Raw genomic sequence first — 487,587 nt, forward strand, 5'->3', positions numbered from 1 at the left:
TCAGGAGGCCTCCCCCCACCCTCTCTCGGCTGGTCTCCCGCCCCACCCCCTGCCCTCTGAGGTCCCTTCTCCACCCAAGGGACAAAGTGGGACTTTTAAATGCATTGGAATCATGCCTGTATTGTGTTCAAAATTCTCCAGGGGCGCCCCAAATACATGAGAATAACCCCCCGCACCCTGACTACGACCCCCAGGGCACACGCAGGACGTGCCGTCTCCCTGCACGCTCCAGCCACCTCCCTGCTTTATCCCTCAAGTGCCTCTGTTATGGACACCGGCCACCCCGACCCTGGCAACCAGGCCCTTCCTGGAGCTGGCGGGGCACATTCCTGATTCAGGGCCTTTGTCCTACGTCCTAAGTCACTACCAAGAATGCCTCCCCCAGACGACCTCCCCCCCACGCCCTTAGGGGGCCACAAATGCTCGAGCTTCCCTGACCACCGATTTGCAGTAGCTTAGTAGCTTCCGGGCCCCAACCCCATTTCTGGCTCCATCGTCCCCTGCCTGAGGCGTTTGCCTGCTTGCGCTCACCAGCGTGCAAGCCCCAGCAGCCGCAGAGCTCTGTTTTGTTCATGGCTGACTCCCACCGTCTGGAACAGGGCGGGCGTTCCAGAAATACCTGCCGCGGGACTGGGGGGACGAAATGGCGACGGGCTTGGGAAATTCGTTAGACAGTGTGGATCCTGTAAAAGCTGAATTCGTTTCTCTAACCATCTCCAGACCTGATCTCTTGAATCAGCCTCTGGTCGATGCACAGATAGGGGGAGATCACCACAATCTGGGGCAAGCCGATTTTGTGATTTGTCATCTCAAAAGGGGAAGAGGTTTTAGGTTGAAAGAAAAAAAGGTAGGCAGCCTTTCTATGGGCCGGTTCCGCGAACCCCGGCAGGGCCGGGCAGCTTCCTTTCTGACTTCTCCTTGCTCGGGACTGCTCGTTCACCGCTTGGCCAGAGACCCCAGAGATGCCGTCAACCTCTGTTAGACGGAGAGTCTCAGTTGGCCAGAAGCCACAAAGGTGCTCTGGCCGTCGGAAAAACACGTCTCGGGGAAGTGAATGGACTCACACTTGGGATTTCCTTTGGAAGTTGAAATTCCCTCTCAGTTGAGATATGAAAGGGTACAGGCCTAGGACACGGAAACGAACAACACGTGGGGCACTGGAGCTGGGACTGCGGTGGCCGGGCCACGGGAGCGAGACGCCGGGTTCCAGCGGGCCCAGGACGATAGACAGCAACAGGCCCTGGGGTCACATCGGCGTCTGAATCTTGACCACCTGTCGGCGGCGGGGGGAAGGGAGGGGATTGTGAGAGTCGCTTCATCTCTGGGCCGCCATCTCCTCGAGTGTGGGGTAGGGGTGCAGGCCTCACAGGGAGGGGTGCGCCCGACGGGCCTGGAGGTTACACACGGAAGCTCGACGAGGAGCAAGCAGCTCCTACGTCATCCGAGGAGATCCGCGGCAGGAATCTCACTTTCGGTGGATCCCGCTTGTCGACACCGCGAAGGGCTGCCCGCCAACAACCGACCCACGGCCCCAGGCCACCGCCGCGGGCTTTTGGGAACCAACTCTTCAGAAAGCCGGTAGGAAAATTACTCATTTGGGTGTAATGTTGGCAGAAACACGGTGTCAGCCAGCGCTTTACATACGAGAACCCGAATGGAGGAAGTGGGTATGGAAGAAGGGAGAAAACCAGCCACAGAGGCAGGGCGGCCACGCCTCTTCTTGCCACCTGGAGGAAGCACACACCTAAGGAAGGGGTCACCAGGGTTTCTAGATTTGGGGTATTTGGCCGAGCCTCAGCCTCTCCCGCCCTCCCCCACCTTGAGTGGAAGAGAGAAATCCTGTCTCTGCTGTTCCATCGAGGGAAGGACACTAGTCCGGGAAGGAGCCACCCACGGTGGTTTTAGGGCAGCACCGTCCTCCTGCCCACACGCCCCCCCCCGCCCCAGGCAGCCCAGCCCCCACCCACGGCTTCACGCTAGAATTCCCTTCCCCCACCTCCCCGTCCATCTTCCGACCCCTGTTGCTGGTGACGCGGCCCAACGCCGAGGGCTCCCTCGCCTCCTGTCTTCACCTCCAGACCACAGCCATGGTCGACTCAGGAGCGCCAGGCAACCTCGTCCACCCAACCCTGGCCCCACGGAATACATCCCACACGTGGCCCCAAGCCAGTGTGGGTCCCCGAGGAGATGGTACTCATCTTTGGCCTCGGCCTGGACGAAAGGGGGCTGTGGGAGCTCGCCGTGGCCCAGCGGCTCCTGTTGTAAACCACACAGGGGCCCCCACGGAGGCTGGTGTGGTTGGCCGCCCGTGGCCCCCTGGTTTCTGGAGGGTAAGGTCCCTAGATTTGTCGGGGACAGCCCCTTGTTCCCGGGGAATCCTATCTCTCTAAACCGACCCCCACGGGAACGCAGCTGCTTCTTTTTCAATATTTATTTTGAGAGAGAGAGCACGCGTGAGCACGAGCTGGGAGAGGGGCAGAGAGAGAGGGAGAGAGAGCATCCCAAGCAGGCTCCATGAGGTCAGCACAGAGCCTGATGCGGGGCTTGAACTCACGCACCGTGAGCTCTTACCTGAGCCGAAATCAAGAGTCGGATGCCTCCAGGCGCCCCGGGAACAGAGCTTCTTGTTAAAAGGAGGGGTCTCCCTGGGGTTCATCCTGTCTCCAGTCTCCGGGCGGCAGCGAGAGGGGTGGTTCACTGGATGGCCGCCGGCCGGCCCTGAGTCAGCCTGGGGGCCTGCCCGGAGGAAGGCCGCGTGCACCGCTGGAGGACACGTGTCCCCAAGTGGGCACTTGACGCAGGGGGCATCACCCAAGACAGGTTCGGGCATCACACTTCTCACGCACCGCACCCAGAAAGCTCAGCTTTAACAAACTCTCAAGAGGTTCTGACATTAGCTGGATTTGAGAACGACTAAATTAAATGATAAAAAGCCTTTTTTCTCTCCAATGTGAGTCTCACGTGGACACAGTACTGCTTACACTTCTTCATGTGTAACAGTGTTCGGAGATACAACCGATCTGAAAGTCCCACTTTACGCCTGGAAACAATCGGAAAATCTCAAGATATTATCAGACCTCGGCGGTTCACGCTGACGACGTGATCCTTCCAGCCTCTCCCTCCCATCCTCAAGGTGATTAATTCCAGGTATTCCGCTTCTCCAGATGTTATAAACCCTCGCTATTTTTGCTTTAGTCAACCATCTCTTAAAAAATGGTTATAAGAGGGGCACCTGGGCGGCTCAGTCGGTTACGCGAACAGCTCCTGGTTTCCACTCATGTCATGATCTCTCGGTTAGTGAGTTCGAGCCCCATGTTGGGCTCTGCACTTACAGTGCGGAGCCTGCTGGGGATTCTCTCTCTCCCTCTCTCTCTGCCCCTCCCTCGATCTCTCTCTCTCTCTCTCTCTCTCTGTCAAGATAAACAAACATTTTTTAAAAAGGAGTCTTCTGCTCAACTGACTGAACAACCAGGCACCCCAAATCCAGCTGATTTTTTTAAGAGAGCTCCACACCGAATAGGGTGCTCAAACTTAAGCACCCTGAGATCAAGAGTTACACAATTTACTGACTGAGCCAGCCAGGTGCCCCTCCCCTCTGGAAACAATCTATATTTGCTCCTTGTTTTTGGTTTTTAACAGTTTATTACGGTATGTGGAGGTGAGTTTTTATTTTATTTGGGGGGGTTTTCTTTGGTTGGTTTTGTTAGGTGTTTTCATTCTATTTTGTTACGTTTTGGTTTGTTTTTTGTATTTATACTGTTGAGGTTTTCTGACCTTGGCTCTGAGGTTTGTTGTCTTGCATTATTTTTGGAAAATGCTTAGCTCTGGTCTTTTTAAATATTTCTTAGGCTGTATTCATTCTCTTTTACTCCGGACTTCAGTTACATGTATGTTAGATCATTTTACGTTGTCCCATGGCTCTTAGATACCTTGTTTGTAGCTATCACTCTTTTATTCTTTTTGTGTATCACTTTTGTCCATCTCTGTTGGTCTGTCTTCAAGTTTGTCAGTCTTTCTCCGGCTGAGAGTAGCCTACTGATGCTCCCGCCGAAGGAATTCCCGTGTCTTGTATCAGTTTCTGCCTGCGGCATCCCTACTGGTCGCTTTCTTACTGTTTCTACCTTTCTGCTGAAATCCTACCCCTGTTTTTGCACGCTACTTGACTCTTCCTCCAAACTAGCATTCCTCACGGTGACGGTAAAATCCCTGCCTTAGAGCACTGACACCGGGTCGTCTCCAGTTCTGGTTCTGGGGCTGGCTGTACCTGTTGGCAGTTAGTTTTTATTTTTGTTTTGTTTAGCTTTCCTTTTTTTTTTTTAATTTTTTAACATTTATTCATTTTTGAGAGACAAAGAGAGACAGAGCATGCGCGGGGGAGGGGCAGAGAGAGAGGGAGACACGGAATCCGAAGCGGGCTCCGGGCTCCGAGCCGTCAGCACAGAGCCGGACGCAGGGCTCGAACTCCCAGACCACGAGATCATGACCTGAGCTGAAGTCGGACGCTTAACCGACCGAGCCACCCAGGCGCCCCTAACTTCGCTTTTTTAAGTGTCAACTTTTGATCGACTGTTGAAAGCCATGCATAAGTAGTAGAGACTGAAGGAAGTGGTTTTTCTGCTCGTAAAAAGTAATTTTGCCTGTGGTGTGGGGGCAAGATGGCTGTTGATCACGTTAGATGTTGAACCGGCTTTGAGTTTCGCTTTGTTTTAGATCATTACCTTCAGAGCAGCACAGGCTTCAGAACTCTGCAGGGAAGGGCTGACTGCATACAGGGTTGAGGTGCTGGAGGGTCTCCTGGGTTCCTGCTCCATCCCGACTCTCGGCCGCCTCACTGTGAGCCTGTGCCCCTTGGGGGGGGAGGGTCGCTCTCCCCAGGGGCTCTGGCCCCTCCCCAGAAATAGACAGCTCTTGCTTGTTAATGGTGCTCAGCTCCTAGTGGTGGCAGGAGGGATTCCTGATGCTGGGTCTTAGGCAAACGGTGCGAATCTGGGCCCCAGGGGGGAGTCTGGTGAGCATTCCCGCTCTTCCTTCCCATGGAAGCCATTCTCGGCCTTATATTTGTGCTGGTCTCAGAAGGGACAATGTCTCCCGTCCCTTTGCCTGCAGCACTGGGTCTTTGTGTTCGTCCTGGGACGGGAGGCTCGAGGCTTCTGCTCTACCGGCAGAAGAGGATAATGGGGAGTTTGTGTCTATTTCGCAAGAGCCACTGACGCCCTCATACCAGCCGGTGCCACCGAGGGGGCTCTTCCGAGGCCTCCGCCCCATCCCCAATCCCTCGGGCAGGACCGTAGAAGGAGCCTGGCAGTGACTACAAGCTTCCCTATGTCCCAGGCCTCCTGATATTTGAACCTGACCCGCTGGCCCAGGTTCGGTCTTTAAAACTGGCTGCTTTGCTCCTACCTATGATTTGGCTGCCGCCTCGTTCTCCTTTCTCTGCCACGTTTGGCACAGTTCGAGTGCCCATCTCCCCTCAGAGGGGCCCGCCTTGGTCTGGAGTCCGGCTCCGGCAGCCGTCTTGCACATGAAGCTCTCTGACGGTCTCAGGGAGAGCTGTCACCTGGTGGGCGACCCGGAGTTCTCTTGGAGCCGCGATCAGAGCGATGGTCCCCTGGGCCTTTTGACGTGGTTACGGGAAGCAGACGTCCGGCAACTGGCAAAACCCGACGCGTGTGTGATTCTGGAGGCCGTGACCAATACGCCCGTCCCCTCCGCGGAAGAAACGCGCGTCATAGGAATGAGCCCCCTCTCCTCGTGCTGGGGGCGGGGTGACACCCAGAAGGGGCGTCACCGGGTGGATCGCCAGTATCAAAGCTGAGCGCAGCTGGAAAGCGGGTGGAGTCGCCTGCTGAGAGTGAGCCGGGCCGTGTCCCAGGTCGGGCAGAGGCTGGCCCTGGGGCTGTCGCTCAGGAGCAGAGCCAAGATGTGAGAAAGGCCACGAAGCTGCGAATCGAGGAAACACACGTCCAGAGCGGAGAGTGAGCCCGAACAGAGGGCGGAGTCCCAGGAAGCAGCCTGAGGACAGCCTAGGCCGGGAGCTGCCTTGCGGGGACCGTGGCTCGCTTCCTAGGGCGCTCTGGGCGCCGGCTGTCCAGCTGAGAGAGCCGGATGAGCAGGACGGAAGGTGCGACAGCCGCGTGTCAGCACCAGGGCCCGGAGAGGACTCAGAGGCTGTCTTCAGCTCCCCTGCTGTGGGCCGGCTTCCCTGCCGTCTGCCTGTTCCCTGAAGACCTCCAGTTGTGGCCGGAGAGAAGAGAAGGCCATTTCTCCTCCTACCAGGAGTTGGAAGTTCAGGGGCCGTGGAGCAGTCTTCAAGGATCGGCTGTGCAAATGTCTGGCCTTAAAGAAGTCCTCCGAAAAGCATCTGTCTGTTCTGGAAGGAATGTGAGTTGTTCTGTGGGCTGGGTGCTTCTCAAACTCCAACGGGCACACGAATCCCCTGACCTGTGGTGAGTCTGCAGATTCTGATACCCGGGCCCCAGGCCGGGGTCCCAAAGTCTGCCTTTGTAACAAGCTCTGGGCGCTAAGATGCTCATACAGAGCAGGGACCACACTTCGGGCAGCAAGGTTCTAGAACACACACACACACACACACACACCAAGAGCTGGGTCCAGGACGTGCCGAGCGCTTCTGAAGGATTCCAGTGCTCACAGCCTTGTCACCGCTAACATGCTGTGACAGGCGGTGGCACAATTGGACATTCCACACGCAGACTGACAGGTGGCCTTGTCTCGAGGGCCCGAACCTGGGTCCCGCCGGAACCCCGCGCATCCCCCAGGTGTCCCAAGCAGGCAGCACCGAGGGCAGCAACATTCAGCAGGGCTGCAAGCAAACGCAAGCATTTATCAGGCGCCAATTCTGAGCCAGACGCTAAGCTAAGCATCTTTAGGGGTGTTGTTCGTTTACCCACTTTTCCAAAGGCGCGCACCCGAGATGAACGAACGCAGCCCCCCTGGGATTTACCCTGCGGGCGGCGGCACTCACCTTCCTGCTCTCGCCCTGCTGCTTCTGCTGTGTGTGCTGCTCCGTATTGGGACGAGTTTCCGTGGACACAGCTTACGCTACAGCCGACCCGGTACCGGTAAGATCTTCCCAAGTCACCGCTTGTTCAGAAATGTGCACACCAGGGATACAGGAGCTCTTGAAAGAAAGATCTGAAGCAAGACTCATTCCTCGATCAACGTAGGACTGATCAGGTCTTATTTTTTTTTTAGCGTTTATTTAATTTTTGAGAGAGAGAGTGCATGCGGAGGAGAGGGGCAGACAGAGAGGGAGACACAGAATCCAAAGCAGGCTCCAGGCTCCGAGCCGTCGGCGCAGAGCCCGATGCGGGGCTCGAACCCACGAACTGTGAGATCACGACCTGAGCCAAAGTCGGACGCCCAACTGACTGAGCCACCCAGGCATCCTCATGGGGTCTTATTTAATAACAGATCTATTGACACGAAAGTTGCCACAAAACAAAAGTTTTTGCTGATGCTCTAAATGGAAATATGGGCCATGGGAATCTGCTGTTTCTTCCTTAAAGGTTTTCTTGTCAGCATCTCAACTGCACAAATTACGGATTAAACACCGCATTGCTATTAGGAATGACTGCATTCAAGTTTTCATTCACAGATAAGGTCACTTCTTCAGTCTCTGTGTCTAGATCTGTATTTCATCATCAGTTCCTAGGAAAAGCTGTTCCTCAAAGTCACGTTGAATTCAACTATAAACTGATGAGTCTTTTTTTTTTTTTTTTCATTTCCCCTGGGAAAAAGCACCATCCATTCTGACATCCGTGCCCTGCAGGCCTTCCCAGAACATCAGCACCGCTTCGTGGGTCAAGCAGAATCGATGGGTTCGCATGCCTCGCGTTTCTGTGAAGTCAGGGTGCTGGTAATCGGTACTCAGTACTTCAGCTCTCTGCCGCCTGGGTCCACGTGGAGTGGCCTGCTCTCCTCCACACGTCACCCCCGGGCGTCGGCAGCTGCCCCATGACTCGGTTCGGTTAATACAATGAGTCCAGGGGAAAAGGACGGCACTCTGGGAGAGGCCTGTAAGTTCGGTGCAACTGCGCCCCGTGCTCTCTCCATTCTGGAGTGCTCCCAATGGTAGAGCCCCGTCAGACTGCCTAGGGTGGAGAGCCGAGGGGGGCGCACCTGGAGCGGACGCAGGGCGCGGGTGAGAAGCGGGGCTGTCTGTTACCGCAGCAGAATCCAGCCTGCCCTGACTCGCGTGGCTTGTTTGCTCAGCTGAAGGGAAAATTGCAAAGGCCCAGATGCCCCCAAAGAGAAATGACCTTAAAAATGTTTGAAACTCTTAGGACGCTTCCTCAAGGAGTGGGTTTCAACGGCTCCAAAGCTGCATACGTGCTGGGGCCACTTTACCTCTTTCTTGCCTTTGCCAGGAGAGCGGCTTCCCCTGCCTGCGGTGGAATCACAAAGATCGCGCGCGTCGTTCTGGCTAACACGCGTGCGGCCCTGCTGTGTGCTAAGCACTCTGCGTGGACCAGCTACCATCTGTCCTGCACGCCTATGAGGAAATGCTCTGGATCAGGAAAGAGGAAGTGAGAGCGGAGGAGACATGTGCCTGGGGTTACAGAGCCAGGAAGCCACGACACTGAGATGAGATTCCAGGCGTACTGTGTGCACCTAATGACTAGCATCCGGGCCACACGCTGGCCGCCTCCGACGCCCGCATCCTGTATCTGGAAGACCCAGCACGGGGAGACGCTGGCTTCGTGCTGGCGATGGCACACATCACCGTTCGTGTCGGCACGTGTCGCTTGGGACCAGGAGGCCTTGGCAGGAGCTGGTTCCTCTGGAAATCCAAGACACGTTGGAAGCCACAGAGGTGAGGAGGAAGACCACGAAATTAATAGTGAAGGCCTGCTGCATCCCGGGTGTCACTTTTCTGCGTAAGAGTCACAAACTCGGGGCGCCTGGGTGGCTCAGCCGGTTGAGCGTCCGACTTCGGCTCAGGTCGTGATCTCACGGCTCGTGGGTTCAAGCCCCGCGTCGGGCTCTGTGCCGACGGCTCGGAGCCTGGAGCTGCTTCGGATTCTGTGTCTCCCTCTCTCTCTGCTCCTCCCCTGCTCATGCTCTCTCTTTTCCTCTCAAAGAATAAACATTACAAAAGAGTCACAAAGTCTACACAAAGTAGGTGCAAACTCCATCTTACAGACGCAGAGACCGAGGCTCGGGTGAGGTTAAGTAGTGGGGCCCTGATACGTCTAGCCTGGCGCGCATCAAAACTAGATTTCCGTTCGAAACCTGCCCCTTATGTAGCTCATGCTCTTTCCGCCATAACACGGTGAGGGGCTACAGGAAAGGCGGGTCATTCTGGACATCACTAGAAAGATCATGCACCCAGACAGCTGAGCCTTGCGGATGAGGCCAGGGGACCCTGGAGAAGTGCTCGAGGAAACCCGCCCGTCATCCACCCCGTGGGCCAGGCCCAGACAGCAGTGAAGCTGACCCGTTTCCCTCTCGGATCTGCCCCAAACTACCCGAATGTCTAAGTCCTTTAAAGGAGAAATCGAACTTCAACTGCATTTTTGATCAATGGGTGAGGTTCCATTTTAGAGAGGAAAGACGATGATCCCACCGGCCAGTTTTCCCACCAAATCCATTCTCTCCTTCCAGAACACTGTCACTCAGGTGGAGAGAACATTTTCCAAAATGAGAAAATGGACTGGATTTCTAGAATACTTTTTTTAATTTTTTTTTTATGTCTATTCACTTTTGAAAGACAGAGAGAGACAGAGCACAAGCAGGGGTGGGGCGGAGAGAGGGGGAGACACAGAATCCGAACAGGCTCCAGGCTCTGAGCTGTCAGCACAGAGCCCGACACGGGGCTCAAACTCACGAACCGTGAGATCGTGACCTGAGCCGAAGTCGGCCGCTTAACCGACTGAGCCCCCCAGGCGCCCCATAGAATACTTTTCATTTTATTAAATTGATTGATTTAATTTAATTAAGGCCCAAGGAATTACTATTACTGTAGTTTGGACAAAAACTATCCAAAATTTTACGTGAAGAAGTCTATTAACTAGGATTCATAAAATGCATGTCTCAATTATTCCACTTTTGAAAGAATGAACAGGAAAAAAAGTGCTCTAGGAAAGGGTCGCCTGTGTGACTCAGTCGGTGAATCGTCCGCCTTCGGCTCAGGTCACGATCTCGTGGTCCGTGAGTTCGAGCCCCGCGTCGGGCTCTGGGCTGCCGGCTCGGAGCCCGGAGCCTGCTTCGGATTCCGCGTCTCCCTCTCTCTCTGCCCCTCCTCCACCTTATGCTCTCTCTCAAAAGTAAACATTAAAAAAAAAAAAAAATTTTTTTTAAGTGCTCTAGGTAAATGCCGGGTGACGGAGGGTGGGGAAACATGTCCTTTTGATCATTTTGAGTGATCGACTTTCCCCTTCTCTTCTGGAACTGCCTCAGAAAACTGGAAAAAGTGCATGCCTCGCCACCCTGGACAAAGTCTAGTGGAGGTTGACTGAGCTGCACTGAGGCATGTTGCAGAGCACTGAGAGACCAAGTCCATCCAGGTGACCCTGCCGTCCCACTGTCCCTGTAAGGTGCGACATACACCCGTGTCCAATGTCATTTGCTTTGCCTCCAGACCCGTGTTGAAAGTGGGACCATTTCACCGTCTCCATGGCCCAACCCAAACCATGGCGTACTCACCCAGCTCCTGGTATGGCTCACGTGGTTTCAGGAGTGGGCAACAGAGGTGGCCTGCCCAGAGCTGGAGTCTGGATACCGGCCAGGTGACTCCCTCAGAAAGGGGAGGCTTTTTGACCCCTCTACACGGGTCCCACTGTGCAGACGTAGTGTAGCAATGCTGCTATCCAAATATAATTCTCTTCTCTCTTTGGGCAAATGTTCAGTCGGGACATTAAAAATCCTTCTCCCTGTGTTAGAAAGAGTGGAAAGAGGGGGAGGGGAGGGGAAGGGGGAGGAGAAGGAAGGAAGACAGGAAGATTCCTCTCTTTCTCTACTAGAAAGGGACAAGCCAGAATATTTCTAGAAACAAAGAGAATTTTCACAGGAATTTCATAAACACCCCCATCGCATATATACACAACCCACGGGATGTGTCACTTGTCTTCAAGGAAGAAGCACACAGAAATAAAACAGTTTATTCCATTTTTTTCTAAAATTAAAATATATATATTATGTAATGAAAGCAGAGAATTGTCCAAGAGTCTCCCATGTAAGAAATACCGAGTTTGGGGGCACCTGGGTGGCTCAGTCGGTTGAGCATCCGACTTCAGCTCAGGTCATGATCTCACAGTTCATGGGTTCGAGCCCCACGTCAGGCTCCGTGCTGACAGCACAGAGTCTGCTTGGGATTCTCTCCCTCTCCCCCTCTCTCTGCCCCTCCTCCACTCTCTATCTCTCAAAAATACACATTAAAAAATATTTTTTAAGAAACATAGAGTTTGATATGAGATATGCTATCTCGATTTAATATACGTGAACTGATGAAATAAGTACAATTATCCCCATTTTTGCGATGATCAAACTGAGAGGTTAGATAACCGGGTCAGGGTTCAAGCAGAGAAGCGAAGCCAGTTGAATATGTACATATTGAGTCTGTAAGTCCATTTATCTCCACATCTGGTCCTGGCGTTTGAAACCCATAGGACACACGGGAAGGAAACCAGATAACAAATGGGAAAGATCAAGGACAGCCGGACCCTAAGTAATGAGCTGGAACCCATGAGGACAGACTGAAACCTGGGTCAGCTCTTCTGCCTCTGACCGTGGTGCCAAGAGCATCCTGCAGAGGCCAGAGCCCTTTGTCACACTTGGGTGAGGCGCCAGAGAAGGTGGAGGGATCAGCCTGCAGAAAATCCCAAGCACGAGGATTTTATACGTAAAAAATCATGGAGTCTTGGATAGGGACAATTCGGCATCTTCTTTCAAATCTGTGTACTTTCTATTTCTTTGTCTTGCTTTATTGCACTGGCTATCACTTCCAATACAATAACAGACAGGAGTGATGAATGTGGACAGCCCTGGTCTTGTTCCCCGTCTTGGAAGGAAAGCATTCACTCCTCCACCATCATAATGAGCTGTGGGTTTTTGATTGAGGTCCTCTAGCAGACTGAGAAACTTCCCTTCTGCTCCTTGGTTTGCTGAGAATTTTTTTTTTTATCATGAATGGATATTGAATTTTATCGACTGCTTTTTCTGTATCAATTGACACGATCATGTGGTGTTTTTAGAATATTGTCATTTTGGTTTACATGGATCATTCTTCCAATACTGAACCACACTACCATTTCCCTGATAAACCTAATTTAGTCGTCACGTATTATCAATTTTGTCTCTTGCCGAATTTGATCTGCTAATCTTTTGTTACATATTTTTGTACCTACGTTGATGAGGGACATTTGTGTGTTGTTTTCCTGCATTGTCTTTGTCTGGTTTTGGTCTCCAGGGTAATTCCGGCCTCACAAAATCTGTTTGGAAGTATTCCTTCTTTGATTTTGACAAGACTTTGTAAAGGATTTATATTATTTCTTCTTGGGAGAATTTACTAGCAAAACCATCTGGATCTGGAGCTTCCTGTTTTAAAAGATTTTTAGCTCCAAATTTATTTTCTCTAACAGACTTAGAATCATTCAGGTCACATATTCCTTCTTAAGCGAATTTTGGTGCTTGTGTCTATTTGGGAATTTGTCCATTTATCTAAGTTGCCGATTTTACGTGTATGGTGTTGCTAACAGTATTCTTTAAAAAAAAAAATTTTTTTTTTTTACGCTTATTTATTTTTGAGAGACAGAGAGACAGAGCGTGAGCAGGGGAGGGGCAGAGAGAGAGGGAGACACAGAATCAGAGGCAGGCTCCAGGCTCCGAGCACAGAGCCCGACGCAGGGCTCGAACCCACGAACCGTGAGATCACAACCTGAGCCGAAGTCAGATGCTCAACCGACTGAGCCACCCAGGCGCCCCACTAATAGTATTCTTTTACTATCCTTTTAATGTATGTAGGGTCTAGTGACATCCTATATTTTCTTCATTATGTTAACAATTTGTGTCTTCTTTTTCTTGCTAGAGTTTAATAAATTTTATTGATATTTTCAAAGAACAAACTTTTGGTTTCATTGACTGTATTTTTCCGCGCTCAATTCATTGATTCCGACTTTTACCATCCTTTCATTTAGTTTCCCTTTTTTTGATACTCTCTTAAGGTAGAAGTTTGGATTACGGATTTGAGCCCTTTCTTTTTTAATAAAGTTCTGAAGGCTGGAAGTTTCCTTTTAAGCACTGCTTTTATGGCTGCTTTCAAAGCACCCATATGTTTTGATATAGTGTACTTTCATTTTCATTCAGCTCAAAATAGTTTAGAACATCTGTTGAGATTCCCTCTTTACTCATAGACTATAGAAATGTACCGTTTAATTTCCAAGAGGTTAGGGTTCCTTGTGAAACCTCAAGAATATTATCTTGTGATATTCTTTTCTTTTATTAAGTTCTAATTTAGTATCATTATGGTCAGAAATGTGTTCATATCATTTCAGTTCTATTTAATTCGTGAAGAGTTTTTTAATAATCTAACATATGGTTTAGTTATGTGACTATTCTTTGTGCACTCGAAAAGAATGTTTATTCCACTGTTGTTGGGTGGGGTATTTTACAAATGTCAGATCCAATTGAAATGATGATGATGTTTGGTCCTTCTACACCCTTACTGGTTTTTCTGTCAGTTAATTCTATCAATGAGTGAGACAGGAATGTTGAAATTTCCAACTATTATTGCAGATTTGTCTTTTACTTGCTTCAGCTGTGGTTTTTGTTTTTTTTTTTTTTCAGATTTTGTTTTGTATGTTGTGAGATTTTTATTTATTTTGAAGTAATCTCTATATCTAGCATGGGGCTCAAACTCACAACCCTGAGATCAAGAGTCCCATGTTCCACCGACTGAGCCAGACAGGAGGAGCCCCTGTTTAGTAGGTGTAGAAGCTCTGTTGTTAGTGTCTTCTTGGTGAGCAGACACTCTTTATCTCTGGTAATGATCTCTATTGTGGAGTCTATTTTGTCTATTACTAAAAGGGCCACACCAGCTTTCTTTGGATTTGTGTTTACAGAGTAGATCTTCCCCCGGGCTTTTTCTTTTTTTTCTTAACAGCTTTATTTGAGACAGTAATTCACATACCATTCAATTCATCTACTTAAAGTACATAATTCGGTAGATCCTTAGGACATTTACAAATACATGCACCTATCACCAGTCCATTTTAGAATATTTTCATCACCTTGAAAAGAAACTCCATGCCCCTTAGCATTCAACCCCTACCCCCACCCCGCCCCCTGCCACACCACCCTAAAGCAGCAGCCACTAATCTACTTCCCCTCCATACAGATTTGCTTGTTCTGGACTTTCATATGAATGGAATCAGAGCATGTGGATTTGGTGAATGGCTTTTGCACGTAGCATATGTTTTCAAATTTCATCCAAGTTACAAGCGTGTATCAGTATTTCATTCATTTTTGTGGCCAAGTAATATTATATGGATACACCACTTTTTATGTATCCATTCACACATTAATAGCCACTTGGGTCGTTTCCACCTTTGGTTATTATGACTAATGCTGCCATAAATATCCATGTGCCAGTTGTTGTGGAAACAACAACTTCTCTTGGGCATATACCTAGGAGTGGAATTGCCCAGTCATAGGATAACTCTATGCTTAATCATCTGAATAACTGCCAGATGGTCTTCAAGCAATGGCACCATTTGAGATCCCCACCAGGGGTGCGTGAGGGTTCCCATTTCTCCATATCCTCCCCAACGGTTGTTATTATTTGACTTCTTTATTTCTAGCCAGGCTAGTGGATAAGAAGTGATATCGTTGTGGTATTGATTTGCATTTCCCTGAGAATCCATGATGTTGAGCATCTTTTCATGTGCCTGTTGGCCATCTACACATCCTCTTTGGGAAAATGCCTATTCAGATCGTCTGCCCATTTTTTAATTGAACTGTTTGGAGGAATCCTTTTGCTACTGAGTTGTAGGAGTTCTTCTCTACTTTGGATATAACCCTTTATCAGATAATGTGGTTTACAAACATTTTCTCCCGCTCAGTAGGTTGCCTTTTCATTTTGTCGATGATTTCCTTTACTGTGCAGAAGCAAATGTTTTCTTCTCTACACACTTTTTCTCATCTCTTTCTGGTATCCAAATGATACAAATGTCAGCCTTTTTGTGGTATGATCCCAGAGTTCCCCGTTTTTCTCTTCAGTCTCTTTTCTCTCTGCTGTTCAAATGATCTCATTTGGTTAATTCGTCTTCAAGTTCACTGACTTGTTCCTTTGTCACCTTTGTTCTGCTCTTGAACCCACTGAGTATTTTATTCATTTAAAAAATTTTTCAGTTCTAATTTCCACTTAGTTCTTGATGTCTTCTCTCTCTTTGCCGGTTATTTCTCTCTCTCCATGCATCGCAAGGAGCATTACTACAATAGCTACTTTGAAGTCTTAATCTAATAATTCCATCCTGTGTCATCCCAGTATGTGCAACTGTTGACCGTCTTTCCTGTGCAAGTTAAGGGTTTAATGGCTCTTTGTGTGCAGTGCAAGTTTGGACTGTATCCAGGATAGATGAACATCAAAACCTTCCAGGTCTTGGTTCACTGTGTTTTAGAAGGCAATCAGTTGGTTGAATTTCAGTTCCAAGTCCCTATCTGCCTTCCATGGGTTTTGTTCCCAAAGCCAGATCAGTTCTCAAAGCCTTTGCGGGACTATTTAGGTCTATCAAATGCATATGGCGCCCTGTGGCTAGTCTCGGGGCCGGGCAGCTCATCCCACAGTTCAGCACTCAATGTGTAGGGATACTGTGCAAGGTCAGATCCACGCATGCACAGCTCAGGGGTGCCCAAGTCATAAACAATGTTATGGGGCCATTTTGGGGGCTGCTCCCTTCTCTGCCACCTCCAAGCATTTTCTGGCTCCTTGGTTTCCCTTAAAGTCCTCCTGCCAGATGGCTCTGGCTTTCATCACCCACAATGCCCCTCACTCCCTCTGACTGTGCTTATACTCGGGGCCCAGAGGCAGAAGCAGAAGTAGAGGAAAAAAAAAAAATCTCATACAGGTTTATTCTGCCCTCTGGGGACCTCACTTCCTCCCGTCAGAGCAGAGGGCCCTTCCTCCCTCAAAGACGAGGCAGCCGTGGGCCTCTAGAGGCTGGGGCGCAAGAGAAACGAAGCGGGGCACAGACACCCCTCTGAGCGCTGGGCGCCCCATTTCCCAGTCTTGGAGCCAGAACTCGGTGGTTTTTGCTGACACTCCCTCAGTCCACACCCACAAAGTCATCCCTCTCCTCTGACACCAATCATCCTGTGCAAAACGAACACAGTCTAAGTCCTGAGGATCATTTCATGTTTAGAGAATCTTTTTCCTTTTGAAAAAACAGGAGGACAGTGTAACAACACTAAATCCGTTACTTAAAATCCCCAAACCCATTCTCCTCCCACTTCGCACTTCCCCTTCCTGCAATGGATACATTTACATCTCTGAATCATCTTATCCAAACACAGGATGCAGCTATCTATTTAGGCATTCCCGTGTCCTTTCCGGCGTGGGCACATGGGTCCGTGTCTATGCCATAGGAGCGAGCCTTACAAATCTATGACGTGGAGTCACACGCACTTTTATGCAAATAGGGCTTATTTGGCGGAAGGCTTCTCATGCTGTTCTAATGTTGTCCACTTTACCACAGTGTCTGCTGTGACTTCCCGACACATCTCTTTGACCCGGATCATGGAATTAAGAGTGTATTAATTTTTTGATAAGAAAAGAAAAAGCCCCGCTCAGCTTCTTAACCTGATTACCATTTTTGGTGAACGAGAACTATTCTCAGTGATGGCGGGAGGAGCACGAAAACGTAACCTTTCGTGGATGGTTACTGCCATCCCTTACCCCCCTCCACCTTATTTTTATTATTTTCCACCAGTGTGTTATTTTTACCTCTTCAAGTAATTCAGGAAAACCTGTATTCGATTGACTGTCATGTGTGAGAAATATTCTACTGTAATTCCTTTCTATTCATCACCTTTAGGAGTAAAGCAAATAACAATGAAGAGACCTTCAGGGCACCTGGGGGGCTCAGTCGGTTAAGCGTCTGACTTCGGCTCAGGTCACGATCTCACGGTTCGTGGGTTCGAGCCCCGCATCGGGCTCTGTGCTGATGGCTCAAGAGCCTGGAGCCTGCTTCGGATTCTGTGTCTCCCTGTCTCTCTGCCCTTCCCCCGCTCACACTCTGTCTCTCTCTCAAAAATAAGTAAACATAAAAAAAAACTTTTTTTTAAAGAACTTAATAGAGGGATTTACTTTTTATAAAATATCTAGCACAGCACAGGCCTCTCCTAATACTGAAAGTATGAATGACTGAATGAATGAGTAGGATTTTTAAGGAACGGGTTGGTACACACCCTTTCTAACTCTTGTAAAATGAAAACATATTGGCTGGGGCGTAAGTTACAACAGCGGCGGGCAGAGTCAGCTTCAAAACCTCTGTGACTTCACACAGGAGAACTTCGTGGGCGGGGCATCTGCCTCACATGGCTATTCGGGGACCCAGGCTGCCCCTTCCTGCGGCCACACCACTGTCTGTGGCCCTTAAGGGTGACTCCGAAGGCCACCAACAAAGCGACAGCTGGAGACGGTCGCACCGGGATGCCGAACGCAGTAACTTCCCTACAAGCCCTGCGGCACCGAGGATTAGGCAGCAACTAACGTTGAGAACGATGAGCCTGAATTAGTGAAAGGTCCTAAGTCACTGAAGAAAGAAGTGAAGAATCTGGACACTCACGAAGCTTACTGATCAGTTACCCTACATTTTAATTACGTTCTCCAACCCTTTGATTCGGAGAGAACACCCAATAGACGTGAGTGCTCCTGGGTGCCGTCCTGGGCACAGGGCTCGCCTCGGGCGAGCGTGGCCGAGTTAAGGATCAAGGGCAGGTACGGCGGGGCTGTTACATAAGAGAACACTCGGCACACACATCACTTCTGAAACCACAGAAGCCAAACCACAGTGGAAAATTCAGCTACTCTGGAAAGAATCAGCAAGATAATTTTCTGCAAAGTTTCCTACTCTGGTATGCCTTCTTCTAAGGTGGCCTATATTTCTAGTGCTTCTTAAAGCCCACATGATTAAAGAGCACCGAGTCTCCGAAAACAATGTACGTATACACATCCTATCACCACGGCTGAGGCTGGGGACAGGTGGTGGACGACACGTGCTGTGGAAAAGCAGCAGGGGTCCCGCCAGCTCGACCCTGGGAAGGAGTCTGCCTCTGGCTCTGGGTTCGAGCTCACAGACGGGGCTACGTGTGAGATTTCAGGTGTCTCCCAAGACTGAAGATGCTAATCCTTTTCTTCAACATGTATAGAAGCCTCTGAGAATTCTGAAGATCTTCATCAACTCAGGTGCTGAAGATCACCTAGGGCTTAACGCACACGTGGACGCCCCCACCCCTCGGGTCCCAGCGGTCCCAGAAGCGGGCTGGCCCAAACCTGCTGGACTCTGAGTCCCGCCGCGGGTCCCCAGGGCGCTGGCCATGCACGGGCTGGTCACCTCGCGGCCCAGCACCAGCAGGACACAGGAGGACACGGCAGGGCCCTCTCTCTCGGTGCCTGCGCCCGGGGCTCCCGCCGCGGCCCTCCCCTCCTCACCGCCCTCCCCCCCCCCCCCCCCGCCTTCTCTTCTGCACCTGCGCCCTGGCCCATGGCTGCTCCCCTCTCTCCGTCCTTACTCGCCCACGACGCATCAACTGAACGTTTCTTTTTGCTTTTGTAAAGTTGGCCAGTAAACACGATTTCCACGTTTTTTGAGCCCTCAATTTATTTCCTCCGTAGGGAAAACATGTAAGGCTCTCTGCTGTTTCTTAGGACACACACAGCCAAGTATGTTTATGCTCCCATGGCGACTGGGTTCTTTTTTTTTAATAAGAAATGGGAATCGCTGTGCTGCTCCCCTACGGCTCGAACACACGGAACTAGATAAATGACATAATCGGACCTGTTGCCATCACTGAGCACACTGTGTAGACGGGGTTATTTAAATACTGAAATGTGAACAGAAGACCAGTAAGTACTTCCAGGCAGTTTTTGGTGGCTGGTGCTCTGACAACACAATTGCAGGAGTCGCGCTGGCTTTGAGCACAGCTGTGCCCGTCCCCCCGAGGACGTCAGCCGTGTCTGCCCGGGCCCAGGGTCCTGCTTGGCCGGCCCGTCCGCATCCCCCACCGGTTTCCCTCGCCAGGCGGTTGGCGCCTCGTAGGCACCGCCCCAGCCCAGGCTGGCAGCTTTTTTCCCTGCATGACAGGGACGGTTTTGGAAGTCCTAGAAGGTCGGGGCTGGAGGCACCTGGGGCAGCAGCTTCCCCCGAAGCAGCAGAGGAGAACCCTCAGTTGTAAGTCCCACAATCGGATTCTGTGTTCCAGGAGGAACGATCGTGGGCAAAACTTGGCCGCTTATCTTTCCTGAGGCTCACCTCAACACCTGTTTTGACTTAGCACTTAAAGCTCAGAACATTTTCGCCACTGTCCAGGAAATACCTACATTTCACTAAATCATTGTTTGGTTTCCACGGTAAAGGATGGGTCCGTGAAGACATTCAAACGTTTGCTCGCTAGGATTTATCTCGATTGTAGAACAGACCCCTTCTCCACCAGTACAGACAACAACCTGAGAAAACAGTATCCTCAAGCCCCAGTTTCTGGAAGAATCACATGGCAAACCTTCGCCAGAAAGTCACTGGGTTGGCACTTACTGGTCCTACAGGCGTTAAGTGCGGCCACGTGGCAATGAAGGCGGCCAACCTCAGCAGCCCAGCCCATCCCCCGATCCGCTATCTCACCTCTGCTCCCCGCAGGGCGACGGCGGCTCATTCACCGTCGGCCCCGGACTCGTCATCCCGGATGCCCGCTTCACAGTCTCTTCAACGATCACGGGCAGCCGCGAAAGCCTGTTGCCTGAACTTCACCGAAATCCTACTGGAGTCACCCGGTTTGTGCGAGTCCCAGGCAGCGGCACTGCCGAGGAGCTCGTCAGCCAAGTGCAAGGTGAAGCCGGGAGCGCTCGGAGTCCTGTCAGAGCCAACCACGGCCCAGGGCTGCACGGGGAGCAGGTGACCCGGGAGAAGAAAGGGATGTCCTCCGGGGCTCGCCGTTGGCAGAGGGGTGAAGCGGGGGTTCACGAATACCCTGGAGAGGAAGCCCCGGCTGTCCCCTCCAGCAGGAAAGGCAGAGTCCCCTTGAATGGGGTCTGCCTTCCTCCCCTCTCCCTCCGCTTCCGCTCCCTTCCCTCACTTTAGAGCCTCAAGTTTTTTAAAGGACCTGAATTACTGTGTTGTTTTTACGTTTTTTTAATGTTTATTTTTGGGAGGGAGGGAGGGAGGGAAAACGAGTGGGGGAGGAGCAGAGACAAAAGTGAGACACAGAAGCCGAAGCAGGCTCCAGGCTCCGAGCCATCAGCACAGAGCCCGACGCGGGGCTCGAACCCACGGACCGCGAGATCCTGACCTGAGCCGAAGTCGGACGCTCAACCGACTGAGCCCCCCAGGCGCCCCAAGACCTAAAATTATTTAAGGTGATAATTATAATGGATAATTCTTGTGCTTGTAAGCTACAGAGAGGTAGTAAGTACAACAACAGCACAAGGACAAGACCAGAGGGAAGAGAGCTGCCTGGGAGAGGAGTTTCCCCAGGCTGGGGGGAAACGATTCGGTGCAGACCAATGAGAAGTACGCTGTAAATCCCAGGGCGACCGCTGAGAAAACGCCTTAAAAATACAGTGAGGACCCTCAGGAAAACTGTGAAGAGACTAGAACCCAAGAGTTCTCCTCACAGGAAGTTTTTCTTTCCTTTGTGCTTATCTGTGTGAGAGCACACGTGTGAGGTGGACCTGGCGTGGGATCGTTTCACGGCACACACACACCTAACGGTCGTGTCGCACGCCTGAACTTACACAGCGATGCATCTCAATTCTCCTCAACACAACTGGGAAAATATACAGTGAGAAAATAATTTAAGAAGTTAAAACATTGCACTAGAAAATATTCACTTACGGGGCGCCTGGGTGGCCCGGTCGGTTGAGCGGCCGACTTCGGCTCAGGTCACGATCGCGCGGTCCGTGAGTTCGAGCCCTGCGTCGGGCTCTGGGCTGACGGCTCAGAGCCTGGAGCCTGTTTCAGATTCTGTCTCCCTCTCTCTGCCCCTCCCCTGATCACGCTCTGTCTCTCTCTGTCTCAAAAATAAATAAACATTCAAAAAAAAATTAAAAAAAAAAAAAGAAAATATTCACTTACTGCAAAAGAAAGCAGCAAAGGAACACAGACAAAAAAAAGACATGAGACATTTACTCGACAAATATTAAAACTGCCCACGTAAGTCCAAACTGCATCAATAACAACACGGGATGGGAATGGACCAAGCAATCCAGTCAAAAAGTAGAGGTCACCAGACTGCATTTTTTGTTTTAAATCCAACTACATGCTATCTCCAGGAGACAAACTTTAGATTCAAAGACACAAACGTCATGCAAACGGCCACCACAAGAGCAAGGCTGGCCACACTGTATCAGGCAAAATGGTTTGTTTGTTTTTTTTTAATTTTTTTAATGTTTACTTATTTATTTATTTATTTTTATTTTTTTTTAATGTTTATTCTTATTTTTGAGAGACAGAGTGCAAGGAGGGGAGGAGAAGAGGGAGAGGGAGACACAGAATCCGAAGCAGCTCCAGGCTCCAAGCTGTGAGCACGGAGCCCGATGTGGGGCTTGAACCCATGAACCGCGAGATCATGACCTGAGCTGAAATCAGATGCCCAACCGACTGAGCCACCCAGGCACCCCTGTTTGTTTATTTTTGAGACAGAGAGAGGCAGAGCATGAATGGGGGAGGGTCACAGAGAGAGGGAGACACAGAATCCAAAGCAGGCTCCAGGCTCCAGAGCCCGACGCGGGGCTCGAACTCACGGACCGCGAGATCATGACCTGAACTGAAGTCGGACGCCCAACCGACTGAGCCACCCAGGCGCCCCCAGGCAAAATGGTTTTAAAACAAAACGAAATTACTAGAGAGAGACATTTTCTGAAGATACAGCAATTACACACAATGCACCTAACAGCAGAGTTCCAAAAACACCAGAAGCAAAACCCGACAGAACCGAAGGAAGAAACTGGTAAGTCAGCAAAGGCTAGAGATTCTGATGCCCCCGCTTTCAATACAGAATAAAACGGAAGATCAGTAAGGAAACCGAACGCATGGACCACACTGCTGAGCAGTCAGACACTCTCCCCGACGACAGCACAGAGTCACAAGGGCACGTAAAATCACTCCAGATGCAAATCGAAACCACGGAGTGAAACCCATTCACACCCATCAGAATGGCGATATTCAAAACGAGAGCTAATAACGAGTGTCCCGTGAGCCGCGGCTCCCTCTGATGGCCTCGACCGAACCACGGACCGACTCAGCAGGCCTGGGAGCCCGGGGACAGGAACGCTGTCCCCAGGAGGTGGCTGCCCAGCCAGAAGCGTCTCCCAGGCGCCCCCGCCGACACCCAACCCCACGAGCGGGCTACCGTATCTGTCCCCCCGCCCCGTCCTTACAGGGCCACACGATGGGCCACGTACTATTCCAGGTGCCAAAGACACACCCAGGTGGCGAAACACAGCGCCCGCTCGGACGGCTCGCACACAGCCCACGGGCCCGCGTCAGCGACGAGAGGGGAGTGAAATACCCTGGGTACACACGACAGAGACGGAGTGGGAAGGACAACTGGCGTCCCCTCGGGCTGGAACGTCTGAGATCAGGAGGGACACGAGCCGGCGATTCTTGGGCAAGGGGGTGCGGACAAGGAGCCGGTGAGCGGCAGGGACAGCGTCGGCGTGCTGGCCATCACACGCGAGATGCAGCAGGTGCAGGGACACAAATGGGACAATAAAGGCTTTTTATTCGCTTTGAGCCACTACCAGTAAAATGACGCGTCGCACGTACCAGTCCCACTGCACAATCCAGGCTTTCCCGTACAGATGTGTTCCGTGGGTTAGTATCTCGGAAGGTATTTGCAAACAAAGAAACTACTCGTCACACTCACACACTCAACACCTTTCTGCTCAAGGACGACGTGGGGAAATCACACTTTCCAGAGGGATGCAGTGCTAATGACAAACGAGGTTCCAGACGGGGCGTTTCCTGCCCGTCCTCCCAGATACGACCAAAGGTCGGGTTCTCTGCGTAACAGAACAGTGACCAATTTCAGACGGTGCTGTTCCAATGCTTTCCCCAAATTTCAAAAGCCACCTCCAGCTGTCACTCCCAATCCTGTCACTGAACTCTAGCTCCCATCAGGTAACAAAAAACAAATCACACCCAGAGGCGTCCGGGGGGGGGGGGGGGGGCTCAGTCGGTTGAGTCAGCTGTGCGGACAGCTCCGACCCTGGAGCCTGCTGCGGATTCCGTGTCTCCCTCTGTCCCTCCCCTGCTCATGCTGGATCGCTCACTCACTCTCTCAAAAATAAAGCGTAAAAAGAAAAATTGTTTTGAATAAAAAGTAAGTCACACCTGTGACACAGGTCCTGCCGTGGCTCAGAGAAAGTGTTTCCAGAGATGGCTTCCAGGCAAATGCAGTTTGGAACAAGCACACGGGGGACTTTCGGCAACAGAGCACATCCCCACACGGCGCTGTTCACTCGCACAAAACGTGACCCACCGCCAGGACGGAGGCCACAGCCCACGGACCGAGGGCAGACCGACACTGCGGCTCCCAGGGGGCCCTGGCCCGTCTTCTGTCCTCCTTCCTCTTGGTGTTTATGGCTCAGTTTCACCGAGGGGCTATACAAGCAGATTGTCAAGTTATACAATCTCGCTCCTCACGCCATCACCTCCCTTTACCTCTGAGGGCCCAGCAGATATTTCTGCCCCCTTTAGGCTAACGTGAAATGAAAAACGGGCACTCCATGAACCATGGAGTCTGCTCACTTACTGAGATCAGTCACGTAGGTCTAGTTCACTCTTTATTAATAAAGGTGACTTCTAATAAAAAGCATAATTTAATTCAAATAAAAAAGTACAGAACGTAACACATAATCACAGCGTCACTTACACAAACAGGAACGGACGTGCCCTCTCTGGGCTGTCTGGAACGGAGACCTCAGAGCCCTTGGTGACCTACGTGGACAGCAGCTCGGCAGGTGCGGGGGAGGGGGGCTGCCCCCAGGCCGGCACTGGCTCCGCGTGCAAAGGGCCGCGGTGGAACGACCTGGAGTGAGTGGGTAAAGCCCATCAGACCAGATGTGGTCTTCGGCCATCACCACTGTTCCAGTCCAATCTGGATTTGAGTACGACCAGCCTACACATCTGAAATAAAAGCACTGCTTCATGCTTTCCGACACCCTTGGCATTTCGTCTGTTTCCAGGCATCTTTGTAAGCAATAAATTATAACTATAAAGAACACAACCTGCCGCTGACGCTCCTGACGCGGACCTGGGCAGCGACCAGACATGTCAGCGACAAGTCCAGGAACTAAAAGTCAGAGCAACGTCTAGATTTCTTCGAATCAAGCAAAACTACGTAGCACACACACAAGTGTTTTCGTACAAGCTGCCTGGCCTAACAACCCTTCCAGACGGAAGGAAATACACAATAAAGCGGACACATCAAATTCAACTTAAATAGGCTTCAATGCTGCACATGTACCAGGTCGTTTTGCCAAGTATGTGCAGAACCACCTAATATCGAATATGCTTTGATTCTAGACGGCTCAAGCCACACACACACATACACACACACACACACACACACACACACAGTTGTGTGAACCTACAGCTTTATTGACACCTTTCAGGATGCTCTTAATACTCGTATTTTCATGGGTTCACTCCCTGTGAGGAGTCTGAGTTGTAGATAATCAATTTCCACAGAGAAATGTGCAGCCAAACCAAATTAAGAACTTGTATCTTCCACACATGGGCTCAAGTCGGAAGCGTTTTGTTTAGTATAACGAAAAGTTAATTTTTAAAAATATCTGCAGTCTTTTTGAAACACAAGGCACCAACAGGGAGTAGACATTCCAGCAAAGAGTGATTGTCTGGGGGGGGGGGGATGCAACTGATCAGAGTCCTCTGTCCTTTGTTGATGAGAATACTTCCTCCTTTCGTGTCTACGCAACGTCTTCCAGATAATCCGCGACATCACTGAGCTGGGACACAGTCAGGTCCTGCGTCAGGTCATCAAGCTTCGTGGTTCAAACGGAAAAAGGAAAAAGAGCCAGTGTCAGAAGAGAGAGTCATAAATAATCTCTAAAACATACTGCTGTCATTTACATATCACCTTGTACTCCACAAACCACTTCGTATCCAAAAGTCCCCTAAACCCTCCCCTTCCTCCCCCTATTTCGAAACCTGGGACGATTACCAAAGGCTGAGCTCACAGCCCAAGGCCACGCTAACGAACACCTGTTACCATAACCCTCCCAGCTGCCCCGGTGGCTGCAGGTACATCGGGTGCGACCAGAGACCAAGTGCCGGGAGCCGTCCTCCCCCAGCCTTCCCGAAGCTCCCGTGAGGCACACACTACCGGTCCCGCTGTGCCAACGGGCAGGCTGGAAACGACAGATTAAAGCGCGCCCAGGAGACCACAGGACGCAAAAGGACACGCTCCCGGAGCCTTCCGGCTCCGACGCGCCGCCTCTCCCAATGGCCTGCCGCGTCCGCTCATCCCGCGACGGTCACGGGCACTTGGGGAACGCCCCTCGTCCACCTCCGGGCCGGGGCCGCCTACAGCCCGAGAGGCGCCCACCTGACCGGCAGCCGCCTCTGTGACGCCGATGGGACAGCCTGAGATGCCGCCTCCGTCTCACGTGCAACGTGCGTCCACCCAAGTACACTCTGCCCTCTGCCCGAGAACAAGGCCGAACGTGGATCTCCAGGACGCACTCCTAACCGCCCAGCCCGCCGCATGTCCGCCGCATCGTCCCATCCGGGCTTCCGCGCCAGCCCTGGCCTGCCTGTTGACACGCCGCTTCACCTCCCCCTGCATGGGGCTCCCGTCCCTGCGCCCACTCCCAGTCCTGTCCCGACTTCTCTGGCCTCTGCCGTCTACACTCCTGAGGCGGTCAGTTCGGACTCCAGTCCCGACCCACCGGGGCCCACCTACGCCCACGACGCCCAGCCACAGGGCACAGGTGCCCCAGCGGCACGCACTGACCCCGGGAGCGGCCATCAGGGGCACCCTACAGACGCGTAAAACCCATTGTTTCTCGACTTGGGCCCAGTAGCTGTCACGTCACGATTTTCAACTGTTTTTCTCCTAATCTGTGTACATTTTTTGAAGCTTTACAGCAAGTCAAGGCAATAGGCACAAACAGCGTTCCACAGGAAACACTAACACCATACTTTGTCACTGGTATTGATGTCATCCATTTCCACAGAAAGATCTTCCTCGATCTCTTCACCAATACTCAGCTCACTTTTTTCTGAGCGATGGCTGGTACTAGTTTGAGAGAAGGAAACAGAATAAAGGACACTGAATATGAACGTTTAAATGAGATATCAGGTACCATTAACTTTGTCCGTATTACCTCACCTGATCCTTAACATAACTTATCGAGGGCAACAGAAACAGGGGAGTCAACTTAAGACATGAGAAAACCAAGGTCCGTGATGGTGACTCTGGCCACAATGTCAGGAAAAGCACAAACCCAGGTTCTTAAAGTTTCATCTACAAGCCATGCCATCTCTCAAAAAAACTGTAGGATAAATCATTCTGTTAAGAAATAAAATATAAATTCTCAATTGGAGGGGGGGAACCTTGTCAATTACATAAAATTCTCAGGCTCTAATTTAAAATTTCTCATCACACCCACAACAATTATTTCCAAACCATCAGGCAACCCACAGATTATATTATCATTACGTACGTAAAAAGGTATCTGAACAAAACATGACCTGTCATCTGAATGAGGACACTAGCTGGAGAGGGCAATGTCTCAAGTTAGGCGCGCGTCCCCACCTTCCACAGGGCTGGGGGGGAGCGCACGTGGACCATGGCGACCTGACGCCTCCGAGTGGCCGTGTCGTGTTCTTACCAAGTTTCCTGAACATGACGCGTTTGTTCGCATTCTAATGCAAAACTGAAACAGGCTTCGAAGTGCAGGGTGTAACTCTGGAGTGACCAGCGTGCACGAGAGAGTCAAATACACTAAAATAAGCAGCAACGTAATTCCATCACGCTTTCCTGTGTCACAAACTCTTTGCGATTTATTTGTTGCCCAGCTATTTTTCTTACCTGTTAAAGTCATCAACATAGTCGTCGTCTTCTCCAGTCCCTGTAAGTTTAGGAAAAGACGGGCGACGTTTACATCAGCATGCTTCACGATGTAGCTACAATCGCACGCTCATGTTTCCTTCAGGAAAAACCCCATTACCGAATGATATTGCATCATTAAAAATGAAGTCTCCGGGGTTAGAAATATCTTTCCCGTATAGGACACGAAAGCAAAGGACCAAATAAACTACCTACGAAATAACAGAATGTCATTCATAAAATGTGGTTAATACCCAGTCTTTTATTCCAAGTACCCAAAAGCTAAATCACGTTGTATGTTTATTATTTGTAAAGTCGTCTGATATTAAAAATATCAGGTGCTGGATGTAATGGGAGACCTCAAAACCAGATTATCACGAACCCCCTACTGCTGCCTCATGGGCTGTGGGTTCGAGCCCCGCGTCGGGCTCTGTGCTGACCGCTCGGAGCCTGGAGCCTGCTTCTGATTCTGTGTCTCCCTCTCTCTCTGCCCCTCCCCTGCTCGTGCTTTGTCTCTCTCTCTGTCAAAAATAAATAACATTAAAAAACTAAAATAACGTCCAGGTAGGGCTCTCAGTTAACGTACCGGCACTTGACAATCAGCGTGACCTCAGGCAACTCACGTAACCTGGCTCTCATCTGCAGAAATGGAGGAAATACTAAAACCAACCTCACAGGGTTAAGACTGAGATAAAACCACCTGTTGCCACGGTGCCAAGTGCGTGTCGCCAGCGTCATTATTACCCTAGGCTGGTCCGCTAACATTCGTACGTTACTTAAAATACTGAGAAGTCCACAAATTCACGACGACGACGAAAACAGGAAGCAATACTGTTGCAATACCATCAAACAAAACTAAACAGAAACGCTGATTTACACCGAACCCTCACGTCCGGCTGAGTGACCAAACTTCAGCTGACGAGTCCCAGGTCTTCCCCGCAGTGGCACCCACAGCCCCAGCCCAACGACAGCACAGGCCCCGGCGAAGGCGAGGGAAGCAGAGGGCCCCCTTCTCCCGGCTGGCACCTGCAGCGCAGCAGGGCCCCTTCCCTCCACGAGGGGAACGCTCAGCGTCCCCTCCTCAATAGCAGGCTGGGGCTGCCCTGGCTTTGACAAAGAGCAGGCTGTCAGAGCAGAGGGACAGCAGGAGGCAGAGACACCTGGCACAGGTGAGAAGCAGGTGAGACATAGAAGCAGCAGGCCAGGCAGGGAGCAGGGGGCGGGGCCAGGGGCGGGGCGGGGCAGGGGCAGGTAGAGCCGGCAGCCGCGGGTGGGGCTGAGGAAGAGGCGGCCTGCCCAGGAACCGGGGGAACTCTGGGCAAGGGCGCAGGCCCGCCCAGCGTCACCGTCACCGCCACCGCCACCGCCACCGCCAGGGCTGCAGAGTCCGGCAGCTGGGGGCGCGTCCACGCGGCGGCTGCAGGGCGAGCCGAGACACCGCCAGAGGCAGCTGGCGCTCATGAGGCACCGTTCACTAGGGCCTACGTGCGTCACTGGAGTGTCTCCAGCGTACAAGGAGCTGGGTGCCATCAGCGCCCGCGGGCAGGCCCGGAGAGGGCACGGCCGGCCTCCGCCTGTTCGGACGCGCCACGGAGGGAGGCCCCATCTGCGATGTCACCTGCGCCCACCCACTCCCAAACCGGAGTCCTCTCCGCTCACCACAGTGTCCTCCAGAACGGGAGGTGGGGGGTCTCGCCGGGGCCCGGCGCCCACCCCGCGAGCGCAGATCCGGGGCAGCGGAACGTCGCGTGGGGCACACACCCCTGTCCCGCGGGGACGGAAGAGGGACCGCCGAGCATGCGGGCCGAGCCGTTTCTTCCAGCCCCTCCTGGGTGAGGTGCGCCTAGAGGACGCCCATCCGCCTCTGTCCCTCCCCCCGGACCGGGCACCGGAGGAGAGCCCCAGGGCCCTGGAAGCGCTCACGTCCGCAGGAACACATTTCCTCCCTCAGGGTCACAAACCATCACTCCACGTGACACAACTGAACACCAGATCCACAGCCTGTCTCCCGCTCAGGCTGCTCCCCCAGGGCCTGGACGGCGCACTCCCAGTGCCCAGAATAGGGACTCTGCCTTTGCACGGACTGTCCTCGGTCCGCGCTGAAACGTCACCCACCTGGTTTCGGCAGGGAAGTCGCCCCCGGGGCGAGGACGAGCCCACCTCCCACCCCCCCCCCCCCCGTTTCCACCCCAGCGCCCACTGGCTCCCCCCACGCCGCGGGTGTCTGCAGGGGCCCATCCCAGGCAGAACCCACCCCCCCTCCCGAGAACCCAAGCTCCACAAGCAGGGAGACTGTGGTGGCCGCTGCGTCACCCACCCCCGGGGACCACCAGGCGCCCAGTCAGGAGGCGCCTGCTGCAGGCCAACCCGCTGCATTTAAGATTTTATTCTAAAACATAATGGCCTTCAGGCCATTAAGACTAAAAACAGGAAATCTACTTACCTAATCCAAGCGATCCAACTTTATCATTGACCAACTTCAGATCTTTCAAAACCGTGTTTCCTCTTTTACCTGTGGAGGAAAAACATTCACACGGGATTGACTTTTAGAACCCAACAGTCTCTAAGGCGTATCACTGGTTTTTCCGGTATAGGGTTTATGACTATAACGTCATAACCAAAATCGAAGACAGAATTGCAAACTCTGACGAATGATGCTCACATCATGCATCGCACCCCCTTTTTAACCACACACCATACTGCTCTTTATTGATATCTGACCAGGAAATAATTTCTGGCCTAACAGATAGCACCGTCTGTGAAAAGACTCATTAAGTGTGAATTCAGGCACTACGGTTATTCTCAATTTTATTTCCTTCAATTTTGCTTTAATTCAACGGCTATTTCATTTACCAAACTGATTGTTTTTTCAGTCCTAAGTGCTCAACATCCTCTCCCAGTCGTCATTCTCTACTCGCCATTAAGAGCAACTTGACCATGACCCGCTAAGTTCTCACTGCAGGTGACAACGACTGGGGAAGAAGAATGGGGGGGCGAAGAACTGGCGTGGGCCACATGAACAGATAGGTGGCCAGTTTACTACCCGGCTCAGAGAAACCACACATCATCTCCTTCACGTATCCTGGGGAATTCCGCAGCTGCACCACGTAACATAAAAAGGTTAGTAGGGGCGCCTGGGGGGCTCAGTCGGTTAAGTGTCCGACTTCGGCTCGGGTCATGATCTTGGTTTGTGAGTTCAGGCCCCACGTTGGGCTCTGTGCTGACAGCTCGGGGCCTGGAGCCTGCTTCGGATTCTGTCTCCCTCTCTCTCTGCCCCTGCCCCACTTGTGCTCCGTCTCTCAAAAATAAACATAAAAAAAATTAAAAAACAAAGGTTAGTAAATACTACAAAATTATGCAAAAATCACACAATTTCTTAATAAAGATCTACTTTTTAGTAGGGTTTAAAACACTGTCCATTAAATCTCTATTTACTGTGATATAGTAAACCAACTTCACCTACACGCGTCTTCATTCAAGGCTACACTTTCAAACCCTCTGTCTTGTCACCACCTGCATGTGGGAGGGGCGGGAAGGTAAACCGTGCAGCGGCACGGCCCTTCCACGTCTGACAATCTGCCTCTCTGGTACGTGGAAAAAGAGAGGTCAGATTCACATTCCGAATAAGGAAATCTTGCCATTTGCAATGATGTGGAGAGAGTCAGAGAGTATAATGCCGAGGGAGATAAGTCAGAGAGAGACAAATATCATACGATTTCACTCACGTGTGGAATTTAAGAATCAAAACAAACGAGCAAAAGGAAAAAAAGAGAGAAACCAAGAGTCAGACTCTGAACCATAAAGAGCACACGGATGGGTCACCTGAATGGAGGGGCTGGGGGCATGGCTGGAACGGGAGGGCATTAAAGAGTACACGCATCGGTCAGAGAAAGATACAGTATGTTTTCACTCCTGTGTGGATCGTCAGAAACTTAACAGAAGACCTTGGGGGAGGGGAGGGGAGGGGAAAAGAAAAGTTACAGAGAGGGAGGGAGGCAAACCACAAGAGACTCTTAAATCCAGAGAAGGAACTGAGGGTGGATGGGGGTGGGGGAGAGGGGAAAGTGGGTGATGGGGACTGAGGAGGGCACCTGCTGGGATGAGCACTGGGCGTTGTGCGTAAGCGACCAACCACGGGAATCCACCCCCCAAGCCAGGAGTATACACTGTATGTTCGCCAACTTATCAAAAAAAAAAAAAAAAAGAGAGAGAGAGAGAGAGAGAGAGAGAGAACACGCATCATGGTGAATAAACACATAAAATAAATCTAGGAGATCACACAACACGCACACAATGATTTGGAGTTCTGATATCCAAAGGGGAAAAAAGATGGGCCGGCTCCAAATCGCTGAAGGGAGAATATTTTAACATTCCCGTGATGATTATTTGCAATCATAAAACCTACAAAACAAATTCTTAAAAACTGATCGACTCTAAGTCCTGCTCGAGTCCATCTAAATGCCCCACACGGGAGAAATGACGTGACATACTCACGATCTAAGGCAGCTAGGAAGTGGGTTTTGGAAGCGTTTTGATGGCTGGGAAAGCGGCGGCACGAGGAAGCGAGGCGACCGCGACCGTGGTAAAGGAAGGGAACGGGAGCCGCCTCGGGAGCACCACGGGCTGAGGACTCGCGCAAAGGAAACGGCTCACGGGCTACTTAACCAGAGAAAACCCATCGCCAGGCCTCGGGCCGTGTCTCCACCGCACTCACTTCCGGCCTCTGCGGACGAGGGGGCTCCGGGGGCTCCGGTCAGGGAGCTGCGGCCGCTCTTCAAGGGGGGCGCGTCCGAGAGCGAGGCGAGGCTTCCGGCGGGCGGCCCGGGCTCGCTCCTCCTGCCAACAAACAAGCGGGTCGCGTCAGTCGCCTGCGGCCAGGCCACGGACACAGAGGCGACTCCACCGCGGCGGGAGTGCGCGCGGCGCCGGGACCCAACGTGCAGTCGCAGAGTCCGTGGCGAGTGACCGGAGAAGCCCGCTGGCCTCTCCCAAATCGTCTGCGCCCTTACAAACTGAACCGTGCGGCACCTTCAGGGTCTGTGATTTTTAGCAGAAGCCGGCGAGGGGCAGCACAGAGGCCACCTCCCCAGCGGTGCCCCGCCCTCGCGTGGGCCTCTCGCGGCCCCACCACCCACCTCCCCCCTTCCCCGGGCCTCCTCTCCAGCCCTGCCCATGCCCACCCACGCCAGCAGGAACCTTCCCAGGCTGCTACCGTCACCCCCCACCCCCCCACCCTGCCCAGTGCACCCGCACGCTCCGCCCTGCGCACAGCACCACCGAGACCGGCCTCTCCCCCGCACCCCTGCACATCGGTCCCCTCCCTCCTAGCGCTGTCCTCAGCAGACAGGTGCACGGCCATTCCCCACTTCCCCACTTTATTGTTCTCCCCCCACCCCTCACACCCCTGTAAGACACAACTCACCTGGAGAGCGCTCCCCACCTACCATCCGCCCCCATCCTTTGCCCAACCCGCTCTAACCCGCTGCCCCACGATCCGTCACCGCTGCCTCCGCGTCACCCCTGCCTCCGTGCTGCTACGCAGGACTCACTCCAGCCTCCTCCTTCCAGGACACCTCTCCGAATCCCCTGGGTCCCTTCCCTCTCCCTCCTCCTCCCCTCACTGACTTCCAGGTGCCACCTGCCACTTCCCAGGTGACAGCCTCCAGGCTCCTCCAGGGGCAGCATCTAACACGGACACCTCCCTCCCCCCTCACTGGGCCTCTAGCCCAGACCTCTCCCCGAATGCCCGTTGGACGCCCTCAGTTACCGGCCCGAGGCCTGACCTCGGCAGCAGTGAGCTTCACAGCCTGAGTTCTAGACCGTCACCTGCCCAGCTGCGCAGCCCAGCCCTGCTCTCCACCTGTCGGCGGGGTTTCCAACCTTCCAGCCATTCAGCTGAAAACCCTGGACCCTCCCTCGAGGTCACTCCGTTCTCTGACACTGACCAGCAAACCCTTTCGGATCCGGCCTCCAAGCACACCCCCAAACTGCCAATTTCTCACCACTTCTGACATCATCTCTCACCCACATAATCCCGACCGCCTCCCAGATAGACGCCCAGCGGCCAGACCCCGGGGCTCCCGGTCTCCCTAACGGTGAAATCGTACGTAGTCCCGCCACAGTGCCCCTCGCCACTCTCTGCCGTGCCCGCAGGGTTGCACGAGCTGCCTCCTCTCCCCGGAGTTCCAGAAGCCCCGCCATCTGCCCGGCCGACTCACCAACTCAGTGAGCTCCCCCCGCTACCCACCCAGGACGGACGCTCTAGCCGAGCACCACCGGCCTCTGCTCGCCCTGTCACTGCTCCCGTCACTGCTCGGCCATCACTCTGGCTGCATCCCCCTGGCGGCTTGTCGGGACTGCCTCCTCCTTGGTGCCTCTGTCTACAAGACTGCAGGCTTCTGGAGGGAGGCGCCCTGCCTGAGCTCTGGCTGCCCCGTCCCGGCACAGGACAGGCACTCGGTACGTGCCCGCCGACGGAAATCAGTGATACCCAGGTTTTCGCCACCTGGGATTGTTTCACAGCACGAAAGGCTTTAGTGACACAAAATCAGACTTACATATCAATAATTACAGAAGCTTTAGTAGCTCGTTTTTAAATTATGAAATACTTGGAAATGATATTTTTAAGCCTCTGGCTTGATAATCCAAAAACACGGTTTACTCACCAACCGTAAGTTTTTTCTGGTTTAGGAATGGGATCATCAAAGAAAGAATCCCCTTCCATATCATCTCCGTCTGGACAAAGACCAGCTTTGTCTTTGACATCTAGACTTTTGTTACTTAGGAAAGATCCAATTTTCGTTTCATGAGTCAGCAAGTGGAGACTGCTTCTGCTCTTTGGTTCTGATGAGGAGAGACTCGTGTCACTCTGACTGGCCTCACTGTTGGCCTAGAAAAACAGAACGGGAAAGAGAAGAGGCCTCCTTGGTGAAACGAAACATTAAGAAGCTATTTGACACAAGAAAACATCACACGGACATACACAAACCTCTGTGTGTGTGTGTGTGTGTGTGTGTGTGTGTGTGTGTGTGTGAGATCTCACAGCTGCATGGAGGGGAGAGTAACCCCGTGACCTATCAGCACGTCCCCAATTCACGGCATGGCTAACTTCCGAAGGAGAGAATGTCAAAAGTAATGTGTTCGAACCATTCTTCTTCTCCCTCCCTAAATGGAAGTATCTTTCCCTACCCCATTTATAAAGAAGCTTTCCCACTTATAAATAACTTCTGCATTTCCTCTTACGTGTCCATCACTGCGTCAAAAGTTATCTTAAATTAGTAAGTCGCCAACTTGCAGAAAGGAGGAGGGCCCGCGGGTGAAGAAGGAAGATTAGTTCACATGAACGAACCAGGCAGTAAAACAAAGCATTCATCAGGGAAGACGCCACTTGTCCACCCAGCGCCAAAGAGAACAGGCGTCGAGGCGAGAGGGGCCCTCTCCGCCGCCCCCGCGTCCAAGGCAGATTTGCTGCCGAAAGCACTGGTCTGACTTCAGACACCAGACAACTGCCCGATCCACACTGCCTCACCCGTCCGCGGACAAGTGTCCCGCATCCGCCTCTGCGCACCTTACACGGTACAAGACCCTCAAGCGTCTCTCCCCCCGCCCTGCCCATCTGGTGTTACGGGCGCAAAACCGCACACCGCAGTTTCTTGTTTTCCGTTGGCCTTAATCCGCACAACCTCACTTTACTCCATCCCTGGTCCCATTTCCTTTTGCCCTTAGACAGGTCTAGGTCAACAACAACAAAAACAAACCATGCTAGTGGCGATACAAGCAGCTAACCTTTCTGGAGAACCTTCCAATCTTCCTCCAGGCGATCTCCTTTTCATCCTCAAAAGCAGCCTAAAGCACGGGGGGGGGGGGGGAGGCGCGGGGGCAGGGGCCGTCTTCCCCACTGATTCGGAAAAGGCGGCGTGCAGTCGTTTCAGTCACTTGCCAAGGTCCCCAGAAAGCTCAAGGGTCAGGTCAACACTAAGGTCTGATTCCAGAGCTTAGCCCTTAACACTCATGCCATGCCATTAAGTCGACTCGTATGAAATTGCACTTTTGTGGGTTCACACGGACACCTTCCCCAGGTTCGGCCTTCCGCACCACAGAGGGCAGTGCTGTGGCCGGGGCCCACACGTGTTGCAGAGGACTCTCCCGTGTCCCCCCACGGATGCCTCCCCCGTCCACGCTCTACTGCCGACCACACAAGGAACCGAATTCAACTAGAGTAGTGTTCTCCAGCCGGGACTGCTGCTGGGAGTTAAGAGAGGAGGCGTGTGCAGGGGGAGAGGCGAGCGGGCGAGGAAGCCGTGAGGACGGCGCTCCAGGAGGACGCACCTTCGGTACGTGTACGGACAGGGTGGGGTGTGTGTGTTAACACACAGTTCACACTTCTCCAAGAGGCCGTGATCAGCCGACAGCAGGCAGGACACGTGCTACACAGTGTGGCCTTGTACGGAGCCACACATTCCAGAAGTTCCTAACATAGATAAATCAATTCTTGTAAAAGAAACGTCCGGGAAAAGAAACACCAACTTGTCCTCCTTTAGACGACACGCGGCACTTTCACACGGCAGAAACGTTTTACCGTCTCCCAAGCACTTTCTGGAAGTTCCCCATGTGATCAACTACAGAGAAGCACCACCCACCTACATGGCCCCCGGATTCATGCCCGGATTCATGGATCATGTATGATCCATACCCGCTGAAACACGGATTGATTATGTTTTCAAAGACATATACATGTGGAAATAAATACCCTGACTCGTGACATTTAAACCCATTTACAACTACAGATACCGAGAAACACACTCTCTCCGTCAGAACACTCCTGAGAAAATTCAAAAGGTCGAACCAGTGTGAAGTAAAATGGGACGTAAACGTAAAGCAACTTAACAAAACACAGGATTATTCCAAAAAGTCTCTCTCGCCCGTGAAGTCACGTAACGGTTTATGTGACGTAACTCCAGACCCCGTGATGAACTGCAGACGCTTAGTGATCCCTCGCTCTCCATCCCTGGTGATCTCTGACTGGTCCTAGCAGTATCGCCGGTAAAGGCACAAGGACTAGTTTTAGGAAGACAACTTCCACAGACAAGCGCGCTCTGATGTTTGGCACAACACGCGTTTTTAAAAGTAATAATTAGTTTGTTTTAAAACTGCAGTTCTCGGGGCGCCTGGGTGGCTCCGTCGGTTGAGCGTCCGACTTCAGCCAGGTCACGATCTCGCGGTCCGTGGGTTCGAGCCCCGTGTCGGGCTCTGGGCTGATGGCTCAGAGCCTGGAGCCTGCTTCCGATTCTGTGTCTCCCTCTCTCTCTGTCCCTCCCCGTTCATGCTCTGTCTCTCTCTGTCTCAAAAATAAATAAACGTTAGAAAAAAATTAAAACTATAGTTCTAGTCATCTAGGGGGTAAAATTTAAAAACACTCCGTCTGCTTTGGAACTGGGCTCCAAATCCATTTCTAAACTACACAGGAATGTGTCACCCTAACTATGACTAAGTGTTTACCTAAAGAACCCTTGCTCAATCAGGTTCCTAATGAATTCACTCAACATGACTCCAAATCACTTCTCCCGTTGGAAAACAAGCCACACTGACAGAAGGATTTATCAAAACATTGACAGGTTACCACAAAAGCACTACAGAACCTTAAAACCAATTTCCACACAGGAAATCCGAGTCCTCTGAGCAACAAGAAGTCAAGTCACGACGTGTTCCCTAGAATCTGTTTAAATACCCTGCATCGTGGCTTGAGATGAGTCTATCTTGTGCACATAGATGCAGTGACCGCAGTTTCCATCACGTACATGTGGACAAACTGGAGGAACCAAGGTAGCTAAAATTAAGCACTGTTTACAACAAACAAGTGTGACAACAACAGAAAGAATCCCTAGACGAATTCACTCCCTTCGCATTCACTCCCTGGACGAGCTCAGAGCCCTCAGCGGTTGTGACGGGTTAAACGGTGTCTCCCCAAAAGGGAGAAGACGGAGCCCTAACCCCCGGTGCTCCAGAGCGTGCCCTCACCAATCAGGTCACGACAGATGGGACAGGTCACGAGGGCCCACGGCGCAGGAGGCAGGCCTGGCTCCCCAACGGGGAGGCCGCCCGGGGAGAACCCACGGGGGCATCCCGGCGGGGACGGAGCGACAGATGCACGCCGTCCTCACAGTCCTCAGAGGAACCGGGCGTGCGGACACCCCCCTTTCACACCTGTGGCCTCCAGAACCATGAGACAGCAAGGGCTTGCTGTTTAAGCCACCAGGTGGGTGGTGCCTTGTCACAGCAGTCCTGCTCAGGGCTCCAGACAGTAGCCAACAGCCCTCCTGGAGGTCGGTCTTTTCACAGAAGCCACTGAGCAGCACGAAAGCAGTCACTAAGTGCCCGTGCACCGACCTCGAGACTAATAACCGTCCTGGTAAATTACAGTAAAGTTGCAAGAAAGTTTCAGAATGTACCTAATTCTCTACAAGTACACTTACACATTTAGACTTCAGTCATTTCTAGATTAACAGAAAACTGACATCACAGAGAAAGAAGTTTCACGGTGAAAATAACTACAAATTTTCCAGGAACCAAATAATGAATTACCACTAGAACATCTCGAGAACCAAAAAATACCAAAAAATTACCACTAGAACATCTTGACCACCAAAAAAATAATAATCATTCTGCTTTTCCAAACGAAAGGCTTAATCTGCACTGCTCATGCACAGAAACATCACACCTAAAGAAATAACCCACTTAAAAAAAAAAAAAAAGAGCAAACCCACTTTTGCAAAAGTACCTATGGGAACTAATTCCCTTCCTCGCTGGTGTCTCAAGCCCCCAGCTCTGCCCCTCCCCCCCACCCTGCCAGAGGCCTTTTTTGACCCAAGATTTAAAGAATTTTACTACAGCTGTAAAACTACATTTAGAATTCACTCACCTAGAAAATAACACCGTAGGTCTCGAAAGCCACAGAACATTTAAACTCCTCTAAAAACTTTCTCTAGACCACCATGCCTTTGACCCACAGACAATCTGCTATCCCTGCAGACGCACCCTACCTCTGGCTCTGAAAACAGACTAGAAAATGAGCCTCTGCACCGAGGCTCCGCTCTCCCAGATCCGGCCAGCAGCTCGGGGGCCAGCGGGCGAGGGCCTGGCTGTCCCCTCTCGAACGTGAAGCGGCCCCACGACGCGCAGCTGGCCGGACACAAGTGCGAGTGGCCCAGCGCTGGGCCTGCTGCTCACCCACGTGTACCCATCCATTCAGGAAGGGGTGTGAGTGTGTGTGTGTGTGTGTGTGTGTGTGTGTGTGTGTGAGGGAGTGACGCTGCTCGAGTATCTAGAAAGCCCTGAGCAAAGTGCAAAGACACAGAGGCATGCCCACCCCACCCCCAAACGTACTCGCATGGCGGTCTTCACCCCTGCCCTCAATCAGTATCACGCTGGGCCGATCCCAGAATTTTGAAAACAAGGAATAACAAATTCAGAAGCATCCCTGTTTAAGAACTTGAGAAGCGATACGCTAACTAATTTGGATGTAAATCTAAAAAGATAAAAAATAAAAATTAAGAACAAAACAAAAAAGGAACTTGAGAAGCAAAACATACCTCCACACACACTAGATTTAAAACCCCTGAGAAACGATTACAAAAAGGATGATCTTTCCCATTACATTCAACGCGATGACAGAAAGCCTCTGAGTCTAAACATCGCAAACAAAAACTCCCTCGCGTCTTAAACAACACACCTAAGTCAGTGGATTCCAGCAGTCTGCACCACAACTGGCACCGGGTCGGCAGCACCAAAGGGTTTACGGTGAAACGGACCAGTACAGACTCCGGAAGTCTGGAGTCCGGACCAGTACAGACGACGCTCCGGAAGGAGGGCTCCCGACACACCGAGAACGTTTACCGCCAGGCCCGCCCACCCAAGACCCCTCCACCCAGGACTCCAATGCCCCCGGCCACCCTCCACCACCCTTCAGCATCTCACAAAGGAACAAAAACCAGAAATGTAACTTTTATGCAACCAACTTAAATTCGCTCCAAAACCTTGGATTTTGCTCTGCATGTTGACAGGTTTATCGTAACAAGTACAAATCAAATATATATACGTACATATATATATATATACACACACGTATACATATACATATAGACATGAATGATTTTTGAAGCTCATTTCTAGTATGGATATAACTTCTCTGAAAACAGCCAAGGATCTCCAAGTAAGCCCTAAGTCCCGAGCCTTCCTGCTTCCTGCCTGCAGAAGAACACGACCCGTCCACACCCCTGCTCCCTGCTCGGCGTGGGGCTCTCCTGCTGCTCCGCCCGTGGTCCCCACACTGGCTCCTGGCAGGCGGGACCACGCTCACAGCTTTGCACCCTGGGAAAGGCCACCTAGCTACCCTGTGAAGGGCCCAACGTCAACGTCCACAGGCAGCTCGGTATTTGATTATTAAGATGTTAAGAGTGTTAGGATATTAAGGACACTGGAAACCCACTGCACATGCAGGCAAGGCAGAGAGGCATTGGAATGAGAGCTAAGGGCTCACCTATCAGGCTGGAAATAGGGGATGCTGGGTGCAATACAGATTTATAATGGCAATTCAGAAACAAGATCAAGGAGGGGGGCAGCGGGGGAAGGTTTCAAAGTGGCTAAGTATCTTTGGTCAGAAATACAAAAATGAGATAAAAGGGGCCCGACTGATAGCCTACAATTCCGGGGCATGGGCCTGTCCACATTCTTCAGTCGCCCCCCCAGGTCGGGGGACCACGAGGCCTGCCCACTGTAGACTAAAGGGTAAAGTCTGGGCCCACCATGGCTGCATTTCACTGCAAAGTGAAAATTCATCTTTTGACGTGCTTTGGTTCTATGTATAGACCTCTTCGAAATGTCTGAACCAGGAAGATTGGATGAAAATGTAATACTATGAAATATGCTTTTAACGTTTTTGAAAAGTCCAACAAATTGATCAAATGTATCTTTAAAAAAACTACGCTGTTTTATATGGTTAGCCATCTTTCTTAAGGGGGGCCTCACCTCTCCAATGAGACTGTCACCTGTTTCGCTGGGGACCACGGTGAAGTGCCCACAGCGCTTAACACAGTGATGTGCACCGCATACGTGTTCAAACGTACCTGCTAAATACCACTCTAAAGGGTCTTCTCACATAGAAACACACACAGACGACACGAACAAGTACAATAATGGGAATTTACTGGTGAAACAACAAGAATGAAGGCAGCTAACACAACAAATCCAGGGTTTAAAAGCCCTTTAATTTTGAAGGTCTTCGATTATAAACTAAGGTTCCACAAGAACTGAAGCATCTCACAGAACTAAAAACTAAATACCTTAAATATCTTATCCTAAAGAGGTATGAGAACTGTCCTGATGAGTAGTGTGCTTCCAAGAACTCTAATACTTAAATTTTAAAAGCAGCTAATCCAGGGGCGCCTGGGTGGCGCAGTCGGTTGAGCATCCGACTTCAGCCAGGTCACGATCTCGCAGTCTGTGAGTTCGAGCCCCGCGTCGGGCTCTGGGCTGACGGCTCAGAGCCTGGAGCCTGTTTCCGATTCTGTGTCTCCCTCTCTCTCTGCCCCTCCCCCGTTCATGCTCTGTCTCTCTCTCTCCCAAAAATAAAAAAAATTAAAAAAAATAAATAAATAAAAGCAGCTAATCTACTGGCTGGGTCAATTTTTGTCATCTCTGGGCGAGGAAAAAAACGCAGCCAGGCACAGATCCCTGACGACTCAGTGCGCCTACCCCGTGCACCCCTACACACCCCCCGCCCCAGGCACCCCCGCGGCCAGGGCTTCGTGGAAAGGCTCGTCATCGACATCGATGTGCAACGGGCAGGTGAGTTGCTGAATGCTGAACACCTTTCATTTATCGCCCGGAACTTATCCAAAAAGTAGTCTGATGTTCTATTTACCTCAGATAAAAATCATAACGTTAAGAATAAGAATAGGACCCCCTCCCCTGCTCATGCTGTCTCTCTCTGTCTCAAAAATAAAAACGTTAAAAAAAAATTTTTGTTTTTTTTTAAAGGGGCGCCTAGGTGGCTCAGTCGGTTGAGCCTCCGACTTCGGCTCAGGTCATGATCTCACAGTTTGTGAATTCGAGCCCCGCATCGGGCTCTGTGCCGACAGCTCGGAGCCTGGAGCCTGCTGCGGATTCTGTGTCTCCCTCTCTCTCTGCTCCTCCCCTGCTCATGCTCTGTCTCTCAAAAATAAATAAAAACATTAAAAAAAAAATTTGTAAAAACAATATGTATAGGACCATCCAAAGGGAAAATAAATATTTTCGACTTTTTTTTGGACAAAACAAAGAATTCTCCAAGTAAAATTAACAGCACATTTGAAAAATACAACAGTATGATTTTCACCCGGATAAAAACTGAAAGTCAGATTACTTTTCTCGGCACCGTGACTTTATCACAAGTGACCGCAGACAAAGGAGCACGGGCCCGGGGCGGGCAGGGACCGTCCGGCAGGGACCCAGCGCCCGGCAGGGACCCGCGGCCCCCAGGCTGGCAGTCTGCTGTGGCGCGGGCTGCGCTCCCCCTCTGCCCTCGCGCGTGTTACCTTGGCACCAGACTTCCGCCTGCTTGTCTTCTTCTTACCTTGTCCTGTGTACCTTGGTATCTGAGCATGAGAATAAAATGACATTTTACCACAAAGCATAAATCTTCAAAAAGAAACTAATTCATCACCAAACTAACGAAGCTTCCGATTAGCAAAGTTCTTAAAACTGGAAACCTGAATCAATCTGTCCCTTTTAGAGGCCCACTGTTTTTTTTTCTTCTCTTGCCTTAACTCCCTTCCTCAAGTGGTTCAACCCACGGGGAACCGCTGGGCCTCACGGCTACCCGGTCACCCGTCCACACCGCGGCCGCGGCCCGCCCCACGGCAGCTGTGCAGGCAACCGCTCCTCCGGGCCCTGCCGGGCCCAGCTTCCCGAAGCTTCCCGGGGAGCACACGGCACGGGCTCCGAAGGTCGGGCTGGCCCCGAGGCCTGACCACGACTTCCCAGGGTCCCCAGGCCCCTGTGTGGGCTCCCGGGCCAGTAAGGCACCTGCTCTAAGACACAGGCTCTCCTTAGAGCCCAAAATGATTCAGAGAGCACCAAGCCGTAAAAGAAAGCAGGCGAGTGAAAGGTGGGGAAAGTGCCAAAACTCCGAATCCACACGTCAGCGCTACCGGGAACCGCGTTCCCACCATCAGAAGGCCTCCCGTTGACACGAGTCGGCCATGGCACCGGGAGCGGCCACGGCCACCCAGAGCACGGAGGACCGCTCTCTCAATCACCCTTCAAGATGACATCACTGTCCTGTGAGCACGTGGGGCAACGTTCCCCCGCCAGCTAACTTCAACGATCCTCATCAAAACTCCTAGATCTTGAAACTTAAGTCTGTGCACAGAGAGTAAGAACATGCGAAAGGCTTTGCTATCTTATCCTGAAGACCCACCGCGTGCAAAAGTCAGTGCTGCTAATTGGCTTTAAAAAAATACTGCTACTCTGCTAAAGAGAGAGCGTCCAGAGAGCTCAATGCTGTGGGCACTGATGTTCTGGAATATGCATTAATTTGAACCCCTTCCCAGCCAGACATTTTCACAGAAAGCAGTGCTGCTCACAAAGGCTCTGACAGCTGACAATTCATTTAAAGGGGCTTCTTAAATTCACTCACAACCTCGTTCTGTTACTGTGGTCACGGCCTCCCATGAGCATCAAGGGAAAACCTTCCCCACAGAAAAAGCTCACCAGACCTCGGGGAGAGGGGACTGCTACACACGGGATGACGGCCCCTTCCCGCGGTGGGAAATAAAGCACCAAACCCTTTGGTCTCCAAATCGGAAAAATGAAAAGGAGCAGCCACATCCAAGAACCGGCGACAACACAGCAGGGACCGCTCACGGTGTCTGAGCCCGGGCGTCTGAGACAGAGAAACCCCCTCTACCACGTCCGGCCCCTACACGTCGCCTCACCTGGAACCACCCGCACAGCCCCTCCAGCGCGTCACCCTAACCCTGCGGGCTGGAGATCAGAGCGACGGTCCCAACGCCACCCGACCCGACCCCACCCCACCCCGGCTAGGACAGGCCGGTTCCACCGGTGCGCGCTGCGCCCGACCGGTCACGGGGCGGCACGCTCCCGAAGCATCCTGCTTCTGCCGCCCTGTTGCCCCCAGCTTCCAGTCCGAGGGTCCCGCTCTAGTCCCATCCAGGGTGCAAATCCCTGAGACCGGAAGGCCTCGGCTCAACAACCCATAGCCGCCCCCTACGCACGCAGCCAGAGCAAACGTACGTTCGTATGAATCCTCCAAATGGCTCGCTAACATAAAACCCTTGTAATTTACCATCCAAACTGGTCCCCCATCTGCGATATTCAACACAACGATACCCTAGAACCACAGTCTGGAACCTAGTACCCTCGAGCCAGGAATGTATAAGCGAAGAGTAAGTAAATGTCCTGGTCAGCTGAGGAAGAAGATGTTCCAAGGACCACATGAGCCCACAGATCCCCCAATTCTGTTATTCAACAACATATTCCTCTCCAGGACACAAAATTCAACACAGTCCCAACCAAGGGAAATAATCTGTAAAACCACACGCTGCATCAGGGGAAAGACGCGTCTTCGCGAAACTACGCAGCACTGGCGTCAGTCACGCGACGGGAGAGACAGCAGCAGAGTCCCCGCGGCCGGCTCACCTTGCTGGGACCGCTGTGTGCGCTCGTCTTGCCGTCCGGTGACTTCGGTGGAGAATGCACATCAGAGAGATCTAGCGCACCCTAAAACATTTCACAGTTTAAAATTAAAACAGGTTCAGAGCAAAACATAAATATACTAATCATGCCTCAACGGAATTGTAGCATTTAAAACTACTACAGGACGTTGGTGTTTTTGTAATTAACGTAAATATTCTTATGAGATTTTCCCCAATTTTACTACAACAGAAACAAAACGAAACACACTTAGATCCCAATCACCTAAGTATTTCGCTCAATGACCTTGACCCAGTCTCCCCCCCCCCCGCCCCCACCCAGCCCGCGTGAACCCGGCCCATGAGCCACAGCCATGCTTCCAGACTCGCTTCCCTACCCCGCTGTGTCTCCATCGTATCAACGAGCAACTCTCATGAGTCGCCCTCTTCGACGACCACGCCCCTCCCTCCTCTCTGAGCCCAGTGCCCGTCCAGCCCTGTCACTGCCCGTCACCGCCCACGTCCACGTCACACAACCACCGTCTGCAGGGCACGGCCGGTCAGCTCTCGGCGCTACGCTAAATGCAAAGAAGGAATTCTGCCATGTTTCTTGAACGGAAATCACCTCCTAAAATTCACCCACTCCATCATCACAAGCTCTGTGCACCGTATGCATATTAAACATCGGTCACTTTGCCGTAAGAACCCTTCCAACAACTGCAGCTTTTAAACACGAAAACACGCTGCGCTGCACACCTTCGCTCCTCTGGCGGCCCCGTGACGTCGAGTAACGGCGTCGCCTTCTCCCAGGCTGACCGCCTCACCTCACCTCTGCAAACTTCTCTTCTTCCCGATTACCCTCCAAGGCCCTAGCCCTCTGCCAAGATATTAGGTCACTCGGTCTGGCCGCTTCTTCCTTCACAGGGAATCTTTTTCTGCCCGTTTGTCTCTGTGTTTGCAGCCACCGTCCTGGTCGAGATCCGCCTTCCCCCGATCTCACCATCTAACCTTCTCAAACGTGTACAAACGTGTACCTCCCGTGGACGCAAGTCTACAAAAGCTTCCCACTGACGTGAACGCCCGATCTGTTAAGAATGCCTGTCCCCAACAGAGGCCTGACGTGAGGAGAGAGGGCCGGGCCACAGCAGGTGGGGCCAGGGCTCAGCTCCAACGGCAGCCAGCAGGGAGAGAGGACGAGCAAGAGGCAACATCCCAAAAGGCAGAGTGGAAGAGAGGCTGGGAATGAGAAACTCCCCGGCCGGATGCGGGGGTGATGTGCCACTGCAGGGGGACAAGGGATCAGAAGGCGAGAAAGCAAAAGCCACTTTCAAGGACGAGCCATCTGCCTCAAGCTCAAGGTCCCACGTTTCAAAAAAGGACGTAAGGCCAGAAAGACGAGCCGACGCGTCAAGACTGAGGAATCTGGACGCTGTCTGGTTGCCATCACACGGTGAGTGCAATTTCTAAAGAGGAAAGGAACAGATGAAGAGCTGAGCTTCAACACGGAGTCGGCAAGAGCGAAGGGTGCAGACCGAGCGCCGAGGGCACCCGCAGGTGCCGCTGAGCTGGACGGGGGCGACCGCGAGGCGCTCCCGGGGAGGACAGGGCTCACCAGGGGCAGTGCAGACTGGCGAGTGCGGGACTCCACCCGGGGGCACATCCAACACCCTCTGCCAAGTCAACTCAAAGTCCCGGGCGAGGATGCGGGCCCGGCAACCGGATTCTTCAGGTGGTTTAAAATGCAATTTGGGTAAAGGCATCACTAACTGAGTTCAGTGGGCTTAATCCACAGCTGGTTTTCTTCCCCGGCGTCAGAAGTCAAAGATTAATTTAAAAAAAACCTACCATTTTTTATTTCACTATATAAACGACAGGCTTCCTCTCAAAGTTATGAACACTAGTGAATGACAGAAGAGCCAAAATGGACACCCGTGAGTTCCCTACTTTAAATATGAACTCAACTCCGGATTTATTTGTGTGCACCCACACGCACACGCACACGCGAAGTACACAACCCAATATTAAGAGGGGAAAAGTATCAGAAAGTAGGTATCTCGCAGCGGTCTCCGGCCTCGTGACGCCACGGAAGCCTCCTCCGGGCCCGTCCGACAGACGGCAGCCGTGACGCGGGTTAGGCTGATCGGGGAGGCGCCGGGGCCTCCGGTCACGACGACGGAAGAAGGCACCGCTGAGTTTCCATTTTCAGACCGAACCCACTGGGAGAGACAGCTCTGACCGGGTCCTGGCTCGAGGCCGACCCCCCCCCATCCACAGCACACAGAGCTGGCCGGTGACAGCGGCTTCAGGTGGGACAGGGAGTCCTCCTGACAGAGGGACCGACCGAGGCCACCAGGGGAGAGGCAGCTCCTCGGAGCGAGACCGAGGAGGCGCAGGCACACGACTGACACACACAGAGAAGCGGAGGGCGAGAGCTGGGGCTGCGCGGTCACGCGGGAGGAGGCGGATTTCTGTGTCTCGTGCGGCTTCCGCTCGGTCAGAAGATAAAGCCGGTTTTTTCACACAGGACTCAGACGCCCGAGTGAGCCGACCAGGCGGGGATGTTTGTGAAGGGCTGGAAATCCTGGTTTCGAGCCGGGAGGAGGCGCTGAGCCGGATGTGGGGAGCCCTCCTGACGGGAATGGTAACAACACGAGACACGGTGGCAACACAGGCCAAACCTTACGAGACCTCTACATGCCCGGACGACCTCGGTCCTCACTACGACCCTCGAGGCTCATTTCTAGTCTCTCCGTCTCATAGGTGAGGACCCAGGGCGCGTGAAGGTTAAGTGACCTCCGGGAGGTGACCCCAGCAGCCCGGCTCCGCGTCCGAGCCAAGGCTGGCGCGTGAGGGAGGGACGGCGAACCAGAGACGACGACGACGACGCGGGTGGCTGGCACTGCAGGGAGATGGACCGAAGGGCGACCCGGAAGGAAAGAGGAGGGCAGACAGACAGACACGGCTCACCACCACCCACCAGCCCAGGAGAGAGCAGGAAGCGAGGAGGTCTGGAGTTCCTTAAGTTTATGCGCCTTCTTCTTCGCCACTAGCTGGTACGACGCCCATCCCATGATAAGCACCACCAGACACTGGGGAAACAACTACAAACGAGTGAAATTACACCCACAAGCTGAGCGACAACGTGGGCTCTGCGTGGGCTGACTTGCTCACCGACCGGGACGCAGGTCTCACCGGGACGCGGGTCTGCTTCCTGCCGCTCGGGACACCTTCCCGGTCCTGTCCCCTCCTGTCCTCCTGCAGCAAGATGGGGTTTAACGACTGGAAACGACCGCTGCCCCCGGGGCGCCCGGGGGGCTCAGCTGGTTAAGCGTCCGGCTTCGGCTCAGGCCATGATCTCCCGGTTCATGGGTTCAAGCCCCACATCCGGCTCTGTGCTGACAGCTCAGAGCCTGGAGCCTGCTTCCGATTCTGTGTCTCCCCCTCTCTCTGCCCCTCCCCTGCTCATGCTCTGTCTCTCTCCCACTCTCTCTCAAAAATAAGTAAACACTGAATTAAAAAAAGAAACCACTGCCCCCTTTAACTAACCTTACTGCTCGTAAAATGCTCAGAACCAATCACTGGATACTGGATACTCCCTCTGGTATCATGAGCGTCACGTCAACGTCTGTTTCCTTACGTGAGCGCATTCCAGCTTGAATAGCTCTCAACTCTTCTAGTCCAAGAAACGTTCTCATATCTTATCTTTTCATTGGAAGTGTCTATTAGGCCTTACATGTAACAGGTGCTCAGTCAGGCTTTCCTGATGTTCAAAGATCCTAACAGAAAATAAACTCTGAGGCTGTGTACGTGGCAGTGCGCAACCCCCACAACCTTACCTATAAACCCGGGACTCGTGGGACTAAAAGCACACCATCAGCCAGGTGTCTGAGACGACTACCATACCATCCACGTCTGTGAGACAGCGTCTTTACGTAAAGCTTACGTTTGCAAATAGAAATCAGACCATTAACCTCATTAGTGGGATTTCTAAACAAAAGGAATAAGAACACAGAAGCTTGAAAATGTCCAGAAACTAAGCATGACCAACAGCTTAACCGGCTCTACGTCTCTTTTTCAAAAGCCTTTAAGTTCAAAGTGTTGTTAACCAGCCTCTAATGCAGCCCTGTTGTTTGAAATGGTAACCAGACAGCGGCTAACAACAAGTGCAGTGTCCTCCACGCTTCGCGTGCACTAACTCCTGCATCAGGCTCTGCGATGCCCGTGAGGCGGCCTCTCTCCCCACCCCACACAGGAGCCACTGGGGAGGGACGGCTCACCTAGAGCCAACAGCTAGTGGGTGGACGAGCTGGAGCCCGTTCCAGGGAGCCTGGCCCCTGACCCCAACACCCCCACGTCCGTCTACACAACGAGTGCAGCTCCAGACTGGGAGCTACCATTTCTCCGATTTTCCTCAAACTGTGCGTGTATACAATCTGAGTGTGTTTCGTTTTGCTTTAAGGGAACAGCTTCTTTCCGTTTAAACTCTGATTCACTATGTATGCAAACACGTGCGTGGCTCTGCTGAGCAGCCAATACTTAAAATAAAAAAAGATAACGAAGGCTAGGACTGTACTCACCTCCCCATTGGTTGATCCTTTTTCTTTCTGTTGACAACGTCTGATCACTTCTAATAATAAAGGTCCACCCACAGTACCTTCTGCTTCAATAATACCTAGGTCTCGGGCTAAATTCTCTCGACCTTCAAGACCTTGAAACTAGGGCAAAAATAAGACGTGAGAAGTAAGATATAAACCGCACAAAAGTATGCAAATTATTTTCAAAGATTAAAGGAAAATATTTTTGAAATTGAAAGAGATCTCTAAACTCAGAGAGACCATTTTTCTAACAAATAAAATGCTTATTTAAAAAAAACTATCTAGGGGCGCCTGGGTGGCTCAGTCGGCTGAGCATCTGACTTTGGCTCAGGTCATGATCTCACTGTCTGTGAGTTCGAGCCCCACATGGGGCTCTGTGCTGACAGCTCGGAGCCTGGAACCTGCTGCGGATTCTGTGTCTCCCCCTCTCTCTGCTCCTCCCCCACTCACACTCTGTGTCTCTCTCTTTAAATTTAAATAAACTTGGGGTGCCTTGGGTGGCTCAGTCGGTTGAGCCTCCGGCTTCGGCTCAGGTCATGATCTCACAGTTCATGGGTTCAAGCCCCACGTTGGGCTCTGTGCTGACAGCTCAGAGCCTGGAGCCTGCTTCAGACTCTGTCTCCCTCTCTCTCTGCCCCTAACCCACTCGCATTCTGTCTCTGTCTCTCTCAAAAATAAACATTAAAAAAAATTTTTTTTTAATTATCTCTTTCCTTTACCAAGTCCCTACACCCAAAGTCCCCATTAATGGGTGTCGTCACGCCACAAAAGACTCCTTTCTATGAAGGAGTTCTATGAAGTTCTATGAAGCAGCACTGGAACCAAGTAGCTACCGTGCAGACGGCTTTTATGAAAAACAGATAATCAACTACCAAAGAAATCTCTACGCAAGACACTGCAAATTGTCAAATTTCATGAAGTTTCGGCTTAACCGAACCCACTTGTGACAGAGAAAGTTTCAAACGATAGATGCAAAAGTCATTATTCTTACTGTGCTAGTTTCAGGCTGAAAAACGGCCAAGGTGAAGTCAAGATTGAAAAACTGAAGAAATTCTGCAACAAGACCAGCCACCAGCCGGCCTGCAAAAAAGCGAGAGCTGATGAGCATATGCCTCCCCTCCGGGAACCCCGAAGCCTCCTCGTGGACACCATGAAATAAGCCCAACCCACTGATGGGAAAAACGAGGCTTCTAAACCGTTTCACCGCAAACTGATCTTAGAAGAACACGGTCACGCAATGAAAATCTCAAGTCTCCTCGTTTTTCTCGTAGGATCATCAGTTTGGAGCCAACTGTTAATCAGACAACTTGACATTTCACAGGTGGGCTCGAGTGTTCCGCTCCTTAGAGCGCTTTTAACCAACAATTTCCCATGACCGATGATATTTAAACAACTTAACAGCTGTTCAATAAATGGCAATTTTAAAGTGAGGAGTTGTAAGAATCACAGACCTCAAAAAACATCTCAAACCCCTGCTCTCTCCGAAACGGAGCCATCATTTGACAATCCGGAGAGAGACAAAACAAACAAGAACCAGCTGAACATCTTACCATCTCTCGTGTTCAAGAACTTTCTCAGGCTCTCATTGACTAGAGGAGTTTTGTTCTGTTAAAAAACGAAATACTGTGTCATGTGTTTATCCTAAAAACAACTACGACATGTGGTTTAACATTTAATGTTTTGGCAAAGATATAAATGAGATACGGTCACTCGCAAAATTATGGTCAAGCCCATTCCAAAACTCCTAACTACTATAAAAACTCTTCCGTACTACTTAATGTTTCAAACTTAATTAAATGAAACTATACGTGAAATGTGTATTTATTTATAGTTGGTGGGGTGCCTGGGTGGCTCAGTGGGTTGAGCATCTGACTTCAGCTCAGGTCATGATCTCGTGGTCTGTGAGTTCAAGCCCCAAGTCGGGCTCTGTGCTGACAGCTCGGAGCCTGGAGCCTGCTTCCGATTCTGTGTCTCCCTCTCTCTCTTCCCCTCCCCCGCTCATGCTCTGTCTCTCTCTCTGTCAAAAATAAGTAAACTTTAAAAAAATGTATTTATAATTGGTAAACATTTCATAAACTGCTTATTAAACTACTTTAGAGCCTAGGTCTTCAAGTGCTCCTGCAAAATGACATTACATTTACTTACAAAAACAACTGTTTACTATTCCAAACACATGAAGCTGACATTTTGTCGCCGGGCACATCTACCATTTATAGCACGCTTACAGTGAGCGGGACTCAAATTACACACTTGCTACTCCCCACTCGTCGGCAGTATGTGAGATGATTTTCCGCAGTGCACGGGCCAGCTTATTTCTGCCATTAGACGTGTATTCGGATACAGGAAAAATACCTGTGGGTCACCCCAGCTTCCTTAAGCAGACTGAACTACAGGTATAACGGGGGCCTCACGCTCCACCAACGGGACTGTAAATAGTGCAATCACTTGGGAAAGTAATCTGGCAATGTTTTCAAAAGCTGAAACTACCCCTCCCCTAGGACCCATCTGTAGGTATTTTCTCGAAGAAAAGCACGGATCCAAGCAAAGAGGTGCACGTGAACGTTCCCAGAAGCCCCGTTTGTAAGAAACGTGGCAACAAGTCAAAAGTTCATCCCCAGGTGAGTAAACAGCCACGTGACCACACAGCGGGCACTACGCGGGAGGGGGATGGGACCAGCCAGCAACACAAAGGACATGAAGAATCTCGAAGCGTCACGCGGAATGAATGCAGCCAGGTCGAGGCAGAAAGGAGCCTATGCTGCAGGATTCCACTTGAATGGCACTTACAGGCATGGATGCCCAGGGCCGGGAAGGGTGTTACAAAGAGGTCTGAGGAAGCTTTGGAGGGTCAGGACGCGGCCACTATCTTGCCTGCCTCATGGTTGCATAAATTTGTTAAAATGTAACATGTTGTACGTTTAAGTATGTTGAATTTACTGTGGGTCAATTCTATCTGAATAAAGTTGTTTTTAAAAAACCAAAAAGATAAGGAAGGGAAAGAAGACAAAGGTCCTTGGGGCGCCTGGGGGGCTCAGTCGGTTGAGCGTCCGACTTCGGCTCAGGTCATGATCTCACAGTTCGTGGGTTCAAGCCCCGCGTCGGGCTCTGTGCTGACGGCTCAGAGCCTGGAGCCTGCTTCGGATTCCGTGTCTCTGGCTCTCTCTGCCCCTCCCCCACTCACGCTCTGTCTCTGTCTCTCTTCTCTCAAAAATAAACATTAAAAAAAAAAAAAAAAGAAGAACACGGAGGTCCTTAATAGGTTGGTCTAGGGAATTTTAAGACAGTGAGTCGACTGAAATATTTAAAGAAAGTGGAGGGACAAGATCAGATGTGGATAAAAACAGCCAATCGAGGAGCACTGTGGAGAAGGGCTTCAGGAAGACAGCGAGGGACACGAGCAAAGGGGTGACTAGAGGGAAGGAATGGGCAAGGTGGAAAAGAAGTAGCTAAACACAGGCTAGGAGGGCAGCAGAGAACCTCAGACGTCTCAGGTACAGTGTGACACAGCCAGGCAACTCACTGGACACACAGAAAGAGCAGGGTCCAGGCACCTCTCTGATGTCCCGCTTGGATACAGAGCTGTCCCCGTGAGCCCAATTGGTCTAGCAGGCACTGTGACAGGTCTGAGGCTCACGCTATGGATCAAAGCTGCAGGGCCGAAGTCACTGCTGTGGCCGAGGTCATCGGGGAGAGAACACAGAACGAACGAGAACCACCAGATAACGCGCCAGGGATTTAAGCGAGGTGCACAGGACAAAGATCACGCTAAAGGAACCAAGGAGGGGTCAAAAGGAAAAAAGAAGAAAACAGAAAAAAGTCCCAAAACTCCGGGGAGACTTTCAGGGAGAGAAGGATTAAGAATGCCAAATGCTGCAAAGAACTAAGATAGGTAAGAACTAAAATACGGTCAATAAGGAGATTCTTCTTGACCTCAGCAAAAGGAGTTACTTAGATGTAGCAGATTTAAAACCAATTTAAATGGACTGAAGATGTTAACGGATTAAAGGATGCCTAGAACTTAAGAGATAAGACCTACACGCTCTTTCCAAACTTGGCTGTGAGGGGAAGAGCCAACGGGGTATTAAAAGCGGAACATGAGTCAAGCAAAGAGTTAAGGGAGAGATCAAAGACACAGCAAACAGCTAAGGAGCTGAGAGTACCGAGAAGGCAAAACGCAGACAAAGTGACCACTGATGGACGAGACAGAGCCTCCTCCGCCAAAGCAGGAAGGAAAGAGGCACAGATAAATACAGATGCGGGCAAGCTTTTCCTGGGCAAGCGACAGATGGGGGCGGGGCACACACCAATCGTCAGGACTGGATGCTTCTATTTCCCTGTGAAGCAAGAAACGAGAGTGGTCGTTGAGAGTGGGGGGAACGGGAGGTGGACGTCGGCGTGGGCCGAGCGGGAGGTGCTGAGCGAGGTGCAGGGCCTGCTCGGACCCGGCCGAGGCCGGCACCCAGCAGCCAGTCACAGCAGCAGGCCACGCTGGGTGACCGCTCTAGCACACACGTGCACAAGCAGGGAGGGGAGCAGTCTGCTGAATTGAAGGACCTTCGCGGCTTTTCCCAGCACAAGTATGGCTGGAAGGCGAGGCAGCTGCGGTTTCTGAGACACGGGCCACGGGGTCCAGACAAGTCAAGAACACAGGCCAGCCGAGAGAAGACGGACACCTGGACAAACACAGAAGAGCCAGGAATCGAAGCACTTCAGCAAGTTGGGGGGGGGGGGGGGCGCACAGGCACCTAAGTCTAAAGAGGTAAGGAGATTAGACGGATTTGCCACAGAGGGCAGTGAAGACCCTGATCGTGGAGTGACTGTCGCTGACCAGTTCCCGAATACTTATTCAGAGTGGTGGTGAGACTGTGTGCCCCCACCGGGCAGGTGTTCACAATGCACACTGACACAGTAAAGGTCCTGAAGGATCCTGCCGGGAACTCACGGACCACGGAACCATTTCTTCAAGCAGCTCCTATGACCTTGTTGTCCAGACTTCCCCTATGGGAAGGGATCTATCTACACCACCTAAGATTTACCACCAGCCTCAGACTTAACCGTGGGACCTTAACTTTCTTTAGATCACTCCAAACAATCTAAAATACAGGCAAAAAGAGAGTCATTTTGCCTCCCTTCCAATAGCAAAGAAATGTAATCCTTAGTAACTCAAACTCCTCGCTGGCTACACGCTACCGTAAGCAGCATTTTAGAATGATCTCTAAGTAATTAAAAATCAAACATCAACGAACAGGGTAATATTGAAATTTGTAGATTTCATACCTCTACTTTTTCTTGCTCTTCTAGGGCTAAAAACACAGCTGCTCGGAGTTCAGCCTTTTTTTAAAGGGGGTAAAGGAACACAAATGGTTTCAAGGCAATTTCCATGGCAAGAAGCGCACACATACGGCGTACGTTCCACGGGCGCCATCCCCACCGTCTAAAAGCCAAACAACGACAACCAACGGCGGGCAGGTACCGGCGGGGAGGTCAGGAGGCGCCCCGCGAGCTCTCTCCGCCGCCCCCCCGCCTTCCCCCGGGGCCCACCACCCCCCCCCGGGCCTGGCCCCGCTTTCGCGTCCCCGACCACGCCAACTAGTTCTGGCGCCGCCCGAGGAGAAAGAAGTCCTCCCGGGGTGACACGCCGCAGCTGGGACCGCGACCACCCGCACCGGGGGCAGGGGGAGGGACCGCCTCGCCCGCGCGCCGCGCGCCACCCGGGGGCTCCCGGCGCGGACTGCCACGAGCTCGCCCGCCCCGCCCCGCAGGGCCCCGCCCCCCACCCCGCGGCCCAGACGCTGCCCAGGCGGCCGGTCCCAAGCGCCCCGCGACCCTTTGTGACGCCCGCCGCCCGCAGAGACCCTGCGGCCCGCGGGCGGCCGGCATCCCCGCGCCCAGGCGCGGCCCGGCCCGGCCCACCTTGATGCGGTTCAGGACCCCGCTGTTCTCCAGCGTCTGCACCAGCAGGTCTCGCAGCTCCGTGTCCTCCTCCGGCACCACCGCGGCCGCCGTCGCCGCCATCTCGCTTCTCCAAGACAACCGCCCAAGCCGTGCCAACAGCCAACGGCCGCTGCCGACTCCGCTCGGCGCGCGGCGACGCGGCCGAGACCACGCCCCCGGCGCCGGCGCGAGCCCGCCCGCACGTCGGGGGCGGGACCAGGGGCGTTGGTGGGGGGGGCCTGCGGGAGGGGAGGGGCGGGGCCCCGGCTGTCCGCGGGCAGCTGGCAGAGGCGGGGGGCTTTGAGGGAGGCGGTGCGGGTGGGGACGCAGCGCTGCGGTGCGTCGTCATTGAAATTGTACTACATCGCAGGCATGAATAAATCGTGTGCTTTGAAGGTTGGATGCGTTCCCACCGACCAAAGGGACGCCCAGTCCTGCTCAGCCCCGGGCGCAGCGGGGCGGGTGGAGGGTCGGTGTCCGAGACGCTTGAGACGGTCCCGGTGTCGCGTGCAGGCTGCCCCTGCAGACACACTGCAGCTGGGAAAGTCCTGATGTCTGCCTCGCTTCCGTGGTGGAGCCGAACTGGGTGCACACATGCGTCTGGGTGTGTGTGCACGCGCGCACCGCGATAGAGCCTGCACGCACATGCATGCATGCCTGTATGTAAATGTGCTCTTCAAGAGGAGCTTGTGAAAACCTGCGTGTGTGTGCACGCCCTCACCGAGAGATAGCGTGCACAGACACGTACACACGTATATACACGCACTTCCCGACAGCCTCTACTTCCATGCAGGTATGTGCGTGCACACGCTCACCGATAGAGCCAGTGCATACATCCCTGTGTGTGTGTGTGTGTGTGTGTGTGTGTGTGTGTGCGCGCGCATGTCACAGGGAGAGAGCCCGGGAGCATGTACCGGATATACTGAAAGGAGGTACTGGGAGACTTACTATTCAGTGTCAATTATAGAAAGAATTGTCAGTTGCAGGTCTCAAGAGAAACGTGGTCAACAGGAAAGAACCATCAATCATAGGCCCCGACAAGGACAACTGCACTGCATCGTCTAGAAAAAAATCAGCCTCTGCTGTAGTTTCAGCCAGTGAGAAATCATCACCACCCTGAACTCCTGCTTTTCTCCAGAGGACTTTGGTGCAAAACACCCCCCCCCCCACTTCTCCACAAAATAACGTTCCGTCCTTTGTTTGGAGGACTTACTATGGTTTTGCCGAGGTTTGCATGTCCTAAATTGCAATTCTCTGTTATTCCCAAATAAACCCGTTTTTGCTGGTGAAAATAACTGCCTTCTACTTTGTGTGGGTTTTTTTTTTTTTTGCTTCTAGTTTTTTTAATGTTTTATCTATTTATCGAGAGAGTGAGCACCAGCAGAGGAGGGGCAGAGAGAGAAGGGGACAGAGGATCAGAAGCAGCTTGGACCTAACAGGCTGACAGCAAGAAGCCCAATGCGGGAGCCAGGAGACCTTGACCTGAGCCAAAGTCAGACACTTAAACTGACTGAGCCACCCGGGCGCCCCCTGTGACTTCTGTTTTTGAGGTTAACAATACATGTGTGTATGTGTGAATATGCACATGTGCACAGTGAGAAAGTGCATATTTATACTGGGGTACAATGCAGTTTACGCGAACGTTCAACATGCTGCTGTGCCGTTCCTCACACTCTGCATGTTTCCATAGTTTTGCAATAACATGTTGGGAAGGTGAGGAAATCCAGAACTATGAGGAAACTGGTAAGAAAAAGTGCAGATTCTAGAACCCCACCCTGGGACCCTCACTGGGTCTCACTGGGTCGCCTCTTCTCCCCACCAGTAGCGTCTTTTAAAATTGTATATAGAGGGGTGCCTGGGTGGCTCAGTCAGCTATATATAGAGGGGCGCCTGGGTGGCTCACTCGGCTGAGCGTCCTACTTCGGCTCAGGTCACGATCTCGCGGTCCGTGAGTTCGAGCCCCACGTCGGGCTCTGGGCTGATGGCTCAGAGCCTGGAGCCTGCTTCGGATTCTGTATCTCCCTCTCTCTCTGCCCCTCCCCCGTTCATGCTCTGTCTCTCTCTGTCTCAAAAATAAATAAACATTAAAAAAAATAAAATAAAATTGTATATAGAAATGTTACATACACACATACTTCTCCCCTTCCATAATTTTCATCCTACGCTTACTTTTTAATTTACTGGTTTCACTTAATAAGTCCTGACTATCTTTTGATTTTGTACACATAGGTTCTATGTACACATAGATTCTACCTCATTCTTTAATTCCCGCATAGTATTCGGTGTAAGGGTGCTCCAAATACTAGTTTTTGTAATTACGCTAGGATGTGTTTGAATTTGTTCTGGTTACCGTGGAAGTAATGCGTACTGATGATGACAAATCCGAACAAAATACACTTGTCATGCGCACAAGGTGAGGTAGGGAAGGACTGAATCACTATATCGAACACCCGAAACTAATATCACGCTGTACGTTAACCAACTGGAACTGAAAAAGAAAATCTTTTCTAGCAAAATACAATTGTCCTAACGCTCAGGTTATTCATCATTAAGTATTTATAAAATATTTGTTGAGGAATCTACCCAAAAAATCCAAACAAAATGGGAAAATATTAAAACTAAAAGTGTGCACATCTTTCCTGCTCACCTACCCACCACCCAGGACCACACCCTAGACCCAACCACCATAAAGTTTGTTTTTAGTTCCCCTGGTTCTTTTCATATCAGTCTAAACGCTATACACTTACATCTTGACCCAACCAGGAATGGTGTCTTCCAAAGAATAAAAATTTATCTTCCAACTCCTAATTATTAAAATGTGTTACTTTTCATTTCACTGGTGGGGATTGTGTGACTTTGAACTGTCTACCTAACTCATCATTTGTCCATTTCACACATGACCTGCTGCCTCCCCGCCCTGGGAGATGTGGAAATTAGCATATCTGCACTCTCTCGGCTCCCCGCCCCCTCCCTCCCCCACATCACCGGTCCTAATGTTGTCAGTTTGATTCTTGTTTTTATACTGTCAAGAATTTACATTCTTTCCCTAATTACATCTTCCAAACTTTGTAGGTTGACCGGAAAACCATCCACAGCATTCACAATATTAGGGGTGTAACAGGTCTGTTAGGCAAAGCCCACAAGCCTTTGAAATGAACCTTTTCCTGCTCCCTGGACCATCCTCCAACTGCCAGACCCCAAGGTGATCTGCCTGCGGGTTTTCTGGCCACCAGAGCTTGCCCTGCCCGTGTTTGGGGAAGCCCTGCAGTGCCAGGGAAACACCCCCTCCTGAGTGCACCTCAACCCCTGGTGTAAGTGGATAAGGCCCCGCGACTTGCTCCCCAGTGGGGGAAGGGAGGGCACTTCAACACTAGCCTCCATGGTCCCGACCTGAGAGCCAGTTAACTAGAAATCTGCCTGATAGCACAGCCTCTACAGGATCCCAACCTGCCTTGTCCCATTGCCCCCACCCCCCTGTGCCGTTTGCTGGGGTCCCCTCTCAATTTTATGTCTTAGGGTCTGCTTCCGGGGCACTGGAACCAAGACAGTTACCCCAGGCTCGGTCATGTAAAGCAGGTCCTAGGGATGGGGCCCCGGAATTGGATGGCTCACCAGCCAGATGGCAGGGAGGAGCCGTTGCTGATGGGAGTGGGGTGGTCTCAATGCTGGCGGGTGCAGCGGCAGGTGGATAGGACAAAGTGGGAGAGGACACGTGGAGGGAGGGGGGCCCGGCTTGAGCCATCTCTCTAGCATTGGAGATGGGGAAAATGGTACTTTTAAAGATTCTGGAGTCAGATTTTTTTTTAATGGTTTCAAAGAGCTGAGGGAAGAGGATGACAGGTTCAAGTCAACCAACTGTCACCCCAGGGCCTGGTGTAAAAAACAGCCCTGGTGAGCTAGAAACTCCCATGACATCCCATCCGCAGCTTGAAATCCACTGCAGTAGGAAACTCTATGGACATCCCCAACTGCTATAAAGTAGGGCTTCGTATTTAAAGGGAGAGTCAGGGGGCGCCTGGGTGGCGCAGTCGGTTAAGCGTCCGACTTCAGCCAGGTCACGATCTCGCGGTCCGTGAGTCCGAGCCCCGCATCAGGCTCTGGGCTGATGGCTCGGAGCCTGGAGCCTGTTTCCGATTCTGTGTCTCCCTCTCTCTCTGCCCTCCCCCGTTCATGCTCTGTCTCTCTCAGTCCCAAAAATAAATAAAAACGTTGAAAAAAAATTAAAACAAAAAAAATAAAGGGAGAGTCCGTTGTTAAGCATCTACTAGCACATCTTGGCATTCACTCTGCTTCCGGACCTGAGGGTTTATTCTGTCTGTTCATTCTCAAAGCCTCTAGTCCTGAGCTTCAGGCCCCTCAGCTGTAAAGTGTCAACCTGTCCCGCAGAGTTTGGCCACGTAAAATAAGACCGCTTGTTGGAAGTCACATCTATTTCCTGATATCGAGAAAGGATCTATTGAGAAGTTGGTTTCTGAGATTGGCCTTAAGGACAACAATTCCATCCGAAATAAAGGTCATTCCGAACGTAAAGGTTAACACGAGTAAGAGAGAGGGCTGGGGAGTATGGCTGGTGTTGGCGAACGTGGGATCAGGACACGTGCGAGAAAAGGGGAGCCAGTGGATCTGGATGTGCAGAAAATGGGAGGAAATTCCTACCTGTAGACTTCAGGCAGGGGAGAGCCAAGAGCTGTGCGTGGGGAGGAAAGTGGGGCACAGCGGCAAAGTTCGTACCGGTGACAGAGGTAAATGGGGGCAGTTCCAGCAGGTAATGGCGTGTCACTGGGGGAAGGAACCAATGATCCACACCTAGGGTTGGCTCTCCAGGAGGCAGCCGGACACCCATTTGTCAGCACTGGAAGCGGAACCCTGGCTGTGGAAGCCACCGGGTCACCAGGGCTTCTTCGTCCACCACAACATGGGTTCGACTTTTTTTTTTTCTGTTTATTTATTTTTGAGAGAGAACATGTGGGAGCGGAGCGGGGGAAGGGCAGAGAGAGAGGGAGACACAGAATCCGAAGCGGGCTCCAGGCGCTGAGCTGTCAGCACAGAGCCCGACGTGGGGCCCGAACTCACGAACCGAACCACGAGATCATGACCTGAGCCGAAGTCGGACACTCAGCCGACTGAGACACCCAGGCGCCCCCAAAAGCTCACTAATTTCTTATGGGATAGCTCAAACTTCCTTAAACATGTTGCCACATGCCGTGTAATAAAAGAACTAATAAAATTAAATTATTGTAATTTGAAAAAGAATATAAGTTTCTAAAAGTCAGCCAGAGATTACGAGAGATTTCATTCAATATAGTAGAAGGAGGTCTATTCAAAAACACTTCTTTCTTTTGTGAAAGTTGTTACCCGGTATAGTAGTATGTATACGGAGGGACTTCAATAAAAAGTGGTCATTTACTGTCTACAATGAGCCATTATTAAGCTCTGTAATTAAATCAGTAAATTCTGCACAATAACCACGAACCCGTCATATCTTATCTTTACTATCATTGTTACTATTCCTCCCGAGACCCAGCTGGGACTCAGAATGCGCATCTGAGATCAAATCCACTCAGAAAGCCAAGGAATGAAAGTGTGAATGAAGTGTGGCCCACTTCCTGCAACAAGTTGGCAGGCTGAAATGAGGGAGAGAGGGAGGGGTTTTGCCTAATACCCCCAGCCGGTCACAGGAGCTCTGGGAACATGCTAAGTAAGAAAGGAGCAGGGAAAGCAGCCCAGCAAGAGGACCATGTCCTCAGCATGTGGCCGGGGCTCAATCAACCCTTCCTGAGGAGACAGCAATAAATGAGGGAAGGAGGGAGGAAGGGAGGGAGGGATGGGGAAGGGGAGGCACAGAGAGGAAGTTGGGGGGGGAGAGAGGGAAGGGTGGGAGAAGGGAAGAGAGGGGAGGGAGGAGTGGAAGAGGGGAGGGAGGGGAGGGAAAGAAGGGGTGGGGGAGAGGGAAGAAAGGGGTGAAGGAAGAGAAGGGAGGGGAGGAGAGAAAGGGGTGGGGGAGGGGAGGGAGGGGAAGGAGGGGAGAGAGGGGAAGAGAGAAAGGGGTGGGGGAGAGGAGGGGGGAAGGGGGAGGGAGGGGAAGAGAGAAAAGGGTGGGGGAGGGGAGAGGGGGAAGGGGGAGGGAGGGGAAGAGAGAAAGGGGTGGGGGAGGGGAGAGAGGGGAAGGAGGGAAGGGGAGGGGTGAAGGAAGAGAGGGAGGGAGGAGTGGAAGAGGGGAGGGAGGGGAGGGAAGAAGGTGAGGGAGAGAGGAGAGGAAGGGGCGAAGGGAGAAAAGGGAGGGAGGGGAGGAACAGGTGAAGGAAGAGAGGGGAGGGAAGAGTGGAAGAGGGGAGGGAGGGAAGAGAGGGGAGGAAGGAGTGGAAGAGGGGAGGGAAGACGGGGTGGGGGAGAGAGGAGAGGAAGGGGTGAAGGAAGGAAAGGGAGGGAGGGGAGGAAGGGGTGAAGGAAGAGAGGGGAGGGAGGAGTGGAAGAGGGGTAGGAAGGGAGGAAGGGATGAAGGAAGAGAGGGGAGGGAGGGGAGGAGAAAGGGGTGGGGAAGGGGAGAGGGGGAAGGGGGAGGGAGGGGAAGAGAGAAAAGGGTGTGGGAGGGGAGAGAGGGGAAGGAGGGAAGGGGAGGGGTGAAGGAAGAGAGGGAGGGAGGAGTGGAAGAGGGGAGGGAGGGGAGGGAAGAAGGTGAGGGAGAGAGGAGAGGAAGGGGCGAAGGGAGAAAAGGGAGGGAGGGGAGGAAGGGGTGAAGGAAGAGAGGAGAGGGAGGAGTGGGGGAGGGGAGGAAGGGGTGGGGGAGAGGGGAGGAAGGGGTGAAGGAAGAGAGGGGAGGGAGGGGAAGAGAGAAAGGGGTGGGGGAGGGAAGAGAGGGGAAGGGAGGGGAAGGGAAGAGGGGAGGGGAGGGGGGAGGGAGGAAGTGGAGACCAGAAGCCACGGGGAGGGCGAGGGGAACAGCTCTGACCAGCCCAGTGGACCAGGAGAAGCCAGCTTTTATGTGGCCTTTTCCGGGTCAGCAGCTAGGGTTCCTCTTTCAGCTAAACCACAGTTCTCCATTTTGTTTCTCTTAGCAGCTTTAGAAGAAAACTTTCTAAGTCGCCAGGGCATCATTTCAATGGCTTCTTTATCAAAAGAGTAAAGGGACCTCCTCCTCTACCCCCAGAGAGCAGTTGACGAGGAGGGAATTTCCCATCCCATGGGTGTGATTTTCCTATGGCAAAGGCAATCTGCTAGGAGTTCTGTGCAAAGACACTAATGTCCTTGAGCAACCTGAGGCTGAAGCCACCACTATCTGTGCGTTCGTCAACGTGAGGTTTTCAACACTGCTGCTTAAAATGTATTTAGTAATTGAAGGGAAACATACCACTGAAGTCAAAGGCTGTCCCAAAGAAGCCTCCAGTTGAGGAGGAAGAAATGGAAAATGATTCACTGGCTGTCTTCAGAGGTAAGAGAGCTAATAATTTATTAATTTTCATATCTCACCAAAGCGGATGGATTAAAGGTTAAAAACATTTATTAATTTTTATTTTTTTAACGTTTCCTCATTTTTGAGAGACCGAGAGAGACAGAGCATGAGCGGGGGAGGGGCAGAGAGAGAGGGAGACACAGAATCGGAAGCGGGCTCCAGGCGCCCAGCTGTCAGCACAAGCCCGACGCGGGGCTCGAACTCACGGACCCGTGAGATTATGACCTGAGCTGAAGTCGGACACTTAACCAACTGAGCCACCCAGGCGCCCCTGGGTTAAAAAACATTTAAAAGGGAACAATGGAAAAGATGCCCCTGAATGTGTTACTGATTATGTGCTTCCCACCTGGCTTCTTGTGCTCTCGAATTTCGTCTCCGCGTTTTGTCGGAGAACACTGCAAATGCACAGCTTGTCGTTTTGTTTTATCCAAGCTCTTCGTTCAAATCGCTCTTTTTTCACAGCCTTATCGACGGGTAATTCACATTTCATGCATTCATTCATTTAAAGTGTACAAGTCAATGATTTTAGCATATTTACAAAAGTGGGCAACATCACCCTATTCTAGTTTTCAAATTTTTCTGTCCTCCCCACGAGAATTCCCCCACCCGCTAGCAGTCACGGAAGCCCGAGGCAGCCACCGATGGGCTTGAGGTCTCTGTGATTTTGCCTATTCTGACCTATGTCTATAAATGAAGTCATATAACATGTGAGTTCCTGTGACTGGCCTTTTTCACTTAGCATAATGTTTTCAAGGATCATCAATGTTGTAGTAGGTGTCTGACTTCGTTTCTTAGCAGCGATGAATGAATTACCGTTACTACCGAGTAATACTCCATTGTATGGCTACATTTATTTATGTATCCGTTCATAGATTGATGGACACACAGGCTATTCTCCAGTTTGGGTTTTCATGTATAAGCCTGCTTCGACACACAAGTCGAGTTTTTGTGCGAATATATATTTCCTCGATGTAGCTCTGATTGACCCCTAAAAATAAAGACAACTTGCTTTAAAAGAAAAGAAGGGTCTGGACTCAGGCTGCAGAAACGAACGGGCACGGAAGATGGTTTGAAAGACAGGAATGAGCCACAAAAGCAAACTCTCTACCTAGATTCTGAGAATGAATTCTGGAGGCTACCGTAGGGAAATTCCTTCAGACACCCCACCTGCATGCTCTTGGCATAGCAAGTTCCTGATTCTTTAGCATTACAAGATTCATATGACGTAACTTAATTAGCTAAAATAGAACAGAAGGATTGAATGAAGGCGGTAGGAATACAACAACTAGGAAAGTTGCTTCCACCCTCCCAAAGACACAGTCGATGCCACCAGAGGGCAGTGTGGACCAGGACAAACGGCAGCGGTCCCCTTTCTCAGCCTGTTTCGCTAGCTGCTCAAAGGCAGGACCTGGAGGCTGATGGCCACTGGTATCAGTTAACGGACCCTCCCTTTAACCGGTACCTTTAAACTAGGTATTCTTCAATACCGAGAACAACGCGAAAGTGTTTTTCTTCTTTCCACTACTTCTGAGTATTTGTTTAGCTTTGCAATGCATAGCTCTCTTTTTGAGTTTATTTTATTTTTAGATGAAAAAAAATTTTTTTTCAGTAATCTCCACACCCAGCGTGGGGCTCAAACTCACAACCCCGAGATCAAGAGTCACACGCTCCACCGACCGAGCCAGCCGGGTGCCTCTCCTCTTTACGAATTTACTCATTTTTGTGGCCAAGTGCATATCTCCCCATGGTTGATTGGTCCAGAAGCCAGAGCTTTGGTACCGCATCGGTGTGTGGTGCATTCACACCTTGGAAATACACATTCTCTGGGCTTCAGGAGCCGTGTGCAACTCAGACTTGAAGACTCGGGATTTTTAAAAATTACTTTGAATTGCTACTGCTTTTGACTCACTGTTTTCAGCCATTGGTTAAATAGCTTTGACCCTGAAGCTCGGCATTTGAGCAATGCGTTAGGACTAAAACAAATGGATTAAAACCATGAGATGCCAGTGCTATTTTAATTCCAAAATGGATGGGCGTTGATTTTCTATAACGTGAGTGAAATCGAAAAGTGGGCTCATTCAGTTGGCGACTCTACAAAATACTCCAGAACGTGAAATTACACACAACACACAAAGATCAGGATATATCCGTTGAAGGAACCCTCTAGCCTCTTAAAATGTCTTTCGCGTGTATTTGTATATGCACATATATGATGGCGAAAGATAGAGTAAAATAGGCAGAGGGGGAAAGGTTGGGACCTGAGGTCCCTGTGTCGCGAAAAACACATTTTGGAACAATGCTGGGAGGGTCTGACCACTGCAGACCCCCTCAAGGGTAAGGTTCCTCTCCAGCATGAAACAGACGCCACCTACTCCCCCTCAGGTTCCCCTCAGGAATTTGACAAAAGATCTAACGAAAAATAAGAAATAGACCATGAAACATATGACCCACAAGGAATGATATGGCCATAGACCAGCCCTCATACAACCGAGGTGAGCCAATCAGGAATGGACCTCCCAGCACCCAGAGCTATCAAGCCAATAAGGGTGGGACCTGGGAGAGAACAAGAGGGAAGGGAGGGGGGAGGGCCGACCAGAACCTTCTAAAACAAGGACTCTTGCCTACAGTCCGAGGGCATTCAATGCCCCGTCTCTGTAGCGAGAGCTTTCCTAATATTCTTCCTTTCTAATAAACCTATGCCTGCTGCTCGTTCTGTGTCCACCTGTTCATTCTTCGAAGCAGCGAGACGACGAATCTGGGTGTTGAGGTAAAAAAAAAAAAAAATCCTGCAACACATATGACAAACTCCTGTTTGCTTTTGGCCTGTGTTTAAAAATCCCTTTAATGTTTTTTTTATTTATTTTTGAGACAGAGAGAGACAGAGCATGAGCAGGGAAGGAGCAGAGAGAGAAGGAGACACAGAATCTGATGCAGGCTCCGGGCTCCGAGCTGTCGGCACAGAGCCCCCGCGGGGCTCGAACCCATGAACTGGGAGATCATGACCCAAGCCGAAGTCGGACGCTCAGCCGACTGAGCCACCCAGGTGGCCCCTGCTTTTGGCCTGTGTTTTAAATTTGCACTTCCCCAGTGACTATTGAGGCTCCGTGTCTTCTCATCTTGAGCTACACGCAGCCACTCTTCTGAGATTCTTGTTGCCCCATTTTCACATAGCTGGTGTTTTGCTGACCGATTTCCAGAAGTTCTTTGTATGTTACAGACACCAACCCCTTTGCTGGTAGTGTGCGTGGCAGATGATGGCTTACCTCTTCCGTTTCTTTGTGTTTGCAGAAAATTTAAATGTGAATGTAGTTGTGTTTACCATCGTTTAATGGTTACTACTTTTGGGGCTTTGTTTTTCAAAAATCCTAATGTAACCCAAGATTAGAAACTTATTATTCAATGTGTTCTTCCAAAAGTTTTAAGGTTTTGCATTTCATATTCAAATCCTTAACCAATCTGAAATTGATTTTTGTGGCTGGAGTGCGGGAGGGATCAAATTTCACTTTTCCACATACACAAACAATTATCGCGCTGTTATGTATGTTGAAGATGCCCGTCTTTACCCGCTTACCGGCAACGCGGTCTCTAACATAAATCACCGTCCCATACATGAGTTCTCCCCTGAGGTCTCTATTCTGTTCCATTTGCATGTCGGCCTGTAACTACCCCGGTAACACAGGTTAAGTCACTATAACTGTATAATAGGGCGGGCTTGGTGTGTGACAGGGCGATCTTCCACTTTATTTTTCTTTTTCAGGAATGCTGTGGCTCTTCTTGGCTGGGCCTTTACTCATCCAGGTAAGATGTTAAATTAGCTTATCAAGTTCCTCGAAAACACTTACTGGAATTTGCCTGGGCCTAAGTGTGAACCTCAAAAAATAAAACTGTCATTTTACTAGCAAAAAAACAAGTGTATTCAGGAATATAGCAGACAACTGCAATCCCGGCCAAGCAAGCTACGGCAAAACCACACGCAGGTCCAGAGAACGGAAAAGTCGCACGTTTCATAGACCAAAGGCGAGGAGGAGGGGCTGTTGTAAACCAAAAGCGGATTGGAGTACACTGGGATTTCAAAGGCTTCTCATTGGCTGAACGACGACTGCCTCTCATTGGCTGGACAGTTGCTAGGGGGAGGAGGAAGATTTTCTTCCTCTGCAGGGGCGATAAATTAGTAGCGAAGGGGGTATGAACTCGCCAGGTGCTCTCTTCCTATTGGGTCTGCAAATGATGCCAAGTGGTAGGGGCTGAGAGCTCCCCCTACTGGCCTAAGCGAAGTTTCCTTTTACTAATTTTCACTGGTGGTGAAGTCAACAGCAGAGGAGAGAGAAAACGATAAAATGAGAAAAACCACCCTAAGTAAGTCTTCCCTTCCACGTGTTCAGGAAAACTAGTGTTGCACAAAGGCGCCTCACAGAAAAGGATGAAGGTGAAACCCCATACAGAGTCGTTACAAGAAAAAAAAAGAGGATAAAAAATAATCCTGTAAGTAGTACATCATGCCAGAAAGTCATGCTTCCAAACAGAGGAACGCTGTAATATTTTAAAATAACTTTTACTCCGGGGGCGCCTGGGTGGCTCAGGTCATGATCTCGGGGTCGGTGAGTTCAAGTCCCACGTCGGGCTCTGTGCTGACGGCTGGAGCCTGGAGCCTGCTTGGGATTCTGTGTCTTCCTCTCTCTCTGCCCCTCCCCTGCTCACGCTGTCTCTCTCTGTCTCTCAAAAATAAGTAAATGTAGGGGCGCCTGGGTGGCTCAGTCGGTTAAGCGTCCGTCCGACTTCGGCTCAGGTCATGATCTCACGGTCTGTGGGTTTGAACCCTGCGTCGGGCTCTGTGCTGACAGCTGGAGCCTGGAGCCTGCTTGGGAATCTGTGTCTCCCTCTCTCTCTGCCCCTCCCCCCATCTCAAAAATAAACATTAAAAAATTTTTAAATAATGTTAAAGGATAGAAAAGAAATGAATATTTTAAATATTAGACACAAAGTGTGCCCCACTTTTATCTCTATATAAATTTTTTTTGTCTTTCTTTAAAGATATTTCTTCATTAGGTGAAAACATTGTAACAAGTGAAGTGTTGTTTCAAGTGTTGTTAGTGTCATAGTTAACATTCACTTCTTGTGTTTACCATATATTGTAATTTTCATGTGGCAAAGCCCCTGGCTCCCAAATGTCATGACACAGAGACTACCAGTACAGTTAATTAACGTATTATTCTGATAGACAATCAGCCATTTCATGCCGCTTGAAAGATTTTAACTTGGGGGTTGGAAACTTTCTCATCTTTAAGATTTAGGGTGTGAACCAGTATATACTGAATCAAGCTCATATATTCAACATTTATGGTGCGGAGTAATAAGTTACATAATAGCTAAATGGTCAAGAGTCCTACAAATGGTAATTGACCACCTTTTGAATACTAAATGGAGGGAAGGAAGACAACCGTTCCCTTAGAATGTTCTCCCATACCGACTGATGAGTAAGGACAATCTTGCCTTGGGATATTTTAATCTTTTTTTTTTAATTTTTTTTTTCAACGTTTATTTATTTTTGGGACAGAGAGAGACAGAGCATGAACGGGGGAGGGGCAGAGAGAGAGGGAGACACAGAATCGGAAACAGGCTCCAGGCTCTGAGCCATCAGCCCAGAGCCCGACGCGGGGCTCCAACTCACGGACCGCGCGATCGTGACCTGGCTGAAGTCGGACGCTTAACCGACTGCACCACCCAGGCGCCCCCTTTTTTTGGGGGAGGGGGGATATTTTAATCTTAAGCAGTGAAATTAACTAGAGAGGTCAATCACTGGGTAGAACATATCCTCCTGTGTTTGTATCGCATTCTTTTTTGTTAAGTTTCAAGAAACCATCTAATTCAGCTTGGAAGCCATGTCGGTCTTCACGAGAGATGTGCACACACACGCCCATGCACAATTACACGTCATGACAGCATCCGAATTTCGGTTCATATCTGCCCCTAAAGAAGTCTCTCACTTTGGAGGAGCAGCCTTCCCTAAGCTTCGATGCCTCATTATATTGTTGAATTACCTGAGTAACATCGAATGGATAATAATAATAATCTCAGAGAGCTCGGGGCTCCAGCCCTGTTTGTCGGTCAAGGCGATATCCTAGAGCTGCTCACATGTCTAAGCAAACCAAAACAGGAACAGAAAGGAAGGTGGTCAACACGACAGAGGAAAACCACAGTGAGATGCCACCTCGCACCTGTCAAAAGGGCTGTTACCCAAAGGACCCGAAAGGAGTGTGAGTGTGATGAGTGCCAGTGCGTGGAGAGGAAGCCCTCTGCACTGTGGGTGGGAATGCAAATTGGTCCGGCCACCAGGGAGAACAGTACAGAGACTCCTGGAACCCCTGCCACGCTGGGAGGAGCCGACTGGGCCAAGAGGCCACGGGGAAGCCACGGGGAGGGGCTCTGGTGACAGTGCCAGCTGGGCCTTCCCTCCTCCCAGGGGGCGGGAGGGGCGTGGGGGGCAGGTGGAAAGTGCGTTTTCCAGTAACAGCCACCTCAGGGCCCAGTCATGGGAACAGACCGAAAGCAGCTTGAGCCTTCCCGCCCGAGGCCTCAGGTACCAACAGAGCCTCAAACGCCACTCGGGACAGCCGTCCAAATGGGCCTTTCCACCCAGCCCGTGGGCATGACACAATCGTTGGTCCACGCTGCAGAACGTGGGGTGGTTGCCCACCCAGCAAAGTAGCAAACGCTCAGACCCGGTCCTGAGCCTGGAGGGAAAACAGAACCGAGGGGGCGTGGCTGGCACAGAACGGGCCCTGTGGATGTCAAGGCTGGGCACAGGTGGTGGTGAGGGGTTAGGCCGGTCGGTAGACTTTGGCCTAGGGAAACGGTGCCTGTTTCTGAGACCACCCTTTTCTTCTCACTTGCATTTACCCAGTCCTTGCCCACACGTGACTTCCATGTGCTCATAGCCACAGATCGGCGAGCCCCACAGGGCAGGCTGCAAGCCGGGGGCACCCCTGGACTAAGACAGGAGGACCCGAGAGCCCAAGGCCAGCACACAGCGACACTGGGTGCCGAACTTTGACCTCTTCCTCCATCCCACCACGTTCCTCCCTCCCGCGTTTGCATAGGACCCTGCAACACACACAGATCTGTATTTAATAGCAGTGAATAATCACGCACGGTTTCCATGTATGGGTCCCTCCAGCCGGAGGAGCATGAGCCGGTGCTCAGGGTAGCTCTGATTTCTGCACGTTCCCCACCCCCACCCCCAGAGGCAGCTGCCCTTCCTCCTGCGGGACTCCTTGAGTACAAACACCCAGCTTCCCTCTGCTGCAAGATCCAGATCAGCCTCAGTGTCGAGAGCCACATTCCGTGTCCTTCTTAACGAGCTGCCTCTCGGTTTTTCTCAGGGGTCAGCCTCCAGCAAATGCCATCTCTGAAAAGATAGGAAGCAATCAGTGGTCCTCGGTCCCAAAGCACGTGTCTCCTCACACACGCTTCTCACTTCCTGGGTTAATGTCACATGCTCTCCGTTATCCGTACTTCAAAGGACTGGGTCACCGCTGCTGGTGCTGGGAACTTGCGTGAACCTCGGCCCAGGCGGCACAACCATTAGAGTGACTGTGGCTTCCTTCGTGACTGCGGACGGAGGCCACTCACAGCCACTCTGCCACCGTGCTAACTCTGAGCCCTCGTGTTCTACCAGACGCCTCTTAATAAAATTAATAAATGACTTAATGCATAAATAATAAAATTTAATAAAATAATGTTAGGGGCGTCTGGGTGGCTCAGACGGTTGAGCGTCCGACTCTTGATCTCGGCTCGGATCATGATCCCGGGGTCGTGGGATCGAGCCCTGTCGTTGGGCTCCACGCTGAGCATAGAGCCTGCTTGAGATTCTCTCTTCCCCTCTGCCCCCCTCCAGTGCTCACACCCTCTCCCCCCACCCATATATAACAGACCAAAAAAACACAAAACAGAATGTTGTCAAGGGCATTCCCCAGGAACCCTCAGTCTATGAAGCAAAGCCTCTGGGCCAGCAGGTCACAGAGAGGATGCTTGAACCCTGGGGGATGCGGGCACACCTTGCAGGGGGTGGCGGAGATTTAAGACCGATTTCTGTGTGCCCGCCTTCCAAGGATTATTCTTCCTAATACTGAGCCCCCCGAAAAGGAGTCTTGAGAATAGGAAGCCTTCTCCTGCTCTGGATAACAAAGATGTCCCCTCTCTGCGGGGCGCCGTCTTGGGGTGTCAAACCCTCTAGGGCCACAGAGTGGACATCCCCTCACCACCCCGGGCAGCGTTTCGCTGTCCCCCCACAAAGCACACGGGGGCTGAGCTGCCGGCTGAAATGCATTTTTATTTGAGAGAACAACTTGACAGATAAGACACTGACTCAGACTTCAGTATTTAGAAGCCAGTTTCCCCCCCAAAACGAATGGCGTTCAGGCGGTCACTTCAAGCAAAACAACACTCGTTGTCAACGGTGACCGTGGAGTTTTCAAATGAAACTTTTGGAAAGCTGGCATCTGCCGTGGGCACCGAAAGCTCCCTAGTGCTTATTTATTTTATTTATTTATTTATTTTTTTCAACGTTTATTTATTTTTGGGACAGAGAGAGACAGAGCATGAACGGGGGAGGGGCAGAGAGAGAGGGAGACACAGAATCAGAAACAGGCTCCAGGCTCCGAGCCATCAGCCCAGAGCCTGACGCGGGGCTCAAACTCACGGACCGCGAGATCGTGACCTGGCTGAAGTCGGACGCTTAACTGACTGCGCCACCCAGGCGCCCCGCTCCCTAGTGTTTATAGAGCCGTCTGAGGAGGTCAGTGTGATATTCAGGAAGGTGACTCTCGGATGCTGGACAACGAACACGTCCCCATCTCTTGTACGGGGAAACCTGCCCATATCCCGGTGCACCATTGCGGTCCAAACCTCCAGTACGTGATGTTACAAATCCACGCGTGCCGTACAAACCTCCCATCGCTGCCGTGACAAAGTACCGCAAACCCAGGGCCGACGCCACAAATGCAGCCTGATGGCGTCCCCCTGGCTGGGATCAAGGTACCACACCGGACGGAGGTCCTCTCTGGAGGTGCCAGGGGAGAACCTGTTGCCTGGACTTTCCGTGTTCCTTGGCTCAGAAGTCCCCTCCTGTCTGCAAAGCTAGCAGCACCTGGGTCAGTCCTTTCCATGCCGTGTCCCCCTGACTCTCTTCCGCCGCGGTATCTCCCCTCAGCGTCCCCAACAAGCGCATCAGCAAACGTCCCTTTTGCAAAGTCAGGCAACATATTTCCAGGTTTGGGGAATGGGGGGTGGAGGCCTTCCAGGGCTGTTATTCCGCCTGCCGCACGTGACAAGCGATGTGTTCAGAATTCCAGACAGAGCGACGTCTTCTAAGGTGACGGAGCACAAGCAATTCAGAGTCCACACCGCAGCTAATCGTTTCTCAGTTTTATCATTTTTCAATTTTTCAATGTTTATTTCTTTTTTGAGAGAGAAAGACACAGAGAGAGCACGAGCAGGGGAGGGGCAGAGAGAGAAAGAGAGACACAGAATCGAAAGCAGGCTCCAGGCCCCGAGCTGTCAGCACAGAGCCCGACGCGGGGCTCGAACTCACAGACCGCGGGATCATGACCTGAGCCGCTGTTGGATGCTCAACCAACTGAGCCACCCAGGCGCCCCAGTAACATTTCTGAAGTATTTTCCAGAACTTCTGTGGTGCAGGAGAGAAAAGTCTCTGAGGACTCAGGACACTGGGCTCACCCAGCAGGGACCTCTCTCCTGCACCTGCCCAGCTTCTCACGGCCCCAGGTTCCTCCTCTGAGACGTGGACGCAAGCACCCGCTGGGCCTGCCTGTTGGCGTGTGGGAAGACTGAATAAGATAATTGTAGCAAAACGCTCTCTAATCCAGAAATGGCTGCGTCAATGTAAGGTTTTTTGTTTTGTCCGTCGGCCTCTAGAGGGGCCATCTGTGAACAGAAGGCTTTTGGCTGAATGGATGAAGCAGGGCTGCATTTATTCCTTAGCAAGTGTGTGTTAATTGTCTGCCTCAGGGTTACACATTTCTTTTCCTGGGGATGAGAACTTTTAAGATCTACTCTGCCAGCCACTTTCAAATGTGACATAGCGCATTATTAACTGTGGTCGTCATGCCTCACGTTTTGAACGGATAGGATTGGACGCGGAGGGCCTCCGGCAGACAGGCAAAGAACGGTGGGGAGAGAGCATGGCTTTGGTTTCAGAGCCCACACACCGGGTGGCCCTTCCAGTCCCCAGACCTGCCGCTGGCCTGGCAGGAGGCAGCCTCCGCGGGTCCCCGGCACCCCGAACTCTTGGCTTCCCCTGCTGCGTTCGATGCTGTATTAACACAGGTAAGGGGATTAATTAATGACGAGCGAAATGAGTCCCCCATGACACAGACCTTTTAAGACAATGATGAAAGCCGAATTATGATGAACCCCTGTTTACTTTAAGCCAGTTAAGACAAACTATGAGTCACCGTCTTGATCTGGTCCAAGTAAACTCTTTTGTGGTTGGGCCGGCTTTGCAGACCGAAATCAGCCCCGCGGCAAAGGGTAGATTGCTTTAATGACGAGCTGTATTCCGAAGGACTTAGACTAGAGTCCCCTTTTTAATCTGTGGCCAAATACATACTTGAAAGAGACGAAAGGGAAACACAAAGATATACCAAAAGAAGAAAACAGAGTAACAACATGAGCCCGTCCGTCCTAAATTTGACTCGGAAGTGAACCCATGATGCATTTTCTTTAAAGCTGAAACCAAACAAACGGACAAACGTAAACGTATGTCCTAGATTTGGGCCTCCGCAAGGCCTGGAGACAGTGGCCACCCCGTGGGCAAAAAGTTCCAGGACTAAGATCTCTGAGTGCAGATCTCCGCCCGAGGGCTCGGGGGGCCTTTCAACAAAGAGCAGTAGCAGAAGCAGGGTGCACATTAACGGATGTGGAATCCACGGCAAAGAGCAACAGGGAGACGTTTTTTCATGATACAGGGGAATTTTATAAAGAAAACCTGAAGTCATAACACCAAATGACTCAAAAGCAAGATACACAGAAGTGCAAGACTGGGGCCAGGCTGTCACCCAGATGGCACGGCGGGTGTCCTGCCGTGTGGAATCCAGAGGACGTCACATCCCCTTGTCTGTCTCTTTTGATGTTGACATTGACCATGGCTGCAGGGGTCAGCATACCCATCCAACCCCTGTAAATGCCCCTCTGCTTCTCCTCTCCTGGTTTAGCCTCTGCTGACGCTCAATGCCAGGTGTGTTATTTTATTTGGGGTTCAAAATGGCAATGTCGTAGTATTATTATTCCTTCTTCATTTTTTTTAGCCGCAACTCTATAAAGAACTTTCCTGATCAATTATTTGATGAATCAGATGTGTGCTTCATCGAGGAAGAGTGAACAAGTGACTTTCACTCGTTCATCACAGGTGTTCAGGATACTGGACTGGTTTCATCGCGGTCCCCAAAGGACTGAAGCATTCACGGATTTTAACGTATTTAATGTGTATTAACGCACTGCCACTCTGATTTTTTTTGATGCTCGGAGAAGTATGATTCTGCCAATGGGAGCCCTCAGGTGCGCTCCTGAGCTGGGCGGTATTCGACAGCGTCCCCTCTCTCTCTCCAGTGTCACCGTGCTCCGGGCTTTCGGTGACCAGTCTTCTCTCCCAGCCTGGATGCTGGGGTTCTCCAGTCGTGGTGCGGGCTGGTCCCAGCCGGTCACCACCACTGGGACGGTTCAGTGGAAAGGTAACAAGGTTTTTGTTTGGCTGGCTTTGTGTTCTCTTTTTACAGAAAATATACTTGAGGGGCGCCTGGGGGGCTCAGTTGGTTAGGTGTCTGACTCTTGATTTCAGCCCAGGTCATGATCTCACGGTTCATGAAATCGAGCCCCGGGTTGGGCTCTGTGCTGTCAGCTGGGGATTCTCTCTCTCTCCCTTCCTCTCTCTCAGCCCCTCCCCAGCTTGGGCACTCAAGCACAATCTGTCTCTCTCAAAATAAGTACATAAACTAAAACAAACAAACAAAAACAGAAAAGAAAAGAAAATATACGTTGAGTTGGTGATAAGATTCACAACTTGGATCTAGAATGCCAGAACTTCTGCTTAACTTTGAGCACATTTCTTAATCTCTGTAAGTCTTACTTTCTCTTTCTCTTGTTCTTAAAACATCCCCAGTGCCGTTCATATCCTTCTCGACTTGTTTTGTGTATCTATTTTCTTAGCTTCTGAGCAACAGCACCACGCACTTGCTACCAAAAGGGGCACTGGGAACACCTGGGTGCCTTCCCAGCTCTTTCTGCCTTAGGATGTGTCCCCCTGGGAAGCACAGTCCAATCACTGGGTTTCAAGTGACTTCAGCGGTGTCGGGGTGGCTCAGTCGGTTGACCACCTGACTCTTGACTTCTTCGGCTCAGGTCATGATCTCACAGTTGGTGGGATCGAGCCCCACGTCTGGCTCTGCACTCAGTGTGGAGCCTGCATGGGGTTCTCTCTCTCCTTCTCTCCTCGCTCCTCTCCTTCTCGCACACGCTCTCTAAATAAATAAATGCATACATACATACATAAATAAACTTCTAAAAAAGTAAAGTGGCTTCAAAGAATTCTTCCGTGTGGGTACACAACTATTCAATACCAACTTACGTTTCTTCCACTTTGCTTTTAATTACTAGAGGCTGCCTTTCTAAGAATTAAACTGTTGCCTAAAACACTGTTCCAAAGTTAAATCTACAGAACAACTCCTCTCAAAGAATCCTGGCTTCCCTCCTTGCCCCCTTCCGTAGCTCCCTGTGCTGAGAACCATCTATCTGTCCCACTTTCCAGGGCTGGGAACAAACGACAGAAAACTTAGTGGGGTGCACAGCCGTTCATTAACCTCACTAACTTTGCGGGCCACGGGTCCAGACAGGCCACAACAGGATGACTGGCCCCGCCTTGTGATGACAGCAGGCCTCAGCTGGAAGAGGCCAAGGCCAGGGGGCCCGGGTCACCCACAGGCGGCCGCCGCTGGCTCTCGGCTCCCGTCCAGATGGGCCTCTCCAGGCGTCTCTCTGTCTCTCTGTCCGTGCGAGCGGGTGCTTCCCCACAGCCTGCTGGTGGCGTCCTCATAGCCAGCATCCTGGGCTGTGGCAGCCGTGTGGCCTCGGGAGCCACTCAGGATCCCCTCTGCCACTTTCTCTCTGGCAGGGGTCAGCAATCCCCTCCAGGTTCACGGGGAGGAGGGGGTCTCCATATCTCGATAGAGCAAGGCAAGATTCCGGAAGAGGCTCTGGGCTGGAAAGAAGACCAAGGCCACTCTGCGATACAAAGTGCCACCACATTTTAATGAGATATTTTTTGTCCTTATAATTTAAACGCTTTAAGAGAGGAGGAGTGGATGGAACTAGAAGGTATTATGCTTAGTGAAATAGTAAGTCAGAGAAAGACCAATACCCTGTGACTTCACTCATATGAGGACTTTAAGATACAAAACAGACGGACACGAGGGAAGGGAAGCAAAAGTAATGTAAAACCAAGGAGGGGGACAACACATAAGAGACTCTTAAATATAGAGAACAAACAGAGGGTTACTGGAGGGGTTGTGGGAGGGGGGACGGGCTAAATGGATAAGGGGCATCGTGGAATCTACTGGAATCATTGTTGCACCATATGGAAACTAACTTGGATGTAAATTTAAAAAATAAAATAAGATAAAAAAATTTTTTTAAATTAACAAAAAGAGAGAGAGGAGGAAAAAGGGAAGAGCTATATAGCAGCATTCCCTGTCACAGTGGATCTGGGAAGCCGGAGGAGGGTGCTGTCGAGGAGGGACAGAGGAGGGACAGGAGCCCTAAGAAGGAGGAAGAGGGGCAGGGCAGAGAGTACAGGATGGGGGGGTGGGCGTGGGGGGGGCTGTGAGGCCAGACCAGTAGGAGCCCTCTTTTCTCCATCTACTCCGGGGGAAGACGTTTGGTTCTCTTTGAATGAGCTGAGATTTTTTTTTTAATTGACTTGTAAACGCTCCTATATAAGGGATAGCTGTTATTATGGGACTTGTATTCAAAGACAGCACAAGCTTCTCTGTGCAGGCAGCCTCATGCGTAATGCATATGGGCCCCTGCCCAGCTCACAGAGGAAATCTTTCTCCAGAGGAGGTGAGGGTGGGTGGAACGACCGAGCACAGTGCAGCATAGCAGACCCCCTCACCCTTACCCCAGGGCCTGAGGGACACATCTCCAGCCTCGCGTGAACTTGTCTAATGCCACAGGGTGCCACTCAATGGCTGGCTTTAGAGCTGGTGCTCTTTCCAATAAGCCCAGGCATTAGTTATCTGTATTTCTCTAAGCTACTAAAAACGATTGGTCAAGACCAAAATGTTTAGAATATCTACTACATTTACAGTTAATGCAATATTCAACTATTATTCATAATGCAGACTATTTCTCTGAAGGACGACTCAGTTCTGTAGGAATCCCTGAGAAGTCTACAACAGCTTATTTCTTTTACGGTAAATCATTGTTAAAAACAGCCAAGTAAACTGTTTGTTCTAATATCTATGCAGGAGGGCATGTGAATGTGTGTCTGGCTGTGTGTGCACGCGTGTGCACATGTAGGTGAGTGAACTCATCTTTTTGCTTTCCCGTCTTCAGAGCCTTTTATGAGAGCAGTCAGAAATACTATAAATAATACACCTTTGAGTAAACATTTGGTAATAATTCCTTGGCCTTGAAGTCTAAGCTTTGTCATCAAAGAATAAAGTTAATACAGTTGACGTTTAAACAACGTGGCTTGAACTGCTTGGGTCCACTTACATGTGGGTTTTTTTCAATAGACACGGTACACACTATAAATGTATTTTCTCTTCCTTATGATTTTTTTTCGATTGCACACATATATGTAACAACACAGTTTTATATAGGATGCTAAGAGCACTTTTCTTCATATTTTATGGAAGGACCAAAAATACGTGGACTTTCTATTAATATCCAACACAGCCAAATCGAATTCCTAAACAGACGCGTTGCGATTTGTTCAGAGTCTAGAGGCTTAATGGCAATGATGAGGGGAGGGAAAAGTTTATTTTACATAACTGAACGCAAAACGATTCAAGAAAGAGTAAATAAAATTTAATATGGCCTCATGCACCCTGAAGGAGGCGGCGCCCCATGTGGAGGGGTGATGGCTACGCCCAGATAGTCTCCTATTTGGAATTCTGTGACTGTAGGGTCATGGAGTCATGAGTCCCCTTCCTCCCGGACATGGTGCAGCCAACCTGCTTTGCTCGACAGCCAGGTCTTTTAGGATCTGTGAAAACAATTGCAAAATCGAAGCGTGTGCCCTTCTTTCTAGCTTCTGGGTGGGTAGACTTCTTTTACTAAACCAGTCAGTTCTTTCAAAGTGGTATCCATCCAAGCATAGAAATGACCTTTTCTTTTCTCTACATTATTTTAGGACATACAAAACATGTATCAATCAACTGTTTGCATTATCAGTAGGGCATCTGGTCAACAGGCTATTAGGAGTTGAGTTTTGGGGGGAGTCCAAAGTTACACGTAGATTTCTGACTGCACACCATTGATGCCCTTAAGCCCTGAGTTGTTCAAGAATCAACTGTATATTCTTTTTTTTAATGTTTATTTATTTATTTTTGAGAAAGAGAGAGAGACAGAGACAGAGAGAGAATCCCAAGCAGACTCCACGATGCCAGCATAGAACCTATCTTGCAGGGCCTGAACTCACAAACCGTGAGATCATGACCTGAGCAGAGATCGAGGATGTTTAACTGACTGAGCCACCCAGGCAGCCCCGTTTGTATACTCTTTTATTTCACAGTTCAGAGTCTCATGCTGTTTGACTTAGTCATTTTCTGTTCCAGAAAGTCTGTTCCCTGCGGTTCCAACTATTAGTCACATCTTCAAGAAACTTTACCCCGAGACACCTTGGTCTGGCCTCCCTGCTCATCTCCCATCCCTCTTGCGTTGTAGACACTGCCCACAAAAACACGTCCACAAAATAGTTGCCAGGGTCGTAGCCACACTGCATGGGGAGGCCACACATCCTGGGAGTAAAAGACGAGAAAGGTCAGAGGGAAAGTATCTGGAAAGTGTCCTAACTATCTCAGCATACAAATAACTTAGAATGCAGAGGATTTTTTTTTTTTTTAAATAAGACTCCCCGGAGGGTGACAAAGTTATTTAGGGATTGAGAACCCTGAATGAGCACAGCAGAGACGGGGGCCACAGTCGCCCGTCACACCCTTAACACACAAGGTCTACAACCAGCCCCCGCCAAAGCCAGGTTCAGGGCCAAGAAACAAGCTGCAGAGCTCCCACCTGGAGCACCTTGCTGTCCGTCCCTCCAGCCCAGGGTCCAGAGAGCTTGCGGTGAGAGAGGACACAGCCCTGAACTCCCAGCCTGCACCGGGCTCGGTGGGCTCGTGCCAAGCCACTAGTGACATCCCTTTTGATCATCGCGACACATTGTTAGAGAGGATCACTTTCCTACTTTATGAATGAGGAAACCAAGGCTTAGAGGGGCCAGGTTTACACAGGTAACAGGTGGGAGAATGGTAACTGATACCAGACGATCGGCCGTCAGAGGACACGCTCCTGACCTCTGTGCGCCTCCTGCTCCAAAACGAGGCAAATTTGACCCGAAGCCCTCATCCACCCTGAGCCTCCTGGCCTAGGTCAAGGCTGTCTGTTTGGGAGACGCCCAGTAAACATGAGCTTTGAGCCCAACGAGGCCCTTCTCCAGGGCTGGTCGGGACCCTGCAGGCTCCCGGGGTGTCGTTCCTGGAGCACACACGCAGACAGTGAGGAACGTGTTTGAAAACTCTGCACCCTGACATTCCACACGCTCCATTGTTCCACAACTGAGTGTTGGTGTTTATTAGTCGCATCTGACAAATTCCCCAGCAGCAGATGCTGCCTGCCCACGCACAGCTGCTCAGTCAAGTGTGAGCGTCCCCTGTGCTTCCCGCTCCCCCACTGCCACCCCGCAGGCTGCCCCTCTGTGCAGCGGCATGGGGCCCTCTGACCCCAAACCCACACGACCACACACCTCACCCCTCACTTGCCCACCTGGTTTGCTTGAGGTCCTATTTCTGCCTCCTCGTTTATAGACCATGTTGCTGTCCCCAGCTATTTGCCACCGTTCCCCGTATGTCCCAGACGTTTGCCCTGTGGCTGCAAGCCCCCACCCCCACCCTTAGAAGGATACCTTCTACTCTCCTGAGGCCAGGCTTGGCCATGTGACCTGTTTGGGCCAAAATCAATGGGACATCAGACGCCCAGGGCATAGAGCCACGGCGGGGCTCCCCCACTGCTGGGCCATTAGAAGCCAGAGCTCAGGTCAGTCGGCGGGGGTTGGGGGGGGGGGTTGCGGGGAGGAGGTGGGAGCCACTGGGGCTTGAGCACTTTGTCATTACAGTGTGACTTGGGAAGTCAAGGTTGACTTGGGAAGGGGAAACCAGGAGGAGTGAAAGTGCCCAGAAGCTGTCCCTAGTCTCAGTCTGCGAGGCGTAAGCATTGACGAAAGGATGATGTGTTCACATAAATGGCAGCTGCTGGTCGCTGCCTCCCTGGACCTGCTCCTGCACAAGCTGCCCCTCCTCGGACGCCTCCCCACCTGCCCTTTTGATGTCCTGTGGGAGCCGTGGCTCACCCGCAGGCGCCTCCCCACGCCCTCGTGCGGAGGCCCCCGTGGCTGTCACGTGGCCGCGGGCCAGCTTCCAGAAAGCCCGAGCATCCACGTCCGTCTGCAGGGACAAACCCGCTTCTCCCCCCGCCGCCCCGCACCCCCTGGGCGAGCGTCCCTTTCCCAGTCTCACTAGGGCCACAGAGCCTCCCCCTCTGGTCACCACGGGTACGGCGGGGCCCCTGGTAGCCGGTTCCCACACCTGACTCGTCCTGACCCCGTCCCCCCCCCATGCGGCGCCAGACCCCCCCCCCACCCCCCACCCCGGGGAAGGGGTCGGTGCGGGGGGAGAAGCAGACATCACGGAACAGCCACATACATATTTTATTCAAACAGCCCGCACACGGTGGCCTTTAAAGTCGACTTCACGGTGCGGGACAGGAAGTGACACGATGCCGGACGGCACCCAGGCCGAAGCGGAAACCTCCTCCGCAAGGGGCACGAGCGGGTGGACAGCGAGCGGCCGGGCCGGAGGCGTGTCCCGGAGGCGAGGCGTCGGGGCGGGGGGGGGGGGGGGGGGGCGTGTGTGCGAGGCCGAAGGAGCTTCCGGGCGTCAGGGGACGTATCTGCCGAGCTGGGGGCGTGTCCTGGAGGCGGGGCCTCGGGGGCGTGTCTGCCTGGCCGGGGGCGTGCCCGCCCACGAGGGCGTGTCCGGGGCCGGGGGCCCAGAAGCGGAAAGGCGCACTTCCCCGCGGCGACTGGGCTGCGGCGACCGCGAAGTGGCGGCGGGGGGTCGCGGTGCAGCCCTGGCAGAGACGCGTGCGCGGCTGGGGGACTCAGGTGAGGCGGCTCCCCGGGCTGGGGTCGGCGGGCTCGGGGCCCCCCTCGGGACGGCGGACTCGGGGGCCGAGGCCTACGCCGGACGCCGGGCTGGGGGCCCCCTCGGGACGGCGGACGCGGCCTGCAGCCGGTCAGAGGTGGGTGGGCTTCAGGAATTCTGCCCGTTTGCAGGGAGACGCAGGGCCCGGCGCCGGACGTTGTGTGTCTCCCCCCGGATTCGGGCAGGATGAAGCCTGCAGCCGCTCGCAGCCTGCTCCTGTGCGCCTTGTGCCTGGCGATGTGCCGCGTGGGCGGCGCGATCAGGTGAGCCCCCTGCACGGCTGCGAGCGCCTGGTGCGGCCTCAGCCTGGCCCGCGCGGTGCCCCGGGGCGTGGGGTCGGCGTCGCGGCCCTTGCGGGTGCAGGTGCCGGCGGGAGCGGCGCGTCGGGGATTGTCGAGGCGCGCATTTAGGTTAGGTTCCAGTAGTATCTGGGAAGTGCTGGTTCTTCCTCTTTTCAGGTTGACGGACAGTGATGGTTCTGTTTCTACGCTCGTGGCCAGCCTTAGGAGGAAGGCACTTTATGGTTCCCCCCCCCTCCCTCCGGGCCGTCCCTGGCTTTCTGGTCTAAAATTTCAGCTCCCCTCCTCCCTGCTGACATGCCTGTTCTCTTCCTTACTTATATTCCTTTTTTTTTTTTAAATGTTTATTTCGAAAGAGAAACGGTGCTCAGATGAGCAGGGGAGGGACAGAGAGAGAGAGGGAGAATCCCAAGCAGGGTCAGCACTGTCAGCACAGAGCCCGACTTGGGTCTCGAACTCATGAACTGTGAGATCACGACCTGAGCAGAAACCGAGACTTGGACCCTCCACTGACTGAGCCATCCAGGCGCCCCTATATTCTTTGTTACTCATCACCATGGGGCACCATGTGTGTTTTCTTGGCTACCACCGTCACTGTCTCCCTCACTGGCATGTATGCTCCAAGGATGCCCGGGACTTGGTCCCCTGCTCACAGCAACGCCTCTGTCCACAGGAGGGCCTGGGGACTTGTCCCTTGCTCCCCGTGGTGCCTGTCCTGTCACAATCACTCGGTGTTTGTTGAACGAACAATGGCGTGAATGGATAGATGAATTAACTTTTCTTTAACTTTAAAACAGTTCTTGAGGGGCGCCTGGGTGGCGCAGTCGGTTAAGCCTCCGACTTGAGCCAGGTCACGATCTCGCGGTCCGGGAGTTCGAGCCCCGCGTCAGGCTCTGGGCTGATGGCTCGGAGCCTGGAGCCTGTTTCTGATTCTGTGTCTCCCTCTCTCTCTGCCCCTCCCCCGTTCATGCTCTGTCTCTCTCTGTCCCCCAAAAAAATAAACGTTGAAAAAATAAAAAAACAGTTCTTGAAAAGTAAGTCTTTTGTCTTTTAACAGTGACAACCATGAGTGGAAAAAGCTAATTATGGTTCACCACTGGCCCGTAACAGTGTGCAAGGTGAGTTTTCTGATCTCGACCACACCGCAACCCCCCCACCCTCCCTGCCCCCCACCCCCGTTCCTCGTTTGAAGCCCCATGCAGAGTTGTTTACATGCATGTTTCCTCGTGAGCTGGCATGTCATTTCTGGCCATCTGTCGCTTACTCTCACTGAGGCTGCTCTCTCTGGTTTTGGTTTTCCGAACCTCGCACCGTACCTTGTCTTTCTGGCTCTGGTGCTGTTTCCGAGCTCCGGGTAGAGTGTTGGATAGGAGGAGAATGAACGGGGTTGCTGGTGACCAGCTTTGAGCTCTGCTGGAGACCTGGCTCTGCCCCCCACACCCCCAGCAGGTCGGCCTTGTGAGCTTTGTAAGCCCCAGGTTCCGGTGGGAGGGGCCGCGTGTGGACAGCCCCAGTCTTAGGGAACACAGAAGGTTTGCCCCTGGGGCAGGGAACAAGGTCGTCTGGTGGGTGAGGCTTTACTGTGACCCAATGTGGGTGTGTTCCTGGGCCCTGACTGTAAATATACCAGAAGTGCTTTCCTCCCTTGAGGCTTTAGAACTGAGATTAAAAAAAAAAAAAAAAATCAACTCCTTGTGAAATGTCATTGTTAGGGAATTTCAATCCAGGGTGGCCTTGACGAGGGGACCTGTCATTACTCTGGCCGAAGCATCTTCCTGGGCAGTGGGGCTGTCTCTGGGCTCCTTCCCCGCATGAGTGACATGGGCATTTTAGGTGTGGCGACAGATGTGTCTTTCTCTCCACGACCCTCCTCGGTGCTCTGCCCAGGCCCTCGGGCACATGCCGGGCACTGACCGGTACTTGCCGATGGTGAACAAAAGCCGCCCCAGCGCCCCCTTACAGGCTCGTCTGAGACGCTGGACGTGGAGCCGGCAGAAGCCCTGGCTCCTGTGGCCAGTGGTGGTTTCCTGGGGGGTGAAACTGGGGGTTGGGAGAGGTGAGGTTCACGCCCCCTGCTCTGGTCCTGCCCTGGGTCGTCCTGCCCTTCTGCCCCCTCGGCGTGTGGCGGGTACCTTTCATGCCTCCGCAGGCCGGTCTCCTAAACCAGAGCCTCCCTCCTTTCCAGACCAACCTGGGACAGAAGCTTGCTCCCTGCCCAGGCGACCCCGAGAGGAAAGGCTTGAGAATCTGTGTGGTGCTTCGCCTGTCCTCACTAGACACCCACACCTGCTTTTCATTGGCTTATTCCCTGCGGGGGCGACGGGCAGGACTTGGGTCTCGTCTGGTCTGACGGCCAGTGTAGTTCTTGACGGTCGGCTGTTTTGGAAAAACTCCACCTTAGCTAAACACTTTGGAGGTCCCGGGAGAGTATGCCACTGGGGTTTACCTCTGTGAACTTATCTTCATTGTCCCTTCCTCACCTTGGTGTCTTTGCTCCGGAGTGTTCGCAGTTTCCATACTTGTAGCACTACCGCGTTCGGACCTGGAGCCTGAACACCCTTGAGTTTAGCTGGGTGTCGTCATCCCCGCACGGGTATTTTGGGTTACACGTTACGAAAATTATGGGCAAGTGAGTGCTTCCATCAGGCTGACTTCATCTGAGGACACGTTTAAAAAGAAGAAAGGCAAAGCAAAACTCAGGTTTTAGTTCTGTCGAGTAATTGTGTGAGATTGGACCCCTCCTTCCAGGTCCGACACGCCCCCCCCCCCCCCCCCCCCGTGTAGGGCCGCACCGGAATCCTCCCCAGATCGCCTGGGGGCTGGCTTGTGTGGGTCCTGCCTGTGGCTGGTGGTATATGTGAAAAGAAGGGAAAGGTGCTACGTGTATCTAAATAAACAGTGAAACCAATTATTTGCTCTGTGTTCTCGTGTCCTTTCTCTGTAGGAAGTTGGAAAGGACTGCAGAGACCCTCCGGACTACTGGACGATACACGGATTATGGCAAGCCCTTAGTGTGATTCCGATGTGAACAGGAAGGGGCGCCTGGGTGGCTCAGTCGGTTAAGCGTCCAACTTTGGCCCAGGTCATGACCTCGCGGTTCCGTGAGTTCGAGCCCCGCATCGGGCTCTGTGCTGACAGCTCGGAGCCTGGAGCCTGCTTCCGAGTCTGTGTCTCCCTCTCTCTCTGCCCCTCCTCCACTCAGGCCCTGACTCTGTCAAAAATGAATAAACATTTAAAAAATTAAAAAAAAAAATTGAAACGGGGAAAAGAAGCTAGCCAACCTGAAACTAGCTTGAGGCCGGTCCAAGCGGTTACACTCGTGATTTTTGTTAGGAGTTTATTCGCTAGACCAAATCCTTATTTATGGCGTCTTCAGTCTTTCCGAAATAACCCTGATTTTGTTGCTGTTCGGTTCTGTCTCGATAGAACAGTAACGATCTGGCTTAAACATGCATTTAGGGACTCTGGGCCCATTTTAAGACGACTAACTGTAATTTCCTCATTTCGTCCTTCTTTTGGGGGCAACGAGTAGCTATATAAAAGTAAATGCCCAAGTGTCCCACTCTTTTATTACACGTATCTACGTTGGCACCTGTCACAGTACCCGAATTCGTTTTTCTGGTTTTGCCTGCGTTCTGTTTATCGTTTCCCTATTTGTGCATATTCTCGTGATGTTTAACCGCACACATCACTCTGCCCCGTCAAAGGGGTGCCTCATCCTGCTGCTCCCACGACAGGAGGGCCATGCTGGCCTTTGCTGGCACAGGCCTGCTCCTCAGGAACAGGGTTTTGTGGGAAGCAAATTAAACTGGGGACTGGGGCCCGGGCTCTGGCCCCTCCTTCGCCCCAGACTCACCAGTGATCCCGACACTCGTCTCCGGGACCTTGGCCTTCTTGGGTCCTGCTGATGTACCTGCCACTCTGCTTGTGGCTAGAAGGACGGTGCACAGCACTGCTCTCGTCCCCGTGGGGGCTGCACCGATTTCGGGTTGCTGGGCCAGCCCGTTGAGCCAGGGGTCGGAAAGTAGATTTGGTGGCCTTGGGAACTCATCTGAAGACAGGAAGTTGGCGTGTCCCAAAGTAGGCAGACAAAGGGAAGTCAGAGGGTACCCTTGCTTGGTGGTTTAAGAAATCGTACTAGCCGATCCTGGGTCGTTGCCAGCCACTGCCTGAGCCCGTTATGTATGTCCTCATTCGCCCTCATCGCCATTGGAAGAGAGGGGAACTTGCTGGTCTGCGCAGCAGCAGGGGAGATTGTCAGAGGGCAGTTGACTTAAACCCCACCCTGACTCCAGAGCGCCCCCTACCGGGTTGTTCAGTTTGCTTCCTGTTGGCCCTTCTCCTGGACGATGTCTTTGAAAGATGCGCAACCGGGACCGCTGATACCTGAGCGTCTTTGTTAAGCGACTTGCACCATGTGACGGTTTCTCTTCCTTTGCTCTCTGTAGACCTTAATGGAAGTGTTTCCTCCTGCCTTTTGGAACCCATCTCGACCGAGACTAACTTCTGTTGTTTTTAATTTTAATTTCGAGGCCTGACAAAGCGGAAGAGTGTAACAGATCGTGGCACTTTAACTTCCAAGAGATTAAGGTACAAACTTTTAGTCGTGTCGCTGCTGTAGAGCATTGGACTCAGTTAACTCTCTTCTCCGCAAGCGTACCCTCAAGGTCATGTTTGAAAATGAGGACTCCCGAGCGTTATTCACCAAGATTGAACCCTTGGCACGTTTTTCGTATCTACTGATAGCTAAGACAGTCCCACAAGTTAAATTCGAACTACGTGGTCTCCTCTGCCCTGGGCGCAAACCATTCCAAGTGAACTGTACAAAGTGAAAGCAGACGTGAGCAGAGACGGCCCTGGCTGTCCCCTGCCAGCCCACGTTAGTCCCCGGTCCCCCATGACTCCTGGTCTGCTTGCTGGGGTTAGCATTTCTGGACAGCTCTGGCTCGGAGGACAGACACACGGCACCACGCCTGTCCTTTCTGGCTGTGGCGGGTGGGTTTCTGAGTAGGGCCTGCCGGCAGGGAGGAAGGGTTGGGCCTTTCCAGCACAACCGCCCCTGTCACAGAATAGCCCAGGGAGTGGCTTTGGCGAGCCCTGCTCGTAGAAGGTCTCCGTTGTGTATGCACACCCGCAGGGGCGCTTACCTTTCCTCGCGGGATGCGGGCGACCCCCCCCCGTGTGTGATCTAACTAGTACCTGGGTTTACAGGTCGCTGGGGCCTCCCTGAAAACATGGGGTAGCATCAGGATGTGCTAAAACTAGGTTCCTTCCCGTGAAGATACGGCCCCCAAAAGGGCAAGGCAGTTAGTTCTAACAGATCGTTCTAACTGCTCTAGTCCAAAGGGTTTCCTCTGCTCCTCTTCCCTTCCTGTGAGGGACCTTCAGTCGCCTGAGCCTGGAGTCTGGGGTCTGAGGACCATCTGTAAGAATTATTAGTGTGCCCCAAAGCCTGGTCACGTCCCACTCTTCAGACATCCTTCCCGCACGTGGGTCAGCTCGCCCGATCCCGCGGGCTCGTTCGTGACTAGAGTCCTGTGACCTGCACGTGGAAATACAAGGTCACTGGTGCTGTGATGGCGCTGAGTGCCCAGAGCATTCAGGCCGCAGAGTGAACGTGACCCGCGTGTCCCAGCAGCCGCCCTGGCTGCCGGCTGGGCGGCGGGCATGGGGGGATGAGGCAGGGGTGAAGAGCTGAGTGGGGAGAGGCTGTGGGAATGCACAGCAAGAGGGGAGCTGGAAGTGGAATGAACAGGGCTGGGGGACTGGCTGCAGGGGAGCATCAGGCGGGACTCAGGACAGGAGCTTAGGCCGGGTGTCGTCTCCTTCCTGACACGGGCCCGGCAGGGGACTGGGCTTCCGCAGGCAGCCTGTTGCGGGTGCAATGCCCCAGAAACGTCCAGGTGGGTTATGTGTATCTGCCAGCAGAGAGGTGTGGGCCGGGGGGGAGGACCTTCGGTGTGACCAGCGCGCGGCTGGGGAATTCAGCACGGGGATGGGGAGGACAGCAGGAGCGAGCCTGGGGCATCCCTAGGGTTAACAGAGAAGCAGGACAGAGAAAAGCAGGACAGAAAAGCAGGAGAGACGGGGCTTGTGAAGCAGCAGCCAGAAGGGGGGGCGGGGGGGAGCCGGGGATGGGGGTTCATGGAGGAGCGCTGGCAGGGTTCATCGAAGGAAGGCTGGAAGTACCCTTTGGAGGGAGCGGCCTGGGAGTCAAAGCGGGGAGGCGTTCAGGTCGGTGCCGGGGCACCTGTTCTGTCGCACACGGCCCAGGGCAGCGGTGGTCCCTGAGGAAAGCGGGCCGCTCCCCCCGCCCCCTCGGTGCTGGCGGGGGCTGAAGCCAGAGTGTGGGGGGTGCAAGACGGGGACGGGGACACCGTGAGGGGGCAGCTTCCTGGAAGACAGGGCTGGCTGGGGCAGGGGAGCAGGTGGGGGGGCCCGGTGGTTCCGCGACTGGTGGGCAGAGCAAAGTCGTCCTGAGTTTGTTTCCACACGGTTTCACTTTATTTCTGGTCCCAGGGGTTTGTGGAAATTGGAACATAAGCCTGAGCACCGTTCAATTTAGGGAAACTGCGGTACGGGGGGCGCGGACTGCCCAGCCCGCACGGAGCCTGTATTTTGTGTTGTCTCTTTTAACGAGTAGATGCAACTCTTTAGGGCAGTTTCAGAAACCCAAGGCAGGACAATTAAGTGGAGACCAGACTGCCCATGTATGTGCCCCCAATACGCAGACCGTCGCGTGTTGTTAACGCCTTGCGTCGTGCGGGACCCTCGTTACGGTATCGGTGCCTCGTCACTCGCAGAACTTACGGTTCCCATTGGGTGCGCTCTGTGTCACGTAATTTTGGGGTCCTGACCCATATGACGTGCGTCCACCGCTGTATCCTACGGGGTAGCCTCGCCTGGAAATCCCCTGTTCTCCACGTACTCCCCCCTCCGTCCGCCAGCCCCTGACCCCACTGACCCTTCCACCGTCTCTGATCTTCTGTCTTCTCCGGAGTGTCGCACGTTTGGAATCATTCAGCCTTTTCAGACTGGCTGCCTCCGCTTGGTTGTTGCTTTGAAGGCTCCCCCACGTCCCCTCCTGGCTGATGGCCGTGTCTCTTTAGAGCTGGGCAGTAGTGTTCCCTGTCTGCACGGCCACTTCACCCACTCACCGACGAGCTCTTGCGTTTTCAAACACACTTCTGTGATGAGTCAGGTTTCGTGTTCACACGTGTCTTAAGAAACGTCTCCTGCAGAGTGAGGCAGAATCTTTTCATCTTTTCTAACGTACTAGTTTATGAAATTTGCCTGGTAGGTTTTGAGCTGTTAGGTCCTACACAGATTTTTTTTTTCCCCCCCGCACAGGACCTCCTGCCGGAAATGAAGATGTACTGGCCTGATGTGCTCCATCCGCTAAATCACAGCCATTTCTGGTAAGGGCAGCAGCCACTGAGTCCATAGCAGGATGCGGGGCCGGGGAGCCCCGAGTGGGGCCTCGGAAGCACCGAGTGGGGCCGGGGGAGCACTGAGCAGGGCTGGGGAGCATCGAGTGGGTCTGGGGAGCACTAATTGGAGACTTGGGAGCACCGAGTGGGGCCGGGGAGCACCGAGTGGGGCCGGGGGAGCACTGAGCAGGGCTGGGGAGCATCGAGTGGGTCTGGGGAGCACTAATTGGAGACTTGGGAGCACCGAGTGGGGCCGGGGAGCACCGAGTGGGGCCGGGGGAGCACTGAGCAGGGCTGGGGAGCATCGAGTAGGTCTGGGGAGCACCAATTGGAGCCTTGGGAGCATCGAGTGGGTCTGGGGAGCACTAATTGGAGACTTGGGAGCACCGAGCGGGGCCGGGGAGCACCGAGTGGGGCCGGGGGAGCAGTGAGCAGGGCTAGGGAGCACCGAGTGGGGCTGGGGAGCACCGATTGGAGCCTTAGGAGCACTAAGCGGGGCTGGGAAGCACCAAGTGAGCCTTGGGAGCACTCAGCAGGGCTTTTCTTTGGCATGTTATCTTCAGGGCCCTTCTCCGGTGACTAAAACATGAGAGCAAAGGGAATTTACCTTTTAGGCTTGTGCTTCATCCGTATTTCATTCATCACTTTGTTTAGACTCTTCCTCTCCTGAGGTTTCACTAAACCCAGATAGGTATGTGCGTATCTAAGAGGCAGTCACTGCAACTCCCGCAGAGAGTGTTTCTTAAAGACATTGTGCTGTTGTCCCGAGACACGTCGAGCAAAGAGAAGATGTGCCGACGAAGGTGGCTGTCTCATGCTACGACTTAGGGAGGAGAGGGAGGTCCCACCTGTGGCTCAGTCCGTGGTCTGGCCCAGGACCGTCTTTTGAGTGTGGCGGGGGGTGAGCCAAGGAGAAAAACGCTGTGTTTAATTCAGCATCGCTTCTTAAATCATTGCTTTTGAAGAAGGTACAATTAACATTCCTTTTATTTACATTAGGTTAACTGAAAACAATGATTTTCTGTCTCGCCCCTATATGGCAACTCATGATTCACGTTACAGTTATTCAGATGTTGTCCAAGATGATTAATTCCGCTTGGAGATATTGTGAAGACTGTTCAGGAAAGGAATTCAATTTAGACAGAAGCTTTCTGCAACCACGTAGAGTGGCAGTGATGCCTGAACCCCCGCACCCCCTGGACCCCCAGTCCCCTGTCCCCGTCCCCCCCTTCCCCGGTGCCCCGGCTGAGATCTCACTCCGGGTGTGTGGCAGGGACGCGGCTTTAACGTACCCAGGTCTGTAGGTCGAAATCGTCTCTTTGGCAGAGAAAACCACTCAGAGTTTGGGACGTGGATGGTGCAGGTCTCCAGGCGCATTCTGCACAGCTGTGTTCTAGAAAACGGTTTCACGATAGACAAAGTCGAGATGGAAACACAGTGGAAAAAGTGCCCAGGCCTTCACATTGTACTGAACAAATGACGGATCCGGGCTAAGTGTGCAAAATACAGTTTTTACACTTGTTCCAATGTTCTGTGACAGAGTCAAGCAGACTGCCGGGTGACTTAAAAATAAATCAACAGGTACGCGTAAAGAGGGCTGTCTGATTGGGGCCCTCGAACATTTAATCCGAGTAACGTGGGCAGAGCACACATGTAGTTTTGGGCTCTAATAAAGGCAAAATGATACTTTTTCAGGTTGGATAGTTAAACGGCACATTTGAAAACTTCGGTTCCAAGCCCAAAGGTAAACATCATGCGCTAATGGTATTTATGCTCCCCAGAGCTCCCGGGGACGGGGACACGCGGGGACTGACCGCACCACTCTGCGTCACTGCCTCCCGAGTGTGGCGTTCGGGTCACCGCTCCCCCGCTGCCCAAGTCGCCTCTCCTGTGTGAGCTTCGAGAGTGTCTGCCTCGGCTTTGTCATTGGGAGCCGGAGGCCGAGGAGGGTTCCTGGAGGAAAGGTGTCCTGTTCAGTCCCAGATGGGAGTCGGGGGTGCAGAGTTCGGGGCCTTGGTGTCACTGCCCCCTTGAGATAATCCTCTGAGATCAAGTCCATCAGTAAGATTAGCCCTATGAGAAATACCACGTACACAGCCCTCTGCAAAGTAGGATTTTTCTTTGGTTTCTGATGCTTGTACGGAAAAGAACGAGGGCTGGGGTCGCCCAGTTAGGCGAGCGGCCTCACCGTGGGAGGTGTCCCTGGGCCTCGGCCGCCCGGAGGGGCGCGCGCCTCCCGTCCCGCAGGAGGGCCAGGCAGCCCGGGAGGGCGGCCCCCAGGTCCACTCACGGTGGTCACTCCCCAGTGGTAACTGGCAATTCTGTGTGAGATGAAAGGTGCCCGATTCCAAGTGACGTGGGATTAAATGTTGGAACCACGTTAACAATAATAGATTCTGATCCTTCAGCGGTCTTGAGTTAAGCTTGATCCCAAAACAACAATGATTGACATTCGCTGGGTATTTCTTAGAGCCAGGAGCCGTTTGGCCAGTGTGCTAGTCCTCTGCACTCGTCCCGCATCGTCCTGCACGGGCTCCAGAAAGAAGCGTGCAGCCGGCAAGACCCTCCTTTTCTAGCCCATAGGACGTGGGCAGCTGTCAGACGATTCATTCTGGAAGCTGCTCTAGACGAAGAAAGTTGTTCACACGTGTGTGTCTTTTCCCGCCGTGTCCGTGGTCTGGAGAGACTCGCTGCTTGTAGCCCTGTGGTCACTCAGAGCCGCCGCCGTGGGGGTTTCACCAGCGGACGAGTGCACTTTGGACTGTGTTTTGTGAGCCGGCATACGACCCCCCCACGAGTGCCGGCGTGAACGCGGTTCGCTGAAACCTTACGAACTAATCACCGATGATCTAGGGGAAGCCCGACGCCGTCTTGTCCTTCTGTGCTGTGGGGTGGCCGACACCCGAGCGGCCGCTGTCGTCCCCTGCGGGCGGCACACGTCACATTTGCCGGGCGTCCGGATAGGGCCCTGCATGTGGACTCTGGGCTTCCTGGCTGACTGGCCTCAGCGGGGCGCCTGGCTAGTCCCTCTGAGCCTCAGTTTCCCCATTTCTAAGCCAGTGGTAGTTTCGCCTTGCAGAGTTGTGGGCGCGAATGAGGAGTGTGAAAGCATCTCGCGGTTAAATCTGCAGCGAAGCCCGAGGAGTGGTTATCGATACGAATGTTTCTCTGGGATACGTATTCATGTTCGCCAGCAGCACCTGCTTAGTGGGCTGCCGTGTGAGGGTCTCCGGGCAGGGGGTGATGGTGCAGGCGTGACAGGGTCTCATGGCCCCTGGGGCCTCGTGTCCCCTGCAGGGCAATCCGGCACCGCGTGTGTCGCCTAGAAGGAACTTTACCCTCTTGTTTCGTGCAAGAAACGACGTGCGTGTCGAACGTCCTGTCCCGGGCGTGAACGTTTTCCTTGCGAATTTGTTTTGTGACTTTTAACCCGAGGTTTTTGTGAAATTTCTCTCACAGGCAGCACGAGTGGGAGAAGCACGGCACGTGTGCGGCCCAGGTGGACACCCTCAACTCTCAGAAGAGATACTTCGGGGGAGGCCTGGACCTGTACCAGAAGCTGGCGCTTAACAGGTAGGGGACCCTCTGGGGCCTGGGCCTCGTGGGCGCCACCCTCCGCAGCTGGGCCCTAACGTCGTTGGACACAGAGTCGGCCTGAGGGAACCAGACCGACCGGGGCGTGCGTCTCTCCGCCGGGATTTCCCACGGAAGGATCTTGCGTTAACACGACAGTTTGTGTCGACTGCGCGTCACCAAGCGTTTGGGGCCCTGCTGTGGTGGCCCTGGAACAGGCAGGGCGGGGATGCGGGCAGGGCTCCTGGCGCGGTCGAAGTGACCCCGACCTGGAATCCCACACCGCCTGCCCCGTGCCTGCACTCCGGAGACGAGGGGAGGCTGGCTCACGGCCACCGATGTCCCTGCTGAGGACCGGGGCCCCCCTCCTGCCCACCAGGGCCCAGCCCGTCACCGAGAGATCGGGCAGGGAGGCTGGCCCGCCACCATCCAGACGCTTCTGGGACCAAGCGTGCGAGGAATTCATACTCTTCCTCACCTGAGTCATAATACACTTGTGACCTCATTTTCAAGGCCATGACAGGAAATTCTACCGTTTGCTCTGGTCAGAACAAGCCAGAATCCCACCAGGCACCTGTGCCGATCACCTGTGTGTCAGCTCTGTAGGTCGCAGTTGCCGAGAAGACGCGCAAGCCTCCGTCCGTTCCCTAGACTTTGCTCTGCTCCCTCGGCATGCAGGGGCGCCTGCAAGGGGAGTGTCCCGTCCCGCACAGCTGGTCCTCTGTTTCACTGTCATCAGGGCCGTGCAGCCCCTGGGGTTTGGACGGGACCGGCCCAGTGTGGAATGGGCAGGCGGTGCCTTTGCGGGGAACAGCATTGCAGGGGCACAGCCTGCAAACACGGCCTCAGAGCTTGTGCTTGTTTTTTTGTTTTAATTTAGTTTTCATGTTTGTTTATTTTGAGAGAGAGAGACGGGAGAGGGGCGGAGAGAGGGAGAGAGAAAATCCCAAGCAGGCTCCCAGCTGTCAGCGCAGAGCCCGATGTGGGGCTCGAACCCACGAACCATGAGATCACGACCTGAGCCAATGTCCAGACGCTCCTCCAACTGAGCTGCCCGGGCGCCCCAGGTTTTGTATTACTTAACCCAATATGTTCAGAACATTAATGCTGCAACTTGAAAGAAATATTTAAAAATCTGCAAAGTTTTGTACTTCTAGAGCACAGAGGCTTTGAAATGTGTTTACTGTGCGTGGATAAGGCGAGGGCATGTTTATTTCTAGGGCCCTAAGGACCTTGCCCACTACCCCATCCTGCCTGTTCCAGCAGAGATGCAGATGCTTGTTGGGGTCCTCTTTACAAAAACTGCCCTGTTAACGCAGCAGATAGTGTTGCCAGAATTCGCGGCCAGAACAGGCGTGCCTTGGTCAGTCTGGAGCAGGCTTCCCTGGCCGTGTCGGCATCCAGAGAGGCAGCCCAGGTCTCTGTGTCCGCTCTGTGTGATCGTGGCCCAGATGATCCGGGGGTGGGGGGGGTGGCAGCGGGGGCATGATGGGGTCTCGAGTGCTGGCTGGGGATTCTCAATCTGAGAATTGTTGATCTCCTGCTCCATAATTGAATGAGGGAGCTAGCCATGTGCTATTTTGACGGGATGGCTGGTCAAAACCGTGTGCTTTGGGAAATCAGTTGGGTCTGTGGGTGTTTGAATGTACGTAAGGATTTGCTCAGGTGTGGTTTTTCCGGGAGGAGCCTGGGATCCCAAATCAGTTGCTAACTATCTTTTGAAAAGCCGTGGCCTGTAGGTGGTCCCGTGTGTGCCAACCCCCTGGCATCCTGCCCTCCGGAACGCCGTTGGGAAGGACCCCGTGCTCGCGAGAGAGCCGGATCGGCAGTGTGCGCTGAGGGTGAGGGGTGGTCAGGGAGCACGAGCGCTCTTTATTTGCCGTCCTTGCTCACAGGTTTATCGCCCAGGGTGTAGACGGCAAGTGCTTTCTGTGCCGACTGTCTTAATTTTTGTTATGAAATAGGATGTTTGAGAAGAACAAGAAAGGAAAACGTACCGCACGATACAAGTAATTTTTCTACCTTTAAATTTTAGCATGCTCCAAAAGTTGGGAATAAAGCCGTCTATCAATTACTACCAGGTAAGTCTCACGTGGAGCCCCCTGACCCAGCACGGGGACACCCGGCAGCGGCCCCGCGTCACTGCCTCCTGTGAGTGACACTGGGGTTCTGCAGTGACCCAGACAAGCCCCCTCCTATTCCTATATTAGGTTTCCAATAGATTTTATGTGAATTCTGCTTCCCTGTGCACGTTGAATATAAACTGAAAACGGCTTACGCCCATGACTTTGAAGCACGGACTCGCGGTCCCCTGGTGAGAAGCGTGTTCTGGGCTCGCGCAGGGCAGGTGCCGGATGCGTTTGAGAAGCACATTCGGTTTTTGCAGTATTCTGTGTGTAGAAGAAGGCCCAGGAGTTGATTTTGTTGTCCTAGTAAAACGATAGTCGTGTAACCACGACCAGATCGTGCTGTCTGGGAAGCAGATACGGAGGCTAAGTGTCGTCCGCTCAGGACAACCCGTTTTCATAAACAGTCTCCTCCCGGCTCGCGGCCACAGCCGTTCCTCCGCGGTCACCTGCGGTCGCCCACACGGCTCAGGGGTCGGATGGGGAGCGTCTGAGTGACCCCCGGAGCCTGAAGCGCTCACTCTGGGCCTTGGCAGAATAAGCTTGCTGACTCCCTCTTTAGAGGGCCTATCTTCGCTATTTAAACTACTTTGGTCCCCAGGGGTTAACACAGAGATGTGAAGTGACTGGTTTCAGCGGCTCCTTGTCTCCAGCGTCATGGCTGCGTCCTGGGCCGCTTCGCAGGTCTCTTGACTGTGAAATTAACCGGCTCCCCTGCGCAGTCGGCTTCCTGCTCCCCTGTTCTCCTCCCTCCAGTGAGAGCGGGGGTGGCAGGTGACCCTGCGGCGAGAGCGTCAGCTGCGCCTGAGAGAGGGTGTTTGTGGGGCCCCGTCGGTCCCCTGGGCTCCTTTCTGCCCAGAATGTGCCCATCAGGGAACTGATTTCAAGTACATACTGGCACCGAGGACAACAGATGTCGGACGTCTGTGCTGCAGGCGCTTTGTTAGGTGGCAGAGGCAGCAGGTTGTGACCCAGACAGAAGTCCCCGGGCGGTGAAAGCTGATCTGACCGCACTCGGGAGACTCTGCTTTTGGGCGCAGCACCCAGGCTCTGGGTGTGGACAGAAGAGCTGGGCGGGGGGAGGACGGAAACTGTGTGGGGCACCTGTGGGTGCCACTGGGTGGAGCCCAAGCAGGCGACAGCCCCTCCCCTGGCACCTCCGAGCCTTGTCTGCGAGCCCTGGTGTCAGCTGTGCGCATCAGCGACGTCTGCATGGGGCAGAGCCATCATACTGCCTCTTGCCAAGGGTCATTTCTTTGTTTTTAATGTTTTTATGTATTTTTGAGACAGAGAGAGACAGAGCATGAGCAGGGGAGGGGCAGAGAGACGGGGAGACACAGAATCTTTTTAATTTTTTTTTTTCCCAGTGTCATTTCTAACGCACCGTGTGTCATTTCAGATTTCAGACATTAAAGACGCCCTTGCCAGCATATATGGAGTCATCCCTAAAGTCCAGTGCCTTCCACCAGAATCGGTCAGATATGCTACATGTTGTTGTCCTTTCTGTCTTTATCAAGGAGACAAGTTCAATTCCTTTGACATCTTTGTGGTTACCACGGAGTTCCCAGGGCCAGAGCTGTGTGTGTGTGTGTTTGTGGGTGTGTGTGGGGGGGGGTGGGCATGCGTGCGCACAGGCACGTTCCGTGTCTGTTTTCACATCACGGATGGCACACATGTTCTTGGATGTTTCTGGCAGCGTTAGCTCCATTAGCCAAATCACGGAAGCAGCCCAAGCGTCACCGACTGACGAGCAGATAAAGACGACGTAGCGTCTATACGATGGAGTGTCACGCAGCCACAAGACAGAATGGCATCTTGACGTGTGCAAGTGTATGATGCCACGTGAAACAAGTCAGTCAGGGAAAGACAAATATCACATGATTTCCAGTGAAATGCTCAATTTAGGAAACAAACGAGCAAAGCAAGAGAGGCGAACCAAGAAAGAGTGTTCGCTATAGAGGGCACACTGATGGTTACCAGAGGGGACAGTGGGGGGGTCACGGGTGGGGGTTAAGGGGGGCACTTGCTGTGATGAGCACCGGGTGACGTACATTACTGTGAGTCACTCTGTCGCACAGCAGAAATCGATGTGACACCGTGTGTTAACCACCCGGGACTCTGTTCATACGTAAAGCGGGTTGTTCTTTGACGCCACACTAGGATGGGGTTTGTTTTCTCGAGACTTCGTCCCGGCAGAAGAGCATGCGCGTTCTGCAAGGGCTGCTGGGGGACAGGAGCAGGGAGGTGGGCATCTGGAACGTTCGGAGTCAGAAAATTTCTCAGGGTTTACGTTGTTAGTTTCAGTCACGTCAGTCATGGGTATTTGTCTTACAGGTGAATTGTAGTTTCTTCCATCGGCTTTGGTAAAGACTTAATTCCTTTTACCAGGGTGCCAGGGACCCAGTTCTTGTACAAAACTACCCGTCCCAATGCCGTGACGCACCCGCTGTGTGCACAGAGGTGTGCGTGTCTAGGTCTAAGCGGTGTCCCTGCACACGGGGCTGCCGGGCTGGCACGGGGAGCGTCTGGGCGGTGAGCCGGATGGCGGGCCCTGCGGCCCACTGCCCCGTCACCTTGGGTGGTGCCATTGGAGAGAGGGGCTCCTTCCTGGTGCCTGGAGCCCCGGGTCTGCAGTCACTCCTTGTCTCTTCAGGGCCTGGGACTCGAACGCCATCGATGACCATCTGAGATCAGAATCCTTTTCCGTCTTTCCCTTTCCCTTCCTAGGGCGAGGAGGTGCAGACCATCGGCCAGATAGAGGTGTGCTTCACCAAGGGGCTGCAGCTACGCAACTGCACGGAGCCCGGGGAGCCCGAGGAGCCCCCGTCCCGCCGGCCCGGAGCGGGGGGCCCCGGGCTGGAGGTCTGTGAGGACGGCCCCGCCTTCTACCCCCCACCCGACGAGACTCGGAAACACTGAAAAGCGGGAGAGTCACAGACGGCCGCGTGCCTACAAGCAGCTCCAGAGTGGAAGTGTCTGTTCACGGCCGTCCCTCCCGGGAGCCTGTCTGTTTCGCCGTCTTCGCGGCCGGGAGCCGATCCGCAGGCCCCGCAGGGCCGGGTGCAGCGTGGGGACACGGAGGGGAGGAAATGGCTTAGGCCTTCGCCCGCTCTGCGGTTGGAATAAAGGATACAGATTTTCCTTGTTTCTCCCTTACTGAGCGCTTCGGCATCGGAGACGAGGTGGGCGCCCTCGGAGTTCGGGCACCTGCTGGGGGCTCTGGAGGCCTCCCGCCCTCACGCTGGGATCAGGCCGACGATCCGACGTCAGGCCGGGTGTCTCCGCCAGCTGCCTCAGGGGGACCCGTCTTGTTCCTCGGGGCCAGAGGGGGCAGGACACGTTCACCTGCATCCCCCCCTCCCCCTCGATGGCCTCGCATGGGTGTGTCCCCTGAGGGCCTGGTGCTGGCAGGCGAGATGCTCTGAGGGGCCGCGGGGGACACTGGGGTGCACGACAAGGTGCCGGCCGGTGTGCCCGCCCCGTCGGTGCTCTGACCTGCAGACTGAAAACCGGTTCAAATCCTGCCTCGGTTCCTTTCTGTGAGGAGGTAGCCCAGACACGAGTGCGGGGGCCAGTGGCAAATCAGTCCTCAGAAGTACCGTGACGGGGGGTGGCCGCGAGGGCAGGGTTCCCCCCGTGGACACCGCGCCCCTCTGTTGGGTGCAGGACGAAATGGCTCTGCTGCTGGGCGGTCGGGGCTGCAGGCGCTCCCCAGACTCGCCACCTGGCGCATCTATGAACGGAGGACACGGAGGGCTCTGTGAAATGGGCTTCCCGAGCTTTGGGAACCCTCGACGCCGTTCCTCCTCGCTCTCGGCCCTTTTCACACGTGTTTGGCCGCGTGGGTTGAAATCCGACCCATCTATCTGTCTTGGTTCTTTTCCTTACCAAACACTTAACATAGAATTTACTCGGTGCCGGGCATTGTGGTCGACCCTTCAGAACGTTGGCTTACTTGACCCTAAGACCACCCGCACGTTCCCAACCTTGCCTATAACAGAAGCCCCCCGAACTGAGTGGCCGTCAAAGGTGATGCTGTTCGAATAACTGATGCTTCCTCTCACGACTTCTGATTATTGTTGGTTGCCAGGTGGGTGCGATCGATTCCAACAGCAAAAGGGTTTTTTTTGGTTTTGTTTTGTTTTTTAATTTTTTTAATGTTTGTTTATTTTTGAGAGAGAGAGACAGAATCCGAAGCAGGCTCCAGGCTACAAGCTGTCAGCACAGAGCCTGATGCGAGGCTCGAACTCATGAACAGTGAGATCATGACCTGAGCCGAAGTCGGACGTTCAACTGACTGAACCACCCAGGCGCCCCGCAAAAGGGTTTTTAATAAGATGCCGAGTTTCTCATCAGAGTCTAGTCTTGATTCTGTTTCCCTGCAGGGTGAATCTTTAAGGCTCTGTGCGTGTCCCCAGGGCCACCGTACAAAGGACCACAAACTGGGGGGGCTTAAAACCACAGAAATGCCTTCTCGTTCTGGAAGCCAGATACCTGAGCCCACGGTGTGGGCGGGGCCACACTTGCTCTGAACGCTGGAGGGAGAGTCCTCCCTTGTCTCTTGTGGCTCCTGCCTGTCCTTGGCAAATGGACACATCATTCCAGCCCCTGCCTGTCTCCCCGTGGCTCCCCGCTGTGTGTGCCTGTCTCCATGTCAGATCCCCCTCTCCTCTCTCTGAGGAGGACACCAGACATCTTGGACAAGGGCCACCCCGACGACCTCATTTTAACTTGATTACATCTGCAAAGACCCTATTCCAAATGAGGTCATATTCACAGGTCCTGGGGATGGGGCCCCAAGACCCCTACCAACCGGACAAGGATGGGGACCCAAGACCCCAATGGACAACGCTGGTCTGGCTGCTGGTTTTTGGATTCTGTAGAGTAGGGCTTACACACTGTGACGCCATTACTCCGAAGAGGAGCCCGCTGGAAAATGGTCCTCCTACAAAAACGAGGACCGTGGGACTTGTTGGACGGGAGGTCTCTGAAGGATCTCAGCACAGTTAAATCCATGCAGTAAAGTTGGCTGACTTGATCAGGGCTACAGGGATTTTTTTTTTTTCTAACAAGCTTGAGGTTATCCTTTGTAACATTTGCCTTTCTGGCAACGCACAAGGACTACAAATGAGAAAGCACTTAATAGATTCCCAACAGGTACAGTTCAAGACGTGAATAGTTAATACCCAACCGGATGGGTCACTTTGATGTGGGAAACATAAGCAAAAGCAAAAATTAAATTTCCTTATAGTTTCCAGCCCAGTCCGGGTCCGTGAAACAGGCAGAGTGGCCTCTCTCTAGGAGCTCAGCTCCTAGATGATGATGACACTTTGCTGAGGGCAAGAGGTGACCTTAGCTTAACATTATCCCCACCCCCCCCCCCCGAAAATCCTCTGAGGATTTAGAAACATTTAGAAATTTCTTTGGAAACTTCCTTTATCTCTAGTCCCTCTAGATCTATGTTGACAATCATACTCTAAGCTCATGGCCCCCTCATAGACATCTGAAGGGTCTCATGACTGAGTTCTTAGTAAACAGTAATAATGACATTTTCCTAACAATAGCGAGCCCCCTCAGGGTCCTGGAAATCTTGTTTCCAAAATTCCTTGAAAGCTTGTGCTGTCCCTAACCCCTCCCAACTTGAACGGATGTAATTGGTCACTCCCCGCAACCCCAGCGCAACTCTTTCTGCCTCCGGTCCTGTCCCGGTGCTGAGAAAACCACCTTTTTGTACTGAAGATGTCTCAACAATTCTTTCTTAGCCATTCACAACAAACCCCAACATTTCCACATCAACGTTGGCATGAAGATTATTTTGACTTAAAAAGGCAATCAAGGGGCGCCTGGGTGGCTCAGTCAGTTGAGCGTCCGACTGTAGCTCAGATCACAATCTTGTGGTTTATGAGTTCGAGCCCCACGTCAGGCTCTGTGCTGACAGCCCGGAGCCTGGAACCTGCTTTAGATTCTGTGTCTCCCTCTCTCTCTGCCCCTCACCCCCCCTCCCCCAAAGGTAAACATTTTTTTTTTAAGTTAAAAAAAAAAAAATCAAAACACACAAGATTCAGGGAAAGCTCTTTAAGTCCCCCTCAACAGTGGAAGAAAGAATTTAGACCAAGGCCCTGCTCCAGGAGAGCTCACAGTAAATAACCACAGTTCTACCATGAACTAGGGGTGTAGATGGGGAGCAGGAACCTAGCACAGCCGGTTTGATCCAAGTCCTCTGTGTCCCAACTGTCTGTGTGGCCACGAAAACATTTTTTTTTACCATTTACTCTCGTACATCTCCTGTGAATGGAATTTCTTTCCTGGAAGTCCCAGACGCCTGCCCGCTTCTCCTTAGTTCAGAATGACATTTATACCTCGTTTGGCCTGTCTGGGATTTCTGTCTGTGTGGATTCCCCGTACGTACGCTATTAAATTTGATTTTCTCCTGTTAAGCTGTCTCATGTCAATTTGATTCTTAGTTCAGTTAGAAGGACCTTTGAAGGGGACAAGAATGCTTGCTCCCAGACAGCTGACGGATGTATCAGTAAACTTCTGGAAGGCAGAGAAGGGCGCAGACAGCCAGACCCTGGCAACGGATTGAGAGAGGACCTGGTATTTACTTAGTTCCATGGAGGTTTGCTAGGCTACGTCTCACGGATCATTCTGGGCCAGTTTCTCCTGGCACCCCGCGGGTCCTTTCCAGTGTGTACATTCACATCGTTTATCTCTGGAATGTCTTCGAGGGATGTAATTGTAGAGGTGAGTTCTGTTACCTTGTGAAAGCTTTATTTTTCAGGGACACCACGTGAACGAACGCTGTGAAGTCTTAATCCAAAGGTGACCGCTAGAGCGAAAACACAAACCTTCCCAAGAACCAAAATGGATTTCTCGCAAAAAGGACACACCAAATAAGGTAAGGACACATTAACGGTAACATAACCCCCGCAGTATTTGCCACATGATATAAGTGACCGAGTTGAGACCACACATACCAGTCATATGAATACACGTGGGTGCACGTCACTTACCCATTGAAAAAGAAGCTTTTTTAAATGGCTCAAAAGCAAACCCAAATTCCACAATATCAAGGAGACACGCCTGAAACACAGCGATTCGAAAGGCAACAGAGAGGGACAGAGAGGGACCGGGCAAAGGGAGACGGTATTGGTGAAGTTTTGGGGTGATGGCGGTGGGGGGGTGGGTGGGTGGTCTGGAGTTGATGGCCAAGAAAGAATTCTTGAGACATCTTTGGTGCAAAAAGGTGGTTTTATTCCAGGGACAGCACCCTTGGGCAGAAAGAGGGGTCCCCCCCTGCTGGAGGACCAAGAGGGGAGACTGGTTATATATTTGGGAGCTGGGGGAGGTAAACTTAAGGGGAAATTTCCAAAAGGCTTTCGCATGCTAAGGAAGGCTCACCTGGATCCCGGAGACCTAGCTCTTGTCCAGCGATGGTTGTTTTTCCCTCTTGGGGAGCATTAGCATTACGACAGTAGTAGGGAGGTCTGGAGAAACATTTCACTCTATTTGCCTCGAGTATCTGTCAATGGGCTGCAGGTTATAAGGACTTTAATTAACTGCCATTTCCTTCTGCCTTTCTTCCCCACATCACTGTGGAGGGGAGGGTGATGTTGGGCTCCAGGAAACTGAGTCTCTAGGAGTTTCTGGAGATGAGGCTATTGATAAACTTGCCTTTTTCTTGTAATTTAATTTGTAAGCTGACGGAGACTCCTGTCCTGCATGACTGCGATCTCTATTCAGTGAACCTTCTGTTTCCTTTCCTCTCCTTTGTTCCTGGGCAGCCAAGAGAGCCCGAGGAATGCCACACACATCCCACCTTGGGGTACTTTGTCGTCAGCCTGCCTGAGGCTCCCTCATCAGTGTCATAGCAGGTGCCGCAGCCTCAGAAATTGGACTCCCCGAAGCATTCAAGGCCCTGCGGAAGGCAGGGTACTTGGGAACGCATAAAAGTAAGCATGACTCGAAGACCTGGTTTCCCAAGACAAAGATGCTAAAGGCTAAGTGATTGCTCTGCTTGGGTGGTCAAGTGGCCGTACCCGGAGTTCGATCAAAAGCAGTCCCCTTTTTCTGTCTCTGTGGCGGGGAGAGGGACAGCGCGCTGCCTTCCAGGAGCTGTGGGCGGGGCCCAGGCTCAGCCTCTCAGGAAGGAGGCAGGGGTGGGTGGTCCTCGCCCCTCGCCCCAGGCTTTCCTGTGGGCCTGCTGGCCCCCCCCCCCCCCCCACCGTGTCTCTGCTTCTCTTCTGCTTGGACCGGCTGTGTCTCCTGTCTGTGCAAAGGCAGAGGGTGAAGCAGAAACCGGGATTTTGTCTGTGTCCACACTGGCTGGAGTCCCTCATCACCTTGGTCGCCTCCAGCAATGTCCTTAGTAGACAAAGAAACTTCATACCCCAGAGGGTCATTGAAAAGCTGGCTATTGTTCCTTTGAGTCGTTTTGCAAAGACTCGGCTCGAGGCTAGGGTTTCAACTTCATTATTTCCGGCCTAGCCAGTGAATTCGAGCAGAGCAAACTTCACGTTTGAATTGCATTTATTTTCTAGCCCCGGGGAATCAAGGAAAACTGTTGAGGCCCAGACACCCTCGGATCTAAAGTCTGCCTTCTCTTTGTTCTGATGAGCCATTACCTTTTTACTTAGGGTGTATTTGTGACGATGCTACTCTGGGCATTGCCTGCGGGTGGATGGACCCGGCGGGGTGCCGGTGAGGCCGGGCCCAGGTTCGGGCCCAGGTTCGGGCTGCCGCGTGGCCGAGCAGCGTCAGGGGCACAGAAGGCTTAGCGCGCAGCGGACAGCTCGCGCCGAGTGACTGTTCCCGAGCCCCCGTCTTGGCCTGGAGCTGGGTGGAGGGTGGCGGTCACCTGTTCGGTGACTGGGCCGATGCCAGCGAGTACCGGCCCGGCGGCAGCCGAGGACACGGGAAGGAGCAGACGTCCGCCCTCCGAGGGCTCGGTCCCGTCCAGAGACACAGAAGCGTGTGTGCGCATCGCTCACTGTGATGAGGGAGCGTGGGGCAGGCTGACGGCACCCCCGTCCCCCCAAACCAGCAAAGGACAAAAAACAGAAGGTTAAACGGATAAGGTCTCCACCAGTTTTCTAGGAAAAGGCAATCCCATCACAGCCTCAAGCCCAGGAACTCCCTGCTGTCTTGATGCTGATGCTTTGCTGGAGGGAAAAACAACCTTAGCTTGACCATAGCCAGGCCTCCAGGAAGCCTTGAGCTTGTGAAAGCCTCTTTGGAAACTCCCTCTTGGCTTTATCTCCCCAACTCCATAAAATGCCCCCCCCCCCACACTTACGGGCAGCTCTTTCTGCCCACGGATCCTGTCCCCAGGCTTTAATAAAATCACCTTATACACCAAAGACATCTTCAAGAATTCTTTCTTGGCCCTCGGCTCTGGACCCCACGAACCCCAGCCATCAGCCCAAAGCTTCGTCAACTGGATCCAGCTCTGCCCACGCCCTTCTCGCTGCAGACCCTGGGTGGTGGGGCCAAGGGCCCCCCCACCCCCACCCTGGAGAGTCAGTGCCCAGTGGGTGGGAAGGAGCGGTTGGGAGAGGGCAAGCCGGGAGGGCAGGGACAGGGGTCTCCCTCACGGCCGAGGGCGCTCCCCCCACCCCAGAGCTGAGGGCCGGCGTCGGGGAGACCCCCTTGCCTGAAGCACCACGGGAAGAGGGCCCGCGAATGGACTCAGGGGAAGATATGAACAGTGAGGTCTGGGAGTGACATTGGGGCCGCCAGCACCCCAGCGCAGGGAAGGGCCCTGGCCCCTGGTGCTCGGGTCCCCCTCCCCACACCCTGCATCATCTGTGAGTGATTATGGTGTCCGGCCTCTGCTTCCCGTGGAGGCCTGCTGTCCCCCTCCGTGAACGTCCCCTCCCCTCTGCCTCCAGGAAACCCCAGCATTAACTTGGAACTTTCTTGTCCTCCGTTCTGCTGCCCTCAGTCAGTCAGAAAGTGTCTGAATTACACCCATTTTCTCCTTTCCAGCGGGACTTGGTTCAGAGCCCCCTGATTCCTCACGTAGACACCCCGCCCCACTGGCTCCAAGCCAATCTTTCCTCCAAGTGCACCTCAGGACCGTGTGCACCTGACTTAATCACAGCAGGGGGCTCTCTGCCATGGGGTCAGGCCTGCGGTCCTTAGTGTGGGCACCAGGGACCCCCCAGTCCCCTCCGCCGTAACACCACAGCAGCACCAGCACTCGGCGGGCTCTGGAGGGGTCTGGCCACCACGTCCCCATGGCCTGAAGTGTCCCTGCTTTGTGTGCCTGGAACGCTCTCCTGCAGCCCCCAACCACCGCCCCCCCCCCCCACAAGTCCACTTTCACACCAGCTCCACTGTGACCCTCAGAATCTTCTGCCGACTTCCTGGACAGCACTCTGCCCCCGTGTCTGGGGACCTGGGGTCTCACCTCTGCGAGGGCTCTTGCTGAGTGACGACAAGGGCTGCACCTCACCTGCCATTAGACCAGGGGCTTCTTCATTCACTCAACAGACGTTTTAGCGCTTCCGTGAGCCAGGCAGGCTTCCGGCACCTGGACCCAGCTGTGAACAGATAGACAGAAGCCCTTCCTCTTGGGGCCTAGGACATCCTAGGACAGACAGGAACAGACAGTGAATAAGGACTGTGGTTGGTCTATTTAATGGTGATGAGTATCTGGGGGGTAGGGAGGGGCTGTGTTTTAAAGAACGAGGTCTGGGAAGGTTCTGGAAGAAAGCAGCTGTCAGGGGCGCCTGGGGGGCTCAGTTAAGCATCCGACTCCTGATTTTGGCTCAGGTCATGATCTCAGGGTTCATGAAATCGAGCCCATCGTTGGTCTCCGTGCTGACGGTGTGGAGCCTGCTTGGGATTCTCTCCCTGTCTCTCTGCTCCTCCCCTGCTCGCTCTCACAGTAAATAGATAAACACAAAGTAAAAAAGATATTTTTTAAAAAATTGAAGTGAATTAGTTGGCTCCAGTAATTGAAAACTCTGTCTTCAGGTATAGTTTGATCCAGGGGCACAGTTCGATTACCGCACAGATGGCGACTGGCATTAAGAAAGGCACTTGAACCTTTGAAAACACCAGCTGAGCACGCCCCTATCGCACAGCAGGTCTGCTGTGAAAGGCGTAAATGGGTAAATAATGGCACCCGCGTCTCGCTGCGTGGCCCCCCACACCCACCCGCGCTCCGTGCAATCCGCCGGCGCCTGCCTGGTTGAACTGAGGGCATCATCAGGTTCCAGGCCAACGTGGAGAGCCGCCAGTGGCTGGCATCCTCCAGCTTCCTTCAACGGTGAGGCGGGCTTGTGGTGTGGCCTTGTCACCGGCTCCCTTGGTCCCTCGCTCCTGCAGAGATGACAGGGGTGGGGAGGCCGCCATGGGGCAGGGCAGAGGCAGGGCCGTCCTGGGCCAGCAGAGGACGGCAGTCAGCGGAACGCGGCCTTGCCCCCACTTAGTGGACACAGTGGGCCCAGGGGCCGTGTCCCCAACATACAGAGGGCCTCGGACCCTGGGCACGTCCCCAAGCAGAGCACGAGGGGTGACTCTTTGCCCGGGGAGCAAAACCTGGGCGCACGAGTTCCAGGAAGGTGTTCGGTGCGGGAGCCGTGCCATTCAAACCCCGTGTGGGGGGTAAGCAGTGCGGTCCCCCCGAGGGCCAGAGGACACGGCGAGGCCGGGAGTCTATTCCTGCTGAGACCCAGGCTCCCTCTGGGGACTCGCTGGCCGGGAACGCACTCAATTACTGAGCACTTTCTCTCACTTAGAGCGAAGGCGTTTGTGCAACGCCTTTTTCTCTGCTGTTCCTGCCGAGAAAAGGTGGGCAGGCGGTGACTCAGGCCTCGTCACGCCGGCTTTGCGCCCCCCAAGCTCCGCGTGGCCTTGCGGTCACCAAGTCCTGGGGGGCGGGAATGGACTGCACGGACACCTGCTTAGACACAGAAAGCTCGGGAAGGGCTCACCGACGTCCACGTTCTGGGGGTGAGGCCCCGAGGCAACGTGAACCCTCCTGGAAGCAAAACTGTGCCCCGTTTGCCTCGTGTCGCACTTCGGTTTTCCCGAATCTGACTTCTACCCAGTGCGTCTGTTGGGTGTGGAGGCGCCCAAGCCTGGAGAGCCGACTTGAACTTGGGAAAGTGTGTGAGGAGCCCCGTCCTCTCCTCTCCTCTTCATCACGGGGCTGGGAGGGAGCACCGCTCAGGCAGGTGGCCAGAGGGAATCTTCCCAGCGACGACGACCGTGTTTGTACATCGGGATGACAGTTTCCAAGGTGATGACAGGTGGGCAGATGGCAGCTAGCTTTCACTCAGGCCAGCAAGGCTTCTCGAATATTAAAATCAGGAGCTCTTGATCCCTCTCCGGGGCTGCTGTGTTAGTCTGTATGCAAAAGCAGGGGTCGTCGACGTCCCGAGGTTGTGTCCTTTATAAAGCTCGCCTCTGCCTTCCTGATAATATCTGTGCCTTCCCTGTCCGATGGGATCCACGTTTCCCCCACTGGTGACTTTCCGGGAGAATGTCAACCTCTCAAGGATGCGGTACATCTTCCGCCTAATTTCCGCAGGCCGCTGGCTGATTTTTAAGCTGAGCTCGGGACGGGCCTGCCCTTGTGTCATCTGTACGGCTGCCGTGGGCCACTGCACCTTTGTCATAGACGGTGATGCGGAGAACGGGGACCCGGCGTTTACAGCGGACCGCAGCTGTGACGTTCAGGCAACTTACCACTTCCGTATTCAAATAATGAGACTCTTGCGTGAAACCATGGCCCCAAAGACTTGAAAAATCGTTCTGCTTTCCTTTTGGGTCTTGCGTTCAAATGTCTTGATCCGTTGTCAGGGTGAATTGTTTGTGTCAACTTGGCTGGGCCACGGTGCCCAGAGGTGGGGTCAAACATTATTCTGGATGCTGCTATGCAGGTGCTCCTGGATGAGATTAACTTCGAAATGGGTAGACGTTGAGTTGCACAAATTGTCCTCCCTAAGGGGGGTGGAGCTCACTCAGTCAGTTGAGGCCTGAATAGAATAAAAGGCTGACCTCCCTGGAGCGAGAAGGGGTCTCCTCTGTCTCTCTCTCTCTCTCTCTCTCTCTCACACACACACACCCTACTGGTTCTGTTTCTCTGGAGAACTCAGACTAATATGCACGCTTTATTTTTTTAATTTTTTTAAACGTTTATTTATTTTTGAGACAGAGAGAGAGCATGAACAGGGGAAGGGCAGAGAAAGAAGGAGACACAGAATCCGAAACAGACTCCAGGCTCCGAGCTGTCAGCACAGAGCCCGACGCGGGGCTCGAACCCACGGACCGCGAGATCATGACCTGAGCTGAAGTCGGATGCCTAAGCGACTGAGCCACCCAGGCGCCCCTGCATGCTTTGAGTGAAGGTAGCTTTGGCTCATGCGAGCCACCCACCCACCCGAATTCTTGGGGTCTCTGTCTGACGGACTTTCTGCTGTTCTCTTTCTCAGGAACGAATGAGGAGTTAATGATATGACTCCCTGCGGGGCTCCCCGGAAGTTTCCACCGCCAAGAAAGAACGAGCACGCACAGACACGGGTTGTAACGGGCAACCAGCCCCCGGAGAGCTGGCAAGCATCGTCACCGGGGGTGTCCGTGAGGGTGGTTGTGCAGGAGGTGAGCATTTGACTCGTGCACCCTCGCCACCGTGTAGGGCACTGTCCCACCCGTGGGGACCACCGCACGGTCCGATCCGTGGGGGCCACCGTCCCATCCGTGGGGGCCACCGCCCCGTCCGTGGGGGGCACCGCCCCGTCCGTGGGGGTGACCGTCCCGTCCGTGGGGGGCACCGTCCCGTCCGTGGGGGGCACCGCCTGGTCCGTGGGGAGCACAGTCCCGTCCCTGGGGGGCACCGCCCCGTCCGTGGGGGGCACCGCCCCGTCCCTGGGGGGCCTGATGGAATACAAAGCCAAAAGAAGGGCAAAGTCCTTTTCCTGCCCTTGGACACGGGAGGGAGGTTCTCAGGCCTCGGCCTGTCATAAACCTCCTGCTTTGTCTGCAGACCCCCTGACACAGGGGTTACTGCTAATATGGACAGAAGTGGAGGAACAGTCCAATGCGGAGCCGAAAATGTGGTGACCAGTGAACTACCCCCGCCCCGTCCCGTCCCCGAGTCGCTCGGAGACGCTTGGCCGCCTGTACCTTATATCTTCCTCCTGAAGAGTTTCAAGTTTACGGGAAGGTTGGCAAGAATGGTGCAAAATGTCTCTCCTCTGAGGCCTTGGAGGGTAAGGTGCCACCATGATGCCCAGGACCCCTGAACCTTCGGGTGCGTTTCCCACAAAGGACGTTCTCTTAGGTTCTCACTGCACCGCCATCCGGATGATGGCCCACTGCCTCCCCGACCCGCAGACCTCGCTCCGTTTCCACCAACACCTTAGAGAAAAAGCACCTCCCCAGGACCCCTCCTTGCTTGTCGTGGCCCTGCCCCTTGGGGTGCTTCGATCTGGAAGGTTCCTCGGGACTTCTGTGACCCTTGTGTCCTTGGCACGTGGCAGATGGTAATGTAGGCTTCGTCTGGTGCTTCCTCAGGGCGTGCTGCTCTGTCAGGCCCGCGGGAGAGGGGGGCCTGGTCTCCTGCGTCCCGTCGGGGCGCCTGATCTCCACGGCTCCCGGCGGGCGTGTATCTGGCAGCTTCCACACCGTCAGGTTTCTCGTTTCTTCCTCTTTGTTCGTAACTATTTTGTGCGTGGACGGACTCTGCGGTTACGTAAGTATCGTTGTACTTCCAATCTACTAATTTAGTCATTTAGGTCGGCGTGGGCTCAGGCTTCCTGCCTTTTCCCGTGAGTTATAACCCAGTACTTTCGTCATTTGGTGCTCAAATAGCCCCCGACTTGGCCGGTGGGAGCCCTTCGGGCTGGCCTCCGTGTCTGTCCGCATGGCCCTGCCATTGCCTGAGCATCTCCTCGGTTTCTGGCACAGAAAAACGCCCTTCGACACTTGACCTCTACATCGATGTCTATACTGGCCCACCCATGTTGTCAAGGAGCTCACGCTGAGGGCGCCAATGCCAGTCGAGCGCCACGGCGGTTACTACAGTCTCTCCCTCTCCACACCTGTGACTTCCTCGGATGTCAGCAGAGCTGGCTGGGACCGGTCCGTGTCCTGCCGTGCCCCACGCATGCGCTCTGACACCCGTGCTGGACCTCTTTGTCCCCCACCCCTACGGGGTCTCATCCCACCGGGGTCAAGCCGTCCCGGGGGGCCTGAGGGGGGAAAGGAGGGAGAGTAAGTTGGCGCCTTGCAAGGCTATGTCTAGAGTCCGCATTTTCGCCGTCTGTAAGTTCACGCGCCTGCGCTTATGGAAGATGTCAAACGAAAGCCGGGAGACCAAAGAGAACGATGCATATTTAGTAATGAGAGGGTTCTAACAGCTAACACTCAAATAATTCTATCCCGATTATCTGCTGTGCAAACCCACCCAGAGGGCTGCTAAGAGCCTCGTCTGAGGGTTAAATTAACCAGGGGAAGGCCTGGATTCTCCCCACCATGCAGGGGTCTGGCTGGCCTGTAAGGTGGAGTCGTAGGGTGTCTCTAGGTGCCTTCATGCTGGATCTTTGGGACGCCGTGACCGTTTGCTTTGCCACATCTGTTTCCCGAGCTGACTGCAGCGCGGAGAACCAGGGCCTTTCCCGGGATGTGTCCGCGGGAGGCGCGGGAGGGCGCCGAGCAGAGTGGACAGAAGCTTGTCGCCCCGAGGAAGGCGGAAGAAGCAGCCAGCATTCCTCCCTGAAGAGCCAGCCTGGCAGAAATGTCCCTGAGCTACCAGGACAGCCATCGCCTCGCTGCACCTGCCGCCCGGATACAGCTCTGTGCTCGGGCGAGCGCCAAGCCCTCTCAACGTCCTGGTTTCCTGTCTGGCCTCGGCGTTCTCACGGCAGGTGCGATGCAGCGGGCAGTCTTTGCCTCAGAAACGGCGCCTTTCCCCTCCCCGGTTTGTCTCAGAAACCCCCGTGAGCAGGACACCGAGGAGGCAGCATCTCTGGGTGGGAACAACTCCGTACTTGGCACAGTGGTCGGTCGGTGCCCGTCAGCCCTGCGGCCTGTGTGTCCCCACTGAGATGACAGCAACGTGAGACCATCGTCCCCCGTGAGTCAGGAGGCACAGCGCCGCCAGCTGCCCGGCGAGGCCACGCGAGGCACACACGCAGACCCAGGCCCTGGCCCGACAGTCGGTGGGGCCAGGGCAGACACAGAAGGTGGGCGGGTGTAACTGCCACCTCACCGCCTCGGGGCCCCGTGATGCGCTTTGTCCTCCCTAGATGAGCCTGCCGTGGGCTCTGTCTCGATGCCTGTTCATCACAGGGCGAAATGAAGCAGAGCCAATCCCAAACAGACACGGCTGTGCCGAAACTTTGGTGTCCCCACTAATCCATAGTGGAGTCGCTTAGTGGGAAACAGGAAAAGCGCCCAAGGGCTACTTAAAGAGTAAGACCCCTAAGATGATGCCGTATGAGGACGTGAGGGCAGAGCTCACACAGCGTCCCCGGGGCCGGGAGCGGAGGGCCAAGATCCCAGCAGACAGGAACGCATACAGGAATTGGCGAACGAAAGCCCCCTTTCTGGATCTTTTGCGCTGTGATGACTGGTTTCCAGCTTAAGAAAGATGTCCAGCTGGCTCCTGAGGTTGCCGGTGGAGGAAGTTGTCACCTGGAGCAGACGCAGGAGGCGTGGCTTTCACACGTGCTCCCAGGATGCCCTCCGGAAGGGCTCACCAGCCGGGACTAAAGAAGAGAGTGCAGGCAGCTTCGGTCCACACGAGGCGATGCAAGGCGGAGGGAGAGCTCGCCCATCAGCAGGTGCACGGCTCCAACACGGCCCCGGCCCGTCCTCTGCTCCGTCAGCGCCGCGAGGTCACCTTGGTGTCACCGGGGCCAGGCCTGCTCTCAGCCTCTCAGCCTCTGCTTCCGGAAGCAGGCACATCGGAGACCAGTGGCTTTGCTTCCTGCTGGTGGGAGACTCGAAGGGGCCGTTACCGAGGCTCCCTTGCACCCGGGGCAGCTGACTGTCCTCGTAGGGGTCGTGCTTCCCGGCCCCTCCCCTGTCCCTCTGGTGACAGGCACCTCACCGCCTCCTCCCATGGCCTCCTGGGCCTTCTAATCCGTTCTGCAGTTTTTATTACTAGCGTGTTAGCAGCGCTCACGGAGTGCTCGCCGCGACATGGAGGGAGACCCTCTGTGGCATCCCTGGTCTCACAACGTCATGGGTGCCCAGTGCGGACATTGGGACGGATGACGCGGCAGCAGCGGGGGCGGGGGGGGGGTGGGGGGGACGAGGGACCCAGGCCACGCGGACGCAAAAAGTGTCAGGCCAGCAACTCAAGCTCAGGAACGTCCGAGTCTGAGGCCAGCTGCCACCTGTCCCTTGTCGATGACGGTTTTCATCTCTCCACGTACACAGCCGCCCTCGATCGCTTACTACCAACTCCTTGCGGACGAGCCGGCCACCGGACACGTCTGGAAATCGTGGGCACGGACTGTGTCCAAAGCGAGTCTGCCGAAAAGCACCCACCGTGCCCGGGACACACAACCCGAACCCTGTAGTCAGGTCTCAGTCCCTCGGGCTGCGGCCGCAAACAAAGCCCGTCCTGAGCAGCATAGACACAACAGACCCCGGTTCCTCCCCGTTCCGGAGGCTGCAAGTCTGAGGTCAAGGTGCCATCTTGAAATCTCAGCGCCCCCTGGGAGCCGTTTGGAGCGCGCAGGTGGCCGAAAGGGTGTCTGGGCAGAAGATGTTGCCCGTCACATCTCCCCTTCCCTGCTCCCGGGAAAAGCAGACGGCCTCAATTGTCCCCCTCCATCGAAAGGGTGGAGCTGTTTTTCACGTCCCCTTCCTGCAGAGGGACCGCGCAGACGTCTCTGCACAAGAGGGAAAGGACACCGAATGGTGAGCCAGTTATGATCAACGATTGCCAATCATAACGTCCCTAAACTGGGCTTAGGTGAGTCAGGACCAAGGCGTAATTGTTTCTCACCGCTCACCGCTCACCGCAAAGGGGAAAGCCAGCTTAAAAGCAGTCATTTCTGTAAACTCCAGGCTCAAGAAACGTGGCTCTAATGAATTCCCTCATGCCAACGACGACGGACTGTAGTTTGTGAAAGATCGTGTAATTCAGAGTGTTCGCCACCTCAGAGGGGACCCGTACGTTACCCGCCTTGTTTCACCCCTTTATTTTTCTGAGCCGATGACCTTTTCGTCCTGACGCGTCTGGGAGTGCTGAGGAGTATCTTCATGATCAACGAAGCTGGCCTCTGAGAGCACAAGGGAAAATGAGACATGGTCCCAGCCTTCTAGAAGCTTGCTCTACAGCTGCGTGAATGGGATGTCCAGAAGAACTATGATGCAATACGCCATGCGGCTGGTACGGAAGATTGGTACCCGAGGGGCCTCTGGAGGGTCCTGACAGGTGGGGGAGGGCGGCAGGGCCTCCCAGCAGGCCGAATCGTTTGGCAACAACACGGAGTAAGAAACGAGCCGGGCAAGTGCGAGGGAAGGGTTGGGGGCGGTTGAGCCGGGTGGGGAGTTTGTGAACCAGCGTGAAGAGCCTGGAGAGGGGGTTAGGGGCCCTGATGACCGTGGCAGCTACAGGAAGCTTAGCAGGAAGGGGCTTTACCAACACCACGTTTCCCAGATGAGAAGGTGGTCGTACTTACGGACACGGGGCTGGGAGCTCGGCGGGGACACAACCCCCGGAGGTCGGGCACTGGCGCTCAGAAGGGGTCCAGGCGACCTCGGAGGAAGAGAGAGGGTGGAGGAGGAAGTGAAGGGCCCCGCGCTGGAGACTACAGCCCACGGTGGGAAATCGGAACTCATTCTAGGGGCTGGCCGAGTGGGAGGAGAGAGAGTGGCCGTGGCTGTGGCCGTGGCCGTGGTCATGCCGGGGTTCAGGGGCATGGGACGCTCCGTCGGGAATGATGGAAAGGCACTAGGAGGGGCCTGCCCAGAGGCCTCCGAGCTGAAGAGTTGTCGAGACCCTCTGGGGGAGGATTATTTTACCAGAGCATCCCGTGCGTCCTAAAGAAAAATACACGAACTCTAGAGGGACACATGTGGAGTTACGTTCTGTGTTTCTATGATATGAGGAAACACAAATGTGCAGATCGTGCTGTGGCGGGAGATTTCCCAGTTGAGAGGGTCTGGTTGCACGGCTGTCCCTCCCCCGGGGACAGTTCCACCTTTGCTGATCAGTTCACTTAGTCAACACCTAGTCTCGGAGGGCAGAGGGGTGCCGAGGGCGAGGCCGGGTCCTGCGTGGGGGGTTGCAGCGCATGGGGCCATCGGGCACGTCGTGGCTCACCCTCACCGTCGGGTTCCCCCACGTGTCTCTCTGCTCCCCCTGTGACGTCCTATCTCCTGTCTCGAGTAGAGAAACTACCCCTCCCGGTCTCCATGGTTTCCAGAAACAGAAAAAACCCATAAGTCTCTGCAAGCAAACCCTCCCAGAGACTCTGAGAAGGTCAGGACCCTGGCTGCCCTCGCGCTTCGGCCGCGGACGTGCGCCGTGCCGGTGCGTCCAGAGCAGAGGCTGCGTTCGTGTGCGCCCCCACCCCCACCCCGCGTGCAACGTCTCCATGGCAACGGGGCTCCGTGCTCCGCGAGGGGCGCCTCCCACCCGCCCGTCAAGGCTGCAGCAGAGGGAGGCGGGAGGCAGCCAGTAAAGGCGAGAATTATGTATTGTGACATGAAACACAGAAAGCCACATGCTGTACTTTTCATCTCGGCGCTGGGAATTGTGACCTTGGGATTTAACGCCCACACGCAGTCAGGATCAGACTAGAACTCGGCGCTCCGCTCCCCAGATGCTAACTAGAATGCCCTGTGTTCCTTCCATGTGGCTCGTGGTGCCACACTCGGTGTTTATTGGCCGGCTGTGTGGTGGGCGCCGAGCCCCCGGCCGGTGGCCCGGGACCCGGGTGACGCTGGGGTTGGCTCCTGCAGCTGGGAAGTTGCAGGCGGGTGTTTGGTGGCTCCCGTGCTTCTTTGTAATCTTCCAGGAGCGAGATGCCACCCCTCTTCCGGCCTGAGGTTGCATCGGGGCTGAGATCCTTGCCTGCGGCTCACCCAGAGTCCTTTTTGCCCGCGTGCGCCTCCCACAGACCTCACCTGCTGGGAGCTGCCCCCGCCGTCTTCCTCCTCGTCCTCCGTGGGGCCTGTCGTCTGCACTTCCGGGCCAACGTCTCCCCTCTAATCCACAGGGACTGGCAGCAGGAACCCAAAAGGTCTACACAGCAACAAGCCACTTAGGTGTGAGCTGTGCTTTATGCGTTTCCTCCTGCTGTTTCCCACTCGGTCCTCCCCGCGGGCCCGGGGACGTGGACGGAGCAGGTGCACTCACATCCACTGAAAGGTTACGAGAAGGCCTCCTCTAGGTCCGTGGTCCTCCGGCGTGGGCCCTGGGCCTCCGGCTCCGGAATCAGCCGGGGCTGGTCAGAGACGCGGTCCCCTGTGTCTCAGCTGTCTGCTAGCACCTGGTCACTGCTCCCACATGCTCGACGGCGTCCGGGAAGCGTGGCCTCAGGGGCACAGAGCCAGGAGTTCCCACGGTTCCTCCACACATGCCCACCCCATCCTTCCGACGGCAAGCCCAGCCTTTCCCCTGCTTCACGCTGTCCCCCAGTCAGGTAGCTCAGGACTAGGGTCTGGGTCCGGGCCGCAGAACCAAATGTATCTACAGCCCCCGACGCAGCGACTGCAAGGCTGAGCCGAACCCGTGGGGACGGACAGGGAGGGGTGAGCGAGAATGGCATCCGAGGACGAGGGTCCGGGACAGAACGCACGCAGGGTCCTGGGTTGGAATCCCAGCTCTGTGCTGTGCTGGCTTCCCGACTCTGCCTCCCTTGCGTCACCTGCCAAGTGCAGACAGCATCGGGGAGTGGCGGGGGAGTCAGCACACAGACGGGCTGAGACGTGAGTCTGGCACGCATGAAGATCTCAAAGACGTAGCGGCTGTCACGGCCCGAGACGTCCCTGGGGCAGGTGAGAGGCGCTGGTCGTGCTGGCCGAGGCCGGAGGCTCACCCCCTCCCCCTTCCTCACGTCCTTCCGCGCCGTCGCCGGCTGTGCTGGGAAGAGAGGGGCCGGTCACGCAGCCCTGGGATCTCTTCGCTCAGTGACCGTGTCTGCTCCCCCTCGTCACTGCAAGGCCAGTGGACGACGTGACCCGGGGGCTCATTTCCAAAGCAGAGCGACAATGACACGACACCCTGGGTGTGAGCGTCACCAGTGGGGCTGAGGAAGGGGCCGGGCAGAGCTTGGCAGACGTGTGGGCGGAACAGCAGGGTCCGCCTGACCTGCAGGACACCCCGCGCCCCAGGGAGGCCCCGTGGCACAGGGCTGGTGAGCCACAGAACAGACTGGGTGCCCGTGCCGGGCTCGTGTCGCCGTGTGAGCCGGGGCCGTGCCGGCCGCCACAGTAAACACACGCCGACACCTCAGTACCCGGGCCGGTTGGGGCATCCTCCCCAGGTTACCTGTGTGGCCGACACGTGGAGCTAAGCCTTCCAGAGGGGCGTCTGTCAAAGCGAGGGTGGAGCGGGGGCCAGTGGAGCACGCCCGGGGGCGGGTGCCAGCCACGCGGGGACAGCCAACGTGTCAGTCCCCCCCCCCGGAGAGCGGGACACGTAGCTTGAACGACAGGTCTGGCTTGTCCTACTTTTCCGGGGCTGTCGCGGCCAATTACCACGCTGGGCGGTTTAAAACACAGGCGCTCTTCTCTCCCCACCCCCACCCCCACCCCCTCCACCCCCCAGCCCGGCCTGGAGGCCAGGAATCCAAAGTTAAGGGGTCAGCAAGGCTGTGCTCTTGCCGAAGGCTCTGGCGGACGCTTCTTCCTGCCTCTTCCAGCTTCCTATGTTGCCTCCTCGTTCTCTGGCCCTGCCTCAGTGGTCCGCGTGCCCCCCCCCCCCCCAAAGCAGATGTCATCATTTCAGAGGAAAACGAGCAATAACGATGAAAACGCACGGGCGCCGTCTGAGCAGTCGCGTTTGCTCGTTATTTCAGAACAGATCGGCCTTGGGCCGGCACTCTTGAAGGACTAATTTTTTCCAGGCGGGTGTTTGCTGGGAAGGGGAATATAAGAATCGTGACTCACGGTGCCTTTATTTTCTCAGAAAAGACAGAAGGGCCGTCGTTTCGATTTCCTTCCGCCAGGACCACAGGCGTGAGGAAATATCGTGGATGACAGGCGGGTTTGACTTTTTCTCCTGCCACAGACTCGGGGCAGGTCACTTAACCATTCTGAACCTCAACGTTAACCGTGGAAAGTGGGGCCACCAGCCTGACTAGCGGGACTGAAACTACCAGGTCAGGGAGGGAGGGTTTTGTAAGGTGCGCCCGGCTGCGAGGCCATGCTGGCTGTGGCAGGTGCCCTCGGTCCGTCCAACATTTTTGAGGACCCGCTGAGCTGTCCTTCCCTGGGCACTGAGCACATCTCCCCTCCTTGAAGGGACTATAGCCACTGGCGGGGACAGGCGTGCACACGAGCGAACGCTTCCCTTCTCCTGCTCCTTCTGGGGGAGTCCTTGTCAACAGCCACTTCTGTCGCTGTGTTTTCCTCCCCAGAGGCCCCCTGCAATTCTTCAGATGAAAAGCCTCTTCGTTCCAGGACCACATTGCCTGTATTTTTATAAAAACTGCTACAAACAAGGTAGCATTGGTTGAAAACTTGTTGGGACAACATACCAACAGATTGCTTTGTTTTCTTAAACCCTAGCTCCTCTGGTCTTGCTTCGCACTTGGTCCTTGTGCTGCCTACACGGGGATCCATGGGGGTGAGGCTGCCGTTGGCCTTGACCTTGGGCTTCAAAGACCAACCTTGCAGTTATTATAGAACCCGTGATTATTGAAGAGAACTTAGGAAACACAAATGAATATAAGGAAGAGAATTAAGGTCAGCTATGATGCCACAATGCAAAGGGAGTCATTTGAAAAAGTTCTCTCCTTGTCTTTCTCCTCTGCTCCGTAACACGGTCATTTTCAGCGCTGGTTACAAAATGCCACCTGAGTGGTTTTGAAAAACAATCACTCAAGGCTGGATCAGTTATAGCAAATCCATGGCAGCCTCAGACATGAGCTTTTTAAGAAAGTTCCCCAACCATCTCCCCACTGATGTAAAGCTTTGGGTTTTCGGGTTCCAATTTTTGTTCACACTCTTCCTACACATCCAGTTCCTTCTAGAAGATAAACAATTTCAAACAAACGACAAAGCTGCAGGACTATCTCAGCAAACGTGTGCTCATCAGCTGGAATCTCCTGTTAACATCTTACCACATCCGTTCTGCCATCGATCCGCTTATCCGTCCCTCTGTCCGTCCACTGAGCCATTTGACCCATTTCAAAATAACCTGCTGGCATCTCTGTCCCTTTTGCAAATATGTCACCATATGCGTCACTAACACAGTTGGCACTTGTTTATAGGTTTTCACTTCAGGTGTAATTTAATTTGTGTGTGTGTGTGTGTGTGTGTTTGAGACAGAGAGAGGGAGAGGGAGAGTGCTCAGGCATGGGAGAGGAGCAGAGAGAGAGCGAGAGAGAGAGTCCCAAGCAGGCTCCACGATGTCAGGGCAGAGCCCGACGCAGGGCTTGAACTCACAAACTATGAGATCACGGCCTGAACCAAAATCAAGACACAGACACTTAGCCCACTGAACCACCCAGGTGCCCTGAAAGGCAGATCTTAAGTGTCCATTACCTGGGCTTGGACAAAGCACACACTTTTGTGCCCCTGACCCTATCAATCCAGAGAACATGACCATCGACCCAAGGGGTCCTCACGTGTGTCTCTGTTACTCCCCCCTGCCATCCCTGTTCTGATTGTTTTCCCATAACACACGTGAGACTAGCCTGTTCTAGAACTTTACAAAATGGGAACCATCCAGAATTTGCAATTTCACATTAGCATTCTTCTACTTAGTGGCACTGGGTTTCTGTGGCCGTCGCAATAAGTTATCACAGATTTAGCAGCTGAAACAGCACAATTTCGTCTTCTCACCATTCCCCGGGACGGAAGCCTGACCTGGGTCTCCCCAGGCTAAAATCAAGGTGTGGCAGGACCGGCTCTTGTCTGGAGGCTGCAGGGGAGACTGTTTTCTTGCTTTTAACCAGCTTCTAGAAGCTTCCTGCATTTCTTGGCTCATCCCCTCCAAATCCCTGTATTTTTTTTTTTTAACATTTATTATTTTTGAGAGACAGAGCATGGGCAGGGGGAGGGGCAGAGAGAGAGGGAGACACAGAATCCGAAGCAGGTTCCGGGCTCTGAGCTGTCAGCACAGAGCCCGATGTGGGGCTCGAACTCACAAACTGTGAGATCATGACCTGAGCCGAAGTCGGACACTTAACCGACCAAGCCACCCAGGCACCCCAATGTTTATTTATTCTTGAGAGAGAGACAGAGCGTGAGCACGGGAGGGGCAGAGAGAGATGGAGACAGGCTCCAGGCTCCGAGCTGTCAGCACAGAGCCCGATGCAGGGCTCGAACTCACGAACAGCAAAATCACAGCCTGAGCTGAAGTCGGATGCTCAACCGACTGAGCCACCCAGGCGCCCCTCAAAACCCCTGTATTAAAAAACCCAATTCCTGGGGCGCCTGGGTGGCGCAGTCGGTTGAGCGTCCGACTTCAGCCAGGTCACGATCTCGCGGTCTGTGAGTTCGAGCCCCATGTCAGGCTCTGGGCTGATGGCTCAGAGCCTGGAGCCTGTTTCTGATTCTGTGTCTCCCTCTCTCTCTGCCCCTCCCCCGTTCATGCTCTGTCTCTCTCTGTCCCAAAAATAAATAAACGTTCAAAAAAAATTAAAAAAAAAAAAACAAAAAAAGCCCAATTCCTGTTTTCCTGTTACTCAGCAAAACGACTTAGTTGCTCGATCACTGACTGATTACAAGTGACATTAAATAACACAGATGAATGGTCAGATGAAGCCATACACAGGGTGAGGTCCAGAAGGGTCCCACGCACGGGAGCTTCTGTCCCCTTCGGGCCTCACCACCCTCCTGGCACATGGATATGTTCTTGTTAACCAACCGAGAAGCTCTCTGAACCCCGTCCTTCCTAGTTTTTATGGAGGTTTCATTACACAGACACGACTGATGAAATCATCGGCCACGGGTGGTTAATTCAACCTCCAGCCCCCTCCCTGCGTTTGGGGGTGGGGCTGAAAGGTCCAGCTCCCTCATCACGCAGCTGGCTCCTGGGGTGACCAGCCCCGTCCCCAAGCCCCCCGGAGCTCTCCCAAGTCACCTCATTACGTGTGCTCAGCGTTTGTCATGAACGACGAGAGACACCCACATCACCTTTATCGTTCCGAAACTATTTCAGGAAGCGAGGACAAAACCCAAATATAACGAAAGGTGCCCCTGTGGCTCTAATCACTCAGGAAGCCACGAGGGTTTGGGGAGCTGAGAGGTGGGACCGAAGACCAGGTTTACATTTATCATGTCACGGTCACACCCTCGTCCTCCAGCTCCAAAGTCAGCCGTGGCCTCTCTCGCCTCACGCTTCCTCTTCAACTTTTAGGGAAAGTGACGACTTGGGAGTCGGGATAACGTCCCTATTGGAGGTGAGCTGATTAGCACCCCGAAGGCCTCGTGTGTAAGCAACACGGTCAGGGTTCTGGGGATCAGCGCTTGGAAGTCTTTCGGGGGCGTCATTCGGTCTACCCGCATCCGCATGGCCGTCTTGAGAATCACCGGGTGGCTCATGTCCCAGCGGTTCATTCCTGCTACTGCTGGGGAGATTTCCACTGTATGAAATTACCAGCGTTTATCCATCCTGCTGACGGACAGCTGGGACCCTCCCCGTTTGGGGCCACGATGAGTAAAGCTGTTTTGATCGTTTCGATCATTGTTGTTCAAGTCTTTTGATGAGGTGCGTGTTCTTCTCTTGAGTAAACACCTAGGGGTGGAACTGCCTGGTCACAGAGCGGGTGGTGTTTCCGTTTGAAAGGAATTGGAGCCCTTTTCCCAAAGCGGGACGTCCTTTGTCACAGCAACGATGCGGTAAGAGCCCTTTTTGTGCCACATCCTTGCCAACATGGGGCGGTATTGATCGTTTTAATTGTAGGAATTACAGTAAGTTGGTGGGAGTATCTCATGCGGGTTTACTTTGCATCTCCCTGATGACTAATACCCTTAAGCACTTTTTCTTGTGCCTATTAGCTGTTTCTGCACCTTATGTTACGAAAGGGCTAATCAAACCTTTTTAGGGGATTGTGTTTTTATTACTGAGCTGTAGGAGTAGTTTTCATGCTCTGCAAACCAGTTCTTAGATACGTGTTTTGCAATTTTTTTTTTTTTTAAGTTGTAGTTTGCTCAGCTGTGTCCTTAACGGTGTGTTTGGATGAGAAGGTTTTATTTGGAGGTGCCCGGCTGGCTCAGTCAGAGCACGTGACTCTTGATCTCAGGGTCGTGAGTTCAAGCCCCACCTGGGGCATGGAGCCTACTTGAAAAGAAAAAGAGATTTTTTTTTTTAAGTTTTTTATTTCACTATAATCTAATTTTTTTCTTCTAGGGTTATTTCTTTCTGTGACCTGTTTAAGAAACATTTGACTACTCTTGGGGCGCCTGGGTGGCTCAGTGGGTTAAGCATCCGACTTCGGCGCAGGTCATGATCTCACGGTCTGTGAGTTCGAGCCCTGCATCGGGCTCTGTGCTGACGTCTCAGAGCCTGGAGCCTGCTTCAGATTCTGTGTCTCGCTCTCTCTCTCTGCCCCTCCCTGCTCACACTCTGTCTCTCTCTCTCCCTCTCTCTCTCTCAAAAATAAATAAGTAAACATTAAAAAAAAGAAGAGAGAGAAACAGTTGACTACTTTAAGTCACAAAGATTTTTCTCTTACATTTTCTTCTAAAAGTCTTATGGTTTTACCTGTGATTTATGGCAAATCACTCTTTGTATACGGCGTGACAAGGAGTCAAGTTTCCTTTTCCTACAAAATGGAAATCCGGTCATTTCAACACCATTTGTTAAAAGGATTGTCTCTTCCTGGGGGGGGGGGGGGTGCTTTGGCACTGGAGTTGAAAATCGGCAGACTTTCTAATAAAACGTCTATCCCTGGGACCCCCGTTCTATTGTATCCATTTGTCAATCTTTGTGCCAGTTGTCACACAGTCTTGATTACTGGAGCGTTATGGAAGTTCTAAAGTCCGGAAGTTTAAGTCCTCCTACATGATTTTTCTCTTAAAGGATTTCTTTGGATATTCTAGCTCCTTCAAATTTCTATACACATTTTAGAATCTACTTACGGATGAAGTTTTGGGGTGATGGTGGGGGTTCGTAGGGTCCAGAGACGACGGCCAAGAAAGAATGTTTTGAAAACGTCTTCGGTGCAAAAAGGTGATTTTATTAGAGTGCGGGGACAAGGACCCGTGGGCGGGAAGAGTTGCGCTTCAAGTGTGGGAGGTGATTGTTTTAAGGAGTCGGGGAGATAAAGCCAAGAGGGACTCGCCCAAGAGACTTTCACATGCTAACGACTTCCTGGAGGCTTGGCTATGGTCAAGCTAAGGTTGTTTTTTCCCTCTAGCCAAAAGCATTAACAGTGAGCATAGGAGTTCCTGGAGTTTAGGCTATGATGGAATTGCCTTTTTCTGGGAAACTGGTGGAGACTTTTTTCAGTTTCACCCTTTGTTTTTCTTTGTCCTGTCTTGTCTTTATGGTTTTCAAGGTAGAGGTCTTACATATCTTTCGTTACATGTGTTCCGAACTATTTTGCTTTTGACGTTATTATAAGTGGGCTTGTTTTAAGTTTAATTTTCCAGTGACTGCTCTAAAGATGAATTTTATTTATTAATGTGATAACCAAGCACTGGTTTTAAATTCACTCATCACAGTGATTTCATGGATTCTTCAGGATTTTCTAGATTCACAGTTACGTCATCTGCAAACAGAGTCAGCTTTTTTCTTTTATACCTTTTGCCCCCTGCCCGGTTAGACTCTTCAGGACAATGTTGAATGAAAGTGGTGACACAAGGTATCCTTGTTGTATTTTTTGCTCCTAAAGAGAAAGCTCGTGATTTTGCACCAAGGGCGACATTAGCTGGAGATCTTTCCTCAGGTTGAAGATGCTTTCATCCATTTCTGAGAGCTTTTCCTTTAATCATGAATGGGCACTGCTCTTTGTCAAATGCTTCTTCAGAACTATTAAAACAATCCTGTGGGAGGGGCACCTGGGTGGCTCAGTCGGTTAAGCGTCCGACTTCGGCTCACGTCACAATCTCGTGGTCCGTGAGTTCGAGCCCCGCGTCGGGCTCTGGGCTGATGGCTCAGAGCCTGGAGCCTGCTTCCGATTCTGTGTCTCCCTCTCTCTCTGCCCCTTCCCCACTCATGCTCTGTCTCTCTCTGTCTCAAAAATAAATAAACGTTAAAAAAAAAAATTAAAAAAAAAAAACAATCCTGTGGGCTTTCCTGTTTTCTATTAACTTAGAATTCATCTTTTTTACTTTTTGTCTACTAACATGGTGATTGAGCTTTAAAAAAAAATTTTTTTTAAGTCTATTTATTGATTTTTGAGACAGCGTGAGTGCAAGCGAGGGAGGGGCAGAGAGGGAGACAGAGGATCTGAAGCGGAAGCCCGGTGAGAGGCTCGAACTCGCGGACCATGAGATCATGATCTGAGCCGGAAGTTGGACGCTTCACTGACTGAGCCACCTAGGTGCCCCCAGGTGATTGATTTTGAGTAGGGTTAAACCCATCTTGAATTTCTTAGATAAATTCTACTTAAGTATATGTTCTCCTTCTCATAGATGTGTAATTTATATTTGCTAGTATTATGTTAAGAAAATTTGTATTTATGAGGGTTACTGATCTATGCTTTTCTTCCTATGTTTTGTTTTTGTCAATGCTTTTGTCGGATTTTGGTATAAATGTTAGATTGGACTCATGAAGTAATTGGGGTGTTCATTCCTCCTTTGTTTGCTGGAGGAATTTCGGTGACATGTCTACTATTTTTTTCCTACGGTATTTGAATTCAATGCTAAAACCATCTGGGCCAAATATCAAAAGTCTTTTTGATATTGATTCCATAATGTTAGTAGATAGAGGATTATTTAGATTTTCTGTTACCTGTGCCAATTTTGCAAGTTCTGTAGTTTTCGATCTAGAGAAGTCCCATTGGATCTTTTCTTCATAACTTTGGTTTTTCTCCTCTTTACACTCCTGCTTTTTTCTACCTGCTTAAACATATAGCACATATTTATAATTGCAGTGTTCATATCTTTGTCGGTTATTTCTATCGTCTCTGTCATTTCTGAGTCTGCTTCTTCGATGATTTTTCTGCTGATTATGGGTCATATTTTCATGGTTTTTTTATTCAAAAAATTTTACAATTGAAGTGTAGTGGACATGTAATATTATATTAGTTTCGGGTGTACCACATAGTGATTTGACAATTCTATACGCTATGAAATGCACACCACAGGAAGTGTAGTTATCACCTGCCGCCGTATTTATTACAATATTATTGACTATATTCTCTGTGCCGCGCTTTTCATTCCTATAACTAATTTATTTTATAACCGGAAGTTGGCACCTCTTTATCCCTTTTCTCCTATTTTGCCCATCCCCCCATCTTTCTCCTCGGTGTATTCCCTCTATGAATGTTCTATATTTATGAGTCTGTTTCTGTTGTTGTTTTCATATTTTCTTGTTTCTTTGTATAGCTAAACATTTTTGATTGGATGTTGGACATTTTCTTTATTTTTTATTATTTTTTTAAATGTTTATTTGTTTTTGAGAAAGGGAGAGACAGTGCGAGTGGAGGAAGGACAGAGCCAGGGGGAGACACAGATTCCGAAGCAGGCTGCAGGCTCCGAGCTGTCGGCACAGAGCCTGACGCGGGGCTCGAACTCACGAACCACAAGAGCATGCCTGAGCTGAAGTCGGACGCTTAGCCCAATGAGCCACCCAGGTACCCCCAGATGTTGGACGTTTTAAATTGAACATTGCTGCGTGCTGAATTTTGTTGTTTCAGTATCGTTGAGTGTTGTCTGGGGATGTGGTTATTTACTTGTAAAGAGTCTAAACTCTTCAAAGCTTGCTTTAAAACTCTGTTACATGGGTTCGGGACAGCCTTTAGTCTAGACCTAATTTGTTCCCATCACTAAAGCAGTACTCTTTTGAGGATGTTACTGATGCCCAGGTATTAGAAGGTCTTTCTACTCAGGCTGGGAAAACATGAACTGTTCTCAGCCCATGTGAGCTCCAGGGATGGCTCTCCCTTTTCCTTTACTATGGCTCTTTCTCTGCCTCTGGCTCTTTCCCCACGCAGGTGCACACGTGAGGATCAGCCACGTTTTCCAGGGTGCATCTTGTCACGTTTCTGGAGCTCCTTCTTCATCGGTTTTAAAACCAGAAATTATAATCTTCCCAAATCCTAAATCCTTCCCCAATCCCAAATTCTGTCTCTTCAATTCAGGGGGGGCCGCTGGGCTCTGTTCGGACTCTGCTCCTTTCTCTGTCACCTGCAAACTCTCTCCAGACGATAATGTGGGCAAGTCTTAGGCTCCTCTTACCTGCTTCCCTTTTCTCCAATAAACGGTCCGTGGGATCTCTGTCCTGAGCTGAGTTGAAAATGTCCAGCATCGGATCGAAATTGTCAGCCATGCAAAGAAACATGAAAATATGACTCATATCCATTGTTTCACATATTCTGAAAAACATATTTCTTTATGTTTCTTTTTGTTTTAGATAGGAGGATAAATCCAGCCTCTCTCACTCCATCCTGGCTGAACAGAAGTCTCTGCGAGTTTTGATCACAGTTTTCAGCCATACCGTACTGTTACTGTGCCTAAAAGTCATAAAACAAGAAACTCGCCATGTGGCATTTCTTTCTCCCAAATTGTGCCTCCCTTCCAAAATATGCTTGTTTTCGTTCACTCTCAGAGCCTCCTAGTAGTTGTTTTTGTATTTTGCACATAGCCAATGATTATTGCATTCAAGAGGTTGGTCTGATGAGGGATGAAACCAAACTTTATCTTTCCTTTAAAAAAAAAAATGTAATTTATGGAGCACCTGGGTGGCTCAGTTGGTTAAGCATCCGACTCTTGATTTCAGCTCAGGTCATGATGTCAGTTTGTGGGATCGAGCCCCGCATCAGGCTCTGTGCTGATAGCTCAGAGCCTGCTTGGGTTCTCTCTCTCTCGCTGAACTTCCCCTACTTGTGTGCATGAATGTTCTCTCTCTCTCTCAAAACAAATAAGCGAATGTTCAAAAAACGCAATTCACTCCATCTTTAACACTATCCCTATTAATACTGCCAACCAATGTGAAAATATCCTCCCGTCCTTCTGATTCATACTCTCGTTCTGCCTAGGCTGGACCCAGTGTATTTCTAGCCTGCAAACTCTCTCAGTCGACCGTGACACCTCCCTCCCCACCAGCCCTTCAGTTGCACATCTGTTTCCTGATCTTCACTTAGCCTTTGGACCACGTGGGACATAGTCCCGCTTGAAAGGAGCTTCGATCATTTCTGTGATGGAAGCAGCTTTTAAGTTATAATACGACACTAATATTCAAATTATTAATTCGTTAAGGAAGTTCCCAGGCACTCTGCTAGAGATACAGTTGACAATCAAGGTCTCTGTTCTCAAATCCTTGGATTCTAGGTCGGAAAAGTGAACAGGTGACATCAAGCATCAGGGAAGGCGTGTGAAGGAAAGTGTAACACACTTGGGTCATTGTTATAATGGCCCTAATGAAGTCCAGCGTGGATTTAAGGGAACTATTGTACAAGAGGGCCAGCAGAACAGGGGCCCTGCATACAGCTGTGTAGGCACAAGACAATGCTGGTGGTACCACTGATATCTCGGCTTCCCCCGAGTTGTGCAGTGCAACCCCTGTACAACGGTATGCCATAACCTTGGAAGAATTCAGCAAAGCCTCGGGAGAGGCTAATTTTGAAGAAAGACTTGAAGTATGAACATTCATGTGCCAACGATGGGTTTTGGGTTCACACCATCCGCGATTTGGGCTGCTTGTAGCGTGAGGGGCGATGCTCCTCCCTCCCATCCGGGAGCCGAGGAAGCTCAGGCGGCACCGTGGGGTTGTGCCTTTCAGACACGCGAGGTCGTTACCGCGGTTGATTCCAATACTGGGCGGAGACAGAGCTCAGAGAAGGGAAGCCTTCGACCACAGGGCAACTAAATAACGGAGTTGGGGAGTGGACTTTGGGTCTTGGGCTTGGACTTGGTGGTCTTTCTACTCCACGCCCGGGCTCTTTCCGTAAGTGGATCGAACGCCTTCTTTTTATTCACACGCAGGTCACGTATCACCTGCTGAGTCGCCTGCTCAATGGTGCTCACGGGATGTCCCTGTCTTCCTGATTCTGTATTTTGTGACTGTCTAGCACCACCAGCCTGCCGTTCCCTAGATCTGGCCCCCAGGCATCTAGGTCTGTGTTTTGTTTGGTTTTTGATCCGCTTGAAATTTTGCCTCCGGGCCACATAGATGTTTACATTTCTGTGCTCCCAAAGGGCCCTGGGGAATTCAGGACACACGTGTGTATTTAACCTGATCATCTTGAGCTGCCTGTCTGGGGTCCTGTTTCCACACCTACAATTGCCCCCTCATTTTCTGGGAACATTTCGCTCAGCTGGTAACCATTAAGTCACCACCAATAATACAAGCAGAAACAAGTCTCTAATTTACCCAATTACTAATTTCTCAAGTTTTGAAACTAATTTTTCGACAGATGGCTCATTAAAATGTAGGAAAAAGCATCAAGAGTGTTACAGACACATAACGAAATATATAGATAATGCGTCGATTTCATGTTAAAAAAAAAGAGTCCTTTCCCCTCCAATTAGGGGAAAAGGCAGAAGTTTTTATTCCTAGGCAAAACGGAAAGGGAAGATTTCATAACTATGTTCCCGTTAATGAAGATTTGGATTTGTCCGTGCAGTTCAAATCTTACAATAACATGAGTTATATAAGAGGGATTATTGCAAACCTTTATGGTCCACTCAGTATAGTCTTTAACTTTTATGTAGACAAGTCTATTAATCTATTCTTTTGTGATTTATTCCATTTTTAAAAGATTTTATTTTTAAGTAATCTCTACACCCAACGTTGGGCTCCAACTTACAATTAACCTCAAGATCAAGAGTTCGGTACCCTTCTGACTGAGCCAGCCAGGCGCCCCTGCTTTATCCCATTTGTTATGCTTAAAAAGTTATTCCCCAAACAGCTATCCCTGTCAAAATAACACCAGCATTCTTCACAGAGCTGAGCTAGAACAAGCAATCCTAAGATTTGTATGGAACCAGAAGAGGCCCTCAACAAAGCGATCTTGAAAAAGAACCAAAGCTGGAAACATCACAATTCCGGACTTGAAGATGTATTACGAAGTTGTCCTCATCAAAACAATACAGTACTGGCACAAAAACAGATACTCAGATCAATGGAACAGAATAGAGGACCCAGAAATGGTCCCACAAACATATGGCCAGCTAATCTTTGACAAAGCAGGAAAGAATATCCAATGGAACAAAGACAGTCTCTTCATTCAGCAAGCGGTGCTGGGAAAACTGGACAGCGACATGCAGAAGAATGAAACGGAACCACTTTCTCACACCAGACACAAAATACCCTCAAAATAGATGAAAGACCTCAATGTAAGACAGGGAGCCATCAAAATCCTCGAGGAGAAAGCAGGCAAAAACCTCTTTGATGTTGCCCGCAGCAACTTCTGACTCAACATGTCTCCGGAGGCAAGGGAAACAAAAGCCAAAATGAACAACTGGGACCTCATCAAGATAAAAAGCTTCTACACAGCGAAGGAAACAATCAGCAAAACTAAAAGGCAACCGACGGAATGGGAGAAGATATTTGCAAACGACATATCAGATAAAGGGTTAGTATCCAAAATCTATAGAGAACTTACCAAACTCTACACCCAAAAAACAAATAATCCAGTGAAGAAATGGGCAAAAGACATGAATAGACACTTCTCCAAAGAAGACAGCCAGATGGCCAACCGATACATGAAAAGATGCTCAACCTCACTCATCATCAGGGAAATACAAATCAAAACCACAATGAGATACCACCTGACACCTGTCAGAATGGCTAATATTAACAGCTCAGGAAATAACAGATGTTGATAAGGATGCGGAGAGAGAGGATCTCTTTTGCACTGTTGGTGGGAATGCAAGCTGGTGCAACCGCTCTGGACAACAGTACGGAGGTTCCTCAAAAAACTAAAAATAGAACTACCTATGACCCAGCAATTGTCCTACTAGCCATTTATCCAAGGGATACAGGTGTGCTGTTTCGAAGGGACACAGGCACCCCCATGTTTATGGCAGCACGATCAACAACAGGCAAAGTATGGAAAGAGCCCAAATGTCCATCTATGGATGAATGGATAAGGAAGATGTGGTATATATATACAATGGAGTATTACTCAGCAATCAAAAAGAACGAAATCTTGCCATTTGCAGCTTCGTGGATGGAACTAGAGGGTATTTTAAGTGAAATTAGTAAGTCAGAGAAAGACAAATATTGTATGACCTCCTTCCTATGAGGACTTTAAGAGACAAAACAGATGAACGTAAGGGAAGGGAAGCAAAAATAATATAAAAACAAGGAGGGGGACAACACAGAAGAGACTCTTAAATATGGAGAACAAGCTGAGGGGGTTATGGGAGGGGTTATGGGAGGGGGGATGGGCTAAATGGGTAAGGGGCTTAAGGAATCTACTCCTGAAATCATTGTTGCACTAGATGCTAACCAACTTGGACATAAATTCAAAAAGAAATTCATTAATTTTAAGAAATCCAGCCCCCCTCTCCCCCTCCTCCCCCCGCCACCGCCCCGAACAGAAAGTCTAGTATCAATAATTGTAGCTCCCATTTCAAAGCTTAGGTTCCCTCAGGAGATGCTTTGCCCTCAGGGCCCTCGCCCTGAGCTAAGAGACCAGCTGCAAGGAAGAACCAGCAGGAAAACAGGACACATTCGGTGTGTGTTGCCCTGGAAGGAAGGAAGGGGTGGCGGGGGAGAGCCCATTCACCCCATGGGTCTCCACTACCAAATCCTCCCGAGAGCAGTACTTTTCTATTGTACCTTAAGCCCGTGTGCATGTTCTGCAGTCACTCATTGGACGACTCCCTCCCACTCACGTATGTGTGTATTTTGTGCTGCTCTTTGCACAACGTGCCTTTCACGTGTGTGTTACGTCTGATAGAGCGAGGATTGTTCCTGTTATCCTTTTGGTTCTTCCTTCGGTTAGTTTTAAACTCTTGCTTATTTTCTTAAGTTCTAAATCACAATTGGATTTTGGTGGTCGTCAACGGGAACATTACAGTCAATTTTGTGGAATATATATGCTTGCACCTTTCAGGTTTCCTAGCCAGGAACGTAGCATATTGTTTAGTCTACTCATGTCAATAAGTCAGTCCTTTTACAGCTTTTATATCTGCTTTCATGAAAATAGGTCAACACAGAAAGTATGTTTGAGTCACAACGATCTTTCGGGCCGCTTCTAAAATTGCCCAGTAAGCAAAGCTCACTTTTCCTCTTTGTAAGATGAACTTCATATTAAAAATTATTTTATTGTAGTATTTTTTTTATGTTAAACTTTTGTGTTTTTTTAACGTTTACTTATTTTTGAGACAGAGAGAGACAGAGCATGAACGGGGGAGGGTCAGAGAGAGAGGGAGACACAGAATGCAAAGCAGGCTCCAGGCTCTGAGCTGTCCGCCCAGAGCCTGACGCGGGGCTAGAACTCACGGACCATGAGATCATGACCTGAGCTGAAGTCGGACACTTAACCGACGGAGCCACCCAGGCGCCCCTTTATTGTAGTATCGTAACGGCACACACAGTACCAATGTTCCTGTCCACGGCGCAAAAGCTCTATGCACAGAGATGTTCACTGAAGCAAAAACACTCATTTGTCGGGAAAGATCAAGGTAGGTCAACGGAGTGGAACGTTCCATAGGAATTTAAAATGATTTTGAGGATGTAACAATGCTGGAAAACATTTTTACCAGGCTGTGTTTTAAAAGGTAGGTCCGATGGTCTGTTCTCTGTAAGAATTTCTTCCTTAACGCTTCCTACTTTCACTCCTGTTTGCTCTACACCAGCCACACCTACTCTTTTATGTTTCTTTTACTAGTCCACACACGCCTGCCTGTATATATGCCCAGTACACGCCTGAGTATGCACCCGAGTGCACTCCCAGTACCTGCCCTAGACGCGCCCAAGCGTGTGCCCCGTTACACCTTCAGGCGTCTGCACCTGCTATCTGCCCGCATCGCCCCACCCAGAAGGCCACGACACGCAGCTCTCTCACCCCCTCCGAGGAGACTTCACACGACTTTTCTTCCCGCGGGCCCTGTCCCCCTTCCCGATCGTCACGCGACGTACGACACGGTACCGATTTACATGTTTCCTGTCGGTCCCCTCCCGCCCCGATGTGACCTGGACAGGGAATTTGTCTATCTGTGCAGATGTTTATACCCAGGCCACGTGGAGAGGCACCTGTGCACATAAACAGTGTTCACACGTTAAGTACTAGAGGGGCCCAGAGACTTCCTTGCGTTGATCCTCCTTCTGTCATGATGATGAGCGAGGCCTGTCCTGACTCCTGCTCGAAGCCGCTCTGCCCACCCACCCTCCTTGGTTACTGAGGGCATCTAACAGGTGCGAAACATTCAGGTGGATGGATGGGCTGACGGAAAGCGGCTGCAGTCTCAGCCTGTTCCTTGGGGGCACCGGCATTCTGGTGGCCACACACAGGCTCAGCCCTTGTGCAGGGAAAGTGTCCTCCCCACGTGTCCCCCCATTCCCCCCCCCCCCCCCCCCCCCCCCCCCCGCCCAGGGAGGGAAGGCTCTGCGGTTTCCGGTGAGCGTGGCTCCTCTTGGTATCACCAGAGCGGTCCCTCTGGGGCCTGGTGACTTTGCGGTGGTCGAGGAGGCAGACACAGACAGAGGCCAGGCACCCGAGCCCCGTGTTCACACGGGTCACGGCGGCCTCGGTGGAGACGTCCTGGCCAGACTCCAGCCAACATCTCGAGTCCCTCGTCCGCCCCGCTTCCCGGAGGAAGGCTTGCTGGCCTGTGTCGTGTCTTACTCCTCCGTCCCCAGACGGCCTGCCAGATCATCAGCGACACAGGATCTAGAGGTCACGAGAAATGGATGGTCTGCCCTCTCTCCTGGCTTTTCAGGAGTTCATTTAGAGAATGTTCCTAAGACAGAGCCGAGATTTATATGCATGAGGGCCCGGCACGTGGCAATGCAGAGGAAATGCCACGAGCTCCAATCAGAAAACATCTATTTTTACCGGAGAAGAAAAAGTCCAGGCGAGCTCTCTCTGCTGACGGAAGTGCCATCTAAAAGACTGCGGTAATCAGCTGCGGGGAAGGAAACAGATTTGAGAAACAGGAGACAAAAGGCTGTTTTTAAAGAAAATCACGCCCTCTAACAGAAAAGCTGGATGAGATAAACATATCAGAAGGGCTATCTGGCTTCTTTGGCATAGCTAAGACTTCAGTGTTTCTGTAGGCAAGGAATCCGGGTCTGGGAAGACGCGTAATGAAACGAAATCGTTGGCAGAAACGGGGGATTGTTGTTGTCCCAGCGTTCAGGGCTCCGGTGGGTCAGTTTGCGGGGTTAGGGTTAGGGTAGGGGCAGGCCTACAAGGAGAGGGGATGTGGATTCGAATAACCATCAATTTTAACCACATTGTGGATGCTGCCTTCTGGGGACCAACTAGAATAGCTGGAAAGAACAGCACAAAGTCTTTTTCTTTTATTCAGCCTCTCACTGTTCCACATGTAATAGTAGTCATGTGACTGGAGGGTGGCACCAGTCCTTCCCATCTCAAGCCCTACCCCCCCCCCCCCCCGACCCCACTCCTGAGAGGGGAGAGGAGCTGGAGGGTGAGTCAGCCAATGGCCAACGGCTTGGTCAATCGTGAATGTGTGACGAATCTGCCGTAAAAACTCACGAGGTCAGGTGTTTGGGCATTTTTTCCAGAGAGCTCCCACGCTTACCAGCATCCTTCCACATGCCCCTGAGCCAGACCTCCAGCTCCAGGAGGGTAGAAGCTCCTTAGTGCAGGACCTCAGCCCATACATCTCTTCATCTGGTGGCTGATTTGTATCCTGTGTCACATCCTGTAACAAGCTGGCAAACCCGAGTTCCCCTGAGTTCTGCGAGCAGCTCTACGAGTCCATGGCCTCTCTGAAGGAGGTCCCGAGAACCTCTGATCTGTGTCCTGTGGGTCAGACGCCCAGGACAGCCTGGGCCTGGCGCCTGGTGACCTAAGTCTGCGGTGGGGACAGGGGCGGTCTTGTGGGACTGAGCCCTCACCTATGGGGTCTGATGCTGTCTCTGGGCAGACCGTGCCGGAACTGGCTTGAAATCTCCGACAGCCTGCTGCTGTCTGAGAGCTGCTGGGTGTTGTGTGGGAGGCGGGGGTGGGGAAGGGATTGGGCCCAGGAGCTCTAAAAAAGGAGGGGTCCCCTGGAGACTTGGGGGAGGAACAGAATGGACTTTTCCCAAGACTTTTTACCCTTATGAGAAGTGCATACAGCTTCATCCAAAATTAGTCTGAGGATTCAAAGGTAGGATAAATTATTCTTTTTTTTTAATTGTTTTTATTTATTTTTGAGACAGAGAGAGACAGAGCATGAACAGGGGAGGGGCAGAGAGAGAGGGAGACACAGAATCTGAAGCAGGCTCCAGGCTCTGAGTTGTCAGCACAGAGCCTGACGCAGGGCTCGAACTCACAGACTGTGAGATCATGACCTGAGCTGAAGTCGGGTGCTTAACCGACTGAGCCACCCAGTCACCCCAGGATAAATTATTCTTGAAAAACTAGCCCAGTAATACAAAAGGGGCATTTGCTTTTTTTTTTTTTTAATGCCCTGCCATCATGATTCTTTTACAGGATTTGTATTAATATGGTCAATATTGATCGTATAGATTTTACACTCAAAAGTAGGGCAAAACCCCCTCACTCTTCTGCTCATATCACTTTGGCAAAGCCCATAATCAAAGCGCTCAGATCAATGCACAGGTCTCGTTGGTCCTGCACACGATTTTTTGTCTCCCTCTGCCACTCCTAACCATCTGAAGCCTCAAATATCCCTCCGTTTAGCAAAGACTGGACCGAAGACTGTGAACCAAGCACTTTGCTTGACTGCAGAGACGTCCAGGACAAGACGTCCTGCCCCTGTGGAGTGAAGGATAGAGGAGTCACCTGCTGGCAAGCTGTTTTACTTGGATGGTTAAAGAATCAAGTCAACGGGAATGCAAGCTGGTGCAGCCACTCTGGAGAACAGTCTGGAGGTTCCTCAAAAAAACTAAAAATAGAACCACCCTACGACTCAGCAATGGCACTACTAGGCATTTATCCACGGGATACAGGTGTGCGCTTTGAAGGGACACATGCACCCCCATGATTGTAGCAGCACTATCGACAATAGCCAAAGTCTGGAAAGAGCCCCAATGTCCATCGATGGATGAATGGATAGAGAAGATGTGGTTTATATACACAATGGCGTATTATTCGGCAATCAAAAAGAATGAAATCTTGTCATTTGCAACTACGTGGATGGAACTCGAGGCTATTATGCTAAGTGAAATTAGTCAGTCAGAGAAAGACAAAAATCATATGACTTCACTCATAGGAGGACTTAAAAAGACAAGACAGGTGAATATAAGGGAAGGGAAACAAAAATAATATAAAAACAAGGAGGGGGACAAAACAGAAGAGACTCATGAATATGGAGAACAAACTGAGGGGGTTATGGGTGGGAGGGGGGATGGGCTAAATGGGGGAGGGGCACTAAGGAATCTACTCCTGAAATCATCCTTGCACTAGATGCTAACTAATTTGGATGTACATTGTAAAAAATAAAAAATAAAATTAAAAAAAACAAGAATCAAGTCAGAGGGGGGAAAGACCACTTGACAATTCTGTAACCTTCCCTCTTCCCAAATCAACGTGTTTTGTGGATGCCTTGTAAAATTCCCTTAGCAACTAACTGATTATCATTTATTTATTTAAAAAAATTTTTTTTTCAACGTTTATTTATTTTTGGGACAGAGAGAGACAGAGCATGAACGGGGGAGGGGCAGAGAGAGAGGGAGACACAGAATCGGAAACAGGCTCCAGGCTCCGAGCCATCAGCCCAGAGCCTGACGCGGGGCTCGAACTCACGGACCGCGAGATCGTGACCTGGCTGAAGTCGGACGCTTAATCGACTGCGCCACCCAGGCGCCCCTGATTATCATTTATTAAGCACTAAGCTCCTTCAGGTCTGTTCTGGTGAATGCGCCGTGACTTCCCTTCCAGGATTGTGTCAGCGCTTAGCTTTCTGCTAGGAAACACTCCCACTGCTCACACAGGGGTGACAGTGACCGCACAGTGAAGCTGTACAGGCACCTGCACACAGGACACCTCCATTCTCCACCAGGCGGGGACTGTCATTTGGCTCCTGACTCGTGTGGCTTCTGGCCAAGCCCGTCTTCTAGCTGGTGCTTTCTCGGGGTCTTCCAAGTTCCCTGACAATCCCAGCCTCGAAAGGGGTCACCCTGGTTCTGCCCGCTACCTGGCCGTGCGGGTTTCTGGGGCGAGCGGACGCTGTGCGTGGATCCCAGTTCACCTTCACATAAAAGGAATGTTACTGCACTCTTCCAGATCAACCAGGGCAAGTGAGAGGACACAGGTTTGTTTGGTTAGCAGCAGGCTGTTAGTTTCATTGGTTTACTACCCTAAGGGGTATCTTTCCATGCCTTTGCTCTGTATAATTCTGCTCATATCTCAAACATCCATATAGAAATGGGTAAGCCTGTCATTTTTACTGTCTTAATCATTCCTTAAGTCAAGCACTTCATGAAAATACTATTTGTTTTCTCAAGACCATGTGTCAAGATGAGCTCAACCATTCTGTTCTTACATTTCCCTAACAAGATAAGGTTTATCTTTAAAAAATTTTTTTTAATGTTTATTTATTTTTGAGACACACACACACACACACACACACACACACACAGAGTGAGAGTGGGGGAGGGGCAGATAGAGAGGGAGACACAGAATCCGAAGTGGGCTCCAGGCTCCGAGCTGTCAGCACAGAGCCCAACGCGGGCCCCGAACTTACATACCGAGAGATCGTGACCTGAGCCGAAGTCGGATGCTCAAACAACTGAGCCACCCAGGTGCCCCAAGTTTCTGATCTCAGGAACAGTGACACCATGACCTGAGCCGAAATCAAGAGTGGGATGCTTCTCCCACTGAACCACACAGGCGCCCCTGCTCATCTGAGTGCTAACAGAGGGGCCCCGGGGGGCCCCGGCCAGTGTGTCTCAGATGAGGTATGGCTTTGAGAAAATGACAAAGGCAGCATCTTTCAGACCGTGTTTTGTTCGTGTGTGTTAGTTGAGGGGCTATATGATTGGCCTCGTGAGATCTGAGATAAATTTTGGAGCAAATAGGTTTGGCTTGAAGCCGAATGTATTTAATTTAAATAAACACATTCTGATTCGCCGAATCAGAGGGGTTCAGCATTTGTCTCACGATCTCCCCGCAGGACCAGCGAGTTATAAGCCTCCCCGCCGGGAAAGCTGCTAAACACCATGCAGGCTTTTTTTCTTTTTTTTTTTTAAACAAGATTGTGCTAACTTCTGGGAAGTGTTATATGTGGGCAAATACAATGAGGGAACTGCAAAGGTAAATGTAGATGTGTTATCATTTTTACTTCCTTCCATATTGTCTGTGTGTGTGTGTGTGTGTGTGTGTGTGTTCTTTCTTATCTCAGGTGTGAGGTTCACGTGATCGGTAGGTATTTGTCAGGGCCGTGTGCGTCCCTGCGGGAGACACCTTCGGGACGCGCAGGGAGACCTGGGGCCCAGCTGGTGGCGGCCGAGACATCACGGGGCTCGGTCACATCGACCTTCCTCACCTGTGAGATGAAAAATTAGCTGCAGGACTGCAGACAATAGCTTCTTCTTCAAAAATGTTCTCCTAGCTTATAATTTACTTTTCGTGGTGAAGAGACGCGGTTTACTCTGTTCTCGGTCTTTTTTTTCTTCCTTGTGAATGATTTCTTTTGGAAAAAAGCTGCTGTTATGGCTCAGTGAGCCACGACTCTGTTGTGTTGGAGTTGGGGCCTGGGGTATTTCCCGCCAAAGGGGCTGATTTGGATTCCAACGACCTTTTGTGTCTTTCTGGACGGGCTGCAGCATGTTAGTATGTAAAGTGGCTTCTGGAAGCCTGTTAGCCGCCAACTAAAGCGACGTCCCCTGTGCCCTGGCCAGTCCCCATGGAAGGAAGATGCAGACTGGGATCTCTAAGCAGCGGTTTTCTTTGGGCCTCTGGTTCCTATGGCATGCACCGTGCTTTCTGAATAAGTACAGTCTCTCCTCATTCTCCGGTGTGTGTTTGCTTGGGCCTCCATGACAGAGGACCACAGACGGCGTGGCCTTCCCGAGAGAAACTCGCTGCCTTCTGGTTCTGGCAGCTGCGAGCCTGGGATCCGGGCGTCGGCAGGGCCGTGCTCCCTCTGAAGGAGCTGGGAGATCCGGGCCGCCCTCCCGGCTGCTGGAGGCTCCCGGGCAGGTGGCAGAACTCCACCTTCCACGGTGTTCCCCGTGGGTGCCTCTGTGTCCACATTCCCCATTCAGAGGGACACCAGCTGCCGTGGATGAGGGCCCACCTACTCCATTGGGATCTCACCTTAGCTAACTACAACGACTTGACAGGAACCGCACTAAAATGGAGTGGGGAGGTTGGGTGGGGGGGGTTCTCACGCCCTACGGTTTGAACTAGTAGTTGTAGACCCAACAGGAAGAGCCAGACCAGACCCTACATGGACTTGACCTTGCGCGTGAACACTATTACCCCACCCGCTCCCTCGTCCCTCGACTGCTCAGCCAATGAGAAGCCGCCACACTTCTGCCAACTTCCGGTGGACCTTCAGTTTACGACAGCCCGCCCACTTACTCCTTTCCTCCGCTAAGAAGTGTGCCTCTCCTTTGTCCTCCAGAATCCCCTAGGGTTTGGCCAGAGCTCATTGTCCCAGGTGGCAATTATCCTTTATTCCCGAATAAACCCGTCTTTGGCTGACAGAGTAACTCCTAGATTTATTTTGCAGGTTAACACTACAAAGACCCAATTGCCAAATAAAGTCACATCCTGAGGCGCTAGGCTTAGGATCATGCCATGTGGACTTGGGAATGGGGGAAAACACAGCCCCATAACAACGGATAGCATGAGTCTTGTTAAAATTAATTTGGTTTCGAGGGTCTGGAAAGGTTTTGTGACATTCTGGAGATTGGAAACGCCCAGGCCAGTGATCACTCCCTAGAAAAATTAGTACTTCTCTTCGTTTTACCAAACCCTTCCAATGTATCAACTTGCCAAATGCAACGGCCTGGGATAAACCATGTGGGTCATTTAAACATGCCCATCACAGCACGGAAGCCTTATCATCTCCTCAAGCACCAGATGCCTCGGAGTCAGCCGGGGTCCTTTCTCTCGGATCCTGCCCCATATTCACACGCACTATTTCTGATGAGAAGATGAACTTCAGACAAGTTGGGTCTTAGTTGCAGAATGGGGCCAGAATCAGATTTCCCGATTCCCACTTCTGGTCTCGGGAGGATTTGGTAGCGGAGACCCACAGGCTGAATGGGCTCTCTCCCGCCCACCTCTCCTTCTTTCCAGGGCAGTGGACACACGGAGTTCTCCTGGTTTCATTTACTCAGGAGAGTGACTTTTCATGGGGGCCACGTTTCAGTGAGCTTGGTGCCAGTCCACACCTCTCATGTTGAGAGAGGACTGAGGCTGCCTCCCCTTTGACCTCACGCTTCCCTGTTGGTTCTTCCTTCCAACTGGTCTCTTGGCTTGGGGCGAGGGCCCTTGAAGGCAAAGCATCTCCTGATGGAACCAAAACTACCCCCTTGAGCATCAGGACTGAGCTGAGCCAGCAGGACCAGCCGGGATCACTGGGAGACAAGCTGCCTTTGACCTTCACTGCCCACCTGCATAGACCCACCTCTGCCCCACGTTCTCCTCGCATACACCTGCAAGTATCTTCGGCACTTTGGAGACCGTCTTTGAGACGCCAGTCCGCCATCTTCCCGGAGCTGGCCTCCCTGAAATCAGTCCCTTTCCTGTTTCTCCATCACTCCTTTCTCTGCCTTTGGGAACCTGGTGTGTTTGGGGCCCCGGGACCAGGTGCTCATGGGTCCCTGCGCCCCGGCTACAATTTCACGATGATTCCGTGGCCAGGGTCTCTTGAAATACTGCTTTTAGTCCATAGGGTTGGCTTCACGAAAGACTCATTTCAGCAAGTACTCTTCAACTGCCTTCTCTTCTTGGAAACTGAGGCTTGTGGGTGGCGTTCCTGGAAATCAGCTTTTTGAGGTGGTGTTCCTGTTGAAAAAGCTGTTCGAGTTTTCTTGGGATTTAGTTGGACACGCTTCCCCCGTCACTCGTGATTTCTTGAGTCCTTTATTTGAAGCTTTATCTTTTTAGGTACTTGGATAAAACCATCCTTTCCTTTCAGAAAACTTGCCTTTCTCTTCTCTAATTGTCCACGCTTCCTAATTGCAGTGTGAGCTCTTCCAGATGCGGCCAACGCTTTTCCTGGATCGGTGCGCTTTTTTTAAAGTTGTCTTTTCTATCTGACTCTGCGTTTCGGTCTCGCAGTCTGTTTCACGGTCCTCTCCGTTCTCTGTCCAGTGCGCCTGGCACCGTGTCTGGGCATGTAGTCCCAGGGAAGTGACACGCGCTGAGAAACCAGTGCCGAGGTGATTCACTGAGGTGGTTGTTCATTTTTCGGTAATAATCTTGGGTGCTTCAGGAGGCCACGGTGCAGAGCGATTAAGCACGGAGAAGTGATTCCAGAGCTCCCAGATTATGTAAACTCTCGGATCCCTCCAGGGCCCCTGGCTCCTGTGAAGCAGCTAAATGATGTTCAGCCCCTTTATCGGTGCCACATTTGCATAGGTTAAGACGACCTCCTGCTACGTTATGAACCATAGTTTGAGCAATTCCTAAGCTATGCCTTGAATAATAGCTCTTTTGTGTTTGGTGACAGCTGATTGTGGTAAGGTTCTAGCACAGGGGCCAGAGGCTGGTCCCAACTCACTTCTTTCCCTCCATAGTCCTTCCCCCAGATGAAAGGGCCGTGTTTCCCTTCAGTCTGCCTACCTCGGAGTGCCTGTGGAAAATTCCGGAAAGTACAAGTTTTAGGAACACCCAATGAGGAATTCAATTCCACTTCCCTCCCCACTGGTTTCAGGGGCTTCATGTTTTCAGTTCCTCAGATGAAAAGATCTTGACATCTCGTCAGCGCTATTTTTTAGGTCAACCATTTCCCTATTGTTGTTACATAAATACCATTTCATGTTATCCTATTATATATTATGTTATCTTATAAATGACCTTATATTATGATGAACCCACTGGAACCCTTCACTCTACTAGCGAATGTCGACTTTGAAAACAAACATTATTATTTTTATTTTGAACGGACTTCATTCTCAAGATCCTCGCTGGGCTGATTTCGTACAAGGAGAAAGTGACTCACAAATCAACACAGAATAGGATGGAGCCTCTTCCGTTAACTCTGGCTCTATTCTTTTAGCTCTGAATTGCAAAGTATCTGGGATTTGGGCTAGTTGGGGTGTGTGTGTGTGTGTGTGTGTGTGTGTTTTGTCATCGAGTGGATTTCTTAGTGATTTTATAAAGACGAAAAAGACAAAGGGATTGCTAAGTTTTGGAAGCAGTAAGCCTTTTTCTTGGATGTTTTTCTCAAACATCAACGACTCCGGAAGCAACACTCTGTTGCATTAGACTTTAACACTGTTTTCCCCAAAGAGGGAAGCAAACGTGAGATGAGCATTCAGGGTCTGGGAGCTGAATGCCCTTCACTCGAGGGCAGAAATGGAGTAAGACAGAAGCAAGGAGGGGGAAGGAGAAGGAGCTGGGGACGGAAATGTCCCCTGGAAAGGTGTTCCCCCGGTGACCCCTGTCTAGACGCTGGGGTCCCCGTCCTCAGTTCCGGGCCTGCGCAGTGGGCGGGGGCCTTGGGGCGAGTACTTCCCTGGGAGCCCCAGGACGCTCTCATCTGTGAAATTGGGTGGTTAAGTCCACATTAGGTGGAAGTTAAACGGGAACATGTGCGCGACGCGCCACATTCTTCCTGGAACTTGGTGAACGACTGACACCACACTGTCTGACTTCGTCTTCCTGCCCCCAATCCCCGTGCCGACGCCCACGGATCCTGTTTACTCCCGCACCTGTCCTGTCCGCTCGGGGACCGCCGGGCCGCCGCGTGGCTGGAACCCGCTGGGGCGCCCTGTGCGGTCACGGGCCGCGCCCCGGGTGTGTGTGTGTGTGGGGGGGGGGGTGGTCCCAGCGCTCGGGAGGGGGCAGGGCGGGCGGCCCGGAGGAATCGCGGGAGGGGGGGAGGGGACGCTGCTCGGGCCGCCGGGTCCGCAGCGGTTCCCGGAGGCGAGAATTTTCTTCAATATTCGCGGAGAAGCTGCCCGTTGCACCCGGCTTCCTGCCTGGCGCCCTGGTGCCCGGCTCACGGGGCCTCCTGGGGCTGAGGGGGTGGCGGGCAAAGGAAGGGGTGCGTGTGTGTAAGGGTGTGCGTGTGCGCGCGCGCCCTTGTGTGGCGCGCCGGGAGGGAGAAGGGCAGAGCCTGCCGCAGGGCCCCCTCCGCGCCTCCCCTCTTCCCGGCGCCCGGTTGCTATGCAGTTTCTATGGCAGCGGCATCCTCAGCCCCAACTTGCACCCATCATTTAGAGCCAATTAAGGTAAAATAGTGGGGGCAGGGAAGGAGGGAGTGGCGGTGCAAGGGGGAGGGGCGAGGCCGGGAACCGATCTGAGGCTGCTGGTGCAGATCCGAGGTTGTCTGCTCTGGTCGTCGGCCCGGCCCAGCCCAGCGCAGCCCAGCACACAGCGCAGCCCCAGTCCAGCCCAGCTCAGCACAGCCCAGCCCAGCCCAGCCCAGCCCAGCCCAGAGCAGCCCAGCACCACCTGGAGCAGCCCAGAGAAGCCCAGCCCAGCCCAGAGCAGCACAGCACAGAGCAGCCCAGCCCAGCACAGCCCAGCCCAGAGCCCCACAGCCCAGAGCAGCCCAGCCCAGCTCAGCCCAGCAGCGGAGCCCGGCCTGGGAGGGCATCAGACTCACCGCTCAGCCGTACTGCAGACCCCTGCCCACCCCCGGGACCCTCTCCCCACGGTGCCTGCCTCTGCCCGGGCGCCGACTGTCTGTCTGCCCGCCTCTCTGCGCTGTTCTGTGCCTTTGCTGCTCTTTTTCCTTACCGTCAGTACTTGATCGGAGGGAAAGGAAAGTTGTAAGAAATGCCGATCGCACAGTTGCTGGAGCTATGGAAGAAGATCGAGGTGGAGCCCATGGAAATCGAGGTGAGTCCCAGAGAGGGGTGAGTCCTGAAAAAGCCTCACTTAGGACTGAGTGCGTGTTTAACAGAAGGGATGCTTATTCGCTGGGGACTACTGGGTGACAGAAGGTTGGGTGTTGAGTGCGTGTAGAGCTGTGGATGTAGAGTCCTGCAAATGCGTGTGTGTGTATACGTGCCCCCCCCCCCAACGGGGCACCGAGTGTGGTGCAAATGTACGCGTGAGAGCTAACGTGGTGAAGAAAAAAATCGTCGCCCTTAAACCAAACTTCGGGATGCTTCTTGAAGTCTTCACAGGCTTCCCGACTCATCTGCATCAGTTTGGTTTTCCTTCAACAAGTGGCTTTACGTTGTGAGAATTCCATTTGCTGCAGTCTAGGTTGAGCCAGAAAGCCAAACTGTGGTGACTTAAGAAACAGAAGGCAGGAAGATCATGCGGTGTTAACAGCCCGTGCGTTCGAATAAAGAGGAAAGAGAGACTCCTAAATCTGGAGAACGAACTGAGGGTTGCTGGAGGGGTTGTGGGAGGGGGGGATGGGCTAAACGGGGAGGGGCGTTGGGGAATCCACTCCTGAAATCTTTGGTTCACCATATGCTAACTAATTTGGATGTAAATTTTAAAAAATAAAAAATAAAGTTGAAAACAAAAAAACCAAAACAAATAAAGAGAAGAGATAATGAAAGGGTCTGTGGCCCCCTCCCCAGGGCTGGCTGGGAGGCAGCACCTCTGACCCTGTTTGACTACGGGCTTCCCTAGGGACGTGGAAGTCTCTGGAAGCCTGTTCCATGGAATTCGGTTTGCTTAATTTGAATTATGGATGATCAAGGAAGGTGCCTTTTTCTGTGAGGCTCAACTTTCTCAAAGTTTTGAATTATTAGACGTACCTACTGAATAATGAGGCGTACCTGTACTGCTCCCACCTACTCAAATTGCTTTTACCCATGGCACATTACTAACTTACTAAATGTTTACAAAATGCAAGCTTTAATTTTTGCCTTATCCCCCATCTCAGTGTCAGGTCTATAAATTCTTCTCTTAAGTGTTATTTATTGATATATTACACCCTCTCCGTGGAGACATTCACGCAATTTTAAACCGAATGAGAGATTCCGTTTTAGAAGAGAATTTATTTGATATTTTATATTTAACGCTTTTTGGGGGAGCCAGGCTAACGTAATGCTTGCCGTCTGTGGATGTTCCACAGACACGGTTGGGCGCGGCGTAGATATTCAGCCTATTTTTTTGATGGAACAACATTGCCGTCGCTGCTGGTGACAAGTAGCTAAGCCTAGAGAGAGGACATCCCACAGCTCTTTGTGGTCATTGACTGTTCTGTTTGCACGTGATGGTGTTCTTGGCGTTGAAGACCGCGCCTTAGAAAGAGCCTCTCTCTCACTTACATTTGGGGGGGCCGAGGAAGGGCAGGAGTGAGGATGTGGAGGGGCTCGGCAGACTTCCTCGCCAGGCTCCGGACTTGGCATCCGGCCAGTGACCAGGGCTCCAGGGAGCAGCTGGTGTTATTTCTGAAATCGACTGAAATGGACCAGCAATGAATATACTTGTGTTATTTTCTTTTCAGCTTATTTATGTGGAGGGAGACAGAGACAGCGTGGATGGGGGATGGGTAGAGACAGAGAGAATCCCAAGCAGGCTCCGCACTGTGAGCCCAGAGCCCGATGTGGGGTTTGAACCCACGAACCGTGAGATCACCACCTGAGATGAAGTCGAGAGTCGGGTGCTTAACCGACTGAGCCACCCAGGCGCCCCTATACTCATGTTATTTAAAAAATACATCATAGGGACTCCTGGGTAGCTCAGTTGGTTGAGTGCCGACTTTGGCTCAGGTGGTGATCTCACCCTTCACGAGTTCCAGCCCCACACTGGGCTTGCTGCAGTCAGCACAGGGCCCGTTTCGGATCCTCTGTCCCCCTCTCTCTCTGCCCCTCCCCGGCTTGAGCTCTCTCTCCCCAAAATAAAAAAACAAACAAAAAAAAAGGTCATAGACACCACTGCCTTGCCACCCCCTGTAGAGGGTAATTTAAAAGGCTTTGAGTTGATGCATATGCAGCAGCAAATCACAAAAATTTGATAACATTTTCTTCCTGCTTCCCAGGTAAATGTTTTAGGATGGTTGATACCATACACAGTATGTTTGTTAAAATAGAGCATCCAGTCCTATTTCTCTGGAACCCAGAAAATCAGAGCTTTTTCTGGAAAGATTGAACCAGAAGAATTGGTCCTGAGGTCCTCTGGGTCCTGGGGAAACCTATGACCCCCCCACGCATGAAAGCTATCCACCGTGGGAACCCCCCCACACATTAAATCTGTCCACCATGGGACCCCCCCCACGTGAAATCTATCCACCGTGGGACCCCCCCACGTGAAATCTATCCACCGTGGGACCCCCCCACGTGAAATCTATCCACCGTGGGACCCCCCCCCCCACGCACGTGAAATCTATCCACCGTGGAAGTCGGAAGCTGGTTTTACTTCCCAGTTTGTCCATGTTTTATGTTGTATGACATTGAAATAAGTCACATACCAAGAAAATGGGCAGAACAAATGGACAACGTGTGGCCTCTGAACTCCAAACTAAATATTACCGGATCCTTGCATGTAAAGCTCCGTGCCCTTCGTAGGAGAAGATCCACTGTGGGTATGGTGCTTGTGACTCCATGATTCGCTTTTACACAAATTTAACGTGACTGATGACCAGTCGTCCGGTGGAAGTGACTCCCGGATTCCAGCTTTATTCTGACTTGGGTGCCGCTCTCCCCTCGCCTGGCGTTCTCATCTGTAGCCCGAGGGCCTGGCCCGGGTGGGGCTGGAGGCTGGCTGTGCCGGGGACGCTGTGGGTTTCACACAAACGTCTTGCCCCCGCACACAGGTCAGGGGTTAGTTCATCTGGCGGTCGAGGGAAAGTATTTGCAGTTTTGTGAGTTGTTTTCACGTGTTCCGGGCCGTGTGTTTTACCAGTTAATGAGGTGTATTGACAAGGAGACGCGTGCTAATTAAAAACTGGGCCCTCCATAAAGTCCCCGGAGAATCTGGCCTTAAAAAGCAGCAGCGTGGTGGGAATCGCTTTCGCAGGCCTCCCAGTAGCTGCTTTCAGCAGGTTCAGGGTGGCCAAGGGCATGCCCTGGGGGGGTGGGTGCAGGGCAGAAAACGGGAGATAGGATTGAGTGAAGGGGGCAGAAGCCCACCCCCAGGGTCTGGCTGACCCGTGCGTGCCTTTATTGGAGTTCTTTCGAAGCAGTAAGCGTGACCTTTCTTTCCCGGACGTCATCATGCATTAAAGGAAAAGCCCCTGTTTTTGAACAATGCAGATCAAATAGGACTCCCTGACAGGTCACGGTCCAGTCTGGCTCGTACAGTGACGTTATCTGATGGCCGCTAGGTAAGCCGCCGAGCTGGGTGTGCAGCGGGTCAGCCAGCTTGGGGGTGGGCAGCGTCTGATGCTCGTTCCCTGGACACGCTCCACATCCCTGCTGACATGTTCCCGACCTGTGTAGGGAAACTGAGGCCCACGTTAAGCAAGGCTCAGGCCCAGAGCCTCCTGATGAGGCCTCATCCTGCAGAAACACACTGCTTTATGTGTTTACGGGCCAGGAACTTCACTCTGATTTAAGGCATTTTCTGAGCTTCGGCTGAGACTGATTTTATTCCATTCGAACAAGAGTGGTCCAAACCCCCTCCCTTTGTCACTCCTCTGTTTCCAACTTCTCTCCGTCAGTGTCTGAGCCCCATCTGAATCCACGGCCCCTGACTCGCTGGTCAGGGAGTTCCGTAAACCACCCGCTTCTCCTCTCGCCTGTGGCGTGAGCGCGGCTGACCCAGTAGCCTGGTTACCCAGATGGTTCCAATGGAGTCAGGTGGCGATGTCCTCTTGCACTAATACGGAAAGTCTAGTTTGCCCGTTGTCTCGAGGACCTGTGGGATGCTGTTTTCGAGAATGTTGTCACGCTAACTCTCTTCCGTGTATGTCTTTGTTATCAGACCCCCGAGGAGGATCTTAACCTGGACTCGGAGCCCATCGTGCAAGATACCGTGGAAGAAGTAACTATACATGTTTTATTCCAGTCTGGTTATTTGGGGGGGGGAATGGTGGGGTGGGGTGGGGGGGCAATGGAAGTGTGAAATTAATAGCCCGTGAGCAGTTGTCGTGGTGAAATATATGTCTGCACGCATACACCTGCACAAACACGTTATGTGCACGGGTGTAGGCTGTGTGTGTATTCTAGTCGATTTCCCTCAGCAGGGACACACAGAACATAGGGAATGAGAAGAAAAATCACAAGCCAAGGAAAAAGTCCCAGCCGTTGGGCATGGACTTTTCCAAGGGGGAGATGATGGATTTAAAGACAGGCATGTGGGTAACGCAGCCTCTGACAACGTTTGGGGCTGCGTTTGGGACAGCAGAGCGAGGACGTGGCCGCTGGCCGCTGTCCCCGGGGCCAGGCTGGTGGTGGCTTGTGGTGTAGGCCAGCAGCCGAGGGGGGTTCGGAGGGGAGGCTGGGAGGAGAGGTGGGGGTTGGGCAGAGGGTGATGCCCTGCGGGGGGGGGGGGGGGACGTGGAGTGGCAAAGAGCATTAGGTGTCACCGACTGTGTCAGTCTCGTTTCCACGCCGCGTGGGGCCACGTGCCTGACCCAGGCGGTGGGAAACCGGGCTCGACCTTAACGGAGCCCAGACCACAAGGGCGTCGTAAGGGACCTTGTGGTGCCAGAGCGCTGAACTGCAAAGGTGAACGGAAGCCGAGGGCAAGGAATTCTATGTAAGCAGCCGGGTGTCTGTCGCTGCGAAAGAAATGCCCTCGCGCCCTCCCAGGCAGCTGCAGCCGCGGAGAGTTGACGAGGCCCTTAAGAAGCCTCAGCTTCCTGAGTGGCTCAGCGATGCTCCGCTTGGAACCATGGAAGTTGTAGAATTTGCAATTCTGCCGACTCAAAAATAGCTGGCAAGGTGCGGTAGCTGGGAGGGGTGGATCCGTGAACGTTGCCGGCTGCACAAAATCGTTTGCTCCGATGCCGAAAGCCGCGTGTCGCGTCTGTCTAAACGTGGGCGCGCCAACCCGCGTTTCAAGCCCAAGTGCCGCTTGGTGAGTGATCACGTGACACAATATGTTGGTTAAATGAAGACAAAGGGCACAAAGTTGCCTCGTCGTTAGCTGGCGGCCTTTCAGTTCTGTGCTTTTTGTTCCCGCTCCGGGAGTGGGCAGCCCGGCTCTGCCCCTTCCTGGCTTTGCAGGAAGCTTCCAGCATTCTGGAGCGAACATTTGGCCTGGTGTGTGCATTCCCTTGCACTGCCTGGGACGGGAGGGGTAGCCCTGTTTCTGCCAATTCTGCAGGGGTCAAAGGCTCACTGGACTTCTAGCCAGTGACTTCCCTGAGAGGGTGGCCGGGGGAACGGATAGCCAGCCGCCCCTCGACGGGTGCAAATAAGGAAGGAGTGCCCTCCTTGCACGTTAACGAGGTCGAAGGCCCAGGGTCTCAGAGCAACCAAGCCGCACCTGGACTGCCACTCTTATTTACGCCTTGCTGGGCATCTGTGGGAAGTTTGATTGCCAGGAACCTTCGAAGTGTTTCTTGCAGGCAGATTCCTGTAGTACGTGAGCACTGAGCAGTTACGTTCTGGAGCTCTCTACGGCACTGAGCTACAGGTGTGCGGACCGTTCCTTTCGGTAGGCTGAACTGACCCTGTGATTGTGTGATGTGCAGTGCAGTTAACAATCTTTTAAATCATTAGTGATACTTGTTTCCTAAGACCTCCTAGTCTCCAGTTGCCTTACCCTTAACATTTTGGATAGAAATGCACATGGTAACGTGATGCAGAAAAGCAGTAAAATCAATCAACCTCTTTCAAGTTATTTTTGCTGATGGAAAGTACGATACAGCAAGTTATTACCATTTCCTGATGGTAGAAAATCAATTTAACTTCGACTCTTAATAAATGAAGGAAGACAGTTCCAAACGCATTTTAGGAGTATTCTGAAGGACGTAATGTTGATACGTAGTACATCGGTGCTGTTTGTGGGAGACAGAAATTTCGGGACAATGAGCTGTTTACCCAGGCTTCTGCCAGTGCTGGGAGCCACACGCAGGGTCGGCCACACAGCAGGCGGGTGCCGATGTCCCATGCTCAGTTACAAGCAAGGACTTCCTTTCTTGTCCGCGTTGGCCTTCCGAGTGTAACTGCACAGCCTCTGTTAAGGGTTGATGGTGCAGACACGCGATGGGAATTAGAGTATAAAAGTCTCATACCTTTGGCCAGTCTGACGCGCATGATGATGGAAAATCTTATTGAGGAAAAAAAATCGAGTCAACAACAGTTCATTCAATCAATCGATCAATCAATCAAGAACACCTATTGACGACCTGTGGTTAAAACGTGGTGCTCAGGGGCGCCTGGGTGGCTGTCTGTCGGTTGAGTCTCCGACTGCTGATTTTGGCTCAGGCCATGATTCCACGGTTCATGAGATCAAGCCCCACCTTGGGCTCTGTGCTGACTGCTCAGAGCTTGCTTGGGTTCTCTTGCTCCCTCTCTCTGCCTCTCCCCCTCTCTCGCTCTCTTTCTCAAGATAAATAAACTTGAAACCAAAACGAACATGGAATGATGACCAGGCAAGTGCGTGTGCCCTGGAGGCGTGCCGGACGCTCCAACCTTGTGATCATACTGGCTGATAACGGCTCCTTTACATGGGAGTATTCTCCGTATAGATACATTGAAAGCAGAGAACATGCTTGGGATATTTCATGTACAAATAAATATCTCCGTGTGTGAATCTCACTCAGTTGTATTTCATCTCTTGCTCTGTCCAGCCTGAAGGAAGGTCTAGAATAAAGATTGCAGGTGGGCTGGAAGTTGGTGCCGGAAGCTGGGTGTTGAAGCCTCACCGCAGGGAGAGAGGCTCCTTCCCCACGAAGTCGGTGTTGGTGCAGGAACTTTGTCAGAAGTGCAGAAGGGTGGCTGTTGGTCTCATTTCCCTCGGCACCTTCGAAGTGGGCACCCTTGAGAATCGGGGAAAAACAACAAACGCCAAAGGAAAAAAAAAAAACCCTTGGCAGATCCCGTTAGGAAACACTTCTTCAGCTGTATCTTTAAGGGATTATTGGAAGGGGCTGGGGACAGAGGCGACAGCTCACAGTCTTGGGAGGGCACGCTGAGAGCAGAGATGACCCACGGATGTGTCCGAGGCACCTGCTGTGTGAGGTGCGTGCTCCTGTCCCCCGTCTCCTTTGTGAACATTACATGTTGCGAAGCCGAGCAAAAGGTGGGCATTCAGGACCTACCGAGTTTACAGGCGACATGCTTCACTTCGGTGCACGCCGCGGGGTTGATCCAAGGTGACTAAGTCTGGGTGTCTGGGAAGCCTGTGGGGCCGGCCTCACCACCCGGGAGCCCGTTCGTTAATCTCTGGTGGAAACGGTGTGGTGTGGGGAGGCGGGAAGGAGAGGGCGCCTTCCAGGATGCAGAAGCCAGGCCCCTGGGTACCACCCAGCCCGCCACTCCCGCAACCCTGCCTCATCATTCACCCTCCCGTCCCTGTATTTTATGTTCTGTTTTATTTTATTTTATTTTATTTTATTATTTATTTATTTTTTTATTTACATCCAAGTTAGCATATAGTGCAGTGATGGTTTCAGGAGTAGAACCCAGTGCTCATCCCAACAGGTGCCCTCCTCAATGCCCCTCACCCATCGAATCCCTCCCCCACCCACCTCCCCTCCAGCAACCCTCAGTTTGTTGTCTGTATCTAAGAGTCTCTTAGGTTTTGTTCCCCTCCCTGTTTTTATGTTATTTTTGCTTCCCTTCCCTTGTGTTCATCTGTTCTGTGTCTTAAAGTCCTCATATGAGCGAAGTCCTAAGATCTTTGCTTTCTCTAATTTTGCTTAGCATAATACCCTCCAGTTCCATCCCCGTAGTTGCAAATGGCAAGATTTCATTCTTTCTCCTCGCCGAGTAATACTCCATTGTATACAGATAACCACATCTTCTTTCCATTCATCGGCCAACGGACATCTGGGCTCTTTCCATACTTTGGCTATTGTGGATAGTGCTGCTATAAACATTGGGGTGCATGTGGCCCTTCCCTTCCCCGTATTTTAGACACAGGTGTTTTTTTTAGGCAAGTTCCTAATTTTAGAGAACAACCTGTGAAAAATATTGGAAATTGGTGTATGTAGAGTAAAACCTTGGTTCGTGAGCAGAATTCATTCCAGGAACACGCTTGTCATCCAAAGCACTCGTATATCAAAGTGAATTTCAAGAACCATTGGCTCAGTTGTGATCATGTGACATTCGGCATCACGGATGGCTCGTATTGCAAGATGTCGCTCATTTATCAAGTTAAAGTTTGTTAGAAATCTTTGCTCGTCTTGCGGAACCCTCCCAGAGCAAGTTACTCGCAATTCAAGATTTTACTGTATTTTTAAAAAGTGCCTAGAAGTCAGGATTATGTTTATTAATAAAGACCATTTTCTTGTTTGGTCAACTTTAGAAACCAGGTCCAGATAAGTTATTCTTTTTTTTTTTTTTTTTTAAAGTTTATTTTGAGAGAGGCAGAGACGAGTGACGGAGCGGCAGAGAGAGAGAGAGAGAGAGGCTCTGCACTGTCAGCATGGAGCCTGATGCGGGGCTCGCACTCACCAACCGTGAGATCACGACCTGAACCAAAACTGAGTCAGATGCTTAACCGACTGAGCCACCCAGGCGCCCCAGATAAGTTATGCACAACATCAGCATGGCTTTTCTTAATTTCCTCCTGACTGCTGGGGTGTTGCCCTCTCCTCCCTCCCCCTCCAAGCTTCTACCCTTGGTTTTGATAGAGATTCTGGTGTCTGTAGGGCAGAACAGAGTGTGGGGAGGGTCGCAGCTGCTGAGGTCAGCTGCCACTTGGTGGAGAGCTTTGTGGGGGATCCACCAGGGGGGTACCGGTGGAGGGAAGACAACCCCCATGGCCCGTCTGAGGATGCTTGAGGATGTAGTTCCGGCCGCCCGGCCCCTGGCCTCTTCTCCGGGTCAGGTGCACCTGTGGGTGGTTATTCGGGGCAGGATGTTCTGTGCTTTCTGAGCATCTGTCAGAGTGACCTCCTTCAGTGACCTGACTTCCAAGCAGCTACAGCTTGGACCCCTCGATTTCTCCGCTCGGGGGGAGAGGGGCCCGGAGCAAAGCCAGGGGAGAGATTTGGGGAAGCGGGAAGAACCCTTCCTGCTCGAAGGAGGGAGCAACCCAAAGGGTTATCAGAACCCTCGGGGCTAACATCGTGGTAACATCGGGACGTCATCGGGGTCGGGGCTGAGCCACCTGGACCCAGACCACGTGTCGAGGCCAATGTGTCATCTCCTACCTGTCCCGCCCTGGGGTGTAGACAGCGTTTCGTTGTTCCTTTAAAAAAAAAAAAGAAAGGAAGAAAACGCCATCCAGACTGGTGTGAATAGAGATGAGACAAGAATAATGAAGCCTCCGAACTAATAAAGCAATTAAGAGCAGTGCAATTACAGTTTAGAGCGATAGTTAATAGTTTGGAAAAGAGATTGACGAGAAGGTCTTTCGAGCCTGCTTATTATCTTCCTGCCTTTCAAGCGCCTGTCACATCTCCTGAGGCTGGTGTCGCCTACATCACACCCACCGTGTCAACCCGTTTACTTTTGTGGGTCTTACTGTCTTTCTGTCCAGCCAAAGACAGGCGTCCCTTCAGTCCTTGCAGAGACTCTGGAAACCTGTTTCGGAGGGAGGGTGACGCGGCTCAGCGGGTGAAAATTCCATCTGTGTTTCTACACGCCACGGAGTAGGCAACGGGGACAGTGACTTTGCGGCACCTTAGCACCTCCTCAGGCGGAGAGGAAGGAAAACGGACCGTTTCGTAATGCGGACCGTGCTGCCTCTTCCTGATGTGTCTGTGCTAACAGTTCGCAAGGATCCCCCCCACCAGACAGGAAGCAGGCCTCTTACCACCCTGCCGACCTCTGGCGTCCTGGTCATCACGTGGGTGTGGTCACTCCACGGGGGCGGAGGGGGGATGGCTTCAGCTGGTTTCGGTTTCTCAGAGCCTCATCCTGCTGCCTCTGTAACGCAGTCAGCAGCCGGTACGTTCTGACAGTGCTCTCTCCGAAGACGCGAGGTGTGCTCAGTCAGCGCTCGGGGGAGCAGCACCCTCTAGGCCCCGGGGCACCCGCCGGGGACTGCGTCCTGCTGTCTGAGCCCACCCATCAGGAGGCGGCGACGTCCCGCATTCGGGCAAGCAGAGCAAATTACTCGCACGCGGCACCTCTCTGCGTCCTGCAGGGGCCTCGCACGGCCTTGGGGGACAGGGCCACGGCCCGATGTGACCCAGGCTACCCGCCAGCACGGTGATGTCATGGATGGACTCCTAAAGAAAACACTGGTTCTCTCGGCGGATGGTGCTGACCAGTCCCGCCACAGCCAAGAATAACCTGTGTTGAGATGGTTGCTGGATCGTGAAGGGAAACACCTGACTTAAAGCTGCTGTTCGACCCAGAGCAGTGGGTGGGAAGAGGCCCTGAGGTCAAGGCTGGGGTGTCCTTTAGGGCCTCCTGTGTCCGAGCCCCTCGGCAATGATGGTGCACCTGTCCTGCCTGCGAGGAAACCCAATGACTCGATAAGAACGCTGCCTTTTAGCGTGACCCTGACCTCTGTCACCTTCCGTCCTTCCCACAGCCCGGAGAAGTGGGAGGGAGGGCCGTTCGTTACCTGCCCTCTGTTTTGCAGGAGGTGAAACTGAGGCATCCAAAATGATGTGGTTTGGGGCACCTGGCTGGCTCGCTGGAGCATGTGACTCTGATCTCAGGGTCGTGAGTTCAAGCCTCATTTAAAAAAAAAAAAAAAAGATGTGATTTGCTAAGTATAACCAAGGACCAGTGAATAAGGGAATTGCAAACCAAGGCTCTTCATGCCGGTGATCTGTTGTCTCTTCTAGAAGGGGGCTCCCCCGACTGTGGTGGGATGGTGGCTGTTTGGCTAATGTGATCGGGGCCCGGGGTCAAATGCCATGGCTTGGTCTTTCCCCCTGGGATTAAAACCCTGCGCCAGGTGCCTCCCTGCCCAGGCTGCCTGGGCCTCCCCGGCCTTGCTGGCTCCTTTCCGTGCCCACTCTGGAGGCCTCGGGGGCAGCGTCACCATGGCCCACACCTGCACCTTCTAGGGCTGCGTGGAATTCACGAACCCTGCTGACACACTGTGGCTCTCCTTTTTTCTCATCAAAATCCGCTCCCCTGCTCTCTTCAAAGTAGGAAGATACAGAGTTGTTTTCTATGTGTACAGAAGAAAAAAGTCCAAGAATCCCCAAAGTTCCTTATATTCTCTTAATCTCAAGTGAATAATTTGAATGATCATGGTAAATTAGTCATCCTCCATAGTAATGCTGCATGTGTGTGGGTAAAATGAAAGCGTGAGGTGGAAAGTTGTGTCGTTCGGCATCCTTTGGGTATTTTGTGGCAATAAAACGTAAAACGACGAAACCGTGCTCTCGTGACATAGGTGCCCCTGGGCGCTGGGTATGGAGACCCGGACTCTGCAATTTATGTGAGTCCTAAAGATCTCCGGGGAATCATTAAGACATATTTTCTCCCAAGATGTAGTCCCAAACGCCTGTTGTGCCAAGTGCAGGTTGAGTAATCGTGGTAGCGTCTGCCCCCCGTTTCTCTCCTGTCCGCGTTTCCGGGGGCCCCGGGGAGGGGCGGGGGTCCCAAGCCCCCCAGGATGAACGGAGCAAACCCTTGTGTGCAAAGAAAACCCAAAGAACTCACAGTCTCTCGGGAGACGTAGTTTTGGAAGCATTTTATTGTCTGTTTTTCGGCTTGACGGAAACTCGAATAGGATCTGTTATTCAGGAAATCACAGCCTGGGACGATTCAGACACATAGATGCGTACTTCCAAAGTCCTAGGATAAATACCAGAGGGGGATTTCTCGCGTTCTTCTCAACACGATGAGGGTCTCTGGCGGTCGGGGGGGCGGCTGGGCTGCTGGCCTCGGGTGTCACAGCCCCCAGGCGCACGTCTGTCTGTCTGTCTGTCTGCGGCCAGCTGCCCCCCCCCCACCTCCCCCCCTTCTCCACTCTCAGCAGATGTCTGAGTGAGCGCTGTGTGCCTGGCACCCTGGCAGGCTCCAGGATTCAGTGACTCAGATACAGGAGCCGGACAAGAGTCCTTGCTGCATAGACCTGACAGTTGAGTGTTCTTGGAAATAAGCAGCTAAATAGGACCCTTCTGAGCAGGGGGCAGTGGATGCGGAAAGAAATGGGTGTGGGGCCGCGTCAGCAGAGTGGTGGGAAGTGAAGAAGTCCTCTCCGAGCAGGTGGGGTTCGGGTTGGGACTGGAGTGAGGGGACAGGACAGCTGCCAGATCTGGGGACACCTCCAGGCACGGGGCTGGCCCAGCGGCTTGGGAGCTTGGGGAGCCTGGAGAGCGAGGGGACCACGGGGAGCCCAGGGACCATGGGGTTGAGGGTGGAGGGGACGCGGTGCAAGGACCTGGAGACCAGGGGCAGGTCTCTGGGTTTTATTCCAGTTTTTCAAAGAAGCCACAGGGACTTCTAAACCCCCCCAGGAGCTCGTGGGGGAAGAGTAGACTCCCCGAGGCTGCTTAGGGGCTGCAGGTGGCCCAGGCCAGCAGCGGGTGGGCAGCACAAGGCTGCCGGGCCTTCCAGCAGCCCTCTGTGCGGCATTTAGTGCTCCTGTCCGCACACCGGGGCTCGAACTACAGACATTCACGCCTGCGGTTCTGGAGGCCGGATGGTGGCGGATGTGGAATACCAGGGGTTCCTTCCTTCTGTGGCTGCGAGGACAGCCAGCTCCGGGCTCCCCCCAGGCCCGGGGTTGCCTGCCGTCTCCGTGTCCCTGGGCTCGCACGCACGCACGCGCCTGGTCCCTGCCTCCGTTGTCCCGTGGCTGTCCTCTTACAGGGACGTCAGTCATACTGCATGAGACTTTCCCAACTCGATGACTTTCGTCCTCACTAATCACATCTGCAATGACCCTCTTTCCAGGTAAGGCTCCGTTCTGGCATCCTGTGGTTTGTGATTTCAGCATCTCTTTCGAGGGCGTAGTGCAACCCGTGGTAAATATGATGCTTGGGAAACTCGTTTTCTTGGCTTGACGGGTCCGGTCTCAGAGTCTTCGTGCAGACCTGCTTTTTAGGTCGTGAACTAAAACCCACGGGTGTTCGCCGAGTAGTTTCGTGGCACTCTCTTCTCCCACGCCAGCTGGGCAGTGTGTGGGGCCCCCCCTGGCTTTGGGTGGCCACGAACTCCCGGCGGTGGGGGTGGGGGTGCCTAGTGTGGGATGAGGGAACACTTTTGGGGTGATTTTGCCTCAGGCACCCGTCTTCTGTCCGCACAACCCCTACCCTTGTTGGTCCTGGCCCCTCTTAGAGAGTGGCCGTGGGGTATGACGCTCACATGGTGTCACCTGAGAGAATACGAGTCGTGGTCTGCTGCGGGAACTCGCCTTTCCTCAGCCCGAGGCCCCCGTGCTGGGCCCTCCCCTGACTTGACCGCGGTATGCCTGGTGGGAGGCCTGGTGCCACCCAGCCCTGTTGCCAGTGCTGTCTACACTGCGCACGTCTAAACACCACAGGCCCAGAGCTTTCTGATTGTTATGTTGTCTTGCTCTGCAACTAGGCTCTGTTCTTGTGTCCCCCCCCCGTGTCCCCCCCCTCCAATATAACCCGAGGAAACCCCACCTTCCGCCACTTCCTGGCACCCGACTGGCCCATCTTCCGCCTCTGGTGGCTGTTAACCATCAACCCCACGGCCGCTGCCTTGCAGGAGCAGGGCAGCCTCGATGACCAGAAGCCCGTGTCACCTGCTTGGGCTTCCAGACTTCATTAACAGCACAGCGCGGAGTGGGAACGTTCAGCTTTCTTTTTCCTTTTCTTTCTTTCTTTTTTAAAGTTTATTCATTTATTTTGAGAGGGAAGTAGGAGAGGGGCCGAGGGAGAGGGAGAGTGAGAGAATCCTAAGCAGGCTTCATGCTGTCAGGGCAGAGCCCGACCGTAGGGCTCGAACTCACAAACCCGGAGATCATGCCCTGAGCCAGGGTCAAGAGTCTGATGCTTAACCGACTGAGCCACCCAGGCACCCCTTTCTGTTTTCGTTTATTTCAGCTTTTTTTTATTATTTTTTTTATGTGTATTTATTTTTGAGACAGAGAGAGACAGAGTGTGAGCAGGGGGATGGGGGGAAGGGGCAGAGAGAGAGGGAAACAGAATCTGAAGCAGGCCCCAGGCTCTGAGCTGTCAGCACAGAGCCTGACCACAAGATCATGACCTGAGCCGAAGTCGGACACTTAACCGACTGAGCCACGCAGGCGCCCCAGCTTTCTTTTTAAACAAGGTGAGACCTTGCACTTGATCATTCGTGATTAGTGACGCCCGTGCTCAGAAAGCAGCCCCCTGGTGTGTTTATGAAAAGTCAGTGTGGTCACTACGGAAACCAGAACACGTTTGGTAGTATGCGTCACGAGCGCTGCTGGTGGGAAGTGAGGACCTGGGACTCGTACCTTTGTGTTAGCAGGTGTCATGGCGCATTTAGAAATCAACTGCAAACCCCGCCATTTGCGCAGCCCGGGCATAGGCCGTGCTGCCCACGCTTTCTGTGTCTTTTCGGTCGGGGCTGCACCACAGAGGCCCCCGGGGAGGCCCGGCTGTGCTCAGTCCTAGAGGAAGGCAGAGAGGGAAGAAGGCAGCCCACCCCCCCCTAACGTGCACACTCGCTCTTGGCCGTGCTCGACAGCCACCAGGGATTTTGATAAAGCCTCAGATCTGGTCCAGTCTGTATCAGTGGGCCTGAGACTCAGCATTTCTAATCAGCCTTTCTCCCAGGGGTGTGCTGCTTCTGGTCTGGGGGGGGTCACACCTTGAGTCTCAGCAGCAGGGAACCTTTAGAACAGGGGCATGATGCTCAGAGTTAGGAAAGGAGTAGCTGGGCCGCCTTTGAGAACACTGCCGTTGACGTCCAAATCCGTTTTTTCTCCAAGCCACTGGCATTATGTCATTGATTTTTGTTGTTGCTAGTATCTATAGTTATTGCTGTCAGAAATATTTTGCTATATATGTGGATAATACAAATTTTATTCAGTAGTTCAACTCATGATCTATTCGGAAGGTAGATATTTGTCTTTTTCTATTTTCATGATTACTAGTTTTTTAAGGTTTATTCATTTTTGAGAGAGAGAGAGAGACAGACAGAGAGACAGAGAGAGAGTGTGAACGGGGGAGGGGGCAGAGAGAGAGGGAGACACAGAATCCGAAGCAGGCTCCAGGCTCTAAGCTGTCAGCACAGAGCCCAACGCGGGGATTGAACCTATAAACCGCGAGATCATGACATGAGCCAAAGACGGATGCTTACCTGACTGAACTGCCCAGGTGGCCCTCATTGTTACTATTTCTAAACGACATGAGCTTACAATCTTCTGGTTCTGGAGAGCTGGCCCCACAGTCATTTTCACTGGGGTCAGATCAGGTGTCGGCAGGCCTTGTGTCCCTTATGGAAACTCCAGGGGAGAGCCTGCTTTCTAGTCTCTTCCTGCTGCGGACCCTGTCCGTGTCCCGGGCTGCTGACCAGCTTCTGTCTTCACAGCTGACAGCATGGCGCCTTGTCTCTGCTCTGACTTCCCCTTTGGCCCTTCCAACCCCCTCTGACCCTGGTCCTTCTCCCTCTTTCTTAGGTGGACCCTTGTGATTACCTGGGATGGCATCTGGTTTTAAATTGGTAAACTGAACTATCCAGAAGTCTCCATTATGAGGCAAGAAGCAAGTGAATTTAGTTGGACATTTAGAAAATCAAAATGTAACTAGGGGCACTGGGGTGGCTCAGTCGGTTAAGCGTCCGACTCCGGCTTAGGTCACGATCTCACGGCTCATGGGTTTGAGCCCCGCATCGGGCTCTGTGCTGACAGCTCCGAGACTGGAGCCCGCTTCGGATTCTGTATCTCCCTCTCTCTCTGCCCCTCCCCTGCTTGCACTCTGTCTCTCTCAAAAATAAACATTAAACAAAAGAAAGATAAAAGAAAATAACTGACCATGAGATATGGCATAGTTTCCTCACTCCACTCTCCTTCACCTTCCTTAAAAGTTGCTATATGAATAGTAAATATCTATTCACTTACCTAAGAAATATTTGCTGCTTCTGACCTGAAAAGGGCAATTTAGAAGACGTGGTGATGAATGACACGTCCCTTGGCTTCAGGGATTTTGTTAGAAGAATTGAATGTCCACAGTGGGAGGTGTATGACGATAAGTTCATAAGAACAATGTAAGAACAATGCAGAAAGTTACTGTAAACACAGCTACCAAGTGAGAAGGGAAAACACAAAGGAAGAAACCAGGTAAGGAGCACCACGGTTTAGCTCTCAGGGGGCCCGAGCGATGGTTGTTCTAGTCTGTGGTTGCTGTGGTCAAGGATGACCACACAGGTTGTGGCTCGAAGCAACAAAGACTTGTCTTCGAGTTTGGAGGTCAGGGTGTCCTTCCATTCCATTCTGGAATCCGCTTCCTTGCTTTTTCCAGCCTCTAGTGATGTCCGAATTTCTTGGCTCACCACTCGCCACAGCGGTAGCTTCAACCCACCCTCTGCTTCCACCCTTACGTCTGCTCTTGGACTCTGACCCTCCTGCCTCCGTCTCATAAGGACCCTTTGATGACAGCAAACCCATCCTTTTATCCAGGATCCTTTCCCCAGCTCAAGACCCTTCAACATGGAAGGTAACCCATTCACCTGCTCCGGGGCTCACCGTGTGGAGGCCTCTGCGTGCCGTTATTCACAGCGATCGTGTCTGTGGGACGGCTGTCCGCTCTCTTCCCGAGCCTGGAGCAAAAGACAGGGAAGGGCAATTGCATATTCCAGAGACAAAGGAGACCCAATAAAATATAGTAAAATGTAATATATGCCTCTAGGCTGGGTCCTGATTTGAAGAAACCAACTGTAAAACATATTTCTTGGGATAATTGGAAGATTTTGAGTGTGGCATAGGTAATATTTTTGTAGATTATTTGTTGTTAATGTTTTTTGCTAAAGTATTTTCGGCAAAGTATAGGAATCATACATTTTACTGCTTAACGTTTCATTTCTTTCCCTCAAATGTAACATTTTCCTACGTAAGCACAGTGCCCGTTATGACCGACAGGTTGGTGCTTCCGTTCTGCCTTCCCCAAACCATCAGATTAGGAAGGTCAAAAACACCTCACTTTATTTTTTTATTATTTTTAAATATTTTTTATTTATTTTTGAGAGAGAGAGAGAGAGACAGACAGACAGTACGAACAGGGGCAAAGAGAGAGGGGAAGACACAGAATCTGAAGCAGGCTCCAGGCTCTGAGCTGTCAGCACAGAGCCCGACACAGGGCTTGAACCCACGAACTGTGAGATCGTGACCTGAGCCAAAGCTGGACGCTTAACCGACTGAGCCACCCAGGTGCCCCGAAAACACCTCACTTTATAAGTTAAGAGCTACCTACCCTTCTGTCCATGTTATTTTACTTCCTTGGAAAAAATCAGTTGCAGTTCAATTATACCTCTGGTGGACAGGGCATTGATTTCTAGCTGTTAATTTTAACAAAGAGCATTAGCTGCTGACCTCCTCGTCCAAAGCTTTTAAAGACCGAGGTACTCAGTCCATGACTCAGACACTCCTAGTTTGCCATTCAGGGATTGGGGGTTTGTGACCTAGAGCCTTGGCCGATGAGTAACTTGATCGTGAACAGAGTCAGTAACTTGTGTGTGCCTTGAAAGCAGGAGTTCAAAAGAGGCCTTCTGCTAATTGTGACTTAGGACAAATCTGCTTCTTGATTGTCATTTCTCATGTGAAAACTTTATCTACTCCTGAAGGGAAAAATGCGCAGATAAATTATTGGTTAAAAGAAAGCAAGTAAACAGACAACATCAGCAACAGACTTTGATGCTCTGGTTCTGCTTAGGATGCAGAAAGTCCTAGAGAAAATGTTCTCAAGAATGAGAAAAAGCCAGGTGACCTACAAAGTCATGACTTTCCTGAATCCATCAGAGGGCAAGGCACCCAGAGAGCTTTATCCTAGAGGATGACAAGCTCCTTCAAGGAGGGCTGGGACATGATCTATCTCAGCTGTGTTGGAAAATAGGTGGCAGACACAGCCACCATGGAAGTGGGGAAAAACAAAACAGCTGAATGTGGGCTTCTGCACCAGCTTTAGAATCCCGGGACCTGAGGCACAGGGGAGCCCACACTCCTGTGCGTATCCTCCCCGCACGCCTTCGCTGGAAGTGTGTGAGAAAGATTGGGGACAGGGCGTGACTTGAGGGAGACGCCACCCAGCTTCTAGCACTTCTCTCTAATGATGCAAAGGCCTAAGCCACTGGGAGGAGCCCCGTGCTTCCCTCCAATGCTCGGGACCCTGGGGGACCCTGTCTGTGGGGGCAGAGGTAGCAGCTAAAAGCTAGCTGCTGTGAGACAGTCTGCCGCCCTGTATTTCTATATACTACCAATAAGAATTGAAAATTGAAATTAAAGTTATATTCAAAAGCATCCAAAGACTGTAATACATAGGGATACATCTAACAAAATCTGTGTGAGGTTTGTATATGGAAAACTACATAAGACACTGCTGGAAGAAAAAAACCGATGAAAGATTAAAGAAGACTCAATAAAGAGGTATACTATATTCATGGATAAGAAGAATCAATATTATTAAGGTGCTCATTTTCCAAACTGATTTGGGCAATTCAAGGCAATGCCAACTGAAATCCCAGCAGATTTTTTTTTCCCTTTTATTTTTTAGGGCAGTTTTAGGATTGCAGAAAATTCTGTAGAAAGCACAGAGATTTACCAAATACTCCCTGCCCCCCCCCCCGCCTCCCTCACTACCACTGTCCCCCACCAGAGCGGTACGTTTGTTACAATTGATGGACCTACACTGACATGTCACAGTCACCCAAAGCCCATGGTTCACGTGAGGGCTCACTTGTCGTGTTGTCTGGACAACATACAATGACATCTGTCCATTGTTATGCTATATTACAAAGTCATCTCACTGCCCTGAAAATCCTGTGTTCCCGTGGGAATGTTTACACCTTCATAGCTCTGTGGCCTCTGTGCTCAGGCTCATCATCTGTGAGTGCAACTAAGATTTGTGTTGTCCTCGTGGCTGTGAGGATTCAGTGAGGAAATCCCGTGCAAGAGCTTGGCGAGCTGCCAGCACATGGCGAGCACTCAGTAAATGTTCACTGCCAGGGTGGCTTGCATTGTCCTGGAAGAAAACTAAGTATCTTAATGAGGCGAATTAAACTGTCTTACATAAAAAAGCAAGCTGTTTTCAAATACATTGGCAAGATCTGTTTACACTGAGACATTTTTTAATGTGGGCATTATGAATAAACTCTGCTCTTGAAGGCATCACGGGCAAACCTTTGGCTCAACAATGCTTTTCCAGCTTTCAGTTCCTTTAATTATGTGTGCTTGAAAGTAATAAGTGTGTATTTAGAAATTATGATATATGATTCATGGTTTTCATTTAGACTTATTTAAATATCGGGGCGCCTGGGTGGCGCAGTCGATTAAGCGTCCGACTTCAGCCAGGTCATGATCTCGCGGTCCGTGAGTTTGAGCCCCGCGTCAGGCTCTGGGCTGATGGCTCGGAGCCTGGAGCCTGTTTCCGATTCTGTGTCTCCCTCTCTCTCTGCCCCTCCCCCGTTCATGCTCTGTCTCTCTCTGTCCCAAAAATAAATAAACGTTGAAAAAAAAATTTTTAAATATCTATTCATCATCATCTGTTATCTATTATCTATCTATCTATCATCTACCTGTTACCTATTGTTTATCAATCAGCCACTCCATCTACCTATCATCATGTTATCATCTACTTGTTATCTCTTTATCAATCATTCTATGTATCTATATATCTATTTATCTATCATCATGTGCCTGTTATCTATCATTCTGTCTATCCATCATCATCATCATCATCTACCTGTTATCTATTTATTTATCAATCATGCTTTCTATCTATCCATTCATCTTCATTTATCTACCTATTCTTCATATGTAATTATGAGATTGTGCACATAAATGTATGGATAGGTGGTAGAATATAGTTTGCTTGAAATACTTCCTGCTGTAGTTTCGTACTTAGTTTGGAATTTCTCTCTGTCGCCTTTTGCTTTTGTGACCAAGTACAGGGAAGGTGAGGACGATCATAGCCAGGCAAAGCGGAAAGAGGGGGTGTGCCCTAAGAACGCTTACCAGTCTTTGATCTTGACTAGTCTAGGTGCCTTCTGTTAATGGGAGTGTACAAGATTTGACTTTGTGTGACCGGCTTGTTTCACTGAGCGTAATGTTCTCAAGGTCCGTTCACGTCATGGTGTGTGTGAGACTTTCCTTCCTTTCTAAGGCTGAATAATACTCCGTTGTGTGTATAAACCACATTTTGTTTAGCCGTTAATCTGCTGGTGCGCACTTGGGTTGCTTACATCTTTTGGCTGTTGTGAATCATGCTTCTTTGAACACGAGTGTGCAAATACTTGTTTGAATTTCTGCTTTCACTTTTTATGTGTATGTACCCAAAAGTAGAAATTGCTGGCCCATGTGGGAATTCTGTTGAAGTTTTTGAGGAACCTCCACAGCAGCCGCCCTGTTTTACATGCACAAGTGTTTCAATTTCTCCACATCCTTGCTTGTTTTCCACATCCTTGTTATTTTCTGTTTGTTTGTAGCTTTCCTACTGGGTGTGAAGTGGTATCTCAAGGGGTTTGATTTGCATTTCTGTAATGGATTGTGATGTTGAGCATCTTTTCATGTGTTCCTTGACCATTCGGGTATCTTTTTTGGAAAAATGTCCGTGCAGGCCTTTTGCCCATTTTTAGTTGGATTATTTTTGCTGTTTGGAGTTGCAGGAGTTCCTTAAACATTCTGGATGTTAACCTCTTATCGGATGTGGGATTTGCCAACATTTTTCTCCCTTCTGGTGGTTGCCTTTTCACTCTGTTGATTGTGGCCTTTGGTCCTCATAAGTTTCCAATTTTGACTTAGTCTGTTACACGTATTTTTCTTTGTTTCTGTGCTTTTGGCATCGTATCTAAGAAATCATTGCCAAATCTAACGTCATGAGGCTTTTCCTCGTTTTCTTCCAAGGGTTCTGTACTTTTAGGTTTTCTGTTTAAGCCTTTGATCTGTTTCAAGCCAGTTTTTGCACGTGGCGCAAAGTAAGGCTCCAACTTCTTCCTTTTGCGTGTGGCTTAAATCCTTGATCTTTCTTCCAAGGACGAGGGCTCAGCGTCCCTGTGGTGTTAGCACGGTGCTCGGGACACAGTAGGGTCTGGACACAGCCGCTCTCTGGGGTCATCACATACCATGGGATGTAACATTTCAAACATAATGAAGACGTGGAAGAAGTCCTCATGCGTCCCTGCATTTCTCAGAACACACGGAAGACTTTATATCAGCTTTTCTTTTTTTTTTTTTAATTTTTTTAATGTTTATTTATTTTTGAGACAGAGAAAGACAGAGCATGAACAGGGGAGGGTCAGAGAGAGGGGGAGACACAGAATCTGAAACAGGCTCCGGGCTCCGAGCTGTCAGCACAGAGCCTGACGTGGGGCTCGAACTCATGGACCGCGAGATCATGACCTGGGCTGAAATCGGACATTCAACTGACTGAGCCACCCAGGCACCCCTATATCAGCTTTTCAATTATAAATATAAACTGTATATCAACTCAGAGTTGACTTGGAGGAGGAAGAGAAAATGGGAAAAATGTTTTCTATGCTCCAGTTATTCCAGCCAGTTAATAAAATTTACATCTGTTTTCCTCAGTGAAACTTAAAATACCCAGCAACCTTGGAAATTTGTCAAAAAACCCATCTATTTATGTCCTAAGTGTTATTTAATGACTCATTGTTGTATTTGTCTTGATTCATTCTTTTGGGTTAATTTCATCGCATTTTCTTTATTTTCCACTCAAGATTATTGACGAGAAAGGCAGGACAATCAGGTGATGGTCACGACAGGGACTGGTCATCCCCACTGGGAGATCTCACTTGTGGTGTCCAGATTCCTCTCCCCCCACACCCCACGGCAAAGCCCAGCCTAGTCTGTTCGTGGCATTATCTAAAAACCAGAGTTCCGAGTTCCTTCCTTCCTGTTAGAGACGGTGGCTCCTGTGAAGGCCCAGCTCCCTGGACGCAGCTCTTCCCGGCTGCACAGAAGAGTGGCCCCGTCTGTTCTCTCCCTGCTTCCCCACCGGCCGGCAGGTGCACACTCTCTTTCCTGCCGTCCTACCCGGAACCCACAGCATGCCTTCTGCACTCATTTGGAGAGCCTGTCACTGTTCTCACTTGGAAATGGGTTCCTGACCACCGAGTCACCTGAAGTTCTTGAAAGGATTTGAAAGTCTCTTTTTATTCATTTGTGGGAAAACAGCCCCTGAAACATAGCCGTGCGGGGGTGGGGAGACTGAATGATGTTCACTTCCCGGCGAAGGCCACCCGGGGAGGGAAGCTCACAGCCTGAGAAGTGCTACAGCCCCCTGGGGTGTGAGGCAGTGGTCAGCAGGCTGGCAGGGGCCGGGCAGCGGATGACCCTAGTGCGTGGTGCTTTGGCTTTTAACTGTCTTGATGTGACAGGTTCAAGTACACACACAGGCACCTGCATGTACATGCACAGAAAGATTTGACACGCAACCCGATTAAATATCAATTTCGTTTCAACTCCATTGGAAAATGTGTCCCTGGAGCGTCTTATAAAGTGAAAATCCCAAGCTCTTCCTGCTGACCTAGGACACGACTCCCAGGCTGGGCAGAGCACGGGCTGGTATGGGTCACCCTGCAAAGCGGGCTGTTCGTACTCAGTGGCCGCGAGGCAGGGAGCCGCAGTAGTGCCTGTGTTGATTTTGGTTGAGATCACCGATGGCTCATCATTACTGCACACGGTGCTCTCCTTGGCTGATTTATTCATGTATTTGTTTTCTAGAAACATCCTCCTGCACCTCGCCTGGAGTATGTGCTTAGGGGTTTCTCCTGGATACGTTGATGCGTCTACGGTTATGTATATACATACACGTGTGCACATGCTTGTACACGTGGTACAGTATATGTGTCCCCCCCCACCCCCCAGCCGAGATGGAACTGGTGACACGTGTATTATGAATGTTCAGTTTTAGGAGAGAGTGCCATGCTATTTTCTCAATCAGTTTTTGTACAAGGTAAGAATCTTCCTTCTCCACTGGAATCATGGTTTTGGGTCACGACTGCTCAGTCTGGGGGAGCCTGTGTATTTGTGTCTTGGGTGTAGATTCCTGGCGATTCTGTTCTGTGTTCAATCTAGGTATTTGTCAGCAGATTGCCGCTCTGCAGAGCAGTGCCTTGTGGGTTTTTTTTTTCTCTTTCCTTACACCATTCATGTCTTAGGAGGGCACATTTAAAAGTGTGTCTTTCCCCTCCTGACCAATTGGTAACCTCCTGAGATATTTTGACTTTAATTTTGAATACTTCCCATGGGGTAACACAAGAAGTTCTGCTTTCAATTTTGTAAGAAGACTGGGTCCATTTATATCCACCTATCATTTAGTATTGAGGAAGGCATTACCATCATCTTCGTATTCAGTTCAATTCAGTACTTTTTTAAGTACACACCATGTGGGTGCTAAGAAAAACACAGACCCTCCAAGAATCTTATGATGTGGTGTGTGTGGTTATGAGGGCAATGTTTTGGAGAACGAGGCAAGATTCTGCTATGTTCTAGAAGTATTCTTACCTTATTTTAAAATCTCAGCGAAAGCCTTTTCATCATCTACCATCCATATTCAGAAGAGGCATAAATAGCAACACCATTTTTTTTTTTAAGTTCCTGAAAGTGCTCTCAAGGGGTTGGTGCTGCTGCATAGAAATGTGGTTCAGCTACCACCCTATTATATGAGCGACACTTTTGTGTGAACTCACTCCTTTTATTTGTGGAAGGAGTTTGTACAGATGAAAAAGTGAGGAAAAACTGACGCTTGCGAAACCTCTGTCCATGGTACTGAAATTCTCCTCACGCAGGCAGAAAGTTATGTGGTCATTCCAGACATACTCAATCAGTGCTCTTGAATTTCTCTTATTGTCTCTTCCTCTCCAATTCCGTTGCCGTGGATATATCCCAGGCCCATGGTGCCCTCCTGAAATGCCCATTGGCTGACTTGGCTGAATGAGGGGAAAGAGGTGGGAACATCCAAGCCCATGGCCGCTCTCAGTGAGAATCTCTTTTGTGCCCTGGACTGTTTCCTAAATTAATTGGTATCTCCAAACCTAAAGTTACAGGCTGTAGGATACCGTTTTGGTAGAGTGCATTAGTTTGGATTTAGGTTTCAAGACTCTTTGAATCATAAGGGTTTTACTGTATATTAGCAAAGATAAATCAGCATGGGCTAAAATCTATGAAAAACTATCCCGGTAGCTCAGCAATTTGAAGAAATAAATGTTTATCGCTTCCTATATCACATCTAGTGGAATATTTGTGGGCAGCCTTCCCATGCAGTGAGCGGGGCCCGGCTCCTTCAAGGGCCAGCTCTGCCACACCCCTGCACACCCCACAGGTCACGCTTAGGCCCCCACATCAGTCCGAGGGGAAATGAAAGGCATGAACATTCTTCTAGACTATAAGGAATGGTGACTGCGGAATACTCTTTAAATTCATGTTTCATGTGATTTTTTAAAAATGTTTTATTTATTTTTGAGAGAGAGAGAGACACACACAGAGAGAGAGAGAGAGAGAGAGAGAGAGAGAGAGAGAATAGAGCAGTGAGGGGTAGAGAGAAAAGGAGACACAGAGTCCACTAAGTAGGCTCCAGGCTCTGAGCTGTTAGCACAGAGCCTGACGTGGGGCTCAAACCTGTGAACTAGGAGATCATGACCTGGACACTTAACCAACTGAGCCACCCAGGCGCCCATGTTTCATGTGATTTTTAACCCATTTCTTTAATCACGCACATGACCTAGTTCATGCCTTGGAGTGTCTCCTCTCTCCTTTGTCGTACCACAGAACGCCATCTCTTAAATGCTAGGGTAACATATTTCTAGCTTGACAGGATTCGTGAGAGAACATTAGCACACATTGCCAAGATATTTTCCCTTAGCTTTGGTGAATAATAATGAGCAGTTTAAAAGAAAGATATTTGTCTTTGCTCTACCTTACCTTAAAATGAAAGAGCTCATGTGATTTTTAGATTACATTTTTAAATTATTGTCTCTTGGTTCTTTACTGATTAATATAGCCAACATTTAAAAAGTATTTTTGATTATAGCTGGTTTTACAGACTGTCTTTTTTTTTTCAACTTTTTAAATTTATTTTTGGGACAGAGAGAGACAGAGCATGAACGGGGGAGGGGCAGAGAGAGAGGGAGACACAGAATCGGAAACAGGCTCCAGGCTCCGAGCCATCAGCCCAGAGTCTGACGCGGGGCTCGAACTCACGGACCGCGAGATCGTGACCTGGCTGAAGTCGGACGCTTGACCGACTGCGCCACCCAGGCGCCCCCAGACTGTCTTTTAAAAAAAAAATTATTTGCTTATTTTGAGAGAGTGTGTGTGCTTGTGCAAGCTGGGGAGGGGCGGAGACTGAGGGGGAGAGAGAGAATCACAAGCAGGCTCCACACTTTAGTGCAGAGCCTGATGTGGGGCTCGAACTCACAAACTGTGAGATCATGACCTCAGCTGAAACCAAGAGTCGGACGTCTAACCGACTGAGCCACCCAGGCATCCCCAGACAGTCTTTTAAAATAACACAATGCATTTGGGGCACCTGGGTGGCTCAGTCGGTTAGGCGTCCGATTTTGGCCCAGGTCATGATCTTGCAGTTCATGAGTTTGAGCCCCACATTGGGCTCTGTGCTGACAGCTCGGAGCCTCGAGCCTGTTTCCGATTCTGTGTCTCCCTCCCTCTCTGCCCCTCCACTGCTTGCGCTCTTTCTCAAAAATAAATAAACATTTAATAAAAAAAACCATACCATAATATGCTGTGTCAGATGATCCTATGCAAAAAAAAAAATTAGGTGTAAAACAACACATTTTTGAAGAGCATTAAATATATTTTAAGTTGTTTATTGCAAGCCATATGTACACCGGTAGCATGGGGTTGATCAACAATCATCCAATTTAAAAACACTTATTGACTGTCTGCCATGTGCCAGATGGAGTACAAAGCAGCAGGCACTGTTTAGCTTTGAGTACAAGACGGTCTGACCTAGACATCTGATGTAAATATACCGGAGGAAGGCGACGGGAAAGTCTCGTCTCGTCTCTCTTCCATGGTATTACTCCGTAATGTGCTCTGAATTTCATTAGCATTTTGGGGCGCCTGGGGGGCTCAGTCGGTAGAGCGTCCGACTTCAGCTGCAGTCATGATCTTGCAGTTGAGGGTTTGAGCCCCGTGTTGGGCTCCGTGCTCACAGCTGGGAGCCTGGAGCCTGCTTCGGATGCTGTGTCTCCTTCTTTCTCTGCCCCTCCCCTGCTCATGCTCGGTCTCTGTCTCTCTCAAAAATAAACGTTAAAAAAAATTACATTATCATTTCAATATATTTCCTTTAAATAAAAACGAGTAGCCCCCAAAGGGTTTTCTTTACCGTGAAAGCAGTGCCGCCATATGGCGTTATGGGTTCTATGTTGCGGGAGGTTGTGCTCTCCCACAGGGCATGTTGCAGACCTAGGACTGTGGCCCCATTTGGAAATAGAGACTTTACAAATATAAATGGGTTGAGAGGAGGTCATCAGCGCAGGCCTTAGTCAAATGTGGCTGAGCCCTCATGGGGAGGGGAGAAGTGTGGGTGAGGGAGACAGCATGGTGGGGGAGGCAGGGGCTGGGGCGATCAGATGGCCAGTGACACCAGGGGCTGGAAGAGGCAGGAAGGATTCTCCCCTACGGGTTTCAGAGGGAGCACAGCCCTGCCAACAGCTTGATTTTGAACTTCTCTCCTGGAAGGCTGCGAGACGAGAATTTCTGTTGTGTGAAGCTGCCGGGTCTGTGGGACGTGGTTACGGCAGCTCTAAGAATCTAATCCGGTATGTTCTAAATGAACTTGGAGCACAGATAAATATAGAATGAATTCCCTTCAGTTTTGTTACAGTCCAACACGGTCACATCTCGAGTTTGAGCAGAGTACTGTACAGGCAAAGCTGATTCTAGGAAGGCTGTTGTGAGGGAGCGACCCATGGTTTGGCCAGAAGGAGCGTGAGCTGGGGAGGAGGTCTGTTCTCTCATTCCTGCTGTGGGGCCTTCCCCTCCACCCCCACCCCTTCCCCACAGACAGAGCTGAGAGAACATGGAGGTGCCGAGGGTCCCACGATTTAGTGTGAGTCATTTGAAAATACAATCCGCAAGACCGTTTCTGCTTGGGATGGTCTTAAAGTTATGTTCGGTTAGGGAGGGCATTTTCCGAGTTTTGTAGGAATTGCTCCTTGTCTGGGTGCTCTTCAGTTTTGAATGGGATCGTTGAGCCTATGACTCATCCAGTGAGCATATCTGTCTGTGAGCTGGTGGTGAAGCGCAAAGGTGGAAAGCACTAGAAGGTGTGAAACTGATCTGCTTGTTATAAGGCTTGAAAACATGCAGATGAGTGGGGTCTTTTAAGGTCTTTTACGTTTTTAGCTTAACCTTATTCATGAAACTAGGTGTGAAGGTGCAGGCACAGGGCCCCAGACCTGCCTGAGCAGGTGCTAGAAGCAGGCCATCTATTTACAGCCGGGTGGGGCAGGAGGGCCACGCAGGTGGAGGGGCCACTGTGTGGAATGTGACAAGGGCGAAGGCGGGGCCGCCACCGCTCTGGGCACCTGTCCACCTGCGGACCGGGGAAGCCTCTCTGAGGAAGTGATGTTTCCGCTGGGAATTGACCGGGGGGGGGGGGGTGCAGAGTGGGTGGGGGAGGGTTGCGAGCATCCGGGGGGCCCTGACACTGCCTTCTTCCCCCATCTCCCAAGACGAGATGACCACAGCGTTTGTATAAGAGGTTCCTCCCCAGAGCTCAGCACCCAGCCGGCAACCATTGTTCAGCTTTGTAATTAACATCCAGAATGAGATGCTGAAATATGCACCACGGACTTTGGAATCGCTAGAGAAAGATCCAGTACGTTCTATGTCATTTTCTTGTTAAGCAAATCTCACTTTCTGAGGGCTATTATTTCAGGAACATATATGGTAATTTGATGAAGAGGAACATGCGATTAACTAGGACTTTTTGTTCCTTGACCACGGAGCTGAGGCGGAAACCAGACGGGGCTCACGCTTGCAAAAATGCCACTTTAGACTTTTAAAGGTCAGGGGTGCCTTGCTTTTATCAAAGGATTAAAAAGAATTTTGGTGCATAGGCAGCTTAAAAAAAAGTGAATGTTGCTTCTAGCATGCTAAGGCTGTTGTGCTTTTAAGGGGTCAAAGGCTCATGGAAATGTTCCCCAGGATGAGTCAAGTGCTGTGGTTTTCGGTTTTGGATTTGGAGGCATTCACAGAGGGCCTGCTTCTCAACACAGACCCTGGACGTTGGCTGTACGCACTCCCTCGCCTTCAGGACCTCCGGAATGCAAGTAGGATACGAAGCATCAGGACATTTCCGCAGCCGCGTCTTTCCGCGAACGATAAGAACAATGACTTTATGGACGCGGGTGATCATACTGTGTCTGGGAGCCGCTGCACTAGGGAAGCTCCCTTCCTTCACCAGCGTGAGCCTCCTCTGCCCACTGGGCAGGCGTATTTATAGGCACGGAGACCGAGCGGGGTGATGGCTCCCCGGGGGCAGGGCGTGTGAGGCTGGCCCCACCGGCCATGGTGTGGTGGGCGCACAGGATGGGCCAGGAGGCCGCTCTTGCCTCTTCACACAAGTGGTGAGGCTCATGGGCAGAAGTGATGTGGGGAAGGTGGAGTGGAGGACAGGAGCGCTACCCCCTCGCCGTGGCCCCTGGCGCGTACGGAGCCACCGAACACCGGTCATGGTGACATTGCCTCCCCCGGTCCACGTCCTCTGTGTCGTCGTGATGCCCAAGTGTGAGGTGTCCTCCACAGAGCTAATACTCCCAGGGCTCATGTTCACGCTGTGCCGTTTCGGGGCTATTCGCTTGCTTCACAGCCAAGTTTAGGCGTATTTGGAAGTCTGTATGAAACTGACAGAGGACTTCCCCGAACCACGTATGCCGGGCTGTGGCTGAGTTTCCAAACGAGAGGCCATCCGCTCGAGAGGCACAGTCAGTTCTTGATATTTGAGACAGTTATGTTCTTTTTTGTTCTCTTTTCGAGACAGGGAGAGAGAGAGAGAGAGTGCATGAGCAGGGAAGAGAAGCAGAGGGAGAGAGGCAGACACAGAGGCAGAGAATACTAAGCAGGCTTCATGCTCAGCCCAGAGGCTGACACCTGTGCTCAATCCAAAGACCCTGGGATGGTGACCTGAGCCGAAATCAGGAGTCGGATGCTCACCTGACTGAGCCACCCAGGTGCCCCGAGGGAGTTACGTTCTAGAAAGTTTCTGTGAATGCTGGATTAGCAACTACTGACCCTCTGTCCCCAAGGGAACTGCAAGGCTAGGTTTCTGCACGCCTCTGGTGCTGACATTTTCATCAACTGACCGCGTTTTGTGTGTTGGTATGTTTAACCACGCCTGGTTTAGCATATGCCGGAGATTCCCGAACATGGAGACTTGTCCCGGTGACGCCAGTTTGTCCCTCTTCCGGGGCATCACATGTGCCTGGATTCCTGCGTGGGTCTGCAGGACCTCGTCGTCTTCCTGACTGAGCCGTCAGAGCCTTGGCCCCGAGAAAGCAGATCCGTCTGAAACTTGCTGGGCCGCTGTACCGATCTCGGGTGCCTGCTGTGGCCAGCTAGCCCCGGGAAGAGGGGTCCTTTTAGACGGGCGCTGTTTTCAGTGGTCTCAGCTGGCGTGACGCCGTGTGGACACTTTGTGCGCCATGTCATTACTGTGTACGTTGGTGACCTCTGGTGCCACAAACAAAGTCACGGTGAGCGTCCTCACATGTGCCGCTTTATCGACCTGTGTGCCTGGATATGCACTTAGGAGTGAGGTTTCTTGAGTCGTGGCTCCGAGTGTTTTTAGTCTGAATAAACATAAACGTGGCCAGGACGCCGTCCAGCCGGGCTGTGCCCGTCTACACCCCACTGCTGGGTGTGAAGTCCTGGGCCCCACATTTCCTCTGCCCTTGGTGCTGCCCGGCATTCTGACTTTGCCAATCTGGCGTGTGCCCACCGGTGTCTTGTTGCTGCCTCAGTTTGGACCCGTCCGATTAATAACCATTTTAACTCTTTCTTCACAGGTTTGGTGTCTGCTTGGCCTTTCTCTTCTGAGCGTCACCAGTCCTCATTCTCTGCCCATTTCTGTATTTGAATTCTCATCTTTTTCTTTGGATTCATAGGCTGTCCTTATTTATTCCTTCTGTTGGTCCCTTGATGATGTAAAAAATCATAAATGCCGTTCTTTTTAAAAATTTTTTTAAACATTTATTTTTTTTTTTTTGAGACAGAGAGAGACAGAGTGTGAGCGGAGGAGGGGCAGAGAGAGAGGGAGACACAGAATCTGAAGCAGGCTGCAGGCTCTGAGCTGTCAGCACAGAGCCTGATGTGGGGCTCGAACCCACAAACTGCGAGATCATGACCTGAGCCGACGTCGGATGCTCAACCGACTGAGCAACCCTGACGCCCCCGTAAATGCCTTTCTTAATGTAGCTACTATGCGGTAATTAATCTTGCCCTTCAGTGAAAAAAAAGAGTATAAAACCAATATGATCAAATCTACATTTTTTTCCCCCCACCTTATGGTTTGAGCTCTGGGAATTTTTTCGTCTAAACAAATTTCTTCATTCTTGAGTCACACAAATCTACTCCTCTTACGCAGAAGTACACTCCTATATCTTCTATGAACGTTATAGCTTAATTTTCCAGTCGTGGCTCCTAATCTCCCCGGGCTCCATCGGTGCCCGTGGGGGTACCAGGATGCTGTCTTTGCCTCTCTTCGCATAGCGACCCAGTTTCCCCAAAGCCACCGACTGGAGGTCAGATTAAAGCGGACAGGGAGCCGGGGTCAGGCACAGAAGGGATGTGTCCGGAGGTGGGACTTCTGGAAGGAGAGGGGCCGGAAAGGGTAAGGAGGAGGCTCCCCCGCATGAACATGGCCCCAGGGCAGTGAGATTATGTTTGCGATGGTGGAGAAAAGCAAGAAAAGCTGGGGAGTAGAGCAGGTGTGATTGGAAACAGGGCGTTCAGGGCAGGCCTCCCAAAGACGCTGCTGAATAAAGACTGGACGAGGTGAGGACAAAAAAGCATTTCGCGGTGGCGGGCAGGAGAGGGCTGGCACTTTTGAGGCCGGAGAAACAGCGAGGAGGCCAGCATGACTGGCGCACAGTGGGTCTGGGGAGAGCGTTGGGGTGAGGTCACGAAGGTAACGGGGACCAGGTTGTGTGGGGCCTTTGGGACCGCCGTAGGGTCAGGGCAGCTGCTCGGGGAATGGAAGGACTGGCTTTGTTCAGCATCCTACGCACGCTGTCACTGGCCACCGTGCTGGGAGGGGAGATGTCTGTAGTCACACACACGAGGTCATGACCGCCTGGACCAGGGGGAGAGGTAGGAAGAGGTCTTAGGATGGGCACATGTGGAACCAGAGCCAACGGCATGTCCTGCGAGACTGGGTGTGGCCGCAGGAGTCGGGGGTCGAAAGCTGAGTGAAAGGGGGTTTCGAGAATGTGGGATTGACCTTGGTGCTGAGTAAGGCGGGGTCGGAGGATGGGAAGAGGGAAGCTGGAGACAAGGGTCGGCAAAAGGGGCAAAGAAATGGGGCCCAGGAGCCGAGGAGGCTGTTCGGGCCCCGCCGATTCTCTAAGGGGGAGATCGAGTGGCAGGGGCGTTGACCCCTGCAGGGTCACGTGGCCAGACCCACGCTCAGGGACCCGGGGCCCTTGGCCCCAGCCCCACAGCCTCTGTGGGGTCACTGTGAATGACTCCTTCTTCTTCCTGTATTTTTAATCGGTTTTTGCGGGAATTTTTGTGAAGTGAACTTGTGTCGGGTGAACTTGCCTACCCGTCTGTAGGCCCCGAAATTCGTGAGTCCATTGGTGTTTCTGCACGAAAGGTCCTATCAGAGCAGGTGATATGACCTCCCGATCAAATCGTCTGCCTATCAGTTGTGCCTGGATTCGTGTCAAGTTCCTAAGCGATGACTTCGTGCCAGTTTAAAATTCTGGGGCCACGAATTTTAGCCACCTTCTCCTCTAACATTTTAATTTCTTCCCTGGGGCTGTTCCCGTGCTTGGAGGGTGATGGGCGCAGGCTGTGTGCATCCATCCCGCCCGGTGGGAGGCAGCCCCCTGTCCCTGCAGGGGGTTGGGCTTGGGCCAGGGAGGGACAGGCACCCCAGACTCTCTGAGACCGCAGCCGATTCTACTCTTCCGGAAGAAGAGCCTTGCACAGAACCAGGGAAAAATGAAATTACTACGTGAGATTTACATACGTTTCCATGAGCAAGAGAAGCAAACTCATTCTTGAATGCCAGGAAAGCATCCAAGGTGCTGGCTCTCGGGCATAATTGTCTCCACACAGGTTTCCACGCGGTAAAGTGTGCAGATTTGCGCCTCAAATGATAGTCCTGAGAAATGGGGATTCAATCTGGGACAAGCCACCGATCCCCCGGCTCTTATCAGCATCCACTGTACCGCCACAGCAAAGGGTCCCAGGAGACCACTGGGGGTTCTGCACAGCTGACCTGGGGGCTCGGAACTCAGAAAAACGTAAATTGGCCGCATTGCAGAGGGAGCGGGGGGGGGGGGGGGGATTTCTTTTTAATAACAATATCTCAGGAAGGGAAAGGGAAGAGGTAAGCCTGTGGTCCTGGCTGCTGGATCTGGGAGTGTATTTTCTGTTGCAATATCACTAATAAATGCTTTCTCTTAGATTAAAATCCAGGTATCTAGGGATGCGTTGTGGCTCCAGGCCAGGCTTCCCATCAGTGCAAGTGCACAGGTCACTTGTGTTCAAAGGCAATAGCTTGTAATCTCCCCACCGGGGTTCAGAGAATGCTTCGAATCTTTGATAGAATTAAAAAAAATTTTTTTTAATGTTTATTTATTTTTGACAGACAGCATGAGCAGGGGAGGGGCAGAGAGAGAGGGAGACACAGAATCTGAAACAGGCTCCGGGCTCTGAGCTGTCAGCACAGAGCCTGACGCGGGGCTCAAACTCACAGACCGCGAGATCATGACCTGAGCCGAAGTCGGACGCTCAACCGACTGAGCCACCCAGGCGCCCTAATCTTTGATAGAATTTTAAAACTTAATGGCTAATAACAATCTGAGGGATAAAACAAACACATTCATGTAGCTGTAAATATAAAACACCCTAGGTAGCGCCCTGACCTTTCATTGAACTCTTTTTATTTTTATGGGCCTGGGGCCATATAATAAAAACCTTTACTGCAAATTCCTGCTTTATTAGGTCATTTATTTCTATGTGCATCATTTTAGTCATCTTTGTTATTTCCCGTCACGGTGCGTGACTTTGAAAAATCGCCATGTAAATCACGTGTAGTTGACATCTAGAATCCACAGAGACTTTAGAAACTCGACAGAAATTTCAAGTGGAAAATTCCTGGGAGGCTCACGGTTTTGCAAGATTATCTGGGTTCCACAAGAACAGTCTAAAAAATGACAGCACATTTTGGATGCAATTTCCTAGCGGCAACGTCTTCAAAGCAATTTTCAGCCGTCTTTGCTCATCCCCAAGGGGGTTTCCGTTTTTGACTTACAAAAAAGATGGCTTTGGAAATCTAGCCATGGAAAATTTAGGGGCAGTTTTCTAGATTTTATGTAAATAGGAAGATCCCAAGCTTCTCCTCTCCTCACTCTGGGGAGCGAATAACCCAGGGGACAGGCTGCAAGCCTCTCCCAGGGGTTCCTAGTCCCAGATCCTGGGGGAGCCCCGGTGGGGAACGTGGTTTGGGGGGGGAAATCTGAGTCTGTCAGCTAAGCATTTGGCCTCTGGTAGTCTGGTTTCTGGGGCTCGTCAGGCTAATCACAATCGGGGAGCCGCCGGGTTTGCCTGTGGGCTCGGTGCCTACTTTTCCGGGAGGGAAGGAATCACCCGCCTGTGCCCAGGCCGGGTCCCCCTGCTCGGTCCGCGGGACCCTCCTGTGACTTCTGCCTGCGCGCCCTCCTCCCACACTGCTTCCTCCCCACGTCTTGCTGTTCTCCTGGGCCAGGCCCAGGGTGAAGGACAAGGACACCTGGCTGGGGCGGGCCCCTCACTGACAGACCAGGTGAGCTGGGCTGTGAACCTGGGACCAGCTTCCGTGGACCCAGACGAAACCACGTCTGCAGCAGAAAGGCCAGTCGTCTCTCTGCATCCTGTTCCGGGAAATACTCAGGAGCCACCAGAGAGCGTGAGCCTCACGGTGACCAGGTCCTGGTGCCTCACGCTGTGGCTCTGACCACTGTCACCTGCCCGAGTGACCCCTGGCGGTCTTGCCTCTTGCTCGCGTCACCAGCAGAAGCATCGTTTCTTAAATGCTGCTGGTTTTCTGTCTGAAGGGTGTTTAGAGTCCAGTGCGCGGTAATTTCGGGGTCTCTGTGTTTGGACACATTTTTTTAGGCCTCAGTTACTTTGGGCAAAGTCTCAGGACCAAAGAGACAGATGTCATGCTCGGTGTTTAAGGACTACGGTTATTGTGCTCGCTTCGGCAGCACATATACTAAAATAGGACAATGGTTACAAGAAATGACGTAAAATCAACATAGGTCTTGACATGAGATCAATTAGAATAATTTTCATCATTTCACATGCACATTATCTCCTGTTATCACTCGGTCACAGAGATTATCATTTGGAAAAAATAGTAACTCTAACTGAACTAGCAGTTTAATGTTACGGTTACATATGAGTAAATCATTTTGTCTTTATTAGTAAGGTGGCTTGCCTAATTTTCTCTTTTTCTTTTTTTTGATAGTTATTTTATTTTTGAGAGAGAGACAGAGGGCAAGTGGGGGAGGGGCAGAGAGAGAGGGAGACACAGAATCCAAAGCAGGTTGGTTCCAGGCTCCGAGCTGTCAGCACAGAGCCCGATGTGGGGCTCGAACCCACGAACTGTGAGATCATGACCTGAGCTAAAGTCAGACGCTGAACACACTAAGCCATGCAGGTGCCCCTAATTTTCTCTCTTTCTTAATAAATGGCTAAACTTTGATGTCCTTTTGTTCAGGGAATTGCCTGGGTCACGGGTGGGCTGGCTGTGCCCAGGTAGGCACCGATTTCTCCATGTCTCAGTTTCCCCTGTTTGCAAACAGGGGGTACCTGATGTATTCCCTTCAGAGGGGTGCCCTGAAGACAAAAGGAGTCAGCCCGCTGGCACATAGCCACGCCCAGCGAGGGCAGCGGCTGTGTGCCCTGGGGCAGTCCCTGTCTGCTTTGTCTGAAGACCTTCCAAAATTCTAAAGTGGGTCTGCTTTTATTTATTTATTTTTTTTAAATCTTTTTATTTTTGAGAGAGAAAGAGACAGAGACAGCACAGACTGCCAGATCACGACTCGAAGTCCAAGTTGGACGCTTCATCGACTGTGCCGTCCGGGTGCCCAGCGGGGTCTTATTTTCAAATCTTTATGTAGTCTTTTTCTAGTTTTACTTATTTTTTCTTCCATGGATAAGTTAAAGGGTCATTGCAACTAATTAACAGTAATTCACTTCTGTCTTACTGTTGGCTGATGTCTTGGGAAGGATCTTAAAAACTATTCCTGAGGGGGGGCCTGCATGGCTTAGTCGGTTAAGTGCCTGACTTCCGCTCAGGTCATGATCTCACGGTTCGTGGGTTCGAGCCCCGCGTCGGGCTCTGTGCTGACAGCTTGGAGCCTGGAGCCTGCTTTGGATTCTGTGTCTCCCTCACTCTCTGCCCCTCCCCTGTTCACTCACTGCTTCTCTCTCTCTCAAAAATAAATAAACATTAAAAAAAATTTTAAAACTGTTCTTGAAATTCTACCCTGCCCCCAAGTTTTTGAAATTATACACCTTTGAGGCTATTAGATAATTATTCCTCCAAACTTTTTTTTCTCTTACCAGTTATAAACTATTCACATGGCTAGTAACTAATTTAATTTCTTAGAATACTAAGATTGTTTGCAATTAAATAGACTCGTTGGTTTAAAATTGTGTGGTAAATGTATACAGAAAATTGTAAATATACAATGTGTTTGGTGTTTAAAAGTTGAGAATAAGACGAAGACTTACTTTCTCTGTCTCCCCCTTTGCTTTTCCTGTTAAATGCTTTACATTGTTTAAAAGTAGGCACACAATTAAATTATTATGGAACTGGTGATGACACTTAAGAAAGCCATTCTCCAGAGTGCTTAATGCGGTTAAATCGATTTTCTCGGCTTCTCACCCTCGGGGACGCTGGTCCCTAAAAGCCCACGGTCTCTCGGTTTCAGTGTCCTTTCTGTTGTCCCAAAAACTCTGGCCTGAACCCAACTGCTTTTGTAGAGTAGTTTGGTTCCTTCTAGATTCTTCCTGTTCATGTTATGAGCAGTCCGCCATTTCAGAGCCAGCAGGAGGCACGTTTCCAGCCTCTCTCATGGACCAAAATATTTTCCTGGGACAGATGATCAAGGGAGGAGCCTCGAGTGGAATCTGAAGTTGTCTCAAGTAGAAAATGCAAAGTGTGCCAGTACGGGAGAGGCCCCTCGTTCCTACAGCTTCTAGGTCCCTCCCCAACCATTTCTTTTTCCTTTTCCTTTTTATTTCAGGTTTTTATCTAAATTCTAGGTGGTTAACATCCACCCGTTTCTTTTTAAACATTTTCAGCAGACCCAGCTTCTGCTGTAGCGGGCTCCAGGCGGTGGAGGTGGGCCTCATGCCCCCGGTGCCCGGTGCCCGCCGGCCGAGGGCAGACACCGCGGTAACCCGTCACTGTCACCCGAAACCTCCTTCCTGGACCCCTGTTGCGTTGGCCCGAGTGCACGCACGTGAACGCCCATCTAGGACTCCAATGTGTCAGTGACTTAGAATATTTTTCGAGAACGCCTAAGGAGTTGGTTTAATTGAAACCGTGATCTGGTTTCCAGGACCTGCATGAGCTCACGACATCGGCCGGCACCAGAACTGCTAGAAATGATAGAGATAAAAATAAACACATACACGACAGTGCTGTTTCCTGAGCAGGGAGAATGCTTTCTGCCTCTTTTTCTCGTTGAATTTGAATTTCCAGCTACGTACCCCTTAGAATATTTTCCTAATGTGATGTATATGGGTCTCTGAGAAAAAGTCATCACCTGTATTCTTGCAGGAAACATCTGTTCATTAGTTGATTTTTAAATTGTTTTACACGTTTGCTTATTTATTTATTTTGAGAGAGAGGTGGGGAGAGAGAATCCGAAGCAGGCTCTGCACTGTCAGCACTGAGCCCGAATCGGGGCTCAATCCCACGGACGGTGCAATCATGACCTGAGCAAAAATCAAGAGTCAGATGCTTAACCGACTGAGCTACCCAGGCTCCCCCTCATTGGTTGGTTTTTAAATTGCCTGTAACCATCCGACTCTAGGCGTTAAGTTTCTTTCGAATTACTGTTACAATTATTATTGGCATACAGGTGGGCAAAATATGTTTTGAAACGGGAAATTACCAAATACAACAAGTACAGCGATCAGGAATTCAGAGCAGGTCTGCGGGGCGATGCACGGAGGGCCACCGAGGCCCCCAGCAGCTGGGCCCCCGAGCCGTCCGCCCTGGAGAAATCGTGCACAGAAATAGGAAGGAAAGGTGGGAATGGGAAAAGATTGGTTATTGTACCGTTACTTGGTTTTTCCGAGCCGTATGCCAGAGAGCACCTTGTGATTGTTACAGAAGATTATTTTGAAAGCTCTGCCAGCTGAAAATTTGAACGGCTTGCCCTTCAGACTTGCCGAGAGCACAGCAGTGGAGCTTGTAGGACCTGCCAGGGTTGTCGGAGTGAGACCAGGAGCCCCGGGCGCCCCGAGGCTCCCGTCCCCACGGCCCCGAAAATGCAGTGGAGGGAGAGTGAGGGGCGAGTGGTGAGCCTTTCCTTTGGGAAGGGGGATCGAGGCCTTGGAGGGGAATGGGGGAGACTCCTAGGAAGGCGTCGGGGATCTGGAAATGACAGATGATTGCTTTGAGAATATTCACGCCCTCGTGCCCCTGGGAAGGGCTTTGCGCATAATGCTTGGCGGTCTGGGGAGCGCTGATGTGGGGGCTCAGCCAGGGGCAGGGCCGGTGCACAGTAGGGTCTGAGCACAGCCTCCTGGAGAACTTGGCCAGGGACGTCTGCCCTCGGGTTTCCGTGTAGCCCATATAAGCTCCTTCTGGACGCCGTCATAGCAGAGTTGTCTGCTTTCGGTAGTGAGGAGCTCACACATATGCCCCGATGTTTTGTGCCAAGCGTCCGTGCGCTGGCCGATGTCTGCAAGCTGGAGGTGAGGTGTAACCCATTCTCAGGTGGGCTTTTTCTGCATCTGCTCTGGGATGGTGCGCAGAATGGGGCACAGACCGGGGCACAGAGCGGGGCACAGAATGGGGCACAGACCGGGGCACAGACTGGGGCACACGATGGGGCACAGAGCGGGGCACAGAATGGGGCACAGAATGGGGCACACATTGGGGCACAGGCGAGGGCACAAAACAGGGCACAGACCGGGGCACAGAGCGGGGCACTGACCAGGGCGTAGCTCAGTCACGTGAGATAATACTTGAATCTGTTAGGCCAGCGAGAGTGCTCTGAAGAACCCAGCAAGCAAATTTCACCGCTCAACACTTTCAGCCTGTCTTAACTACCATGAGATACAGACAGAAACGATGTGGCAGGATGGAACCTTCCAGTCCACCCGAATTCTGTGGAGTCGATAGTTTGATCTTCGCTCGGCTCGCGTAGGCTGCCTGACAAGGAAGTTGATGGTTCAGATGTCACTTTCCTCTTGCTGCTTCTCACCAGGCAGCGGACACATCAGGGGTTCTTCTGTTAACTCCTGCCTGTGTTTTACCCCCGTATCGGCGACTGGCCCCCCGGCACAGCTGGCAGACAGGCACTTGTCGGCCTTAACCAGGAGGTTGTCAACCATTTCTGTGAGCTTCTCCACGTTACATAAATATATATATTTTTTTAATGTTTATTTTTGAGAGAGAGAGCGAGCACACGCGGGGGAGGGGCAGAGAGAGAGGGAGACACAGAATCCGAAGCGGGCTCCGGGCCCCGAGCTGTCCGCACAGAGCCCGACGCGGGGCTCGAACTCACGCACCGCGAGATCATGACCCGAGCCGAAGTCGGACGCTCAACCCACTGAGCCACCCAGGTGCCCCACACATATATATGGTGTATACTATATACTCTATAGAGCATACGCTATACATGATATACTCTATGGAGTATATACTGTGTAACATACCATATAGAGTATGTACTATAAGATATATATATGTTATATATATAAGCTTATTTATTTTATATATATTATATATATTTTGTATGTATTTTATATCTCATATCTTATATATTTATATTATTTGTGTAATATAATTATTAAACATATACATACACATATATGTATGTATATATGCATATATTTTATATCTTATATCTTGTATATATTTATATTATATAATATAATTATTAAATATATACATTTATAAATGTTTTATATATATACATATATACACGCACACACATATATATAAGCTTATTTATTTATTTTGAGAGAGAGAGCATGAGTAGGGGAGGGAAGAGAGAGAGAGAGAATCCCAAGCAGGCTCTGTACTGTCAGTGGAGAGCCTAACTCGGGGCTCGAACCCATGCACATGAGATATGACTTGGGCCAAAATCAAGAGTTGGACACTTAACCGACTGAGCCACATTTTTTTAGAGAAAGAAAAAAAAACGTATCAGGGGCGCCTCGGTGGCTCAGTCGGTTAAGCGTCCAACACTTGATTTTGGCCCAGGTCATGATCTCACGGTTCATGGGTTAGAGTCCCACATTGGGCTCTGTGCTGACAGCGCAGAGCCTGCTTGGGATTCTCTCTCTCTCTCTGTGCCCTCCCCTACTCTCTCTTTCTCTTAAAATAAATAGACTTTAATAAGTATATATTAGAATAAGTATACCATACCATGTAATGTCTTTAAATGGCATCCATGTCTTCTGTGACCTCTACTCTGCCTGTCATCTGTCTGTCTACACGGATTGGGGGTGACTCCCTTCCCTGGGACACTGAGCCTGTCTGGGCAGGAAGACAGAGACACAGCAGCAGAATCGGGGACCAGAGAAACGTCCCTCTGTCCTCGTATGTTCTATATCTGGGGGCCTTTGAATGAAGTTGGCAAAACACACACTGGGAGCAGGAAAGAAAGGGTTCACTTCTGAATGCGAGAGGCCCCACGTGTCAGTGCTCCGCTGAGAAAGTCCAAGGGGCAGTTGGGATCTGGGGCTCCCGTGTTCGACTTAGGGAAGGGTGCAGGGAGAGCAGGATCCCCTGGGAAGAGTGGATATGTTTCATTAGGAATGGTAAATCCGTCTTTAAGGAGAAAGTTTGTGATAACATTTGTCTATAGGGGCGTGAGTGGTCTACATCTTCTCTAGGGCCCAGAAACTCCCCGAGAGGGCGTTTACGATGGGGTTATTCACTGTGTCTCCTCTGGGAAGGTAGCTGCTCCACAGAGATCTGTCACAGACATCATTTCTTGACGTTTCTGCTTGCAGTTGGATGAAGGAAGGCTTCCTTCTGTATCTGTTGAAGGTCAAAGGTGTACGGCCTAAACCAGTCTTCATCGGAGCCCTGGGGTTCCCGGTGGGTCCCCGCGCTGCTGGGTCTGTTGCAGGCTGTGTGTGCCCTCCTTGACTGCCAGACCACGGGCCGAGCCCAGCCGTGTGCTGCGTCGGTCTTGTCCTGCCCGCTCCCTTCTGCCCAGCGGTCTGGGCCGAGCACGGGCTCTGGTGGGAAGCACTCCGTGACGCCGCCTGCCTCACTCAGCCCCACCGCGGTGCCCTGGGCTGCACACGCGGCCTCTCCTGCCTGCGGTCAACCTGTGAACCCTGAACCCTTCCTTGGAGTCCTCAGTGCTTAGCTGGGTGGGGGACCAGGACAGCGTCCGTCTGTAGCGATGACCCGTCACGTGCAAGGACAGGGGACCCTGAAAACACCGAAGGAGGAGGAGCTGGGGCACGAAGGCCCCAAGCTGTCTGTCATGGGGCTGTAACAGGGAATAGTGGGCAGTGGGTCTGGAGTGCCCCACGGTCACATTCGGTCTCCTTGGGACCAATTTCCGTGTCTTGTAGGTGTAGGGTTTTGGCGTAAAAGCTGTTGTGTGTGTGTGTATGTGTTATTTCATTCTATTTTTCATAAGTTTTATTTACTTAGAGAAAGAGCACAGGAGCCAGTGGGGGAGGGGCAGAGAGAGAGAGAGAGAGAGAGAGAGAGAGAGATTGAGAATCCCAAGCAGGCTCCGCACTATCAGCCCAGAGCCCGACACGGTGCTTGAATCCACAAACCGTGAGATCATGACCTGAGCCCAAATCAACCAGCTGGGCCACCCAGGCACCCCCTATACACTTCGGTCTTTATCTTTGGATAAACTCCTAGCCGTTGGGTCTAAGACTTTAGACTTCTTTATAGAAACGCTAATTTTACGTCTTATAAGTCTTAATGCAAAACAGTATTTTTAGGAACTTTCTCCTTCTTGGTTTCACTTTCCGTACGGATGTGGGAAAGCGTGGGTAGGTAACGTTTGCAGTGACTCAGAATTCCTGGGGCGACGACTGCTTACACCAACACCCGCGTGGTGCTGCTCCCGGGACCCCTCTCTCCTGCCCCCTGCTGAGAAGCAGTGAGACCAAAGTGTGTGCAGTAAAGCTGTGAGGGCTTTGGAATCGCTAAGTGACTGGAAGCAAATTAGGGTGGCCAAAAATACCGGCTTGAGGTTCGCTAAATCCTGGCTCTGCAACACCAGCCATGTGGCTTTGGGAAAATACTTCTGCTCTGCCAGCCTCAGGGTCCTTATCGGAGGATCAGGTCAGCACCTGGTTATGGGGAGGACCTAGCGTGGGAGGCTGGGGACGCGTGGCTCGTGCGCGGTGTAGAGGAACGTCTGACTCTGTTATCACTCAGGGGTTTTCTGGCACAGGGTCCACAGAGAGTAACTATTTTAGAAAAAACACCTCCTCTAGTAAAGAGAAGAAAAGAGCAATCACTCCCGTGAACCAAAGGAGCAAATGATGTGTATTTTCATACCTAGATCCTCTGACCTGTGAGGAAATTGGGGCTCACAGAATCAGGGTGAGCTGCCCTGGCGCGTGAAGGGTGGGGACCCGCAGGGGCCCAGGGGAGAGGCACCGGGTCCCTTCCCGGGCTTTCTGCTCAGGGAGAGGCTTTGACATCAAGTTGGAGGAGTTGAGTATTACATGCTGGGGCGGGTCTTCTTTTTTTTTTTTTTTTTTAACGTTTTATTTATTTTTGAGACAGAGAGAGACAGAGCATGAACGGGGGAGGGGCAGAGAGAGAGGGAGACACAGAATCGGAAGCAGGCTCCAGGCTCCGAGCCGTCAGCCCAGAGCCTGACGCGGGGCTCGAACTCACGGACCTCGAGATCGTGACCTGAGCTGAAGTCGGACGCTTAACTGACTGCGCCACCCAGGCGCCCCAACATTTATTTATTTTTGAGACACAGAGAGACAGAGCACAAGCAGGGGAGGGGCAGAGAGAGAGGGAGACACAGAATTGGAAGCAGGCTCCAGGCTCCGAGCCATCAGCCCAGGGCTCGATCTAACGGACCGCGAGATCGTGACCTGAGCTGAAGTCGGCCGCTTAACCGACTGAGCCACCCAGGCACCCCATGGGGTGGGTCTTCTAATTCCGGGATGACTACTGTGTTTACGGACAAAAGGATTGTGCTGTCAGGGTGTTCCGAGGACACAGACCAACAGAGAGTGTGTGTGCGTGCGTGTGTGTGTACATACGTGGAGGGGCGGGACTTATTTTCAGGGACTGGCTCATGTGGTCAGGGGCGGGGGCTGGCGAGCCTGAGGCCTGTAGGGCAGGCCGGCAGGCCAGGCTGTCTGTCGTGGGCGGGCCTCCTGGAGGAGGATCCCTTCCTTCTTGGGGGAACCTCAGTCTTTTTCTCTAAAGGCCTGCAGCTGAGGGATGCGGCCACCTCGGTGTGGAGGGACGTTTGCTCTACTCAAAGGCTGTTGATGCGAAGGTTAAGCGCATCTACAAACACCTTCACAGCAGCATCCGGACCCGTGTGTGACCGGCACCTGGTCACCGAGGCCGGGCCAAGTGGACCCACAGCGAACAGGCCTGGGAACCAAAGGCTTATCATCGGCCCGTCTGGGGCAGACGATGAAGCGCTCTGCTGAATGAATTGCAAATCCGTTCGGATTTATGGGAGCGTTTATGAACGTGCGCTCCTGCCCTTGCACGCATCTGGTTTATGTGGTCACAGGGCTGAGGTGGGAGGGGACGGTCCCCTGTCCCTGGAGCACAGCTGTAACCGTCTGCCTCTCAGCTGCACACGGGGCATCCGAGGAGCCCTGCTTGTGCTCAGGAGGCTTTGGGGCGGCCGGCCCCGCTCTCCGGCTCTCAGAATCAAGTCCTGCTTCCTTCCGGGCTCTACCTTTGAGCTACAGTCTTCGTGTTGGGGCTTCTGAGCTGCTCTCCGGGCACAGCGGTGGCCGCGTTTACGGGCCTTGTGCTCGCGTGTCTTTGCCACATCCCGCTCGTCTGCCTGCGGAACCTACCAGGGCTGGAGTCTTGCTCCTAAAGGTGCCGTTCACTCTCAGTCAGGGGCGATCGTGCACCCCTGGGGGACATCAACAACGTGTGGAGACAGTTTTGGTCGTCACAACTGAGACAGGGATTGCTCTTGGCATTTAAGCCCGGGGATGCCGTTAAAGTGCACGGGGCGGGGGGGCCCGCCACAGAGCCAGCCGCCCCAAAGGTCCACGGTGCTGACATGGGGACCCAAGGCCCCGAACGCTGCCTCCCAGGAAGAGTTTGTCCTGGAGACTCTGAAGCAGCCCGTCTCCTGGCTCGCGGCTCAGCTCCCCACTCAATCTCTAGATGCCGGGTCTACACCGGCTCTGCCCTGCCGGCTGATGGCTCCTGGGCCCACCCGCCAAGCGCCTGCCCGACCCCAGTGAGTGCCTGCGATTCCTGGGGAACATTTGCTTCAGCAGGAGGTCGAACAACATACTCCGACGGGGAGGACGCCTTTCATCTTCATATTATCTCGGGTCATCCCTGAACACATTGTCGGGGGATCGATAGTTAAGAAAGAAATGAAACCAGTTTCTTGTTTCTCTGAGACTGTAGTTAATAATGACCCAACGTGGTCCTACATACGTTCTGTGAGTGTATTTTCTCTTCCTTGTGATTTTCTCAGCGTTTTCTTTACTCCATCGGACTTGATTGTAAGAATGTAGTACATGACGTGTAACACAGATCAGTGATGTCTTAGCCGACTGCGGCTGTTATAGGGAAGGCTGTCGGTTCACAGTAGGTTCTTAGTACTTACGTTTTGGGGGAGTCAGAGGTTATGTGTAGCTTTCCAACAACGTGGGGGTCGGTGCCTCGACCTCCGCATCGGATACCCTGATTTGTTTTCCAAAGGTATGGCCCTCACAAAGGGAGCCAGAGAGGAAGGCACGAGATGGCAGGTGCTTCTGAGGAAGGAGAGCTCTGACCCGCGATCTTGCCATGCTGTTTCTTCAGAGGGATTTTCTAGTCCTCAGGGGCCCGGAGAGGACCTCAGTGCCCTGGGAGGATTTGATGACAAGTAGTCAGTAGTCTCTTGGTGGTGGCAGACTAACACAGCACACCTTGGTGGTTATGATTCGATTATTTGGACTGTGATGGCCACGAGGTGTTGACTGGCTGGGGCATTTCTCAGTTACAGAAAAATGCCTGGCTCGGTCTACGTGACCCAGCCGGGCGGATGTGCGAGGCAACGCTGTGGACGTGCTGGGTAGCCGGGTCTCTAAGACGAGAACGCGTGTTCTGGAGGTGCAGCGAGGACTGTAACAGCCCCAGTGGACTCTCCAGTGTCTGGAATTGGCTCATATTTCAAGTTCAGTTAACTACAGTTGTTGAAACACTCAGTGGACATGTGACCTGCTTCTCTGGTTGTTCTCAGCTGGCCCACAAAGGAATCTGGCCTCCCTGGCCGTATGAGTCGGCTATGATGGAATTATGAAATATGGAAGGTTTGGGTTTGAGAGCGGACGGCTAAGAAAGAATTCTTGACATTTTTGGTGCTAAAAGGCAATTTTATTAAAGCACGGGGACGGGACCCGTGGGCAGAAAGAGCTGCCCTGGGGTCATGAGGAGTGACTGATTATATACTTTTTGATTGGGGGGTGGTGAGGGATAAGTGGGTCTCTAAGGAATTTGGAAGCCAGGCTTCCAGGACCTTGAGGGGCTGGCTGCTGTGAAGGTGAGGTTACTTTTAATCTCCAATAAAAAAAAACATAAAGAGTAAGGCGCGAAGGGCAGCCGTGAGTTCCTTGAAGGAAGGTCACGGTCTGCATGCAGGTGTCTGTCAGTGGGCTTCGAGCCGTAGGGAGATTTCGCTGAAGGCACGCTTTTCTTGCCTGTATTCTCCTCTCCAGGCTGTGGCTGCTGTAACAAGTACCATGGACTGGGCAGCCTAAGCAACGGGTGTTTCTTCCTCATGGTCCTGGAGGCTGGACGTCCAAGGTCAAGGTTGGTTTCTTCTAAGACCTCTCTCCTTGGCTTGCACACTGCGTCTTCTGTGTCCGCATACGGTCTTCCTTCCGTTTCTGTGTCCTGATCTCCTCTTCTTAGAAGGACGCTAGACCCTTTGGATCAGGGTCCACACGCCTGACCTCACTAGACTCGATTACTGCATAGAGACCTTTCTCCAACAGGGTTCCATTCTGAGGTCCTGGGCGTTACAGCCTCAACGTATGAATTTTTGAGGGGGCACGGTTCCGGCCATCACAGTCTCTACTTATAAATGATGGTTGTGTTTTTAATTTCTATGTGGATAGGATCATAGTCTACGTTTCCTTTTTTCCAAAAACTCTGTGATATTTTTGAGATTTATTGATGTTGATCATTTAGTTCTATTTTATTTACTTTGGGTGCCGAGTGGCATTTGCTGGTATGAAAATACCAGTTTATTTTTCCACTCCCCAAGTCCCCCAAGTCAGATAATTTCCGCTTTTTGTTCTTTTAAGCAGTGTTCAGTGGAAAACCTGTGTCTTCCCATGAACATATACTAGAGTTTATTTCTCTGTTTAGATACTTAAAAGTGCAATTGATGGGCCATAAGATACATACATTTTGAAATTAACTCGGTATTGACTAATTCTTCTCCAAAGTGGTTGAACTTCTGTATTCTCTCTCTAGCGATTTAGCAGAATTTCTCTTTTTCCAAATACTCCCCAACTCCCGTTGGATGCAGTTTGGCACACTTATGCTATTTGTAGGAGTGAAGAATTCACTTATGTGATGAAGAGGAAACGTGTCTCTCCATCGTGTGCATTAACCTCGATATACCTCTGGTGCTAATTCTTTCTGAGTGTGTAGGTCAGAGGCGCATAGCCTTCGGGTCTGTGGCCTGTTTTGAGGTCGTGGTGTCTTTTGTTCACCCAAAATTTTCTTACTTAGATGTAGTCCAACCTATTGATTTTTACAAGTACAATGTATGGATTTTTGACTTCCTGGAAAAATGCCTTCGCAGTACAAGTAAAAACACAATCTCCTGAATGTCCTTTTGAAACTTACATAGTTCAGCTTTTTCCTGTTTCGGTCTTGAATTTATTTTTGTACGCGGTATGAGGTGATCCGTGAGTTGGCTGGCAATGCTCGTCCCTCGTGTCCGGCTGCCCGTCCCTGAGCCCCCGCGTGCTGGGCCAGGCTGCTTGCACAAATGGGACCACTCCAGCGAGGGCTAAGGTGCCCGTACCTGCCCGGTTTTCTTTTATTTCTGTGTATTTCCTTCAAAAGGTTTTATCATATTTTCTGTAAAGTCTTACACATTTTGTTACATTTACTCTTTATACTTCACACGTGGTCCTTTCTTCTCTTCTCTCGCCTTTCCCGCTTCTCTCTCTCTCTCTCTCTCTCTCTCTTTTGCCATTGTAAATGCCATCTCTTTAAATGGTTTCCTCTTGGGGTGCCCGGCTGGCTCAGTTAGCAGAGCGTGAAACTCTTGATCTCAGGGTTGTAAGTTTGAGTCCCCCCTTGGGTGTAGAGATTACTGAAAAAGAAAGGCTTTAAAAAATGGTTTCTTGCTGATGTACAAAAGCACTATCAGCTTTTGAATATTAACTCCTCTTTCCGGCAACCCGTCACAACCGTCTGGTTGGAATTAATAAATTGTCAGTACGTCCTCCCAGATTCTATAGAGAATTATACTCTCTGCGAACCATCGCAGCTTGTCTACATTTACTTCTACTACGTCTTGTTTGAGTTTAAAAATACTCATCTCATGTTCTCTTTAACGCTGCCCCCCCCCTGCTGGCAGAGGCTCTGGGTGTGGCCCTGGCTCCCACGTGCCCGCGCTCTCTTCCTCAGGCCACATCTCTCCTTGGATTTCGAAATTGTGGACTGAGAGCACCTCTGGAGCCTTGCCCGTTCCATGCGGACTCCTTGCTGGCGTGGGAAAAGCTTTCGTGTTCAACTTCACTTGAACCCAGTGCCAGGGTAAATTCCCCCAGACTCACGGAAGGGACAGGTCTGGCATGTTCAGTTATTACGGATGACTCTATTTATTTTTTATTTTTTATTAATGTTTATTTATTTTTGAGAGGGAGAGAGATAGAGCACGGGCAGGGGGAGGGGCAGAGAGACAGAGGGCGACACAGAATCCGAAGCAGGCTCCAGGCTCCCAGCTGTCAGCACAGAGCCTGACGTGGGGCTCAAACTCACAAACTGCGAGATCATGACCTGAGCTGAAGTCGGACGCTCAACTGACTGAGCCGCCCAGGCGCCCCTCAGGGATGACTTAAAAAAAATATTTTAAACCTGAGCTGAAGACAAGTTAGACCAATGTCCTTATTCTTATGTTGCTCAGTGGATTGTTCGGTTTACCCCTCTCCGAGGCCACTCAGTGGTCCAGCCTCACATAGCAGGCTCAGTCCCAGTCCCTCAGCTCACGAGGGCCAGGCTCTCCTTTCCTGTACCTCCACGAGTGTCAAAACCTGCCATGAACAGCAAAGAGACAAACTGCCCAACTGAAAAAGGGCCAAGGATGTGAATAGACCTTTCTCCAAAGAACACATACGGGTGGCCAAAAGGCACGTGAAATGATGCTCAGCATCGCTAATGTTAGCAAAATGCAAATCAAAACCACAAGGAGATCCCCACCAGGATGAGTATAATAATAAAAGAAAAATGCCAAATAACAAGTTTTGAGTGAGACCGTGGAGCAGTAGAACCCTGGCACGTTGCTGGTGGGAGTGCAAGGTGGTTCCCCTGCTGTGGAAAAATCTGGCAGTTCCTCAAAAAACTCAAACTCGACAATTCTCCTAGATATGTACCCAAGGGTGCTGGCAGGGGCGACTCGAACCAGGGCACGTCTGGTTCTCAGACACCAAAAGGTGGGAGCCACCAAGCCTCCATCAGCGGCTGAGCGGATGAACAAGTGTGGTGTATCCATACCGTGGAGCCCTCGTGGCCATCAGAAAGGGACAGAGTGGCGGCGTGTGCGTCGAGCTGAGGAACCTCAGAAGCGTCCTGCTGAGGGGGAGGGGCCAGACACCAGACACCAAAGCCGTCCACTGTGTGGTTCCGTGATGGGCAAGTCCAGGGTGGGCAGCACGTACGTCTCACTGGTCATGGGACCTGTGGGGAGGGGCCGTGGGCGTGAGTCCTGACTCCTCATGCTTTTCGTGTGGGGTGATGAGAATAACTGGAAGTGGACGGTGGGGATGGTTGCACGGCGGCGTGAATGCGCTTCATGACACCGTTCATTTCAAAATGGTTAATTTTATGTTACGTGAAATTGGCCTCAATTAAATATGTTTGAAAAATATTTTGAACGATTTTTTGGAAAAATTCAAAGATTACGGAGACTGGAAATCCCCAGGGGCAGCTGTGGTGGCCGTCCAGCCCCGTGGTCCCCATCCTTCACCCTGTGGGTCCCCCTTCCTTCTTATGCCTGCCTGCCTGCCTTCCTTCCTTCCTTCCTTCCTTCCTTCCTTCCTTCCTTCCCTCCTTCCCTCCTTCCTTCCTTCCTTCCTTCCTTCCTTCCCTCCCTCCCTCCCTCCCTCCCTGAGCCACTCTGTTTCTCTGTCGTCTGTAAGCGTGCGCCGTGAGGTCCTTCTTGCTTGGATTTCTCCACTGCTTGCAGGATGAGCATGTTCTCTGAGAGCCCCCCACTGTCTATTTTGCTGTGGACCCCACCCCTGGGCCCCGGGGAGGGGAGGGAGCACTGGGCTGCAATCCAGAACACCCCCTTTTCTAGTGCTGGCTTGGCCGCCCCAGAGACTAGTCACATGGCCTCACGGCCCTGCTTCATTAGAGAAGACACAAGCCGCAGGCCAGGAACCGGCTGACAGGGGGTCGGGTTTCCTGGCGGATGCCGTCACATCACCTGTGTCACCCCTCAGGGTGAATAAAGAGGGTTCTGTGAAGCTGTGGGCCCCCAGGAGAGGGAGAGGAGGGCCTGCTAAGGGCAGGCTGCCTCTGGAGAACAGCCCTGCCTTCCTGATGATGAGCTGAGCATTTCATTCCTGGGGGAGCACAGACATCTGTGAGCCCCCACAGAACAAAGGCCGGTCCTGTCCTGCAGCAGGCGGCCAGGCTGGAGTCCCCGCGGCAGACGCGATGTCGGTGGGGAGGGAGAAGCCAGGACTGCAGGACACATGGGCACGCAGACTCAACACAGCGCGTGGGGGTGGGGGTGGGGGGGTGGATGTGTGTGTGCCCAGGTCACCCACCGTCCAAAGACGTTTAAGCATCGACACTGCAGAGGAAGGGGTGGATAACCTTGCGTCGTACATGAACTGTTTGGGGAATTTCTAAACGGTTGCAGAATGACAGGATCGACATTGATTTAGGGCCTAATTGTTTAGAAGAAATAGAATTCAGAAGGGGCCCCGCGCGGCCTCCCCAGTCAGCTGGTGCGTGGCCGCAGACCGAGTCTCTGGCGCCACCTGCTGTTCGTCCGTGGCCACGCCTCCCCGCCAGGCAGAGTGACCGCAGTCACTCTGAGATCTAGTCCGACGCCTCCAGGGTCAACTCCTAAAGGATCACAGACCAGAAACACGACGCCAGTGTTCTCGATGACGTCTCTGATCTGGGGTCGGCTGGGGCACACCTTCCTTTTCCTGCATCAGCAGCATCAGTGTCACCAACACTGATCATCTGCCTGCCAGGTGCCTAAAATGTGTCACCCCACGTCCCCCCCCCACCCCACCCCCCCTGTAAGGCAGGTACTGCCCCAACTGTGCAAATGGGGAAACTGAGGCCAAGTGGGTAAGTAACTTGCCCAGCGTCTGGTGGCCGGAAACAGCCTGCCAGCAGGTCGGGCGCCTGAGCTCCACCCTTGCGGCCACCGCACCTGCTGAAGCAGCCTGGGAGCTCGGTGGTCAGTCCTGTGCACCTGCGTTAATTTAAATTTTTCTTTTCAACGTTTATTTATTTTTGGGACAGAGAGAGACAGAGCATGAACGGGGGAGGGGCAGGGAGAGAGGGAGACACAGAATCCGAAGCGGGCTCCAGGCTCCGAGCCATCAGCCCAGAGCCTGACGCGGGGCTCGAACTCCCGGACCGCGAGATCGTGACCTGGCTGAAGTCGGACGCTTAACTGACTGAGCCACCCAGGCGCCCCTGCACCTGCGTTAATTTAAAGCAATAGTAATACTCCAGGCAAATCAGGGCTTAAAGTGCCGAGCCTTTTCCGAATCCCACGTTCTAGTTCCACTGAGGAGATAATAGTGTATATTCATTCTATCAAGTGCTCACCTGGCCAAGTGTGCTTTTGAGGACGGTGCACAGAGTCTGCGAGGTCCTCCACCGTCTAGTAAACAGGGACTCTGGGAGCGAGCCAGACCCCTTGGTTATTACAAAGTTGGCTTGTCAGCTTTATATACTGAAAGGCCAATCTCAAAGGACCCACAGAATCAAGTGAAGCTTGGTCATCCAGACTAGAAATTCCAAACGCTGTAGGCACTACAGTTGGGGGCCTTACGCTCGTCCGTGGCACATGATTGCTTTCGAGAGCTTTGCAAAAATCTTCAAGCCGTATTTTTTTCCAGAATGGTGATTGATACCTTGTCTAGGTATTTCTGATACTTGTCAAGTTCAGGAAACACATTTGCCCCCATTCATTTATTGTCCACACACAAGTTTGACAAGTTTCCTCTTTGTGGAATACGCCTGGAGTACAACGTTTCTGTGGAGGGTTTTATGCTGTGGCCTCTTTGGTTTTTCCCTGGGGATCTGGCCGTGATGCTCCTGGAATCATGCCAGGTGCATTTAAACTCGAATACAGTCACAAGACTGACGGGAAGAGGAAGGACCGGCCTGACTCCTCTCGTGATGGAAACCTGGCTTAGCATCCCTCCTGCCTTCCCTTTCCTCACCTCCGCCTTCTCCGTGTCCTTCCCCACCCGCCATAATCACATGGGCTCCGAGGGAGGAGGGTGGGACCTGGGGGGACGTCCTGTCTACTCATCTTGGATTGGAAAGGAGTAGTAAGGACGGGGGTCAGCACTGGTGGAGTTGAAAGGCCCCCACCCCCCCATGTTTGGCTCAGGAGCTGAGCCCGGCGGCTGACTACCAAGTAGACTGAGCCCTGTCACCTGATGCCCCTCGTCACCAAGTCACCTGATGCCCCTGTTTAATTCACTGAGTCTTACTTGCAAAGGGGGCGGGGTCTGGAAAACGAAGGGCAAAGAGGATTTGTGAGTGTAAACGAGAGACTCTGCAAGTTCATCTCGCGTTTTCAGGGAGAGCCCCTCAAATACTGAATACCCTGTATGCACGGTCCTGGGGGCTTCAAGGCAGCCAGGGTTAGGGGCGTCACGCGTGGGGTGTCCCCTGCCAGCCCCTGTGGAAGGTGACCAGCTGGTGGGCTGGTCACGGTGTTGAATAAGACCACGGATGAATGTGTGGTCCTGTGGGACTTTGGGGATTTTCATTTCTTGCTTTCGGGCATTTATTTGTAAACGCACCATTTATGTTGCGTCAGGCCTCACACCCTTTCTCGGGTTACAGGCGCCAAATCATAGTGGCACAAACCAGGTGGGCAACTGTGGGCCTCTGTCCTTGGAAAAAGGCATGGCCTCCGGCGGGTATGTCGCCGACTTTCTCTCCATCCCCAGGCAGGCGCCTTTCCTGGGTAAAACAAGCAGCAACCCCAGACTCAGAGCATCTGCAAAGCTGGCCCCCAGGACAGAGAGGGCCGGAGCCCTGGGCAGGCCTCACATGCCCACCTCTGAGAGGGCACTGTGCCCGGAGAGTGACCAGACCCGAGTCACGTCCCTGCGCACGGTGATGGCTGATCACGGCAGGGACGCTGTCTCCTGGGCTTCTCGGAATTCGTTCCCCGTAGAAAGACCGAGGCGAGCTGCTGGGGACAAGACCCGCAGGTGTTTGCTCTACGCGCCCTGTGCAGTGCCAGCCGGTGTGCAGGGAGCAGAGCCTGTGTTCGTGCTGTTTAATACTGACCGTCCAGCCAGGGGACACGGAACAGGGACAAGGAGGACAGCAAGCATTCTCAACCTGGACGGCACACGAGTGTCGCCTGGGAAGCACTGTAAATACTGAAATGCCCGGACGGTCCCTGCCCTTCCGATTGCTTGGGTCTGGGAGTTTGTAAAGCTCCGGATGTTTCTAACAGGCACTGAATGTCGAGAGCCAGAAATGAAAGGTGTCACTGTTAACACTGCTGTTTGCAGGTTGTGTCGGGAGACGGGGTGGTGCAGGTTGGGGTTGGGGTGCGCTACCCAGGAGTGCAGACCTCTCTGGCGGCGGAATCCGAGGCCTTTCTGCGGTCGGCGCCGTGGGAGCCTTCTCCCAGCTTGCTCTTCTGACCCTTGACCCCCAATTACTAGCGAGGGGCGCAAGAGACTAATTTGAAGTTTGGTTTCCTTCTTCGTCTCTTACTTTTCAGCGGGTAGGAGCCAAGGAGCAGAGAACAGAAGGGAAACGTGGAAGGATGAAACAGAATGGAAACTGAGCCCCTGCGGCATGGGGCGGACGGAGAAGAGACCAGCCTTGGTTTCTGGTCTCAAGATCCTAAAACGTGTCGCTAAGTAAACTCTTCAGGCAATTTCGGGGTTTTACTCTAGCCAAAGAGAGGCTTGGGAAGTGGAGGGGAGGCCCGGATGTGTGTGTTCCTGGGCTTGAATGCCACGACTGAGCAAGTCTGGGTTTTCAGCGGTTCTTTCGGAATGTGTTCACAGACGAAGGGCCTTCCTGCCCCCGAGCCCGGAATGACTGTCTTCATAGAATGGAGAGCGGACAGGTCACCTCAAAACGTTTGTCCAGGGGCGCCTGGCAGGCTCAGTCAGCTAAGCCTCTGACTCTTGATTTGGCTCAGGTCATGATCTCACATTCGTGAGTTTGAGCCCTGCATCAGGCTCTGTGCTGACAGTGAATTCTGCTTTGGATTCTGTCTCTCCCTCTCTCTCTGCCCCTCCCCTGCTTTTCTCTCTCTCTCTTTTTTAAATTTTATTTTATTTGTTTTTGAGACAGAGAGACAGAGCTCAGCAGGGAAGGGGGACACACACACACACACACACACACACACACACAGAATCCCAAGCAGGCTCCAGGCCCTGAGCTGTCGGCACAGAACCCGATGCGGGGCTCGAACTCATGAACCGTGAGATCATGACCTGAGCCAACGTCAGACACTTTGACTGAGCCACACAGGCACCTCCCTGCGCCTCTCTCTCTCTCTCTCTCTCTCTTAAAAATAATCATTTCAAACAAAATCAAACGTTTGTCCAGTTCCGTTAGGGGCAACTGCGGCTAATTAAATATGCATCTGGAGATGAAACAAGTAACTGGTTTTGTTTCTTTGGTTCTTTTGGTTGAGTTTTGAGGTTGGTAATAGAAGCATCATCACTTCCTCTGGCTGAAGGGTAAAAGTTGCACAAAAGTGTGTAAGTTCCCCTCTTTCGGTGTGGACTGCAAAGCTTCCTGAGGGCTCGAGAACGTCCTCACATTATTTAAAGTCATGTGGAGATTAATGTTTCGAAGCAAAAAGCTCCCGGGCGCGGTGAGTGTCCGCGTAACTGTGCTCAGCGGCAGCCCTGCTCCCGTGAGTGACATCCTGTGACTTAAAGACTCTTTTCTCCACTTTCTGCCTCCACAGGGCAAATGTGACTCCGCCTTGCCTGGGACCAAGTCGGCCGCGTCACTAGAGGTAAGAAATGCTGGCTTGTTTTCTTCCTCCAGGATGCGAGGCTCGTTCTTAGAAGAGGGCCGGGTGGGAGGCTCCCTTTCGGCTTCATGGCTGCTGGTGAGCCCCCCCGGAGTGGGGGAGGGCCGGCCGCGTGCCTTGGGAAGCGGGGACCCCGCACCCCGAAGCCGCCGTCACCTGCTGTCGTGGGTGAGGGGCAGGTGCGCCCTGCGCTGCTCAGTAATGCATCCTTGCAGCCGGGGTCCGCCTCGTGCACTCAGCTGGGAGCGTTCTGCTGTCTGCGAAGCCGGCGCGTGTTGTTCTGAACTTGGGGGTCTCCGGGGACACCATGCGTTGTACCTTTGAAAACTCTACTGCGTGCCTTCAAAATAAGCAAGAGTCACGACGGCGAAGGGACCTCGAGGCAGGTCAAGTTGGGGTGGGGGGCTGGCCCCGTGCCGTCTGCCTGCGGGGTCGGTGGCCAGCCAGCTCCAGAAACTTACGGGCCGCGTGCGGGGCTCGGGCTCTCACCCCGGAGCTTTTCGAGGGATTAGGCCTAAAACGGGCCCTTTTGGGTGAAGGTAGATTTCCCTCAATATTTCAAGCAGCGGTGTGGGTTGAACGGTAACGTTATAATTAAGAAGTTTTATGAGGTGGGCTGATGGGTGTTTTCTTCTCCTGACTCCCACGATGCCACCAAGTAGGAATGGCCACCCGTTCAGGTGACGTGATGGTGTCTCTGTTTGTCGGGCTAAGTATTCACGGCAGGCATGGCAGGTACGGTGGGCCTGTTCCCACAGGTGTCAGACGGGTCATTTGAGACCTGGGTTTTGGGGCGCCTGGATGGCTCCGTCGGTTAAGTGTCCAACTCTTGATCTCGGCTCAGGTCGTGAGCTCACAGTTCGTGGGTTCGAGCCCCACGTTGGACTCTGTGCTGTTGGCATGGAGCTTGCTTGGGATTCTCTGTCTCTCTCTCTCTCTCTCTCTCAAAGGTAAATAAACATTAAAAAAACCCCAAAACCCTGGGTTTTGCTCAGGTTTAGTTAATGTATGTGATTACATCAGGCTATATCTGGTTCATGCTAAACAAAATACACATGGGGGCACCTCAGTGACTCAGTTGTTTGAGCGTCCGACTTCGGCTCAGGTCATGATCTCGCGGTTTGTGAGTTCGAGCCCCATATCAGGCTCTGCTGTTAGTACAGAGCCTGCTTCAGATCTTCTGTCTCTTTCTCTCTCTGTCCCTCCCCTGCTCATGCTCGCTCGCTCTCAAAAACATAAAAAAAAATGGAAAAACACAAAATACACACTTAAAAACCCTCCTAAGCATCTGGCAGCTTTCTGGGGGCCCTACGTCACCAGCCTTGTTGGGGTAGGGGCTGTTCTGCTTGCTGTGCATCTCGGGAGCAGCACAGAGAAGCGATGGGCGTCTCAGCATCTCCTCCGTGGGTCTGCAAGTCCCGTGGGGCAATATGGAGTCCCGGCCGATCCCAGGAGCCTGTATTCCTGGATGCAAAGAAGCCACTTGTGTGAACGGTCAGTCTTGCATTTGACGGCTGACATCCATGTGAACAAAGCTTTCCACTGAACCCCACGTTGTACCTTTTACATACTCGTGGTACTCCCGTGTCCGTCTAATGTTTTATAAATAGCTCAACACTAAGAACTTGGTTGAAGAAAAGTTTCTCTCTACCATTTTCTTGTGTGAATTAGATCTTCCTTATCAGACACAAAAATGGTGTCTGTAGCATTGAAGGTTGGTGATAACTGATTTAGGGTCCTGTAACATCTCAAGGTGTTCTGGTTATTTTAGTTAAGGGGCTAGACAGGTGCCTGCATACTATTTCGCGTTGCCTCCTAATGTGAGTAAGCTCGGGGACGAGCGTGTTGTAGTGGGAGGGGCGGCCCTGCTCCGCTTTCCTCATAACCGGTTTTCAGTCTTGCTTATGATCTGATCAAGAAAAAAACGGTTCAGCTCCAACCGGTGGTGGTTGTCAGAGCTCTACTCGGCTTTCTACAGTCGGTGAGGAACCATGTCTCCTGGGAAGATGAAGTTTCGTCGTTCTGCCTGTCCTCTCCGCCCTCGGACTGGCCCTGGGCAGCGGGAGTGAGGAGTTTCCACGCTGCCTGTGATCCTCGTCTCTTGGCCACAGAGATGGACGTAGGCAAGTGGACAAGACTGTGTCTGGTGGGCGTGGGTGTCACTCGTGAATCATCCCCAGTGACCAGTCCCACACGCCTGTTACGGTAAGAGCCATGGTCAGAGGTAGAAGGATTTCCAAGAAGAACCATCTCTGTGGGGACCTTGTTTTCTGACCGTATTTGGGTCGAGGCTCTGGGAGGGCCCCGGAAGCAGTTGCAGAAGCCGGTGGCCAGCCTGACCCTGACCCCTCTAGCACTTGGCCATGTTTTCAGAGTCGCCTTGGGTTGATGGGCAGCGGTCCCTTCTTTTCTTTTTTTAAAATTTGTATTTGTTTTATTATTTTAGAGTAAGCAGGGGAGAGGGGCGGAGGGAGAGAGAGAATCTCAAGCAGGCTCCGTGCTTAGCAAGCAGCCACGCGCGGGGCTCGATGCCACAAACCGTGAGGTCACGACCTGAGCCGACATCAAGAGTCAGACGCCCAGCCGACTGAGCCTCCCGGGCGCCTTGGTAGGAGGCCCCTCTTATGTTCAGAATGAACGCACACAAATCCAACCTCATGCAGCGTCACCTGGGAGCATTCCGGATCTGGAAAAGGTGGTGACAGTGGCGTGCGAAGCCTTTCCCTTCGTGTCTTTCCCCCCTTCTCCCCGCTTCTCTGCAGGTCTGTGTTCAGCAGACTGTTCACCACGAGAGGGGATTGCAGGGTCTCCTGTCTAAAATCCTGGTGCGTTTTGGCTGCTGGGGCGTAAGCAGGTGCTCGCAGCGCCCTGATGAGAAATGGGATTATTTTACGAGGTGCGTCGTAGAAGCTGCAGATACGGCAGACAGCGCGTGTTCCCGCTAAACCTGCAGGGGCCGTCGGTTCAGCAGCTAACTGAATTTCTTCTCCCTCTTTGTTTGTTTGATTTTATAACAAGGAGAGGGGCGCCTGCGTGGCTCGGGCAGCTGACAAGTGATTGCAGTTTACTAATGCAGCGTAAGAGACGTGGAAGACGTGGACGTAACTATGTATCCAAGCAACTCGAAAGGATCTTTCTGTTTGAATTTGTAACTTGGCTTATGGCTTCCTCCTATACACTGACCTCTGTTGGGGCGCCTGGGTGGCTCAGTCGGTTAGGCGTCTGACTTTGGCTCAGGTCATGATCTCACAGTTTGTGAGTTCGAGCCCCGCGTCAGGCTCTGTGCGGACAGCTCGGAGCCTGGAGCCTGCTGCGGATTCTGTGTCTCCCTTTGTCTGACCCCGCCGCGTTCCTCCTCTGGCTCTGTCTATCAAAAATAAATAAATGTAGGGGTGCCTGGGTGGCTCGGTTGGTTGAGCGTCCAACTTTGGCTCAGGTCATGATCTCGTGGTCTATGGGTTCGAGCCCCGTGTCAGGCTCTGTGCTGACAGCTCGGAGCCCAGAGCTGCTTCGGATTTTGTGTCCCCCTCTCTCTCTGCCCCTCCCCTGCTCATGCTCTGTCTCTGTCTCTCTCTCTCCCTCTCTCTCTCTCTCTCTCACAAAAATAAACATTAAGCATATTGGAAAAAAGACACTGACCTTCGTGAACCCAGAGAGGTAGGAGGCCCTCTGTGGCAGCAGGTGCCGAGAGCAATATCACGGCCAAGCCAGGCACACCCAACACGAGCTCCTCACTTACGGGTCAGCACCGACAACCTGCCATCGCCCCGGCCACCTTCCTGAGGCGACTGTTCCTTCACCGATAGCGCACTTCACAGACGGGGAAAGGAAGTCAGAAATGACGCGATTTGCTCAGTCCTGCAGCTACAGGGTGCAGCTCAGCCTTTCAGACAAGCGGATGCTCTTTATGTCCTTTTCTACATGCCAGCTTGACACCTCACCCCCTCTGCTCCAGTGTAGGCCAGTCTTCTCTAAATTGTGGTCTTGGGGGAGAAAGATAAAGTGCTATAGGCAATTATGACTGTCTTTTATGATTCACTGGAGGTTAAATGAGGCTCTCATGTTTTATTAGGGGGCAGCTTATTTAGGACTACCCGCTGACGTGCACCGTGCCTGCCCAGGAGCTGTAGATGCACCCTGGAACCCCGCTCTAGCAACATTAGGGGTGTTGGGGCACCTGGGTGGCTCCCTCCGTAGTGCATCTGACTCTTGATTTCCGCTCAGGTCATGATCTCACAGCGTGTGAGTTCGAGCCCCGTGTTGGGCTCTGGGCTGACAGCTCAGAGCCTGGAGCCTGCTTTGGATTCTGTGTCTCCTTCTCTCTCTCTGCCCCTCCTCTGTTCATACTCTGTCTCTCTCTCAAAAATAAATAAATAAACTTAAAAAACAAAAAACAGTAGTGTTATTAAAAGCGTCAGAGGTGGGAGCAGCTGGGGGGACGCTGTTGGTGAGCTCCTGGCTGGAGACTCACGTAGGACCCACTGCTTGATGGAGCCCAGCCATGCGGGGCTGGGGGGGGGGGGTTCTGGGGGGGCAGCAGCCCTGGTGGCACTGAGCTGCTCCCACCCGTGGTTCCCTGCTTCAGAAACACGATGTTGTAGTCTATAGATTTTTAAAAAAAATTTTTAAATATTTATTTATTTTTGAGAGAGAGACAGAGCATGAGCAGGGGAGGGGCAGAGAGAGAGGGAGACACAAAATCCGAAGCAGGCTCCAGACTCCGAGCCATCAGCACAGAGCCCGAGGCAGGACTTGAACTCACACACCGTGAGATCATGACCTGAGCCGAAGTTGGACGCTCAACCCACTGAGCCACCCAGGGTCCCCTGTAGTCTGCAGATTTTATGTCCTTCCGCCGTCAACACCCACAGTTGCTTCTACGGGTGTTTCCAGCTGAGGAGTCCGCATTCCCTTCTCGAGATGCACGGTGTTCGTGCAACACTGTGATTCTTCTGGATGGTTTTCCTTCTGGGCATTTTCCTTCCTCAGTGCCCAGTGACCGTTCTTCACACCATTCCCTGCACCCCCCGTGTCGGCCAGCAGCGTGGCAGCGCCGTGGGGTTCAGAAAGGAGCAGACTGGAGGCCCGTGCACTGGCACGTAGTCCCACCCTCTCCGCACTTAGCTACTTGGCAAACGTGACCTTGGTGAGACCACGTTGCCTGCTGGGAGTTTGCGGACTGGATGCAATTGAGATCGACATAAATGGTCAGAGCCTTCACGTACTTTGTTTTTCTTTCATACGTGTTTAGACATCTATGGACATGCACACATAAAAAATAAAACGTGCATTACCTAAGTATTTTATACGTTGATACGGTGAAGATTATGTTCGATGCTGTTGGTCTCCAGATTCCTTTTGCAAAAATTTTTTTATTTTTTTATTTGAGAGAGAGTGTGTGAGTAGGGGAGAGGCAGAGAGAGAGAGAGAGAGAGAGAGAGAGAGAGAGAGAGAGAGAATTGCAAGCAGGCTCTACCCTCAGTGAGGAGCCTAACTTGCGACTTGATCCCAAGACCCTGGGATCACGACCTGAGCTGAAATCAAGGGTCAGATGCTCAACGGACTGAGCTGGCCAGGTGTGCCCCACCAGATTCCTTTTACAAGCACTTCCCCTCACGTTAGTAGAAGCTGCCCATTCGTGTTGAATTCCTTTCCATTTTGCAGAGAATCACTGGTGCTTCAGCTCCCATGCTTGGGGAGCCGGCCCCCACACGGCGGAGTGCTTCCCATCCTGACCCGTGCACCTGCTGGTTGAGCGCTAACCCTCCCGGGTTTACCTTCCCGGGTTTAGCCGCCTCTCCTTCCCTCTCTGTCCCATTGTGATCCGCTGGTGCGTGTCTTGGGCCTAATTGTGCAAACACCGTAGTTCTGTGGCTCAGGGTCGGATGCCCAGTGTGACAGCAACAACTATCCCTTTAAAGCAGCGGCCAGTGAGCGGGAGCAGTGCTTCAAAATAACGTCTTTGAAAAAGTATTTGGGACGTGAATGAGCCGGGATTGTCATGGAGATTTCCCGTGGCATAAAATAGAAGGCAATCTCTTGCCACAGTCTCCATGGCAACATTGAGTTCACGTGCTTACATACACCTGCAATTAAATTCCATTAAGAAGGAAAGGGCTGCGTCTCAAAGCCACGAGATTTACCATGACCACTGTTTAGCTGGGGACCAGAGACCCGATCTGTTTTGCTAATGCATTTTCAAAAGCACTGAGCCTTCGATAACGACTTTTTCACCCTGCTGGGAGTTTGAGTTGTTAGGATAACTCAGAATCCTGTCACGAGCCTGGTGATATTAGGACAGGATTATCCAGACGCTCGATTTCCCATTCTTCCCGCCCTGCGGCTTCTGTGCTCACCCACACTGCCACCAGGTGAAGACAGAGAGTGAGAATCGTCGGCGAGCACGCTGTTTCGAGTGATTCGGGCAAAATGTGTCGTGCAGAAAAGATGACATTTAAAAAAAACATTTTCAGAGAGGGAGAGAGAGAGAGAGCGAGAGCACACACACATGCGAGCGGGGGAGGGGTAGAGGGAGAGAGAGAATCCCAAGCAGCCTCCTCACTGTCAGCACAGAGCCAGACGCGGGGCTCGAACTCACGAATTGTAGATCATGCCCTGAGCTGAAATCAAGAGTTGGACGCTTGAGCATCTGAGCCACCCAGGCACCCCCAGAAAAGATGACATTTTCGGCTGAGCTCTTTCCATGTTTTCTGTGGTGTGCGGTCCCCTGGGCCCGGGGAAAGGCGGCGACCCTCGTGCCCCCTCACAGTCCGCGGCCGGACCAGGCCGGGCATCTCCACGCGGACAAGCCCACCGGGAGCTCTGCTGAACTTCCTTCTGATTTTGCCGAGTCGCTTATTGTCTGTCTCTTGGGATTCCTTCTTTTATGGAAGACCAGATGGATCCTCCCTTAGAAGTGGATGCGGAGGCCTTTAATTTTATTCCGCGTGGAAAATAATCAAAGAAAATGTTTGTGGCTCCAGACAAGCCCGCTCTCCTCCGAAGAGCCACGACCCCAGGCGACGCTGATGTCAACTACGCTGCGAACAGCCCCCACATGACATAAGCTTCTTTCTCAAGGGGCTGCATGGGTTACAGACAGAGAACATAAACGGTTAATTCTCCTGCATTGGTGATAACGCTGCAACCTTAACGACCCTCCCTCCGCCAAACACAGACTCAGTAGAAAATTCTCAGTTGCAGGCAAGCCTGGATAAGATATTCTTCTGCCAGAGTGAAGGACTGTCGACATAACTGAAGTGTCCAGGCAGGACCACTGGAGCCCGGGTTTCAAGGAACATGCTTGGTATTGTCCTCCTTCGACGCAGAAGTGCCGTGGAGGAGGGCTTGCAGATGCCACGTTCTCAAGGCCCCTGCGGAGCCGCCTGCGGGACGGGACTGGGCTGCGGGTCCGTCTGCGGTGTGAGCTGCGTCCTCCGTGGCGGTGGAGCCTGTTCCCAGAATGACGGCTTCTGTCTGTGAAAAGCTGCATATAGACTTTCAGATCCAGAACTTTCAAAAGGGTGAGATGTGGATTAATTTTCGGGGAAAGGAATGGCACTAGAATGTTTCTTAAGCTCCCGATGGTTTGCGAATTCAAGACTGAAACGTGTGGAGACTGTCTGGACCCAGGCAAACTAAGAGAGAAGAAATTTGTTGTGAACAGGGAGAACACTCGTTTCTGTCACTTCCCCTATGTTAGTATTTTTTGCCAGCTTTCAGTAGCAAAAAGCAATAGATTTTTTAAAAGGGGCATTTTTCTCTACTGACATAATTCAGCCTATGAACAAACCATGCATTTAAAAATTTTTTTTTACGTTTATTTATTTTTGAGAGAGAAAGAGTTGCAAGTGCAAGTGGTGGAAGGGGCTGAGAGAGAGGGAGACACAGAATCGGAAGCAGGCTCCAGGCTCCAGGCTCCGAGCTGTCAGCACAGAGCCCGACGTGGGGCTTGAACCCACGAACCGTGAGATCATGACCTGAGCTGAAGTCAACCGACTGAGCCACCCAGGTGCCCCCACCTAACAAAGTCTTTTTAATAAGAAGTATGATTAATACAAATTCTGCCTTAGAATGCCCCTTGGAATGGCTAACCTGGTAATTAGTCTTTCCAAAGCTTTCTATGTGTCTTCTGAGAGGTGTGTGTGTGCACGCGCGTGCACACGTGCACCCTTGCAAACAGGACATTTACATGGATAAATGTGTGCTAATCGGTTCTGCCTCCTGGGGGAGAGAACATACGCTATTTGTGGTCTGGAGACCACAGAATGAATGGAAAGGGGTTTGGTTACAACAAAACGGACAGTCGTACAACTACTTTCATTTGGAAAAGACGTATCCTTTAAGATTGTGGTGTAAGGAAGGGATGGGCCGGCCACTGCTGTCCTGTGCCGCCACCTGTCATGTGTCACGCCCTGAATCAGGGCAGGTTCTGTCCATTTCATCTTCAGTTTCCTCTTTGTCTTTAATGCCTTCTTCCCAGGCCCTACATTTTTTTTAAATTTTTTTTTTAATGTTTTATTTATTTTCGAGACAGGGAGAGACAGAGCATGAACAGGGAGGGTCAGAGAGAGGGCGACACAGAGTCCGAAACAGGCTCCGGGCTCTGAGCCGTCAGCACAGAGCCCGACGCGGGGCTCAAACTCACAGACCGCGAGATCGTGACCTGAGCCGAAGTCGGACGCTTATCTGACTGAGCCACCCAGGCGCCCCCCGGCCCTACATTTTTAAAGCAGTGTATTTCCACAACCACGTCCGTAACGGTGACTTCTGTTGTATCTGTCACCTAGAAGCTGATTGTCGGCTGGCACCTTTTCCATACTGCGGCTTTAGGCCTTCAGAGGAGGGGCCGATTTAGGTACCTACAGGAAGCTTTAGAAACTCCCAGAAGTCTTACCCAGTGTCCTCACAGGTCTGACCCTGCCCTCACTCCGTGCACACAGGTTGCATGCTCAGCCGTGGCCAAGACCAGGGTCGCAGGGAGGGACAGCCAGAAAGGGCTGCCTGTTCTCGGGAGGTGAGGGTGCTCTGTTTTCCCCAGGAGGGCAAAGCAGACTTTGTTGTTGCCCAGGCAGGCCGTACTCCAAGGAGCCTGCAGTAGTGTGTACCTGAAGACAGAAAGTCGGTGCACACGTGTGTGCACAAGTGCCAGCACGTGCAAGTGCATACACACGCAAGTGTCAGTACATGTATGCACACGCACAAGTGTTGATGTGTGTGCACGTGTGCAAGCACAAATGTCCACGTGTGACAAGTGGCAGTGTGCACGTGTGTGCACATGTGCACACACAAGTGTTGATGTGTGTGTGCACATGTGCACGCATAAGTGTTGATGTGGATGTGTGCATGTGCACATGCACAAGTGTTGACATGTGCATGTGTGCAAGGACAACCATCGATGTGGGTGTGTGCATACGTATGTGTGTGCATGCACAAGTGTCCGTGTGCACGCATGTGTGCAAGCGTCGACGTGTGTGTGCCACGTGCACATACACAAGTGTCAATTGCGTGTGTACATGTGCATGCACAAGTGCTGATGTGTGAGTGTGTATGCGTGTACACACACAAGTGTTGATGTGCTTGCATATACACGCACATGCACAAGTGTTGATGTGTGTGTGTACATGTGCACGCATAAGTGTTGATGTGGATGTGTGCATGTGCACACGCACAAGTGTTGACGTGTGCATGTGTGTGCAAGGACAACCATCGATGTGGGTGTGTGCATACGTATGTGTGTGCATGCACAAGTGTCCGTGTGGGCGCATGTGTGCGTCGACGTGCGTGTGTGCCACGTGCACATACACAAGTGTCAACTGCGTGCGTACATGTGCACGCACAAGTGCCGATGTGTGAGTGTGTATGCGTGTACACGCACAAGTGTTGATGTGTGTGCACGTGTGCAAGCACAAGCATCGAGGTGTGTGTGTGCAGAAGCGTCTGTGCATGCGGGTGCGCACGCACAAGTGTCGGCGTGCATATGTGTGCGTGCGTGCGGTAGAGGCGTTCCTCAAAGGGCTCAGACCGCGGACAGTGCGGTCCTTGCCTCGTCGGTGTCCATTAGTTGGCCGAGTGCCACCCGAGACATAAGCGAGTGTGTTTCCCGCCCTCCTCCCGAGTCCCCTCCTGGTGTGACCGTGCTCCGGCCTTGGCAGGTGGGCTGGGGGAGGGGTCTCCGGGCAACCCCTGCCGGGAGTCTGACAGCCTGGAACAGCCGACTCGCTGCTCGTGAAGCACGTGGGGTTGACGGCTGGCAGGACTCAGCGGAGCGAGCTCGCGCGCCTGGGCTCAGAGACATGGACGGCCTCCAGGCGCTGCTTCTCGGCTCTCTCCTGTCGCCTGGGAGCCCGCCAGGTTCAGGTTTATCTCCGCCAGAGCCTCGCACCCCACGGCCTGCCCGCCGCAGCGCGCTCGAGCGGAGGAAGTGGGGCTCCCGCCCCCCTGCTGGGGTCTGTGCCGCTGGTGGGCAGGGGCGAGGCGGAGGCCGGAGCCTGCGGGGGGGGGGGCTGGAGGGATGGCTGGGTCGCCCTGCGGGACCGGCCCCCCGGGCTCGGGGCAGAGAGGACGATGATCAGGCTGCCGCACAGGAAACTGCAGAAGCTCTTTCCCAGGAAGGGAAGCGGGCGGGGGGACCTCGCCCTCGGCTGGGAATCCCGGGGGAGGTCGCCACAGTTTTAATTTGCTGCCGGGAAATCACTGCTGTCCTAGATGCTGGGCAGCGAGCCCTAAGCTCCAAGCTGTTCCGTGGGGCAGAGTGAGACTCCGCGCCTCGCGACGCGCGCGCGCGCGCCGGTGTCGCAGGTCAAGGGGACACCGAGAGCAGGTCGGCAACTCCATTCGGACTGTTGCCGTTTCCACTTGCCTGGCTTTCGAGGGGGTGTTAGAGCCCGAACGGAGGCACTGTTGGCGTCCCCGGATGTATTTTCACCATCACGGAGGCCGCGTCGCTCAGTCGTCCTGCGATGTCAGAAGCAAAGGGAATGGAATGCGACGAAGTTGACCTTTACTGAAACCCTTGCTGAAAAGGCAGAGTCGTGGGAGAGAATCAGATTTAGCAGTTCGCCCTTAAATTCTTTTTTTTCGTTTTTAAAAAACGCCTCTACTGTCGTAAAACACACGTAACATAAAACTTGACCATTTAAATCGTTTTCTGGTGTCCCGTGCGGTGGCATTACGCGGTTTGCTTTGCGGTGCAGCCGTCATCACTGTGTGTCCAGAGCACTCGGTGCCTTCCCAAACTGAGACTCGGCCTGTGACACACGCCCTCCCCACTTCTCCCGCCCCCCATGTCCCCGCTTGTAGGTGAGATAACTCTAACACGGACAGTCCTGTGCGCTGTGTCAGGGTACAAAAAGTCGGCTCAGGCAGACGACTGTAGGCTATCTGTTGGATTTGTTAGGGAAGTTACTTTGAATTGTTATCTCTTTTTTTAAAATGCTTATTGAGTTTTGGGAAAGAGAGAACGTGAGTGGGGGAGGGGCAGAGAGAGAGGGAGACAGAGAATCCCAAGCCGGCTCCACGCTGTCTGTGCAGAGCCCAAAGTGGGGCTCGAACCCACAAACCTTGAGATCATGAGCGGAGCCGAAATCAGTTGCTCAACCGACTGAGCCGCCCAGGTGCCCTGAATTGTATCTCTCTTATTTTATTTATTATTATTATTTTTTTAATTCTGTTTAATGTTTATTTTTGAGAGAGAGGCAGAGCAAAAGCAGGGGAGGGGCAGAGAGAGAGGGAGACACAGAATCTGAAGCAGGCTCCAGGTTCCGAGCTGTCAGCACAGAGCCCCACGCGGGGCTCGAACCCGGGAACCGTTCGCGAGATCATGACCTGAGCTGAAGTCAGATGCTTAACTGACGGAGCCACCCAGGCGCCTGAATTGAATCTCTTTTAAAAGAGAATTATGAGCTGCAGGTTTGTTTGTTTGTTTTTTTTAAATCCCCAGCATACCAACATAAGTAAGGGATTTGTGAGTCTCGATACTTTTTGAAGAAAATCTGTTTTCTTTAACTTCGTATAACTTTTTTTACGTGGGACGAGAAATGTTGTGATTCACTGGCTTTAGTAAATATCTCTAAATGTGTCTGTGCTTGCTATATGTAGATTTGGGGTTAATAATTTTACTTGTAGATCTTTATACATGGAAATATTTTTTAAAGATAAATTTATGTTTCACTTGACAACCACTCCTAAAATACTTTTTTTGGTCATTTTATAAGGTGAATGAAAGCTGTTTCCTTCTACTTTGGCGGTTAAGAAAACTGAGGTGTTAAGCTAGCAAGGGGCGTGCTCACGCTGTAGGAACATATGGACAGGCCTGAGGGCAGAATTTGTGCCCCTGGGGGGCGCCTGAGGGGCTCAGGCAGTTAAGCGTCAGACTCCTGATTTCGGCTCAGGTCACGATCTCGCGGTTCGTGAGATCGAGCCCCGTGTTGGGCTCTGCCCGGACAGAGCGGAGCCTGCTTGGGATCCTCTCTCTCCCTCTCTTGCCGTCCCTCCCGGACTGGTGCTGTCTCTGTCTTTCTCAAAATAAATAAATAAACTTAAAAAACTGTTTTCAAACATAAGATTGAAGAATAAGTAAGTGCATGAGGTGAAGGACATAAGGTAGAAAAATGAATCTGAAGTGAGGCGTGAGGTTGGTCCCCCAACGGAAGTCCGGAGGCACAGCGTGCTTGCCGATGGCACGCCTTGGCCTTGATTCTGAGATTGCTGGTTCCCTGAGCAGCAGAACGAACACATGGGGTCTGAGCCACAAGAAACAAACAAAAAGCCTAAAACCGGTTGTTCAGGTGAACACGTCTTTTTGTCCCTGAGCCCAGAGAGAAACATCCCCCCCCACCCCCACCCAGGCCTTCTAGTGAGCCCACCGTGTGAAAAGCAGTGAACGGTATCCCCAACAGTGGCCTTCTGTTAAGTACAGGACGTTTCTCAGTGATGTTTTTGGTGACGCCCCGAGTCGTAGGCTGGGGGGTAAGACCACCGTACAGAGCGCAAGTCAGCCCTGTGCGGTCTAGGTGAACCGCTCTCTGAAGGTCTGACTTCACGCAGGGACACGGGAAGCCACCTGGAAGTACGCGTAGATGCGTCTCTGTAACTTTGGGGACGGAATCTGTACATTTTGTTAGAATCCAGTGGCCCCGAGTTTGGGGTCCTTGGCAAGTACAGGAATGCGCATTTTTCGGTGCTGCAGGGGATGAGGAGGGGCTCATACCATTTGGGCACCGGAAAGGGTCTTAGAAACCACACCGCCCACGACTCCATTTTCTACACAAGGAGACTGAGGGTCTGAGAAGTTGAAATGCTCCAGGTCACCCAGAGAGGGAGGGGCAGAGCTGGGGCCCTTCTGAGCTCTTCCCTTTATACCGCGATGGGCACACATGTCAGGGGTCAGCGCCGCCACCAGAGAACCACGATGGCGACCCCTACCCGCCTCTCTTAACCATTCTTCATCTTCACAGTGTCTTCATTTGACACTTTGACATGTGGGGGGGCTCACCCTGGGGGCGCTGCTCCTCCCAGGGTGAGCCGGTTTCTGGAGACAGTGAACAGCTCACTCGAAGAGCACCTTTCATGGGGAAGCAACCCATCCAGAGCCACACCCAACCCTGCCCTGTGGGGCTCTCGTGCTCTGGGCCACTGGCCCCCCACCCGGTCACCCCAGGGCAGGTCCTGACAGCTAGCCCCCCACCCGGTCACCCCAGGGCAGGTCCTGGCAACTAGCCCCCCACCCTGTCACCCCAGGGCAGGTCCTGACAGCTAGCCCCCCACCCAGTCACCCCAGGGCAGGTCCTGGCAACTAGCCCCCCACCCTGTCACCCCAGGGCAGGTCCTGACAACTAGCCCCCCACCCGGTCACCCCAGGGCAGGTCCTGACAGCTAGCCCCCCACCCGGTCACCCCAGGGCAGGTCCTGGCAACTAGCCCCCCACCCTGTCACCCCAGGGTATGTCCTGACAGCTAGCCCCCCACCCTGTCACCCCAGGGCAGGTCCTGACAGCTAGCCCCCCACCCTGTCACCCCAGGGCAGGTCCTGACAACTAGCCCCCCACCCGGTCACCCCAGGGCAGGTCCTGACAGCTAGCCCCCCACCCGGTCACCCCAGGGCAGGTCCTGGCAACTAGCCCCCCACCCTGTCACCCCAGGGCAAGTCCTGACAGCTAGCCCCCCACCCGGTCACCCCAGGGCAGGTCCTGGCAACTAGCCCCCCACCCTGTCACCCCAGGGCAGGTCCTGACAGCTAGCCCCCCACCCGGTCACCCCAGGGCAGGTCCTGGCAACTAGCCCCCCACCCGGTCACCCCAGGGCAGGTCCTGGCAACTAGCCCCCCACCCTGTCACCCCAGGGTACGTCCTGACAGCTAGCCCCCTACCCTGTCACCCCAGGGCAGGTCCTGACAGCTAGCCCCCCACCCGGTCACCCCAGGGTACGTCCTGACAGCTAGGCCCCCACCCGGTCACCCCAGGGCAGGTCCTGACAGCTAGCCCCCCACCCTGTCACCCCAGGGTACGTCCTGACAGCTAGGCCCCCACCCGGTCACCCCAGGGCAGGTCCTGACAGCCAGCCCCCCACCCTGTCACCCCAGGGCCGACTGAGCCACCCTGGGGGCCAAAGACAGGCGTTTTTAAAAGCAGTTTATATGGAGGGTTATTTAAAAGGCCATGAATGCAAAACATTTACTACGTGGTTATGAAAAAGTGGTTGCTGGAAAATAATGACCCACGTCAAGGAAAGAGGAGGAGAGAGGGTTACAGAAAGTATAACTCACTAATCGTTTGCCCATTTATTGATTCTCTTCCCATTTTATCAATGAAAAATTCTGTTCCAAGGAAATTGATGATAGTGAAGCCTCACAGAAATTGAGCAGCGGGTTAAAAATGCAAGCAGCTGGAATCTGAGGAAAGAACACACACGTAGTTCTTCGGATGCCCCGGCCTGGTGTCCCTGTGTGACTCCTAAGGGCATCCTGTGGCTCTTACAACCCCCTGACCTTCTCGGATCTGCGAAGGCACAGACCTGTCCTTCATTTCTCTGCTTCTCGTAAAATATTCACCCCCAGCGGCACACGTTTGTTTCTGGTGATGGTGCGTGTGACTAGTGACGTTGTATTTTAAGAACGGACTGTAGAGCTGTTGGATCCAGTTTCTGTCGTGAAGGTTGTGAATGTAGAGAAAATACTGAGACGGCATCCGGTTAACATTCGAGGCTGCTTACGTGGGACAATACAGCAGCGATTCTAAGTGTGTTATTGGGTCTTTACGGAGATTGGTTTTCTGGGGTTGTGACTGAAATTTTCTTTGCAAGAGGCTTATTTGGAAGGGAAGCCAGGTAAGGATGGCTGTATCTCTCTGTTCTACCCAAGGATGATGGTTCATCTGTTCTATAAATATTTGTGGCGCGTTTGCTCCAGGCTGGGTCCTGGGGGTGCAGCTGTGAACAAGGTAGGTGGGCCTGCCCTCTCCGGCTCACGGTCCGGCAGGACAGCCAGCCCTCTGCCCTCGGTGACCCACGGGCTGCAACAGGGACAGCACAGCCCCGGGGAGAGGAGCTTGTGATAACGCCACCTGCAAGGGAAATGGTACCTGTGTCTGCCTTCTGCGGTGACCTCACCCACAGCACGAGCTGCTCACGATGAACAGGCTGCCCCCCGCCCCCCACGTGTCACAGTAAGGGCTGGGTACAGGGCCGTGGTGACCACGTAGGTAAAACCTCGCCAGGAGCGTCCAACCTCCTGGTCCGGGTTTCACCAGGAGATGAGCCACCACGAACACAAAACCGTGGGGTGGTGGCAGCAGGGAGATCTAGCAGGTGAGCCGGGATACAGGAGCTGGTACAGCATGATTCGAACCCGTGTCACGCTGTGACACGTAACCGCTCCGTAGGCTGTCTCTGCCTGAGAAGGCCAGGCGCGCCCAAGGCAGGGATCCCCAAGACCTAGAACCTTCCTCCGAAGGAATCATTCTGTGGGAACCTCCTCACGAGCACGGACCGAGTACGGACCGATCATCCTCGAGTTGACTTTAAGTAACAGCCCCTCAATACCGTTCGCCAGTGTCGTCCTTTGAAGGGACCGGCTCCTTACGGTTTTACTATCTGATGCACAGTGTAAACCCTCTTTCTCTCTCAAGATTTCTTTCAGTTTATTCTAAATTATCCCTCGAAACTAACACATGTCCCCAGTTCTAGAATCTGAAGCTTTGTAACGAGTCCGCGCTCTGGATTTCCTCACAAACGCCGTGGGCTGAGCTCAGGCTTCTCTCGAGCCTGTCCTTTCCATGTGACGTTCCCACCAGGTTAGCCTGGCCTCGCGGCCCCTTCTGGAGGATGAGGCCGTAATGAATTACATTTATTAGACACAGGTATTTAAAATAACAGACACTGATTTTACATAGTTTCTCATAACTACACGCGAGCCGTGGATGCATTTTTAGAGCAAGATTTTTTAAAATATCAAACTGAGGTATACAGCGTAAGCCCCCTTTTGATCAGACAGGAAGTGGTAAATCAGCCTTCACGGATCCAGCCTGGTTAGGCCTGTCTGTGCTTCAGGATCTTTTTCTCACGGGAAGACTGGCTTCTGCTTTTCAGGATTTTCTTTGCCCCACAGCCTTTGTGAACAGTCAGGAAGAATATTCTGTTTGTTCTGTGGGTTTCCAGGAGTCTGTGCATCTTTTTGGCTTTGCATCAGATCCCCGATTGCCTAAGCATTAGAATCCGCTGGTGATGCAAAGTCCAATCCAACTGGCTTGAACCAAAAAAACAAAAAAAAACAAAAAACAAAAAAAAAAACAAGAAAAGGAAATTTGTGGGGCTCGCAAACTGGAAACTCGAGAACACCGTGATTCTGAGCTCAGACACACACGCTTTCGTCCAGGCTCCTTCCCGGGCCCTGAGTGGTGGCCCCAATCCTGTTTCAGGTCACCACACACCCAGTCCAGCAGGAGAGAGGGTCCTTGCCCCCACCTGCCCTGTCATCTGTCTCTGTCCCCGGGGGCGGGTTGGGGTGGATGGATTCTCCCTGTAGACAGGCACGTGTCAGGCAGGCCTGTACCGTCTGCAGCCCCCCCCCCCCCACCCCCACCCTGCTGAGGGTTCCAGCAGCTGCTCAGCCGTTTCTGGAGGAGGACAGACTGCCCCCCGAACCTGCAGAAATCCTCCCTGTGACCAGCGTGTGGATGCGGGAGGGGGGTGCGGGGGCCCCCGTGCGGTCCCCGTCCCTGGAATTCATCACGTGCCTTGGCCTGCCAGGCCCTCCCGAATCACCAGAAGGTGCCGGTCTCCCCACACCCCCTGGAGAACAAACAGGCAGCTTGAAGTCACATCTGTCGGGTTTCCAGGAAACAGCATGGGGCTAGCAAACCCCGCTGAGTGGCAGAAATAATGCTGTGATGTGTCATCTCTCTGTTGTGGCCTCACTGACCTGGAAAGGCTGCCGGGCCCGGTGGCTACAGGGGCACAGGTGAAAGGGGTGTGCCCTGTGACTTGCTGGGCTGTGGGGCACAGGCCAGGGCCGCCCTCACCGAAGGACGTGTCACACTGGGAGTGCGGCCGGCTGGGGCCTCACCTCCTTTTAGGCAAATGGAATCTGTCCCTTGCAGAGCTGGGCCTTTCTCTGTGTGATCGTATGCCACACGGTGGGAGGGCGACCTCAGCCCTCGGGAAGGTCCCTCTGCTTCCAAGGGGAGAGCTTGGGTTTATGGAATTTCCAGCTTCTGGTGCTTCACACCAAGTCACAACCCGAGTCACAGGGCGGCTGGACACGGGCCGCATCGCCCTCTTTCCTGAGGACCAGGGGTCAGGCTTTCCCGGCAAGGCGCTGGTGAGCGACGCTGTTCTTTATGCCTGAGGGACACACCCGGTGGCTGTCCTTGGGCACTGACTGGCTAGGTCTCTGGGGAGATGACCGTGTGCTCCTGGGGACAACGGCGGGACAGAGAAGAGAGGCAGCAGGAGGACATGCCGGGAGGGTAGGGCCCTGGCGAAGCAGAAGGAAGGCGCTGGGTGTCTGGGGAAGAGGAGGAAGGGCCTGTGTGGGGCTCGGGCAGGGGGTCGCAGGTGTGTGTGTGTGTGTGTACGTGGGGAGGGGGACATGGGGCCTCGGAGTCCACGATGAGGGCTCGGTGAGTCCCAGGCCGCGTTAACCTGCGAGGAAACAGGCTGCAGAGGAGTCGGGGCGGGCAGGCGGTCGGCTGGAGGCCTGTGTGCCCAGTGCACAAATGTCACAGGAGCCTGGGAAAGCCGGGGTAGGTGGAACCAGCATCCGCAGGGGAAGAGAGCTGGGGAGGAGATGCCCTGTGCCCCAGCACCTCTGATGGCGCCGGGCGGGTCCCCCTGCTCTGCCCCAGCCCCCCCCACCCCCCCGTGCTGCTTTCGACTCCACCTGCACCTCTTCCCCCCGCCTGTTTCTTCCACGAACCTTCCACCTGCCCCAGCTGCCTTTACCTGCACAGGTAGCAGGTGGGAGGCCAGAGCTGCCGGGAGCACAGAGCGGGAGGAGGCTCGCGGCAGGTCGGGCAGCAGCTGGGAGTCCGCAGGCACCAGCCGCACGGCCGGGTGCTTTGTCTGTCACCTTCTCGGGCAGAGGTCCCTGCCCCCTGGTGTCATGCATGCATGGGGCCCGGCACTTTCTGGCAGAAATGCTGTGGGAATGTAAGCCATCGTTAGCCTTTTCTGTGCTCAGCACGGGGCCAGTACTGGGGTCGTGGGGGTGACACAGCAGGAAAGCTTGAAGGCCAGCCGGGCTCGCTTGTGGGACCGGAGGGAGGCCTTACTGCTGAGGCTTCCTTCATGGGGCATCACTGTCCACGTAGCTTTTCCTCTGTGTCTGCGTTAGGCCAGGGCTCCTGCCCTGCCCACCCGGGCCTCGTTCTCCCGTGGATGGAAAGCCGTGTGTCCGGTTCCCTGCCTGTCTCTAAGGACAGTTCCCGCACCGATGAGCGTCCACAGGTCACAGCAGCCCCCGACGTTTCATCCACCTCTGCCTTTTCCCATCGGCCACACTCTGGAGGTCCCTGCGTCAGGCACCGGGGCTCCCTCTTGCTTGGGGGGCGGGCTGTCTTCAAGGTCGCCCCACGGAGGCAGGGCTGTTCCGCCCTTGGCGCGATCACTTGTGCTTGAAGCAAAGAATGCCGGCGAGGTGGGACCCTAACCTCAGAGGCAGCGCGAGCTCGCCCCAGGGTGCGCCCGCCGGCACGTCTTCGTGCACAGGTATGTCACTTCGAGAGATGGTTTGCTGAGTGTAAGCGCGCCCAGGGTCCCGGGGACAGGCGTCAGCAGGAGCTGTTGTAGGGCATCCTCAGCGGGTGCAGGTGTGAACCCGATGGCCACCGACCTTGTGGGACTGCGGTCGAGTGCTCGGAACGGCCCTGGATCAGGCAGCGTCCCGGCTGTGGGTACCCCAGACCTAAACGGGGCTCGGGCTCGGAGGGCCAGTTTGCGTGTGGTCGCACAAACGGCAGGTCCCCGAACTCCGAGGAGAGCCCCCGCCCAGACCAAGGACCCTCGTGTCCTGCGGCCGCCCCTCCTGCCGTCCCGCTCGCGTTCGGAGCTATGTGTGCTCGGAGATTGCTGGGCTCTTTGCCAGAACGACCATCTACAGAAAGCTGTACGGCCAGAGTCAGCAGGGCAAGAAGAGGGAGCGTCAGTGGCCACGGCATGGACAATCTAGAGGCCGAGGCAGACCGCCAGCTGTGGCTCGAGGGGCTCAGGGCTGGCGAGAATGCGCCGTGCCAGGTTGAGTTCTGCACCTCCCGGGCAGTCCCGGTGGTGCCTTCAACGTGCCCTTTGACCTGGCGGCTGTCTTCAAATTAGTTTCTCTTTCCTGAGCCACGGGCTGTCGGAAGACGAGGGATAACTCCGCGACTGAAACAGCGACACGCGGCAGTGTTTCTGGCTGGTCTGAAGTCGCCTGGGCCTGGGCTACAGGCTGTGGGGCTGCGGTGGACACAGTGTCACCCCCAGAGCTGCAGACGTGTGTCCCATGTTCCTGATGGGGTGCTGCCCTTGTCCCCCCTCCTCTCTGAACGAACGCTGGGTAGAACCAGCGTTTGGATCCAGTCCTCGTGTCCCCAAAATTCACATGTCCGAGTCCAACCCCCAGGACCTCAGAGAGTGACTGTATTTGGAGACAGGTTTTTACTTTTTACTCTTTCAAAAAAAATTTTTTTAATGTTTGTTTATTTTTGACGGGGGAGGAGAGGCAGAGAGAGAGACACACAGAATCCGAAGCAGGATCCAGGCTCTGAGCTGTCAGCACAGAGCCCGACGTGGGGCTCGAACTCACGAACTGTGAGATCATGACCTGAGCCGAAGTCGGATGCTCAACCGACTGAGCCACCCAGGTTCCCCAATTTTTTACTCTTTTAAGTTTATTTATTTATTTTGAAGAGAGCAAGGGAGAGCATACAAGCAGGGGAGGGGCAGAGAGAGAAGGAGAGAGAGAATCTCAAGCAGGCTCTGCACTGTCAGGACAGAGCCTGATGTGGGGTTCAGTTCCGGGAACTGTGAGATCACGACTGAAGCTGAAATCAAGAGTCTGACACTTAATCGACTGAGCCACTCGGGTGCCCCTGGAGACAGGGCCTTTAAAATGGGGATTAGATGGGGGCGCCTGGGTGGCTCAGTGGGTTGAGCGTCCAGCTTCAGCTCAAGTCATGATCTCACGGTTTGTGAGCTCAAGCCCCGTGTCAGGCTCTGTGCTGACAGCTCAGAGCCTGGAGCCTGCTTTGGATTCTGTGTCTCCCTCTCTCTCTGCCTTTCCCCTCCTTGTGCTCTCTCTCTGTCTCTCTCTCAAAAATAAATAAGCATTAAAAAAAACTTTAAATAGGGGATTAGATGAAAATGATGTCCTTAGGGTGGGCCTTAACCCTCTATAACTGGTGTCCCTGTAAGAAGAGGAGACCAGGACACAGACAGGCACCAAGAGACACCATGTGGGGGCACAGGAGAAGCCAAAGCGGAGGCCTTGGAGGGGAGCGGCCCCGCGGACGCTGGACCTGAGACGTGGCCGCCAGAACCGTGGGAGAACAATGTCTGTCAGTAGCTGTCTCGTCTGCAGCATTTGTTACACAGCCCTGGCTGACACCCGGGGAGGGGCACTCAGGAGGAAGACAGCGAACCAGTGCCCTTCCCGGCATGCCCGGCCGGAGATTTAGGAGCAGCTGCCTCCACGTCTCCAGCTGGAGCTGCCGCACAGGTTCCTGTCACCGGCTGAATCTGGTGACAGCTTCCTTATCCGTCTGAAACTTGGGGACAGAGCACGCCCAGTGGGGACGCGCAGAATGAATAAAGAGCTGCCTCCCAGGTGTTGCGGCCTCACCCCGAGGGCACATAGCCGTGTCTGAGCCGCTCAGGGCTTTGCTTCTCCTCACTGGGTTCTGTTGTCCCCCTGGCACGCGCCTGCCTGCCCTCGGGCCCTCTGCCCGTGACCACAGTGGGGAGGGCCCGGCACTGTTGATTCTCCGGCTTGTCGCCATAGAGGCCGCGCTTTGGGAGAAGGAAAGTGCCCCCGGGATCCCAGTTACGCCAGGGCCCTCCCCCAGTCTGCACGCTCCTCTCCCAGGCCCGTGGCTGTGCTCTGGCTACGGTGGCCGAGCCTCCGTGCGCCCACACTGGTGGCCACCATGGCCCACCACCAGCCGGCGGTGAGGCAGGCCAGGGGGTGCCCGTGCGCTGAGACCCTGGCCTCCCTGGTGGAGGGTGAGGGTCCCTGCTGCCGGCCTCAGGAAGTCACCGCGTCTGCAGGGTGGGACGTCCTCAGAGACTTGACCGGGAGAGTGCAGGTTGGTGGACCGCGTTTGGCGAGTGTTTTGCGGGCAGAGCGGCTTCTGGACGCAGGATCGCGGGAGCGCTGTGTGGAAGTCGGGGTGCCCCCGGGACGAACAGGCACGTGGGTGTGCGACCGCCGCGAGGTCTTTGTGTCCCGGTGCCGACACTGAGGGTGGGGGCGACGACGCCTTCTGCATCTGGTGGCACCAGCCTCTGGGGCAAGAAGGAAAATACACTCGAATGTCTCGCCAAACCTCCCCTTTTCCCACTCTCCTTGGGCCCTGAAGGGAGGCGGGGCTGTGCGCTGACCGGGGGCCCAAGTCCTGCCTGATGTAGGCTGGTTTGTCGCTTGGGTCACGTGGGTGGGAAAGGTAGCGGGGAGAAGGAAGGGAAGCCCCCGCAGCATCCATGTGCGGAGGGCGGCACACACATTGGCCGGGTGAACAGAACTGTGCACTCCCGTGTGTGTCCCGGTGTATTCAGGGCTCCCCGGGGGGCAGGGGAGGCTAACGAGCTCCCTGCAGAGTAAGCAGCTGAGTTGTTATAGCAGCTGCCCCCCCCACCACCCCCCAGATGTTCAGCTATGTGCGGAGTCGCACGTCTGCCCTACTTTACATTGCACACTTGTGGAGAAGGGTGACGTGGCCGAGCAGCCGGGGTCTGGAATACGCTGGGATGCAGGCGTGTTCGCTGTGCCGGCCAGGCACCCGGGGCCTGTTGTCTGTCCAGGGAGCTGTCCAGCAGCACGGCCTCCCCCCTCGGCCACGGAGTCCTCCTCGCCTGAGACCCCGTGGAGTTCGCTTGCACGGGCCGCCTCCCTCGTGGCCGTGGCTGTGTCCTCGCAGGGAGAGCACAAACCACGAGGCTTCCCGGGTGAACCCTCGGCCCCGTCACAGGAGTGCGTCGCTAGAGAAACATGCAGACACACAGCAGTGGCAGTGGGAATGGCTCTTTCTCGTCCCCTTTTTATAACTGCTTTTAGGGAAATACATGAGCTTTTTTCATACTGGTTCTTTAGCTCCACATAAACACCTTGGGAAGCGCTCTGGCTGTCTTCTGGGCGGATGGTGTGGCCTCATTCCCGTGCTTTCGGGCTGACTGACTCCTGCTTCATTCTGGAACTATCTCATCGTGTTGGGGCCCGCGTGTGTGTCCGGCCCCTCGGTGTGACATCCCCTGGGGCTTGTGCAGCAGTCGACACGATCGTGACAAAGCCCCCTCCACACGGAGCTGACATTTTCTCACAGTTAGATAAGCCCTGTGAGTGGCGAGAACGTGTGTGTGTGGGGCGGTGATAAGTGCCGCGGCAGGAAGGGGCCAGAGCACCGGGAAGGGGGGTGAAGGGGCAACACTTCCCCATCAGGTGCTGCTGGCCAGCGCCCTCCCCCGCGAGCACCCGCAGACCCCAGGGTCGGTCAGGGCGGGTTGGGTTCGCCTGATCCTTGTGGGCACACTCGGGGCATGTGTGAGCAGTTCACCAGTCACCAGCACGTTGTTAGTAAGCTGAGGATTCTAATCACCCTCGTTGGATTCCGTGGTGCTAGTTGGGGGCTAACTTCTCCGCTCGAGTGCCGCTTATAATTACGTGTTTTCCGTTTCCGGTTGGAAAGAATTAAATTTAGGAAAGTGCAAAAGAGGATCTGATGTTCAACACCCAACATTCAGACACAGCCCTCGCGTGTGCACCGTGTCACAGCACCATCGGCACATTGGCTTCAGGTCGCGTTGAAATCGAGTGGCGGTTCCCTTTGCCAACCTCAAGCCCCCGTCACCTGCCGCCAGCTTGAACTTGGGGTGTGATCGTCCCCCGTGACCGTGGGGCCCCTTGACCTGAGGCTGTTGTTTCTGTCACAGGTGCCCTCTGTGCTTTATGGAATCTGCGGTGTCTGAGCCGTGCTGTTTCAGTCACCTAACCCAGGTACGCGGGAAACCTCAGCACGCGGAGCCGATGGCTTCCCGGTCTGGTCCAAATGGCAGAACCTGGGGTTTTTCACAAATAACTGGGGTTGTACCTGTGACCTAACAGTTGTGTTCAAGTAGTTCATTTGGGGATCCTTAAACCTAGTGGATTTCTTGCATTTCCTGCTTGTAAGTTGATCTGCTTCAAGTTTTCGCATTGTAGCTTGAAGTGACTTACAGATTCAGAACTGTTTAAATATGGAACGGCACCGTGCAAAATATCAAGGAAAAGAGGAAACGTTCAAATCGTTGAAGACGTGAGTTTAGACAAGTTCGATGGGAATGACTCACTGCAGATGCTAAGCTTGTCATGCGTTTTATAAATATCTGCTAACTCTTGTGAATTTTATTTCTAATGTTAGGGTGCTTTCCCCTCCTCTCTGCTTAAAAAATAGCTCTTCATTTTTTCTACAGTCTCCACTGTATTTGTGTGAGTCTGTTCACATTTCCAAACCTGTGTGTGTTTTTGCAAAACTTGTCCTGCAAACATGCACATCGACGTGTCTGGGCTCCACACACCTGTTGTGTGAGGCTCAGAAACGTCTCCTGAGAACCACTGGCCGGAAGGAGACGGTAACTTCTAATGCCTTTGGATATTTTCTTGGTGGTGGATTCCATTGCCGGAATCAAACAGTCCTCCACCAGGACGTTCCTTTTGAAACTCCACGGGTGGGTGCCTCATGCGTTCTGTGTGAAAGTTTGGTATCTTTGCAGCAGATCTCATTGTATCCAATGACGCAGATTTTTTTTTGTTGTTGTTTATTTATTTTTGAGAGAGAGAGAGGGAGACAGAGTGTGAGTTGGCGGCGGGGGGGCTTGGGAGCAGAGAGAGAGGGAGACGCAGAATCCGAAGTGAGCTCCAGGCCCCAAGCTGTCAGCACAGAGCCCGACGCGGGGCTCGAACCCACAGACCGTGAGATCATGACGTGAGCCGAAGTCAGACGCTTAACCGACTAAGCTACCCAGGCACCCCCTGATTTTTTTCTTTAACCCAAGGAAGTCACATATTCTTCACCTGTAAAATGGCACCAGTACCGGTAACTACTTCTAGGGCTTATAGGGACGATGGAATTAATTAGTGAAGCTTGAAAAACAAATATGCCAAGTTGTCAGGCAGCCCCTGTCTCCAAAGCACCATGAAAGACCTCGCACTTGCTGTGGGTGCCGGTCTCTAACCACGGGAGGGTCCCTGTGTGTCTAAGGGCTGTCTTAGAGTTCATACTGCTTTGCTCTTAAATGACCTCGGCATCTGGCCTCTCCTTGCTCCCTCCTCAGTCCTCCTCCAAAGCCAGGGTTCCCTCGCTCTGTGCCCCGCTGTCTTCTAGCAGGAAGTAATGCAAGGTATGTGCCTGCGGGGTTGAGCTAGGGAATTTGCTGGAAGGGTTTCTAAAATGTGGCTGGACTTCCTCCCAAAACAGTGGCTTTTAGGATTGTCGAGTTATAACTTCTCTTTCTGTCATTTTATTTATAATACATCGACTCTTGCGACGACTAAACATAAACTGGAAGTAAGCTAAATATACATTAATGTGGGATTGGAATATTCAACAATAAAATAGACATTCAAACGTTAATTGATAAGGAAAAAAGTCCACGTATGAAATGCAAACAGTAAAGTATGAGACAGGGAGTTGGCAAAAGTTGTATTTTAATTAAAGGGGCGGGCGCCTTGGGGTCTCAGTCAGTTGAGCGTCCGATTTCGGCTCAGATCACGATCTCATGGTCCGTGCGTTCGAGCCCCGGGTCGGGCTCTGTGCTGACAGCTCAGAGCCTGGAGCCTGCTTCGGATTCTGTGTCTCCCTCTCTCTCTGCCCCTCCCCCGCTCATGCTCTGTCTCTCTCAAAAATAAATAAACATTGATTAAAAATAAGTGTTATGTATGCCTAAAATTCTAGGACGTAAAAGACAATGTCAAAAGTGACCTCTCTATGAGTGATGGCTTTACAGACTATTTTACTTCATACACTTTTCTGTATTTTTAAATTCTTTTTAGTGAGAAATAGTGGGTTTTTTCATAATCAGAAAAATGAGGTTATTTCTGTTCACGACAAAATTAACAACTATTGTGTATCAAAGGAGGTTTGAGGTTAATTTGGGGGTTCGTCCAACTAGGAATATACTGTATTTCTTGTGACTCTAATTGCCCTATGCCTGCCCCCCTCCCCCCGCCCGGACCTAAATTTTCCGAGAATAGAGGCACGTCTTTTTATCTCTAAGTCGAATCAGCTCTTACGGTGCGCATCAGCTCGCTGGGGCTAGAGGGGTGTTGTGATCAATGCCCTCAGGTAGCTCACCTCTAGCCAGGGCCAGTGGCCCCGAAAACTTAGCGGTAGAGCGGAAAGGGTAAGTACAGGGTGGCAGGAGACAGACACACTTGTGCGAAAGTACAGAGGAAGGATTGCCACTTCTAGGCGGGGGGAGGTGGGGGGTAGGCCAGGACATTTCCAGGGCCGTGTGGTCTTTGGACAATATAATGAAAGGTGGGTGTATTCGCTTCCTTTGCCGTGTAACGCATTTTTCTGAAACTGAGCGGCGTAAAATGAGGCACACCTGTTCTCTCGAAGCTTCTGTGGGCCAGGAATCTGGATCCCAAGCTTCAGGGTCCCCACGGGCGCAGTGTAGGTGTTGGCCCTGTCGGGGCTCTCCAGAGACTCAGCTGGGGAAGGACCTACTTCCGGCTTCACTTGGCTGCGGGCCGTTAGACCACAGGCCCCTGTTCCTTCTCGCTGTTAGCTGGAGCCCGCCCTCCGTGCCTTGACATCCAAGCGTCCCCAACACAGCAGCTTGCTCTGTCAGAGCACCCAAGCAGAGGAGGCCGTAGATGGCTAGCGAGACGGAAGTCGGTCTCTTGTCACCTCATTGCAGAAGTGACACGCGATCATTGTTGCCATATCCTGTGGGTTTGAAGCAAGACACTAGGTCCAGCTCGCACTCACGGAGAGGGGTGGCGCAAGGGGACAGATGTCCGGAGGTGTGTTCGCTGAGGGCCACCTCGAGGGCTGCCTGCCGCACGGGGGGGGGGGGGGGCGGTTGCCGTGTAGACGTGGGGGTGGGGGCGGGGACCCAGGAGTAGCGGAGCAAAAGCAAGAAATGGGGAATCCTAATTTTAGAGATGTGACCCTCCTCCCAGTCTGTGCCAAGAAAGGATGTCCCTTTTTAGCACCTTGTTTTTCCTTCCTCAGGAGGTGTAAGGACAGATTTTTCTCTATTCTTTGCCCCGTTCTCCAGATGTCGGGGACCAATGCTGAGCTTCTGGTAATAGTTAAAGTCGTAGGAGCACAGCCTCTCTGCCCCGAGACGCTGCGGGGAGCTCTCCAGGCCCAGACACAGCATCTTCCAAGCTCACAACTGTGAGTGAGTCCTTTACGTCAGGACTCAGACCAGGGACCCGACGCAGGGGACGAGCCTGGCGTCAGCGTGTGTGGCTGGGACGAGCCCCTCACTCAGTGTCTGTCTCTGCAACTTTAAAGGAGTCAACGTTTTCTATGTGAGAAAGCCCACTCCGCCTTTCAGTGGATAATTTGCAGAGAGGAAGTCTGGAATTCTCTTGAATACCGGTGGTGCATGCGGCTTCTATGCAGGGTCCTCACTGCCTGCAGGATGCTGATTATAAGGTCTGAGGTCTGAGTCATCTCACAAGGCATCTGGAGACACGCACCGAGGAATCTAAGGGGTAATTAAGCACTTTGCGGAGTAAAGAGCACACTGCAGGTACCTACCAATTATTACACCCGGCTGTGGCGGGCGGGGGTGAAGGGTCACGGTCGAGCGTGGTTTATTAGGTAATGAGAGGCTGACAGCTTTGAAGGTCTGTTTGTTCCTACATAATTATATACAAGGGCAGCCCGGCTTTGTCGATGAAGCACAGTGTGAACACTATTCAGCAAGTGAGAGGAAATGACCTGAAAATTTTGTATCTTCTAGGGATTTCTAGAACCTTCCTTCACATAAGTGGCAAGGAATGTCACACCTTTATGGGTATTCGTCCTTTCTCCCGTGTGAACACACTCAGGTCTGTGAGCCCTTCCCGCTTCCAACCAAGCTGACCATCCACAGAAGGTGTGCAGGGATTGGAGGGCCGGTAGGGGGTGAACCTGGTAAGCCTCGGAGAAACAAGGCTGCTGGTTTTGTTAATTTTATCTTATTTTTTATTTTTTAAAACTTACATCCAAATTAGCATATAGTGCAACAATGATTTCAGGAGTAGTGTCCTTAGTGCCCTTCCCCCATTTAGCCCATCCCCCCCTCCCGCAACCCCTCCCGTAACCCTCAGTTTGTTCTCCAGATTTAAGAGTTAAGAATACGGAAGCTTCACGAATTTGCGCGTCATCCTTGTGCAGGGACCATGCTAATCTCCTCTGTATCGTTCCAATTTTAGTATAGGTGCTGACAAAGAGAGCAGAACAAGGCTGCTGTTTTGACAGAATTAACAGTGGACAGTATTTTAGAGCTTTTGGGGTTTTGTGGATCTTGGAGTGGATTTTTTTGTGGCCAGGAGAAATTTCTGAGTGGTCTTGACCTCCCCCACCAACCTTGATGTTGGATAAATCTTGGATACATTTTGCTGGAGAAATGGAAAGAAATTCGGGGAAAAGAACAGGGAAAACATCACAGAGGCCAGCGGGGGGCAGACGTCACATTCTAACGTGCAAGCCACCCCGGGGGGTGGTGTGCAAGCAGCTCACAGGTACCATGTGCTCTTACCACGCGGGTCGATTTCACGGGACTCTAGAAAATCTCAACAGGGGCTTCGTAGTGGCATTCAGGAAACAGGACAGAATGACTCGGTGGACCGGTTGTGTTTTGGGACAAGGGACCTCAGCTCTGCCTTGGAAGATGCGAAGCACGAATGCCTTCTGCTCCATGAGCCTCGAGAATTTTCCAAGGGAAGAACAGAGATGAGATCACACACGTAGATTCAATTCCCAAACTATTTGCCTGTGTTCGGTCTTCATTCAGAGATAGGCAGCTGGAAGGTGGAGGGTTCGGTGTCTCTTGATGAGTCTGACAGTTGGAGAGAGTTTTACCATGAACTTTACCGTTTGGGAACCTGCATAACACGTTGTTGTTGTTTTTAATTTTATTTGTTTTTGAGAGAGACGGCGCCAAGTGCGGGAGGGGCAGAGAGAGGAAGAGAGAAAATCCCACGCAGGTTCCGTGCTGTCTGCACAGAGCCCGACAGGGGGGCTCGAACTCGCAAACCGTGAGATCATGACCTGAGCTGACGTCGGACACTTAGCTGACAGACCCCATGACGTGTTTTCAACAAAACCATCAGTACATTGTTCAGCCGGATCCAGCGTGTGCGCGTAAATCAGACATGTCTCTGCTTCTGTCCCCCTGAGCTTTCCGGAGCGCTCGGATGTAGCCTTAGCTCATCGACGGTGGCGTTTCATCAACTCTCTGACCTGTAGACATTCACAGCGTTTTGGTCCTATTGTTAGTTTGCTTTGCAAATCGTTGCCATACTCTGTGCGCCTGTGGCGCGTCCCTGGAAGCCGGGCTGCTGGAGAGGGAAGAACTATCATTTCCAGCTTCGCTTATGCCGCCGAAGCGTCTCCCAGGCGAATAAGTGACTTCTCAGCGCTCTTTCAGGTTTGCTGGGAATTTAGTCCGAGGTTGTCTTACTGTGAGTCACGACTTGGCAAGTGGATCTGAAATAGCACAAGGACATAGGCGCAGAGCTTCGTAATCCATACGCTGAGACTCCCCTCCGTCTGTGTAATGTTTTACCGGTTGCGGTAACAAGGGATGCGCACTTTCCAAATCGGTGGTATTTTATTGTTCTGCGCGTGGGAAGTCTGTTATGGGAAAGGTGAGTTTGCCTAATCCTTCATGAGACAAATTTATAAAATATTTAACTGCCCCTGAAGGAGAAATTGCCTTAGAAATAAAACACGGCTCTGCTTAGGGCTGGCTCAGCATCCACGGACTCGGGTGTGCCGCAGCCTGGCGTGTGTGGTGACACGTGCCGCATCGCGGGGGCAGTAAACCTGCATATTGTTCTCGCGCTGCTGTCTGGCCCCCGTACCTGTGTGTGAACTCGTGAGGTCTCTTAATGCTCTTCCGGAATAATGGCTGAGTATTTTCCTTGGCACGTGAAAGAACCGATGTCTGGAACTTCCCGAGGACACGAGACCGCGAGCTGCTGCGCGTGAGCAGAGGGGTTACGCCCTCCTGAAGCGTAAGGGGTCAGTGCTGTCGCTCATGATCCGTGTTTCTTTCCAAGAGTCTGAGTATCTCTTTTCCACCCAAGCAGATGGTGCTTAGGGAGGAAACCTCGTGTTTGTAATCCTTCCCGGTCTAAACACTCCAGAAGGTCCACGCCTGCTAACAGGAAGCAGAAAACCAGAGGGCAAGAGGGGTCGCGTTCTGCCCAGGCCTGTTGTGAACCAGTAGCCACTCTCTGTCCTGCGTGGGCCGCTGTGGGCACTGCTCCCCCGTGCCTGCGGCGGTCACCCCGACACACTGAGGCCACTGGGGACTTCTGAACACAGGACCTCGGCTCCCGCGTTGGAGAAAGAGCGATCACCTCGGTTCCTGTCTCCCTCTGACGAGTGGATCTTTGCCCCGACAGCCTGCACCTGCTCGCGGCAGCCTCCGAAGATGGGGCCCTCCCCCTGTTTGGGGCCGACACCCCCTCTCGCGGCAGCTTCACCCCTGCCCCGACAGCATCCCGGAACCCTTACCTTGTGTACTTCGCCCTCTCCCCTGAGTGCCGGTGCCCCCCACTCGGCCCACGGACTCGCTCCGGTCCTCTCTCACAAGGCAACCCAGGAGCTTTCCTTTGGCCGCAGACTCCCCTCTGAGGCCTGCCCGCCTCCCCTCTCCTAAGCGGCAAGGGTATGATATGAAGGACATACATCCCTGCTGCAAGATGACGTCAGAACTGTGGTACGAGCAGACCCAGGGGCTGAGGGCAGGACAAGAACAGCCATGGGCTGGTGCCCACAGCTCCTACCGTGGGGCCCTGCGTCTTTTGGGAATGCGTGTGTCCTCACCGTGTCTACTCCTAAGTTCCCTAGATGTCAGTGCAAGAGAACACTCCAGGCATTTCCATCTCTAAGCAGTACCGCGATCCAGGTGAGTCAAGCTGCTCTTGTTACTGGCTGGGTAGACCTCGCTCCCGGGGGTCCGTAAAGCAGGTTATCAGACGTTAGGAACAGTACAGTTACCTCTGCCCTGCAGCCTGATGCCACAGGTGTCCGCAGACTTTCCCTTCACCAAGCTGAGAACGTCACGGCCAAGTATCACTTGGTGTAGAGTCCTCGAGGCCCAGACTGACACAGGGCGGTCTGGCTGGGCCAGGACTGCTCGCTGACCCCCCTCCTGCCCCCAGACACATGGAAGCCCCATGGAGGAGGGTCCTGAACCCCCAGAGAGAGAGAGGTGACATTTGGGGGAATGTCTAGGGTACATTTTCTGCGGAGAAGAGAGCAGGCTTTCATATGCTGCTGACTTGTCCGGAACAATGTTTGAGGCGTGTTAGGTGACTGAGTTCAGGGTTATGTGTCCTGGAAGATCCCAGGGAAGCAGAACTTATCTAAAATGAGAGCCAGCTGACTCCCTACCACCGCTCCAGGGTACAGGATTGACCTGAGAAGTGAGGGCCCAACCAAGGACGTGTACCTGGGATTCCTCGAGGCTTTGTTCTGGCCAACCACTGCCCCTGCCTTCAGGGTTCATGTCTAGCATCGTGTCTTCTGGAAGAGGCTCCTGAGGCCTCCCCTTGTACCTGTCCCCTCTGCACTGAACAGTTTGGAGGTGTCCCCATGATCCACCTGTTTCCCTGGACAGCAGTCCCCGCAAAGGGGGCACTGTTCTTAATTCCTGGTGAATATTCAGTGCTCTGGAACATAGAATGGTGATGCTTGCTGAATGGCATCAGGATTGGGGGCTGCTTTTCAAGCTGTGACAGCTTCTAAGGCAAGGTGAAATGATTCCTGGCTCCCTGAGCCAGGGCTCATGGTGCTTCGTGGCCGTCTCGTCCGGCCAGGAGGCCAGCCCCTGGTGAGCTTGGTCCAGGAGGCCCGGTGACTGACCAGCTCTCTCCTGGGTGGCCGGTGGCCTCTGAACGCTGGATCCCGTGGAACCACTTTGGAGTGCACTCCTCTTTCTGAGAGCACCGTATCCTGATGGGGAGGACTACTCCTAAGAATGTTTTTTCCCGTTTGGATATTTTAGAGGAGGTCATCAAACGGTAGAGGAATTTTGGAAAAATTCAACAAGGTATGAGGTTCCTAGCGTCTAGTTTGATATGTTAATATTTTGGCTTTTTTTTTTTTGGTCTTTCTTTTTTGTAGTAAAACCAAAAGAGAAAGAAAAAAAAAATGAAATTCTGCAAAAAAAAGTATTTTGACTTTAGTATTTCTAGTCCTTTCCCGCCTCCACAGCCGTGGCTAATAAGACTTTGGTACAATGCCTTCCCCTCCACTTTTGTGCTTTTTGTTAAGAGTACGTGTGTATTAAAAAATAATATACAGAATAGCTTTGTGTAGCTTAAAATTTATGTAATGAAGAAACTGAAACCACGACGCCTGTCATTCTGCAGGTTGTGTGTTTCACCCCACGCTGTCGCTTAGATTTTCCTACGTCTGTGGTTCAGTCCTTTGCAGGGCCTCTCAGCGTTCCAGCCTGGGACTATTTCCCGTTTGTTTTCGACACCCAACGTGTGGCTCCTCCCATCCCGTCTCCCTCCCCATGTGCCTAGAATGGGAATCTCGGAGTAACAGGGCATTTTCAACTTTACCAGGGGTTCCCGGCCTTCTGTCCTAAGGCTTCTTAGTAGAACTGTCTCCTGGGCCCAGAAACCACTATTGATTGATTGGTTCCCAGTAGATTTTAGAAACAGATAGTGTGTTTGTGTGGGATGCACAGTGCCCGTCCAGATCTCCCCCCCCCCCCCCCCGCCCTGAGGCCATCCCCCTTCCCTCAGCAGGCAGGGGGCCCGTCCCAGCCATCACCCCACCCAGGAGCCAACCTGTGCTGGGTGGTGTGGCCGGAGGTGGGGGCAGGGAGCCCATCCACGAGAGCAGGTCAGAGGTGATGCTTAGCTCAGCTGGAGCCAGACAACTCAAGGTTGCTCTAACACCAGGGGTGGGAGAGTGGCTTGGCCAGCAGCAGCCCACTGGCTGGTGGACCCTTGGCCTCTGACTTAAATCCACAGCCCTGTGCTCCGTCTCTGGAATTGGGTAGGAAGGTCTGCATGGGAGAGTCAGGCAGGGAAGGGGAGGAAGGGGAGCAGGGTGGAGAGCAAAGGAAATTGGACGGATAGAACTATTTATGTATTTTTTTAGAGGGAGCATGAGCAGGGGAGAGACAGAGAGAGAGAGAATCCCAAGCAGGTTGCACGCTGTCAGCAAAGAACCCACTGTGGGGCTCGAACTCATGAAACCCTGAGATATTGACCTGAGCTGAAACTGAGAGTCACATACTCAACCGACTGAGCCACCCAGGCGCCCCGATGATGGAACTTTTTAAGTGATTATTTCACGTCTGTATTAGTTTGCTAGGACTACCGTAATAGAGTCCCCCCTGATGGTGGCTTACGCGTCAGACATTAATTTGTCACGGTCCTGGGGGCGGGGGGGTCCAAGATCAGGTGTGGGTGAAATCCCAGCGTGGCCGCTTCAGAGGCCATGAACCTGCTCCAGGCTTCCCTGCTGGCTCATGTGGTTTGCTAGCTGCCCTCAGGGTTCCTTGGCCTGTGGCACCAACACTCCAATTTCCATCTTTGATGGCGTCCCCCCTGTGTGTGTGTGTCTGTGTCCACATCTCCCCTCTGCACAGGGGCACCAGTCACATTGGATGAAGGTTTCCCCCCCCCCCCCCCAATGACCTCATTCCAACTTGATCATCTGCAAAGGACCCTATTTCCAAAGAAGGTGACATTCTGAGATTATGGGGTGAGGACTTGGGCATCCTTGGTGGCGGGGGACACAAGCATTTTCTTCCTCTGGAAGCTGGCTTGGAAAACATCTGTGCGGTTTAGGACGCGAACATTTTCTCCACTCTGCTGTGTGGTCTGATTCTCCTCCAACCGGATACGCTCAGGGATGCATTCCCCCTGGACTGCATTGATTCTGAGCAGCCTGTCTGGCTAGTCGGTCGAGAAGGAGGGATTAGAAAGTTCTAGTAACTTTTTTTTTTTAATCTCCAGAAAAAACTTCTCTGTATTCTTTTTTTTTTTTTTTTTTTTTTTTTGTAGATTTTATTAGAAATGACATGGAAAACAATGGCGGGTGACTTTGCTGTCCCTCTCATGGTGTTAGAGTAAGCGCGTCCCTCTAGGCCCTGCCTTTGGTTCCGCATCTCCTGGGTGGACAGCGGCCGAGTAAATAGCACACTGCGCTCAGGGCCAGCCGGCGGGAAGGCCCTGCAAGAGTCAGGAGAGGAGGACCCGTTAGGAGCACCATCCACACCAGGCACGCGAAGGGCGTCCGCGTTTCATCAGATTTTGTTCATTTTTCTTGCAGTCTTCAGGTCTTTGTCTATGTGCTTATTAAAGGGCAGATCACGAAGTAAATGCTACCAGGTAAACCAAACTAAGCTAATGAGAGGTGCAGAGAGAGTAGGTCCCTTCACGTTTAAGAAATACCAAGGTCAGTGCACTAGAATGATGGTTTCCAAGACCGTGGGGCAACCACAGACTTGTCTGTGATGGACCTCATCTCCAGGCTCACGTTCCCGCTCTGGCTTCGTTAGTGGTGTAGAAGAAAGAACTGTAATCTATAAACCCAGACAAGGCAATTTTGGAAATGAGGAAGGAACACGTGGTGTTGATCCTGCTGTAAAATCCACACAGTTTCCAGCTTCCTCTGGTTGGAGTCAGTTTGGACCATAGGGGGTTTCTAAACATTTTTTTGGTAAGTTAAAAAAAATTTTTTATTACTTTTTTCATGAGAGAGAGAGAGAACGCGTGCGTGCGAGAGGGCTCACACAAGCGGGAAAGGAGACGGAGGGAGAGAGAGAATCCCAAGCAGGGTCCATGCCCAGGGCAGAGCCCGATGTGGGGCTCGATCCCAGGACCCTGAGATCATGACCTGAGCTGAAATCAAAAGCCAGACACTCAACCAACTGAGCCACCCAGGCGCCCCCATGGGGGGTTTCTTTAAGACACCCTGGGAGCCCTTGCATTCAGGATCCCGAGCATTACCCACATCCTGTGGCATCAGAGACTTGGATGAGTGACCAAGCTTGGGAATGGCGCCTGGAGCTGCCCGCCAGACCCTCCCTTCCTGACCCTCCCCTAACACTCGGCTTCGGAAGCCCATGTCTGGTCTCCTGTTTTCAGTTTTGTAGCTGCTGTTTTTCCAGGCTCTGACAATTCCTGACGTTTTTCCTGACAAACAGCCGTGGGGTCCCTCCACCACCCACCCTGGAACCCAGAGTTGTCACAGGAGCAGCCCTGCCACCTGCATGTCCCAGCCTGCACGGCAGACGGTGGTGGGAGCCCCGACTTGCAGCCTCTGACACTAGTAACGGTCATTCAGTAGGTTTTCGTCGTACAGACAATCTCCTGGTTGTCAAGTCCTTGGAAGCCTCCTCTCCCGAGACCCTGAGCTCCCACTGAAGACCAGATGACCCAGGGCACATCGCCCATGTCCCCAGCCAATACTTGGCTGCAAGAAAGGAATTAAAGGCTTGAGAGAGTAACAATTTTAAAAACCGTCACTTAAAGAACAAAGATAATTAAAATTCTTTTAATGAAAAGAAATCAGAAGAACTCAAGTTTTCTCAGTCAAAATGAGAACGTGTTCTGGGTGAGTCGTAGGATCAGTCTGGTCCTCTTCCACCTGCCGTGGCAAAAACGGGATGCCCGAGGGGTTTTCTCTTCACAACTGGCCAAATGCCTTGTGTGTTTGCTCACTGGCTTCATTTCTGTGAGTTAGCTTCCTGCCTCAATGATTTCTCACAATTCTCCAATGTGTATTGCTTGGAAGCTATCTTAGTGGAAAGCGTGAGCCATGGCCAAGACCAATAAAGGTTCAAGGACACCGTAGCACACGGGGAAGCCACCGGAATGGTGATGAGGAGGGTTCCTGGCCCCCGGTGTTGTAAAAAAAATCATGGTTTGGAAACTGGAAGGCTTTGCTCTGCTGAATTGTTTGAGGTGCTGGCACAAAACACGATTAAGTGTGTCATGTGTGGGTCCAGAGGATCAAGCAGGAATAGACGTGGAGAAGGGGAAGGAGGGAAGGAAGGAAGCATGTCAGTTTCCAAGCAGGGTTTCAGCTCAACGGTTGGAGCCACCCGCTTCTAGTGCTGTCTTTGAACAACAGGTAGCCCAATGGTACTCAGGAAGGCCTATCATAAGGGGGCTTTGTGCCTAAAAACTCTCTAGGGGCGCTTGGGTGGCTCAGTCGGTTAAGCGCCCAACTCTTTATCTCAGCTCAAATCACGATTTCTCGGTGCGTGGTTCAAGCCCCACATCTGGCTCTGCGCCGACAGTGCGGAGCCTGCTTGGGAGTCTCTCTCTCTCAAATAAATAAACATTAAAAAAAAACTGTCTAGATGGCCTCTGTGTCCCTTCCAATCCTGAGATTACCATGCAGACATGGCAGATTTTACTCTTGTTAAAAATAATGAGAACTTCACTTGAAATGCCCTAAAACCCCGGTGGAAAATATACAGACTAACATAGAGATCGCTTCCTTTAAAAATGCAATCTTTCGGCCTGATTCTATCACGTTCCCATTGGTTTCTTCACATCACTATCCTTGAGAGTTTTTGATGTGCAGTCAGTTTAGGTGTTTATGTTGCTGATTTCCTGTGCCAAATGTTTACCTTTGAACGGCTGATCTCTTTTATCCCCTCAGCTTTGTGGAGATGTAGTTGACACGCGGTAATCATGTAAGTTTAAGGCATGCAGCGTGCTGATTCGACACAACGATCACCACCATGGTATTAACTGCCGTCTCTATCCCATTACATAATTACCATTTTTCTGTGTGTGTGGTGAGAACACTTAAGATCTACTCGCTTAACATCTTTCAAGTGTATAATACACTATTATTAACTATAATCACTACGCTGTACGTCTGACCCCCAGAACTTATTCATGCACCAATTTACATTCCCACCAACAGTTCATGAGGGTTTCCTTTTCTTCACATCCTCATCCGCACTTGTGATCTCTTGTCTTTGAAAAAATTTTTTTTAATGTTTATTCATTTTTGAGAGATAGAGAGAGACATAGCCTAAGCAGGGGGAGGGTCAGAGGGAGAGGGAGACACAGAATCCGAAGCAGACTCCGGGCTCTGAGCTGTCGGCACAGAGCCCGACGCGGGGCTCGAACTCACAGACCGCGAGATCGTGACCCGAGCCAAAGTCAGACGCTTAACCAACTGAATTACCCAGGCACCCCTGTGATCACTTGTTTTGACAGGTGTGAGGTGGTATCTCAGTGTGGTTTGGATTTGCGTTTCCCTGGTGATGAGTGATGTTGAGCATCTTTTCATGTACCTCGTGGCCATCTGGATGCCTTCTTTGGAAGAATGTCTATTCAGTTCCTCTGCCCGTTTGTTAATTGGATTGTTTAGTTTTTGTTGTCGTTGGGTTGTAGGAGTTCCTTACACTTGGATAGTGTAGGATTCCATCGGCTGCCTTTCCATTGTGTGGATTGCTTCTTCCGCTGCGCGGAAACTTGAGCGTGATGTCGTCCCGCTTCCTAATTTGTGCTTTTGTTGCTTGTGGTTTCAGTGTCCTAGCCAAGAAATCGTCGCCAAGACCAAAGTCAAGGAGCTTTCCCCAGTTTTCTGTTAGGAGTTTTACGGTTTCACTGCTTCCATTTATGTCTCTAATCCATTTCAAGTTATTTGATTATAGTGGGGTAAGATAGGGGTCTAATTTCACCCTTCTGCATGTGGATCTCCAGTGTCCCCAGCACCACCTGTGGAAGAGACCTTCCTTCCCTTTTGGCTGTGTCTTGAAGGACTAATCTTGTCTGCGATTTACTTCTAATCTTGTTTAGCACGTTCAAAAAGTCGCTTACCTCAGATAGCAGGCAGACCTCGTGTTTATATTTCATCTGCCCCTCGGTAGGCTTCAGAAAGAAGAGTGATCTGTGGTGATGCTCCATCAGGTTAAATGTTTAGGGAATGAAGCGTCCTGTAAAGTTAGTGCGGCTCAACCTGTGTCTTTGATGCCTGTGTTACAAATCTTAGCATCATTTTTTAGCTAGAGAGCTTTTCCTTTCGAATAGCAGTGCTTGTCTGTGTTTATAAACGTAGAGCCTGCACGAGAAAAGAGAAACGGTTGTCTTCACTGTTACCTAACGTGGGTCCCACTCGTCTAGGATCTGGTAGTCTGACAGCCTGTCCATTCAGGGTCTTTGTCTTGTAGCGATGGGGCGGCTGCGTAGGGCAAAGTCAGTGGAAAACAACAGGGAAGCTGCCGGAAAGAGTCGTTCGGCCGGACTTTCATTTCCCGAGCCCTTGGCGGTTGAGTTGAGCCACCCCTGCATCTCACATCCATGGAGAGCGGGCCGGGATGATGGTTACGAGTCCTACTCTGGTCCTCTGACAGCACCTCTGGGACAGCGGCCGGAGAGGAGGCTCATCTCGAAGTATTTCAGAGACATTTGAGGCCGAATGAATGAGACCCACTCAAGGGACACGTGCCATCCGCCTCGTCTGCCGCCTGATCAGCCCGATTGTGTGTCCCGCCACGCCGTGCACGTGCACACACATGCGCATCCACCGAGCAAGCGCTGGGACCCCGCTTCTCACCCACGTCTCCGCCCCTGTGCCCGGAGGGGGTCTGCCTTCTCCCGTCCTGCCTTTGCTTCGTCCCTTCCCTCTGTGAGACCCTTTCCCCATTTAACTCTCCCTTCTGATGTAAGGTGCTTAGCCCTACAGGAGCAGGACTGTTGGGTTCTGTGGGTGAATAAAAGCTTGACACATAAATGGGCATTTATATAAAAGCAAACCCTGACGTCTCTGTGCGGACCCTCGAGTAGCCGGACAGACAAGTGCACGGTCCACCCCTCCAAGTTCGGTATGTTCGTAGTCCGTCTTCACTCAGAGCTGAGCTTCCGGACTTTGGAAACACACACTTTCGTGGAGGGTAGACTTCTCTCCTCGGGCTCCACCTTCACTGTTAGACTGATTGCTGGCACATTTTAAAATGCTTTTTGTGTTTAAAACGTTTTTATGTTTAAAAGGTTTATGTGTTTTTCTTTCATTGACAGTCAGACGTAAAAGGCGGTTTAGCATCTTGTCAACATCTACGTCTTAAGAAAGCTAAAACAGGGGCGCCTGGGTGGCGCAGTCGGTTAAGCGTCTGACTTCAGCCAGGTCACGATTTCGCGGTCCGTGAGTTCGAGCCCCACGTCAGGCTCTGGGCTGATGGCTCAGAGCCTGGAGCCTGGTTCTGATTCTGTGTCTCCCTCTCTCTCTGCCCCTCCCCGTTCATGCTCTGTCTCTCTCTGTCCCAAAAATAAATAAACGTTGAAAAAAAAAATTAAACAAAAAAAAAAAAAGAAAGCGAAAACAATTTTTGCTAAGTGCTGGGATATTGAAGCAAAACGTCCAGAATAGGCAAATCTATAGAAACAAAGTAAATTAGTGTCTTCCGCCATCGATCTTTAAAATTAAATGCAAGTTTGAATATTTTTCTTTCGAAGTAAAAGATTCTTTTTAAGGATATACATAATTTTAATGTTTATTTATTTATTTTGAGAGAGAGAGAGAGAGCAGGGGAGGGGCAGAGAGAGAAGGAGGGAGAGAGAATCCCAAGCAGGCTCCAAGCTGTCGGTGCAGAGCCCGACATGGGGCTCGATCTCACGGACTGTGAGATCGTGACTTGAGCCGAAACCAAGAGTCAGACACTGAACTGACTGAGCCCCCCAGCCGCCCCATGGATGTATAAGATTTCTTAAGTCATAGTTTGAATTCTGGGGTTATCTCGTTATTTTCAGTCATAAGTTTCAACAGAGGGTAATTGTTTATCTTAATATATTAGAAACAAAGAGTTAAAAATCAGTTCTAGAATTTGGGACATTACAGCACATGCAGATTTTTCAAGGGTAATGTTTTATAGAGAAAACATCATGTGGCCAAGCAGATGAGAGGATTTAAATGTGGAGCCAAGGTCTACCTTCAAGGACAAGATTCTGAGACATTTAAATACAGGAGAAATCAGGTCGTGGAGTGATAGTAATCTTTGTTTTGAAAGCTTTATTTATTTTTAATATTTATTTTCTTAAGTGGGTTCCATGCCCAACGTGGGGCTTGAACTCATGACCCTGAGATCAAGGGTCAGGTGTTCTACCGATTGAGCCGGCCAGGTGCTCCAAAGTTTTTTTTCTTTAAGTGAGTTCAGCAAGCCAAGGGGTCCTTGGAAAAGCCAGGGGAAAAAGAAAACATAGAGTCTACTTAGATATAGAGCCAAAGGCAAATGACCGTGGGGGTTTTGTGACAGGAGAGGGTGTAAACGCCACCAGTGTTAAGCATGTAAAATAACATCAGGCACCGAAAAGGCAGAAGAGAAGGTGGGAGTCTGTGCCTATTTCCTCAACGCCCAGATCACTGAGCCCGTAGAGAGGATGCCAGTTTGATAAAATCAAGGGTACAGGTATTGAATTACTAGAAAAATGAAACACTGTAATTTAAGACATCAGAACCAAAATGACGCGGAGAAGTGAGCGAACAAGTTTATCTTTCGTGGTGTGTTATTAAGGGAGCCTGTGCAAAGCGGATGAGTCAAGGAATAGAAGTTTCCGTTTATCATAAAGCTCTTCATTAAACCAAGCTGCGGACGGCTCAACGCGATGAAAACACACAAAACGCAAAACTGAGAAATGGGGCCGAATGGCAAAAGGTAGGAAGCAAAGGAAACCAGGAAACCGGAAACATGGTAAGTATGGCACCAAAACTGAGCCCCAGCAGAGTTTTCACGTCGCAGAATACATGTGGCGAACACACGTGAAAAATAATTCTCAGGTTGAGTCAGAGCAAAACTACTCTTCCTGTACGTGGCCTGAGGGGATCTCTGAAAATGGCTCCCTCTCCCCTGGACCCAGAAAACCCCACAAAGTCATGCAGATCAAGAGGTTCAGATCTTTAAAATTTTTTTTTTAACCTTTATTTATTTTTGAGACAGAGAGAGACAGAGCATGAACGGGGGAGGGTCAGAGAGAGGGAGACAGAATCTGAAACAGACTCTAGGCTCTAAGCTGTCAGCACAGAGCCCGACGCGGGGCTCGAACCCACAGACTGTGAGATCCTGACCTGGGCTGAAGTCGGACGCTTAACCGACTGAGCCACCCAGGGTGCCCCTGACTTTTTAAAAAAAGATTCATTTATATTTTTAATTTACATCCAAATTAACATATAGTACAACAGTGATTGCAACAGTATGTTCCTTAATGCCCCTTCCCCATTTAGCCCATCCCCCTCCGGCAACCCTGTTTGTTCTCCATATTTCAGAGTCTCTTCTGTTTTCTCCCCCTCCCTGTTTTTATATTATTTTTGCCTCCCTTCCCTTGTGTTCATCCGTTCTGTGTCTTAAAGTCCTCATGTGAGTGAAGTCACAGGATATTTGTCTTTCTCTAATTTCGCTTAGCATAATACCCTCCAGTTCCATCCGTGTAGGTACAAGTGGCAAATTTCATTCTTTTTGATTGCCGAGTAATACTCCGTTGGATGTGTATACCACATCTTTATCCATTCATCTGTCGATGGACATTTGGGCTCTTTCCGTACTCTTGGCTACGGTTGATAGTGCTTCGTGTTGAATTTGAGAACCTGAGTGAAACTGTCCAGGCCACCCGGGCTGTGTGCATAGGAATGGCCACCAAGTATGAGAAGCAGGTCACTCTGCAGAAGCAATGTGTGCCATTCTGTGGCTACAGTGGTAGAGCTGGCCACACAGAGGGGCTGGGCGCAGGGTAGGTGGCCAAAAAGAGTCCTGATTTTTTACTGCACGTGCTTCAAAAATGCACGGAGTGATGCTGAGCTTAAGGGATTAGACACAGACTCTTGGTCATTGAGCACATCCAGGTGAGCAAAACCCCCAAGATGTGGTGCAGAACTTACAGGGCTCATGGTCGGACTCCCCCATGCATGAGTTGCCCTGCCACATGGAGACGCTCCCAGGGCAGATTGTTCCGGAACCAGGAGAGGAGGTTGCACAGAAGAAAGAGATATCCCAGAAGGAACTCAAGAAACGAAAACGTACGATCCGGGAGTAAATTCTGCATAAAATAAAGGCAAATAAAAGTAAATAAAAAACAAAGCAAAAAAAAAAAAAAACCCAAAACCAAAAATATAAATAAGTAAAACCTACCTATTTTTATGAAAAATTGCACCGTATCTGTGAAAGGTTGACTGAAGTCTGGACTAAAAGGATGTCAAAAAAGGAAGCAGCTTGCAGTATGAAAACAAACCGGGCGAAATTCAAGAAGCAAGCATTAAACATGTTCACTGTGACCGTGACAGAGCACTTTGGAGAGAAGCCGTCCCGTGCCGGGGCCATACTCCAAACAGCAGCACGTAAGCTCACGAAACAAAGCTGCAGACGACCCAGGAGAAGAGCCACAAAGCAAGGAAATCTTGCCTCACCCCAGGTGGGTTTTGACGACTGTGACACCGTCCCCTCCGGAGTCAGAGCCGCGTGCACTGCCTGTGCCCGGGCCCAGGGCGCGTCTGGACTCAAGTCCCAGCAGGACGGTGGGGGGAACATCGGGGCCATACGTCTCGAGTGTTGCACCGTGGTCGGAGAATAGGGTCTGAACAGATTCTACTTTTAGGAAGTGACGGAGTTCTTCTTGGGAGAAAAAGAGCACATGTTTGTGACATGCTTTATGGATACCGGAAAGGGAGGTCTATTTTCAGGGAGTGGGTCACTCTCTCTCTCTCTCTTTCATGTGCATAGCACACGCGTGTATATGCATGAGGAATGCACGTACGTGCCCACAGGGCGCCTCATTTGGGCCTCAAGACTCAGTGCTTTAGTTTTTCAGAACAATGTGCAGATCCCGCTTTGAGCCAGGCTCAGAGCTCCTGGGCCGTAGAATCAGCCTCAACCCGGGAGGCTTGGCCGAGGCCCGTCAGCCCTAACTCACCTCTGCCCTAACGCACCTCTGGTTTTTCTTACAACTTTATCTGGACCCTACTCAGTCCCCTTTATACTGGTCACCTTTGGGGCACCTGGGTGGCTCGGTCGGTCAAGCATCCGACTTCAGCTCAGGTCATAATCTCGCGGTCTGTGAGTTCGAGCCCCGCGTCGGGCTCTATGCTGACAGCTCGGAGGCTGGAGCCTGCTTCGGATTCTGTGTCCCCCCCCTCTCTGCCCCTCCCTTGCTCTCTCTCTCTCTCTCTCTCTCTCAAAAATGAATAAACATAAAAGAAACACAAAAAACCCTCACACACTCTGTCTCTCTCTCTCCTTCAAAAATAAATAAACATTAAAAAATATTTATACTGGTCACCTTTACAGAGGACTTCTGTCATATCCCCCTGGAGATACAGGCCCCAAACCTTGCAGTCAGCTTAGAGGTGTTCCCGGGGAGCCAGGCACAGGGATGGTTCGTGCTGGCGTCGCAGAGAGCCGTGAGGAGTCACGTGGGCCCACAGAGGTGGAGGGTGCTCAAAAGAGAGCAGCTGGAATTATTCCGGCACGGTAGAGCGGGTTGGAATTCCTGAACTGAAGGTAAGGGGCTCGCTCCTGTCGAAACGGGGGGAAGCACAGAAGGAAACTCTGAGCAGACCGAAGAAGGCCAGGTCTCCAGAAGGGACGCCCTGTGCTTTGCTCCGAGAAGCAGAGCATCACCCGTTTTGGAGGATGAGATCAAGGAAACGAAAAAGTTTTCCACCTACGACGGACGTCAGCAGTCCTATCCGAAGGGTGTCGTGGCAGTTTTCTTCTAGAACCCCAGAGAAAGGATGATAAAGGGTACGTGAGGAACTCACCGTCGAATGGGCGTTCTGCCCCTCTCAGGTGGTTGACAGGTGACGCTGAGCTCAAAGGTGTGACCCCCGTGGTCTGCTGGTTCCTTGCGATGTGGGGACAGTATTTTTAGAACCCTACCCTGTTTGAACTTATGGCCGGAAGGGGGAAAGAAAACCAGGGAAAGCTTCCGGCCACCTGAGCCCCGCGCCTCCCGGCTGCCCCCACTCCTTCTCTGCTTCTTCCTTGTGTAGCAGGCCTGTGCGGCCTCACGCAACACCCTCGCACTTGAAATGTGTTGGGGCCTGTCCGTCCCCTGAGGGACAGGAGGAGGGGTCTCCACCCTCCACGTGTGTTCTGATGTGGTGTTGAGAGGAGACAGTGTCGCCCGGTGGTTGGAGCACAGAGCTGGAACTTAGAGTGAACTGTTTGGGCCTCCTGACATCCGCTTGACCAAGTCCCAGAGCATAGGTTGCTTTTTCCAGAAAGTCCAGCGTTTGATAACTAAGCCCTGAGAAAACTAGCACCTGCTGATTTATTCTGCTTACACTTCCTGTTTTTTTGTATCATACTATATTCTTTTTTTTTTTTTATTTTCATGTTTATTTATTTTTGAGAGACAGAGGGATACAGAGTGCGAGCTGGAGAGGGGCAGAGAGAGGGAGACACAGAATCCGAAGCAGGAGCCCGACATAGCGCTCGAACCCATGAACCGTTAGATCATGACCTGAGCTGAAGTCGGATGCTTAACCGACTGAGCCACCCAGGTGCCCCAGGATCATACTATATTTTGATTATATTTTTGTCCATATTCTGCTTTCCTGCTACAGGTTGCAGTTACTCTTATGATATTAAAAATAAAATCAACCAGTGTAATAACTCTACGCGTGTGAAATGGGTGCGTACGTGTTTCGTGGCAATGGTGGTGTCCTGGCGGGCAGGGCAGGGTCACGGAAACGGCTGTTTTGGGGGCGAAGGGCTTGGATCTGACCCAACTTTGGTGCCCGCCTTTCTCCTCTGAGTTGGCAGTTTCTGAGGCAGACAGCTTAGTGGACAGATCGAGTTTGCAGAACAAGGAAGGGGCTTCCATTAAACTCCCAGTTCTGCTAATTCTTATTGCAGAACATTCCAGAGCAGCTGGGTGTGCGGGGCTGGCCTTTCCGTGGGGTTCTGCCCGGGAATGAAGAGCTCATTCGCAGTCGATTGCAGTCCACCAGTGCAACGACGCCCCACTGTTCTGAAGAGGGGCTAACGTGTTCATGTGTGACTTTTGTTCAGAAGACTGAAATTGTTCTTTCCAGAAGGAGCCATTTTAAAAACTAGGTCTTCTAGAAGTGTTTTCTTGAAAAACAAAAACAAATACACCCTGGGGCACCTGGGTGGCTCAGTCGGTCAGGTGTCTGACTCTTGGTGTTGGCTCAGGTCACCATCCCAGGGCTGTGGGATCGAGCCCCACATCGGGCACACCCCAAGCTCGCACACTGGCCGAAGGGCTGTGCTACACGTGAAGCCTGCTTGAGATTCTGTCTCTCCTCTCTCTCCGCCCCTCTCCCCCACTCGTGCGCTCTCTCTTTCTCTCTAAAATACAAATTAAATAATTGAAAGAAAAGCAAACACCTTCTGGAGACACCCCGGGTGAGGGAGAGATTCAAGACGGGATGAAGTTGCAGAGGGCTGTCGTCACACAGAAGGAGACCCACAGGGACGCTGCCTTTGGTCGTCCCCACTGGATGACGGAAGAAAGACGGAGGGGCTGCCAGTGTGGGGGGCAATGACTAACTGCAAAAACTCCAGTTCTCTGCCAGCAGGGGAGAGATTTGCCAAAGGGGTCACACACGGCCCTGAAATAATCACCCCTTCCTTAATGATCAGCACCGTGGACACGAAGGCTCTAACTCTGTCCTTTGCAGCCCCCAGAAGGCCTTGCAGTATTTGAATGAATGAATGAATGAAATGCTCAAAAGGTCCCCACCAGCGCGTGCAGTGAGTGGTAAGTACAGGAAGCTGGAAGAGGCACCAGGCACTACAGAACGCCATGGAAACGTCCGAGGCAGTCTTGATGGCTCGGGTGGTGAACGTGCGGTGGTGGGCACACGGACCGAGGTCACGTCGTCTTGACTTCACAAATAACTACACGGTGCTTCCTGTGTGCCAGGCACTGAGCTACGTACTTTATAAGCATTAACTCCTCCTCACCACCTACGAAGCGACCCTATCGTTGTATTTTACAGAAGAGGCAAAGAAAACGCAGAGAGGTTAAGTCCCTTGCCCAGGGTCACACAGCTCATGAAAGGTGGATGTAGGATTTGGGCCTGAGCAGCCTGGCTGGAGGGTCTGGTCTCAAGCACGCCACAGAACCGCCTTCGTGATCGATAACGTGTGGGCCTTCGCGTGTTGTGGGGCCTCGGCTGAATCCGTCGATAAACTGCCTACGTCCCTTCTTTCCCTTTTAACCCTGCCTGTCTTCTGAGGGTGCTGCGTTGTACCTGCCACCTCTCTTTCTTTCCCCTCTTGACTGCCCTTTCCTCTGGAGTGAGAGTCGTAGCTTTGAAACACGTTCAAGGCCAGCCTGCTGCTGCGGATGTGCAGTTGAAGAACTTTCTGGTCTGCAGCTGACCTTCCGCATGTTACCTCATTGATTTCCAAATCTGCCACGTGGGGTGCGAAGCGGTCACTGTTATCTGTATTTTCCAGATGAGGAAGCTGCCGCTCAGAGAACCTACAGCCCACGCTCGCGTACTGGCCGAGTGGGGGGCTCCCAGTCAGACGTCCTCACCCCAATCCGGAGGCTTCCTCTGTAGCGTCGTGTTGATCAGACACAAAGATGGGGTTTTCTAGACCCCTCCGTGCTCCGTCCAGCATTGCCCCTCCTCACGGCGTCGCCGGCTGTCCGGGCCCCACTGACCGTGACCGTCTGTCCGTCTCTGGGGGCTCTCGGCTGGACTGGTGGGGTCCCGCGTGCTGGGCTGTGGCCTCTGGCTGTGCGTCCTCTCCTGGATGTCATGTCTGCTTGCTCTGGAGCAGGTGCGGACAGACCCACCGGAAAGGCCAATTCTGTGCAACCAGGCTCGCCAAATGACCTGAGCCACTACGGCCTTAGGGCAGCTGCAGTCAAGGAACAGACACCCCAGATGCCCTAGACTTGTCGTCGTTATCAGAATGGAAAAGCCTTGTGAAACATACCAAGAGTCTTAGACTCTCAAATATATCCTACCCCAATTCCTGGCCTACCAAGGGGACCTGTCTTCATGGTGGTTTTCTTCTTATGGTTAGAAACTCGTGTTTGGTTATGTAAAATATACAGCAGTATTTTGAGAGGGTTCGTATAATAATAACTGCGGTTTGTCTTTTCTACTCCACGGCATGTCTTGGAGGTAAGTCTCCATTATTCTTTTCAACAGCAGCAGGAAATTGCCGTGGTGTGTTAAGTCATTTCCTTAGAGATGGGCATTTAGGGCGTTGGTGTTTTTCTAGAAAACAATGAGGCAGGCGTGTCTCGGGACCATCGTTCTGCCCACTGCCAGCCCCAGCTTGCCCAAACAAGTCCCCGCCTTGGCCTCGGAGTCGCAGCCGTGAGATGTCAGAGCCGGGGAGGACCCCGCGGTCCTCGGCTCTAACTTCCTCGTCGTAAGGGTGCGGAAACGGGCTTGGACGAGTGGCTATTTGCGTCCACAGCAGCAGACTGACTTCTGCCGGCCCCACCAGGCCCCACCCATGGCGTTGGTTTGGCCTCCCAGCCACCAAGTCTCCTTTGACGCCTGTCCCATCACGGGGAGATGGAGTGTGTTTCGCGAGTGCTGCAAGCGAGGGGACGCCCAGAGACGGACTCCCGTGCTTCGGTCTGGCTAGCGGATTCTTTTCTGGGTTTGCTGCACCACAGCTCTTCCTCTCTGGTGGCCTTCCTGTCTTGCGGGCGGCTGTAAGCGTTTTGGAAACCGTGCCCGAGGAGAGGGTCCCCCAGTGGCTCTGCCGAGGTCTCCGGCGTGTGCCCTTTTGTTACTTAATTTGCCCTGGTCTGTAACCGCTTCAGCAGAAGCCCTTTCATCAGTCACGGCAATCTTAGTTATAGATTCCGAGCTGAGATCCTCATGAAATCCACAAGCAACCACCCATCTCAGAAGATGGCAATGGCGCACTCGTGGGCGCTCGGGGGTCGCGGACACGCAAGCCACTTGCGTTCTCTGTGAAGTCTGTGTTACACAGAGAAGTCACCATGTAACCTCAGACGTGCAACTTCTCAGAAAGTATCTTCTCAAGTACCTTAGGTCAGATATGGGAGTTTACTGCACAGACGCTAGGACGCGTTGCGGGAGGTGTTCCGTGCAGTTCGACGGCAGGGCGGGCTTGGCTTCGTTGCTTTGTAGGAGCTCAATTCCCCACACCTCCTCTGCCTTCCCGGTGAAACCAGGGTGTGGATAATGACCTAACGGGGCCACGCGAATAACATGAGACGATAGGACTAGACGTTTGATAAGTAAATGAAATACATTGCTTTATTACCAAGTCTTGTTCCCAGTTTGAATTAGGAAGATGTCCAAACCATCTCGGCCAGTCATTCGATGCTAGTTTCTTGCTCAAGTCTTACTCAATTTCCTGCGATAACGGCTTTCTTTGTCTTACGGTTTGTTTGTTGGTTGGTTTCCGAGGCGGTTTTGCACGGTGGTTGATGGCTCTGTTTCTGGGTCAGACAGCTTTGGGTTTCCTTCTGGGTTAGCTGGCTCACTCTGGGGAAAGGTGCGTGGGTGGCATTCAACTTTCAATACCATCCACTGACACAGAAACATTAGTCCTTTTGTTTAGTTAACAATTTCATCTTTTGATTATAATTATTCGAAACCTATTCTTTTTTAAAAAATATTTTTAAATCTTTATTTATTTCTGGGAGAGAGAGACAGAGTGTGAGCAGGGGAGGAGCAGACAGAGAGGGAGACACAGAATCCGAAGCAGGCTCCGGGCTCTGAGCTGTCAGCACAGAGCCCGACGCGGGGCTCGAACCCGCGAACTGCGAGATCATGACCTGAGCTGAAGTTGGACACCCAACCGACTGAGACACCCAGGCGCCCCAGAAAGAGTGCAAGGTTAATAATCACGCCCCCTGTGATTCCTGAGCAGAAAGTAGTGGTTTCCAATCTGAAAAATGATGATGGCATATCTCCCCATTGATGAGTGTTTTAACGATAAGTGAGCAGAATGTGAGATACATTCGCTCAATCCTTCGTGTTCTGATGTATTTAATAATATCTAATCAGACTCTCGACTGGATCCAGAATAACCACCGTGGGGTTCAGGAAATCATTCAGAATAGAAGTGGACACACAGAGAAATCACTGCAGACAACCTGGGCTGTGCAGGTGTCGGTATTAAATGAGCAATGGCAGAGTGGAGCAGGCGTGGATTCATCTAGAGTTCTTACTGGTATGAAACCTTGCATACCTTCTGGGTGTGTGAAGTGAAAAAAGGGAGAAGACTCTGAGTGCCCGGGGCCGTTTTAGGAGGCGGCAGTTAAGGATCGGGCAGAAACAAAGAACTGAACTGACCCCAAAGGGATGAGGAACGGCTCTCCCAGAGCACCAGCCAGGGTGGTGGGAGGAGCTCGGGAGGGCCTGCGCTCACCCCGGCACCTCTCTCTCCAGGAAGGAGCCCCTCCCTCCTCTTGGTCTCTCTGGAATTGCCTCCACACTTTGGCTGTGGTTCCTTCTGGGTTTCACCATGGAAACGGTAGCCCTCTGTTGACCCTCAGGGGACGTTGGCACCATGTCGGGGACATCAGGTGACATCAGACCAGTGTGGTCCATGAGCTAGGCATTAAGTTTCACGTGTTTTGAAATGGGTGGGGGAAAAGTGTGAAAATTTTCACGATACATGAAAATTACATGAAATTCAAATTTCACTTTCCGTAAGTAAAGCCACACTCATCCGCTCACCTGCTGTCTACGGGCGTCACCCCGCGACAGCGACAGAGGGGAGCACGGCAGAGGCCGTGTGGCCCCTGAAGTGTTTACCGTCTGACCCTCTACAGGGACATTTTGCTGATCGCAGCTGGAACCTCTTGGCCGTGTTGCCGGAGTCAATCCCTGGTCAAAAATGAGGATTTCTTCCGTGTGGTTAGTAAACAGTCCTCAAGGTCCTTGCTTCCTGCAATTCTTAGTCATTTTTAAGTGTTCGATTGTTCGTGTGCGCACGTGTACACGTGTGCAGGCACACAGGCGAGTAAGAAAAAACTTAACGGCCGGATATGTAGCCTTCAAACCTTCTCCTCCCCTATTTCATTAATTAATTAAGACCTGGTGAATGAATGTGTTTAAAGATATTGGGATTTCGCTCTTCATGAACTCAAGGTCAGTGATTGAGATGTAATTGATCTCGGAGCATTTGCTGGGTTTGCGTGGCCTGGTGTGAGGTCTCTGGCAACAGTCAGTGAGATCTTGAGATCCATCTCCATTGAAACAGCTGCTGGTTACTTTCTTGGAAACACATCCTTATTCATCCATGTTTTGGGGCCCAGTTATTTTGACAATTTTAAAGGGAATGTGTGCACAAACTTCTCGTATTTTCAGATGGTTTGTATTTTATTGTATGATTAAAAAGTCAACACGGGGCGCCTGGGTGGCTTAGTTAAGTGTCCGACTCTCGACTTCGGCTCACGTCATGATCTCATAGTTGGTGGGTTCGAGCCCTGTGTCAGGTTCTGCACTGACAGCACAGAGCCTGCCTGGGATTCTCTCTCTCTCTCTCTCTCTCTCTCTCTCTCTCTCTCTCTGCCCCTCTCCCACTTGCTCTGTCTCTCTCAAAATAAGTAAACCTAAAAAAAAAGTCAGTATGCATTGGTTGAGGTTTCGATATGGCCTTAAGATTATTAATTTTATTCAGGGGCACCTGGGTGGCTCAGCCGGTTGAGCATCCGACTTTGGCCCAGGTCATGATCTCACAGTTTGTGAGCTCAACTCCTTCATCGGGCTCTGTGCTGATGGCTCAGAGCCTGGAGCCTGCTTCCGATTCTGTGTCTCCCTCTCTCTCTGCCCCTTCCCTGCTCATGCTCTGTTTCTCTCTGTCTCAAAAATAAATAAAAACATTAAGAAAAAATTTAAAAAAAAGATTATTTTATTCAAGCAAACATGGAATGCTTCATGTTTTTTAACGTGAAAATTATTTTCAAAGGCTTTTCATTTTTCCTGATGAATTGGCTCAGGTATCCTCTTGGAGGCTGAAAAGCAGCCTAAAACGGCCGAGCAATGTTGCCCAAGAAACTGTCAGGCACTTGCTTCTCCCCAGGCCAGCGTCTGGCTGCTGCTGGCGGCCGGTCTGAATGGCAGCCCGCAGCAGAGAGAACTTCACTCCTACCCTTGTGCTTGTGACTAAGGGAGCTAATGAAAGGGGAGTGAGGTTAGACTCACAGCGCCGTTTCTGTCTTTGTAAGAAAATGACAAGCAAATCAATAAAACAATCATTACTCTGAAAATCTATATCAAATGTATCTGCCCCAGGTACAAGTTAATTATGAGAGAAGCCAGGTCATTTCCAGCGTGCTGATTTGTATTCTTGGAACATTCTGGAACGTAAGCAGACCATGCTCTATGTGCCTGGCACCCCCACCCTTCCCCACCCCACTGTCCGTGAACTTTCCCCTTTGTCTCCTTTGTCTCCAGTAGCCCCCAGACAAAGCTGGAGAACGAGCCCTTCCACGGCCCACCCTGTGTGGAATGTTAGGGTGACCTACGTGGCACGCTGGGGGCTGGGGTTATGCCGGGTGATGGGACAGGTAGGGTCGCCTCAGATGACCGACCAGGGAATTCACACTGTTGTCAGTGGCTAGCCCAGTAGAGTTCTTGAGATCAGGCGAGCCACAGTGGAAACTGAGGCACGAAGCAGCGGGGCTTCGAGCTGGGTGTCGTGGCAGCGATGGGGCTGACGCGGGCGACGACGGACTGACCGTGGCGGGCGCCCCAGTGAGCCGGTCGGCTTCCTCTGTGTTTTAAACCTCACCACGACATCACCCGCTGCAGAGAACGTGCTCAAAATTGACCCACAGGATATCACAGGCAAGACTCCCTTCCTTTTGCCTCTGGTTTCGCGCTGAGTATTTCACGGACCCGGTTTGGTGGGCGTGTTTTCTTGCTCATGCAGGGAGTCTCAGCAAGAGGCTGCATGAGGTCAGGAGGGGCTCTGCTTCTAGGACTTGTGATAACTGCGTTTGTTCTGTGAGTACTTTCAGCCACCGTGAGGCCATGTGTCCGTCCTCCCTCTCCCTCCTTCCTCCCTCCTCCCTCCTCCCTCCGTATCCTGAGTGAACGCTTTTGCATTTCCGCCCAGGGCCGTGACCCAGATTTCGTTTGAAAGAACAGCAAAAACCAGCAGCTGCTGTCTGGGTTTTCCTCCGCAGTCGGTCAAAAATCTACTCCTTCATCCCCCTGAGCTTCCCCTATATTTGTTTCTCTTCTCATTTTATTAATCAGGTGGGATTCGAAAAATAAAAAACCTGGGCGCCTGGGCGGGGGGGGGGGGCTCAGTCGGTTGAGCGTCCAACTTCGGCTCAGGTCATGATCTCGTGGTCTGTGGGTTCGAGCCCCGCGTCGGGCTCTATGCTGACAGCTCGGAGGCTGGAGCCTGCTTCGGATTCTGTGTCCCCCTGTCTCTCTGCCCCTCCCTTGCTCTCTCTCTCTCTCTCTCAAAAATGAATAAACATAAAAGAAACACAAAAAACCCTCACACCTTCTTCATGTGAAAAGCTGCCACAGATTTGCATGTTCTTGATCCAGAAGAATCAAGTGGCCACAAAGTCAGGCTGGGCAGCCACGGTTCCTGCGGTCTGAAGGGAAACCGCATGTGGGCTGTGCTTGGACGAGGGCGGTGAGTAGGACTCAGGGTGGCAAAGTGTAGGTGCTGGAACAGGCAGCCTCTATGCCCGGGAGACGTGATAGCCTGCGGACTCCATGGAAGATCAGTCCTTTCTAGTGATCGTGTGGCTGTGTCTTCTCGGTCTGTGCCTGTGGTTTTTGGCTTCGTTTCTAAACAAACTGTCAGGAGTGTAAACCTCTCTCCAGGCACTCTCCCCCGGTTCACAGCAGAACCTTGCCTCCCACCTGAGGGTAGACCAGCAAGCCATTCACACTCACACCTGCTCGTACTCGACAGACCTGCCAGGTGGGGAATCTCAGTTGGTCAGCTCCCAGATAAATGCTAGTATGTTCTTTTTAGAAAAACGTGTATTTATTTTTGAGAGAGCCCAAGCAGGGGAGAGGCAGAGAGAGGGGGCCAGGGGCTCCAAAATGGGCTCTGCTGACAGCACAGAGCCCGGCGCAGAGCTCGAACTCACAAACCACAAGATCATAACCTGAGCCGAAGTCAGATGCTCGGTCGGCTGAGCCACCCAGGTGCCCCTGTGCTAGTATGTTCTAATGAATGCCCCTCGGTGACACACCACTGAGCTCACTTCCTTGCCAGTAGAAGAAGAAAACTCGGGATAAACTTTATGTTTACCTATTCAGGTAATCTTTGTCTATCCATACAACACATGGCAGCATCCAGAATGAGGGACTGGGAAGGCGGAGTGCTCTGGCTTCAGTCCGTTTTCTGGACCTCTAGGGACACAGCAAATCTGTGGACCTTGTGGGGCTGCATTGAGACCACGTGGGGAGAGCAGTGACTGTGCTGCGGCGTATGGGGCTCATAACAATACTGTAGTGGTACCTCTCTCCCTAGGCTGCCATGGTCCATTCCTCTGCCAGCCTGTAAGCTTAGCCCCTCCCTGGCTCAGCACAGGCACCCCAGAGGTACTTGTCAATTAAATAGGGCAGCTGCAAAGCCTTGTGTAACCTACCCAGTGGGTGTTAATTGGGCCCCAAACACCTAGTAGTCCTCTGTATCTATCTATGAGTGTTATCCCCTTGTCAATAGCCAAAAAAAACCCTCTTTAATCAGTTTAGTATTTGGATCTAGACAAGAGGAGTCCCTATCCCTTGCCCCTCATGAGAGAATGCACTCCTCCACATTCTGCACCCCTCACTTCTAATCATGCTCCAAGTGCCTGGGATTCAGACTTGCCTGCCCCGCCGACCCTGAACCTCCCTCAGAGGCCTTCGTGGGGACCCCTTATGAAGGTCCATCCACCTGTGGGTGGACCACGCCAGCAGTGTGTCCCTTCAAGGTACATTTCATCTGTGTTGGCAAATCTCTGTGTGCTGAGCTGGATTCCTTTATTAACCTTTGATGTCTGCAGGATCTGTAGTGATGCCTCCTGTTCTCTTCTTGATACTGCTGATTTGTGCTTCCTCCCTCCCTCCCTCCTTTGTCGGTCTTGTTAGAGGTTTGTCAATTTTATTGATCTTTAAAAACACAGGTCTTTGTTTCATTGATACTATTTGTTGTTTTCCTGTTTTTAATTGCACTGATTACTGCTCTTTGTTTATATTTATTCATTCATTCATTTCCATGTATTTATGTCCTTCTCTGTGCTTGCTCTAGGTTTATGATGTTCTTTCTCTAGACTTGGAGGGAGAGTTTTCTATTGTTTTTCCTCCATTTCACTAATTCCTTCCTCTGTTCCCTCCATTCAGCTGTTGTTCCCAAACTGCAACCTTTCTATATGAGTGTATTTTTCAGATTCTAAATTTCTGCTTAATTCTTCTGCGCATTTCCTGTTTTTTAGTTCAGGGTTTGTTTATTCACTTATTTTTATTTGTTTCAACCTGTCTGCAGTTGCTTGCTGAAGCATTTTTTTTCATGGCTGCTTCGAGATCTCTGTCAGATAATTCGAACATCTCTGTCATCCTGTTTTCGCGTCTGTTGGTTGTCTTTTTTCATTTGGATTGAGATCTTCCTGGTTTTTGGTGTGATGAGTGATTTTTTTGGTGTGGTTGAAATCTGCATTTTTGGTGGTTTGGCTGTGAGACCCCGGATCCTTTCTAAGACTCGGGCTTAGCAGGTATGTTCTGGGACCACTCCAGCAGAGCAGGGGAGGCCGCCACCTCATTCCTGCAGAGAGGGGTGGGAGACCACGTCTTTCCACTTGATTCTCAAGGGGCGGTTCTGTCGCTGCTGGGCAGAAGGGGGTGTTCCAGCTCCCTGCATGGCCTCCACTGCCACCAAGGGATGGTGTGGGCTTATTACCACTGAGCAGTGGTTGGAGGCCTCTTGCCCACTGGGCAGTAGACGGGGGTGTTGGGCACCTCAGTGTAGCCCAGTGAGGGAGGACTCCAGGCTCCTCCACATGAGAGCACCGGCTCTTGTTGGGGCTTCATCTCCTTCTCCCCTCCCCCCCCACCCCCACCATGCCCATTGGTATCTAGGGTTGCTGGTTTCTTCAGCTCCAGGTGTGGGATACGCAAAGCAAAAAGAAAAACCCAGGGGACTGACCCCCAGGTCACTCCTCGGGTCCTGAAGTCTTTAGCTGACCTGCCTTCTTCTCTCCACGGTTCACAATCTTGCGTTTGTTTTCCATGAAATGTCCAGAGGGTTTGCCTGATCTTAGTGAGAGGAATAGGGAAAAGAATCTGTGTTTCGCCTTCTGTGTATGTAATTCATCTACTTCCAGGACGTAATAAAAAGAGAGACAGTGTTTGTACCCACCCACACGAGGTGCGTGCATGCACACATTATTGCTTAAGAAAGTGCGCTGAGGAGTGCATCTGGTGCGTTGAGCCATGCTGGGGAATAATCTGGGTTCAGGGCAATGTTCGAGTATCCATCTAAATCAGATGTTACTGATTTAAAGTCCCAGCATCTGCAGGGCTTACAGCTAGAGTTTTACCTTGAGTACTTCAGATTCAAAATGAGGCATAACATACAAAGCAAAATAGAACCGGAATCTTCCAGGTCTTCAGAGATTCGTGGTATACATTCTTTAGTTGACGTGCCCGGGTGATACCGTAAGAGTATTGATAAGGAGAAAAAGACACTGTGTGCTGACCCAAGACATGAATGCGATTACACTTCACTGCCCGGATTTGATTAGTACTCCCTTGGGATTTTGAACATGACTTTATATGGCAGATTCTGGTTAAATATGGAATATGGCGTGTGTGAAAAATGGAAGGTCTCGCCGATGTTTAAACATGTCCTTCCGTTTAGAAGATCACAGTTGTTCTGTTCACGATTTGGACCTTTGCAACCCCTAATTCATTTTCAGCTGTGATGAGTCAGAGGCAGACTCAGAAACTGAAGTGTTTATTTGAAAAATACTTGTTGACGATAATTAAATCCACCCTGGAGAATAGAGGGTGCATCGATGGACCTGTAAGTCCAGACGGTGTCGGGGAAGGATTGAATACAGCTGGCTACAGAATGCGCCAGGATCTAAGTTCACTCCTTTCCTTCTCGTCGTCGTCTTTTTGTTATTTGACATTTCCTAATCCTCTCGACCTACCTATACGTCAAGTTCCTCCCAAATCTCGTTGGAGACTCTGACTCTCCCGGGACAGAGGCGCTGGGAAGAATAACAATGATCAGAAGTGGAATGAGAGCTGAGATGAAAGTAATGCACAAACCAGTCTTAGTTTCCTCTCTTCTGTCGTGGAATTATGTCAGTACATGCCCCATTGTCAAGATTCCCGGCTTCCGGGACCATGGCTCTGGTTCCCCCATTAAGAAAAGCAGTGATTTGTTAAGTTCATGTCCAGAGCACCCTGCGGGCACCGTCTGTCACTTCTTCAGCAGCACGCAGCGAGGTCAGCAGCAGGGATCACTGCCCAATTTTAAGAGGTCACGTCACCGAGCCCTAGTCAGGATAAGTGACATCTGCAATCGGTGTTAGCTGGCAGAGGGGTGACCGTCATCCTGGCTCCTGGCTCGCAGCCCGTGATCCTGCTCGTTTTCCTTCTTTGAATATTGACATATCGAGCAGCACATTACCCGTGTTTCTCATTTCTCCCACTTGTCTGCGTGACTAACTCAACCCCATCCCCAGAGCTTAAGAGCCTTTAATTTGATGGCACGATTTGCCGTTTCTTGTTGCCCATGGAAATGGGTGGAGGAGACTCCGGTTCGGAAATCACCTGTTCTGAAACCGTCACTCAAGTTGAAAATGAGAAGATTTCGGTCGTCTGGGAAAGTAAGCCATGGTGGGGAACCCTCAGAGTCAATTAACAACTGTCACTGATTTAATTAGCAGTGATGTCTGCTCGTGTCACCAGCGCACACTGCCCGGTCACAGGTGCTTCCTGCAGAGCAGGCGTTCGTCCGCGCGGTGTCACTGGGCACCTTCTCTGCTCTCCTGCTTTTCGCCACCATCGAGAGCAGGGAAGATGCGGAGTCTCCAGGAAGGGAGACTCTGTTTACACCAAAATTATTATTATCCTGTTTCTTAGCATCTGACCATTTTACCACATCCTAATAAAAGAGATCATTGAAACCAGGAGTCAGACGCTTAACCGACTGAGGCCCTCAGATGCCCCCGGAATATTCCGCTTAAAGATGTCCTTATGTGTCAGAGAAAATTGAGGCTCACATCTAGGCAAAGAGATTTGTTCATAAGGTCTAAATGTTACATCGCAATTTATAGCAATTGTACTTAAATATCTGGATACATGAATAACGGTAGACTTCTCAAAGTTGCAGTAAACACAAAATATTAAGAAGCTAATTTAAGTATGTGAGTTGTAACTCCATATATCAACACCACAACTGGAATAAAAGTGAGCCGCTGAATGCGATGAGATATCCTGCCTTTGAAGTGTCCACTAAGGGATTGGCAATACAGGTGCGTTATTTATAAAGCAGTACATGTGTTCCTGAGAAACCTTGCAGTGTGCAGAATCATCCACTGAAAATAACAAGGGCTTAGGGAAATACTGGGTTGCAATAGAATATGCAAAACCTTAGAAAATTTGTAACCAGAGCACTAACTAAAAAAATCCTAATTAAAAAATCCTCGCACGGATATTAACTCTTCCCTAAATGTTCGGTAGAATTCTCCTGCGAAGCCATCCAGCCCTGGACTCTCGTTTGTGGGGAGATTTTTGATTACTCATTCAATTTGTTTACCGGTTATGGTCTGTTCAAAGTTTCTGTTCCTGTTTCAGATTTGGTAGGGTGTGAATTTCTAGGAATTTGTCTATTTCTTCCAGACTGCCCAGTTTGTTGACATCTATATGATTGCTCATAGTATTCTCTTATAATTGTATTTCTGTGCTGTTGGTTGTGATCTCTCCTCTTTCATTCATGATTTTATTTATTTGGGTCCTTTCCTTTTTCTTTTTAATAAATCTGGCTAGGGGCTTATCAATTTTGTTAATTCTTTCAAAGAACCAGCTCCTAGTTTCGTTGATCTGTTCTACAGTTTTTTTTTGATTTTGGTATCATTGATTTTTGCTCTAATCTTTATTATTTGCCTTCTAATGCTGGTATGGGGCTTGATTTGCTACTCTTTTTCTAGCTCCTTTAGGTATAAGGTTAGGTTGTGTATTTCAGACCTTTTCTTCCTTCTTTAATAAGGCCTGGATTGCTATATACTTCCCTCTTATGACCACCTTTGCTACATCCCAAAGGTTCTGGACTATTGTGTTTTCATTTTCATTGGCTTCCATGCACTTTTTTATTCCCTCTTCAATTTCTCGGTTAACCCATTCATTCTTTAGTAGGATGTTCTTTAATCTCCCAAGTATCCATGGTCTTTCCAGGTTTTTTCTTGCGGTTGATTTCAAGTCGCGTAGCATTGTGGTCTGAAAATATGCATCTCCATTTTTTGTACTTGTTGAAGGCTGATTTGTACCCAGCGTGTGATCTATTCTGGAGAATATTCCATGTGTACTCAAGAAGAATGTATATTCTGCTGCTCTAGGATGAAATGTTCTGAATATATCTGTTAAGCCCATCCAGTCCAGCGTGTCATTGCTATAAGTGGGGGTATTAAAGTCCCCGACTATTAGGTATTATTATCCATGAATTTCTTTATGTTTGTGATTAGTTGATTTATATATTTGGGTGCTTTCAAGTTGGGGATATAAATATTTACAATCAACGGAATGAGAGAAGATATTTGCAAATGACATATGGGATAAAGGGTTGGTATCCAAAATCTATGAAGAACTCATCAAACTCAACACCCCCAAAAGCAGATAATCCAGTGAAGAAATGGGCAGAGGATATGAATAGACGCTTTTCCAAAGAAGACATCCAGATGGCTAACAGACACATGAAAAGATGCTCAACATCACTCATCATCAGGGAAATACAGATCAAAACCACAATGAGATACCACCTCTCACCTGTCAGAATGGCTAAAATGAACAACTCTGGAAACAACAGATGTTGGCGAGGATGTGGAGAAAGAGAAAGTCTTTTGCACTGTTGGTGGGAATGCAAACTGGTGCAGCCACTCTGGAAAACAATATGGAGGTTCCTTAAAAAGTCAAAAAAAAAAAGTATCCTATCACTCAGCAATTGTACTACTAAGTATTTACCCACAGGATACAAAAATACTGATTTAAAGGGGCACATCCTCCCCAATGTTTATAGCAGCACCATCAACACTAGTCAAATTATGGAAAGAGCCCAAATGTCCATCGACTGACGAATGGATAAAGAAGATGTGACAGGGCGCCTGGGTGGCTCAGTCGGTTAAGCATCCGACTTCAGCTCAGGTCATGATCTCGCGGTCCGTGAGTTCGAGCCCCGCATCGGGTTCTGGGCTGATGGCTCGGAGCCCGGAGCCTGCTTCAGATTCTGTGTCTCCCTCTCTCTCTGCCCCTCCCCCGTTCATGCTCTGTCTCTCTCTGTCTCAAAAATAAATAAATGTTAAAAAATATTTTTTTTAAATTAAAAAAAAAAGATGTGTACATATATAATGGAATATTACGCGGTGATCAAAAAGAATGAAATCTTACCACTTGTGCAACAACGTGGATGGAGTTAGAGTGCATTATGCTAAGCAAAATAAGTCAATCAGAGAAATACAAATATGATTTCACTCATGTGGAATTTACAAAACAAAACAGACAAACATAGGGGAAGGGAAGGAAAAATAAGATAATAACAGGGAGACAAACCATAAGAGATTCTTAACTGCAGAGAACAAACTGAGGGCTGATGGGAGGGAGGTGGGTAGGGGGATGGGCCAAACGGGTGATGGGTATTAAGGAAGGCACTTGTTGGGATGAACACTGGGTGTTATATATAAGTGATGAATCACTAAATTCTCCTGAAACTAATACTACGCTATACGTTAACTTAAATTTAAATGGAAAGAAATCCTTGCATAGGAAATAACACTTCAAATTCCTATGAAATGAAGTATGCTAGAGTACAGATGGAATTCTGCTGTAATACAGTGAAAGACAAAGGCAGCTTGATGGCAGAACGGGCAAGGATGGCTGGGGTGGCTGGCGGGGAGGCAAGGACAGAGAGGGACGGTTGCAGGCTTTGCACAAAATGCAGTGAAACCACCAGCAGAAGTTCTGGAGATGATCTGGGCTCGCTCCTCTTGACAAAGATCCTGGAGAGTCTTGCAACACAGACTCTCAAGACTGAGCATGTGGCCAAACAGGACCAAGGGGGGAGACGTGGGTCAGTGGGTGCCGTGTTCACTTGTGTTAGGGTCATTTGTGTTCAGCGTGGTGACTTCCATGTGCTGGAGAAGTCTGCCTATGCCCCCTGCGTCTCCCACATCATGTTCATGTCGAGTCAGTCCCAACTCTGTCCGCTACAAATACATTAAAACATTTTTTTTAACGTTTATTTATTATTGAGAGACAGAGACAGAGCATGAGCATGGGAAGGCAGAGAGAGAGGGGGACACAGAATCCGAAGCAGGCTTCAGTCTCCGAGCTGTGAGCACAGAGTCTGACGTGGGGCTCGAACTCATAAACCACGAGATCATGACCTGAACCGAATTCAGATGCTTGACCGACGGAGCCACCCAGGCGCCCCTACAAGTGCATTTTATAAAACATATGTCCGTAGCAAACCAAGCTGCATTTCATCAGTAACTTGCAAGTGTCAGGGCATCGCTTTTGGACAGGATCAGGTGGGTGGTTGGGAGATGCTGATTATCTGCAGAAGCTTCTGGAAGAAAAAACTGACCTTGAATCACCTTGGCTACCTAGTGTATGTTACCAACAACTGCCTTATTACTATTTAAGATTGCTGTACCTGTGAGGGGCATTTCAGTGTCTGTTATTTATGATCGAGTTAAACTTACCCCACTTTTGGGGGGGATGTGGCCGTTCTCCAGATGTTACCCTCATCTCTTATGAAAAATCAAGCTCCAGCCCAGCCGTCTGTGAGAAATGTGAGCCGGTCCCTTCCAAGAAATGGAAATCCAGAATCAATTTAAGTTCTTCTTAAGACAACTAGAAACAACTGGAAAGTGGATTCATAAAACAAACGTTACCTGAGGAAATCATGCTGAATGATTCCATTTGTCTGTTAGATTTTGTGCTCTCAGAATTTTTCCCAGGCTCCTTTTATTTTTCTCTTGTGTAGAAAAAAATGAACACCTTAAAGCACAAATGTACACATTAGCTTAATTGAATCGCAGAAAAGAAATTGGAAGCTGCCAGGCTCTCTGGACTGTCATCAAAGTTAACTAGAGCTTTGCGTGCTTCTAGACAAAGCCCTTGTCCTTTGACCTCACAGGCTAGGTGGCGCTGCTTTTCTTTTTCATATTTCTCCCCTGAAGAAATTTGGAGCAACCAAGAGGGAGACTGGAGGAGAAAACAAGACGCATGTTTAGTGGCTCAGGTGGGAAGGAAGCGAGGCCCTCCCGGAGGCCGTGCGTTCTTAGGCAACACACTGAGGGCCCGCTGTGGCCTAGATTACGAGCTAACTCCTCTTCGAGGCTGTGTCTCTGTTTGATGTTGGCAACTTAGTGAAGCATGTTTTGGGCTTCCTAATGGAGTCAATACGTGTGTTCATTCTTTGGATTTAAAAAGTGGTCTCAGCTCATGTGAATTGAACCCCGTGTACAAGGTGCACTGTCAGTCCCATAGAGACATGACCCCTCCTGCAGAGGAAATTGCCTCCCCCGTGACCTGGGGTATAATACAAAAAAGGTGCTGTATATGGAATAAGTCCGGTTCCCACGATCGCATGATTGGGAAAGGGTGTTTTGATCGATATATGTCGCCATAGGCATCCATCGGCTACGAGCAGTTCCGTGAGCAGGACGCGTCACATCGTGATGTAGGTGATAACATGATTTTACCTGTTTCGCTTGGTGAGGTGAGTCCAGCTTAGAAAATGATGGGGAGTTTCATCCACCCAGAGAGACACGTATTGGAAAGTCAGACCCAATGATGTGGTCCAAGGAAGGCCTGTGGCGGCAGGGCAATCACCAGCCGGAGACGGCAGTCTACGGACACAGTGGAAGAAGGTTTGTTGGAGGGAGAGTCTGAAGGAGAGCTGGACGAGGCAGTCCTGTCCAGGAAGAAGAGCCAGGCGCTTAGCCATGTCCCCAGGCTTCTGGGAGGCAGGGCTTACAAAGCAGATAGGATGACAAAGCCTGAGGGAGATAACTCCCTGGAACAGAAGCATCCTCAGCACCCACCTTACGTGGTGCTCTTCACATGGTCCTCGTGAAGAGGAAAATGGAGAAATTATTTTTGAAAACTCCAGTGTGATCCCACACGTAGCTCCCCAGGGACAGTTTGGGAAAGGACAGGTGTGAAAGGGAGACCGCAGACACATCAGGTGAGTAAACACAAATTCTGATTACAGCATCGCAAGGCATAAGCTCTGACTTGGGTGAACGGTCTTTTAGGATGCATGCGGACTTACGTCGTGCTGGGAACAATAAAATGTCACCATGAACGTGATATTGTGCCACATTTCCTGAGTCACTCGGCATTCCCAGCAACCTTCAAGGCAGGCAGCGTAGGGCACTTATTTCTATCTGGAAGATGGAGAAATTATGGTGCTCAGTGTCCCCACGAGCTTCTCAAGGTCACAGAGCAAGGAAAGGGCAGGGCCGAACTCAGAAAGGATGTTCCTTGGCCTCGACCTTCGTTATTTTGTGGGTACAGAGTGTGATAAGAGTAGAGGGAAAGTAGTGCCATTAAACATTAAACCTCTTTGGTTGCCCGATGTGGGTTCCAGTCTCCTGGCCTGGACAAGGGTCCTTACCAATTGGATGTGTATTTCAATCTGTGTCTTTGTGACAGAGGATATCAGACCGTATGTGAGTTCCTGGTTCTGAGAGGCCAGAGTGCGGTACCTTCCCATCCCAGAGCAGAGAACTCAATGGTCGTCATCAGCACGAGGCCAGGACAGATGGCTAAAATGACGGGTGAGACAGGTCTATAGGAGAAACAGCAGTTAATGAAGAACCAGCCATCTCAGAGTGACCTCATTCACATCAACAGAACATTCCGGAAAATGCAGGAGAGGGTCTGTCAGGTAACTCTGCGAGAATGAAGGATGGAGGTGAATGAAGGATGTCAGATTATTTGTCAGTCCAGGGAGAGGTCCGGGACAGGTCCTTCTCCAGCAAGATGACCAGCCCGTGCGCCCCACGCTGCCCCCTTTCCGTACCGCCGCCACTCAAAGCACGACCTCGCAGTCACTCGTTCCCTCGCACACATCCATGCCTGTGACCGCAGACACCCCCCCAAATGCTGCCCTTGACGCCCCGTGCTCCCATCCACCTTCCCCATGTCCTCAGACTCTTCTCCCAGAATCCTCTGCCTTGGGGTCCTCCCCAGTGGAGGCGACTCGTTCCCCCGTTGCATCTTGCGCCTGGGTGCTACGTGTTTGGGGCTGGTGGCTCCTGGTCTCAGCCCTCCCGTCAACTGGGACACCTCGTGCTTCTCTGCATCTCACCCGGTTGGCTTCACCACTTGTCCCTGTACTTGTGTGGCTGTCCACTCCATGTGGCGTCACCACGGCGATTCTTTGCTGATTCTGGAGCCCCAGCCTCCATGCCCGTGTCCTCGACATCCGTATGAAAACCTCATCCGATGCCGTCACCTCTTACTTCCTTCGCCTCCCCCTCTCCTGTGACTTTCTCCGTCTTCTCCAAAATGCCGCTACTTTAAACTGTCATCCCGGGAACTCCATCACCGCAGTCGACAAGTGATCCTGCACATTGTCTTGCCCCGTTTCTGTCCTTCTCGCCGGCTGTAATGGAAGCCACGCTGTAGATGTGCGTCCTCTCAGTAGAATCTCCCGCCCATCGATGGGCCCGCCGCCTGGCCCACCCATCCCTCCTGTCGTCACCTCCTTCTGGCCAGCAAAGGTCCTATCATCACTCTGCTGCAGACTCTGAAATATCTTGCCCTGTAGCCTTTTAATCTGGTCACGGGGGAAAAACACAACCTGGAAGGAGCCAGTCATTTCCTGTTCTCCATGTGTCTGAACTCTGATGACTACAGGGTACATTGTTCCCATAAGGATGCGTGGACCCAGCCTCGCCAGCCCAGCCTTTAAGAACTTCCCCTTGTTCCTAGCGTGGGCCTGTGCTCACCGTGCTCTCTCTTTGGGGACGACTTCCCACTTTTCTTCCCGCACTTCAACCTGACCCGCACTCTGGCCAGCGTTCTCTCTGGTTGACCTTGCTCCTTACGAGGAAAAGAGAGAAAGAGAGGAAGGAAAGGAGGGAGGAAGGGAGGACGGAGGAGGAAGGAGGGAGGAGGAAGGATGGGAGGGAAAAGGGAAAAAGGGACGAGGGAGGGAAGGAAAGAGGGAGGAAGGAGGAAAGAAGGAGGGAGGAGGGGAGAAAGGGAGGAAGACGAAATAAGGAAAGAGAGCAAATCGTTCAGAAACATCCTCAGATTCCTGCTCTGACCCTACAGGTCCTGCTTATACGCACCCAACCCCGTTTAAGAAAGTATCTTTTCCTCCTCTAAAGGTAATCAGGAGATTCACAAGGTGGGTTAATACTCTTATTTCAGTCTTTCCATTTTTGTTTATGTCCCAGTCTCTTCTGCACACGCGCATGCATGCATGCACACACACACACACACACACATGCCCGTGCACACACATTCACTCCAGATTTACACATGCTCGCTCCTTAGATTTAGCGTTTTCTCCTCGTCACCGTAAATCGTTGTAATTACCCCCTCTCACCCCACTTCTGCACCTTCTGCCCGCTGTCCATTCACTCCGCCCGCACCCCCTGGTGCAGACATTTTTTGGTGCTCGGTTACAGCAGTGGCCATGCAGACAGGCGTCCCCTTCAGCCCTGTCCCAGGGCCTCTGCCAGTGGCTGTGCTGCTTAATCTGTGGATGTGTCAGGGTCTGATTCTGCTAGGACACAACAAAGAGGCTCCAGAACATCGTGACTAACGTCAGGGAGGATTGGATCTGCCGGGGGGTGGGACCGACGTGGCCGGTCCAGGCTGGTGGGGAAGCGGGGGGATCTCCTGCACGGCGTCATCTGGGGACCGCCCATATTGTCACTCTGCTGTCTTTGAGGGTGAAGTCCTTGTCCATGGAGCTCAGACGGGATCGTTCTCAGGTTGGGTGTCCACCCTTTGGAAGACAGAAAGGGGAGCCTAGCACGTTGAGTCCGTCTTTAATGGGGTGTTGGGGAGTCCCATCAACCCCCCACACGTACCAGTGACCGGAGCTCGGCCACACGGCCGCACTCAGCAGGATGGGAATCTGGGAGACGGAGGCTCTTGCTGGTTGGCCGTGCACCCAGCGGCTGCCCTGCCCCCGTTCCAACCTACCTGACTTTGAAGCGATCCTGCTCATTCCTGTTTCTTTGTGGGCTCCAGAGTTTGTGGATACCATTGTGGTACCACCCTCGAACTTATCTTCGTTTTCTAGGGTTTTTTGTGTGTTCGGTTTTTAACTTTATCTCCTTCCTGGGCAATATCATCCCCTCTTTGGCTGATGTATCGGTCAGGCTTCTCCGGAGAAACAACCAATAGGATATATGTATGTATTTATCTATAGATGTCTCTATCTGGACATCTGTATCCATCTGTCTGTCTGTCTATCTAGACAGAGAGAGGGAGGTATTACCAGGAATGGGCTCACTTGATGGTGGAGGCTGACATGTCCCTATATCAACAGTCGGCAAACGGGAGACCCAGGAGAGACAATGGTGTAAGTTTCGGTCTGAGAGCCAGCAGGCCCCAGACTCAGGAAGAGCCACGTTTTAGTTCAAGTCCAAAGGCAGGAAAAAGACAGATGCTTGAAAGCTTGAAAGCATCAGGTAGGTGGTAGTACCCCTTCCTTCAGGGAGGGTCAGCCCTTTTATTCTATTCAGGACTCGAGTGGACAAGGCCCACCCACATTAAGGGGGGTAATGCGCTTTACTCTCTACCTGTTCAGATGTTAATCTCATGCAGAAACATCCTCCTGACACACCCAGGATAATCTTTGACCAAATACTTGGGCACCCAGTGGCCCAGTCAAGCTGACACAGAAAATTAACCATCACAGATGATTAGCAAATGGTAGGACCATTTGCTATATAATAAGGAAAAATAGAGGAGGAGCTGTTCGTTTTAATGGGTGGTTCAGGGGAAAAAATGATGTGTTCAGCTGTGGACTTGTTAGTTGAGTTTCTGTGCAAGTGGAAATAACATTTCAAGCAGAGAGTGGGCAGTGGGCACGTTAGCCTGAAGCTTGGAAGGGAAGTCTGGCGTGGAGTTAAAAAGGAGCTGTCATCTGGATATAAACGACGTTCTCCGCCTACGTTGGCGGGTCTCTGACGATCATCTCTGACCCCCCCCCCCCAGTTTTGTTCATCCTGCATCCAGTCAGTCACCCATCCAGGTTTCCCCCCACCCGTGGGATCTCAGATGACTCTGCCCTTCATGCAGCCGTGGTCCGAGCGACGTTCCCGGCTGGTTCCCAGAGACTTGCCTGCACCTCGTCCAGCTCTTCCCTGGTCAGAGGCAGTTACCACGCAGAGAAACACCTTCTAGCTAAAACCCTTTCATGGTCCCATTGCACTTAGGACAGAACAAGATGCAGCCGGCCACGGTCCCCGCTGGTTCCCACCACGTGGCCTTCCAGTGCCTTCCAGAGCCTGCGGTGGGTCTGCTCACGCGGGGTCTGCTGTGTTTGTGTTTTGTTTGATACTCGGTCTTTGTGTAGAGGCCTCTTTTCACTTTTCTCAGCGTAGACGACCGCTAACTCGCCTGTTGAGTTTTGGCTTTGCTGACACTCGCAGGGGCGCCCCTGTCTTCCCGCTCTCCGTTCTCCACATGACACGCTATGCAGAGTCCTAACAACTGCGTTTGCGTACGTAACTTGTGGTCATTTGTTCAGCGACGTTCCTGTAGCAGAATGTTAGCGCCACGAGGCTGGCGTGCCTCTCACTCACCGCTGCTTTCCAGGGTTTATTTCACAGCCTGAGCGATGACCGCATCTCTCTCGAACACTCGGATGTACAAGGAGAATGATGTGTCACGTGCCGAGCGCGTCGGGGGCTGGCACCCCGCTGGGAGGAACGGTCACCGCGTTCAGTGATGGGCCAGCATCCAGAGCATTCTCTTCTGTCAGCCACAAGTGCTCCGGTCACTGGTGGGAAGCTTCCTTCAAGGCTACCATTTTCTGAGCCGTTTGGCTTGTTAAGTGTGAATTAGCTTACTGTATCTTCTCGCTAGAGAAACGGAAGCATTCGTTTCAGGACTGTTGTTGTAACGTTAAACAATTCCCATTAATCTGGAATGTGTATGTGTGGCCCGACGCACGTATATGTCCGTACAGATTCACGAGTAACGTGAGTTGTTTCATGTGACGATCTTCACTCCGCTGCCGTGCACCGTTTTTGCCAACCCCGCGGTGAGCACCTCTCAAATCATGAACTGCAGCGTGAGAGAAACGAGAAAATGTGCACTTGGCGGTACTGGGAAGGGGACAGTGATACGCAAGGGTCTGGTGGCTCCACGCTGAGAGCCGGGTGCCGGCCCCTCCTGGAGCAGCGTCTGCGTCCCCCGGGCACTCACCCCCGCTGCCTTCACCTTCTTGGGTCTCGAAGATGTGGGTAAGAGTTTGGAACAGCATTTCTTGGGTCCAGAACATGGCTGATCGGGACAGTGGCCCCGCAGGGCTGTGGGCTGTGCCCGTGGGCACGCTTGATTTAATGACCTGTTGTATGTGGGGGGCCAGAGCAGCGGCCCCTCCTTCCCGAGTAGGGGTGCTATCGTGTGCGAAGTGGGTAAGGCACTCCCCTGCCCTCCCGGGCCTACAAGCCAGCAGGCCACACCTGCCAAGACAGCTGTGGCCATACAGGGTGACCCAGGGCACCACAGAAGTGCACAGGGCTAGGGGACTCGCCCCCCGCCTCCCGACTTTTGTCTGGGAACAGGAAGCTGGGAGAGAGTTGGCCAGACCTAAGGCACAGCATACACCCTGGAGAATCCCTGCTTGGGGGTAAGGGAGGAAGGGAGGATAGGAGCAGGGGTGGGCAGGCAAGGAGGGGTGCACTGGGGCCACAACAGGGCAGGGGGCTCGGGAACCATTTTACGGGGCCTTGGGCTTTGTCCTGAGGACAACGGGGTCCTCAAGGATTATAAGGCTTGGATGTCAGCGTTGGTCTGGTCGTGCTGTGGAGAACGGGTTGAGACGGGATTACGAGATGGAGAGGCGGGGGCTCCCCTCTGCGGCAATTGAGAGACACGCGGCAGGTGCAGGGAATGACAGAAACAGGGACACGACAGAGAAGAGGCTGAGTCAACGTGGGAACGAAAGGGAAAGACCCCCAATAGCTGAGTCACGGGCGGAAGGTGTGCCTGGCTGTTGCTGTCAGAGGAGCTGGGAGAAGGAGCCGGTGTGGCCCTGGGGACCGCGCCATCTGCCGCACACCGGGTGCCCCGTTGACAGGTGCCGGTACAGGTTTCTGGAGGTCGGGGACACAGGTCAGCTGGACACTGTTCGGAGCTAGCAGTGTGGATGGTCGCTAACACCACGCGGCAGGAAGTGGTTCCCACAGCAGGGCCGAAGCAACCCCCGCCCTCCTGGATCGCACAGCTGTGACCCCGGTGGCCTGTGCCCTCACCCCAGCTGGGGGCGGTGAAGCCCTGTGAGGCCGCACTTGGCAGCTGGAGACATTTTCTTGTTGGTCGGGGAGCTCCGCCTTCAGCTCTGGAACGTTACTAGAAACCTCTCCACAACTGAGCCGGTTAGCGAGGCAGCAGATGCCGTGACAGTGACGTCACTGCATTGGCTGGGCCGTGAGTGACAGGTGGCTCCAAACGGGGGAGGGTCTCTGCAAATTCCCCGGGGAAGAGACGCCCGGCCTCCTGCCCCCCCCTGCTCGCCTCGACGTGGAGCTAAGCAGGTGGTTTCTGCGTGGGTCTGACTTGCCAGGTGAAATTCCTCCGGTCCCCCAGTCCCCACGCGTGGGGGCGTGAGGAGCGTCTGGACGGGCCGCCCCTGTGAATTGCGGGGGATTCACGGGCATAAAGATACTCTCTTGTCTTCTCGTCCAAAATGCCACACAGACTCCCCACGAATGGCGACGTCCGCTGATGCGTGATAGAGACGCGTCTTAGTTTTGTCCTTCCTCATGGTGGTGAGAATCCGCATTGAGCGAGGGGAGAGTTCCTTGCGGGGGCCTGAGTGGTGCTAGTCGGTCACGGGGGAGGCAGGCTGAGGTCCCGACCCCTCGGCTACGCAAACCAGCTGAATCACTTTTGGCTGAGACGTGTTTCAGCGGCAGTATGGTCAGTGGTCCTTATTTTTTATGCCTTTTATTTTTGTGGGCCTTCTGCCCAACTTTGCTAACGCCAATTTTGCTGCTGTTTGGGGATGCACAGACGAGGAGCCTAGTGGGCGTGGTGGGAGTTTCGAGCTGGTGGGCATGCTGTGTTCTCAGGGAAGGCAAAACGGCACGTTGAATGCGTCAGCCACAGCCCGTCAAGGAGCCGTTTGGGGTGGATATTAATGGCAGAGACGTCTCTTTTTAAGCTCCATCACTTCAGAACGGCGGGGGCCATTTCATGAACCATCGGGGTCCGCCTTAGACATCCGTGGCCACGGATCTGGAGGGAGGTTCCGGTTTAGGAACCCGGAGGACAGCGGTCGGACACAGGAACAGTGAATCTTTGCGGCTTTGCAATTAAGCCGCGTGGCGCTGGTACATGGCTTACGTTCTCCCGGTTTTAGGTTTCTTTCGCAGAGGCCCTACCCACGGTTCGAGGAGGTCGGAGCTTCTCAAAATGACAGAAATAGAGACTCCAGGGAAAAAAACGCACGGAAGCAAGACTGACGACGACGGGAGTCGCGTTCTTAGCGGCCCGTGCTGCCGGCTCCTGGGCACGAAGACAGAGCAGAGCGTGTGCGTTTGGCCGGGGCGGTCGGTCGTGTGGTCCAGCTGCCCCCACCGCCCTTGGCTTCCAGTTAGTGGCGCGTCTGATCTGGGCTTCGCTCAAGCCCGGCAGACCCGCAGCAGAACAGGTGGCCAACCTTGCCCGCTCGCCACCCGTTGGAGACGGCGGTCCCTATATTAAGTAAATGAGCCCGGGGTGCTGGATTAGGTCAGTCCCTAAAAGTGGTTCTGATTTGGCCTCGCTGCACGGGAACGGCGTGTTGCTGCCGCCCGGGGAGAACCAGCCCGAATGTTGACAAACCCCAGTGGGAGGTGTGCTCTCTGGCACGTGGGGGAGTGAGACTGTCCACGCTCCAGGAGGAGGAGCGGGCGACTCCCGGCCCTAAACCCATTTCTCACCGAGGCAGGATGCTTTCTCGCTTCCGGCAAGCCTTCTCGAAATTCTACGGGGCGCTGTTAGTAAGTACCTTCGCTGCTTCTTTACAAACTGCTTCGGAGCACGCCGTGTTGTCCCGTCTGGGAGCCTCACTGGCCAGTCCCTTAGGTAATTGTATTTCAAAGTCACCCATGACATTGCTAACCTTTCCCCCTCGCTTCCTGATACTTAATATGAGACCTGGAGTGTGATTTTTTTTTTTTTAACTTTCACTTTTGTCATTTATTTTTCTTCGTTTAGGTGCAAACTCGTCCCGCTTGGCTGCTGTTTTTGTTTATATGTTGACTCGCGAGGGGGTCCTGTTGCCCAGCGGCTGCTCTCTGGCAGACGTTATTTGATCTCGCCGTTGAGACTGCAGAACCTCGCTCGCTCTTGGGCCCCTGCTCGAGCTCTGGTCTCTGGGGGCGGCGGTTTCTTTTCCGCAAGGGGCGAGTTTAGGTTATCTAGAGCTGGAGGCACAAGGTAGGAGGCTGAGCGGCGTTCAGTCCTTTTAGGTTTTTCTTACACTTCTGCCCTCTTCTTTCTCTGCCGGTTTTTTTAAAATTTTTTAATGTTTATTTTTGAGAGAGAGCGAGCGCACGTGCGTGCACAAGCAGGGGAGGGGCAGAGAGAGAGGGAGACACAGAATTCGAAGCAGGCTCCAGGCTCCGAGTTGTCAGTTCAGGGGCTCGAACTCCTGAACTGTGAGATCATGACCTGAGCTGAAGTTGGATGCTCAACCGACTGAGCCACCCCGGGCGCCCCTCTGCTTATTTTAGACCACTTTGTCCTCCCAGCCCTCCTTCCCTGAGCCAGCAGGTGCCAGCAGGTGAGGGTGAGGTGGGAGGTGAGGTCTTGGATCTGGACTTGCTCTGTGGGGCATTGGCACAAGCACCCCCGTGCCTGGCTCACTTTGTCTCCCCCTGGGGATCCCGTTTGACAGAACTGTGTCTTTGTTAATTTGTGGTCCACTCTCCCAAAAGGATTCCCTGTCCTGTGACTGGTCCTGTGTAAGAGGTTGACTTTGATTGGTCTGTGGATATTCACTGAGCATCATGGGTAGCTGCCCAGCGAGGGGGGGGGGGGGGTGTGCCCTGGCCAGCTTCCTCCTAGCCTTCTATGATTCGTAATATTCCATTCTCATCTTTGGATAAACAAGTAAATGCCTGGATAAAGAAATGCCTGGGGCACCCGGGTGGCTCAGCTGGTTAAGCATCCGTCTTTGGTTCAGGCCACGATCTCGCGATTGGTGAGTTCGAGCCCCGCGTCGGGCTCTGTGCTGACGGCTCGGAGCCTGGAGCCTGCTTCGGATTCTGTGTCTCCCTCTGTCTCTGTGCCCCTCCCGGACTCACGCTCTGTCTCTCAAAAATAAATAAACATTAAAAAAGATTTTTTTTTTTAAAGAAAGAAACGCCTGAAACATACTCAGCACTGTTATCTGGAATATGCCTTTGCCTCAACCCCACGGGGCCCCCAGTCCCTTTGAAGATTTAGACCAGAGTCCTTAGATCGTGTCGGGCCTGGGGTGCCGTGCACACTGTGGTACTAACGGGGAGGACACAGTATGTGGTATAAACTGGGCGTGGTGGTGAAGAAAGTGTCTTGCAGGCGGTCAGACCCCACTGGCCCCTGCGAGGACGCAAACTTGACAGGGGGTGCCCGGCTGGGACGCAGGAGCAGTTGTTGGGGAGCCTGGTGGGCCTCGCCGGGGTTTGTGAGGAGAGACCGGCCCCTGGAAATCCTTGTGGAGTCGCAGGTGAGGGAGGCCTGAGCTGCAGGAGCCGCGAAAGGGAAGGGAGGTCCCCCCGCCGCCCCCGCGCTCTGAGCCGGGACGCGAGCTCCAGACGGTGCCCGTCTCGCCTGTTTGCCCTTTGCTGGTTTCCGCCCGTCATGCGTCACAGACGTTTGTGTGTATCTGGACAGAGCGCGGGTTTCCCAAGCTGAACCACCCGGGCCCGAATCTTCTAGAACCTGAAGGATCTTTGAGAGGTTTCACTTTTGTTCTCGCATGGCGAAACCGCGACGGGAACCGTAGGAACCGTGTGCGGTTGGCGCTCACGGGTGCCACACACTGTTTATGACCCAGCTAGCCAAGAATCTATTTGAAGCTTTCACTTAATTAACGGTCCTTATAAAACATAGAGATGTCAGTGCCAGGTAACAACCCTCGTGAACGTGCGTGCACGGCAGGAGCACTCGGAGGTCTCCGTCCCCAGGGACTTCCCTGAAGAACGGGAACAGATAGGTCCGCCTTCGGTGCAAGCACACGTCGCCTGTATTTGTACACGTGGTCACTTACGTCTGAAACTAGAACCTTCCAGAGGACCAGCACTCGTTAGGCAGCGTGTCTGTGTCTGTTTCGCAAACGAGGAGCCCGAGGCCATCTGGAGGAGGCGAGTTGCCCGTTTCCCCGGGTGGTGGTGAAGCCGGGGGTGTGACCGCGCAGGCCAGCTGCCGAGCAGAGGCCCCACGCCGCCCTCCCCAGGGAGGGGACGTTCGCCTCATGCGTGGACAGGACGGCCGTGTGGCGCCGTGTGGGGGACCCCGGCCTGGAAGTGGACGAGCGGGGGGTCACGGTGCTCTGTCTGTTAAGGATCCTTACGACTGTGTAAAGCGGTTCGTGGCCACCAGGACGCACTTCTGGCCGCAACGTCCGCGTCTGACTTCCCGATGTCTGCCGGGAATCCCGTCTGGCTCTCTGAGCCGACGGGCATGTATTTCTGCGGCTGGGACGCTCCGTGCCGAGGAACAGGCAGATGCGCCGCCATTCTGCGGGATGGAAAGGGCCAGTTTGCCGAGTCGTTGCTCTAGTGGGTCCTCTCCGGGTATATTGACACCTTTCCGCGCCGGAGTGGGATCCGCAGTGGATGCGAACGACAGACGTGACCAAGTGCACGGGCTCGTGTGTCCAAGCCGCAGAGGCACACGGCTTCTGCCCTCACCCTCCTCCCTCCAGTCCTCACCGTGCCCCTTCCCGGACAGCCCCCTCCCGGCCATCGGCACCCCTCCCCGGGGAGGGACGCAGTCAGGACTCCTGGGCGCCTGCCAGCAAGGTCGGGGGCCTCGGAGCGGCTGCCGGTTCCACCTCAGCATCTGGTGAGTCCCTATCAGGGTTCCTCTCTCTGTGGGGCAATGGCAGGTGGACGCCCACTGTCCCAGCAAAGCGCACGGGGATGCTGGGCTCAGCCCCTTGTAGCTACCACCGGGCAGCCCTGTTCGGACTCAACAGACGTTTGCCTGTGAACCGTGGGGGCCTTTAAGTGCACGGGGTTCAAGCAGCCAGCTTACACGGTTGTCCTCGGTTACCCACGCCTGTCCTCTGGGGTCCCTCTGGCCGGCCCAGGGTGTGTCATGTGCACAGGGCCAGCGGGGCCCGCAGGTCTGAGGGCACAGCCGGAAGGAACAATGCACAGTGAGGCTGGCCGGGCTCAGCCTCGCCTCCCCTCCCCTCCACCTCCCTGTTCCTGTGTCCAGGCACACGGTTTCGGTCTTCCCTGTCGGACTGAGGGGACACACGCGCCCACGGCAGGTATGGCGGGCACCTGGCCCCCGGGTTCCTCTCTGGGTGAATCCAGACGCCTCCTGTCGGAGGCAAGAAGCGGAGAAACCGCGCATCCACGCCCCAGCGGGGGGCACGCGGGGCTGCTGGTGCACACGGCCGCTGCAGGGGCGGCTTGGGCCCAGGGGCCCGGTTCTGCGCCGCGTGCAGGGAGGGGAGCGTGCGGCGGGTGCTGGATGACAGGGGAGGGGGGAGTCTCCACTGTGAGATGGCCGTGTGGAGCGCGAGCACCTGTGTTGTCGCCCATGTTGGAGCGGCTCCTCGGGGCCATGTTCAGACGCCGGGCGCCGCTGAAAGCCGCCGTCACCGCTCAGGGAGTGACGGGCCCGGCTGCTCCGATGAGTGACCTGCTCTGAGCAGGGGAGGCGGTGCCCACAGGAGGGCAGGGGCGGGCAGCGTCGGTGCACGGGGGTCTGGGGTGGGCGGGAAAGTCTGCTGTCGGGGCCCCCGGCTCCCTGTGGCCAGTCCTGAGCCGGAGCCACGTGATTGATGACGCCTGTGGCCGGGCCTTCCCCGTCCGTCAGTCACACGTGGTAAGTCCCGTGGATTTGAGTGTCTTTCTTGGTCTTCGGCCTCCACCTTCAAGCCCTTACCTGCTCACTCAGGATTACGGCCAGGTTCTCTTCCTGCTCGAGACTCTTGGGGCTGTGGGCGATGTGCGTGCAGGTGCATGTAGGTGTGCGTGTTAGTACAGATGTGCGTGTGTACAACAGGTGTGTGCAGGTGTGTGCGGGCATGTGCAGGGGCTGACTCATGTCTCCAGCTCGGAGGATCCCCTCATCGCCGCGCTGGTCCGATTCCTCTCCGCCTTTCAGTCTGGATCTGGGAAATGGAGGCCTTATTGTGGCTCTTTGGGGATTAAGCTCCCGATTCCCCATTAGAAGATGCCAGCCCCGTTTTAAGTGCATTACACGTAATAACCCACTTAATCCGCAGAAGTCGTAGGAGGCCGGTGCAATGGTTACCCCACTTTACGTAGGCGGGAAGTGAGCATGAGCAGGTCGCGTGTTTATAGGCGTGCACGCTGGTGTGTATAGAAACCATTGCTAAGCTGCCTGTCACGTCAGTGCCACACGGCTAACCCGGGGCACTTCCTAGAGCCTGGAAGACTTGTGACTCCAGCCGCACGTCGTTTCCCCTGTTGGCCCACGAACGTTCCGTGCACAGAAGCGGCGCTGTGTGGCCCTCGCTCAGACCCCAGCCCAGGGTGACGTGTTGCTTCACGGTCCTGCTCTTTGCTAAGTGGCCGTCAGTGGACCTGGGAAAGATAACGTCATGTGGGTTCCTCATCACCAGTCCCTTAGGACTTACCGGCCTCGAAGGCGTGGCTCTGGCGGTAGGGTATTCTCCGCGGGCGAGGGGGGTGGCCAGAGTGGGGCCGGCACGGGCGGGGGGTCAGAGAAGACTTCCGGGCGGTGGCTCTCGGCCGCCCCCAGGTCTGGCCCCCGTGTCCCGGTGTTCACAGCACGTGTGCCCCCGGCCGAGCCCGGCACCTTCCAACCCCCCCGAAGACTCACCTGCACACGGGCCTCAGTGACCGCGGGAGCCTTGCCCGAGACTTTGGGCAGAGGAGAGCGAGGGCAGCAGCCGTGTCCCAGGAAGCCCAGGGACCCCTGCCCCGCCTTCTGCCCTCAGAGACCCCCATCAGCCGCACTCCAGCCAGAGCCTCCGCTGTCCTTTGTCCCGGCATCACCCCCTCCGCCCCGTCCCGCTCTGGCCAGGTGGGGGGGCCGAGCCAGCGAGGAAGCCCCGCTCACAGAGGCCGCCCCCGTGGCAGGCGGGTGGTCTGGCGGCCTTGGTGTCGCTCGTGTATCTGGGGCTCGTTCCTGCTGCGCAGGGCTCAGCAGTCTCTCCCCGCGGCTCACACCGTCTGGAGGGACACCGCCGAGCTTCGTCTCCCGCGTCTGTGCTCCGATGGGACAGAAACCCCGCGACCTTTCACGTGGTGCCGGGTCCGCTGGCCTCCGCTGCGCGCCGACGATCCTGCCCCTTCCGCAAACGTTCCCAAACTCAGTGTGTCTGAATGTTCTCGGCTGGCCCTTCAGCCCAGAAAGTCAAAGTTTAGCAAGCCGCATGTGGGCGGCTCACGGAGACGAGATTTGCCTGATCCAGACGATCCGGTAAACTGACTTGAGTGGAGAAATAAATACGGTGAAGCAGACAGACGCCGACGGAGAAACACATGCTTCTAATAAACCCCTTTCCCTCCGGAACCCCCCCCCCCCGCCGCCCCTTCAGCTTCACGGGCGGGAAATCCCGCGGCTGGCCCCCGACCCCGCGGCCACGACACGGGCGCCCGAAGTCGGAAGCCGCTTGCGGCCGAGGCTTCCACGCGGCACCCCTGCCCGTGGGACTCCGGGGCTTTCCACCGTCGGGCTCGTGGGCACCCGGCTCCCAGGATGCTGCCCAGCTTTGTTTCCCTGTCCCGATGGCCGTGCCCGCCGCTCCTGCGCGTACGGGGCCCTCACCGGCCACCGCTGCTCTTGTTACCGTCGTGGACGCGGAGGCGAGCGCTGAAGACACGATGCGGCCGAGTGTGCTGTCCCACAGCCCGGGAAGCAGTGGCAGGAACAAGGCAGGCGCAGAGCGTGGGCTCACGTCCTCTCCTCCATGTGTCCGTCCGGCACGAACATGTCCCGGGGCCCCTGTCGCCCTGACTCGGTCCTTCCACGCCTTTACTGGGCCACATTCTCCTCTTTCTCCTTCCGCCTGCCAACAGAGGACATGGAGCGATGCCCCCACGTGCGCACATGCCCCCCGGGGCCTTGGGGGGGCTGTCGGGACAGCCGGTGTGCACGGGCACCAGAGGGAGGCCTGGGTGCTGCCGCAGGACCCCTCGGTGTGGCAAGGTCCCACCCGGCACAGCCGGAAGCAGTGGACTAGATGTGGGGACGCGCAGAGGAGTGTAATCTAGCTGGCAGTCAAGGCGGTCTTCATGGAGGAGGTGGCCAGTCTCACAGGACAAACAGGAGGAGCCAAGTGAGCGGAAGAGGGGAGGGCACAAGCGAAAGGCAGGCCATGCGATGCCATGGGGGACACAGTCTGTAGGCAGGGGACAGGCTCCCGTGGCTGTCGCAGGGCTTGCCGGGTTGAGTTTCTGTGGCGGGTCCTAGCACAGCACTGCGGGTTCGGCCCTGGCCCCTCTGCGTCCTTCTCCGAGATCATCTGGAAGCATCTTCCCACCTGCACGTGAAGCCGATAAGAAGCTCGGGAATGCGTCGAGGGACGAGGACAGCCGCCTCCGCCAGGCTCGGGAGTGCGTCGAGGGACGAGGACAGCCAGGCATCCCGCAGCAGGAGAGGTGGGCGTGGCTTGGTGGTGCCCCCACGCATCCCCACCCCTAGTGACCAGCCCCGGCTGTGACTGTCGTCGCGGTGATGGGGGCCAGCAGGACCGGCCATGCCCCTGTCCCTGGTGTCCGGGCCTGATGAAGCTCGCCCGCCTGTGTCTGGTCTGCGAGGGCACCGAGTCTCTCCAGCCGCGTGCTGCCCTCGGCCCCTGGACCCGAGGTGTGAGGTGGAGACACCGAAGCTCCTCGCGCACGCTAGCCGGCCCGTGTCACCTGACCGCATCTGTCGGTGTCACTCTCGGAGTCTAGTGGTGCCGTCCCAGCAGCATCTGGACCCGGGCTGCGAGCCCACGGCTCCCTCTCCGGCTCCCGGCTTGGGGCTGGTTTCTCAGTCCCAGACGGTCACCTTGGGCAGGAGAAACCAGGTCCACAGAAGTGTGAGGACCCGAAGCGATGATGCGCGGAGGCGGTCCCCACAGAAGCTGGGCTGCAGGAGGAGCTACAAGGCCGTCGGTTCGAGCCCATGGTCTTCTCCAGTCCCGGATGAACCTGCGCTCCCAGCAGCCTGTGTCAGCACAGGAGACCCTGTCCATGCTCCCAGGGAGCTTAGGGCGGGAAGGACAGGGACAGAAGTGCCCGGTGAGGCCCCTAACCACAGACGTCCCAGTGCTTCTGTGCTCCTGGCCCCGGACACTCGTGCCGCGTGCATCCAGGCCCCCTCTGCATCTCCACAGCATGCAGCACCGCCTGGCGCGTGGGGACGAGGCGCCCTGGCACCCGCTGTTTGCATCAGGATGGCCCTGGTGAGGGGAGGTGGCACCCCTCCCCCCCCCCCCGGGTGTCCACGAGCCATCTGCCCCCACGGGCTTCTCTTTGTCCCCGCTATGTTTCTTAGGCACCCAGATACAGCTCTTCAGACCTTACAACATTCTGTTACTATCACGTCTAAAGAGGTAGAAAAAGCACCACCTTGTGAACAGTTAGGTCCGGGCTTTCTCTCGGGAAACACGCTGAGGTGTTTGGGGAACAGGTCAGGCTCGTGCTGGGAGGTAAACCCGCTGAGGGTGCTTCCAAGGGGGCAGTGCCCGCCGAGACCCCACCCCTCCTGGGAGGGCAGGCGCTAAGCCTGTTCGCTGACCCCCGTCCCCGCTGCAGCCAGATGACAGGCTGTGCTAAGAGACTCACTTCATAACTGTAGGTTCTCACAGGACAGAGTCCGGGGGGAATCGGGGCATCGCCAGCCTTTGCTGCACCTGCTGCGTTCCCGGCCTCGACGCGGGAGCAGCTGGGGAGAAAGGTCGCTCTGCCGCTGGATGCCTCACCCAGCCTGGGGCCCGGCGCCACGGGGGCCTGGCAGTCCTGAAGGACTAGCCCCCAGGACGCCCCCTCCCCCCTGCCACCTTGCGCCTACGGGCCAGCCAGTTCCCTCACCACCCCACACCCACCAGGGGTGGATTTTGGCCCCCGAAGGTGTTAAGCGTCCAGAATGCGTTCTTCTCCCACAGTCTCCGTCTGATACATGCTCTGGTGGCATTTGTGCACGGGCAGTGATCTGGGGACATCGATTTCCCAGGCAGAGGAGCGCTGTGGGAAAAAGGGACGTTTGCTGATTAATGGAGGGAAGAGTTGTAAGCCCCCGTTCTTAGGTGAATCATTTATTACAAATGAAATCTGACATTATGTGACCACATAATTAATAAGGTAAACCTAAAACTAATAATTTAAACTAATGAGATAATTTTGAACATTTCAGATGTCTGGAACTGAGGGAATGAGGTCTATAGATTATAACTGACTCTGGAAGCATTTTCTCTCTCGTTTACTCATTGCCGGGTTGGGAGGGCATGGTCATCGTTCTTGCCTTTTCAACACTTTCTCCTAATTAAGAACGTGATTGCACAGGGACGCCTGGGTGACTCAGTGGCTTAAGTGTCTGACTCTTAGATTTGGCTCAGGTCAGGATCTCGTGGTTTGTGAGATTGACTCCCACGTCGGGCTCTGCGTTGAGAGCCCAGAGCCTGCTCGGGATTCTCTCTCTCCCTCTGTCTCTGCCCCTCCTCTGCTCGTGCTCTCTCCCTCTCTCAAAATAAAAAAGAATGTAATTGCATATAATTTATAAAATTAAAGTCTCGGGTTTCAGACGCCTGCAGCACGCCCAGTCCCATACAGAGACGCGTGAAGGTGTTAATGGTCATGAGGACACGTGGGTTTCAAGCCTGGCCTCTGGTTTCTCGGACCCGCGTGCGTGTCCGTGAAGCCAGACTCTGGGGTGCGAGTGTGGGTCCCCACACACTGGAGCGTGGACCGGAGCGACCCCGGGTGGGCTTAGCCAGAGGCACACAGTGGGGCCACATGTCCCCCCACTGACAGACCTTCTCTCCATCCCTCATTTAACTTTCTCTTCTCTTTTGTTGCTTTTCACCCTACAGTGACTTGGCTGTAAGAACATGGCTATAAACGTTAGGATTTATGTTACTAATGGCCTTCCGGAAGCATCGGTCACAGAGGGCGGTGTGAGTCTCCGGAAAGTAGGGCAGTAGGAGACACTGAGGGCAGACAGGACGCTGTTTGCAGGGAGCCGGCTTCCCTCGGAGGCTCTGATCAAGGGTCTTGCTGTAAGTGAGCAGCCACTGTGTCCTTTGTGTCTGGGTCACTGGTACTCATCTCCAAGCTCCCGCCGATTGTCTTCTTGGGATCCCGATTATTCTCACCCTCTGAGACAGACTTTGGGGACGCCACAGAGCCCCCCAGCATTGGCCCGCCCTTCCCGGCTCTCCCTCCCGCTGCCCGGGGGCTCGGGGCTCTGAGTGGGGCGCGGTGAGCAGACCCCCGACATTTATGACGTGAGCCGAGGGTGAACCCTGCGCAAGAAAAAGAGCAAGAACATCCCATTTGCCTTCCGTGGCATTTCAACACCAGTGTTTTATTAAGTAAGTGGGACCAAAAGAGCCGAGGGAGGCCTGTGCCTTTGTTTTCAATTGAGCGTTTATGGTCCTCGTTTCGTTACTGAATTAAAACGGAGAAAGCTGGTACATTTTATTGCCTATAAGTAGCGGAGGGGAAGTTTGTTCCGAAATGTGTTCCTTGGGTGAATTGCCCCGTAGGTTAAACAGAAAAGCAGCCTCTGAAAACCTTAGGGCGCTGCTTAAGGACGAGCAAAACATTACGATTAAACCATGCGTGGCACAGGCCATTTCTTGCTTTACATTCTTACTCGTCATAAGATTTAAACCTGAGCCCACCATCCCGGGAAAGAATGATGGGGTTTGAGAGTGACGCACAGGAAGGCTAGTATGTGTCCCCTTGCGGAGGGGCTGAGGACGGGGCACTCCTGGTGGGGACACTGTTGGGGGAGGGAGGGTGTCATCGCGTTAGCATCCTGCGGTGGGGAATTCAAGAGAGGGCTTTGTCCCTGGGACAGAGGCCACTGTGTCATTTTGGGAGCAACCTGGGGTGGGGGGCAGAAATGAAGGAGTGGCCCAGTGCTGGGACCTGAAGCCACACGAGGAGGGCAGCGTCTGGGGCCACCGGGGCACAGCTCTTCTGCGCCCGGGACCCCAGGCGTCCAGGCAGAAAGAGGCTCAGATTTCCCAGGGGTGGCGAGTCTGGGCAGCAGGTTGAGGGAGGGACCGGGGACAGGACTACAAGGAGACGTCGCGCACGGGGCCGACGTGAGGACCGTTGGTCCTGGGGGTGGTGAAGGTCGTGGGCCCCCTGCCGCCGCTGCCTGTCCCGAGGCGGGGTGTCTGCTTCCTCCACGGTCCGTCAGCCCGCAGCGTCTTCAGCTGTGTGGCGGTGCTCAGACCTCGTAGTTCTCCAAACGTCTGTGGGTTGACACGTGAGGGAACAGAGGCTTCCTTTCTTGCTCTGATTTCTACCGCCGTTTCCTTTCTGGCTGGGTTTCTTTCCATCTCCTTCTGTCTTCGCTGTTTGCTGCAGAACAAAGGCTGACTCGGAGCAGAAGAGGGGGAAAGGCAGGAGGGAGACGGGGGCTGGTAGGGACGGATGGCATGTGGGGGGGACACTGAGGGTCCCCCTTCACCCTGCCGTCCCCCTGGGCCCTGTCCTCCGTGCCCTCGCGTCTTCGCAGTGTGCACTGTCTTACTTGGAGGCAAACGTGAGGGGCAGTGTGTGTTATTCGTTGCGTCGTGACCTAAGGGGCAACATCCGTCACTCAATTGTCATTCTCTTTGCGGTTTTATTCCCGCTAATGTGTTGCCTGTTTGTGCTGGTGGCTGGCCAGCCAGGTCTTGTAACGTGAGCCGCGTTTCGTAAAATTGCTATTTGTGGCGAACGAGTATGGATCCGTGTGCTAACGACCGCAGCCAAAGATCCACTTGGGGATGGACATCTAAATACACACAGCTCCTAAATGTTCAACCCACGGGCAAATCTGGGAAATTCAGCTGCCATCACCGATGACGTACTGTGCACTTGAGTGTTGAGCACCGGCACGTACAGTGGGGCCGCAGGGGCAGCACCAGACGCAGGGAATTTAGAATTAAAAGACCTAGAATTCGGGCGCCTGGGTGGTGCAGTCGGTTAAGCGTCTGACTCTTGATCTCAGCTCAGGTCGTGATCTCATGGTTTGTGAGTTAGAGCCCCGCATGGGCTCCAAGCTTGGAGGCTGCTTGGAATTCTGTCTCTCCTCCTCTCTGCCCCTCCCTGCTTGTGTGCGCGCTCTCTCTCTCTCCCTCTGTCTCTCAAAATAAATAAATAAGCTTTAAAAAAATTACAAAAAAAGACCAACCTTCAAGCTCCCTTTGGCTGCTTACTGTCTATAAGTCTGATGCAGGTCCAAAGGCCTCTTTGAAACTCGGTCTTGTTCTTTTTCTCACCTTGCCCCCAACCCACTCACACCCAGGGATGAATCACAAACCGCGGTAATTCCTCCCTGTCCCGGTGATGTAAGCTGGGAAGTCTTCATAAAGGCGCTCACCTGTCGGGAGAGACATTCAGACAGTATCCCCTCCTCGCGGAGTTTAAGTCGTGCTTGGGAAAGCCAAAGTTTCTTATGTGAAATAAAGGACAGAAGACTCAAAGGCAGAGAGTCAAGCCTTGATAGTGCATTTAATGAACGAAGAGCACACTTGGGGCTCAGTTACCGGGGGATCCAACTTCCTATGTGAGCAGACTTGCTGTGCATCGTGACGGACTGACTCCTTAGCGGAGGGCTGGAGCCGTGGGTCGGGGGAGGGGGGCAGGACATGCCCTGAACGAAGGAATAGCTTTTGTCAGGAGCAGGTGGCGTCTGTGGGACATGGAGGGACGTAGGGGGGACGCCCTGGGTGGCAGGAGGCTGATGAGACGGCACGGGCTGGCTTTGTGCCGCGATGCCGGGTAGGGGGTGCGGATACGACCAAGTATGGCTCGACATACGAAATAGAGTTATACGTGCCCAGGGTCACAGCTGCATTTTTAAAGCACCCAGCTTTAAAGTTATTTCATGTTGCTCTGGGATGCTTTTAATATCAAAAGCATTTTAAAAGTTAGAATCTCTGTAAAGAATCTACAACCACACTCATTTGCATGAGAGGTTACATCCCTTCTTAAAAAGTGAATCTTATCGTAAAAATTGTGAGCACATACAGAAGAAAAGAGTATATTAAATCTCCACAGATCTGTCCCAGACACATAATTTCAAGACTTCTTAAGTAAAGAAGTCTTATTTATGCATCTGCTCCCCCCTGCCACCACTGATTTCCAGATTATTTTGAGCAAATTCTAGTCATTGTAACGCAATCCAAAAATATCTGCCTTCCTTTCAGATAGTAAATATTGGGGCAGCATCCAATACCTACTTGTGTTTGGTAAATAAAATCTGTATGACCAGGCTTATGATTTTCCTCTGCAGTGAGACCTTGCACCTTCTCTGTGTCCCTCTTGTGCCGTGTCTCTCAGCACTGCGTGGAAACCAGCCCCGCCCGCGTGTCCGTGGCCTCTAGTTGGGCTCCTGGAAGATGGCGGCATGGACCGTCCCCACGTCAACACGGCCCCTGCTTCTCAGGTGTTCACACACCTGGAGGTTGTTTTATGCCAGGCTATCCATTTTGGAAATCTGCAGACAGCCGCGTTCCCACGTGGTTCCACCTAAACTTGGTAGAGTTAAGTACCTCTGTAGCAAGAGCTTCCTTCTCAAGTTAACTAAGACCACGTTGGTCGAAGGGGAGTCCAGTCTTTCCGGCACACGTCCCTTACGTGCTGGGTTACGAAAGAAGCCTTCCCAGAGCTCCAGCGGCTACGGCCACTGGTAAGCCAAACTGGGCAGACGACCAGTGAAGTACTTCGGTCATAACGATCCGCCTTTTTTTAACGTGCGGGCTACATACAAAGGTGTAAATGGAAGCAGACTGGAATCTGGTAGAACGAAACGAGTAGATATCCCAAGTGCTGTTCACACCGCAGCAGGCTAAGTGCCCCGGGAATATGAAGCACGGATCGTGATGTCAGTTCAGAGGGGGAAGGTCTTAGCAGGAGGGGGTCCAGGAAGTCGCCTCCAGGTGGGCCTAGCACAGGGGCACCCGGAGGGGGCAGAGCGGGAGGGAAAGTGGCCCAGGTGGAGTGGGAATGGTGTGGGATTGTCGTGCACGAGGCAGGGCGAGGTCTTACTGGGAACAACTTCACGTGACGGAAGGAGGAGCCACCGAGGGTCCGAGGAGCAAAATGACAGGGATGGACTTGCCCTTCAGGAGACTGGTCTGCTGCAATGACGGGAGAGTCCAGAGAAGGCCCGGCTCAAAACTGCAGGGGAGAAGACGTCATACGCCAGGTCCCTCACCGAGGTGAAGCCAGTTTGCGCCCAGCTTTCTGTTATTGGACGGACGGCTTCCTCACCTTACAGAGGAAAACAAGCACGTGGTGACCCCGGAAGAAGCAGATATGGCTCAGAGAACAGAGGAGAACTTTATGAACCTGGAGAGATTTGAGAAAATATTGGCATCATGGCCAAGAGGATGAAATGAAGAAGCAATAATTAAGGAAGAAAAAGTATTCTTCCAGATTTAAAATACGGCGGCTGGGGTGCCTGGGTGGCTCAGCCGGTTAAGTGTCGGGCTCTTGGGTTTGGCTCGGGTCACGATCTCATGGTTTGTGAGATCGAGCCCCGTGTCGGGCTCTGTGCTGACGGTGCGGAGCCTGCTTGGGATTCTCTCTCTCTCTCTCTCTCTCTCTCTCTCTCTGACCCTCTCCGCTCTCTCAAATAAATAAACTTAAGATAAAATTAAATGAAACAGGGCTGCCAAAAAATTCAGAAAAATGGGGAAAATGTTGAGGGAGTCTCTGGTACGTAGAACTGGAGAACAGAGAAGATGTGATCGGAAAGAGAAGGAACTTCGTTAACTCTTCATCTGTCGTGTCGGGGAGTCCTCGGCATTCCGGACTCACCAAGAAGCAAGGCATGAGAGTTGTTACCTCTGGAGGGGCTGACAACAGGCTACCCGCCTCTGGGAGCAGCAGGTGCCAGGGACCCGCTGTGACTCTAACCTTGCTCCTCTGTTCATTTGGTGACCTTTCCCGTGTAGGGCCGACCAGGAGTATTTCCACAGGTCGGTTACGAGCACAGGGCGGGCAGCGGGCTGGTAGGACTCTCGGTGGGAGTGAGGGTGGGGTGGGGGCCCCGGGTCCTCTCCTGTCGGGAACCAGTGAGGGGTAAGACCACCGTGTCCCCCGAGGGGATCTGCTCGCGTGTCCCCTGCATCCCACCCGGTGGCGGGGTGGCACTGACCTCGGGAGGGCAGCGTGCAGGAGCCCCGGCCGCGGGCCTGGACGGACAACGGGGAAACCCTAGAGCCTTGGCCACCATTTATTTGTTCCTCACGGTTTACTTTCCAAGTATCTGTATTCACGCAGCAATGTTTGGGAGAAGCGTGAATTTTCAAACACTTCTTTGTTTGAAATCACGATGCTCGTTTCTGGCTCATTTCTGGCCTCTTTCAAGTTAGAGTTCTGCTGTTTCCATAAATAACTGCTGAATGCATTCCTAGATTTCCTATCTGGTGCTTGCTGATTCCTAAGCCCTCTCCTCACCCCGGCCTCCCTCCAAAGACATCAAGACATCAGCCCATTGTTCTGGGCACCAGTCGGGCTCCGAGTCCGCTGTCCCCTCAGGCTCAGGCTCGACATCTTGACGACAGGGGATCTGGTGCCTTCGCCTGGGTCCTCGGCCCTGCTAGTCGTCCCCACCCGGGACCAGCTGGAAACTGCCGGCCGCTGACGTGGATGTTTTCACCTCACTGGCCCTGTCTCCACGGAGCGCCCGCCGGCCGGGTTCAAAGCGCCATTGTCCCTAATCAAAGTCAACCACCCTTTCAAATTAGACCTTTCCTGTTTTCCATAAATAACTTTCCGAACGCGTCGCGTCGCTCTTTTTAAACAAAAATAACCTATTTATTGTCATGGATGACTCTGAAGAATTTTCCGGGTGGGCGACCCTTGGCGGTTCCTGTTTTCCGGCTGCAGGGGTGGAGGGCGCTTTAGCGGACGGACAGCCCAGGTCTCCCGCCGAGCCCCCGCACCTGTCCCCGGCATCCGCGGAGAGCTGGACGGGGCAGAAAATGACTGTGGCTCCTTATTGATATTGATCTGATGGTAACTGTTTGCAACAAGCACATCAGAACTGCGGGATACATCGGCTGTTTTTAGCAGCAATCGGTAAGGAGGTGGCAAACGCCTCAGAGCGTCTTGTGGCGGACTGCCTCCTGCTTGTCCGTGGGGCCCTCCCTGACCCCGTCCCCTACGGCCAGGTACCACCACCGGGGCCTCTGGAGGTGGGGGGCCGGCAGACCTGTGCAGAGCTGGCCAGCACGTCTATTCCCTGAGTTCCTTGTCTGTTCCAGGAGCCTGACCTCAGCACTGCGGGCCTTCCACCCCCAGCTTTGGCCGGGTGGGAGCTGGGGGGAGAGGAGGTTCCTCCATGCCTGGGACCGGTGTTTCCATAGCACAGAGCCCAGCTCTCTGGCCTTTTTGGAGAGAGAGAGAGAGAGAGAGGGAGAGAGAGAGAGAGAGAGAGAGTGAGAGTGTGTGTGTGTGTGTGTGTGTGTGTGTGTGTAGGAGCATGTACCGAGCATGACCTCCCTTGCTTCCACATGCACACATATGGCCCAGACCTGGGGCCCATCAGCGCATCCCCCGTGTTCACGTGGACGCACGTGGCCCAGGACCCGGCACCACACAAGTACACAGGTAGCTTCAGAGCGAGTGGGAGTATGATGACTGAGGGGAGATGGGAGGGACAGGGCAGCTGGGAAGGCTAGGAAGGGGCTTGGGGTGCCCACCCAGGGTGCAGCCCTGTGGGGCTCCCACACCCACACCTTTGACCCGCTCTGGAAGCCGGGGGCGCGGGGGGAATGTGGGAGCCCGCTTCTGCTCTCGGCGTGGCCCACGGCAAGGGTGTCTCAGCCAAGAAGAAGAAGCCTTCCTTCTCGGGAGGCAGAGTCTGTGAAGGCGGCAAGAGTGTCCCGCCCTCTGCACACGGAGCCCCCCCGGCGTCACGGGCAGGTGGCCGGGGACCGCGGTCCCTGAGATGCTTGGTCGTCTGGGGCTGTCCCCACTCCCAGACGGTCTCCCGGCCACAGAGAGATGTGTCCGGTTTCTCCGCAGAATGAGCACTGCCATGACATCCCAACACGTCTTCTAGAGGAATATGCATTTGTTTAAAAATCAGGACTGAAATCAAGAAAAAGATCTGGAGGTCCGACTGGCCCTGTCTGCGGGTGAACAATGACTAGCCTGTATCTGCTGCATTTATTGAACTGAGACCACGATTTGACAAACTTCTGCCCGTTAATAGCTCACTGCTCAAAGAGGGGGGATTCTGGCAATGATAGGATGCGTGTCTCATTAGTACCTGCGGGTTAACTGGTTAATTACGGCTGTTGTCTGGTGTTAACGTGAAAGATGAGTATCGTCAGCTCGCTTATCTTGCCTGAATTTTGATGGTTTCAGGGTGAAATATCACCGCCGGGTCAGGATTTATGTACCGATGCAGTGTTTACCCTGGGTTTGGTGTCTCTCCCTCCGCGTCCCCAACCCCTGGACCCTGCTGCGTGCTTCCTTGAACCACTCTGCTTCTTTAATCTCCACCGAGGACCTTTTCGCACAGTGTTTTTTTGTGTGTGATCTTTTCCCCAAATTGACTTTAGAGCGGACATACAACCTGTGATCTGTCAGCTGGCAGGACCCTCCCGAGCATCGACAGGACCATATCACTGGCTCGGCTTATAAATGGGGACTCGGTCGGGGCAGAGGCCACATCCATCAGGATCGCAGATTTCAGACCCCCTGGCTCCCCAGTAAGTCTGTCCCGTTCTCCTCGTAAATGCGAACATGGGTGAACTCTTGCCCACCCGGCTGGGATCTCTGACGCTTGCCGATTCGTGGGCGCGTGGTCAGAGAACTCAGCTCACCTCCGAGTCCAGGTCTCGTCTGCTCCACGACAGGGTCCAGCCCTGACCTTGACTGGGCCCTGCCGGGCGGCCTCTCCTGGGGCCCGTCACCCAGTTTCCCCACTCAGCCTGTGGTCTTTGCCCCAACTTTGCTTTTCTCCTCTGCTGATTTCAGAGCCAGAACTGAAGGCAGAGGCTGACAAATCGGCCTCACTTGTTCTTATCAGACCGCTGATGCGTCATCGTGCCGTGCATGCTGGCCCTCTCCTATCCCCCTAACTTAGTGGGGCCGCTGTGACCGAACTTGAGTGTCTGTTTTCGGTATCGAGAGTGTTGTAGTGGGCGGGGGGCTCTCCCTCCATCATTGACGTAGCATCACGGACTCTACCTGCCTTGGAATTCCTTATTTCCACGCCCAGTGATCACAGTTATTACTGGATGCTTTCTACCTGAACCAGCCGTGGGCTGGCGGGTTCCTCCAATTTTGAATGGAGACGGTTACCAGATACCTTCTTCAATATGTTACAAACAGACCAGGACTGGAGTGACGAGCTGGGGGTTGTTCCCTGCCCCTGACTTCTAACAGCCGTGTCACCCACTTTCTCAAAAGTATCATTCTTCTTGTCTTCACAATGTCGGACAGTTTTCTCTGCGACACCCTGATGAAAGGAAACAGGAAAATTGCATTTAAATGACGTGCTAGACACAGTGGAATTGTGGGGAAATTCCCTTCTTCCCTGTCATCTGTAGGAACTGGGAGTTGTCTCATTTCAAACATGACAAAGAAAATTGTGGCTAAAAAGCTTTTAGAGGTGAGGGTCACGCTCCAGAATGGTCCACAGTGCCACACTTGACTTTGGCCATCGATGTCTGAAAGTCTACGACTTTGCTTCTGTGTAGGGACGGATAAGCATTAAAAATGAATCATCTTATGTTTGAGAGTGGTTTTATCTCCTGTTTTGGCTTTTTACCTCCTGCATTAACTACCTTTGATGCACAGCAAATTACCCCAAACGTACCCACGTAAAAAGCGAGCACTTCGTGTCATACTATGGCTGTGGGTCAGCTTGGTGGGGTGCCTGTGTCCCAGGGTCTCTCGTGATGTTGCTTCCAGCTGTGAGTCAAGGCTGTGGTCTCACCTGAAGGTTTGACTGTGGGCAGTTGTGTCTCAACGCGTCCGTATGACCATTCGCCAGTCTCAGGTCTTTGTCACTCTGGCTTTCCAGGGCCCTTGGTATTTGCCTGTCCGAATGGCCTCACGTTCCTGCACGCTGTCTGCTTCCATTGGGGAGATCTCCCTCAGCAGGTGACGGTCCCTCCCCAAACATCTCGTGGGCTCCTACCACGTCCTGGTCCTGGGCTCCTCGCCTGTACATCTATGACCTCTCTGCCACAGCCACCCAAGGGCCAGAGAGCCACCTGTCCTTTGTACCTTCAGGGCCCTGGGGGTTCAGAGCCTTGCAGACTCTCACTTCGGGTTGATGCCTTGGCGAGCTTGGAAGATTGCAGAGCTGTTCACACCAAATGCTCTGGATCTCTTCATCCACACCTTCCAAACTTTATCCCATTTGAAATACCTAATCAAGGATGATAAAGTTCTGATCTCCCCCAGGGGCTGCTTGCCGTATGCTGTTTGTTCCGGCTACTTTCTTTGGCACGTGGTTCTGCATTTTTACAACAGCAGGGAAAAATGGGGCACTTTTTGGCCCATCCCGGTGGTCGACGGATGTGGAAATTTTGAAAGCTGCTATCTATAAAGAACTGTGTGTTCCTGCGACGTATTTTTTGCCTCAAAGACATGAAATCTGGCCTTTTGTGTCTGTCCTGTAGAGGTGTCAGAAAGACAGATTTTACAAAAATGCACATACCACTAAAATGTTTCAATGTATGTATATTACAAACTCAATTTATGGTTCAGGCATGTTTTTAAAAAAGCAGGAAAATGAACTATTTGCACAGAGTATATCTTTTATGGTTTTTTTTTTAATCCTCATGTTAAAAGAAGTTTACTTGTGCTAAAATACACATAACATAAAATTTATCGTCTTGGGGCACCTGGCTAACTCAGTCAGTAAAGTGTGAGACTCTTGATCTCAGGGTTGTGAGTTCAAGCCCCACATAGGGCATGGAGCCTCCTTTTTAAAAAAAATTACCATGTTATACATTTTTAAGAATATAGTGCCGTGGCAGGGCACCTGGGTGGCTCAGTTGGTTAAGCGTGAGGCTTCAGCTCAGGCCATGATCTCGTGGTTTGTGGGTTCGAGCCCCGCGTCGGGCACTGTGCTGACAGCTCGGAGCCTGGAGCCTGCTTCGGATTCTGTGTCTCCTTATCTCTTCCCCTCCCCTGCTTGCACTCTGTCTCTCTCTCTCTCTCTCTCCCAAAAGTAAATAGACATTAAAAAATTTTTTTTAAAGAATATAGTGCAGGGGCGCCTGGGTGGCTCAGTCGGTTGAGCGTTCGACTTTGGCTCGCGTCATGATCTCGCGGTCTGTGAGTTCGAGCCCCGCGTCGGGCTCTGTGCTGACAGCTGAGTGTCTTGAGGCTGCTTTGGATTCTGTGTCTCCCCCTCTCTCTGCTCCTCCCCCGCTCATGCTCGCTCGCGCTCTCTCTCTCTCTCTCTCTGTCAAAAATAAGTAAACATTAAAAAAAAGAATTAAGAAGAAAAAGAATATAGGGCAGTGGTTCCAAGTTCGTTGACCACCATTCACCTCCACTTCCAGCCCCTCGCACCTGCCCTTCTACTCTCCATCTCTATAAACTTGGCAACTTTAAGAACCTCATATAAGTGGAGCCATACGATACTTGTCCTTTTGTGGCTGATTTATTTCCCTGAGGACAATGTCCTCCGGGTTGTAGCACGTGTCAGAATGCCCTTCCTTTTTAAGGTTGAGTAACAGTCTGCTGTGTTTAGACACCACATCGTGTTGATCTATTCCTTTGTCCCCAGACACTAAGTTGCTTCTACCTTTTGGCTGTTATGAAAAACGCTGCTGTAAGCACGGGTGTGCCAATAGCTCTTTGAGATTATGTTTCCAGTTCTTTGGGGTGTATATCCAGAAGCGGGGTTATCGGATCGTATGGGAATTCTACGTTCCATTTTGTGAGTCACGGCCATGCTGTTGTTCACAGCAGCCGTGCATACGTGCTCACCACCGAGGCACGAGGGCTCCCCCGCCTTCACGTCCTCACCAACAGTTGTGGTTTTCTGGGGGAGTTTTTCTCTATCATGGCCATCCTGGTGGGTACGAGGTGCTGTGTGTGTGTGTGACTTTCATTTGTACTTCCCTAATGATGAGTAATGTTGAGCATCTTTTCGTATGCTTGCTAAGTCATTTGTGTATCTTCTTTGGGGGAAATTATCCCCATGTTTTATCAGCGAAACCAAAACATACTGGCGTTCGAAAATGGTACTTGCTAGCATTTCTACACAACGGATTCAGATACCTGCCCAACCACTTAACTGGGCGGAACGTTGCTGACGTTAGCAGGAAGGTGGATTGCTTTAGAAGCCGTCAACAACTTTTGAAGAGTGCTCCCCCGATCTCTGTTCCCCCAGAAAGGCGGCCCGTGACGTCCCCACCCTCTGAAGTATGGGAGAATATCCGGAGATGTCCTGATCGTGAGTGACCCAAGCATTACTTGCCTTGCAGAGCACGTCTCCGATTTTAGATACAAACTTCTGATGAGAGTTCAGCTTGCTGCTTTCGTCATTCCTGGATCAATCAGCCGGAAGAAAATTGCCTTTTGATAACTTTTCTATTTGGGGACCACTGATCACTGTTCTTTTCAGATCACGGGCTCAGGGAAGATGAAGTAGATGATGAGCCCTCTTGACGGTTTCCACTTTGATTGGGTTATAAATGTGTAATTGGGCCCATCGTCACGATGCCGGGCAGACTCTCCGGACTGTGAGTTTCTCTTCTGAATTTCTCGCCGAGGCCAGCCATCTGCTCTGCCCTGACGCGGTCCTGCCTCCGTGACTGTCGCTTCCCTCTTCCCCACGCAGCTTCCTTCTTGGGGACGTGGGGATAGGGCAGCCAGTTCCTCCCCTGAACAAGGTTTGGAGCAAGTTCTGTGGGAGGGACTTTTCATTTACCTCAGATTTTGGGGTAGGGTTGTGCTCCAGTCGGCCGGCTGATCTTACCCACTGACTCAATCCTCATGAGGATTGTGTCAGCTCTGGGGTGTTTCCAGTGGAAACATGATTCGTAAAGTACTTCGTGTTGGTGCTTGACGTCTGTACCTGTATTCTTCCCGTGTGCTTCGTATGATTCTCTGCACGCGTGGGGACAGCCACATGGGGTCTTTGCAGAGAAGAGGGTAGGACTGAGCTTCTGGAGTTTTTGCTGGAAGTTTTGTCCCAAAGCTGCTGCAATCCGAGCCTTCTTTCTGTCTGGTAATGGTGGGTGAGGGGAACAAAGAAAAACAAACCCCACACCAGAGAAAGCCCAGTAGCGGCTGTAAAGAGTTTTATAAACATACTTTGAGTCAGTGAACCCTCTATTTTGTACTCTTGATGCAAGTTTAGGGATGTTCTGACCAGGGCATGACTCGGAGTTCTCTGTAAATGAATCCAGAGCGTGCCTTCCGGACGACGAGCCCCTGGGGCTCTCCCTCACCGGGGTTAGCATCATCGGGGGCCGTGTCGCCACAACACGTGCCCTGTAGATTTTGTCCTGTTTGGAAGCTGTCTCAGCAGCTGTGAGGCTGCAGTCTGGTCTCCTTTAGTGCTGGCCCTTCTGGGTAGAGTGTGAAAAGGTGCCTTTTAACATGTATACTGCTGTTCCTTCCTTGAGGGTCCCAGAAACAAATGACCGTTTTCAGCATCCTGGTAACTTCCACACTGCCCATGTTCCCGATGGTCTAGAACTCCTCTCCTTTACTGAAAAGAAAAAAATCAGTAGCTGTTTCAAGTACAGACGGCTGTACCACATTTGGTAATAAATGGTTCTACAACCGCCTTCTTTTATTCCTTCTTCACGCTTACTAACTGTGTGCTGTGGGTCAGGTCCTAGCTATCCTGATAGATTCAGAGCTCGACAGAACAGGGCTGGGGCGTGCAGCCTACATGGGCTTGCTGTTTCGTGCACAAATTGCCGTGGCTTCACGTTCCGTGCCGTCGTAAAAAACATACGGAGTACTTTGTGCAAACGGGGGACAAGGTGTGGGACCCCTCCTGGGAGACACCGGCCGGGGGTGGGGCACTGGGGCTGCTTTGCGTGGGTGTCTGGAGAGAAGGGCGGGATTGGCAGACAAGTCGTATGAATGAAGGCCCTGAGGCCCAGAGAAGAATGACCCTCCGATCGGTCTACCGGTTGTTTCTTACACGTGGCAGCCAGGGTGCTATGGGGGGAGGTTGTAGCAAAAATAAGAGCAGAACGTCGGATAAATGAATATCCACCAGGTTCCCTGTGGGACATACACACGTCAGTCCGCAGTACGGGAACGGGACGGAGGCGGGGCGGACCGACATGTTCACGTCAATGGGAACGAGGCCGTCAGAGTATTCGGGGAAGAGCTCGTACCCAGGCAGTGGAATGGGACGAGAATTTGAGAAACTCCAGGATTATTTAGGAGAAGTTGAAAAATTATTAGCATCACATTATTGGCATAAGAACATTTGGCCCCCTAGCTTAGGTTGATGACACCGAGGATGAAAATAGAAGCGTTATTTTCTTTTCTTCTTTAAATTCCAGTGTGGTTAACATACAGTGTTATATTAGTTTCAAATGTACCATAGTGATTCAAGAATCTCATACCTTACTCAGCGTTCATCGCGAGAAGCGTACTCTTAATCGCCACTGTGTATTTCAGCTGCCCCCATCCACTTCCCCTCTGGTGACCGTCAGTGTGTTCTCTGTAGTTAAGAGTCTATTTCTTGCTTTGTCTCTCTTTTTTTTTTCCTTTGCTTGTTTGTTTGGTTTCTGAAGTTCCACATATGAGTGAAATCATATAGTATTTGTCTTTCTCTGACTTACTTCGCTTGGCCTAATACACTCTGGTTCCATCCGTGTCATTGCAAATGGCAAGATTTCATTCTTTCTTATGGCTGAGAATATTCCATTGTATAGACGTACCACATCTTCTTTATCCATTCTTCAGTCGATGGACACTCGGTCTGCTTTCATAATTTGGCTATTGTAGATAACGCTGCTGTAAACATAGGGGTGCGTGTATGCCTTCTAATCAGCGCTCTTGTGTTCTTTGGGTAAATACCCAGTAACACGATTCCTGGATCAGAGGGTAGTTCTATTTTTAGTTTTTTGAGGAGCCTCCATACTGTTGCCCGGAGCGGCCGCACCAGTTGGCATTCCCACCCGCAGTGCACGAGGGTTCCTTTTTCTCCACATCCTCACCAACGTCTGTTGTTTGTGTCGTCGACTTTAGCCATCCCGACAGGTGCGAGGTGATATCTCGTTGTGGTCTTGATTTGCATTTCCCTGGTGATGAGTGACGCTGAGCATCTTTTCATGTGTCGGTTGGCCATCTGGGGGTCTTCTCTGGAGAAGCGTCTGTCCGTGTGTTCCATACTGGACGTGGAATTCACAGCTGCGATTGCGGACTCATGAGGTAGAATGCTACCAGTTGTACAGAAGAGGAAGTCAGCGCTCAGAAAAGTCCAGCGCTCGCCAAGATCACACAGCTGTGTGGCTGGACCCAGCCTGGGCCCTGGTAACGGGCTATAATTTGTATTTATTTATGATTCTTTTGGGTATGTATGCGTGCTGTTTGATATGGAAGAATCCAAAGAGCTAGACTTTTACTGTACTTTTCATGGGGGTAGTGGGGATATTGAGAAGGAGGGCAGTCAGTGTTCATGCCCTGGATGTCAGCAGGCCCGTGGAAAGGTCTGCTGGAAACTGTAGCCACTAGTTGTGGGTATGAACACTTCAGCCAGTTGGAACCAGACTGTAGCCTTAAGTAAAATACTGATTTTCAAACCTGGCGTGGCTTGCTTGAACTGGTGTTGATCAACTAGGGATTTATTAAGAGATTTTGTAACATTCATTTGATCTTTACTTTTTTTTCCCCTTTATTGATCAAATGTTGGTATTGGCCCTTCTGCTTCTGTTGACGTCTGGTCCCAGGGCAAACGTCCTGCCTCGAAGATGTGCACGAGGCTGATTTCTCAGAGCTGTCGCCGCCGTCACTCAGTCCGGGGGGGCGGCCACAAGGCGGCGGTCCTTTTGCCCTAACCTTACTCTGTGAGCCGGACAACCTGATGGGTGCAGTCCAGAGGGTGTGGAAATGCCAGGATGAAGCCAGTCACCACCCTGCACACCATGACCACCAGGGGCACCCGGGTGGTTCTGAGCTACCCCAGACCCGGCCTGGAGCTGTGAGACCCTGCCCGCCTGAGACGCGGGACAATCGCTCCCATGACCTGCTGTGCCTTTCCCGCCCCGGTGTGGCGTGGTGAGAGCACAGCAAGGAGGAGCCAAGGACACATGCCTGCCACGACCTGTCCCTCACAGCATCAGCACAGCCCAGCTGAGACAGCAGCTTGTGGTTATGACCACGAAGGGAAATGAGCGGAGCATGTGTTGACAAGCACGGGGTCATGTCCTGTTGGTAAGCTGGCCTTCCAAAGGGGCCCAACACACCACACACAGGACTCTAGGCCTGTGAAACATGGTGGGTTCGAGGAACTGGGGGAATCCAGACTCTCCAGAGTGCACCGCACAAAGGGAGAGGACCCCGGACAGGAAGGGAGAATCCAGCTTTGCGGGAGCCGTAAAGGGTTCAGCTGAGGCTCGTTCCGGATGGGTGTGGAGCTGGGCGGGGAAGGGCAGGACCGGATCCAGGCGGGTGGGGCTGTGCCCAGGAGAGTGGAGGGCGGCCTTGCGCCCAGGAGAGGGGCAGTAGAACATAGGAGGTGGTGGGTTCCAGAAGTATTCAGCGGTAGATGTGGTGGTTCCCTGCAGACAGGGCAGAGGGAGGGCCCTCGGCATGTCTAGAGTGGGTCAGAGCAGGTGGGATGCCCTTGGGAGGGGTGAGGACGGGGGTGGGGTATCTCCTTCGTGGGCCTCCAGGCGGTGCCCAGAGCTCGTCCACGACGGTGCCCAGAGCTGGGCAGCTGTTCCTAAGGTCTGGAAACCTCCTGTGTCGCTTGTCCTCATGCAGCAGGACACAACAGGTGCCGGCCCGCAGCTGGGAGCTCAGACTGGGCACCGAAGGCAGAGGGGGTGCCGGGCGGGGCTGGTGCACACGCGGACTCGGGCGGTGAGCAGGCGTCCTGCAGGCACACACAGCACTGAGTTCCAGGAGGTTCCCACCCCTGCTGCCTCTGCCTGGCGGGAAGCATGTGCCACACTTCTCAGGGTGAGGAGGGAACAGCGAAGTGGCTCCGTGGACGCATGGCGGGGGGACCCCCGCGCTCTGTGCATCGCTCACCGTCCCGGGCAGAGCAGGACAAGCCCAGCAGGTGCTTCCTCGAGGGCGGGGGTGGGGAAGCCACCGTCGAGGACACCTGCCCCCAGCACGCACAGGGGATCCGTGACCAACTCCTGGGTCGGCCCCTTCTCCTGCCCGCTCTCCCAGCCACCCTGCTTCGAGTCTCCAGTCTTTCACGGAAACGGAGGCTTTAAATCAGATCGGGATTTGAATTCCCACCCTGTACTGACACTGAGATCCAAGTCAAGTCCAGATCTGTATACTGGAGCTTGTAGCCCTCGGGCGGTCACAGGGGTTGTCTGAGTCGAGGAGGGGGAAAGCCCCGGTTCTGGAGTCCCGTTGGCTGGAGCGCCCCCCTTTCACGTTCCCGTCTGTCTCCCAGGAGAATTATCTCTGGCAGAAATCATATGTAGCCTTTTCTCTTGGTCTCTAGGCTATAGCGTATAACGTATGAACTTGTTATTGAAAAACGACCAAGGGTGCCTGGGTGGCTCAGTCGGTTGAGCTCAGGTCATGATCTCACAGTCTGTGAGTTCAAGCCCCGCGTCGGGCTCTGTGCTGACAGCTGGGAGCCTGGAACCTGCTTCAGATTCTGTGTCTCCCTCTCTCTCTGCCCCTCCCCCGCTCATGTTCTGTCTGTCTGTCTCTCTCTGTCAAAAATAAATAAACACTAAAAAAAAATGAAAAAGAAAAACGGCCAAAATTTTGGCAATTTTATGTGCTTGGCCTAATTCGTTCATTATAGCATTCAAGATTCTTTCCCTGTAGCGTTGCAATTTCTGTTCTTAAAGAAGCACATAAAACACAAAATAAGACAAAAGGGAGTGTGTGTGTGTGTGTGTGTACCTCAAGGACAGACTCAACTTCATCTTTTTGATGTAGCCCTTAAAAAATCTTCTGGAGTTCACATTTGGTCCTGAGCACGTGTTTTGGTGAGTGGCTCCGAGAACAGTTTGTCCTTAAGTGAGTAGCACAAACATCGGCCATGACCATGGACTACTTGCCTCTCATGTAGTGTGTTTATTCCCCACTTGTTTGGAGCACTGGTCCAGTTGTGGGTGTGCTGGCCTTTGTAAAAAGAGGGATGTGTTGACGAGGGTTACCCAAAGCGAAGGCCCATGGAAACAGAAACGTCACAGTCGTGTTTGTTGTGGTCTGGGAAGCTGAACAGAACAAGGGAAATTAAATCAAGTACGAGCGCGATGGTCAGGGGCGGCCTATGCAGTTCACTGTGTGCAACTGGACAAATGAGTCATTAAGGTTCTAACGAATTTCCGCTAGAAGCGTAAAGTTTACCAAGTATTTTCAACCACTATGGAACTTTCCAGAAAACCCGTGAGATGGGTAGTGCTGGCTGTGATTTGCAGGTAACGGAACTGAGACATCACGGGTCTACGCGGTTGATGTAAAGTCCCTGGGCTGGCGGATACACATCCGGAGCTGAGACTTGGGCCCTGACGTCTGTTCTTGTGCTGGTTCCCTGATACCTCATTCGCCCCTGCTTAGCGGGGAGCGTGATGGCACCCACACACCAGCTTCCTGGGTGCAGTTCTCATGTGACCGTGATCCCTGCCCTCTGTCCGCAGGGACCCTCCTCCCCCTGTGGCTCCCTCCTCCGGAGTCCTTCTGGAAAGTGGTGAGAACCCCCACCACCTGCTTCTCCACAAGGTGCTGGGTTCTCCGAGGGATGGTGGGGATCATTATTTAACCATCTTAACGTGCACGGCGCAGAAAGTAAGATTCTCCTTTGGGACTTGGGGTGAAACCAAACAACCAAAGCGGAGAAGCCCCCCACGGGTTCTTCTGCGCATCCCTGGTGAGCCCCTCAGCCCTGATGAGTGGCTGAAGTCACTCGTGGTGGTGAAGCGACACCAGCCGTTCCGCATCTTCAGAGTGTGAAACCTGGGCGCCGGGGGTGTGGTGAGCCACAGCGTGCTGTATCCCCTTCTCTGCCCGTCGCGGAGCCGTCTTTTCCAACCGGTGCATGTGGAAGAGAGCCGCTCTGAGTGGAGATTCCTTCCTTGCGCGTCCGGAGCATGAGGCAGGAGGGCCATCTGTCGGTTTCTGTTTCTTTCCGCTCAGATCTCCGGCGAGGAAGCAGTGGGGACAGATCAGTGTTCTGCTGTTGGCTCAGTATGCTCAGGCCGCCGTGACTCAGTACCCCAGGCAGGGGGCTGACACAGTTTACTTTCCTGCAGTGCTGGAGGCTGGGAGTCCAAGATGAGGAGATCGGCAGGTTCCGCTTCTCCCGAGGCCTCTGTCGTTGGCTGTGGACGGCCATCTTCTGGCCTCTTGTCATTTGTCCGTGCACACGCATCCCTGGTGTCCGTCCGTCCATCCCAGCCTCCCCTTCTTGTAAGGACATCAGGCCGACTGGATGGGGCCCACCCTAACCACCTCATTTTAACATAATTCCCTCCTCGGGGGCCCTGTCTGTAAACACAGTCACAATCTGAGGTCCTGCGCATTAGGGTTTCGGCATATGAATTTGAAAAGTAGGCACGATTAAGACCATGCAGTTAATTTGGTTTAATGGTACATTACATTATTAATTAATTAATGGAAGTATTACATTAATAAGCTAAATCAGAGAGAGTCCAGATATATTCCATACAATCGAATTTATACACCCCCCCCAACACAGCGTCTGATTATAGTCACATGCATTTAAATTATGTCACCGACTTAAGCGTATTTTAAGTTTGGTTCCACATTTACGCTGAGTCCGGTGAGCCAGGAAGGCACAGGTGGTTGTGCTCTAGGACGGGTTGGTTCCTGGCGAAATCTTTGCTCACCTGTTGTGCTCACATTAAGAAATCCGTCTTCTCCTGTGAATTTCGGTTTTCATCTCTCCTCATATTCCCACATCCCCGGAGCTGGCGCCGATTGGTGACGATACATGAGCGACCCACGTAGGGCTAGGTGAGTCCTTCCAAGCGTGAAAGCATGTGACTGAAGACAGAGATGTTCTGACATCCCCCCCAAGGTGGACACGTACCGTGTGGGTGATTTGGAGTCCGGTAAGTCCCCGTGTCTCCCGTGCCCACCGTCTCTTGTCACCCTTGCAACAAAGGTGTCCCTGGCCTGCCAACTGATGGCTAACCCCCCTTAGCGCAAAAGCCGTCACCTCGCAAGTACAGCCCATTCTTGGAACAGCGACATCCCAGAAAGAGGAGGACCGATGGATTAAATCCATGTGAGGGAGGGAACCCTATACCTACGATAATCTTAAAAGAGTGAGAAGTAATTTGACAAAATCTAAAACCATTTCTGATTTTGTGATATTAAATTGGCAATAAAGAGAGATTCGTAAGATGGTAAAGAAAGCCTTACTTCGCTCACTTAATGCAGCCCCATGATTAATTCAGGAACAAAACAAGGATTCCCACAAGCACTATTAAGAATTAGTTTCAGGGGCGCCTGGCCAGTTAAGCATCTGACTTCAGCTCATGATCTCACGGTTCATTTGAGCCCCACGTCAGGCTCTGTGCTGACAGTGAGGAACCTGCCTGGGATTCTCTCTCCTCCTCCCTATCTCTCTGTACTCCCCCACTTGCTGTCTGTCTCTCTCTCTCTCTCTCTCTCTCTCTCTCTCTCTCTCTGTCTCCCTCTCTCTGTGTCCCTCCCTGCTCACACATGCTCATACTCTCTCTCTTGCTCTCTCTCAAAAATAAACATTAAGGGGCACCTGGGTGGCTCGGTCAGTTAAGCATCTGACTTTGGCTCAGGTCACGATCTCGCGGTGCATGAGTTCGAGCCCTGCGTCGGGCTCTGTGCCGACAGCTCGGAGCCTGGAGCCTGCTTTGGATTCCGTGTCTGCCTCTCTCACGGCCCCTCCCCCACTCAGGCTCTTTCTTTCAAAAATAAATATTTAAACAATGTAATATATAGATAAACCTTAAAAAAAGAAGATAAGTAAACTACTCTCCAACAGAAAACAATGGGCAGAAGACCTGGATGTCCTTTACAAACTAGAAAAATACGAACAAGCACCAAATACTTTTAACCCACTACCAATAATCAAATACATGCAAATGCAAAGCGTAGGCGACTTTTGACCGTGCAGATCGCCACTCTTTGCGGAGCCATGGTTAATACTAGCAGGGGCTGTAACTTTGCTGAGGGGTGTGGGTTGATCCAGGCTTTGGGAAAACAACTTGACATGTGTCTTATTAGCCTCAAGGTGTCTGTGACTGTTAACTTGCTACGCCAATGCGTAGAGACGCGTTCTGTGGAATTAATGAGACATTCATGAGTTATGTCCAAGAATACTCCTTGCAGAATTATTTTTTACATAAAAAAAAATCTAGCAGCGGGCGGAAGGGCCAAAGTCTGTTACCCCACAGAATGAGGGTATGGTGCAACCCTCGGAGTGTTACAGAAACGCGCGTTCCGCAAGTGAGGCGATCGGGTGCCCCAAACTGCTGCTGCTGTCAAGTCTCCGTTTGTGGGTGCTCTCCCGTGACTCCTCTCACTCAGATTAGCCTTTGGAATCCTTGCCTTGTGAGTAGACCATCAGTTGTGCAAATGATGGTTTGTTTCTCCAAATGAAATGTATGTTCATGAGACAGGAACTGTGTTTATCTTGTTTTCTCCTGTAAGGACATCCCCGTGCACGGGGCAAGTTACGTGTGAGGCAGGCATACAGATGTTTTTTTCAATAGTCTCTCTCTCTCCCTCTCTCCTTCCTTCTCTCTCTGTCCCTCTCTTCCTCTCCCTCTCTCTCCCTTTCTCTCCTTGTGTCTCCCTCTCTCTCTCCCTCTCTCTGCCTCCTCCTCTCTCTCTCCCTCCCTCTTCCTCTTTCTGTGTCTCCATCTCTCTCCCTCCCCACCCCTCTTTCACACACACACACACACACACACACACACACACACACACACACACAATGAGAAGCAGGCCGAGTGACGCTAACCCACTAGAAGAGACTAGACCAAAATAATAGTGCTGATTATATAAGATTCTTTACTTGCAGAAAGTGACATGATGTTCCCATGCGATGTATGGAATAATTACCTATCATAAACACATTAAGGAAATAAAGGCAGAATTGAAAGGCAGTTTAGTGGGACTTGTTCATGCCTTACACTTAGCTGGTGTCTCCAGTTTACATGATTAATTTGTGAATATTCTTCATTTCCATTGATTCCTTTGATTCACCCAGTAAGATAAGCAACCACCCCCCATCTCCCCACTAAGGGGATGGGGTCCAGGAGGGACTGTCCCTGGTCCCACGGTTCGTGCTGGAGACGGAGGGCAGCGGGAGCAGGACTGGCATCAGAGGACCCCACGTCCGCACCGTCTTCGGTGCTGGCGGCTATGACGACCCTCCTCTTTCTGCCCAGATCCCCGGAACTCACCTCTGGGGTTAACTTCCACTCTTACATGCAGCGGACCTGTAAGAAAGTGCGTATTTTTGGCACAGTCGGTGTAGGAAAGAAGAAAACAACTTGAAGTATTTTCTTTCCGTGGTCAAAACAAAACTGTCACCCCTGAGCACCTTGGGCTCTGCCCTGCAGACTGGCCACGGAGCCACGGAGCAGGGGCTGTGACCTCCTGGGAACACGGGTCCTTCCAGGACCGTGCAGAGGCCTCCGGGAGAAGCTGAGGGAAGTTTCTGGTCCAATTAGTTTTGCCAGCCTGTGTTTAAATAAATGAAGGACTTAATGAGTGATCCTACCTAATTTTAATTTTGTTTTTTAATTAATAGGCTGCAATCGGGAAAAGGCACTTTGTGTCTTAATATATTCGGCGTATTTAACTTGTTTTTCTTCCTGCCTCGTTAGTACTTCCCCTGGGACATCTGCCCCATCTGTGTGTCAGCGGATGCTTCTTTGGCCCCCATGTGAGGGCCACAATAGGCCTTTGGTGGGTGAAAGCACTTTACGCTCCCACTTGGTGGGGGCAAGGCAGGGGAGCAGGTGAGTCATGTGAAGGGAGGGATATAACTCTGGGAGGGACGTGGAAACTTCTAGCACTTGGGAAGAGTGAGAATTTGGGTGCCTTAGATCCATGGTATCTAGTTATTCAGTCAATGTCGGGACTGGAATGTTGGGGCCACAAGGCATGCTGCTGGCATGTTCTAGTCCTGGCCCCATGGGCCCATGCTGCACACACTGACTGACGCACGTCTTACGCACGGCAGGCAACGAAACGGACATTGGCGTGACCGAGCCTGCTTGCCTGGTCGAGGTCTCCATTCTTTCTCCCTCTTGGGGAACCCACACCACGGAAGGCTGTAGGGGGGGCTGAGTTTGTCCACTCCAGCACCCCCAAGGACAAGTTCCAAGCACAACTTTCTGCTCTGTCGCCTTCTCGAAGGGTGTCGAGGGACCTGGAAGGTTTAGGGTCTCGAGTTGCTGAGGGCTTCAGTGTTGCAGCAAGTTCCCCCGTGACAGGTGGGGGTCAGAGTTTCTGTTTTGGGCCACATGGGAAAACCCTGGGGGTTCTGCTTTGCAGGACTTTAGTGTTGTTACTGGCAGGTTCCACCCTCTGGGCCCTCGGATGGCTGTGGCGGGGTTTCGAGGTGCGTCCCCAGGTTGGCGAGGGCTTTCATCAAGTGGCTCAGCCTCTGCATCTGAGAAGCCCTCAGTATGCAATCCTCTGCCCCAGGGGAGCCGACCTGCCCCTGCCGTGTCCACACGAAGCCAGGCATGCCCGGTGCGGCTGGAGCACTCGGTGAGGCCCCCGGGGACCGGCACCTGTCACCTGTGTTCGGCCGACTGATAGGGGAGGTGGGTGGGGATCCCCGTGACCCTCAATGCAGTCACGGATGCTAGCTGCTAGTCCGGACGTCATCCTTCATTGGTCGAGTCAGCAGTCAACCCTTGCTTCGGAAGAGTAAACTGACACCAGCCAGCCTTCTGGCTGAACCACACCCACGGTTCCCATCTCTGTCATCAGACGCATCAGAGATACTGGCTTGGCCTCTTGCGTTTTCCTGCGTACCGTAGTGGACAAGATCTGCTCACAGACAAGACGAACTTGCCACCGGCTCTTGCCGTTCGACGTCTCTTCCTTCCTGATGTCTGTGGTGTACATCCCTCTCTCAGTGCGCGGCTCTGTGGCTCCCCGTCCTCGGGGCCAGGGTCTGAAAGCCCCCAGAACCTGCCTGCCGTTCCCCCAGAATCTGTGTTAGGTGTTCCCTGAATACGATTGTCGGGCACACCGGAGCCTCATCTACACCATTGTTCGGGGCACTGACGTGTCTTATTGTGGAAATGGCATCTTTCTCTCCTAGTCGCTAAAGTTTCTCTGACGTTTCTTTGGTGGCTGTTAAGAAAGTCAGCAATAATGAGACAAACGCCTGTTGACCATCTGACATTTCCCCAGCACGGGGACACTCGCGCTCTCGTCCAGCTTTGCTCATTTTTTTCTTTGTGTTTCCAAGCTGGATGTGGCATCCGCCATGATGATGTTGATCCCCATGATGATGTGGCAGTTTTCTCTGGGTGGCTCCTGGGGCCCCGGGCCCGGTGACAATCCTGTACAAGTTGACAGCCGCCAGCCTCTTGCGATCTATCTACTGGGTCGCGGGCTCATCACCTCACATGCCAGGTAGTTACTCCCGTTCCGTAGGTGAGGAAGCCAAAGTGCAGGCTTAAGGGCCTTACCGAAGGTCGTGGAACAACGTAGCCACTCACATCTCAGTTTTAGGGCCCCAAGAACAGAGTAGCAGTACTTAACCTCTTTTTTCGTCGTCAACAAGGTCTCACAAAGCCTGACTACTGGCAAGGGCATCTGCCTGCACCCTTGCGTGCCTGGTTCCGCACCCTCAAGTATCTGATCGGCAGCTCTCAGAGCCCTATCTTCTTGGATAAAGGGGATCAAGAGGTTCCGGAATGTTCCAGCCTGTGCCAGCACGGTGTTCCGGATCAGGGTCGCGCTCCTGCGCGTCCTGCCTTGTCTCGCACGGAAGTTTGGCCAGTGTCTGGCCGAGGTTACTGCTCCCTACGTGCTCCCGCGTGCATCGCAGCATGCCAGCCTTGTGCTTCGGGTGCAAACGAACTGTTTTCCTCCGAACCTAAATCGAGGGTCCCTTGAAACTGGGAAGCAGGCGGTATTTGTTCTTGCATCCGCCCAGAGCACAGACCCAGTGTGCCAGCGGAGGAGGAGTATTACGTTAGGGTTTATCGAACGGCTCTGCTTTGTGCCAATCAATGTACATTTGCTAAGTTCACCCTGCCTGTGAGCAGCTCGGTTTGAGGCGGCCTGCAGCCGCTGGTTCGGGAAGCACGCCATGTGGGGGGACGTTCTGTGTCCGAGCCACACCTCGGAAGGCAGGACATGGCGGTCAACAAAGTCCCGCCTGAGAGCTGGGCTGCCGGCAGGACTTTTCCTGTTAGCGCGAAGTAAGTTCACACGCACGACGGTGCGCGAGGGTTAACGGACAGCTGAGCGAGTAATTGTAAGACAGACACGCAGGGAACCCCTCTCAGGCCAAGAGCCAGAACACCGCCGAGGTCACAGTCACCCAGGCTTCTGTGCAAATGATTTCCTCGCTCTGCTTACACGGTTTTACCCGTGGAGGGCCTCCTAAGCCGTACGTGTGTTTTCCAAGTCTGTGATCCACCTGTGAGGTTTCTTTCGCGTCTGTCTGGTTCACCTCCGCATTTGGGAGAGTCGCCGTGGGGACGGGTGCCTCTGCGGCTTGCCTGTCTGTCCGCTGGAGAGTGTTCCCCTCACTCCCCCAGTCACATGCACCTGTGCCCCCCGCCCTCCCCGCCGGACGGCTCGCTCCCAGCTCGAGGCTGTCTGTCTGGCACGGCTGGGAGAGCCCACATGCGCCTTTCTGCCTTTCTGCACCTGCACCCGCACCTGCACCCGTACTGGCACCGTGCCGTCCTGGGCCCCAGGGCTGGGCACCTCCACCCCCTCCTCCCTGGGCCTGCCAATTTTCCAAACTGGTCTCGAGGTTCACATTCCTGCCACCCAGGGGGGCAGCAGAGTCCTTGTTGTTCTTACAGAGGCCAGCCTTTAACACCTGTGCCGTATTTGAGGCCGTAAGAAGAAATCTCAGTTCTTTTGGCGAGTTTTGTTTTTTTTTTTATCTGCCATCTTATGGGGAGTTAATAGCAGACTCTCGTCCGACCTCCGGTCACCACCCACCAGTCTCACCTGCCGTCAGTGCCACCTCCAGGGCGTGCAGCCCACAGCCATGGCCAAGGTGGGCTCCTCCAGCAGGCCCATTGGCTCAGCTCCACCATTGAGGTTACCAGTGTGCCAGAGTCACCTGTATCGGGTTCCTCACCTGCCTCGCTGCTTTGTGCGTGTGGCAGCATTTACCACACCACTGGCTCTGGGTACAAACTCTGTCACTGAAATCACGACCCTTCTCGCATGTCATGTTGAGCTGGCGATGGGTTTTCCTTTCCTGCAGTCCGTGTTGGCTGAGATTCACCAGGTATCATAACTGATGACTATAAACGCATGAATTTTCAGCAAGAAAAAAGGAGAGGGGCGTCTGGCTTTGGCTCAGGTCACGATCTCATGGCTTGTAAATTCGAGCCCCGCGTCGGGCTCTGGGCTGACGGCTCGGAGCCTGGAGCCTGCTTCGGATTCCGTGTCTCCCTCTCTCTCTCTGCCCCTCCCCTGCTCATGCTCTGTCTCTCTCTGTCTCAAAAATAAATAAAAACATTAAAAAAAATTTTAAAGGAGAAAATTTAGGGGCACGTGGATGGCTTCGTCAGTTAAATGTCCGAATTCAGCTCAGGTCCTGATCTCGTGGTTCGTGAATTTGAGCCCCACGTGGGGCTCTCATGCAGAACCTGCTTTGTTTTGGATCCTCTGTCTCCCTCTGTCTCTGCCCCTCCTGTGCTCACACACACACTCTCTCAAAAATAAACACTTTAAAAAAAAAAGGGGAGAGAGAAAATTTCTATGGAAGATGGACTGGATACTTTGGAAACGTCTGGTATATAGGAGCACAGATGAGACAAGGGATGGGTGAAATATGGAAACATCGGGGGTGTAATTGCCCAGGCATCAGCTTTTGGGGTGCTTGGCAAAGTTAAGTTCTCCCCACTCCTCCGCCTTGAGACTCAGCGTGGAGGTGTGGGGTGCTGGAAGCTATCGTGACCCCTCAGCCAGGGCCTGTCTCTCTCCTTCCCAGGGGTGCACATTTTCTCCCATGTCAGTACCACTGGGAGTGGAGTGCATCCAGGTGGGAGGAAGCCTAGGGTTCCAGAATGGGGCGAGTTCTCACTTTCTGGCTGAATGCACCCAGCCCTGGCTCACTCTATGACCCTCAGGAAAGACGTACTTCACACCCAGCTCTTGTTGCAAATGGCGGAGTCGAGCCGGAAGGAGCCTTGCTGACCCCCATGAGTCTGCTGCTCAACAGCTCTGGGGCCAGCATGAACTCGTGGAGCTCTTGTTAGGAAAGGTAATTAATTCGTGATCACTTGCATCAGTTTGAGTCGCTCGCAACTGAACATACCTTCGTCCAGCCCATGTGCAGGGGCATGGTTTAACCAAGGAAGAGAGTAGGCTCACTCTCAAAGAAGCCCTTGGCCCTCCCTGAGACGATTGGCAAAACAAATACGTATTTATGTCTTTTAAGTTAAAACAGAATATTTGGGAAATCGATTTCTCTTTTCTCACGATTCCTGATTTAACCAAACCCTTCCCGTTTCCTGATGTACTGTTGGCAGCGACTGGTCGGGTGAGATGGCTCCCCCGAGGTCCAGAGGGGGGACAGGTGCGTCCGGAGGAGGCGCCAGGATCACTCAGGTGGACTCAGGTGGGGGAAGCTGCCGCCGGAACAGTGCAGGTGCCTTCCCGGGGTGCTGGCACGGGTCGCCCGTGACCCCCTGAAGCCGAAGAACTTTCCAGCTCGGCTTCTGGAGCACGAGGACACCCTCTTGTGCTTTGGGACGTAGAACTTTGTGGTCTGCATGGCCTCACATTTAGAGACTCAAGGGGTAGCTTAATGAAAACGTACTTGAGATCCTGTTTCAAGCCCATGTGACAACATCGTCAGAGCGCCCACTACAGTCTGGTCCCTGCTTTGTTCCCCGAGCCCCCAAATCCGTGTTCCTGCCTCTGCCCTTTCTTACCCCTGCACAGCACAGAGCAAGAGGACTCCACCTGAGGGTGGAGATGTTCCACATCTGTGACCTTCTAGAAGTCGGGTAGTGTGACCCAGGAACTAACATTTGGGTTTGTTTCTTTTTTTTTCTTTTTCTTCTGGAATACTTCTACATTTACAGGAAAGTTGCCAAGATAGTAGAGGGGGTCCCTGTGTGCCCTTCCCCCGGGTTCCCTGCCAACATCTTGCATGCCACGGTGCCTTTGTCAATCCGAGACACCGACATTGGTGGGCTATTGTTATTAACCAAACTGGAGACTTGATCTCAGTTTCACCAGTTTTTCCTTTTTTTTTACGTTTGTTTATTTTTGAGAGAGGGAGCGAGCATGAGTGGGGGAGGGGCAGAGAGAGAGGGAGACACAGAATCCCAAGCAGGCTCCAGGCTCCGAGCTGTCAGCACAGAGCCCGACGCGGGGCTCGAGCTCACAAACCGTGAGATCTTGACCTGAGCCGAAGCCGGACGCCCAACCGACTGAGCCACCCAGGCACCCCCGGTTTTTCCTTTAATGGAACTTTTACATCTTATTTAATTTTGAATTAATTTAAATGTAAGGAGCCTCATGTGGCAGGTGGGTCCTGACTGGATTGCTCAGCTGTAGACAGTTTTCACCATGACGGTGCCCTGGGAACTGTGGCCGGGCCTGCGCCCCCCGCCCCCCAGCTCTGAGCCTGCCACAGCTCCCCCTCTTCTCAGTCACAGCCCAAGCTCTTGCCCTGGTCTGGGAGGTCCCTGGCCTCCCGTCTTCATCTCCTAGGACTCGCCCCTCTCGCTCACTCCATGCAACACTGATCCCACCTCCTGTGCCTGAGCCTGCTCCCTCCTCCTGCACCCACACCTGCTCCCGCACCGGCTCCCACCTCCTGTGCCTGTACCTGCTCCCATCACCTGCCCCCTCGCCTGCCCCCACTCCTGCACCTGCTTGGAGTCCTGCTATGGCTAATGGAGAAAACAGAACAAACCGCGCCCTTTCCCATTGAACACAACCAGTAAGTGTGCTTCCTCCACGTGCAAGCACCGTGTCCAGTACTCAGCGGCGAGCACCGTGCGTTGTGACGATCTTTACGGCAGTGCCGTAGTATTTCCGCCGAAAGGCATTTGACTTCAGAAGAGTAAACGCGGCACTGGAAACATTCTTTGCAACGAGCTCTGGTTCTCTTTGCAGTAGTTCAGAGGCAAGCGCTCGCCAAATTAGAGAACGTGAAGAGCCTTAGGGGCGAGTCCGGGCGAGTGTCTCTGAAAACGTAACTACTATATGGCTGAAGAACGAGTCCGTTGAGATAAAAACACAACCTGCTCTTGGCTCTCCTTTCCCCTGGTTCCACCAGGGAGATGCCATCCTGCAGGGATCTGGTGGGCACGGTGGCCCGTGTTGGGCAGAGGCCTCTGGGAGACAGGTCAAAGGTAGTCATGCTGTTTGCAAAGCATTATAGTCAGCGATGGCAAGTGTTTGAAAATGTGTTTTCATGAAAATATGAACATATTTGCTTGGTTTGTGAAGCAAGTGGTCCCTCTCTGAGTTGCTTCCCCCGCTCCAGTGTTTCTAGGGGTGCCACCCCATTTGTTTTGTTCCCACGGTGAACCGGGGACCCCGGGTCAGAGGTAGTTGCATGGCACTCCCTACATCTCTTGTCGGCTTGCACTCATTTCTGTTTTCCATCAGTTTAGGGTCATGAATCAAAGGCTCTCAGGTGTTTTCATCAAGTAATACAAAATCCGTGCAAAGTTCCGGCTGCTCTGTGCTCTGTATCTCTGACTAATAAGAAATCCAAGGGGCGTCTGGACTGCTCAGTTGGTTGAGCACCTGACTGTGGCTCAGGTCACGATCTCGCGGTTCGTGGGTTCGAGCCCCGCGTCGGGCTCTGTGCTGACAGCTCGGAGCCTGGATCCCGCTTCGGATTCTGTGTCTCCCTCTGTCTCTGCCCCTCCCTGCTCACACTCTGTCTCTCTGTCAAAAATAAGCATTAAAAAAAGGGAAAAAAAAGAAAAAGAAATTCAGGGAAACATTTCTTCTTTGCTGGTGACCTGGTGAAGGCCCGCCAGCCTTTTGACACGTTGCTGACTTTGTAGCTTCTGTGTTCTTGTGCCCGATCCCGGAACGGTGGGGCCTGGTTTGCCTGGAGCTCATGGCACGAATGAGCCGGACGGGTCTCCAGGGATTATTTCACCTCCTCAAAAAAGACACAGGACAAACAAGTGGAATAAGGAGAAACAGGGTGGCGGGTTCTTCCGGGCTACCCCGGGAAGGCAGACCCCCCCACAGCGTGACCGAGGGGCCCGCGGAGTCCGGGCAGCTGGGGAAGCCAGGCGCTGCGACATTGTCTGGTGTGGTCATGGCAATGAAGGTGTGATTGCGGAGCTTGCCCGTTAGACTGGAGAGAGGCTCCCCTACCCGAGTGGTCAAGACCGGGTGAGAAAAGCCCAGCGCAGCTCACAGCGGAGCAGTCTGGGATTCGTTCGATCCTGGATGTCCTGTAACACGGGACCCCGAGCAGGTGGCCTTCAGCAGCAAGGTGTTAGCGTGGCATTGGATCATTTCACCCTCCGCCGAGTGTGAGTTTCTCTGTCACATAAAGAAGCTCGTTATGAGCAAAGCAGAAAATAGCTTGGTTGAGTGAAGAAATGGTGTCAGCTTCAAGGTTGAGTCATACACAAAGGTGACCTCCACGTGGCTTCTGCCAAGTTCCTCAGAGACAACAGAGTGATAATATCCAGCTGTGCCTGGGGAAAGGAGACGAATTTCTTTTCTGTTGAAGACTATGCATTTGCACCTGTCTTTTGGGTAAAACCAGGTGGTGGTATAAATTTCCCAAGAAAAGTTTCAGATTCTGAATAAAATTTTTCAAGTGGGGAAGGAAATTGGAATGAAAATACATATGGAAATAAGCTCCTGGTGAGTTTTTTTTTTTAATAAAAATAGCAAACAGAGATAAGATGTAATACCCCAGATGGCCTTTGTCACATGTAACCTGCAGGTGGTTCCCCTCTGAGGCCACCCACAGCCTCAGCCCTCCCCGTCTACGCAGAGCAGAGATGATCACAGACAGTATTCTCGCAGCATCTCTATTTTAACTTTCTTTCATATTCTTTTTAAAAAATTTTTTTAAATGTTTAGTTTTTGAGAAAGAGAGACAGAGCGTGAGCGGGGGAGAGGCAGAGAGAGAGGGAGACACAGAATCCGAAGCAGGCTCCGGGCTCTGAGCTGTCAGCACAGAGCCCGCTGTGGGGCTCGAACCCACGAACCGTGAGATTGTGACCTGAGCCAGAGTCGGATGCTTAACCAACTAGCCACCTAGGTGCCCCCATTCTTTAATATTCTTAAATTCTTTTAGCTTTTAATGGTCTTGAAAACTCAGCAGCAGGAAAGAAGGAAGGTGTCTCAGGAGCGTAGGGGTCATGGGAGCCTGGGTGGGGGGGAAGGGTGAGCCCCCTGCCCCCGAATCGCGACTGTGTTAACCCTTCACCGGCGGCGTCCGGGGCGGTGCAGACTGAGGGGCTGGCCGGTCTGGGTCCCCGTCGTGTGGGCACCTGAAATAACCATGGGCCACAGCTGACACATGGGTTCTCAGGAGCTGTGTTTCCACAGGGACCCAGGGAAGAGCTCTGAGGATGTATTAGACCCAAGAGTCGGCTAACCGCGTGTTGCACACACGCCCCGTAAGCCACGCCCCATTTCGTAAATGTCACCATCCTCATTAATCAGCTAGTCAGACCCGATATTTCAGAATCCTCCACCAAGGTGGTCATCGCCCAAGCACCTAAGTGAGTTTAGTAGCTGGTGGCAGAGTATTTGATCACAGTCCCCCGTGCTTCAAGGAAATGTCTGCCCCCCCTTTCTTGCGATGAAGCTCATAGCTTTCCTCGGGTTTCCTTGGTCTTTCTGTGAAGAATTGTCTACTGGTGATAAAATGTTAAGCGAAGCAAGGACACAGCCTAGTGGATCTCACAATCCTTGGCAAAGGTGAGGAATTCGTAAGAGGTGAACCAACACCGGGCTTCTAGCTTCATTGCTTGTAATAACCTGTTTTTCAGGTACACTTACATAATGCTGTGCCTCGGGATAATTGCATCATCTGGTTAAAAGAAATCTTTGAATCCCTGCCCACATGATACAACACTTTCCTGTACTTGCTGAGTTGTACAAATGGTTACATCCATTGGAAGTAGATGTGGTCTGCTTTTCAGGAAGGAAGGAAGGAAGGAAGGAAGGAAGGAAGGAAGGAAGGAGGAAGGAAGAAACTTAAGATGCAACCATGAGATAGAGAAAGCACCAATGTTGAACCAAAAGATTTCAGTTCTGATCTTTTTAAAAAATTTTTTTAACGTTTACTTATTTTTGAGAGAGAGAGAGAAAGAGAGAGAGAGAGAGACAGAGCCCGACACAGGGCTTGAGCTCACAAACCGTGAGATCATGACCTGAGCAGAAGTCGGACGCTTAACCGACGGAGCCACCCAGGCGCCCCTCGGTTCTGACCCTCACTTCGCTGGTGACATGTCCTGTGCTGACATTTTCGGGTAGACAGAGTCTGTAGCTACAGAGCCGGCTTGGTGAGGGCACGGGACGTGGTCGCATCAGGGGTGTGCCCGGGAGGCACGGGACTTTCTCGTGGACCCATCCCCGGGCCACGATCTCAGGTGCTAAAAACAACCAAGCCAATGGCCTGTCCAGGTGCTAGACCCGAGCCACCTGAGTCTCACGAGCTCTATGAACCCGCCTCGAATCTCGCTACACTGCCCAGTCACGACCAGTCCTGCAGTCCTGTCTGTGTCCTGGGAGTCACTTTTCTACTGGTTGCTCTGAGAGTCAGAATCATTTAGAATTTCAGCTGGAACGTTGGGGTGGGGGGTAGGGGGGCCTGGGTAGGCTGGAAGCCAAATTTTGAGCTTTCCCAAACCCATAGAATGTTGCCTGTGTGCACCTGCCCGACTCAGTTTTACCTTTGCCCACAGTATCATAGGCATGTGATGCCCTTGGCCTTAGTGCAAGGCCCGCTATAGTGAATGCAGGACATAGGCCTGAAAAGAAGCCACCATTTCTTGGCCCCTTGCCTGCTTCCAGGGAGCTGGAGAATAGCCCTGTCATCCACTTCCTGGTTCCTGATGCAAGTTGGACGCTGCGTTGTTTTCAGTGTCTAGGAGTAAGAGTGTGGTGATGACAGATCTCCTGCAGAGACCCCAGAGTAGAGTCCTGGGGAAGCCCACCTGATTCCCTCAGAGGAGAGGGGACTGTGGCTCAGCAGCTTGGGGTGTAGGGGAGTCGTGCACGTCTGTATTTCCCAACGACACATGTGACGTGATGTTGAGCAGACCTTCCTCGAGGCATACACATCTGCCTGGTCCTGCTGGGCTGGAGAGTAGGGCAGAGGCCGGGGGTGGTGGGAGATGTAGCTTGAGGGCAGATGGGGACAAGTGATGGGTGTTGTTTGTTTCACGGACGTCTGTTGACATGGGACCAGTTACAGGTGGTAACATTAGTTACAGGTGTACGGATGGTTCAACAAGTCATACGTTATGCTCTGCTCCCCACACCGTGGCTGCCGCTGTCACCACCATCCATCGATCATTGACGGTATTCCCTGCGCCCGCGACCTACTCAGTGCAGAACTGGAGGCAAATGGACAATCAGGGTGATTGCGAAGCCCGGGATGGAGGCGTGTACGTGATCCTGCAGGTGCTCAGGGAGAGAGCATGAAAATCAGTGGTGCGGTGAGGTGGGTGTGCATGTGCACACACGTGTGTGTTATCTGTGCATACGTACGTGTACATATATGCTGGGTGTGTGTGTGCATAGGAAAGCTTCCTGGGGAAGATGGCCCTTAAATGTACCTGTAAAGGATGAGACCAAATTGGCTACATCAAGGTGCTATTTTTGAAAAATGACGAGACCACTGTGTATGGGTAAAGTGAGGCAGAGCAGCCCTGGGGAAGGACCCCTGTCTGCGAGTCGGCCAGAAAGAGGTTGAAGAGGGACTGGGGGCTCTGAGGGGTCATCCAAGGGACTCAGTCTTTATCCTAAAAAGTATGGGGAAATCAGCGACTAGGGGGTCAGAGAGGGGCTTGGCCAGCCGTGACTCGTGAGAGCCCATCCAGATGGCGGTGTGGAATGATCCCGTGCACATTGTACACGTTGGAGCCACCGTCCGGGACTGTGTAGAAACACGGACTCCTACAGAGCCCTCACCGCCCCCCGGAGGCTGTCCAGGTGCCACCCAGACGGACGTGGCTTCACCCACGCCTCTCGGGTCCTCCGCTGAGAGCAGACCCCAGGTCCACACCATTGCTTGCAGGCTGCGGGCATCAGTCTTGACATCCCAGCGGGGGAGGAGCAAGACCCAGTCAGGGGTGGGGGCTGATTTTATTCTGAACATTGTGTTGCACCGAGGGAGAGCCCCTGCCCCCACTGTGCGTCCCAGGCTCACTGACATCACACTGGTCCTCCCCACAGGTGGGATCTCCTGGGACATGGTGGTGCTCTCAGGGACCCTGGCCTTTTCTACAGGGGCTTCTCCCAAAGAAGTTACCCTGTGAGCCCAGCCCCACCCCTGGCGCTCTCTCTCTCACTGTCCCGCTCTCTCTCTCTCTCTCTCTCTCTCTCGACTGCCCCAATTCCAAAATCAAGGAGTTGATTCTGTCTCGAAGGCTCCAGAGATCTTGGGCCAGCCTCTCTCCAGCTTCTGGTGGTGCCGGGGATACTTGGGGTCCCTGGCGTGTGGACGTAGAGGCATCAGGCCAGTCTCGGTCTCTGGCTGCACGTGCTGTTCCGTGCGTGTGTCTCTTCTCGTAAGGACGGCAGACGTGCTGGATTTAGGGCCCAGCCGAATCCCGTTATAACCTCGTCTCAGCTTGATTGCCTTTTGTGAAGACTCTTTCAAAATCAGGTCGCATTCACGGGTTTGGGTGTCAGGACTTGAGTGTATCTTTGGGGGGGGACACAGACCACGAACACATCCGTCGTGTTAATGCCCCACGGAAGAGCCCAATTCCCAGCCCTTCATTTCTTGAGGGTTTTGTGGGTTTTTTTATACTCTTAGGCCGTTACGTAAAATATTTCCAAGCTAAAGTGTGTTTGCCGTGTGCTTTCGCGTTTGCAGCTTTCAGCCTAATCCCTCCCTGGGAAGAGAGGGATCTCGCTGAAGTGTGGCTCCCCGGAAAGCGGTGGTGGGGCTGGAGTCTCAGGCTTCCCGAGAGCCCACCACAGCCTCCCGGGGAGGAAGGGAGATCACAAGAATAACCAGAAGCCGTGCTGTCGTGGGCTGGGAGAGCCACACAGAAAATGAGGCACTGTTGGCTCAGAACCATGGCTGTCCCAGCGCTGGGCTTCAGGATGTCCCATTGTGAATCGAACATCTGTTCCCTGTAAAGAACTCTTTTTGGAAGTAGCACGTCCTCTGGCCTTCCATACCTAAAAATATGATTTCTGGTTGCTGACTTGGCCCCTTAGTTTGCCAAGGTGATCTCCAGTTACGGGCTGAAAGAGAGGAAGAGGGCGGGGCGGGGAGGGGACCAGCCTTTAGACATCAGTCTTCGTCCGTGTACCCTCTGTCCTGCGTCACAAAGCACGTGGTGTCGGGAGGCAGTGGTACGGCCTGGCCGCCGGTCCCACTGCTTGCTTTCACTCACCTGTCTGTCCAGCAGATACGTGTTTTGCGTGTACCAGGCACTGGGTGGGCCGGTTTGCAAGACAGACGCAACTCTGCCCTCGTCGAGTCTGTGGTCCAGGGGGAATAAAAGCATTCATCCCATGATCGCACAGACGCCTAAGTATTCCCATCTGAGTAATTCCTCTCGCATCGAGAGCGTCTCCTGGGGGCCTGGCTGATGTGGGGGTTCATGGAAGGCACCCCGGGAGGACTGGTGTTGGTTGGAGGAGGGGTGTAATCTCGGCGAAAGAGAGCAGGGGGGGCAATGTGCCCCGGGCGGGGTAACTGGGGGTGGGGGCCCGAGCCAGTGAGGAGCTGAGGTCAGAGGTCAGTTCTGTAGAATTTCCTTCGCAGGAAGGAAAGGCGTTCAAGGCATTGATCTGGAAATAGGCCTGAGATTTGTGTCAAAACACCGTGAATGTTTGGGGCGCCCGGGGGGCTCAGTCGGTCGAGCTTCCGACTTCGGCTCAGGTCATGATGTCCAGGTTCATGAATTCAAGCCCCCCGCGTCGGGCTCTGTGCTGACAGCTTGGAGCCTGGAGCCTGCTTCAGATTCTGTGTCTCCCTCTCTCTCTCTGTCTCTCAAAAATAAATAATAAAAAAAGAGAGAGAGAGAAAAGGAGAAGCACCGTGAGTGTTTCTCTGCCTCCATCAGCTTCTGTACACGAGAGCAGTGTTTTCCATCTTGGAGGCCACACTGTCAGTTCCCGAGTTAAGGGATTAATCACCAGCTGAAGGGCTTGTGTGAAACCTGGGTCTCTGATCGGGAGAGCGCCTCTCAACTTGTTATTCTTCAAGGCTGTGCTGGTTCCTCTTGACCTTTTCATTCTCCCATAAAACAGGTAGAGTTTGTGTGTCAAGTTGCACCAAACAACCCCAGGGTTCTCATCAGAATCCAGTTAGATTATTAATCAATGTGGAGAGAATTACCCTTCTCGGAATTTGGAGGATACTTTTATCTTTGCGGGGTTTTTTTTTCCCCCTTGAGCATTGGTTGTCTCTCCATTTCCTGTGTTCTTTAATATTATTCAATAGTTTTATAATTAAATACTTCATGCTAATTATTATAGTTGTATCTTAAACAGTATCATTTGAGAGCTGCATTTTCTTAAAGATTTTTTTTAATGTCTATATTTATTTTTGAGACAGAGACAGAGCGTGAACAGGGGAAGGGCAGAGAGAGAGAGAGAGAGAATCCCAAGCAGGCACTGCGCTGTCAGCAGAGTCCAATGTGGGACTCGAACCCACCAACTATGAGATCACGACCTGAGCCAAAGTCAAGAGCCAAAGGCTCAGCTGACTGAGCCATGCAGGTGCCCTTCTTTCTAGAAAGATTTTTAACTGCTGGCTCAATTTGTTAAGTAATTATAAAACCTGTAAGATTTTTAATTTTCCCTGAGTCACTTTTCTGACATTATCTTTTCCTAGGATTGGTGCATCTCACCCACAGCTTCAAATTCAAAGCCCTAAAGTTGTTTACTATCGACCCTGAGAATCCCATTCATTTCTGCTGTCCCTGGAGCTGGGCCCTTTCTATTCCTAAGTATTTGCCCTGCGTCCTTTTCAATGGATTATTCTTACCCACATGTATCACTCCATTGAGTTTTTCAAAATACACTTTTGAATTTATTTGTCTTCTTTACTGTATCTTTTTTCTCTCATGAATTCTCATTTTAATTTTCAGTATTTTCTTTCTTCTGCTTTCCTTGAGTTTATTCTCCTGGGGCTTTCCCCCCTTATTCCATAAGTTATATGCTTAATGCATTAATTTTTAGACTTCTTTCTAACAGAAGCACTGGATGCTGTAAACATCTCTCTAAATTTTAACCTGATAGCATCCCACAGAGATTGAGAAGCAGTATTTCTTTAAATCTCTCAAATCCAAATAATCTCCAGTTTTTGCTATGATTTATACATTACTAAATATTTACTTATCAATAATATTGAGTAATTTATATTATGTAAGCGATTAGAGTATATTTTTAAAATTTCCAATCATGTGGGGTTGTTAAGGGATAGAGTAAAAAATGGTCTTTATGGTGCAGTAAGAAAAATCAACCTATATGGTAGCAACTACTTAGGAGATTATTTTTTTAGATAGTTTACTGATCTGTGCCTTGCAGCCTAAGTTCCAAGATGGTCAATTTTTTTAACTATTCCACGTGTACTTGGAGAAAATGCCCGGTCTGGAGTGGTTAGATGTTGAGCACTATATATGTTCCTTAGGTCAGCTTTCCCAAATGTATTATTTAATTATTCTAATGCGTGCTGAATTTTGTTTTTCTGTGTGATCTATCCTGTATTGAGAGCTATGTTAAGAACTTTGCCACATGACAATGGATGGTCAGTTTCTCCTCTTAGTGGTGTCCATTTGGGGTTAGTGTTTTATTTGGTGCATGCAGGTTTAGGGTTATTGAATCTTCCTGGTGAATTGGATGTTCTTCAATATATAGTGATACTGTATCTTCAGATGCTTGTTGTGTATTTCGTGTGGGGCTAATGTTGTTTTACCAGCCCTCTTTTCATGAGTATTTGCATGGTCTGTCTTTTGTCATTCTTTCGTTTGAACCTTTCTATGTCTGTTGTTTTAGACGTGTCTCTATAGCTACATTTGTTTTAAACCGGTTTAGCGCTCTTTGTCTTTTCACTGAGAGTGTAGCCCGTTAATGTTGATTGTAATTTTTTATATATTTTGATTTATTTCTACCCTTTCAGTTTGTGTAAGGTTTAGTTTGATTTTGCCTTACTCGCAGCTAATTAGCCTGCTACTGTTTGGGGGAAGGAGACATAAGCTTCAAGGATCAGAAAGAAGGGACTTCATGGTGCAAGGAGCAGACAGTGGCATGAAAACCGTGTTGGCACGGGGTTCCTTTGCCCCCAAGTTCCATTGGGCCATTTTAGGCTGGAGGGCGGATGGATCCCGTGCTCACTGTCAAACCACATCCCTGCCAGAAACACAGAGTTTGAGGGGCCTGGTATTTTGTAACGAGTGGTAGCAAGACTGCTCTTTGTCTTGGAGAGAAACATGACTTCATCCCTCAAGGATGTCTGCTCCCAGAACAATCCTGAGCACTGGCCTGGGTTAGGAGTGGGCAGTGCCTTATGTGTTTCCCATACTCAGCAAGAATGAATGAAGAAAGCAGAGACATTCAGGGCCCATGGTGGCCGCGCCCTCAGCGAGACGTTGGAAGATGTTCACGCTAGTTCCCGTCCCGCCGTCTGTGCTAGTTTTTAAATCAAGACGTCATTTATAACTTACGTCAAGGTATACACGCACAAATTGTGCAACGCTTTGATTCTTTATGCGTCCGTAAGTGTTTTGTTCTACCCATAAGTTTCATCGTCGGATTTCTCAGCCGGTTTACCTGGAAGTGACTTTATCTTGCCCTTATTCTGGAAAGGTATTTTGCAAGGCAGAGGCTTTGAAGTCAAAATGGTTTCCCTCAGCGCTGTTTACTTACTATTCCACTCTCCCGTGGCTTCCAGTAGTGTCATTGAGATGTCAGTCGACACTCTAATTGACGTTCCTATGTAGAAAACCTGTCTCTCCTTATGGTTGCTTTGAAGAAGCATTCAGTGGATTTAATATGTATTTAGGTATGGATTTCTTTTTATCTAATCCTCCTTGGGATGTGGGGAGGCTTCATAAATACGAGGATTGGTGTATTCTATCAACTCCAAAAGCTTCTCAGCCATCAGCTCACCTCTTTGAATAACATGTATCTGGGTTTCTTTCTCAGAGTACGACTCAGAGGCACTCTGGACTTTTCTCCCTCTGTCTTCCACATCTCTTAAACTGGCCTTCGTAGTTCTTGTCTTCTTGACTTTCCAGTTTGCACGTTCTCACTTATCACCAGATCTAACTTTTCCTTTATTAACTGTTTCTTGGACGTGGTCTAAACCACTGTTTATCTGTTGAGCTTTTAATTTAAATCATTGTAGTTTAATTTTTTAAAGTAGCCTTCACACCCAATACGGGGCTTGAACCTACAACCCGGAGCTCAAGACCTGAGCTGAGATCAAGAGTCAGACACCCAGCTGACTGAACCGCCCAGGCACCCCCAGTTTAATTTTTTTAAGCTCTACTTATGTTAACAAATATGCTTGATCGTTTTATAATCTCTAGTTCCCTTATTAATACTTTCAGTCTTCTTTTTTGTTTTTTAAACATATTTGACGTATTTTATATCATTTACACAAAAATTTCAACCTCTCTGTCTTTGCAAGTCTGATTCCGCGGCTCATCATCTCTGCTGCCTCTTGCTCATGGTAGCTATTTCCTCACATATTTATGATCGCAAATCGGGTCCCTTGGAAGGTTTTCTGTTTGAGCTTTGAGACACGCTTAAAGTAATTTCTCCAGAGTCCTTATATTTGCTTCTGCCTGGTCCTTGGGATGCTACAGTCTGGGACCATTAAAAAGTAAATTTTTGGCTTGGAGTTTTTCAAGCTGGTAGTACATGTGGATTTTGTTCTGGAACTAACCGTGAGCCACAGGAGGCTGGCCTTCGCTTCTTACAGTGCTCACGCCTGAATACGCAGGTCCCCTCCCAGCCGTCCCCCTACAGTCTGCTCTGTGGGGACCCTGACTTTCAGCAGAGTGGCTCAGACCTGACCTCCCACCCCGCACGGCCCCAAGCTCTCTCCAGTCCTGTTCTCCAGACCCTGCTGAGACTCGGGTCTGGGTTACAGGGATTGACATCCACCTCCGGGACAAACATTGCTTCCTCTTAGGGAATATCTTCTGAGCCTCAATTTCTGCTTACATTTGTGTTCCCCTACGTACTATTGGATCAGCCATGCTTTAAAAAAAGAGGATTTTCTTCTTGTTCTATCCAGCATCTTTGTGTCTCAGGAAGGCTCCCTCTGCATACGTAACCTGTTCTACTAGGAAGAATGGCACGCCACCTCCCCAGCCGCCCCCTTGCCACCTCCCCAGCCTCCGCCAGAGGCTCCCTGATGAGGAAGGTGAATTCCAGGCACTAGGGGCCTTAAGCCTTGTGGCTTTTAGTGTCGCCGAGAATTTCTCGTATGTGTGCATCTGGTTCCCATCTCCCATATAGGTGTTTGGTGTTTGGGATGCCATGGATATCTATGAAATATTGTTTAAAAGATGAACATTTCTCGCTAAGAAAAACTTCTGGCAAGATTTGACGTTCTCCTTTGTACCCATTCCAGGTCTTGAGGGACTTTTCTATTTTGAGGATTTTTTTTTTTCCTTTTTAAGTTACAGAAATCCTTCCTGCTATAGTTTTCACCTGTTTCCTCTTTCCTGTTGACTCCCTTCCTCTTGAAGTTCCTCTGTAACTTGGGCATCGGCTCGGGCTGACAAGAAAAGCCCCCATGCCTCTATTCACAGTCGGGTTTTCTAACATGCCGTTAGACCAAACGCTGTGTTCACTGGTGAGCCTGTTCACTGGCTGTCTCCATCACAGAGGGTCACTGGGACTTCTGTCTGGGGATGACAAGGGTGCCTTAATCTCCGTGGGCAGCATAACAAAGCACGGCAGACCGGAGGGCCGCAAAGAGCAGGCATTGATTGCCCCACACTTCTGGAAGCCAGAAGCCGGAGATGGAGATCGAGGTGCGTCGAGGGTCAGGCTCCCCTGACTCCCGGAGGGGAGTTCTGCCTCGCCTCTTGCACCACTCTGATCTCTGCCACCCTTGTCACGTGGCCTCATTGTGAGGATATCAGTCACATTGCGTTAGAGCCCATCCTACCCCGGTATGCCCTCATCTTAACCAGTTAACATCTCCAGCAACCCAATTTTCAAATAAGGTCACATTCTAGGGGCCTGGGAGTCGGGACTTCAACATATTGTCTTAGAAAGGCACACAGTTCAACCCGTAAGAAACCAACATGTAAACACTAGGAAGCTCAACCCCAGGGTTTTCTGCTGGTGCTGTCGCCCCCCAGTGAAGAATGCCCCTTTTGCCCCTCCCCCACGTAAAATACCGATCATTAGAAAAGACCAAGCACGTTACGGCATCTACACGAAATGTTTTCCAACTGCTTTTCTCGGCCACATGCTTGGGTCCCTTCCGCTGTTTTGTGTAACAAGCCTCACGTTAGTGTCCCTGTGCTGTCTCGTGAGTAAGCTGACCTTTAAGAGGAAAGCTAGATACTCTGCACCAAAAGCACAGCCATAAGGAGGCCCAGGGAGGCCAGCAGACTTCTGTCTGTGAGATGCTGTGTCCACAGGATTCTGGCCTCGTGCCACGTCTTGACCAAGTGTAATCATCTAGGGAAATGAGGGTCCTAGCCTGTCACCGTCTTGCTTGCCACTCCCTTCTTTGATTTCTTTTGGTAAACACCTAGTAAAGTGCCTGAGATACTGCTGGGAACTCACTGATACGCAGACCTTGTGGGGACCCTTTTGTCTGACGTACGTTTAGACACTAGGTTCGGCGCCCTGAGCCGCATGCGATGGGATTCGTTGTGTCCATTCTGCGGATTTCATAAGTGTGTTATATAGATGAACAGTGATGTAGGCCCAGCTGTTGACAACCAGCACATCTCCGAAAATAGTCAACATAAAACCCCTTAAACAAACGTGTGGAGGCCTGAAGATCGTAGCCGCCCTGAGTATCTCCGAGTTGGTGGGCGGGGTGGGCAGAGAAGCCAGGAGTCATCATCTGGTGCCGTAAGTAACATGGGAAGCCCCGGGGAAGACTCCTTAACACCGCCTGCAGCGTCGGGGGGTTTGGGGAGACTTCCCGGCAGTGACCCAGCCCTGCGCCGTGAAGTGGGAGAGGGGTGCAGCCAGTGGGTGGAGGCGGGCGGGCAGGAAGGGCGTCCCGGGCAGTGACCACAGCACGCGTGGTGTCGGGGACACCGGGAGCTCGTGCTCATAGGGCGCGTCGGCGTGGCCCAGCCCGAGTTCTGGGGCAGGGAAGGCGGGGGACAGTGGCAGGGCAGAGGGAGCAGTGACCAAGAAGAGCGTGGCCGTGCAGCTCTGGAGTCTGTCCTTCTTCTGGAAGAGCTGGGGACCTGTGGTGCATGGGGGTAACTTGACCCACTTTGCTCCTAGAAAGATCATTTTAGTAGCAGGATTGCAGATGGGCTGTGATGGATGGGACCCGGCCTGAGATTACTGCATTCTGGCAGGAACCGATGAGGGCCCAAGCCACGTGACCGATAGCAAGGCCTGGAAGGGAGGCGGGGGGAGGAGTGAAAGATACTGAGAACGTCTCGCCAACACGTCTCTGCACGTTAGAATTTGGGAATAAGGAGGCACAGAAGTGAGTGTCATTCTTGCCTCCTGGTTTGGGCAACGGGGTGCACGGGGCACTTACAGAAGACGATAGGGTTCAACAGGCAGCTTTCAGATGGAAATTCTAGAAGTGGGGGTCTGCTTCCTTCCCAGTCACCATCACTAGTTTTCTGTGTGACACCCGTCAGCGCCCCAGCCTCCCTCCATCACCCCCTCCCTCCCCGCCATGACACACAGGTGTCTCCAAACACTGCCAGACGTCCCCTTGGGGGACAAAGCCTGACGCAGTTGAGGACCCTGTTCTAGAGGCTCAGGGTTTCAGGAGAGGAACTGCGCACAGAAACACGACTCAGGTGTTCGACGTCTGATACGCATTCCACGGAGCAGCCCTTCCCATGGCCAGTCAGCCCTGTGACACGGAGCACATGTGCGAGCGTGTGTGACATGTGTCCAGCCCTACGTCGGCACGTTCCCAGGAGTATCTTGTCCAGTTTTCTCTGCTGGGGCGCTTTTAGACTCTCTTGAATTGTATTTTCATGTCTTCCTTTTATTTCCTTGAACGTATCCGATGTCATAATTTCACATCCCACATCCGATAAATCAGGGCACGTCTGATGCCACGGGCAGCTGTCTTCCTGGTCATGCGCTCGGTGGCCATGAGCTCGTGCTCCCTGGAGCTGCGTCTGAGGGAATTCTCGAAGGCTGGGTCTCATGGGGATTTCTCTAGAGGGCCTTGCTGTGTGTTTCTGCTGGGCACCTCGGGTGAGAACTAGCCAGGATCACTTGAGTCTGTGTTGCCATTGTTGGGTGACCCAGAGAATGCATTCGGGCCAGGAGGGGCTGTGTGGGCACAGAGGCGCCGGGGGCTCGTTCTCGCCCTCCCTGTCCTGTGCCAGTGCTCTGTCGGGAGCCCTTGTCTGTAGGAGGAATTTCCGTCCACCTTGCCCTGAGGGCAGAGCCCTGCCCCACCCTGACCGCAGAGGGTGGCGTCCCTCCTCTGGGCCCCTCGCTGCTGTAAACGGATCGTCAGGGTAACAAACCTGGATGTGATTCTTGACTCCTCTCCCCCCTCACTCATCACATCCAGTTGTAACTGGTTTGTCGAACAGACTTGGCTTGTGATCGGATCAAAACACACCTTCCGATGCTCGATGCTCCTCCAAGTGAACCACAGGGAGACCCCGTCAATTTGCACAGCTTTTGCTTCCCACTCCCGGATAATAGAAAACCGTGTTTGCTCTAAGTGTTAAATACTTGATTGAGGAATGAGTATTTCAAGTCCTAAGGACTGGCCACACTCGGGTCTCTTTGCCTGGCTGGAACCTGCTGTGTCCCCTCCAGGGTCAGATCGGGAGGGCAGGGGATAAGGGAGAGGACACATATACTTACACTGCTCTGTGCCCAGCTGGGCTTTCACTGACCCTTCCTCTCAGGGAGAGCTGTCCTGTCTTCTTCGGGGGGTATTGTGCCTGGAGACCCCCCACCCAGCCTGTGCACACTAACAGGACAGAGGCCTCTCTCTCTGGAAGTTACCTGGAATTCTTCCCTCAGCCCTGAGCCCGCTGCCACACCACTTCTGCTCCAGACAGGGTCTCCGAGACCCCCACACTGGCCCCTTTCCCACGTGGCCATGCCTGATCTATAAGACATTTTCTCACATCCTTCCCCCTACAAGCCCTGTGAACACAGGCCCGCTCTCTAAACGGCCCCGCCCGAGCCACCCGGAGCAAGGGCCACCCCGTGGCTCTCTCGATCCCAGGCCTGAGCTGCGGCGTCCCCAGCAAATCACAGCTGTCACCGTGGGGCTTGAAGCAAAGAAGCTGCCATCCCCCCACCCGGTCCTCTGGGTGGAAGGGAAGGAGGGGTATGACAGCACAGACTTTGCCAAAGTTACCTTCCTTCCAGAACCCTCTCTCCTTCCTGTCCAGGGTCTGTTCTGTCCTCAAGGAAGGCGGGGCTCCAGGGTCGAGCAGACCTTACTTGTTGTCTCGAAATTCTGAAACATCATACCTCATGTGTCTTGGGGACTTGGTAGGAACTTTAATTTTCATGACTCAGTCATGAAACCCTGTTCGTTGTAACTTCTCGATAACCCTGTTCTTCCGCAAGCCGGGACCCCACTCCGTTTGCCCGGGAAATGGCTCCTCATCCTTAGAGGTGACCCCAGATGCCACCACCGCCTCCATGGCTTCTCCAGCTAGGGTTGACTTCTCGTTTACCTCTGCCCCGCGTCTCCTTACGCCTTTCTTTCTCCTTGCATCAAACCCGCATCGTGTGTGTTCGCTCACCTTCTCTTCTTCGTGGCTGCAAACTTGTGCGGGCCACGAGCCACAGCCCTTTTTGTATTCCTGAGGCTGCTCACGGTATCGAGCACTGTGAGGTGTTCCGCAGTCCCCTGGGGAACTGAGGTGAATGAACGTGGCCAATCCAGCATTCTCTTCGAAGCAACAACCACGCAGCATTCAGTCCCAGGCTTCCGTGTTTAAATCAGGGGAAAACTTAACCACGGCGGGGTGGGGGGGTGCCGATCAGCTTTGTCTTCTCTTCAAGATGTCCCCCTCCTCCCCGCCATCTGGGCGTGAGCCTTTATTAAGCTCACCCTTCCCCCTAGTATTTGGGGGGGATCATTTAGGCCCGGGTTAAAGAGGACCCTGACCTCCTATAGATTTGGTGGTCTGGAGGTATTCATTGTATTCGTGGAAATGGTGGTAAATGTGGTGGTAAACAATCTCTAGAGATTACTTTTTAAATGTGTATTTACTTACTTTGAGAGAGAAAGCATGCACAAGCAGGGGAGGAACAGAGAGGGAGAGAGAGAGTGAGCACGAGCAGGGGAGGGGCATAAGGAGGAAGAGAGAATCCCAAGCAGGCTCCATGCTCCGCGCCGAGCCTGACTCTGGGCTTGATCTCACCACCATGAGCTCGTGACCTGAGCTGAATCCAAGGAGTTGGACGCTTAACCGACTGAACCACCCAGGCACCCCTTTAGAGATTTTGATATACTTGCTTTACCTGGTTAAAGACACAGGCAAACAAATATTCTAGCAATGAAATCATGTCTATAATTGAACATAGGAAGGCTTTTTATTTTTTTCTTCTGTGACGTCCAAGTTCACTAGAACTGTTTGCACTCAAGTGTAGGGGGAATCATGAGCATCTCATGAGGCATTTCCTTTCCAATTCTGTCACACCAGGTCAAAATGCTCTTGTGGTAAAACACAGGCCTTGATTTAGGCTGGCCCCGAGGCTTTTGTCCTCGCCAAGCAAGGAAGTGGCCATGTCCGCATCCTGACTCTAAACTCTGCGCTTACGCCACGGAGCCCGTGACATCCGTTGAACCCCAGAGAGCGAATCTACCCTCACGTCTTCGCCCAGATGCAGCATGAAATCACCGTTCCCACTGGGGGCATCTGGCCTCCATACTCACTTTAGCCAAGATAGCCCTCCCTGGGGTTTTAATGCAACCTATCGTTTAGCCAAGGGGATGACGGGACACGTGGATTTTTCACAAGCTTCTGGCCACAGAGCAGTAGTTGTCACACAGTGTATGCGTGAATGTTTCTGGACTTCTCAGGGCACTGGTAGCAGTATGCTCCTGAGATTGTTTGACCTTGTTTTAAATTAAAGGTTTTGTTTGTGTGTTTGTTTGGTTTTACCTTTTTAAGATGTTTATTTATATTTGAGAGAAAGCAGAGACAGAGGGAGGCACAGAATCTGAAGCAGGCTCCAGGCTCTGAGCTGTCAGCACAGAGCCCCATGCATGCAGGGCTCGAACTAACCAACCCTGAGATCATGACCTGAGCTGAAGTCAGAAGCTTAACCATCCGGGACACCCAGGTGCCCAGACCCTATTTTAAACGTTGACTCAACATGTGCACATTGCACAAGAGTAAAATCGAAAAGGCTGCACAGAGCTCTGAGCTCGAAGATCTGAAACTGTCCATAGCTCTCTGATGAGCATTTCTTTAAAAAAAAAAAAAAAGTGTGTTCCCCTTTAAGGCAACCCCCCCCCCCCCCCCCCCCAGCCCTACAGCCAGCAGCTGGCCTCTGAGAGCCATGCCTCAGGACACTGGCTGTGCCGGGCCTAGTAAGTCATCCGTTTGAATAATTTTCTATATATGGAGTCGGAGGTCATGGAGAACGGATATGCCTTTGTTCTCCAAGCACTGCCAAGGGAGGTTTCCCCAGAGCGCGTGCGGAACCGTTCTTCCCCGGGGAGTGAGTCCCGGGGCTGCGGGGCCTGGCGGGGCCGAGGAGAGGTGCGGGGCTCACTGGGAACGCTCACGGAGCCCCTGGGATTTGGGGTTCAGTTTCCAGGCATGTTTGCTAATGAACAAAAGTTTTGTCCGGCGCAGAAGAGCATTATGCCCAAGTGTGTATGTGGCTGTTTTAAGGAAAGGAAACAGCGACACCCCCAAGCTAGAGAACAGCCCCGCAGGCCAGCGGAGCAGAACCGAGGGCAGGCGCCCGAGACGCCGGGCCCAGCACCGCCCGCCCGGGGCCCCGCCCGGTCCTCCGCCCGGTCCTCCGCCCGGCTCGCTAAGCAGGCACCGCCCAGGGCGCTGATTGGCGTTGTGGGCGGGGGGCGGGGCAGTGCGCCGGGAGTGCTCCCAGGGAGGAGGCAGAGGAGGCAGGGCAGAAGCCCCGGGGGTGGGGGGGGGCGGCGGGACGGTGGCCCTGATTGGTGGTAGTGGCGGGGCCCAGGGCAGGGGCGGGGCTTCTCGGGACGGGTCCTCTCGGGGGCAGAGGAGGAGGAGGAGAAGGAGAAGGAGGGAGACCTTGGGGCTGCAGGCGCTGATTGGTGGCAGTGACGAGGGGCGGGGCAAGGAGACGGGCGCTGATTGGTGGCTGATGGAAGGCGGGGCGGGTTGGGGCGGGGCTTGTCCTCGCCAGGTGGAAAGGAGGAGGAGGAGGAGGGAGCATCTGATTGGTCGTAGTGGCTGTGGGCGGGGCGGGGCGCGGCCGCCCACAGCTGGTTCTCACGGGCTGGTGGCTGCAGCAGCAGCAGCAGCAGAAGGAGTAGGAGGGAGCATGTGGGGCGGCGGGCACTGATTGGCGGTAGTGGTTGTGGGCGGAGCGGGTTGGGGCTGGGCTGCGCGGGGCTGGCCCTCGCCAGGTGGTGGTAGCCGGAGGTGGAGAGGAGGAGGAGGAGGAGGAGGAGGAGGAGGAGGAGGAAGCATCTGATTGGCCGTAGTGGCTGTGGGCGGGGCGGGGCCGCCCAGGGCTGGTCCTCGCGGGGCGGTAACAGCCTCGGCAGCAGCTGCAGCCGCAGGAGAAAGAGTAGGAGGGAGCATGTGGGGCGGCGGGCACTGATTGGCGGTAGTGGTTGTGGGCGGGGCGGGGCGGGGCGGGGTGGGGCAGGGCTGCTGGGGGCTGGTCCTCGCGGGGAGGCGGTGGCAGCAGCAGCAGCAGCGGGAGGTGGAGGAGGAAGAGGAGGTGGAGCTGGAGGCCGCTGGGGCAGCGGGCACTGATTGGCGGTAGTGGCTGTGGGCGGGGCGGGCTGCCCGGGGCTGGTCCTCGCAGGCTGCAGGGGGAGGAGGAGGAGGGAGGAGGGAGCGCTGGAGCGCCGGCCGCCGTGGCCGGCTCGGCCTGCCCTTTGTGCCCGCAGCCCGCGCCCCGCGCCGATGGCCGCCGCGCCGGGCTCCCTGGCGGCGCGCACCCGCCCGCGGACCTGACCCCGCGCGCCTGGGATGCGCCGGGAATGCGCGTCCTCCGGGCCTGCGGCTCCTCCCGGCTGGGCGCGGGGCGATGGACCTGAGCATGAAGAAGTTCACCGTGCGACGGTTCTTCTCCGTGTACCTGCGCAAGAAGTCGCGCTCCAAGAGCTCCAGTCTAAGTCGACTCGAGGTAAATGCCGTCGCCTCTGTGCGCGCAGGTACCCGGGTCCCCGCCGCGCCCTGGAGGATGCTGCGGGTCTCAGAGCCATTCCGAGCCCTTTCTATTGTCACATGCACGGTACCCACAGTCCCATGTCTGGGAGTTAAAGTTTTTTGAGAGCTGGTCCGGTTTTTCTAAAATCGAACGCTATTGTTGGGACTTAGTAATAACTGGACCGGTCCTCGGGCTCTCATCAGGGACGAAACTCTGCCCCTGTGGAATTTCTAACTCATTTTGTTCCCGGGTCTGCGCAGGATGCGGGTCAGTCACCGTGCCCACATAGGTGCTCCGGGTAAGGGGGGCGTTGGGATCCGTGCGGCTGGGCTGTCGCTCCCCCGAAGTCCAAAGTACAGAACCTCCCCAGCGCTCCCCTCGGCTGTGGGTCGGGGTGGATCGGGTTTATGGTACGGTGGCCCACAGCCACACAAGTGCTCCCGTAGTGGGCAGATGTTCTGTACTCGAAATCCGTGTAGCGTTAACCATATGTATATGTATACATATATAAAGGTAGCAGTAGTATCCCCTCCCGCCAGTCTGAAACGATGCTCAGTAGTGAAGTGCCTGATGCAATATCCCTGCAGCTCCGGGTTTGATATAGATTCGACCTGAAACCCAGAGGACCCTGAAAATTAATGTCCTTTTCTCCTGTCCCTCATCTTGTCATCTTTGGGTTTCCAAAGTCATCTGTGGACAGTTCTCTGATGTGGTTTTTATTTCAGCAATGAGACCTTCTTCTCCTTATCCCAGTGTTCCAATCACATCGTTGAATCTATAGATGACCAAATGGTGGAACCCTGTTTAAGTAAAACAGAGACATTGTGATGTTGGGGGGAGGGGCTGGCGACACAAGCTAGCGTTTCCCTTCGACATTGCCCTGGCCTTTGCCACAGGGCTGGCGCCCATCTCCGTTTTTGTTTGTTTCTAATGAAGTCGAATCAGTTGGAACAATGTCACATTTTTCATGTTGGCCTTCTTTGTCCAGCTGCCATGATACCGATCCGGGCGTGGGTTGTTACAATTAAGAGATCTTTAAGCAAAGCTCAGGGGTAGGCATGAAGGCAACAGGGAATTACTTGTATAAAAAGTTTCCTTTGCGGTATCACCGAGTCAGAATTGGACTAGATGGGAATCTTTGTGGCTGGGCTCTGAGGGTAAAACAGATTTTTCAAACAAGTACAACTGTTAATCAAATAATGGAGGAGGGCTTGCCTTAAACCTCACATTGACAGAAATTAAACATATGTTCATTGAGATAAATCACTTTGCTGGATCTCAGACACTTTAAAAAGCTAAAGCTGATAAGAATAGAAACTCAGAACAGTATTTACCTTTATGCCTGATAAGTTTTTATTCATCAAATGCCAAGTTCATTATACAGCTCCTTGTCTCCTTCCGTTTCTTGTCCTTGCCTCAGGGAGGCACACGGGTGAGCCAACTCCCGGGGCTGTTCGGGAAGAAAGGCAACAGATACCAGGCTGAAATAGCGGAGGGTCAGCGCTCCTATACAGCATGATATACACAACCTCCCATGTCATGGCTCAGCAAAGAGAACCAGGTTTTGAAAGTACCTCAAAAAAAGAATATAATGGACGCCTGGGATGGCTCAGTGGTTGAGCGTCCGACTTTGGCTCAGGTCATGATCTCACAGTTCATGGGTTCAAGCCCTGTATCAGGCTCTGCTGACAGCTCAGAGCCTGGAGCCTGCTTCGGATTCTGTGCCTCCCTCTCTCTCTGCCCCTTCCCCGCTTGTGCGCGCGCGCTCTCTCTCTCTCTCTCTCTCAAAAATGAATAAACATTAAAAAAAATTAAAAAGACATGGTGAGAAACCAAGAGGGGAATATAAATGAGGTTTCTTCAATGTGAAAATAAAATTTCTAAAAACAATAAATACACCGTTGGCTACGTATGTTCACTGACTAGAAAGGGATGTGATTGATCTATCAGCACGTAATCAATGAGCACTTCATACAGTCTGGATGCTGGATGCTGGACAGAAGCATTAATAGAGAATGGGCAGCCCAGATAAAGTGCTCTGTTCTCTACAAATGCCTTCACCTGTGTCTTAGGAAAAATCGTGTAGACGTGTGTTACTATCCTCAGTCTATTGCGAGGAGGATCTCCCCCCAGAACTGAGGATCTTGATGAAAGCTTAGCAGCCGATTGATTCTGCAATTGCTTTGTAAAGACCTAGTATTTGTTCAGCTCTTTTCTCAGCATTGTAGATCCAGAAACCCTAAGTCCTGGAAGTCCTGGCCTCACGGTGCCTCCACCTAGTGGGGGTTCTAATAAGTCGCTGACCCTGTGCTTTAGTCCAGTAACTTCCAGATTCCGATCCAGCTGCCTTTCTTTTTCCAGAGAAGGCTGTTAATTTGTTTGCGTATCCACAGCAGATTATAGGCCAAGAAACGCTCATCCAAAAAAAAAAAAAAGTTAAATTTCAGAGGGGAGGTCTGTCCATAGTTTGAGGTTGTGTGATAGGACATATAAAGCCTTAGCATGGATATATATTTCCTGTTTGGACTAAAGAAAAAGACAACTCATTTTGTAAACATGAACATATTGTTTTAATTGTTTCTGTGAAATTTATTTTGTAAAATATACACAGAGACTGAACAATTTGGTTTTTGAATTCAAAATCTGGTGACATAAACAGGAAAGTGACTGTAGCTACTTTAAGGGTAAAAACACTGTTATTTTTATTAAAACAGCCATCAGGGAGAGACGTGGTCTTAATGTTTTCGTACTTGGTTTTAAATTTAACCTCACTTTAATCTAGAATCCACCATTTGGTAAGCTCTAACCAACAGAGAAGCCAGATTACTTAATCAGACTTGGAAACAGTTTATGAATTACAGCTTAAATATTTTTGTAGTGTCTCAGCATTGCACCAACTAAGATGACCAGGATAGTTGACCCTGGCTGGAATGATTCTGGGAGTTTCTAAATGGAAAGTGGATATCTTTCCTAGACTTCTTTGAGCATGCCAGAGAAAGGCGTCAAGTCTCGGTGTCTGCCCTTCACCCTGATTGATCTCAGGGCATTGACAACACTGCCCAAGGATCTCAGCACCTTCCCTGAAGGTGCAACCGTCTCCTGATTGAGCAGCCCATTTTACAGATGAGGAAACGGAGCCCGGGGAAATCCAAAGGGCTTGCTTTATGGTCCTGGCCCCTAGAATGTTGTAAAGGACGCTCTTGCTATAAGGACGTGTGCTATCATTCTGGGTTGTATGGTTACTGGAGTTTACCAGGTGTTAGACGGGACTTGAAGGAAGGCTGTTGTAATCGTTACAAGGAAATTACCCTGAGGGAAATTGGGATGTTTTGGAATGTGCCCCAAACCTAAGATTCTTCTAGAGAACCTTTTTTGGAAGTTAGAAAGTTCCAGGTGAACCTGGGCTTTGTGTCGCAGTCACCTGAATTGGATTCTCAAGTCCACCTTTCACAGCAGCTGGCTCCTTAAACTCTGTGAGCCTCCTTTCCCTGCACGGTGAGACGGAGAGTAGTTCCTGCCTCAGGGGGTTAAAGTGGCCAGCGTGAGCTGTCGTGAAGACTTAATGCTGCTCTGGATGGTAACACTGCAAGTCAAGAGTTGTCAGCTATGGATACTGATCAATATTTTCTGGGTTTATCGACATTTTTCCTATTGCCCAGTGTCTCCTGCCTCTGTGTGCACCTGAGATTGCCCCTACGGCCTGCAGAACCCACGGCGTGTGCTATCTCAGTACACTCTCAGCCTGGTAATTAAGAGTTCAGATGACCTTCCTGTGTGACTAGGGGAAGAAAAGGCCAGAGATCGGCCCCATTCGCTAAGATGAAGTTCCCGTCCCCTGGCTGGGATGGCGATGTCCCTCTATCCTTATCTTACGTACTGCGCTATGAGTCAGCTGTACCGATCTGTGAACCCGTTACCAGTTCGGGTCCCAAAGCCATGGCATCATGAGTTGAGGTGGCTTCTAGAGTCAGGAAGTGCCCCAGCATCGGTGGCCCGACTGACGGAGCTTTGGGAAGGAGTCCTCCTTGGCTGGGCCTTCAGTTCCCCAGGAGAGACCCCAAAGCTCCAGTGCCTGGCTTGGGGCCTGGGGAAGGTTGAGAGGGGTTGGCTAGGAAGGGCGTTGAGTGTCTATTTTTTTAAAATTAATAAAAAGTGATATTATGTACTGAGTAAGCTTTATCTACCAATTGGTCAAAGGTATCAATACTCAAAGTCAGTCACTTAAGGAACAGTCATTTTGTTTGGAGTCATCAAAGCCAGGGAGTCGGTTCTCTTTGACTACCTGTCATTTCATCTGTCTTTGACATTTTTGCTGAAAGACAATTGAGGGTGACAAGGACACAATGTCCTTTAGCTGGGAGACGGATGATGGTAAGTGGTTAAGCGGAAGGAGAATTTCATTTACTTATGTATTCACTCAATTGTTCACACAACTCCAAGAATTTTGAGCATCTACCATGTACATTGTGCTAAGCAGTTGGTATATGGTATGTGATCTTTATATGATCTCTGCCCTCCATGCACTTAACGTCTAGTGGGAGAGGCATTCTTGTGAATGGAAGCCCTACAGCGTGGAAGTTCTGTGAAATGACCAGCATCACTGGACTTAAATGGTCTTATTATACCGATTGTCAATTCGTTTCCATTTCCCACGGTTGAAGGTAACTGAGCGCTATCTGTGAGTATTTTTTAATTGCTTACCCCCTTTTAAAGGGAAGCATGATGTGCCGATAAAGTAACTGCTGAGGGACTCTCACCAAGTACTGTGAGCGTTGTTGGCTCTAGTCATGGAGAAAAAGAAAGCTTCCTGGAAAGTCAGACATTAAGGCTTCTTCTTGGTGCTTGATAGGTAAGCTCTTCTAGATCTTGGGTGGTTTCCCGGAAAACCATTTCTAATTAAAATAATTTTCAGGTGCCTTCAGTAAAGGCACCCAAAAGTTCTATGTTAAGGCTGATTTTTTTATTGGGCTTTCAGAACAACAAAAGGCAGAGACGACCACAATAAATAGTCCGTATTGATGAGTACTTCATTTGCTTATCGTTCTGCTTATGTATGTTTATTCTATTTAAAAAAATTTTTTTAAATGTTTTATTTATTTTTGACACAGAGAGAGACAGAGTGTGAACAGGGGAGGGGCAGAGAGAGAATGAGACACAGAATCCGAAGCAGGCTCCAGGCTCTGAGCCATCAGCACAGAGCTTGATCAGGGGCTCGAATTCACAAACCACGAGATCATGACCTGAGCTGACGTCAGACACTCAACCGTCTGAGCCACCCAAGCGCCCCTGTTTATTCTATTTTAAAGACACTAAAATTAGGGGCACCTGGGCGACTCAGTTAAGCAGCTTATGGGTTCAAGCCCCGCATCGGGCTCCGTGCCGACCGCTCACAGCCTGAAGCCCGCTTCAGATTCTGTGTCTCCCTCTCTCTCTGCCCCAACCCCGCTTGTCTCTGTCTCTCTCTCTCAAAAATAAATAAGTATTAAAAAAAAATAAAGACACTAAAATTTCTTTGTGGTCATTTTTTGTGATAAGCCTTATATCTGCAATTTCAATACAGAATTTCTCTCCTTACACGGAAGGAAAGTCCCCAAAGTATCATTGCTTGTTCAAAAGTATGTGAAAAGACAGCGGAAAATATTGAGATCTCACCCAATTGTCTTTTTTCACCTCGTTTACACCTTCTTTCCGTAAATCTGCGGGCAGGCAGTCCTTCTGTTGCATACCCCAATACAGCAAAGGAGGTTTCCCTATGTTTTTCCTGCTTTCACAAGCCCAGGAAAGAGCTGAACACCGACTAAGGGAAGGACGGTGTCTCAGTCCACATCATCTGACTTATTACCCAGGATTTCACTCTGTTTCTTGCATGAGAACCTGCATGAACAGTGTCCTGGATGTGGCAAATTAGCAAGTGGGTAGGAGACGTCCGACCTCTCGGATGCAGGGCGGGAGGTGGAAAGAGAGAGAGGCTCTGGGGCTTGAACCAAGAGTCATGCTAACCAGTGTTGTGGGGGTTATTCAGTACATTCAGGTGCTCCAGTGGAAAGTGCCCCTCCAAAATGTGGGGAAATCGAGGCTAGGTCTGTTTGGGATACAGTTGGCAACCAGTAGTCGAGCCAGGAATAACCTTCACCTTTGGCCCGAAGGTTCTGGGCGCGTCAAGCTAACACTAACGGCGTCCTGTACGTGCCCCACCGTTATTTCTGATGACGCGGGTTACGTTGTGCGGTATTTTCCCCCCAGCATTACATGTTTGCTGATATATTTTCACTGGTAAAAGCTATTAAATTAAACTCGAGTAGGAATTATCAACAAATAGTCTGTTAAGCCACAGAGCGATTTAATCAAGCAAATGGATGAGGCACAAATATGTTCAGTATAAACTGTGGTTCATCATATCTGCTTCGCAGCTGCGTCAGAAGCCCCTCCTGCTACGAGCCAGTGAGGGGACGCCGTGGTGGCGCGGCTACAATTAACCACTTGGAACCCGCACGCCGGGCCACGGATGGCGAGCGTGTGGGAGACACAAGCCCACGATTTCCCACTGAGCAGTCAGGACTCTGTGTCTGAAACCGCCCGACATGTGCCGTGGCACAGACTCTCCCCCACCAAGCTGTAGTCAGGCTCTGAGTCTCCGGCCTTGGGCTCCTGTGTCATCCTGTGTTGGGTCTGCAGTGCCCAGTGTTAGCAGGAATCCCGCTGAGTCCCTTTAGAGAGAATTCCCCCTCTCCCCCCCATACCCTCAATATCTGACCAACTTCTTTTTTTTTTTTTTAATATTTTTTCACATTTTTATTTTTGAAACACAGAGCGAGACAGAGTGCAAGCAGGGGAGGGGCAGAGAGAGGAGGGATACAGAATCCGAAGCAGGCTCCAGGCTCTGAGCCGTCAGCGCAGAGCCCGACGCGGGGCTCGAACTCACGGACTGTGAGATCGTGACCTGAGCTGAAGTCGGACGCTGAACCGACTGAGCCACCCAGGCGCCCCCCAGATTCCTTATCCCCACCACTCTGCAGCTGATGTCTGCTCGCTCTGGCCCGCCTACAGCAAGAATCCCACTAGGTCGGTCTAGAAAGACTCACCCTGCCCTCACTGACCCTCCAGCCCTGCTTCTTGCCCATAAATCCCCACTCTTCCTTCTTGTATCCGAGTGGGGCTCAGCCTCTCTCCCCTCCCGCGAAACCCTATTGCTGTGCTCCCAGGATGCTGTGCTCCCAGGAATATAGTCTTCCTCACTGTCTTTAGCAAGTGTCAGCATAATCTTTCTTGCCCGGCACTTAATGTTGTGGTCATCTGCATATGTACCTGGAGATCCATGAAGGGTGTCCCAGGAACACCACCGGTCAGAGAACCCTCCTCAGCTGCACCGGGAAACTACAGAGCACACATGCCCCCGTGAGCTCTGCTTTACAAAGGTCCTGGGAACCTCCACACCCTGCACTGTGCCACCTCCCACCACTGGATGCGCCCCCACCTTGCTGGCCGCCCTCTCCTGGCCACCTGGCCCTTCCCTCTGCCTCTCCGGGCCCCTCACCCTGTTGAGCTCCTGCCTCCTCAGTGACAAAACAGGGAGAAGCATAGGCCAGTGCTGTCCTCGAGTTATTAGATGCTCGCAAAGTGAAACGTGCCTCGTCAGGGCAGAGTCTGCACTTGGCGTTCTGTGGGCTCAGGCGAGGCCGGCTTTGGTTGGACCCTGTCTGCATAGGGTTTTGCACTACGATACAGAAACACAAAGTTTCTCCCCTGTCTCGCCCTTCTGAGTACACATCTGCTTCGGGTTAGTATTATCACCACAAAGCAGCTTTTCCTAAGTTGTGGCTCTGTTAAGGTTACCGAGAGTGATGGTTTAATCGACGTTGCTGACGTTTGAAATGCAGGTCATGGAATAGCAGCTCTTGTAAAAGAGAAGGGGGGTTCACGGGCTGACACAGGGTGGCCGGGGCTGGGGGTGTCGGGAGAGGGGGTGAGGTCCCGGTACATATGCTCTGGCTTCTCACAGAAAATCGTCCTTTCTTTTGACTCTTCTGGTCTCCCGCGTGAAATTAACAAGATTCAAAAACCTGACTCCGAGAACGAGTGCTTAGACTATTGGCCGTTGTGTTCCCTCCCGTTGCCAGAGAAAAGAGGGCTCTGAGTAAGACCCACAAGCCAGGAGAAACATGCTTCGTGCCCTGGAATGATTCGTGTGCTGTGTTTTCCGGCGTGGGATTTTCAGATTTAGCCAGAACACGAGTCTGGGACCTGCTTTGATGGGTGTCTGCCATTAACATGAGTTGGGACACTTTGTATGAGACGTCCTGGCCACACCGTCCTGCCCAAGGCCCACGGGCTCACAGCTTTTCCTAAAATGTGCAGCTGGATTTATAAGGGGAAGGCGGGGAGGGATTTTACTGTGAAAGACTCTATTTTGGAATGGTGATGGTGAAAATGCTCCAGTGACCACTTAAATTGCTCATCTGGGTCTCAAGGTTCACATTTTTTTTTAAGTTTTATTTGGTTTTTTTTGTTTGTTTGGTTTTTTTTTTTTGAGAGAGCACAGAAGCAGGGGAAGGTCAGAGAGAGAGAGAGAGAGAATCCCAAGCAGGCTCCACATTGTCAGCATAGAGCCCAATGCAGGGCTTGAACTCATGAACCCTGCGATCATGGTCTGAGCCGAAATCAAGAGTCAGGTGCTCAACCGACTGAGCCACCCAGGCACCCCCAGCAATGTTCACACTTTTGGCCCAGGATAATTGCAGACTTTCTAGAACTAAGGTTGGATATAATATTGATTTCCAAATGTATCTTCCTATCCAAAGTATAGCGTGGACAGTCCCTTTCTAAGGATGAAAACACCAGAAAGCGTCCAACTCGGAAATGTGAGTACAGTGCAAGAGGAGGCCGGAAGATGCCTTGGAGGGTCTTTGTGCGAGGAGGCGGAAGGGAGGCCGGAAAGGCTGAGGAAGCCCAGCGGAGTTACTGCCTGTGGGGCCCCCCATTTGCGTGGCCGTCCTCCGGTGAACCGCTGAGGTGCGTCACGGCTACAGTCCACGAGGCGAACGCACAAAAGTGCCACTGGAGACACTCCTGTCCCAGGACTTGGTAGGATGAGTCTCTGGTTGGCTCTGAAGAGAAAGGAAAGGAAAGACAACCAGACGAACAAAGCGGAAGAGAGCACTTATGTTTAGAACCCCTTCAGCCTCTCGCGTTCCGCTCGGATCGTAACTACTTTAGGGACCGAGACATGTGCTGCTGGAACGCGGGAGCCACTCTGGCCGACTGTCCTCATCCCAGAGAACCCCTCGAAACAGCATGCAGCTGGGCATGACTTTTGCGTTTCTAGATCTTATGTTTCGAGATCTTGCATGAATTTTGATGTGTAACTGAATCAAGACTCTGTAGGCTCCATTCCGGCAGCGAAGTAAAGAAAAATGTGTGACCTGAGAGGATATCTGAGGTTGGTCCGCAAAGGACCCATGTACACGACATGCTCAGTGTGCACTTCAGTGTCTGTAAATGTTTAGACTCTTAAAGTTTTCTTTCTTTTTTTTTTTTAATTTTTGAGAGAGACCGAGACCGAGCGTGAGCAGGGAGGGGCAGAGAGAGACAGGGAGACCCAGAGTCCGAAGCGGGCTCCCAGCTCCGAGCTGTCAGCACAGAGCCCGACGCGGGCTTGAACCCACAAATCATGAGTTCATGACCCGAGCTGAAGTGAGACGCTTAACCAACTGAGCCCCCCAGGCGCCCCTGTCTTAACGTCTTCACTGGCACCTACAGCTTTTTTCTTTGACAGCCTGTGCTGTTGAGACTGGCGACAATAGGACTTCAGTAGTTGACGTGAGAACAGACGAGGTGACTCTCAAAATGAACGGGCCGTGATCATTTTGTAGGTGCACAAGGGAGGGACAAGAGGTACAAACTGGAGGCCCTGACGGGGCTCCTCCTTACTAGGGGTGACGGGCACGGCGAGTTGTGGGGGCACAGCGCCCGCCTTCCCGTTACTGTCTCCACCTCCGTGCAGAGCGAGGGGAACCTGGCCCCTCTTCCCAGCTGTGAGCGCGGCCTGCCGCCCCCGCTTCTTGTGCCGCACCCCGTCCAGCCCCTCTGGGGACCCTCCCTCCACCCCCGTGTCGTCCCCTACCCTGGCTGGCTGTCCCTCGGCCCCTCCTCCCACACCCAGCCTCCCCCTCTGCTGGAGCCCCTCCGGGGCGTGGGTCCAGAGCTGCTTTCCCGGAGGACTCTGGCTCTGGAGCAGGGACACCTGGGCGCAGAAGCCCTGTGGGGTTGGGGGCAGAGAGGTCGGCCGTGCCGCGAGGCCCGGGAAGGAGTGGACCGTGCCACCCTGGGTCCTCGCCCAGAGGGCGGTTTGTGTTCAGGATCCGTCCGGAGGGAAGGAAGGTGTCGGCAGAGAAGCGACTTCCTTGTGGTGTGGGCTCGGTCACCCATTTCTGCGATGTTCTAGGTTTTTATCCCCCGAATCACATCCGCTCCTGCCGGGTCAGGCCCGGGTCTGGGGAGCTGCCCCAGCAGGTGCGGAGGAACGTGCCTGTCCTCGGCTGCCGACGGCGTGGGCCCGGCTCCTCTGCGCTAGCTCAGCGCTTTGTCACCATGTGTGAACTTACAGAAAACCTGCAGCTGACCTGGACCCATCAGGCTCGACGCCAGTGGCTCTGGGTCCGTGGACAGCGCGCGTGGCCCCCAGGGCTTTTGTCCTGCCATGTCCTATATGGATGCTGCCCGTGTAGCACGTGTGTTCTGGGTCACTGTGTGTGAAGCCCTTGGAGGCCTTCGGTATTAACCGAATACTCACCGCGCGCCTAGAAATGATCTACGGGGCTTGCGTTTAGGGGGTTAAAGCGTAGGGGCAAATGGGCACGACCTGAGACTCATGGTGGGGGGAGGTAAAACCACGGTGTGCGTGCAGCAAACAAAGGATGATAAAACCACATGTCAGCGCGACACGGTCCTGGCGGCGGGAGCTTCACACTCTGAGGCTGCTGTTTGGTGAAACTTGTCCACGCAATTCGTGTCTGATCTACACTCACAGTGTAGCCGATACGAGCGTCGTCCTGCAATAGGGATTGTGGAAAAAACAAGACCAATCGTTTTTATCACTTAAAATTTTTCAAAAGCTGCAAAAGTATCTTTTTAAAAATGTTTACTTTTGAGAGAGAGCGCGAGCAGGGGAGGGGCAGAGAGAGAGGGAGACACAGGATCCCAAGCAGGCTCCAGAGACGTCGGCACAGAGCCGGACGCGGGGCTCGAACCCAGGAGCGGTGAGATCATGACCTGAGCCGAAGTCGGACGCTCAGCCGACTGAGCCCCCCAGGCACCCCGAAAGCTGTAAGATCGCTTAAGAGGTTCAGAAGCTATCAACATGTTAAACTCCCTGAAATTTTTAAATACAATGCATAGCAGCAATTTTTAAAAACTGAGAAACCAGAAAGGCTGATAAGGATTTGTGCTTTAGAGCTTGTGCTTCCAGAAGAATAAGTGTAATTCCAGGAAGGTGGCTTTTGAGACCGCTCCGAAGGCAGTTTCCCATGAAATGTGAAAGCCTCCCAACTCCAAATGCTGGGTTTTTGTGACAGGTCATCTCACGTGAACACTGATGTGCCCGAGGCCGCTTCCGGGCTGGTGGAGGGAGTGGTGGCCGTGGAGGGACGAGTGGTGGCCGGTGGACAGCAGCCAGGATCTGCCGTGGTTCCCTGCGTGCGCGTGGCCCCCGGACGTGCCTCCTGCAGTCCCCTACTCCAGTTCAGCCTTTGTGGGCCAACGACGGTGTCCTTCCTCCGTGGTTGAGGCAGGAAAGTGGCGGCTTCCCTAAAGTTCCAGACGGCCGGTGGTTCATTCCGACCTGACCTGACGTGCCCGTGTCCAGGACTTTCCTTAGCTCACAAGGAGAGGGCCACCCCGTGTGATATCTTCAGAAGTCTTAAGACGCTTTTCTTACCCCTCTGTCCGTCCCGCGACGCTTCCTCCTCGTTTTCCCTCCCCTCCGTGAGCGCCCCCGTGTGCTGCGTGACCAGTGAGCCACAACCTGGGAAGCACCTGTCAGCATGGACGGGATGTTCTTTGCACCTTGCGGACGCTCAGCTGAGATGGAGCCTTTAGTTACTAGAGCCGAAATTCTACAAAGGCAGGTGAGGAGCACGGCCGTGTGTCCCGCTGGGACTCCGATGGCAGGAGACACGGGCGACGTAAGGAGAGGAAGGGCCCGGGCTCAGGGCTGCCCACTGAGTCTCCGTCAGCCCGGGCAGTGCGAGAGAGCCCAGCCCCAGAGTCCACACCGGGGAGCTGGCCGAGTGTGCCGGCGTGGACCCACGGCATCCTCGGCCAGTTGAGAGGCTGGATGATGGCCCCAGAAGGGGTCCATCTGAGTCCTGACCCCAGGGCCCTGTAAATGTGACGGTATTTGGCAAAAGGCACTTTGCAGATTGAATTAAGTGGAGGGCCATGAGGTGGACAGTCCCGGACGATCCGGGGGCCCCGGGGCATCACCTGTCCTTCCAAGACGGAGGTCGGGGGAGACTGAGAAGAGGGAGCAGAGGACACGATGGGGGAAGAGCCAGAAGCTGGAAGCCAGGGGACCCGGCCGTCCAGGAGCCTCCAGGAGGGCCCAGCCCTGTCCACACCAGGGACACCGGCTTTGGACTCCTGGCCTCCAGAACCGTCGGAAAAGTCCGTGTTCTTGTCAGCCACTGAGTTTGTGGCGATTCGTCCCAGCAGCAGACGGACAGGCACCGGAGGTCAGTTGGTTTTGAGTTGCACCCCCAGTCGTGGGGGAGGCGGCATCCACGAGGGTCCTCAGCTCTGAGCCTGAGCGCCTGCAGGGCGTCTCAGGGCCACCGTGTGGGGGCCCCACACCGTGCGAGGCTGGTGGCCGACGACCCAGCACGAGCCGTGGCCATGGCTTTCTCAGAGGCTCTCGGGGCGCCTGGGAGGCCCTGCCTAACCATCGCTCAGGCAGTAAAGGTCTGGGGAGCACTCTCCCGAGGGGTGAAGCTTCTGCTCATGGAGCTGGTGGTCTCGTGGGGGAAGAGGAAAAAGCCAGATCGACCGAGCAAAATGTACAGACAGTGACGGGGTTGTGGAGAAAGGCCACACGCAGTGAGCGGGAAGCCAGGGGGACAGAGGAGAGCAAGCTCTGATAGGGCGGCCTGGGGAAACGTCTCCGTCTCGGGGCCATTTTAGCAGGGGGAACAGAGCGGGGACACAGCTCCCAGTGTCTCTGTTCCTCGGGGAGAAGCAGGTGCATGTGTCCTGAGGGGGGCAGCTGCAGGCCGGCACACCCAGAGCAGGAGGACCAGCGCTTGGGGGGGGGGGGCTTGCAGCTTGGAGGGGTCGGATCTGAGCCTACAGGCAGCGACACCCCAAACAGGGTCCTTCTGGGGAGTGACAGGGCTCTGTGTGCCTCGGAAAGCCCCTCCCAGATGGGGTGAGGGAAGCGGACCCCTGGGTGGGGGTGGGGGGGCCGGAAAGCTGCATTTGATGAGGGAGGCAGGCCCCAGCCCCCATGTAAGTGAGAGAGGGGCCGTGGGCCCTGCCCCATGGAGGCCCTCATGGGCCTCAGTGCGGAGACCCCAGGGTGCCTGCTGGGATTCACGTTGGGCTCTCCTTCCCAGGGGACAGTGCGAGGTGCCCCCAGACAGCCGTGTGCTTTGCACGGTAGCGCGGAAGACAGAAGGGCTTCGGGAAGCGCGAGTTTCCCCTCACGCCGCGCTCGGTTTACAGTGTCCAGCCGCACCTCCCGCCGGCCCTCGCCCCCGTCCGTCCACGGGCCCGTCACACACCATGTCGGAGGCACTGGTGGGAGGCCGTAAGTGCAGAGGCAGGCATGTGTCCGGCCTGGACGTTTTCCTGATTGTGACGGTCAGACTTCCCCTCCAACTTCAGAAATCCGGACACACGTTTTTCATCAAAGACCTGAAGTATTAAGGAAAGGTCCTGAAAAGTTGATAAGAACGGACGCCTCGTTTTCCGCAGGCTGTGCCTCCTCTGTGTGTTCTGAAGGCACGAAACAACTACTCATTTTTAAAAAGAAATAGTCAGGGCACCCAGGGGGCTCAGTCGGTTGAGTGTCCGGCTTCGGCTCAGGTCATGATCTCATCGTCTGTGGGTTCGAGCCCGCATAGGGCTCTGTGCCCACAGCTCGGAGCCTGGAGCCTGCTTTGGATTCTGTGTCTCCCTCTCTGTCTGCCCCTCCCCTGCTTGTGCTCTGTCTCTCTAACTCTCTCTCTCTCTCTCTCTCTCTCTCTCAAATAAATAAACACTAAAAGAGAAATAACCAAGGGATGGGTGTGGAGAAGAGTGAGGAGGGGGAAGGAAGAGGAGGGAAGGTGGGGAGCACAGTCAGCAAAGGGGTCGGAGCAGGGACGGGGGGCAGACATACAGAGAAGGGGAGTGGAAGAAAGACAAGACTGACACAGAGAAGATTCGGTCGTGGCCACTTGGGAGGAAAAATCATCAAAACGTGGGAAGAAGTCACACTGTCCTGAGCGTGACCGCAGCACGGCAGGCGGGAACGGGCAGAGGGTGCCCTGTAACCTACGTTGGAGACACAGGACTGCTCGAAGCCAAGAGGAAAGGGCAGGGGCACGGAGCAGGGGCACCGGACGGAGCTCCGTGAGTCTGGGCCCCTCGCCCTGGTTCACAGCTGGGGCCCAGAGCAGAGCAGAGGTGCAGGATGTGATTCTGGAGCGAATTCGGCTTGTGTGCCGGCGGCTTCTGCTTTTCCGTGGTCTTCTCACCAGGTGCTCGTTGCAGGGAGGGTAGACGCCTGTCGGCAGATGGGGGGAGGGGTGCCCGGGATATATGGCACCTGGCAGACACGGGGTCGGGGACAGGCTGAGCCGCGAGCTTCCCCAACGGGACCTGGGAGTCTCCCCCAGACTCTTCTCAGGGGGGACAACCAAGCTCCCTGCTGCTGCCCCCGGTGGGCAGAGCTCTGGCCTGCAGGGGTGGCAACATCAAAGAAAAACCAGAGGGCAGAAAACACCCAGACGGGACTTGGAGAGGGACTTGGGAGCAAGTCCCATCTTTGTTAATTGGCGGTGTTTGTGCTGACGTCACAGAACGCGGCAGGCCGACAAAGCAGAGGGTGTTCCTGTGTTTAGGTGACCGTGGCCGGTGTGCTCCCGGGGCGTGGGTGCCAGAGCCTTCCCCCCCCCCACCCCCCCCCCCCCACACCCGTGGGGCGTCCCTGCCCGCGGATGGGGCCCGAGGAGTCTTCAAAAACAGATGTATGGAAACATAAGAACGTATTGCCAACCACACAGCCCTGGACAACAGCTGCTCGGAGCCCAAGGAAGGATGAGCCCTTGTTCAATGTGATCAAAGAGTCCGGAGTGGCAGCTCACGCACCCTTGTTTCACTTCCCCTGGGTCTTCATGAGCCAAGCGCTCGGTGAATTTCACTCTCCTACAGTGTCCTTCGTCACCACCAGCTCTTTCGGGTTGTGAAAACGCGGCTGGTGAAACGCACCAAGTGCATTTCAGGGACACGTCCGTCCCTGAGACAGACCCCCAGAGCTCCTCCATCTGAGACAAGTAGACACAAAACCAGGATTAAAATGCTTATTCTTGGGGCGCCTGGGTGGCTCAGTCGGTTAAGCGTCCGACTTCAGCCAGGTCACGATCTCGTGGTCCGTGAGTTCGAGCCCCGCGTCGGGCTCTGGGCTGACGGCTCGGAGCCTGGAACCTGCTTCGGATTCTGTGTCTCCCTTGCTCTCTGACCCTCTCCCGTTCATGCTCTGTCTCTCTCTGTCTCAAAAATGAATAAACATTAAAAAAATTTTTTATTAATGCTTATTCTTCCTCTAGTCAACACCCTTTCATGCATTTTCTGGTCCCTACAGTGAAGGGGATAGAACCATCTGAAAACTGGCTAAGGCAAGTTTTCTTTCTTAGCGAAGGAGAGTATGAAGCATTCGCTCTGATGGTCCGGGGATTAAAACAGAACGATCCGATGTATGCGAATGTGTTTGTACGTGTGTCTATGCGCGTTCGTGTACGTGACCGCGAGGTCCAGCCTCCGGATGGGGCCGGTACAGACAGCAGGGCAGAGCCAACCTTAGAGAAGTGAAATCAGAGCCCTGTATCAGCTCGAGCCCCTGGTCCGTATTACCTGGGGACATTCAGTTATGGGATCTAGCCAGTCCCTTTCATTGTGTTTTCACTCATGCAGATGAAACCGTCCTGGAGCACGCATGTGATTTCATGAACTCTTTATAAGAACCCTAAGAAGTAGTATAATCATGCCCTTTTCACAGCTGAGAAAACGAATATTAGAAGATCACATAGCTTGACGGGGTCGTGCTGCTCGTACTGGGAACTGAGGACCAAACTTGGTTCGTTGCCTCCAGAGCGGTGCCCGTAGCCACTAGGATGCGCATTAGAGTCACAGCAGCGTGTTTAGACCACGTGACCTGTTCCGTGCACACTGGCCAGGAAACTGCCATCCCAGAAGTGTTTTGTGTCTAAGAAATGAGGAGGGGACTCCCTGGGGAGCTATACACGGTGTCTGAGTCCCAGCGTCTCTTGTGAGGGATGCCTCGTACGTACAGGTGCTCAGCAAGGAAGCCGTGTGTGACTGCTTCCCATCCCTGTGCCCAGGGGGGCTCAGGAGGCGGGTTAGTGGGACCGGCCCCTTCCCGGTCCAGGGTTTCCGGCCCCAAACTACCGATGATTCCACTAAACCGCAAAGCTTTTGATGTCCCTGTAATGACAGCAGCGAGGGGCCCGTCACCACACCTGATTGCCACCTTTTGCTACTGTTTTGGGTCCTTGTGGTGTCCTCATGGCAAAGACTGCCGTGAGGGGCAGAGCCAATCGCGTGGAAAAGTACAACTGAGGCTGAGCAGATCCCCAGAGGCATTACAGCCTCGAGAAGCTTCCCTGGGAGGGGGGCTTGGTCCCGCTAACGCATTTCTGTGACTGTTTCTTTCGCATCGATGGACATGTGTGGTAAAATATTTAACCGTTTTAGAAACACTGATAGAATTCTGACAGAAGGGGGGCATGTCTTTATAGGATGTGGATTTGGAAAACATAATAATCATACTTTTGTGTCTCCAAACATAGGGGAAATACTTTTTCAGAGTTTCCAGTTTAATTGAGATGGTACCTGGGGAACACTCAAGTTACATAGTTTTCATTCATTGAAAAAACCCCAAAAGGTATATTTTATATGTTGCTAATCATTGTTTTATGCTTTTGGGGTGTTTAGTGGGTCTAAGGATACTTTTGTTCCTTTTCTGTCTCCTTTTCTTTCCCACAGTAATCTCCAGTCTAAAATCTAGATCATACAAGTAATAATATGAAAAGGTAAGCATTCAGAACAAAAACATGGGTGTTGATTCTAGGAATATTATTTTCCTTATTATACTTAGCTTCCCACTTCTTAAAATTATTCAGTCGTAACTCTACGTAATAACTAGATATGCATATGTGTATTTTGTGGAATAAATTTCATGAAAGCATTGTAACATTGTTTTCTCTGCCATCATTTTCCATATGCTATCGTGGCCAGATTTTTACCAGCCCTGTCTTTTAACTGTAGTGACCATATTTTGATACATTTCTAGAAGGAATTGTTTACATACAAGAGTGTACAAAACCATGACGTACAAGATAAAGACTGACGGGCGAACCACATTTTCTGCCCCAAAGGTATCCGCAAACATGTGTGCTAAATGCCTTTGTAAGTGTTTGGCATGAGGAAACGCGCCACCTAATTCCTAGGATCTTATCTCTGTTAAGCATGCTGAGTTCGTTCCTTTGAATCGCGTCCTCGATGGACAACTAATGCTCTCAAAATTCAAGAAATTTGCCTTAACTCTCACCCCTCCTTCTGTGGCCATTGTCTGTGGTGACTGGATTATCTTCTTCCCAGGAAGGACCAGGAGCCATTTGCCTTTTAGGTTTCATGGTATTGTCAGCCTGCACTAAGCACCTTGCAGGCTCACAGAACCCCTTCAGAATCCCTTTTTATGTGATGCTTCCCATTAAGTATTGCTGTTCCTGGCAAGCTATTTGGTAGTATAAGGTACAGTGTTGAAATACGTAGCAAAAGGTAGGAGTGTAGAGAACAAAAATCGAAACAAGAAAAAAGAGTAAGAATGATTCGAAAAATGCGTAAAAGAAGGTAAATGAGTAAATCAGGTGATGCGAAGCTGATGAGCTTGCTTTATCTTGAAGGTAGCAAGGCATTTTCTGATTAGAAGAAGATTCCAGTTTGTGAACTCCCCATTTTCAAATAATTATAAGTTAATGAAGTATACTTGATATTAAAACCTTTCTGAATGAAATCAAGGTGTTGGTAATTTGTAATACACTTTAGAAAAAATGTCTTATTTTGGGAGACTACATACACTAGCGGGAGAGGGGCAGAGAGAGACGGGGAGGGAGAATCCCAAGCAGGTTCCAAGCTGTCATCACAGAGCCGACTGGGGGGCTCGATCTCACAAACCATGAGATCATGACCTGAGCTGAAACCAAGAGTCAGACGCTCAACCGACTGAGCCACCCAGAAGCCCCTATAATACATTTTTGATGTTTTGATGTTCTAGGTCATAGTAGGAATATGAAACATCGTGTCCACCAGTGTGGCTGCAACAATGTTTTTTTTTTTTAAATTTTTTTTAATGTTTGTATTTATTTTTGAGAGAGAGAGAGAGAGACTGAGTGCGAGCGGGGGAAGTGCAGAGAGAGAGGGAGACACAGAATCGGAAGCAGGCTCCAGGCTCCAAGCTGTCGGCACAGAGCCCCGTGTGGGGCTCAAACCCATGAATCGCGAGATCATGACCCGAGCCGAAGTCAGACGCTCAATCGACTGAGCCACCCAGGTGCCCCAACCATGTTGTATATTAGAAGGATGATGGCGTCCCCGGGCAGCCCAGCAGTCCTTTCTGTGGAGACCCTGAAAGTAGACTGAAATCATGGTTTCTCCACGTGTCTCCTACCCTGGGACGCAGTCTCAAACATCATGGACAGACTCGCAGTATATGAAACAGACTTTGGAGAAGAGCCACTCTGCTTGCTGGTGATGGGGGGAGGGGGGAAAGGTGTTCACCTCCCTGTGGCCTCCCCTCCCCCCGTGGGTGAGCAGCCAGGCCACAGGACCCCGGAGTCCCAGAGAAAGCCAGTGTGAAGGCCACCAGTTTAGACAAACGATCCCATAGCAGAGGAACTACCATGAACCCGCTTACCTCTGCCGTCTCCACCCATCTGCTCGAGTGGAGGCAACAGACCCCCTGCCACCCCCCCCAACCCCCGCAAGCAATTTCCAGAGGCCAGGGGGCATCGGGCTGAATTTGGGCTGACCCTATTGTACATTCCAGAGGTTGCGCTTCAGAATAAATTCCCAGCCCTGAAACGTCCAGTACTTCCTGATCAGTTCACTTTCCTCTTCCATGTTTCAAAAACTTTTAAAATCCAATACAGTTGACCTACAGTGTGATATTAGTTTCGAGTGTACAATATAGTGATTCAACACTTCTGCGCAACACCCAGTGCTCATCAGGATTCGTGTGCTCGTAATCCCCTCCACCTGTTTCCCCCACCCCCCACCCCCCCCCCTTCTGGTGACCATCATTTCCTCCTCTATAGTTAAGAGCCTGTTTCTTGGTTTGTCTCTCTCTCTCTTTCCTTTGCTCCTTTGTTTTGCTTCTAAACTTCTGCATGTGAGTGAAATCATATCATATTTGTCTGTCTTTGACTTATTTCACTTAACATAATACTGTCTAGCTCCATCCATATCCTTGCGAGTGGCAAGATTGCGTTCTTTTTATGGCTGAGTAATATTCCAGTGTGTGTGTGTGTGTGTGTGTGTGTGTGTGTGTGTGTGTGTGTACACCACATCTCTACCCACTCATCAGTCGATGGACACTTGGGCTGCTTCCATAATTTGGCTACTGTAAATAGTGCTGCTGTAAAGGACGCTGGCATCCCTTCGAATTAGTGTTTTTGTGTTCTTTGGGTAAATACCTAGTGCAACTGCTGGGTCGTAGGGTAGCTCTGGTTTTAACTTTGCGAGGAACCTCCACGCTGTTTTCCACAGTGGCCGCATCACTTTGCATTCCCGCCAGCAGTGCACGTGGGTGCCGTTTTCTCCACGTCCTCACCGACACTTGTTTCATTCTTTTCTATTCTTCAAAAAAAATATCTCTAGCTTCCTGGTTGCTTGGACTTGGGAATAAACATAGCTTTATGTCTAAATACGTTTCCGATATAGAAGAAACAGAATAAACACCTAAGGAATAATTCCACATCCATGGGGGGATCTGGTTGAAGGCTGACAAGTTGAGAAAGCTGTTCCTTGAAGAAGAAATAGAGCGAGAAACGAATGAGAGGAAGTTCTGCAAGACTCAGGGGAAAAAAGCCTTTAGACCCTTTCACCAATTTCAGAAGGTTGCCTCTCTCTGTGTGGTTTCCGCACACATATGCTTTTATGTGCCTTTCAGATCCAAACAGTCGTCAGAAATGTTATCTGTCCCCCGATTTTTGTCTCCCTAACAGATGGACGTAATCCCAAGCCTGTAACTGGAAATTCTCGGGTGGGGATTGGCTTCCCCCACATACCGATCAGTTGATAAATTAGATGTGAGAATCTTGATTCCAGCATTTTTTAATTTTTGTAGCACCAAACTGGATTAAGTTTATAGGGACGTAGGGATACTTGCTGCCAGCATATGAGTGAACAGAGGGACCCAGCTTGTATACCTGTGCGTGCCTGCGTTTTTGCAGGGGCCAAGGGAGCATCCGTCATGCCCTGGGGGTGGGGGTGGGGGACTCCATAGCCTAATTATGTCCTCCTTTCCATCCTAAATCCTCTCGCAGTGTCTATAAGCAGATATCCTGGGGAAACTGCCCGTCGTGACTTCAGCCAAGGCCTCCTGAGGACCTTTGTGAAAAACTCTATAGTTTTTTCTGAGCATTGAGTCCAAATTTGAGGTTAGATGTGGGAGAAGAAGGTACCGTGCGCCGTGTTTAAGTTGCGCTGTCATAAAAGGCGCCAAGAAAGTCCCTTCTTTGAAACGCCTCAGGATTGTTTGCTTCTAAATTCCCTTGAGTACCAGGACTTTTCTGTTTGTTTGTTTGTTTGTTTGTTTTTATAAACAACTTTATGAGATCTAATGCACATACCATCAAGGTCACCCAGATAAAATGTGCAACTTGGGGGCGCCTGGGTGGCTCAGTCGGTTGAGCTTCCGACTTCAGCTCAGGTCATGATCTCACGGTCTGTGAGTTCGAGCCCCGCGTCAGGCTCTGTGCTGACAGCTCGGAGCCTGGAGCCTGCTTCAGCTTCCGTGTCTCCCTCTCTTTCTGACCCTCCCCCATTCATGCTCTGTCTCTCTCTGTCTCAAAAATAAATAAACATTAAAAAAGTTTTTTTTAAAAATGTGCAACTCAGAGGTTTGTAGTCTATTCATGGAGCTGTGCAGCCATCAACACACTCGAGAACATTCCTCACCCCCAGTGGAACTTCTGGACAATTGCTACGACACCTGTTTTCTCCTCCACTGGCGTCCAATAGCCCTAGGGAACTACTAGTAACTTTCTGTCTCTGCAGATTGGCCTACTTTGGGTCTTTCCTACACGTGGTGTTTTGTGACTGGCTTCATGCACTTACCATAATCTCTTTAAGGCTCATCCATTGTTACCAGACGTGGACACATACGTGTGGCCAGAGCACATATTGTTTACCTGGTAGTCAGCTCACAGACAGCTGCATTTTTCTCACTTTTTGGCTTTTGTGATTAATGCTGCTATGAGCGACTTTCTGTGTGGACACAAGTTTTGCTATCTCTTGGCTATGCACCTAGAAATGGAATTACTGAATCAGATCGTAAGTCTGCGTTTAAACTTCTGAGGACCCTCCAGGCTGTTTTCCAAAGTGGCTGCCGCATTGTTGTTCCCAGTGGCGGTGAGGGAGGGTCAGATTTCTCACCGCCGCTTGCTATGTCAGTGTCACTCACTGTTTTGGTGACACCCATCCTCGTGGGTGTGGAGTGGTATCATTGTGGCCAAGTTGTGTTTCCCACCTGACTCGTGGCATCGAGCATCTTTTTGTGTGCTGATTGGGCATCTTTTCTTTGGGGTCATGTCTATTCGGATCTCTTGACCGTTTTTAAATATTAGGTGATTTTTTAAATTCATGAAGTTGTAAGAGTTATTTCTGTATTCTGGATACAAGTCACTTATCAGATACATTATTTGCGGGTACCTCCCGCCATTTTGTGGGGTGTCTTCACCTTCTTGATGATGTCACTTGCAGCCATGCAGCCTTAACGTCCACGCTAGCTGTCATTCTGCTGTGGTCTGCACTCTCTTCGAAGGCCCTTTGCGACGCTGCTTAGACACCCAGGTTTCCAGTAGGCTGTTGTGTTCAGGAAATGTTTGTGCAGAACTAAATCTTCGCAGCTACTTGCTTTCCTCATGTCTGTTTAGTTTGGTTCCCCCGGGCCGAACAGGGAGGCACATTTCCAAGGACTTGATTTTAACTCTCCATAAGCACTCGGGTCTATGGGTCTCGAAAGAAATAGTGTCAGACAGCCGAATCTACTTAAATGGTCCTATGTGTACCATTTTGTTTCCAGATGGGCAGGGACTGCTGACCCCACAACCCTGGGCTGTAGCTACAACAAAAAAGAAGGGAAGACTCTAACTTGGGGAGTCCGCCTTGCTCCCGTCTGCGCAGCCGCCTTGGGCTGGCTCAGTTTTCCTAGACGCTAACCATGGTTCTGAACCTCCAGCGAGGAATCAGCCCAGAGGCCAGCAGTCTGATGCCAGGTTTGTGACTTTGCGCCTTAAGCTAAGTTCACATCAACCTGCAAAGTGACCAACTTTCTGTTCGGGCGGCCGTGTCTTAGGCAGGCTGATGCCTTTATGTCTTAATCATTAATCATGCATTTTCATTTCAAGTCTTATTACCATAGAAAGCAGCCTTTTGCATTGTTCTTTTTGATAAAATGTGTACGCTATTTTATGTCACCTCTGAAACATCCCAGTTGAATGCATAGAGCGGAGTGTGAGAGAGTTTCTGCATGTTCTTCTATTTAAAATGCCGCCCCCACATGCCCTTTCCTGTTGGAATCGTACTGTCCATGTTAATTTTGTGCTATAATGTCACATCAAATTTTAAGCGCCAAGATGGAAAGCATGATATTATGAAACTTAAGTAGGAATAGCTAATAGAGACTTAGAAATATAAATTCTGATATCCTAATTGGATTAAACCTTAACAAGCAATTTTTAAGTTCCAAGCCAGAACTTTAGGACCCCATATCTAAACTCATCTTTTAGGCTAAGTGATGACTCATACATTACCTTTTAGGAGCTTACAATCTAATTAAGAAGATAAGGGCAATATCCTGGAGATAATTTCAGATGCTGTAAGACTTCATGTCACGTGTGGCATAGATCACAGCAGGCACCGGGTCTAACCTAGTGTAAAACTTCCTTTTTGAAGAAAGGAAGGCGTCTGGGGGTGAAGTCTTCCTTGATAGGATGAACAAGTGTCCCGGGACTCTACCCTTGGTCGTTAGGAACCAGGACCCAAACGCACGTGACTCGGTTGCAGATTCTGGCGTCTGTGTGGACGGAATCTTTACAGAGACTCTGACTGGCGGTGCTTCCAGGGGAGGGAGGAGAGAGATGGCGAACACCGGAATGGGAAGCTGTCCAGGGAAGAGCCCTTGACGCCCCATGGAGGGAGGAGACAGGGCGCGGGCTCAGAGGCCGTGGGAGCCCCACTGGTGCTCCAGATAGCACAGGCTGGCGGTCTTCTCCCTTGTCTTGAGTGGTGTGACCGCTGTGCTCTGGAAATGCGTGCTTCCCCGGAGCTCACGTGTCCGTGCTCGAGCATGTTCTGTGTTCCGTTTGAGCCTCAGCACCGACAGCTCCGTGATGAGAGCACTTTTCATGAAGTTGGCCTTGAGGATGAGGCAGGGCCCCGGTTGATTAGGTGATTTGCTGAAGGTCTGCGGCCCCAGCTCACAGGCCCCCGTGTCCCAGACTCCCCTCTGTCTCCGCGGCCCAGTCAGAAGGGCCCCCGATGCGCTCTGACCGAGGTCTGCTGTGTGACAACTTGTGATTAGCTCAGGACCCTGCAGTCACCCCGTCAGGGCGCCGTGGACCCCTCTGCACAGTAGTAAATGTGGAGCCCAGTCCTTCATTTACTGCTACCTCTTTTCTCTTTTTTCTTTCTTTTTCTTTCTTTCCTTCTTTTTCTTTCTTTCTTTCTTTCTTTCTTTCTTTCTTTCTTTCTTTCTTTCTTTCTTTCTCTTTCTTTCTTTCTTTCTTTCTTTCTTTCTTTCTTTCTTTCTCTCTCCCTCCCTCCCTCCCTCCCTCCCTCCCTCCCTCCCTCCCTTCCTCCCTCCCTCTTTCCTTCTTTCCTTTCTTCCCTCCCTCCCTTTTCTTCCTTCCTTTCTTTCTGTCATTGTGTTTCTTTTTCTTTCTTTCTTCCTCCCTTCTTCCTTCTTCCTTTCTTCCCTCCCTCTTCTTCCTTCCTTCCTTCCTTCCTTCCTTCCTTCCTTCCTTCCTTCCTTTCTCTCTCTCTTTTTCCCTCCCTCTTTTTTCTTTCTTTTTATTTTTCTCTCTTTGTCTTTCTTTTCTTTATTTCTTTCCCTTTCTTTTTCTTTCTTTGTCTTTCTTTCTCCCTCCCTTCTTCCTTCTCTCCTTCCCTCCCTCCCCGCCTTTTCTTTCTTTCTTTCTTTCTTTCTTTCTTTCTTTCTCTCTCTCTCTCTCTCTCTCTCTCTCTCTCTCTCTCTCTTTATTTTCTCCCTTTCCTTTCCTTTTCCACAGGCTCACTCCAAACCACCAAATAGGTCACATAAGCAATCCTGTATTGGGGGGAAAGTTTTAAAAGAAAGTAAGATGTTTTCTTACTTTTTATCAGTGAACTGTCATGTTCCCATTTAAGTCAACTTGAAACTTCCAAACACTGGTTTTAAAGCAATTATTTCCTAGACCACTTCTTCAAATCACATCTCAACACCAGAGCTGTCTACAAGGGGAAAGTGTTAGTGGCCATGTATTTTGAAATAGTGTTGCTCATGGTTAAAAACTTCGAATTGGAACAGCCTCCTCCTGGGAATGTTGTCACAGAACGTTGGGAAGAGGGCAACTCTGCCTTATTTTATTACATCCCCTCTTTTCACCAATAAATGTTGCCTTTTATCCCTCTTATTTTGTGGTCCTTCCCCATGTTCCTGGTGACCTTTAGAAGAGGGATGCATAGGGAGTTCTTAGCTGCAGTCCCATTCCTTCCGCCGTGTACACAGGGCAGTTACCCCGTCTCTACTGCCGATTCACAGGTGTTGGGGGAGGGTCCTTGGCTTCTCCACCTCCCTGACATCATATCCTGAGCAACAGGACGAGGGGGTTCATTTGCGGTGGGCTCCCCACAAGGCTCCGCCACACTGAGGACCGTCGGTGATGCTGTAGCTGTCTAACTTGTACTTCAGCTCAGCTTGACCTTGCTTGCATCCTTCACGGCGCCCCACCAATTACAGGTGTCGGAGGGAGGGGAAATCCACGGACGAAATCCTCCCCACGACCTTTCAGAAACCCAGCTGTCTCCCGGTAAAGGTGTTGGGCATCCTTGACCACAAAAGGAACCCTGGGCAGTGGCCGTCCCCATGCCTGTCCCGTTTCGGAGTCAGATGAAGCCCACATCTGACACCAGCCCCCTGTTTCTGGCAGATCAGGACCTGGAAGGAAGGCACCCTGCCCTCCCTTGGTGGCACCCCGCCCCCACACTCTCAAGCTGTACCACGTTCCTGATGGTAGGGAGCACAGTCTTGTCTGGAATCGCCACAGCCCACACGGGCAAGGACAGATGTGATGGATCTCCGCCATAATGTGGGTCACGCAGAGACAGCTCAGAGACCGAGAGTTAATGGGAGGAAGGATGTAGAATGTTCCATTCTTCATACCCGGGTGCCCTTTTATACCAAAGGCTGGTGTTATTCCAGAAGAACTAACAAGCCGTGTTGGTTTCAGTGAATGTCTGTGTCTGCAAACACTGAGATCTCTTAGGCCTTCAGCAAACTCACTCAGAGAGGGAAAGCCGGACGAGTTCCTAGGTGCCCCTTGTCGCTGCAAAATGAACAAAATCCTTTCGATTTTTTTTTTTTTTTGAAAGGAACGGTTTTATTTGAGCCCAAGTGAGGACACCTGCCGGGGATACACAATCTTCACGAAGAAGAGAGTGAAGGAACGTGTGAGACAGGACTATGTATGTTTTTGTGCCATCAAGAATTAGGAACCCTCAGCAGCAAGGCCATTCCAGAAAACTGCAGAAAATTGATCTCACGCTTGCCGGACGGGCAAGGTCGCAGGCTTCCCGGCTTGGGAACCCAGGGAGATTTTTACTCTCTAGTTTGAAATGTTTCTTTGAGGCCACTTGCTAACAAAGCAGATGTCCGATGCGAGCTCGGGGCAGAAACAGAGCCCGCGCTTTGAAGTTTGCTTAAGTCGTTGTGACCTTGGTAAGAGCACAGCTTCCCTTGAAAATTTCCTGAATTCCCCTGAACAGCACCTTGCTCTCCACATCCCACACCCCAGCTGGGCCCCTTGCTCTGCAGAACACGTGGTCAGTTCAATAAACAGAAATACTGACCACTCCTTTTCCAATTTCTATTGTGAACTACTTCAGACATACATGTAAATTTAAAAATATCATAGCAAACACTTATTTCCTCATAATTCAGCCTAAGAAATAAAACGTTGTCGATATGGGTGACCCCGCATTTACACCTCCCCGATCTCATTCCGGTCCGTCACCCAGAGGTGACCCTTGTCCTGGATCTGGCATCATCGTCCCGATTTATTTCTTCGTCTCCTTACTGTGTATCTCCGGACACTATTTCCTGTTGTTTGGGGGCGGCTTATGTGTGTATGGTCAGATGCACCTGTTCTATTTTTGTTTTTAAGTTTTTTAACGTTTATTTATTTTTGAGACAGAGACAAAGCACGAGCCGGGGGGGGGGGGGCGGGCAGAGACAGAGGGGGGACCCAGGATCTGCAGTGGCTCCAGGGCTCATATTCTGATACGACTCGTCCCACGTTACATTGATGACATATGTCCACGTCCGTCACCGCAGGTTGGTTCCCTATGCTGGCTTGCGTGTGGGGTCCTGCTACCTATGATATGAACGTTTCGTTCTGTGGACGGGCGCCGTTGTGGTTTTCTATGTTTATTAAGAGCGATGCTGCTCGGATGCCCTGGCACGTCGCTCCTTGTGCCCATGGAGTGGGGGGCGTTTTCTAGGGCACAGACCTGGGGCTGCCAGGTGGTGTCCCTCTGCGGCTCGAACTCACGCCGCTGGGACCCCTGCGTCTGGCGCTCCCCCGCCACTGGCCGGTTTCACTTCTAGTTTCCTAGTCTCCTTTTCTCCGTCTCTTTTAGGTGGTTTATGGGGACTCCTTGCATATTCTGCACAGGAATTCATGAGTTGTGTGTGTTATAAGTAGCATCCAGGCTGTGGCCTGTCTTCTAACCTTTTCATGCGGAAGCTTTGAATTTTTTATGTAGCTGAATTTATCGATCTTTTTCTTGATGGCGTGTGCTTCCTGTGATAAGAAGTCTTCCTTACTCTGAAGTCATAAAGCGAATTTGTTTTTATCTAAAACCTTTAAAGTGTTATTATTTCTAACAGTTTGGCCTTTAACTGCTTGAGATGCATTATTGGTCTAGTCTGAGATATGAAACTAATTCTGCACTCCATTGTTTTGGAATAAGATAACTGGTTTCTCAGCCCCACTTACGGAATTGTCCGTGCTTTCTGCACTGACCTTGATGGCCACTCTGTCACACTGTATGCTCCCCTAAAAGCGGTGGGTCTAGTTTGGTTCCGTTTGTCTAACCTGGGCCAAAACCACAGTGTCTTATTTGCTATTTTTTTAATGGTTTTATTTATTTTTGAGAGAGAGAGAGAGAGAGAGAGAGAGAGAGCATGAGTGGAGGAGAGAGAGAGGAAGACACAGAATCTGAAGCAGGCTCCAGGCTCCGAGCTGTCAGCACAGAGCCCGATGCGGGGCTTGAACCCACAAACCGCAAGATCATGACCTGAGCCGAAGCTGGATGCCCAACCGACTGAGCCACCCTGGTGCCCCCTGTCTTATTTGCTATTGGCGTAAAATAAGCCTCAGTATCGAATTCAGTGGGGCTCTCCTACCATCACATTGTTTTTCTTTCCTATCACCTTGCGTTTATGCTCCCAAAGTTTTTAGAGACAGCTCGTCCTTGACACCACTGTATCCTAACTGGATTAACTCACTTTCAAATTAAACGTGATGTTTTATGTGGCAATGTTTTATAGGCAGTGGAGAGCTATATGGATTTGAGTCGTGGATACTCACACTGTGAAAATATTGAGGTTTATGTGGATTTAAGAGCATTTTATGTGTTTCGTGTATCCAGAAGGATGTAACTTGCTCACAAGTAGAGAAGTGGGGGTTGATTTTTATTACTTGCCCTGTGTCGTGTCATGTAGCCTGCGGCGCTCAGTAAATATTACTGCGTGGAATCATCCGTCAGTCAGGCTCAAGGCAGATCCGTTAGCTGTGTCTGTGTTTGTGTTGGTTTTCTAACTCCTTTCTTCATTTATCACCATTTTTTTTTTTTTTTTGCGGTGAGAGCAAGGTGTTTCTTGCTTCCTTTTTTCTCTCTCTTTCCCTTAAGAAATACAGGACACACAGAGTATTTCAATCAACTACTCCCTATTTCTACTAGATGGAAGCCAGGCAGATTTCAACAGGAAAAACTGTAATAAAAATGACTAGGTTTAAAATGTAACTAAACACTGATTTGATAAGACCGTTTGCGAAACGCACGAGCGTCTCATTTGCTTTTGTCACTGATTTCCACGCGGTTGAAATTTCATTTCGCTTTCAAACGTCTCGAGGAAGCTTCATCATTTAACCCTGAAAATGGGGTAAATACGGCAACTTTTGTGCTGTAAGAGTTATCACTTCGTTCTCCCGTTTATTCAGCCGGCCTTCGGGCCTGAAGCTCTGGCAGGCTCTTGCCCAAAGATCAGTGGGGCACTCTCCTGGTGTTCACAGATCCGAAATCCATCAAGAATAAGCCGTGTGCCCGAATTCCCGAGGCGGTGTGTCCAGGAGGACAAGTTAGATGAACTCAGATAGGAAAAGTCACATCTGACTGGAGTGACTCATTCATTTCTGCATCAAACAAGCCTTTTATTGAGTTTCTGCAAGTGCCAAGCACTGCCTGGGGGAACCTCCCAGAATGAGGCGGAAACCGTCTCTGTGCCCTTGGAGCCCGAGGTCTGCTGGGGAAGACACTGAACAAGCGATTCCAGTGTGGCGGGTGGACCAGCAGACAGTGTCGTGGTGCATAGAGCTGAGGGATCTAATGTAACCGGCCAGCGGGAGGCCCGTGGAGGAGATGGCGGTGACAAGGACACAGTCAAGGGGAGGACAGAGATGCACCGGCCAGAGTCGGAGAGGTGTGCCGGGTGGGGGGAGGGGTGGCGACTTGCCGGACGCGGGTGACCTGCCCCGCGAGACTTGAGGGGTCCCGTCCCTGTGTTAGGAAATAGATGTCACTGTCATCTCACTGCTGAACTCATCCTGGGCTAAAACCCGTCGCTAGTCCGGCTTCTCTATCCTGCAGCGTATTTGTTCTTTGACATTGAGCTTAGTTTTGTTATTAAGTTGTTTCTGTTGGTAACTTCTGCCTTCCAATCTGTCAGTGCATTTAGAGGCGTGCATTCTGTCATCCTGCAAGGGGACCGTCCCACCAGCCTCAGGAAGCGTCATGCTTCACCCAGTAAGAGCGCCACGTAGCAGAAGGCCAAGGACACGCCCGTGGGAAGCCCCCTTCCTGGACGACGTGGATTGATCACGTCAGGTGGCTGGTCAATATGTGTCCATTTTATTCCATGTACCAGTGAGAAAACCTTATCAAGTGCCTTTCCGGAGACCAGAGAGATTGTTTTTTAATTTGAAGCCAAGTTAGTTAACGTGTAGTGTAATTTGATGTCAGGTTAGAATTTAGTGATTCATCACTTACATAAAACACCCAGGGCTCATCCCAACAAGTGTCCTCCTTAGTGCCCCTGACCCATTTAGCCCATTCCTCACCCACCTCCCCTCCAGTAACCCTCAGTTTGTTCTCTGTATTCGGGAAACAATCGGGGTTTGTCTCCCTCTCTGTTTTTATCTTATTTTTCCTTCCCTTCCCCTATGTTCTTCTGTTTTGTTTCCTAAATCTCACATATGAGTGAAATCATATGATATTTGTCTTTCTCTGACTTATTTTGCTTAGCATAATACCTCCCAGTTCCATCGGCATTGTTGCAAATGGCAAGATCTCATTCTTTTTGATCACTGAATTATATTCTATTGCATCTATATATGCCATATCTTCTTTACCCATTGGTCACTCGATGGACATTTGGGCTCTTTCCATACTTTGGCTATTGTCAACAGTGCTGCTATAAACATGGGGGTGCACGTGCCCCCCTGAAACAGCACATCTGTATCCTTTGGATAAATACCTAGTAGTACTATTGCTGGGTCGTAGGGTAGTTCTGTTTTTAATTTTTGGAAGAACCTCCACACTGTTTTCCAGAGCAGCTGTACCAGTGTGCATTCCCACCAACAGTGCAGAAGGGTTCCTCTTTCTCCGCATCCTCGCCAACCTCTGTTGCTGCCTGAGTTGTTGATGTTAGCCATTCTGACAGGCGTGAGGTGGTATCTCATCGTGGTTTTGATCTGTATTTCCCTGATGATGAGTGACGTTGAGCATTTTTTCATGTGTCAGTTGGCCATCTGGATGTCTTCTTTGGAGAAATGTCTATTCATGTCTTTTGCCCATTTCTTCACTGGATTGTTTTTTGGGAGTTGAGTTTGATAAGTTCTTTGTAGATTTTGGATATTAACCCTTTATCTGATATGTCGTTTACAAATATCTTCTCCCATTCCGTCGGTTGCCTTTTAGTTTTGCTGATTGTTTCCTTCGCTGTGCAGAAGCTTTTTATTTTGATGAGGTCTCAGTAGTTCATTTTTGCTTTTGTTTCCCTTGCCTCTGGAGACGTGTTGAGTAAGAAGTTGCTGCGGCCAAGATCAGAGAGGTTTTTGCCTGATTTCTCCTCGAGGATTTTGATGGCTTCCTGTCTTACATTGAGGTCTTTCATCCATTTTGAGTTTATTTTTGTGTTTGGTGTAAGAAAGTGGTCCGGGTTCATTCTTCTGCATGTCGCTGTCCAGTTTTCCCAGCACCACTTGCTGAGGAGACTGTCCTTATTCCATTGAATATTCTTGCCTGCTTTGTCGAAGATTAGTTGGCCATACGTTTGTGGGTCCATTTCTGGGTTTTCAGTTCTGTTCCATTGATCTGAGTGTCTGTTCTTGTGCCGGTACCATACTGTCTTGATGATAACAGCTTTGTAATACAGCTTGAAATCCGGAATTGTGATGCCTCCAGCCTTGGTTTTCTTTTTCAACAGTACTTTGGCTATTTGGGGTCTTTTCTGGTTCCATAAAAATTCTGGAGTTTTTTGTTCTAGCTCTGTGAAGAATGCTGGTGTTATTTTGGTAGGGATTGCATTGAATATGTAGTTTGCTTTGGGTAGTATTGACATCTTCACAATATTTGTTCTTCCAACCCATGACATGGAATGTTTTTCCATTCGTGTGTGTGTGCATGTGTGTGTGTCTTCTTCAATTTCTTTCATAAGCTTCCTGTAGTTTTCAGTGTAGGAAGAGTACAGGATGGCAGGAAAAAGAGAAGAGAGAAACCTGGGTACTCACCCAGAGAAGACCCTCGTGGTTGCCTGGATGGCTCCGGAATCTCATGGAGCTGGGACATGATTTCTCTTCCCTGCCCTCCTTCCTCCAACAAAAACAGGCTTTCTCTTCCTGACGCAAGAGGGAAGAATGTTGTATAAACAGAGACCCTCGGAACCAAAATGTTTAGAGCTTTTACCCACACAAGGCATCCGTGATTTAGTTCACGATGAGCACATTCCAGGCTGTTGAACCCAAAGCCTTGAAGTTCAGAGGGCCATCTGATTCCAAGGTCCCCATCCAGAACTGGCTTCAGCATCGCGCTCGTTCAGAACATAGCGCACCTCTCCATTTCTTTGTTGTCGCCGCCCGTCTTCATTGCTGAGAATTCAGTCTTAATTTTGCAAACCACGTAATCCGTCTGTAAGCCTCTCTGAATTGTTCCTGTGAGAGCATAAATGCTTGTGAGAAAGTTGAAACATGGACCCTCTGCCCCCTTGGCCTCTTCTCGGGACCCCTTCCTTGCACTGGGGGCTGAGGAGGAGGACGGGATGGTCTGCAGAGGCGGGGTAGCAGGGCTGCAGGGGAGGGGGCCGGCCAGCACCGCTCCTGTTCTCCAGTTCACTTCCTTTCTCCCTCCCTCCCATCCCGAGAAGTGTTTTGTGTACTCTCTGCCTGCGAGGTGGATACTAAGGGGGAGTAATAGCAACGATTGTGGTTGTCAGGTGCCCGTGAAAGCCAACCGTGCCCGCTGCCGGAGATGTCCCTGGGACGGCTCATGGACCCACTTAACCGGGAACCGAGTGGGGCATCTTAACAGAGGAAGACAGACGCCCTTTGCGCCAAGCTCGGGCTCCTGCGTGATCGCGGTGGCTCGATGCGGCGGCCGTGTGCTCTGGATCCGGATCCGCGGAGAGGAGCGCGTGTTGACAGCAGGGCCCCCGCACTGGCCGCGTGTCGCCTCTTCCGGGGTCGTGCCCCCGGAGGGGGGAGGGCATTTCTTGACTCTTTCTGTTTCCTGATTCAGAAGCCCTGTTTCGGTGCTGCTGGTTAAATGCAGAGAAAACCCGATGACAGTTTTGGTTCTGGCTTTGTCATCTCTCGGGCGGTGTTTGCACATTGTCCGGGTCACTGCAGCGCTTGTCCAAATCAGTGACATTTTCATGTAACGTTCCATCTGTGCACCCGACCGGCCCCTTGATGTTTTCTCTGCAGGAAGAGAAATTCTTCCTTCTCTCCCTGCCTGTTTCCCCCTTGCCCTCTACCACGCGTGTCCCCACTGGCTGGACGCGCTTACCTCCCGGTGAACACTGTCCCTCTGGCCTCACCTCGCCGAGACTCTGGAGCCTGTGCTGGAAGGACCCGGGTCGCCCTGCTGTCCCGGCTACTGGCTGGTCTTTCGGTCTTCGGTCTTCTGCACTCCGCCTCCCCTCCCTTCACAGACAGGGCACCTGCACCTGCTCACTGCCCCCCAGAACGGCATGTGGCAGCCTGGCCTTGGACACTCCAGGCCCCTTGGCGTGCTCCCCCTTCGTGGCCCCCGGGCCTTGCCTGCCGTGTCCCGCCGTCCCGTCTCCCGTCCTTCTTCCTCCAGCCCTCGCTCTGTCCACTTCCCACCTGCTTATCCCTCCCTCGGTGAACGTGGGCACACTCATGTGCGTCCAGGATTGTGCTTGCCGTGTCTGCACCACTGCCCAGCCCTGCAGGGAGAATTTCCGCATCTCCCAAAGTCCCCCCTCCCTCCTCCACATCTCGGTCTGTCTGTGGCAGGACCACTGTCCCAGTGCACACTCTTCTCCTGTAACGAGGTCCAGGAGTGCACACCTGGCCTTTACCGTAAAACCTGCATCTACCCCCTTCCTTCCTTCCCTCCCTGGTCCTCACCTCGTGACCCGCCCCAGGCCCCGGACCCCAGCCTTGGGGGTTCTCCGCCTTGCAAACTGTGCCGCACCCCAGTTCCAGAAAGACGTCCCTGGCATCCTGGTCAGTGCGCACCTTCTAAACCCATCAAAAGCCTTTCTCTTCTCGTAAGGTCAGATCCCGGTTACCGTTCAAGGATTTCTGCAGCCAGATCCTGATCTCTACTTCCAGGCTTATCTTATGTTGAGCATTGTAGAATTGAATACCATTCCAGTACATTCCAGGAGACCGCCCACTTCCGGAGGCCTTGATCTGCGATTGGCTTGGGTATGTTTGCCTCATCAGACCAGCCGATAAGGGATCCTGTTCATGGATGTGGTGATAATCAATCGAAGGGAATGCCCCCCACTTAGTTGTAAGTTTTCCATCTCCGGTCTTAATATCCTTCGACCCGTCTCTGTCAGTTAGCGGATCACATAGTAAATATTGAGTGGGAATAACTTTGGGGTTCTCACAGCCAAGTACTACTCTTACAACAAAAAGGCAATATGGACATGATGCTTTGGGACAGATTGTTGGAAAGGCCACGTGTCTGAAATGGCAAGGTTGTTGTTGTTTGGGGGTTTTCTTGTTTTTTTGCATTTGACAGTTTTTTATAGGATTTTTTTTTTGTTCTGATTTCTAAAATAATACATGTTTATTACAAAAACTTATGAGGGGACTAAATAAAACCAAACTAAAATATTCTGTGGTCTCCCCCTCCACAGCAGCCCCTGTCTAATCCCTGGTGTGGTCGATCTGGTGCTTTCCCATGTACGCATATGTGCAGCTGTTAAAAAATTTAATCACACTCTGGAAAGTGCTTCACAATCTGCTTTTGTCTCTTACAATACATCGTCAGCATTTCTTTTATGTCACTGAATAGCCCACACGCTAAAAAATAATGGCCACATTCAAATAAAGGCTGAATTTAATTTTCCTTTTTTAACACTGAATTCATTTCTATTTTTATATTATTAAGAACACTATGATGAGCGGTCATGGCCATGAATTGTCTGTGCATCTTTTATTTTCTCAGGATAGACTCTCAGCAGTGGACCTGCCGGGTCAGTTGCACTGATGGATAGTTCTCTTTTCTACACATTTATCCCAGCATCTATCCCAGTATTTCCCAGGATGTTTACCTTCCTGGTCTCTCAGAACCCTCATGTCCTTATTCTATTGCCTGTAGCAGTTTAATACAGTAAAAATGCTCAATGCTTTTGTTTGTTTTTAAGTATCAGTGAGTTTGAAATTTGTTCGTATGTTGATTATTACTAGTCAGTGTCAATCATCTGTTTGGAGCTTTGCCGTTTTTCATGGAGCTCTTTGTCTTTTTCTTATTAATTTGCAGGAACTCTTTACATATTAAGAATGTCAGCAACTTGCCTTTGCTTTTTTTTTTTTTTAACCAGTTTGCCTCTTTCCTTTTTTTATGGAACGTTTTGATATAGCTAAGCTTCAAATTTTAAGGTAGCCAGATTTGTAAATCATCTTTGTGACTTCTTCCTTCACCCTTGTACCTAAATAGGAAAGATCTGCATCATTCTGGGCTTTGGAGAGACGCTCACCTATCGTACGCTGCTTACATCGTCATTTCGCTTTTAACACTTCATTGCCGTGATTCCAGACGACTGTATCGTGTATGTGTGTTGGAAATAGCTACTCACCCACAATTTTAAAAGCTACTTTTGTCCTATGCTTTCTTTATAGAGTCTCAGATTTACTTCCCTTTCTCTTCTGATCTGTCCCATTCCAGTCTGTTGTATTGCTTTTCCCATCTCTTTGCCTGCTAGTAGAGGCTTATTTAAAGTGCGTTTCTTCCAAACGCTTAGGATTCTCTTTCAGGGTCCAAAAATACACGTTGGGATCTGATTGGAATGAAAATAAACCCATTGATTATTCAGGAAAACTGACTGCTGAGGCTCCTGACTTCTCCTCTGAGCCCGCCTTCGGTCTCAGGTCATGCTCCACAGCTTTGCCCACCTCTCACCTGAATGAGCAGCTCAGATCCTGAATGCCTAAAATGTCTTTGTTTTGCCCTCTTGCGTGATCACCACTGCAAGAGTCACTAGATGTTGTCTTAGAGGCTCAAAATACTTTCCCTCAAGATTTCTAGTCACTCTAAGTCACTAGATGTTGACTTAGAGGCTCAAAATACTTTCCCTCAAGATTTCATGCAGACGCTGTTTTGTTCTCCGACGTAAGGATCCTTTGTTACTGGTTCCTATTTATGAATAAACGAATATATTAGGTTAGGGTACTGGCATGGTCTATTCTCTCAACACACCTGTCCTTTAAATAAGGAAGGGCAGGGGCGCCTGGGTGGCGCAGTCGGTTAAGCGTCCGACTTCAGCCAGGTCACGATCGCGCGGTCCGTGAGTTCGAGCCCCGCGTCGGGCTCTGGGCTGATGGCTCGGAGCCTGGAGCCTGTTTCCGATTCTGTGTCTCCCTCTCTCTCTGCCCCTCCCCCGTTCATGCTCTGTCTCTCTCTGTCCCAAAAATAAATAAACATTGAAATAAATAAATAAATAAATAAATAAAGGAAGGGCATGTCCAAGGGCAGCGTTCCTGTAGAATGCAAGGGTGGGCAGCAGGTGGGCAGAAGCTCCCCAGGTGGCCAGGTAAGAATGCCTTCTTCACTCGAAGGCAGGTGCTTCAGTGCAGTCCCCTCCTCCTGGACCACCTGCCTGCCTTCCCTCACCCCCTCCCTCCTCTCTTTCTGGGCCTTTCTCCACTCCATCTGATGTAGGGACAGGCTCTCAGTCGAGTTCTGATGTGCTTCTCCTTCTCCCCCTGTGTATCAGGCACTTAGGGGAGTGGTCGAGAACGTTGACTGTAGGTTCTGGGTTCAGATTCCCGCTCCTCACTTACGAGTCAGGAAGTAACTAGTAAGTTACTTCAGTTCCCTTGTATCAGGTGGGAGGGACAAAGAGCCTAATTCGTAGGGTTGTGTTCCCTGGTTGGTGCTCGCGTGTTCCTGGTCTCCGTGGGCAACCACACCCACGCGATGCTGTCCGTGGACCCGCTCTTCCCGACACAGGTGCTCATCATTTTTCCGGCTGTTCTCCCTGTGGCCCCGCGCCCGCTGTTTGTCACAGTTGACCTCCCGTGCTTGGGAAACAGCTCCCTCTCTGCCGATCTGCGACATCTGCTTCCCCCCGGCCAGCCAGTCCCCTCTCTATCCCGCCCTGCGGGGTTTCGGCAAACTCTCTGGCCCTCCGCCACATCCCGGCTGGTTGTGCGCAAGGTGGTGGGGTCGTTGCTTTTCGATTAAGCGGCCCTCCCATCATTTTCTCACTTTCGCAGCTCGGAAATGTTCCTGGATCACAGATGCTGTCTGTTCTTGCAGCTACGAAAGACTCGTCTGTCCTTTTGGTTGGGCTCAGTTTGTGGTTGGTTATCGTTAACTACGCTTCGGGGCCCTGATCGTACGCTGTAGGCAAACCCCACAGTGGTCACGACGCATCGCTGTGCGTGCCGGGGTCCCGGTGACGGTGAGTGACGGCCAGTGCTTGCTGCGTGCTGGGTTGGTGTCTTGGGCAGCCGTCACCGGACCGGGGGGCTTCCACGGCAGAAACCGGCCCCCTCACAGTCTGGAGGCTGGAAGTCTGACATCAGGGTGTCTACAAGGCTGTGGTCTCCTCAGAGCCCCTGGGGGCGGGTCCTTCCATGCCCTCTCCAGCTGCCAGGGGTCCAGCCTTTCCTGGGCTTGTCCCCTCTGACCTCTGCCGTCACGGGACACTGTCCCCTGCGTGCTGTCTCCACGTGGCCTTCTTACGAGGACACCAGTGTGTGGGATCAGGGCCACCCTGCTACAGTAGGACGTCATGTTCACTGAGTGCATTTGCAGTGACCCCATTTCCACATAAGCTTTGCTCCACGTCCTGACATCATTCAGATTCGCTTTCGGCACTCAGCGGGAAGCCGGGGGTAGCGTCTCGGCCAAGCCCTGGACCCTGGCTTCCTTTCCACTGCCTCCAGGTATTAGAGGTTGAAGTGGGTGTTCCATGGCCAGCAATAGGGTCTTCTCTTTCCCAGATCTGGGGGCGGTTTGAGGTCACATCCAGGGACGCGTGAATTGCCTTAAACTGATGTTTTCTGCCAGATACCGTGAAGGCTCTCATTCCTGCTGGTGCTCGAGACGTTTCTGATCTGATTGTCCACTCTTTCCAAGTTTTCTACAAAAAAGTAAAACCAGACAAAAAAACCCACAAAGGCAAGTAGCCTGCTCTAATCGGAAAGACTTGGTCTTTGTTATCCAAACAATGCTTGCCAAGCCCGGCCCCTGTCTTTGGCCTCATCTGCTTTGCCCCACCTTAAACGCCCTCTCCCCGCCACAGTCTTCGAATTCCCCAGATGTTCCTGGAAGCATGCCCTCCTCACACCGGCCCTGCCCTGACCTCCGTGGCTCTCACTGTCCCTGCATCCCACGCCGCATGTCCCAGTCCTTGGGGGTCTCATCTGGGGGTACATGGTCTCGTCCCTCAGTCAGACCGCGAGTTTCTCTCCGTTCGGTCCCCATTACGAGAGTTTAGTTTATACCGCATACAAATGAAGGGAGCTGGACATTTTGAAAACGCTTGTAACGAATACAGTCTGTATGGGCGTAAACATTCCATCAAAGTCCTTCTGAGGCCGGTATCACATGCTCTGCTGGAATGAGGAGGCGTTGGGGACACAAGTGGTGTCTCTCAAACACAGCGTCCCTTGTCAGCGCCTTTCGGTTAGGGTCGGCACTGGAGCCAGCACAAAAAGCTGAAACTCCAGGGCTTCCAGTCTCCTGATGTACCTCTGGGCACCTACCGTCCATGACGTAGAGAAAACTAAGCATGAAACAACATACCAAGGACAGAATGGCGTCGTCAGTGCCGCCTTTCCATAAAACTTGAGTAACGTCACCTGATTTCCAGCGTGAAGGCACAGTGCCCACGTCAGGGAAGAGTGGATTCGTGTCTGCCCACAGAGGCCAGGCCGCCGGGCCGGTGAGTGTCAGGTTCCAGTGTGGTAGGCACCGGTACCCACGTGGAGCGTGCATCCACAGGACCGCAGAGTTGTCTGGGTGGTTCCGCAGACTCGTGTCACCCATCGTTTCCTTTCTCCAGGTGAGAACGAGCACGGGAGGCAGGAGGGCCGAGGGGGGCCCGGGGCGTGCTCCCTTCCTTGTCGAGCTGTCGAGCTGACTCCCTTCCACGCTGGCTGTGGAACGTAACAGGCGCTCGCTGGCAGCGAGGGGCTGTGTGGCCCCGTGGCCAGTATTTTCATTTCAGTCTGACCATCTGTTTCCAGAAGGCCTGGGCTCTCTTTGAAAGCACTTCACTTCTGAAAGCGTGGCAACAGCTCGAGATCCCTGGGAGGTATGTTACTAATTTCAGCGATGATGATTCATCAAAGACTGAGAGATTTTTCCTCTTGTTCTGCACAGAGCCCACTCCCTGGCCACCCACCACCTAGATTCCCTGAGCCACCCACGGCCCGCCTCCCAGCTTGGAAACAGGCCCGGGACAGCCATTGTATTCCTTGCCCAGTGACTTGTCCTGAGTGCCAGCGGTCAGCCCGAGATCCAGTACATGGTCCCCGGCCGTCACGTTGGCGGTGAACGAAATATGTTTCCCGGACGCGGGCCTGAGTGTGCAGCACCGTTATTATCAGGGCGTGGGTGCATCTTCTGGCGTCTCAGGGCCTGGGCCTCCAGGAACCCCTGTGTCCATCATCAGGACCGCCCGGGAGAGCCCAGGCTGCTGATTATTCCTGCATCACCCAGGCGGCGAAGTCAACGGTTCTTGGAACGGAGATCTCGGGATCCAGTGTTGCCTTGACGGTTTTTCTGCAGCGATATGAATCCTGTGCGCGCAGGGTGGCAAGTCCCCAGGTGGAAAACTGCTCCCAGGCTGAGCCCCGTCCGCCTGGCCGGGCCGGAGGGAGGAGACGTCAGTTTCCCTGGAGCCCAGTGTCTCTGCCGCGGGCGGGGTGCACGGCTCCGGCCGCCGCGGAGTGGGGCACCCAGGGGAGCCCTCTGAGACCCCGAGTGCCGGGGGCAGGAAGCCCCAGATGCCCCCGCGTCTGGCTGAGCTGCCTGCCCGGAGCTACAGCCGTGACTCGTTCTCTCCGCACCTCATTTTCCTGAGCACCTACCACGTGGCACGGCTTGTAAAGGGCACCCCGAGTAGATCCGTGAACAGATTTGATTCTGCTCCCCCCACCCCCCCGCCAACGTGCAGCAAATGTTTTGAGAGTCGCTGTCCCTGTTTTCAAATCCCACCCCGAAAGCAGCCCAGGGCAGAGCCTGATGGTGCTGGCTCCCACCTTCTCCACGGGGCGCCCCGCGTCACTGTGGATCGCAGTATTTGTGAATTTGTGCCATATGCACCGTGCCCGCCATACAAGCCCGGAGAAAGTCAGATGATTGAAAATTCCTGGGGCGCCTGGGAGGCTCAGTCGGTTACGTCTCCAACTTCGGTTTAGGCCATGATCTCAGGTTCGTGAGTTCGAACCCCATGTCAGTCTGTGTGCAGACGGCTCAGAGCCTGGAGCCTGCTTCAGATTCTATGTGTCTTTCTCTCTGTGCCCCTCCTCTGCTCACGCTCTGTCTCTCTCACTCTCTCTCTCTCTCTCTAAAAATAAATAAATGTTAAAAAAGAGGAAAGAAAATTCCAGTAAGACCAAACCTTGAGTTTTATCATCTCACGATTTACTTTTTCAGAGATTCGGGCCCTTCATCTTCCATATTATATTTACTTTATGATGATCTGCTTTTTTGATCTTTTATTGCAGAAGCAGAAACTTTTCCAAGGAAGATACTAGATGACTGTGTCAGATACTCAGGAATAATAATAATAATAATAATAATAATAATAATGTTTATTATGACGAGTAATATTTTGAGGCTGCACCAGGTAGAGCGGGTGTTATGCGTGTGTTAGCTCATTCATTTCTCAGGGTACCCCATAAAGGCCAGATCGCCCCGCTCCACGAAGGAGAGAAGGGAGGTCAGGTACACTGCCTGATGTCACAGTGAGAGTTGATTCTGGTGATGCATTTCCCTCGCAAAAGCAGAGAGGAGCCCCCGGCTTGTGTTTCCTGTTTCTTCAGTGGCTTTGCCGAGTCCCAGGCAGTGCGCACACTCAGGCGTCGGGCTAACCCAGCGCCTCTCGGGCGCAGGGTAACGGGCGCTCTGGCCCTGGTCGGTGTTTTAGTGCAGCACCATACAGGATATTGCAGTGAGTTGGTGGAAGAAAAAGTTCATTTCTTACCCCAGTATCTGTCTGATGTCAGCGTTTCTGGTCAGAGCCTGGTTTTCTTCTCGATGATGGGTCCAGGCTCCACCAGCCCCAGGGCCTGGACAGCCCCTCACTCCCCTGGTAGGTGGAGACACTGAAGAAGGGGGCAGCCACTTCTTAAAGCACACCACTGCTCTTCTCCCATTGGCCAGAACCAGTCACGTGACCATGCTTGGCCCCAAGGGGCGCTGGGAAATGTAGTCCAGGCCGGGAGGCCCACATTGCCCACCCTTGGCCCCAGAAGCATTTCTGTTCAAGATGATACTAAGGGGATTTGGCTCCACGTGTAACTGATTCACATTAGATCTGTGGCCTTACTTCAGAATAAACCTTGTAATTCTATGGAGTAATCTGTAGGCCTTATTAAAAATAACCTTTTTGAAAGAGGCCTACAGGTGATGAATCACTAAGTCTCCTCCTGAAATCATTATTATGCTATATGCTAACTAACTTGGATTTAAGTAAAATTTAAACATTTTTTTTTAATTGTCACTGAGTTTTTCTCCTTAACATTAGCAAACAGCCTGGGCAATTGCCCGCAATTATACATAAGCATCCGAATTAGGTTCCGTGCTAAGACTGACAGAGGTACTGGAGAACTAAGTGATCAGTACAGATATTTGAGCAGTCCCCAGCTCCTCCCACAGGGGAGGGCGTCCGAACCAAGCAGCTAGAGGGAATAACATCCCGGCACAGGGGGACCTCGATTTCCCGCTCCTGTTTGCTCACCCTGCCTTCTCCCTGCAGTCAGCGCTACGCGTTTCCGACTTTCTGCACCAACATCACCTTTCAAATAGATCGTTCACGATCTGCTTAGTGGGAAAGGAGTCCCGTGGGAATGATTTCTGTGTTCACAGCTCTTCGAAGAACGTATTTGCTGATAACTTGGCTTGGCAGCGTGGCTGTTTGGTGTCATTCAAACTTTCAGTTGGAAAATCGTGAGAGTGACAAATGCGATCACAATCAGATGTGGAAACGAACACAGTGGGGCACAGTGCACGACACAGGGTGTCTGTGACGCGTGGAGGGCCGTGTGGCGTCCCTACGGCCCCCAGGCGCTTTCTGTTCATTGACGGTAGTTCACGGCACAACTATGTGGTGTCACCCGGCGGTAAAATAGATCTCAAGACGTCAGTTTGTATTGGAGTATTTCTCACCGCTGGGTGGGCTTATACAATTACTCTAAATGAAACTAACTTATTGACTGTGTTTTCACTGTGAGCTATGTCGCTGTTAAGCAGGACCCGTACATTTAGGAAAGTAAAAGGCTGTAGAAAAATATGAGAACAGGCAAATTTGCACATTTCTCCTTGAACACATCCATTCATCATTTTGCACGCTGCTTCCTGGAAAGAAATGAGCCTGGCAAAAGCCTGCACGGCCGCCCAGAGAAGGAAGCCCACAATCTTGTGATGTTTTAATAAGCTTCCCAAAGGAATGCGATGGGTTTAGCTTCGGTTTGGGGTTTGGGTTGTTGTTTTGACATCTCATGTCACGCAAACGTTTCTCAGGGCGTCTCTTGCCCTGTCTGGGTAGCGGAGGGAGCCCAGGCATGTGTGCTCGCCTGAGTGTCCGTGCTGGCCCAGCCTTTAAGAAAAATGTGCAGGACACTCAATTCTTCCATAACCAGCTTCTCAACGACTGATTACCCCCACCCTGTGCTCTTAAAGTTGTGCAAGGATCTCGTGAGATGTCTAGTCGCTAAGATACGCGGGAGGCCAGGGGCGCTGGTCTGTCCAGGATGTGGGCGTGTGGGCCTGGTGACGGATGCTGGACATCAGGCCCACCGAGGAGGGCCAGGTGCTTCCCGGACAAGCACAATTTCAGTGCTTTTAGGCCACAAATAGCCATTTGGTAGTTTCCAGAAACTGATTATGTGTCATATAAACATGAAACTTTGAAAAACATGCAAATTTACAGGAAAACTTATCAAATTGCTTTATCTTAATTAGAATTGACGTTGAAATAACCATTTTGTTTGGCCAAGTTCAGTCTGTGTGTGCTTTAATTCTCTTTTCTCCAAGTGATCTTTTTTTTTAATGTTTAATTATTTATTTTGAGAGAGAGAGAGAGAATGAGCTCAAGCAAGAGGGGGAGGGGCAGAGAGAGAGAGAGAGGAAGAGACAAAGAGATTTCCAAGCCAGTTTCACACTGTCAACCCAGAGCCTGATTCAGGGCTCCATTCCACAACTGTGAGATTGTGACCTTAACTGAATGAACCACGCAGCCACCCCTCCCTAAATGATTTTTTTTTCCTTAAGTTTATTTATTTATTCTGAGAAAGAGAGAAGGCACGAGTGGAGGAGGAACAGAGAGAGCAGGAGAGAGGGAGAGAGAGAGAACCCCCATCAGGCTCCCCTCTGTCAGTGGGGGGCTTGAACTCACGGACAATGAGATCATTACCTGAGCCGAGGTCGGACACTTAACCGACTGAGCCACCCAGGCACCCTACCTAAGTGATTTTTCTTATGAATGAAAGAAGTCAACAATCAGATTATGGGAAGTTAAATGGATTTCCAAGTAGGAGAAAACACGCAGGATGAAAATGTACTGAGGCGTTTTTCCCAAACCTTCAAGTCATCATCCACCCCAAATGACAAACAATATTTAAGTTTTAAAACCGGCTTATTCTTACATTGCTGTATTCTATGGCGTTTCCATTCCTTCTCTAATGGCATGCCTTTCGTAAGAGCCTCTCCAAAAGCTTTTCTCAAATGTTCCAGCTTTCTCAGTTAAGATGGAAATCACGTCTAATGTTTTTAATAATGGAGATTTTATTACCATCTGTATAATTTTTGGCACTTTTTCCCGTAGAATAGATGCCTTTTGCATTTTGTTCGCATTTATGTTATGCAATGAGTTTGGTAAGAATACGTAGTATACTACAAAACTTGAGATAAAAAATAACTCCCACAGATCCACGTAGGTTGTGAAATACAGTTTGTTCTGGGGAGAGGACGGTGTGCTCGTCACCGCCCGCTTAGTGAGGTCACGGGTGCCACGCTGCCGGACTAGTCCGTACGATGGCTTAGAAGACGGCGGTTTTAAAGTCTTTTGTTCTTAGGGCGCCTGGGTGGCTCAGTCGGTTGAGCATCCGACTTCGGCTCAGGTCATGATCTCACAGTTCGTGAGTTCGAGCTCAGAGCCTGGAGCCTGCTTCCGATTCTGTCTCCCTCTCTCTCTGCCCCTCCCCTGCTCATGGTCTGTCTCTCCGTCTCAAAAGGAAATAAAACATTAAAATTTTTTTTTTAAGTAAAGTCTTTCGTTCTCCGTAGAAGTTTGATTTCATTGGAAGTGTCCCTGTTTCAATTCTTTGTTTCAAAAAGTCCGCACCCCAGAAGCCAGCCTGACAGATCCAGATAGCCTTTGATGGCGCTGGACGTGCGTCGTCCTGTGTCCTGTCTGACGTGCCTCCTGCTCCGGGCCGCACCTGCTCAGCCCAGACTCAGGTGACACTTCCTTGGGGCTTTGACATCTAAACTGGTTCGCGTCTGAACGTGAGCGGTGGTACTTCAAATAGAAGGCGACCTCAGCTGGGGCCTGACATCGGCCGGGTCTGTGCTGGGCTGTGTGGGAATGACTGAATCCCACCGTGGGGGGTAAGAAGTGCTGAGAGGGGTTTTCATTTGGGGCAGGGAGGATGGGGCAGAGCCTGGGTGGAGGTCACAGAGGCCCGGGGGGGCATCGGGTGGGACACTCAGGGAGGGGATCTGAGTGGATTTTCAAGCAGGGAATGAGGCCGTATATACACCCACATGAAGCCCCTTTCATTGCTGTGAAGGTTTCCTGTCCGCACACCTGCTCCCCCGGCAGACGGGACACCCAGTCCTCACCCAGTGCCCGGGCCGGGGGGTGTTCCCGCATCCTGGGTGCAAGGTGTACCCTGTCAGTTGTGCCCCACTGGACCCGAGGGTCTCTCTTGGTGGGCTGTCATCACCAGGGAGCGGGGACGGGGTGCCCAGTGCCAGTGAACAGCCGGCCGGCCGCTGCAGGTGTAAGGACAAAACCCGTCCCGTAAACCATTATCGTGCAGAGCTACACTTCACTGCTTTCGTTTTTCTTTCTTTAAGTTTTTAAAATGTTTATTTATGTTTGAGAGACAGAGTGTGAGCAGGGGAGGGGCAGAGAGAGGGGGAGACACAGAATCCGAAGCAGGTTCCGGGCTCCGAGCTGTCAGCACAGAGCCCGACGTGGGGCTCGAACCCACGAACCGTGACATCATGACCTGAGCCGAAGTCGGAGGCCGAGCTGACTGAGCCACGCAGGTGCCCCCTCGAAGTGGTTTTATTTTGAGTTCATTAGAACTGAAAACCTTTTGCCTTTGAATTCTTTAAGATTTTTAAAAACTCTCTTTAGTTTTATTTCACGACCGGCAAAACGCCAGGCTGCTTCCCTGCCCGGCTTGTTCATCCCGGGCTGGAGTCACCCTCCCAGGCTCTGCGGGAGAACTTCAGTGTTTACCGATAACGCCCGGCCGGTCTCAGGAAGCCACCAGACCAGGACGGCCAGCAGCTCCACGTGTCCACGTGACGAGACTCGCGTGGCTTTACGGAGACAGGCGCTGCGGATCCGCCGGCCACGCAGGGGCGCCTGGACGCCTTCCCCGCAGGAACTGTGCTCCTGGGCTTTGTACTGTCCCACATTTGAACGGAGGGCGGTCTGTCTCGGCAGCAGGATGCTGTCCCCAAGGAGAGCAGGAGTGCACCTGCCAGCTCGTCCGTGTCCTCTCCCCACGCACGTGGACCTACAGTTCGGAAAGAACCCGGAGTCAGGCGGCCCGTCCAGTGGAGAGGGATCTCCGAAATCGACTCCGTGTCTGGGGCCACCCGGCGCCCAGCAGAGGGAGGGGACGCTTCCCACGCGGCTCCGGACACGCTGTCCCCCGGGCACGGAGGGGGGGCCGTGTGTACAGAGGTGGCCCGTCCCTTCCTGCCACCCCCACTGCCTCTGTCCCCTCGTTCCCTCCCGGAGAGAGGCAGCGGCAAACCCCAAAGGCGCAATTTGAGGGACGCCGGAGACGTGGGCGCTGTGATCTGGCACCCTGTGTGAGAGTGGGGTGGGGTGCCGCCGTGGGAGCTCCGCCACCCTCGGGGTCGGGGACGGGACAGACCAGAGCGACACAGGGCCTGGCTCGCAACCTACATCCGGGAACCGCCCCGGGACGCAAGGGGCCGGGCCGTGCGCCTCCAACCCAGGGGCCAGCCCACCCCCCGCCCCCTGCCGTGTGCCGGGAAGGAAGCGGCTTCACCTGCGATCCGTGAGAGTGTCCCCCGCCCCTCTGTGTTCCCGTGAAAGCCGTCACAAGCAGCCACCGCTCCACACGCAGGGTGTTGGCCAGGCGACAGGTGCCAGGCACCGGCCACCCCTTTGCTGGGGCAGGATCACTACCGCACGTTGACAATGTTGACACCGACTTCTGCTTCGCAACATCCTGGCTCTTTTCTTGGTATAAAGTTAGTAACTGTCCAGGCTTACGTCACACACGCGAAACCCTTTTCTTCGCCGACATTTATTAACTAGCACATGGGAGACCCGACACCAGAATGCAGAAGACTATCGACAACGCTGGAATCCCTCCTCCATCCCACCACTCGGACCTAACTATTGAATATTTGGGGACATTCCGGAGCGCATGGTGAACGTGTCTGGCCCTGCACCACCAGCACGTGGTCCCTACAGTCTGGCAAACAGGAGATGTTTTTATTTTCAGCGTCTTCCTTACGTGGAGAGATGAGCCCGGGGCCTCCTGTGTTGAAGTTTAGGACTGTGATAGCTGGTGACGCTACTTTAGGAAGTACCTTCGTTGGATTTTTAACTTCCTCAGATGGAAACCGTTACTCCATGGAGTGCTTTTTGCTTTGAGCACGCGTGCACACACGAGTGCACACACACACACACACACACACACACACACACACTACTGTTTTCGTTCCGACTATTTTCCCATTTTGTCACTGGCCTTTTGGTGGTGTTTATGAATTGCTTACAAATTTTAGAATTTCTTATGTGGTTAAGTATTTTTCTTTCTGTTCCCATGGCTTTTAGACTCCTTCGTTCCCTCAACTGCAAACAGTGACATCCTTGCTTATATTTTCCCTGATTTTGCATACGGAGTGTGTGTTGGTGTGTGTGTGCGTTCGGCGCTAGACCATCGGGGAGGTACGTCGGGGTCTGGTGTCGGCTGGAGGTGGGCTGGCCTCCCCGTCACCGCAGGCTGGCTCCTCCCTCGTGTTTTCGGCTCTTGTGTCACAGGGGCCTGCTCCGGGCCTCGGTCCTGCCCCGTCGGCCCAGCACCCGCCACGTCGGTCCGTCACTGTTGTAACTGCTGTAGATTTACAACACAGTGTAGTGCCCCAGAGGGCAAATTCTCCCAGAATGCTTTTTATTTCCCCCAAATTTCTATGGTATTCATCTTTATTTCATATATAGTTTAGATAAATGTGTCATTTTAATTTTTTTAAGTTTATTTATTTATTTTGAGAGAGAGAATGAGGAGGCACAGAGAGAGAGAGAGAGAGAGAGAGAGAGAGAGAATTCCAAGCAGGCCCCACACACTGACAGTGTGGAGCCCAACTCGGGGCTCAAACTCATGAACCCATGAGATCATGACATAAGCTGAAACCAAAAGTCGGATGCTTAACTGACTAAGCCCACCCAGACACCCCAAATTTGTCATTTTTATTTTGGTTTTTTTTTTTGTGTTTTTTTATTTCTTTTTGAGAAAGACACAGCAGGAACGGGGGAGGGGGGGAGGGGCAGAGAGAGGGGGAGACACAGAATCCCAAGCAGGCTCCAGGCTCCGAGCTGTCAGCACAGACCCGGACGCGGGGCTCGAACTCGTGAACCACGAGATCATGACCTGAGCTGAAGTCAGATGCTTAACTGAGTGAGCCACCCAGGTGCCCTCAAATCTGTCATTTTTAAATCCCTGAAGAAGCCCCTTATAATTTGGATTCAAACTAGGTTAAACGGCCTTTGGGTTGGAAAGAATGGGCAACACTGTGTGTCACTGGCTTGTCTTTCTGCTTACTCAGATGTGTCCGTGTCTCTGTCATGTCTTAAAATACTTTCTAAATACCCTTTAGTTGCCATTTCTCATATTTTATTCCCCTTCGAATGCTATCTGGCTTCCGGATAACAATGTTATCTGTTGCGTTCACTTCCTTGCTAATTTTGATGTTTAAGAATGAATCGTCTCTCTTGTTTTGCATCCAAACCCTCTATTATTAAATCTAACGTACTTACTTTGGCATAGGTCCTCCGCATGCTGAATATACACGCAGCCAGCCTCCGAGCTACATTCTTAGTTCTAATTTCTGTTTCTGTGCTCATTGCATTTTCTAGAAGTTCTAGGGGAGTATTAAGTAATGACAGTAATTACGTGTGTCTTTGTAAGTGCTGTAGTTTTGGGGAGATTTTTTTGCTTTTGCTTTTGCAGATGGAATACAAGAAACAAAAGTTAAAGCATCGTCGTTGGCGACGTTCATTTCTGACTGTGGTGTCGCTGTCGAAATGCCTTCCTGTCGTGTAGGTTGACAGAAGGCAACTGAGACCATATCAAATGACCCTTTTGTCCTCTCATCCACAAGGCGGGGGAGCCTGTACTAAACCCCCCCAGGACCTGCCTGTGCACAGTGCTGTCCCCCAGGGCTTTGGAGCTTTTCCTGTGAGTCTGGCTTGGGGCAGAGGCCAGGTGAACCACGGTGGTGTCCCTGGGAGTTAGCCCAGCACAGAGCAAAGGCGTCGAGTCATTTAATGTACAAAGCACAGAACCTCAGGCTGCGTAGCATGTGACGTGTTTTCAGATCATCCTGTCGCTGGGCACCTCTTCCCCACGTCTATATATGACTTCCTGAACTTTCTTCCAAGGGATAACCGTCTAACCAACTCTTGGATCCTGAGCTTTAGGACCCCCAAAGTGAGAAAAGTTTAAAAATCGCTGCTGTGAATCCCGTCATTCTGGGTGCGTCGTTAAGCGGTCCAAGTACAAACCAGACTTCTCTCCCAGGATGGCAGAATTTCAGAATAAGCAGCATCTCTCGCCCAGCAGCTGTGTGGGACGAACCAAAGATGCTTTTCAGGGAAAGAGCACCAACTCGGTGCTGGGGAGACGTGTGGTTTCCAAGGGGATGTCTCCCCGGGGACGTTTTACCAGGCCTTCCTTTCCCGAATCACAGTGGAGGATTGATGTCACCCCAGAGGGTGACATCAATTCCTGCATCTAGACAGCAGCCCACGAGGCTCGTTCCATGTTGTCTGTACAGCTGCCACATGGGTGGCCGGGTAGGTCTTCACAGGAGAGCGTGTCCGCCGAGGGCCGAGGGCACCTGGGAGCGCTCGCCTGGGGAAGCGTGGCCTCAGAAAGACCCGCAGGCGGGCAGGTCTGGAGGGACGGCCCGGAGCAGAGCTCAGGAAGGCCTCGCAGACCACCCAGAGCAGGTGCAGCCGTCGGAAGGGAGGTCCTGCCGTCCCCAAGCCACACAGGCCCTTCCACAGGAAGGGACACCACAAACTCGGAGACGAGACGCAGAAAGGGAGAGGAACCTGCAGGCAGCCCCATGGCCAAGGCCACAACACCCACGGACTCCTGTTCTGACACCTGCAGAGAAGGGATGTCACTGCCGGGGCAGGGAGAGGCGCCCCGATTGAGACCAGCCCCTGCTTCTCAGGTGGCGCTTCTGGGACCTGTGGGTGGAGGGTTGTTCCGGAGAGACCCGCTCTGACAGAGAGGAGCTCTGTGCGATCACGTATTTCGGGTAAACTTGTGTTTATCTTACAGACTTTCCTGGCTGGTTTTTTATTTCCTTCCAATGAATTCCTTTGTTAGTAAATCCAGAATGTAATATTTTTGCATACATTTACTAAAGTCAGTTTAATCTTTTCAATACACTTTGAACATACAGTATTTGATAAATGAAACTGGCTCACTCAGTTGTCCAAAATCATAAAACCAGGAAGACGCAGAATTTACCGTGAAACCCAGATTTTCTGATTTGGAGTATGTTCTTTGCCCACAACCACTTTTCACTTGCTTGCTTGTTTTCTAGTGTCTTGAATTTTACCGAAAACCCTAGGCGGCCCCTATCAGAGAAGGCTTGAGGTCTGTGCTGTGGCCACCGGCGACACAGACACTTGTGACAGTCAGACTCTCCCTCCAGGCTGCAGGTTGGCTGGATTTTCTGAAGTCTGATGTGTTTCAGAGACACGGAAATGAATTCAGCCCCAAAACGTAAGAGTCAATTACTATGGACTCTGGATTCAATTTCCCTTTAATGTGGTCCTCTTAAGTTCAGACATCCTTAACTAGGGGTTCTATGGATGGGTCTCAGGAATTCTGGACATTCTAGGACACCTTCCAGGTGGATGTGTACCCGTGTGGTTTTCTGGGAAGGAGATGCCATGATTTCATCGTATTCCCAAGGATTTCTGTCCCGGAAAGTTGTTGTGTGCAACCTAGTTCCCTTTGGTGTTTACCGAGAGCAGGGAACAGTAGCTATGGGGAGACTCTTAAACCAGCAGGCAGGGGCTCCCTGGGCAACAGGGGTCTGTCCTCCAGCCCCCCAGACTCCAGAGGTGACCCTGCCTTGGACCCCCAGGAGGCATTCCTGTGCTGGTGTGGATGCTGCATCGCGGGCTAATTCCACCTCTGGGGTGTGCTCCCGTCCCAGATGGGTTGGTTTTTAGATTTAGATGCAGGAGGGGTGCCTGGGGGGCTCAGTCAGTTACAGGTCATGATCTCACGGTCTGTGAGTTCGGGCCCCATGTCGGGCTCTGTGCTGACAGCTCAGAGGCTGGAGCCTGTTTCAGATTCTGTGTCTCCCTCTCTCCCTCTGCCCCTCCCCCACTCAAGTTCGTTCTCTCCCCCCCCCCAAAATAAACATTAAAAAGAAAAAAAAGATGCAGGAAATAGGTATCTCTTGGCCATTATTTTAGCAGAGCCTGGGGAAGTTTACGTTTGTCATAGATGGCCTGAAAGAAGTTAACCCCCTGTGCTCTACTGGTCTGGGAACTTCTGGGCGTTCCATGGGGGCACCGAGGGTTTCCTCCAGCCGACTGGCCAGCCCAGGCGGGCCGGGAGTGTGTCCCATGCCTTCACACACCCCAGGCTCAGGCCAGAGATCTGTGCATGTGTGAGTGGCCCTGTCAGCCCCTCCGAAGCACTCTGTTCCAAGCTGGTTTCCTGGTCAAAAATCACCTTCCTGGATGATTAGTTCTGTTCACACGTTGACATTGCTCCGTGGTTAATCAGTCCAAGTGGACGCACTTTCGCTAAACTGGAGTCTGGGGAAACGGACCAGAATTAGTCATCTTTTTCTCGGTTCCCCTTTGGGGGTTTGCTCGTCTTCATGCACTTTTCCTTTTGGTTTTGAGCCACTGGGCATGGATCTTCCTGCGACAGACAGCGTCCTTGGTAATCACTCATGCCCAAGGCCACGTAGGAAAACGTACCGGGTTTTCGGGGGAGGGGCCGATGCAGTGCGCATCGGGGCGGTGCTGCTGGCGGGGGGGCGAGGACCCAGCGGGCCGGGAGTACGGGCGGGGGCGAGGACCCAGCGGGACGGGAGCACGGGCGGGGGGGCGAGGACCCAGCGGGACGGGAGCATGGACGGGGGCGAGGACCCAGCGGGACGGGAGCACGGGCGGGGGGGCGAGGACCCAGCGGGACGGGAGCATGGGCGGGGGCGGGGGGCGAGGACCCAGCGGGACGGGAGCACGGGCGGGGGGGCGAGGACGCAGCGGGACGGGAGCACGGGCGGGGGGGCGAGGACCCAGCGGGACGGGAGCACGGGCGGGGGCGGGGGGCGAGGACCCAGCGGGACGGGAGCACGGGCGGGGGGGCGAGGACCCAGCGGGACGGGAGCACGGGCGGGGGCAGGGGGCGAGGACCCAGCGGGACGGGAGCACGGTGCTCTAATCCGCCTTAGAAAGAACATCAGGGGGCGCCTGGGTGGCTCAGTCGGTTGAGCGGCCGACTTGGGCTCAGGTCATGATCTCGTGGTCCGTGAGTTCGAGCCCTGCGTCGGGCTCTGTGCTGACAGCTCAGAGCCTGGAGCCTGTTTCGGATTCTGTGTCTTCCTCTCTCTGACCCTCCCGTGTTCATGCTCTGTCTCTCAAAAATAAACAAGCATTGGGGCGCCTGGGTGGCTCAGTCGGTTGAGCGGCCGACTTGGGCTCAGGTCATGATCTCGCGGTCCGGGAGTTCGAGCCCTGCGTCGGGCTCTGTGCTGACAGCTCAGAGCCTGGAGCCTGTTTCGGATTCTGTGTCTTCCTCTCTCTGCCCCTCCCCTGCTTGCACTCTGTCTCTCTCTGTCTCAAAAAAAAATAAACGTTAAAAAAAAAAGTTTTAAGAAAGAACATCAGATTCTCCACAATGGATGTGGCTGGAGTCAATGCAGTGTAGGAGGAAGGAAGCAAAAAAGGTGTTTTGTGAAGGAGCATTAAGAGGACCGCTGAGGCTTTAATGCCTTCTAATTGACACCCTTAGCACATCAGGGGCTTTTATTCATTAATTCATCCGACCCATTCTGGAAGCTCCCGACTCTTTGGACTAACGAGGCCCTTCAGTTTATGTTTATCATCTGTTACACGAAGAGCCTTTCTCTTGGGAGTCACTGACATGTGAGGGATAAACCCTGTGGCCCAGTCGGCCGTCTGCGGTGTGAGGAACCTGGGTCCTCTGCAGCCCCTCAGTGCCTCTCCTGGGCTGGCTGTGTGACCTTGCACCAGCCCTTGGCTTCTCTGGGCCTGGGTGGGTGCAGGGGTGAGGCTGGGAGGCAGCCTCACCCTGTCCCTCCACCTCCAGTGAGAGGGACCCCCTGCCGGGAGGCCTGGGGGCCCAGAAGGGAGCAGGACCCCTATTCCCCAGAGGCTTGTGAGATTCCAGACGGGGTCAGGCAATGCCGAGAACTGCCGAGACTGGCCACAAGCGAGGACGCGGGGCAGGCAGGCGGTAGAGGGCGGCCCAGAGAGCGCCCTGGTCGCCACCCAGGCTCTGCCTCACGTGAGACCCCCGAGTCATCCAGAAACAGAACCACCCACCACATCTGGAGGCAGCGTCTCTGGCACCAGCATCAGAACCGCCGGGGCAGGGGGACTGTGGCGGCCTGGGTTCCTCCATCCGCAGGCGAAGGCGGGCAGGACTTCCAGGGAGGGCGGGAGACCCGGGGGTGCGGAGCCCCGGGCGCTCGTGCTTGTCGGGCGGGTCCTCAGGCTCATGCGAGGGTCCGTCTGGAGATGCCAGGGAACGGCCTGGGAACACTTCCAAGGAGAATGTTCTGGAAATGACGCTGACGTAGGCTCCGCCCAGCGTAGTACAGTGGTGAGAAGGAAGGTGGCCTTAGCGACTGTGACAGGCGGTGACGAGGCCTTAGCCGCACGCGCCCTGATGAAACCACACACGGTTACACACCCCAGGTACCTGGCAGATGAATTGCCGAATTCTAGGCTGGATTCGTGTGAAAACCTCTCCGTTCTTTATCTCTACCGCAGGTATCCAGTCACATGTCCCTCGAGAGGTAGTTATGAGAACTACATGGTAGTTTTACACCAGGACAAGGAAACGCCGCTCCTGGTGATGTCCCTGCCTGGCATTCTGGCCACAGGAGCTCACAGGTGACGTCTCCTGAAGGAGTCCGAGGTGAGGCAGGAACCATTTGGAATCCCGTGTCCTAGAAAAGAGTTCAGAGGATGCCACCCCAGAGAATACCCCATGGGGGCCCCACTCCACCAGGCCCCGCCCACGCTGGTTCTCCCAAGCGGGCTGATCTGGGGCTGAGCTCCCAGGGATAGTTCACCGGCTGGTGCACCAACCGCTGATGGAAGTCTGAACCGCCTGGGGCTGGCTGTCGTCTCCCACAAGGTGACAGCACAGCTGGGAAACAGAGCTGGCCTCAGGCCTGGGGGGGAGCGCTCGGAGGGGCCACGACATTCCGAGGGAGCATATTTACCTTGCAGCATATACGCCTGGGAGGCCAAGCAGGCTCAGCGATGCCCTTCTGGACGGGCAGCAGGGCCAGTCGTCCCTCAGCAGGTGGTCGAGCACTTCATCAGCAGGTGCTCCTGTCACAGGTCCAGACTTGCCCGGACCAGTCTTAAGACTTTGAAGCTTTTGTAAGGGTCCCCTGTGAAGGGTTCACCTGCCATCACTGCTCAGATTCGTTTTAGCATTACAATAAAATTGGCCGCTGGCGAGCACATCTTCGTTGTTTAAGATGTTACATTGTAGCACACGAAGTGTGGCTTCTGGTGAGATTATTGTAGAACATTGGCTTTCCTTTTCTCTCGTTAATGTTGGAGATTTACTTCAGGAGCAGAGTCCGCCCTCTCCTGCTTTATCCCGGAGTCTTTGGCTGCCCACTCTGTCCCCCCCCTGTATAGCCTTTAAATGGGCAACTCAATACAAGCCCCTTGATGACTCATGAAATTGATCAGCTTTGAAAGCATTTTCAGGGCCCACACACGGACAGCCCAGATACGAAAAGGGGACCGTGTGTCCTAAAGCCACCACCTCGTCCTTGTCATGCGGGCCAGTTAAAACACGAGCTGGCTGCTCAGAGCCACTTGGGAAGTTGGCCTCACCTTGATCGGGTGACCCCGAGAACGTGCCAAACTTTCCTGGGTGGAAAGTCCCGGAATCTTGTTTCCGCCTCTCTAGACTGTGTCATTTGTACATGAGAGAAATGCCCATGTTTCTAGTGTCGGAAGGAGAACTCCTACAACACAAAGGAAATATTCAAAACATTTCACGTTAAAGAATACAGGTGAGCTAGACAATGAAAAGGCAGCCGTCAAAAGGGGGAAAAAATCATCAAGGGATTTGTCAACTCTTACTTTCATCTGCTTCAGAAGCTCTTTAAAATTGGCGATGAGCTGGAAAAAGAAGGGATGTGTAGGGCGGACGGCAAGTACGTCACGTGATCAGGCGGACCGCCGAACAAAAGTTGCGTGTAGGTGCGGGCACTTGGCGGGGTGAGCTGGCGGGCCCTCCCGTCGGGCTCCCTGCCGGCTGCGGGATCGGGCGCGGCCGTCCCATCCCACCGGGGCCTCTGACTCGGAGAAGGTCGCCCTTTTCCTTCCGTACGAGATGCACGCACCTACGAGGAGGACAAAGTTGCTCAGATGGCTTGTTCCTGGGTCAAGCCAGTGTGGTACATTTGAGCCAAAAGTGCTGGAAAAAGTCGGTAATTTAGCATGGTGTTTACTGAATGCGTGTTTTCTGCTGTCACTTGCACGGTATTTTAGCGACACGGGAAATTTCTCGGAAAAATAAATCCCTAAACTCATTTTAAAATCAGGTTTCCTATGTTACCGGTTACCGTTTGTAAGACCCATGACTGCTTTTCACTCGCTGGGCCCTGAGCACCTGTCGGGTGTGTGCGTGTGTGTGTGTGTGTGTGCGCGCGCGTGTGTGTGTGTGTGTGTGTGTGTGTGTGTGTGTGTGTGCATGTGTGTTGGCTCACAGGGAAGCTGCTGGCAGGGTCGTGGAGAGGCGTTGCCTTGACTGGGTGTCGGAATTCCATCCCAGGTCAGGTTTGCCCTGATGGAAGGTCGCACCTGGTGGCCAGCTTGCTCTCTCTCACGTCCCCTGGGGCAGCATGTGCCCTTTGAGGACCGCAGCCAAGGGAGATGACGCCCTCGCTGGCCCTGCCTCCTCAGGGGAGGCCTGGTGACTCCGTCCTTCCTCCTGGTCTCTGACCGTGCTCGCTGCCCCCCTAAACGGGACGGACGATAGCTCAGAAACCCTGTGGGGTCTTTATGCTGTCGCCAGCTCCTGGCCTCACGGCTGATTGTTTGCAGCCACTTTCACAACCAGAGAGGCACGAGCTGTCTCAAAGCTGCCCGGCCTTCTGGGAATACAGCAGTCCCCAGGCCTGATACAGAAGCTCACATTTGCACAGAGTCGTGAAAATTCGCGGCGCTCTTACTTGGGGAAAGCGCTGGTCCAACTTCCCGGGTAACGATCGTTTGGAAGGTGTGAGGGTAGGCTCCGTGTGTCCGTCTGTGGGAAGGGGTGGCCAGAACTTAGCAGTGGGTCCGTTGGCTCAGCGATGGCAGCTCCCAGGACCGCACTAGATCATTCCGTACAGCCCCTCCCCCCCACCACACACCCAGGGTTTGGTGCGATTGCAGCCACGCTGGCGAGACCTCACCCTGACACACACATCCTTGGGGCCCACAAACAGACGTGGACCTAACCCAAGTATTTTTGAGTGGGGCTCAGCCTTGGGTGAGATCTGAGGATATGTGCAAATGTCAGTGGGATTTGCACGCATGTTCCAGAGCTGTCATTCTGGGAAAGAAGAACGATTTGGAAACATTCAGAAACCCAAAAGCAGACTGGTTTTCTTTTGGAAACTACAATTGTGGCAGAAATCAGCCACGTCCATTTAAAGTAGTTCCTTGCGTTTGGCTCGGTAACAGCGTCCTCAGCGATGAGGTGAGCCGGATGGGTGACAGTGTGACAGTTGAGTCAGGGCGGGGCACAGGAGAGAGGTGGGATGCTGTGCAGCTGTTGGGGGGCGGGGGGGGCATTGCACTAGCCGAGCTGTCCCCAGGTGCCCTTCCTACGATCGCCGCTCGCCAACACCACCAGTGGTTGCCATTGCGTTCCAACGAATTCTGTTCCTTCTGAGCGTTGTCTTGTATCAGGGAGTTGAGCCAAAAACAAAAGGCGTGTGAATAAACACGAGCGGCCGAGACACCTGACACCTACAGCATATGAGTTCTACCTGGAGAACTCTTAATTCGACAATATATTAGTGTGCTCCCGTGCTCGCGATTGTGGAACCATTCCGATCTTAAGCCGCTGATGGAGCCCGGTTGATCACACGTTGTAGCTTTACCCCAGAACTGACAGGCGGGGCCCTGGAGCGCCTGCAGCTGTTGCCAGGACCAAAGTTCAGGGATTACGTGTCGTGGCTGGTCCATCACTGCTGTGTCACTGGATGAAGACCTGGCCTTCTGTGTGCGTAGGAAATGATAGAACTTCCACGCCGTGGTTCAGAGTCATGGCCTCAGCTGATGGGTTTTCTAAACAAGCGTTCACACCATTTTTCTAGCGGAAAAGGTTAGCTTTTCGGCACATGACCACCAGAGCTTCAGGACGGTTTTGGGGGTTTTTCTCCAGCATCACTTGGGTCTGTTACAGACAGAGCGTGTGATCTACATGGGCGGTGAGATGCCACCCAGACTTGTTGAGCATGGCTGAGTGTTTTGGTAAAACCCCAAGCTGGTAGGCTCTTAAAAAATTTTTAGGGGCGCCTCGGTGGCTCTGTCGGCTAAACGTCTGACTCTTGATTTCGGCTCAGGTCGTGATCTCACCGTTCATGGGATGGGGCCCCGAATCGGGGTCTATACCGACAGCGTGGAGCCTGCTTGGGATTCTCTCTCTCCCTCTCTCTCTCTGCCCCTCCCCCGCTCGAGATCGCACATGTGCTTGCTCTCTCAAAATAAATAAAGAAAAGTCAAAAATACTTTTAGAGTATGACTTCTTTGAAATTAGAAATTGCATATAATGCAAGTGATGACTCCACGTGGAGGGAAGGTTCCGGAGCCCACGCCTGACGTCACAAGCAGGGTCGACCCTCATCAGGTTGGTGTGATCCTGCCACACGTGTGGTTTGCAGACTGACACAGGACATCCTGTGCAGGGCCAAACGGGAGGGTGTTTGATGTGCTCTTTAAAGCCACCGGAAGGTATGTGTTTATTCCCGCACAGACACTTACCGAGTGAGTTCCGTGTGCCAGACGCTGCATAGGAGGGTGCCGCCGAGAACAGAATGGGTGTCGGCACCAAGGGGCCAGGACCCTGGAGGAGTCAACTGAAAATGCACTCACCCTGCACTAACCTCCAGTTTCCCTGAGAAGCGTCTGCCGGGTCACCGAGCTTCTTCCAAACAGCGTCAAAGGTCATCGCGTACCCAGGAACCTTAGGCAGATGAAGTCTGTCTCCTGGGGGGTAAAACTGTCATTGTCCCGATGCCTCGGTCGGCCCCACACTGGGTGTTTAGAGTCTCAGTCTTCGGTGTTCTGTGAAGGACGGTGCAGGTGGATGGCAGTGACCTGCCGAGTGAGACGCCGTCCAGAAGGATGCGTTGAGAAAACCATGCTGTTTGTCTGCTCCGCTGAAATGCTTCCTCTGCGCTCGTGGCTATGGGAATCTGTCATTTATAGCTCATCTTGGCAGAAACGACTGCACGTGTAGAGTTCGAGTTTGCTTAATTCCATCTGATTCCATCATCTTGGGCCAGGTCCTCCCAGTTCCAGACCCCAGTTCCCCCCCCGGGGTGGGAGCAGTGAATTTTATTATTTTTTATATTTTATTTTTAGCTTTTACTTATTTTTTTGAGAGAGCATGTGTGTACGCAGGGGAGGGGCAAAGGGAGGCGGGCAGAGAGAAAGGGAGAGAGAGAATCCCAAGCAGGCTCTACGCCCTGACCCAGGGCTTGAACCCATGAACCATGAGATCATGACCCGAGCTGAAATCAAGAGTCAGACACTTAACCGACGAGCCACCCAGGCGCCCCGCTTTGTAATCTTCTAAAATGTCAACTAAGATGGCTTAAAAACCAAAAGAGGGATGGTTACTCAGTAACTTCTTTCAATGAGGTTTTTGACCAGAAGTTTCATCGTTTCAACGGAAACCGGTAAAAACCAATCTGCACGTTACCGCTGAAATTGTTTAAACTTCATTCTGAAGTTCGTGACCGTTTTCTGCCTGGATTCTGTTTATCAGAATCATCGAGATACGAAAATCGTGTATACAGCAGGCCTGTTACATGAAACCTGTGTTCTGAAACTCTGATGACCAACTCAGCGGTCTCCTCCAAGGGGATTTGGGGATGATATACTTTTGGCAGGAAACTGGAAAAACAGCTGGGACCCGAGTATCGGCAGAAATGGTTGTCCTCCGTTGCCCCAAGTACCGAATCGTGCTTTAGCCTTGTATGGGGGCACGGTCCCTCAGAGATGCCGGGAGTGTTAATCCAACACGACGCGTGATTTTGCTTGGATTACTACTCATGACTAGTCAAGGAAAAAATGTAAACTCTTCATATTTATATCTACAAACCTATTTAGGAGAAATTTATCACACTCAACTCGGTTGTATAATTTGCTACAACGGACATTCATCTCTAATCTCACTTTTAGACCAGCGTTTTGTTTGTCGGTTTCCAGTAAATTCCTACCGCCTACCCCCAAATACCCTGTGTCCCAGGAAAATAATCTGTGAACTCACTGGCCACCTGCCAGGCTGGCACATATGTGTGGTCTCCATATTGCTTACCATGTGCTCCCTGACTGGGAATTTTGTGTTCATCCACAAGAGGGACTTTGCATGTTGAGTCTAAACATTTTAATAGCTTGAAAAACGTTGAACCTTTCTTTTCCACCAAATGGTAGGCTTATTCTTCACATCCAGAGATGGCATCCAAATTATTTAATGCTGGCTTCTGTTTTGTTTTGTATTGTTTTGTTTTGTTTTCTCGCAGCAGGATTTTATTTGCTTGATTAGCTCACAGTTAATTTTGCCTAAACTTCCCATAGTGTTTCAGTGTTGCTGGATAGGACAGCAGTGGGTGAGCACAGGAATCCCACAATGATGGTTAGTGAGGAGACTTTACTATTTTTAAATTTCCTTATAGAGAAGCCTGGGTCTTGATCAGTTTTATATTTCTATATAAAAAATTTAGAAAGGAATGGGAAGAAAATTAATCATGAATGAATGTTTATTCATTTTTGAGAGACAAAGAGACGAGTGCAAGTGGAGGAGGGGCAGAGAAAGAAGGAGACACAGAATCCAAAGCAGCTCCAGGCTCTGAGCCATCAGCACAGAGCCCAACGCGGGGCTTGAATCCACGAACTGCAAGATCGTGACCTGAGCCGAAGTCGGACGCTCAGCCGACTGAGCCACCCAGGCGCCCCACTTTACAAATTTTTTTTTTATTCTGTAGTAATTGTAGAGTCACGGGAAGTTACGAAACCTAGCACAGACTATCTTCTCTTCCCCCAATTTTCCCCGCTGACGTTATCTTATATGACAATACTGTATAAACAACCAGGAACTTGGTATTTGATGTGATCAACAGACTTTATAGAGCTGTCACCAGTATTACACATGCGTGCGTGGCTGTGTGTGTAGTTCATCCAAGTCAACACATGTGTAGATTTATGTGGCCACCACCACAATCAAGACACAGAATAGTTTCATGTCCACAAAGATTCCCCCTGCAACTCTTTTATGGACGCACACGCACACGCCTCCACATCCCCTGTCTCTGGCAATAATTAATACGTTCTTTTTCTCCATAGTTTTGTCATTTCAAGAATGACACACAAATGAAATCGCATAAATACAATCTTCGGAGATCGGCTTTTTTTGCTCAACATAATTCTCTGGTGATTCATTCCACTTGTGTGTCTCAGTAGTTTGTTCTGTTTCATTGCTGTGGGATGATGTGTCTCAGCTTGCTTAACCATTTACTCACTGGAGGACATCTGGGTTGTTTCCAGTTTGAGTGTTACTGGTGAAGGTTTTTGTACGACCAGAGTCTCCTTTCCACCGGGGTTGATGCCCAAGAGTGCAATTGCTGGGTTGTACACCAAGTGCAAGCTTCATTTTATAAGAAACCACCAGACTCTTTTGCGGGCTGTACCATTTTACGTCCCCACCAGCCATGTAGGAGAGATCCAGTCTCTCTGCATCCTTGCCAGCATTTGATGTTATCGCTTTCTTTTTATCTTGCCATTGGTAGGTGGGTGGTGATGTGTTCTTGTGGTTTTACATTCCTCTGACAGCTCGTGATGTTGGGTCTGTTTTCATGTGCTTCTTTGACACGTGTGTATCCTCTTTTGTGAAACAACTAACACTCTTACCCATTTTGTAATTGGATAGTTTGTCTCATCTTACTGGTGACTTTTGAGAATTCTTTTTGTAATTTTTTCCAATGTCTATCTATTTATTTTAATAGAGAGTGTGGACGAGTCTGCACAAGTGGGGCAGGGGCAGAGACAGAGGGAGACGGAGAGTCCCAAGCAGGCTTCGAGCTGTCATCTCAGGGCCCGACGTGGGACTCGATCCCACAGCCGTGAGATCGTGACCTGAGCCGAAATCAAGAGTCAGACGCTCAACTGACTGAGAATACTTTATGCTGTAGACACAGATCTTTGTTGCAGGAGTGGTTTGCAAATGTTTTCTCCCAGTCGATAGCCTCTCTTTTCATCTTCTCAGCAGAGTCTTCAAGAGCAAAAGTTTTAAGTTTTGATTAAGTTCATAGTGAAATTGAGCCCCGCACTGGGCTCCACGCTGGGCACAGAGATTGTCTCTGTCTCTCCCCGTCTGCCCCTCCCCTGCTTGCGCTCTTGCGTGTGTCTGTGCGTGCGCTCTCTCTCTCTCTCTCTCTCTCTAAAAAAGAAAATTGTTTTTTATTAAGCTCAGTTTGTCCATTTTTCCTTTTGTGGATCATGCTTTTGGTGTCATGTCTAAATTTTTTTCCCCTAGCTGTAGGTCCTGAAGCTTTTCTGCTGAAAGTTTTATGATCATTTAAATCTCGGATCCATTTGTGGTTCATTGTTGTATGAAGTATGGGATGTAGGTCACATTGCTTTTTTTTCTTTCTTTCCCTTGGAGATCCATTCCTCCAGCACGATCTGTTGAAAAGATTCTCCTTCCTCCAGTGAGTTAGCTTTTCATTGCTGTCAGAAAGCAGTGGGTGTAATTGGATGGGTCTACTCAGGGCTCCGTCTTCTGTCTCACTGGTCCAGCCAGACCAGTCTCTTGATCACTTTAGCTACGTTGTAAGCCTTCTCATCGGTAGAGTGACTCCTTCCCCTTTGGTATTCTTTTTCAAAATGCGGTTAGCTATTTCTGGTTTTTTGCATTTCCATTTAAATTTTAGACTCCGCTTGGGGCACCAGGGTGGCTCAGTCGGGTTGAGTGTCCAGCTCTGACTCAAGTCATGATCTCACGGTTCATGAGTTTGAGTCCCACATCGTGCTCTCTGCTGTCAGGACAGAGCCTGCTTGAGATCCTCTGTCCTCCTCTCTCTGTGCCCCTCCCCTGCTTGCACGTGCTCTCTCTGTCTCTTAAAAATAAATAAAAACGCAAAAAAATAAATTTTAGACTAAAGCTTGTCTATATCTACAAAAAGCCTTGCTCAGTTTTGATAAGAATTGCATTATACCTACGGATCAATTTTTGGAGAATTAAACCCTTCACTCTGTTGAGTCTTCTAATCTGGGGACACGGCATCTCCCTCCGTTTACTCAGCCCTTCTTTGGTTGTGTTTCTTTCGGTAGGATTCTGTAGTTTTCAGCACAGCTACTGTCTGTGTTTTGTTAGCCTTTACGTAAGTGTTCCATTATTCTGGGAGTGGTTGTAAATGGCACAGTCACATTTAACGCCTGAGTAAAATTTTATGTGACGGATGTGTCATTTAATGCGGACATTGAAATGGTTTCCCATTTATTCGTTCTTATGTAAAATAATGGTAACAAACAGCTTTCCATATTCAACTTTTATTGCTACAGTCTGAAAACTAAAGATTCCTGGGCCAGAAGGTATGACGGTGCCTCCGGACAGACCACGGACTTGGTGTAGAGAATAAAAGAATACTTTCTGCCCGGGGCCCGCTAATCTGCACGCGACAGGTGTGCTTTTCTAGTCACGGTATTTTCTTTTCTGGTCACACTTCTTTCTCTAGAACGTGGAGTGGCTGTTTAGATCCTTCCCTGTATCGTGGCTGATTACCTTCTACCACAACATAAAACTCTTTATAGGGCACCGTTACTGTTTTCCCAAAAACGTGACCTCATCCCGCGAACTTGCCCCCCGGTACCTGGTGCTGCCATTATTCTCGCCCCGCAAGTGGCCTCTTGCGATCCTTTTGCTTCGGATGTGAAGAATGGTATCAATCTGAATAACCCATCCTTCTCTCCAGATCCTGCTTGGCCTGCCCTCGCGCAGGTCGCGTACGTGCGCCTGCCCAAGTAGTGGCCGTGCAGCGTGGCGTGGCTGCTTCCAGAGGGAGGGCCGGGCACGTGGACGTTCAAGGATGAGTCTTTCCCAATCCGAGCAATCAACGTTAATAGCTATTGCCATGCATTTGTTGGACCATTAAAAAAGCCTGTTACTTAAGCAACTTTTTCTTTGCGGAAACCAAGCCGCAAAGGTTTGCTTAGAGACACCCCGTCAGCCTGTCCCGTGTCCTCTCCATGGGAGAACGCGTGGTACTCGTCAGTCTCCCGGAGCCACAGCGCCCGCCTGAGTGACTCAATTACTACGGCCCACGCATTTTGCCCACCAGTTCGATATTCAGCCTTGAGTCACATTTTAGGTCTGTTTTGTCAGTGAGAGCTACAGAATTTGTACGTTCATTACAACTTGTGCCTTTGACCTGAGCGTTCCCGAGGACAGACTTACAGTGAGGATCTTCTGCGTGTGTCAAGAAAGACAGGGGCGTCTGGCTGGCTCAGACGGTAGAGGGAATGACTTGGGTTGTGGGTTTGAGCCCCACGTTGGATGTAGATTACTTAAACATAAAGAAAAATCTTTACAAAAAAAAAAAAGACACAAACAATCCATGGAGACGTTGACTGTTCACATTGTCTTGGAGAATATCCTTTGCCCTTTTGAGGATGTGAACCTGCCATCTGACCACTAGCCTTGGATGTCAGTAGCTTCTTATTGACGGTTCTGGAGAACCTTTGGCTCCACACCTCAGATTTCCTTTTGATGAGAAACATAAGTGAAACCCCCGTAATGACACCTGTAGATATGCCTTCTGCCTCTAACTATGCAGTCCAGCCATGGGTCTGTCCCCTTTAAAAAAATTTTTTTTTAATGTTTTTATTTATTTTTGAGACAGAGCACAAGCAGAGGAGGGCCAGAGAGAGAAGGAGACACAGCATCCGAAGCAGGCTCCAGGCTCCGGGCTGTCAGCACAGAGCCTGACGCGAGGCTTGGAACTCACAAGCCGCGAAATCATGACCTGAGCTGCAGTCGGACGCTCAACCGACTGAGCCCTCTGGGCGCCCCCCCTTTTTTTTTTAATGTTTATTTATTTCTGAGACGGAGACAGAGCATGAGTGGGGAAGGGGCAGAGAGAGAGGGAGACACAGAATCTGAAGCAGGCTCCAGGCTCCGAGCTGTCAGCCCAGAGCCCGACATGGGGCTCGAACTCACGGACCGTGAGATCGTGACCTGAGTGGAAGTCGGACGCTCAACCGACTGAGCCCCCTGGCGCCCCTGTCCCCTTTTATTAAAGAAAGAACAGGAGTGGGCCATGGTCACTGGTGCTAGTGGACGTGCCCTTGTCAGCCCAGGTGGCTCAGTGCATCCTGGACAAGCTTAGTTCCCAGCTGTCTGCAGGGGACCCCGGGCTTTTCTCGGACTGTAGTTACAGAGCACCTGAAATGTGTGAGCGAGGAGTCCTGCCCGCACAGAGTTGCTGACCAGCAGTCAATTCCGCACCTTATTCTCTGTCAGGAACATGGGGTTTTGACAACTTGTCCTTGATACAGGTATTTACCGAACATTTACAAAATGTTGACTTCAAAAAACAAAACCAAACCTAGGATATCGAGTCGGAAATATAGAAACAAGTGGCACGCCTGGCTGGCTCAGTCAGAAGAGCATGTGACTCCCGATCTCAGGCTCATGAGTTCAAGCCCCACGTTGGGTGTCGGGATTACTTAAATAAATAAACTTTTAAAAAAAAAAAAGAAATATGTAAATAATTAAGTCTTGGAGAAGGTGATATTCAGATAAATTTTCCCTTTTGTTGGAAAGAGGGATGGAGCTCGTCCCCGTAGATCTCACTGGGGTATGACTGTAACTTCCTCGGCTCACTGATCGTGTGGGTTAGCGTCATGTAGGTTTTGCATTGGGGATCGCAGAGCCTAGATTCTCAGTTTTCTCTTATCTCTCGGGTCATCCTCTTTCGTGGGATGCACCTCAAACCCATTGGGAGAATGTTCTGAGGATGAGGACTGGAAGGGAAGCAGCGTGATGACCTCTGCTCAGTGCACACCCAGGGTGTTCCGTTACCCTCTGCGGCCTTTTGCTTGGCGCCGTTTTCAAAATTGTGCGAGGGAATAATGACTCATTCAGTCCCCTTCGTGCCCACGTATCGTCCCCATAGAAAGCTACCCGTTCCTTGAGGAAACTTCTCGGCGTTGGACCCCACGGCGCACGCCTTCCATCCACACCCAGTTTGGCGGCTCTTTGGAGACCCCTCGGTACCTCTGAATAAATTCACACCCACAGATAGCGACCTCCTCACCTCGCGCTGGAGGGGACTAGTTGGAAAGCACATCTCCGGAGGCCACTGTTGAGATGAGGCAGAAACGGCCAGCGATCCGTGTTTAGAGCCTTCACCTCAAACACAGCCGTCGGACGCCAGAGCCTCGCAGCTCGAGCCTCACGCAGGGAGCTCAGGGCTGGACGAGCCTGCGAGAACCTGGGAGCCCGGAGCCGGCAGCGTGTGGGACGCCGTGGGCCTCCAGGCCCCGCGGAAATGCCACTCTGGCTGCTGTCACTGTGCAGAATCACGGCCGTCGGGGAGTCTGACTTGCATGGACCGTGATCTGTAAAAACGCGGGCAGACATGAGCCTTTCAGAGGCTGGAAGGGACAACGATTGGAGGGGACAACAGGCAGCGGGGACGAAGACACAACGGTGTTGGGGTGGAGCTTCCACCTAAAAACAGAGGGAGAAGTTCCTGTGACCTCAGTAACCAGAAGCAATGGGACTGGGCGGGGTGACGGCAAGGTTTTGGATGGGAGGGGGTCGGGATCGCTCTGCTGCTCCCCTGTGCTTCCCCTGTGTCTCCTCGCCTGGTGCTGCTGTGCTGTTGTGCCCCTCCACGAGGCCTGGTGTGCACACCCCCTCCTTGTCAGCGTCACTGAGTGTGCCCTGCTGCGGGGACTGCCCCTCTGTGCCGAAGCGCTCCCTCAGGTAATAAGGAAACGCACTCGGACTCTTGGTTTCCGCTCAGATCATGTTCTCACCGTTTGCAAGATCAAGCCCCGCGTCGGGCTGTGTGCTGACAGCATGGAGCCTGCCTGGGATTGTCCTCTGCCCCTCCCCCACCCATGCCCTCTCTGTGGAGGGAGGGAGGGAGGGAGGGAGGAAGAGGAAGAAAGAAAGAAAGGAAGAGAAGAAAGAGAAAAAGAAACAGGGAGGGAGGGAGGAAGGAAGGAAGGAATAAAGAAAAGGAAGGAAAGAAGAAAGAAAGAGGGAAGAAAGAAAAAGAAAGGAAGAAAGAAAGAAAGAAAGGGAGGAAGGAAGAAGGAAGGGAGGGAGGAAGAGGAAGAAAGAAGAAAGAAAGAGAGGAAGGAAGGAAGGAAGGAAGAAAGGAAGAGAAGAAAGAAAGAGAAAAAGAAACAGGGAGGGAGGAAGGAAGGAAGGAATAAAGAAAAGGAAGGAAGGAAAGAAGAAAGAGAGGGAAGAAAGAAAAAGGAAGGAAGAAAGAAAGGAAGAAAGGGAGGAAGGAGGAAGGGAGGGATGAAGAGGAAGAAAGGAAGGAAGAAAGAAAGGAAAAGAAAGAGAAAAAGAAACAGGGAGGGAGGGAGGGAGGAAGGAATAAAGAAAAGGAAGGAAGGAAAGAGGAAAGAAAGAGGGAAGAAAGAAAAAGAAAGGAAGGAAGAAAGAAACAAAGGGAGGAAGGAGGAAGGGAGGGAGGGAGGAAGAGGAAGAAAGAAGAAAGAGAGGAAGAAAGAAAGGAAGGAAGGAAGAAAGGAAGAGAAGAAAGAAAGAGAAAAAGAAACGGAGGAAGGAAGACAGAGAAAGAAAGGAGGGAAGGAAGGGAGGGAGGCAGGCAGGAAGAAGGAGGGAAACAGGTGTTCCCGGATGAACGGGGGCCTTGGGCCCACACCGACCCCATCCCTCCGGGAATTCTGCATCCTGACGAACATCAGGTCAAATGCACCCGTGCTTCAAGCGCTGTAGGTCACCGGGCTGGAAACCAGACCTCGGGCGGCTGGGCACATCTTTCCCCAACTCAGGTGTCCTGTGTCCCGCTCCTGAAATTTCAGAGCTTCGCCCTGCCGGCTTAGCATTTCACCCAGCCCTTTCCTGTACCTTCCCCGCCCCGGTCCTTCCCGCCTCCCTCCCTCCCTCCCTCCTTTGCAGTTGTAGATTCATTCCTAAATAAAGCCATCCTGTTTTGTCTCCGTTCCAGCCCGTGCCCGGAGGCCCAGCTGGACGGAGTGCCTCTACTGAGTGGCTCCGCGTATTTTTAGCCCCTTAGATGGAGAGGAAACTTCATAGAAGTAGTTTCCCGAGGACTCGACTGGGCGGATGCGGCTGGCCTGCCGTCGCATCTCATGTTTGCGCACGCAGGCCAGCGAGAGCAGACACGCCGGTCGAGGCGTGTGGCCGGCCCTGCCACCTGGGGCATGCCGCTGCTCACACGGGGCCCAGGCCTGGTCGGAGGCCAGCTGCCCGCAGCGTGGTCCGGGGTGGGAGCCTGGGACCTGCCGAGGCCCGGCCCCCGACCCACCGTCCGAGCCGCCCGACCTGTCTGCGGGGAGGGGTGCCTTCTGGCTCTTAGAGTTCACGGTGATCCTTACGTGCTGTTAGCGAGAGGCGTGAAGCCACTGCCCCCGGGTTTCTGCAGTGAGACGCGTGCCTCTGCTGGTTCAGGGTCCAGGAAGCTTTGCGGATAGCAGAGACCCCAGACCTGCCGGCGGCCAAGGGTCAGACGCTGCGGGAGCTCCCTGAGGGTCGTCTCCCGCTCCCCCCCCCCCCCCCCCCCGCCGAGGGCCTCTGCTCTCGTCTGTACCTCCTGCAGGAGGCATCGAAGGCCGTGGGGCCTTCTCTCTCCTCTTCTCTCCACTCTGAGAACATTCCTGAGCTTCCCTTTCCTGCAGTACCCCAGACTAGGTGTGGCATGCTCTCGTGCTGAAAGCAGCCCATGGCGCTGGGTCTCTTTAAGTTTTTAAAAATTTTTTAGGGTCTATTTACTTTTGAGAGAGAGAGACAGACAGAGCAGACAGACCCAGAGCATGGCACTGGGTCTCTTTAAGTTTTTAAAAACATTTTTTAAGTTCTATTTATTTTTGAGAGAGAGAGACAGACAGAGCATGCGTTGGCGGGGGGGGGGGGGGCGGGCAGAGAGAGAGAGGGAGACACCTAATCCGAAGCGGGCTCCAGGCTCCAAGCTGTCCGCGCAGGGCCCGATGCGGGGCTGGAACCCACGAGCTGTGAGATCATGACCTGAGCCCAAGTGGGACGCTTAACTGACTGAGCCACCCAGGCGCGCCTTCAATGTCTTTTTTAAGATACGTAAACGCATGAGTGAGTTGGAAGGGAGCAAACATTCAGAGGCCAAAGCCTGTGTTAGAGCAAGAACCCCGACTAAGAGACGGTGGAGGCTGACCGTCTCCTTGACAGCAGTCGACGAGGCTGGTGACCTTGGGGTGACCTCGTAGCCTCAGGGGGCAGGGGGCTGGTGACAGGTCCCAGGTGGCCGTCTCACCCACCTCTGCGTGAAGGAAGACCTCACGGAGGACCCCAGAGCCTGTGCCCCATCAGACGGCTGTCACACACGTCCCACTGCCTGGGATGAGTCTCCGGCCGGATTTCTGGGGAGGGGTCCTGTCTGGAGGTCCGCGCGAAGCCCCAAGACGGGGCGAGGTCCGAGGCTGCTGAGAAGCTCTGGAACAAGGTGCCCCTGCTATTGGGAGGGGTAACCGGCCGTGCTCCGATGTGCAGACGCCGGGCCGCAGACTTAGCTGCTGTGGCTGCACCGACCGCCCAGCGGCAGGACCGGGCTGGCTGGGCAGGGCTTGCTTGCGGGGGGTCAGCCGTTACCTGCTTTCCTTGACCTTTTCTACCCTTACAAACCGCCTGTTTAACAATTCACTCTGCAGCCCTCGTGGGAAACGATAGCCTCCACGCGAGTTGTGATTTCCGGAATGAACCGTGTCTGGAGGTGAAGCTAACACTTGGCGTGATTTTTATTTTCTATGTCGTCATCATTAGTATTTCATGACTTCCGATTTGCACGTGGTTTCCATAAATACTCTGCTTCGAAAAGGACCTGCGACGCGGATGCCTCGGAACAGAGGACATTCTAAGAAAGTGGCCTTGGTGCAGGGGGGAGGGGACAGCTGTGAGGTGTCCCCCCCGCCCCAGTCCGTGGTCACCACCGTCCAAAGCTCGCCAGCCTCTCGCCACCAGGGTGGTAGAAGCCCTGCACGGGTCGCTCCGTGTGACCCATCAGAACTGCAAACACAGTTCAACAGGGCTTTAAAAGAATCCATTGTCGAAAATTGTCTTGTGATGTCTTTTAAACAATTTATGGCCCCAGTTTTTATCTCTTACATTAGAATGCTTTTGAAACCCTCTTGCTCGTGAAGCAAGCACTTGACCATAGTACCAGCTTCTCCCCCCAGATTCCTCAACTTACTTAAAAAAAAATCCATTCAAAGGAGTTACACTGGAAACCGGATGTTTAGAGGATTTAGGAACAGAGTTTATTTTCTTAAGGGAATAACATTAAAATCCACAGAGTTTTAGATAAAATGACCCGGCTGGTAAGAAAGAAAGGGCATTCATCTCCAAATGACACACACACGGAGAATATTATAATTCTGGTGGCCCTTTAGGGCAGTAATCATGAAGTGATCCAGAAAATAGGACCATCCCATCCGCAAACAGAAGCAGACGTGCCGGGACATGTTCCCCTCCCTGCGTCCATCTAGGGGTGTTCTGTGCGCCTGTGGTCAGCATCGGATGCCAGGCCTCTCTTCTCGTCTCCTGTCTCCCCTCCCCTCCCCTCCCGTCCCCTCTCTCTTCTTTCTTTAAGATCTTGGGAAAGAGAAAAACAAAGTATCCTCAGGCGAGTTCAAGCCAAAATGTCACCACCAATGCAAAACTCTAAAATCTAAAATGCGACACTTTTAGTTCCTTCTCCTACGGATAGTTGAGATTCTTTGCTCTTAAAGACCTCACTGATTTCACATGAGGAATTAACTGCCTCGCCACGTTATCAGGGAAGAAAGTCCTCAGGTTCCTGATGCCATTTTTGGAGGTGAGATTAGGTGTGTGCTTTGGGCACATTTACTTGAAGTTCTTGGACAGCAAGAATACACAGAACGTGAAATGTTCTGGAGATTCGTTTGTAAACCTTTGATGTGACATGTCAAGAAGGTGAGCTGCCGAGGTGGGAAGGGGTGTGGTGCAGGGAGGAGGAGGCAGCCCGGACGGTAGCCGGGACAGCCTTAGAAAGGTGCCGAGCCAGCTTCACGGACGGGCGCACCAGGAGCGGGGACGCGGTGGCAATGTCCAGGTTGTGGGCGCTGCGGGTTCCGCTGTGAGAGCAGCACCTGTCCGACCCAGTGGGTTGAGTGACATCATTTACTGCAGCTGCTGGGTCTCCACAAAAAGCGGCTAAAGAGGGGGAATGATCTGGAATCTTCTGGAAACACACATGTGCTGGGAAATGTCATCGGGGAAGAGACCAGCGGGTTAAGAGTCCGCACCTCCTTGACCCTGTCCCCTTTGGGCTTCTGCGAGGACGCTGGGTTCTGTAATCCGCCCATGCCTGGGGACGTGCTGACTTTGCTTTCTAGTCAGCACTGTGACTGTTAATGTATCCCCCCCACCTCCGTAACCAAAACGAAGTTTTGGAAAGATGAGATTCGGTGAATTATTACCTTTTCTGTGGTGTAAGTGTTGCATCAGCTCGGCTGCATGACTGAAGTTATTTCGGGAGGGAAATTGGGGTTTGGGGTGACTCACCCCGGTCTGTGTAGTACGTAGCGGGTGGTCCATGGAGCCATGACTGCAAAGTGCCTCCTGAACGGAAAAGGGGCACCTTGTCCTTAGGCGACAAATAATCTTCAATTTCTGTCTTCAGTGGACAAGTCGGCAGCAGGAAAGGATAGCATCTGTGTTTCTGTGGGGACTTAGAACCTCGCTCTGCTCTTGCTTTCTAAGTGGGGATCGGAGTCTGCAGCAGTGACATGAGTGTGGTTTTCTTCGCCGAGCCTGCTTGGGATTCTCTCTCTCTCTCCCTCTCTCTGCCCCTCCCCTGCTCATGCTCTCTCTGTCTCTGTCTCTCTCTCTTTCTGTCTCTGACTCAAAATAAGTAAATAAGCTTAAAAAATTAAAAAAGAAGGGATCACAAATCAATGACATTCTTTTTTTAAAAATATATCTATTTATTTTTTTGGAGAGAGAGACAGAGAGTGAGCAGGGGAGGGGCAGAGAGAGAGGGAGACACAGAATCCGAAGCAGGCTCCGGGCTCCGAGCTGTCAGCACAGAGCCTGACGCGGGGCTCGAACTCATGAACCACGAGATCATGACCTGAGCCGAAATGGGACGCTCAACCCACTGAGCCCCCCAGGCGCCCCAAATCAATGACATTCTAATTCACGTCTCCTAATTGAGCTCATAGGAACATCATGTCCTGACCAAAAAGAATCCATTTGCCTATATTCATTGTTTGTGTTCAAAAATAGAATAACCATTGTTTTTACACACATGCCAAATACTCCTCGAAGATGTGGAAATTGGAGAGTTTCCCTTAACCGCTGGAAGAAAAAAAGCCAACGATTCCTGCGGAGGCTGCTGACCGGTGGTCAGGGTTTGCCGTTCGTACGAGCTTCCTCTACTTTAAAAGGTGTCGAATACCAGTTACGTGGAGATAAAATAATGCCATTTATAACTTTTGAGAAACGGAAGCGTTCACACCATTTAGAGAGACCTCTGTCCTGTACTGTAAGTCGCTGCTATTACGACTTTATCTGAAAATATTTGCTCTTAGACGAACGTATGGGGAGGAAAAGGTGTTCCGTCAGCCTGTGATTGGAAACCCACCTCTAACACTAAGGGCTGTGCACCTTACTCGGGATCGAATCTCTACTTCGAAAGACACGTTTTAAGGAATCAAAGAAAGAACTGTGGAGAGTCCTGACTACCCAGAGTTCAACGTGCGAATGCATTTCCTTCACTCCGTTTAGAGGAGCTTCTCAGCCGGCGCGTCCCGACGTGTTCCAGCACCTCGTGCATTGCCAAGCAGTTAGAGCAGGTCAGAGGACAGAGTGGTCAGATGGACGGTGGATTGAAGGGCGTCTCAGAGAAGCAGAGATAGACTCAGCCACACGTTGCTGGCCCTGGGCGGGTAGATACCCTGTTACAAGTGACACAGGAAGTTCTCTGGTGACAAGTTGTACTCATTTCTGCCAGGGTTTTAATTTCAGGAACAAGGGCTTTTATTTTTTTTCCTACTGGGAAATCCTGCTTCTCTACGGGCAGAAAAAGCTCATCTGCCTGCTTCTTCCGACGCAGCGTCTCTGGGAGAGCAATGAGACACGCTGTGCATCAGCCGTGGCCAAAACGCCCTTTAAGAAGGAGGAGGACACACGTCTGTGCTGCGCAAACTGCATCCCCGTGTCCTGTTGATGGCCCTTCTCAGCACAGGGCTGTGGACGTGAACACGGGATTCTCAGACGCTCATTCTGTCCCCAGTTGCCACTTTCGTGCCTGCCCCACCCAACTCTCGCCCAAACTGTGAGAAGCAGAATGGATTTCCTTGAGGGCCCCTTTACGTGTCCCTGAGGCCCCGGTGGGACCAAATGACAAAAATCCGTACAGGAAAGAAAAAGTGGCCCACCGGGCGGGGGTGGGGGGCAGGGGGCTTGGATGGTTAGGCGTCCAACTCTTGGTCTCAGCTCAGGTCCTGACCTTACGGTTCGTGAGCTCAATCCCTGCATCGGGCTTTGCACTGAGAGTGAGGAACCTGCTTGGGATTCTGTCTCTCCCCACCCCTCCCCCTCTCTCGCTACCCCTCCCCCCGTCTCTCTCTGTCAAAATAAATAAACTTAAAAAAATAAAATAGGCACAAATAAGGGAGGTTATGTAAAGCCCCATGGTGTCCCGACTTTCACAATAAACCCCTGTGTGACAGGTACCCTCCCTCACCAGGAAGTAGAGATAGCCCATCACCAGGGATGGGAACCTTTTCTGCTTTTCACCCCAGCCCAACTCTTCTTCAGAATTCCTACCTAATGGAAGTTCCCGAAGCCAAGCTTTCTCTCTCCGGTCCGTTCCTGACAGATTTATAGCCCTTTTGTCCTTAAAGAATAAAAACCGCCTATTCTGGTCATCTCTCTGGGTCTCCATTTCATGATTGGGCCTCTGTGCACGCATAATAATACTTTGGTTTTTCTTTCCTCCTGTTGATCTGTCTCATGTAAATTTAACTCCCAGTCCAGCTGTAAGCCTTGAGGGCAGAGAAGACTTTTCCCTCCCTTCACCCCGGTCCTCAAAACCCGTAGCATTACCCAACTCGTCATAACGTCAGTGTACGATGAAAGCGTGATGCATGCGGGGGACCCCGTTGGTTGGTGCTTTCATCGTGTGTCACTGCTCTCTTGTAGGAGGAAGGCACCGTGAAGGAGATCGACATCAGCCACCATGTGAAGGAAGGGTTTGAAAAGGCCGACCCTTCCCAGTTTGAACTGCTGAAAGTCTTAGGACAAGGATCCTACGGAAAGGTAAGTTGGAGCTTTGATTCCCCCTGAGTGAGTCTCACGCACTAGATTGTTGGGGAACAGGCACGATGGCAGAGTTGCGTCCTGGACACAGGAAATGTGCAGGCCCTGAGGCCTCGGGAGTGAAGCTCGCAAGCAGGGCCCCCCCCCTCCCCCCCCCCGTGCACGGCCCCGTGTTAACAGCAGCCCGCACTACACGCGGGATTGTGACCTCACTCTGCACAGCTCCGATCCGGTAGCGTGGGGCTGTGCCAACCAGGACTGCCTGGACCCGCGAGAATACCCCACACGGTCCCCTCTCCTGAGACGTCCCTAGACGTCCGCTCATCACGATGGTGACGAGGGTTCTTCGACCCAGCCAGTGTCTCTCGGAAAGCACACGCTCAAGAAAGGAGAAAGCGGTGCCCTTCAGGGCTGGCCCTCAGGAGTCAGGAAGGCCGCGACTTGCCCCTGGGCTCCTCTCCTTACCCTCTGCCTCTGTTGTGCAGTTACTCTCTCTCTGAGCCTCGGTTTCCCTGTCTACCAAATGGGGGTGAGAAGAACTATGTGATTATTGTACCGATTGAAGACGGCTAGAATCCCGTCAAGCACCGGCTAAGCCGTATCTGTGCACAGGATTGTGTCCTTTCTTACCTTGCAAGTGCCGTGACCACTGATCCCTCCCAGGGGGTGAGATGTGGGCGGGTCCACAAACGGCAGGACAGCCGTGAATCTTTTCAGTTACGAAGACGTGTGCGTCCTTCCCGCACAGCGCGGACTCCTTTGTGTCCGCGGCGGAACTGTTAGACATCTGTAGACTCTGACAACCTGATTTCTGGAATATCAGGGCCCGAGAGAAACAGGAAAGCCAAGCTTTCCTAGGGTGTCAGCAGAGCAGCACCCTGCATCTTCCAAGTAGTCATTTTTGTACGGACGTTCACCGAATCTCTCCATTCCTCGTAGGACTTTGTGCCAAGATGAAATCTGGTGCCTGTTGGTTTAATGTCGGATTAATACTGTGTTAATGATGTTTTGGAACGTCTCTTACAGACCCTGAAGATGTGATTGCGAAATTTATCTTTTGACCTGCTTCTCAGGTGGAAGGAACGTGTTTTTCTTATTTCTTTTTCACTTTTGTACGGTGACATGGTAAGGAACGCGTCGGATGTGGGTACAAACATACAAGTTTTGAACCGTACAAAATTACCAGCATTCAGAACTTGGCGTCCTACAAAAATGTCTAGTTAACATGGTTCACAGGGTATTTTTGGAAGTAGGGGATGAAGATTTCGGTCTCTCGGCCTCAGAAGCGTCACTGAAAGCACAAGGCAGAGTCGGTTGACGTGGTAATGGAACGTGTGCCGTTAATTAGAAATGTCAGAAAAAAGGCCAGTGGTGCAATTCTGTCTCTGAGGATGATGGTTTCAGAAAAGAGGTGAGCAAACGCACATACATTCCCCACGTTTGTTTCCTGAGGACGGATTCGGCCCGTGGGGCACACGACCCGCCGAGTGACCTCGTGTGCAGCGTGGGGCCCGGCCTGGTGGGCGGGGCTCCTGCGTGTGACAGAGTCCCCCTTCCTTCACGGTGGACGCGCCCAGCACCGCAGCTCAAGGTGCTTGGTCACGGCATGGATGGGACTGTGCTCCTGAGCTCAATGGAGACGCGGGTCTGGGGTTCTGGGGGTCCGTTCAGAGACTCGACTGGACAAGACGTACCCTTGAAAATGCCCTCCCGAGAGACCTGGGGGTTAAAAGTGAAAGGCGAACAGGCTTCGTCCAAAACGCACCAGATTTCAAATCTTGAATTAACAATTGGCTTTAACAAAAAACCATCCTTTGGAAAGCAACGAGTGAAGTGATGTGTTTGATAGACTCCCTCGAGTGACCGTCTTTGGACTCCACACCCTTCCTCCACGCCTTCCACGCACCTGCTCGCTTTACGTTCACTTGTGCCGTGACACGTGTGGGACCGGAGGGTACAGCTCGGCGGGGCGTGATGAACGAGAGAAGCGAAGGGACGAGGCGGTAGCCGCTTGCACGCGTGTTTTGACCTCCGCCAGCGACTTCAGCCCCAGCTCAGCCACTACTCACGCGTTGGGCCAAGTCACGCGTTGGGCGGGGCCTTGAAGTGAAGCCCGGGATTCCCGGGGGACGAGGGAGCCGAACAGACGAGCCGGGACTCCGGAAAGCTCCCAGAGGCGCCGACGTCAGGCACTAGAGAGCCACACAGATTGCATTTGCCCACTCGGGGCTGCCTGTTCTGAAGTTGTCATCAAAGCAAAAGTAACGGCAAGGGGGGAAAAGCCGTGTGTTCTGACACCCCGTGTTATTCCCTTCTTCGTCCCTGGATGCGGTTTGTCCTTATGCAGAAGTCCTCTGGCAGTTGCTCCCTGGAAGAAACAAAAAGAGCAAAACGGAATGTTTTCGTCCTGCAGAAAACGCACGTCGAACAGGTTTCCCTTGTCACCTCCGTTCCCAGGAGCGGAGAGCCAGAGTGAATCTGGACTGCAGCGTCCCCAGGCCACAGTGACCTGTTACTGGGTCCCTCCATTCTCCGCCCCCCGCCCACCCCTGTGCAGGGACCGCAGGTGCCAGCGACGCAGCAAGGAACAAAACGCGGTCTCCTCCACTTGGCCTCGGCACCGATGCCTGCTTTCCGACTGCAGGCTCTTCCCGGGGACCAAGACGGACTGTGCCGTCCTGCCCACCGCGGTGGCCCCGCCGGACCCTCCCTCAGCCACTGCTCCCCTCTGTGCATCCCGGACAGAGGATGGGTCCCTGCTGGGGGCGGGTCCCCGTGCGGGACCACCCAGAGGACGGCGTGTGCTCCCGTGTCCGAGTCAGTCCTGCAAAGTGTAGGAAGCAGTTTGCCGAAGCAACTTGCTGGGAATAATGGAGACCATCTGTGGTCACTGGTGGCGTGTCGAGACATCGTGATTTCGGGGGTATCCAGAGAGCTGGGAAACACTGGTGCTTGGACAGGAGAAACAGCCTTGTCCTCGGGCAAGGCGATTTCAGCATCGGGACAGGAAAGCAGCGAACGGCTGGAAGACACGGCCATGTGTCCAGGTGTTCAAGTGCAAGGTGCAGACCAGGTGTTCCTGGAAAGTCTGGAGGAAGGAGAGGCCCTGGAGCTGCCCGAGAGACAGAAAGCGACGCCTCCCCCTCCGCCCCATCCCCTCGCCTGTTCCTTGGGGTCCCTCGTGTGGATAAACACCAGGGGTCCGTGTGGAAACACGCTTTTCTTTACAATACTCAGGGAAAGGATTACAATTCCCACGTTCGGAGAAGCGATCAAACCAAGCGAAAGCAGGCTCCTGTTTTCCTTTTACTAAACTGGGAGCACGTAAGATCTTCCTTCTGAAGACGTTGTCACCCTGCCGTCCCCTGAGAGGGCCCGGCCACCACCCGGCTGGAGGACTTTGCAGACCCTTTGCGATGTTGCAGCCCTTGAGAGAGAGCTGAAGAGTTGGCCGAGAGAATCGGGGAGGGCTTTTGCTGATGACGGCAGCACCTGCAGATCTGGGGCGATTTAGGGTGGCCCAGCACCTGTGTGTCCCCCCCCCCCCCCGTAACGTCTTTGCGTGTCACGTGCCGAGCTGCTGAAGAAGGCAGTTCCAAGAATGCAATGAGGGAACACGTGACAGCCAGCTGGATTAGAGATGAAAGTCGGCAGCCGCACTTGCTGAGACGGCCCGAGTTCTCGAGGACCTACTTCACTGCGTCCTAAATGCCGTGTGTCCGGCTGGCGGTCGGGAGAGGCAGCCTGGGCTCGTGAGCCCGTCTGTTCTCTCGAGGTCACGTTTATCTCCTGTTAGGTGCTCCGCTTGCCCCCAGGGTCCCCCCTGACGCTGTTCTCGCAGTGACCCCGGGGCCTGGCGCAGAGTGGGGGCTCAGACAAGCGCCGAGAGCGTGGCGTCTCTTCCAGTTATTTTCAAAAATAAAAATGCAACTCTTTTTTTTTTTACATTTTATTTATTTTTGAGAGAGAGAAAGTGGGGAAGGGGCAGAGAGAGGGGGAGACACGGAATCCGAAGCACAGAGCCCGACGCGGGGCTCGAACCCACGCACCGCGAGATCGTGACCCGAGCCGGAGTCGGACGCCCCACCGACCGCGCCGCCCAGGCGCCCCTAAAACTACGACTCTTTTCATGAGAGAGAAGCCGTCACCGTTATCATCTCATTTTTTTAAAGCCTGAGATACAGTAGAGAAGGAGGTTTATGAGCACCTGTTTATGCAGAACTTGACATCACGGGAGCTCCCGTCAATTGTGGCAGCCGACGTGCACTTGGTCTGCAGTGAAGCCTTCGGTGGCGTGGGGTCCCCTGCCCGTGAGTCCACACGTGTGCTCTCCCGTACGTTCACACGTGCCTTGCACACACCCGCCCGATATGGCAGGGAGGAGGCAGAGGAAGGAATGAAACCGGAGGCGGAAAAGATCGTTTCCGGATGTTGCACAGCCGTGAAAGAGGGGTTTCACTGCTGTTACTGGTTGTCTGACTGCAGGAACGCACGGAGGTTCGAGGAGCCACGGCCGAGCCTCTGCTCAGCGACTCCGTGACCCTGGCGGGCTCGCCGCGTGGCCCCGTCGTCCCCGGTGCCGTGGCAGGGGGCTGCAGCCCAAGCGTTTGGCTCCTGCTCTGCGGTGCTCTGGCCCCAGAGGGTCATGCTCCCTCTTGGCTCGAGTCTCAGCTGTCTAGCTAGCAGCCCCTCCCTGCCACCCACGCCTGCCCCCCGTCCCCGCGCCTCCTGGGGTGCAGTGTTCTCCTGTGTGTTCCGGGCACTGACACTCAAGCCCCTCCGGAGGGCCCCCAGCCTCTCCCACCTGATCACTGGGTTGTGCCCGTCCCCTGAATCCTGGGGGCTCCCCTCCACCCACATGGCCACACCAGCAGGGGGACCGGGTTTGGAGACGTGGGGGGACCTCCTGCGTGAGCAGAGACTGCAGTCAGAGGGCTCAGGATGTCAGACAGTGAAGTTTCCCTCCACACACCCCACCCTTCTGACCACTGCTGTTGATTTTCTACCTGCCTGCCGGGAGGCTCGTCCCCAGCAGAGCCCTCATCTGCAGGGACTGTAGGAGGTGATTTGCGTAGCCATACCTGCTGAGGGAGACTCGGACGCTCTCCCCCGGGGTCTGGGCCACAGGCTGGTTCACCCAGACAACCAGCACCACCATGTGGGACACGTGTACACGTAGACACGTCCCGCGTCCGCCAAAGGTGACAGAATAGTCCAAATCCGAAAGGAAAAGGCACCCGCTTCTAACTGTCCTCACTCTGGGGGCAGCGTCCGGTGGGGCCAGCCCGTTGCCCTCATTCTTGTCTGGGCGGAGGAGGGGGTCTGTTTGCGCTGACCCTGATCCATCCCGGTCTGGGGAGGGTGCTGTGACCTGGGTGTGGCAGCGGTCAGGAGGGAGCGGGGCAGGAGGCAGCCGAATCGCCTCGAGGGCACTCTGTGGACTAGGGATGGAGGCGATGACCCCATCAACCCACACCCGCGTGCGGGGACTTTGTCTTCCAGGCCCAAGAACGTAGACGCCGAGCGGTGTCCTGTGAGGAAAAGGACCCTCTGTTCCCAAGCTCCTGCCCTCAGTCACTTCCCTTCTCGTCACTGTCCCCCCTGAGGGCAAGGCTGTGTGTGCAAACCCCTCGTGCTGGCTTCTGTCCCCGGCAGGTGACGCTGCAGCCACCCTCCCCCCCCCAAACACCGTGCCTCGTGGGCTGGGCTCCTGGAGCTCACCTCCCCCGCCCCTCCGGCAGGTCCTTCCAGCTTTAGGAGGCTCCGTGGGGGAGGCGTTTGGGGGAGAGGGTGAGTCACCATCACCCTTGCGATGGCCTGTCCGCTGGATGGCAGGTGTCCTCGGCATGGCCGTCTCGATCATGCCAGCGAAGTTTTGTGTCTATCGGAAATACCGTTGATGCCCCAGGGAGGCGTGTGTGTGTATTTTGCTAATTGTGTTCAGCGATCACGACCATGACCCTGAGCTCACCGAGCCCCCCCAACGATTGTCCTTCCTTTTTCTGGTTTTCCTTCATGTTGCACCTCAAAATGTGTTTCGGAATCATTAAGGATGCACACAGTGTACTAAGAGCCGTTTAGAGGCTAACTCTCTATATAAATTTAAGCTGCTCAAAGCTAAAATTTGGGTGAAGAAAGCTCAAAAAGAGAGAACCCAGTTTATCTTCAGAATCAGACTGTACCGTGTGATTGGCCAGTCAGGGTAGCCTTCTCAGTGGGGATTTACAAAAGGATATTTAGAATAAAACAAATGATCTTCCTTAAAATTTCTGAATATTGTTTTTCTGTTTTTTTTAAAGTTTACTTATTTATTGGGGGGGAGGAGAGAATGAGTGGGGGAGGGGCAGAGAGAGCGGGAGACACAGAATCCGAAGCAGGCTCCGTGCTCTGAGCTGTCAGCCCAGAGCCTGACGTGGGGCTCGAACCCACAAACTATGAGATCATGACTTGAACTGAACGGAGTTGGATGCTCAACCGACTGAGCCACCCAGGCACCCCACGAATACTGTTTGGTTTTGTAAACAACTCATCTTTTTTTTCCTGATACCAGATGTTTAAGAGAAAGTTAGCAATACCAAAAAACCAATGATTCTTCAAACGTGTAATGCTGTGCATTGCAGAGGCAGTCAATTAGATGAAATTCGTCCTGCTTCGATGTTGGAGAACGTTTTAAGTATAAAATTTTCCGATGGCGTATTTATTTTACTGGATTCCACCCCCTCCCCAGACTCCCTCGTAGATCCCCTTGTCAACGCAAATAAGGAAAATGAGTGTCAACTCTTACCAAGTTCGGGTGCTGTGTGTTCTCTTTATCAGGTGTTCCTGGTGAGGAAGACCAAGGGGTCTGACACGGGACAGCTGTATGCGATGAAAGTCCTTAAGAAAGCTACTTTGAAAGGTGAGGACTTCACGAAGGGGCCGCTGTGTTTGGGACGTGCAGCCGCGGTTTCTACACTGCCTGCCATTTGCGTGAATACGCGTTCTGTTTGCTGGTGCGTGGTTTCTGAAGCTGTCTCTAAAGGAGTGTGTCAGACACGTTACTCTCCAACCGATGGTAAACAGTGGAAACATTCCCCTGGATATTTAACATCTCCCTGCAAAACTTCCACGATTTTCAGGGGGAAGAGCCATATTGCGTAAATACCGTTCCCCCACATATGTTCTGCCGCGGCGTGCCATTTGGGAAAAAGAACATCGAGGAGGAAAGCAGGAGCGGGTTGCGTGGCTGCCTGTGGACCGTGACTCAGCTTGAGTCTCCAGTCCCACCGGTTGCTCACTTTCAGCGACACGTGACTCGTGGCCGTGTTGTGTCCCGGTGGCTGGCAGTTAGAGTCCAACACCTGACCGTGGAGCTCTGTGCCCCTGCCCTCAGGGAAGTGTAAGCACTAAACGCAAGGTCAGAACAAAACTGCATCCGAGACCCCCATCGCTGGCTCCCAGTCGCCTAGCCCACAACACATACGAACTAGCACCTGCTCCCGCTCCGATCCCTTCCAGTGACCCTGTCGGTGAGGGAGGGGCCTGTCCCCTGAACAGTGGAAGACGGCCGGCCACCCACACCAGGCCCTGGGCAGGTGCGGCACAGAGTTATTGGTCACATGCAGTCCTCACACCCTGGAGAGGAGGGTGTGAATGCCAGGCTGGGCCGCACAGGCTGGTACTCAGGAGCAGGGCCACCAAGGATAGGGTGGGCCACACGGGCCAGTACTTGGGAGCAGGGCCACCAAGGACAGGCTGGGCTGGTACTTAGGAACAGGGCCACCGAGGACAGGCTGGTCTGCACAGGCCAGTACTTAGGAGCAGGGCCACCAAGGACAGCTGGGCCACATGGTCCGGTACTCAGGAGCAGGGCCACCAAGGACAGGCTTGAGGAGGCAAGATGGCCCCTGTCTCCGTGGAGAATGGGCGAGGCCTGTTTGAATAATTCTGTGGGCTGGCGCGTGTATTAGGTGAGGACCAGATGGGGGGTAGCTGGTCCAGCTTACTGGGAAACCATCAAGGTGGGGGGCTCTCTCAGGGGTGGGGTGATATCTGTCAAGGGCAGGGAGCTCCCAGGCCTTTGGGCTCCGTGAGACTCGAGAATGTCAAAGCAGGTTTTGAATCTTCAGGTCTTGGGACAACGTCCTCAGGGGTACATTCAGGGGACAACACAAGGAATGTGTCGTTCTCTGCACACATGTTGCTTCCTGTTGCCTGGTGAACAAGGTAAGACAACCAACCTTGTAGGACAGGAAATGTGTAAACCAAATAAATACGGACGTGCACGTCTCAGGTGTTCAAAAGAGAACAGGTGCTTTTCCAAAAGAGGTCGTTCAAGGTCGGAGAGGCTAAGTGAGACGTCCAAAAGGATGGGTGGGATTACTGTGCAGCAGGTGACCAGACCCAGGCAACCTGGTCATCCCAGGACAGGGACACCCACTTTGGTCAGGCTGGAGCCTGCGTCGGGATCACCTGTGCGTGTTTGGGAGGGGACGTTGTTAGAAACAGACTCCCAGGCCGCACCCCCCTACTGAATCTCAGTCTCTCGGGGCCTGGAATTTGACTTCCTAAACAAGTTGTCTCAGAAACTCTTGTTTGCGTTCTCTGATCGCGGCATTCTGCCTTATTACAGACACTCGCGAGTTTCATTCAACATTTCTAGTAACCCCATAATTTAAGCCGTGCTCTTTATAGTGAACGTTTTTTCTGGTAGCTGTAATAATATTTCTAAAACTGTCGATGGAACCTGGCCAAATATCCCAAGATGCTCATAATAATGTAATTTTAAAGGATGGTTCTTCAAAAGATACGTAGGAAGCAAAGACGAACCACGGGAAAATGTACAGGAAACAGAGCAGGCTTTGGCTCCTTGTCCCCAACTTTTAATAAAGTAATCTCTCCACTCAACAGTAGTTCCATAGAGGTAGCAAAGTAAATTAGACATTTGTTGGTTCAGGATCACCTGAAAAATGGATGTCTGCGGGATAAAGAGTCCCCCTGGCACCTGCTCAGAAGGTTGGACGCAGTCACCTGTGACCCGACCGCCCCGCTCCTGTGCTGTAACCAAGAGAAACGGAAGATGTGTGTGCATACAAACACCTGCATGTGATTAGCCGATTCACAAGAGCCAATAACATTTGGGGGAATGCCCAAAATGTCCATCAACTAATGTACACACAAGTGTGATATATCCACATAGTGGGATTTACTCAGCGATAGAGATGAAGGAAGCCCGCCCTCCGCCCCAGTGTGGACGACGCTTGAAAGCATTACGCCAAGTGAGAGAAGCCATTCGCAAAGCTCCCTGTATTGTGCGATTCTGCGTGTCCGAAAGTCCCCAGCAGGCAAATCCGCAGAGACAGAAAGTCAACCAGGAGCTGCCGGGGGCCGAGGGGAGAAAGGGAGTGATTGTCAAGGGTGTGGGTTTGTTTCGGGCTGGTGGAGAAGTTTTCAGATTGACCGGTGACGGTTGCATAACTCTGAATATTCCAGAAATGGTTGACTTGCACACTTTAAATAAGTGAATTGAATGGTATACGAATTATAGCTCAGTAAAGCTGTCATCTGAATAATGAATTGCTGAACAACAGGGCCATTGGCTAAAACCCTCAAAGCACTGAGACTGACTCTCCAGCACCACGTGGGCTGAATCCGCAGCCTGACAAGGGAGCCACGTCGTTCCCACGATCACACCCCGGCCTTCTCTCCGTCGGCAGATTCCGCGTCAACCTCCCCGGCAGTGACCTTACGGTCCCTTTTCCCTTAAGTCATAACTGTCCCTTCTTCCCCTCAAATACAACCTCATCATCTCCTGCCCTAAAAGGAGGAGAAACAGTAGGAGTGACATTGGAACCCTGATCAGGGAACCCGCACTGTGCACCTGCTCGGGAAAAGCAAAGTCAAGTCAAGGAACTGGAATCTGTTTTCTGTTTACCCCGCCACTGCGCCTGCATTCTGCCAGCATTAACCCTGACCTCCGTGCTCAGGCCAAGCACCCTGGCTCAGTGATTCCACCCTCCGTGGATGCACGTCTCCACACTTGTTTTGTTGATAATCCAACCCAGTGTCCTTGAGAAAGCGGCCCCGGACACGGTGTTACAAGGACTAGACGGGATACAAAGCGTGTCCACACGTCACAGTATTGTGACATGCGTGGATATCTCCATCAGCACAGGTACGTGCATGTACAAGCAAATAGGAAATCTGTGTCACGCTAGTGAGAAATACGCCAAAATGAACACGGTTACGGGATTCCTGGTAGCCTGTATTTTCTTCCCTATCGTCTATATTTCAAGTTTTCAACGAAAAGGAAACACGTGTGACTTTTATCACGTAACGTTATTTGCAAAATATTCCAGGACAACGTGGTTGACTACACAAAATCATGTTTACATGGTGAGAACGAGCCGCATCGGCATAAAAGGGTAGAAAACTTTCCCATGTCCTTTGCTCCTTTAAAACCTGCCTCTCGAACCAGACATTGTTTGACATCCTTTACTGTTTCAGCTTTCCATCACTACAGACAGACTTTTTCTTTCCAGAAATGCAATGGGGATTTATTTTCTGAAGAGAAAATAAAAAGATTAAAAAGCAGTGTTTCACATGAGGGGCACCCCATCCCAGGAAGACTAGTTACGTGCGGGCAGGAGGCCAGGTGTCTCCATGCCCCTAACCAGGCTTCGCCTCGGGAAGGACCCCTGCCTTCTCCGAACCTCGCCGCCTCCTGGCTCACGGAAGGAGGGGCTTGGCTCAGAGGATTGTTTAAATTTGCTGGAGCTCCGACCCCCCTGCATCCCGTTAGCCCAAGTTCTTCAGACACTCTCCACCTTGGTGTCGGCACCACTTTGCAGGCTGATTAGTAATTCTGCGGAATGTGCCAGAGGGGCCAGGAATGCACTGTGACAGTGACGCTCCCGCTCGCCTACGACACCCGAAGAAGGTGCAGACAATGCAAGGAGTTTGAACGGTGAAACCATTTGGAGAAGGGAAACGTGAAAGGGGGGCGGAGGATGTGCAGAAGTCTTTGCAAAGCTGCAGATTGCTTCTCCGAGCCATGGATGACTGTCACGTGTGCACAGGAGAGAACCGGTGTGGGCAGAATTCCAAACCACCTGACGTAAGGATAATAGTCTCTGACAGCTCTAGTTAATCTTTAAATAACTGAGGAGTTGTGGGGCGCCCGCACCCCTTTCTTTAACGAGGTGACACATTGCTTGTAGGGAAATGTCAGCTGCTCCGTAGCTGAGGCTGTGGGGGCTGGCAGCACCCCCACCCCAGCCCTGTCTGGTCTTCCCAGCACATTCCCCCCACCTCACGGGCGTGGGGTGCAGGGTGCAGGGCACGGGGTGCAGGATGCGGGACGGAGGGTGCGGGGTGCAGGGCGCTTGCCTCCTGGTTGCTTCAGGACCCTTTGCAAATGTCGGGCTTCTTTCGTAACTCTGTGCTCATCACTCAATTATTCACTGAGTTCTTACGGTAACAGTGTTATAGACGGTCTTCCACACATCGTAAACCCAAAGGCTGACGCCTTGGGAGTGGGGCTCAGACGGCTGTAGGCACCGTCCCAAGCCTGACACCAGGAATAAAGGCCGCCTGGTCTCCATGCCCTAGCTAAGTGAGTCTGCCCGCGGGGACGGTCCCCCACCTTAGTAACAGGGCTTCCCCAGCATGGCTACAGGCTGCACTGGCCTGCGGGACTTTCCCAAGAGGCTGCTGCCTGGGGCCACCCCCGGGGCTCTGAGTTGCTGGGTCTGGGTGGGTGTGAACACGAGAATTCGTCACCCCCAGGTGAGAGGCCCCGGATACAGTGTGGTGGGGAGCACAAACCTGGGCCCTGGGGCTCGTCCTGCTCCACCGCCATCGGCCGTGTCGCCTGGGGGAGCCTCTCCCGGCCTCCCGTTGTCTTACTTAAAGCGGGGCGATGTCGGTAAGAGCCCCTGCCTCGTAGCGCTGTGGACGTGAGCGTGAAACCCGCAGGCTCCGCGCCAGCTGCCTCCGGCTCGGGCCCTTTCCTCCGCGAGAACTGGAGACGGGTTAGGACTGTCCCGTCCAGGGTTGGGTGGGTCTCACTGGGCGGGGGGGAGCGAGGAGGAAGGCTGGACGCTAGTTGCCCTCTGCTTGGAAAGGATTCCGCCTTCCTGCAGCCGCCGCCACGTTCACTGCCCGGAAGGACGGGTCCCCGCGGAGAGGCCCAGACGCAGCGCAGCCGGGCGCCCCCGTGTGGCGCTCTCCTTTCCTTTCACCGGGCCGCCCTCCACGACGTGCAGACGCTGCTTGGGTGAAAGGTTGCCCGTAGGACTTCCCCTGTGTTTTCATGCCTAATTAATTTTTCAACCGTCTTCCCTGGAAGTCCGCTTTCTAAGCCCAAGGGTCGTACACGTTCCCTGCTCTGAAGGAAATGAGTCCTTACTCTGTCCTAGCGATGCTAAGGGGAAAAGAATATATCCTTCCGGCAAAATCTCTTTGTTCGGCCAGTTGCGTAAGTCCTGGGCAGTCACGGTTACTTCACACGTGTCCGTTGGCAGCAGTGGGTGGGGGCCCGTGGCCGCCGGCCGTGGGGTCAGAGGACGTGGGCCTGGCCGCCTTCTGAGCTTGTCGGATGGCCCGGCCAGGCCGTTTCTGCTAATCCTCCGCCCTTCCTTTAAGAGGTAGAGCCCTGATCATATCACTCAGCAGGTGCTCGGGGAGCACGGAGTGTGTGGTGTCCGGGATAGAAACGCACGGCTTCCATTCGTACTGATTTCGGTGTTTGAACCAGCGCCCAGCCCGACTCAGCCCGGGGGGCCCCAAACCTCAGAATGCCCTCGTCAGCACCGTTGTGTTTATCCCCTCTTCTCTTACACGTCTGGGCTTGATTTAAAAACGCTGACTTGTTGAGGCGCCTGGGTGGTTCAGTCGATTAAACGTCTGACTCTTGATTTCGGCTCAGGTCACGATCTCACGGATCATGAGTTCAAGCCCCGCGTCGGGTTCACTGCTGTTGACACGGAACCCGCTTTGGATCCTCTGTCTCCCTCTCTCTCCGCCTCTCCCGCACTTGCGTTCTCTCTCGAAAATAAATAAAATTTTAAAAAACTGAAAACACCGATTTGCTCAGAAACCGAGCTTCAGTGAACGCCTTAGTTTGCACAGATTTTGTTTCCAGGCAAATTCATCACAGTCATTTGGTTCACATTTGGATGCTTGCAAATTCTGGGTGGGAGAGGAGAATAAAGCAAATCGCGAGCACATGTTCCAAGTGCCCCTCCTGGTGTTATTGTCCTCGTTGTACAGGTGAGGACACTGAGGCACAGAGTAGCGAAGCCACTTCCCACCGTCTCCCGAGTTGGACGCTGTGGAGTCACGAGCCCGTGCCCGTCCCGTGATAACGGGCGCTGGGGACCCAGCCCATCCCACTAATTGTCCTTCGGGCATTCACTATTCGGGGTTATTTTCCTGGTACATGGTCAGGGACAGAAGCCTCCCTGTCTTTCTCCACCCTCCTGGAGGCGCCTTGGACCTCAGGTAAATATCACCCGTCAGCAACGGGCACCCGGCTTCTTGGTCTACAGTGCCTGCCTACAAATGAAAACCCTGAGGGGTCCTTCATCCGTTTGTTTCTACCACGACTGTGTTTCTTGCATTGTAGATATGTAGAAAGTAGGGAATGGATTCCTGTCTCCCCTTGTCGTCTTTAATGCTTGTGCCGTGTGTACGCGGGAGAGAAACAGGCTGGAGATTCATCCACAGAAAGATTCTCATGCCAAGAAATTAGTTATGTAACCATGTCACTCTCTGTAAATAATCTGGTATAATAAAGGGCTAGCATCCAAAATCTGTAAAGAACTTACCAAACTCAACACCCGTAAAACAAATGATCCAGTGAAGAAATGGGCAGAAGACATGAATAGACACTTCTCCAAAGAAGACATCCAGATGGCCAGCCGAGGCATGAAAAACTGCTCAACGTCACTCATCATCAGGGAAATACAAATCAAAGCCACGACGAGATATCACCTCACACCAGTCAGAGCGGCTAAAACGAACAAATCAGGAAACTACAGATGCTGGTGAGGATGCGGAGAAACAGAACCCTCTTGCACTGCTGGTGGGAATGCACACTGGTGTGACCAGTCTGGAAACAGTGTGGAGGGTCCTCAAAAAATTAAAGATAGAACCACCCTACGACCCAGCAATTGCACTACTAGGAATTTACCCAAGGGATACAGGCGTGCTGATTTGTAAGGGCACATGTACCCCTATGTTTATAGCAGCACTTTCAACAATCGCCAAATGATGAAAGAGCCTAAATGTCCATCAGCTGACGAATGGATAAAGAAGTTGTGGTTTATATACACAATGGAATACTACTTGGCAATGAGGAAGAACGAAATCCTGCCATGTGCAACAATGTGGATGGAACTGGAGGGTATTAGGCAGAGTGAAATAAGTCAGGCAGGGAAAGACAGATACCACATGTTTTCACTCATGTGGAATTTGAGGAACTTAACAGAAGACCATGGGGGAGGGGACGGGGGGGGAACAATAGTTTCAAACAGAGGGGGAGGGAGGCAAACCATCAGAGACTCTTAAATCCGGAGAACAAACTGAAGGTGGATGGGGGTTTGGGGGGAGGGGACAGTGGGTGATGGGCGTTGAGGAGGGCACTTGCTGGGATGAGCACTGGGAGCGATGAATCATGGGAATCTACCCCCGAAACCAAGAGCACACTGTATACGCTGTATGTTAGCTAACTCGGCAATAAATTATATTTAAACAAATACATAATCCGTATAGAGAAACAGACCAATCCTGGAGGGTTAGGCCACATATGGTAGTTAAGGTGGTTACGTTTTTAACTTTTATTATTTGTGGTTTTCTTCCTTTTTCCTCCGGACTAAAGTTTTGCCACATTTACCGACACAGCTTCTCACGCGAGGCCACTTTTTTGCTATGAATCCGACCTTCGAAGGCCAACAGGTCTTGTGTGAGGACGGATTTTTTGCCCGCGTCCAGGAGCCTGCTTGGGGTATGATTTCAGACCCAGTAGGCTTCTGCGGGCAGCGGAGGGGAGCAGTGAGCCGTGGTCACTGCGCCCGGCCGAGCCTGAGCTCACCGCCCACGGGCGCGCGGATTCGAGTCCGAGGCGGACCCTTCCACCTGGCCGTCTCAGACTACACTGGCCGTTTCTCAGAGAGTTCTGCTGACTCGTAGGAGGGATGGGGTGCTGGCCGGCAGAAACGGGCCCCGCGTTCTGGTTTCGCGCTCAAAGGACCGTGGGTCTTGAGATTTTCTGTCGCTCCTGCCTGAGAGGGGCGTTAGCCAACGTTTGTCTCCTAAAACCAGAACGGGCCAAGTGGTTGAGTAAAAACATTAACGGGTTGGAGTGTGCTGAGCTTCAGATTCCTCGGGAGCACCGAGGAGCGGGTGTAGACATCTACGCTTGTCTAAAGGGGTGTGGGGTTTGGACGTCCCGACGCTGTCAGCCCGATCCCCCCCCCCCCCCCGCCAAAAGCACAGCTTTCCAGAAAGTAGCTCCCGTTTTGTGCTGTGAGTGGCGTCCACCAGGGCGACCCCGCAGTGTGCTTCCTCCCCCGTTTTCCTGGGAGGGAGATCCTGCTCTTCGGCATGAATTAACACGCTTCTCCACTTTCATCTCAGTGCCGGGGCAGCCAGGGGCCGTGACGGCTGCAGGACGCGTGAAGGTCACAGCTGGCAGCCCGGGAGCAAAGCCAGTCGTGAAAAGCACGTCACCCTAATCCACCTCGTGACAGGACAGCCACAAATACAGGGTCGGTGGGACACAGAAAGACGGCAATTTATCCCCGACTATCTACGGTGTATTGTTGAATCTCACAATAGCTTAGAACATTTTTTCCCTTTACATCCGTCGTAGCCCCGCTCAGTTCCAGCCTCACCTGTCAGCTACCAGAGAACAAATATCCCGGGGCGATAGTGTGGCCCGACCCCAGGTTTTGCGCCAGCCTAGAGGCGCCCAGCGCGGCGGCTGCTGGCGTTTCCCACATCTGTCCCGCGTCCTGTGACTCAGTGACGCGTCACAATGCAGGCGTGGGGGAAGCATCCCTCTTCGTTATGCACCCGGGTCTCAGGAATCAAACCCTGGGCATCCTCCACCATCCCCTGGCTTGACGGGGATGCGTCTGCCTTTATGCCCGTGTCTTTCTCGTGCAAGGACACTCCGTGGCCGCCCGCCGAGTGGCAGAGTCGCCGGTCCGGGCCTTTCCCGCCATCCCTGGATCCAGCCCGAGCCAGCCGGGCAGGGGGAGGCGTCGGCGAGGGCGGACGGTGAGCCCCGCTCGACAGAATCCGCAGACCTGGAGACCGTCCCGGCCGCTCGGGACCCCGGCTCCCTCTTCGCTCGCAGCCAAGGGGCCCTGTGTGCCAGCTGCCCCTCCACGTCTTGTTAGCTCGGCCACACGAGTCCCCGGAAACAGTCGGTGACGCAGCCCCGGCACCGTGAAGGCCGTGTCCTGCGTGAACACAGCCGTCCCCTGTGTCCCGCCACCTGTCAAGGCCCCGTCCACACCTGGGGGCCACTCTCACAGCACGCGTTTGCGGACATGTCCCCCCAGCTGACGTGAGTGCCGTGACGCTCACTCGGGGTGCTGGGTCTCTTGAGGCCCCCGGCCCCTCTCTCTGCCTCACGCAACCTCCACGTGTTGGCTCGGCCTTTTGACTTCGCCATGTCTGGGACGGCGGGTTGTCCTGGGTCACTTCTCCATTGCCTTTGTTACAGATTCCCACCTGGACAAGGGTGCACATTTTTCCTTGTCATCATTTCTGTGGATTGATCTTTTTCTTAGACACTTCTTAATAGATCTGGGATTTATTTTTGTGTGAAAGGCAGGGAGGAAATATATATATATGCTTATATATATATATAAATTTTTTTTTCCAGCTGTAACTTAACAGTTCCTTGGAAATTTGCATGTAAGATCTTCTCTGTTGTCTTCACCAGCACGGCCGTTACGAGCACTCCGTCCGTCGTGTGGCCCAGCAGCTCCCTTCACTGCAAGCACACCTGACACGATGATAGTCGTGTCAGTCCCACTTACCGGATTCTCAGATGCTCTTGACCGAGCTTTGCAGGGAGGTGGCTGGGTGGGTGTGGGGACACGATGTCCCCTTTTCTTGGCTGCTCTGCTTCTCCGGGTCTCGTCGCGGGGCGGGGGGCTGCAGGTACTGAGGACGGAACGGGGACTTTTCCCAGAAGAGGCCACATTTTGGGGGACCAAGGCTGGCCTGCTCTGTGGACACGAAGGGCCCCCCTCCCCTGCCTCCAGGAGGCAGCCCGGGCCTGGGCCGCAGTGGCGCACTTGGGTCCACACAGCGGGTTGCTTGGGAAGGTTTCTAACGGCACCAGAAGGGACGGTCCCAGGCCCCACCCTCATTCTCACGACGTGCCTGCAGCTGATGCTGGGCTTGTATCGAGCATCTGGAACCCTCCCTGGAGTGTCCCTCCCGCTCCCCCGGACCCCGCCGGCCCTCCGGGGCTCCCACACTGCCGTCCCCACAGCACGGCTCCCAGACTCTAACTCGCTGGGGGCAGAGACGGCTCTGCCTTCCTTGTACTGCACAGAGAAGACCGACAAACAGGACAGGGACTGGACGGGAGGACGGAGCTCGGCGGAGAGAAATTCGAGGTCAGGTGGGAGGACTATGCCCCCACCACTCAGTTGTCCCGTTTGCAAGGAGCCGGGAGGACCGGTCCCGTCCCGGGCTCACGTTCTGCTCCCCCGACGAGGGGCCCAGGCTCTGCCCTCAGCCCCTCCACCAGACGTGCCGCGCGTGGCCCGCTTTCTGTTTATGGCGAAAAGAGAAGCTACACTGACCAAAGCCTGGGTCACGACATAGTGACGCACAAATGATAAACAGGAAAAACAAGACTAAATTCGGCAACACGACCTCCTGGAAAGGTTTGCGCGCAATGACTGCCATCAAAGAGCCAGAGGGAATCTTGAACTTGAGGCTCTCCGCTCCGGAGACAAAACCAGAGCCAGCGATAAAAATCCGCATGAGCTAGAAATGCCCAGCGACTGTTTCGACTCGGGGCGCCGTGCTCTGCTCGAGTCTCCGGGGTGGCAGTTTGCACTCACGGCTCTGGCTCACAGCTCAGTTTCTCCTTTGTCCTCCCCAGGGTCTGTGTTCTCTGCTCTGCTGGAATGTGCGCCCACCGGCCCAGCTCCGGGCACCACCTCTCTGCAACGAGCCTCGCCTGCTCTCCCGTAAACCCAGGGCTGGACGATGCGCTCCCCGGGGGCCTCGCAGCAGAGAGGCCCTGCTCCTCTGGTACAGCCAGAAGAGGACCCGCTGTGCATCACTGGGGTGCAGACGATGACGAGCCAGACCCCAGCAGGGCTTTGATGCTGGGGGCTCAGGGCCGTGGGGGCACAGAGAAGGCTGGGCTGTGCAGGTGCCACTGGGAGACCCGCAGCCCTGCCCGCGGCCCTCTCTGCCAACGCGCAGCCCTTCTGGGTCACCCGCAGCCACTGCGGTCACCGGGGTCCGGCATTGGGACGGGAGCAGCAGCAGTGGAACGGAGGAGGAGTAGCCGAGGAAGCCCCGGGCGTGTGCAGCCCACCCCACAAACGAGCCCAGCTCGGTGTGTGCGGCCAGGAACCCGCGTGCGACGCCCTTGTCCCCGGGACAACCCCGTGAGGCAGGTTCTGTTACTATCCCTGAAAGACTGCGTGGAGAGCAGTGCCGCCTCCCGGTGACAGAGCCAGGACGCGTGCTCAGCGGCCACTGCTCCCCAGGGGGCGGGCAAGGAGCACGCAGTCGCGGCCCCAAAGCCAAGGTGGACTCCGGAGAGCCCGAGTACCTGGAGGAGTGAAGCCAGCGTTAGAGCAGAGGGCAGGCGGCTGTCCTGGGACCAGCAGTGACACAGGACTTTTTGTTTCTGTAATTCTGATAAGGTGGGCATAACGTCATGCTGACCATTTAACCATTTGCAAGTGGCATTAAATCCATTCACAGGGGGCGCCCAGGCAGCTCAGGTCACGATCTCACCGTTCCGGGGGTTCGAGCCCCGCATCGGGCTCTGTGCCGACGGCTCGGAGCCTGGAGCCCGCTTCGGACTCTGTGTCTCCCTCTCTCTCTCTGCCCCTCCCCACGCTCTCACTCTCTCTCTGTCTCTCATAAATAAATAAATAAACATTAAAAAAAAAACCCATTCACAGTGTTACATAACTGTCACCACTGTCTATACCAGAACTTTGTCATCATCCCGAACAGCGACTCTGTCCCCCTCCCCCTCCCCCACCCCTAGCTGCCACCCGGCTCCTTTCTGTCTCCAGGAATTTGACTGCTGAAGGGACCTCATAGAAACAGAGTCATAGAGTATTTGTTCTTTGGGGCCTGGCTTGTTTCACTCAGGATAACGTTCTCGGGGTTCATCCGTGCTAACGTGTGTGTCGGCATTTTATTACTTTTTAAGGCGGAAGAGCGCTGTGTGGATAGACCCCGTCGTATTTATCTGCCCGTCCATTGGCGGACCCTTGGGCTTCCACCTTTTGGCCGCTGTGAGTCATGCCGCTGCGCACGTGGGTGCGCTGGGACCCGAGTTCCTGGCTTCAGTTCTGCGGGACGTATACCTAGGGGTGGCACGGCTGGGTCGTGGAGCAGGTCTGTGTTTAACTCTTTGAGGAGCGCACGGTTTGTTTCGCACCGAGGCCGCACCGTGGTACAGCCCCCCCACCCCCGCTTCCGCCCAGGGTTCACGTCCTTGCAGCCTCCTTGCCAGTGCTTGCCCACGTTCGGCGTCGTTTATTACGGCCGTCCTTGGCGACGCACTCCTTAAATAAACCTTTAACAGGACACGTCACTAGGCCAAATTGTGGAAGGATTAAACGCCTGGTCCGGTAACGCAACACCCGTACTCCTCACACTTAGGAACATTTGAGGAAATTTTCTCCCTCTGCTCACAGGGGGTGGTGCAAGGTCACCGCCCTTGGTGTATCGGTTTGCTTGTGGGAATCGTGGGGTTATTCTTATTCTCAAGTGGTGATCTCTTTCGGCTTGCTTATTTTTGCCTCAAAACGAATTCCATCTGTATTCCCAGATGGCTACGCTTTGGACAATGTCAGCACCAGAAAAGAATAATACTGAAACTGGTTAAAACGCACTAATTTTTTTAAGAATCCCTAGTGTGTAATTATCCTCAAGGACAGAGAGAAGCAGTCTTTCTCTTGACTTCCAGTTCCAACAGGAATGGGAAGATCGCCATTTTGTGACCCTAAATGATGCAAGCAAGAATCACGTACGAATGCTAACGCTCTTGGCTGAAGGAGTCGTGGGAGCCCACAGAGCCCTCCACGCCAAGTATCACCCTGCAGCTCACTGACTATGTACAAAGGGACGTGTGGGGGCACTGATGGCTTGCCCCCTTAATCACATCGTCAAGTTTAGCATCACGTAGTGAGGGTAACGCAGCACACACACATCATCCACTGTGATCGGAGACACGTGGTATCACCCAGCAGAGATCTCCCCCCAGAATGTTCAGCCTCAATCTTACAAAGCGTCCAGACCCGACCTCAGTTTGCAAGGAATAAAGGAGTTAGAACCCCCAATTAAGCAACAATCAAACACACCCACAATGTGGAAGAGGCTACGAGAAGCTGGCCTGGTCTCACCGAAATGTCCACCGAACACGAGGCAAAAAGTGTGGGACCATTCTGTTCTAGAAGCAAATAGAATAAAGAATTGTAACAAGCGAATATAATGAGTGAACCTTGACCCCAGATTGGAAAAAGCAACAGCTGTAAATGACGTGGCGACAGTGGGACATGATTGTTAGCCTTCTTAGAGGTCACGGCCGTGTCGGGGGTAACGTAAGAGACTGTCCTTCCTCCTAGGACGTGCTGGTGCACATGCACCTAGGGGTCAAGTGTCACGGGGTCGGCGATTTATTGTCAGAGTTTGGGCTAAAATGTGTGTATGTGTGAAGAGAGAGAGGAGGAAAGCAAGTGTACCAGAACGCAAACAGTTGTTGGCTGTAGGTAGACGAGTTGAGGGTGACCATTATCCTAGTATTCCGACTTCTGTGTATGCCTGAGAACTGTAACAGAACATCGCGGGAAGTGGTTTGTAGCTAACGTGTTAGGTAACGTGCTCTCTAGAACGCCGTTCTTGTCTCTTGAAAGCCTTTGTTTTTCTGTTTTGCAGTTCGGGACCGAGTCCGATCGAAGATGGAAAGAGACATTTTGGCAGAAGTGAATCACCCTTTCATTGTGAAGCTTCATTATGGTAAATAGAGTCAAACATAACCTACTTTTGAGAGGCCCTGGCGCCACCTTCCCCAAATCCAGGGAAAATGAAACCGCGTGCTGGGACAGAAGGAGAAACCCCCCCCACCCACCCTGTCGAGGGCCTGCGTGGTGTGGGGCTGCCTCCTCTCTGTGGTCTGCCTCTCTGAGGGAGCAGGATGCCCGGTTCTAATCGGAGACAAAAGTGGGGGGGGGGGCTCGACTTTGTTACTAAATTATCATCGCTGATATAGTAAAAAAAAAAAAGTCTCTTGGCCTAGATTGGGGAGAATCTGTGATCTATTTTTGTGTTGTTTTAGAATGAAATGCCGTATGACCCAATAATTTCTTTAACCAGAATGGCATCACCTTCCGTATTTTAAGTGAAGGCTAGGTTTCAAGCATCTTAAAGATTGTAGCTCATGGGACCCTCAAAACTTCCTTTCAAGGAGGTTACTGTTTCCATTTTCTGGAAGGGAAATGAGACACAAATCGAATAATTTTGATGTTTGGGGCCACGTGCCTACTCTGCCCCGCCGAGTCCTCCTAGTTTGCTTTCGGTCGTTTCTCCCCTCGGGAAGCAGTAAGTGCGGTCTTCAAATGAAAAGTAACAAATGAACGGGCGACTCTGGAGTCACGCCAGACCGCGTTAACACTTACGACCCTAGCGAATAACTAATATGCGTCAAGTGCAAGAGAAAAAGAAACAAAACGAAACCCCTACCTTGTCGGTTTCGAAGGTGCTGGGTGTGGGGCGTTGTCCCAGACGTTTACACAAATCAGAAGGAAGCAAAGGCATAAGCCGAGTCCAAAGATGGGAGGAGGGCAGAGACCTCTAGCTCCTCCTCGCTGTTAACTTCCGATATTGCTAAGAAAACACTTCAGTCTTGTGTAGAAAGTGTGTGGCCCATCTCTTCAGAGCTAGTACAAGTGAATATGGATGTGAACTTGCTGGAAGCCGGTGGTGAGTGAGACTTCTCTGGCTGGCAGGCAGGTGCCCCTGGGTCTGTCCCGCAGCGTCACCTGGGCCGGCAGGTGCCCCTAGGTCTGTCCCGCAACATCACCTGGGCCATTGGGTGGGTGCCCCTGGGTCTGTCCTGCTTCTGGAAGGCTCCGGCATGTTCCGTGTGTGCCCCGGGATGCCAACCCTCCCTCCTTCCACAGCCTTTCAGACGGAGGGGAAGCTGTACCTGATACTGGACTTCCTGCGAGGAGGGGACCTCTTCAGCCGGCTCTCCAAAGAGGTGCGCGGGGCCGGGAGGGCGGAGTGCGCCCGCGGGAGGGGCGGGTGCGTGCTGCATGTGACAGTGTGTGTGCGTGACTGTGTGGTATGAGTGTGTGAGTGTGTATGTGTGGGGGGGGAGAGCGTGTGGGAGTGTCAACATGCGCGCGCGTGTTCGCTGTGGGGTCGTGTGTGTGTGTGTGTGCACACGCGTGTGTGTGTCTGTGTGTGTTAAACAGGTGGCACAAGGGGTGTGGCGCGGCATCTGTCGTCCTTCAGGGGCCGTGAGAGCACAGCCCCGAGGAGCCCCGCGAGGCTGCGCATGTCCGTCGGTCCGTCCGTGGCTCTGTCCGCCTCCCCGTGAGGAACGGACGCAAACAAGGGGTCGTAGGAACAGGCGGGAGGGACTGTTTCACGGGGTCTCACTCTGCGTCGTAGGGAGACGCGACTCCCTCGCTGCCCACCCACCCTGGAGGTGCCAGATCTGCACACACGGGGTCGCCACGACCACCAGCCCCTTCCCAGCCCCAAGGCGTAGCCTGGACCTCACAGTCCCGACACGGGAGTTGTCCAGAACGCCACCCCGCGCGACACGAGAGCCCCCTGGCCCCTAATTGACGTGAAGAGCTCCGTGCTTCGTGGCGGGGGGGGGGGGGGGGGGGGACCAGCCTTCTGCTGAAGGAGGCGGGAGCACCGGGCTTCCGACCTCCCGAGCCCTCTCACCCAGCGCAGGTGTTTACCCGGCTGTAACCGTGGGCTCAGAGTGCCCGCCCCCCTCTTCTCCCCCTCCTTTACCAGGAGACCCTTCCATCCTGCCTGGCCATCCAACGCGGACAGTAGACGGTAGAGCAGGACTGGGGGGTCCCAGAGCCCCCTGCACTGCTGTCTCCCTCCGTTATCAAGGGTCCCCCAGACCATGCACAAGTGATACATTGGGCTCCTTGCGATAGACGTAGAAGGCCCGGGGCTGGAGGAATCCGATCCGGGCTCTGCAGAGCGCCTCCCGGAGCGAGTGTCTGGTCCCTCTTGTGCTCACGTGTTTCCGAAGACGGCTTCTTGATCAAAAGGCAACAATAATCAGCAAAAAGCCCCATATGGCCTCACTAGGGGATCGTGTGTCTCCCGTGACACCCTTTATTTCAGAATCGAGGCAAAATTTCCAAGTGTGGGCACGGCAGGTTCTCATAAACAATACGGGAAAGTGCCTTTTTTCTGTTCCGTCTTTGAACGAGGCCAGTGGGCAGCGTCCTGCCGTGTTGGTCACTGCACTGACTTCCTTCAAGGACGGGCGTCCGTGGGGTGTTTCATTTCTGTGCAGAAACGACTTGTCATTTGTACTTGGGAGCTATGCTGAGATGCGTCCTAGGAACTGGACAAGTAGAGAAATACGGCTGCGCTCTGAGCACAGAACGCAGACAACCCGTGACGGTTGTAGAGAGAGAAGAAGTCAGATTAAAGAGAGTCCAATGGCTATGGCAGAACTTGACTAAAAGTGAGCCCGCGGAATATGGTAGCTAGTTTAGAAAAGAAACACCCAGCCGGAAGAGGCAGCCGTTGAGCGTGGAGCGACGACGGGTGGTTCCAACGGCCAGAAGGCCAATGAGGATTGATGGCCCCAGATGTCACTGCCTGGGACGATGGGATATGTGTCCCGACCCCGTGGGGAAGTGTCCCTTCTGTGAGATGGATGCCCCGCACCTGTGGCAGCCTGAAGTATCCACCACCCAGTTCCCTGAACTGCCCTTATTCTAATTCTGTGCTCACCAGGGAGCCTTGTCTGCATCCAGAGAAGGAATTCAGCAATAATACGCCCTGGCGGTCTCTGTGACATTGGTTTCTCACGGTGAACATAAAAAAGTGGTTTGTGATAACAATCTGGCTTTCTAGTAAGGTGACTTTAAAAGCCGCCCGCTGGTCCTTAACGGGACCGGAGGTACGGAACTGTCACCAAGATATTGGCTTTGAAGTCTGCCGGGCACCCGGCCTGGCATATGCCTCGGCTAGCCCGCATCGGGGTGCCCCCACGACTCTCCCCCACGTGCGTGTCGCCTTTGGCAGAACTCGCCTCACTTTGGGCAGACAGTGGGTTTGCGTAAACCCCGGGGCGGGGGGGGATGAGACCCGAGGTGCGTTCTCAGCAGCCCCTCATCCGGCCTCGCCTGTGCTGTTTCATAGCAGAACCACTCACATCAAAATATACACCCAGAAACACCCCCCAGAGCCATGTGAGCCGCGGGGGCGAGGAGGAGGAGGAAACCAGGCTCCCCGCTCACAGGCTAAGTTCGCGGGGAAGTGCTCTTCTGCCTTCGCTGACCTCACAAGTATGACGAGAACTCACTTTTCCGTCGTAAGAGCCCGAAGAGCACGGTGGGGGGAGCTGTGATCCCCTCCGGAGCGGAGGTAACTGAGCGTGCGCTCCGCAGGGCCGGGTCCGTCAGAACACTCCGGCCACAGGATGCGCCGAACAATCCCGCTCTTTCCTACTTTCTCACTAGGTGATGTTCACTGAGGAGGATGTCAAGTTCTACCTGGCTGAGCTGGCCTTGGCGTTAGACCACCTGCACGGCCTGGGGATCATCTACAGGGACCTGAAGCCCGAGAAGTAAGCGAGCGCGTGAAGGACGCCCCTCCGCACCCCCTTTCTTGCTGTCCCCGCCGGTGGCCGTCGCCCTCTGGTGGGTGCACCCCGGAGAGAGGGCTTGGGCCACCCTCTCGCGGACGCCTCCCACGCGGGTTCCACCTGTCCGCCCCCGGGAAGGTGTCCCAACAGGTGCGACTTACGCTGGGGGTCCCACCCTTCCTCCAGAGCCTTTACTCTGATCCACAGCGAGCTAAGAAAAGACAGCTCTTCTCCGAAGCCATTTTTACCAGATGTGGCGGTCGTTTATGGGACACGCCCGGGTGACGTTGTGCCCGCACACGATGCAGAGTTCATTTGCCCAACACCGGTGGGAAGTTCAGGTCGTGTATGGCTTTGACTTAAGCACCTAGAGCAGGTAGCCACAGTAGAACAGCACCGGCTGCACACGTAAATAAATGGTTCCGTCATCACAAAAGGCCCTGTCTTCCGTGTCCCCACAGAGGGGACAGTGTCCTGTGAACTACAGCCGTCTCCCTTAGGGAGCCGTAGCAGAAGCAGATCTCAAAGCTGCGAGCCCTGGGCGCCCGTTAGGCGTGCACCCCGGTTCTCTCTCTCTTTTAAAGGGCAAAGGGATCGTTACAGTTAAAAATAGTAATATTTAATAGCAGAGTGGAAGAAAGATCTTGTCATCAACTGGAATTAGTAGGAGATGAATCTTGAAAGTTGCTCCTTTCTGGGCAGAGATGAAGCACAACTGAAAGGCAGAGATGAAAATACTCGCTTCTTTCCTGATAAATTGTCTTCTTAATTATGTGCCGCACCATTCCCCTTCAGATTCCGTTAAAACAGTCGGCCTTTTTTTTAATCTCAGGGCATAGTTTTTAATCGTGGTAAGAAAAACAATATAAAATTAGCATCTTCACTAATTAAATTCACTTTTAAATTTTTTTACTGTTTCTTTTTGAGAGCGAGAGAGGTACAGAGCATGAGCGGGGCAGGGGCAGAGAGAGAGGGAGACACAGAGCCCGACGCGGGGCTCGAACTCACGAGCCGTGAGATCGGGACCTGAGTTGAAGTTGGAAGCTTAACTGACCGAGCCCCCGGGCGCCCCGACATCTTAACCGTTTTTAAGCGTGCAGCCCTGTGACGCAAAGCACACTCACAAGGCTGCGTGGCATAACCCACCTTCCAGACTCCCTTCTTGCAAAACTGAGTATCTGTCCCCGTGAGACACTCACTCCCCTCACCACCGTCCTGCCCCTGGCACCCCCACTGCTGGTTTCTGCCTGTGAATCTGGCTGCTCTAGGCTCCCCCCAGCCCCGACCCCCGTGTAAGTGGAATGCACGGTGTTTCCTGCGTTGTGCCTGGCTCACCGCACTCCGGTCCATCCGCGTGCTAGAGTGGGACGGTGTGGCTTCTGTCCATTCCCCTTCCTGGTCTCTTTAAGTCTGGGCTGGTACCCCTGCCACCCAGAGCTGATGGAACAGGATCTAATGACAGCAAAAGAAAGAATGGAAAGCTAGAGCCCCGGGGACCCTGAGGGCTGACAGCCGGAAGAAGGGCCTCCTCAAGTGCCTGCGGGCCTGCGTCCGCCCTTCCAGACTCCCCCTCTGCCGGCCGGTGAGCAGTGCCCTCCCACGGGAGAGCCGGGCGCAGAAAGGCCAGTGCCCCTCCCCCACCCCCCACCCCCCACCCCAGGGCTTCTAGATGTCGGATGCCGCTGTGACAAGAGCTTGGACCCAGCTCCTATGGCAAGGCGAAGCCTGCCGAGCCCCAGGGCTCCTCAGTGCCAGGGCCCAAGGTGTCACAGGCTCCCCAGAGCCTGGGGTGGTCACGAGAGCCAGGGTGGGGCTCACGGAGGGGCGACGGGAAGAAGTAGGGGGCCTCTGACCCAGAGAAAAAATGCACGAGGCTCCGGATCTGCACAGGCCAAGGTGATCCCGGACCCTGAAAATCACATTCCCCGCACAGGACAGTCTGAAGGGTTCCCGACCCTTCCCGTGGGCTTAAGAAGGTCTCAGACCTGCGGGTCCCAGCTTTTGCCGGCTTAACCCCAAACACCGTGGATCTGAGTCCGCTCGTGCCCCGGCAGAAGCTGCTGGCGGGGGAGGCCGTACTGTGCAAGCCCACGTCGGTGCGTCGCAGGCGAGCCCGTGTGCTGACTGCCACCCAAAGTCGCGCCCGCCAGCCCGGCTGGGCCGCTCGTGAGGCATGCTTTCTCCTCTCTCTTTCAGCATCCTGCTGGACGAAGAGGGACACATTAAGATCACAGGTTTGTAAAGGGCAGCGGTGTCCCGCTGACTTCCCCCTGGCCCGGTAGATGGGGGAGCGGCCTGGACCCAAAGTCCCCCTTGGCCCGCATCGGCTGCTGTGTGTCTCTGATTTGGCTGGCGTTTTCACAGATGAGGATGAGCTGTGTGTGTGTCCACACAGCATCTGGAAATTCTCGAGCTTGCCGGGTTCCCTTCCGTTTCTCTCTCCTTCTGACCGAAGACCTTCCAGCACCTTCCCTGCAGACTCTCAGTCCGGGCTGTTTTGGAGCCGTCTTCTCCACACCCCTTCCTCCCAAGACCCCTCTTCTCCGCATACCTTCCCCCCCCCGACCAGGCCCCCTCTTCTCCTCACCCCTTCCCTCCAAGGCCCCCTCTTCTCTGCACTCCTTCCCCCCAAGACCCCCTCTTCTCACCCCTTCCTTCTGAGGCCCCCTCTTCTCCGCACCCCTTGCCCCCAAGGCCCCCTCTCCTCCACACTCCTTCCTCCCGAGGCCCCCTCTCCTCCGCAACCCTTCCCCCCGAGGCCTCCCCTCCCCTCTCCGTGGCCCCCACACAGTCTCCCTGCCACATGTCCCCACACCCTGTTTTCCCACAGGGGAGTTTTACCCAGTGCCAGTACTGGGCACGGTGCATCTAGTCCCTGGCAGTAAACGTTGATTATACATTTCTACATGCTTGTCAATGTTGAAAGTTAGGTCTAAGATTTCTCATGAGCTTCTATACCAGATCCTGACTGTCCGTTTAACCGGACCTTCAGACCCCCTTGCCTGGCACAGCTGTAGGGCACCTGTAATGTCCTGTCATCAGAGTTATGGGGCATTTGGTGGAGGTTTAAGCTTCCCTTAATACTTCAGAAGTTTTCTTTGCCAAACGAGGAACTGCACGTAGAATATAGAAGTGACACTTGTGTGCAGTGTTTGCGAATAGCCTTGGGCTCCCACGTCAAATGTATCTATGATGTTACAGGGTTTGGGCTTTCTCTGACCAAGTAATCATGCTTCTGTTATTATTATTATTATTATTATTACTTATTACTCCTCATGACCCGGGGCTAATCCTGTGTCATGATTGGCCATTTGGGCCAGGCGCAAATTACAAACAACCGCTCCCAGGCGCTGACGTGCAAAGCAAGTCGTTCAGCTGGAGGAAGCACATCCACCCGTAGGTAGTGTGACCCCCTTGCCCGGCCTGTGACCTCACGCCACCCTCACCGGGCCCTGACGGAGATGACGGACTGTGGCCTTCTTCCCAAACACGCTGAAACCGAGGGCCACCGTCCTGAGAACCACGTTCCCACAACCTTTGCCCACCAAGTGCGTGGCCACGCCCGCTGTGCCAGAAGGGAGACCCTCATGAGGACTTCCTGGAGGTCGGGGGGAGGGGTGGCCGCCCACCCCACGGCAAATGCCATCTTCCCTTTGTGCCTCAGCTTCGGGGACCACCTTCCCCAGCGGCCCGTGCCTGGAACCCCTTCCGGCCCTTGCCTTCAAGCTAACCACCTCTGTCCGTCCCAGCGGACCGGGGGCCACGTGCTTCTCTGTCCCCGGCTTCCAGCCTAGCAGGCCCCTAGGCCTGCTTGTCGGTCCCTAAGAAGTGCCATCCCTCCATCCTTTTAGCAGGCACTCCTGGGTTTGTAGATTCTTGAAAGACTCTGTAACTTACCGTGTGGGGGCACGATGACGCTTGCATCCAAGGAGGGTTCTGTGCTGGGACAGAGCGGGCGGGAGGGGTGACACGTGCGGGCAGAATTCCCCCACGTGACGGGGGAGCTGGCGGGTCAGGAGCCCACACAGACGCGGTCCTGACTGCCGCCCAGACTGAAGCAGTGCCCTGTGCTGTCCCTCTTTTAGATTTCGGGCTGAGTAAGGAGGCCATCGACCACGATAAGAGAGCTTACTCCTTCTGCGGGACCATAGAGTACATGGCGCCCGAGGTGGTGAACCGGCGGGGACACACGCAGAGCGCCGACTGGTGGTCCTTCGGTGTGCTCATGGTAAGGGTCCTCCCCGTCCGCGTCGCTGTCCCTTGTGGCCGGTCCCCAGGTTGGCCCAGAGGCCCGCCAATGACCAGGGAAAACAGTGTTTGGGATGTATAAGAGCAGTGTGGCTGTGCGACCCGGGGACGGGGAGGAGGCCACCAGATTCCTGCCCCTGCCTCTCCTGGCCGCCTCCCTCTCTGCCCATCCCAAATTCCACCATCAGGAAACAGAACTGGGTTCACGTAAGGACCCACAGGTACTAAGAGTCAAAGCTTCCTTGTACTTAACAGTCGTACAGGCTGAGCATGAGGGTTTTAAGGGATGCGGTGATCTTCGTATTAAAGACATTTGTCACGCACAAAATCCTTCTACTTAGTCGCAAAACTTAACGTGAGCCAAGATATACATGGAGTTGGACATTTTTACATCTGCATCTAGAAACTTGACTTTTCTTTAGCTCGTGTGTTCACACAGCACAGACACAGACACCGCCCAGCCTGGGGCGTCCTGTCCCCAGATGGTCCTTCCTCTCCCTTCTTCGTGCCCCATCACTCTGCCGTCCTCCCCGACAGCACTACGCTGGGGGCCCTCCGTGCTCCCGTGCCCTCAGCGCACACCAGACTTCTCAGCTGGCATGAGGCACAGCCTGTGCGTCCCAAGCCCAGCTTCTGTGCGTCCAGGCCACCACACCACATGCCTCACCTCTGTGTCCGACGCCCAGGGTTCTGGGCACCCTGTCCGGGTCCTCTTGGCACTTTGACACATGGCCGCTATAAATCCGTCATGTTGCGAATACCCACTGGGAGTGTCTCCCAACACAGGCACTTGGGCACCGCCCCGTCGGACCCCATCACGGAGAGCAGCGCCCACGCTCGGGGAGCTCCGTGACCCGTGGGGGTGACACGGCTGTGGGCTCTCACAGCCCTCAACCTCCTCCCGGGGTCCCCTGCCCTTCCTCGTCCCAAAGCTCTAGGAGAGCTCTGGAGTTTGGAGAATATCGCACGGACGTCGGTCCTTTGCTTTTCCCAAGGAGACCTGGTTCCAGCAGCATCTGGCGTCATTGACACAGCAGGAACTGGGAGCACTTGGCTCCGGGCATTTCTCACTGAGTTGGTGGGATCATCCGGTCATTTGGGTTGAAAAGACTCCACAGTCAGGGTCTCGTAACAGCCGGGGAAGCGAACGGGTCCAGAACGGTTGTGCTCGGCGGCAGGAAGCTGGAGGGGGCGTCACCGTGATAACAGGGTCTCACGGCACTGAGTTTACAAGGCGCCTTCCTTCCTTCTCATCCCATCTGAACCAAAAAATCATTAAGTTATGTGGGAAAGATCTCATTCTTTCTGTTTATAGAAGGGGAAACGAAGGCTCAAAGAGCTTGAGGGATTAAGATCATATAATTGTTCTAAAAACCACATTCTCATGTAGACCTGCCCACCGATCCCCTTAGCCCCCAGCGCTAACCAGCTTGCAGCCAGATGTGACGATGCCTGTTTTCCTTTGGGCAGCACCAGGAGCGACTTCCAAATTCCCACTTGCAAAGAGAGATGGGTCTAGGGTGGCATTGGTGTCGCGTCTGAGCTCGGACTTGGGAGGAGATTGGTTTAGGGCATGCCGTGTGTATACGGGGCCCTCCACCGGCTTCGTTAAAGGGCAGGTAGGACCACCAAGGCAGCACCGCCAGGAACGGTCTGCACACTGCAGGGGTCGCCGCCCGTCCCCTGCACGTCCTCACTGAGGGGCTACCCCCAGACCGTCTGATGGCCACAAGTGCCCTCCAGACCCGGACGAAGACGCCTGCACGGATGGCGGAGGCCCTTGTCCTCGAACAAAATTGTCTGAAGTTAGGTCCTCGAAGCTGGAAAAGAACTTGAGCAGGCGTGGTGGTCTCCATGGCAACAGTAAATCGCTAACATCTCCACACTAGCCTGGAACTCTGTTTTCAGGAGGACGTTGGGATTGGCTTTCTGGGTGCTCTGTAGACGTCGGAATGCTCCGAGGTCGTAAGGGAAAGGCCCTTAGAGTTTCCTCTCATTTCTTAGCCACTCACACTGAGCGTGCGTGGATGTTCACACGCAGGTGTCTGTGTAAATTGTTCGGCACATACGGCTGGCTCGGGCTCAGGAGCTGCCCTAGGAAAGGAAATGAACGCCTGCACCTCTGCCCTCAAAGCACCAGGTCATGTAGACCTTCAAGTGCTCAGAGCAGGGGTGATGCACAGTGGGTGCTGAGGGTTGTGGACTAGTCTGTGCTCTGCGCCCTCCGACACACGTGCACACAAACTTATACACCCCTGCTGAGGGGCACGTGGGTGGCTCAGTCGGTTAAGCATCCGGCTTCAGCTCAGGTCATGATCTCACGGTCTGTGGGTTCGAGCCCCGCATCGGGCTCTGTGCTGACAGCTCGGAGCCTGGAGCCTGCTTCGGATTCTGTGTCTCCTTCTGTCTCTGCCCCTCCCCCACTCTCGCTCTGTCTCTCTCTATCAAAACATGAATAAACGTTAAAAAAAAGTTAAAACAAAAACCACACCTGCTGAGCCCAGGCCAGCCCTGCCCCACCCCGGGTACGGCCACCATCCCAAACATCCCATTTCCTTGTAGGATTTGTCCTTGTCCGTTTTCACATTAAGATGTAACTTGCCCTTGATTTCTTTTTTAAAATTGTTGATCAGCCAAACGAACTTGAATTGCAGGCTCCCTGCGATGAAGTGTGTCCCTTATGGAGAACCTTCTCGTTCCGCTGCTCCCGGCATCGTTTGGGTGCCTTCTGTGGTGTTGTGTCTGTGCCCCAGGGCTGGCCACTCTCTTGAGGCTTGTCAGATGTCCCTTCAGACAGGGCTTTCTACCCCAGCACTGTTGAGGTTTGGGGCTGGACAGTTCTTTGGGTGAAGGCTGTTCTATGCATTGTAGGATGTTAAGCAGCATTCCTTGCTACTCAGTGGACGTCACGGGCACCTACACCCCCAACCTCCCCAGCTTGACCATCAACCTGTCCCCAGACATTGGGAGATTCCCCCCCCACGGGAACAGCCTCCCCCATTGCGAACCACTGCTGTAGAAACGTCGAAATATTTATCCTTCTGTACATTTCCACAGGCTGCCTTGGTCCCGACCTGTGAATGGACCTCTTGGGCAACCGCCAGCACGTGTCCTGGTGTGTGGGACCCCAAGGCCGATGATGGCTTGTATCAGTTTGCCCTGGAAACCTTGGTCGGTCTCGGGATTGGTGAACACCAGAGCAAAACTCTGACTGCATATAATGTCCCGGGAAAGCACATCAGTAAGGCCCTGATTTCATGAGATCCTTAAATACGGAGAAAGTGCTGAGCGGCTTTGTTGAGAACAGTAATACTGAAAACTGAAATGATCTCCTTTCTCCACGTGTGACAGAGAGGGAACCTGTAACGGGGCTGGAAGTGGTGGAAATAGACTCATGTGGGGTTCTTCACGATCACCACCACCAGCATTGTCTTCATCACCCAGAAGCATTTAGGGGACACCCACGTTTGCCGCCGTGTTAGATGCTCATGAATAGTGCGTGACCTCCTGCTGTGTTGCAAGGGAAAGAACAGGGGAAGGAGGGAGAGAAACACAAAGGCTGTGGATCCCCCTGGGTCATAGTCAAAGCGAAGAAGGAATCACCGGGCGAATGCTGCAAGTTGCTGGTTGACCCACAGTAAACGGTTACATGAGGCACAGATGTTCGGGATGGGCCCCGATTTTGTAGCAATGAGTCCTCAAAGGCTTTTCCTTGCCATGGAATTTCATTCCTGAAGGAAGAAAGGAGAGAGAAAGAAGAGTAGAAGCAAAATAGGAAGGGGGTTTTCTTTGCTAATAGGATTCTATTTTAAGAGATACTTTGATTTCTACGACCAACGTATAAACTTTCATCTGGTTTTGTCAGATGAGTGGCTCATCTGCCAGAGCGTTCCACCCTTCCATTTAATTATATTTGTCTATTTTTGGATCATCTTCTGGACTCTCTGACTCTCCGTTTTTATGGCTCGTAGATTGATTGCCTGCAGTCTGTTCTGTGTGTTTTCACCGAATGAGTGCACACGGGAGGGACAGCAGGTGTTAGCACAGAGGAATGCTTCACACATCTCAACAGGAAGGAACTCTTAACATTTCTTTTCAGATTTTACCTTCAAAAAGCAAACCAAGAGTACTAATAAGGCCTTAACTACACTCATTTCTTTCGGTTGGTTAATTTCACTCCCGGCAGGCTGTCATAAGGGTAACTCCATGGGGTAGGAAAGCTTTTAGGTACATTTCGGCATTACTTATAATAGCAGGAAATTGGAAACGTTCTAAGTGTCCAACAGCAAATAAACGTGTTTTGGCATATCCACATATAAAGTGATGTTATGAAGATTTTCCAATAAGCATTGGAAGTCTTTATATTGTTCTAGGAAAGGTTGGTATATAAAACTTTATCTGTGTTTTAAAAAAACATAGCTTCAAGAAAGTACTAGAAGGAAATAACAAATATTAACTGTGGCTATCCCCGGATAATGGGATTGTGGGTGATTATTTCGGTCTTTCTACTCCGATGTCGTTCTCGAGTTGTTCCTAATGCGGAGGAGAGATACCGCGGGATAAATTTTAAAGGAACAGAGACATGCAGTCGGAATCAAAACTAAGGCAAGTTTAGTAAGATCATACCAACACCCGCACCGAGGCTGTTTCCTTATACAGTTTACCCTTGAACCGCACAGGGCTAAGGGGCACTGACCTCTGAAGGTAGTTGAAAATCCACATACAACTTCGACTCCCCTCAAAATTAACTAATAAGATAGCTTAATGTTGACCAGAAGTCTCACAATAACATAAGCGGTGGATTAACACGTATTTCGTGCATTATATGTATTACGTACTGTATCCTCACCGTAAAGTAAGGTGAAGAAATGTTGTTAAGAGAAAATCATAAGAGAAAACACGCCTGTGGTGTATGTAGTACTGTATTTACCAAAACATGACCCGCATGGAAGTGGATTATTTCACACCCGTCTCGTTCACACCCGTGTCGTTCACACCCGTGGTGTTCACACCCATATTGTTCACAACTGTGTCGCTCATACCCACGAGTCACAGCTGTGTTGTTCCCAGCGGTGTCGTTCTCACCCGTGGCGTTCACACCCGTGTCATTCACAGCCATGTTGTCCACACCTGCGTTGTTCACACTTGTGTTGTTCATGCCGGTATTGTTCACACCTGTGTTCACACCCGTGTCACCCACACCCATGTTGTTCACACCCGTGTTCAAGGCTCAAGTGTAGTTGACAAGGACGTGAAGACGCGGACTGGGACCGGTACTGTAGCCTCTGTCAGATTCAGCGTCCCATTTTCAAGGAAAGGGTTTGGTGGCACGCCTGCCCTCGTTCTTTCTCAGAAGGGGGCAGGTGCGCACCTCGTCCAGGTCGTACCCTGTGGGTCCAGGCCACCCCTTCCAGAGCCCGTGCAGTCCGGGCTTTTCCGTGCTCGGGAAAGGCGGGCCTTCAATGCTGTCTCCATCCCAGAGGCCGTCCCGGCAGAGGTCCGCTTGTTATTTTCAGCGTGGCCCTGTTGGAGACATTCCTGGCGTCATACTGTTCTCACTGGACGTTCTTAACGGACCAAAGTCACTCTGCCCCGGCCGCCTCCACAGCACACACCAGAGAAGGACGGGAACGGGGTCCTCCACCGGCCCCACGGAAGGGGGACGGCCCAGCCTCCATCCCCTTGCCATCCCCTTCCCCAGCGTGTCTCGTCTCCACGGCGCTCGGCCGGCCTCGCCTACCGCGGCCGGGGTACGTCCTGGGTTGCTGGCTTGTGTGCCTCCCCGCCCAACTTCGAGCGCCATGAGGCCGCTCTGCTCGCTGATGTGCACCTAGCGTGTCGGCCAGGGCCTCCGCCGGATTGATTGGGATTTTGAAAGGACACGTGAACTTTGGCTGCATTTTGCCCACCTGGGGGCCTCTGCTAGTAAATCCAGTTGCTCTGAACACTCACCCTCCTTGTTCTGTGTTCCTCTGCAGTTCGAGATGCTCACGGGATCGCTGCCGTTCCAGGGGAAGGACAGGAAGGAGACCATGGCCCTCATCCTCAAGTGAGTAGGAAACACCCACCCTTGGGGAATCTATCCAGTATGCCCGGCACCTTCCAAAGCAAGAGCTTCGGTCTTGGAAGCCCGGGTTGTTAAGTAGGCATCAGCAACCACCGTGATATGCATTCTTGGCGTTTTCGCTGCAGGGGAGACGCTGACGGGGATCCCCCAGTGACCCTGGTGAAGCGCAGATAACATTTTCCATCAGCAAAATCGCGTGTGGTGTCAGCGGCAGGGAGTGTGGTGATCAGGGACCTTCAGAAACAAAGTACAGATTCGGAAGGGCAGAGGACTTAGGGGCTCCAGAGAGCACAAGAGTGGGGGTTCCTTTCTTTCTCTCCCTCTTGACCCCGTTCGTTCAGGTCCCTGAGCTCTCCTGCCTCACGTTGGCGAGGAATCACGTTGCCCACGTGACTGGACACACGCACAATTTTCTGTTCACTTCTCCCAAAGAATCAATTACCGTGCAAGTGGATGTTGCTCTTACCATCCCGGAAAGACGTGTAAACCCAGTGCCGGTCCTGCGATGACACCTTAAACATGAGCAGGCTCCGTGTAAGCACGATGTCAGAAGGGAAAGCTCCAGGAGGAGAAGACAGGAGCGTGGATGGGGGTAGAGAAGCGGCTGGAAGCAGGTACCCCTCGCTCCAAATTAGCGTCCCTCTGCTGTGCGAGGGCGTAGAGAAGCCGTAAAGCTGCTGGTCCTCGTGACCCGCTCTCGCAAACCCTGCAGGTGGACACGACACTTTTATAAAAGCAAGAGGCGCCTAAAAAGCTTAAGTTTTTGTAGGTTGCGCCATTGTATAAGTGGGAGGAGAGAGAGGAGTGGAGGAAAGCTCGCAGAGAGGATTTGATCAGTGTCTTCCTCTGTTGTGGGCGACGGATCTATGGCTGCGGTCTGCTATTTTTGCACTGTTTACCTCTGTGACTTTTAATTTTAAGGGGGAACACGAGCTGTACTTTCTCTAAAACGAGAATAATCCCCTCCAGCTAATCCTGTGTGTGGACTCGTCGCTTGGGAGTGGCTGAGCATTTCTGAAAGTCAACACCAAGCTGTGGTCCCATGGCTCCCAGAACACAATCTGGGGACCCCGGGGACCGAGAGCCTCCTGGGGGCTCGCAGGCTCCTCCTTTCCTGGATTTTTTCTCTTTTTTTTTTGCAGTCATTTGGGTCAATTAGATTACTGGGTTTTATTTTATTTTCATTTTATGTTTTTCATCACAGTAGGTTGATAAGTGTACATTAACTTTTTGAGGAACCTCCACACCGTTTTCCAGAGCGGCTGCACCAGTCTGCATTCCCACCAACAGTGCCGGAGGGTTCCTCTTTCTCCGCATCCTCGCCAACCTCTGTTGCTGCCTGAGTTGTTGATGTTAGCCATTCTGACAGGCGTGAGGTGATATCTCATTGTAGTTTTGATCTGTATTTCCCTGATGATGTGTGATGTGGGGCATCTTTTCACAAATCTGTTGGCTATCTGAAGGTCTTCTTTGGAAAAACTCTATTCATGTCTTCTGCCCATTTTTTTAGTTGGATTATTTGGTTTTGGGATGAGGAGTTGTGTCCGTTCTTTATGTATTTTGGATACTAACCCTTTATCCGATATGTCATCTGCAAATATCTTCTCCCATTCCGTCGGTTTTTTTTTTTTTTTAGTTTTGTTGATCGTTTCCTTCGCTCTGCAGAAGCTGTTTATTTTGATGTGTCTCCAATAGTTCATTTTTGCTTTTATTTCCCTTGTCTCCGGAGACATACCTGGAAAAATGTTGGTAGGGATGTCAGAGGTGTTGCTGCCTGTGTTCTCTAGGACTTTTATGGTTTCGGGTCTCACATTTAGGTCTCTCATCGATTTTGAGTTTATTTGTGTGTGTGGTTACGAAAGTGGTCCAGGTCTATTGTTCTACATGTCGCTGCCCAGTTTTCCCAGCACCACTTGCTGAAGAGACCGTCTGTTTCCCATTGGATATTCTTTTCTGCTTTATTGAAGATTAGTTGACTATATATTTCTGGGTTTATTTCTGGGTTCTCTGTTCCATTGGTCTGTGTGTGTTTGTGCCAGTCCCATACTGTCTTGATTAGTACAGCTTTGTAATTAACTTGAAGTCTGGAATTGTGATGCCTCCAGCATTGGTTTTCTTTTTCAGGATTGCTTTGGCTATGTGAGGTCTTTTGTGGTTCCATCCAAAGTTTAGGATTGTTTGTGCTAGCTCCGTGAAGTCCCAGATTTTCTTCCTGTACTGCAACAGATCGAACACAGAGGTAGATAAGCATATCTGCCTTTCTCTCCTCTCACCCAGAAGAGATTCCCGAACTGTAAACAATATCACTCTTCTAGCCAAACCTTTTTTTGTTATTTTGGAAAACGTGGTTCGTAGCGTAGTAACGTAGTAAAACATCATTTAAAACGTTACTTATGTTAATGGGATTCTTAGTGTTTCTTTTTAATGGTTGCATTAGTTTTGAAGCGAATTATTCAATCGCTATGGTAAAGATTTCTCTCCTCGAACCCACGTAAACAGAAGTTCTTTGATGCCCGCCGTGACTTCTAGAGCGCAGAAGGGCCCTAAGGCCAGAAAGTTTGGGTGCTGCTGCTCTGGGTCACGTCGGTTTGATCTGTTCATGCTGACTGAGCAGGATCGCAAAGTGCTGGAGAAAACTCTGGCCGTCCTTCTCATCCTAAACTACAACTCCATTTTCAGAGCCAAGCTGGGCATGCCACAGTTCCTCAGCACCGAAGCCCAGAGCCTGCTGAGAGCCCTCTTCAAACGGAACCCGTGCAACCGTCTGGGTAAGAGCCCGCATGCGCCCCGGGACGGCAGGGGCCACCCGCCCGCCCACCTCTACTGCCTGCCTGCACGTTTTACCAGGTTCACTGAGAGCAAGGAGCCTGAATCAGGTGTGCAAATGCCCTCTCGCGTCCAAGCTACAAGGACTTCGAAGACACAGTCTCTGGCCAAGGGTTATTAGCTATTTCCCAAAAGGCACTGTTTTTGCACAAAAGGGTGGAACTTGTTTCTACTCGTTTTACGTTTAGAACCCCACAAACCTAGCAGAGGACGGCTGAAAGCTGCCTCTTGTTCAGCCCCCCTTAAGTTAATACATCCTAACGTGTGTGAAAATCGAGATTTACGTGAATGTTAGCCAAGCACTAATCCACTTTCAGAATCACTCTCCGCGAAAGGTTTCCCCCAGCTGCCTCTCGGTGGACTTCTCCTCCTGCAGACACACGGGTTGCCTAGGACTCCCGCGAGTAACACAGCTGCCGAATCCTCTTTGCCCGCGTTGTCACGGGCACCTGCGTGCGTGCTGAGCGTAGTGACGCGTGGTCAGCGGTCAGCAGTGCGCTGGGGCCGTCGGGCGGGAGGAGGGGCCCGGCACGGTGCCCACTACGGGGGGAGCTGGAGAGCAAGGACACGAGCAGGCCCCGTCCTGGTGCCCGCATAGCGCCAGGCTGTGCTGTCCAGAGAGCTGATGGAGCAACGTATTAACACTCGGCAAAACCCACCGACATTCTAAACCGTGTACGTTCCTCTACCAGGAGATGTTACTTCTAGAAGTCTATCCAGCCTGTAAGGTGCATGTATAAAAAATGCTTGTTTAGCAACGACCTAGAAATAAGGCATATGTCCAACAATAAGGACACCGTCAAGTAAATTACAGCATGTCGTCCCAGACCTACAGGGCAGCCGTTTAAATGGGGTATGCTGTCACCAGGTGTCCCCGCGACGGCACCAGTGACCTCTCAACTGGGTAATTCTCTCTCGTGGAGGACCATCTTGCACTGCAGGATGTTCAGCAGCATCCCCGGCCCCTCCCTCGATGCCTCCCTCCCCCTGCCGTAGCAAGTACAGCCGTCTCTAGCCTTGACCCTGGGGACAGCCCCCCGGTGAGACCCTGGTTCTGTAAACCCGGCTAGAGAGATGCCCAGCATCTATCTAGTTGCAGAGATGAGTTGCTACAGAGTCTAAAGGCATCCCATGGTGGAGCCTGTACCCATTTTACAGCAGAGGCGGTCTCTGCAAGGGGGTGTGGGGAGACCCACGTGAGCCCCGGCCCCGAACACCCACCTTGCGCAAGCCCCGGGATGGTGTCTGTTAAACGGCTGTGGTCGAATGACTTTGATTCAAACCAGCCAGCGTGATAACTGTGCACCTCTTAGGCGCTGCACCAAATAGGGGCCCAGAGACCGGACCCTAAAGGCAGGGCCTGCTCACTGGGCCACAGGCACTTCCCTGGAGGCAAGGCCAGGGCCCTCCCTGGAGAGCAGCTCTGGTCACTGAGCCACCAGGTGCCAGCGGGCAGGGCAGGGAGCCTTGAGGTCCAGGATGGGGCGCACCCCGGCCTCCACGGTGGGTCTTACACTGTGCTGACAATCAGGGGCTGTCGTGGTGTCTGTGCGTCCAGCTCGTGATCCGGAGGAACCCTCCAGGGCTAAACAGAATCTCCTCCACCTTGTTTCGGGCACCCCAGTGAAGTCCCAGACGGGACCTAAAGACTCTGGCCAAGAATCGTCAGGACCCCTCTTTGTCCTGGCTCTGACCGAGGCAAGGCCGGGGCCCTCGATTCTGAGCCATGCAGCGACGCCTACACCAGGCCCTTCCATTAGGAACCGGGCTTGCCCGCTCCCCGGCCGCGTGTGCCTGCACAGGCAGGCTCGGGAGGGCGGGAAAGGCTTGCCTCTCTCTCCGCCTTGGTGGTCTCCCCTACACGGCACAGGGCTGCCGCAGACGAGGCCCTCACGTCACCATGGAGCCACCCTGCCCTGCGGGTGAGGGCCACGGGGGCAGCGGGAGAACGCAGCCCCAGGAACGCAGATGGGGAGTCGAGGGCCTGCGTCTGACCCTTCGTCCCAGAACTGCTGTGTCGTTGCAATTTTGCCAAACCCCGTGTGGCCTGGCCCGGGCGCCTCCGCAAGAGAGCAGACGCTCACATCCGTCCCCGTGGCCTCAGGGGAGGAGGTAGGCAGCACCTGGTAATCGCGAGAGGTGTTTTAAGACCTAGAAGCAAACAGTAAATGCCTCCCTCCGTTCGGTGTGTTCACTCCCTCCAGTTCATCCCTGAGCATCGCACAAAGATCGTGACCGTTTGCCTGCTTCTGATCTGACTTTCCTGATCACGAATCAGTTGATTACCTCCCCTGAACGTCTCCGTCCGTGTGCGCGTGACGCAGAAGGAATCCCTCCCCGCCCAAAGCCAACCTGCGCTGCAGCCTGGCCCGTCTTACCCCGCAGAACGCACCTGCCTCAGAGTCTGGGGTGCACATAAACATCTGGCTGGCCATTTCCACTCATTTCTGGGCCCCCCGAGCCCACCCGGTCAGAGCCCCTGTGTTGTTCTGTCCGTCTTCAGATGCCTGGTCCCGACACCTGGGCGCACCTCTGCTTTGATTCTGGGTCTCCTTCCCGAGTGCTCTACCCTGACCGGCGTGGGCACAGCCTCTCCGCACAGCCCGGAGGCAGGCTGGGGGCGCTCAAGCACTCCTCTGCCCAGCTCACTCCTCTTCTGGGGCCTCGGCCCTCCCGGGGAGGACGGGGAGGACGGTGGTGTGCATGGGGCACTGCCCTAAGAGAATCATTATCTCATTGAAATCCTCACAGCAGTGCTTCCCGGTAGGGAAAGGAGGGTATTCACAGAACGCCTGAGTCACTTACAGTTGTTTAACTCGACGAGGTCGTTTTTCACAGTGCCGTTTCTTTTTCTCGAAGTAACGACTCACGTGGCAGTAGGGGGTTGTAAGCATTGGCTCGGCAGCTGGTTAGCGAAAGCCCAGATCTACCCGTCTTCTAGGTTTACTGTCCCTAGTGCATTGTTTTTCCATCCTCGTGAGTGGTGCCTTGTGGTCGCAAAGTGGCTGCCACAGCCCCAGGCGTCACATTCAGTTGAAGGGAGGAAATGGATGAAACGAGCTGCCTCCGTCCCTTTTATCAGGAAGGCAAAGCTTTCCCCAAACCTTGGGACTTCCCTGTGCTTCTTGTGGATGAGAAACCGTCACATGGCACTTCTAGCTAAAAGGAAGGTAGGAAGACAAGTATCGGGATACAAGGAATGGGGGATTGGGAATGGTTGTCTTATTTGCCAGCCTCAAGGTCAACTGAGGAGGTATTCAGGAAAGGGTGAGCGGACTTGAGGGAGGCCCTGTGCCTGGCCTGCCCCCCCCCCCCATTTCTCATTCCTCTTGCGCAGATCTTAGGGACCCATTGGTTAGGAAGGAGAGGGACTCTACAGTATGTAATCCAGGCTTGCTGGAACGTGGAGAATGGCAGGGGTGAGCCTAGAGAAGGGGAGCTCCTGAGGAGCCCCGGGTGGCAGCACCAGGCACAGGGGCAGAGGGCCAGGACCGCATCCTCTCCGGACCGGCTTCCCTCTCTGTGAACGGAGCGTGATGGCAGTAACTATCTCCAGTGTGGTCGGACGGACTGGAAGGGCCAGAGTAGTGCCTGACCCACAGCACACACTGTAACGTGTCCGACAGATCTGTGAGAAGGCAGAGATCGTCGGCGCACAGAGACCCATGGCGGAGCCCGTGTCGGGACCTCTTGGCCACGTTGCTTCCCCCCGATCGGACCCTCTTCTTTCTCTGCCGCCTGGTTGTGGGACAGGGCAGAGCAAGGTTGTCCGATGCACAAGGACCGGTAACCTAGCTCTGGCAAAAAAAAAAAAAGAAAAAAAAAGTCATTTTATGGGATGCGTTCAAAAGATACAGTTAAACATTTTCCTGAGATTGTTGCAGAAAAAAGGAAGTTCGAATGTCTGCCTTCCACGACAGGACAGCATTCAGGTGACTTCCCTCGTCCTGAATTTGAACCAGAAAGAGAGCAGGGCCTCCCCAGTCACGGAGAAGAGGGGGCCCGACCCAGTTGCCCCCAGAGGACTCTCTACACAGTGCTCCAACAGTAATTGTGCTGATGGCTGGAACTCTTCTTTCAGGACCAAGTCTGTGCCGCACGGATCTGTCCAGCCTCTGCCTCGTCGCTGTCGGGTGCACGGGGCACGTGCGGAAATCACACACTTCCTAAGGGGGCCAGGGTCGCACCTCCTCTCCCGCACAGCTGCCCTCTCGGACACACCCGAGGGAGCCTGGCTGTGAGTCTTAGCCTGCCCGACCTCTCCCGCAGGAGACCAGGCTCAAAACAGAGAGACAAAAACGCGGGGCACGTCCGCTCGCTGAGACACACGCGAAAATGTGATTCCGACCCGTCTCCTGTAGACGCTGGAGAATTCTGTCTGGAAGCCAGTCTCCTTTCGGATACCATTGCATTTGCCAGAGAGCATTTGTCACAGTGACCCAGGTGAATGCGACACGGGGAGGGGCTGTGTTCTCCCTTTGTTCTGGAAGAGGCATGCAATTTTCGAAATAGTCTATTTTTTGTCTTAGCATGTAATTATACAAAAATCATAGTTCTCTAACCCCAAATATTACTTTATCATTTAGTTTAAAAAAATTTTTTAATGTTTTATTTATTTTTGAGACAGAGAGAGACAGAGCATGGACAGGGGAGGGGCAGAGAGAGAGGGAGACACGGAATCCGAAACAGGCTCCAGGCTCCGAGCTGTCAGCACAGAGCCCGACGCGGGGCTCGAACTCATGAACTGTGAGATCGTGACCTGAGCCGAAGTTGGACGCTTCACCGACTGAGCCACCCAGGCACCCCTATTTTATTATTTAGTTTAAATAATTGACAAGCGAGAAAGATGGACGTGTTTAGTGTATAGATAATCATCCGTTAGAAGATACTGGCCCACGGAGCCCACGGAGGCATGGAAGCCAGCCGTCTGTGGCCAAAGACTGCCCTCCGGATCATCTCTAAAGGGGATCATCACACGGCTTTCCAGGAGCCATCATCCTTCCCTTGGGAGTGTTCACAACATGCGACGTCCACACTGAACATGAAGAAACTGTAGTCGGGGTCGTTGGTTACATAGCTTTCCCAAGGAAGGCAACTGAATCTTTGTTTCTCTTCCAAATTTTTATTTAAATTCTAGTTAGTTACTGTGGTATTGGTTTCGGGGGCGGAGCTTAGCGGTTTATCACTCACATACAACACCCAGTGCGCATCCCAGCAAGTGCCCTCCTGGACGCCCATCCCCCATCTAGCCCATCCCCCACCCACCTCCCTCCATCAACCCTCAGTCTGTTCTCTGTTGTTAAGAGTCTCTTATGCTTTGCCTCCCTTTTTCATATTATTTTATTTTTCCTTCTCTTCCCCCATGTTCATCGTTTTGTTTCCTAGATTCCACGAGTGGAATCATATGCTATTTCCCTTTCTCTGACTGACTTATTTCACTTAGCAAAATACACTCTAGTTCCATCCACATCACTGCAAATGACAAGATTTCATTCTTTTCGGTGACTGAGTAATATTCCATTGTATACATAAACCACATCCTCTTTATCCGTTCATAAACCACATCCTCTTTATCCGTTCATCAGTCGATAGAAACGTGGGCTCTTCCCGTACTTTGGCTGTTGTCGATGGCGCTGCTATGAATATTGGGGCACGTGTGGCCCTCTGCGTCCGAATTTTTGTATCCTTGGGGTAAAACCTAGTAGTGCGGTTGCTGGGTCGTAGGGTGGTTCTGTTTTTAAAGGAGGCAACTGAAGCCAATTGCCCCCAGATCTTTAGCCGTAAGGAGAGAGACCACGCTGGGTAGATTCATCTTGATCTGCAGGGCAGCTGGGTTGGAAGGCGGGGTCCTCCCCTCCTTTCTGTTTGCTGTGAGCCTTATTCTTGGCCCCAAAGTAGCCCCCCGAGCCGTTCAGGGAGCTCAGAGCCCTCACCCCAAAGCCCGTTCTCACACAGATTTGTATCATGACCACGTTACCTTCACATCAGCGAGAACCTCTGTCTCTCGATTCCTAGCCTGTTGAAGAGCCCTCGCCCACCAGGTGGCCCCAAGGACCCCAGCCCGGAGGCCGGAGGCCGGGCCTGATGTTGGTGCTGGGAAACAGCAGCCTTTCTCCACGTCCCCCCCATCCCCCTCCCGGTGCCTCCCCTCCTGCTGAGTCCCCTTGTGAGGGGGTAAAAAGAGAAAGGCGACCACAGGGAAGGCTGAGATGCTCATTGGCTGTCCCCTGTCCTCTGTGGGCAGAGAGAACACCCAGTTCTGGAGGCCGGAGGTCCAGGAACAGGGTGTGGGCAGGGCGGGTGCCTTCTGAAGCTGGGAAGGAGTCTGTCCCCGCCTCCCTCCCCCGCTCCAGGGAGACGCTGGATCCTTGGTGCTCCGGGGCTTCCGCGGACACCAGCACCCCCCCACTCTCCCATGTGTGTCTGTGTCCAAATTTCCTGTTTTCGTAAGGCGGCCGGTCATGTTGGGTTAGGGCCCACCTGCCCAGTATGACCTCATCTGTAACCACATCTGCAGGGTCCCCACTTCCAGATAAGGTCACGTTCTGAGGTCCCGGGGGTGAGGACATCGACACAAGAACTTCGGAGGGACACAGTTCAATCCGTAACACCCTTCTGGGGCACGTGCATAGGAGATGCTGGAAGAAAGAGCAAAGATGCCTTACACCTTGCAGGTGGAGGTGCTGAGGCCCCCTCCCCCCATACGATTTGCACAAGGGCGCACGGCTACCCCAGGTCTAAAGCTGGCATTTCTGCCCCGGGATCCCCCAAATGTCCTCGCTCCAGAGTCTGCATGGAAGTCTCACCTGCCACTGACCGGGGGCCGTCGCCGTTCGGTACACACGCCGTGAACACCCGCAGCAGGTGCCGGTCACACGCGGGTGCTGGTGCTGCCACGCCCCCCTCCCCTCCCCACCCCCGCCGCGAAAGCCGGTCACGTGGGCCGGGAGGCCGGAAACCGCCACCGCAGGGGGAGGCGCCTCCTGCCTCCGCCCTGCTGCCTCTGGGGGGACGGTCCCCCAGCAAACCTGAAAAGCCGGTCCCTTCCGTGAGGGCAGGACGCTGGCGGGCGGAGCGGGCGTCCTGGAGGGAGGGGAGGGGAGGGAGAGGCAGGAGCACCCTGTGTCCGTGTCCGTGTCGTGAGCGGTGAGATGCCCACTTCACGGACTTCAAGAGTCTCGGAGTCAAATCTGTGTTCTTTTTTTTCTCTTTTAATGTTACTTTTAGAGAGAGCCAGTGCGTGCATGTGCACGTGAGCAGGGGAGGGGCAGAGAGAGGGAGAGAGAGAATCCCAAGCAGGCTCTGCCTTCACAGCCCAGAGCTCCGTGCGGTACTTGAACTCATGAACCGTGAGATCGCGACCTGAGCTGAGATCGAGAGTCAGATGCTTGACCGACTGAGCCCCCCAGGTGTCCCACATGTGTGCTCATTGCGATCGTGACGGTGTGCACGTGGCAGCTGGTGTGCACGTGGCAGCGTGTCACACACTTATTTACTGTACGGTGTGATAGGCTCAGCGATACGACCCCGTGCACAGTAGGTCAGCGGCCCCAAACAGCTGCTGTTGTCTGGAGTGGGGCCGGGGGGCGGACTCCCCCTGGAGGATTCCCGGGTTGCATCCAGAGGCGAGAGGCCACGGCCGTGCTGGGGGCGGGGCAGGGGGCCGGCGCGCACAATAGGCCCAAAGAACATCACAGGAAAAACTGGAGCACGCACCAGCACGTGGCAGGGCCTGTGTGATCTCCCTGTGCCTGAGGGGGGTTCCGGGAGAGGCAGTCCAGGCCAAGCCGGGTGCCGAGGGCACCAGGGGTCCCTCTGAAGGAGGCAGCCAGGGGACAGTGTCGGTGAACTAGAGAAAGCCCCCTGGGGCCTGTGTCGCTGGTGACCTGGTCCACACAGGTCTGCGGGGAGAGGGAGGGCGGGCGTGTTCCCTGAAGGAAGCCTCGGGAGGCCTGTCCCTGCGCTGCACCTCAGGGTCCTTGTCTCCGCCCCGGGGGTGCCTCCAGCTGTGACACTGGTCGCCCCGAAAGATTTGCAAGCCCGGGAAGCCAGAGACAAGAACCTGGGGAAAGGCCCCGTGCCAGCCTTCATGCTGCAGCCCGGGAGCACCCGGGTGGGGTCGGGTCGAGCGCCCTGCAGAGCCTCGGGGTGTGCCCGTCGGCCGTGGTCACCAGACGGTGGTGGCAGCTCTCGTGAATGGGGCTGTCGGGCGGGCCCTACGAGGCGGCTGTTTTGAGTAAATGCCTCTCCAGATCTTCTGCAGGATGGGAGGTTGCAACGGACCCACTCTCTAGGGCTTTGCAAAGTGGCCACTTGTCTGGCTCGTCCCTCGTGACCGTCCGTGTCTCCTATAGGAACTTCTGGGAGAGTCTCAGACCCCCAGGGGGATGCGGCCGCGGTCAGGTAGGAAGGAGATGGGCTGACGAAGGTAAAATAGCACGGCCGTGTAGACCGCGTCGGATCCCGTCCCCAAGCACACCTGTGGGGAGCGGCGTCCCCCGCTGGCAGACGGACGGCTCTCTGTGTTCCGCGTTTCTGTTCTGCTCTCCAGCGTCCATCTCCACAATGCCTTCCCCGTCCTGGTCTCCGATGTCCCATCCCGGCTCCCGTCAGCAACAGGCCGACCTTTGACGGCCAGGTCAAGACCAGCACGCCGGTCGGCTCCAGCCAGCCCTGGGGGCCGGGCGGGCGCCAGACCCCAGCTCTCAACCGGCAGTGCCCTCTGAGACCCAGCAAGCAAACATTTTAGACCCTGAGTGAATGAGATGCCAAAGGGCCGGAAAATACTTCCAAACTATGAAAAGCAACGTGTAGGCGAAGGGCAAGTGATTAAAATGTAAAGCGCAGGCCTCGTGTTCACGTCCTAGACGGTGCGGCCTGGACGTGACAGTCGGGCAGAGCTCCAGTGTTTGCGAGGACGCCAGTCCCAAGTGAGCTTGTCCTGAGCGCACCCCAAGAATCCGAGGTGGATACCGTGTGACTCAAAAACAGCAGCCACATAAAATACTTCCAAGGCATCTCGAAGGGGCCAGGATTAAACATTTCCCCAGGCTGTCTGTGGAAGTATTTGGGGCAGATGCCAAAACCCTTTGAGAATAATTTACGGAGAATGCACAAGTCCAGTGATGATTAACCCCACGGTGACAGAGGTCGCCTTGTTAAAAATGTGGAGCGGAGAGCCGACCGTAACCGGGGCCGTGGAAAAGCAGACCCCCGCCACCGCCGGAGGGCACGCTCACGACCGTGCATTGACTGAGGAAGTCCCAACTGGGTGCCAGGTCACCACGTCCCCCCAGGGGTAGAAATCAGACGCGTGGGGCCAGGTGAACACGTCCAGTGATACTACAGTTTGGGGATGGACCACAGATGATTAAACGTCCCTACTGCAGAGAGTAAGCGTGAACCCTCACACCTGCTCCTTTGACGTTTCTAATTCGTAATTACCTGACGTTGGAGAACGCGGTGAAAACTCCTCACTTCCGGCGTGCTGGGTCACCGCCCCCCGACGGCTGTGATTCAGGGATCTGCACAAACGCTCCCTGACTTTCCTAGCCCAGAACTCTGCCCGATTGTCAGAGGTGTGCAGTTGACGTAGAAAGGGGTCATCAAGGACAAAACCGCCTACTTAACACATGTGAGGAGATCAACAAAACCAGAATCCAAAATAATAACCACATGGGCCCTAGGAAGGTTGACGTAGGCCTTCAAAAACCGTGTGCAGAAACTTTCCTTCTGTTTCACATTTTTCTCCTTTGGAACACCTGTAATTTTTGAGTAATAGCCAAAGTGTTAATTCGTTCACTGTCGACTGTTGGCTGAGGCCTCAAAGCACGAACGTGGTACAAAGCCTCGCTGCAGAGGAAGGAAAAGGTGCAGATAGAAATGTGCTAATTAAGCCTCCGAGAAAACCCAGCCTGCACCAGCGTGGAATTTGGAGCTACACCAATGTCTGCGTTTCCTTTGGGTCTCACTTGGTTCCAGTTTCTGTGGCTCGTATTCGCAAGTGATGAGCGAAGACAAGACGTAATGGGAACAGAAGGCAAAGTAGGTTCTTCAGAGGAATTGAGCCGATGAGTCACACTGCGGGTGCGAGCCACCTCGGGCTCAAAGCTTGCACCTCTGACCGACCCCCAGTGCTCTAGCAGCAGGTCAACGTTCACCGAGAAGGATCTGGGAAGCAGTAGGGAATCGGGGGTGGGGTTCCCTCTACTTTAATCCTTATCACCAGGAGCGTGTTTCAGTCAGAGTTCTGGGCTTGGTCAAAGGCGGCCTGCCCACAGGATGGGTTGAGGGAGGTCAGCGCTGGGAGTCAGACCGTGGATTGGTTCTCCACGTTTCTTTACAGCAGCGCTTTGGGTCCCTATCAGGGGCTGCTAGCTGCTGGGACCAGGTCTCAGGGCTCTGGTCAGGGGTTCACAGAACAAGGGAGACAGACCCAGGAATCCGGTGAGGTCCTCCAGGGAAACACCCGTTTCTACTCATTCCGGCACTGCTGACACCAGATGTATGGGTTTTCCATGCCAACAAATTCTTCACTTGTCAGTTGACGCCAGCTTAAAGCCCTATAAGTGACTTCAGTCTGGCTCTAGCCACCCAGAGTTGGCACAGACCCCGAGGGCTCAGTCCCACAAGGTGTCCCCGCTTCTGGTGCCCCTCCCACAGCCCAGGGCCTCACCTGTGCATCCGACCAACCAGCTATAAATCAGGAGTTCCCAAGACCCCTTCTTTGGGTTCAGTAATGTGCTAGAACAGCTCACGGAACTCAGGAAACACCGAGATCTGTGTTTATTACAAAGGATATTTTAAAGGACACAGATGAAGAGGTGCATAGGGTGAGGTCTGAAGGACCTTGGAATTTGGGGTGCGCCACCCTCCCGGCACATGGATGCATTCTTGCACGTCAACCCACAAACTCTCCAAACCCTGTTGTCTAGGATTTCTATGAAGTTTCCACTATTTGGACGTGCTCCATTAAATCACTGCGGTGGGTGATACGCCCCTCCTCCAGCCCTCTCCTCTCCCCTCCCTGGAGGTCAGAGGTAAGGCTGGAAGTTCCCACCCTGTAGTCACGTGGTTGGCCCCGTGGTTGGCTTCCGTGGTGACCAGCCCCCATCCTCAACGGGCTTTCCAAGGGCCACCCCATTGACATAAATTCTGTGTGTGGGGGTGGGGGGATCAAAGAGGCTTGTCGTGAGCAACAAAAGAGCTGCTGCTGGGACCACAACCGAATACTGTGACAAAAGATGATTCTGTTATTCTTGCGACTTGGGAAATTGCAAGAGTTGGGGGCTCTGACCAGGAGCCAGAGACAAAGACCGAAATGGATACTTCTCACCATATCATCATGTCACAGGTCCTCAGAAGAAAACTCCAAACGGGACTGAGGACAGGGTGGAGCCCCAGCCTGGGGCGACACAGATCTCCCTCCAAATCCTAGTTCTCCTCACAAACTCTCGGGCGACCTTGACCACCTTACCCCGTGTCCTTCAGCCTAAAAAGTAGCGGTCACAGTCGTAGGCCCTCGGTGTGCACAGAGCCGGGCAGGAGAGCAGAGGAGAAATCCCAGAGTCTGACCGCCGCCCGCATTGCCTTGTATCACAAGTCCAGCGATGCTGCGGGACCAGCAGCGGGTTCTCCCCCAGAGTGTTGGCCTGGGCCTGGCCAGGCTTCCCCAGGCAGACACGGGAGGTGGGCCTGGGCCTCCATCCTCCTGAGACATCTTTGCCCGAGGACCGCTCTCGCCCCTCCTTTTCTCCCCACGTGAGCACAAGGACCAGGATGCAAAAGCATCCGGCCACATCCAGGAGGGCCTCGTCTTCTGGGACCCCGGGACCCCGTGTGGGGGCTGCCCCCCAACCTCTCAGGCCCCGACGGTGAGGCTGGATGGGGAGCACCACAGTGACCACAGCAGCTCGGGGTGGCTCCCCATCCTAGCTCCCTCCCCCATCGGCCAGCAGCCACCAGCTCCCGCTGTACTGGGGTGGGCCCGCGGAGCCCGGGGTGCAGAAGCGGGAAGCCTGTGCCTCACAAACCGAGTGACACGGAACCCCCATCCCCAACCTTGGGACAGGAGCTGGCTGGAGACGGCCCGGCCCACGCGGCCCCCGTGCCACCAGCCCCCTCCCTGGCCCACAGTCTCTTCCCCCGACTTCGCATCCTGGAGAAAACACAGCTCTTAGGGCCTTAGGGTTTTGGTTTCTCTGATTAATAGACTTATTTTTAGAGCAGCGTTAAGTTTACAGAAAAGTTGAATGGAAAGTACAGCCAGTTCCCTGCGTGCTCCCAGCCACCCCCCTGGATGGTTTCCCCTAACACTAAACTGATGTCAGTGCCGTGCGTTTGTTGTAAGGGACAGACCAGCGCTGGCCCAGTGCCTCCGTTAGGCTCCCTCTGCCTGTGCACTCACGGCAGACATATAGTGACACGGTGTCGGGCAAAAAAGTTTCGCAGCCCTGAATCCTCTATGCTCGGCAGACTCGGGCCTCCCTCGCTCCCCCAGCTCTTGGGATTTCATGTGAGCAAGAGAGGAAAGAGCCAGGCTGGGTAGGAACAACCAGCCCAGCGGAACTGTTTATAAGCCGTCTCCAGGGGCCCCAGCGTTCGCTCGTGTGGACGCCAGTCTTTCTCTGGGTTTCATCCCGCTGGAAGCTGCCTCTTCAGTTCCTGGCTTTCTTTCCCTTCCCTGTAAACCCAGAGCTGCCTCCTCTCCTACTGCCCCTGTATGTCCGCTGCCTTCTGGAAGGCCGGCCTGCGCCAGCTTTAATGGGCGTCTGAAGTGCGGCCGGAGGGCGCCCGGCTGGCTCAGTGGATAGAGCCTGTGGCCCTTGTGGTCTCTTGACCTCTGGGCAGAGTTCAAGCCCCACGGTGGGTGGTGGGCGTGGAGCCTACGGGGCCTCCAGCTACCTCCCCCGGATTTCCAGGCGTCCCCACACCTGCGGCAGGAATATTCCAGCCTGCCTCACCCCTGCTCTGGGCAGCCCAGCCCCTCCCTCTGCTGCGTCCGAAACCATCAGAGGCCATGAAATCGGGGGTGTATTCTGATGCCCGTGTCTGCTCTGTCCCGGGACAGGTGCTGGCCTCGACGGGGTAGAGGAGATCAAGCGGAACCCCTTCTTCATGACCGTAGACTGGAATGTAAGTTGCGCACGGCGGTCCCCGCCTCTCACGACCACGACGGGGAGCGAGGGGGCAGGCACACCAGCCGGGTACAAACCAGAGGTGAACGCGGCCATGTCACCTGGAGGAGGGTGACACCTCTCTCCGGAGCCTATGAACAGGCTGGCATTTTACAGGCACAGACCAGGGACCACCCGTCCCCGCAGCACCAGGCCCAAAATCCCTGTATCACTTGGTCCTTTAGAGGCAGGTTCAGATGACCCTGCAGCCACTGCTACGCACTGAGGACAGAGTGGAGATCACCGTCCATCCGGCAAGGGGCTGCAGGAGCTCCTCAGGTCACTTGGTCACTGGGCCTCTGTCCCTGGGCCCCTGGGCCACTGTGGGTCTCTGGGCCGCTGGGCCGTGGGCACTGGCCCACTGTGCAGGCCTCTTTGGTGCTGAACCACTGGCATCTCAGATTCTGTGTTGCTTTTCCAGTCTCTTTTCAGGCCCAGGCCCCCACAGCTAGCACTCTTACAGAGTTATTAAAGAAAAAATGTATCATCCAGACCGTTAAAGACAAAATCACGGCTGACACTTGTTAGCGACCTAAGGAAGACTTACCATCGTGGTGCATTTAGGGACCACTGGGCCGGGGTCTGCAGTCGGGAGAGAGCTGGGGCTCAGCCCGGCCGAGCTTGGGCCAGTGGGGTTCATAGCCAGGGGACGGGCCGGGTGCCGATGGAAAACCACTGAGAGGAAACACCAGGGCTGAGGGGCTCTTGTGCTAGACGCCAGGCCTGGTGATGAGACAGACATCACCTGGTCGGGGGAGGAGACCCCGTCAGAAGTCAGCCTCTGGCTCCAGCTCCCCAAGCCAGGGCCACAAAGCCGCGTGGAGCCAGACGCTGGCTCCAGGGCTCCGGAATCTCATTCCACCAGCCGCTCGGAGCCGTTTCCAGACCCTCAGCTCGGGGCTGGTTCATCTCAACAGCCGCCCTGTGCTTTGTGTGCATGGAAGACGCCCTCCTCTGATGTCTGTTTCTTTCGGTCCTTTCCTTTAGGTGAACACAGCTGTTACATTTGGAGATCTTAACAGACTGTAAAAAAAGAGTTAATGTCCTCTCTAGCACAGGGCTATTATTACGCGTGTTTGCCCTTCCCTCTGTCTTCCTCGCGTCCCCACGGAGCATGGTGCCCCGGCCGCTTCCGGCCAGGAGTGGCTCGGCGGCCCCCAGCCCCCGGTGTTGCCCCTGATGGAACCCCTGCTCTCAGAGCTTCTGACCCTCCTCCCCTCTCCTCCTCTTTTGGAGAAAGTCAAGCTGGGAGAACGTGAGATTCTTTAATACCCCCGTCTACGCTTCTGACTATGCAGCTTTTACGAGATCAAGTTTCTTTCCAACGGTGACACTGGAGAGAAGCGTGTGAGATGCTGGCACACGTCACCTCCCCTCCGGGGACACAAGCCTGGCTCAAGGGCCAAACCGACAGCAGGTTGAGGTCAGAAAAATGGGAAGTGGAAGCGGGACATCAGAGCCACTGCCTGTGCGTGAAATGTCTTTTCACTTAGCTTTCCGGAGATGCAGGCTCACACTGAGGTCCAGTCATCTCCAGCTCACGGGCACCTGAAGGTCCTTTTCAGCCGATTGTTTTCGAGTTCCGTACAGCACGGAGGCTCTGCTGTGTGGGGTGATGGGGTCTCAGGCCTCTGAGTGCCGGCACGGCACCACACACGAGAGCCTCAGAAGCTGAGCCCTGGGGACGTGCCCCCCTGGCACCCCGCGAGGACGCGCTCTGGGGCCAAGGGGGGTTGCTCTGCTGTGTCCCGTCCCCTCCCACCCACGCAGCCCAGAGTAGAGCCACACACCCCCTTCTGTTGTCACTCACTGTTCCATCGACTCAGCCTGCTGTTGGGCATGTTGGAGACACCTCCAGGACCTGGGGACAGAGCGGTGGCCAGGATGGGCAAGTCCTACACGCTGGGCTGGGAGAGAGAGGCAGTAAGCAAAGGGTGCGCCCTTGGTCCCAGAGAGAAAGCAGTGCTGTGAAAAGAACGAGCAGGGGAGCTGAGACCCCACCTGTCCCTCCCGCTCCCCTCGCCCCCCTCTCTGCGCACCTGTCTGCCGCCCAGCACACCCGCCCCCGGGGGCCCCCTGTGTCTCAGTTATGTCCTCCTCATGTCTTCTCCTAAAATCCAGTTTCTTGGGGGCACATGGGTGGCTCAGTCAGTTAAGCATCTGACTCTGGATCTCAGCTCAGGTCTTGATCTCAGGGTCATGAGTTCAAGCCCCACATTGGGCTCTGCGCAGGACGTGAAGACTACCAAAAAAAAAAAAAAAAAAAAGCCAGCTTCTCGCTGAAGTCTCCCTGGGGGCCCTTCCAAACCTGCAGCTCCTCGCCCAGCGCCCCGACTCCCCTGCTCCTTTTCTTCCGGCTTATCACCTTCCAAAGCACTGGGTCACGGCCCTTATTTATGTCGATCGTCCTTGTCCGTCCCCTGCCACTGGGTATACCCTCCCCGAAGTGAGGATTCGCTGTCAGTGTTGTTAGACGTGTCTCCCACACCTCTGAGACGCACCTGGTTCAGAGGACACACTTGGTAAATACTGAGCGAGCGAGGGAACGAGAGAGGGAACGAGAGAGGCTCTCGGGGCAGAGGAACCCACTTCTCGCCCGCTCTCTGGGGCACCGCAGCCCCCCGCCCCCCCGGCACAGCCGAGAACACAGAGGAGAAGGAGATTGCTGGGGCGTCGGCTGGGACGACCAGGAGGGACCGGGCACCATTCAGCACAGCTCTGCCCAGGAGGACCTGTCGGCAAGAGCTACGGACGGACGCTCATCTCGGCCAAGGAGGGAGCCCCCTGAAGAGCAGGCCTGCGGAGGGGGGACCAAGAGAACTTCTTCACAGCACGACGGCCTTGAACCCCACGCCAGTCGGCTCCGCATCCCAGGGGTCCGCGCCAGCTCTGAGCAGCGGCCCGGCCTGTGTCTGCAGCGTTAGGAAGGCGAGGGTCCCGCGGGAGACCAGCTCCAGTGCACCCAGCACCGCTGTGCCGGCCAGGGGACGGGGGCGGGGGTCCCTGCCCGGACACGCATGGTCACTTGGAATCTCGCACCAGGAAGGCGGCAGTCTGCATTATTTCAAGGTAACCGGACTAAAACTGAGGTTGGGCAGCGTCTCCTGTTGCTTTTGGCATTTGATTCCGTTGTGTCTCTGAGAGGGGCCCTTCAGATTCACGGGGACTGAGCACATCTACCCTCACTTCAGTATTTGCCCGCAGAAGACGAGGCAGGGGCGGAGAGGGAGGGAAGGCTCTCGTTCCGTCTCCAGCCCTGGATGAAAACAGCCGGTGCGTGGTTAAGGGAGCTCTGAAGAGCCACTTCTGTGCAAGCTCACTTATTCCACAAGCAGTGCTGGGCGCCGGCCCGTGTCCCGCTGAGCAGGGTGTCCGTGGTCCAGCAGTTGTAAGACGCAGCTGTCCTCACGTTGCTTGACATCTGACCGCCGCACGTAGACGAGAGATCCCCGTCGCCACTCTCCGCCCGCCCTCTCCTCCCTGCGCGCCAGTGAGCCACGGTGTCGCGAAGACCAGCCCCGGCCGTCGGTCACACACCGGGCACGCCGCAGACCCATCGGGAAAGCAGACGTGAAAATGTCCGACCTTGACGGGTGTCCGGACGTGTGCCTCCTGCCACAGCAGCCTGGACAACTCAGGGCCACAGCAGAGGAGCCTCTGCAAAAGCCATTACCGCCAGGAGGCCTCCCCTCTGCCCGGCAGGTGCTCAGGACGACAACGAGAAGCCATTTCCTCAACCGTCTGGTTCCTGCCCAGGTGTGCGAGCCCAGCGCCGGCCTCGGGACCCGACCCGGAAAATATAAACTTACTTATTTCGCTCTCTGCTTCCCTCTGTGACCCAAAGCTGCCAGCAGAAATTTTCGGGTGACCTGTTGGTGCGGAATAAGTCCGTTCCCAGTGGATGTGGGGTCACATCCCCCGGTTTGCCCTGCTGTGCCATTAACTCGGCTACACAGCCGAGCAAATAAAACCGCCTGGGAGCAGATCTTCCTGAAAGAGGCTGGTTCAGCAGCCGAATGAAAACTTGCGGTTACAGCCCGAGGCCTCGGCAGGGGGTCCGGGGGAGCCCCGCACGTAGTCTGCGTTTATTTGCCCCTGATGCTGCGGGAAAGTTCATCACCGCGGCCCACGGGACCCCCACCCCCAGCCCAGCCCGGGGGCCCCTCGCCGTGGGAAAGATGCTTGCCTCGACCACAGGCACCACGGACCGACCCCTGCTGACCAGCTTGCTGCTTCCTGGCCGGGGCTGGGACCTTCACTGTAGCCGTTCAGCGCCCGTTATCGTGAGGAACTCACGCCTGTGTTCTTTTTATACTTCTGAACCCTTCCGAGGGTAGCAGGTGTTGTCATTCTGTGAGGTGGGAGGGACTCCTGCGGGAAACTGAGGCACAGGGCAGTGAGAAGACAGCCCGAGGTCAGCACCTGCGAGAGCCCCCCGACCTTGCCGGTCGTGCGTGCCAGCAGGAGCGGAGAAAGGACTTCTTGCCCCCAAGAGTGGGTTTTAGGGGTTCGGGTCCCGGCAGCGGTGGGCTGCTGGCCAGTCTCAGTGCCTGTGTCAGAGTGTGAGGCAACTTCTGTCCGTCTGTTCCCACATTAAATACCGGGCTTCTTCGTTCAAGGAGCCCGACAGGACTCTGTTCAAGGAATGACCGCCCCTCGGTTCAGCAGTCTTGTAAATCCAGATACTTTGGTTGGAACCACTTGCGGTGAGGGTAACCCATATAGACGGAGTCCCATCAGATCCCCCCTCCCTGGGCGCTCGGAGGCTGTTTGAATTCTGTTGCTCTGGCCAGGCTTACGGCAAGGGTAGCCCGTGTAGACAGAGTCCCATCAGATCCTCCCTCCGCTTCCCCGGGTGCTCGGAAGCGGTTGGAATTTTCTGTTACTCCGGCCAGGCTGCCACCACTCTGCGTCTCTGCATTATTTCTGCGTCGCTATTTCGGGAACGATCTATAGCTGTGCCCTTTCCTACTGGAGAGTGTTAATTTTGAAATGCCTGGAGCCAAAACTGCCTACAGAAGCAGATGTTAGGTCCGTGACCCCAAGCTCGCCTCAGCCTCCTATTCCATTATCCAGTTAGCATTTTGCCTGTGCTCCCTCTGTTCTGCCCTCTGTCATCTGAAGGTCTTTTAGGTATAAATAGCCGTGCTGCACCTGCTCAGAGCTTCCTGGCACATCCTGGCTCGATGCGAAATCCGTTCCAATGTGGCTGTGACTTGTGTCAGCCTGAGATCCTGGGACGAGCCAGATGATTTGAAGTGATGCCTGGCGAATTGATCATGAGACCCCATTCTCTTTCCGGCAGTGTGGGATGGGTCGTTCTGGATGCTCAGAGAGGGGAATCTAGGTCAGAATTCTAATGCCTGTCGTCAAGCTCAAAACCTACACAAAATGCTGCTGCCATTTCGTTCTCGAATTAACCCTGTGTGCCACAGTTTACGCTGCAAAATGAGAAGCGAGATTACTTTTTCGCTAAAACCTCAAACCCGCTCCTAGGTTTGCACACAGGGAAAGAAAAGCATGTGTAATAATAACACACACTAGCACGTTCCAGAAGTTTATCCAGCAACGGGAAGAAACTGACCGACTTTTACCACCGCAGCAAGCATAGGGGAGCCACGCACAGGGCGGAGGGCACCTGGCCACCCTGTCCAGCCCTCCGCTACCTGCTTGGAACCAGGATGAAACCACAGCACCCTCGGGGCACCGCAGGGTGGTGTTCCCGGCCGCCCTTGGACAGGCTGTGCTCATAGGCGTAACAAGAACAGGGACCGGTGTTCGGGGGGGCTGTGGAGTCTGCACGGGGATTCCCGCCCCACCGTGATGCCCCCACCGGCGGCAAGCCTTCAGCGGACCCTCTCACATGCCCTCCCCTCCCGTCAGCTAGGAATCCTTCGGGAAGCACGGGCTTACAGAGGAGGTTCAGAAACACGAGGAAAAGCAGACGTGCACATGCATGAGTGAAGCCGGGGTTTTTACGTGCTGTAAACGCACTGTGATGGCTGGGCTCTGTGCCGGGTTCAGAGGACATGCACCGGGCTGGGAAGGAGGGCACTGAGACTCTGCAGCAGGGGAAGCCAGCGGGTACCACGTCCTCTGCTAGGTTACAGGGGTCATCCTGATGAATTCCTTTTCCTTACGGTAAAGACCTGGAAAGTGGGAAGCTGTGCCTCCCCCAGAGGTCGGCCTCCCGGCCAGGACTGCTGTGCCATTCTCGGGGGGCTGTCTCAGTGGGAGACCAGGGTAGAACACGTGGCCCCGGGAGTCAGCTTGGTCACAGGAGGCACCTGTGCTTTCTCGGGTTTTCCTCCGTGGGAGGCGGGTTAGCAAGCAGAGTTGGGCAGGTTTCTGCACGGAGGGGAAGGGGCTGGGACTGTGCCAGTCACCTCGGCATCCCAGCCGGCTTCTCTTCAAAGTGCGGTTCTGTGGCTGGTGGCCGGGTGGGAAGCGAGGCTGCGGGGTGTCCCAAGCAGGGCGTCACGGTCCCCACCGCGGGGTGCGCACACAGGCACAGTCGTGGCCGCCGATGCCTCCGGGAGCTGCCCAGTGAACCATCAGGGAGCAGAAGCGCTTCGGCTCCAAAGTGCTGGGTTTGGGGGACTGTTTAATCCGCAGCCGTGAAGCTGGGGGCAGGCACTGGCTTCCAGCTTCCAGGGGACCCCGTGCTGGTGGAGCTGGGGTTGGAAGAGGAGCTGAAGGTCACCTTCAGCTCCAGGTGTAACGCCTCCCCTTTGGATTAAGTGACAGCTAGTTCTGTGTGCGTGTAAATAAATCCCCCTGTTAACGAAAGCAGGAGCCCCCGGCTCGCGGAGATTCCTCTCTCCCCCTCTCTCCCTCTCTTCCCCCACCCCCACCTCCCCAAGTAGCGAGAGAAGACACGGATGCCGAGGGAGAGGATGTGCGTTTTCCTGGAGCAGGACAGATACCGATTTAATCACCCAGCTCGAACATCGCAGGACAATCGCTGGTGCGAGGAGAGAGGGTCTGAGCCCCGCAGGGCTGCGCTGGGCCATCGGTCTTGGTGACGGCCGGCATTTTAACCAGGGTGCACAGCTCGCTTCTCCCTATTAGATTTCCTCTGACAAGTGCATACATCAGGGAAGTTTATTCCCATCCCGGAATGCGTCACCGCCGAAAGGAGCATGTTTCTATTTACGGAAAGAGTTCAAGGAGTAAATCAATCCCTAATGAAATCTATTCACCCAGGGCAGGAAATGACCAGCGAATGCAGGGCGGAGTTAACACATTCTTTCTCGCCGGGTGACTCCTGAGTGCACACCCTGAGTGCCGTCCTGTGCACGCCACGGCCCCTGCTGCTCCTTAAGCGGCGGAGCCCGGTGGCCATCGGTCAGTGCCAGCCTCCGGGGCCCCTTCACCCGGACACAGCTCCCGTTCTGCCAGCCGCACCCGCACTTCCCGCGGCCACAGGGGCCTCTGCAAGGGTGTGCTCCGGGCAGGGACCAGGAGGTCGTGCCCTGCTGCCACCTGCTGGACCCTCCCCCGCCGTGAGCGCTGCTGTAACAGGAAGAGTCGGGATGCCTGACCCTCCTCCTGGCCGGCCCTTCGTCACTCCTGACCTTGCACAACTCAGCCCACCTGTCTTAGCCTGGGTTTCCTCACCTGTAAAACCAGGAGAGGAAATCTGCTCTTCTGTGTTATTGAGAGACTTAGAGCAGATCTGGACAGGAGTCACTGCAGACGTTTTCCGAGCCATCAGGATCCCTGGCTCCAGAGCTGAGCTCCAGACTTACTGAAACAAAGGCACCGAGAAAGGGCCCGGGGGCACTCCTGTGATCAGGCGGAACTAGGGAAACTCAGAGGGCTGCAGCCAGACCCGCGTCCTGGTATCCAAGCCCCGCAGCCAAGGTGCCAACCCGCCAGGCGCTCAGCACCCTGGCCAGAGCCACTACTGTGCGCCCAGAACTGCCACGACCTGAAATCCACCCCGGTGGCGCCCCCTCAGCCTCCACCAGGACTGGCAGCACCGAGGCCCCCACACCTCTGCAGCCCACAGCCCACCTCCCCGACCCACGGAGCCCAGCCTCGCCCCCCTGCCCACACTCCCTCTTCCCCATCTGCAGCTTCATCCGCCTCATTACCGGGGCCCGATTCCAAACTGTGTTGTCCCTTTAATTGAATCTCCCCAAAAGCATGAACTGTCGCCCTGCCTGAGAGCGTTGAGAACACCACAGTCAGGTTTGGAAGGCGTTTTCAAATTTCCACTAAGACCGGAGCACTGAGGGCCGTGGGTTTTCCGGGCATCCTGTCACAGCTCAGGCTCCATGACGCAAGTTCGGGGCCTCCCGACGTGGCCATTCTCGAGAAGGGCTGACTCACCATCGAGTCAGGTGTCGTGCTGGGCCCGTTGGAGGGCACAGGCGTGTGTAGAAGGGGCACTGAAGCAGCTGCTCGAGCAGAGGGGTCCGGACCCCCAAATCGGGGATGCCAGAGCGGGTGCCCAGGGCACGTGCCCCAGCCCCCGCACCCAGGCTCGGTTCCCTTCTAGCTGGGGGCTTTCACAGCGTCCCCCAGGGGTGGCCTCGGGGTCGCCGGGGCAGAGAGGAGGGCACCCAGCAGCAGGTACTGCTGTCACCCAGGGTGGGGCAGCGTGGGGCCGTCCTGCCAGATTTTACTAGAAGAAAAAAATTCTACTGCCCCCCAAAAAGGTTTAAAACGTCACGTTGCCCTAAATGGAGAATACTTTGCACGTGTCCAGACCCTCATGCCTTTGGTTATGACTTTTATAGAATACATTCCATTGTGTTCTGCGTCCTACGTAACGTACGTGCATATTTTACGCATATTCGTATATATGTCAGAGTATCCAGAGGTGCCATCCGCAGGTGGAAACTGGGGCCGTGTGCGCGAAGTGTGTCCCCCGCCCCGGCGGCGGGCCGCGCTATTCCACGGCATTCTCTGGTGTTGTCGGTGGCTCCTCACGGCTCTGTCTTGCCTTCCCTGCAGAAGCTGTACCGGAAGGAGATCAAGCCGCCATTCAAGCCAGCGGTGGGCAGGCCCGAGGACACCTTCCACTTCGACCCCGAGTTCACAGCACGGACGCCCACAGGTGTGTCCCAGCAGCGACCCAGCGCTCTGTCCGGTCGTGGGTCCTCCCCCCACCCCCACCCCCCCCGACCGGTGAGGGGGTAGCTATCCAGGAACCAGAGAGTCTCTCGTGCGGTGCTTTCTGGAGGGTAATTGTCGGTTCTGTCTGACTTGTTTCGTCTGCTCCGCCATCAAGGTTCAAGTGGTGGAACCGATTCTCGGTCGTCGCCCAGGTAGCATGTGGTTTGGGAATCGTCCAGGTGTCCTGTAGGTCCCCCCGCCTCCCGCTGCCAGTTCAGGGACCACTTCTTTCAGGCAAAAAGGGAACGTCGAGACAGTGACAGTCTCCATTCAGCTAGAGGGTCTTGTGGGGAGAGGAGGGCCGAGGGTGAAGTCCACAGCTGTGGGAACTGTAGCCCTGACGCATGCCAGCAGCTGACACTGTCTGCAGAGCCTTACCAGCTACCGGGTCTCGGCACAGCAGATGGACACGGAGCCTTGGCTTTCGGGATCTGTCAACAATCCCTCTTAAGGGCTGTCGAACTCCGTCAGTCCAAAGTCATCATTTTGTGACATTCATGAGTCAGTATCAGGGGATTGTTTTTGAGATCTGGGAATGGTCTCAGTCTGCGTGGACCACATGACACACAGCTGGCCTGGGCACCCTAAACAACAGACATCTACTTTGGTTCCTGGTAGGGGCTCCCTTCCCGACTTGTAGGCAGCCACCTTCCCTCCGTGTCCTCACGGGGCCTCACTCGGTGCTGTCTCTCCCTCTTCTTAGAAGGACAGCAGTGCCGTTGGCTCAGGTCCCATGGCCTCGTTGAACTTTACTTACCTCCCCCAAAGACCCCATCTTCAAAGACAGGCACATAGAGGGCGAGGGCTTCAAACTCTGAATTTGGGGGGACGCAGTCCAGGCCATACAGTAGTGGTATGTTGTATAATGGTGTTATGTAAACTAAAGAGGCGAACCCCCCTCGTAGAGGGATGGGGGACCACGTTCAGGGAGCTGGTGGATACGGGGGCTACATACGGTGTATTATGGGGGTTCTTTGCTCGCTGACTTGAAATCCGAAATTTTGCATGACTTTAAAGCTGGTTATGAAAGGCACAGCCAACTACCAAACACTACGTAGAGAACTTGGAGCAGAGAATCCACTTTGTTCCCTTTGGTTTAGGCTCCTGGTGCTAGGAAGTAAATTCACCCGGTGCTAGACTAGAGAAGCTTAATTAAAACCCAGAAGGCTCAGCCGAGTAGTTTTTAGAATCTGAAGATTATGTTCTGCGAGAAGCAGCGCCTCCTGAACGCTGCAGTGTTGCCCCGGCGGGCGCCGAGCTGTTCTAGACCCCGGGCCCCTGCACAGAATGACGGCTTCGAGGTCTGCTTTCCCTTAGAAACCTCCCAGGCTACCACCAGCTGCTCTGAAGGTCCCCACCGAGCACAACGGATCCAGCACCATTAAGCAGTCTTCGACCCCCAGGGTGCTTGGCATCCTTCCTTGGGGCTTTAGATTTAAGAATTTGAGCTCATCCCAGAGAATTCGCCAGAGCCCTGCAAATGGCGAGGGTGAAGCGTACCTCAGGAGGCTCCTTCACAGCCTCTGAGGAGTGTGTGTGCTTTGGGGGAGGTACGGCCCTATTAACTTGGACAGATGCACTTGCATTAGTGAGCGGAGAATTCGTAGATCGCATAAGCAGTGTCTCTGAATGAAGGAAGGGGCGCGGACGCCATCAGCTGAAGTCCAGGCGGGTGCTTATGAAGGTTGCCTCGGCCAGCATTTGGCTGGTGTGGCTGCCGTCCCCACGTGGGAGGTGGCATAAATAGAACATAACAGGCTTTAAGATCATCGAGGGGATGCTGATTTTCGGCACGGTGCTTAAAAAGCAAACACGAGAGTTGGATAAGACAGAATTTTCAACTAACTGATTGAAACTGAGGACTTGGAAACTTTGATGATCCCATGACTCGTTTCTGACTACTTTGTCTGATGGGTTTTCAAATCTTAGCCCAGCATCTCCCACCAGCCAGCAGCCTCCAGTGGCCAAAGGAGATATAAACTAGCTTTAGTATTGGCTTAAGTTTAGGGGAAAAGATGCTGTAAGCCTTTCAGAGGACATTCCCACTGCGCATCCAGAAACCTTACGTACAGGATGTGGATTATACACTGTTTCAGAATCACATTGGTATAGCTGCCCTTTAACACAGCCATGCTCTCGGCTCGTGTGCTTAGAAAATCCTACCCTCTTATTAATATATACATATAGAGAGAATGACTTTTCCGTCTCTCAACACTTCATTTAGTCCCTCGCACAAAGGCCAACTGTGTGATGTCATTAAATTAAGTAAAAGTGACTGGGGAACTCCAGCTAGGAAGCTCCCCCTGGAAGGTGGAATTCTCTCGTTGTTACCTGCAGACTCACCTGGCGTCCCCCCCAGCGCCAACGCTCATCATCTGTTCAGAGGATTCAGTTTCGTGGCCTCGAGTCTGGTCCAGGAGCCCTCGCCACAAGATCTGCACAAAGCCACGGTCCACCCCATCGTGCAGGTAACCCCGCACCGCCCGACTCCACGGTCTCCGGCAGGTGTGGGTGGTGAGGGTCACACGTGGACGGAAAGCCGGCCTGGGAGTGGGGGCGGGGGCGGGGCCCGCTGGTGCCTGGAGCGCTTTCTGCCATCAGCTCCTTTCCCGGCCTCGTGGGGGTCACTGAGTCTCATGGTGACCCGAGCCATGGCTGTTACCCCTGTTCCACATTCATCCTAACGAAGGGTAAAGAGTTCTGATGAGACTGTCACCGTGGCGTGTCTACAGCCAGAGCCCCCACACGAGTCAGACGGGGCGTGCTCACGGTGTGCAGTGGGGCCAGTACCCCGAGAGAGCGATTTGGTCTGTGGCTACAAACCGACTTTTTGGGAGGTCGATGCAGAGGACGTTTATTTTATAAGGCTCTTCCCCCCCAGTTAGTGTAACCAGATGCAGAGAATTCTAAGAAGGAATGGCGATCACGTTTTATTTACGGACCGGGTCAGGGAAAATTGGGCGGCATTAGATCTCCACATCGCCTCTCCAGAGCCTTTTGGGAAACCGCGGTGTGTCTGACGTGGGCGCTTGATGTGACAGGATAGACCGTAGCTGGCGGCTTCTCGACCGTGCTCTGAGTGGGGGATCGTGCCTACGGGCCATGCCTGGGACATCACGGGGTCGGATTTACAGGGAGATGACACAGCCAGGCACCGCTCTAGACCCCAGTGTCACAACCACACACACAGCTTCTGCAGGTCCCCTGCCCCACTGTCTCAGGCTCTCAGGTCTTCAGGGGGATGGGCCCAGGCGGTGGATACCGGGTACTGTGGTCTGAGAATGAAGTTCACAGCCGGAGAGGTCAGGGGAGTCGGGAGGTAGGTCGAGAGCCCTTGCTGACCAGCAGCATGACTCCACGAACCCCTGGGCTCAGTGACCTCAGTGCACCGTCTGGAACCCCCCCTTCCTGCCCGTGTCCCGTGTGCCTGTGGTCGTGCCCTTGCACGAGAGAGCCCTGACGGCCGTCTCCGCCCTTGGTCTCTCTCCGCAGCAGTTACACGGGAACAACGTACACTTCACCGACGGCTACGAGATCAAGGAGGACATCGGGGTGGGCTCCTACTCCGTGTGCAAGCGATGTGTGCATAAAGCGACGGAGGCAGAGTACGCCGTGAAGGTAAGACCGCGCGCGGGCGTGGGCAGTGCCGCGTGCGGTCGCCGCGCACAACTGCACTGCCCCGGCGAGCCCTGACCGTGGCAGGCCCTGCTGAGCCGGCCACCTCCCTCCCCGCTCACCGTCTCCCCAGGTCTCCTGTGACGGAGCTCAGTCTGCTTTGGTATGAGGTCATCCGTTCGAAACTTATTTTGCAGATCATGAGTATTTTCAGCTTTATCCCACATCCGAGTGCCGACCACCGTTAGTAGCTTTGTGTAAGTGCACTCTGGAATAAAAGCTTCAGGTGCCCAGTATTCTGGAAAATACAGTTGGGGGACAGGCGCAGTGTTTGATGGGAGAGGGGGAAGGAAGGAGGAAGCCACGGTCACCAAAAACTACCTCAAAGAAACGAATAGAGGCATAAACCGGTTAAACCTGTGAAAACCTAAGCAGAGAGCTGGCCATTTTACTCTCCACCATCCGGAAAAGTCCGTAGTAAGGATTATCTGTAATTATCTAGAATCCCGTCTCTACATAGTACCTTTAGCCTCTGTAATTGTTGCTACATTTGATAGTTCATCTGGAAATCCCAAAGACCAGTTTCTTCAGTTTTCTGGTTGATAAAATATGGACTAAAGCTAAAGCTTCCCGCTAAAAGCACGACCTAACTTTCGTAAAAAGCGTAAATGGCACATTCTGTCCACAAGAGCGGGAGAGAGGCTCTAAGTCCACCGCTTTCCCGCTGAACTGACCGCCGGGTCCGGCCTGTGGCGTCGTCGTGTCCAAACCAGTGTTGTCTGCAGCACGTGGCCCTGCCCCTGCTCACCCCTCAACACTTGGAGGAGCGTGGAACCTTCCAGCAGGCAGCAGGGTAGAAGGAGCAATCCCGTCCATTGTGATTTTCCTGGCCTCTGAAGAAGTTGTCCAAAATGATGACTCAGGCAGATGAGCTGTTCTGCGCGACTCCTCACCCAGGCCCCACACTGTGTAGTGAACACAGGTTTTGCAAAAAGGGAGACCCCCAAGAATAGCATGCACACCCACCCAGTGTTTCCTGCACTGAAAAAAAAATGCCCAATTCTTTCCGGAAAAGACACCAGCCAAAAAAACCTAGACCAAAGACCGTAGGTCTAGTTTGGGTTGGAAAATGATGGCTTGGGGACACGTGTATATTGAATTCCTCTAATAAGAAAGAACATTTGAAATACGGAGGAATGGTCTGTGGGTTCCACGGACATGCTGTCCGTGTTCAGCCTGCCTACTTCTAGAGCACTGCGCCAGGAGTCGAGGGGAGGCACGCAGAGGGCTCCCGGAGCAGAGGGGAGGCGCGCAGAGGGCTCCCGGAGCAGAGGGGAGGCGCGCAGAGGGCTCCCGGAGCAGAGGGTGGAGGGTGCACAGCACGGCCTGCTGTCCAGCCGTCCGCAGGGGGTGTGCACGGGCCCCCAGGTGGTGTCACAAGCAGTCTTCCAGGAGTTTCTAGGACTTGGGTTGCTGAGGAGTTTCGTGTTTCCTCCTCCTTGGGGGAGAGCATGGGAGCACCTGCGAAGCCGCCCCTGGTTCCCCAGGCAGTGCTGTTCCTGGAGCCCGATGTGGGTGTGCACCTGCCCTCTGCGTCTCGCTCGTGTTTCACGACGGAGGCTTCACAAGCACACAGGGGCTTTGGAGGATCTTTTCTGTCATTCGCACAGAATATCTTTCGGCAGTTTGGTGACCAGCAGCCATCCTAGAAACAATCGCAGCTTCCAGCGAGCGAGGAAAAACACATCTATTGTCCGGCCGGCTCAGTGACCACGATGCCCTTCTAGAAAACAGCCAGCCTCTGTGCAGTTGATCAGCTGCGTTTTGTGCCTCTGAAAATAAATCTCCCATTGACAGAGGCAGTTGTGTGTTTCCCCGTACTGTCCCCATATCCAGCTCTCTTATAAAAACACCATGTGAATTCGGCTTTGTTCCGTGGCTTTAGCTCGGACCTTGACGCTCTTGTTGAGGCCACGCTGTGCTGGGAATTTCTGAGGCATCTCACCCCAGGGCCCAGAAGCCAGGCGCGTGGCTGCAGCTGGGTGCCACGGGAAGTCAAGCCTTCCTGTTTCTTTTTTGCACGCCTTGAAGTTCCCTGGACAGACAGACCTGGTGGACCTGGCAGGGATCCCCCCCCACCACCCCCGATCCTTGCTGAGACCACAGTGGGTCGTAGTTTATTATCTAGAAGGTATTTAAATTCACCAAGCGCAGGAGGGAGCGCCCGGGACCCAGAGCTGTGTAGGCTGCTGGTTGGAATGACCATTGTCAGTTCACTGGCGTTGGCTTGGATTTCCTTCAAGGGCAACAGGACCGGCAGGAGTTTCAAGGCAAAGAGCTCGGTTTTCAGGATGGGCCCATTTGTTAGCAGAACGTTTTAACGTCCTACAGATCGCTACCCTGCCCTTTGTCAGCATTTTCCAGGTAGAGCGGAGCTGAACTATTCTTTGACCTTTTTCTGCATCAGTTGCCTGGCTGATACATGGCAGAACCGAGAACGTGGCACTTAATCGCCGGGCGTGTGAGCCGGACCTCGGGTCGATAAACGCCCTCCGGGACTCAGCTGCTGGAGCTGCGCCCACCCTCCCGGCTAGCTCGCGAAGTGTGGGGACCCAGCCATCCACATTCGCGCGTGGATGGAAAAGGGTGTCTTTCATTTTGAGAAACAGTCTAGTCCGAGCCAGGGGGCCTCCTTGTCCGCTCATCCACCTCCACGGGCGATTCGGAAGCCTCCCCCCGAGTCAAGAGCAGAAAAGCGCACGCAGGGACCTGGATGAACAGGAGGACGGTGACCGGAGTGCCGGGGCTCCTGTGCCCAGCCATCATCGGTCTGGCTGGCTTTGCCCCCCTCCAGGGACACTGGCCATGTCTGAGACATTCTGCTTGTCACAGCTGGCGTGGGAGTCGCCGCTGGGGTCTAGGGGGCAACGGTCAGGGATGAAGCTTGACATCCGGCCCAGGACGGCTCCCTCCCGCTGTCCTCAGCGAAGAATTACCCAGCCCATAATAACAGCGGTGCTGAAGAGAACTGTGGCCTAAGGCACCCTTCGGGGACGGGGCACGGACGGACATCTCACAGTAGGCAGCGCGCACACAGTGGGCACTCTGCAAGCGTCGGTACAGACTCTGAATCCCTCAGCTTGGTCCCTGTCTTCGGATGAAGCAAACGAGGCTGGACTGACCAGGGTCTTTCCCCGGGAGAGCCCGGCCTCAGGCGGTGAGGCGGGTGCTGCCTCCTTGTCCTCGCGGACCCCACCTCGGGCCGACTCGGCGTGGGGTGTCCCTCCGGTGCGCCCACCCAGTGCTGGGGAGCTGGGTGGGAAAGCCGTTATCTCCTCCCTCCCCCCTCCCTCCGTCAGGCTCAGTACGGTTGACAGATGCGTCCGCTCTTACACCCCCGGCTGTTTCCGAGGGCAGAGCAGCCCAGCCATCCGGGCGCCACCGAAGTTCGCCTTTGCTCTCCTCGTCGGCCCCAGAAGGCAGGGGGCCGGAGGGAATTGTGGGGGACTTTGACAACCTGACAGAACAGCCCAGACGCCAAGTTGTTTAAGGCGAGAGCGGGACGGCTTACGGAGCGCAGAAGGGAGCTGCGACGGAGCAGCACTTGAACGGGGGAGGTTTGCGGAGCGGGAAGCATCTCTAGTCTTCGCTCGTTCCGGCTACGTGTCCCTTTCCACGAAGCCGCTCCTGAAGTGGCTCAACGGCAAACAGCCCAGGGCGCCGGCTTGTGTCAAAGGAAGGGCTCCCGAGGAGCCTTGTGTTGGGGGGGGATTCGCTGTGGAAAAGCTGCCTCGCGCCCCCAGGTGTCTCAGCCTCTCATAGGCCTCCGCAGGTGCGCCTTGAGACCGTTCCGGAAGGTGTCTGCGAGCGACTCGGTGGGTGCCGACTGCGGGGTGCAGAACTGACACCCACCCCCGAGGTACCACTTCTGCCGCTTAGATCCTCGGTTTCGAGACACGAGCATCAGTAAACGTCTAAGCAGCAAACCCAACACCTGAAGCTCAGGAGACGGGGAGCTGCAGGCGTTAGACAGAATCCACACCTGTCGCGACGCGTTGTGCCCTCTTGTGGCCACGGGGACGATGACCGTGAACAGCACTCGCTACCCGCCAGCCCGGGAACGCTGCGCGCGTGAGCTCACGTCACCTTCACGACGCGGTGCTGTGATCACCCTCAGCGTCCCCTCGGGGACACACAGACCGAACACCCAGCTCGTAGATGGGGGAGCCGCCCTCCCTCCAGGGGGTGCATGCCCTTGACCTCCGCGGGGCGCTGCCTCTCTGCTCCGAGGGGGGGACCGTGATACCCCCGTCCAGCTCACCCCCTTGCGTGTTGCGACACCCGGGTCCTGAGAGAGCGAGACGGCCACGCCGAGCGGGTGGTTCCGCGGCCTCCACCCCACTGCCCCGGAGCCCAAACCCCGCAGCCGCCGGCGAGGCCCCGTCGCCTGTCCCCCCTCCCGCACCTCCCCAGCTGGACTCAACTGCCCACGCTCTTCCCAGGACACGGGAGGCTCCCGCCTGGGGAACGCGTTTGCCTCCCCGGGGCTGGAACTTTCCTCCCCGAGACCCGGGTGCCGGCCACCTCGTGTCCACAGGCCCCTGCTCTCGGCCGGGGTCTCCCTGCTCCCCGCCCCGGCTCCTGTGCTGTCACTCCGTGCTCCGTGGCCCGCAGTGCCTCCTCTCGTGACGCTTCACACCCGACAGACTTCGTGTCTCCTCTCCTGTCCGTCTTTCCACCGCCGTTGTGACCGTGGGTGTCAGGGACAAGTGTTACGTCCAAGGAGCACCAGGAGCTTTTCCTCACATCCCACGTCACTTCCAGCCTTTCCTGGGCTTCTTCACTGTCAGTGTTGACAGGACAGGTGTGGACTGGGGCGTTTCTCGTCTGGGAACACGTCGCGTTCTGCGCGGATCCCCTCGTTCGGCCAGCCGACGCCGTCCGCTCCTTTGCACGGTTCTTTTGTTAGCGCTTTTCCTACGGCAGAGACAGTGGCAGGTCCTGGGCGGGAGCACGGACCTGTTCTCAGGGAACCCACAAGCCAGCCACCGAGGCGTCTTAGGGATCGCAGGGCCAGAAGCTGCCGCCAACAGCCCGCGTAACCGAGGAGTCTGAAGCTGGATGCGCTTCGGACGTCAGCCCTGGCCGCGGGCCATGGTAGCTGCAGACGTACAAGCGGGTCCCCGCGGCTGAAAGGCGCCTGCGGGCCGAGGCACGCTGGGGAGCCGTGGCCAGCTCCTCCTGGGGCAGCCCCCGCGTCAGACACGGCCATGCCTTCTTTTCAGTAGCGCGTTTGCGTTGTTCGAAGTCACGTAGTTTGTTGTAGCGACAGACTCGGGTAAAGATGCAGGAGGGTCCTTGGGGCGCCTGGGTGGCTTGGTCGGTTAAGCGGCCGACTTCAGCTCAGGTCATGATCTCACGGTCCGTGAGTTCGAGCCCCGCGTCGGGCTCTGTGCTGACCGCTCGGAGCCTGGAGCCGGTTTCAGATTCTGTGTCTCCCTCTCTCTCTGCCCCTCCCCTGTTCATGCTCTGTCTCTCTCTGTCTCAAAAATAAATAAACGTTAAAAAAATAATAAAAAAAAAAAAAGGATGCAGGAGGGTCCTTACGAGCATGTGAGTCCGTGTCGCCCAGTTCTTTCCGGGAGTCGCTGGGCCCGTCCACGCACACGGGCAGCTGGGCCCGCGCTCCCTGCGCCCAGCCCGCTCTGCGTCCACGGCAGACCGTTTACGGTAGCGTTAGCGTGTCTGGGCTCGTTTCCGTATGTGTATGCCATGTGCCAACCAGAAACACAGCAGAATTAAGACAGATGTTTGACATGAACAGAGCTTAGTTTTAGAAGGAACGCTGGCGTGGAAACTTTCGTTTTTTTCCAGCTGGAAAACTCAGAGTTCTTTCACTGTGTAAGCAAACTAATTTGCCTAAGTTAATGGTACGAGAGAAGTCGTCCGCTAAATCTTACAAACGATCACACGTTCTCCTGCCCCTGTTCCAAATAGGGCATTGATCCTTGGGACAAGTCAGGGAAATACCCCGCCTCGAGGGGCTGTTCAGGCCTGTGAGCCCCCCACCGCATGCTCATCATAAAGCCCTTTTCCCCACAGGAGTCAGTGTCCCAGGAGGGGTGCTTGTGGAGGGAGCCGGGGAAGGGGAAGGTGGAGATGTGCAGAGATGGAAAGGAAGAGGGAAACCATGCTGATCACCATGAGGCCTTAGGCCTCTCTTCGGTAGCCAGAAATAAAAATGCACACAAGGGGAGCCTGGCTGGCTCAGTTGGAACATGAGGGTCTCGATCTTGGGGTCGTGAGTTCAAGAGCCATGAGTAAAAAGAAAGGAGGAGAGAAAGAGAGAGACAGAGAGAAAGGAAAGAAAGAAAGAAAGAAAGAAAGAAAGAAAGAAAGAAAGAAAGAAAGAAAACAAAGGGAGAAAAGAGAAAGAAAATGAAAGGAAGGAAGGAAGGAAGGAAGGAAGGAAGGAAGGAAGGAAGGAAGGAGAAGGAAAAGGAAAGAAAGAAAGAAAGAAAGAAAGAAAGAAAGAAAGAAAGAAAGAAAGAAAGAAAAAGGGAGGAAAGAGAAGGAAAGAAAAAGAGAAAGAAAGGGGAGAGGAAGGAAGGAAAAGGAAGAAGGAAGGAAGGAGAAGGAGGAAGGAAGGAAGGGAGGGAGGGAGGGAGGAAGGAAGGAAGGAAGGAAGGAGGAAGGCAGGCAGGCAATGCTCTTGGTTGGTACCTGTGAGCTCCGCCTGTGGAGGGAGCCCTCCCGTGCCCGGCACTGCCTGGCGCACTGACTTAGCCCCGCAAGTGCCCAGCTGGCTAGAGAGCGGCACCGAGGACGGCTCGCTCACTGGCCGGGGTGGGTGGCCGACCCCCCCAGGCAGTGCCCCGCTTGCTGTCTGCGGCCGCTGCTGGATGAGAAGGAGACAGGGTGGGCGTCCCGACGCCTCCTCCGTGTTCCGTCAGGATTACCTGAGCATCAGCTTGGGAGGGAGGAGGCCTGGCTCGCCAGCACGTATGCGGAGAGTCCCTTCTTCCGTTGCCTCAGGAAGATTATAAAGCAGTATATTCTCAGAATAAGGAACTTGAGCCACCAGCATTTTCTTGGACCAGAAGCAAGTCTAACAATGCCAGTCCCAAGAAACCAATCCTGCAGGGAGGAGATTCATTCCTAGACGTGTCTAAACAGTGTGCTCGAACCTCTTTCTGGGCTCTGCCTTCCCCCAGCACAGACTGCAGCTCGCGCTCGGGGACCAGTTGTCGGGCCTCACGGCTAAGCATCTCTGTGAAGACAAAAAGATTTGTGGCTAAAAGCAGCCAGGACTTGCTGACAAGGGTTAGGATCGACACACGGGGCCAGCCCGGAGCCTGCAGCCGGGGGGACGCAGGCCAGCCCTGCCCAGGTCGGGGAGATGGTGGAGAGCCAGGAGGGCGGCCGCCGGGTCCTGTGCCTGCCACTGCTGGTCCCGGCTTCCCCTCCGGGCAGGGTGCCCACCTCCCCTGCACACCCACCTCCCCACCTCCCTGCCTTGCCTTCTGGCTTCAGGTCGGCTCCTCCGCGAGAGATGCCACAGGACTGAGGAAGGTAAAGGCCCCAGCTACTGTCGGCTGACGGTCCCCACAGCCACCCCCTCTGGCCCTGTAGCTGCTGGCTGTCCCCCCACCCCCGGGCCACGGGCAGTAGAGAAAAGTTTTCCCACATCCCACGCCATCATGAGAGTGATCAAACAGATCTATGCTAAGAATACATTTTTTCATTATGAAATCTTCTTTGAAAAGAAATGCATCAGCCACTAATTTTTCAAAAATCCAGTAATGTATTTCAACCGTCTCCGATTTCAAAGAGAAGGTCACAGACCAGAGAGACCGTACATCCCTGCGGGCCGTTGGAGCAGAAGGGGTGCCAGGGCCCGGCCAGCTCACGTCCCACCAAGCCGTGTATTAAGGACCCCCACCCCTGCCAAATGAGCCTTCACAAAGGCTCTCCCTTGGGACGATGCATTAGCTTCTTTCCATCACAGAAGTAATCCTGGGGTCCGAGCTAGAACTCCAGTGGAATTAAATGTAGCAAGACGAGAAAAATGTGTCAAGGGAGGGAGCTTAACTTTTTGTTTGTGTAACAACGCCTGTCACGGGGCTCACAGTCCTGGGGCACCAGGGTCCTCGGAGCTTGGCTGTGGGCTTGAGAGCCAAGATGCAGGGCTGCCTGGGTGGCTCAGTCGGTTAGGCATCTGACTCTCGATTTCGGCTCAGGTCATGATCCCAGGGTCGTGGGATCGAGCCCCACATCGGGCTCTGTGCTGAGAGCGGGGCCTGCTTGGGATTTTTGTCTCTTTCCCTCTCTCTCTGTACCTCTTCCCCACTCAGACACACTTGTGTTCTCTCTCCCTCTCTCTCTCTCTCTCTCAAATAAAAAAAATAGGGGCACTGCTCATAACACCTCGTCCTGTCGTCGGAGGCCATCTGTTTTCACGGGTGGAAGGATTTTATCTGCTAGCCCACAACGTGGGCTGCAGGTGCTGGGTTGCGGAGGGGAGGACATTTGCGTGTGTGAGCCATAGTGGCCGATTCAGCGTGCACGCCAGCCCCGTGCCCCCTGGGGAGAGCCATGCACTTGGCCACACTTTGTTGCCAGCGCGTAGCCGCAGAGTAAGGCTAAGAGACGCCGGGCGGCAGCCGGGGGCTCATTTTGGACGAGCAACGAGCACAGGCCACCCACCCGGAGCCCGCCATCTAGTGGAGAAGCACCTTCCGTTATGTGGTGCCTGAGTGAGCTCCCCGAGCCCACCCCTCTCCACCCGCCCTGCAGTAGCTTAGCATTCTGTCTGAGGCTCGTGCCTGCTTTTTGTAAGTGTCGCCCTGGTGCTCGTCGTCAGGGAGGATTGCCACGAACATCCAGGCGACTGTAAGGTGTCCTGTGGGTGTGAGCTGGAGGCGAAGGGAAGGCAGAAAGGGTCCGAGCCAGCACACGCTGCCCGGGAGCCTCACGTCAGGTGCTCTGCTCATTCCAGATCATCGATAAGAGTAAAAGAGACCCCTCGGAAGAGATCGAGATTCTCCTGAGATACGGACAGCATCCGAACATCATCACGCTCAAAGACGTGAGTGAGCTTCACACGGCTGCCGTGTCGCGTGTCGGCGTGTTTCTCTGGGGGTGGCTTTCTCCGCGGTCCAGCGACTGTTCCTGCCCCCACGAGTGTGTGCCAGCCTCTGCCGCGTGCACCTCCAGGTCCCTCGGCACCTGTGAGCCCGAGTCCCCGGGACAGCGGCCCCCTCCCAAATCAGAGAGAGTGTCATGTAAAGGGCAGGATAGCTGGTGCAGACTGGGCCATTCCTGAACGTAGCAGAAACGAGAGCATGGAGTGGATGAGATGGGGCTGGGTCAGATCTGAGACCCCGGATCCGGAGCTCTGGCCCTGGGGCTCCTCCCAGCGTCCTCCACCCCTGCTGGCCTGGGAGAGGGAGGGGAGCAGGGGTCCTCCCCACTGGAAGGACACCACAGAGCCCGGGGCCGCAGGGTGGGGCCGGAGGGGAGAGGGAGCTTTCACCCGCCCACCTGCACCCTCACACTCCCGAGTGATTCCACTGTCCCCACCCCCAAACCTTAAGATTTTGGGGCCACTTGGAGCTCCCTCCAGGCCCCGTCGGCTCCTGGAGCAGGAGGGCTGCAAAATGCCGACCGAATTCGGAGGCACATGTGAAACAGGCACCTGTGTTGACAAGAGTAGAGCAAACGCTGGCTTTGTCCCTCTGGGTCCCCGTCACCGGGTCCCCTGCACCGTTCGGGGCTCTCTGCATTTCGGTTTTTATTTATATGTTAAGATCCACAAGCGCAAAGCAGCTAATGTGAAAACCCCCTAAGGTTTCCAAGCCACTTCCACCCTGTTGGGGTGAGAGGTCCCCAGCTGGTGATACCTTCATAAGCACATTCTCCAAAGTAGAGCATGTTCTGGGTTCATGAACTGGAAACAAATACACCCAAGTTACCTTTACAGCTTGTATTGAGCTCAGAGTCAGGCAAATCGTTTCAGCGATTTGTTCTGGAAACTCGCTGATCTGTGAGCTCACAAGTGCTCGTTTGTGGGGGATCTGCCCCATTTCCACGAGGCTCTTCTCAATGCCCGGGCACGCCTGTAGGCAGGCTGGTTGTGTCCACACAGGCGTGTCACGAAAAGAGCAAGGGCAGAGGAGTTTTTGGCTGTTGTGGGGTGTTTTGGGTTTTTTTTTTTTTTTTTTTTTTTGATGTTATTTACCTACTTTGAGAAGGAGAGAGAGAACGAGTAGGGGAGGGGCAGAGAGAGCCAGAGAGAGAATCCGTGCTGTCGGCGCAGAGCCCGACGCGGGGCTCAAACTCACGAACCGTGAGATCACGGCCTGAGCTGAAATCCAGAGTCCGACGTTTCACCGACTGGGCCAGCCAGGCACCCCTTGGCCGTGGTGTTTCTAAGTTCCTGAGCGTGAAGGTGGTTTGACGAAGCTCTCCTTTTCCGTTGCTTTTCGGCCATAAAAGTGCGGCTGCCATGCGGTGGGTTCTCTGTGCCTCCCCGCCCCTCCCGTTCTGGATTCTGGCGTCTGGGTGCGTCTTGTCTACGGTGCAGCGGGACAGAGGGCCCCTGGGGGCTGCTTGGACGTGACCCAGACCTGCTGGGCCAGACCCTGCCTGCTGACGACAACCCTCCCCCACCCCAAGTGGTGTGCCCAGTAAAGTCTGCAGAGCTCGGCCCCGGAGACCCACAGCAGCACAGTGCTGTCCCCTAATTCCCCAGCAGAGAGGGGAGCGAGACCCCCACAATTCATTTCCACTCAAACCTCGCCCTTGCAAGCTCTTGGCCTCGCTGACTCATTCCCTGCTTTGCGGCAGATTATTAAAGCCGGCTTTTCCTAAGAACCGCGTCGGGTGTGACTGGAATGGCCATTGGCTCATTTTCACCAGAAGCCTTCTTTTGACACCCGGCAGGGGTCGGGGGGGGTGCCGGGCACTGAACCCCCAGCCCGTGCACCGGCTTCCGCCCCGTCCAGGGCGGCCCTTCCCCTCACGGCAGGCTGGCTGGCGAGGGGGCACGGCGGCCGCGGTCCCTGCGTGGGCCCTGAGGTCCGTGCGCCCCTGTCTCCGCCTCCCAGGTCTACGACGACGGCAAGTTCGTGTACCTGGTGACGGAGCTGATGCGTGGCGGGGAGCTCCTGGACCGCATCCTGCGACAGCGACACTTCTCGGAGCGGGAGGCCAGCGACGTGCTGTGCATCATCACCAGGACCATGGATTACCTCCACTCGCAGGGGGTGAGCCCGCCATCCTCCCCGGGAGGGGCCGCGTCAGAGCAGGAACCGCGGATCGGGAGGGAGTGGGGGGGGGGGGGACTCGGCTTCCTTCTGCCTCACACCTGCCCCCGCGGGGGCCAAGGTCGAGGCACATGCCGCGTCCCGGGGAGCCAGCCAGCCGGAGACATTACGTTTACCTGGACCGGTTATACAGAAAAACGTAGGTGGGCTTGGTAAAGGGGAATTTTGGAGTTTCCATCACCTGCTCTTAGAACTGAATTCCTGCACCAACACAAAGGAATTCCGCAGGTGAAACAACAGTAAGGGCTAGGTTTCCCGCCGCATCCCCGTCTTCCACACGCTGCTCTGCGCCCTCCACGTCTGCAGTCCCGGACAGACCCGGGAGGCCAGAGCACAGGAAGGTGAAGTATCTTGCCTGGGGCTGGTCGCACAGAGGGAGTGACAGGGACAGGGTCCCGCCCGGCTCTGGGCTTCCAGACCCCGCGCTCGCAGCCCCAGGCTGCCTGGCTGGGGGTGGCCGCGTGGCCCCACGCCTTGCTCCAGCCCCCGTCCTCTCGGCCCTTCCTGTGAGGCAGACGGTGCTCCCCCGGCCAGCCCCACACGGGTGGTCGTAAGCGTTTAAAATGCAGCCGCCTCCGAACAGGACGATGCCCTTCTGGGCCCACACGGCAAGCCTGTTCGGTGGTCACCCGGAGGTCCGGGAGTAGGGAGCATTTTCCCAGAACCCCAGAGGAGACCCTTTGGACGATGGTTTTTCCAGACTGGCGTCTCTTGAATGAGGGGGGTGATGGACCCAGAGTCTCCTGCTCCCCTGCCCTCAGGGTCTCCGTAAACCCGGCTGGCTGCCCGCCGGTGTCCCTTCAACCTCCCTCCTATACCCCGTGCCTGGGTTTTAACAGGACAGTGCAGCTTCCAGGCTGTGTACAGACACACACGTGTGCTCCCAGTCGGCCTCTGTCCCCTTCAGAAAAATCGCCGCGTGCCCCAGGTAGCTGCTTTGCTCTGAGATGTGATGACAACTTTGGCCGACCCTGTCCCTCGTGCTTGGAGCCCCGCGGCTCCCTCAGCACAGGGGCAGCTGTAGGGCTCCTGCCGATCGCCAGGGCCTGTCCGTGGTCACACGTCCCGTGTCTGCCTCGCTCTATGGTGTGCCTAACCCCTCACCACGCTGGAGCGTGGTGGGCACACGATAAACACGTACCTGTAGAGGTCTTTTCATCCACATCACCTGAACTCACCGCGTGTGATGCTCTCAGCTTAGGTAGCTGCTTATTTACTTACTCGTTGAAATATTCATTCGCCACCAAAGAGGTTTCTAGTGGGCCCCCCCCCCCCCGGTCTGAGCGTCAACGCGAGAGGAAGAGAGGAGGGAACACCCCCCCCCCCGCCCCCTGCAGGTCAGCCCCAGTCTAAACCCCGGTCTTCTGAACGCATCGCCCCTTCCCTTTCTTGCCCCGTCCCGGGCCTGCTGCCTTTCCAGGTTGTTCATCGAGACCTGAAGCCGAGTAACATTCTGTACATGGACGAGTCTGGAAACCCTGAGTCCATCCGCATCTGCGACTTTGGGTTCGCCAAGCAGCTTCGAGCTGAGAACGGGCTGTTGATGACACCCTGCTACACGGCAAACTTTGTCGCCCCGGAGGTAAGACCTCCGAGCCCGCAGAGGCGCGCCCTCCCCCACTGCAAAGGGGGATCTTGCTCAAGCACCCTCACCTTACCGTTTTAGTTTCCGGTTTGTCACGCTTTTCATGGTGATGTTTTTATGTGAAATCGGACTGTGCGGTAGACCGTGTGGGTCAAACCCGAGTGTTTGCTGGGAGTCGCTGAGATATGATGCGGTCGGAGTGTCCTGCTGCCCGGAAGGGCGCTAACGGGTCCCCTGTGATCAGAAACCTACCTACAGCTGCACAGACGGAGGGGCGGGGGGGGGGGGGGGAGCTGCGTGTCTGTGGGTCTCCTCTGTGCCAGATGCTGCTCCAGACTGTGGCCCACAGCAGACGCCGGCCGGCCGCTGTGGAATGTCACACGACGCCCACGGCGACTTGCAGGGGAGGGCTCCTGGCCGGCACCCAGTGGGTCAGATGATCTCAGCAACGGCCTCGGGTACATTTCCACCTTCCCGGGCTCCCGGGGATGGTTTTGTTAGGCTCCGAAGTCACTGATGTGTCCATGAAGACAAACCCAGTTTCTTGCTTTCTAGAAACTTGGCAACAAAACCTGAGAGGCCGGTCAAGCAGGACAGGGCTGGTGGAATGAGGGGTCAAGAAGGAGAGCAGGTGCTATATCTGGATTCTGTGTGGATCCTTCTGGCTGCTGGTGGAGGCAGGCTGGCACCTAGTGGTGGCTCTGCGAGCTGAGAGGTAGCCCCCCCTCCCCGCCCCAGGGTGGTGAGGAAGGCAGGGTGCTGAGTCGAGATACAGCGTGGGACACAAGGCCATTTTGGGGTCACCCAGATGCTACCTGGGGCCCCTTTGAAATAATCTGCTTAATAGCCTCTATTGCTGCGTTATCTGATCAGAAATAATATTGATGGTATTGATTTTAGCGATTATAGACTATCTTAAATTGGTCTATTGCTTTATCATCTCCAAAGCATTTTCACCGGTATTTTTTACTTCTATCTTGATACACCGTACGAAGTACACAGGGTGAATACTATTAGCCACACTTCATAGATTAAGAAAAAAAACAGGCTCAGTGGGTTCAAGTGACTTTTGAAGGTCGCTCAGCCAGTGGAGACAGGGCTTGAACGACGAACATTCGGTTCATTTGCGTGTGCCGGCTGGTTGGCCACCAACCGCGTTCCCGGCACAGCCCACAGGGTCCGCGTTGCAAACACGGGAAGACGGGGTCCTTGCCCTCGTGTCGAAGACAATCGGACACAGTCCTCCGTGTTTGATGCTAAACCCCGTAATGTACAGTAATCCGTGAGCATTTATGCTGCTTTCCTTACTGTTCTCAACTATAAATCTATCAGAGCATCGTCTTCCACGGAAGTATGCAATCCTAGGACGCGTGAATTCTTCTGTTTTAACCGCTCCTCAAAAAACTAGACATAGGCTCACCACGCGGTGCGGTCACGCCCGTGCCCAGTGTTTCTGAAAGCAGAGACAAGAGCAGATATTCGCCCACCGGTGTTCTCAGCAGCCCTGTTCACCAAAGGTGGGAGCCACCCACGTGTCCGTCAGTGGCTGAATGCCTGCACAGAATGTGGCATGTTTTCCAGTGGGTTATGAGCCTTGAACAGGAAGGACACCCCGTGCCACGCCTCAACACGATGAACCTCGAGCACGTTACGTTGTGTGTGATCCGCAGGCAGAAGAGCGTAATTACTGCATGATTCCACTTACATGAGGTCCCTAAAGCAGCCAAATCCGCAGAGAAGACCGGAGGAGGAGAAGGAGGGTGGGGGCGAGGGCTGGGGGCGGGGCACAGAGAGCCAGTGTGTGATGGGAGTTGGTTGCAATTTTGCAAGAGAGAAGAGTTCTGGAGGTGGATGCTGGGAACGCTTGAGTAACTGAACCGTACTCCTAAAACTGATTAAGATGGTAAATTCTAGGGGCGCCTGGGGGGCTCCGTCCGCTAAGCGTCCGACTTCAGCTCAGGTCATGATCTCGAGGTTCGTGGGTTCAAGCCCCGTGTCGGGCTCTGTGCTGACAGCCCGGAGCCTGGAGCCTGCTTCGGATTCTGTGTCTCCCTCCCTCTCTGCCCCTCCCTCACTTGCACTCTGTCTCTCTCTGTCTCAAAAGTAAGTAAACATTAAAAAAATGCTTCTTAAAAGACGGTAAGTTTTATGCTATGTACGTTTTGCCATAATGTCTTTAAAGTTCCTTTAAAAAGTCTTTCCTTTTCAGTCTGCGTGTCAGTGGATCTGGCAAGAACTGTGGTTCCTGTGTGTGCCCTGGTCCTTGGGGAGCCCTACTGCCAGGCGCCACGGTTGACTTTGCGTTGATAAACGACAGTTGCCCTGAAGACGTCCCCCGTCCCCCACCTGCCCAGCCCATCATCCCGTCAGAACAGCACGCTGGGAGCTTGAAATTTCCTCCCCAGTGCTCACCCATCTCCTGCTTTTCCCCTGCAGGTCCTGAAGCGACAAGGCTATGACGCAGCGTGTGACATCTGGAGTCTGGGGACCCTGCTTTACACCATGCTGGCAGGGTAATGCGCGCCTCCCATGGGCGTCAGCACGCGACGGCACGCGCACCCGAGCCATCACAAGGCAGAGGTGTCAGGGGCTGTCCCGTCCGGGCCCAGGGTCAGCCCTGCCCCGTGCTCGGGTGGGGACACACACTCGCAGGTCCTGGGTGAATGCTTTCAGGCTTCCTTAGCCCTTCCAGGACAAATAAAGAGCAGGGATAAGAAAGTCAGCTTTATGTTTTCTTTACATTTTTTTTTTACTGTTTATTTATTTTTGAGAGAGAGAGAGAGAGAGACAGAGCACAGGCAGGGGAGGGGCAGAGAGAGAGGGAGACACAGCACCCGAAGCAGGATCCAGGCTCCGAGCTGTCAGCCCAGAGCCCAACACGGGTCTTGAAACCATGAACCGTGAGATCCTGACCTTGAGCTGAAGTCGGCCGCTCAGCCAACTGAGCCACCCGGGCACCCCTGTTTCCTTTCAGATGTATCTCCAGAATTAGGGAGCTGAGCACAGAACTCAGCTCATCAGGAAAAATCCCAAGCCTCTGACCACGTGTCCATATTCTCCATTGCACCACACCGCCCCCTTAAAAGGTCACGCACATCGCCCCTTAAGAACATCCCCTTGAGTTAGGAAGCACCCGTAAACATTCCTGGTCAGAGAGCACCTCGAGGAAGGCAGCCAGGTAAAGGCAGGTGACTGATTTGCGTGGCCACCGGACGACACGCCTGCCATGATGGAAGGAGGGTCGGGCCCGCCACGCCCCTTCCGATCCAGGGTCTGCCCTCGCCAGCTCTGCTTCTGGGCTGGGCTCCTTCCTCTACTGGCCTCACTCCCCTCACTTTTAAATGAAAAGGAAGGCACTGTGTGACACGTTAGGACTCCAGCCTTAAAGGTCTAGGACCCTACGAATCCAGAGTGGGATCGCTCTGTGATCTTCTGATACTCGCGTTGTGTGTACGTAAATCTCAGACCGCAAACTTTGCCACTAAGACCAAGTGTCACGAGATTCACACAGAATTCCTTTTCCAGGAAGGCATTTCTTGGCATGCCCCGGTCTATGGTGGGAGGTGATACGATAACACAACGCGGCAAGTGCCGACGCATTGTGTAGTGTCTCTGTAGATCCCCGCGATGTATTATCCTGCCTATTTGCAACTGAGTCTTAAGAAATTGGGGCGCCTGGGGGGCTCAGTCAGTTGGGCATCCGACTTCGGCTCAGGTCATGATCTCGCCGTCCGTGAGTTCAAGCCCCATGTCGGGCTCTGTGCTGACAGCTCGGAGCCTGGAGCCTGCTTCGGATTCTGTGTGTGTGTGTCTCTCTCTGCCTGTATCCCACTCACGCTCAGTCTCTCTCTCAAAAATAAATAAACATTAAAATTCTTTAAAAAAAAAAAAGATTCTCTCTCACTCTTCCTCTCCCCACTCACTCTCTCTCTCTCTCTTTCAAAAAACAATTTGTTTGAGAACTGGAATTGGTAATAGACCAACCATGGGTCTCAGACTTCAAATCTCAGGCTCTCTGCCACGGTCTCAACGAGTGACCGGACAAACCACCCTAACAGTGTCCCCAGGGGTCCAGAAATGGTCCAGGGAGCTCGTGCTGGGGTCCACAGAGTTTTCTGCACTTGCCTTATTGACCTACAGCATTGGCCAAGTATGGAAGAGGGACGTAGCATTAAGAAATAAGTAACGCAGGGCGCCTGGGTGGCTCAGTCGGTTAAGTGTCCGACTTCGGCTCAGGTCATGATCTCACGGTCTGTGAGTTCGAGCCCCGCGTTGGGCTCTGTGCTGGCAGCTCAGAGCGTGGAGCCTGTTTCAGATTCTTTGTCTCCCTCTCTCTCTGACCCTCCCCCGTTTATGCTCTCTCTCTGTCTCAAAAATAAATAAACATAAAAAAAAAATTTTAAAAAAAGAAGAAATAAGTAACGCTTTCCCGATTCTGGATTTGGAGCACGGCGGCAAAGAAAGAGCTATTCTCAACAAGGCAGGGGCAACATCTAGCTGTGAACTTCACCGTAGGTCGTACAGCAGAGGTTCATTTTACCTGAATTCTCTCATTGCACAGATTTACCCCTTTTGCAAACGGCCCCGATGACACTCCCGAGGAGATTTTGGCGAGGATCGGCAGTGGGAAATATGCCCTTTCTGGGGGGAACTGGGACTCCGTCTCTGATGCGGCAAAGGTGAGTGCTTCCCAGCGCTCTCTCTGCTTAGGGTGGGGACTCTAGTGACCGCTCCGTTTGCGAGGAAGCTAGGGGAGACCCTTCATAGAAATAACACATGTGTTTTATCTCGTAGATTTTTTTTTTTAGCTTCTCAGTTGAAAAATTCTTTTTCGCAAAGCTTCTCACGTGTCCCACAGTCTTGGTGCCCTGGGGTTCTCCAGAGAAATAGAATCCATTGGACTCCATGTGGACAGGCAGATACAGATTCTATGGAATTCATTGGATTCCATGTGGATAGGCAGATACGGAGATAGAGAGAGAGATTTATTCTTAAGATCAGTTCATGTGACTGTGGAAGTGACATGTGATAAGTCTCCAGTCTACAGAGTCAGCAGACTGCAGACTCCGGGAAGAGCTGGTCTCGTAGCTCTAGGGCAAAGCCCTTCTGCTGGCTGACATCCCTTTTCCTAGGGGAACCTCTGTCTTTTTAATCTTCAGGGTTTCCCCTGATTGGATGAGGCCCACCAACACCATGAAGGGTCATTACTACAAGCTGACAGATTTCAGTGTCAATCTTGTCTAAGTAAGACTTTCACAGCATCATCTAGACTGGGGTTCGGCCAAACACCGGGAACCGTGGCTTAGACAAGTTGACCCATAAAATTAACCCTCACGCTTCTGGTGATGTCGTGAAATGGCGGCCCTGAATGATCACAGACTGATCAAGGACAACTCTGGGACAGAGATGTGTTTCTGTTGTTTTCAAATACTTCGCACTGGGGCTTCTCGGTAGCCTCGCCATTTTGGACCAGCCTTGTTTAAGGAAACGTCAGACTTCGTCTTTTTCAGTTGAGATCATCAACTCCTCTCTAATTAAATAGTAAATGATCACCTGACCACTAGTAAGAAGGAGTATCGACTTTCCGTTTCCTGTGTTCCTGTGAAATGGGTAGACGATCTGGGGTTCTGATTTCAGTGCTGCCATCATCGTCACTGTGTGACCTCGTACGGAGATGGCGGAGGGGATGGCAGAGATGGTGGAAAGATGATGGCGATGATGGTGGGGGTGATGATGGAGAAGGTGATGGAGTAGATGGCAGAGGGAATGGGGAAGATGGTGAAGTCAGCAGAAGAGATGATTGTGGAAGTGCTGACAGGTCATGGCGGAGGTGATGACAGGGGTCATGGTGGAGGTGATGGCAGAGGTCATGGTGGAGGTGATGACAGAGGTCATGGCAGAGGTGACGACAGAGGTCATGATGGAGGTGATGACAGGGGTCATGGTGGAGGTGACGACAGAGGTCATGGTGGAGGTGATGGAGGTGATGACAGAGGTCACGGCAGAGGTCATGGCAGAGGTGATGACAGAGGTCATGGTGGAGGTGACGGCAGAGATCATGGTGGAGGTGACGACAGAGGTCATGGCAGAGGTGATGACAGAGGTCATGGTGGAGGTGACGACAGAGGTCATGGTGGAGGTGATGGCAGAGGTCGCAGCAGAGGTCCTTCCCCCAAGGCCAGTCCCGATGACTCTTGAGAACAGGTGCATCGAGCACGTGAAGACAGTCTCATGAACGCTATGCAGATACCAATCACAGCCGTAACTGTGTGTGCACACGTGTACGTGTATTGCGATGTGTGGCATAAACGGGAGCTTTGTCTTTAAGCTACTTGGAGGACTTTTTATTGTTATTACCTTATAGTCAAATAAGAAAATTACGTCTGGGGCACTGGCTGGCTCAGTCAGTTAAGCGTCCGACTTCGGCTCAGGTCACGATCTCATGGTTCATGGGTTCGAGCCCCACGTCGGGCTCTGTGCCGACAGCTCGGAGCCTGGAGCCTGCTTCGGATTCTGTGTTTCCCTCTCTCTGCCCCTGCCCAACACATGCTCTGTCTCTCAAAAATACATAAGCATTAAAAAAAAAGGAAAAGGAAAAAAAGAAGAAAAAATTACCTCTGTTGGACATTGTTAGCCTGTCGGACACATGTAATGGCTGCAGATTGTCAATTCCATGGCTGGTGATTATTTATAGCAAATGTTTATGGATAGTTATACTTAAATGTAACTACACCCATTGTTTTCTTTTTAACGTTTATTTATTTTTGAGGGAGAGAGAGTGCAAGCAGGGGAGGGGTAGAGAGAGAGGGGGACACAGAATCGGAAACAGGCTCCAGGCTCTGAGCGGTCAGCACAGAGCCCAACACGGGGCTCCCACTCAGGAGCCTTGAGATTATGACCTGAGCCGAAGTCAGGCGTTTAGCCAACTGAGCCACCCGGGCGCCCCTGCACCCAGTGTTATAACTGGTTTAAATCTGTGGGACAATCATTATTTTGCTTCTCCCTTTGGAAGGATATCATTTTGACTAAAATACCATTTCATTACATTATATGCACCATTTAACATTTCCACGTTTGAGTTCTCTTCGGATGTAAAACCTTTCATCCGCTATAAGCCTGGAATGAGCCACCAAGTGGATGATAATTAAGATTTAAAAATCACTCACATACTTTAAAAGCTGAACGTGAACACGTGACCCCCCAAATGCTAAGAATCGGCCGGAACAACGGTGAGGTCTTGCCGTGAGAGGAAACAAAGGAATTTTACTCAGGAGCCTGTTTGAATCAGCTTCGATCATCCTCCCTTTCCCCTCCCTGTGATCTGCCCTTACAGGATGTCGTATCCAAGATGCTCCACGTGGACCCTCATCAGCGCCTGACGGCAGTTCAAGTTCTCAAACACCCATGGATCGTGAACAGAGAGTACCTGTCCCAAAACCAGCTCAGCAGACAGGACGCCCACCTGGTGAAGGTACCAACAGATGGTCGGGGGGGGCACAACAGTGGGGTGGGGAACACAGAGGCGTGGCCCTGAGACCTCCCAGTTCACCCGAAGAAATCACAGTGTGGGGGCCAGGTGGGGAACCGATCACAGGCGCAGCACGTATCCCTCATTTCTTACTTCCACATGTTTCTTCACCGACGAGCCACCACATGCAAAGCTCTGAATAAGCTACCACGTCTGTGAACAACCCTGAACAGCTTCATTGTGTGCGTGTGTGTACGCACCCGTGTGCATATGAGACAGAGACGGAGAGAAAGTGGGAGAGAGACAGACAGACAGACAAATGGGGTGGAGAGTGGGAGAGAAGGAGGGAGAGAGGGAGGTGGACGGAGTCTTACATCTGTACCAATTCAAGGTTCCAAAGCCCTTCATTCTAATGATTTTTTTAATGTTTATTTATTTTGGCGGTGGGGGTGGGAGCACACAAGCAGGGGAGGGGCGGAGAGAGAGAGAGAATCCCCAACAGGCTCCACACTGCCAGCACGGAGCCCAAGGTGGGGCTCGATCCCACAGAGCATGACATCACGAGCCGAGATCAAGAGTCGGTCGCTTAACTGACCGAGCCACCCGGGCGCCCCAGCCCTCAATTCCGGATCAGAGGCCTGCAGACTTGTCTGTAGAGGCCCAGACTGTGAACATTTGAGGCTTTTCGAGTCAGGTGTCTCTGTCACTACGCCTCGGATGTCCTGCCGTAGCACAGAAACGATATGCAGGTGGATGGATGCAGTTGTGTTTCAGTAGAAGTTTATCTACAAGAGCGGGGGCCCTGGGCTGGGCCCCAATGCGGTGGTCTGCTGACCCCGCCGTTCACCTGCTTCCCTCGGCTTCCTGGGACGTGTCCCACAGGACACGCAACGTGCAGTCTGGCTGCGCCCCCTAAGCGAGCGTGTCCCGACGCCCGCGAAAGAGACACAAGGCTGTGGAGGGAACGCCATCAGGACGCGGCCAGCAGCAGTGAGAGTGTCCCCCCAGGGATCAAAGGGTTTTAGCGGACAGAATAGCTGCTCGTCTAACTCATGTCCCTCCATCGACCCTTGCCATCCGGCGATCCCAGCCTTGGTTCTCCTGACCTTCCGGTACAACTGTTCTGATGGAAGCCACGTGTCATTGCACGTAACCGTGGCAAGGCAGTGGCTTCTGGCCACCTGGGTCGTGATTCACCCACACCCCGCTGGGCAAACCAGATAGACTGGGGGGCATCCAGAGAACCGGTGGGGGGGGGGGTCTACACCGCAGGAACGAGCAGGTTCTGCCTCACATGCTGGGCAGCGGCTGCCTGGAGCTTCTCAGGAAGGACTGAGGCCACACCACGGCCAGACGTCAGGGTCAGCCCTTTCGGGTCTCCCAAAGTCCTGCTGGTGTGGCAACGTACCACGGCACGGGGCGAGGGGGCCCGGGACCCCATCCTGGGGTTCCGTGCGCGTCTGGAATACCCCAGGTCACAGGCCACAGGCATAGTTCGGGACTGGCGCGGGGCGGTGGACAGACGCGTTATTCACGAGGCCCCAGTGCACGTGGACCGTGCAGTGAGCACGTCGCGCCCCGCGCCCCGGGGCCCGGCAGGAAGGGTGTCCACGCCCGCCGTGCGCACGCAGACGAGGCCTCAGCGAGGCCGGGGATCGGGCCCCCTCGGGAGTGGGCGGGCAGCGGGTCACCCGCCTCTTCCTTTCGCTTTGCAGGGGGCTATGGCCGCCACCTACTTTGCCCTGAACCGAACCCCGCAGGCGCCGCGGCTGGAGCCCGTGCTGTCGTCCAGCCTGGCGCAGCGCAGGGGCATGAAGAGACTCACGTCCACGAGGCTGTAGTACCCACAGGCTCTGCAGAGCGTCCTCGGGCTCGCGGGCAGCGGCCTGGGCCCCCGCCACGGGCGCCACCGGAGTGACCACCGCCCGGCCACGGGCCCGGGCGCCTCCGCTCATTCCACGTTCTCTCGCTCCGCCTGGATGGGATCCGGCCCCGGGACCTCCCACCGCCTCCGGCCTCCCGCCTCCTCCCCCCGAGCAAAGCCAGACCGACTTGTGTCACCGCTCACCGCCCTGCTGATGGCCCGTAGGGCCCTTCGGACTCTGGAGGTCTTTTCCGATCGTGGCTTATATTGAGAGACAGAGATTTTTGCCAGTTACAGAGCCAGCAACTTGGCCAGACCCGGACACCGGCGTCCTTGTTACTGGCCCGGGAGGGCGCGCTGGCTGGTTCGCCTGTTGCCGGAAGGACGGGGTCGGCACGTGGCACCCAAGACTAGGCACCGGGTCCCCTCCACATGATCCAAAGAGCCCTTGTCCCATCTCCCCCTCGTCTCTGACTGAGATGTTGGCTGTTCTCTCCCGGGTCGCAGACCCGAAAGCGGGGGGAGCCCGGCCCGGAACCGGCGAGCAGCATCCTTGCCTCGGAAGCCTCTTTTCACAAGAACAGCACGTCCTTGGGGAGGAGCCAGCTGCAGCCTGTGCCCCCCCACCCACACACACCGGCCCGTGTCCTTGTTCCCCCCGCGGCTGGATGGCTGGCAGGGGCTGCAGGGCCGGGGTCCGCGCTCCCGCCCGGAGGTTCGGAGACAGAGCTCTAGGCCCGACAGCCGGCCACGGCCCTCTGTCAGCCCCCCGTGCTCTCCCAAAGCACCGGTTTCTCTGTCTGCTTTCCTCTCTCTGGCCCACGGGAGACCCCCTCCCCTCCCGGGGCGCTGGCAACCCTGAGCTGGAGGGAGGGAGCCAAAGGGGAGCCCGGAGGCCGGGCCGCCACGCGGGGGCCTGGAGGGGAGCAGAAGGAGGCATTTCCAGGGCAACCGTGCACTTTGTGGAAGCTGTGCTTTTGTGTTGCATTTGTGTTTCTGTTCTTCGGTGACGTCTTATGTTTCCCTTGGGGTGCGTGCGCACAGGAGGGGCGCGGCGTGGAGCGCGGGGCTGGGCACTCCTTGTTCAGGAAGGCCAGGACAGGCTGGACACCACTGCCCAGGCAGAGGGGGAGCGTGTGCGCCCGGGCCGGCCGTGACTCCCCGCGGCCCTGGTAGGGTGCGGGGCGCCCTCAGGCAGGTCTCACCGAGAAGGCGTGTTTCCTAGTTCCCTTCCTCCCCATCTCTGCTAACTACCCAACAAGAGCCACATGTCGCCTTCTGGGCACGACCCCTTACCTTCTCCAGTTGTTTTCAGACCCTCCCAGGTAAACGTACTACAGCAGCTCCCGTTATTCCACGAGCCCTCTCCTTCCCTCAGACACCACACGACATAAAGGGTGGGGACAGGTTCACCCGTCTGTTTCGCACCAAGCCTCACTAGGCATCTCTCGTGTTTCCCAAGAGAAAATGCTGTTCCCCAAGGCTAGAAAGACTTGATCCTCAACCGTTTCGTGTTGGGTCTGGATTCTTGTATCGACTGTTAGAAACTTAGGAAAAACTGGACAGCCCTTAGGTCACAGGTTTGACCTCCTAGGTACCAACCGAGGTCATCACGCCTTCTGTCCGCCGCACGAGGTTTGCTGGCTCACTGGTTTGCTCACCGAAGGCCAATGCGCGAGGGACGCAGGCCCGAGGGGGGTGGCCCGTGTGTGCTTCCCAGGCTCCCCCGCCCCTGCCTGTCATCCCCTTCAGGGCCACCGTGCACACAGCCCCACATCCTCACTCTGAGAGCCGCAGAGGGACCCCGAGACTCACCTCGCCCAAGCCGTGCCCTGAGCGGAGACCCCAGGGACCCCCCTGCTCACCCCCGTTACTTGAATGTCCGCCAAATACCTCTGCTTTCTCAGCTTATCCAGAACGAGGCGATACTTGAAACCTTCCGACAGAAAGTCAGCCTGGAGAAGTCACTATTTTCAGCTTCACGTCAGAGTCTTGAGCGGATCAGCCAGTGGCCGTGCTTTATAAGCAGCGGCCGTGTGTGAAGGGAGGTATCATATCTAGTTCTCCCTGTGTGGTTCACCCCCCGCCCCCGCCCGTCACGCGTGGCTCCGTGGGCTTCGCACACGTGGTGAGATCACACAGAATTAAATAGCTGTCCCCCACCCCGCCCCCAATATGTAGAATCACAGCCCCTCTGGATCCCAAAACCACAGACTTTGTCATCGGAAAACCTACCCGGCCACTGCAGTCCCTCCGGGGTGCCCATTGTGGTTCTGTCCCACCTGGAGATCCCCCCCCCCATTTGACAGAAACACCTGACTCACCATCCCCACCCACCCCCACCACGAGGGCTCTGCCAGATGCCGCCCCAAGTCAGATTTGGGCAGGAGTGAGATCTCACCTGTATCCTTAGGTCAGATTGTCCGTAACCTCAGTGTGTGTGTGTGTGTGTGTGTGTGTGTGTGTGTGTGCACACGCGCGCGCGTGCACTTGGAGGACTGTCCAGCGTTTGAAGTGACCACAGTGCTTCCTGTTAGCCAGTATTGTTGATTAAATGGTGTTCTTCCTGAAGCCGCACGTTGGGATTTTTGCCTCACGCTTTTGACTGGGTCTCTCCAGGACACGAGGAACTTGATTTGCACTCTGTTTTTCTTTCCAAATGGCCCTGTGGCCTTTCGCCTCTCCAAGAGTCCTTAAAGTTCTAGAACGGAAGAGGACACCGCAGGGGCCCGGGCGGTGCACCCCGCGTGGCCTCGCAGAGCCCGGGGGTCACCTGGGAGACAGGAGCTCAGCGCCGCTGCAGGTCGCCTCCGCGGAGCACGCTTCCCACCCAGCCCCCGACTCTGCACTTTGTTTACAAGCCCGTGACCGTGCGTACAGGTCATTCCCGTGTTCACGCTTTGTATTTTATGTTGGAGATGGGCGGCCACTATACAGATATTTATTACGCTTTCCAGACTTTCTGAATAGATTTTTTTGAATAAACATGAGTTTTATGAAGTGTAATATTTTCCTAGCAGAGCGGTAATTTGGGGACTGTCCGTGTCGTTGCCAATTATCGTCGGCAGATACGCTTCTCACCCCGGCTGCCCCCTCGCTCTGTCCCGGCTGCGGCCCCTGCGGCTGGAAGGTGGCTTCCCCTTGGGGGGGGGGGGAGGGGCGGGACGGGATGGCCGTCCCAGCCGCGTGGAGAGCTGGTGGGGGGCACGCAGTGCGTGCGCGTGCGGCTTGTGTGTGAGCACGTGCGCTGTGTGGTGTGTGTGTGCACGTGTGCCCAAGCGGATTGTGTGCTTACGTGTGCCTTGTACAAGTGCGTGCGTGCGTGCACTCCACACGGAACCTGGCCGCGTGATGGGGCAGGTGCCGGCCGGACACGTGGACGGCTGTGTGGCCGGCTAGGCAGGTGCGGGGGTGGGGGGTGCCGGGGGTGTCCCCGCTGTCCCCGTTCTCTGCACAGCCACCCGGCCTCCTCCCGCCTGTCTATTCTTGACACACAAGCAAAACAAGAAGCTAGGCTCTTGTCCGCCGCTGTCCGACCTAATTTCTTCTTCCCGTTTGGTCCATTGCTGAGCGGCCCGTGTCCGCAAGCCAGACGCGCACACGCGCGGGCGTCCACAGCTTTCTGCCGCCACTTCCGAGGTGCCTCCCCAGCAGCACCAGGAACTCTTCCCGGAACCCTCAGGCTCTCTGCGCAGGCAGGAGTGTTGAGCCGGCCCAGGGGTTCCAGGGCCCACGGGAAACGCATGAACATTGTGCCTCCTGCTACACTGGGCGGGGGGGGGGGGGGGGGAAGGGCGGCCACCATATGCCCGCACCCCCTCGCCCGTCACTGACCCCGTGGCACAGACCTGGTGGCGTGAAACAGCCTTCCCTCCCAGCTGCTCCAGAGGTGAGAAGTCCCGGCTGGGTCCTGGGGCCAAAGTCAAGTGGGCGGAGGACTGCGTTCGGGGGCCTTCCGGAACAGAGCCCTGCCTTTCCCGGGCCCGGGGTTCCCGCGTTCCTGGGCCCCTGGCTCTTCCCCCATCCGCAGAGCCAGCCCCAGGGGGCTGAGGCCCGTGTGTTCCCCTCACCCACCCCCACCTCCACTTTTGACGACACTTGGCGACCTCAGCGCACGTGGATACTCGCGGATACTCTCCCTGTTTCAGGGTCAGCTGATTAGCACCTGACACACTCACGGGTCCTGGGGACCAGGACACGACATCTTCTGAGGGCCCATTATCCTGTCCACCACATCACACAGAGCGACAGTCCGTGTTGCCGTCTTCAGTGTGCGTGTTTGTCTGGGTGCGAAGGTAGGATGTCAAGAACGGTGACGTTTTGGAGGCTTTGGGGACGAGTCGGCCCTGCACGGTCTCCGGTGTGTGGATGAAGGCCCGAGACTCGGGGTCAGAGCCCGCAGCCAACAGCGTGGCCCCAGGCCCACGCCCTTCCCCCTTGCCCTCGGGTCCCCCCATGGTGATGGAGAATGGCACACACGACGGGCTAGGTCACAGCTGGGCACCCGCACCTGAAAGACCCCAGTCGATAAGGGCTGGCTGCCCTTGGCCCCTGGGGGGCCCCTGGTGCTGTCCTCCAGGCAAGCG

The 487,587-nt window shown here is 52.9% G+C and overlaps 3 protein-coding genes, 4 long non-coding RNA genes and 1 other non-coding gene across 16 annotated transcripts; 3 read left to right on the top strand and 5 right to left on the bottom strand.

Moving 5' to 3' along the window:
• Window positions 1–17,415: 17,415 nt before the first annotated feature.
• Window positions 17,416–20,340, top strand: LOC128315450 (uncharacterized). The gene is made up of 2 exons (XR_008298210.1): window positions 17,416–19,406; window positions 19,869–20,340. It is a non-coding gene; the product is annotated as an uncharacterized LOC128315450 (long non-coding RNA).
• A 3,660-nt stretch (window positions 20,341–24,000) lies between these two features.
• Window positions 24,001–54,687, bottom strand: CEP43 (centrosomal protein 43). Of its 3 annotated transcripts, XM_053221992.1 has the most exons (13): window positions 54,500–54,681; window positions 53,864–53,917; window positions 50,137–50,191; window positions 49,578–49,666; window positions 48,569–48,706; window positions 43,999–44,079; window positions 41,874–41,933; window positions 33,969–34,192; window positions 32,018–32,139; window positions 29,747–29,815; window positions 27,286–27,325; window positions 26,394–26,490; window positions 24,001–25,234 (listed from the first exon to the last, which is right to left on the bottom strand). In XM_053221992.1, the coding sequence occupies exons 1-13, from the start codon at window positions 54,599–54,601 to the stop codon at window positions 25,160–25,162; spliced, it is 1,206 nt and encodes a 401-aa protein (XP_053077967.1). In that variant the 5' UTR covers window positions 54,602–54,681; the 3' UTR covers window positions 24,001–25,159. The 3 variants fall into 3 exon arrangements, with proteins under 3 accessions (XP_053077967.1, XP_053077968.1, XP_026912277.1); XM_053221993.1 differs by lacking the exons at window positions 41,874–41,933; window positions 43,999–44,079 and adding an exon at window positions 45,000–45,002 and having other exon boundaries at window positions 24,001–25,087; window positions 26,387–26,490; window positions 54,500–54,687; XM_027056476.2 differs by lacking the exon at window positions 41,874–41,933.
• A 21,735-nt stretch (window positions 54,688–76,422) lies between these two features.
• LOC128315449 (uncharacterized) lies at window positions 76,423–78,620 on the bottom strand. 2 transcript variants are annotated; one of them, XR_008298208.1, is made up of 3 exons: window positions 78,451–78,620; window positions 77,875–78,004; window positions 76,423–77,250 (listed from the first exon to the last, which is right to left on the bottom strand). It is a non-coding gene; the product is annotated as an uncharacterized LOC128315449 (long non-coding RNA). The 2 variants fall into 2 exon arrangements; XR_008298209.1 differs by lacking the exon at window positions 78,451–78,620 and adding an exon at window positions 78,279–78,377.
• A 1,645-nt stretch (window positions 78,621–80,265) lies between these two features.
• RNASET2 (ribonuclease T2) lies at window positions 80,266–97,033 on the top strand. 3 transcript variants are annotated; one of them, XM_027056480.2, is made up of 10 exons: window positions 80,266–80,424; window positions 80,596–80,727; window positions 81,821–81,881; window positions 83,708–83,763; window positions 85,296–85,353; window positions 88,114–88,181; window positions 91,653–91,766; window positions 93,802–93,847; window positions 95,292–95,366; window positions 96,620–97,033. In XM_027056480.2, the coding sequence occupies exons 2-10, from the start codon at window positions 80,651–80,653 to the stop codon at window positions 96,809–96,811; spliced, it is 747 nt and encodes a 248-aa protein (XP_026912281.1). In that variant the 5' UTR covers window positions 80,266–80,424; window positions 80,596–80,650; the 3' UTR covers window positions 96,812–97,033. The 3 variants fall into 3 exon arrangements, with proteins under 3 accessions (XP_026912281.1, XP_053077970.1, XP_053077969.1); XM_053221995.1 differs by lacking the exons at window positions 83,708–83,763; window positions 85,296–85,353; XM_053221994.1 differs by lacking the exons at window positions 83,708–83,763; window positions 85,296–85,353; window positions 88,114–88,181; ... (2 more) ...; window positions 95,292–95,366; window positions 96,620–97,033 and adding an exon at window positions 82,651–83,267.
• Window positions 97,034–140,901: 43,868 nt separating this feature from the next.
• On the top strand, window positions 140,902–486,007 carry RPS6KA2 (ribosomal protein S6 kinase A2). Of its 4 annotated transcripts, XM_027056471.2 has the most exons (23): window positions 140,902–141,261; window positions 145,252–145,311; window positions 195,522–195,572; window positions 396,518–396,634; window positions 403,451–403,532; window positions 417,779–417,859; window positions 419,023–419,102; window positions 421,576–421,682; window positions 423,897–423,934; window positions 425,786–425,928; window positions 431,927–431,997; window positions 434,695–434,783; window positions 447,911–447,975; window positions 456,981–457,083; window positions 459,480–459,610; window positions 460,635–460,760; window positions 469,756–469,845; window positions 471,866–472,024; window positions 473,505–473,666; window positions 476,106–476,182; window positions 478,231–478,348; window positions 481,003–481,140; window positions 482,853–486,007. In XM_027056471.2, the coding sequence occupies exons 1-23, from the start codon at window positions 141,199–141,201 to the stop codon at window positions 482,976–482,978; spliced, it is 2,277 nt and encodes a 758-aa protein (XP_026912272.1). In that variant the 5' UTR covers window positions 140,902–141,198; the 3' UTR covers window positions 482,979–486,007. The 4 variants fall into 4 exon arrangements, with proteins under 4 accessions (XP_026912272.1, XP_026912275.1, XP_026912276.1 ...); XM_027056474.2 differs by lacking the exons at window positions 140,902–141,261; window positions 145,252–145,311 and adding an exon at window positions 195,349–195,425; XM_027056475.2 differs by lacking the exons at window positions 140,902–141,261; window positions 145,252–145,311; window positions 195,522–195,572 and adding an exon at window positions 264,871–265,820.
• Window positions 223,606–223,710, bottom strand: LOC113599043 (U6 spliceosomal RNA). Its single transcript, XR_003419780.1, has one exon. It is a non-coding gene; the product is annotated as a U6 spliceosomal RNA (small nuclear RNA).
• Window positions 255,915–259,317, bottom strand: LOC128315452 (uncharacterized). The gene is made up of 3 exons (XR_008298212.1): window positions 258,345–259,317; window positions 256,524–257,483; window positions 255,915–256,433 (listed from the first exon to the last, which is right to left on the bottom strand). It is a non-coding gene; the product is annotated as an uncharacterized LOC128315452 (long non-coding RNA).
• LOC128315451 (uncharacterized) lies at window positions 296,353–301,267 on the bottom strand. Its single transcript, XR_008298211.1, has 3 exons — window positions 300,649–301,267; window positions 296,899–297,038; window positions 296,353–296,794 (listed from the first exon to the last, which is right to left on the bottom strand). It is a non-coding gene; the product is annotated as an uncharacterized LOC128315451 (long non-coding RNA).
• Window positions 486,008–487,587: the final 1,580 nt, after the last annotated feature.

This window comes from Acinonyx jubatus, chromosome B2 (assembly GCF_027475565.1).
Source record: "Acinonyx jubatus isolate Ajub_Pintada_27869175 chromosome B2, VMU_Ajub_asm_v1.0, whole genome shotgun sequence".
Taxonomy (NCBI): Eukaryota; Metazoa; Chordata; class Mammalia; order Carnivora; family Felidae; genus Acinonyx; species Acinonyx jubatus.

Coding starts and splice junctions, on each gene's coding strand:
- RNASET2 (XM_027056480.2), top strand. CDS start 80,651: ATGAAGCCTGCAGCCGCTCGCAGCCTGCTCCTGTGCGCCTTGTGCCTG. Junction 80,728..81,820: donor CGCGTGGGCGGCGCGATCAG/GTGAGCCCCCTG, acceptor GTCTTTTAACAG/TGACAACCATGAGTGGAAAA. Junction 95,367..96,619: donor AGTGCCTTCCACCAGAATCG/GTCAGATATGCT, acceptor TTCCCTTCCTAG/GGCGAGGAGGTGCAGACCAT.
- CEP43 (XM_053221992.1), bottom strand. CDS start 54,601: ATGGCGGCGACGGCGGCCGCGGTGGTGCCGGAGGAGGACACGGAGCTG. Junction 53,918..54,499: donor GGGTCCTGAACCGCATCAAG/GTGGGCCGGGCC, acceptor CTTTAAAAAAAG/GCTGAACTCCGAGCAGCTGT. Junction 48,707..49,577: donor TTCAGCCTGAAACTAGCACA/GTAAGAATAATG, acceptor TTTTTGCCCTAG/TTTCAAGGTCTTGAAGGTCG.
- RPS6KA2 (XM_027056471.2), top strand. CDS start 141,199: ATGCCGATCGCACAGTTGCTGGAGCTATGGAAGAAGATCGAGGTGGAG. Junction 141,262..145,251: donor TGGAGCCCATGGAAATCGAG/GTGAGTCCCAGA, acceptor CTTTGTTATCAG/ACCCCCGAGGAGGATCTTAA. Junction 421,683..423,896: donor AGGGACCTGAAGCCCGAGAA/GTAAGCGAGCGC, acceptor TCTCTCTTTCAG/CATCCTGCTGGACGAAGAGG.